The sequence below is a fragment of the Typopeltis vanoorti genome, chromosome 19, assembly GCF_054136105.1.
Source record: "Typopeltis vanoorti isolate ZY-2024b chromosome 19, IOZ_Tvanoo_1.0, whole genome shotgun sequence".
NCBI classification, from domain to species: domain Eukaryota; kingdom Metazoa; phylum Arthropoda; class Arachnida; order Uropygi; family Thelyphonidae; genus Typopeltis; species Typopeltis vanoorti.
The window spans coordinates 99,851,534-100,392,500 of NC_143567.1; the positions used below are offsets into that span (position 1 = coordinate 99,851,534).

At 36.1% G+C, this 540,967-nt stretch overlaps 3 protein-coding genes and 1 pseudogene across 3 annotated transcripts; 2 read left to right on the forward strand and 2 right to left on the reverse strand.

Annotated features, from left to right (window-relative positions):
- The first annotated feature begins 2,616 nt into the window (after positions 1-2,616).
- Positions 2,617-94,026, forward strand: LOC150096390 (uncharacterized). The gene is made up of 6 exons (XM_090409390.1): positions 2,617-2,723; positions 23,664-23,789; positions 35,962-36,056; positions 53,712-53,895; positions 86,696-86,915; positions 93,525-94,026. The coding sequence occupies exons 1-6, from the start codon at positions 2,721-2,723 to the stop codon at positions 93,911-93,913; spliced, it is 1,017 nt and encodes a 338-aa protein (XP_090265516.1). The 5' UTR covers positions 2,617-2,720; the 3' UTR covers positions 93,914-94,026.
- A 20,508-nt stretch (positions 94,027-114,534) lies between these two features.
- park (E3 ubiquitin-protein ligase parkin) lies at positions 114,535-251,599 on the reverse strand. Its single transcript, XM_090409081.1, has 10 exons — positions 251,095-251,599; positions 232,952-233,096; positions 215,958-216,073; positions 206,078-206,277; positions 187,421-187,557; positions 174,069-174,130; positions 155,624-155,773; positions 141,145-141,225; positions 121,191-121,311; positions 114,535-114,952 (listed from the first exon to the last, which is right to left on the reverse strand). The coding sequence occupies exons 1-10, from the start codon at positions 251,383-251,385 to the stop codon at positions 114,843-114,845; spliced, it is 1,413 nt and encodes a 470-aa protein (XP_090265207.1). The 5' UTR covers positions 251,386-251,599; the 3' UTR covers positions 114,535-114,842.
- Positions 251,600-268,944: 17,345 nt separating this feature from the next.
- LOC150096392 (DNA sliding clamp PCNA pseudogene) lies at positions 268,945-278,723 on the forward strand (annotated as a pseudogene).
- A 124,963-nt stretch (positions 278,724-403,686) lies between these two features.
- LOC150096393 (uncharacterized) lies at positions 403,687-431,378 on the reverse strand. The gene is made up of 3 exons (XM_090408767.1): positions 431,128-431,378; positions 407,342-407,503; positions 403,687-403,860 (listed from the first exon to the last, which is right to left on the reverse strand). Exons 1-3 carry the CDS (start codon positions 431,209-431,211, stop codon positions 403,705-403,707), a joined length of 402 nt encoding a protein of 133 aa, XP_090264893.1. The 5' UTR covers positions 431,212-431,378; the 3' UTR covers positions 403,687-403,704.
- Positions 431,379-540,967: the final 109,589 nt, after the last annotated feature.

The window sequence follows — 540,967 nt, forward strand, 5'->3', positions numbered from 1 at the left end:
TTTTAAGTAAAGAAATTTTTAATAAAGAAACTCAACATGAAGCACAAACATTATATGCTAAAATAAACGACTACAAATTTATTTGCTCTCTTATAACTTGGCATGATGAAAAATGGAACATCCCCATTGATGTAAAATAAACACAAGTAAAATGCTTCAAGACAAAAATATGAACATTACACTTGTTTTACAATCTATTGAAAACTTAAAAATATTCTTACAAGAGTATCGATCAGATACAAATTTTAAAGAAGTTCTAAAAACGGCAAAAGAACTGAGTGAAATGATGGATGGAGAACAAGAATTTAAAACTGGTACGGAATTCGATGACAAAAGAAGATACGACAATTTGACTACGAGCATCATGACGAAACGCCACAATCGCCAGAAGATAAATTTAGAGTGAATGTGTTTTATACACTTCTAGACGTTGCAATGTGTTCGTTAATAGAACATTATGAACAACTAAAAACATATTATAATAATTTCAATTTCTTGTATAGATTACTACAAATTAATAACGAAGATTTACGAAATAATTGTGACGATTTAGAGATTCTCTTGAAGGACGGCGACAATAAAGATGTAAATGCAATAGAACTATATGACGAGTTATGTGCTTTCTGGGATATTTTTCGGAAGGTTAATTTAAATATTCAAAACCCTTTCGATATTCTTAATTTCATTGTGTCCAATAATTTATCTTTCCCTAACTTTTCAATTGCTTTAAGAATACTATTAACCTTAGTGTAGCGAGCGGTGAACGTTCGTTTTCCAAGTTGAACTTGATTAAAACCTACTTAAGAACAAGTATGTCACAAAAAGGGCTTGCTAGTCTGACGTTAATAGCTATTGAAAACGATATATGTGCGGAATTAGACGTTAAGACCATTATTTCTAATTTTGTGAATATGAAATCAAAAACCCTAAAATTTTATTTTAAAAAATTTCAAGTATATTTATGTAATTTAATTTATTTTCTGTCATTCTGTAAAGATGTTATTTTTTGAATACTTATATTAAATGTTCTAATTATTTCTGAATTCTTTTCTTATTTTCTCATCTATCTTGAGTTTCTTTTATTTTCCTAAAAGATAGTTCCACTTATAAAAATTATTAAAAAATTTTTACAAGTTACTAAGAATTTTCTAAACTTTAGTTCAAATAAATTTGAACTTTAATTAAAATTCATTTTAATTTTGTTAGCGATTCGGATCGGTGAGAAGGCTATAATCCCTGTATCATTATATTCAACGATTAAAGTGAAGTGGTTTTGTCAAAATTTGCTTTAACTTTTAAGAATTTTATGAATATTCGGGTTTTTAACGAATATCCTGCCAAATCAACACCCCCGGTTCGTTACATTTAGCGAACCAACGTGTGACTATTCTGTCCAAATTTATTTAAGAAATTTCAAATAATTTAAATTTTTATTATCGTAAAAGAACCACACATGCCCGGATAGCTACAGGGGCGCTTAGATAGAAATTGCATGCGGACGCCAAAGACCCTAGCACCGGTTCTGGATATTCCCTCCTTTTTTGTTATTCATCTTCAAATGTCTATATATATATTATACCATACTGTAACAATGCTTACGTATTGATAATAATAATAATAATAATAATAATAATAATAGTAATAATAATAATAATAATAATAATAATAATAATAATAATATTCTGGATATAATTCCATTAAACGATTAAAGAGACAGAGAATTTTCACCCATCTCTCTCTCTCTCTCTCTCTCTCTCCCAAAAAAGAAACAGAAGGATTTATTCTAGCAGCTCAAGAACACGCATTACAAACTAATGCAATGAAAGCAAAAATTTTGAACATCAAGCAAATGCAGATTATGCGATCAGAAAGTTGAGACTGTAGAACATCTAATCAGTGCCTGCAGCAAGGTATCGCAAACTGCTATAAATACCGCCATGATCAAGTGGCTAAAATAATTCATTGGCATGTATGCAAAAAATATGGCATTCCTATATTTGATAATTGGTGGCAGCATAAAATAGAGACAGAATTGGAAAGCGAAACAACAAAAATTCTCTGGCACTTTTGAATACAAACTAATCAATGGAACACAATAGACCTGACATCACAATTATCGAACATCGACAGGTTCGGATTATCGATATCGCAGTACACAGTGATAACAACATTAACAACAAAAAACTGGAAAAATGATTAAATATCGAGATCTGGTAATCGAAGTTGGCAGGCTTTGGCTTAAACACACTAAAGTTATCCCAATAGTTATCGGTGCACTTGGTGCAATTTCAAAGAAGCTATCCAACTATTTACAGCAATCAAACATCAACTAAGTGACCCCATATAACCTACAAAAAAAATAGCATTACTTGGAACAGTCCCTATTTTACGACGCTACCTGACAGACTATTCTTATATCTTCGATAGAATCTGAATTGTTCTGTATCACCAGTCAAATTGTTGTTTAAATCTTGTTTTGACTGTGTATCAATTATATGAATAAATAATAATAATAATAATAATTTGAAAAATATCTCTCAACATTAGGATTGTTTTCTAATTTATTATTTTTATTGAAGGATAGTGACGTGATTTAATCATATACACAGTGGCGCTACTGTTTGTGTTGTATTTCTTGGGTCGGGTCTGCTGTTTTGTGGTGTCATTCGTTTTATTCGTAATGTTACTAGCTTGAATATGTTTATTGTCATCTTTTGAAAATGGTATGAATTAATTGCATTTTTAAACAAAGTATTGAAACAATCCAGACATGTCTGCGATTTCACAAATTTTACTTCTTTCATGGTAACATTGACATATTCAATAATTTCATAAGCCAATTTGTGAAGGTTATAAAAACTGGAATATTATTATTTGGGATTATAGAAATACAATTTTATTAATACAGACCAGTATTTTACAATAAACATTTATTAAAACCTACCAGTTTGCTGGCGAAACTGGTAGGTTTTAATAAATGTTTATTGTAAAATACTGGTCTGTATTAATAAAATTGTATTTCTATTATAAAAACGACCAAAAATGTATACTTTATTTGGGATTATGTTAATTCTTAAGATAATTTTAAAACGGTCACTGTGTAATTGGAATTCCCATCATATTTTTCGGTGTTGATGCTTCTCGTCTCTTAAATACAATATGCACCTTCCTCTTCCCCCTTTTTTTTAAAAAAATAGTTATGTGTATTAAGAAAATTGATACCGCAGTGAGTTGCCGGACTCCATATAATGATACTACTAGTATGCATACCCCTTCCAAACATTGCTTCGTATCCTTTCACTCCTCCTACCATTACATTTTAAATGAGTGGATAATTTTCTTTTGCAGGAATTCATCAAATTCTTATCAATGTAGATATGTGGGAATTAGCAGGAGGACTAATTTTGGGGCCTTCTCTGACTCTTCCAATCCCTGTGCATGTACTTATAGATATTTATGTGCTATTATGGCTTCATTTAAATGTTTGTATTTCAATCTAAACTAAAATAAAACTTATCAAACTTAAAAATACTTCATTTTACTCGTCATCTGTCAATGAGTTTGAGGAGAGGTATGATCAATATAATTTGGGGTCTCCTACAATGAGTCTTCTGACTTCATGCATATGCCTGTATAATAATAATAGAGTTATGCATGTTAAATACTGAAAGAAATCATTGTTACTCTCTGACAGTTTATTTATCACATGTACAGTTTGCAAATTGAATATTTTGAAAGGATAGATAGATCTTCATTATATTTGTGATTTGTTAATAGTTTGACTATGTTTTCTCAAGGAAAAAGTGGATCAGAACTCATTATATTCAGCTGTTTGAGGATTATTATTCTCTGATGTACACCAGTTTCCAAAAAAATTATTACATGAGACCTGCAAGGACTCATCTTTGGAGTGCACCTTACTCAACCTACCATTTCGACTACTTGGTCCTCCAACTACACATAATGGCACAATCCACCTTTTAAATTGTATGAGTTGTCTGGTCATTTGCCTGCAGATAGGTAAATGGTAGATTGTCTATTTTTATTTATATATTTTTATAGTCTCATATAGCAGTAAAGCACAAACAATGGGTTATTTAAAATGTTGAGAGTTATGTGATGTTATGCATCGAACCACACAAATGAATAAGAGGAAACGTATCAGTTTGGTTAAAAAAAAAAATGTTAATGATGGGTGATTAGAATAAGACTCGCATATCTCCTCAATCTTATTTTGAATACTTCTGGCATTGGTATACATAAACTGCAATACCCCTTTCATCCCACAGCCTCCCTTATACCTTGTATTACTTAGCAAACTAAAATTAACTGGGGGTGATACATTTTGCATCATGTGATTACTCTCCCACTTACTAATTTCTATGTTGCCAGGACCCATGCTCCCCTACATCTCTTAAACATTCTGTAAGGCCACAACATCTTCTCTACACATCATGGTTCATCCCAACTTTGCATCATCTGCAAACAATGAATATCTCCATCCAAATCTTCACCAATATCATTATTATACAAGTTAAACAGCAATGGCCTTAAAACAGATCCCTGAGGCACACCACTAGTAACTTTCCTTTTCCTGGATATCACTCCCCCATACACAACTTGTTGATACTTATCAGATAGCCAGTCTCCAATCCAATCCAATGCACCATTCTAATATCCAACTCCATCCCCTCCAGTTTGATTATTATGCGGTAATCTATCAAAAGCCTTTGCAAAATCTAAGTATATTACTATCCATGGAAGCAGTCACCTTATTGTAATAAGAGTAGATTACTAAAACATGACCTCCCTTTAGGAAATCCATGCTGTCCGTGAAAGATAATACCATTGTTGTCAACCCAAATCTGAATCCTAGTTCTCAAAAGCTTCTCTAACAACTTAGCTACAGCACTTGACACACAGATATGCCTATAGTTTGATGCTTGAGTTTGATCACATCCTTTATGAAGTGGCACAATCTTGCCCTCCTTCCACTCCTTAGGAACTTGACCCAGTGCAAGGCTTGTATTATATTAAAAAAATGTGTCAAGGCCGGCATCAACTCCCTGGCATATTCCTTCAGAATACATGGTGATATATTATAAAGTCCCACAGCCTTATTTACACCTAGTTTGCTCAACTCCCCATACACCTTTTGCTCACTTACAGTCAATCTCTCCTCCCTATAAAATTTGGAAAACAAAGATGGGATGCAGAAATTATGCTTGTTGAGAATATATTGTTGGAGGTAGAGGAAATAAGAGATCTGGGGATGATGGTGGATAAGGATCTAAAGTTTAGGGTTAGGGGACACATCGCTAAAATTGTGAAGACAACACAAAGGCTTCTGGGAATGATGTAGAGGACACTGACGTGTAGAAGTAGGGAGATTCTTTTTCTGTTGTATAAAGCTTTGATTAGGTCACACATGGACTATTGTGCCCAGATTTGGTCATCGGGTTTTTGGAAGGATGAAGAGATGTTGGAAAGGGTCCAAAGGTGACTGACTAAGGTAGTTTCTGACCTCTGGAATGTCAAGTATGAGAAAGCTTTGAGAAGATGTAATTTGCAGCATCTGGTGGACAGGAAGAAGAGGGGAGATATGATAGAGACCTACAAGTTGGTTAGGGTGGTGTTATAGGATCAATAGTGGAGAAGTTCTACAGAGAGTAGTGGGAGATCATGGGAGAACTTGAGGTCATCCCTGGAAACTGTATAAAGAGGGTGTTAGTAGGGGAGTGAGAGGCAAGTTTTCTTCGTGCAGAGTTGTGAATGCCTTGCCTGGAAGTGTGGTGTTTGCAAGGAGTTTGAGTGTGTTTAACACACGGTATGATGAGATGTGTATGTGATAAAAAGACCTCCCAGATGAGTCTTTGACTCCTTGAGGTCTTGGGGTAATAATAATAATAACATTGCTGGTTTAACTAGTGATATGCAGTTGTTTGCTGATGATGAAAAATTGGGGGAGAACAATTCAGAGTTAAGCAGATATTATTGCCTTACAGGAGGACTTGCATAGATTGCATGAATGGGCAGGTAAGTGGAACCATCAGTTTGATGTTGCAAAGTGTAAGGTTTTGAAATTTGGTAAGCAACTGTGGGATGCAAAGTATACACTTGATGGGGAAACTTTAAAAGAGGTAGAGGAGATGAGAGATATGGGAGTGGTGGTGGACAAGAAGCCACAGCTGGAAGCTCTATAAGGAGAGAGTGAGCAGAGGAGTGAGGAGTAGGTTCTTTGCATGGAGTGGTTGGTGAGTGGAATGCATTGTAGTGCATTGTGAATGTGAACACAGTGATTCAGTTTAAGGCACAGTTGGATGAGCATTCTGTGAAATAGTGTGTACCTCCCACGATGAATTTCTGACTCCATAATAATAATAAAAAATTATAATAATAACCATAATAATAAAATAATATACTGTTGAGCAAGCCAGTCAAATAAGTTTTACTGGGAATGGATGTGCAGCTAGTAGCATGGATGGGCAGTGGGGAGTGGCTGACTGACAGACAGACACACCAGAGAGTAGTATATGGTGGAGTGAAATCTAGGAGAATGAGGTTGACTTATGGAATATCTTAGGGTTCTGTACTAGGGTCACTACTTTTTAATTTTATATCAATGATATACAAATAGGGAGGGCATTAGTTGATAAAGATGATGTAGATATCCTGCAGGGCGATTTAAATAAACTGGCATTGTGGACGAAGGATAACAATTGTCAATTTAATGTTGCAGAATATGAAATTATTCACTTTGAGATGAAAAGGTTACATACTATGTATCACATTGATAGTACTGGATTGAAGATTTGATGAGTGTTGGGACTTTCTTATAATGGTGGACAGAGAGTTGAAGTTCAGAGGGCATATTGCAAAAGTTGGTAAAATAGCTCAAAGGATTACTTGGATGTTGAAAAACAGGCTAAGAAGTAAAGAAAGAAATTTATTATCCCTCTTTATAAGGCTATGATTCAGCCACATTTTGACTACTTTGCATAGATTTGGTCACTGGCTTTTTATTCAACTGGCTCACCTGGGCATCTTGGATATCAGGAGGTGGTAGAGAGGATTCAGAGATGAGTGACCAAACTGGTGACAGTTGTGCAGAATGTTTCCTATGAGGATGGATTGAAGGTGTTGGGTTACGAAGTTTAGTTTGATAGGCAGAAAAGGGAACAGGACAGAAACTTATAGTAAAGGGTTTTTTATAAAATTGATGCAAAGGAAATTTTTCAACACATTGACAAATAGTTAAAGAACTAGGGATCATCCATGGAAGTTGTGTAAGAGTGTGGCTTGCAGACAAGAATTTTTGTATGGAGAGTGGTGAATGAGTGGAATGGATTGCCAGAATTAGTTGTGAGTTCTCTGACTGTGAATGAGTTTATGGAGAGGTATGATAGGTTTTATTATTATTATTTGACACCTCCAGGGAGTCCAAGGACTCATCGAGGGAGGGCACCTGCTCTCCAACTCCGTCTCCGCGATTCAATCACTAACTGACCACAACTACACCCATGCCATCTACTGCTGACCACCACCACTAGTATTTCCACAGACAATAATCACAAACATCCATGCCCATGGCGAGATTCGAACCCGCAACCTTTTGGCTAGAGAGTGAATACGCTATCCACTTGGCCAACCAGGCCGGCAATTTTGTGTGTATAAAAGTGAGTGTGGGGTCTCCATCGATGAATCTCCATATTCCATGAAGATACTGTATAATAATAATAAAATCTTGAATCACATTAGGAAGAGAATATACAAAGCAGTTCAAACCAATTTGAACTGATGTATCCGAGAGCTGGGTTAGAAATAAAATAGTTGATCAGACTAGACACTACAAAATTTTTGTGAAAAATTAGGAAATTAAACATACAAACTTATTGTTTTAATACTGACCATATTGTAATGCGTACAAACATCTTACATTCTTTGCCTACCAGTTTCACTAGCAAACTGTCTAGCTTTTTAAAGGCATTGATGGAAAAGCATAACAATACTAGTAAATGCAAATTGAAAGGAACATAAAAACGTTGTAAACAATCTAGTACCTAAGGTTACACGTTCGCGTGACAGAGAGGACTTATTGTTCTTATTCATTATCACGCATGCGTGTTTGTTGTAAACGCATAATGTGATTACTGGTTAGCTGTAGTTCAGATGGATTTAGAGAGAGGATCAGGTTTTTCCACGAACCATTCAGAATGGTGCCCTGATTTCTGTTGAGGTTTCTGCCAGTTATTAACACTATTGTGGCTTCCTTGAATAAATGATGTCTGTAGTCGTCATCCAAATATGACATGGAGCTGTTTTGCCACTCTATCGTGTGGTTAGACATACAGAAATGATGTGCTAAGCCGGAATAAATACTTCTGTTGTGGTTTACATCACCAGCATGTTCTTTTTGTCTGATCTCCAAACTCCGTGAAGTTTGTCCGATGTAGGCAAGACCACAGGAGCAAGGAATGTAATATACTCCTCGATATACTGCTAGTGAAACTGGTAGGTAGGCAAAGAATGTAAGATGTTTGTATTACAAACATCTTACATTCTTTGCCTACCAGTACGTATTACAATATGGTCAGTATTAAAACAATAAGTTTGTATGTTTAATTTTCAAACGACCAAATATGTTTAACTTTAACAAAAATTAGGGAAGTCAAGAGATGACATCAGTGTCAGAATCACAGAAAAAAAATGAAATTACTAGGGAGAACTGCTATGGACATGTGTAGGAGAGCTAATCTAAGTTGGTATGGTCACTTAAACAGAATGGGAAAAGAAAGGTTAGTAAAACAGGTGTTTGTTGCCAAGATAATAGGAAAAATGATCCAGATGAGAATTAAGATCTAGGTAGATTAATGCGTTTTGAATTGTTCTGAAAGATAAAAGTATATAACAAGTGACAGACTAATTTGGAGAAAAAAAATTGTTCATAAGAGATTAGTAATAATATCAACTTAATCATGTTGTATTCTATTCTGTACACTCCTTGATGATGGCAAATTACATATGGAAATAGTTAACAGAATAAACGAAGCTAGTATGGTGGTTTTGTCAGCTGAATAAATTTATATAGAATAAAAGAGAAATTAGTTAAAACACTAGTTGTAAAAGACTAGCTATATTAAAACAGTGTTCAAACTAGTGTTTTATTTTGAGTATGAGAGCTGGTTTAGATTGATCCAACTGAAAACCATAAATATGACAGTTCTGAGAAGAGTTTGGAAAGTCAGCAGATGGCAAAATTAAATTAGAAAGAAGATATAGCTAACACTTTGGTGTCTATGAGCAGAGATAATCTAAGGTATGGTCACTTAAACAAAAAAGGAGAGGATAAATTAACAATTCAGTTAATTTATTGAAAAGACCCAGAAGAAGAAGACTGGATGGAAGACGATATCTGGATGGATTAACCAGAATTGACGCAGTATGGATTAAATAGTCCACGCGGTTAGCCTAGTGGCTTTGCGCTTAGCAACCATATGACTGTGGAAGGAGTGTCCTAGGTTCGATTTCCGTCGACGACGTGAGGAGCTGAAGGATCTTCCTCAGCCATAGCCAAGTTAGCTGGTCTTGGGCGTGGACAGCAGGGTCCCCCCCCCCCCAGTTTATCTGGCATTTTTCATCCTGCAAGCAGGCAAACCGGCCCCGGATGGGGCCGGTTTGCCTGCTTGCAGGATGAAATAAATAAAACACAGGGATACAGACAGAAATACTTCGAGGTATAGGGGTGACCATTCTATCCTCATATTCGGTTACGAAATCCAAGCATGTTTCGACGGTTATGGGCCTTAAAGGCTTGTTAAAGCCATTGAGATAGATAGATGGATTAAATACCGGCCTGGTTGTCCGATCGGTTAGTATATCCGCTCTCCAGCCAAAAAGGCTGTGAGTTCGAATCCCGCCATGGGCATGGATGTTTTTGATTGTCTGTGAAAATACTAGTGGTGGTTGTTGTTGGTAAATGGTGTTGGTGTAGTTGTTGGCAGATTGAATGGCGGTGACAGAGAGTTGAGTAGGTGCCCTCCCTAGATGAGTCTGGGGCTCCCTGGAGGTGTCACATAATAATAATAATAATAATAAAACATATCACATATCATACACTTTGTATCCATCATATATTTCAATGTAATATCACTTCACATCCATGATAACCTTGACGTGTATATACATCATGACTGATTGGGTGGTTAAAGCAGTCAGCAGTGCCTAAGATAGTGGTAATGTAAACTTTTCATGTTGTTGTCTTAATAACCTGTACACCACTTGAGAGAACATATCAGGAATTAGATGGAATTACAGGATTTATCATAATCATATTTTCAAAGGAGTAGGCAGATCTTTTTAGCACTCAGGTGATAAGTAATAAGTGGAAAGTAATAAGTAATAAATAGGAAATAAGTGGGTAGATGGCCTTTAGCCATCACGGAAAGTTAAGCTTGTAGCTGTCAGTAATTTTGAAATCATCAAGGTGAGAGTATGGCAGTCAACTATCCTCCTGCGATGAGTCTTCGAACTCCTTGGAGGCGTCACGAATAATAATAATAATAATATTACATCTTGTGATTTTAAACCCAAAATCATATTGTCTGAAATAGTGCCAATTGCATGTTTTAAGTTGTAAAACTTAAAACATATAACTGGCATTATTTCTAGGCCTAGAAAAAAATTATTTAGTTGGTGTATAGAATTGAACTTTTCTGGCAGTCTAGCATTTTGGAACAAAATGTTGCCACGAGTCAATAGTTCTTTTTCCTGAAGAACTGAGTGTTGGTACAAAAGTAAGGGATAATGTGAATTGAGATTTTCTTATGGAAAATAAAACAGGACTGTGTTTTGAACATTGCATAAGAAAATGAGGAGATCATTGTTTAAAGTACTGGTTATGGAAAATCCCAAATGTATTTGCATAGTATATAACATTTCATGGTAGATATTAATTTACTACCTTTTCATCATGTGAAACTGAGTGAAAAACAAGTTTGCGAATTCAATTTTCACTGTTTCTTTCTTTCTTATTTTTTTGTTTGAGTTATCAGTGTAATTTTGATATGAGAATAGCAGTTATGAAAACAGAATATAAATGATAAGACAGGATTGGACAGCATGCTTACAACAAAAATGTCGGCAACTCTGTATATTCTGGAAGTGATGTTTTATGTGTTATAAAGAGTCGTCAAATCTTCCTCTAATTTGGTGAGAGTAACCTGAAGTGACCACTTGGGTGGTAGCCAGCCATATGAGGACTCATGAGAAGGGAGTGTGTGTAGAATTATAAGGTTGATGGTTATTGAAAAGTTTAGGAGATAGCTATCATAGAATGAGAAATTGGATGGAAAGGAGATTATTGTCACTTGGAACCTAACAAGAACTACCTATCTGGCAGAGGTAATAGCTGAGTGCATTCCAAGGGTCAGAAGGTTAAATAAGTTAAGTGTGAAGTGAATGAATGAAGAGGTTGGGCATGCATTCTGGAATAAGAAGACATTATGGAGGCAGCACAAGATGATTGGTAAGAATCAATTGCATGAGTGTACAAAGATGACTTCTTTGATAAGGGTAGCAGAAATGTAGCATGAGCATCATTTAGCTAATAAACACAACAAAAAAAAATTCTCGTGAGGTCTTTTGATACATAGCAAAATTTAAGAAAGGTCATTAGAAGGAAGATATTGGTTGGTGAAAATTAGCATGATAATCACAGCAAAGGAGATGGTTAAGATATTAAATGAGAAATTCATAAAGGCATTTCATCCTCGAATGTGATGCAGGTATCAGATATCATGAGTGCAGTGAGAGAGGTGGAGAGAATAATGGTGATTGAGGAGGAGATATATGGGAAATTAAGTAAACTTGATGGTAATATAGCTATAGGACTGGCTTCATGATATATCACTTTATGCTTTGAGGGAATGTTCCATGGAGTTAACAATAGCTTTCATGTACTTGTTTAACATGAGTATTACATTAGACCAAGTTTTCTAAAGGAATGGAAAGAGGACAGGATTGTACTGCTTCATAATGGAGGTGATAAGACTAAGGCTCTGAATATTATGAGGGTGGTTGGAAAAGTTCTCAGCCTAACAATGAAAAAACAAATAATTTCAAAATTATTTTTATTTTTCAGCATAATCTCCCTTAAGACTAATACATTTATTCCAGTGCCATTATCCTGTCCCTGTAGTGGTTCTCAATAAGATCTGCAAAATACCCCTCTACAGCTGCAATCACCTCTTGAGTCGAAGAAAAACACTGACCAGCGAGGAAGAGTTCTAGTTTTGGGAAGAAGTAGATGTCAGAGGGAGCCAAATCTGGGGAATAGGGTGGATGTTCCAACAATTCATAGTTCATAACCTGATGAAAGATGATTTTTTTCTTCTGCAAACCAGGTGTTTTCTCATGAATTTTTTCATCTAGTCTGGTTAAAAGATAAGAATAATATTCCCCAGTTATTGTTTTATTCTTTTTAAGATAATTAATAAACAAAACACCTTTAGTATCCCAAAACACCAATGCCACGAACCTTTCCTGCTGATGGAACCGACTTTGTCTTTGGCACTGAACAACCGGCTTCTATCCATTGTTTTGGCTGTTGTTTGGATTTTGGTGTGTAATAGTGAATCAAAGTGTCATCCATAGTATAAATCAACATCAGTTTTATTCTTGTTAAAATGCTCCAAGCACTGTTTATAGAGATTTTCACGTGAGTGTATTTTTGGTCTGCTGTGAGCAAGCCAGCACCCATCTTGCACAAAGCTTTTTCATTTGCAATTCTTCTTGCAAAATATGCCTATAGTCCCAGCAATTTCATGCACTTTGACTTGTCGGTAATCCAATACCATATACACTCGATCAAATTTCTGGTGTTGTTACACTTTTTGGACGTCCTTCACATGCATCATCTTCAAAGCTGGTATGGCCACGTTTAAACTAGGCAGCCCACTTCTTAATTGTCAAAACTTAAGGAGTAGAGTGCCCATAAACGTTTATGAACTTTGATGAATTTCTTTTGGTTAAACCTTCTTTTACAAAGAATTTTATAACTGCACGATACTCAATTTTATCCATTTCAAGGGATACAGACAACACTCTTGCTTCAGACAGCTGTATAAAATAAACTACTTGATAGAATGACTTGCAATTTCACATGAATGCTTATGACAGATGTACTAACTTAGAAAAAAAAAATCTTGCTGATGGTGTTGCTATCTAGGGTTGAGGCCGAGAACTTTTCAGACCACCCTCGTGGGGCAATTTGTATATTTGGGAGTTGTATTTAAAGAAATGGAGAGGTTAGTGAGATCCAACGTTCTGAACTGATTTGACAACTGCACATTCACTTTGTACAGCATGGTTTTACTGAAGGAGAATCATGTTTCATGACAAAGTGACAAATGCATTCAGTAAGGGATATCCATGTGCAGTAGTATGTTTAGATTTTGCAAAGGCTTTTGATAGACTGCCATATGACAAGCTATTAATTAAATTGGAACAGATTGGATTGATAGTACATTAGTGCACTGGATTGGAAATTATCTGTCTGCTAGGTATCAGGAAATTGTGTGTAGGGGAGCAATATTCCAGAATAGGAAAGTCACTAATGGTATGCCCCAGGATGTCTTTTGGAATTGTTGCTGTTTAACTTGCATGTTAATGATATTAGAAAGATTTGAATGGTGATATGCAGTTGTCTGTTGATTATACAAAATTGTGGAGCAGATGAGTGTTTACAAGAGGACTGGTATGGTCTAGATGAATCAGCAGGTAAATAGTTTGCCATTTGACTGTTGCCAAGTGTAAGGTTTAAAAATTTGGGGAACAAAAATGGGATGCTATATATATATATACAATTGGTGGGGATATTGTATGGAAGGTGGAGGAGATAAGGACCTAAATCAGAGGACAGCATAACAGATTATTGCAGTGATACAGAGGATACTGTTTGTGTAGAAGTGAGGAGATTATGGTTCCAATGTATAAGGCCTTGTTCAGGCTACGCAGATTTGGTCACCTGGTTTTTCGAAAGGATGAAGAGATACTGGAAAGAGTTCAGGGACAATTGATTAAAGTGGTTTCTGGTGTCTGGAATATTGAGCATGAAAGATCAAAGAAAGGCAATTTGTAGAGTCTAGTGGATAGGAGAAGGGAAGAATATGATTGAGACATATAAGGGGTTATTCTCAGATTTATGTGGATGAGATTTTTAATGGGATGGGAGGAACCAGAGGCCATGCCTAAAAGCTTCATGTATGAGCAGGGGAATGAGGAGTAGGTTTTTTGCATGGAGAGTAGTTGGTGGAATTCATTGCATGAGAGTGTACAGAGATGGAGAATACATTTAAGGCATGGTATGATGAGCTATGACAGTGAGACCTACCACTATGAGTTATTTTGACTCTATGGAGGTTACAATTATTATCCTTTCCTTTATAATTACACAGTGGTCAGAATACATTATGCAAATTATGGAAACAACTACCATGTTGGAGTAAAACTTTAGTTTAATATAAACCAAAACAAGCACTCACCGTTTCGACTTTCACATTAAGGTCATCATCCAGAGCATACACACACATATACAAAGAAACAAGCTGCATTACAATATACATAGCATGCTAAAGTTGCTGACATGCCATTACAACTATTGGCCTGACCTCTGGTGAAAAAAAAAAACCTTACTACATCAAAGCTAGAGTCCTATTATTATTATTATCCATTAGGTCAGGGCTGTCCAACCTTAGGTAATCCGAGGGCCTCATTAAAAAAAAAAAAAAAAGATTTATCCGTGGGCCACATCCAATAATTTTGTGAGCAGCAGTGACACAACCTCGATATCTGAACAAAATGTGAGCGCACTAATAGCGTGCTCACATTCCCCTTGAGCACCCGGAGCATGCGCATTCGAACAAAACAGTGTAAGAACACTTCTTTGATACATGTAATATTTGAAAAGCACATGGGTATGTAGGGACGTAAAAACACCAAATAAAATAACCAACATTGAGATTATCGATTAGTGATAGAATTAAAATATCTAATATGCACTCGGTTCAAATTATTTTATTTTTTTGCTAGTGAAAATCAAAACCCACGGGCAGGCCGCACGAAATCACACTGCGGGCCATGTTTTGGACAGACTTGCATTAGGTTACAAAATTAAATTAAATTAAATTAATTGGTGATTTTGAGAGAAAGTTTGCCAATATAAGGAATGGAGACCAAGGCTTCTATTAATAATAAATAAAAAAATATTACTTATATAAATTACAGCCAACTGGTATAGATAGTGGCCAATCAAAGTTGAAAAATTGCTTATAGTCCTAAAGTCAGAGTATGCTGGAAATTATGGCCTTGCTTACTAAGTGGACTGAATGTGTGCCATCCAAAATCTTGGGATTTTTATGCCAACATTATTGTTAAGATTGGGGTGGTTAATCAAAATTTCACAGGCTTCTTTAAATTTTTGTTCATACCAGTTATTTGTATGATGTAATGAGCAAGTACTTTTCCAATCAATTTGGTTAGGAGCATGATCTGAGAGGCCTTCTTCACCAAAATCGTTAAATTTAATGTGTCGTTTGTGCTCTTTTTTATGAATAGGGATTGTACGTCCAGTTTCTCCAATATAAGGTAAGTTACAGGTGCAATAGATGCAATTAACTCCAGGATGAGCCAATGGGGGGAAAGGATCCTTAGAGGAGTTGAATATGTTTTTTAATTTTAAAGGTGGTTTAAAATTGGCATTAAGATTGTAATGCTGTAGGATTCTATTAATTTTCTCTGATAACCCTTTAATGTATGGGATAGCAATAGTTTTACTATAATCAATATTTTTTGATGAAGTTTTATGAAGAATTTTATTAATAGTATTTTTGCTATAGCCATTATTTATAAATGTATTGCTAATCATTCTTAATTCTTGTTTAACAGCTTCTTCTTCATATCACCACCCTTCACAAAAATTTGGAGTCATTAACACCCTCAAAAACAAAGCTATAACAATTTGATCTGAAAGTTGCACCGAAGTTGTCTTTTATGTAAAGCTCTTTGTCCTATTCAGTATTGTGGCGAGTGTGGGAGAAGTGGAAAACAATGTCTGAGCTGTCTTCTCTATTATTAACATCTCCAATGTGCTCTTTTTTGTCTAATTTCAAAACTTTTAGATGTTTGCCCTATGTAAGCAAGGCCATAAGAACATGGAATATTGTAAACTCCAAGATGTTTGTTGAAAGGATTGTGGTCCTTAGGTGGATGTAACAATGAGCTTGAAAGCCACTCCTACGTATGTCATGAGATTTAAGGAGATTGGTGATTTTGAGAGAAAGTTTGCTAATATAAGGAATGGAGACCAAGGCTGTGTAGTAAATGTCAGGGATCTGTTGTGGAGCAGAAGTTTTTACAAACCTGTTGCTCTTCTTTTTTTTTTTTTGCTTCTTCCAACAACTCTCTGACATTCTCAACCATACAATATTTCTCACCTCTCTGATCATTGGTTCCAGCCAAAACGATTCTTTCACTTTCCTTTTCTGCATTCTGACAGCATTTTTATCTGATAGTAATTTTTGCACCAGGAAAACAAGATTGTGTAGTGCTTTCTTGAAGAACTCCCCTTATCATATGTCACCACAAATAATTATTTGCTTATTCTCATTCTCTTGATTATTCTTACAATTTTCTTTTAGTCTTCAGACCTCTTTTTTTTTTTTTTTTTCTGTTTTCAGTTCTGCTGATATCTTGTCGTTTTTCAACTTTCAATCTTGCACTTTGTCCTGTGAAGGACTCAATGCAAGTGTTCAATTTCTTTATTCAGGTCTTCTAATTCTCCTGACCCCCCCTCCAGTATCAATGACCTCCACTCTACTATCACATAATTTGTTCTCTGCATATTCACTTTCAAACCATTTATTATACAGTTGCTAGTTTTTCTATTCTTCCACAAATCTTACAATTTTTGTGACAAGTACATCTCACAAATTTTACACTGCATGAAATCATGCAAATTTAGCAAACCCAACAAAGACATCGGGGTGCTTAAGGGTCAAAGCTGTATAACTGAGAGGAGACCTCCACATAGCCTTTAAAGGAATGCAGAGAACCAACCAGGGCTTCTGACCTAATGTCCAATCCTCACCTTCTCGTGGTGCACCCTGTTCGGTATCTACTTTGATACTGAACGAACGAGGATGGGCTGGCAATTTGGGATTTAGCTGACCAAATTGTATTCTTATTGGTTAAACCAAAATAAAAAATGATGGTACAACATGACAAAATTTCATGCCAGCTGGGGCGTCGCCCGGTTAAACAAGGCCCCCGTTGTTTTCGCCAGGTAACCAGGGCGAACAGCGAAAAGTCAGCTACTGGAACAAATCTGAAAACAAACCCCAACTCAACGTCACCAGAGTTAAAGATCGGTACTATCAACGTAAGAAGCCTGAATGGCAAAGAAATGGAGCTAGCTGAGGAATTAGATAAGTACCAGATCGACATAATAGGGGTGACTGAAACAAAAAAGACCAAAACTGGTGAGATCTTTCTGAGCAATTAATACAAAATGTTATATTCAGGCAATGACAATCAAGGAAAAGGAGTAGCAGTAGTATTCAACACAAAATACGAGGTTAATCTTCTTGAATGGCAGTCAGTCTCAAGTAGAGTAATGTGGGCAAATATGAGAATGGGGAACTGGACAATGAGACTTATTTGTGCCTATGGTCCCACAGAAGGTTCTACTAAGGTAGAAGTGGAGGAATTTTTTGAGGCTTTAGAAAAAGCAACTGACACATTGAAAAAGGAAAACTTGGTCCTTGTTGGGGATCTAAATAGCAGAGTAGGAAATGATTGTGAGACATACAAAAATATTTTGGGAAAATTTGGAGAAAAGAGCAAAGCTAATAATAATGGCAAATATCTGTTGGATTTCTGCTCAGGACAGGGACTGGTTATTACTAACACCATGTTCCAACATAAAAATGTGCACTAATTCACATGGAGAGAAGAGGCACGGAATAAGAAAAGTCTCATTGACTATGTTATTGTTGATAGTGATGTTTTCTCCCTGGTGCAGGACACCAGAGTGTACAGAGGATTTGAAATTGGAAGTGATCACTATTTAGTCTTGAGCAGGATAAAATTGAATTTCATATTGAAAAGAATAACATGTAAGAAAGTTTTAAAGCGAATAAAAGTTGAGCAGCTCTCAGATGTGAACTGTAGACTAAAATACACAAAGATTATTGAAAAGAAAATGAAAGAGTTTTAGAACAGGAATCAAACCTTGGAGATTCAGTGGCAAACTCTGAAGAAAACATTGATTGATTCTGCGGGAGAAGCATGTGGTGAGGTTGTGTGCAAGGATAAAAAAATCAGAACTCCCTGGTGGACACAGGAAGTTAAAGAGGCAGTGAAGGAAAAGAACAAAGCATATCAAAAGTTCCTGGCAAATAAGTCAGCTTTTACTCTTACAGAATACAGAGACAAATGTAAGAAAGCTAAACAGTGTGTAAAACTAGCTAAACAAAAGTCATGGGAGGACTTTGGCAAGAATATAGAAAATAAATATCAAGAAGGTGGCAAAATATTCTGGAGGTTGTTGAAGAAGCTTAGGAATGGAGGAAAGAGTGCTGTAAAAGGAGTTAGAGATGATAAAGGTGACATGAAAACGGAGAAAAAGATATCCTTGAAGTATGGAGTAATTACTTTGAAAAACTGCTAAATGAAACAAGCAGTGATGACAGCACAGTGATAAAAAAACACTGACCAGGCATGCAGTCAGGAATACATATCCATACTTGAAGTAGAAAAAGCCATCAAAGGCTTGAAATGTGGAAAGACAGCAGGAGTAGATGATATTCGACCAGAAATGCTGAAGTATGGTGGTATAAAAGTCTTACAGTGGCTGCACTGCATAGTTCAGAAAGCCTGGACAGAGGGACGAATTCCCGATGATTGGAGTAGAGCTCTCATAGTACGCATATATAAAAAGGGAAATAAAACTGAATGTGAGAATTACAGAGGTATTTCCCTACTGACTGTTCCTGGCAAGATCTATGCAAGTATACTTGAGAAACGGTTGAGAACAATTGTGGAAGAAAAGCTTGGTGAAGAAAACAAGCTGGATTCAGGCCAAATAGAGGCTGTCAGGATCAGATCTTCACTTTACGACAAATAGTCGAGAAAGCATGGGAATATAACAAAGAACTGTATTTAAGTTTTGTCGATTTGGAAAAGGCATATGACAAGGTGCCAAGAGAGAAGCTATTCAATACGCTGCAGTTATATGGTGTCAATGGGGCATTATATCAAGCAATACTTAGTCTTTATTTGAGTTGTAAGTCAGCAGTTAGAATTGAAGGAAGTACAGAAGTATGGCTTAATGTTAAATCTAGTGTGAGACAAGGATGTACATTATCCCCTCTGTTATTCATTATCTATATGGATCACATTATGAAGGAATGTGGTATTAAACCTGATATCAAAATTGGAGAAGTTAATGTCAGCTCTTTGCTTTATGCGGATGATGTTATACTTCTAAATAAATCTGCTACAAGTCTGCAAGATTCTCTGACTAAATTGAATTGCTGTTGTAATAGATATGGTATGAAGGTCAGCAATAAATAGACAAAGACAATGAAAATAGGCAGAATCATTGAAAATGTACTGTGTTGTGAATGGAGAACCTGTGGAACAAGTAAAACATTTCAGCTACTTAGGCACGATTTTTACTGAAGATGGTAAATTAAATATGGAAATAGACAACAGAATCGGCAAAGCTGGTATGGTGGGAAGTCAATTGAATAAATTCATATGGAATAAGAGAGAAATTAGTCGGAACACTAAATTAGCTGTATACAAGAAAGTGTTCAAACCAGTTTTAACTTATGGATCTGAGAGCTGGGTCAGAAGTAAAACACTTGACCAAAGACTAGAGACCGCAGATATGAGAGTCCTGAGAAAGATTAGAGGTGTGAACAGATGGCATCAATATCAATATCATATGAAAAATGAGGATATTGGGAAAGAACTTGACATTGTCAGCATCCAGGAATGCGTTAGCAGAGCTAATCTCAGGTGGTATGGTCACTTAAATAGAATGGGAGAGGAAAGATTAGCAAAACAAGTGTTCTCTGCCAGGTTGGCTGGAAAACGACCCAGAGGAAGACCAAGATATAGGTGGATTGATACGGTACAAAATGCCTTAGACGATAGAAATATAAGATCTGATAATGTTGGAGTCTTGACAAGTAACAGACTGATTTGGAGGAAAATTGTAGATAGGAAGTTAGTAATGATGTAATTTTTTCATGTAGTACTGTCATATCCTGTACACCCCTTGAGGGTACATGGCAGGAATTTGATGATGATGATGACAAAGACATCTTGGCTGCAATTATCTTTATCTAATTTATTATTATTAAGGGAGGCCACCAGGGAGTCAGGAACTCATCAAGGAAGACCATACTATTCGCACCAGGTGTCTTGCCTGTTCTTGAATTCATTCAGGTTACTTGCATAAACATCAAACAGCAATCCATTCCACTCATGTATTACTCTATAAGAGGAAAAATCTAGCTTTTGCTCCCCCTTCCTATTCATTCTCAACTTCCAAGGATACTCTTACATCCTTTCCCCATCTTTCATAAAATTAAAAAATTCCATCTTCTAAAATTTTGTATAACCCTTTCAGAAATTTTTAAGTCTCATTCATGTCATTCCTTTTTCTCTTGTTTGCTAGTGTCTGCAGCCTACTAATTCTCGATCTGTCTTCATAATCAGTATTCCACAACCCTGATATCATTTTTGGCACTCTCCTTTACACACACACACACACACACTCTTCACTGCATCAGAATCACCATGGAAACCAGGAGACCAAAACTGTATGCATTAATCCTAGTGAGGTCTTATCAAGTCCATGTAAAGAGGTAAAATGACTTATCTTTACATGTTAAGGTTCATTTCAGCATTGCAATTATTCTCTGAATTGTATTTACAATCTTTGCTATATGACCCTTGAACTTCAGCTTCCTGTCTACTAGAACCCCAAGATCCATAGCCTGATTAGTTTCTTCTAGTATAATCCCACCAATAATAATACGGCATTGAATATCTAATCACATCAGATTGAGGACTTCACATTTACTACATTGAACTGACATCCATTTTCCCATGACCACAGTTCTAGCCTATTCAAATCATTCTGCAAGCACTATATATCAGCAGAACTCATGATTACCTTAAGTGTCTTTGCATCATCAGCAAATAACGGTATGTCACATGTTAAATCCTTCCCAATATCATTAATGTACAGACTGCATAACTTTTTGATATCTGTCAGTGAGCCATCCTCTTATCCATGCCAATAGTTTATAATCCAATCTCATATTCTCCAATTTATTCAACAGTCTTCCATGCTGTATTCTGTCAAAAGCCTTAGCAAAATCCAAAAGTATCATGGTGTATCCATTCCCCTCGTCTAACTCAGTTGTAACATTATTATTAAATGTGGCAAGTTGCTAAAACATGACTTTCCCTTTGTCAACCCATGCTATTCATTGCAATGTAGAGATTCTCTGTCAACCCATTTCTGAATGTGAGCCCTAACCAGCTTTTCCAAAATCTTCACCACCACTCCTGAGACTCAGTTTATATGGCCTGTCCAAGAAATAGCCAGCTCAGCTGAACAGTCTTAGCATCTGTTCTGTCTCATCAGTTCCTATTGTAGAAATCTTATTCAGTTTGTGCAACAGCTCTAGTACTTCCTCCTGATGCACGTTTCCTCGTACAGTGAAGTGGTAGTGTTGAGTTCACTGTTGCATATACTAGGTTGATAGCTTTTAGCAAAATGGCTATTCATTAGTTGAACAATCTCTTTTGCATCAGTCACCTGCATGCCATCTGCATTCAGTAGAGTTATTCTTTCAAATTCATTCTTTCTTTTACTTTTCAGCATAATGATAGAATTCATTTGGGTTGTCTTTAACTTGCAGAGCCAGTTTCTTTTCATACTCAGACTTAGCTTTCTGGAAAAATTTAAGAAAATATAATGTTTTTCTTACATCTAAATAACTCAGTCTATCTTGCACATGCATAAAACAATAAATTCCCTCAGTATTGTTAACAAAAATTTGAAAAAATTGCTCATCTTTCCAGTGTTATGAATCAACTACGTTCACCAAATATTCTTGAACCTGATATTTTATGCTTGGATAAAATATAGATGAAAACAAACATATAGTTTATTAGGTCAACAGTTTAAACAAGAAAAGACAATTTAAAAATAGCTCCTTGATTTAAAATGGAGTTAATTTTTTGGGGGTGGAACCATCTGGCACCAAAATTAAATAAGAAAAGGTTAACTTTAAAAAAAAAGAAAAGATTAGCTCTAGATTTCCTAAAAAGGACTTGAGGAACAGTACCTTCACAAAATTATAGAAAATCATAAGCAAGGAAGAAGAAAATAGCTTTTGATTTCATTTTATATTAAAAAATTTTTTTTTTGTTTTCTCCATCCGCAAATGTTTGAGAATCAGTTGTACATTAGTACCATTATTTTAAACAACCAATCAAATAATTATTGCAGAGCTGAGGGGAGAACATATGCACAAAGCTGAAGTTATGAAAGTTGCTTGAAGATGTAGTGAACAAGTAAAAGAGGAAGTTTTTTTTTTTTTGTGGAGATCGGCAAATGAATTACGATGCACTGACTTATAATCACCTCTTGCAAATGATCTATCTACTATTACTGAAATAAGAGCCAACAGACTTCACTTCTGCAATGTAAAATGATTCAAAATTAAGTGGATATTGAATACCACATTATTTCTTAGCCGAATAAGAAACTCAAAGATAGGAAATCTAATCTAAGAGTTTCATGCCGAATATAGAAAACTGTAAAGTTCGGCGAGTCCAAGCGTATGCCAACACCTGGTAGTACAATGCTAGGGCAACTTGTAGTAAAGGTAGAGCAAGCTCCAATCACTGTCCTTAGTATTTACCCATAATGTAAAACAACAGCTTCTAGGAGATGTATTACTGTTCTACATTATGAGAGAAGGTCACTACCCAGACTGGTTTCGACCTTTTTTGAGGTCTCATCAGTGAGTAGGTAGACCTAGATGCAGTATTAAGGTCTCAATAGTCAGAGCTTATTTCTTTACTGTACGAGTTGCCAAAAGGTGCACAAATACAATTACTGAAATAAGAGCCAACAGGCTTCACTTTGGCGACATAAAATTATTTAAAATTAAGTGGATATTGAATACCACATTGTTTCTTAGCCTGAATAGGAAACTCAAAGATAGGAAATCTAATCGAAGAGTTGGCTTATGCTTGGACTTTCCAAACTTTATAGTTTTCTATATTCGGCATGAAACTCTTAGATTAGATTTCCTATCTTTGAGTTTCTTATTCGGCTAAGAAATAATGTGATATTCAATATCCACTTAATTTTAAATAATCCACCTACATTGCATTTGGATGCCAAGATGTTTCAGGTCACTGAAGTATTCTCAGCATTTGTTCCTTGTAATAAGTCATGTTATTGTGATGCCTAGAAAATTAGACCAAATGTGTCATTCTTTGACATGTATCATCTGTATTTCAATATTTATTTCTATGATGTTTATTATTATTATTTATTATTTTACAATTAGGAGAGTGATGATGCTTTGTTTGTTGAAAGCCAAAGAGATGAAACATCATTGTTTGAGGGAAGGCGAAGAAAGCAAAAAAATAAGCTGTTACTACATTTTCGGCCATCATATTGGACACTCAGGCAAGTTGCACATTGTTTTGTATAGTCTTTATTGCAATCCCAATTTTGAAAGTTATCCAAAATTTATAATACATACCCAGAACCCTCTCCTCATAAACCAGATCAAAAATGACCAAGCATGGTCTTTTTTGATCCGTTCAGTAAGCAGGGTTGTAAAGTGTGAGACTGTGAAACTTCATATTTTTTATTTATCTTTTTTTAACACGTTCATTGCCAAGCTGAAAATTGGAATTTCGTGTGGTGGCCAAATTTTTTTTATTTTTTTATTTAGTTTTTATTGTGCTCAAAATAAGTTCATCATCATCAAATTCCTGCCATGTACCCTCAAGGGGTGTACAGGATATGACAGTACTACATGAAAAAATTACATCATTACTAACTTCCTATCTACAATTTTCCTCCAAATCAGTCTGTTACTTGTCAAGACTCCAACATTATCAGATCTTATATTTCTATCGTCTAAGGCACTTTGTACCGTATCAATCCACCTATATCTTGGTCTTCCTCTGGGTCATTTTCCTGCCAACCTGGCAGAGAACACTTGTTTTGCTAATCTTTCCTCTCCCATTCTATTTAAGTGACCATACCACCTGAGATTAGCTCTGCTAACGCATTCCTGGATGCTGACAATGTCAAGTTCTTTCCCAATATCCTCATTTTTCATATGATATTGCCATTGATGCCATCTGTTCACGCCTCTAATCTTTCTCAGGACTCTCATATCTGCGGTCTCTAGTCTTTGGTCAAGTGTTTTACTTCTGACCCAGCTCTCAGATCCATAAGTTAAAACTGGTTTGAACACTGTCTTGTATACAGCTAATTTAGTGTTCCGACTAATTTCTCTCTTATTCCATATGAATTTATTCAATTGACTTCCCACCATACCAGCTTTGCTGATTCTGTTGTCTATTTCCATATTTAATTTACCATCTTTAGTAAAAATTGTGCCTAAGTAGCTGAAATGTTTTACTTGTTCCATAGGTTCTCCATTCACAACACAGTTGACATTTTCAATGATTCTGCCTATTTTCATTGTCTTTGTCTTTTTATTGCTGACCTTCATACCATATCTATTACAACAGCTATTCAATTTAGTCAGAGAATCTTGCAGACTTGTAGCGGATTTATTTAGAAGTATAACATCATCCGCATAAAGCAAAGAGCTGACATTAACATCTCCAATTTTGATATCAGGTTTAATACCACTTTCCTTCATAATGTGATCCATATAGATAATGAATAACAGAGGGGATAATGTACATTCTTGTCTCACACCAGATTTAACATGAAACCATCTTCCTGTACTTCCTTCATTTCTAACTGCTGACTTACAACTCAAATAAAGACTAAGTATTGCTTGATATAATGCCCCATTGACACCATATAACTGCAGCATATTGAATAGCTTCTCTCTTGGCACCTTGTCATATGCCTTTTCCAAATCGACAAAACTTGAATACAGTTCTTTGTTATATTCCCATGCTTTCTCGACTATTTGTTGTAAAGTGAAGATCTGATCCTGACAGTTTCTATTTGGCCTGAATCCAGCTTGTTCTTCCCCAAGCTTTTCTTCCACAATTGTTCTCAACCGTTTCTCAAGTATACTTGAATAGATCTTGCCAGGAACACTCAGTAGGGAAATACCTCTGTAATTCTCACATTCGGTTTTATTTCTCTTTTTATATATGGGTACTATGAGAGCTCTACTTCAATCATCGGGAATTCGTCCCTCTGTCCAGGCTTTCTGAACTATGCAGTGCAGCCACTGTAAGTCTTTTATACCACCATACTTCAGCATTTCTGGTCGAATATCATCTACTCCTGCTGCCTTTCCACATTTCAAGCCGTTGATGGCTTTTTCTACTTCAAGTATGGATATGTATTCCTGACTGCATGCCTGGTCATTGTTTTTTATCACTGTGCTGTCATCACTGCTTGTTTCATTTAGCAGTTTTTCAAAGTAATTACTCCATACTTCAAGGATATCTTTTTCTCCTGTTTTCATGTCACCTTTATCATCTCTAACTCCTTTTACAGCACTCTTTCCTCCATTCCTAAGCTTCTTCAACAACCTCCAGAATATTTTGCCACCTTCTTGATATTTATTTTCTATATTCTTGCCAAAGTCCTCCCATGACTTTTGTTTAGCTAGTTTTACACACTGTTTAGCTTTCTTACATTTGTCTCTGTATTCTGTAAGAGTAAAAGCTGACTTATTTGCCAGGAACTTTTGATATGATTTCTTCTTTTCCTTCACTGCCTCTTTAACTTCCTGTGTCCACCAGGGAGTTCTGATTTTTCTATCCTTGCAGACAACCTCACCACATGCCTCTCTGGCTGAATCAATCAGTGTTTTCTTGAAGGCTTGCCACTGAATCTCCAAGGTTTGGTTCCTGTTCTCAAACTCTTTCATTTTTTCTTCAATAATCTTTGTGTATTTTAGTCTACAGTTTACATCTGAGAGCTGCTCAACTTTTATTCGCTTTAAAACTTTCTTACATGTTATTCTTTTCAATATGAAATTCAATTTTATCCTGCTCAGGACTAAATAGTGATCACTTCCAATTTCAAATCCTCTGTACACTCTGGTGTCCTGCACCAGGGAGAAAACATCACTATCAACAATAACATAGTCAATGAGACTTTTCTTATTCCGTGCCTCTTCTCTCCATGTGAATTTATGCACATTTTTATGTTGGAACATGGTGTTAGTAATAACCAGTCCATGTCCTGAGCAGAAATCCAACAGATATTTGCCATTATTATTAGCTTTGCTCTTTTCTCCAAATTTTCCCAAAATATTTTTGTATGTCTCAAAATCATTTCCTACTCTGCTATTTAGATCCCCAACAAGGACCAACTTTTCCTTTTTCATTGTGTCAGTTGCTTTTTCTAGAGCGTCGAAAAATTCCTCCACTTCTGCCTTAGTAGAACATTCTGTGGGACCATAAGCACAAATCAGTCTCATTGTCCAGTTCCCCATTCTCATATTTGCCCACATTACTCTACCAGAGACTGACTGCCATTCAAGAAGATTAGCCTCATATTTTGTGTTGAATTCTATGGCTACTCCTTCTTTTCCTTGATTGTCATTGCCTGAATATAACATTTTGTATTTATTGCTCAGAAAGATCTCACCAGTTTTGGTCTTTTTTGTTTCAGTCACCCCTATTATGTTGATCTGGTACTTATCTAATTCCTCAGCTAGCTCCATTTCTTTGCCATTCAGGCTTCTTACATTGATAGTACCGATCTTTAACTCTGTTGATGTTGAGTTGGGGTTTGTTTTCAGATTTGTTCCAGTAGCTGACTTTTCGCTGTTCGCCCTGGTTCCCTGGCGAAAACAACGGGGGCCTTGTTTAACCGGGCGACGCCCCAGCCGGCATGAAATTTTGTCATGTTGTACCATCATTTTTTATTTTGGTTTAACCAATAAGAATACAATTTGGTCGGCTAAATCCCAAATTGCCAGCCCATCCTCGTTCGTTCAGTATCAAAGTAGATACCCAACAGGGTGCACCACGAGAAGGTGAGGATTGGACATTAGGTCAGAAGCCCTGGTCGGTTCTCCGCATTCCTTTAAAGGCTATGTGGAGGTCTCCTCTCAGTTATACAGCTTTGAACCTTAAGCACCCCTCAAAATAAGTTAAATATATTATTTATATGCTTTTATTATTATGTACATAGGATTTATGTACTCTAAATATCTATTACGCGATATCGCGTGATATGTAATTCGGTCAAATAAGTTATATATTTTACAAATAAAAACATTTAAATATAATAATTATAACTTTAATTATCAGTCTTTTATAATCACATAGAATTTTCAAAAATAACGTACAATTAGAAAAAAATAATTATCAAAAATCAACATTTATAGGGAACTTACTTAAAAAAAAAAAAAAAAAAACAATACTCAAAATAAATAAAAACCAAACTTCAAGCACGCTAAATCAATGAATAACTAAATAAAATCGTCGCGTCGTTGCCTTCTCCGAACGCCCACTGTGCACACTGGCTAACATAAACAGTAGACAATGGCTGACGGCCATCCCCACTCCATGAAAGTCGATCCCTTCCCTAGTGGCCAATATAAATATTACGCACCATTTCGCTGTGGCCACTACACTATTCCGCTTAGAAACTTGATAGTGACGTCCACACGATAATGCGTGATTGTCCGAACGATGAGAACTCGCATCACGCGATATCGCGTGATCGCCAATGAACGTTTTGGCAAGAGAAATGTCCTCACAAAACTCTGTATGAATCAAATGCATAGAAAACTAGAAGACTGTAATTTGTGCAATATAAGGAAAAATAGGTCCATTCTTAAACGCTGAACTTTGATAGCTCTTATTATATATATAAAAAAAAAACACTTTTAGAATATTTGGTTTTTTTGCCACTGTAAATTAGTTCCACTTTTATTGGTAATATGGTGAGCACAATCACGTTTGCAATCATATTTTTTCTAGTCCAGGCCTGTTGAAACAGTTTTGGATGTCCCTTTTTGATTTATTGAATGCATTATAGCTATATTGATTGTTTTCATTAAAATCATTCATTAATGAAGTGTGGCTTCATTTATGAGGAAATAGAAGTTGCATAAGGAAAGTGGTGAACATGAAGGGTATTATGTAGTTTTTAATCGGCCCACTTTTCCATTCTTTTTTGTTTCCTGCTAGCAGTGGTTAAATTCACCTGGGCTCTCCGGGGCAGGCCCCAGCAAAACAGACAGCAATGGCAAGTTATTAAGACCTGCATATGATTCGTGTGGTATTAACAAAAGGTCACGCAACTGAAAGATAAAAGCATAGCAGACAATTGAGTTGAAATGCTAGCTCTCTTCAACAGAATTCCACATGTGAAACTGCCATAACAACATTCACTATATATATATATATATATATATTTCTTAGTTTTAACACGTTTACGAATTTTAACACGTTTGGTTGAATTTTATTGCTGTTATGCAGCAGGCAAACAGCACACATCTAATTAATAACATAGTTTTTAGTTAGATACTGTGTTTGCCAGTGCATCGTATGGTTTTGCTTGAGTCTATACAGCATAGTTTCTATATGATGCCACATGTGATTCAATTAGTGTTGTTTTTATTCCAGTTGTCTCTAATTGCATTATTTGTTGAGAAATATATTACACAGACTGCTCATACCTTATTCAGTGGCATAATAAAAATACTTGTTTTTCTTGTCTCTGCAATATAGTGGCTATTGGGAGGGTGTGTTGTTTACCGCTGCAAGCGAGTTACTTTCGCCCCAATGTAACTTAATGTTTAAGCTTTTTTTCATGTGCGAGAAATGCAAAACTTTTTAATTTCTTTTTTCAAAAAGTAAAATCAGGGGTGTGAGTTATATGCGAGGGAGAGTTATATTCGAGTAAGTATGGTATTTCAACTATGGATAAGTAAGGTATCTTCTTTAAATGGAAAAATAGCATGGACTACAGTGATAATGCAAAACGAGTTTGTAATGACAGTTTGTGTGTAGTTTCTGAAGAGAAAAAGGTCTAACGAATCCACAGAAATACAGAATTCCTATCAGTTGCAATGCGATAATATTAATACGCTGAACGAAAGGAAAGATTTTCTGGCTTGCTGGACACTCGACCAGTGGATTGCATTCAAAGGTAAATACAATTGGTTATTTTGTAGGAACATTTTCTGTTTTGTGACTTTTCTTCCTTAATTGTAATTATGCCTACATTATTGTTATTATTCAACAGTTATTTACAGTTTTGAATGTGTATACAAAGTCATTATCAGCAGTCGCCTGATTATGAACGCATGATGAAAGGCACAGGGAGGTTTGGAGCTTCCCCTGATAGCTTTCAAAGGTAAATACAATTGGTTATAGGGGCCCCGGAACTTATTTGTTTAGAATTTATCCACTGCCTGCTAGGGTTAAGGACTTTCATTATGAGATGTTTGCAGTGTGACACTTTTAAAAATCTTCGAGGAGCACTGGCTGACTACACTGTAACTACCTCTTTATTAGAGTAAAATTTTCTCCTAAGTATCATAAGCATTGTCAATACTGGATCACAGACCAGCAATTAACAACTTTTGACTGATCCATTTGAAAAATACAAAGTTCTTTGTTAGCCAGTTGCAATCAAAATTACCAAGTTTTATATATTATTATTATTCATTACTTCCATGGAGTCACAAGACTCATATTGGGAGGCCCAACCTAGAAAACACAATCTTTATTATTATTATTACGTGACATCTCATTGAGGGAGGGCACCTACTCTACAACTCTTTGTCTCCATCACTCAATCCACCAACTACAACGAACCACAACTATCATCATCATCTACACTGCCATCTACCGTCCACTACCACCCCCATTAGTATTTTCATAGATGATCGCAAACATCCATGCCCAAGGCAGGATTTGAATCACAGCCTTTTGGCTGGAGAGCAGATATGCTAACCACTCGTCCAACCAGGTCTTTCATATCACTCCTTGGACACATTGACCATTCATGCTCTCACCACTATCAGGCAGTGCTTTCCACAATTTAACCACCCTTCATGCAAAGAAGTCACTCCTTACCCTCTTGCTCACAACTTCCTTTTGCAACTTTGATGGAATGGTCCCCTTGCCCTTGATCTTTTCCCATGTTCCACCAAACAAAAGAACGCCAGTGTTAACCCTGTAACTGCCTCTTTATTAGTGTAAAATTTTCTCCTAAGTATCATAGGTATCATCAGTACTGGATCACAGAACAGCAATTAAACAATAACAGACAATTCTAAAAAGTTCCACCTGAATAACTAAATTGAGGTCAATAATTTCCTAACTTATTAAAAAAATTATATAACAATACAAATAAACAAAATAAAATTAGGAAAGATTTGCAGGTTTAAAAACTACTATCTCCCACAAAGGCAATACACATAGACTACATAGACTATTGTATCTGTTTAAGTTTGGACAGTGAAATTCCTTATGAAGAAACCATGTTTCTTTATAAAGGCATTCTGTGAGGAACCAACTTTTATGATGGACTCTTGTTTTGTTCCAATAAACTCCATGTTTAGTGTCAATAGCATGCTTTGCCAGTTCAGGCTCGTGGTATTTAATACAAGACTTATGTTCTTTTAGTTGAATAAAAGCAGATCTTCCAGTTTGTCCAAAATAAGATAACCCACAAGAACAAGGAATCTGGTTGATGCCTGGATAACTGAGAGGCAGAAACTTGTCCTTTTCTGATGGAGTGAAAGGCAACAAAAATATTCAGTGGTTTTAAAACTTTCAGTAGTGTTCAGTAATACTGTGCACATAAGGGATAGGAGTGAGAGTTATTTCTTCTGTACTGGAAGAGGTGTAGAGATACCACAAATGTTAAAAGCTTTTTTGATGTAAGAATCCTTAAAACCATTAGATAAAAAGGTGGAATTAATATGGAATTAATTAAGAAAGAATGAATTCGAAAGAATAACTACTGAATGCAGATAGTATGCAGGTGAGATTGTTCAACTAATGAGTAGCCATTTTGCTAAAAGCTTGGTGTATGCTATGCTATCAGCTTGGTATATGCAACACTGAACTCACTGCTACCTCTTCATTGTATGTAAAAACTCATGTGAGGAGGAAGTACTAGAGCTGTTGCACAAACTGAATAAGAATTCTATGATAGAAACTGATAGGATATCATCATGGATGCTAAAAGACTGTTCAGCTGAACTGGCTATTCCTTTGACCAGGATATATAATTTGAGTCTGAGAACAGGAAAGATTCCATAGGAATGGAAAGAACATATAGTAATTCCATTACACATCAGTGGTGCAAAGACCGATGTATCCAACTTTCAATCATTCAGTATCTCAGGAGTGATGGTGAAAATTTCGGAAAAATTGGTTAAGGTTCCCATTTAGAAATGAGTTGACAGAGAATCTCTACTTTTCAATGAACAGCATGTTCATTGAAAAGGGAAGATCATGTTTTAGCAACTTGATAACATTATAATAATGTTACCACTGAGTTAGACAAGGGGAATGGATGCACCATGATACTGTTGGATTTTGCTAAGACTTTTGACAAAATACGGCATGGACAAGTGTCGCATAAATTGGAGCATATGAAAACAGATTATAAACTATTGGCATGGATAAGAGGATGGCTGACTGATTAATATCAAAAAGTTGTATATTGAGGGTGTGAATCTGCAAAATTCAAGGTAACCAGTGATGTGCTTCGAGATTCAGTCTTTGGTCTATTGTTATTCAATCTGTCTATCTAATTGTCAGTCTAATGACAGTGAAAAGGATTTGACATATGACATACTGCTATTTGCTGATGATGATGCAATGGTAGATAGGGTAATCAGGAGTGTTGCTGATATGCAGTACTTGCATAATGATTTGAATAGGCTAGAATTGTGGTCATGGGAAAATGAATGTCAATTCAGTGTCAGTAAATGTGAAGTCATGCAATTTGATGTGATTGGATATTCAATGTCATATTATATATGTGGGATTATGCTAGAAGAAACTGATCAAGCTATGGATCTTGGAGTTTTATTAGACAGGAAGTTGAAGTTCGAAGGCTATATAGCAAAGATCACAAATACAACTCAGAAAATAATTCTTCTTATTCTTCTTCCTTTTCCCCTCTTTTTCCTTGCGGTGTCGACGGTTTTCTATTCATTTAACCTCAGCCGTACACAAAGTGGTTAGTCCTATGCCTCCTGGTGTTTCCTATGTCTGTAGAGGCATTGAGTTCTCAAGACCGGTTTGCCTGCTTGCAGAATGAAAACCCCAGATAAACTGGGGAGAAAAACCCTGCAGTCCATGCCCAAGACCAGCTAACTTGGCTATGTCTGAGAAAGATCCTAAGCTCCTCATGTCAGCAACAGGAATTGAACCCAGGACACTCCTTTCTCATGCATATGGTTGCGAAGTGCATAGCCACTCAGCTAACCACGCAGACCCTCAGAAGATAATTATAGTGCTGAAACAAACCTTTACATGCAAAGATAAAGAAGTAATTTTGTTTCTTTACAAGGCCTAGATAGGACTTCACTTGGACTATTGTGTGCAAATCTGGTCTTGTAGTTTTCATGGTGATTCTGATACATTGCAGAGTGTGCAAAGGAGTGTGTCAGAAATGATATTAGGGATGTGGAATACTGATTATGAAGAAAGACAGATTGAGAATTTGTATGCTGCAGACACTAGCAAACATGAGAAAGAAAGGTGATATGATTGAGACTTACAAACTTCTGAAGAGGCTATACAGAATTTCAGTAACTGGAAGTTTTCATTTTATAGAGGATGGAGAAAGGATGTGAAGGCATCCTTGGAAGTTGAAAATGAGTGCCATCAAGAAGGGGGTTATGGCTAGATTTTTCTCGCAAAGAATTGTGCATGATTGGAATGGATTGCCATTGGATGTTATGTGAGCAAGTAGCATGAATGAATTCATGAAGAACTGGTATGACTGCTGGTGTAAATAGTATGGCCTCTCTTGATGAGTTACTGGTCTCTCTTAATAATAATAATAATAATTAAGTGGTATCTTATGATAAATAGTACATGAGCAATTTGCTGATATTGCTCATTTACATGTGTATAGCCCAGCTCAGAAGGTCTCTGACCTTCTGAGCTGGGCTATAAATAAATCATTTGATCAAAGACTGGAGACTACAAATGTGAGAGTTCTGAGAAAACTTAGAGCAGTGAAAAGTTGAGAACAGTGGCAGATTCATATTAGAAATGAAAGTTTAGGAAAGAACAATGCATTGTTAGCATTCTGAGATTGTGCAACCAGAGATGATTTGAAGTAGAATGGTCACTAAACAGAATGGGAGAAGAAGAAAGATTAGCAAAACAGGTTTTTGATGGTGGATGCAGGCAAAAAGACCAAACAGCTTGGTGGATCGATGCAGTTAGAAGTGCATGCGTTAGAATACTGAAATATAAGGTCTGACAGTACTTTCGTGCTGACAGATAAAGAATAATATCTCCAAAAATTGTCAACCTGAAGTCAATACTAATGTAAAATTTTCATGTAGTACTGGCATAGTATTCGGTACTCTCCTTGAGGATACATATCAAGAATTTGATGATGAATTTAAGTTTTTATTAGATGTTAAAATAATATACAGATAATATTCCAGAAAAATTAGTTTAAAAAACAGGAATTAAACCTTGCACTCAGTTTCAAACTCTGAAAACTGATTTATTCAGCTACAGACATGTTAGAAGTTATTTAGAAGAATACAAAAATCCAGACTTAATGATGGACTTCAGAAAATTTTCCTAGAAATGCCAAAAGTAAGTTGAAAGTTCTTAGTAAGTTGGCCTGTGCCAGAGAATCCAGAGGAACTTAGAAACTAAGTGTGAAAGTAGCAAAATAAAAGTCGCAATCAGATTTTTGTTTGGCCACAGTAAGAATATAGATGATGATAAATATCATAAATGTGCCAGTATGTTCTGAGGGTTATTGAAGAGGCTTAGAAAAATATCCAGAGTAATTATCCTGAAAGATTGATAAATTAAACTGTGATAGAACAGTAGTAGAAAATGTTCAAGTGGAATGCAATCAGGAGTACATATCATTACTTGAGATAGTAAATGCCATTTAGAAGCTGAAACGTGGAACTGTTTGCAAATGATGCAAAATTGGGGAGAACAGAGTCAAAGCAGATGTTATTGCCTTACAGGAGGACTTGAATAGATTGTATGAATGGGAAAGTAAGTGGAACTGTCAATTCAGTATTGTAAAGTGTAATGTTTTGAAAGTATACACTTGTGTGGAAACTTTGAAGGAGATGAGAATTCTCAGAGTGGTGGCAGATAAAGACCCATAATTTAGGGGCCACATTGTAGCGAAATTGACACATGGGATAATGGCAATGATTCGGATGACTTTGACATGCAGAAATGAAGAGGTTATGATTGCATTGTATAAGGTGGAGAAATGATTAGGCATCATATAGATTATTGTGCACAGGTTTGGTTACCTTGTTTTCATGGCAATGAAATGAAAATTAACAAAGGTGTTAACTGGTATTTGAAATGTGGAGTATTGAAGACAGATTGAAAGAATATAATGTTCAAAGTCTCATGAATAGGAGGAAGAGTGGAGATATGATTGAGACATATAAGTTGGTCAGGGGTTGTTACCAGATTAACAATGAAGAAATTTTTCATAGAATGGGAGGAAGGGGCCATCTCTGAAAACTGTATAAGGAGGATGTGAGCAAAGGAGTGAAGAATAGGTGTTCTTTAATGAAGGTTTATTTTCTTGATCATGAGAATTAATAATAATATTTTTGGTTTACAGATCAAGTGTTGATCAATTTTATTAACTTAACCAACTAGTTTCGCCACACTTTAACTGTTGGCGTCTTCAGGGCACTTACTTATAGGCTGAAACAATTTCACAATTTAGTTATTCCTGTCAGTTTTATAGTTACACATAATTGTGAGATTGTTTCAGCCTATATGTAAGTGCCCTGAAGATGCCAACAGTTAAAGTGTGGCGAAACTAGTTAAGTTAATAAAATTGATCAACACTTGATCTGTAAACCAAAAATATTATTATTAATAAGTGTAAATAAGTGTTCTTTGTATGGAGAGTGGTTGCTAAGTGGAATGCAGACTCATTGAATTAGTTTAGGGTATGGTTGGATGAGCTTTGTGTGTAATAGTATGTTACCTCCCATGATGAGTTTCTTCTGATGACTCTGTGGAGTCAAATGTTGATAATAACAACACATGACTAAATGAACATAGAAAATATGTTATCTACACTACAGCTGTTCTGGGATGACAGATTGCCAGAGTAGTAAAAATCTTTAGTAGTAAAATGTAGTAGTAAAAATCTGCTAAACTATTTCTGGCTGCTAGAGCTCTATAACAATCCCAGAATCTAAAATCTGGGAGGAAGACTATCATCTTGAGATCCTCATTTGAATTCATATTGCCACCCATGATCAGCTTAAGTCTCCCAGTGGAATGCTAATAACAATAATGATAAAAATGCTTATTACTTATTATTACTAAGAGTAACTCAGCTTATCTTAATATTGTTTTCAAATCATACATCTCAATATCGGCAGTCATAATTTCATATAATAATAATTTACATAATTTTCAATATTTGTTTTCAATATATATTTGGCTTTCAGAGAGAAGAAAGCTTTGCTTCAAGGCCTGAAGAAATATGGGTTTGGTGATCATGAAAGTATAGCAAAAGAAATTGAAACTAGAAATGCCAATGAAGTGTGGTATGTAATTATTTTGTTAATTTTATGTATAATAATAATAAGTGAACTGTTATTCTTTTGATTAGAAGCTAAATTGTCTTTTGCAGTCTCATAGGAATCCCTCCCTGTCCAAAAAAAAAAAAAAAAAAAACCTGTGAAATATAAATGCCTTTTCTTTGGCTTTCTATTATTATTATTATCATCATCATCAACACCTGACCTCTATGGAGTCAGAGACTTATCGTGGGAGGTACTCACTATTGCATACAATGCTCATCCAACCGCATCTTAAACTGATTCAATGTGTCCACATCCACAACACGCTCAGGCAATGCATTCCACTCACCAACCACCTTCCATGCAAAGAACCTGCTTCTCACTCCTTTGCTTACACCCTCCTTATACAGTTTCCAGCAATGGTCTCTTGTTCTACTCCCCTCTCCCATTCTATGAAAAATTTCTTCCATGTCTACTTGATAACAACCCCTGACCAGTTTATATGCCTCAATCATATCCCCCCCCCCTTTTCCTCCTATTCACGAGGCTCTGCAACTTACATTCTCTCAATCTGTTCTCGTGCTCCACATTCCAAAGACTTTTGGAATGTGGAGCACGACTACCTTTGTGAATCTTCTCTGTACCCTTTTCAACATATCCTCGTCACCATGAAAACTCAGTGACCAAATCTGTGCACAATAATCCATATGAGGGCTGATCAAGGCCTTATACAATGGAATCATAACTTCTCTATTTCTGCATGTCAGGGTTCTCCACATCATTGCCATTATTCGATGTGATGTCTTCACAACTTGTGCAATGTGGCCTCTGAATTTCACGTCCTTGTCCACCATCACTCCTAGATCTCTCATCTCCCCTATTTCTATTAACACGTTCGCTGCCAACTACAAGTATACTCGTAGTTGGTATATGAGCCTCACAAGCCAGATACGAATATACTTGTATGATGCTTACTGCCGGCAATGAGATTACCCGTACTGACCTTGAAAAAGTGAAAATGCTTGGCTTGTGTAGCTAGCAGCAAAAGTGTGTATACTCGTAGATGGTATATAAGCCACACAAGCCAACTACGAATATAGTCATATGTCGATTACCACTGGCAACGAGATTACCCGTACTGACCTTGAAGAAGTGAAATTGCTTGGCATATGGGAACAAACTATGCCCGAGTAGTGTGGCAGCGAACGTGTTAAAGTTTCCCCGCCAAATGTATACTTTGCATTCCATCGTTGCTTACCAAATCTCAAAACCTTACACTTGTCACTATTGAACTGATAGTTCCACTTACCTGCCCATTCATGCAATCTGTTCAAGTCCTGTTGTAAGGCATTAACATCAGCCTGACTGTGCATTGCCATCTGCAAACAGCTGGATATCACTAGGTAAACCTAACCCACCCAATATATTATTAACATACAAATTGAACAACAATGGCCCCAAAATTGATCCCTGTGGCACACCACTGGTAACCTTTCTCTTTTGAAATACTGCACCCTTGTGGCTCTCTCTTTGGCTTTCTGTTGTCCTGACCGCATGTTTCTTTCTTTGGATACACTAATCTGGTTCAAGTTGATGTTCTATTTCATTCCAGAGGTATTTTGTTGGTTTCTGTTAGGGATTATATAGGCCAGTTGTGCTTTTCTACATTTTCCTCAAACTATTTTGTAGTAGCCTGTAGTCTGAGATGCTAAATAGTGCTGTGAAAGAAATGTGACTTTTGTAAAGCCCCACAATATGTTGCATATGTCACCATTCATCCTCCCAGGCATTAAAGTCCATGTGTTAAGGCTTAAGTGTTGGATAATTAATTATTTATCAAAATGTGGATGAAAGATTGAGTCTTTTGTCCACTTGTTTCAAGAGCAAGTCAGTGTTCCACATATTTCTCAAGCATCCACCACAGTAGCCCATCTGGTCAGAAAAGGGTGTAGCACAATTTGTCCCTCATGGACTTTACACTACAGATCAGTTACAGCCCTCACATCAGTGCAGCCTGTGTTGATTGCTATGGTTTATGTTCAGTATAAATAGCAAATATTTTATTATCATTGATTCTAACAGGCCCTATGCATATAACTATGCTTTCTATGAAATGTGCATGTGTTCTCCTGGCCTGACTGTGGGATTCAAAACTTAGGTTTATGTGAGAAAAACCTTTGCCCCTTTGTATGAGACCAGCTAACTCACCTTCAGTTAAAAAGCCCTGAATAAGGTTCTTCACGTCCTGGAGAAGAATTAAATCCAGATCTTTCCAACTGAATAGTATTCTTGAGGGGTGCTTAAGGGTCGAAGCTGTATAACTCAGAGGAGACCTCCACATAGCCTTTAAAGGAATGCGGAGAACCGACCAGGGCTTCTGACCTAATGTCCAATCCTCACCTTCTTGTGGTGCACCCTGTTGGGTATCTACTTGGATATTGAACGAACGAGGATGGGCTGGCAATTTGGGATTTAGCCGACCAAATTGTATTCTTATTGGTTAAACCAAAATAAAAAAAATGATGGTATAACATGACAAAATTTCATGCCGGCTGGGGCGTTGCCCGGTTAAACAAGGCCCCCGTTGTTTTCGCCAGGGAACCAGGGCGAACAGCGAAAAGTCAGCTACTGGAACAAATCTGAAAACAAACCCCAACTCAACATCACCAGAGATAAAGATCGGTACTATCAACGTAAGAAGCCTGAATGGCAAAGAAATGGAGCTAGCTGAGGAATTAGATAAGTACCAGATCGACATAATAGGGGTAACTGAAACAAAAAAGACCAAAACTGGTGAGATCTTTCTGAGCAATAAATACAAAATGTTATATTCAGGCAATGACAATCAAGGAAAAGAAGGAGTAGCCATAGTATTCAACACAAAGTACGAGACTAATCTTCTTGAATGGCAGTCAGTCTCAAGTAGAGTACTGTGGGCAAATATGAGAATGGGGAACTGGACAATGAGACTTATTTGTGCCTATGGTCCCACAGAAGGTTCTACTAAGGTAGAAGTGGAGGAATTTTTTGATGCGTTAGAAAAAGCAACTGACACAATGAAAAAGGAAAAGTTGGTCCTTGTTGGGGATCTAAATAGCAGAGTAGGAAATGATTGTGAGACATACAAAAATATTTTGGGAAAATTTGGAGAAAAGAGCAAAGCTAATAATAATGGCAAATATCTGTTGGATTTCTGCTCAGGGCATGGACTGGTTATTACTAACACCATGTTCCAACATAAAAATGTGCACAAATTCACATGGAGAGAAGAGGCTAGGAATAAGAAAAGTCTCATTGACTATGTTATTGTTGATAGTGATGTTTTCTCCCTGGTGCAGGACACCAGAGTGTACAGAGGATTTGAAATTGGAAGTGATCACTATTTAGTCTTGAGCAGGATAAAATTGAATTTCATATTGAAAAGAATAACATGTAAGAAAGTTTTAAAGCGAATAAAAGTTGAGCAGCTCTCAGATGTGAACTGTAGACTAAAATACACAAAGATTATTGAAGAAAAAATGAAAGAGTTTGAGAACAGGAACCAAACCTTGGAGATTCAGTGGCAAGCCTTCAAGAAAACACTGATTGATTCAGCCAGAGAGGCATGTGGTGAGATTGTCTGCAAGGATAGAAAAATCAGAACTCCCTGGTGGACACAGGAAGTTAAAGAGGCAGTGAAGGAAAAGAAGAAAGCATATCAAAAATTCCTCTCAAATAAGTCAGCTTGTGCTCTTAGAGAATATAGAGACAAATGCAAGAATGCTAAACACTGTGTAAAACTAGCTAAACAAAAGTCATGGGAGGACTTTGGCAAGAATATAGAAAATAAATATCAAGAAGGTGGCAAAATATTCTGGAGGTTGTTGAAGAAGCTTAGGAATGGAGGAAAGAGTGCTGTAAAAGGAGTTAGAGATGATACAGGTGACATGAAAACTGGAATAAAAGATATCCTTGAAGTATGGAGTTCTTACTTTGAAAAACTGCTAAATGAAACAAGCAGTGATGATAGCACAGTGGTAAAAAACACTGACCAGGCATGCAGTCAGGAATACATATCCATACTTGAAGTAGAAAAAGCCATCAAAGGCTTGAAATGTGGAAAGGCAGCTGGAGTAGATGATATTCGACCAGAAATGCTGAAGTATGGTAGTATAAGAGTCTTACAGTTCAGAAAGCCTGGACAGAGGGACAAATTCCCGATGATTGGAGTAGAGCTCTCATAGTACCCATATATAAAAAGGGAAATAAAACTGAATGTGAGAATTACAGAGGTATTTCCCTACTGAGTGTTCCTGGCAAAATCTATGCAAGTATACTTGAGAAACGGTTGAGAAGAATTGTGGAAAAAAGCTTGGTGAAGAACAAGCCGGATTTAGGCCAAACAGAGGCTGTCAGGATCAGATCTTCACTTTACGACAAATAGTCGAGAAAGCATGGGAATATAACAAAGATCTGTATTTAAGTTTTGTCGATTTGGAAAAGGCATATGATAAGGTGCCAAGAGAGAAGCTATTCAATATGCTGCAGTTATATGGTGTCAATGGGGCATTATATCAAGCAATACTTAGTCTTTATTTGAGTTGTAAGTCAGCAGTTAGAATTGAAGGAAGTACAGGAAGATGGTTTAATGTTAAATCTGGTGTGAGACAATGATGTACATTATCCCCTCTGTTATTCATTATCTATATGGATCACATTATGAAGGAATGTGGTATTAAACCTGATATCAAAATTGGAGATGTTAATGTCAGCTCTTTGCTTTATGCGGATGATGTTATACTTCTAAATAAATCCGCTACAAGTCTGCAAGATTCTCTGACTAAATTGAATTGCTGTTGTAATAGATATGGTATGAAGGTCAGCAATAAAAAAACAAAGACAATGAAAATAGGCAGAATCATTGAAAATGTCAACTGTGTTGTGAATGTAGAACCTGTGGAACAAGTAAAACATTTCAGCTACTTAGGCACGATTTTTACTGAAGATGGTAAATTAAATATGGAAATAGACAACAGAATCGGCAAAGCTGGTATGGTGGGAAGTCAATTGAATAAATTCATATGGAATAAGAGAGAAATTAGTCGGAACACTAAATTAGCTGTATACAAGAAAGTGTTCAAACCAGTTTTAACTTATGGATCTGAGAGCTGGATCAGAAGTAAAACACTTGACCAAAGACTAGAGACCGCAGATATGAGAGTCCTGAGAAAGATTAGAGGCGTGAACAGATGGCATCAATGGCAATATCATATTAAAAATGAGGATATTAGGAAAGACCTTGACATTGTCAGCATCCAGGAATGCTTTAGCAGAGCTAATCTCAGGTGGTATGGTCATTTAAACAGAATGGGTGAGGAAAGATTAGCAAAACAAGTGTTCTCTGCCAGGTTTGCAGGAAAACGACCCAGAGGAAGACCAAGATATAGGTGGATTGATATGGTACAAAGTGCCTTAGACGATAGAAATATAAGATCTGATAATGTTGGAGTCTTGACAAGTAACAGACTGATTTGGAGGAAAATTGTAGATAGGAAGTTAGTAATGATATAATTTTTTCATGTAGTACTATCATATCCTGTACACCCCTTGTGGGTACATGGCAGGAATTTAATGATGATGATAGTATTCTTGAAATTGACCACTGCATGGTTTTACAATATTTGAAGAACCTTGCATTAGTCAGTTCCAAACTTTAAGACTACAATCAATGTCTTAAATTATGATGTTTATATCATTCTCCAGTGTGGCATGGACAACCTTCTTTGGTCACATTAGATGCTGTATGATCACTTCTGTACTTCATAGTTTTGGGAGTGAAGTTTTTGCTTGAAGAAGATCTAATTGGATTGCAACTCTTTTCACACAGAATTAGTAAGACAATTACAAACACCCATGCCCAGTGGTGGGATTGGAACCTGCAGCTTACTGGTTGGAGAACAGATTCATTACCACCTGCCTAGCCAACCAAGCCATCAAGGACAGCATAAGCAACTTTATGTTGTCAAAAGACATTACTGTCTGCTCTGTCACAAAAAGATCTCACTTCACCTTTGTTTACATATAATGATAATACCTAGATCCTCAAAACAGATTAGATTTCTTTTCTTCAGCTTTGCACCTCTTCATCCAAAAAAAAAAAATTTATTTTTTTCTGCTTTAGATGTCATTCTCACTTGTACATGTACCAAAGCTTTCCAAAATTAGTACTGTTTGCACATTTGTGATGATTATTACCTTCAGATTAGCCATCAAGTCAAAGACTCATTGTGAGAGGTTTCTGTCACATAAACAGTGCAACATAACATGCCTTAAATACATTCACATTCTCTGCAGTCATTACACTCTTAGGCAATGCATACCAATAATTTACCACTCTCCATGCATAAAACCTGCTTCTCACTTTTTTGCTCACACCTCTTTTCATACAGCTGCCAGAGATAGTCTCTTGTTTTTACTTATCTCTCACCATTCTGTGAAAAACCTCTTCAACATTAATCTATAAAAAACCCTTATCAACTTATATGTCTTTATCACATCCCCTCCTCCTCTTATCCACTAGACTCTGTGAATTGCATTTTCTCAACCTTTCTTTGCACTCAACATTTCAGAGATCAGAAACCACCTTTGTGGGCCTATCTGTGGACCCTGTCCAATATCTATTTGTTTTGAAAACTAGGCGACAAAAACCATGTACAGTAATTCATGTGGTCTAATCAAGTCCATATACAGAAACCAAAATCTTCCTACTTCAGTAAGTTGGTGTCCTCCACATCATTTCCAGAATTCTTTGTGCTGTTCTTACAATATTAGCAGTGTCCTCTAAATTTTAGGTCCCTATCTACCATCACCTCAATATCTCTTATTTTCTCCACTTCCTCCAGTATATCTGTACCAATTGTATACTCTGCATCCTGTCAGTTTTCTTACAATTTGTAACATTGAACTTGCCCAATTCCCATGTCTATTCAAGTACTCTTGTAAAGCCACAACATCTGCTCTACTCTTTATACCTCTTTGAAAGTTCACATCATCTGTAAACAACCGAATATCTCCATTCAAACTTTTCCCAATATTATTAACATATAAGTTAAATATCAGTGGTACTAAAACAGATCTTCAAGGCATACCACTCATGACCTTCCTCTTCTGGGATATTGCTTTCCCATACCTATCAGACAGCCAATCTAGCACACTAATCTGATATCCAGTCCCATTAGTTCCAATTTAATGATCAATTTATCTTGAGGGAGTCTGTCAGAAGTCTCTGCAAAATCTAAGCTATGCATCTTCCTTGTCCACTGCACCTTATTGTAATAAGTAGGGGTTTCAGGTTCATGGCTATTTGGTGAATGTCATCAGTTCACAGTGTTGTGAAAAATAAGTTTTTTCAAATTGTTGGTAATAATACTGAGTTAAATTATGGTATTTAGTTGTTTTATAAGTATGCAAAATAGACTGGGTTATATATTATTCTATTATTATTATACTTAACACTTCCAGGGAATCCAAAGAGTCATCGAGGGAGGGCACGTACTCTACATCTAACTTTCTCTCTCCACAAACTGCAACTACCTTCATCAGCTACACTAACGCCATCTACCGCAAACCACCACCACTAATATTTTCAGAGACAATCATAAAACATCCTTATTGTTCCTCTGTTCGTGTCTTATCAAGGCTCGTCAATCTCCTGGAGTACAGTTCCACCAATGTGGTATACTGCTGCTAATCTTTTCACCCCAAAATGCATATCCTTACATTTTGCTACATTAAATTGACATTCATTCTCCTTAGCCCAGTCCTCCAATCTATCCAAATCTTGATTACTGTGCCCAGATCTGGGTGCCAGGGTTTCTTCTTGGTGCAGAGGAGGTGGAGAGGATCCAGAGGCGAGTGACCAAAATGATAGCAGGCCTATGGAATAAACCTTATGAGAACAGGTTGAACATTTGTGGGTTGCAGAAATTGGTTGATAGGCGGAAAAGGGGTGATATGATTGAGACATTCAAATTACTGAAAGGTTTCTATAATATTAATTCAGAGGATATTTTTTAGAACAGAACTGGTGGGAGGACTAGGGGCCATCCATGGAAACTGGGCAATAGTGTGGCTAGCAAGGGTGTTAGCTTTGGTTTTTTACTTGGAGAGTGGTGAATGAGTGGAATAAGCTGCCAGAGTCTGTTATGGGTGCCATGACTGGGAATGAGGACAAAGCAAAGTATGATAGAGTGTTGATGTTGAATAGTTGTTCTTGACATGATGTTTAGGGCCTCCCTCGATGAGTCTAAGGACTCCTTGGAGTTTCCAGTAATAATAAGACATGCACTACCTTGGTCCCTGGAAATTTACATTATAGGATATCATAGGCAACTTGTGAAGTCAGCTTGCCTTAATAACATAAAACTCACTTGTGATGTGAAAAATATTGTTGGCTTGCTCTTAAATATCATACAGATAAAATATGTATGATAGCAGCATTTCCTGTTAATAATATGCAGTAATAAGGCATTAAACTCACTGTAATGTAGTAGGCCCTGATGCTTTTCAACATTTAAATTCAAAATTTATTCATTAATGTAAAATAGAATACTAAAAAAAAAAAAAAATTAGATAAGTGAGGTACATTATTATATATAAATAGTAAAAATATCATTTGTTTGTTTTTGTCCTTTGAAAGCGTATTTTTTAAATTCTTTTTATTGACATATTCCAATAGTTCTACCATATTTACAATAGTAATAATAATCTGCAGTAATTATTGCTCACAAACTATCAAGTGTCTTCAGCTTTTGTAACTATAATTTTAGGATAAGTTGGTTGGTCTTACATCTGAATATGTGTGCTTTTGTGTAAATTGCATGTATTCATTCTCCTGGCTAGTTTTGCCTGGTTGTGTGATGAAAAATTTGATATTCAAAATGGGGTGGGGATATTAACTGCCATCTCTGTCTGTGACCGGCTAACTCACCTTTAGTTGAAAATTCATGATAAAGAGTTTTTGCCTAGATAGGATTCAAACCTAATTCTTTCCAAGAACTTTGTTGAAACCTACTGAACTCTGGAGTCACTACTGTGATATAGGTTTTGTGATTTGAAAATGTGATTGCTTTTATGTGATATAAATAATTATTTCCTGAGTTAAAGTAGTTTACAAAATATAGAAATTTGATATCTTAAATGGCACATGGGGTGCTTAAGAGTCAAAGCTATATAACTGAGAAGAGACCTCCACATAGCCTTAAAAGGAATGCGGGAAAGCGACCAGGGCTTCTGATCTACTGTCCAATCCTCACCTTCTCATGGTGCACCCTGTTAGGTATCTACCTGAATACTGAATGGACAAGGATGGGCTGGCAATTTGGGATTTAGCCAACCAAATTGTATTCTTATTGGATAAAACCAAAATTTCAAATGATGGTGTTACACCTGATATCTTGAGAATATTATTCTCAGTTATCATGGTGTAACATGAAAAATAAATAACATAAATTAAAACCCCTGCATAAAAGTATGAATTAATTAAAGAAAAATTCTTGCATCCAGTATAAAATGAATAAAATGTAAGATTTTTTGTTTAGTTAAAATAGCAAAAGAAAAGAATGTATTAACATGTATTATGACTAAACAAGGAATTTGTATTAAATAAGTAGCTAACTAAGAATTAATGTTGTAATGCGATTAAGAATGAAAGAGTTAAGTACATAAGTAGAAAAGAATGAGTCATGAAACACGCTATGTGAGAGGCCACAGATTAAGCTTTAAGTAGAATTCTGAGAAAAGGTTTGAAAGGGGGTTAAGATAGAGGCTAACAAGAAAAATAACAGAATATCGTTTAGGGCCTATACCCGGATAGAAACTTCATTAAGAGTTGCCGATCAAAATGACGTATGGTGGCCAAATGCTACCCAATTGGCAGAGAGACGGAAAACTAGTAGGAGGTGGGAAAAAGAAGTAAGAAAGGGCGCCGTTAGGGTAGCAGCTATAAAAGGGTTGGTAACCCCCCCGGGGGGGGGGGGGGACTTGGCTTTTGATTTTTTTTTGAGGAGTAGGCTCTCTTGGGCTTTAGTTTGGTTTTCGAGTGGACCTCACGGTGTTCATGAGTGGAGAGATATGGCTTATATCCTCATGCCACAACAAGGAATCGAAGGTGAGCGGGAAGGCTATTCCCGTATTCCTATGTAGGAAGCGAAATATAACAAAGAATCGTAGGAAGCTGTGAAATTATCGATGTACTCGTTACGGATAGTACAGCCGGCAGCGCAGATGTTCATACAGCCCTGAATTGCAAAGAAGTTATGCAAGCAAGTCCGTTCAGTTGAAGGTAAAGGCCCGTAAGTGAAGCTAAAGAAAGGTATTGTGAACTTTGTCTTATGTTAACTAAAAGTTGTGATAAGTACCATTGTCATAATACGGAACTGTTAAAGTGATTAGGGAGAAATTATAATAGGACTTTGGAATCTGATAGAGGGTGTTAAAAGTAAACTAGCTAGTGTTGATAATTTGTGAATATTTAATCGACTAAGAATCTTGAGTGCCTACTACTTTGTAAAAGGAAAGTTAATGACATAGTTGTGTGTTAATGAAGTAAATGGTTTGCTAATATTGAATTAGATTAGTGTGAATTGAGTAATCAAGTAGCCTGAGGAATTTGAATGCCTAATGTGATGTGTAGAGAATTGGAATTGTCATAAGTATGTGCTAGAATAGCTAATGTCTTTGTTAGTATACTTGAAGTTGAATAACCTAATAATGTGTGGTGATCTAATTATTCCATGTTAAGTGAATTCATGTTTTGTATGAAATTTTGTGGCGGCATGATCGTAGTAACTCTTGTCGAATCATAGCCCAACTACTTGTATTAAGCTAATTTTAGTGTGTAAGTAATTTAGTTGAGTGTTTCGATATGTAATATGTTTAGAGAGATAATAAACCTTTGTTTAATGATGAAGAAAGTTGTCTGATATTGCTATATCCAATGCACCACTTAGAAATATTCGAGCCTAACCAAGCGGGGAATTAATGTTAAGAACGGGAAGCTTAAGGAATTAATGTTGAGTAACAAGAGATAGTGTCATGACTGCAATAGTTACACTTTCAGATATTTGAGTTCCTTTTCTCTGTTTACGTATAAATTATATTAAACTAAATATCCCAAAGGGCGCAGTTAAAATACAAATACTAGGGATACTACGGGGAACAATAGCTCAGATATAAACTTTGGTGATGTTTTGAGGGTAGTAGTTAAAAGAATATAGACGAAGGCAGTTTGTAAGATAAACAAAATCGTAAGATAGGGACATAACAATGGTACAACATGACAGAATTTAATTCCGGCTGGGACGTCGCCCGGATAAACAAGGCCCCCATTGTTTTTGCAGGGAACCAGGGCAAACAGCGAAAAGCAGCTACTGGAAAAACCCTAAAACTTACCCTAACTCAACATCACCCGAATTCAAGATCAGTACTATCAACATAAGAAGCCTGAATGGCAAAGAAATGGAGCTAGCTGAGGAATTGGATAAATACTAGATCGACATAATAGGGATGACTGAAACAAAAAAGACAAAAACTGGTGAGATCTTTCTGAGCAATAAATACAAAAGTTTATTCAGACAATGACAATCAAGGAAAAGAAGGAGTAACCATAGTATTCAACACTAAATACGAGGCTAATCTTCTTGAATGGCAGGCAGTCTCAATTAGAGTGATATGGGCAAATATGAGAATGGGGAAATGGACAATGAGACTTATTTGTGCCTATGGTCCAACAGAAGGTTCTATTAAGGTACAAGTGGAGGAATTATTAGAGAGTTTAGTGAAAGCAACTGACACAATGAAAAAGGAAAATTTGGTTCTTGTTGGGGATCTAAATAGCAGAATAGGAAATGATTGTCAGACATACAAAAATGTATTGGAAATATTTGGAGAAAAGAGCAAAGCTAATAAGAATAGCTAATACCTGTTGGATTTCTGCTGGACATGGACTGGTTGTTACTAACACCATGTTCCAAGATAAAAATGTGCACAAATTCACATGGAGGGAAGAGGCAAGGAATAAGAAAAGTCTCATTGACTATGTTATTGTTGATAAGTGATGTTTTCTCACTGGTGCAGGACACCAGAGTGTACAGAGGATTTGAAATTGGATATGATCACCATTTAGTCTTGAGCAGGATAAAATTGAATTTCATGTTGAAAAGAAGAACATGTAAGAAAGTTTTAAAGAGAATAAAAGTTGAGCAGCTCTCAGATGTGCACTGTAGACTAAAATACACAGATATTATTCAAGAAAAAATGAAAGTGTTTAAGAGCAGGAACCAAACCTTGAATATTAGTGGCAACTAATCTCCACTGAAGAAAACACTGATTGATTCAGCCAGAGAGGCATGTGGTAGGGTTTTGTTCAAGGATAGAAAAATCAGAACTCCGTGGTGGACTCAGGAAGTTAAAGAGGCAGTGAAGGGAAAAGAAGAATCATACCAAACATTCCTGGTAAATAAGTCAGCTTGTGCTCTTAGAGAATACAGAGACGAATGTAAGAAAGCCAAACATTGTGTAAAACTAGCTAAACAAAAGTCATGGGAGGACTTTGGCAAGAACATAGAAAAGAAATATCAACAAGGTGGCAAGATATTCTGGAGGTTGTTGAAGAAGCTCAGAAATGGAGGAACAAGGGCTGTAAAAGGAATTAGAGATGATAAAGGTGACATGAAAACAGTAGAAAAAGATATTTTCGAAATCTGGAGTAATTACTTTGAAAAACTGCTAAATGAAACAAGTAGTGATGATAGCACAGTGGTAAAAAACACTGACCAGGCATTCAATCAGGAATACATATCCATACTTGAAGTAGGAAAAGCCATCAAAAGCCTGAAATGTGGAAAGGCAGCAGGAGTAGATAATTTCGACCAGAAATGCTCAAGTATGGAGGTATGAAAGTCATTCAGTGGCTACACTGCATAGTTCAGAAGGCCTGGACAGAGGGACGAATTTCAGAGGATTGGTATAGAGCTCTCATAGTACCCATATATCAAAAGGGAAACAAAAGTGAATGTGAGAATTACAGAGGCAATTCATTGCTGAGTGTTCCTGGTAAGATATATACAAGTATACTTGAGAAACAGTTGAGAAATGGAAGAGAAGCTTGGTGAAGAACAAGCTGGATTCAGGCCAAATAGAGGCTATCAGGATCAGATTTTCACTTTATGACAGATAGTTGAGAAATCATGGGAATATAACAAAGATCTGTATATAAGTTTTGTAGATCTGGAAAAGGCATGTGACCAGATGCCAAGAGAGAAGCTATTCAATATGCTACAGTTATATGGTGTTAATGGGGCATTATATCAAGCAATACTTAGTCTTTATTTGAGTTGTAAGTCAGCAGTTAGAATTGAAGGAAGTACAGGAAGATGGTTTAATGTTAAATCTGGTGTGAGACAAGGATGTACATTATCCCCTCTGTTATTCATTATTTATATGGATAACATTATGAAAGAAAGTGATATTAAACCTGATATCAAAATTGGAGGTGTCAATCTCAGCTCTTGGCTTTATGCATATGATGTTATACTTCTAAATAAATCTGCTACAAGTCTGCAAGATTCCCTGACTAAATTGAATAACTGTTGTAATAGATACGGTATGAAAGTCAGTATTAAAAAGACAAAGAAAATTAAAATAGGTAGAAACATTGAAAATGTCAACTGCATTATAAACAGAGAACCTGTGGAACAAGTAAAACATGTCAGCTACTTAGGCACGATTTTTAGTGAAGATGGTAAATTAAATATGGAAATAGACAACAGAATCAACAGAGCTGGTATGGTGGGAAGTCAACTGAATAAATTTATATGGAATAAGAGAAAAATTAGCCAAAATACTAAATTAATTGTATACAAGACAGTGTTTAAACCAATTTTAACTTATGGATATGAGAGCTGGGTTAGAAGTAAAACACTTGACCAAAGACTAGAGACCTCCAGATATGAGAGTCCTGAGAAAGATTAAGGGCATGAACAGATGGCATCAATGGCAATATCATATTAAAAACGAGGATATTAGGAAAGAACTTGATATTGTCAGCATCCAGGAATGCAATAGGAGAGCTAATCTCAGGTGGTATGGTCACTTAAGCAGAATGGGAGTGGAAAGATTAGCAAAACAAGTGTTCTCTGCCATGTTGGCAGTCAAAAGACTCAGAGGAAGACCACGATAGAGGTGGATTGATACAGTAAAAAGTGTATTAGAAGACAGAAATATAAGACCTGATAATATTGGAGTCTTGACATATAATAGACTGATTTAGAGGAAAATTGTAGATAGGAAGTTAGTAATGATGTAAATTTTTCTTGTAGTGCTCCAATATATTTCTTGAAACGTTATGTGGACCTTGTCAGGGAGACATACAGTTAACTACATTCATAAGATGAATCACAATAACGGGTCATAATTCATGCACATGTTAGCTCGTGTGCATTAAGTATATGATATTACACTATTAGAGTTCAAAGAAACAATTGTGAAAAGTTGTGTATATTAAAAAAATACAAAAATAAATTATGAACAGTTAATAGTGATCACTTTCCAAAACTTGGATATTGGCGTGCATTCAAAAATCATCCAAATTGTTCAAGCTTGAACTGATCAGGCTGTATCCAGATATCCAAATTTTGAGAAGTGATCACTATTAACTGTTTATAATTTTTTATCTGTGCAACTTTTTACAGTTACTCGTTTGAACTCTAATAGTGTTTTATCAGGTAACTGTGACCGAGACATGGCTAATGGGCATGAATTATGACTCGTTATGATTCATCTTTTGAATATAGTTGATGGTCTGTCTCCCTAAAAAATAAAGATTTATTGTTACATAGACCATATATTTACAACGTACTTAAGCTCTTACAAATTGCCTACCGGTTTCGCTAGTAACTGACCAGCTTTCTCAAGGCTTGCATAGTACAAAAAAGAGGTAAATGCAAAAAAGGTTTCAAAATACAAAGAACCGTTAGTACCTGTTAGGTAGCTAGGGTGACACGTTCGCGTGACATAACTACTCAGCATCATGAACACGCGTTACATGCAAACGCGTAATATGATTATTTGCGTACTGTAGCTCTGTTGAACTGAGGGAGTTAATTAGATTTTTCCAGGTATCGTTCAGAATGGCCGTTTGATTTCTGTTTAGGTTCTTAGTACAACTGCCGCTTCTTTAAATACTCGATGCCTGTAATTCTCGTCTATGTAGGGCATGGAGCTGTTATTCCAGTCTATAGTGTGGTTCGAAGTTGAAAAGTGATGTGCCAATCCTGAGGTGATCGTTCTGTTGTGATTAACATCGCCTATATGTTCTTTCTGTCTTATTTCCAGGCTTCTCGAAGTCTGCCCGATGTAGGAAAGACCACACGTGCATGGAATATTATACACACCTGGATATTTATAAAATGGCACACTGTCTTTAGGGGATCTTAGGACCTGTCTTATGCTATTTGTTGGTTTAAATACAACCCCGATGTTATGTGTCTTTAACAATTTTGCCATTTTTGTTGAAGTTGAACCTATAAAGGGGATGACTGCTGTTGAGATATGCTGGGCGACTGTTCTTTCTTGTTGGTTATCTTTGTATAGAAATTTGTTGATGATGTGTCTAGGATAACCATTTTGTGATAGAGTTGTAGCTATTTGAGACAGTTCTGTTTGAACTTCTTCCTCGTCAGAGATAAATTTTCTAGCTCGATTTCTTAGCATGTGGATGATGCTGTGTTTCTGTGACCTATGATGGTTAGAAGAGTAATGTAGATATCTTCCAGTGTCCGTTGGTTTTTTGTAAATTGACAGTTTGATGCTGTTTCCTTGTCTTTTTACTAGTAAGTCCAAGAAGTGTAGCTGTTCGTTATTTTCTACTTCTAGAGTAAATTTTATTTTATTGTGGAGTGCATTGATTCTGTTAACAAACAGATGTAGGCTTTCTAAGTTGTCTTTCCATATGATGAAGATGTCATCCACATATCTCCACCATATAGGAGGTTTAGGAGTAATGTAATGTTGGTGAATATTTCATCTTCAAATTTCTCCATGAAAAGGTCTGCACATGGTGGCAACAGAGGGCTGCCCATGGCTAGGCCTTCTAATTGTTTGTATATCTTGTTGTTAACTTTGAAAAAATGTGCAGACCTTTTCATGGAGAAATTTGAAAATGAAATATTCACCAGCATTACTCCTAAACCTCCTATATGGTGGCGATATGTGGATGACATCTTCATCATATGGAAAGACAACTTAGAAAGCCTACATCTGTTTGTTAACAGAATCAATGCACTCCACAATAAAATAAAATTTACTCTAGAAGTAGAAAATAACGAACAGCTACACTTCTTGGACTTACTAGTAAAAAGACAAGGAAACAGCATCAAACTGTCAATTTACAAAATCCAACGGACACTGGAAGATATCTACATTACTCTTCTAACCATCATAGGTCACAGAAACACAGCATCATCCACATGCTAAGAAATCGAGCTAGAAAATTTATCTCTGACGAGGAAGAAGTTCAAACAGAACTGTCTCAAATAGCTACAACTCTATCACAAAATGGTTATCCTAGACACATCATCAACAAATTTCTATACAAAGATAACCAACAAGAAAGAACAGTCGCCCAGCATATCTCAACAGCAGTCATCCCCTTTATAGGTTCAACTTCAACAGAAATTGCAAGATTGTTAAAGACACATAACATCAGGGTTGTATTTTAACCAACAAATAGCATAAGACAGGTCCTAAGATCCCCTAAAGACAGTGTGCCATTTTATAAGTATCCAGGTGTGTATAATATTCCATGCACGTGCGGTCTTTCCTACATCGGATAGACTTCGAGAAGCCTGGAAATAAGACAGAAAGAACATATAGGCGATGTTAATCACAACAGAACGATCACCTCAGGATTGGCACATCACTTTTCAACTTCGAACAACACTATAGACTGGAATAACAGCTCCATGCCCTACGTAGACGAGGATTACAGGCATCGAGTATTTAAAGAAGCGGCAGTTGTACTACGTACGATAAGTAACCTAAACAGAAATCAAGGGGCCATTCTGAACGATACCTGGAAAAATCTAATTAACTCCCTCAGTTCAACAGAGCTACAGTGCGCAAATAATCATATTACGCGTTTGCATGTAACGCGTGTTCATGATGCTGAGTAGTTATGTCACGCGAACGTGTCACCCTAGCTACCTAACAGGTACTAACGGTTCTTTGTATTTTGAAACTTTTTTTGCATTTACCTCTTTTTTGTACTATGCAAGCCTTGAGAAAGCTGGTCAGTTACTAGCGAAACCGGTAGGCAATTTGTAAGAGCTTAAGTACGTTGTAAATATATGGTCTATGTAACAATAAATCTTTATTTTGTAATACTTTATGACCAAAACATGTACAATTTAAATGGTCTGTCTCTCCCTGATGAAATCCATGTAATGTTGGATGAAATATATTGGAGTTTTTAAATAAAATTCTATATAATTTTTTATTACATGTGTAAGCTGTAAAGTTACTTTATAATATAGAAATTTGATTAATAAGTATCTGTGAATTCTAGTACTTGTTATCATATTTTAATATATATATATATATATCTATATATATCTTTTCTGATTAAAATGTGTATGATTTCAGCCAGTATATTAAAAATAGAAAACACAAGGTACAAAGATATCTTAAGCATGGCAGAATTGAAACAGAAGAATTCACTGCTTTCAGACACCTACAGAATGCTCCTATAGAACTATGGTTTCAACAGCTAATGTATGTAATGCATCACACTGCAAAGAATAGAGATCAGTCTTATGTTTTCAGTCAGGTAAGATGTTTATAGTTTGATTAAAAAAATACCTATAATGTTATGCTTAGAATAATTCTTTAACTGAATACTATTTTGCACTGGTGAAAACCATACAATGAGATAGGCTTCCAGAATTATTTGTATTATTCATAAACCTCTTGTGGAGTTAGTAGACTTACTGTGTTAGGTATTTCTCATTTAGTGAACATCTGTCACGTATTGTGCCATAAACTCATTAATCACATATTAGTCACATATTGTGCTGTAAAATTATGGAGACTACAACTGTGTTAGGAATAATTACTTTAATTTCCCAACATTTAGACCATCATCTGGAGTATGCATATATATATATATATATATATACACACACACACACACACACATATACACAGGGTTTCAGAGTTTTTAAAGAATTCATCCCATCTCACTGAAATTAGCTATCTATTTCAGTGAGATGGGATGAATTCTTTAAAAACTAATTTTTGTCATGTTTAATATGTGTTATAATTATTAATTGACTTAAGGAATTCACAACGTACAATAGAATATAAATTAAATTAAACTTTAATATATATTTCCAATATTTCGGCAACGTCACGTTGCCATTTTCAAGGAACTTACAATAAAGACACGTGCATGCAGGCACTACATACAGTAAATGAGGACGAAGCAGGAAGCTATCATTTTCCTAAAAGTCCTGGTGGTGACCCCTAGCGGGCTATGTAGGTTTTCTTGGCCTGAAAATATCTTCAGGATTGAGGCAAGGTGGCACATCTGCTGGCAACACGTAGCAAAGGTGGACCATGCTTTCATCACTGTCTTAGTGTATCTCCCATAATGCAAAGCACATCTCCTTGCGGACATGTATAATGCTATGCATTAAGGGAAGGGCCACTACCAAGACTGGTTTTGACTTTTATTGAGGTCACGTCAGTGGGAGGCAGACCCAGAAGTGGTAATACTAAGACAAAAGCAATGGAGAGGTCATATTTACTTATACGAGTTCCTTGAAAATGGCAATGTCACGTTGCCATGTTCAAGGAACTTACAATAAAGACACGTGCATGCAGGCACTACATACAGTAAATGAGGATAAAGCAGGAAGCTATTGTTTCTCCTAAAATTCCTGGTGGTGACCCCTAGCGGGCTTTTTAGGTTTTCTTGGCTGTTGGGCTGAAGATCTCATGATGTGTGTCTCCCAAATTTGGGGCAGTCTCATGCAACCAAATTTGTTGAAGTTTGGCATGTTTCTTAGGCTGAGGCTGATTCCATGAAAAGTCTTTCAAACTTGATCGAAGTTTATTTTGCATTTGGTGAGAATATAATAAATTTAGTTTAATCCTTTATCCAAATGTAGGCAAACAAAGTTTGTGCCTGAAAATATCTTCAGGACTGAGGCAAGGTGGTACATCTGTTGGCAACTCGTAGCAAAGGTGGACCAAGCTTTCATCACTTCTTGTCTTAGTATCTCCCATAATGCAAAGCACATCTCCTTGCGGACATGTATAATGCTATGCATTAAGGGAAGGGCCACTACCCAGACCGGTTTCAACCTTTATTGAGGTCACATCAGTGGGAGGCAGACCCAGAAGTGGTGATATTAAGGCAGAAGCAATGGTAGGGTCTGGATAATGGCCCTTCCCTTAATGCATAGCATTATGCATGTCCGCATGGAGATGTGCTTTGCATTATGGGAGTGATGAAAGCTTGGTCCACCTTTGCTACAAGTTGCCAACAGATGTGTACCACCTTGCCTCAGTCTTGAAGATATTTTCAGGCGCAAACTTTGTTTGCCTACACTTGGATAAGGGATTAAACTAAATTTATTATATCCTAACCAAGTGCAAACTAAACTTCCAACATCTTTCTCTAAATCCAGAGTAATTTAATAATAAGGTGGTACACCCTTTTGCAACTCGTATAGGTAAATATGAACTCTCCATTACTTTTGCCTTAGTATCACCACTTTTGGGTCTGCCTCCCACTGACGTGACCTCAATAAAGGTCGGAACTGGTCTGGGTAGTGGCCCTTCCCTTAATGCATAGCATTATACATGTCCGCAAGGAGATGTGCTTTGCATTATGGGAGATACACTAAAACAGTGATGAAAACATGGTCCATCTTTGCTATGTGTTGCCAGCAGATGTACCACCTTGCCTCAGTCCTGAAGATATTTTCAGGAGCTTCTGAAACATTTCAAGGTAGATGGTACCTGTTAGATGCTTCCCGAAAGAAGAATGGGCCATAAATTTAGGATTTAGTCATTCCAAGCTACACATTAAATTTTGAATAGTCAGTTTGCTATTCTATGACTTCAGATGGTTTTTCAATAGATGAGATATGGCAATTGTCAATTAACTTTACCACGCGTGTGGAAAGTCACCTCATCACTGAATAAGATGTTATCCAATAAACCTCTGTTTTTGATCTGATCCACAAATTCTGCACAACTTGCTGCTCGATTTGGATCATCCTCTTCATTTAGGGCATGTAGTGCCTGAATGTGATAAGCCTTTTTCATCAGTGTCGAACTCAAGATTCATGCTGTCCTTGAGCATCCTCTTCCCATGTACCTTATCATGTACAGATACATTTCTTGTAAATTTGTTCACAAGTTCACGAATAATTTTGTCTGTAGGACTGGTTCTGTGAGTTTTCCTTTTAAATCTTTCTCTGAAATTTTCCTTTTAAATCTTTCTCTTTCTCTTTAAATCTTTTTTGGAATTGTCAGTTAATGTTTAATTTTTGTGCCTAATTGTACTGAAGATGCCTGTGACACACAGGTGAAAATTATACTATTAAATAATATTTCTACGTGAGTTTTTCCGTTATTTATTATGTATAGTTATGTCTACTCACGGTTTACCTCTTTTAAAACTTATCTTTCTCTGATTTCATTACATCGCACTCCTTTGATATACAACAAAAATGCGTTCTTGTGTATTCATTATTAGAGTAAGGGTCTGAAAGGAGATGAAAATAACATTATGAAATAATTTAGAAAGTTTTACATTTATAACACATTTAATGTGATAAACATCAATAAATGAGTTTTTACAAAAATTGTCCCATTTCACTGAAATAGATAGCTAATTCTGGGATTGTCTTTGTAACCCTGTACAAAGACAATAATACATTTCAAACAGTTCTAAAGCAACAATGATTTGGTCAACTGTTATTCTATTGGCTTGACCTCTAGTGAAAAAAAAAAAAAAAAAAAATTCAAAGTTACATTCTTTATAACATCATCAGAGAACAAATTCATGTAGATAGTTTCAATACAGCAAAAGTGGTGGCCAAATCCATAATTTAACAAGAGTGTTGTTATATTAGATTTAAGATCCTAGATTACTTACAATCCTAATTATAATTAATTCTTGGACAAAAGGTTAAGTGAGTAGAACATGTGCCATCCATATTCTAGGGATTTTTAGACCATCGTTATTGTTAAGGGGTGGTTGATAACAATCTCGCAGGCCTCCTTAAATTTACGTTCATAGCACGTTTTGGTGAGATGTAAACAATAGGTGCCTTTCCAGTCAGTTCTATTTAGAGTATTCAGGACATGATCAGAAAGGCCAGATTTACCATAGTTATTAAATTTATTCAGCTGTTTATGTTCCTTTTTTTTTTTTTCACTAGAGGTCAGTAGAATAACGGTTGATCAAATCATGGTCACTTTGGCATACTTTTGAAATGTAATACAGCTTGTCTTTGTGTATATATGTGTGTGTGTTCCAGATGATAACCTTATTATGAAGGTCGGAATGTTGGGAAATTAAAGTAATTATTCCTAACATGTTTGTAGTCTCCATAATTTTTTTCTTGTTCTCTTGTTCTTCTCTGTCCTTTGACTCTAATCCCTTATATATCATCATCATCAAATTCCTGCCATGTACCCTCAAGGGGTGTACAGGATATGATAGTACTACATGAAAAATTTACATCATTACTAATTTCCTATCTACGATTTTCCTCCAAATCAGTCTGTTACTTGTCAGGACTCCAACATTATCAGATCTCATATTTCTTCCAAGGCACTTTGTACCGTATCAATCCACCTATATCTTGGTCTTCCTCTGGGTTGTTTTCCTGCCAACCTGGCAGAGAACACTTGTTTTACCAATCTTTCCTGGGTTAGTCCCGAGCGGGTGGAAAGAGGGGAAAATAGTTCCACTGCATAAAGGTGGTTCCAAGACTGCTGTTGTAAATTACCGACCGATTAGCATATCAGGAATCATTGTAAAGGTCTTAGAGAAAATAGTCAAAAGGAAAATACAAGATTGGATTGAAGAAAATGGGATACTGTATCTGGGACAGCATGGTTTTGTGAAGGGTAGGTCATGCCTCAGTAACTTGCTCACGTATTATAACACAGTGACGGCTGAACTGGATAAGGGTAATGGGTTTACGGTGATTCTACTGGACCTTGCCAAGGCCTTTGACAGGATTCCACATGGAATTCTAATCAGTAAATTGCAGCATATGGGAATGGACATAGGGTTGGTGAGATGGATAGGAGGGTGGTTGACGGAGAGATATCAGAGAGTGGTTTACTCGGGAGTAGAGTCCACAAGACGGCCTGTGACTAGTGGTGTGCCACAGGGATCTGTTCTTGGGCCAATGCTGTTTAATTTGTTCATAAATGATATAGGAAATGATCTGAGAGGAACAGTTCATTTGTTTGTGGATGATGCGAAGTTGGGTAGGGCAATAGTGAATGCAGATGACGTCAAAATTTTGCAGGATGATTTGGATAGATTGGAGGTCTGGGCTAAGGAGAATGGATGTCAGTTTAATGTGGCAAAATGTAAGGTTATGCATTTTGGGGTGAAAAGATTGGAGGCAGTTTACTGCATTGGTGGAACCCTGCTCCAGGAAATTGATGAGGCACGAGATTTGGGAGTGTTGGTGGATAGGGAATTGAAATTTAGGGGACACATTGCAAAAGTGACCAAAACAGCTCATCAAATCACTTGGTTGCTGAAGAATACGTTGACAAGCAGAGACAAGCAGGTTATTGTTCCTCTCTATCGAGCCTTGATAAGACCCCATCTGGACTACTGTGCTCAGATTTGGTCACCTAGGTTTCTTCTTGATGGGGAGGATGTGGAGAGGATCCAGAGGCGAGTGACCAAGATGATAGCAGGTCTGTGGAATGAACCGTATGAGAACAGGTTGAGGATTTGTGGGTTGCAAAAATTGGTGGATAGGCGGAGGAGGGGAGATATGATTGAGACATTCAAATTACTGAAGGGTTTCTATAAAATTAATTCAGAAGATATTTTTGAGAACGGGGCTGGTTGTGGGAGGACTAGGGGACATCCATGGAAACTGGGCAAAAGTGTGGTTAGTAAAGGTGTTAGAGCTGGGTTCTTTACTTTTAGAGTAGTGAATGAGTGGAATGCGCTCCCTGAGTCTGTAGTGGATGCTGTGACAGTGAATGAGTTTAAGGCGAGGTATGATAGATACTGTATGAATGTCAGATAGTTGTGATGAATATGATTTGGGGCCTCCCTCGATGAGTCTAATGACTCCCTGGAGTTGCCCGTAATAATAGTAATAGTAATAATAGTAATTTCCTCGCCCATTCTATTTAAGTGACCATACCACCTGATAGCTCTGCTAATGCATTCCTGGATGCTGACAATGTCAAGTTCTTTCCTAATATCCTTGGTTTTTAATATAATATTGCCATTGATCCCATTTGTTTATGCCCCTAATCTTTCTCAGGACTCTCATATCTGCAGTCTCTAGTCTTTGGTCAAGTGTTTTACTTCTAATCCAGCTCTCAGATCCATAAGTTAAAACTGGTTTGAACACTGTCTTGTATAAAAGACAGTCCCTTATATATTAATTGTAAAATTCTGACTGTAAACATATTTATCCTATCATCTCTTCTCTTTCTTTCTGTGAAGATCTGTAATATATATTCCCTCAACCTCTCTTCATATAACATTCTAGAATTCTATTATTGCCATTGTTACTCATTACTTGATCCTCTTCAGGTTTTCTAAGCAGCATGGTAGTCTATGAGATGAATATTAGTCTAATGTGATTAAAGTCTTGCTCATTTGAACTTCTTGGAATCACCTTAACATCAAGCCTCTGTTTGTGTCCTCAGTTTCCTCATTGCATCCTCAGCTTCTAAATAAACTAGGATTTCTCTTTTGCTCAAGTGGCTTGAAAAAATTTAATACAATTTTTTCAAGCCATTTCAAGTTTCCAATAAGTATAATAATGGTATTGAATAATGCTCTCACATTTGGAGTGAGGTCCCTAAGAGCTCCTTCAAAATCCTTGATTTAATACATAGAATGGCAGTTAGGTTGATTATAACCCATCTCATACCAACTCACTCCTCCCACTTTCACATAGGCATTTGGTTTCTGCAGTTTGTGTATTCTATAAATAATTCCATGGCAAAGGCTTATTTGAATTAGTATCAATAATTCCCCCACTCAGTACTAAGTCTGTTGGAACATACGCCATCCAACATCCCTTCACAATACACCTTGAAACCCACAGAACAAGTTTCTTTTCCTCCTTCCTTCATCCTTGCTATTGCTGTATTGTAGAACAGCCATCCCCTTATGTATTTCCCAAGGAATACAATATACAAACTTTTAAATCAAATATAAAGGTTTTTCCTTTCCTAACCCACTATCTATATAGTACTAACGTACTATAGGTAGATTAACCAACCTCTTGTGTATATAAAAAAAAAAAGTGTCATCTGCCTGTTAGAACACACTTCCACCAAGATTACATAGCATTAAACTTGCTCACACTGAAGGGCTTACCTTGCACTTAGGATCATTAAAATAGTTACTCCACTTATCTGACAAAGCTGCCAGCTTTGTCAGATAAGTGGAGTAACTATATCATCATCATCATCATCAAATTCCTGCCATGTACCCTCAAGGGGTGTACAGGATATGACAGTACTACATGAAAAAATTACATCATTACTAACTTCCTATCTACAATTTTCCTCCAAATTAGTCTGTTACTTGTCAAGACTCCAACATTATCAGATCTTATATTTCTGTCGTCTAAGGCACTTTGTACCGTATCAATCCACATATATCTTGGTCTTCCTCTGGGTCGTTTTCCTGCCAACCTGGCAGAGAACACTTGTTTTGCTAATCTTTCCTCTCCCATTCTATTTAAGTGACCATACCACCTGAGATTAGCTCTGCTAATGCATTCCTGGATGCTGACAATGTCAAGTTCTTTCCTAATATCCTCATTTTTAATATGATATTGCCATTGATGCCATCTGTTCACGCCTCTAATCTTTCTCAGGACTCTCATATCTGCAGTCTCTAGTCTTTGGTCAAGTGTTTTACTTCTGACCCAGCTCTCAGATTCATAAGTTAAAATTGGTTTGAACACAGTCTTGTATACAGCTAATTTAGTGTTCCGACTAATTTCTTTCTTATTCCATATGAATTTATTCAATTGACTTCCCACGATACCAGCTTTGCTGATTCTGTTGTCTATTTCTATATTTAGTTTACCATCTTCAGTAAAAATTGTGCCTAAGTAGCTGAAATGTTTTACTTGTTCCACAGGTTCTCCATTCACAACACAGTTGACATTTTCAATGATTCTGCCTATTTTCATTGTCTTTGTCTTTTTATTGCTGACCTTCATACCATATCTATTACAACAGCTATTCAATTTAGTCAGAGAATCTTGCAGACTTGTAGCGGATTTATTTAGAAGTATAACATCATCCGCATAAAGCAAAGAGCTGACATTAACATCTCCAATTTTGATATCAGGTTTAATACCACATTCCTTCATAATGTGATCCATATAGATAATGAATAACAGAGGGGATAATGTACATCCTTGTCTCACACCAGATTTAACATTAAACCATCTTCCTGTACTTCGTTCAATTCTAACTGCTGACTTACAACTCAAATAAAGACTGAGTATTACTTCTATAATGCCCCATTGACACCATATAACTGCAGTGTATTGAATAGCTTCTCTCTTAGCACCTTGTCATATGCCTTTTCCAAATCGACAAAACTTAAATACAGATCTTTGTTATATTCCCATGCTTTCTCGGCTATTTGTCGTAAAGTGAAGATCTGATCCTGACAGCCTCTATTTGGCCTGAATCCAGCTTGTTCTTCACCAAGCTTTTCTTCCACAATTCTTCTCAACCGTTTCTCAAGTATACTTGCATAGATCTTGCCAGGAACACTCAGTAATGAAATACCTCTGTAATTCTCACATTCAGTTTTATTTCCCTTTTTATATATGGGTACTATGAGAGCTCTACTCCAATCATCGGGAATTCATCCCTCTGTCCAGGCTTTCTGAACTATGCAGTGCAGCCACTGTAAGACGTTTTATACCACCATACTTCAGCATTTCTGGTCGAATATCATCTACTCCTGCTGCCTTTCCACATTTCAAGCCTTTGATGGCTTTTTCTATTTCAAGTATGGATATGTATTCCTGACTGCATGCCTGGTCAGTGTTTTTTATCACTGTGCTGTCATCACTGCTTGTTTCATTTAGCAGTTTTTCAAAGTAATTACTCCATACTTCAAGGATATCTTTTTCTCCTGTTTTCATGTCACCTTTATCATCTCTAACTCCTTTTACAGCACTCTTTCCTCCATTCCTAAGCTTCTTCAACAACCTCCAGAATATTTTGCCACCTTCTTGATATTTATTTTCTATATTCTTGCCGAAGTCCTCCCATGACTTCTGTTTAGCTAGTTTTACACACTGTTTAGCTTTCTTACATTTGTCTCTGTATTCTGTAAGAGTAAAAGCTAACTTATTTGCCAGGAACTTTTGATATGCTTTCTTCTTTTCCTTCACTGCCTCTTTAACTTCCTGTGTCCACCAGGGAGTTCTGATTTTTTTTATCCTTGCACACAACCTCACCACATGCCTCTCTGGCAGAATCAATCAATGTTTTCTTTAGAGTTTGCCACTGAATCTCCAAGGTTTGATTCCTGTTCTCAAACTCTTTCATTTTCTTTTCAATAATCTTTGTGTATTTTAGTCTACAGTTCACATCTGAGAGCTGCTCAACTATTATTCGCTTTAAAACTTTCTTACATGTTATTCTTTTCAATATGAAATTCAATTTTATCCTGCTCAAGACTAAATAGTGATCACTTCTAATTTCAAATCCTCTGTACACTCTGGTGTCTTGCACCAGGGAGAAAACATCACTATCGACAATGACATAGTCAATGAGACTTTTCTTATTCCGTGCCTCTTCTCTCCATGTGAATTTGTGCACATTTTTATGTTGGAACATGGTGTTAGTAATAACCAGTCCATGTCCTGAGCAGAAATCTAACAGATATTTGCCATTATTATTATTAGCTTTGCTCTTTTCTCCAAATTTTCCCAAAATATTTTTGTATGTCTCACAATCATTTCCTACTCTGCTATTTAGATCCCCAACAAGGACCAACTTTTCCTTTTTCATTGTGTCAGTTGCTTTTTCTAAAGCGTCAAAAAATTCCTCCACTTCTACCTTAGTAGAACCTTCTGTGGACCATAGGCATAAATAAGTCTCATTGTCCAGTTCCCCATTCTCATATTTGCCCACATTACTCTACTTGAGACTGACTGCCATTCAAGAAGATTAGCCTCGTATTTTGTGTTGAATACTATGGCTACTCCTTCTTTTCCTTGATTGTCATTGCCTGAATATAACATTTTGTATTTATTACTTTTACTTGTTCATTGTGTCAGTTGCTTTCTCTAAACTCTGTAATAATTCCTCCACTTGTACCTTAATAGAACCTTCTTTTGGACCATAGGCACAAATAAGTCTAATCGTCCGGTTCCCCATTCTCATATTTGCCCATATCACTCTACTTGAGACTGCCTGCCATTCAAGAAGATTAGCCTCGTATTTAGTGTTGAATACTATGGCTACTCCTTCTTTTCCTTGATTGTCATTGTCTGAATAACCTTTTGTATTTATTGCTCAGAAAGATCTCACCATTTTTTTTTTTTGTTTGTTTCAGTCACCCCTATTATGTCGATCTGGTACTTATCTAATTCCTCAGCTAGCTCCATTTCTTTGCCATTCAGGCTACTTACGTTGATAGTACCGATCTTTAACTCTGGTGATGTTGAGTTGGGATTTGTTTTGAGATTTGTTCCAGTAACTGACTTTTCGCTGTTCACCCTGGTTCCCTGGCGAAAACAACAGGGGCCTTGTTTAACCGGGCGATGCCCCAGCCGGCATGAAATTTTGTCATGTTGTACCATCATTTTTTATTTTGGTTTAACCAATAAGAATACAATTTGGTCGGCTAAATCTCAAATTGCCAGCCCATCCTCGTTCGTTCAGTATCCAGGCAGATACCCAATAGGGTGCACCACGAGAAGGTGAGGATTGGACATCAGGTCAGAAGCCCTGGTCGCTTCCCTGCATTCCTTTAAAGGCTATGTGGAGGCTTCCTCTCAGTTATACAGCTTTGACCCTTAAGCACCCCGAGTAACTATATTGAAATATTTAAAGCTTCCTGAAGGGGCTCAAAATCACCTTATTTATGACTCTCCAACTTTGTAGCATCAGTAAATCACATGAAATATCATAAACAAATAGGTTGAACAGTAATGATCCAAGAACAGAACCCATAATTTTCTGGGAACATTTCTCTCTCATATACAACTTATCTGAAAACCAGTGTCCTATCCATTTCATTAATCTATCATTCATTACATCTTCCTCAACTTATATACTTCATGTAGCAGTCTGTTACATGTTGTAAATGTAACAGACTGTTGTAAATGTATGGCACTTTAGTACCAAGAATGGAGTAAGAATTCATCATCATAATCAAATTCCTGACATGTACCTTCAAGGGGTGTATAGGATATGATAGTACCACATGAAAAATTTACATCATTACTAACTTCCTATCTGCAATTTTCCTCCAAATTAGTCTGTTACTTGTCAAGACTCCAACATTATCAGATCTTATATTTCTATCGTCTAAGGCACTTTGTACCATATCAATCCACCTATATCTTGGTCTTCCTGTGGGTCGTTTTCGTGCCAACCTGGCAGAGAACACTTGTTTTGCTACTAATCTTTCTACTCCCATTCCACTTAAGTGACCATACCACCTGAGATTAGCTCTGTTAATGCATTCCTGGATGCTGACAATATCAAGTTCTTTCCTAATATCCTCATTTTTAATATGATATTGCCAATGATGCCATCTTTCATGCCCCTAATCTTTCTCAGCGTGCTCATATCTGCAGGCTCTAGTCTTTGGTCAAGTGTTTTGCTTCTGACCCAGCTCTCAGATCCATAAGTTGAAATTGGTTTGAACACTGTCTTGTATACAGCTAATTTAGTGTTTTGGCTAATTTCTCTCTTATTCCATATAAATTTATTCAGTTGACTTTCTAACATTACAGCTTTATTGATTCTGTTGTCTATTTCATATTTAATTTACCATCTTCAGTAAAAATCGTGCCTGAGTAGCTGAAATGTTTTACTTGTTCTATAGGTCTCCTTTCGCAATGCACTTGATATTTTCACTGTTTCTGCCTATTTTCATTGTCTTTGTCTTTTTAATGCTGACCTTCATAACATATCTATTACAATAGTTATTCAGTTTAGATTTTATCTTGCAGACTTGTGATGTTGTTGTTTATAGTATTTTGCCTTATGGCTGTCTGGCTATATACTCAGCTATATATATGCAACCATCTGTGGAAATGATCATGAGCAAGGTGGTTTCCCGTTGCATTCCTTGCTGTACTATATCCTATGACTGTAGCCTGTGTGTTCATGGACCGGTTTGCTGCTTACAAGATGAAAAACCCCAGATAAACTGATGGAAAAAACCCTGCTGTCTCCACGGGCAAAACTGGCTAACTTGGCAGTGGCTGAGTAAAATCCTTAAGCTCCTCACGTCATCGATGGGAATCGAACCTAGGACACTCCTTCCCCAGACGTATGGTTGCGAAGTGCAAAGCCACTAGGCTAACCACATGGACAAATGCTAATTTAGAATAGCAAATCCAGCTGCAGACTTGTAGCGGATTTATTTAGAAGTATAACATCATCTGCATAAAGCAAAGAGCTGAGATTAACATCTCCAATTTTGATATCAGGTTTAATACCCAGAGAAACAGATTGTATGATCTTTTGCAGAATACGAGCAAGTAGGCACATGGAAAACAAGGGAGAGGTCTTTATTGTCAAGCATATGCTCAATGATATGGTCTCGTCCATCTGTGTTGGCACTGTCCCCTCAAAGTGTTGAGTCCATTAAAGTCACCTATAAGAAGTATAGAAGGATCAAGCAGTATAAAATTATCAAGGTCAATTTCATTTTAATCAGAACCTGGTGGTAAATAAATGGAACATATTGTAAGAAAAAATCCATAGCCAGGTTAACGTTGCTGTTTCTAGAGTAGTATTTAGATGGTAGTTTATTGACCACTAGGACAGTGACTTCACCATGAGCAGAACCATCTCCAGTTCTGCCCTTATGAACAACAATGATATTCCATAAGATTCTCACTTCATTTTAAATATATTTCCTGCAGACAGAAACAGAATGTCTTGTGTTTTTGCAGCAGAATCTTGTAATATTTTCTTCTTGTTTTTGTCTTTACACACACATCCAATTTTTTAGAGATTGAGGACTTATCTTTCTCGGTTTTTTGTGTTGAGTCTATACACAAGAGATTGAATAATTGACCTATAGTGTGTTATTTTTTTTTTATCATAAAATATTATTACCGGAATCACTTACATTTAATTTAAATGTCTTTATTTATTTAAAATAAAGAGCCAATAGGCTTCATTTCGGCGATGTAAACACTATTTAAATTAAGGGGATATTAAATCCCATATTGTTTTAAAGCCGAATAAGCAACTCAAAGATCGGAATCAAAGAGTTTCATGCCGAATATAGTAACTATAAAAGTATCGGCGACTACTAACGAGTTGCCCTAGTTTGTACTACCTACTTGAACTATGTGCTTTAGCTTACGCTAGTAGTCGCCGATACTTTTATAGTTACTATATTCGACATAAAACTCTTTGATTCCGATCTTTTAGTTTCTTATTCGGCTTTAAAACAATGTGGGATTTAATATCCCCTTAATTTAATAAGTGTCTTTATTTATAAAATTTTCAGCAAAGTTTCTCAGCCAAATTCAATATAATTATAGGAAAACACAAAAAAGAGAACAACAATTCAATTGAAAGAGCATGATATTATGTCCATTATTGACTGCAGGAGAATAGCTCCATTTGCATTAATAGATATCTAAAATAAATTACAATAAAATTACAATCTTAAAGCACATTAGTACCGTATATGGATAGTGGGTTGGGACAATAGAAATGTGTTTGCTTGATTTAAAAGCCTGTATATTATACTCCTTGGGAAACACACAAGGGGGAAAACTGTTCCACAATATAGCAGTAGCAGTGATGAAGGAACAGGAAAAGAAACTTGTTCTGTGGATTTTGAGTTGTACTGTGAAAATCCTAGTTTTTATGGAAATTGAGGAGGTGGTGGTTGTGATTTGTTAATGCCAGGAGATTTGATGTAGTGATTCCAAGAAGAGAAATCTCACCTTATCATAGAAATTTGAGTGGTGTCAAAGATAATATTGGAAGATAATAGTCCTTTTTTTTGTGGGAAATAAGGCAGAACTAGGTTTTGCTAGTATTGATCGTAAGGGTCTTGCAAGTTTCCGATGCAGTGCTTGCATACTGGTCTCCATGGTGGTTACTAGTGACATCACTTTATTTCTGCACTAATTTAACTTGTTTGTAGTCAATGTCCCAACTGTTGTTGTCTCCATTTTGGCACTTTTCTTCAAGTTTTTTTCCGAAAGTGGCATCCTTGTTCTGATGCCTTTTTTCATCATCAGAACATGATGAAAAAGGCATCATCATAACTGAGTGAATGTTAGGTCAGGTCAAGCACGTATATGTGATCGAGAACAGGTGCCTTTGAACTTGTTAATAGGCACCTGTCCTCATTTAGAAGTGCTTGTCAGTATATTGCGGGTCACTTTCATGAGGTGTGAAAAGTTCTTTCTGCTCTTTTTTTTTTTTTTTTAGCCCGAAACAATGGCACTTGATGATAATATTTCTGGGATCAAATTTGCATTCTCCTGCTAACTTACTGTCATCTTTTAGCGATTTGCCTGTTTCCTTTGGAAAGTTCAGAATGATAGCATTGAATTCCTTATTTTTGGCCCTGGTTGAATCATGTACTGTTGACACAATTATGTCATGGAGTTCATTGGCTTTGTCAGGGGAGGGTACACTTGCATTGCAGCACTGATTGTCGCATAGTTCAATCTTGGATTCCAGTATTCAGATTTTGGAGGAGAAAGTTTCATCCATAATGTTAATGCATTGTTGGAGGTTTTTTTCCCAAGTTCAGAAGCTACTTTATGAGGAGAGGTGCAGTGAACAAAAGAAAGGCTAGTTGAGGTCAGTGAGTAATTTGTGTGCCAATTCCTCTGTTTTTGCATATGAAGCATGCAGTCAGTGGCAATAGAAATCATTCATTAGACCTTTTTTTTCTTGTAAGTAATATCAATTTTGTAACTGCAGCACTCTTTATTATCATTAGGTTTGTCAGTGATTGACAGTGTTGAACTACTGAGACCTAAGGAGCTGCCTTGTTGCCATCATCTTTGTTCGCATGGTAGGCATAATGAGCGCTTGCAAGTGGCTAATATTTACTTGAATAAATAACTGACGAAGCACTCTAAGTACTTACAGGTTGTGTTGAAGTAATCAGCTCCTCAGTACTTGCTGTTGTGATTTCCATTTATTTGAAATCAACACTTGGCTTATATAGGTTTATATTTATCAGTTGATTTTGGAATGTATGGATGGTTAGTGCCCATCTCTTCTAGTTGTTCAATATATCATATGATGTATCAGAAGCATTTGTTGAGTTTAACTCATTTTGGTGGATGCAGAAGTATCTATTTTGCCTTTGGCAGTATCTGGTGATTTATCTTTCAGTGATATCCCTATTATAATTTTCTTGAAAAGTGGATTATCTACTGGGATCATTTTTGGAGTTGTTTCAGGAATCAAACTGTAATAGGTCATGCAACTGATGTGCTCCACATAGAAGCACTCATGAACATAAAGTTCAAGTATGTTGAAATTTTCAGATGGTGGAATAGACATGTGTTTGAGATGCTTTTGATATGTTTTTTTAATTGCTAAATTCTCTGCTTAAGCGGATTTAATGATAGGTGTGTTGATGGTGGCTAACTTCCAAGGGTCTGGTCATATCCAAATTTCATAGACTTAAAGATCGACAATATTCAGAAAGCCAATGGACAAATTTGAATTTCTCCATAATGAATGGAAACAGCCAGCAGTAACAACCAACTAGAAGGAAGTGATAGCAGGAGCCACCAACTGCCTTCAGTGAACAATCATGTGATCAACCTATCTAACCACGTCCTGAACAATGATGAACTCTCGCTACTCAACAAAGGCTTAAATTTACTGAGGCACCCAGGTCGATTAACAAACTAGATTTCATATACCATATTGAAAGAAACTTAAGATTTCTCCCAACCACCATAGCTGATAAAATACGTTTGGAAACCTCAAACATTTTAAATTTAAATAATAAGAAAACAATAACTAGCAACCTAACCAAATGTGAAATTGCTAAAATCAAATCTGGATAAAGGCAGTGCCACAGTTATTTTAAACCAAACAACATATTTGGAAAACATGATCAATTAATCTCAGACCACGGCACGTATCAACTTGTTAACTATTACCCAACCAACTGGATAAAAAAGAAAGAGGAAAAGTTACTTAAATCAGTCACTTCTTGGACCAAAGATACAGTTAAAGAGTACTTCCACACTATGCTTGTTCCTTGAGAATTTACACTTTACCAAAGATTCACAAAAACAGAATGTACCGCTCCGGCCGATAGTTGAAGGTATACTTAGTCCCAATTATCATGTAGCCAAGACACTAGTGTCAACACTCAAGAAGTTTGTAGGTCATTCCCCCCCCCCCCCCATATTAAAAACACAACACTTTGTAAACAAAATCAAAGACATCATACTGGAAAAAAGTGATTTATTGGTTAGTTTTGACATTTCTGCCCTCTTCACAAATATCCCAATCAATGACACAATTCTTCTGTTACAGAACAAATTCCCTCCCAATATCACAGCGCTCTTTGCACATGTACTACATTCTGGGTATTTTGTGTGGCAAAACACTTTATATCTACAAAAAGAAGGCACAACCATAGGCTCACTATTACCCCCCCCCCCCCAATTGCTTTATATGGAAGCTTTTGAGCAACATGCTCTAGATTCCTCTCCTTTTAAACCCAAAGGTCTGGCTTAGATATGTTGATGATCTTTATGCTATCTGGTCCCATGGCCGCATGACATTAGACACCTTCCTCAGCCACCTAAACAAACAATACAAATGCATAGAGTTCACAATTGAGATTGAAAGGCAGAACACACTTCCCTCACTGTTTAGTATGTGTAAACTTCACAGAAGTTTACACATACTGGCCAATATATACACACAAACTCTTACCACCACCGAACACAAAAACTAGGTGTCATTAACATACTAAAAAACAGGGCTTTGAAGATTTGCTTGATTTAACAAGCACTTAAAGATGAATTAAAAGTTATCAGCAGTACCTTCCTAAAAAACTGGCTACAGCCAAAATTCTTCAGAAGACCTCATCTCAAAACAAAAATAAATTAGACTACAATAAAACTTAAACCATTTCATACATGAATATCAGAGAAAATGAACAGAATTTTACAGAAGTGCAACCTTAAAGCCACCATTAAATCTCTGCAAAATTAAAGAACTTACTCAACTTATGCAAGGATCCACTTCCTCCTCTGGCCCACCCTGAGTATACCATATTCATTGCACTTGTAATTTGTCCTATATATATATGGGAACCAGGATGCACAGTTCCTGTCCAAAAAAAGGAATGTAAACAGAACATTAAATTTAATAACTATGATAAAGCTGGCTTTTCTGATTCTTCCCTGAGTACCCAACATAGAATTGACTAGAAAGGCACCTGTTGTTCACATCACACCAGAACATAAATTTAAAGTGTGAAATTCTTATAAACCACCCTAATCTTAACAATAATGATTGTCTAAAAATCCCAAGAATATGGAATGCACATATTCTACTTACATAACCTTTCTGCCTAAGAGTCAATTATAAATAGGACTATAAGTGATCCATGATCTTCACTCTAATGTAACAACACTCATGTTAAATTAGGACATCACTTTTCTGTAATAAAACTATCAATATGAAATTGTTCTCTGATGTTGTCATAAATAGAATATAACTTTGATGTAGTTATTTATTTATTTATTTATTGTTATTAGTTATTTTTTATTTTATTTTTATGAAGATCAAAATGTTAGAAATAATTATTTTAATTTCTCAACACTGTTGTAGACTCCATACTTTGTCTGGAGTCTACAACTCCAGAAATGAATGCTGATCACCATGTAACTCTAAAGGAAAGGATTCTTACACATTATTGCCTGAATATATTTCTTATTTAGCAGAATGTTACCTGTCTTACTAACAACAGTTGTGTCCTTGTGGTACTTCTCTAGTTTTACTATCAGTTCAATTTCCTTTGCATTGTACTCCTTGTGTTGATGGTGCCTATCTTTGATTCTTCTGATCTTGGTTCAAGGAGCTGACTTTTTATTGTTTGTTCTGGTTATTTAATGAAAACCACAGGGGACCTTCTTTAACTAGATGATGCTTCAGCTGTATAAAATTTTATTGTGCTGTACAGTCATGCTTGTTTCTAGTTTGTCATTACTGAATACAATTTGATCACCTGTCTCAAATTGCCAGACTATCCTTGTTTGTTTAGTATCCATTGAATACCTACTAATGAGTCATACCACGTGTAGGTTGAGGATTGGACACTAGTCAGATGCCCCAGTCAGTTATCTACATTCCTTAAAGACTATGTGAATTCCTCCTCTGTTATCTGGCTTTGACTCTTAAGTGACCTCCCAAAGAAAGAATATACATAGTTCTAAAAAAAGCATGCCAGTGCAGTAAAAAATAAAAAATAAAAAATAAATTATTCCTATGCCACGAGTGGCTTAAGGCTCCAGCTGCTCGCTCTGCCTGTGCTGCAGCTTGCAACAGCTGTAAAAGAATGATCTATAATCCAAATCAGAGTTTGAAATTGTCAAATGCTTCAAACTCGCCTTCCTTCTAAATGGCAGTCTAGCCATCTTTCCCCTTTCCAAAGCCATTGGACATACCTTTTGTACCTTGTTTCCACCAATCTCACATCAGAGTACTATAGTCACCTCACCTAAAGTCACTTCACCTTACTGATGGTATACTCTGGGGTATACCATCAGTGTTCAGGTTACTAAGGATTCTTTGAATTTCTTTCTAGCAGAAGACTGAGGGTGCTACAGAGTGAGCAATTATTGTTAGAGTGGGGAAACTTTGCCCAGACCATCAATGCAGAAAGAAATTCAAAGAATCCCTAGTAACCTGAACACCGATGGTATATCCCAGGGGCCTGCTTAGTGGTATCCCACTGAGTTTAAAAACTTACCTTGTGTCCCAGAACTAAAAACTATCCTCTGTTGCCTCTTAAATCTACCCTACAGCATGGAAAAAAGCTCCACATTCTACTCATCCAAAAAGAAATGTGATTAAAGTCAGTCAACAAACTACCTTCCAGTTGCTCTTACTTCTGTTCTCTATCGCTCTCTAAAACTATGAAGAAGGTCATGAACAGCCAACTCCTGTACCACTTGGAGATGTGCCAACTAATCAGTGCTCAGCAATATGGATTCCACCGCTCCTGATCCGCAGCTGATCTAGCTTTCACCATCCACCTCTGGACTGAAGCTATTGAAAAATTTGGAGAAACTGATATACTCACTCAACATTTCAGGTTGAGTGACTATGTCAGATAATGATAATATTGGGCTCTTGAACTGACCTGTACCTCCAGCTTTCTGGCATAAACACATTTCAGACATATCTTCTGCAGCTACCAAACAGCTGTAGTTTTCTGCACAAGATGCTACCTCACACCTTTACAGCTGCTAAATATGTAAAAATCCCAAATCTGTGACACATAATCATCAAATTCCTGAATGTACCCTCAAGGGATGTACAGGATATGGTAGTACTACATGAAAAATTTACATCATTACTAACTTCTTATCTACAATTTTCCTCCAAATCAGTCTGTTACTTGTCAAGACCCCAATATTATCATTATCAGATCTTATATTTCTATCGTCTAAGGCACATTGTACCGTATCAATCCACCTATATCTTGGTCTTCCTCTGGGTCGTTTTCATGCCAATCTGGCAGAGAACACTTGGTTTGCTAATCTTTCCTTGCCCATTCTGTTTAAGTGACCATACCACCTGAGATTAGCTCTGCTAATGCATTCCTGGATGTTGACAATGTCATGTTCTTTCCTAATATCCTCGTTTTTAATATGATATTGCCATTGATGCCATCTATTCATGCCTCTAATCTTTCTCAGGACTCTCATATCTGCGGTCTCTAGTGTTTGGTCAAGTGTTTTACTTCTAACCCAGCTCTCAGATAAATAAGTTAAAACTAGTTTGAACACTGTCTTGTATGCAGCTAATTTAGTGTTCTGACTAATTTCTCTCTTATTCCATATGAATTTATTCAATTGACTTCCTACCATACCAGCTTTGTTGATTTTGTTGTCTATTTCCATATTTAATTTACTATCTTCAGTAAAAATCGTGCCTAAGTAGCTGAAATGTTTTACTTGTTCCACAGGTTCCCCGTTCACAACACAATTGACATTTTCAACAATTCTACCTATTTTCATTGTCTTTGGCTTTTTAATGCTGACTTTCATACCATATCTATTACAACAGTTTTTCAATTTAGTCAGGGACTCTTGCAGACTTGTAGCGGATTTATTTATAAGTATAACATCATCCGCATAAAGCAAAGAGCATACATAAACATCTCCAATTCGGATATCATGTTTAATACCACTTTCCTTCATAATGTGATCAGTATAGATAATGAATAACAGAGGAGATAATGTACATCCTTGTCTCACACCAGATTTAACATTAAACCATCTTCCTGTACATCCTTCAATTCTAACTGCTGACTTACAACTCAAATAAAGACTATGTATTGCTTGATATAATACCCCATTGACACTGTATAACTGTAGTGTTTTGAATATCTTCTCTACTGGCACCTTGTCATATGCCTTTTCAAGATCGACAAAACTGAAATACAGATCTAAGTGAAGATCTGATCCTGACAGCCTCTATTTGGCCTGAATCCCAGCTTGTTCTTCACCAAGCTTTTCTTCCACAATTCTTCTCAACCGTTTCTCAAGTATGCTTGCATAGATCTTGCCAGGAACACTCAGTAGGGAAATACCTCTTATTTCTCACATTCAGTTTTATTTCCCTTTTTATATATGGTACTATGAGAGCATTGCTGCAATCATCCGGAAATCGTTCCTCTATCCAGGCTTTCTAAACTATGCAGTGCAGCTACTGTAAGACTTTTATACCTCTATACTCAATCATTTCTTGTCGAATATAATCACTCCTGCTGCTTTACCACATTTCAGGCTTTTTCTATTTAAAGTATGGATATTGTTCCTGACTGCATGCATGTTGAGTATTTTTATCACTATACTGTCATCAATGCTTGTTTCACTTAGCAATTTTTCTAAGTAATTACGGCATACTTCAAGGATATCCATTTCTCCCATTTTCATGTCACCTTTGTCATTCCTAATTCCTTTTACAGCACACTTTCCACCATTTCTGAACTTTTTCAACAACCTCTACAATATCTTGCCACCTTCTTGATATAAATTTTCTATGTTCTTATCAAAGTCTTCCCATGACTTTTGTTTAGCTAGTTTTACATAGTGTTTAGCTTACTTACATTGGTCTCTGTGTTCTCTAAGAGCACAAGCTGACTTACTTGCCAGGAACTTTTGATATGCTTTCTTCTTTTCCTTCACTGCCTCTTTAACTTCCTGTGTCCACCATGGAGTTCTGATTTTTCTATCTTTACAACCTCACCACATCCTCTCTGGCTGAATCAATCAGGGTTTTCTTCTGGCTTGCCACTGAATCTCCAAGGTTTGGTTCCTGTTCTCAAACTCTTTCATTTTTCTTCAATAATCTTTGTGTATTTTAGTCTACAGTTCACATCTGAGAGCTGCTCAACTTTTCTTCGCTTTAAAACTTCCTTACATGTTATTCTTTTCGATACGAAATTCAATTTTATCCTGCTCAAGACTAAATAGTGATCACTTCCAATTTCAAATCCTCTGTACACTCTGGTGTCCTGCACCATGGAGAAAACATCAGCATTAACAATAACATAGTCAATGAGACTTCTCTCCATGTGAATTTGTGCACATTTTTATGTTGGAACAATGTGTTAGTAATAACCAGTCCATGTCCTGAGCAGAAATGCAACAGGTATTTGCCATTGTTTAGCTAGTTTTACACACTGTTTAGCTTTCTTACATTTGTCTCTGTATTCTGTAAGAGTAAAAGCTAACTTATTTGCCAGGAACTTTTGATATGCTTTCTTCTTTTCCTTCACTGCCTCTTTAACTTCCTGTGTCCACCAGGGAGTTCTGATTTTTTTTATCCTTGCACACAACCTCACCACATGCCTCTCTGGCAGAATCAATCAATGTTTTCTTTAGAGTTTGCCACTGAATCTCCAAGGTTTGATTCCTGTTCTCAAACTCTTTCATTTTCTTTTCAATAATCTTTGTGTATTTTAGTCTACAGTTCACATCTGAGAGCTGCTCAACTATTATTCGCTTTAAAACTTTCTTACATGTTATTCTTTTCGATACGAAATTCAATTTTATCCTGCTCAAGACTAAATAGTGATCACTTCCAATTTCAAATCCTCTGTACACTCTGGTGTCCTGCACCATGGAGAAAACATCAGCATTAACAATAACATAGTCAATGAGACTTCTCTCCATGTGAATTTGTGCACATTTTTATGTTGGAACAATGTGTTAGTAATAACCAGTCCATGTCCTGAGCAGAAATGCAACAGGTATTTGCCATTGTTTAGCTAGTTTTACACACTGTTTAGCTTTCTTACATTTGTCTCTGTATTCTGTAAGAGTAAAAGCTAACTTATTTGCCAGGAACTTTTGATATGCTTTCTTCTTTTCCTTCACTGCCTCTTTAACTTCCTGTGTCCACCAGGGAGTTCTGATTTTTTTTATCCTTGCACACAACCTCACCACATGCCTCTCTGGCAGAATCAATCAATGTTTTCTTTAGAGTTTGCCACTGAATCTCCAAGGTTTGATTCCTGTTCTCAAACTCTTTCATTTTCTTTTCAATAATCTTTGTGTATTTTAGTCTACAGTTCACATCTGAGAGCTGCTCAACTATTATTCGCTTTAAAACTTTCTTACATGTTATTCTTTTCAATATGAAATTCAATTTTATCCTGCTCAAGACTAAATAGTGATCACTTCTAATTTCAAATCCTCTGTACACTCTGGTGTCTTGCACCAGGGAGAAAACATCACTATCGACAATGACATAGTCAATGAGACTTTTCTTATTCCGTGCCTCTTCTCTCCATGTGAATTTGTGCACATTTTTATGTTGGAACATGGTGTTAGTAATAACCAGTCCATGTCCTGAGCAGAAATCCAACAGATATTTGCCATTATTATTATTAGCTTTGCTCTTTTCTCCAAATTTTCCCAAAATATTTTTGTATATCTGACAGTCATTTCCTACTCTGCTATTTAGATCCCCAACAAGGACCAACTTTTCCTTTTTCATTGTGTCCATTGCTTTTTCTAAAGCATCAAAAAATTCCTCCACTTCTACCTTAGTAGAACCTTTTGTGTTACCATAGTCATAAATAAGTCTCATTGTCCAATTCCCAGTTCTGGTATTTGCCCACATCACTCTACTTGAAACTGCCTGCCATTCAAGAAGATTAGCCTCGTATTTTGTGTTGAATACTATGGCTACTCCTTCTTTTCCTTGATTGTCATTTCCTGAATATAACATATTGTATTTATTGTTCAGAAAGATCTCACCAGTTTTTGTCTTTTTTGTTTCAGTCACCCCTATTATGTTGATCTGGTACTTATCTAATTCCTCAGCTAGCTCCATTTCTTTGCCATTCTGTTTCTTATGTTGATAGTACCGATCTTGAACTCTGGTGATGTTGAGTTGGGTTGTGCTTTCAGATTTGTTCGAGTAGCTGACTTTTCGCTGTTTGCCCTGGTTCCCTGGCGAAAACAGCAGGGGCCTTGTTTAACTGGATGACACCCCAGCTGGCATGAAATTTTGTCATGTTGTACCATCATTTTCTATATTGGTTTAAGCCAATAAGAATACAGTTTGGTTGGCTAAATTCCAAATTGCCAGCCCAGCCTCGTTTGTTCAGTATCCAGGCAGGTACCCAACAGGGTGCACCACGAGAAGGTGAGGATTGGACATTAGGTCAGAAGCCCTGGTCGGTTCTCTGCATTCCTTTAAAGGCTATGCGGAGGTCTCCTCTCAGTTATACAGCTTTGACCCTTAAGCATCCCTTGGAACCTAAAGAAGTCAGATAAGAAAAGGATAGTTGCTTTTGAGATTTGGTGTTACAGAAGGCTGTTGAGGATATCATATACTGAAAGGCATACAACGATTGAGTGTTAGAAAAGATTATTAAAACATTACGACTCTTTAAGGATATTGACAGAAGAAAGTTAAAATATTTTGGACACGTTGAAAGGATCGAAGGAGGACTTCTTAGAACAGTAATAGAAGGCAGAGTTCCTGGAAAAAGCGCAAGGGTTAGACCGTCAGTGAGTTGGATGGATGGTATGTGTGCGGAGTGACTGATCTTCAGAGTTGAAGTCTCCTTCTCTTCTAGTTTCTGCATCGATGACCTGGGCAAAGAGTTTCTCCCACTCTAACAAGAATTGCTTTCTCTCTGTCACCCACAGTCTTCTGCCAGAAAGAAATTCAAAGAATCCTTAGTAATTCCCATGGGCCTACTTGGTGGTATCCCACTAAGTTTAAAAACTTGTGTCTTGATCTTCAGAGAGTTGAAGCCTCAAGAAAAGCATACAATAGGCCCACATGGTGAGGCCTGGTATTGCACATCACTGAGCATCAGAGTGACCATACAGCGTATGTGGATGCCCAGTGAATGGATGATCATAGCAGTGTTCTGCTGAATTGGCCACTTTTATCCTGTGCTTTTCTCCAAAATTATAAGAACAAAAGTTGCTGCTAACCAACACCCTTATACAGTCTTGCCTGTAACTTTCTGAATCAACTTTTTTGCTCTTTCATTTCAGCTACTTTTGTTCTTTGAAACCCCACTCTGCTTTCCCCAAAGTATACCTTCAGTTGTTGAAAAAAATGTAAAGATTCCTTTGTTCAGCATGCACATAGTTCTGATATGTTATAGGTCTTGTGACCATTCGTGTATGGTTTAGATAAAAAATAATAATAACAATAATACAAATTACACTTTTAAACTTCCCATATAACTTCAAACTTTCCAATTACAAAATTGTCTTTAACAATAATAATGAACTATGAAACCTTGTAAAACATAAAACTACAGTAATACCATCTGATATTACTATGTCATAATGTTGTCCACAAATTCAGCCCTTAACCTACTGCAATACCAGCTACATCAGATGCACTATCTGTTCATTAAAATCATGCCTTATTGATCATTACTGTGATTGCAGCATTCTCTATACCTGACAAACCACAAAGAAAAAACACACAGCAACATCAACAAAAATCTCACCACTGAAATATCACTACGTGCTACAGTCAAAACATATTCCTTATATTAAAAATTGACTCATTGATTTTCAAGAAAATGAATGCAAATTACATTGCTCAGTCTTAATTATAAGAACTGACCAATATGCTTTAAGCATGCACAGACCCAAAATGATCTTGCCTATATAATATTAATTATTATCATAATCCCAAGACTCAGAATCATACGTACAGCTCATCATACTGATCTTAAATGCAATCAAATTCTCTGCAGGCAACACACTCTCAGGCAATGCATTCCATTCACAACTTTCCATGCAAAAAACCTGCTGCTTGCTACCTCCTTATACAGTTTCGATCTTTCTTCCACCGTTTTATGAAAAACCTCTTCAATGTTAATCCTCTTCCTTCTATCAACCAGACTCTGCACATTGCATATTCTCAACCTTTTTTTTCATACTCAACATTCCGGAGACCAGATACTACCTAAGTCAGTCTCTCCTGAATCCTTTCCAATATTTCTTCATCCTTTTGGAAAAAAAAAAAAGCAGGTGATGAAATCTGTGCACAGTAGTCCATAGTGACCTAATCACAGCTTTATACAATGGAACCAGAATCTTCTTGCTTCAGAGTCCTTGTCCAAATTCATTGTTTTGCCCTCATAATTTTGGTAATATGTCCTCTAAATTTTAGATCCTTATCTACTATCACTCCAAGTGGTGTGAATAAGAAGGGAAGAAACGGAGTTGGAATTGTCATTGATAAGGAGCTGAAGGGTGGAGTCTGCGAGATGTGCCGGAAGAATGATTGGATTATGAGCGTTGAGCTTGAGATGGGAGGAAGTGTGGCTACGCCCCACAAGTAGGTTGTGATGAGGAGGAGAAAGAGACATTCTGGAGAGAACTTGACCAAGTAGTAATGGGAATCCCTGATGGTGAGAGAGTGATCTTCGGAGCAGATCTGAATGGGCATGTAGGAAGGCGATGAAGCGGTGAAGAAAGGGTACATGGAGGTTGGAGTAGTGGTGAAAGAAATGAAGAAGGTAAAAGAATCATAGAATATGCTGTGGCCTTCGATCTGGCGGTTCAAGAAGAGAGAGTTGGGCATCTGCTAACCTATAAGAGCGGAGTTAGGAGTCAGATTGACTATATTATGTGCCATAGGAAACATCTGAAGGAGGTGAAAAACTGTAAAGTGATTAATGGAGAAAGTGTAGCGGCACAGCACGGGTTGATTGTGGTAGACTGTGATATAAAAGGGGGAAAGAAGAATAGACGGAAGTGGTGGATACAGAGGAGAATAAAGTGGTGGAAATTGGAAGAGGAAGGCCCAAGGAATAAGTTTAAAGAAAAGGTATTGAAAGAAATGAAGTTACCAGAGGATGTGGAAGAATGGTGGGACGTTAATAGTCGGAATATTAGAAAAATTGGAGAAGAGGTGCTTGGTATAACATCAGGAAAGGGACCACCTGAGGTTAAGGGGGCATGGTGGTGGAATGAGGAGGTGCAGTTGGAGATCAAGGAAAAGAAAGAGGCAAAGAAAAAATGGGACATGACTGGAACTAGAGCCGACAAGGAGGCGTATAGATTACCGAAGAAAAATGCAAAGAGAGCTGTGGCAAGGGCAAAAGCGAGGGCAGTTGATGAGGTTTATGAAGAACTGGAGAGAAACGGTGGTGAAGCGCAGATGTTGAGAATAACGAAAGCCAGAGATAAGGCCTCGAAAGACATAACATCAGTCAAGCAGATAAAGGATGCCTCAGGAGTAGTATTACAAGAGGAGGACAAAATCAGAGGAAGATGGACAGAATATTTCCGTAAACTACTAAATGAGGAGAATCCGAGAGAGAGGTATGAGGATGGAGAGGCAAATGAGAGACCGGTGCAAGACATAAGTAGAGAGGAAGTGGATTGGGTACTGAGAAAAATGAAGAATGGAAAGGCTGGGGGCGAAAACAGAGAAATGTATTGGGGGAGAGAGGCATGAAAATTAACCGGGAGAAGACTGAATATATGTCAACTGGGAGTGACGAGGATATGATCATACGACTTCATGGTGAAAGGCTAATTTCAGGGAAGAAATTCAAGTACCTTGGGTCGGTCGTCGAGAGGAATGGTGACCTGGATGAGGAAATACAGCACCGAATAACATGCGGCTGGATGAACTGGAGGAAGATGAGCAGGGTCCTGTGCGACAAGAGAGTGAGTTGTAAGAGGAAAGGAAAGCTGTATAAGATGGTGGTGAGGCCCGTGATGCCTCATGGCGCGGAGACGTGGCCTATAACAAAGGCAAGGAGAGGAAGATGGAGGTAGCAGAGATTCGGATGTTGAGATGGATGAGTGGTGTGACAAAGAAGGACAGGATAAGGAATGACTACATCAGAGGCGGGGTTAAGGTTGGACCAATTGGCAAGAAGATACAAGAAAGTAGGCTGAGGTGGTTCGGACATGTAGAGAGGAAGGGTGAGGAGTATGCTGGTAAACGAGTGGAGTATATGGAGTTGGAAGGAAGGAGGAAAAGAGGCAGGCCCAAGCTCAGGTGGAGGGATAAGGTGACAGAAGATCTTAGGGAGAAAGGGTGGAGTCCGAAGGACACCCTGGACCGGAGAACTTGGAAGAGGAAGGTTAAAGATCGGTGCGCCGACCCTGTTTAACATGGGATAAGGCATAGTGAAAGATCTACTATCACTCCAAGATCTCTTATTTCCTCCACCTCCAGCAATATATCTATCATCAAGAGAAAATTCTAAATCCCATCTTTGTTTTCCAAATTTTAAAACCTTACATTTTGCAATATTGAACTGTTGTCCTCAATCATGTGCCCATTTATTCAGTCTATTCAAGTTTTCTTGTAAGACCACAACATCTGCTCTACTCCTCATAGTTCTTCCCAATTTTGCATCATCTGCAAACAACTGAATATCTCCATTCAGAGATGACCCTATATAATTAAAATACAGGTTAAACAGCAATGGCCTTAAAACAGACCCCCCCCCTAAGGTGCACCACTAGTGACTTTCCTCTTCCAGGATATTGCTTCCCCATACACAACTTGCTGATACCTATCAGATAGCCAATTTCCAATCCAGTGCACTAGTCTAATATCCAACCCCATCCACTCTAGTTTGACTATCAACTTATCATGTGGTAATCTATCAAAAGCCTTTACAAAATCTAAGTATATCACTATGTATGTATCTATCTTCCTCATCCAATGCAGCTGTACCTTATTGTAATAATTAATTAGATTACTAAAACGTGACTTCCCTTTAGCAAGCACTGCTACTGTTTTTTCCCTTGCATCTCTACCTTGTAGTGACATAATTCTTTTTTCAATCATCAGTAGCACTCCATCTCCCTTTTTATCCTTTCTATCTTCATGAAAAACATCATATCCTTCCATCTCGATTCCTGTCAGATGTCATCCTCATCTAACCATGTCTGTTATTCCAACAGAAAGAGTGAAGGACTTTCAATATCTTGGATTGCACATTTGGGTGAACAAACTCAATCAATGCAACCATTTAATTTCCTTTGTTTCTGATATTTCCAGCATTTACATACAAACATAACAGCTCATTTCTGATAGATACCACTTATTAGATGTGACGTCTCCATAAATTCCTTGAGCCATTTCTTTTTCTTACAAAATTTTTTTTTTATATTCCCATCCCAGAACTTTTAATTCAAATCCAACTGTTCTCCCAAATATCTCACCATAACACTCAACTACAAATTAGACAATATCATCATATATTAAATAAGTAAATTTTATATCTTTTTTGTAGCCTCATGCCAATCTCAAAACTTGTTTTCAGCCTTTACTCTTCATAAAGTCCTGGTGAGATGGTTCAGTTCTAGACTGGCATAATTCAGTCTAGAACTGAAACATAATTCAGTCTAGAAGTTGACTTTCTGAATTATGGCTGTTAACCATTGTTAAATGTTTAACCTCCAATTGTACCATTTCAGTTGTATATGACAATTTTTTTTTTTTTTGTTGTTTATTTAAAAAAAAAAACAGGTACATAAAATTATCATTTTTGTTTATTTATTTTGTGTACCATTAATTCTGAAGGAACTACAGTTGACTTTTACTATAGTAAACATCATTATAACAAACTACTGAGAATGCCTGATCCATGTCCCATAGACTCAATGCTGTGTTAAAGGAAATTTACTATAACAAATTACTCATTGTAACCAACTATTCATATGATCCCCAGGAGTTAACTTTAGTGAGAGTCAATTCTTCTTGTGCAAAAAAAAATTGTCAGTTATATTTTGCTATCTTTTGTTAATTATGACAATAAACCTAGTTCATCATCATAGTTTATTCATAATATGATACAATGTAAAAAAGGGAAAAGAGATTTACATTAAAAATTATAAAGATTGCAAATTATGGTCTTCCAAGTCTCTCTATCTTTTGTTGTGTGAAACCTTTATACACCATTATCTCAGATGATGTAAGTCTTATGTTGAACAAAACTTGTTGGGTTTTTTAATTGTTTATTTTTAATAAATTCTTTATATTAATATGTGGTCTCAATACTAAAATACAGAACTGCTTAACCACAGAAACCTACATCTAACTGGTAGATGTCAGATGGAATTTTACAATTCAGCCTATTTCACAGGTGCATTCACAGATGCATTGCCAAAATTGTTTGCATGGTCTTCCTCTATGGCAGATGTAATCTTCTGGTTTGTACAGGATGAGGGATTCCAAAAAGAGTGAGACTTCAGGATGTCTGAGTTGCTGTCCAAGCCATCTGAGTTGTAGTTTTTTGACTATACTGACAAGAGGTTCTTGCTTAGCCAGATTTAGCACAGTAGAGTTAGTGACAGTCCATCCAAAATTATCCAAGGATCAATCTGAGACATGTAGTTCCAAAGGAGTTAATTGGATCTGTAATTTTTTTGGGTGCTTATTGTCCATTTGAGAATCATACAAGAAGATGAACATACTGGTTGCATGGTATAGTCTTAATTTTGTCTTTAATGATGATTTCTAAATGGGATGGAGTTTGTTATGAAAGACTAGAGCCAACTGTTTATGTTTCTAATATCATTTTCTGTATTGCTGATGTACGATCCAAGATATTGAAAGTCCTTTAGTCTTTCTAAGGATTTATTGTTGATGTGAAGTATAAGGTTTTCAGAACCTATTGAGAATACTTTGGACTTTTGGATGTTGATCTGCAGCCTCTAGTAGACCGAGATATTTTTGTGTATTTGTTAGTTCTGTATCAATAAGTACAACATAGTCAGCAAAGCTAAGATCAGTTATTTTCATAGTGTGGGTGGATGTTCTAATGTTAAAACCAAGATCTTCTGTTTTGATGGTCCGGAAGATGTAGTCCAAACATACCAAGAACGAATAAGGTGCTATTACATCACCTTGCAGGACTCCAGTTATCACCGGAAAGGATTCAGATATTTCTATTTTAAAGATTACTGTGGTATTGTCATCTTTATAAGGTGCTGAGATTGTGTATGATTATGTATGATTTTTGAGTGTAGACTATAGAAGCTGACTATTTTAAACATTGCTCTCTATTAATGGAGTCAAAGACTTTTTTTTTTTTTTTAAAGTCTATAACCGTTAAAATGAGTGTTAAGTTTTTACCACATGAACTTTCTATGATTCTTCTGATGCAATGTATCTTTTCTATTGTACATCGTTTTTTTTTTTAGAAATCCAGCTAGGTTTTTTCTTAAAAGTGGTGTTAAGTATGGTTCTATTCTATTGAGTATCATCTTATTGTAGATTTTAACTGTGGTTGATAGCAGAGTAATACCTCTGTAGTGATCCATTCTATTAAGACTGCCCTGTTTGGGTATAGGGACAATAAGGCCTTGTTTCCATTGTTGAGGTATTATTCCTTGATTCGATATGGCAAGGAGATTGGAATATGTGTTATACCCAGCATTTTTGAAAGCTTCTGCTCTGATTCCACCAATCCTTGGGAATTTTCCTGCTTTTGTTTGGTCTGTTGCTATTTTTAGTTCCTTTTCAGTGAAGTCTTCACAATTTATTGATAATTAAACCTAGTTACTAAAACACATAAACACATGCACATGCTTTTAAACCAGCTTTGTAAATGAAATAGTCCTAACAAAAATTAAGTAACTCATTTCTTAAATGCATTTAGTAAATTCATGTTGAAAAAAATAGAAAAAAAAATCTTCAGAAATTAAATATGTTTCATGTGTGCATTCTAACAAACTGCTGATTGATGTTGGCATCAAAACTTTCTTCCCATAAACTTAATTGCTGCTTAGATCTTATGAAGAGTATGTGTTTGTAATATTTATTTTGAAATGTTGCAGTGTAACATCTTTGTATGCATGTATTTCGTATACAGTGAGGTGATGCTAATATTCCCTTGAGTAATACTTGAACACCCTTAAGAAATGTTTTTCCTTCAGATATCATAGATCTCCTTTCCTTTGCCATCATTTCTGGCTATTTTTCTTGGAAGAACAAAATTTACAAACAGAAAGGGGGAACTGCTGTGAGTCCCCTCCCTCTAACCTCCACTTGCCAATTTTTACATGGAATATTTTGAAAAATGATCCTCTGTCATCTCAGTAGTGTACATCCAAGAATCCACTTTACAATAGAAAAGGAAATTAATAATAGTTTACCCTTCCTTAGACACCGTAGTGACATGCCTTCCAAATGGTAACCTCTCCTTTACTGTATAGAGAAAACCCACTTACACAGGTAGACACATTCACAAACTTTATCATCCCCTCTCAACAATATGGCATCATTCAAACTCTACCTAATAGAACCTACAATGTGTTCCAATGGAACCGCTCCTTCAATTGAATTCAACCAAATACGCAACACCTTCCTATTCAATGGCTACAGTGTTTACAGAATTACAAAAAATAATCAAATCCCCTCCCCAATCCTCAGCCATCCCTTCAGGAGGATTTCAGAAATGCCATTGCCATCTCATATGTCCAGGGTACATCAGAAAAAATAGTGAAGTCTTAAAAAAAGTACAATCTACCTCAGCTCCCTCCTCGCACAATGCCTGGAGTATATAAAGTATGATATTCCTGCAAATTGGCATACTTCGGACAGACAGGTAGCCACTATCCATTTAGATGAAACACAACTTACATCTGCAATTGTGACTATGGTCGATCTGATCTTGTAGACCATGTATTAGATACCACTCATAGGATCTTCTGAGTGAAGATAAACCATGATACTCCATTGCAGTAAATTTAATAAAGACTGTTTTTGGAATCTGCAGTGACACTCAGAAATCAACAAAATTTAAACAAATATGGATGCAAAAAACTTCTCAAAATTTGGGAAACATTAATTGTCAAGGTCCAATTTATATCATAGGCCTCCTACATACACCATAGAGGACACGCAACATAGAAACGACTTTAGAATCATAGCCATATGTTTCAGTGAGTATTGTGTTGCCTTTTTTTGTGTGTGTGTGTGTTACAAGTGTTAGCTGTACTCCCTGAAGATGAAGATGTTTCAGTAACTAAGAAAAAATATTGAGTACATTAAAAATAGTTTTAATCCTTTTTTTTCTTTTCTTAGTGCTGTCAATACTCCATTAAACCTCCAACATGATGTCTTCCCAGCACTTAAGCCTTAACACATAGAAACCATATTTTCTATTCAGGCCTCATTGCAAACACCATTCTAAGCATATTCACTATCACAAAACTTCTGCTGTAATAACGTTTTAAGACCTAAAGAATATATTATTATCTTTAGGGTCTTTCAGTTAACTATAGGGAGATTTGATTTGCTCATAGTGAAAATTTGTGAATTTTAGAAACTTGCACATCTTATTAGAATCTTCGTTTCAAAGCACAGAAAAATTAACCATTCCTAGACAATTAGAAGTAATTTTTGATATTAAAAACAGTCAGATTTCTAATAATATCAAACTCTTTCAGATATTCAAATCAATCTCTAAGAGTGGCACACTTTCAACACCAGAGACAACTGAAGAACCCAATTTTGCTTCTATAAACAACTTCTTTAAGGAAATACTTATGGGAAATATACCTCCTGATTTGAGTCCAGTAGACAGTTTGATAGTTTTACAGCTTTTACAAAATTTACAAAGTGTAATGAAAAATATCAATATGAACAAGGAGGAGGAATTTCTTAAGGGTAAGTTAAATTTAATTGAACTATATATAAGTATTTTGCAGATTGTTTTGAAAAGTCGGTTACTTATGTAGTATGTGAATATAATTAGAATCAAATCACACAGCTCTGCAATTTTTTTTCCCGTATTCCAAGTACTAATTATTATAATAAAATAAATGCTGAACTTTTTTTTTTTTTGCCTTTGCTAAGTGAATATTGTTGCCTTAAAAGCATAGCTTCCCTAACTGCAAAATGCCAGCTAGATCCCTAGATATTTGTTGTTTCTAAAAAGTTTGGTATTCATTTTCATTTTAAGCATTATTTCTTTATAAATCCCATATCCACCCAATCTTGAAGTATTGCTCTCACATCTGGAGTACTCCCTCAGAATGCTGGTTGTATCCAGGAGAGAGAGCTATTCACTTAATAGATGATGATCCTTCTCTCAATGACTCCCTCCAGTTGCATTCCCTTAGAAGTTTTGTGTCTGCATTGCATCTTTTCTATTTACAAGCATGGGCAACTTCTGGTCAGCATTCATGTACTTTTCAGCTCTAAACTCAGCAAGTCATTTTCTCCTTCATTTCATATAGTTCTGTTCTTTGGAACAGTCTTCTAATTAACGTTTACCTCCATACATACAACCTCTTTCATCTCTTCAAGAAACACATTAACAGATTTTTTTCTTCTCTCTAATCACTTGATTCCACACTGCACTGTCATGTTATAGGTCTTGAGACCTCTTGTGTGTAGAATTGATATGATAAAAAAATAATAATAATACCAGTTGTAAGATATACACAACTTAAAGAGAAATATTCTATATACTGTCAATTCTCCTGTAGTAAAGGCTACAGTGTTTTTTTATTGTTAATCATTTCATTATAGCAGTATGTGCTATAAGCCATTGTGTATTATCTATCATACAAGTATTAAACTAAATTAAAGCAATGGGATATAAATTTAAAATATTTTATAGCCTTTAACTAATTTATATTTTTAAACATGCAGTCCATTTTCAGTAGTAACATGAAAGTTTTTTCTTATAAAGTCTGTAACTGGCAGAACTCAAATTAGTATTGTTTCTTAAGGTTAGAAAGCTTTGTTTTTAAATCTTTTGTATATCTAACTTGGCAGCACATCTTTGCTTTCATTCAACATAACATAAAAATCAGTTTCTGTTTACATGATCTGAGAAATAATGTACAGGAATATTTTAGTCCTGTCATGAGCCCTCATCTTTCAGCATGTACTGTAGACTTGTGATCTTTAACACATTCGCTGCCAACTACGAGTATACTCATAGTTGGTATATGAGCCTCACAAGCCAACTACGAATATACTCATATGTCAATTACTGCCGGCAACGAGATTACTCATACTGACTTTGAAGATGTGAAATTGCTTGGCATGCGGTAACAAACTATGCCCGAGCATGGCAGCGAACGTGAAAACCTCACATAGCCTATTATTGGTGACACACCATTCTTTTATTTTATTTTATTTTTTTTGTGTGCTAAATACCATATATTGAGAAATTTAGATTATTATTTTTTGGAAGTTAACAAGTTAATTATTGAAACATCAAATTCCTGATATGTACCCTCATGGTACATATCAGGGTACATTACAGGATATTATGACAGTACTGCATGAAATGTTTAAATCATTACCAACTTCCTGTAGACAATTTTCCTCCAAATTAATCTGTTATCTGTCAAGACTAATTTAGTCAGATTATATATCTGTCTTCTAAGGTACATCTTACTGCAATGTATCAATCCACATAGACTTTGGTCTTCCTCTGAATGTTTTTCCTGCCATTCTGGCAAAATGCACAGGTTTTGCTGACCTTTCCTCTCCCATTCTGTTTAAGTGACCACACCTGAGATTAGCTCTATTAATACATTCCTGAATGCTAACAACATCAAGTTCTTTCCTAATATCCTCATTTTTAATATGATGTTGCCTTTGATGCAATCTGTTCACTCCACTAATTTTTATCAGAGATCTCTGGCTGGTTTTCATTCTTTGATGAAGTGTTTTATTTCTAACCTAGTTTTCACATCTATAAGTTAAAAATGGTTTTTACACTGTCTTGTATACAACTAGTTTAGTGTTTGACTGCTGCTTTTTTTCTCTCCCTCTCTCTTATTCCATATAAACTTATTCGTTTCACTCTCTACCATACCAGGTTTACTAATTCTATTTGTCTATTTTAAAATTTAATTTCCTATCTTCATTAAAATTTGTGCCACAAAGAGTCAAATTATTTTACTTGTCTTGCCAATTCCTCATTCAGGCAAATGATGGTTTCATACCATTTGCATAAAATAAAGAGCAGCATTGGATATCTCTAATTCGGATATCAAGTTTAATGCCACTTTCCTTCATAATAATCTGATCTATGTAGATGACGAATAACAGTAGAGATAACGTGAACCCTTGTCTTCTCACACTTGGTTTTACAGCTTTCTATACTTCCTTCAATTCTGAATGCTGACTTACAACTTAAATATAGACTATGTTATTACTCGATAAAATTGTAGCGTTTTGAACAGCTTTTCTTTTAGGTCTAGTCAGATGTCTTTCTAGATCTACAAACTCAAATACAGATTCTTGTTATATTTCCATGATTTCTCAACTATGTCATATCATATTTGATGTTCAAAGTTACATAGATCTGAAAACAAACCCCAACTCAACATCACCAGAGTTAAAGATCGGTACTATCAACGTAAGAAGCCTGAATGGCAAAGAAATGGAGCTAGCTGAGGAATTAGATAAGTACCAGATCGACATAATAGGGGTGACTGAAACAAAAAAGACCAAAACTGGTGAGATCTTTCTGAGCAATAAATACAAAATGTTATATTCAGGCAATAACAATCAAGGAAAAGAAGGAGTAGCCATAGTATTCAACACAAAATACGAGACTAATCTTCTTGAATGGCAGTCAGTCTCAAGTAGAGTAATGTGGGCAAATATGAGAATGGGGAACTGGACAATGAGACTTATTTGTGCCTATGGTCCCACAGAAGGTTCTACTAAGGTAGAAGTGGAGGAATTTTTTGAGGCTTTAGAAAAAGCAACTGACACAATGAAAAAGGAAAAGTTGGTCCTTGTTGGGGATCTAAATAGTAGAGTAGGAAATGATTGTGAGACATACAAAAATATTTTGGGAAAATTTGGAGAAAAGAGCAAAGCTAATAATAATGGCAAATATCTGTTGGATTTCTGCTCAGGACATGGACTGGTTATTACTAACACCATGTTCCAACATAAAAATGTGCACAAATTCACATGGAGAAAAGAGGCTAGGAATAAGAAAAGTCTCATTGACTATGTTATTGTTGATAGTGATGTTTTCTCCCTGGTGCAGGACACCAGAGTGTACAGAGGATTTGAAATTGGAAGTGATCACTATTTAGTCTTGAGCAGGATAAAATTGAATTTCATATTGAAAAGAATAACATGTAAGAAAGTTTTAAAGCGAATAAAAGTTGAGCAGCTCTCAGATGTGAACTGTAGACTAAAATACAGAAATATTATTGAAAAGAAAATGAAAGAATTTGAGAACAGGAATCAAACCTTGGAGATTCAGTGGCAAACTCTGAAGGAAACATTGATTGATTCTGCCAGAGAGGCATGTGGTGAGGTTGTGTGCAAAGATAAAAAAATCAGAACTCCCTGGTGGACACAGGAAGTTAAAGAAGCAGTGAAGGAAAAGAAGAAAGCATATCAAAAGTTCCTGGCAAATAAGTCTGCTTTTACTCTTACAGAATACAGAGACAAATGTAAGAAAGCTAAACAGTGTGTAAAACTAGCTAAACAAAAGTCATGGGAGGACTTTGGCAAGAATATAGAAAATAAATATCAAGAAGGTGGCAAAATATTCTGGAGGTTGTTGAAGAAGCTTAGGAATGGAGGAAAGAGTGCTGTAAAAGGAATTAGAGATGATAAAGGTGAAATGAAAACAGGAGAAAAGGATATCCTTGAAGTATGGAGTAATTACTTTGAAAAACTGCTAAATGAAACAAGCAGTGATGACAGTACAGTGATAAAAAACACTGACCAGGCATGCAGTCAGGAATACATATCCATACTTGAAGTAGAAAAAGCCATCAAAGGCTTGAAATGTGGAAAGGCAGCAGGAGTAGATGATATTCGACCAGAAATGCTGAAGTATGGTGGTATAAGAGTCTTACAGTGGCTGCACTGCATAGTTCAGAAAGCCTGGACAGAGGGATGAATTAATGATGATTGGAGTAGAGCTCTCATAGTACCCATATATAAAAAGGGAAATAAAACTGAATGTGAGAATTACAGAGGTATTTCCCTACTGAGTGTTCCTGGCACGATCTATGCAAGTATACTTGAGAAACGGTTGAGAAGAATTGTGGAAGAAAAGCTTGGTGAAGAACAAGCTGGATTCAGGCCAAATAGAGGCTGTCAGGATCAGATCTTCACTTTACGACAAATAGTCGAGAAAGCATGGGAATATAACAAAGATCTGTATTTAAGTTTTGTCGATTTGGAAAAGGCATATGACAAGGTGCCAAGAGAGAAGCTATTCAATACGCTGCAGTTATATGGTGTCAATGGGGCATTATATCAAGCAATACTTAGTCTTTATTTGAGTTGTGAGTCAGCAGTTAGAATTGAAGGAAGTACAGGAAGATGGTTTAATGTTAAATCTGGTGTGAGACAAGGATGTACATTATCCCCTCTGTTATTCATTATCTATATGGATCACATTATGAAGGAATGTGGTATTAAACCTGATATCAAAATTGGAGATGTTAATGTCAGCTCTTTGCTTTATGCGGATGATGTTATACTTCTAAATAAATCCGCTACAAGTCTGCAAGATTCTCTGACTAAATTGAATAGCTGTTGTAATAGATATGGTATGAAGGTCAGCAATAAAAAGACAAAGACAATGAAAATAGGCAGAATCATTGAAAATGTCAACTGTGTTGTGAATGGAGAACCTGTGGAACAAGTAAAACATTTCAGCTACTTAGGCACAATTTTTACTGAAGATGGTAAACTAAATATAGAAATAGACAACAGAATCAGCAAAGCTGGTATCGTGGGAAGTCAATTGAATAAATTCATATGGAATAAGAAAGAAATTAGTCGGAACACTAAATTAGCTGTATACAAGACTGTGTTCAAACCAATTTTAACTTATGAATCTGAGAGCTGGGTCAGAAGTAAAACACTTGACCAAAGACTAGAGACTGCAGATATGAGAGTCCTGAGAAAGATTAGAGGCGTGAACAGATGGCATCAATGGCAATATCATATTAAAAATGAGGATATTAGGAAAGAACTTGACATTGTCAGCATCCAGGAATGCGTTAGCAGAGCTAATCTCAGATGGTATGGTCACTTAAATAGAATGGGAGAGGAAAGATTAGCAAAACAAGTGTTCTCTGCCAGGCTGGCAGGAAAACGACCCAGAGGAAGACCAAGATATAGGTGGATTGATACGGTACAAAGTGCCTTAGACGATAGAAATATAAGATCTGATAATGTTGGAGTCTTGACAAGTAACAGACTGATTTGGAGGAAAATTGTAGATAGGAAGTTAGTAATGATGTAATTTTTTCATGTAGTACTGTCATATCCTGTACATCCCTTGAGGGTACATGGCAGGAATTTGATGATGATGATGATGAGTTACATAGATGCGATTATTAAAAATCTGGAGCTATGTATGCCTTAATCTTGGTGAATCTGATTCTTTCTCATCTTTTCATGAGTTAATATTAAATTCTACTCGCAGATGTGTTGTAAAATATGAATCAAAATCTAAAAAGCATGCAGAATAGTCTTCATAAATACTTCTCTGAGCCAGACAGCAGTGGATAAGAAATCCTTCCATTATCAGTGCGAAATAATCTGTCATGCTCAGAGTAAGAAAAGCTCTTTGGACTGGCTTCAAATGGATTCCTGAAACTGCAATTTGAACAGGCTGCATTAACATCATTCTGAATATCAATCCATATCACACAAAACATTATGTACCCTCTGCTTTTCTTAATCTTGTATATGTGCAAGTTTGGATTCTTTACACTTGTTAATAAAAGTTTTTATAAACATAAAAGCAAAACCCATTATTGATGTAAAATCCCATCTTCGTATTGAACGTGCAAATATCAAACCTGGTATCTCTATCCTAGTCTGGTCACAAATAGTTCTATTCCTCACATTATTAATTTCTTTTATTTTCAAATTAATTTATTTTACTATGTTAACCTCATTAGTTTTCCTATAGGCCTGATTTTCCCACTGTGTACCTAATAGGGACATACATACTGTCTATGTCCATATGGATGATTGTAGCTAAGCTATTGAGGTCATGTCTCAAAAGTACATGAATACTATGACTTTGGGAAACTCTGCTATAGGGCATTTAGGATTTCACACAAAACTGCAATCTTTACTCACCCAGTGAATCAGTTTTGGAATAGTTATAATTATTTGTGGCCTTGCATATTGTTACAAATTGTTTGTAACATTACAATTACGTTATGTCTATCAACATGATGTATATGCAATAATAAAATATTTGAAAAATTATTTTATTAATATTTGACTAGTGATTTTTTTTTATTTCAGGGTTTTGTGCAAATCGTGATCCTATGATTTGGTTTTCAAAAAGTAAATTTTTGAGTAAATTTAATACATGCAGAGGACAAATGAACAAGCAGAAGAATGCAGTTTCAAATGGAAATGAAAGGATGAACACAAATGAAGAAGAAACTATTTCAAATGAAGAAAATACTAATGATTCTTCAACTACCTGTAAGGATGATCAAAATGCAAATTCGGGTAGTTCAATGGTAGATAGTTACCTTCAGTATGATCCTAATGAAATAACTGTTGAAGAAGCTGAACTTTATTATGATTTCAGATTACTAATAGGGACTTTAAATCCACTTCGTATACCAGTTTCCTTACTGAATGAAGAAAATGAAAAACTGGGAGAATTCTTCGAAAATCTGTAAAAGTCGCACTGAAATTTCCTTTCTTTATGATGAATCTTATTGCATGTTTCTTATAGTTACCATATGTTGTGTAATCTAACTTCATATAAACTATTAAAGTTAATTAAAAATTAGTTGTAAAAAGTGTATTCTTGTGGAAAAAGTGCTATATCAGTTGGGGGGGGGGGGGGGGATTCACAGAAACAAACAGAAGTTGCTTTTGTGGAATTATAAAATATTAATGTGAAAAAAGAAAAAAAACATTAATAATTCAAATTATTTATTATACAAGTATACAATGTAAGACAAACAGATAATATAAAACTAATTTCATCTTTCTGAAATGAGGAAATTATCTTCTTATAGTGCTGCTTTTTTTTTCATTACAATACCTGATGAAATAACAGAACAGATCAGGTTCACATAATTAGAACATCTTTTCAGTAAAGTTGAAATTAGAATTAAACTATCAATGGGTAAAGAATAATTTATGAAATGCATGAATATCATTATCATATACCTCAAAGGGAACTATGATAGCCTAACACAAGGATTCATTATTAACTTTTATTAGCAGATTTTGTTTTTTCAAATTACTCTATTGCTACTTAAGTCCAGTAAAGTCGCCTCTTTCATTTTTTAATCTTCTAATAGGTACACTAATTCCTCTTCATCAAGGTCTTCTCACTACCATTTTTACATCAAATACCCATCTTTTATCTCCCATTCTGTTTGTATGTGATTTTACCTTAATACTGATATTAGAAAGAAACCGGATTATCTAGATTTTCAATGTGATTTTGATAGTGAATTCATCTGTCCACTCATGTAATTTTCTAAGAACTCTTATCTGTGGTTTCTAACTGATGAATAATTGCAGGCGTAGACTTCTGTGGCTATTTGTTTCAAAAGATATATTTTGGTGATTAAAGAAGCTGCTAATATGCTAAAAAACCCAACCCAATGCAATAAAAATCAAGGTTTAATTCTCCATCAAGTGTGGTCAGCTCCAATAAAAAATCTACCTCAATCTGAGCTCGGACTGTATGCACGAGAACAAGAACACGTGGCATCGTCCAGTGTTGTTCAACGTCAATAACGTTATATATCTGCATTCTGTTATTTGAGTTTTATGAATAGCCAGACGGTTATGATTTGTATTTATTAATTCTCTTGTTTAAACTTTAAGTTATACTATTTACCCCCTGAAGATGTAAATCCTACGATTTACGAAACTTGTTGGGAACTTATATTTCAGTGTTTTATATAACTGAATAAAAAAAAAAATGTGGTGTAATCACCGAAATATATCTTTTGATGAATAATTTTTTGTGTGTGCTATCAATATATCCTGCTGGTTTTGCTGATTTTTCTCCATTTGATTTATTATTATTATTTTTTTGTTTTGTTTTTGGGTCATTTCAATCTTGAATCAAAATCACTAACAAAAGGCAAATATACAGAACTCTTGAATAGGCTCAATTCCTTTATTTTAAGTAGTCTAATAACTAAATTTTCTACTTATGTCAAATCTGTTCTTCCTGAAATAAACTATTTAGAAGATAAATATTTTAAGAAGGAAAAAAATGAAATATATTTTCTTGAAATTGACTTAAAGTCAAAAGTTATTATAACTCATATAAAGCATCCTATTGAGTTATTTCAATTTTTTAATCCTCATCAGTTTCCTGATATACACCTTCAAAGGGTGTATAAGATAATATAATAAAACTGCACGATTAGGTTTTCATTATTACTTTCCTGTAAACAATTTTCCTCCAAATTAGTCTATTGCTTGTCAGCAGTTAAATAGTGTCGGATCTTATACTTCCATCTTCTAAGGCATTTTGCACTGGATGTTGTTCACATCGAATACCTGTTTTGTTAACCTTCCTTCTTCCATTCTGTTTAAGTGATCAATACCACCTGAGATTAAATCTGCTCACACATTCTTAAATTCTAACATTGTCAAGTTCCTTCTAATATCTTCATTTTTAATATGATTCTGCCATTGATGTTATCTGTTTACTCTCCTAATTTTTTTTAGAACTCTCTCAGTATTCTGTAGTCTTTGATCAAATGATTTATTTCTAACCCAATATTTGGTTTGAACAGTGTTTTGGCTAGGTTTTCTCTTATTCCATATAAATTTCTTCAGCTGGCTTCCAACTATATTAGTGTCTGGTTTGTTCTCTTCTCCATTCCCATATTTAATTTGTCATCTTCATGATGTCAAAAGACTCATCATGGGAGAACTACACTAAACATTATTCGCATAATATCTTATCATACCGCCTTGAACTCATTCATTGTTGGGCACTCAGAACTATCTCTGGCATTCCGTCCCGCTCAATCACCTTCAAACAAAAAACTATTCTTTAGATCCTTACTAACCACACTCTTACACAGCTTCTAAGGGTGCTCCTCTTGCTGCTCATCATGTATTGAAAATTTTCTTTTGTGCAAATCTTATAGAATCCTCTCAGTAACTTATAAGTTTGTCATTATTCTTTTCTTCCACCTGTCAGCTAAACTCTGCAGTTCACACACCTTTAATCTCTCCTCTCAGAGAGCATTTCATGAGTCCCCAAAAGTGACTCTTTGCACGGTAGTCAAGATGCGGCTGAATCATAGCCTTATAACTTCCCTATCTTTTACTTGTTAGTGTGTTCTTCAACATTCTAATAATCCCTTGATCATCCTGCAGGATATCTACAGGGTGTTCGGGATAAATTTGACATATTTATAATTAATTATATTTTTCCGTAAGTTACATGTATTAACACACACTTCTCTTCATTTAAAAGTTTGGACCCTTCTTCATTCATATACAAGATGTCAGAAAGGATGGATAGCTGGAACCCACCTGAATCATGGAAGAGAATAACTTGTATCATGATGATTCGTGCCCGCCATCAAAATAAGGATATTACGACTGCTGCCCAATGCTCCCTGAATACAGTAAAAACAATCAGGCATGAACTAGAGACTTGCAATGGTGACTACGAGGATGTAGCAAGAAGAAAGATCCCTAGCAGACGATCTGATTGCGTTCGTACAGCAGAATTCCTCGCAAATCTGCAGGAACAGGTGTTGAAGAACCCTGGCATTGGAATTCGGGCTTTGTTCGTGGAGTTGCTAACTGTAGTCAAGCCCTGGATAACAAGGGTAGCCAATGGTAGGCCGTATGTATGGCAGCAGGATTCGGCCCCTTGCCACACCTCTGGGAAAAGTCAAAAATGTTTGTCTGAAAATTTCTACTACTTCACCAGTCCAAATGTTTGGCCTCCAAACTCCCCAGACCTTAACCCCATGGATTATTTTGTATGGGGCGCAGTTGAAAAAGACACCAATCGCACTTCCAGTAATACAAAAGCCCAGTTAATGGATAAAATTAAAACAGTTTTTGCGGCCCTTCCCAGGGAGACTGTAGCATCAGCTTGTTCGAGGTTCCGAAGCAGAATTGAAGCTGTGATCGATGCTAATGGTGGTTATTTTGAGTAAATCTTGTTGATAGTATTGTAATTAACTCTGCCTGTAATGTTTTTTTGTCAATTCATTAAATTTAATAGATACAAAGAAGATTTTCTTTTTCCTTACGAAACTGTCAAATTTATCCCGAACACCCTGTATATCACCTTTATCAGCAAATAACTGAATATTTCTCCCCCATTCTGCATATCAATAATATACAAATTAATGAGTATTGGCCCCCATTACAGAGCCCTGAGGCACTCTACTAATCACCCTCATTTGCCATAATTCCACTCTGCCATATACTACAGTGTCAGTGAACCACCTCCCTCCCATCCATGCTACTAGCTTTGTATCCATTCCCATTTGCTTCACTTAGGTAGCAGCTTTCCATGTGATGTTCTGTCATATTGTCCAGCAGTATCATAGTCTAACCATATCCTTTATCCAATTCTGCTGACACTATTATAAAATGTGAAATACTAAATTACTATTAATAAAAACCTACCTTTTACAAAGCCATGCTGACGACTGTAGAGTATCATATTCCTCTCCACCCATTACTGAATTTTGCTTTTAACCAACTTCGAACTCACACCCGAAATACTATGGTCTGTAATTTGCTACTACTGTCTTAGAGCCAATTTAATGTAATGAAACTATCTTACACTCTTTCCACTCCTTTTTACTACATAGCAAAAAAATTTATTTACTTTTCCCTCCATTGCTAATTTTCTCTTATCTAATTTAGCCTTCCATTGATAATGCAGGGGATGCTTAAGGGTCAAAGCTGTATAACTGAGAGGAGACCTCACCATAATCTTTAAAGGAATGCGGAGAACTGACCAGGGCTTCTGACCTAATGTCCAATCCTCGCCTTCTCATGGTGCACCCTATAGGGTATCTACCTGGATACTGAACAAACGAGGATAGGCTGACAATTTGGGATTTAGCCAACCAAATTGTATTCTTATTGGCTTAAACCAAAATATAGAATGATGGTGCAACATGACAGAATTTCATGCTGGCTGGGGCATAGTCTGTTTAAACAAGAGCCCCCCCCCCCCTTGTTTTTGCCAGGGAACCAGGGCAAACAGCAAAATGTCAGCTAATGGAACAATTCCTAAAACGCACCCCAACTCAACATCACCAGAGTTCAAGATCGGTACTATCAACATGAGAAGCCTGAATGGCAAAGAAATGGAGCTAGCTGAGGAATTGGATAAGTACCAGATCGACATAATAGAGGTGACTGTAACAAAAAATGCAAAAATGGGTGAGATCTTTCTGAGCAATAAATAGTAAATGTTATATTCAGGAAATGATAGTGAAGGAAAAGAAGGAGTAGCCATAGTAATTGACACTAAATACGAGACTAATCTTCTTGAATGGTAGTCAGTCTCAAGTAGAGTGATGTGGGCAAATATGAGAATGGGGAACTGGACAATGAGACTTATTTGTGCCTATGGTCCCACAGAAGGTTTTAATAAGGTAGAAGTGGAAGAAAATTTTTTTGTCTTTAGAGAAAGCAATGGACACAATGAAAAAGGAAAAGTTGATCCTTGTTGGGAACTAAATAGCAGAGTAGGAAATGATTGTCAGACATACAAAAATATTTTGTATGTCTGACAAAATATTTTTGTATTTTGGGAAAATTTGGAGAAAAGAGCAAAGCTAATAATAATGGTAAATACCTGTTGGATTTCTGGTCAGGACTTGGACTGGTTATTATTAATACCATGTTCCAACAAAAAAATGTGCACAAATTCACATGGAGAGAAGATGCAAGGAATAAGAAAAGTCTCATTGACTATGCTGTTGTTGATAATGATGTTTTCCCACTGGTGAAGGACACCAGAGTGTACAGATGATTTGAAATTGGATGTGATCACTATTTAGTCTTGAGCAGGATAAAATTGAATTTCATATTGAAAAGAATGACACGTAAGAAAGTTTTAAAGCGAATAATAGTTGAGCAGCTCTCAGATGTGAACTGTAGACTAAAATACACAAACATCATTCAAGAAAAAATGAAAGAGTTTGAGAACAGGAACCAAACCTTGAAGATTCAGTGGCAACCCCTGAAGAAACTGATTGATTCATCCAGAGAGAGATGTGGTGAGGTTGTTTGTAAGGATAGAAAAATCAGAACTCCATGGTGGACACAGGAAGTTAAAGAGGTAGTGAAGGAAAAGAAGAAAGCATATCAAAAGCTCCTGGCAAGTAAGTCAGCTTGTGCTCTTAGAGAATACAGAGACAAATGTAAGTAAGCTAAACACTATGTAAAACTAGCTAAACAAAAGTCATGGGAAGACTTTGATAAGAACATAGAAAATTTATATCAAGAAGCTGGCAAGATATTGTAGAGGTTGTTGAAAAAGTTCAGAAATGGTGGAAAGTGTGCTGTAAAAGGAATTAGGAATGATGAAGGTGACATGAAAATGGGAGAAATGAATATCCTTGAAGTATGCCGTAATTACTTAGAAAATTTGCTAAGTTAAACAAGCAGTGATGACAGCACAGTGATAAAAAAATACTCAACATGCATGCATGCATGCAGTCAGAAATGCATATCCATACTTGAAGTAGAAAAAGGCATGAAATGTGGAAAGGCAGCAGGAGTAGATGATATTCGACCAGAAATGATTGAGTATGGAGGTATAAAAGTCTTACAGTGGCTGCACTGCATAGTTTAGAAAGCCTGGACAGAGGAACGATTTCCGGATGATTGCAGCAAAGCTCTCATAGTACCATATAATAAAAGGGAAATAAAACTGAATGTGAGAATTACAAGGGTATTTCTCTACTGAGTGTTCCTGGTATGATCTATGCAAGTATACTTGAGAAACGGTTGAGAAGGATTGTGGCAGAGAAGCTTGGTGAAGAACAAGCTGGATTCAGGCCAAATAGAGGCTCTCTGTCAGGATCAGATTTTCGCTTTATGACAAATAGTTGAGAATATAACAAAGATCTGTATTTAATTTTTGTAGATCTGGAAAAGGCATGTGACAAGGTGCCAAGAGAGAAGCTATTCAGTATGCTACAGTTATATGGTGTCAATGGGGCATTATATCAAGCAATACTGAGTCTTTATTTGAGCTGTCTCTGAATTTTTTTTTAGTGAAGACGGTAAATTAAATATGGAAATAGATAACAGAATCAAGAAAGCTGGTATGGTAGGAAGTCAAGTGAATAAATTTATATTGAAGAAGAAGAGAGAAATTAGTCAAAAGACTAAATTAGCTGTATACAATATAGTGTTCAAACCTATTTTAACTAATAGAGCTGGGTCAGAACTAAAACACTTGAGCAAAGACTAGAGACAACATAAATAAGTCAGCAGTTAGAAATGAAGTACAGGAAGATGGTTTAACATTAAATCTGTTGTCAGACAAGGATGTACATTGTCTCCTCTCTTATTCATTATCTATATGGATCACATTATGAAGGAAATTGGTATTAAACCAGATATCAAAATTGGAGATTTTAATCTCAGCTTTTTGCTTTATGTAGATGGTGTTATACTTCTAAATAAATCCACTACAAGTCTGCAAGATTCCCTGACTAAATTGAATAACTGTTGTAATAGATATGGTATGAAGGTCAGCATTAAAAAGACAAAGACAATGAAAATAGGTAGAATCGTTGAAGATGTCAACTGTGTTGTGAATGGAGAACCTATAGAACAAGTAAAACTTTCAGCTACTTAGGCACAATTTTTAGTGAAGATGGTAAATTAAATATGGAAATAGATGAGAGAATGAACAAAGCTCGTATGGTAGGAAGTCAAGTGAATAAATTTATATTGAAGAAGAAGAGAGAAATTAGTCAAAACACTAAATTAGCTGTATACAATACAGTATTCAAACCTATTTTAACTAATAGAGCTGAGTCAGAAGTAAAACACTTGATCAAAGACTAGAGACAGCAGATATAAGAGTCCTGAGAAAGATTAGGGGCAGGAACAGATGGCATCAATGCCAACATCATATTAAAAACAAGGATATTAGGAAAGAACTTGACATTGTCAGCACCCAGAAATGCGTTAGCAGAGCTAATCTCAGATGGTATGGTCACGTAAGCAGAATGGGAGAGGAAAGATTAGCAAAACAAGTGTTCTCTGCCTAGTTGGCAGGATAAAGACCCAGAGGAAGACCAAGATATAGGTGGACTGATACAGTAAAAAGTGCCTTAGAAGACAGAAATATAAGATCTGATAATGTTGGAATCTTGACAGGTAACAGACTGATTTGTAGAAAAATTTTAGATAGGAAGTTAGTAATGATGTAAACTTTTTCCTGTTGTACTATCATATCCTGTACACCCCTTGAGGGTATATGTTAGGAATTTGATGATGATTGAGAATGCAGTTGAAGTTTTCCATGTTCTTGCTATTTTCATAGTTTGGGGGACTTTTAATTGCTGATTTTCATGCTAAATTTATTACAGCTGTTATTCCGTTTAGTTAAACAATATTTGAGACTTCTACTGGATTTGTTTAGGAGTACATATACTTAAAGCACAAAGTTAAGTCTTATATCCCTAACTCTGACATCAGGTTTAATGTCACTATTTTTCATAATGTGATTCATACAGATGATGAATAAGAGTGGAGATAGTGTACTGTATGTTTGTCTCATATCTAATTTGACATCAAACCATCTTCCTGTACTTCCTTCACTTGCAACTCAAGCACTGACTATGTATTTTTGATATAATGTTCCATTTATACCACATAACTGTAATTCTGGACTAATTTTCTCTTGACTACTTATCGAATGCTTTTACCATATCTACAAATATGGTATATTTAAAAATTCCTCAAAAAGAACAAATCCACAAACCAGACTATATATGCTAAAGACTATATTTTTACCCTACATCAAAGGAACAGATAAACTGGGCTCCATCCTGAAATAACACAGAATCAGAACAGTATCTAAATAAAGTAATTATATGTCTATGACAAATCAAGGATCTCCTGAACCCTCTCTCCTTCCATCACCCCCTGCCAGTGTGGAACCAAATATTTCACACAGATAGGAAGAACTACTTTGGTCAGGAAAAAAGAACACGAAAAAATACATCTGGAACAGAGATTCAAAATGCTGCCCCCCCCACACACACAGCACGCCTTAGAGAAAGAACACTTCATAAGATGGAAGAAAGCCAGGCTACATCACAAATCTGCTTTAAATCAGAGAGAGACTGTTCCTGGAAGCAACAGAAGTTCTACAAACCCAGTTAACTGTAATAGAACACATGGTATGATTTTACATAGCTTTTGGCCCACTGCCTTATCCATCCACCAGCATTAACAATAGGAATAACCATGCATGTGACTGTCCTTAGGTCATTTTGATTTATGTCTTCAACAAGCGTCTAGTTCAATTTAGCTTAAATTACTTATTTACTAGCTAAAATTTAGGACAGATTGAGAGAATGTAAGTTGCAAAGCCTCATGAATAGGAAGAAGAGAATGGGGGATATCATTGAGACATATAAGATAGTCAGGGGTTGTTATCAGCTTGACATAGCAGAGATTTTTCATAGAATGGGAGAGGGGGGGGGGGAATAGAACAAGAGGCCATTGCTGGAAACTATAAGGAGAGTGAGAGCAGAGGAGTGGGTTCTTTGGAGAGTGGTTAGCAAGTGGAATGCATTGCCTGAGTGTGTTGTGAATGTAGACACATTGAATCAGTTTAAGGCATGGTTGGATGAGCATTGTGTGCAATAGTGTGTACCTCCCATGATGAGTCTTGGACTCCATGGAGGTCGGATGTTAATAGTAATAAATACACCCTTTAATTTTATCTCAAATATCCAAATATTGAAGTGAATGTTTGCATAAGGAAAAACTGAGAAACGTTGCTACATAACCACTGAAGTATGTGTGTCCCACCATCAAAAAGTTAACCTTATGATACTTGCAGTCCGTATTAACTAAATTTAAAGATTTTGTTTCGAATCTGCCAGATCTAGAGTTGTTAAAAATTTACAAGGGATGAAGACGTCGACTTTTTCACTTTTTTAAGCATATTTTACACAATTGAGACTTATATGATCTGCTTTGATCTCCCAAAGATTTAGGTCTGAGAAACCTACAGGACACATAGCTATGTCAAACTTTCCTACATTTAAAGGCTTTAATTCCATCTATATGCTATGCTTTTTGTGTGTTTAATATGCTACCTTTTCCCCCTTTTCACATTAACTGTAATTCAAGTTTTAAAAGTGACTTCAAAATTTCGTGTCATGTTCTCTTGTTTAACTCAAATTTTAATTCCACCAATTGAATATTGAATTTTGGTATTTGAGAGTCGTCATTAGAAGTAGCATAGAAGTTTTTTTTTTTTTTGCATGGCATGGAAGTTTGATTCATCAAAAGATTTAACAGATTTAGGCAAGTTTCAATGCATATTCTGAATCAGTCATCATTAATCCTTATGAGCATTCTCAAAAGCTATTTCAATATCTATAATTCCTTGTTTATAAAACAAACCTTTTTAATTCAGATTTCAACCCATTTCTAAATTGAGGAAAATAATTCTTACAAAATTTCACAGTGCTTTTTTCATCAATTCTTTTTTCACAAAGATGTTTTATTAACGCTTATATTTCGCTGATTTTCAAATCGGCATCATCAGATATTGACATATTTCACAGATATTGACATATTTGTTAAGGTTGGGAGATTTCTTCCAACCTTAACAAATATGGTTGCACTAATTTGCCAAAATTTTTTGAGACGGTTATCCCAAGAAAAACTCCTGTATAGCTGTTTTTTTTTCGTTAGAGGATGCCAAAAATAGGACTTTAGATCTTTTGTCTTTTGCAATTATATTGTTTCACTCACTCGCTGTTGCGTGTACAAGTGTGTTGTGCTCTGATGATGCTGAGTTGAAAATCAGCGAAATATAAGCGTTAATAAAACATCTTTGTGAAAAAAGTGTGTGATGTTGTTAATACCGGGAAAAATAAGTCATGAATAACCATCAACACCTAAGCTTATCTGTTAGACTTTTTTCATCAAGTTTATAAACGTATAACAGCTTAGTTAACTGATAAAATTGGGAAGCAAATTATTTTGGCTTTCTTTCTTAGTCACATGGTGATCAGCATTCATTTTTAAAACTTATGGAAACAACTACACTACTGTGTTATTGTAAAACTTTAATCATCTGATGTTTCGACCTACTTACCAAGGTTACCATCTGGAGTATACACATATACAAAGAAACAAGTTTTGTAGATTGTTTTTGATTGCTTCAAATATCACTTGGTCATCTGCAAAGAGTGTGAATAAATTTACATGGAATAAAAGAGAAATTAGGGAAAACATTAAACTAGCTGTATACAGTTCGATCTACTGTGGCACTCTGGAGTGTCTTGGTTAGATTTCGTGCTCTAATTTTACTATAAAGTGAATTACCCAATTTTACATCCCATAGATCAGTGCAGCAGTAGATGTAAAGGAACTGAAGATATGTAAGTATGGTGAACTTTCCAACCAAAAAGATTTTTTTCTGCTTTAAGCAAGTGCCCGTGCACTACACATTGATAGGCCTGCAGAGCATGAAACAAAGATGATGGCAACAGAGTGGTATAAATCTCACTAACTCTGACAAACCAGCTGGATATTATGGACAAAATAAAATAAGAGCCTTCAGTGCAATTTTAGCTGCCAGTCTATGCGCACTAAGTGTGCAAAGATCGATGAATCGGCAGCAAAACTCCTGATCAACCTCAGCCAGCCATTGTCTCCTGTCCTTCCCTTCTTGTGAAACAGTTTTTAAAACTCAGAAAGTGCATGGACAGCCTAGAACAGCAGCTTATTATGCTTAATAATACTCGCATAAATTTGACATACTAGAAAAAAACTAAAAGAGATTCATAGTGACTCGTCATTAACTTGTCCATTGCCAAAAATGCCAGTGAACTTAAGTCTTGTTGCCATGTCAGTCTAAGATACTATAGAGGCAGAAAAAGAAAAATACAATGCCACTGTAGTGAACTTTCATTTCTAAACAGACATGATGCGAAATAACATCTGCAAGCTCGCCGAACATTGCAAATCTGACCGTGGGAAAATCGTTATGTTCCACTGCTTCAGGCCCACAAAGTTATGGAAGAAATCTCTAACACCTAGTCTAAGTGACTTGCAATATGCCGGTGATCAGATCAGCATTCGTAACTGCCTTGAACAACATGTCAGAAGGCGCCATCATCATATCACGTAGGTCAGGCCAGGCTTGACCTACGTGCAGCAGGAACAAAATAGAAAATTACGGAAACAACTGGAAGAAAAGAGATAATGGAGGCAACACATGGACAATTAACTATTAAAAAGGAGAAGTACTGCAAAAATGCAGTCATACTACTAGCCAGCTCGGAAACTCAAATTCTATCACTGTATAGGGAATGTGTGTGACTGATGCGGTCAAAAAGCAAACCTTGCAGAGTCTTCCTAATACACTACACAATATACATGATTGCCATTAAAACCTCAAAGATGTCCATTTCTTTCTCTAGTCTACAAAAGTCGACCTGCTTTTCCTGAGAAACCTAAATTTCTGTCATGTTGTTAGTGCTATTATACTGCTGAAATTTCAGAGAATTTACATTCTGGACAATTTGCCAGAATAGCGTATATGATCTCCAACAATAGGCTGTGGATTTAAATCTCACTTTGTGCATTTAACCTGTTAACATACCAATTAAAAATCAGAAAGCGGTCGTTTTCTGCCAATTTTTTGGGCGAGGGTGATTTGTGCAAACGCAAACGAAATAGCCAATACACGCCGTTGGCAACTTTTCTCGGCTGAAAGGAAATAGGCACAAGATTGTTTAGCATCTATATTCGGTTGTATTTATATGTGAAACCAAAATTCAAAATCAATTTTAGTGCAAACAAAAGACGTTTCACAGACGTCTTTGTATGTTAAGGAGTTAAGTCTCACTTTTGACTTCCATGAGTATCAGGTAAAATTAGGGGATCAAAAATATAATTTCACGTCTCCTTTCTGTGGCATATATGCTTTTTTATTTATTTTTATAAAACATATGCATACTTTTTTCCCACCCTATCAACAAAAAACGTAGTACCATCAAGAACTAGCTAATCTACCTGTTTTGTGTCTACTGGTAGTTTTACAGATGCGATGATTTATGCGTGTCAAGTCACTCTTATGTATTGCCATGTTCTATTAGGGTGGTCTGAAAAGTTCTCGGCCTCGACCATAGATGACAACACTATCGGCAGGATTTTTTTTCTAAGTTGGTACATTTGTCATAAGCTTCCATGTAAAATTGCGAGTCATTCTATCAAGTAGTTTGTTTTAGATAGCTGTCTGAAGCAGCTGTATAATCATAACCGCACGATACTCAATAAAATTGAGTATCGTGCGGTTATAAAATTCTTTGTAAAAGAAAGTTTAACGGCAAAAGAAATTCATTCGAAATTCATAAAAGTTTATGGGTACTTTTCTCTTTTGTTTTCGACAATTAAGAAATGGGCTGCCGAGTTTAAACGTGGCCATATCAACCTTGAAGATGATTCACGTGAAGGACGTCCAAAAAGTGTAACAACACCAGAAATCATTGATGAAGTGCACGATATGGTATTAGATGACCAGCTAGTCAAAGTGCGTAAAATTGCTGAGACTATAGGCATTTCAAAAGAACGTGCAGGATATATTTTGCATGAAGAATTGCATAAAAAACTTTGCACAAGATGGGTGCGCAGTTGCTCATAGCAGATCAAAAATGCACTCGCATGAAAATCTCTGAAGAGTGCTAGGAGCGTTCTAACAAGAATAAAACTGATTTTGTACATCGATTTATTACTATGGATGAGACTTGGATTCACCATTACTCACCAAAGTCAAAACAGTGGACAGAAGCTGGTTGTTCAACGCCAAAGAAGACAAAGGCGGTTCCATCAACAGGAAAGGTCATGGCATCAGTGTTTTGGGATGCTAACAGCATTTTGTTTATTAATTATCTTGAAAAGTGCAAAAACAATAACCGGGGAATATTATTCCGATCTTTAAACCAGTGGCGTATTTAGGTACAGGGCCTAGAGCGGCAAATTTTGAGGGATGGCGGAAATTTCCAAGCTCTCATTTTTTAATTATAACATGTTCCTTATATGCTGCATCCACTCACAAGTAGAGAAATATTTTTATTTTCCTCATTGTAAGTTTAGTCTGCAAGCATATTGGCATGTAATCAGATTCTACATAACTATACAGACAGAGACACGTGCACGGAAAGTTACCGTATTTTTATCTGTAACTTGACGCAAAGGCAATAGGGATTAGTCAATTTGATCCCTTTCTTGCTGAGCACATTGCCAAAAGCAGGGGAAAAAAAAGGAAAATGTTTCGTTTCCTATCTTTCCTTTGCCACGCATGAGGAATTTATTAAAATAACGGACGAGAAAGCAATCAGATTTATTGTGGAGGAACTTAAATTAGCTAAGCACTATTTCATAAGTGTTGACTCAACACTAGACTTGTCTCATGTTGATCAGCTGTCCTTCGTTGTACGATATGTGAAAGAACGTGGAATTCCTGTGGAGCGCTTCTTGCGTTTCATTCCTAACGTAAGTCACAAATCTGACGAGTTACAAGAGACGGCTTTGACTTCACTAAACGAGCTTGGAATTGATGTATCAAATTGCAGAGGGGAGGCATATAATTGTATGTCAAGTACACAGGACTGCAAGCAAGAATTCTTGAAATAAATCTAGCGGCAGAATTCACACCATGTTCTGGACATTCTCTGTCTCTAATTAGTATTTGCGCTGCCGAATCCTCTCGGGACTCTTCCGCAATTTTTGATGTCCTTCATAAACTGTATGTATTTTTCACATCTTCAGCACATCGGTGGAGTGTTCCAAGAAAGCACTGGAAACTTCTGCAAAAGTAATCAAACGTCCTTTGCCTACTCGTTGGTCAGCTTGTGACCATGCCTGTCGGAGGCTTCGTGAGGGATTGACGGAAATAATTTCCACTTTGTCCGAAATTGAAATGACACCAACCAGAAGAAAGTTACGCGATGTGAAGCAAGTGGGATTCTATGGCAACTTCAGTCACTGGAGGTTGGGATCATGACCTGCCTATAGGCAGGTCATGAGGGGCGGCACTTTCTGCGGGCCTAGGGGAGGGAAATACCTAAATACGCAACTGGACTAGACGAAAAAATTCGTGAGAAAAGACCCGGTTTGCAAAAGAAAAAAATCATCTTTCATCATGACAATGCACCTGCCCACAAAAGTGTTTTGGCAATGGAAAAATTAAGGGATCTGCAATATGAATTGTTGGAACTCCCCCCCCCCCTCTCATATTCCCCAGATTTGGCTCTCTTCCCAGAACTAAAAAACAAATTCTTCCTCGCTGGTCAACGTTTTTGTTCTTCGAATATCAAGAGGTGATTGCAGCTGTAGAGGGATGTTATTATTATTATTATTATTCCTGATACCTCCAAGGAGTCCAAAGACGGGAGGATACCTACAACAGTCTCAACCACTACATGTTTTGCAGATCTTACTGAGAACCACTACATGGACGGGATAATGGCGCCGGAGCATCGCTGGAATAAATGTATTAGTCTTAAGTGAGATTATGTTGAAAAATAAAAATAATTTTGAAATTATAAATTATTTTTTTCATGGCTGGCCGACCTAGCAATTCTGCTAGAATGTATGAGGGTGGTCTTTTCAGACAACCCTCATACCAAAAAGGTAGTATATTGTACCTTTTTTTTTTGTCATTATTTAAAAAATATTTTGTGCATAATTTTTGTTATAATTTATTCTAATTCAATAGTTTTATAAATCACTGCAAATTGTTTCGCTGTACACTGCTTTAATAATACATACAGTTGATAAAACTTTCTTTTAAAAATTAGGGGTTCATACTTATTTCTAGCATAGGGACACAAAATGTAAATCCAGCACTATCTTCACAAACTTCATTTTGTATGGAACAAATGGATCCATTTGTTCCCTTGTCCCAATTCAGCATTTGTTCCTTCACTTTAATAAAGGCACAAATGGCTGAATTTTTCAGAGAACATGTGCACATGCAGAAAATAACTATATTCAAAATTCTGTTAAATCAGTCGAGCGATACATTAGTGATTTCAGTTATGGCAATATTGAATGGAATGAAGAGATAGCATTATGTAATAGGCAGAATGAATTTTTCTTAAGGAACAACACTCTTAGGAAATATGTAATGGAGGGAACACTATATCAGATTATATCATCTGAGTATGTGATTGTCAATGAAGTGTCTAATCTTCCCCCAGTTGGTGAGAGTGACCATGATGTGACACCTAGGTTGTAGCCAATCATATGAGAATTTCTATAAAGAAGAGATATGCAGAACTACAAGGCTGATGATCATGAAAAGCTTATGGAAGATATCAAAGCTTAGTGAAAAGAACTTGCATACCTTCACTATACAAATGCCATAAAGGTGTAATTATATTTTAGTTAAGATAAAAAGCCAAATGGCTAGTTTTCTGGCACCGTAATAGAGAAAATAAGGGGATAAACATCCTTTGTTGTTTTCCAGGTCTACCTACTCACTGATGAGACCTCAAAAAAGGTTGAAACCGGTCTGGGTAGTGACCTCTCCTCATAATGTAATGACAGTATTACATCTCCTAGGAGCTGTGTTTTACATTATGAGAAAATATCAATAGTGAGGGAGCTTGCTCCACCTTTACTTCAAATTGCCTTCGCCGATAGTTTTTCGGCATGAAACTTATAGATCGTAGTTATCGATCTTTAGTTTCGCTTACTGGCTATAAAACAACAAAGGATGTTTATCCCCTTATTTTCTATATTAAGGTGCCAGAAAACTAGCCATTTGGCTTTTTATCTTAACTATCTATTTACTACTTTAGTTCTTGCTGGATCTTGTCCTTTAAAGGCCATAGTTTTTTTTTTTTTTTTTGTTGATATTATCATACCATAATCTTTGGCTATCTCATTTAGATCTAAAATAGCTTTCTGTAAGTTATCTTCAAAATTTGTAATTATTATTTGGTCATCAGCAAAAAGGAGAGTGTTTAAGTTTACTGTAGAAGAAAGTTTAATACCTTGATGTAAATTTTTATTCCATTTTATTATTATTTCATTTAAGTAGGTATTAAAAAGAGTTGCTGAGAGGGGACATCCCTGTCAGACCCCTTGGTTTATCTCTCTCGTATATGATAGTTCGTGATTTAATCTTATTTGTCATCATCATTAAATTCCTGCCATGTACCCTCAAGGGGTATACAGGATATGATAGTACTACATGAAAAATTTACATCATTATTAATTTCCTATCTACAATTTTCCTCCAAATCAGTCTGTTACTTGTCAAGACTCCAACATTATCAGATCTTATATTTCTATCGTCTAAGGCACTTTGTACAGAACATTAAAGAACATCAATATAATATTGATGTTCTTTAATTCTTTTTTCCACAGAACGGCCAGTTTGTCAAAATAAGAAACATCACATTCACAAGGAATTTTGTAAACGCCAGCCAAAGACAGAGATGACAGTTTATCTTTTATAGAAGGCAATAAGGAAGAAATTTTGTTGATAGGAATATAAGTGGGAATCAATTGGTACTTTTTTAAAATTCTACCTATAGGTTTCTGAGATTCCTGGAATGTAGGGGATTGGAACTCTGTGAACTGTTGAAGAAACTTTAGGTATTGGAACATAATCCAATCCAACAGATAATTGGAAGATTCAATTATCTGTTGGATTTGATTAGGGTGGTAATTATTAGATACCATTAACTTTTTAATGATGGAAAGTTCTTATTTATAAGATTTCTGGAGAAGAGCAAACTTTATGTGCCCTATTAATTAGAGATTTAAGAATGCCAAAGTTTTAAATTTCGGTCTCCCGAAAATCCATAAAGAAGGCTATCCAGTATGACCAATCGCGAATTGCATTGATTCTCCTACTTACCGAATTGCAAAAGTCTTGTCTCGTTCTTTAAGTGCTCTCACTGGACATTCAAGATCCTACATAAAAAATTCAACAGATTTCCTGGAAAAAATCAAGGATTTAAAAATCAGAGTCTGAGTTATTAGTCAGTTTTGACATTGTATCTCTGTTTACCGATATCCCATTAGCCGACACAGTCAATTTATTATATGAAGATTACCCTCCAGATATCGCAAAAATTTTCGAATTTGTTATTCATTCAGGTTATTTTAGTTGGAAAAACAAGTTCTACAAACAAGTTGAAAGTACTGCCATGGGTAGTCCTTTGGCTAACTATTTTTTGAAACAATTCGAAGAGACTATGTTTTCATCCATTCACCCTCAACCATCTCTTTGGTATCGTTATGTCGATGTTGTTTTTGTCATTTGGTCACATACTGAAGATGAGCTTTCCACCTTTCTACAACAGATAAATAGCCTTCATCCTCGTATCAAATTCACCATGGAAAAGGAAAATTCTGGTACTTTATTATTTTTGGACATCCTACTTACTCAAACTTCTTCTGGTACCTTAACTACAAGCATCTTTCGAAAGCCCACATTTACTGGCAGATACATTTATAAAAAGTCTGCTCACCATACATTTCAAAAATTTGGCATTCTTAAATCTCTAATTAATAGGTCACATAAAGTTTGCTCTTCTCCAGAAATCTTACAAGAACTTTCCATCATTAAATAGTTAATGGTATCTAATAATTACCACCCTAATCAAATCCAACAGATAATTGAATCTTATGTTCCAATACCTAAGGTTTCTTCAACAGTTCGCAGAGTTCCAATCCCTTACATTCCAGGAATCTCAGAACCTATAGGTAGAATTTTAAAAAAGTACCAATTGATTCCCACTTATATTCCTATCAACAAAATTTCTTCCTTATTGCCTTCTACAAAAGATAAACTGTCATCTCTGTCTTTGGCTGGCGTTTACAAAATTCCTTGTGAATGTGATGTTTCTTATTTTGACAAACTGGCCGTTCTGTGGAAAAAAGAATTAAAGAACATCAATATTATTGATTACAGCAAACCTCAGAAGTCTGGTCTAGCACAACACAGTATTACCACTACCCATAATATCCAGTGGGATAAAGCTATTCTACTTCATAGATGCAGGTTCAAATATGAACGCCTCTTTAAAGAAGGTTGTGAAGCTTTTTTACACCGACCGAATTTAAATCAAAATGATTGCCTCTCTCTCTCTCTCTCTCTCTCGAAGATCTGGGAGACTTTTATTTTTTGTAATCATTAAAATATCTTAAATATTAATTATTTATTAATTTCTTTCATTTCCTAGCTCGCGACAACATTGTATTTTAATAGGTGATCCACCGAATATTCGTTACTTGTATTCTATTCCTATCTGTTTGTAACACTGAAGATGTACTATCATTTTTAGTACGAAATACCTACCTTATTTATTAATTAACATTATTACTGTGGACTTACGTGTTGTTTTTAATAATTATACTATGCCACAGGTCCCTCTAAAAATAAGTTCTGAACCTAGCTTATCTTCTCCAGGTGATTTTCCATTTCTTGTTTCTTTCAGGCTGATTTCTAATTCTTCTTTAGTTATTTCATTTTCATTAATTGTTTGCCAGTTGTCTTTTTTAAAATATTTGTCTATTTACAATTCTGTGTAGTAATTTAGAAATTCTTCTAATTTCAATTCGGTGTTTAATTTTATGTTTTCTTTGGTATCTGCCTTTAAGTGTTTCAAAATCTTATATACATTGGGTCTTATTTTATATAAATCGTGTTCTAAATTAGAAACAAATTTGTTCCATGATTCTCTATGTCTTTTTCTGACTTCTCTTTTAGCTATGGCTCTTATTCTTTTATATTCTATTTCATCTTCTAATCTTTTATTGCTTAACCATTTGTGACAGGCTTCTTTTTTCTTTTTGATTATTTCTTTGCTTGTATCATCCCAGATCTTGTTTTTTCCTTTTATTGAATTTTTTGATCTTTCCTAAGCTTTCATTTGCTGCTGCATTTAGTATCATTTTTATATTAAGCCATTCTATTTCTATGTCTTCATTTTGTTTTATTTTATCTAGATATTTGTTAATTCTTTGTTCATTTAGCCATTATACATTTTTTGTCATTCAATAGTCTAGGTTCATAAACAAATGTTTCAATTTTTTCTTTCTGTTCTTGTTACTTGTAGCCATTTAGGTAGTAATCTTAATTTTATTTTAACAAGGAAGTGGTCACTGCTTATTTCATATCCTCTGTGAACTCTAACATCTAGTGAAAATTTTGATGTCTTTTCATTTAATATAAAATAATCTAATATTGATTTCCATCCTCTTGCTGCCCAAGTATATTTATGTGTCTTTATGTTTATAGAAGGAATTCATTGTTTTTAGGTTATTATAAACTACAAAGTCAATCAATTTTTTACCATTCCTGTTTAGAGTATGTTCCCCATGTATTCCTATATTATTATTAATTTTTGTGTTTCCAATTCTTGCATTTAAGTTTCCTGCTAAAATTACGTAATCATTTTTATTTATTTTATTATATATGTTTTGTAGCTGATTATAAAAATCAATATTATCCTGTTCTCTTCCTTCTTCTGGGGCATATAAACCAATTATTGTTAAATAGCCTCTATCTATTTTTATTCTAGCTTCTATTATTCTTTCATTCCATAATTTATAATGTTTTAACTGTTTTGAAAGGGAGTAATGAATCCAAATCATGACTCCTGCTTGTGCTCTTTGGTCTCTGTCGACTTCACTGTATATCACATTAAAATTTTTGGTTCTCATAGTTTCTTTTAATTTCTTTTTTGTTTCAGTGATTAATGAAACAAAGAAAATGCAAATAGTTCATATCTGATTAATGCAGAATTTATTTTAATTCTATATTAATTAAAATTATATTTTAGTTATATATAACTTGAAAGTAAAAAAAATACTACATAGCTTTGGTTTTTCTGGAAAGCATATGTAATTTGTTATGTGTTTGCCAGATATGCACACTGGAAAGAGATGACTCATCCCAATTGCAAGTACACAACAATGCAAATTATCGAGGATCTGGCATGAACATGTTAACTGGATTTAATTCTTCACAGTTGGCAGTCTATGTCCTGTTCATTTGATGTCAATTCTTAGTTTCAATATACAAAATGAAACATCAACTCTTCCTAAATATTTTATTTTCTATCAAAAATAAATACAGATACTACATTTCAATAACAGCAATTTTGTGTAAATTTTTTTCGTGGCTGTTCGTTTCTAAAAACTGCTTAGGAAATTAATGCTTTAATAATTTAAGTGAATAACAGCACATATATATACATAATAATCATTACCAGATATAATATCCAGTAGCATTTTGTTTGTTATTCTCGGCCTATGGTTGTGTAAAAATTACTATAATGAACAAAATCATCATTTTACTTATGGCTCTTCTATTTTTGATATTAACAACCCTTAAATAAATCAGCCAAACCAATGAATACTCATACATTCTCTGCTCCATTCTGTTTGGCAAACCCAACACCAGTGGAAACCACACTGTGAACGTGAACATATCATATGCATACATCCTCCTAAATATGGGGAGATAAAAAAAAACAAAACATAATAATATATACTGTGTTGCTAATCATTTATAAAATAAAAGTAAAAACTGGTCTAAGTAAGCTATTGCATTATAAATTGCAGTGGAGGATATCATCTCATTAACAATGCTGATATTTTGTGAATAAACCAATTTATGAATGATTTGTGGCTGCCTGACAACATCACCAATTTTATGTAGTTCTGATAACACCAACAACAAGGCTATTTTTTTTCAGAATACTATGCTAGAACATAAGGTTTTGTTTGAATGATGAATATTCACCTATGGCTGTTTTTCTAGCACTGAAGGAAAAGGTTAAGAGGGGGCTCTTAGTAGACTCAGTCTAAAGACTGAGAAGCAAGAAAGAAAAGGAAACACTGTGAACATCCATCTATGCTATAAGACCTTACCAAGAATCTTAAAAAAAAGTATTCCATTAAGACTTGTAAATGGTTTAAAAAAAAAAAAAATATATATATATATATATAAAGGAAAGTCTTATAATTGCAAGGAGCTCTACAAGCTCCTGGAAGTTATAAGCAGTGGTAATTATAAGAAAGCTGAAACAGACACATTGAAAAAATGGAAGGAAGACTTCCATAAACAGCAATAAGTGGTAAATTTCCTGGAAAAGAGAGAAATGGTAGATTCTTAGTGAGATAGATGATTTCCTAGAGTGACTGGTCTTCAGAGAGTTGAAACCTCCAGAAAAGTATAAAACAGGACCACCTGATATGGACTAGTGTGGCATATCACAAATGAGCATAGTGACAATATGGCATCTGATGATGTCCAAAGCTCCTTCAGAGAAGACATCTATGTCTTATGCAAGATTTGAACCTGAGCCTGTTGCAGAAGCAATAGCTTTTATCAGGTGAAGCACTGAGCAGACTTCTTAATTCTGTAAAAACATGTTCTCTAGTCAACATACATCCACAGAGAGAGTTCAACTTCAAACTTAGTAAACCAACTTCTCATCTTCTGTTTCATCTTTTTCTATTTTTTGGAACAGTTTTCCTCACAATTTTGCTCAAGAACTACAACTTTCAGCTTTTCAAGAAACCCACCAACAGGTTTATTCTTCTGCCTTAGCATCTCTCTCCTATTATACTCAAACATTGTGCTCCAGAGCTAACACCTGTCTTCTAATGTCTTTTCAATCTTCTATACTCAGATGACACCTATCCCAATAGATGGAAGAAAGCATATATCCAACCCATTCCAAAAAAAAAAGGGAGATAAAAGCCTTTCATCCAAATGACAACCAATTGATATCACTTCAATTTTCTCCAAAATAATGGAGAAAGTTACCCACAGTCAACTTCTTTGCTATCTAGAAGCTCACCAGTTAATCAGCAACTACTAGTATCGATTTTGCAAATCTAGATGTATGGCTGATCTCTCAGCCTACATCACTCATCACCAGACATGTGCTACAGAAAAGTACAGAGAAATGTGCACTGTCATCCTTGATATTTCCAGGGCTTTCGATTATGTTTGGCATCGAGGCCTGCTTTGCAAATTGCCTTCCCCTTGAGTTTACCTGCCACATTCTGTAACTGGATAGCTAGCTTTCTTTCTGGTCACTCATTGCATATCTGGAGGATGGCACCCTCTCTTCGAGCTTTGCCACCAATGCAGGAGTACCTCAGGGCTCTGTTCGATCATCTACCCTCCTTCTCTTACACACTGGATCAATTGATAGTGATGAAGAAATTGCATTAACAAATAAAGATGATAGGTGCAAAATGAGTAATTATAATGGCAGACTTTAATTATCTGAAAACTGATTTGGTAGCAGTGAAATCTCATGAGAAGTACAAAACTGAATTTATTGAGCTGTTGCGAGGCAACTTCCTCAAGCATCATGTGACAGAAGAAAGTCGAGGTCAAAGAGTTAGATCTGATTATAGTGTCAGAGGAGATGGTTTCAGTTAAATGTGTAATTATTCTGATCTGATTGGCAACAGTTATCATGCAGAAATAATTCTGGGAGAGAAAACGTTTATGAATGTTTCATTCAGAAAAGGTTACATGTTGAACCACAAAGCAGAAAATTATGACAAACTGAAGAGTATGCTGGTTTCTGCACCCTAATAACAGTTTTTGGATGGGAAGGATATCAATAGTGTATGGGAAGCATTTCAAAAATATTTAAATGATGCACTATCAGGATGTGTCCCTAGGGTTCAAAGAATAAGGGTAAGAGTGAAATGGATGTGCAATCTTATTAAGCAAGAAATTCATCAGAAAAAAATTTTATGGACGAAATACTGCATGAATAAGGATAATGTTAGTCATGAAAATTATAAGGTGTAGGCCAGAAGAGTTACAACTATTGTGTGGAAGGCTGAGTGTGAGAAGAAACTGACTCTACAAGCAAAGACAACCAAAATGAGTTCTATCATTATGTTGTAAGTAAAAGAAAGAACAAATATGAAAGAATAACTCTACTTATTGCAGATGGTGTGCGAGTGACATATGCAGCATTGAGGTCACCACTGCTACCACTTCACTAGAAGTACTAGAGCTGTTGCACAAATTGAATAAGAATTCTGCAATAGGGAATGATGGGATATCAGTACATATGCTAAAAGAGGGATTAGATGAACTAGCTATTCCTTTCACCAAGGCTAATATAATATGAGTGTCATAACAGGGAAGATTCCACAGGAGTGGTAAAAACGTATGGTAATTCTATTGCACAAGAGTAGTGCAAACAATGATGTACCGAACTATCAACCTATCAGTATCTCTGGAGTGGTAGTGAAGATTTTGGAAAAGTTGGTTAGGGTTTGTATACCAAAATGGAGTGAAAGAGAATCTATACTTTGCAACAAACAGCATGAGTTTACTAAGGGGGGGGTCATGTTTGAACAACTTGCTCACATTCTATAATAATTTTACCACCGAGCTAGACAAGGAGAATGGATATACCATGATACTTTTAGATTCTGCTAAGGCTTTTGAGAGAATACAGCGTGGAAGACTGTTGCATAAATTGGAGAATACATAATTGGATTACAAAATATTAGCATACATAAGAGAATGGATTACTGATATATATCAAAAACTGGTATATAGGGTATGTGAAACCGCAAGATTTAAAGGTAACTAGTGATGTACCATAAAGATCAGTCCTTGGTTCACTGATGATGCAAAGATAGGCAGGATAATAAGCAATGTGGCTGATATGCAGTATTTGCAGAATGATTTGAACAGGCTAGAATTATGCACATGTGAATATGGCTATCAATTCATAAATGTAGTCATGCACTTTGGTGTAATGAGATATACAATGTCTCATTGTATATCTCATTACACCAAACATCTGTTACATAAGAACACATTCCAAAATGTGTCGAACATCCTCTGTGCATAACTCAACCCATGTCCACTGTGGCAACTCCGTTAGTTCACGCTCATTCTGTGCAGGAGGATCAGTAGTTCTCACACCCTGTTCTAGCATATCTCACACATGTTCAATTTAGTTACAGTCAGGGGAGTTTGGGGGTGAAGGCAATGTGGCGAATTTGTTGTTGTCTTCTTCTAACCACTCTGTAGTTGTCTGAGCTCGATGACGATGCATTGTCCTGTTGAGAGATGGTCAGCTAATAGGTTCCTATAGCATTCACCATTCAGTGTTTGTGAGATGATAACCAATGGAGCTAGGGTATGCCAGGAAAAAGCTCCCTAGACCATAACACCACCTCCATCAGCCTATTGAACCCCCAACTGTACAACCAGGGGGAATAGGGCTTCATGCTATTTACACCAAATGCGAACCCAGTCATCAGCCTGGCGCAGCAGGAAACGGAACTCATCACTCCAGATAACCTTCTTCTATCTGTCGAGGGTCCATTGCTGACATTCTTTGAAACATGTGTCATTGTTTATGATGCTGGCTGTCATAATGGATACCATAGTTGTTCCTGGCCATTTCCACATTCACCATTTGCATACCTTGCTTTGTCTGGGGAGCTGTGTGACTGTTGCATGCCGTTGCTGAGATGCCAGTCATGATAACCAATACTCACTTCGAGGATCAACCACGCATGGCTAACCAATGTGAGTCCTTCTGCTGGATGTCTGTTCATGGTTAATCCAGTCCTGGTACACACCCTTGATATAGTAGTATGGGAGCAACTAATAAGTGCAGTTGTTTTTAAAAATACCAGCACTTGCCTCCAGGTCCCAATTATCTACCTGCAGTCAAATTGGCTTTATTGGCAGATGTCTGCCAGTAATGGCAGACATTTAATGATTACACAAAGAGGATAGTTTGGCCCATTTATAGTAGCTACACGTGATATAGTAGCTACACTTGATATCATGTAGTACTTTGTTATTGTGCCGAATATGTAAATCGAGGGAGGGTGTTCCTAATGCAAAGCTAACTCATTGTATATTGGTGGGATTATGCTAGAAGAAACTGATCATGCTAGGCATCTTGGAGTTTTAGCAGATAGGAAGTTAAAGTTTGAGGGCTACATAGCAAAGATGGCAAATACAACTCAGAGAATAATTGCAATGCTGAAATGAACCTTGCTATGTAAAGATAAGGAAGTCATTTTGCCTCTTTACAAGGCCTAGATAAGCTCTTACTTGGACTAACTACTGCACACAGGTGTGGTCTCCTGCTTTCAATGGTGATTCAGATACACTAGAGGGAGTGCAAAGAAGAGTGTTATAAATGTTATTGGGATTGTGGAATAGAAAGTATGAAGAGACTGAGAATTTGTGGACTGCAGACACTAGCAAAGAGGAGAAACAGAGAGGTAATATGATTGAGACCTAAAACTTCTGAAATGGTCATCAGTAGATAGAATTTTTCATTTTGTGGTGGGTGAAGAAAAGATAAGAGGACATCCTTGGAAGTTGAAAGAATGTTGTCGGGGGGGGGGGATAGCTAGATATTCCCCTCATAGAGTGGTGCATGACTGGAATGGACTGCAGCTGGTTGTGGTGAGTACTAGTAGTGTGAATGAATTCAAGAACAGGCATGATTAAAGATGCCCAGAAATGATATTCTTAGTTTAATTCTTTATTCAAGTGTAAGCAAACAGTTTGTGTATGAAGTATCTTCATAACTGGGCTATTTGTATATAGAAGCTAATTACTTCACTTCAAATTGCCTTAGTAGAACACTCCATTCATCTTATTCTGTTGACAAACCACATAGTTCTCAGACTTCCCAGGCATCAAAACCATAGAAGCTAATGACTTCACATCAATTGCCTTAGTAGCATACTCCATTCATCCTAATTGTTGACAAACCACATAGTTCTCAGACTTTCCAGGCATCAAGAACAACTGCAACCAGTGCCTTAAACACTAATCTCCATACCATACTTCAGTAGGGTTAAGGATAACCTGCTCACCTTCAATGCCACCAAAACAAGTCCTGCCTTTTCTCTTGCAAAAGGGATCTTAGCTCACCCTCCCTTATCCTCAGTAATACACACATCCCCAGACAGGATGAGATCTCTCTCTTTAGACTGACATTTGCTCCAGCCTCTCTTGACATAAACATATGACATCAATAGCTTCCTTAGCCTCTAAAAATATACGAATTTTTTCCATTCAAGAAACTATTTTACACTAACCTAGCTACTGACCCTATATAAATCCCAAATTCAATGATCCTAGAATACTGTTCACACGTTTGGGGATAGTGCCCCTAAATGCTGTCCAGAGGAGAGCAATTCAGCTAACAGATGACCCTTCCATCACAGGTTTACTTCAACCCCTGCATCTCACAGACACAATGTTTCAGCTCTGTCTCTTCTCCAGGTACTTCCATGAACATTGTTCTAGTGACGCTTGTCTTTTTACCTACTTCTCCTCTTCATTTATTTCATCCATGTCTGTCCACTAGAACAGCGTTACTCATAATGTGTTCCACCACAGAACTGATGTGCTATAGGTTCTTGTATCTCTTGTGTGGAAAAAACTTTCCTATACACAGAACTGATTGTTATAGGTTTCAAAATTTCTCATTTGTGGATTGATATTACATATGCACACAAGGGTAGATATAGATCTATAAATAGTACAAAATTTTCCTGAAAAAAAACTTTAATTTAATAAGCTCTCCTATTTCACACAAAAATGAACATATTTATTACCTTAATAAAAAAAAAATATTACCTTAATATTTTTTTATTTAAAAAATATTTTTTAAGATAAACAGTGTAGGTAAATTATATCTCTTAAAAAATTACCATCTCTTTCTGTGGGAGTCCTACATTTGGGACAAGGTTTAGTTGTGCCTTGAATAGTTTTTTTGCTGTCTTCATCCCATCTTGAGTGTTCTGCCCGAGCATCATCAGTAATGTTACAAACCTATGGAATTCCATTTTAATAAATTAGTGAAAAATATATTAAATGTATAGGTACAAATCATATGTCATACGTGTATGTCATTCTTCCTCTCTCTCTTCATAACTTCCTTGGAGTGTGAGAGAGGGGATACTTTTGTGCAATTTGAAAATAAAAGAGGTCATTCAATTACAACAAATAGACATATACAATAACTACATTGCATAGACATATATTGATGTTTGTTGGAATATTCAATATATACAAGGGGATAACTTCCTTGGAATGTGAGAGAGGGGATACTTTTGTGCAATTTGAAAATAAAAGAGGTCATTCAATTACAACAAATAGACATATACAATAACTACATTGCATAGACATATATTGATGTTTGTTGGAATATTCAATATATACAAGGGGATAACTGCCTTGGAATGTGAGAGAGGGGATACTTTTGTGCAATTTAAAAATAAAAGAGGTCATTCAAACTATTACAACAAATAGACATATATTGATGTTTGTTGGAATATTCAATATATACAAGGGGGAGGAAAGTGTTGGAGAGTTCTGATAAACACCTAGAACAAAAATGATATTTAAGCAATTGATATAACCATAAGAAAGAACATAAGTTACCTTCATAACTCTGTTACTAGTATGTTTTTTCTTGTGGTTATATCAGTTGCTTTAATATCATTTTTGTTCTAGGTGTTTATCAGAACTTTCCAGACATCCTCATACAAGACTCTCTCACTCTCTCATTCATGACACTGGAGAGTGGGAAAGCAGAGTTTTTTTTAAAGTTTTTTATGATTTGAAAAGAAAATAGGTCATTCAAACTACTTTGACAAACACACATCTGTGCAGTAATTGCACTGCACAGACTTATTTATGCTCTGAATAATGTTCAATTTACATGATATATATATATTGTTCTGTATAAAGTTTACAGTTTGTTTACAGTTTACAGTTTGTGCAATATAGAGTAATGAGATTATGTACAACAAAATACAGGAATTCCAGACAATGCATTTTAGGTGCCTGCTTGCTTCCTTCAACAATGTAGAAATCACTCGACAGGATCAAAACTGCTCAAACTAAGTTGTCATCGATCACATCCAATTTCAAATCCTCTGTAGTGAGAAAAACCAGTGAGAAAACATCGCTGTCAACAATAACAAAGTCAATGAGACTTTTATTATTTTTTCACTCTCCATATGAATTTGTGCACATTTATATGTTTGAACATGGTGTTAGTAATAACTGATCTCTTAATAATACTAATCCAGATCAGAACAGCAGTCACTTATAATAATTATTATCATTGCATTTTGTTCAAATTTTCCCAAAACATTTCTATGACTGGCAATCATTTTCTACTCTGCTGTATAGATCTCCAACAAGAACAAACTCCCCCCCCCCTTTTTTTTTTTTTTTTTTTTTTTGTTGTTGTGTAAGCTGCCTCTGCTATTGCCTTGGAAAATTTCTCTTTCTTCCTTAGTATTGAACCTTTTTGTGGGACCACAGGCACAAATAAGTCTCATTGTCCAGTTTCCCATTCTGATATCTGCTTACATCACTCCACTTGATATTGCCTGTAAGTACCTTTATTCTATTTTTCACAATTTCCTTCATTTTATTTCCCATGATTTTCCTTTGTTCTCAATGTACGATTTCCTGTAATTTCTTTGTCTACTGATTGTAACATCATTTGCCAGGAAATTCAGTTTGCTATCATGAAGGTATTGAGCTTTTATTGTTTGTAATAATGAGCTTAAAATAGCATTGGTTCTATGGACTTATGTCAGGACTTTTGAAGTGCATTATATCAGATAATTTCACATATCAGATATATATATATATATATCATAGAACTTGCCTCACTACCCTACCAAAACTTTGTTCTTTCCTGAGTCAACCCAGGTCAAAACATCACCAACTTCAGTTCCCAGGAGTATATAAAATCATCTGTAGTTGCGGGAAGCCATACTATGGGCAAACTGATATCTGTCTCACTACGACTCGAAGAGCATCAATGTGATATCTCTTACAACAGAACCCATTCAAGCACCCTCTCCAGTCATGTCCTTTTCTCTGCCAACTCTAATTTAGAAGAGCATCAACACCAGATAGACTACAAATCTTACTACAAATATCCATAAATGCCCTAATGAACTAGAAAGATGCATTTTAGAATTGAAAGAAATAGTTCTGGACCCCTCACACATGAACAGTAATTTAAGTTGTAGCTTACCTGATTCACACAGTGCAGTAATTCAATTCTGGCATTCTTGAGATAGTTCCCACTCACTAACGCCTCACACTAGGCCTGTCATACGGACACCAATTCACACTTGACTGTTGTTGTTTCTAACTTGTTTATGTGATAAGTTCACTTTTTTTATCTTGCTAATTTTCAGTTTTTTGTGATAGTATGTACACCTGAAGAAGTCGGCATTTCGATGAAACTAGTTGTGTTGTAATTAGAGTTTTTGTGTTATCTCGGTGTTTCTAGTCAGTAAAATTCTAATATAAAAATGTCTACAATCTGAGTAAATACCCTTAATAATAATATATATATATATATATATTGTTCTATATAAAATTTACACAATATAACTAATGTTTTGAACAGTTTTTCACCTGTTCATGACAATTACTATTTTGCATGAATCTAGCTATTTTTCTCCAGATTTCTCATCCACAGTTTCTTATCAAGTATATGTGCATAAATCTTACTTGAACACTCAATAGAGTCATGTTATTTTATTTACCTTTTTTTACAGATGGATACTGTAAAGCTATGCTCCAATCAGAGACTCATTGTGGGAGATCCATTATTCACACACTAGACATTATTTACACAATACCTATCATACCTCTCCTTAAACTCATTCACTGATGAAGCACTCACAGCCACCTCTGGCAATCCATTCCACCCATTTATTACCTTCCAAGCAAAAAATCTAGTCCTAACACCCTTGACTAACTACACTCTTACCCAACTTCTACTGATGACCCCTTGTTCTTTCCCTTCTTGCTACTGAAAAAAAGTATCCAGTGCCAATCCTATAAAACTCCTTTAATAACTTAAATGCTTCTATCATGTCTCCTCTGTTTCGCTTATCAGCAATCATCACTCTATTCTCATAGGGAGCATTCCATTGACATGCCACAATCTTTGTCACTTACTCTGCATCCTCTCTACCACTTCTTCATCCTCACAGAATCTGAGAGTCCAAATGTTACCTTAAAGTCTTATATAGTGGAAAAACAACTTATCAATCCCTACTTGTTAGTGTGTTCTTCAACAACCACATAATCTGATGTGCTGTTTTGGTTACCTTTGCAATATGCCTCTAAACTTCAACACCCTGTCCACAATCACCCCCATGTGATTGTGGACATATTTCCTGTCAGATCATTTCCTATATCACTGATATGCAAATTAACCAACAAAGGACAAAGTACTGAATGCTGTGGTACATCAATGATCCCTTGCCTTCTGCTGGACCACTCAACTCCTCCATAAACTACTGTTTGATATCTGTCCATCAAAAATCCTGTTGATTTGTAGTCTTCTGAATCCAAATCACTAGACTCGTATCCATCCCCATTTGCTCCAATTTATGCAACATAGTTCTATGTAGAATGTAAAATGCTTTTGACATCTAGCAATATTACTGAGTAGCTATTTCCCTTATCCAACTCCTTTATGCATGGTATATTATATTCCTGTTGACCAAGTCCTGAATTCTGTCTTTCATCTAATTTCTCCAATACCAGCACTCATGAGATGCTGATTGTCATATAATTTGCTACTTCTGTCTTGGAGTCTTCTTCATGCAATGGGACTATTTTGCCCTCTTTCTACTATATTGGCACCTCTCAGTACGTAGGCTTAAATTAAACAGCATGGTCAGAGGAGAGGATAATTCCCTTGCACAAACAGAAGAAAGCAAATTATGCATAGTAAATATTTATACCTACTTTCATATCTGAACATTTCTGATCAAATACGAGGGTGGTCTGAAAAGTTCTCGGCCTCGACCATAGATGGCAACACTATCTCTCTCTCCATGTTCACTGGGCATCTACAGATGCTGTATGGTCACTCCGATGCTCAATGATGTTCCACACCAGGCCTCGCCATGTAGTCCTGTTGTTTGCTTTTCTGGCAGCCTCAACTCTCTGAAGATCAGTCACTCCACACACGCCATCCATCCATCTCATTGATGGTCTACCCCTGCCTCTTTTTCCAGGAACTTTACCTTCTATTACTGTTCTGATAAGTCCTCCTTCCATCCTTTCTAAGTGTCCAAAATATTTTAACTTTCTTCTGTCAATATCCTTAAGGAGCCTTAAAGTTCTACTAATCTTTTCTAACACCCATTCATTTGTATGCCTTTCAGTATATGATATCCACAACAGCCTTCTGTAACACCATATCTCAAAAGCAGATATCCGTTTCTTATCTGATTTCTTTAGGTTCCAAGTCTCGCATCCATAAGTCGCTGTTGGAAAAACAACTGCATCTAAAATCCTCAACTTTGTTCCCATGGAGATAGATCCATCCTTTCAGATTTTAGACAGGTCTCTGACTGTTGTTTTAGCCATTCCTAACCTTTTTCTGACATCTTCTGAACAACAATTCTTCACATTAATAATGGATCCCAGGTACTCAAACTTGCTGACTTCCTCAATTCTTTCTCCATTAAGATACACTTGTTTCTCAAGAGCTTCTCTGTTTGTTTTTCCTTTGAGAACCATGATCTTTGTCTTGCTAGAATTGAGTTGAAGTCCTCTGTTATTACTGATCTTGTTAACTTTGTCAAGAATTAGTCCTAGTTCTTTCATGTCATTACAAAGGAGTACTGTATCATCAGTGTACCTCAGATTACTGATCAATCTACCTCCTATCGTAATTCCTGTCCTGAGCTCATCCAATGCTTCCTGCATGATGTCCTCTGCATATATACTAAACAAGTGAGGAGAAAGTAAACATCCTTGTCTAACTCCTTTTCCAACTTGAAGCCAGTCAGTCAATCCAACACCTGTTCTTACTGTGGCTACTTGCTCCTTATACAAGTTGGCTATCAACCTGATAGTGTTGAGGAAAACCCATTCTTTTCATTACTTCCCACAGTTTCACATGCTCAACACAGTCAAAAGCTTTAGAGTAGTTTAAGAAACACATTACCAGAGGGAGTCTGAATTCTTTATATTTTTCTATGATCTGTCTAAGGCAAAGGATCTGATCTCTGGTGCCCCTACCTTTCCTAAAACCTGCTTGTTCCTTGGGCATCTCTGCCTCAACCCTATTTAGCATGATCTTTAATAAAATTTTGCTTGCATGAGGTATCAAACTAATAGTTCTATAATTCTTGCATGCCTTCTTATCACCTTTCTTGTGTAGTGGTATGAAAACTGACTTCTTCCAGTCTCTAGACCATGATCCTGTCTCCCATATCCTTGTAATCAATCTATGAAACACTCTTAACCCTCCATCCCCTGTAGGCCACAGGGGATGGAGGGTTAAGAGTGTTTAAAAATCTTGCTGATAACACTATCAGCAAGATTTTTTTTTTTCTAAGTTGGTACATCTGTCTTAAGCATCCGTGTGAAATTGCAAATCATTCTATCAAGTAGTTTGTTTTATACAGCTGTTCTGAAGCAAAAGTGTTGTCTGTATCCCTTGAAATGGATAAAATTGAGTATCGTGTTGTCATAAAATTCTTTGTAAAAGAAGAACACCAAAAAAAAAATGCATTTGAAGTTCATAAAAGTTTATGGGCACTCTTCTCCTTAGTTTTTGACAATTAAAAAATGGGCTGCTGAGTTTAAACATGGCCGTACCAACCTTGAAGATGATCCACATGAAGGATGTCCGAGGAATATTATTCCGATCTCTTAACAAAACTAGACGAAAAAATTCATGATAAAAGACCCAGTTTGCAGAATAAAAAATCATCTTTCATCAAGTAATGCATCTGCCCACAAAAGTGTTTTCGCATAGTAAATTTAGTTTAATCCTTTATCCAAGTGTAAGCAAATAAAGTTTGCATCTGAAGTATCTGCAGGACTGAGGCAACTCGTGGTAAAGGTGGACCAAGCTCTCATCACTCCTTGTTTTAGTATCTCCCATAATGCAAAGCACATCTCCTTGTGAACATGTATAATGATGCATTAAGGGAAGGGCCACTACCCAGACCGGTTTCGACCTTTATCTGAAGTGCCTCAGTCCTGAAGATACTTCAGGTGCAAACTTTGTTTGCTTACACTTGGATAAAGGATTAAACTAAATTTATTATAGTCTAACCAAATGGAAAAAACTTCCAAAAAAAAAAAGTGTTTTGGCAATGGGAAAATTAAGGGATCTGTACTATGAATTGTTGGAACGTCTGCCCTATTCCCCAGATGTGGCTCCTTCTGACTTCTATCTCTTCCCAAAACTAAAACTCTTCCTCGCTGGTCAGCGTTTTTCTATGAATCAAGAGATGATTGCAGCTGTAGAGGGGTATCTTACTAAGAACCACTACAGGGTCGGGATAATGGTGCTGGAGCATCGCATCGCTGGAATAAATATATTAGTCTTAAAGGAAGATTATATTGAGAAATAAAAATAAGTTAGAAATTATAAATTCGTTTTTTCATCGTTAGGCCAAGAACTTTTCAGACCACCCTCGTATTATTTACCATTTTATTATTTAACAGCTATCTTTTGACATTCAGATTTCTGATGATTTTTTCTATCTCTAGTATTGATTGTGAATCTCTTGAATATTTTCTGTCACTGTTCTGTAGCCATATATTACAATTTTTCAGAGTCATTATTCCAGACATCTAAAATGTCCTCGAGTCTTTTTTTTTTATTTTGATTTATTTATATAGAAATAGTAAACGGCTCTGGGAGACATCTGGTGATTGGGCCAGCAACCCGTCACTGGACGTAACAATATTACTCGAGAAACCAAGACAAACACGAATGGGATGGAAAGATTGGATATCAATCAGAAATGGAAAAGAAAACGATACGGAATAATAAAACTAGCCACATGGAATGTAAGAGCGATTAATGGAAAAGAGGAAGAACTTATACAAGAAAATAGCCAAAAGAAACATTAAAATATGCAGCATAACAGAAACAAAAAAAAAAAAAGGAATGGAACAATGAACATACAAGACTATATATTTATATACAGTGGAGTAAAAAAACAAAATAGAGCTGAAGCCAGAGTAGGAATAGTAATACATAAAGAGTTAAATGAAAATATAGAAGAATATAAATATATAAACGAAAGAATATTAACAGTTAGAGTAAAAACAGGAAGAGGTAAAATAAATATAATCACAGTATATGCCCCAGAAGAAGGAAGAAAAGAAAAAAACAGAAGCTTTTTATGAGGACTTACAATAAATAATACAAGAAATAAAACCAAATGAAAAATTAATTATAATGGGAGACTTAAATGCAAGAATAGGAAATATACCAATAAATGGAATCATGCAAAGATTAATGAAGAAACAATAAACAATAATGGAGAAACATTGATACTATTCTGTGCAAATAATAAGTTAAAAATAATGAATATGTTTCATCAGCATAAAAAACAGTAAAATAACTTTTGGAAACACAAGAGCACAGGAATGAATAATAGATTATATTATATGTAACAAAGTAATACACCCATCAGAAATAGAAGATGTGAGAGTGTTAGCATCAGCAGAAATTGGAAGTGATCATAATCTGTTAATATGCAAACTAAGACTTGACAAGAAATGGGTGAAAATAAAATCTAAAGAAAACCTACACAATGCCGAAATAAAATTTACAGTGGAATTATTAAAAGAAGAAAGTATAAAAACATTATACTACAATAGATTAAAACAAAAGTTTCAAGATAACCCATTAAGCAGCAAACAACATGTAGAAGATAACTGGAAGATTTTTAAAACAAATTTAACTGAAATAGCAACAGTAGTATTAGGGGTAAAAAAAAAGAATAACAAAATCAAGAAGATGGACTCCATGGTTTAATGAAAAAATAAAAATATTAACAAAAGAAAAGAAAGAAAAATATCTACAAATGAAAACAACAGATAACTGGAACGAATATAAAGAAATATAGTTAATCAAAAGAAAATAGAAAGCAAAAATCAATTTTGGGAATCATATACAAAAGAACTTGAACATGATTTCTATGATATACAGAAACAAATGTGGAGATTTATTAATACACAAAAGAAGGAAGAAGCAGAATATATCCCAATATTAAAAGTAGAAATAGAGGAATTAGAAAATTATTTTAAAAACCTTTATAACCAAACAGTTGAAACAAAAGTAGAACTAGGTAAAAAAATAAATCAAGAAGAAATAAATACAACAGAAACGAAAATTGAAATAACAGAAATTGAAAATCACTAGGTCTAGATAATATCAAGAATGAATTATTAAAAAATGGTAAAGAAATTATAATTCAGGGTTTAAATATATTATACAACCAAATAATAAATAAATAAAAAAGATACCGGTAGAATGGAAGAAAAGTATAACAACACAAATATTTAAAAAAGGAGATTAAAAAAAACCCCAGAAAATTATAGAGGGATAAATTTGTATAAAAACCTCATTAAAAGTACTAACAAGAATCCTAAATAATAAAATAACAAAGGAAATTAATCTATTAGATGAATAACAGAGTTTCAAAGAAGATAGATCACGTACAGATGCAATATTCGTAATCAGACAATTGAAGTCATATGTCATAGAAGTCCACGAAATAGAAGTCATTTCCATAGTTTTCGTGGTGAAAATAATTTTAATATGAATAGAATCCATGGGGAAACCAAACAAAAGGTATGCCATTTTGAACTCCTAAAATGCAAAAAGGCCAGACTATTAAATCATCTTACTTTTTTGAAAAAATGTCGGGACAACAACATCATTCCCAAGTTTCTATACTTAAAAGAACAATTCCATTTCAGACAAGCTAAACATATGTATTTTAAAACATCATTGGCACTTTTACGTGAACGGACACAACAACAGACACACTAGATTTCTATTAAGCAAAATAGATTTACAATGTTATCAGTTTTTTGAAGATATCTCTAGAACTTTAGACCAAGATATATGGTCACTTCTAGACAGAATGATCAATACTAGCTATGAGAAAGCCTTTATAACAAGCAAACGGAACCAAATCAAAAAATTCAACGATCTTTATGCAAAATGTTTTAAATCTAAACCTTCTCTGCCAGACAACAAAGTTATTTTTAATCTATCAGATCACGTATCAACAAAACCAGAGATCTCTATACTCAAGAAAGGTTTTAACTTTGCGATAACACCTGATCATATTCCTAAAGTCAATATCATTTGCAATACAGAAAAGGCAGTCTCGTTGTTACCGAAACCCACAGCTAATGATCTTAATCTAAGATCATTATCCACAGCTAATGATCTTAGATTAAAAAGTAGTATTATCCTCTGATCTTCAAGAACTCCTAACACGAACATCACCCCTCTGGAAAAAAGAACAATGTATAGTTTAAAGAAAAAGAAAAATATTATTATATTAAAAGCAGATAAGGGCAAATGCACAGTGATTTGCATTTTGTGGTGGCGCTATTGTCCATGATTGAGTGGCGCTAGTGTCCTTGGTAAATGTGGCGGTCGAGTTAAGCTAGTCTAGAAAACGTGTTTTTAAAGTTAAATATAGTGTGGCTTTTTGTCACAAATTGTGCTAAAATTGTGCATCGGTTAGAAACAAGTGTCCTTCAGTGGTATTATTGTTTAGAACTGTGTTGTATATATTGTGTTTTCACTGCCGTTTGTTTCACTATATCAACGTGTAAAGATGGCGTCCAACAAGAAACGTACGTCAGCGGCGCGCAGGACTTCTACTATTACACGAAAGGCTGGCTCAGCGTTAGATTTTTCGCAATGGATGCGTTGCGGAAACTGCTACGTGTATGCACCGAAAAATGTGAAGGATCTGTGGTCGGTCTGGCAAAATGAAAAGAAAGAAAATGTCGACGTATGTGAGAAGTGTCGGGATAGGCTGGAGCGTTTAGGAATGGAAGCTGACATCGGGACCGTAGCGGAAGAACTTCGGCGGGAGTTTATGAAAATGAAAAATGACCTTCATCTTCTTCATGAGGAAGTGGAAGTGATCGGTAAGGAGATACTGGAAGTTAAAGCTGAGTTTAATGTGTTAAACAGAGAAATTAGGACTATAGAGATTACTTTAGCTGAAGTAACTAGAACAGGATTACATATGGGTGAGTCTTTGGTGAATGATTCAGTAATAAATAGTATGGGAGTGATTGGAAGTCAACATAATAAAACCACAAGTGGCCAAGAATAAATGAGATGTAGTGAGAGTGGGGGGGTAAGTAATAGAGAGTTGAGTAATGAAGCTGGGAGAGTCATGCTGAATAGTGTAGAGAATGAGTCCATGAGTGTGAACTTGAATGAAGTTAATAGTGGTAAAATATATGGTGATTCTATGATTAAGGGTATGGAGAGTGGTATGCATGAGGAGTGCTTGGCTGATGGTACAATAGAAAGAGTGGCTTTAGCAATAAAGAGAGGGCATGAAACAGACAAGATGATAGTTATGGTGGGTACGAATGACCTGAGAGGTAGTATAAATCAGGTAGGAAAAGATTTAAGAACATTATTAGATATTGTGAAGAGGAAAAGTGTCAATGGGAGAATAGTGTGTGTGCTGCCTCGTTTTGACAATTACGAGTTAAGTAGACGAGCAATGATAATGAATGATATGATTGCAAGAATGTGCAGAAAAAGAGGTCTGGAGTTTGTTGATGTTTGGAGTGTGTTTGAAGGAAAAAGGCAGTTGTATGCTAGAGATGGACTGCATCTTAACATGGAAGGACATAAGAGATTGAAGAAGTTATTGTTTTCTGAACAGGTTGAAGTTATTGGGCAGGGAAACTAATATTGAAAAGGTTGAGTGTAAGAGAGAGAAACTTTAGCACTGATTGTGTATTTATTGATCCTTATAGGCAGAATAAATTGCAGAAGAGAGGGGGAAAAAATCGGCATAGGACTACGGTAGTTAGTGACTTATATATCAGTTCTAAAGCCGGTACAAGATCTAGAGGGAATCTGCAATTTTTGTATACCAATGCTAGAAGCATTCGAAATAAGAGAGAAGAATTTTTGGCATTAGTCAGTGAAATCTCACCAAAAGTTGTAGGCATTAGTGAAACTTGGCTGTCAGCAGAAGATGTGGTCACTGGAATTGAATGTGATGGGTACAGTATTTTCAGGGAGGATAGAGAAGATAGAACAGGAGGAGGAGTACTGTTGATGATAGCTGATGTGTTGCAGCCAAAGAAAGTAGTATATCATGATGATAGACATGTGAATGAGAGTTCATTTGAGGCAGTCTGGTGCGAAATAGTGACCAACGCAACCAAATATACAGTTGGATGCTGCTATAGGCCAGGGAGTACAGGGGGAGATATTGAATTCATGCATCAGCAACTTAGTGCAATGAGTGAAGGCTTAGTGATTATTATGGGGGATTTTAATTATGGTGATATCAATTGGAAGGAGGAAATATCACGTAGCAAAAAGGAAATGGAGTTCATACATCTGCTACGAGATAATTACTTGAAACAGCACGTAACTGAAGGGACACGTGGTGTGAGAGTGTTGGACCTGGTTATTGGTTCAGAGGTTATGTGCATAAGTAAGGTGACCTCGTTACCTCCAGTTGGTGAAAGCGATCATGTGGTATTGACTTGGGAGGTTGCAAAATCTGTGGATTTTTCTATTAAGAAGGGGTATGTACGAAACTACAGGTTAGGCAATTATAACAAGCTTCGGAGTGAGCTTGCAGCCATCCCATGGCAGAACATATTGCAAGGGAAAGATGTTAGCAGTGCTTGGGATAAAATCAGTGGGTATCTGAGGAAAGCAATATCACATTGTGTCCCCATGGTCAGGAGGTCAAACAAGGCAGGCATTAGATGGATGAGCAGTAGTATCAAGCTTGAACTACAAAAAAAGAAAATGTTATGGAGAATTTACAAGGAGAAGGGCGATCAGGACACCCATGAGCAGTACAAGGCTCAAGCTAGGAAGGTTACCAGCATAGTAAGAAAAGCTAAATCAGATTATGAGAAGACCTTAGCCAAAGAGATCAAGGGTAATCCCAAAGAGTTCTTCCGCTATGTGGCAAGTAAGAGGAAGAACGACTTCGGAAGGATAACCTTAGTGGGTGCTGATGGTATTGAGGTGACAAAATCAGATGTAATAGTCGAGTTACTGAGTGATCACTTCTCAAAAGTCTATCACCCAAGTGAGGATATCTCTATACCTATAGCAATACCTAATGTGAGAATTGAAGCTAAAGAATCAGAGGTATTAAATATATTGCGAAACTTAAATGCAAACACTGCGGTAGGCTTAGATGGAATATCAGCTCGGGTGTTGCGTGAATGTGCAAATGAATTGTCAACCCCTCTTACCTGGATATTTAATTTAAGTTTGAACTCTGGTATGGTCCCTAGGGAGTGGAAGTTAGGTAAAGTGGTACCTTTGCATAAGGGTGGCTCTAAAACTGCAGTATTGAATTACAGACCAATCACCATCTCAGGAGTGGTGGTAAAAGTATTGGAAAAGTTGGTTAAAGACAAAATTCAAGAATGGGTGGATCAGGATATGATACTCTATAGAGGCCAACATGGTTTTGTTAAAGGTAGATCCTGCCTTAGCAATCTATTAACTATCCATAATAGAATAACATCAGAGTTGGACAAAGGAACTGGCTACACAGTGGTACTTCTGGATTTTGCTAAGGCTTTTGACAGGATACCCCATAGAACACTGTTACGCAAATTGGAGCAGATGGGAATGGATATTAAATTGGTGATATGGATAGGAGAATGGCTCAGGGAGAGATACCATAAGGTGGTGTATGGAGGAGCCGAGTCCAGAATGAGGCAGGTGACCAGTGGTGTGCCTCAGGGCTCTGTGCTTGGGCCAATGTTGTTTAATTTGTATATAAATGATATAGGAAACGGCTTAAACGGAGATATTCAGTTGTTTGCTGATGATGCAAAGTTGTGTAGTGCAATAAAAAATCAAGCTGATGTTGAAAGTTTGCAGGAGGATTTAAATAAGCTGGTAAAATGGGCAAAAGAAAATGGATGTCAGTTCAATGTGGAAAAGTGTAAAGTCTTGCATTTTGGGATTAAAAGATTACCAGCTGTGTACTACATAGATGGAAAGGTACTCCAAGAGATTGATGAGGCTAGGGACTTAGGGGTATTGGTAGATAAGGAGATGAAGTTCAGAGGACACATTGCTAAGGTGTCCAAGATTGCACATAGGATTACTTGGTTGTTGAGGAACACACTGACATCCAGAGATAAAGAGGTTATTATTCCCCTTTATAAAGCATTGATACTTCCACATTTGGATTACTGTGCTCAGGTCTGGTCACCTGGATTCCTTGGAGATGAGGAGGCTGTGGAGAGGGTTCAGAGAAGAGTGACCAAGTTGGTGAGTGATATAAAAAATGCTCCCTACATTGATAGATTGAGAGCTTGTGGATTGCAGAGATTGGCTGATAGGCGAAGAAGAGGGGATATGATAGAAACATTCAAATTACTAAAAGGTTTTTATAGGATTGATGCAGGGGAAATGTTTCAGCTGTGTGATAGTGATGGAAGAACAAGAGGTCATCTCTGGAAATTAAAGAAGAGTGTGGTTAACAAAGGTGTCAGAACAAGGTTTTTTGCCTGGAGGGTGGTGAATGAGTGGAATTCATTGCCTGACTTTGTTGTGAGCTCTTCATCTGTAAATGAATTCAAGAAGAGATATGACAGATATTGTTTTGCTAGTTTGGGTCTCCCGCGATGAGTCTACTGACTCCATGGAGATACCCGTAATAATAATAATAATTTTAAACACCAGGGATTACGAAAATAAAATTAGCAACTTATTATCAGATCTAACTTTTTCTTATGGAATAAAACCATATATCAGCAATTGACTGGCCTTGCAATGGGTAGCCCTCTCTCACCATCTTGTGCTGATCTTTTTATGGAAGATCTTGAAAGTAAAATTTTATCTCAAGTAGACCCTAAACCCACAGTATGGTGGAGATACATAGATGATATTTTCATTGTCTGGAACCACACAAAAAAGGACCTGTTTGATATTCTAAACAAGATCAACTCTTTACACCATACAATCAAATTCACTCTAGATCTTGAAACAGATAAAAATTATCATTTCTGGACACTCTAATCAAGAAGCAAACAAATGGTCATCTCAGCCTCTTAGTTTACCAAAAACCCACAAACACAGGACGTTATTTAGCTCCTGTATTGCACTTTAGCTCCTCCCACCACATTTCTCAGAAACTTAGCATTGTACACATGCTAAAAAAGCAAGCTTTCCGTATTACAACAGATCAACAAGATCTCCAAGATGAATTATAACTGATATCTAACAACCTCACCATGAATGGCTACCCTCTACAATTGTCATTCCATATGTGGGGAATAAGGTTGCAAGACTCTATTTCTACAATTGTCATTCCATATGTGGGGAATAAGGTTGCAAGACTCCTCAAATCCCATAGAATAAGAGCGACTTTTAAACCTACAGAAACGATTAGGCAACTCTTAAGATCTCCAAAAGATAACCATCCTTCCTTCACATATTCTGGAGTTTACAACATACCCTGCTCGTACGGTTTTAATTACATCAGCCAAACCTCAAGAAGTCTTGAGATTAGACAAAGGGAGCACATTGGAGACAATAATAACAATAGAGAAGAAAAATCGGGTTTATCCTTTCATTTCTCAAGAACTAACCATATCATAGAGTGGGATAAAAGCTCCATTCCTTACATGGAAGAGGATTTCTGCTCCCAAATTACTAAAGCCGCCGCAACAGTTGCCTGTTCTGTACAAAATCTTAACAGGAACCAAGGATTTATCTTGCCTGAGATCTGGAAGACCCTCATGAGATCTCTAAACATACAAGAAATGAATTAGTGCCAACTATAGAACGTTCCTAAATATAACGTAAAACATAACGCATACAACACTGTACGCGTTATGTTTTCTCAAATATAACTGGAATCGGTTGATTTATAGTCTGTAACAGTTTTTAACTTTAAGTGCCTTATATCAGTTATGTACCCTGAAGATGCCAACAGCCTCAGTTGGTGAAACTAGTTGGTATAACATAGTTATTCTAAAAAATACTTGATCAATAAATCCAAATAGAAGTCATTTCCACAATAAGGAATTATTTATATGCTTTATAGACCTGGAAAAAGCATTTGACAGAATATTAATTTAAGATGTAATAGAAATATTGCAGAGAAGAAAAGTAGCAGAAAACATAATACAAATAATTAAAGAAATATATGATAATAATAGCTGTATAATAAAAACACAAGGAAAAATAAGTAAAGAGATACAAATTAGTAATGGCATTAGATAAGGAGACTCTTTAAATCCAAAACAATATTCAATATAATAATGGATGAAATAATACAAAAAATTAAAAAATATAAAATACAGGAGTGAAAATAAACAATAGAATAATAAAAATTATATGTTATGCAAATAGTGTAATATTAATTGCAGAAAATGAAACTAAGCTACAAATATTACTACATACATTTAATAAAGCAGCAAAATTGTATAATATGAAGATATCAAAAACTAAAACAAAATGTATGACAATATCACAAGAACCATAAAGATGCAAATTAGAATTGGAAGGTACTATTATTGAACAAATAACGAATTACAACCATTTAGGTATACAACTGAACTGGGAAGGAAGGCCACATTTAGAAGTCAGAGAACAAGTTGCAAAAGCTGCAAGAATATCGAGATGCTTGAACGAAACAATATGGAAAAATAAACATCTTAGAGTAGAGACAAAAACCAGAATTTATAAAGCAGTAATCAGGCCTATTATGACATATAATGCAGAAACAAGACCAGATACTAGGAAAACAAGAAAAATATTAAACATGGGTGAAATATAAGAAAACATTATAAAATAAACAATTGGGTAGCAACCTGAAGAATAAAATGGATTGAACACGTGGAAAGAAGAAGTGAAGATAGAATAATAAAACAAGTCTATAGTTGGAAACCAAAGAATAAGATAACAGGAAGACCTAGAAAAAGATTAAAAGATACTATTAAAGAAGATGAAGTCTTGGTCGGAACAGTACTACATGTAATGCGTGAAGTAGAAGACTTGGAAAGCAACATCAGCCGGTTGCGGCTTTTGCTAAGTTCGGTTGTTGATTTCTGGGACATTATTCTGTCTATCTGGTCTAGAATACATCAAGATACCGAAGGTATCCTGATGTATTCGGTATCCTTTGCTAAAATGAGACAAGCGCTCATTTTAGCAAAGGAGGTCAAGCACCCTGTTAGTAGATGATAAAGTCATGTCAAAGGAATGTATCCCATGTCATATGTAGCTTTGAGTTAAGATTGAATTCCCTAATTTGTGGAGATCAAACAGCGCTTAATGATTCCACTGTTTTTAGTGTTGGTCAAATATTTTTTTACTTAACTGTAAAATGTATTGAGTAATATTAAAGTATTTTTCCCCTTTTACGTATAATGTTGCTTAGACTACTAAATATACAAAATTCGTAAAAATGTTATACAATCATAACTTTTTTATGAAATTGGCGTTTTCCATGATAACATAAAATTGAAAAGAAACAAACAGTTTTATAAACAGCCAGTCTATTCATATAACAACACGAAAACAGCTTATTTAGCCATACGTACTATTTTCCTAATATTTTGCTCATGACTGCGACAATATGGTTTGTTTTGTGGTCCAATAAACTGCATCATTCTGTACTTACCTGATGTTTCTGCAGACAGACATGCAGATTGAGCCTTTTCCACCGCTGAGTTTGTCCAAATTCTTCATCAGATCATTATAATATTCAGCTGGTAAGAAATTCTTTACGAGGAAACCACTTGGAATTGGAAAAAGTATCTTATCCAACAGATGTTTCTGCTCTCTTGTAAGCACATTTTGGGCACAAAAGGCTACTTCCGTAGATCTAGGGAAGGAACTAATAAAGTCCACTTTGTAAGGGATCTGCAGCTGTCTTGCGGTCTACCATGCTAACAGGTACAGTGCATTAAACCTGTTAGTCATAAGTTGAATGGCTGTTAACATTTTCGCTCTCGGTCGCCAGGAACACACTAGGAGATTTTTAGTAACTTGTAATTTCTTTTATCCTCCACGTGATTATAAAATGACGTCTGACAGCAAAAAAGGAAGACTTTCCTAAACATATTATTATTCTGGGATTATTTTACAGCAGTTTTCTGTATCCCCCCCGCCCCCACAGACACACACAAAATATTTTTAATCTTACTTTATGTCAGTACCTGGATTGGCCGAGGAAACTTTTTATCAGTGATTTATTATTTTAATTATTTTTTTTTGTATTTCTTATTTATTTTTTAACAATATCTAGAAGCTCTTAGAAGTCAAACATGAAACTTTTGCGAGCTACTTCAGACCTCGAAGAAGCGAAACGGTGGTGTCGCGCCGAAAGGTGAAAATCATTATTCTCTCTGAAAATATAAACGAAAATCCTAGCCCGTAAAGGGATTCGAAACGGATTTGATAGAATATATGCTACTCTTTCTGCCAACTGGAATGAAATGGTTGTTGATATCAGAGATATATACAAATATATTTGCTTAACACCACATAAATTAGTAACGGTAAGTAATTTGCAAGATAATTTTCTCATTTATGTGGTGTTAAAACAGATGAATTATTTTTTGTCTTGATATGCAGTCAAAGATAATTTTTGGCTAAACATGTTATCATTTTAATGACCATCTTTTGCTTCAATTATGCAATTTTCAGTCCAACTCTTTAGAGTCAAGTTAACCCCCTGGAAGATTTTAATATTATGAGACAATTGGCATTCTTCCTTTAATTGCATTGATCAACGAAGTACAATGCTGAGATATTTTCTATCATACAAATAGTTCATATGCCTACCAGAATACCAAATAACTCCAACTTGGTCGCAACAGATACTACATCTAATATGTGAAGAAGAAGAAATAGTAGATATTAAAGATATCTACTATTTAAGATATTAAAGGTCCAGCATTATTTCAAAGTTGAATGTATGTAGAAATTATGAAAGGCTCGTAATTTGGACCAGAGAGCTTATGACAGTGTCCATACATTCGCCTTTTAGTGATTGCATAAAGGTTTCGACAACTGTTTAACTGGTTGGTTCTCTTCAGAGACTAGGCAGAAACCTTAAGTGTGCAAAAACTCTCATGTCACCTTTATGATTTCTGATCCCTTTTACAGTACTCTTTCCTCCTTTCTTTGTAAGCTTTTTAACAGCCTCTAGATTTCGCCATCTTCATGAGAGAGCTTTCCTATATTTTCATTTAGTCTACTTTTTATGCATCTTAGCTTCTTACATTTTTTCAGTGAATTCTATCTCTGACTTATGTAATACTTACTTACTTTCATTACATGCTTCTCTGGTTGAGTCCATCTTTTTTTTCAGAGTGCACCCCACTCTGAAAGATGGTCTCATTACTGATACCATCTTTCAACAATATAATAATTACATATTGTTTTGTAAATAACTGTCATTATAAGGTATTAAATGCAAATTCCAAAGTTCAGAATAAAAGTGTATAGTGATGATGATTTGTTTTAAATAAGTTACCCATTGAAAAGTTAGAGCCTCTGCACAATCAGCACTATTTTAAATCAAAGGCTGGGTAAGAAATCAAGTACAGTTACAACTTCCAAATGTGTACCCAAAATGACAGTTATATATTAGGATTTTATGGCAATAACTTATTAAGGAAGTTTAAACATGCCTTTCAGTAAAGATCTTACTATAGAAAGATTATATTTAATTGCTGCTAAGAAGGGAGGAGAGGATGGAAAAGAAAGAAAGAAAGAATTATATTCTGCTTCAACTTCAATCATACACTGCCATGAATGTAATTTCATCTACCAACTTCTGTTTGCATATAGTTTAGTGATATGAATGAAAACACATTTCTTTATTGTTTATATTAGTTATATTATTATTATTGCATAACACTTCCAAGAACTCATCATGGGAGGGGACTCCCCTCTGCCATGCATATCTCTCTGTCTCCCCTTCTCCACTTAATTATCTACCTATATACAATGACAGTACTACCATCAATGCTATCTACTGCCAATAATTACCATCAACAACAACAGTATTTTTTGTCCATAAATTGTGTGTGTTCTCATGGTCAATTTGACTGTATGCAAGATAAAAAATCAGTTTTTGTGAGAAAAAAGCCAGCTACTTCTGTATGAGATTGGCTAACTCCCCTTCAAGTGAAAAAGTCCATATAGAAATTCCTCTCGTCACGAGAATTGAAGCCAGGTCTTTTCAAATCGAAAGGCACAATGTTTCGTTGTTCTTCCAACTGCACTATGGAGGCACTTATATAAAAAGTTACATTAATTCTTCCAACCAAACCAACTAATTTTGGTTTGGTTGGAAGACAACTAAAGCCAGTATATTACGTCTGCTGCTTATTTTAATGTTTTTTATGACTGGTTTGTCTCTTTAGAAGAGGCAAAAATCCAAGCATCTGGTAGGTTAAAAAAAAGTCTTCACAAGAGACCACTGATAACATAAAGTCCTTATAAATTCCTATATTACAAAGAGGAACACTTCTAATATTATGACATAAAATAATCTATAGTATTATAATAATCAAGTTTAGCATATAGTAATACATCATATAAAGCAATAAAATTCGATCACTTACATTTTCAAGCTGATTACTTAGATCAAACTGTTCACATGGACCAATATGATATCCCTGCAGACAAGATCGACAAAAAACAAACTAGAAAATAAAATATTCTTTGTGTGAATATGAAATTTCTCTGAAAAGAAGGGGGGGGGGGGGAGAATGGAGAAAGAAACAAAGAATTATATTCTGCTTCATCTAAATTTAAGCAATAAAAACAGTTTTTTAAAATCATTAGTAATTAGTGCATTCTTTGTTTCCTACTGTTCATTATAAAGTTTAGCATATAGTACACTGCTCAAAACAATTAGGGGATATTTTAGTTTCCGCCGGATAATTATAAATTTCTGCAAATAATTAAAACTATTGGGTACTTTATACATGAATAAATATTTTTCTTACTTATGGACAGGGTGTAATTGATGAGATATCTTTTAAAAAAAAATCGATATTTATTTCAAATTTAACAAATTATACATTTTAGAGTGAAATAATATTAACAAGAATAATAATAAGAAGATCCACCAATTGTTTCGAGCAGTATAGAACAACATATAAATAGCATTGAAAAGTGATCCAAAGATATAAAGTCATTTCTAGTTTTTAAAATTGTGCTGCTGGAGTAAGCCATGGTACACAGTTTTTTTGTTTGTTTTTAACATGACATGATTTATCAAAAGACAGATGGATATGTCTTTTGAGATATATGCAAAGTTATCCAGTGTAAGCATTGAACAAAACTTTTGCTTGCCTTAAGCACTTAAACTCTCATAGTGCTCATATACAAAAAAAAAAAGGGAAATAAAACAGAATGTGAGAATTACAAATGTATTTCCCTAATGGGTGTTCCTGGTAAGATTTATGCAAGTATACTTGAGAAACGATTGAGAAGGATTGTGGAAGGGAAGATTGGTGAAGAACAAGCTGGGAATAGTTGAGAAATCATGAGAATATAACAAAGATCGGTATTTAAGTTTTGTGGATCTGGAAAAGGCATATGACAAGGTGCCAAGAGGAAAGCTATTCAAAACATTATAGTTGTATAATGTCAATGGGACATTATATCAAGCAATACTCAGTCTTTATTTGAGTTGCAAGTCAGCAGTTAGAATTGAAGGAAGTACAGGAAGATGGCTTAATGTTAAATCTAGTGTGAGACAAGGATGTACATTATCCCCTCTGTTATTCATTATCTATATGGATCACATTATGAAGGAAAGTGGTATTAAACCTGATATCAAAATTGGAAATGTCAATCTTAGCTCTTTACTTTATGCAGATGATGTTATGTTTCTAAATAAATCCAGTACAAGTCTGCAAGATTCCTTAACTAAACTGAATAACTGTTGTAATAGATATGGTATCAGCAATAACAAGCCAAAGACAATGAAAAGAAGTAGAAGCATTGAAAATATCAACTGCATTATGAATGGAGAAGCTACAGAACAAGTAAAGCATTTCAGCTACTTAGGCAAGATTATTAGTGAAGATGGCAAAATAAATATGGAAATAGACAACAGAATCAACAAAGCTGATATGGTAGGAAGTCAACTGAATAAATATATATAGAATAAGAGAGAAATTAGTCAAAACACTAAATTAGTTGTATGCAAGACAGTGTTCAAACCAATTTTAACTTATGGATCTGAGAGCTGGGTTAGAAATAAAAAAACACTTCAAAGACTAGAGACCACAGATATGATCCTGAGAAAACTTTGGAGCATGAACAGATGGCATCAATGGCAATACCATATTAAAAATGAGAATATTAGGAAAGAACTTGACATTATTAGCATTCAGGAATGTGTTAGCAGAGCTAATCTCAGGTGATATGGTCACTTAAACAGAATTGGAGAGGAAAGATTAGCAAAACTAGTGTTCTCTGTCAAGTTGGCAGGAAAAAGAGAAAAACCAAGATAGGTGGATTGATACAGTAAAAAGTGCCTTAGAAGACAGAAATATAAGATCTAATAATGTTCAAGTCTTGACAGGTAACAGATTAATTTGGAGGAAAATTGTAGATAGGAAGTTAGTGGTGATGTGATGTAAGTTTTTCATGTAATACTATCATATCCTGTACAACTCTTGAGGGTACATGCCAGGAATTTGATGATGATACTTAGAAGATATACGAAAGCCAATCTATATCAACTAAAAGAACAGATACTAAATGCATGCAGAATTCTTAGCATTCTTAAGCTTTCCAAGCAGTTCAGACATGATTTGGGTATTCATAGTGTTTCTGAGCTAGAAATAAACAGAAAATAGTTAGTCTCAATAAAACTAGTGAACGTGGCGGTCGTGTTGAGTTATTCTAGAAAACATGTTTTTAAATTAAAGTATAGTGTGGCTTTTTGTCTCAAATTATGCAGCAGTTGTGCTTCGGTTGGATACAAGTGTCCTTCAGTGGTGTTATTGTTTGTAACTCTGTTGTATATATATATATTGTGTTTTCGCTGCTGTTTCACCACTTCAGCGTCTAAAGATGGTGTCCAACAAGAGACGTACGGAGGATTCTATATGAAAGTCTGGCTCTGTATTGGATTTTTTCACAATGAATGTGTTGCGGAAACTTCTACATGTATGCGCCAAAGAATCTGTGGACTGTTTGGCTAAATGAGAAGAATGAAAACTTCGACGTATGTGAGAAGTGTCGGGATAGGCTGGAGCGATTAGGAATGGAAGTAGACGTCAGGACCTTAGTGGAAGAACTTCAGCAGGAGTTCATGAAAATGAAAAGTGATCATCTTCTGCAAGAGGAATTGGAAGTGCTCAGTAAGGAGGTTCTGTAAATTAAAACTGAGTTAAATGTGTTGAATAGAGAAATTAGGACTATAGATTTTACTCTAGCTGAAGTAAGTAGAAAAGGATTAAATATAGGAGAGTCTTTGATGATTGACCAAGTAATAAATAGTATGGAAGTAACTGGGAGTCAACAGAATCAAAGCACAAGAGGTCTAGAAGAAACAAGATGCTGTAGAGTGAGGGAGTAAATAAAAGAGTGTTGAGTAATGAAACTGGGAGAGTCATGCTGAATAGCGTAGAAAATGAGGTCGTGAGTGATACTTGTTTGGACTTGAATGAAGTTATGAGTGGTAAAATATATGGTGATTCTATGATTACTAAGGATATGGAGAGCGGTATGCTTGAGGAGTGCTTGGCTGGTGGAACAATAGAGAGAGAGTGGCTTTAGCAATAAAGAGAGGGCATGATGCAGAAAAGATGATAGTTATGGTGGGTACAAATGACCTGAGTGGTAGTAGAAATCTGGTAGCAAAAGATTTAAGAACATTAGATATCGTGAAGAAGAAAAGTGTTAATGGGAGGATAGTGTGCATGCTGCCTTGTTTTGACAATTATGAGTTAGTAGACGAACGATGATAATGAATGATATGATTGCAAGAATCTGCAAAAAAAAGGTCTGGAATTTGTTGATGTCTGGAGTGTGTTTGAAGGAAAAAGACAGCTGTATGCAAGAGATGCGTTGCATCTGAACATGGAAGGTCATAAGCAATTGAAGAAGTTACTGTTTTCTGAACAAGTTGAAGTAATTGAGTGTAAGAGGGAGAATCTTAAGCAGTGATTGTATTTTGTTGATCCTTATTTGCGGAATAAATTGCAGAAGAGAGTGGATAAAAATCGGCATGGGACCACTGAAATTAGTGACATTTATATCGGTTCTAAAGCTGGTACAAGAACTAAAGGGAATCTGCAATTTCTGTATACCAATGCAAGAAGCATTCGAAATAAGAGGGAAGAATTTTTGGCATTAGTCAGTGCAATCTCACCAAAAGTTGTAGGCATTAGTGAAACTTGGCTGTCAGCAGAAGATGTGGTCACTGAATTTAATGTGATGAGTACAGGGAGGATAGAGAAGATGGAACAGGGGGAGGAGTACTGTTGATGATAGCTGATAAGTTGCAGCCAAAGAAAGTAGTATATCAAGATGATAGACATGTGAATGATAGTTCATTTGAAGTGGTCTGGTATGAAATAGTGACCAACGCAACCAAATATACAGTTGGTTGCTGCTATAGGCCGGGGGGGGGGGGGGTACAGGGAGTGATATTGAATTTATGCATCAGCAAATTAATGTATGGTAAAGAGTGTATGGTTAGTGATTATTATGGGGGATTTTAATTATGGTGATAGTGTTCTATCCAGAGTGATGCCCAGATATTTAGGGAATCTGTTGTAGTGTAGTAGCAGTTTGTTTTTGAAGTAGACATGAGTTCTTTGTTAGCCTGGTTATTGTTCAATTGGAAGGAGAAATATCACGTGGCAAAAAGGAAATGGAATTCATACATCTTCTATGAAATAATTACTTGAAACAGCACATAACTGAAGGGACACCTGGTGTGAGAGTGTTGGACCTGGTCATTGGTTCAGAGGATATATGCTTAAGTAAGGTGTCCTCGTTACCTCCAATTGGTGAGAGTGATCATGTGGTATTGACTTGGGAGATTGCAAAATTTGTGGATTTCTCTCTTAAGAAGGGGTACATACAGAACTACAGGTTAGGCAATTTTAACAAACTTCAGAGTGAGCTTGCAGTTTGCAGTGTATGGGATAAAATCAAGCAGGTATCTGAGGAAGGCAATATTAGATTGTGTCCCCATGGTCAGGAAGACAAACCAGGTAGGCGTTTAGATGGATGAGTAGTAGTATCAAGCTTGATCTGCAAAAAAAAGAAATGTTATGGAGAATTTAAAAGGATAAAGGTGATCAGTACACCCATGAGCAGTATAAGGCTCAAGCTAGGAAGGTTACCAGAATAGTAAGAAAAGCTAAATCAGATTATGAGATGACCTTAGCCAAGGAGATCAAGGGTAATCCCAAACAGTTCTTCTGCTATGTGGCAAGTAAAAGGAAGAATGACTTTGGAGGATAACTTTAGTGGGTGCTGATGATATTGAGGTGACAAATTCAGATGTAATAGTAGAGTTACTGAGTGATAACTTTTCAAAAGTCTATCATCCAAGTGAGGATATTTCTGTACCTGTAGGAATAACCAATCTGAGAATTGAAGTTAAGAAATCAGAGGTACTTAGTATATTGCAAAATTTAAATGCAAACACTGCTGTACGTTTAGATGTAATATCAGCTCGGGTGTTGTGTGAATGTGCAAAGGAATTGTCAATGCCTCTTACTTGGTTATTTAACTTAAGTTTGAACTCTGCTATGGTCCCTAGGGAGTGGAAGGATGGAAAAGTAGTTTCTTTACATAGAGGTGGCTCTAAAACTGCGGTAGTTAATTACAGGCCAATCACCATCTCGGGAGTGGTGGTAAAAGTATTGGAAAAGTTGGTTAAAGACAAAATTCAAGAATGGGTGGATCAGGATATGATACTCTATAGGGGCCAACATCCAACATGGTTTTGTTAAAGATCGATCCTGCCTTAGCAAATTTATTAACTTTTTATAATAGAATGACATCTGAGTTGGACAAAGGAAATGGCTACACAGTGGTATTTCTGGATTTTGCTAAGGCTTTTGATGGAATACTGTTGTGCAAATTGGAGCAGATGGGGATGGATACTAAACTGGTGATATGGATAGTAGAATGGCTCAGGGAGAGATACCAGAAGGTGATGTATGGAGGAGCAGAGTCCAAGACGAGGCAGGTGATCAGTGGTGTGCCTCAGGGCTCTGTGCTTGGGCCATTGTTGTTTAATTTGTACATAAATGATATAGGAAATGGCTTAAAGGGAGATATTCAGTTGTTTGCTGATGATGCAAAGTTGGGTAGCGCAATAAAAAAATCAAGCTGATGTTGAGAGTTTGCAGGATGATTTAAATAAGCTGGCAAAATGGGTAAAAGGTAATGGATGTCAGTTCAATGTGGAAAAGTGTAAAGTTATGCATTTTGGGATTAAAAGATTACCAGCTGTGTACTACATTGATTGATCAATACTCCAAGAGATTCCTCGTCAATCTTCTAAGAGATTCCTCATCTCTAGGGACTTAGGGGTGTTTGGTGGATAGGGAGATGAAGTTCAGGGGACACATTGCTAAGGTGTCTAAGATTGCACATAGGATTACTTGGCTATTGAGGAATACACTAACATCCAGAGATAAAGAGGTTATTATTCCCCTTTATAAAGCGTTGATACTTCCACATTTGGATTACTGCTCGGGGTCTGGTCACCTGGATTCCTTGGAGACGAGGAGGGTGTGGAGAGGGTTCAGAGGAGAGTGACTAAGTTGGTGAGTGATGTAAAAAATGCTCCCTACATTGATAGATTGAGAGCTTGTGGATTGCAGAGGTTGGTTGATAGGCGGAGAAGAGGGGGATATAATAGAAGCATTTAAATTACTAAAAGTTTTTATAAGATTGATGCAGGGGAAATGTTACAGCTGTGTGATAGTGATGGAAGAACAAAAGGTCATCCCTGGAAATTAAGGAAAACTGTGGTAAACAACGGTGTGAGAACGAGGTTTTTCACCTGGAGGGTGGTGAATGAGCAGAATGCATTGCCTTACTCAGCTGTGAGTTCATCTGTAAATGAATTCAAGAAGAGACATGATAGATATTGTTTTGATAGTTTGGGTCTCCCACGATGTCTACTGACTCCATGAGATACCTGTAATAATAATAATAAAAAAAAAAAACAGTTTAATCAGGAAGTTTGACAACTTTGTAACAAAGAAAAATCTCAAGCAACTTCTGACAAACAAAGTAATCCACAATGTTTCAGATCATACACTTTTGGCTCATGAAACCAAATTTTAAACACAGACTTCAGTTTCATTATTGGTTCCAGAAAGAAATCATTGAGCTCAGATCATGACAAACATCAAATTTGCCTTCAAAAGATTACTGCAAAATGAAGCATATATCATTAGGCTAAAAGCTTGCTACCTTGTTTAGTTTAAAAAAAAATGCATGCCCTCCTAAAATTTAAGATCACTAAGGAAGAAAAGGCAGCCTTGAGGAAAATTAAATAAAAACAGTTATAATGAAAGCAGACAAAGGAAATGTCACAATGACCCTTAATAAAGAAGACTACAATAATAAAATGAAAGAATTATTATCAGATACATTGCAGCATATGGGAATGGACATAGGGTTGGTGAGATGGATAGGAGGGTGGTTGACGGAGAGATATCAGAGAGTGGTTTACTCGGGAGTAGAGTCCACAAGACGGCCTGTGACTAGTGGTGTGCCACAAGGATCTGTTCTTGGACCACTGCTGTTTAATTTGTTCATAAATGATACAGGAAATGATCTGAGAGGAACAGTTCATTTGTTTGCGGATGATGCGAAGTTGGGTAGGGCAATAGTGAATGCAGATGACGTCAAAATTTTGCAGGATGATTTGGATAGATTGGAGGTCTGGGCTAAGGAGAATGGATGTCAGTTTAATGTGGCAAAATGTAAGGTTATGCATTTTGGGGTGAAAAGATTGGAGGCAGTTTACTGCATTGGTGGAACCGTGCTCCAGGAAATTGATGAGGCACGAGATTTAGGAGTGTTGGTGGATAAGGAATTGAAATTTAGGGGACACATTGCAAAAGTGACCAAAACAGCTCATCAAATCACTTGGTTGCTGAAGAATACGTTGACAAGCAGAGACAAGCAGGTTATTGTTCCTCTCTATCGAGCCTTGATAAGACCCATCTAGACTACTGTGCTCAGATTTGGTCACCTAGGTTTCTTCTTGATGGGGAGGAGGTGGAGAGGATCCAGAGGCGAGTGACCAAGATGATAGCAGGTCTGTGGAATGAACCGTATGAGAACAGGTTGAGGATTTGTGGGTTGCAAAAATTGGTTGATAGGCGGAGGAGGGGAGATATGATTGAGACATTCAAATTACTGAAAGGTTTCTATAAAATTAATTCAGAAGATATTTTTGAGAACAGGGCTGGTTGTGGGAGGACTAGGGGACATCCATGGAAACTGGGCAAAAGTGTGGTTAGTAAAGGTGTTAGAGCTGGGTTCTTTACTTTTAGAGTAGTGAATGAGTGGAATGCGCTCCCTGAGTCTGTAGTGGATGCTGTGACAGTGAATGAGTTTAAGGCGAGGTATGATAGATACTGTATGAATGTCAGATAGTTGTGATGAATATGATTTGGGGCCTCCCCCGATGAGTCTAATGACTCCCTGGAGTTGCCCGTAATAATAGTAATAGTAATAATAGTAATACATCAGCTTATATTCCAGTAGCGAAGGGCCCCCACCACATCTATAAAAAAAATTAATAAATAAAACAATAAGCCTATTAGATAATATTAAACTGGCCAATGGAAACTTTATCCAAATTAAAAATGTTTTACTTGCATGCATGCATGCACGTGCACGCACGCACGCACACACACACACACACACACACCAAGGCAATCTTTTTAATAGTTTGTATAACATATCATATTTGGTTGTCTTTACATTCCTAAAGAAGGAAATATTCTTTCAGTATACAGGAGTGGAGCTGGGACTGGTGCAATGAATGACAAAACAATCAATATATATCTATATATTTATATGTTATATATATAATATACATTGAAACATATTTCAATATAAATATGTTGAAACTGGCAAATAAGTGCCATGCACGATCCTTACAGAACGCAGTATGATTATCTTAAATTTAAGCCTTGCTTTAGCAATGCTTGTATTCTATAACAGTGAAGCAAACTGGATAAGGAGAATGGACTATACCACACTGAATTTTGTCAAGGAATTTGGTAGAATTCGACATGCAAGGTTGCTGTACTGACTCAAAGAGATGAAAATGCAAAACAAGCTTCTGATGGATAGGGGAGTGGCTTATCGATAGATATCAGAAAGTGATGTACGAAGATTTTGAGTAACAGAGAAGAAACCAGTAGTATACCACAGAGTTCTGTACTCAAGCCATTGTTGTTTATATTAAGGAGACTGGGGATAGTCTAGACCAGTGGTTCTTAACCGGTGTTCCCCGGAACACTTGTGTTCCGCGAACTGGTTACAAGTGTTCTGCCGGTAAAAGATGTCACCTGACACAGTTCTGAGTGTAATTGGCTATTCTGATCCTAACAAGTGAAGCCTGCTATGCGAGTCGACTTCTAAACCAATAGAATATTGTTTATAGGTTATGTGTTTGCAGGATATATTATATCTACGCACTGTTTTTTGCACAGAGAATCCCTAGTTTCAAAAACATTACCCGCAATATTAAAACCAGTACTAGACAAAGTTGCAAATATGGTAATTTATATCAAGTCAAGACCTTTAAAAGCACTTTTTAAAAAAGTCTGAACATCTATGGAAGCCAAGTACGAATCTTTGCTTTTGCACACTGAAATAAGATGGTTATCCAGGGGTAAAGTGCTATTCAGAATTTTAGAACTTAAGAATGAATTATTGGGATTTATTCAAAATGAAGGTATGGATGCTTTTGTAAAATGTCTTCATAATGATATTTGGTGTACTAAAATGGTATATTTAGCCGATATTTTTAATTACTTAAATAGCATTAATCCAAGTATCCAAGGGAAAAATGAAAATATTTTGACATCCACTGACAAACTGTCAGCTTTTTAGAAAAAAAGTTAAGATTCTTGGGCGGTTTTCTTTGGAAAAACTGCACATCAGAAAAAAATACAGTAGATATGTTTCCTTCACTCCATAATAAAGATGTCGAGGGAATTATTTCCATTATAACAGAAGATTTAACAATATTGGAATAAAAGATTTCAAGTTACTTTCCTTCCTTAAATACACACAATTATGACTGGATACGAAATCCATTTGGCACAGTTAATACATCGAGTTGTGAATTTTCATTACAAGAAGAAGAAAAATTAGTTACCTTGTCAACAGACTGTACTCTAAAAATGAAATTCTCTGAAATAACTCTTGAAGAATTTTGGATTTTTGTCCAAACCGAATACTTAGCTCTCTCCACAAGGGCACTGAAAATTTTATTAGTTTTCAGCATCATATTAGTGTGAGCTCGATTTCTCAATACTAACTAATATAAAAACTAAAAAGTGTGAAAGACTTACTAATATAGACAAAGAGATGAGGGCACCTATATCACATATTAGACTTGATATTAATGAAATCTGGAAAAACCGAGAAGCTCAAGTATCGAATTAAAATCAGTTCCATTTTTATAAAAGGCAAGTCCATGAATATGTCGATTGTTAATTTTATGACCCTAATACTTTTGGAGTTCCCCAGATTTTTCTCATAACCAAAAGTGTTCTGTGACTTTGAAAAAGTTAAGAACCACTGGTCTAGAGGGTAATATCAAGTTATTTTCTGATGATGCTAATTTGGGTCAAGTTTTAATCGTGATATCTGATAAAGAATCCCTACAGATTGACTTGGTTAGACTGATTGTATGGCAAATATCAATGAGCATCAGCTTAATATTGCTAAGTACAAGGTTATGCATTTTGTACTGAGGACACTGAATGCAAAACAGTTGGTCAAAGACAAGAGATCTGAGAAAAATTAAGGAGTGAACAGATGGAAGAATCAATAATAGAATCATATTAAAAATTAAGATATTAGGAAGAAACATGACATTGTTAGCATTCAGGAATGTGTGAGCAGATTTAATCTCAGTGATATAGTCACTTAAACAGAATGGGAGAAGAAGGGTTAGCAAAACAGGTGCTTAATTTCCTGCTAGGTGGAACGAATCATTCCACTTAGCAGGAAAATGACCCAAAGGAGGACTAAGATCTAGGTGGAATGATTCAGTTAAGTGCCTTAGAAGACTGAAATATATCTGACAGATAAATCAGATTAATTTGGAAAAAAAAAAGTCAACAGGTAGTTAGTAATAATAAACTGTTCAATGCACACGCTGACCGCTTTATTAGAAAGTTTTATTTAATGCTATGTTGGATTTCCTTTCGATTCCCTGTGCATAGTTTGGTGAGACATGGGTGGGAAACAGCCTTCATTAAATGCTCAAATTCAGTCAAATGCTGCACACAAGAAGTTCTGTTTGTCCATACAAGTTTTCTCAAATGATAGCAATTTCATTTTTGACAGACTGTCTTTGAACCACAGTTACGCTACTTAGACAATCAAGATGGGTTACTTTGCCACTGATTAAATATCCGGGATATCTCACCTTTTGAGAAAGCAGTCAACTTTGCAGTTTTCAAAATTGTGGTTCCCGCCCACAATAAGCCTTTATCAAACTCTAAAAGATCTTTTGCTTTTTCCATTGTGGTCAACACCATTGACAATTGTTGACCAGCATCCCAACTACCACAGCAGATAAAATATGTTTAGAAACTGCTAACATTTTAAATGTAAATTATTAGAAAACAATAACGAGCAACTTAACGAAAGAAACACGAATTAACAGTGGTGAAATCACTAAAACCAAATCCGAACATCTTAATTACTAGAGCTCATAGAGGCAGTACCACAGTTATTCTAAATCGAACCACATATTTAGAAAAAATGAATCTGAGTCTCGGACAACAGTATCTATGAACTTGTTAACTACGACCTCAACCAATAGAATAAAAAAGAAAACAGAAAAGCTGCTTAAATCAGTCACTACAAGGCCCAAAGATACAGTCAAAAAATTACTTCCACACTATGCTCGTTCTACGAGAATATACAATCTACCAAAGATTGACAAACAAAATACACTACTCTGGCTGACAGTCGAAGGTATAGACAGCCCTAATTATCATCTAGCCAAGAAATTAGCGTCAACACTCAAGGAGTTGGTAGGTCATTTCCCCCTCCTATATTAAAAATACACAACACTTTACAAACATAATCAAAGACATCACACTAGAAAAAGATGATTTATTAGTCAGTTTTGATGTCTCTGCCCTCTTCACGAATATCCCAATCAATGACACAATTCTTCTTTTACAGGACAAATTCCCTCCCGATATCACAGTGCTCTTTGCGCATGTATTACGTTCTGGTTATTTTGTGTGGCAAAAAGTTTTCTACCTACAAAAAGAAGGCACAACCATGGGCTCACCATTATCCTCCCCTATTGCTAACTTTTATATGGAATATTTTGAGCAACATGCTCTAGATTCCTCTTCTTTAAAACCCAAGTCTGGCTTAGATACGTTGCCGATGTTTTCGCCATCTAGCCCAATGGCTGCCAGACATTAGACACTTTCTTCAGCCACCTAAACAAACGATACAAACAGTTCACAATTGAGATTGAAAAGCGGAACACACTTTCATTTCTAGATACACGTGTCACATGTCTTCCTTCTGGCAGTCTTTCCTTCATTGTTTACCGGAAACAGATACATACTGGCCAATATATACACATAAACTCCTACCACCATCCAACACAAAAACTAGGAGTCATTAATACTCTAAAAAAACAGGGCTTTAAAGATTTTTGTTCCAATGAAGAAATGCTTAAAGATGAATTTAAAGTTATCAGCAATACTTTCCTAAAAAATTGTTACAGCCAAAATACTTTAAATAAAATTCTCTACAAGACTTCGCTTAAAAACAAAGATAAACTAGACATTAAGGGACATCAGATAAAATAAACAGAATACTACAGAAATACAACCTTAAAGCCACCTTTAAACCTCCTACAAAATTAAAGATCTTACTCAAGTCATCCAAATACCTGATCCCTCTGCTGGCCCGCACTGGAGTATACCGTATTTATTGCACCTGTAATCTACCCAATATAGGGGAAACAGGATGCACAATTCCTCTCAGACAAAAGGAACATAAATGACACATTAAATATAATAACTATGGTGAAGCTGGCCTTTCTGATCATGCCCTGAACACTTTACATAGAATTGACTGGAAAAGCATCTGTTGTTAACACCACACCAAAACATGGTATGAACGTAAATTTAAAGAAGTCTGTGAGATTCTTATCAACCACCCTAATCTTAACAATAATGATAGTCTAAAAATTTCAAGAATATGGAAGGCACATATTCTACTCACTTAACCTTTCTCCCTAAGAGTTAACTATAAATAGGACCATAGGTAATTCAGAATCTTAAATCTAATATAACAATTATCATGTTAAATCAGGACATCATTGTTACTGTAAGAAACTATCTATATGAAAGAATGTTTCTCTGATGTTATCTTAAATAGAATATAGATTTGATGTAGTTTTTTTTAATTAATTAATTTTTTTATTCTGTTTTCACTAGAGGTCATGCCAGTAGAATAACCACTGATCAAATCATTGTCTCTTTAGCATACTGTGTGAAATGTAATTCAGCTTGTCTCTTGTCTCGGGAAATTAAAATAGTTATTTATAACACGGTTGTAAAGTCCATAATTTTTCTAAAATGAATGGTGAAGGCATAGGATGGGATAACTCCACTGTTGAAGAGAAATTTGTAAGAAAAAGGAAACAAGCCTTTAATAAGACCACATATAGGCTACTGTATGCAAATATGTTCACTTAGATTTGGATGAAATGGTGGAGGCATTTGAAAATTCAGGTAACCAAGATAATTTACCTATAGAATTGCACATATGAGTATAAATTGAGGAGAATGTTGTCTTCAAGATTTGAGGAATAGATGGGGAAGAAGAGCTATGGTAGAAACAAACAGTAAGGGGAGTTTATAGCATAGATACAAGCGAAATTATGCATTTGTCAGGTGTAGAAGAAATCATGACCATCCCTGGAATGATGTGAGCTCCAGATTCTTATGATGCAGTGATTATGTGGGATGAGTTACCATTATAAGTTGTGAGTGTATGAGTGACTACTAAAAGCAGTCCTTACCTTGTCCGTGGAAGAGCCATAATAACAGCAAAAATAACATTTCTTTCTTTAGTGAAGAATATAACATTGCTTTTACAGTGATGTCCAACATAGAGATACTACAGTTTTTATATTCTAGCATGGGCTTGGACTGTTTTGTGACACCCAAACCCATTGTTGGAATAAGGATTTTTTTTCTTTCATCATTAATTTTTATTTTTTGGTAATTTTTTTTTATTCATTTTTTACCTAGTCTGGGAAACTGCTCTAGAGACCAAACATGGAACTTCAAGCTATTTCAAGCCTCTTATAAGTGGGATAGTAGTCTCTTGGTGATAAAATTCATCTACCAAAAACAATAACATAAGAGTATAATCATGCCCATGATGCAATCTGAACTTGAAGCCTGTTGGTTGGAGGGCAAATACGTTAACCACTAGGCCAAATCAAGCTATTAGCAAGCAATCAAATTTGATAACTGCTGTTTCAGGTATGGAGCTGTATTACAAAGTATTACAAAATCACCAACTATTCAAGTGATGCATTTGTCATAAATCCTTTGTATTTATAACAGAATATGTTTCATAATTACAAATTTTATGCTAATATAGTTTTATGCAACATATTTTAGCCAAAATTCAAAGCCATAAGAAATGAAAACACATCTATTTCAGTCTTGCAAGATCTGCTAATTATATTAGGTGCATTTATATAATAAGAATTTGCATAGTCATATAGTAAGAATATATGAAAATAAGAGTTAATGAATATTTACAAGAGAAAGAAAAAAGACAATAAATACATACTCCACAACCTTCATCTCCTTGCTCAATACACACAATTCTTTGGCATTCAGGATCAGGAATTATGCCAGCTCCACAATTTGGACGTGGACACAAGACCCCTCCAGCATGAAGAAGACATTCTTCAGCACCAAATCTTTGGTATCTAGAGTACTAGAAGATCAGCATTCATTTTAACACAGTTATGAATTTAGGAAATACTGATACAGAATTTTATCTGAGTTTTAAGCACAGCATTAGAACATAGCAAAATAGCCCTGATATATTTTTTTTTTAAATACTGTATGGGATATTTGTACCATTTCATCCCCTGTCTATTCACAATCCTATTCTCCTCTCTTTAATCATCTTTTAATTCTTTAATTAAGGGGATAATAAATCCCTCATTAATTCTGCAACTGATTCCTTAAATCTTGAATCCACTAAGCCTCCACTGGCTCTCCATCTCTGAAATGCAGGTGATACTCTTCATTAGAATGCTAGCAGAGTAATCACCTAAGAAATTTGTATCTCATCCATTCAAAGGTATAGCAGTCAAGCAATTCCACAAGCCACAGCACATTAAACTATCAGGAGTCTTCCATATCAGCTACCAAATAATTTTACTGTCACTTACTTTGTCAGATCATGCCTGAAGACCCTCAGTGGATACTTGAAACATGGATAGTACCGAACCCTATATATACTATGTTTTTTCTATACATACATACCTACGATAAAATTTAATTTATAAATTAGGCACAGTAAGAGATTAACAACAATAACTAATAGTAAAATAGAACAATTATAACAATACACTGTAATAAAAGTTATGTGAATGGAATCATAGCAACTCAGCATACGATTAATTTTTTTTTCCTTATGAAGTCAAGAACTTTCACCTTTTCATTTAAAGGAAGCACTTTATGGATTCTCTTTGGCATATCCAAATTGCTAGCATCACTCCTTTTGCGCTCTGAGGTCATTATTAAGTAAAATAAGGGTTACTTAAGTCGACTGTTGTGATACTGCAACAGTCGATCTAATAACCAAGGCGGTTACTACAGGTAGCATATACAGTAGTGTGTATATGCTGGAAAAAGGGATGATTCACATCCCGGATGGGGCAGTGTGAGATTTCATCACTACTCAGAATGGCTTGCAATTTAAAACTTATGAATTGTTTATTTCTGGAATTTTTCCATTTAATATTTTCAGACCAAGGTTGACCACAGAAAGCAAACCCGCAGATGGGGGGGGGAGACGGTGTGTGTGTGTGTGTGTGTGTGTATATATATATATATATATAATGATATATATCATTTACATGTCTAAATGGGACATGTTATTTCTCACAGCACCATGCAGTCCCATAGCTATCCTCCAGCTCAACTATCCAGATATGCTTTATATGATTTCCTCCAATAAAATGGGTAGTACATGTATATTCATCACATCTGACATTCCATCTCAGAGACTACAAAACCAATATTCTCCTTTTTCATTTATTGCTTATCAGTTGCTAAATTCTGATAACCACTCTAACCTCAGTAATTATTTATCTCAGAAGGCTGATTTTCTGGAGTCCAATTACCCAAATGGTGATGTTATTTTCCTTGGGAGGAGGGGGTACATAAATGTTTACAACTCAAGCTGGCTTCCCTCCTCTCACTCCACCGATCAACCTGGAAGACATTCTGAACAGCTAGGAGAGATACACCTCAGAACACATCTCAGACATGGAAAGGGGAAAAAGCACAAATCAGAAATAGAGGAACATACCACAGAGAAAAAGTGCCAAGTACTATGGCAGCATGCAGAAATAGTCTACAGTGAATGATTACAATTTCTTGTCAAAGAATTCAAAGAATCATCAAAAATGTTTAAAAAAAAACTAATCAACATATCAAAAAACAAGATATTATTCTACACATCACATTGCTAGTCATCATAGTACAGTGGGAATTGCATGCATGTGCAACACTATTAATCTATTAAAATAATCTGTATTACTGATAAAATTAGCCTGCTTTTTGTAAAACCCAGGTCATGTAATATCAGTTTAGTTTTTTTTTAATTTCATCCTCCTGAAGGAGTGTACTATAATGCATATGAAGCAAGATGCTGAAGAATGTTTGCTGTCAATAATGACCTAACACAAACTGTGCATTTACCCATCAAAATACTTGATAATCTTCATCACCCATATCTTAACAAGCTCACCTCCTGGCATTCAGTTCTTAACCTTTCTCATGTTTCATTTTCTGCAGAACGTCTGTCAATCCAGACATTATTAATCTTCTCTACTTTAGAACTACGATGAGAAATGGGAGACCTATGATTTCTGTTGTTTTCCATTGTATGATTACATTTTTGCCTTTCAGTACTTTGACCAGAAGACTTGAATACAAATGAGGAAGTACTGAAATTGCACTCATCAGCCTCCTCAATGCACCAGAAAGCCCATGAGTGTAATTTATTATTATTATGGGCAACTCAAGGAGCATTTAGACTCACTGAGGGAGACCCTAAGCATCATGTCAAGAACTATCCAACATTTGCACAATATCTATCATACTTTGCTTTGAACTCATTCACAGTCATGACATACACAACAGATTCTGGCAACCTATTCCACTCATTCACTACTCTCCAAACAAAAAACCATTCTAACACCTTTGCTAACTACACTCTTACTCAGTTTCCATGGATGGCCTCAAGTTCTCTCACCAACACACCTATTCGGAAAAATGTCCTCTGAACTAATCTTGTAAAAACCTCTCAGTAATTTGTATGTCTCAATAATATTACCTTTTTCCACCTATCAATCAGTTTCTGTAACACAAATCTTCAACCTGTTCTTGTAAGGTTCATTCCTTATCATTTGTTCTTGTAAGGTTCAATTCTTGGTCATTTGTCTCTGGATCTTCTCTACCTCCTCCTCATCATCGAGAAACCCTAATGCCCAGATCTGCATACAGTAGTCAAGATGGAGTCTTATCAAGGCCTGATAAAGAGGAACAATAATCTGCTTGTCTCTGCTCAAAGTATTCTTTAGTAACCAAGTGATTTGATGACTGCTTTAGCCACTTTTGCAATGTGCCCCCTAAAATTTAACTCCCTATCCACTAACACTCCCAAATCTCTGGCTTCATCAATTTCCTGCAGTACAGTTCCACCAATATGGTATACAGCTGGTTATTTTTTGATCTCAAAATGCATAACCTTACACTTTGCCACACTAAACTGATATCCATTCTCCCTTGCCAGTCTGCTAATCTAACTAAATCATCCTGCAAAGTTTTAACATTAGTAATAACTATTGCTCTACCCAACTTTGCATCACTGGCAAATAACTGAATAGTTCCTCTCAAATCCTTTCCTATATCGTTAATGAACAAATTAAACAGTAGGGGTCCAAGAACAGAACCCTGTGGCACACCACCACTAGTCATAGGCCTTCTTTTGGACTCTGCTCCTGAATAAACTACTCAGATATCTTTCCAACACCCTCCTATCCATTTCACCTACATCCATCCCCATTTGCTGCAGTCAGTGCCGGATTTACCTATATGCTAAAAAAGCTACAGCTTAGGGCCTCGCAATCTGCCGGGGCCTCAAATAAAAAAACAAAAAGACCAGCTGATGTAATTTAAAACAGTAGGGGGGCCTCTTGGTTTTGTATAGCTTAGGGCCTCAGCAAATCTAAATCCAGCCCTGGCTGCAGTTTACTGATTAGAATTCCATGTGGTATCCTGTCAAGGGCCTTTGCAAAGTCCAGCAGTATCACTGTAAACCCATTACCTTTATCCAACTCAGCTGTCACTATATTATAAAACGTGAGCAAGTTACTGAGGCATGACACACACACAAAACCATGCCCACCCCCCATACACTATCCCATTTCCATATATCCATTCCTGTATTTTGTTCTTGACCAACTTCTCCAATACTGTGACAATAATTCCTGATATGCTGATCAGTCAGTAATTTGCTACATCAGTCTTGGAGCCTCCTTTATGCAATGGAACTATTTTCATCTCTTTCCACTTCCTTGGAACTAACCCAGAGCTGAGACTTAGATTAAACAATATGGTAAAGGGCACTAACATTTCCCTCACTGCTTCATGTAAAACTCGAGCCGGTATACCATCCAATCCCATAGCTATGTTCACATTAAGGTTCTGTAATATGCTATTCACCTCCATTTCATTCACCAAGCCTTTGGTTCTCTTCTGCAATATCACCACCTGGATGGTATACTACTCTTGCAAAGTGCTCGCTCAGTAATTCCACTATATCAACTGATTCAGTTACCTCCCTACCATCGGCATCCCTTAAAATCATTCTGCCATATACATTCTTTCTTTTACTTGCAGCATATTGAAAGAACTGTTTGGGATTCTCTTTAGCCTGCATTGCTAACTTCCTATCATAATCTGCTTCTCTCTGCCTTTTTTTAACAAGCTAGTTATCCTTCTAGCCTGTGCTTTGTACTGCTCATGTGCCTGCAGGTCACCTTTCTCCTTAAACTCCCTCCACTGTTTCTTTTTTTTTTGCAGCTCCAGTGCTTGATGATGATATTCATCCATTTAACTCCCAAATTTATTTCCTCTCCTGATTCTAGGTATGCAGTCTGCCATTATCTCCCTCAAACACTCCTTTACCACTTCCCAAGCACTATCAACATCCATCCCTTCCAGTTTTACAGGACATGGCACTGATCCAAGCATCTCCTAAGCTTGTCATACTTACCAGCCCTGTAATTCCACATATACCAATCTTAACTAAAACTTCCACATGTTTGGCCACCTCTCAGGTCAAGACCATATGATGACTCAAACCAATTGGTGGCAATGTGGTCATATTCTTTATAGACAAATTCACAGATGCAATTACTAGATCAAGCACTCTCTGGAATTTCTGTCCTTCTACATGCAGAATGCATGTAGAAGGACAGAAATATTATTATTATTATTATTATTCCTAACACCTCGAAGGAGTACGAAGACTCATCACGGGAGGACACCTACAACTGTCTCAACAACTACACCGAATCTACTATGAATCATCTCCATCAACGCCATCTACTGCCCACCTCCACCACAAATAAGGTCAAACAAAGATAAGGATGACACCCTGCCATCATTCCTCTTTATTTTTCAACTTCGTACAGATGATCAAGATACTAAATGCTTTCTCTAATCTTCTGCCAACAAGGACACGAGAAAAATCTTATAACAAGTCTCCTGGCCCAGATAGTACACCCTAAATTGTGCTCAACATTTGCAACCTGTAATCAACAGCTGGTTATTCTAGAGCGAATTTGTAGGCTTTGTCTATTGCAAAGGACATGATTTGTCCTGGTATACTCTAGTATGTATTTAATGTTGATATCATTGACAAAATAAGAATTATTGAGTCTTTAAGTCATGAGACAAGAAATTATATTTTTGTTTTAATTCTTTACCCAAGTGTAAGCAAACAATTTGTATGCAAAGTAATTTGCATACAAATACATCCCAACTTCACAGCAATAAATCAAGAGGCTTCCTGATCTAGTGAAAAATTCTGCTGCCACTTATTCTGCCAGATCATTCCTTGGAGAGAGGGCTAAGAAGGAAAAATATATGCAATTCTTTCATTTCATTCCTACAGTACGTTCCCAGCTCATTAAACAGGAACTGCATATGAAAAAGAGGCTATGGAAGAGATATAAGGAGAAGATGAAGAGCAGATGCATGAAGATGCATTTTGTTTAATTTGAGTCTCAGGTCTGCGTTAGTCCAGAGGGGGTGGAAAGAGAGGAAAATAGTTCCACTCATAAAGGAGGTTCCAAGACTGCTGTTACAAATTACCAACTGATCAGCATATCAGGAGTCATTGTCAAGGTTTTGGAGAACGTAGTCAAGAGAAAAATACAGGAATGGATAGATGAAAATGGGATAGTGTATGGGGGACAGCATGGTTTTGTGAAGGGTAGATCATGCCTCAGTAACTTGCTCACATTTTATAACACAGTGACGGCTGAACTGGATAAGGGTAATGGGTTTACAGTGATACTACTGGACCTTGTTTAGGCCTTTCACAGGATACCACATGGAATTCTAATCAGTAAACTGCAGCATATGGGGATGGATATAGGGTTGGTGAGATGGATAGGAGGGTGGTTGATGGAGAGATATCAGAGAGTAGTTTATTCATCAGTAGTCCAAAAGATGGCCTGTGACTAGTGGTGTGCTGCAGGGTTCTGTTCTTGGACCACTACTATTTAATTTGTTCATAACGATACGGGGAAAGGTGCCCAATGAATGAAAGGAAGGTAAGATAGTGCCATTGCATAAGGGTGGTAGCAGACTGGAAGTGTCTAATTATAGGCCAGTTTGTGTGTCATCAGTAGTTGTTAAGATCTTGGAGAAATTAGTGAGGGACCGTATACAGCATTGGGCAGATGAGGGTAACATTATTTGTGAGAGTCAACATGGATTTGTGAAGGGGTGCTCTTGTTTTAGTAATATGCTAGCCTTTTATAATAAAGTTACAAGAGCAGTAGATGAGGGAAAGGCATATACTGCAATTTTCTTGGATTTAGCAAAGGTATTTGACAGGGTGTCACATGATAAGCTGATATTTAAGTTGCAGCACATGGGTCTGGATGTCAGGTTGGTCAACTGGATTCAGGATTGGCTGTCCGATAGGTATCAGAGAGTTGTGTATAGTGGGTCAGTTTCAAGGAGGCAGAGGGTTACAAGTGGGGTCCCACAAGGCTCAGTACTGGGACCTATACTGTTTAACCTTTATAATCAATGACATTGTCAGTGGATTGCAAGGGGATAGTCAGTTGTTTGCAGATGATATGAAGCTGGTAAGGGTTATTAGTAATAGCGCAGATGTGGTAGCCTGCAAGAGGATTTGAATAAGCTAGACAAATGGGCTAATGAATGGGGATTATGGTTTGATGCAGCAAAATGTAAGGTCTTGAGGTTTGGGACACATCAATGGGACACCACATACTCTATTGGAGGAGCTATACTGGAGGAAGTAGGGGAGATAAGAGATCTAGGGTTGATGATTGAGATAGAAACCTGAATTTCAGGGGACATATTGCAAAGGTGGTGGATGTAACACAGAGGATTGCTCCAATAATGAGAAGGACACTGACCAGTAGAGATAAGAGTTATCAATCCGTTGTATAAGACTCTGATCAGACAACACATAGACTATTGTTCACAGATTTGGTCCCCAGGATTTGAAGGGGATAAATTAACTGTGGAAAGGATACAAAAGCAGATAACAAAGATGGTTTCAGGACTGTACAATGTTAGTTATGAGGATCGGCAGAGGGAATGTGGACTGCAGAGTTTGGTGGATAGAAGAAAGAGAGGTGATATGATTGAGACTTTTAAAGTGTTGAAAGGTGGTAACAGGGTTGACACTAGGGAGTTCTTTTGCTTGGTTGAACAGCGTGAAGAAGTGATGACAAGGGGCCATCCCTGGAAGTTACAAAAGGAAACTGTGAGCAAGAGGGTGAGGAGTGGTTTCTTTGCATGGAGGGTGGTTGAACCATGGAATGCATTGCCTGATAGTGTGGTGAGAGCAAGAATGGTCAATGAGTTTAAGGAGTGGTACGATAGACTTTGTGTTTCCTAGGAAGGGCCTCCCGCGATGAGTCTTTTGACTCCATGGAGGCCTGAATAATAATGATAATAACTCTTCATTCACAACAATGAAAGACAATATGACAAAATACAGTTATATTACAGACTGCAAAAATCTCCTGCAATAAACAATTGAAAAAAAATAATAAAATAAAAATCCTATTGAAAAATAAAAAAAAATGACAAAAAAATAATAAAAGTACATAAATATTAAAAATTATCACAAAAATTTCCATATATGCTTTATCAACATTCGTGACCATAAAACTAACATTAACAACATACACCCCACTTACAATCTTCTAAACCAGGTCTGATTTGATTATTCCAAAAGAAAACCTCACCTGGCAAATTCAACCACTATCACCCATTCCAACTGCCCAAACTCACCTTATAAAATTTCTTCTGCCACTAAGACAGTACATGTACATTCATCAAAAATGATTTTCTCTTAGAGAATGCAAACCCTTCAATTATCTATATCTGATGTACACTGGCTAAAAAAAAAAATCCTTACCCCAAGTTTGTTGCTTTCATTTGCAGTTTGATCTGCAACTATCACTTTCCAATCTCTGATACCTACATTCGTCATTTATTACCAATTATATATTTGGTTTAATCCTTTAACTAAGTGTAAGCAAACAAAGTTTGTGCCTGAAGTATTTTCAGGACTGGAGCTACTCGTGGCAAAGGTGTTATAACTTCTCATCATTTGCCTTAGTATCCCATAATTCAAAGCACATCTCTTTGCTGACATGTATAATGCTATGCATTAAGGGTCACTACCCAGATTGGTTTCGACCTTTATTGACGTCTCATCAGTGGGAGCTAGACCTAGAGGTGGTAAGATTAAGGTGGAAGTAATGGAGAAGTCATATTTCCATATACGAGTTGCCAAAAGGTGTCACACCTTATTATTAAAATTCTCTACATTCGTCTGTTTGATTATCTATCTCCAAACCTGGATTTTCTGCATTCGAAATACCAAATAGGGAGGACATTCCCTTGGGGACTTCAACATCCACAACTCAATTTGACTTCTCTTCTCTAATTTCAATAATCAAGTGGACAGGGATGGGAATATTTGCCATTAGCAACTACCTAACACAGAGGGTCCCAGCTTCTCCAGAACACTAGATAACCCTCACAATGACAATGATCTAGAACTCCAAGACTACAACCTTGTTCAAGCTTCCTTCATTATGCAACCTTCACCCAGCCATTCTCAATCTCATCTTCTGGCTTTACAATAGTACCAAATGGAATGACCTCTGAATTCTACTTCTTTCCATTGTCCAACTATTGTTTCTGTTCTCCATATCCAAACACCTGCTTAGAGAGAATACCAGAAATAAATCTTGCTGAATGAAAGTCTTCACTCTCCATCCCACTCAAAATTCCTGATAACAATTTAAGTGACAATTCATAAGAGTGTCCAAGAAAGTGAAATTAAAAAATTCAGCATATTGCAAATGGCTTAAGAACAAAACTTCAGTACTGCAGCCTATGCTTTGGCTTGCAGCATCTCCAAGAACACCATCAATAAATTCTGATATATCCAAATGCTAAAAATTTCCTACTGTCCAAATAGCAGTTGAGCCTTCTAGTGTCCTTGCCAAGACCAGTGGACCCAACTTCAATCCACCCGTTTCCGCTACTCTCATCCTGATAATATAACTGAAACATTTACTAAGTAATGTTTCAGTAACTAACTTACTTACTAGTATAATTCTTGTCCTTCAATACCTCTTGCACAGATAACCGAGGGAAAGTACCCCACTTTATCAAAAACATCTCACTCCTGTTTTACTGTCAGAAAAGAAGCAGGAGAATCCTTAATAACTTAGACACTATCATCATCAGATTGCAAGAGCAAAAGCCCACCATTGTGCTAAAAATTGCTGCTCCAGAACAAACACTATTAAAAAAAAATCATAAAACCAGCAAACAATCTACTTTCCAACTGTTTTTTTTATCTCAAATTATCCAATTAACTCAAAAAACCATGGAAAAGGTTATCAGCAACCAACTTCTTCACTACTTGCCTTTGGGCATGAACTACTGAAAGGTTTAGAGAAACACGTATTTATTCTTAACATTTCTGGTGCATTTTATTGGTTTTGACAGAAAAGCCGACTAGCAAATCGCCAGAGGATTTGTAGAAGGGTTGGGTGAAATTCTCCACATATATGGCTTAGTAAAACATTCATTACTATATATTCTATGCCACTCCCAATTTCAACTAAACTTTAAAACAACAACCATAAAAAAGTGAAGTAGAGAGAAAGTGTTAACTTCAATGACATTCATTTCCACTTTTAATCTTCAAAACCACATATACTTACAAATTTAACGAAACTCAAATTTAAGCTTCTTCGAGCAGTACTCATCTCAATTTTCCCAATTATACCCTGTGACTCTTTTCGTCTCAACAGAGGCATCTGTGCATTATGATATTTGATATTTTTTGGCTAAAACTCTCTCAGTTTCATTCTATCAGATTCATTTATTATTGCTATCTCTCCCCAATGCCAATTATTATTATCCTAAGATCCCATGGCGTCATAGACTCATCTGGGAGGTCCCTTCTGTCATACACACAGCTCACCATCTTCTGCAATTGGGCATGTTTTTCTTTTAGTAGCAAAAACTTTCCCTCCACTTTCTTCTGTTCTAAGCCTTCTCTTACAAGGTTGCGTATCTGTCTCCATTCAGCATGTCATCTAACATTGTTTTCCTCACCCTTCCCCTAGGTCTTTTTCCTTTGATGGTATCTCTGATTACTCAATTTCCTCTCAGGATATGTTCAATTCAATTTCCCTTTCTTCTTTTTATCCTTTTTAACAGATTCCTTTCTTCCTCTACTCTTTTTAAGACCTCTTCATTATTTATTTTATCTGTCCATTTTATTTTTTTTCATCCTTCTAACACATCTCAAAGCTTTCCAAAATTTTAATTTCTTCTTTCCTCGTCATACTGTACCTTACACACATTCAAACTCACTGTAGACGCTATGCTCTCAGGCAATGCATTCCAATAATTTACAATCTGCATGCAAAAAACCTGCTTCTCACTCCCTTGTCAACACCCTCCATTTTCCAAATTTTAAAACCTTAATTTTGCAACATTAAACTAACATATCCACTCCTGTGCCCATTCACTCAGTCTATTCATGCTTCCTTGTAAGGCTACAACATCTGGCTCCACTCCTCATAGTTCATTCTAACTTTGCATTATCTGCAAACAACTGTATAATGGGTCGGTAATTTACAACAGCAGTCTTGGAACCTCCTTTATGCAGTGGAACTATTTTCCCCTCTTTCCACCCACTTGGGACTAACTCAGACTTGAGACTCAAATTAAACAAAATGGTCAAGGGCACTGACAATTCTTTAGCAGCTTCACGTACGACACAAGCTGCTATACCATCCAATCCCACAGATGTATTGACATTGAGGTTTTGTAATAGACTACTCACCTCCACTTTATTCACCACAATTCCCGTATAATCTACTGGTTCATTCATTCCTGCAATGTCACCACCTGGATGATATAATCTTGCAAAGTGCTCACTCAGTAATTCAACTATATCAACTGATTCGGTTACCTCCCTACCATCGGCATTCTTTAAAATCATTCTGCCATATACATTTTTTCTTTTACATGCAACATATCGAAAAAACTGTTTGGGATTCTCTTTAGCCTGTATGGCTAATGTTCTTTCATAATCCGTTTTTGCTTTTCTTACCACACTCGTTACTCTTCTGGCCTGCACTTTATACCGTTCATGTGCCTGCCGGTCACCTTTCTCCTTAAATTCCCTCCATAGTTTTCTTTTTTTGCAGCTCAAGCTTAATGGTGTTATTCATCCATTTAACCCCTACTTGATTTATTATTCGGACTCTAGGTATACAGTCAGCCATTGCTTCATGCAAACACTTCCTAACCACCTCCCATGCACTATCAACATCTTGCCCTTGCAGTTTTACATGCCATGGCACTGAACCAATCAAACTCCTAAGCTTGTCATACTTACCAGCCCGATAATTCCACATGTACCCTGTCTTAATTGTAAATTCCACACCTTTAGCCACCTCCCAAGTCAAGACCCTATGATCACTCTCACCAATTAGTGGCAAAGTGGTCATATTCGTTACAGCCAAATTCTCAGATGCAATTACTAGGTCAAGCACTCTCTGACCCCAAGTATTTTCCATTACATGCTGCCGCAGATAGTTATTACTTAATAATCGCATGAAATCCAATTCCTTCTTCCCATGTGTCCTCTCCTCCTTTCAATCAATGTTACCATAGTTTAAATCATCCATAATAATTACTCTCCTTCCACTCATTTCTTCTATTTGTTTATGCATATTATCTCCACCATCTATTCCATCACCTGGTCTATAGCAGCACTCAACTGTATATTTTGTTCTGCTAGTTTGAATCTCACACCAAATAGCCTCAAATGTGCCCTTTTCTCTATCCTGCAGTTCCACTTCTATTCTCCTTGGCATCAGCTATCATCAATAACACTCCTCCCCCCCCATTTTATTCTCCTTGTCACTCCTGAACACACCATACCCCCCTCACATTCAATCCCACTAGCTATATCATCTTATGTCAGCCATGTTTCATTAATGCCAATAACTTGTGGCCTGGAAGTGCCAACCAAGGCCAAAAATTCTTTCCTCTTGTTCCTAATACTTCTGGCATTAGTATACATGAATTTCAGAAGCTTTTGAAATTCATGTATACTAATGCCAGATTTGTCCCCTCCCTATTTTGATGCCTTATACTAACTATCCCATTCTGATTCGTATTCTTTCATACTCGCTTGGGCATATTACACACATTCATGCACTCAACAGTCTCCCTAAAGTCTGCATATCTACTCCCCCCCCCCCTTAATAACTCTAGTTTCCCTGATTCTGCACACCCACTTCCACTACATTCGACAACACCTTTTCAAGTCTCTGTACACCAAATCCATTCAAATGTAAACCATCCATCTTATATAAATCCTTTCGCCCATCGAACTCACTCCACACCACTCGTCCTGCATAATTCATGCATAAAGTCATTTGCAATTATGGCCCTCCTTCTATACTCTTCACTGTCATACCGCGGCAACAGACTCACCATCCTCTCTCACTCTTCTCTTTTGCTACCTCAAGCAATTCCTTCACATCTTCACTCATAGCCATTTTGTCTCCTTTCAAATCATTTGTACCAGCTACCACTATCAATTCTTTCACCCGCTGCTTTTGCATTCTAATTGACTCGCTTACATCCTTAACATTTGCACCAGATTGGTACGATTTTGTTAAACTCTTAACTAATACACCTCTTACTAAGGAATCTCCATACAACACTTGCTCTTTCATTTTGTTTACACTCATTATCATACTCTTATTTTTTCTATCATACTTTTGCCGTTTATCAGTCGCTATGCTCGGTAAACATTTTTGCTAATGCTCCAGCTGCTGATTTGCCCTGTGTATCACTCCACGTAACCGATCTATCTCACTCATTGCATCAGTCATCATTTTTATTCTCCGATAATTCATTCATTCGTTCTGTATGTTACCTTCATTCTCATTTTCAACGCCACTCTCACACCTATCTGGTACTACCTCGCAAATATCACTATTTTCTCGATTCTCACTTTCGACAACGATATCACTCTCACGACTTGATACACATTCTTACCACACTCGTTACCCTGCTGTCCTGTGCTTTATACCGTTCATGTGCCTGCCGGTCACCTTTCTCCTTAAATTCCCTCCATAGTTGTTTCTTTTTTTGCAGCTCAAGCTTAATGGTGTTATTCGTTCATTTAACCCCTACTTGATACTGTGTGAATGTTGAATAGGTGTTCTTGACATGATGTTAAGGCCTCCCTTGATGAGTCTGTCGACTCCTTGGAGTTGCCTGAAATAATAATAATAATTAAGCAAATATGTCAAGGCAGATTCTTTCAAAATACATGGTAATATATAAACCCACAGCCTTATTAATATCAAGTTTGCTTATTTCCCCATATATCTCTTCCTCATTCACAGTCAGTCTCTTCTCCTTATCATCCACTGCTCTCAAACTCTCCATGATGTCACATTCACAAGGATTGAAAACCTTTATTGAACTGCTCATCAAATATCTCAACTATATATCAGCAGCTCTCCTTATACCATTTTCTCCAATCAATGCCATCCTATCATAATCTTTTTTTTTTTGCTGACTACATATCGAAAGAACTCCCTACTAGGATTATTTCTGGCTTCATTAGCTAACTGCTGCACATATTACACTTTTGCTATCATAACCAACCGAGTCACTCTCCTTGCCTGTTCTTTGTATTCCTCATGGAATTGATCATTATCACTCCTCTTATGTTGCCTCCATAATGCTTTTTTCTCTGTATTCCATGCTTTATCTCTTCATTCATCCATTTCACACCTACCTTATTTAATCTTCTGACCTTTGGAATACATTTAGACATTGCTTCTACTAGGTAGTTCTTGAATATCACCCAAGCAGCATTGATTTTCTTCTTCCCACCCAACTCCTCATTCCATGCTACAGTTGTCTCCTGAGCTTCTCATAATCATCAGCCTTGTAGTTCCACATATACCCTTTCTCACAGCAGTCCTCACGTGGTTGGCAACAATACAGGTAATCACTTCATGAAGTCACTCTCACCAACTAGAGGGAGATTTGACACCTCATTTATAATAACATCCTCTGATGAGATGATGAAATCCAAGACCTTCAAATCCTCATGTGCCCTCTATTACATACTGTCTGAGGTAGTTGTCCCTCAAAAACTCATTTTCTTTACTTCCAGTTGGTATCTTGTCATCTCAATCTATATTGTCATAATTAAAGTCACCCATAATGATCACCCTTGTCTCATTTTATTGGCTAATTTGCTAATACATTTCCTGGTCACTACTTTCCACATTACTTCCTAAGAGGGACCTTCCTCGATGAGTCTTGATAGACTTGTATTTCTTAGAAAGGACCTCCCAGGATGAGTCTTTTGACTCCATGGAGGCCTGAATAATAATAATTACCAGATCTATAGCAACATCCAACAAAGTATTCTATTCACCTTTATCTCACCATACTGCCTCAAAACCACTACCATTATTTCCAATCATTATCATCAATAGCACTCCATCCCCCTTTTTACCCTTTCAATCTTCACAAAATACATCATACCCTTCCATTTCTATTCCTGTTAGGATGTCATCCTCATCCAACCATGTCTCACTTATTCCAACAATTTTGGGGTGAACAAACTCAATCAATACATTAATCAATTCTAATACTTCTAGCATTCATATACAAACATAACAGTCTCATTCCTGGATCTATAACAAGTTTCACTGATACCACTTATTAGATGTGACTTCTCCATCCATACTTTCCTCAAGTCATTTCTTTTTCTCCTTTCTCATTCAAGAACCTTATTCAAATTCAACTGTTTTACCTACATCCCAATTTATCTCCTTCCCTTTTTGTCTACACATGCATTCACATAATCTTGAAGTATCAACCTTTCTCACGCTGTGTTTCCTTGTCCAACCTGAGTGTCCCCATTTCCCTGTTTGTCTTGCACACTTGTTCTCTCATGCTACCAACTTCTTCATTCATAAGAACCACTTCAATCTCTCCTTCCTTACTCTCCTGCTCTTTCACATAGCTTCTTACTTGCTCAGATTCCTTACTCTCCCTTCCAGCAGCAGTCTCTCCAAATGATTCACACGAAAACCATTCAAATGCAGTCCATCACTCTTATACAGTTCAATTCTCCCTTCAAACTCATTCCGCACATTAACACATTGCACTCCTTTCTCTTCACACATTTCTGATAACATTCATCATAATCAAATTCCTGATATGTATCCTCAATGGGGTGATAATACTACATGAAAAATTTACATCATTACTAACTTACTATCTACAATTTTCCTCAAAATCAATCTGTTACCTGTCAAGACTCCAACGTTAACAGATCTTATATTTCTATCTTTTAAGGCACTTTTTTTATATCAATCCACCTATATCTTGGTCTTCCTCTGGGTCTTTTTCCTGCCGATCTGGCAGAGAACACGTATTTTGCTAACATATCATTAATAATTCTTGCCTTCTGCCTCATCTCATCACTGTCAATACCCAGGCAACATGCTGACTACCTTTTCTATCACACTATTATCTTTTATCCTTCTCAACAACCTCCTGGTATCCAATTTTACATTCTCCTTGTAAATCATTTTTCCTAATATCATTATCAACTCCTTTGCATCATTCTGAACAGTTCAATTTTCTTCAGTTGACAAATATCGATTTTCTCCATTCCAACTTTCCTAATAGTGAGGTCATATTCCAGTTCAAGCAAGTAAAGATGCTGAGACATTTGTATCACTAATGATCTTACACCAATTGTTCACATGCCTACCAGATAACCCTAATGCCACTCTTCAAACACCCTGAATCTCTTCTTAACTAGTGATATTTCTGCATACACTGTGGATGTTGTTTGTCCTCTAGGCAATTCAGACCACAATTTATTGTTGATTTTTTCTTTCCCACAGGAACACTCATGGAATCACTCCCATCCTCATGCTGTCTGGCATTATAAGAAAGCTAAGTGGAATGATGACTTATGTCTCATTTCTTTGGCTGGATTATTGTTTTTCAAACTTCTGATCCAAACGTTTGTGAATGCACCAGTGAAGCAATTCTTATTGATTTTCACCAGTATGGAAATATTTTCCCATTACACTTTAAATTCTCTAAGCTTCAGTTCTCAAGGAAGTGTGCCAAGTCTCTACCTGTACAACAGTGTTTCCTAATGTGGGGCGTATGCCCCACAGGGGTACAATTTGAATATTTCTGGGGAAATTAGAAAATGACATTGCATTTGTCACCTCATCACTGATATACTCAAAAAACTCACCATTGTCGGTGATAAATCATCGATGTTGTAACCCTGACTGTCCGAGAAAAAAGCTGACATCACTAGTACAGCAGTCAACATAAATACAGTATCAAGAAGAACTCTCAAAAAAGCAAAATGAAGTCTATCATCATCATCAAATTCCTGATATATACCCTCAAGGGGTGTACAGGATATGATAGTACTACATGAAAAATTTACATCATTACTAAGACAATTTTCCTCCAAATCAGTTTGTTAAATGTCAAGACTCCAATATTATCAGGTCTTATATTTCTGTCTTCTATGGCACTTTTTACTTTATCAATCCACCTATATCTTGGTCTTCCTCTGGGTCTTTTTCCTGTCAACCTGACAGAGAACACTTGTTTTGCTAATCTTTCTTCTCCCATTCTGCTTAAGTGACCATACCATCTGAGATTAGCTCTGCTAATGCATTCCTGGATGCTGACAATATCAACTTCTTTCCTAATATCCTCATTTTTGATACGATATTGCCATCGATCCCATCTGTTTATGCCCCTAATCTTTCTCAGGATTCTCATATCTGCAGTCTCTAGTCTTTGGTCAAGTGTTTTACTTCTAACCCAGCTCTCAGATCCATAAGTTAAAATTGGTTTGAACACTGTCTTGTATACAGCTAATTTAGTAGTTTGACTAATTTCTCTTTTATTCCATATAAATTTATTCAGTTGACTTCCTACCATACCAGCTTTGTTGATTCTGTTGTCTATTTCCATATTTAACTTACCATCTTCACTATGATGAGTCTATTAGAAATTTATTTAACATAAAAGGAACAATGGCATGGCTTTCTGACGAGACAGAAACGAAATACCGAAATTCAAATAGTTTTGCAAAAAAAATATTGTTATCCTTCCTGTCGTCATATTTAGTTGAATTTGGCTTTAGTGCTGTAAATGACTTGCTACTGAAAAAAAGAAATCATCTGGATATCACAAACCATGGGGATTTGAGATTGAAAATGACTAAATTAGTACCTCAAATAAAAACTCTTTGCAGCAGACATCAAGCTCAAGGATCGCATTAACTTGGATTTTATTTTCCTGAGTTCAGTTCGATTTATGTTTTATAATATACAAAGTGTAATATAAAATTTATATTCATTGAAGAAAGTCAAATTAAAAACAGTTTTAGCTATGTTCCTTATTTATTTAAAGCACACATTTATATTTATATTATACTTTTTCAGAACTTTGCAGACTATTATGCTGGGGGAGGGGGCATCAAATTCTTTGAGATGTTGAGATTGGGCATGATCCAAAAAAAACATTGGGAAACACTGGTGTACAAGAAAAGATCCAGGTATGTCGCAGTGTGCTTTCAGTGAAACATACATGTTCTTTTTCTGTTTATACTAGAGTTTTAAATCACTTTTGGATGTGCTGATAGTTTGCTTGCAGTTATTTCATAGAGACTAAAAATAGGAAACTTGTTTTTTGATGAAATGGCAGTTTTTTAAAGCAATGCCACACATGGCTGTAGAACTATAACATCTGTAGAACCTAGTGTCTGCTAAATGCTAGCTTAAAAAAAAAAATTATTAACATGTAAGATCCTTATTTTATTTATTTCAGGTGAAATTATTACATCATCTTGAGTAACTGCTTTATATAAGCATTCCTCTTTATAATGTCCCTACACATCTGATTACAAAAATGGCTTAATGCTTAAACACAGCATTACCAGTATATTTTAAGAGTACGGATTTGGCAAACTTTATAAATTCGATTTTTAATAAAATGTGGTATTTCATTTTTCAAAAAAGAAATTCAGTGCATGGAGATATACAAATATTTATGCTACAAACAAAACTTTTTTTTACCTGTTCTTCTCCTAACAATCGAAAATGGTGAGTTTCTTTGATGAGAGATTCAGGACAACCCACTGAAATATTATATTAAATTTACCCATGGCCAGTAAACCAAAAGAGTACATCTTAAATTTACAAAATCATTTAATAAATGTGATCTACTTACATTCAGTTCAGAGTAAATACATAAGAAATGAAAAATTTTTTTAATAAAAGTTGTATTATTACAAATTTGGTTTTTTTATATATAGTACTTCTAAAACTAGATGGAACTTCCAGATTAAACTTGATTCAGAGTCCTGTAATATTTTCTTTTTGCAACATGAAAACAATTATTACTATCTGCTTTAAAGATATGATTACACTATACTGAAATTGCATATCTTCATCTTTGAAGGGCATTTGCTGGAAGAGTGAAGATTCAATGTCTTCAACTCGTAGCAACCTGCTAAATCACAGTAACAAGGAGCATAGAGGAGGAAAAAGAACACACTTTAATTATGCACCAATGCCATGGCAAAAGGCTTCAGTCCAAACTGAACATGCTAACAGACAAGGCATATGACACGCATCGACTTCTCGTTGTTTCACTAAAGCAGAGTTAGCGATATGTATACAAATTCGTCAGTAGTGAATCAAACTTAGTTCAGTAGGTTATACTTCTTTCTTGAGTATAATTATTATTATAATATATATTTATAACCCTACAATATGGATAAGAAAAGGTCATATTTACCTCAGACCTGAAGATATTTTCAGGTGCAAACTTTGTTTGCTTACACTTGGATAAAGGATTAAACTAAATTTATTATAGTTTAACCAAGTGCAAAATAAACTTCCAGCAAGGTAAGACCAATATTGAATCATTTTAATAATATTATGCACCAAAACTACGTACCAGATAAAAATATCTGTATCGACGAATCAATGATGTAGTGGCGTGGATGATTAAGTTTCCGTCATATATATACAAAATAAAAAACACAAATACAGAATCAAATTTTATGAACTGTGCGAGTCTGATGGTCTTGTTATGAAAATAAAAATTTACTCCAGTAAATCTGAAGAAACTGACCATAATTTGAGTCACACTACTAAAGTTGTTTTGCACTTACTGGAGGAATATCTCAATAAGGGGTACTTTCGTAAGAGTAACAGTATTATAAAAATTATCCATATTATATATGGATAATTTTTATAATACTGTTACTCTTACGAAATTGACTACATGAAAAACTTGTGTGTGGAAAACTATGTAATAACAGAAAGGGAAATCCCATAGAGGTGGTAAATCAAAAACTGAAAAAAAGGGGAGGCTTTTTGGCAGCAAAATGGTCCAGCTATAGTATGTAAATGGAAAAGACAAATGAGAATTCCTTTGCATTTCTAATATGCATGTTGTTGAAAAAGTTTTCATTGCGGTTGTGTTGTTTCAACATCATAACCGCAATGGAAACTTTTCGATGAAACTAAACATAATTCAAGATTATAATAAGGGAATGTCCGGCATTGACCGATCAGATCAAATGATGTTGTACTACTCAGCTCTAAGAAAGACCATTAGATGGCCGAAAAAAATTGCATTACATGTTATAGAAATATATTATCATTATTACGGGCTACTCCAGGGAGTCCTTAGACTCATCGAGGGAGGCCCTAAACATCATGTTCACACAACTGTTCAACATTCTCACAGTATCTATCATACTTGAACTCACTCACTGTCATAGCACCCACAACAGACTCCGGCAGCCCATTCCACTCATTCACCACTCTAAAAGTAAAGAACCCAGCTCTAACACCCCTGCTAACCACGCTCTTGCCCAGCTTCCATGGGTGTCCCCTAGTTCTCCCACCACCAGTCCTGATCTCAAAAATATCCTCTGAATTAATCCTATAGAATCCTTTTAGCAATTTGAATGTCTCAATCATATCTCCCCTTTTCTGCCTATCAACTAGTTTCTGCAACCCACAAATCTTCAACCTGTTCTCATATGGTTCATTCCATAGACCTGCTATCATCTTAGTCACTCGCCACTTGATCCTCTCCACCTCCTCCCCATCAAGAAGGAACCGAGGTGACCAAATCTGGGCACAGTAGTCGAGATGAGGTCTTATCAGGGCTCGGTACAGAGGTACAATAACTTGCTTGTCTCTGCTCGTCAAGGTATTTTTCAACAACCAAGTGAGTTGATGAGCTGATTTAGCTACTTTTGCAATGTGCCCCCTAAACTTCATCTCCCTATCCACCAACACTCCCAAGTCCCTGGCCTCATCAATCTCTTGGAGTACAGTTCCACCAATGTGGTATACTGCTGCTAATCTTTTCACTCCGAAATGCATAACCTTACATTTTGTCACATTAAATTGACATCCATTCTCCTTAGTCCAGAACTTCAATCTATCTAAGTCATCTTGCAAGACTTTGACATCTTCTGCATTCACTATCGCCCTACCCAACTTTGCATCATCAGCGAACAAATGAACTGTCCCACTTAGACCCTTCCCTATATCGTTAATGAACAGATTAAACAGCAGTGGTCCAAGAACAGAACCCTGTGGCACACCACTAGTCACAGGCCGTCTTTTGGACTCAACTCCTGAATAAACTACTCTTTGATATCTCTCCATCAACCACCCAGCTATCCATCTCACCAACCCTATATCCATTCCCATATGTTGTAGTTTACGGATTAGAATTCCATGTGGTATCCTGTCAAACGCCTTTGTCAGGTCCAGCAGTATCACTGTAAACCCATTTCCCTTATCCAGTTCAGCCGTCACCTTGTTATAAAACTTGAGCAAGTTACTGAGGCATGTAGAAAGTATTTTTAACTTGGGTATAGTTATGTTAAAGATACCAAGCAATTTTAAACCTGGTTTTACTCCATTTTTCCCAAGTAAGCAAACAGACAAAAATGTCAAGTTTGCGCCTGCAATTGATGCAAGACTAGCTGATCCCACAGGTAGTGCAAGACCAAGGCAACTCGTGGTAAAGGTGGAGCAAGCTCTGATCACTAATCTTAATATTTTCCCTTAATGCCAAAACACATCTCCAAGACGGGGATGTATGATGTTTTGTATTAAAGGCAAGGGGCCACTACCCAGACCGGTTTTGCATTTAATACAAAACATCATACATCCCCGTCTTGGAGATGTGTTTTGGCATTAAGGGTAAATATTAAGATTAGTGATCAGATCTTGCTCCACCTTTACCACGAGTTGCCTTGGTCTTGCACTACCTGTGGGATCAGCTAGTCTTGCATCAATTGCAGGCGCAAACGACATTTTTGTCTGTTTGCTTACTTGGGAAAAATGGAGTAAAACCAGGTTTAAAATTGCTTGGTATCTTTAACATTACTGAGGCATGATCTACCCTTCACAAAGCCATGCTGTCCTCTGTACAGTATCTCATTTTCATCAATCCATTCCTGTATTTTTCCCTTGACTACTTTCTCCAAGACCTTGACAACGACTCCCGATATGCTGATCGGTCTGTAATTTGCAACCATAGTCTTGGATCCTCCTTTATGCAGTGAAACTATTTTCCCCTCTTTCCACACCTTCGGGACCAAGCCAGACCCGAGACTCGGATTAAACAACATGGTCAAGGGCACTGATAATTCCTTAGCCGCTTCATGCAAGACCCGTGCTGGTATACCATCCAGTCCCACAGATGTATTCACATTAAGGTTCTGTAATAGACTATTCACCTCCACTTCATTCATCACAATTCCCATATAAACTAATGGTTCCTTCATTTTTTCAACGTCACCACCTGGATGATATACTTTTGCAAAGTGCGCGCTCAGTAACTCCACTATATCGACTGGTTCAGTGAACTCTTTACCATCGTCATTCCTTAAAATCATTTTGCCATGTACAGTTTTTTCCTTGCTTACAGCATATTGAAAGAACTGTTTGGATTCTCTTTTGCTTGCATAGCTAGTTTCCTTTCATAATCGGCTTTTGCTGTTTTTACCACACTCGTTACCCTTCTGGCCTGCACTTTATACCGTTCGTGTGCCTGCAGGTCACCCCTTTCTTTAAATTCCCTCCATAGTTGTTTCTTTTTTTGCAGCTCAAGCTTAATGGTGTTATTCATCCATTTAACCCCTACTTGTTTCACTATTCGGACCTTAGGTATACAATCAGCCATAACCTCCTGTAAATGCTCTTTGACAACTTCCCATGCTCTATCGACGTCCAGCCCTTGCAGTTGTACATGCCATGGCACTGATCCAAGCAATCTCCTAAGCTTGTCATACTTGCCAGCACGGTAATTCCACATATACCCTGTCTTAATCACAAATTGCACACCTTTAGCCACCTCCCAGGTCAAGACCTTATGATCACTCTCACTAATAGGTGGCAACATGGTCATATTCATTACTGTCAAATTTTGAGATGCAATTTCCAGGTCAAGCACTCTCACACCCCTAGTATTTTCAATTACATGCTGTTTCAGATAGTTATCCCTTAATAATTGAATAAAATCCATTTCCTTCCTCACATGTGTCCTCTCCTCCTTCCAATCAATGTTACCATAGTTGAAATCCCCCATAATAATTACCCTCCTTCCACTCATTTCATCAATTTGTTTATGCATACCATCTCCACCATCTATTCCATCACCTGGTCTATAGCAGCACCCAACTGTATATTTTATTCTGCCAGTATCAATCTCACACCAAATAGCTTCAAATGAGCTCCTTTCACTATCCTGCAATACTTCAATTCTCCTTGGCTGCAGTTCATCAGCTATCATCAATAACACTCCTCCCCCAATTTTATTCTCTCTGTCCCTCCTAAACATACTATAACCTACACATTCTATCCCACTAACTATATCATCTTCTGTCAGCCATGTTTCACTAATGCCAATAACCTGTGGCCAGGAAGAGCCAATCAAGGCCAAAAATTCTTCTTTCTTGTTCCTAATACTCCTGGCATTAGTATACATGAATTGCAGTGATCCCTTTGTCCCACCCCTATCTTGATGCGTTATTCTAAATGTCCCATTCCCATTTTTTGTCTTTAGTGCTGGCTCAGGTACATTATATACATTTTTACACTCAACTGTCTCACTGATGTCTGGATATCCACTTCCCCCCCTCCTTGGTAGTTCTAGTTTCCCTGGTTCTGCACATCCATTTTCACTTCATTCAGCAACACTTTTTCCAGTCTCCGCACACCAAGTCCATTCAAATGCAGGCCATCCATCTTGTATAAGTCCTTTCGCCCATCAAACTCATTCCACACGTCCACGAATTCCACACCATATCGTCCGCATAACCTGCGCATATTGTCATTTGCGATTATGGCCCTCCTTCTATCATACCGCGGTAACAGACTCACCATTCTAACTCTGTCACTCTTTTCTTTCGCTACCTTTAACAATACTTTCAAGTCCTCTCTCATAAAAAATTTATCACCTTTCAATTCATTCATACCTGCCACAATTATTAATTCTTTCACCCTCTGTTTTTGCACTCTAATACTTCACTTACATCCTTAAATTTCGCACCCGGTAAGTACGATTTAGTTACACTCCCATCTACTACTCCTCTTAATAACGAGTCACCATACAACACTCTTTCCTTCATTTCGGAAACTCTCCCATGCTGTTTATTTACGTTAGCCGACTCACTCTGGAAAGAGTTTTGTAGGTGCTCTAATTGCCGCTGCGCATTTTGTATCACTGAGCGCAACCTAGCGATCTCACTTCCTACAAATAATTCCGCAATTCCCTATCAAGCCATATATACACAATGTGTTCAAATTTTTTCATAAAGTAACTAATTCTAACATAAAACTTATAAAATTAAGAGAAGCATTCGTTGAAGCATTGATTGGAAAAGAGATTCTACCAGTTTCAAAGAAAGTTAGATTGGAAGAAGTTCATTATTTAGAGAGTATCCCACCTACTGAAAAATAACTGCGTTCGACAAAGCTAAGTCGAATTTGCACCCAAGCTAAAAAACGACGAGAAGCGCGTTATTATTGTCCAGCCTGCAAAGAGAAGCCAGCACTTTATGTGGAAGGTTGTTTTAAAAAATATCACAAAAAATAAAATTGTTCTATTACTTTGTATTTGATTTTCACTGTATGAATAAATTTTCTGTTCATGTACGTCAGCCTTGATTTTTTCTTCTCTTCCCAGAAGCCAACTATCCTTAGTTATGCTTATATACTACGAATATACTCGCAGCTGCACGAAAAAGCCAAGTCCAGCAACTACGAGATAACTCATAGTTGGCCTTCTCAGCCAGATCGCCTACTACGAATTATCTAGTAGTTGGCAGTCAATGTGTTAAAAGATGGAAGTAATAATTCATTCATACTAAAGCCAGATGTATCAGGAACAAGATGGAGTTCTAGCACTGATAAACTAGGCTAAAATTTATAAGCACTAGTGAGAGCTGGTTGGTGGAAAAGGAAGAAATACTGTATTCTGAGTGGATAGAAAGGCCAGAAAAGGGGTATGGGTGATAATAGAACTATAATCAACAAACACAGAAGTTTAACATGAAGGTAGGGGATCATGGGAAGTAGCACATCCTAGGCTACTTGATGTAAAACAAAAGCAAACAACACAAAATATACAGTTGTTGCTGATACCAAAAGAGCAAAGGGAATTGTATATGACACACATCAGCAAGTAAACCCAATGCATTTAGTGCAAGTATTATTTTATAGTGAGTGTGAGAATTACCAATCTTCCACTTTCATCCATTAACATCATTTTATGATAATCATTCTCCTTTCTGCATGCAAAAAAAAAATTCAGCAAATGCCTTTTTATTCCCTTATAGGGAATAGACAAGGCCATTTTAGCCCTATATAACTTTTGAAGATTAAGTGGACAGTTCAATCTCCATTGTAGCCAATCAGAGATAGCTGACCCAAGACTATCACTAATTATAAATGGCATCCAATGAAGAGACAACTGACATGTTGCCATCTCATGGATCCTAACATAATATGTTACAGTCTGTAATAATGTGGGGTTCTTTGGTCGATTTTCTTAAGTTTATGGGACAAAAAAACCATTTTCCCATGCCAGTGACTGAGTAACTTGGGAACCAGTTGGAGAAAGGCTTAGTTCCTCTAGTTGACAACTAGACTAGAACTTGAGTCTTTCTTCAGTGCAGAGGATGCAAAAGCCACTTCCACTGAACTCACTGAACTACACAGGTCTACTTGCCACATATCAAAAAGACTCCCAAGGATTTTCTTGGCTTGATTTACTAATTTCTGCTCGTACTGCATATTTGCTGTCCTTACCACTGAGTCACTCTCCTAAGCATGCTCTTTATCATCATTATTACCATTATTCATCTTGTGTTCCCCCCCCCCCCCCAAAAGTGCCTTCTTTTTCCAGATTTCATGCTTAATCCATTCATCCATCCATTTGACACCCACCTTAATCAGCCTTTTGACCTTCAGAACACGATCACACATTGATGCTATTAAGTATTTTATTTCTTTGCCAGTTACCAAGCTGCATTTATTTCCTTTCTGCTCAACTTCTCATTCCAGCTATAGTTCCAAGCTGTCTCCTAAACTTGTTATTAATCACAAGCCTTGTAATTCCACATATATCCTTTCCTCACAGAAGTCTTCATAGCTAACCACAACCCAGGTGTGATCACTATCACTAAGTGAAGGGGAAATGTGAAACCCCACTCACAATTACATTCTCTAATGAAATGATCAGATCTAAAACTTTCGATCCTTGCGTGCCCTCCTTTGCATACTGCTTAAGATAGCTGATTCTCAATAACTCACGAAATTCATTTTTCTTATTCCCAAATGCTATCTCTCCATTCCAATCTATAATGCCATGATTAAAATTACCCACAATAATCAGCCCTCCCTTTTTCCTGTCAACATACCGTTGTCACTATTCCCCTCTTGTCCTTTCTATCCTTTTGAAAAACACTGTACCTTTCCATTTCTATTCCCATCAGGATATTATTTTCATTCAATCATGTTTCATTAACGTCAACAATTTTTGGGTGAATGAACTCAGTCATTGAAACAATTTCATCTCCCTTATTTCTGATACTCCTGGTATTTGTAAATAAATAGAGCAGTTTACTTTTAGGTATATAACCAGCCCTACTCAAGCCACTTGTTGGTTGTGATTTCACCACCACACCTGCTCTAGTTCAATCACTTTTATCATTGCTTACTCTATATATCTCCTCAGTCTCAACTACCCTGCTTACATCCTGATCCATATAATTTCTATGCTGATCATCCCATACACATTCACTACTACTTCCAACATCCATTCTCTTTATGAGCTGTTTCCCTCCTGTTTACCTGGGCTCCCCCATTCCTTTTGCATTCCTGTTCTCTCTTTTCATCTCTCACACTACTGTTATTTCTATTGCCAAGCAATTCAGTTTCTTCCATTCTACTCTTCTTCCATCTAGCAATAGTTTCTCCAGTTCACTCATTCCAAAGCCATTCAAATTTAATCCATTACTTTGGTACAGTTCCATTCTTCGCTCAAACACGTCACACATCTACAACCTGCACTCCCTTCTCCTCACACAGCTCTGCCAGCATAGAATTCATGATTCTTGATCAGCTCAACTTATCATTGTCATATCTCAACAACACACTGACAATCTTTCCCCACTATACTGTTATCTTTCACTTTCCTCTCAATAACCTCCTAATATTCTTACATTCTCCTATCGTCTACTCTAACTATCTTTTCACACTTCTGATTTTTAATGACATTTTCTATCTGAAGTATCGACAGGTATTCCCGATTGCATTCCTGCTGAGTGTTTTCCACCATTATGGTGTCACTGATTGTTTTATTTAGCAAACTTTCAAAGTAATTACTTCATACATCTAAAATATCTTTATCTTCAGTTTCATGTCATCATCATAGAAGGAATGATCTCTGATTTCTTTTACAGTACTCTTGCCTCCATTTCGGGACAATTTCGTTAGTCACCAAAATATTTTGCCACCTTGCAGATATTTATTTTCCAAGTTCTTACCCAAGTTTTTCCATGATTTTTATTTATGAGGGTGGTGTCTGAAAAGTTATTATTATTATGGGCAACTCCAAGGAGTTAGACTCATGGAGGAGGTCCTCAACATCATGTCAAGAACACCTATTCAGCTTCCACACAGTATCTACCACATTTCGCATTGAACTCATTTACAGTCATGACACCCACAACAGACTGGCAACTAATTCCACTCATTCACCACTCTGCAAGTAAAAAACCTAGTTCTAACATCTTTTCTAACCACACTCTTGGCCAGTTTCCATGGATGGCCTCTAGTTCTCCCACCACCAAAGCTGTTCTGAAAAATATCCCTGAATTAATCTTATAGAAACCCTTCAGTAATTTGAATGTCTCAATCATATCACTCCCTTTTCGGCCTATCAACCAATTTCTGCAATCCACAAATCTTCAACCTGTTCTCATAAGGTTCATTCCATAGACCTGCTATCATCTTAGTCACTTGCCTCTTGATCCTCTCTACCACCTCCCCATCAAGAAGAAACCCTGGTGCCCAGATCTGGGCACAGTAGTCAAGATGGGATCTTATCAAGGCTTGATACAGAGGAACAATAACTTGCTTGTCTATGCTCGTCAAGGTATTCTTCAGTAATCAAGTGATTTGATGAGCTGATTTAGCCAATTGTGCAATGTGCCCCTTAAACTTCAACTCCCTATCCACCAACACTCCCAAATCCCTGGCCTCGTCAATCTCCTGGAGTACATTTCCACCAATGTGGTATACTGCTGCTAATCTTTTCACCCCAGAATGCATAACCTTACATTTTGCCACATTAAATTGACATCCATTCTTCTTAGCCCAGTCCTCCAATCTATCCAAATCATCCTGCAAAATTTTGACATCATGTGCATTCACTATTGCTCTACCTAACTTTGCATCATCAGCAAACAAATGAACAGTTCCTCTCAGATCCTTTCCTATATCGTTGATGAACAAATTAAATAGTAGTGGTCCAAGAACAGAACCCTGCGGCACACCACTAGTCACAGGCCGTCTTATGGACTCTACTACTGAATAAACTACTCTCGGATATCTCTCCATCAACCACTCTCCTATCCATCTCACCAACCCTATATCCATCCCCATGTGCTGCAGTTTACTGATTAGAATTCCATATGGTATCCTGTCAAAGGCCTTAGCAAGGTCCAGCAGTATCACTGTAAACCCATTACCCTTATCCAGTTCAGCCGTCACTATGTTATAAAATGTGAGCAAGTTACTGAGGTATGATCTACCCTTCACAAAACTATCCCCCATATAGTATCCTGTTATCATCTATCCATTCCTGCATTTTTCTCTTGACTACTTTCCCAAAAAACCTGATGACTCCTGAAATGCTGATCGGTCGGTAATTTGCAACAGCAGTCTTGGAACCTCTTTTATGCAGTGGTACTATTTTCCCCTCTTTCCACCCATCCCCTCGGGACTAACCCAGACCCATGACTCAAACAAAATGGTCAAGGGCACTGACAATTCTTTTGCCGTTTCACATAAGACCCGAGCTGGTATACCATCCAATCCCACAGATGTATTCTTATTATGGTTTTGTAATATACTATTCACCTCAATTCCCGTATAAGCTATTGGTTCCTTCATTCATGCAATATTACCACCTGGATGATATACTTTTGCAAGGTGCTCGCTGAATAATTCCACTATATCAATTAATTCAGTCATCTCCCTACCATTGGCATTCCTTAAAATCATTCTGCCATACGCATTTTGAAAAAACTGTTTGGGATTCTCTTTAGCTTGCATGGCTAATTTCACAATCTGCTGTTGCTTTTCTTACCACACTAATTACCCTTCTGCCCTGTGCTTTATACTGTTCATGTGCCTGCAGGTCACCTTTCTCCTTAATCAATCATTGGCCTAACAATGAAAAAACAAATTTATAATTTCAAAATTATTTATATTTTTTAACATAATCTCCCTTTTACATTTATTCCAGTGATGCTCCAGCACCATTATACTGTCGAGCACTAGATGAGTACCAGATGAGATGGCATGAGTACCAGACTCTATATCAGAACCTGACATAGAGTGTCTGGCACTCATGCCCAGATGCTGAATGATAAAACTGATTCAATAACATCAAAAAAGCAGATGGTGCCTTCGTGAGCTCCCCTGTTAAGCGTCGTCAGCAGTGGAAAGAATTATTCCAGCAGCTTTATAACCACAACCCACCCCAATGGCCACTACCTGAAACACCACCCACTGACCTACAGAGAATCCATTCTTCATCGGTGAACCAATGGTTGATGAAGTGAAGAGTGCAATAAGATCACTGAAGAATCGAAAGGTGCTAGAGTGGATCAAGTCATTGCCAAAGCAATGAAAGCAGAAGGAGATGTCCTGCTACAGTGGTTCCATGTCCTTCCGACACACATTTGGTGATTGGAATCACCCCAGCAATGTAAGAAAAAAAGCAATCACCATACTGATCCAGAAGAAAGGTGATAGCCAGGAATGCCAGAACTACTGCAGCATCATCCCTCTTTAAATCATTGGCAAGGTATTCAATGGAGGTCATACCTGTAAAAGTACTGTGAACAGATCAGCCATGAGGAACAAGGTTTCAGGTGACATCGAGCCTGCACTGATCAATTATTGATCATTTGCCAACTGATAGAGGAAAGAATCAAATGTGGGAAGCAAACTGTTTGTCTTTATCGACTTCAAGTCCACATTTGACTGTGTTCATTTGACCTTGTGGAAGACAACAGAAAATGAGCATATGCCACTGAAGATCATCCAATTCCTCAAACCATTGTATCAGCAGTATACGGTTTCAAAATGAGCTATCCAATGAGCTTTTCCTGTCTGGACTAGAGTCCGTCAGGGAGATGTCATTTCTCCCCTGCTTTTCAACATTGTGATTGATGCCATTATGAGAGAAGTTTCAAGGGCAGACGAGTTCAGTATGGTGCAAACAACTTCCTGACTGACTTGATGTTTGTGGATGACAGTGCTATATTTGCCGACACAAATGCAGAGGTTACAGACATCCATTACCACACTATCCTTATCGCCCAACCATATGGTCTGAGAATCAATGTGGACAAGACCAAAGTTGTGACCACAGATGGATCACAGGCTGATGCTCATCTTAATGGTTTCCAAATTGAGCAGTTCCATAAATTTAAATATCTGGGGTCACTTGTGCAGGAGAAGAAAGTGGCATCCACTACTGAAGTCCACAGGAGGATTGGTCTGGCAACAAAAGTTTTCGCCTCACTCAAATGATGCCTCCGGAAGAAAGCCAACATCTCCACCAAGACCAAAATCACCTCTTCTGGTCACTGATCAATGCCAATCCTCTGATTGGCATTGATCAATGCCAATCCAAATGCAATGCTTGCGACAGATCCTGGGCATCTTGCTTCTTGATCGCCACTGTAATGAGACTATTCTGGCAAAGTGTGACAACCAACCTGCTGTTGAAGAATAAATACAAAAACACAGACTGTGGTGGTTTGAACACCAATTGGCTGCCTAACAAGTTGCTCTGGCATGAATGACATGCCCACTGGAGAGTTTAGTGAGCAGCACTTAGGAAAATGTGGCTTAGACGGGTCAAGGATGACCAGTAGCTGACTACTGATCACCAAGAATGGAAGTGTGCTGCGAATGATATATGGAATCCAGCAGCACCTACAGCGTATCGGTTGAGAGGTCAACCTGCTTATCAATCACCAATTAAGGACTAAAGAAAGAATTAGAAGAAATTATTATTGTGACTAGAAGATAAAGAAGTTTTTATCCCTCTTTACACGGCTTTGATACAAGTCACATCAGGATTTCTGTGTACAGATTTAGCCCAGCTTGATTTCTTGATGATGAGAAAGTGGAGGAGAAGATCCAATCAAAGGTGAATAAGATGGTGAGTGGTTTGTTGAATAATCCCAATAAGGATAGACTGAATGTCTATTAAAAACTATAGCAGAAAAGAGAGGATATGATAGAAACACATATGCCATTAAAGAAGTTTAAAAGAATAAGATGCAGAGTAAATTTTTCGATATGTGAAAAGAGGGAAAGAACAAGGGATTATACATGGCAGTTGTGCATGCGTGCAGTTAGCAAGGGCATGAGAACTTGATTTTTTTTGTATGGAGAGTGGTAAATGAGTGGAATGGATTGCCAGAAGTGACTGAATACTCTGTCAATGAATGGGCTTGAGGGATAAGCATTCTGTGAATAATGGTTAATGTGGGATCCCTCACATGTCTTTAGAATCTGTGGAGATGTCTAGATAATATTGTATACAGAAAGTTAATAAGTTTTTAAATTACTAAAATTACCTGCACAGGGTAGAGTGTATCCATAGATATCATCATAAATAAATTGCCTTTCATTCAGACGAGCAATACAGTAATTTTGAAAGCAATCCAAACATATCACATGTTGATTTTCACATGAAAATACTAAAATCACTGGGCTAAAAGAAAAAAAAATAATAATAATAATAATCACTAAAAACAAATGTTGCTGAATTAGTTATTCATCATGATAACAATAAAAAAGGACAGGATTTATTTTTAGTTTGCACTGCCCAATAATTCAGAAGTAGTATACATTACTACACATTAAACATTTTTCAAATACTCTCCTCTTTAAGTAGAGTCACCATAACTCAGTAATAAGAATATTGTTTGGGTGGAAAGAAGTGGATTTGAACAGGTAAAAGTCAAGAAGAATCTTATTTGTAATGGTTTTCAATTAAGCTGAGATAGATTGTCTCATACAGAGATGGTAGTGATTTTTTTTGTTCAGAATTGAGGTTTGTTTATTCATGCAAAGAGGCAAAGCTTGAGAATACACACACAATTTACAGACAAAATATTCAATACACATAAAACTAGTACATTAATCTACTAAATTAAGGTTACAGAAACAAAGAATACTTGGCAAATTAAAATCCCTCCCCAGAAGGGAGAGGGGAGCACCTTCAAATAGTCAAGCTACTTTTAAGTTAATCTTGTAGGAGCAATGTTTGCTTTTAGTGAGAATTACTATTATCATTAATACATGTTATTAAAATTATTTTATAAAATAATCTTATTTTATTACAGTAAATTATCTCACGATTCATATTCTTAATACGATAATTCCCAGCATTTTTACAGGTATTTAAGAATTTAAAGTACACAAAGGAAGTCTATACATTTGAAGTACTACAGGACATTAGTACCATGGGTAGGCTGAGGGTTTTTTAATTTATTTTTATGATAAATTTTTATTATTTTTTTAACATAATTATGAAACCACTGCTCCAGGGATCAAATTTGAAACTTTTCAAGTCACTTTAGGCCTCCAATAAGCAAGGATGTGTTCTCACACTAGATGATGTAATTTATCTCCCACCTAGACATTCAGGAATATCCATGCCTATAGTGTGATTTTGCACTCACAGTCTGTGGAGAGTGAATACGCTAATAACTTGGCCAACCAGGAAAGGTGAATGCCAATTAGAAATATAATCTTATCAATCATGTTGGAGGCTTAATGGAGTAAAACAGCACTGGGAAAGGATTAAAACCAATATTTAATTTCAGTCACAGAGACATCTTCAGGGAGCACAATATAAAACTGTAACACACACACATTAAACTACATATATTCCTACCATACCTAATTGAATCACCTCATCAACATTATTTGTTCATTGGATTAGCCTCTCTCTATAATTTTTAACTGAACTATTAAATGTATATAGTAGCTGTTTATACTTTGCGAACAAACTCTTTCCCTCTCGTCGTAATTTATTTTTTATTTATTTATTTTTTTAAAATTATTATTATTATTCCTGACACCTCCAAGGAGTCCGAAGACTCATCGTGGGAGGACACCTACAACTGTCTCAACCACTACACCGAACCTCTACTACGAATCATCTCCATCAACCACCCACCTCCACCACTACCAGAACTAGTATTTTTTGTCTGTAAATTGCGTGTATTCTGAAGGGCCGATTTGTATGTGGGATGAAAAACCCGCGCTTCCTGGAGAAAAAACCCTGCTACCTCCGTATGAGATCGGCTAACTGACCTTCGATTGAAATCGTCAAGATAAAGATTCCTCCCGTCGCGACAAGAATCGAACTTAGGCCTATTCCAATCGAAGGGTTCAATGTACAGTCGTTCTTCCAATTGCACTACGGAGGCGCTTTTGAAATCATCAATACATTTATTCATGTCTAGACTTTATAGGATCACATGCTATTGGCTCTACCCAGAAACTTATAGGACACATATGTCATAAATGTTAATTATTAATAATACATTTGCCATTAACGAAAGTATTTCTACTCACACTTATTCTTTGCTTTACATTTCCCATTCTCACATGACTTATTAATGATGGTTCACATATTTACACCTTTGAGTAATTCAAATATACCATTCTCCTTCATTATTCTTTTCTAATATCTTAAACACATTATTCCCCCACTCTACACAGAACTGGTTACAATTAATTGATAAATTAAAGAATTCAGAGTTATCCTACAATTAATTGCATTGGACCAATTAAGATGAGCACTGATGTGCTATGTACTCTTAAAACTTTCATACATCAACAAAAATGCAGTCAAATTTATGTGAAGTTTGTAGCGTGGGATGCATAAGCCACACAACAACTGAAATGGGCATGCAACACCACTGATACACACACACACACACACGATCTCTACACTGCCTTCAAATCTCATTTGAAACTGGCTATCACTATCCATTCCACTAAAGACAATCTCGTTCCTCTCTCAATTCCTAGCATGTATAGAGTGCCGGGTTCCTGCAAGCTGACCCATGATGGACAGACTGGAAGATCAGCCACCATCTACATTTTCATATACCAGAACATAAAAAATACATCAGCAGTTATGACTATGGTCAGTTAGGTGTAGAAGACTATGATTCAGATACTGCACACAGAATCAAAAAACCTGCTCCATCACAGAAAATTTAAAAATAAAGAATTTTTTAATTATTTTCTTAGAATCCGTAAATGTCCTCAAAAACAAGCCTAATCTGAATAAATATAGATGCATTAAATTTCCCAAAATATGGGAAACATTAATTCTAAGAGATACCACATTACAGCTGAGACCTCCAGCTGGTGCCCATAGAGAGCACTCTACCTAGTTAGGATTCTAGTCTTTTGTCTACTAAGTTTCACTTAGTTTTGTGTGTATGTATGTGTGTGCATGATTACAATTGCACTCTCTGAAGATGTCACTGTAACAGATGAAATATTGGAAGAAATAAACATTGCTTTTAATCCTTTCCAAGTACTGTTCACTCCATTAAGTCTCCAACATGAGTTCCACCTAGCATTTAATCCTTAACATGTGAATCTTATCAAGTTTATATAGATAAACTTTAACCCTATATTTTCATTAATATACAATACTTTTTTTTTTTCAGTCACTTTGAATGCTGGAAAATTTTCAAATCATCCAGACAGACCGTGCTGTCCAGTTTGTGCACCCATGATTTATAACAGACACTTATATTTAATGATTTATATTTCAATATATATCATGCATATTATATATTCAATATTTCATAATGCACAGCACCCTTTCTTTCAGACATGCATTTTGCTGAAGTTATATGTTTTCCATATACAAGCAGTAAAATCATGTAACACCATATTATTAAAATACTCTGAACCAGAGAATGAACGACAGTATTGCACAGCTAGAATGGAGATTTAGCCAACTAAAGTATTTCATACTGCCATCATCATACTTTCAGGGATTTAGGTTGGCCTGTTCTAGCCTCATTCCATCTGTTCCTTGGCCATCCTTGACTTCTATGTCCTTCAGGTGAGTTCGAGCAAAGTATCTTTCTGGATAGTCTGGATTTCAAATTATCAATTTGAGACTATCCAGAATATTCAATTCATTTCTTTGTATATTTTATCTAATATTGGGTACTTTTAGTTCTTTATGTATCTGAGTGCTGCTTTGTTTTTGTCCTGGAGAAACATAGATTGCTGTCCTTTAGAAACTGGAGAAATGAAATTCCTATATTCTTTTTTCTTCTGCAGCTTTATGGTCCATATTTCACTTCTGTACATTAGAGAAGGTCTTGCAGAACTTTGAAGCAGTTAATCTGTTCTAAAATTTTATTTTCAATCATGATTTTACTTCTGATTGGAGACAGTCCTTTTTGTTAGCAACTGTGTTTGAGAAAATATTGAACTCTGGAGTTTATCTTAACATTGCCATGATTATTGGTCATCTCCAAACAGGTATTAGTTCCAAAATCTAGTTTAAATGTTAGTTTTATATTTTTTGTCCATTTCTTTATTATTTCATCTATATAGATATTCAATAAGAACACTGACAGCAATTACATCAGTCATACTTGACAGATGCCTCTCTTTACTGATTTCCATCTTTAATTTTGTCATTAAGTCTTACAGCTATTTGATTGCTTTGATATAAGTTAGGTACTGGTACAGCAGCTGATTTATGTTTAACTTCTTGAGTATGGTTCATAGTTTGTTTTTTAAGACTTTGTCAAAGTCTTTCTGGCAATCTACAGATAATGTGTGTTTTTATGTTAGATACACAATACTTTTTCATTATGGTTTTTAATCTAAATTATTTTGTGTGCTATTAGATCCAAAAGGAAATGGTGCATATTAAACAAGATTACTGCCGTTTTGGTCAGAGAATTAGGGTCAACAGGAAAGCTCAGCTATTAGAACAAACTCAAACTCAACATTAGCAGAATTCATGACAGGCACCATTTATATAAGAAGGACCAAAATGGAAAAGAAGTGGAACTGGCAGAAGAATTAGAGAAGTGCCACATCACCATAATTGGTTGATGTTGTTGTGTCCCCATTTTCTCTTTACACTGACATTTACATTTAGAACTCGGGAAAATTGTACAAAAGTCACGTGGTACCTCCAAGTATAAGGGTAGTCCCTGGATAGAAGTAACACTGCATGGAAACTTCTTTGGAATTACATCTCCTATAACTTCAGGAATATTTATTTTATACTGCACCACCTAAGGTAATTATATTAAGTTGGGACGTCTTAATCAGGAGATAACTCCAGAGATCTACAATAACGACTCTATGGACTGCAATTGTGGCCGTAGAGTCGTTCTAACCCTCTACGGCCATAATTAAAACCTTCTAACCCATTTGTTTCCCACTTAGGTTTGTATGCTAATCTTTTTGCAGGCAGTGCATCGGATTCTATCATGCAGAAAAAACAAATTCTCAAAATTTAACATGGATTTTAATTGACAAACAAATATAATTTACACCTCATATAAAATTCATACTAAGCACTAATCATTCATTATACAAGAACATCATTATTAGTTAAATCTTAGCACATAGGCCTACTCGTGTGGCAAGTTTCTACAGTCTGCACATAGACAAATTTTCCTTCTTTGAGAAACAATTACTCCCCAAATTCAATACTCACTTTCTTCCATTATTTCAGTGATACAATCATTCACTCAACATTAATAACACATCAAGATATATCAACTCACACTCTCTCTCTCTTACACCTTATGCAATGCCTTAGCCAGTTAATTAATTCATTTACTAAGTTCACCGTAGGACATACAAAGCATTCCTTTTCTTAGCGTGCTACTGTCCTAACATGAAACTTTCCCGTTATCAGAAACACATGTCCCCCAATGTCTCTGGACCCTTCCTATAACAAGTTAGAAACCCATACACATAAAAGAATAAAAAAATTGTAACGATACCGTTCACCAAGGCTTTCACACAGTATAGTTCGCCCACCGATCAGAGATCCTTCGACACTTCTGCGCATGTCAATAAAAGGAGAATCCATTCCGATAATAGGGTAATTAATCTGTATTGTGGGATGAGTTGTTTATTATTACAGGTTGGAAAATTAACTTCTCTTTTATGATTATTATAGTTAACTATGTTGCTTGTATAACAGTTGGAAAATTTTACCTATAAAGCACATGATTTTACGTATTGGAGACAATTTGTACATCCTTCATTTCTTTCTCCCCTTCAGCATGAATCGACTATTATTGGAAAAACGCCAAGCAGAGACCTACAAATGGTGGGCGAACTATATATTGTAGTTCCAGCTGAAACAAGTGTCCTACTGCTCAGGCTGGTCGGCCTGAGCAGTAGGACAGTATTCCTTCGATCCATGCGAACTGCTTGCACCACTCTGGTATGGCTGACCCCTTTCTACTGTATGCAGACCAGGCAGGAAGTTGACTCTTCCTTCATATAATCAGGAGAACGAATCTTTGTTTCAGTCTTTCATCCAACAATTGCCAGCCTTTGTCTGCTGGATATAGGCATACGCTCATCTCTGGTGATCCCTCTTAGGACTTTTGCCGGCCGAGGCTGCTGCTGCTTCTGCCCGGTGAAAGCAAGACCTCCTACCACCGCTCCACTAACTGCACGAACACTGATGAAAAAAATTCGAGAGAGCTTTGGGGGGGGTCACTAATCCTTTTATATCCATCCCCCTATCGGTAAATCACTGCTACCTCCGTAACTTGTTCAACGAATTAGAGTACATCACTCACGTGGCCCTCGCTCAATAGCGTATGCTAAATTTTCTTCACTGCTATCCCACGTGGCCTGTGCACGTGTCCGATTGGGGATTTGACCCCTCCTTCATTTGGCGTTTATGTGACCTTCAACCCTTTGTTTGCATTGAAAATTGCAAGTCATGGTGCTAACATGTAAATTTCAATACTGATCAAATTTCAATACTACATAATACATTTTATAGATTTTTTGTTTCCTTTTTTTTTTCTACCCTACTGGCTTTGCATAAGTTATTCTTTTATCACTTATACAAAATTTTTTTTTTATAAATAGACAAACTTTGAATTATTCTATATTACTGACCATTGCATAAATAACTTCCCTTTGCTTCCTTTATTTGTAAAGTAGAAGTACACACTCAGAAGCAAGCATTTTGCTAAGGAAATTTCCTCCCCATCTTTTTTCACCCCCCCCCCTTTTTTTTTCTTTCTTGTTAAACTGTGATACATTCAGAATTTTTAGGAATTCTGTTCAATCAAAATTTAACAATGTGGTACTTCTCTAATTACAAAATCAGAAGACAAAAATCATAAGATTATTCTAAATAACTATAAGTCGTTATATTCAAGCAATAACAAACAGGAAATGAAAGAAATAGTAATCCTTTCTTTCCTTAGTAATCAACACTAATCATTCACTATTGTCTTGCACATAAAGAGCTTTTAGCAGTTTTGGTATGTCTACCTCTTCAAATACAGAAGAAATAACTTGTATTCGTATTCCTTATGCACAAGGCATTAGTGAATGCACAGCAAGTTTTAATTGAACAAAAATATTTTTGTTGCCTTTCGCCCAATCAGAAAAATCTCCACCATTCTCACTTCTCCAAAGGACAAGCTTCCACATCTCAATCATCCAGGTGTCTACCAGATTCCTTGTTCTTGTGGGTTATCTTATTTTGGACAAACAGGAAGATCTGCTTTTATTCGGCTAGAAGAACATGTCTTATATTGAATATCTTGAACCTGAACAGTCTGGACTTGCAGAGCATGCCATCAACACTAGACTTAGAGTTAATTGGAACAAGACAAGAGTCCTTCACAAAAGTCAGTTCCTCATGGAACAGTTTCATAAAGAAACATGTGAAACTTTACTTCACTCTCCTAACTTAAACAGATCCGATGGTCTACGTCTATCCCTTTTGTGGTCCATGTTAGCTAATCTTTCCTAAACTTTTTATTTCTTTATTTTATTTTTAAACTTTTATTTATTTATTTTTAATTGTGTGTGTGTGTGTGTGTGTGTGTGTGTGTGTGTGTGTTTGAATTCGTTTATTCGGTGAAAATGATATGGAAATTAATAAGGTTTGAATGACTAAACACCGAGAATAATAAAGAATGGGATTTAATAGGAACACTACTAGTTTCATTGATAAACAACTTCTTCAGGTGTCTAACTACAAAGAATTATATACAGTACACAAAAATCTACAGAAACATTACATAATAACAACAACAGATCTAGTATAAAATGTGGTATAGTTTAAACTGGATTACGTGCTACAGTTCCAGCTGTATGTAACTGCATGCGAGAGATATCGCGAGAGTGCCAGTACTGAACAGTAGAAATGTGCGTATCAGATAAATTGTAGCTGAGGCTATTATTCAGGTGGGTTGAATCAAGTGAAATTTCTTTAGATTCAAGACTGCATCTCTCAAGTTCATTATAACACTCATGTATGTTTGAAGTTTGAGACCAGTCTATAAGATGTTGGTGGCCTTCGTCAGAGTTTATAGAGAATAGGATATGGCTGGAGAGAGTGCTAGCTCGGGTTCTGTTGTAGGAAATATCTCTTTGATGTTCCTCAACAAGGAAAAGGATAGATTTATCCATCTGACCGTAGTAAGGCTTTCCACAATTACAGATAATCTTGTAAACTCCTGGGTACGGAAGGAATATATATATATATATATATTTTTTTTTATGAAAAAAATTGAATGACTAGAACCGAGATTTAATTAAAAAGGTTTTAATATAAACACACTACTAGTTTCGGCCTGTAACAGCCTTCTTCAGGTGACATTATAAAAGAAAAAACACTAAACATTGAGGGTTAAAAGACTATGAACAACATAGACAGGCTTTATACATAATTAGCATTAAAACGTTGTAGTTGTATTTGAAGCTGTTCTTTCATTTGTTGCATTGTTGGGAGAGTGCGTGCTTGCTGCATCACGTGAACGCCAATACATGATTACAGCTGAATGACTATCTGGGAGGTTGTAGCTTAAGTTGTTATTTAGATGAACAGGATTGAAGATGATTTCTCTCGATTCCACAATTTTTCTCTCTATTTCGTCACTGCAACGGAAGATGTTTGTAGATTTTTCCCAGCAGACTTTGTGACTTTGGTTATTATCATTAGGATTAGCTGAGAAGAGGATATGACTTGATAATGCACTTGCTCGCTGTCTCTTGTAAGTAATGTCTCTCATGTGTTCTTCCATACGCATTTCGACAGATTTGTCTGTCTGCCCGAAATAAGGAATATCGCAGTCACATAATATTTTATATACGCCATGGTATTTGAGTTGATGATGACAAGGTTTTGGGTGGCTAATTAAGGAACGGATCTTTGGAAGTGGAGTGAACAAGGTTCTGATATTGTATTTTTTTAGAACTTTTGCTAATTTATGTGAAACAGTACTTATGTAAGGAATAGATATATTGCTTTTGAATCTATTTGTTTCTTCTGAGTGATGTCTGGGAGGATTAAGAAGGAATTTGTTAATGATTTTCTTGGAATATCCATTAACTTCGAAAGAAGTTTTCAGATGGTTTATTTCTGTAAGAATTTCATTTGGATCATCAAGAAGAGAACGGGCTCTATGTCCCAAGGTGGAAATTATTCCAAGCTTATGAGGAGAGGAATGATGGGATTGACTGTGCAGATATCTGTTGGTATGCGTGGGTTTTCTATATATCGATATTTTTAGTTTACCAGCAGAAGAGCGAGTCAGTTTGACATCAAGAAAAGGCAAGGAATTATCCGTTTCAAGCTCAGCAGTAAACTTAATACTTTGATGTCGGCTATTGAGATGTTCGAGGAAAACCATAAGGGATTCATGTCCATGGCTCCAAACAATGAAGACATCATCCACATAACGTTTCCAAACTTTAGGTGTTAAAATAAAGGAAGAGATAGCCTTGGTTTCAAAATCTTCTAAGTAAATATTTGCAAGAACAGGAGATAAAGGATTACCCATAGCCAATCCATGATTTTGTTTGTATATATTATCTTGAAATTTGAAGTAACCGGAGCTGATGCAATGTGTAAGCAAGGCTAACATTTTTTTGGATAACTTGTCCTTGAGTAATGTTAGGACTTCATCTGTTGGGACATTAGTGAACAAAGAAGTTATGTCCAAGCTAGCCATGATGTCATTTTCATCAACTGTAATATCCTTGATGTATGTAACAAATTCTGTAGTGTTCTTGATAAAGGAAGGTGATTTCCCTGAAAAACTTTTGAGGTATTTGGCAAGGTATTTTGAAAGATTGTATGTAGGAGAATCAATACCTTCTACAATTGGGCGTAATGGGGTGTTCTCTTTATGGATTTTAGGAACACCATATATGCGAGGAATTAACGGATGGAGAGAGCGTAGAGATAAACAGACGTTTCGGGATAATTCAGTTGTTGTTTTTAATAAGTTGTTTGTACGATTTTGAAGTTCACGAGTTGGATCTCTCTCAAGTATTGAGTAGGTATCATTATGTAGTAATTCGATCATTTTATTCTTGTAATCTTCGGAGTTCAGGATGACTGTTGCATTTCCTTTATCTGCAGGGAGGATGATTATATCTCTGTTGTTTTTTAAACTTTTAATAGCTTTGCGTTCAGTTGAAGTAATGTTGTCTGCAGGTGGTTTTGCGTTATTGATAATAAAGATTGATTCAATACGTAGAAGGTTTGCATCTTGTGGAGGGAGAGAAGAAGCAGCTTTTTCTATTTTTGTAAGTAGTGTCTCCTTTGGTATTAATTTTGGGGAAGGAATGAAGTTTAGACCTTTACTAAGGATGCTTTGTTCTACATCTGAAAGTATATAGGAGGATTTGTTGATAACGACTTTGTCAATATTGATGTGTGGTTTTGAGTTCCTATTATTTTGTAATCTCTTTAACGTTTCAAATTTTCTTATAAGATTTACTTTGTAATTATATTGTATTCTGGCTGCTTGAGATTCACAGTATTGTTATTATATTCACAATAATTTTAATTTAATTCACAATAAATTTAATTATCTTTTTTAGTTATCTTATATTAGCTACTTAGGTGACACATTTTGGAATTGTTAGTTATTGTTCTATCAGCTTTATACTGAAGGTACCTGTGACACTCAGGGCAAAAATTATAATAAAAAATAATATTTTATGAGAGTTAATTCCAGTATAATTATTTAAATATGCCTACTCACGGTACTTCCTTATTGAAACACGGTCATTACTAATACCATGTTCCAACACAAATCCCAGAATACATCCCCAACTCAACAGAGTTCAAAATTGTTACTATTACTGTAGTTCCACTTCTTTTCCATCATCAATGGGAAAGAAAAACGGAACTAGCAAAAGAACTGGATAAGTACCAGATCAATATAACAGGCATGACTGAAACAAAGAAGACAAACACAAGTGAGATCTTACTAAGCGGCAAATACAAAATGTTATATTCAGGCAAATAGCAGTCAGGGAAAACAGGGAGTAGCCATAGTATTCAACACTAAATATGAAGATAACCTTCTTGAATGGCAGGCAATATCAAGTAGAGTGATGTGGGCAAATATCAAAATGGGAACTGGACAATGAGACTTATTCATGCTTAGTTCCACAGAATTTTTACCAAGGAAGAAATGGAGGAATTTTTTTCCAAACAGCAGAGTAGGAAATGATTACCAGACATATAGAAATTCTTCTTCTTCTTCCTCTTGTGCCTTATTACATATATTTGAGGTGGGCCTTCTTACATGATGCAATACAACCTTACATGCATGATCGCAACCAACTTGTTGCAGAAACTGACGTTGGGGGGGAAATGTATTTTTGGTCGGTAGAAATGTGTGATCATGAAACTGGCTAACTTGCCTTAGTTGAAAGAGACCAGATAAAGGTTCCTCACATCATGGACGGGAATCGAACCTAGGTCTTTCCAACCAAAAGGCTTCATCTATACTGACTGAGCTACAGAGGCTCTACCATTATCACACACAGAAATGTTTGGGGAAAATTTGCAGAAAAGTGCAAAGCTAATAATAATGGTAAATACCTGTGGAATTTCTGTTCAGGATATGGATTAGTCATTACTAACACCATGTTTTAACATAAAAATGAGCACAAATTCAGATGGAGAAAAGATGCAAGAAATAAGAAAAGTTTCATTGACTATGTTATAGGTGATAGTGATGTTTTCCTGCTGGTTCAGAACACAAGAGTATACAGAGGATTTGAAACAGGAAGTGATCACTATTTAGGTTTGAGCAGGATAAAATTGAATTTCATATTGAAAAGAAGAGTGTGTAAGAAAGTTTTAATATAAATCAATGGTGATTACCTTTCAGAGGTGAACTGTAGAATGAAATACACAAACATCACTGAAGAAAACTGAAAGAGTTTGAAAACAAGAACTAAACCTTCGAGATTTAATGGCAATACTGAAGAAAACATTGACTGATTCAGCCAGAGGTGAGGTTATCTGTAAGGATAGAAAAATCAGAACTCCATAGTGGACTCAGGAAGTGAAAGAAAAGAAGCATATTGAAAGTCTCTGGCAAGTTAGTCAGCTTAGATAATACAGAGAAAAATGTAAAAAAAAAGAGTAGAAGGTGAGAGGGGAAGAACCAGAGATCATTCCTGAAAGTTATGTAAAAGTGGTGAAGAAGGGTGTGAGGAGTGGATTTCTTACATGGAAAATTGTCAATGAATGGAGAATTGCCACTGACAATTCTCCATGGAAAATACCAGAATTGAAAAAACATTGAAAATACCAGAATGTGTTGTTAATGCAAGGAGTGTTAAGAACTTTAAGATTCTATATGATAAATATGTTGTCAGCTGAATGAACCTCCCACAATGAGTCTGTCGACTCCATGCAGGGTGTAATAATAATAATTACTCTGAAAGATTGCTAAATGAAACAAGCAGTGTCGGCATGATGGTGGAAAACTCCCAACAGGAATGCAGTCAAGAATACATATCTATCATCAAGTAGGAAAAGTCATCAAAAATCTGAAATGTGGAAAAGCTGCTGGAGTAGATGATATTTGGCTAGAAATGCTCAAATATGGATATCCATATTTGAGTATTTGTAAAACTTTTATATATATAAAAGTTTTACAGTGTCTTTATTGCAAAATTCAGAAGGCCTGGTCAGAGGGGTAAATTCCAGATGATTGGACTAGAGCTCTTGTAGTACCCTTCCCTAAAAAGGGAAATAAAACTGAAAGTGAGAATTATAGAAATATTTCCCTACTGAGTGTTCCTGGTAAGATTTACGCAAGTATACTTGAGAAATGGCTGAGAAAACTTGTGGAACAGAAGCTTGGTGAAGAACAATCTGGATTCAGGCAAACAGAGGTTGTCCAGATCATATTTTCACTTTAAGACAAATAGTTGAGAAATCTTGGGAATATAACAAAGATCTGTATTTAAGTTTTGTTGAAAAGGCATACGACAAGGTGTCAAGAGAGAAGCTATTCAAAACACTACAGCTGTATGGTGTCGATGGGACATTATATCAAGCAATACTTAGTCTTTATATGAGTTGTAAGTCAGCAGTTAGCAGTGAAAGAAACACAGAAAGATGGTTTGAGGTAAAATCAGGTGTGCAACAAGGATGCACATTATCTCCACTGTTATTCATTATCTATATGGATCACATTATGAAGGAAAGTGGTATTAAATCTGATATTAAAATTGCTGATGTTAATCTTAGTTCTTTACTTTATGCAGATGATGTTATACTTCTTAATAAATCCAGTACAAGTCTGCAAGATTCCCTGAATAAATTGAATAACTGTTGTAATAGATATGGTATGAAAGTCAGCAATAACAAGTCAAAGACAATGAAAATATGCAGAAACATTGAAAATATCAACTGCATTGTGAATGGAACCTATAGAACAAGTAAAACATTTCAGCTACTTAGGCACGATTTTTAATGAAGATGGTGAATTAAATATGGAAATAGACAATGGAATCAATAAAGTCGGTATGGTAGGAAGTCAACTGAATAAAATTATATGGAATAAGAGAGAAATTAGTCAAAACACTAAATTAGCTGCATACAAGACAGTGTTCAAACCAATTTTAACTTATGGATCTGAGAACAGGGTTAGAAATAAAACACTTGATCAAAGACTGGAGACCTCTGATATAAGAGTTCTGAGAAAGATTAGTGGAGTGAACAGATGGCATCAATGGCAGTATCACATCAAAAATGAGGAAAGTTAGAGTGATGAGGAAAGAAATTAGAAAAGTGGTGCCATCGTTAGCATTCAGGAATGTATTAGTAGAGCTAATCTCAGGTATGGTCACTTAAACAGAATGGGAGAGGAAAGATTAGCAAAACAAGTGTTCTGTGCCAGGGAAAAAAATCAATCTTTGGCAGGGAAAAAAATCCAGAGGAAAACCAAGATGCAGATAGACTGATATAGTAAAAAAAAGTGCCTTAAAAGACAGAAATATAAGATGAGATAATAATGGAATCTTGACAGATAACAGTCATAATTCGTAATTATCCTATACATCCCTCTGAGGGTACATGTGAGGAATTTGATGATGATGATTATGAACATAAAGATGTACAGCACAAATTCATATGGAGAGAAGACACAAAAAATAACAAAATCTTCACTGATTATTACTGCTAATACTAATATTCTCAAATTAGTTCAGCATGTAATAGGATACAGTGGACATGAAACCAGAATAGATCACAATTTAGTTTTCAGTAAGAAAGTAAATTTCATACTGAAAAGAAAAATAGGTACAAATGTTATGAAAAGAATCTAAGTCAATAGCTTTTAGAGGTGAAATGTAAGTTCAAATATTGGTCAAGAAAATAATGAGTTTGAAAACAGAAATCAAATCAAACAACTTCACTGAATCAATCTTCAGCAAAGACTAATTCAATAAAGTTGCCCACAAGAATAGAAAAAATCAGAACTCCAGTAGATTTAGAAAGTTAGAGAGCGATGAAAGAAAGAAATAGAGGAACGAATATTGTCTAAAGAACTGGAGATGATAAAGGTGAAACAAAAACTGGAAGATAAAGATATACTAGAATAAATTTAGTTTAATCCTTTATCCAAGTGTGTGCAAACAAAGTTTGTGCCTGAAAGTATCTTCAGGACTGGGGTAAAGTGGTACAACACTGGGCGACTCCTTGCAAATGTGGAGCAAGCTACCAACACTCCTATCTCAGTATCTCCTATAATGCAAAACACATCTCCTTGCGGATATGTATAATGTTATGCATTAAGGGAAGGGCCACTACCCAGACTAGTTTTGACCTTTATTGAGGTCTCTTCAGTGGGAGCCGCACCCAAGTGGAGATACTAAGGCAGAAGCATTAGCAAGGTCATCTCCTCCTATAGGAGTTGCCAAATGGTGTGCCACCTTTTTATTAAATTACTCTGGATTTAGAGAAAGATGTTGAAAGTTTATTTTTCACTTGGTCAGAGACTATAATAAATTTAGTTTAATCCTTTATCCAAGTGTGTACAAACAAAGTTTGTGCCTGAAAGTATCTTCAGGACTGGGGTAAAGTGGTACAACACCGGCCGACTCCTTGCAAAGGTGGAGCAAGCTACCAACACTCCTATCTCAGTATCTCCTATAATGCAAAACACATATGGATATGTATAATGTAGGCTAGGAGTGTTGGTAGCTTGCTCCACCTTTGCAAGGAGTCGGCCGGTGTTGTACCACTTTACCCCAGTCCTGAAGATACTTTCAGGCGCAAACTTTGTTTGCACACACTTGGATAAAGGATTAAACTAAATTAATTATAGTCTCTGACCAAGCGAAAAATAAACTTTCAAAGATATTCTAGATGTCTAAAGTAATCACTTTGAAAGACTACTATATGAAAGAAGAAGTGACAGAAAGGTGCCAGGAAATATTTAAGAGAAATGAATGCAAATAGGTATACATATCAATCCTTGAGACAGGAAAAGTCATCAAAACCTTGAAATAGAATAAATACATCCAAGCTTTACAAACAGTTTTATTTTATAATGGTGGCTGCACTGCATAATTCAGAACGACCAGTTATAAGGATAAATTATGGATGACTAGAGTAGTACTCTCCTAGTAAAGATCTACAAAAAAGAAAATTCAAATTGAATGTGAGATTACACAGGAATTTTCCTACTTAAATGCTCCAGGTAAGATTTATGCAAGCATACCTGAGAAAAGGGGAAAAATTGTACAAGAGAATAAACAAGAAATTATTGGAATGTAATAAAAATCTGAATACAGTTTTGTAAATTTGAAAAGACATGACTAAGAGAAGCTTCAATGCACTATAATTATAAGCATAATGTAAAGGGTATTATATCCACAAAATATAGTTTATATTTAAATTTTAAGTAAGCAGTTAGAATTTAAGGAGGAACACGAAGATGTTTTAATGTAAAATCAATGTGAAAAATCATCATCTATATGGATCAAATTGTGAAGGAAAGTGGCATCAGGCCTGATATCAAAGTATGAAACTGTTGCAACATATCTTGATAAGAAAATCTGCAATAAAAATACAAATACAATAACTGATCAAAAGTATCCAGACACCTACTTGAAACTGTAATCAGACTTTCCCTGTGACACACTTTACAGTAGTGGACCCACTACTGTAAAGTGTGTCCAGTGGGTCCACTCTATGCTTCTATGACAGTCTCTAATGCTGTCAGGGAGACTTTCTACCAAGTGTCGGAACGTCTCTGGAGGAATGGCAGCCCATTCTTCCTGAAGAACTGTAGCCAGAGCAGTTCATGATGTGGGTCATTGGGGGCCTGGAGTGAAGCCGGCATTCTAATTCATCCTAAAAGTGTTCTATGGGATTCAGGTCAGGGCTCTGGGCCTGCTAGTCCATTTCTGGAACGTTATTGTCCACAAACCATTCCCTCACAGACCATGCTTTATGGCAGGTAGCATTGTCATGCTGATACAGACAATAGTCATCACCGAATTGATCTTCTACCATAGACAGTACACAATGGATCAAAATGTCCTTGTCCGCATTTAGATTTCTGTGTAGTGTTATGAGAGGACCAAGTCCATTTCATGAATAACACCCCCACAGTGTAACATCCTCCTCCAAATTTCGCTATTGGCACTACACACACTTGCAGGAATCATTCTCCAGGCATTCACCACACCCAGATCTTCTCATCAGACTGCCACATGGTAAAGCGTGATTCATCACCCCAAATTACGCGTTTCCAGTTGTTTACTGTTCCATGGAACCCCATTCCTCTTAACTCTCAACACACAGTCATGGTGCTGGCTGGACAGTTAGTAGCACTGCAGAACTCCTGGGTGATTGTTTCACTCGATGTCTAGCGATTTCCACGAACCACCTTCTTCAATACTCGAACAATCCCTGTCTGTCATTAAACATGGCCTACGTGACCATGGTTTTGTTGTGGTTGTACCTTCATGTTTCCACTTTCCCATGTCACCAACTGTTGACTTGGGCAACTTGAGGAGGGTTGAAATGTCTGACAGATTTCTTACTGATGTGGCAACCGATAATTAGTCCACGTTCAAAGTCACTGAGCTCCCTTGACCTACCATTCTGCTCGTACTTCTTATCACTGAACAACGCAAAGCTCTGTGCCTCTTTTTATACCAGTAAGTGAGGTTGTAATGACAACTAGATGTCAGTTTACAAATTACAGAGGGTATCCGGGTACTTTGATCAGACAGCGTACTATAAAAATAGGAAGGAAACACTAAACACATCAGTTGCATCTTGAATGAGTATTCTATATAAAAGTACAACATTTCAGCTATTTAGGCACAATCTTTAGTGAAAATGGCATATATGGAAACAGTTCACTGTGGTTCTGTGGTTCACACTCACTCTGTCCGAGGTCTAAAATCAGTAGATTTTTAATAAACCTGATTCAAAATCAAACCCTGATTTTTGTTGCATTGAAAATGTGACAACAAATAGCATTGCCTCCAGGTAACATGCATTAACAGTTGTATAGTTCTGTTATTTGTTTTTTAACAAACTGTTTAGATGTTCACAATACCAACAAATGAACTAATTTTCGTAATTTCTAGTAGTTGGTGCTTTAAACTTTGTTCGCTTTACCCTGAAGATGTTAGTCTGACGACTAATGAAACTTGTCGGGTGCTGTTTTTAGTACTTGTTTAGTTTTAAAAACAGTTTTCTTTAATAAACATGTGGTCACAAAACCGGAATAATCGAACTACTTAGCCATAGAAACCTCTGCAAGAAAACATTCATGTTTATACATGGATGGATGTAATTTCTCATTTTCCCATTGGATCCTGTGGTTGGTGTTTTCAATTGCATGTTGTGCTAGGCCAGATTTGTGAGGTCTGATGAGCTGGATGTGAAGTCATGATGTTCAGAGATACATTTATTGACAGATCTTCCCATTTGTACATAGTAAAACAAGTTGCCTAAACATGATACTTTGTGTATATCAATACTTGCACCATTGATGCTACTTGGCATAAACAAAGTACCATATTAGTATAACTTATCTTACTCTGAAGATTTGGTTTGAAATCCAGTGAAATATAATAAGCTAGTGAATAAACATTTTTTTATAATTTAGTGGGTTTTTTTGGTGCTGTAATACCATTAAAATAAGTTATGAATATTCATAATGTCAACTTTTCATGTAATACTATCATAGCATTCTGTACATCCCTTGAGACACATAACTGAATTTTATCATTACAATGATAACAAATTGAAAAGAAGTTTCTGAAGCACTCTGCATTTATTACTAATAAAAGTTTCTCTTTCTTTCTTTCCTTCCATGATTTATAAAGATAAAAAGGAGAGTTCTCCATGATGAAAATATACTTTACATACTTAAGTAAATAATGTACATTTTCATAATATGCACTAGTCTAAATTGATAGTATTATTTATTTTTTCTATGATAATGCTAATCATTAAAAGTTGGAAACTTATATTTCATTCCCATTTTTAAATTTTAATTGAATTTTGCTTTACTGTCTTCCATTACCAATAGCTGTTGTTACTGCTTTAATATACCCTTTTTACAATTCCGTGAATTTATAATTAGATTAAGATTAAAAGAAATATTAATTCCAAAATGATAAGCACACTATATAACTCATTATAACAAAAATCAGATACACACCTAATCTCTGTACAAGCTAAACATGGCACATCTTTGAAATTGTTTTTAATAAGATAAAGAACCACAGCAGAATCACCTTGAGAAGAAATGTGGGAAGCACATTTAAAGTAAAATTCTGCACTATTTCCATTACATCCATCTGACTGACATGTGCCTGAAATTCTACCAGGCACAAGGACATCATCCCATGAAGATGGGTCCTGAAAAACATAAATTAGTATTAAAAATTAAATAGTGAAGGGAACAAAGTTTCATTTTAACATGTAAATTATATATATTCTCGTTTTTTTATACAATAAAAAATATTAAAAAATACAGAAAGAATTATAATGCATAACATGAGCAGATATGTGAGATATGATTCCAAATAACATTCTGGAAGTGAACCTCAATTGATATATAAATGGAACCAGAAATGGTCACTTATGTTTTAATGTACAAATTTAAAACTTTTTGAATGCTCCTTAAAATTAAAAATACCCAACTAACTTAATAAAAGTAATTCATTGTAAGAATATTTTTCCCCTAGCAATTCAGCTGCTGTACCCAGTTGTTTTTTGATTATTAATCATAACTACAGTAAAGGGTCAGCTACTGGTTCGAAAGCTTTAACTCACCATCAGCAGAATTCAAGATAGGCACCATCAGTGTAAGAAGTATCAAAAAGAAAAAAAAAAAAAAAAAAGAAAGAAAAAAAAAAAGAGATAGAAAAATTGGCAGAAGAATTAGAGAATTGTGTCTTCCAAAAATCTTCCATTCTCTCCTATTTTTGCCTTTTCTATGCCACTGAGTTCCAGTAATCTCTTTAGTCTGCCTCCCAACATATTGTTCATCATCTTATAACTCCCTTTCCAGTCAGAGCAAAGGTTGGTCAATTGGTAGAGCCTCTGCAACTAATGGCTCATGCAAAAAGTTAAGCAAGTCTGAGCACAGTTTGTAGTTGAAAGGAGATCAATCGTTCGATGCTGTTGGCACACTCTCCCTTGAAGAGTCTTTGGACTCCCTGGAGGAGTCGCACAATAATAATCTCTGGGTACCATTCAGATATAATATCTGTCCATTTTTGAGTATTACTTCGTGCAACATGACCTACCCATTGCCACATGGATCTTTTAATGGCTGTCTCTCGCCCTGATCCAAGTTCTACCCCAAGTATTGCACTTTTTTTCTTGAATGATAATACCAAGCAGTGATTTTTCTATTTTTTTCTGAGTAGTCATCAACTTGCCAGTCAAATTTTTAGTCCAAGTCCATGTTTCACTTTAATATTTAACATACATTATATGGGAGACTTCAGCTATGAGGGGACAGAGACTGGAGAGAAGAAAGGGCATGACAAGATGGAAGTGGAATTTATACAGTTGCTAAGGGATAATTACCTGAAACAGCATGTTACAGAAGGGATCAGGGGTTTTGAGAGTGCTGGATCTGGTAACAGCATCAGAAGATATATCCATAACACTGAGTCCAAATGGGGAAAGTGACCATGCATTCTTGTTCTGAGAAGTTGCTAAACATGCAGAATTTTCTGTCAAGAAAAGATTTATGTTGAGCTATAAAACTGGTAATTATATCAAACTTAAAAGGCATCTTGAATGCCTCCTAAATCTGTCAGGAGGCTGTGCTTTTCTAAAAGTCTGTGCCTCTCCAGGAGGCACCCTCATTATATGGCTATGATTCGGTCACATCTTGACTACCATGCACAGATTTGGCCACCTGTTTCTTGGGGATCAGGAGGTGAAAGAGAGGATTCGGAGACGAGTGACTAAGCTGGTGATAGGTCTGTAGAATGTTCCCTATGAGGATAGGTTGAAGGTGTGTGGGTTACAAAGTTTAGTTGATAGGCAGAAAAGAGGGAACATGATAGAAACTTATAAGATATTAAAGAGCTTTTATAAAATTGATGCAAAGGATATTTTTCAATATATGACAAAGAGAGAACTAGGGTTCATCAGTGGAAGTTGTGTAAGAGTGTGGTTAGTAAGGGCGTGGGATTAATTTTGAATAAAGGGGTAGGAATTAGTTGTGGTGTTCCCTGACAGTAAAGTTTAAGGAGAGGTACGATAGGTTTTGTGTGTATAAACATTAGTGTGGGTGTCCCATGATGAGTTTCCAAACTCCATGGAGATACTGTATAATGATAATAATATGTCACGATCATGTTGACTGTGAAAAAAAGAAAAGTGGAAGAGGAGAAGCAGGTCCAGTGTGTTTGCAGTTGCAAAGTAAAGGGATGCTGGACAGCAGCTGCTCTTGTATTAACAGGTGCAACTGAAAGTGAAGGAATGATAGTTGCCAATTCATTGGAGTAGTGACTATGGATGTATCTGTAGAATAGATGCAGTGCTGAAACACTGCATCTGTGAGATGGAGAATGAAGTGAATCTGTAAAAGAGAGATCATCAACGAGCCTAATTGCTCGCCTCTGAACAGCATCAAGGATTGCACCACCCCAAAAATGTGAGCAGTATTCTATGCATGGAAAGATTTGGGATTTGTATATAGTTTGGAGTTGGTTGGGTGTAAAATAGCCTTTTGAACAAAACAGAATTCCTAGTTTCTTGGAAGCTGAGGGGACTATTCACGTGATGTGTTTATGCCAGGAGAGACTGGAGGTAAACAATAGTTCAAGCAGAGAGCAATATCTGATCTTGTTTGGTGATTGATTTGTGTGTTAGTAAGGGTAAGGATATATGAGCTGAGATCTCTTTTACAAGAGAAAAGGCAAGAGTGTTTTAATGGTCATTGAACATGACAAGGTTGTCCCTGCCCTACTGAAGGACAGTATGAAGGTCAATGTTTAAGGCACTGGTTGTAGATGATCTTGTGGCCTGGGATGTCAGAGTACTGCATGGTTTGCAAATGAGTAGAAGGAATGAAAGGTACTGTTGTCAGCAAAGCTGTGGATAGGTGATTGCAAGTAGGTCATTTATGAACAAGAGAAAGAGAATAGGTGATAGGACAGAGCTTTGAGGCACTCCAGTGTTGATGGTGAAGCTCGGAGAGAGAGGAAGTGTGTGTGGGGGGGAGATAGTGAGCCATCTACTGACTCTCAGAGAACTACCAGAGAAAGCTGGCTGCCCAGTTACAGAGGGTGGCAGGAAGACCAAAAAATGGCAATTTGCTAAGCAGGCCATGATGCCACACATGGTCGAAGGCCTTGGAAATGTCAAGGGCTACACAAGAGTCTCTGAACCTTTACATGGCACGTGTCCATTGGTGGGCGGTGTAAGCTATGAGGTCAGCTGTGGATTTTGAATGGTGGAATCCATACAGGTGGTCACTGATCTAAGTGGTGGAGGAGTTGGCTATTGATGACTTTCTTGATTATTTTGGAAAGGACTGAGGTGATGGCAATTGGTCAGTAGTTTGATGGTTATCCTCTATCACCCTTTTTAGGAATAGTTTGGATATGAGATTGCTTCCATGCATTGGGATAAGTACCAGATATGTATAATAGATTGTACAATGATGCAGGACAGATATTAATTTTGACGCATGAGAATAACTGGAGAGATGCCATCAGGACTAGAATTCTGACTTTTTAGTATCCAAGTTTTTAAGTAGTTTCCTGATTTCTTTTTGTCAGAAAACTAAAGGAGGCATAGAGTGCTTGGATTCTAGCATGATAGGAGGTGATTTCCCTTGGTCATCAATGAAGGAGTTTGAGGAAAAGTGATGCCAGGAGGTCAGATTTATCTTTAGTTGATGTTACAGTGGTGCAATCAAGAAAAGAGAGAGGTGGAAGTGCAGGAGAGCAGAAGTTGTGTCCAATGGCCTTAGTGAGGGACCAGAAGCCCTGTGCTTCTGGTCCATGTCTGATTTCATAAAAGCCAACATCAAAAACGTTTTTGCTGTTGGCCTTTATGAAATTAGATTTGGATCTGTTGATTACTGATTTGCATATGCTGTGTGCTTTGGTGTAGTCAGAGTATGCAGCTGGAGTTCTTGAAGTGAGCCACTTGCAGTAAGTTAATTTTTTTTTTTTATACTGCTTTGGTACACTTTCAGTTTGACCAGAGCTTGGAAAACAGATGAGAATTATGTCTTGAACTGGAATGAAGATTTTCATGCCAATGAGAATAATTTCTGTAACTTGTTCACAGCAGGTGTTATGGTCAGATGAGTGGAAACAATAGTCAAACTAAGGAAAGGAAGAGTAGAAATTGGTCATCCCAGTTGGCTCATTTGTAGTGTCAGATGATGTGAGGTTGGTAGTCTCTCATTTTATGAGAGAGGACACTTGTATGAGATTGTGGTGAGCAATAGTATATTATCCAGGTGGAGATATCGCAGCAACAAGAGAAGAAAGAGCTCATACAGAAAGATAGATTCATAAAGCTGTATTTACAACAGAACCTTGTAAATACAGCTATGGGATTATATGGTATGCTGCCAGCTCAAGGGAGACCAAAGAATGGCAATTTGTTAAGCAGGCCATGATTCCTTGACTTTGGAAATGTCAAGGGATAGAGCACAAGTTTCTCTGAACCTTTCCATGTGTCCAGTGATGGGTGGTGTAAGTTATGAAGTCAGCTGTGGATTTTATGAGAAGGTGAAAGAGAACTGACAATGCCTTTGACCACACTGTTTAATATGTCTCAGCTCTGGGTTGGTCCCAAGGGGATGGAAAGTGGTAGGTGGTGTAAGCTATGAGGTCAGCTGTGGATTTTGAATGGTGGAAACCATACGGGTGGTCACTGATTTTTCTTTCTTTCCATCCCCTTGGGATGGAAAGAGAGAAAAAAGTTTAACTGCATAAAAAAGGCTCCGAGACAGATATCAAATTACAGACTGATCAGTAAGTTGGGAGTCATGGTAATGGAGAAGTTGGTTAAAAGAAAAATACAAGAATGGGATACTACATGGGGGGACAACATGGTTTTGTGAGCCTTTTATAATACAGTGACAGCTGAGTTGGATAAAAGTAATGGGTTTAAAGTGATACTACTGGACTTTGCAAAAGCTTTTGACAGGATACCACATAGAATTCTAATTAATAAACTGCAGCACATGGGGATGGAGATAAAGTTAGTGAAGTAGATAAGAGGGTGGTTGATGGAGAGATACCAGACAGTAGTTTATTCAGGAGCAGAGCCCAGTAGAAAGCCTGTGACTATGGGTGTGCTGGAGGTCTCTGTTCATGGACCACTACTATTTAATTTGTACATTAATGATATAGGAAAGGATCTGAAAGGAACTATTCAGTTGTTTATTGATGATAAAAAATTGGGTAGAGCAAAAGCCAATAAAGATGTGAAAATTTTAAGGAATGATTTAAACAAATTGGCAAGAAAAACGGATATCAGTTTAGTGTGGCAAAGTGTAAGGTTATGCATTTTGAGGTGAAAACATTACCAGCTTCATATCATACTGATGAAACTGTACTCAAGGAAATTAATGAAGCCAGGGATTTGGTGGCTTCACCAAATCCCTGGCTTCATTAATTTTATACCTTTTTATCGAACCTTGGTAAGACCCATCGACTTCTGCACACAGATCTTGTCACCTGGGTTTCTTGGGAATGAGGAAGGGGAGAGGATTCAGAGGCAAGTGACTAAAATGGTGGCATATCTATGGAAAGCACGTCATGCGGATAAGTTAAAGATTTGTGGATTACAGAAACTGGTTGACAGACAAAAAAGGGGTGAAATGAGTGATATGACTGAGACATACAAATTACTGAAGGGTTTTTTTACAGGATTAATAAAGATGAAAATTTTCAGGTCTGGTGATGACTAGGACTATCCTTGGAAACTGAGCAAGAGTGTGGTTGGCAAAAGTGTTAGGAATAGATTTTTTGCTTGGAGAGTGGTGAATGAGTGGAATAAGTTGATAGTCTTTTATGGGTGCCATGACTGCGAATGAGTTCAAAGCAAAGTATGACAGATATTGTGCAAGAAAATAGTGATGGACAGTGCTTGGCAGAATGTTTAGGGTCTCTCTCAATGACTCTACAAACTCCATGTAGTTGCTCATATAATAATAGTAATTGTTCAACATATTTCTGGAACTTATTACTCTCACATGATGCTTGATGTCAGAAAATCTGAGTTCTTTAAAGGCATTATTGAGTTTTTGGGCCAAAAACAAGAGCCAAAATTTGCAAAGGCTAAGTCTTGTGGAAAACTAAGCTCCATTCTTCAGAGTGACATCTCATTATACCTAAAAAGGAAAGTAATTGACGAATGCTTATTATCAGTTATGGCTTATTTTAGTGAGACCTGGAAATTAACAAAAAGACTGCTCAAAGAAAATTTGAAAGAAACATCCTAGGGATCTCTTAAAAAGATAAAATAAGAAACCCTCGAATTAGAGAGCAAACCAAGATAAATGACATTCTAACTCAGATTAAGACCAAAAAATGGAAGTGGGCAGGTCATGTAATGAGAGGAGAGGATCGACACTGGACCAAGGAGTTTACAAACCGGATACCAACTGGAAGAAGAAACACAGAAAATCCAAGGACAAGATGGGATGATGACCTTAGAAACTTTGATAAGTGGAAGAAGAATGCCAAAGATAGAAAGAAGTGGTGAAAAAAAGGGGGAGGCCTTCGTCCAGCAGTAGACCGATCAAGGCTGAGAAAGAAGTTTTGTAAATACAGAAGATATCCAATTTTGTGATTGATTTTTTTTTAGCCAGAAATTTGTGGGCAGCTATTGCATCATGTGCAGGAGCACTGTTGTAATGGCTGATTCAAACTGTTCAGCCAAAGTTCAGATTTCTTCTTCTTCTTATTATTATTATTATTATTGTTCCGGGGAACTCCAAGGAGTCGACAGACTCATCGAGGGAAGCCCTAACATCATGTCTGGAACAACTATTCAACATTCTCACAGTATCTATCATATCTTGCCTTGAACTCATTCACGGTCGTAGCACCCACAACAGACTCTGGAAGCTTATTCCACTCATTCACCACTCTCCAAGTAAAAAACCTAGCTCTATCACCCTTGTCAACCACGCTCTTTCCCAGCTTCCATGCATGGCCCCTAGTCCTCCCACCACCAGTCATATTTTCAAAAATATCTTCTGGATCAATCTTATAAAAACCCTTCAGTAATTTGAATGTCTCAATCATATCACCCCTCCTTCGCCTATCGTCCAATTTCTGCAATTTCTTATGAGCACATAACCTTGCCAGGACTTCTAAATATGTAAAGTTCACTGTTTGTCCTTGTTTAATGAAGTCAAAGTGTACTATGCCCTTACAATTATAAAAGCAAACATGTATTGTCTTGATCCAAGATTTGACAGTCATGCATTTTTCGGTGTTGTCTTCCATTGCATGCTTTGACATTTTGTTTCAAGGTCATACTGATAGTATCAAGTTTCATCACCAATAATAACTAGCAAAATCATGAAAAGAGATCAGAAAAAACACCAAGCTGCCATTGCTTTAAACTCAAAATTCAGGTAACCATATTTACAGAAATTTTTCTCATTCACAAATCATCTGTCAAAATCTGTACCATTAATCACATGCTTCATCTGTCAGACAAACTAACTGGTGCACTCTTTTCATATTTTCACTTGTTCGAAGATTTGTGGTCACCCAATTCTTTTGTAGTCTCTCACGTCTTCCCACCCATCTCTGAGCCTCAATGTACTATTCAAATACACTTCAACTTTTGCATGACATCAACATCACCATAAACCTTTAACATGTCTGCAGTTTCACATGCTCTTTTGCCTAACCCTTCAGAAAACTTGGGTGCACATTAATGTACTGTTCTTACATTCCATTCACTAATTTTTCTACTGAAAGAAACAAACAACACACACACATAAACTCTACCACAGCTTGTCAACATACATGTATATCTATTTCATAATGGTGCTATGACTTGTTTCAATAGCACAGACATGTCCAAACATGCACAGCCTGAGACCATTGTGGGAATTTAATTGTCACACCTCATACATGTATATCTACCTCATCATCATTTGTTCACCGGACATCCACAGATGCTGTATGGTCACTCTGATGCTCGGTGATGTGCCATATCAATCCTCGCCCTGTGGTCCTATTGAATGCTTTTCTGGAGGCTTCAACTCTATGAAGATCGGTCACTCCACATGCACCATTCATCCATCTCACTGATGGTCTACTTTGTCCTCCTTTACCAGGAATTTTACCTTCTATTACTGTTCTGAGAAGTCCTCCTTCCATTCTTTCAATATGTCCAAAGTACTTTAATTTTCTTCTGTCAATATCCTTAAGGATAATTCACCCACTCATTTGTATGCCTTTCGGTATATGATATCCTCAACTGCCTTCTGTAACACCACATCTCAAAAGCAGCTATACTTTTCTTATCTGACTTCTTTAGGTTCCAAGTCTCACATCCATAAGTTGCTGTTGGAAGCACAAATGAATCCAAAATCCTCAACTTTGTTCCCATGGAGATAGATCCATCCTTCCAGATTTTAGACAAGTCTCTGAATGTTGTTTTAGCCATTCTTAATCTTCTTCTGATGTCTTCTGAACAGCAATTCTTCACATTAATAATGAATCCCAGGTACTCGAACTTGCTGACATCCTCAATTCTTTCTCCATTAAGGTACACTTGTTTCTCAGGAGCTTCCCTGTCTCTGTATTTCCTTTCAGAACCATAATCTTTGTCTTGTTAGGGATGAGCTGAAGTCCTTTGTTATTATTGATCTTGTTAACTTTGTCCAGAATTTGGCATAGTTCTTCCTTGTTATTACAGAGGAGTATGGTATCATCACCATACCTCAGATTACTGATCAATCTACCACCTATCCTAATTCCTGTCTTGAGTTCATCCAATGCTTCATGCATATGTCCTCAGCATAGATACTAAACAAGTGAGGAGAAAGTAAGCATCTTGCCTAACTTCCTTTCAAACATAAAGCGAATCAGTTCATTCAATACCTGTTCTTACTGTGGCTTCTTGCTTCCTGTACAAGTTAGCTATCAACCAGATAGTGAGTTGAGGAAAACCTATTCCTTTCATTATTTCCCATGGTTTCACATGCTGAACACGGTCAAAAGCTTTAGAGTAGTCTCTAAGAAACACATTACCATATGGAGTCTAAATTCTTTATACTTTTGTATGATCTGTCTAAGGCAAAGGATCTGATCTTTGGTACCCTTACCTTTCCTAAAACCTGCTTGTTCCTCAAGCATCTTTGCCTCAACTTTGGCCTCAGTCCTATTTAGAATTCATTTTAATCATTCTAATCCTTCCTATTTAGAATGATCTTCAATAAAATCTTTCTTGCATGAAATATTTTTAGGAAATGAACTGACTTCTTCCAGTCTCTATAATGAACTGACTGACTGAAATGAACTGACTTCTTCCAGTCTCTATAATGAACTGACTGACTGAAATGAACTGACTTCTTCCTGTCTACCATATCTTTGTAATCAATCTATGAAACACTCTTATCCCTCCATCCCCTGTGGTCTTAATTAACTCAGCTGGGATTCCATCTGTGCCTGGGGCCTTACTGCTGTTAAGCTGATTAACTGCTCTTTCAACTTCATGCCTAAGTAGAGGAGGTTCAATTCGAAATTTTTCTGGTGAGAAGGGACCTTCAAATTTTCTTTATCCACTCTATTGTACAGTTCCTCACAGTATTCTTTCCATCTGTTTCTGATTTCCAATTCTTCTGTTAGTAGTGCGCCATTCCTGTCTTCGATGACATTCAATTTGGGCTTAAACTTGTGCTTTAGGTCACAAACTAAATGAAACATCCTTTTATAACTGTGCCTCCTTATCTGGAACTCTATCGCTTCACACTTACATTAAGTCAGAGTTAATGGCTAGATGGCTTTATATCACAATTAGTAATCCTAATACTAAAGAATGTTAATCTTAAAAGGAAAATGTAACCAGGGTGCAAATACCTGTGAAACAGTCAAAGTTCCTTGTTTGCATTGTGCACATCGAACCCTCAACTTGCCTGGACATACTTTCTTGCATGGACCACTGCAGTACACAAAGAAATGAATTCTTCTTGCATCTAAAAAATATTATATTGTTCTAATAACCATGAAACTTTTAAGAATATAAACATATTCAATTTTATTTTAACAGTTCTATAGATAACACAAATGGCAAGAAAATATCAAAATTTTCACTGTCATATACAAAGATAATCAAAAAAAGCCTCAGACTCATTCACCATTCAGTACTCGCCACACTCTCACTCAATGCATTCCTCTGGCCACTCACATTCCATGCAAAGAGCCCGATCTCACTTCCTTATTTATACTTTCCTTATACAGCTTTTAGGAATAGCCTCTTGTTCTACCCATTGAGAGAGGACTTGAAAGTATTGTTAAAGGTAGCGAAAGAAAAGAGTGACAGAGTTAGAATGGTGAGTCTGTTACCGCGGTATGACAGAGAGGAGTTTAGAAGGAGGGCCATAATCGCAAATGATATTATGCGCAGGTTATGCGGACGGTGTGGTGTGGAATTTGTGGACGTGTGGAATGAGTTTGATGGGCGAAAGGACTTATACAAGATGGATGGCCTGCATTTGAATGGACTTGGTGTGCGGAGACTGGAAAAAGTGTTGCTGAATGAAGTGAAAATGGATGTGCAGAACCAGGGAAACTAGAACTACCAAGGAGGGGGGGAAGTGGATATCCAGACATCAGTGAGACAGTTGAGTGTAAAAATGTATATAATGTACCTGAGCCAGCAATAAGGACAAAAAATGGGAATGGGATATTTAGAATAACGCATCAAGATAGGGGTGGGACAAAGGGAACACTGCAATTCATGTATACTAATGCCAGGAGTATTAGGAACAAGAAGGAAGAATTTTTAGCCTTGATTGGCTCTTCCTGGCCACAGGTTGTTGGCATTAGTGAAACATGGCTGACAGAAGATGATATAGTTAGTGGGATAGAATGTGTGGGTTATAGTATGTTTAGGAGGGACAGAGAGAATAAAATTGGGGGAGGGGTGTTATTGATGATAGCTGATGAACTGCAGCCAAGGAGAATTGAAGTATTGCAGGATAGTGAAAGGAGCTCATTTGAGGCTATTTGGTGTGAGATTGATACTGGCAGAATAAAATATACAGTTGGGTGCTGCTATAGACCAGGTGATGGAATAGATGGTGGAGATGGTATGCATAAACAAATTGATGAAATAAGTGGAAGGAGGGTAATTATTATGGGGGATTTCAACTATGGTAACATTGATTGGAAGGAGGAGAGGACACATGTGAGGAAGGAAATGGATTTTATTCAATTATTAAGGGATAACTATCTGAAACAGCATGTAATTGAAAATACTAGGGGTGTAAGAGTGCTTGACCTGGTAATAGTATCTGAGAATTTGACTGTAATGAATATGACCATGTTGCCACCTATTGGTGAGAGTGATCATAAGGTCTTGACCTGGGAGGTGGCTATAGGTGTGAAATTTGTGATTAAGACAGGGTATATGTGGAATTACCGTGCTGGCAAGTATGACAAGCTTAGGAGATTGCTTGGATCAGTGCCATGGCATGTACAACTGCAAGGGCTGGATGTCGATAGAGCATGGGAAGTGATCAAAGAGCATTTACAGGAAGTTATGGCTGATTGTATACCTAAGGTCCGAAAAGTGAAACAAGGAGGGGTTAAATGGATGAATAACACCATTAAGCTTGAGCTGCAAAAAAAGAAACAACTATGGAGGGAATTTAAAGAAAGGGGTGACCTGCAGGCACACGAACGGTATAAAGTACAGGCCAGAAGGGTAACGAGTGTGGTAAAAACAGCAAAAGCCGATTATGAAAGGAAACTAGCTATGCAAGCAAAAGAGAATCCCAAACAGTTCTTTCAATATGCTGCAAGCAAGAAAAAAACTGTACATAGCAAAATGATTTTAAGGAATGCCGATGGTAAAGAGTTCACTGAACCAGTCGATATAGTGGAGTTACTGAGCGCGCACTTTGCAAAAGTATATCATCCAGGTGGTGACGTTGAAAAAATGAAGGAACCATTAGTTTATATGGGAATTGTGATGAATGAAGTGGAGGTGAATAGTCTATTACAGAACCTTAATGTGAATACATCTGTGGGATTGGATGGTATACCGGCACGGGTCTTGCATGAAGCGGCTAATGAATTATCAGTGCCCTTGACCATGTTGTTTAATCTGAGTCTCAGGTCTGGCAAAGTCCCGAAGGCATGGAAAGAGGGGAAAATAGTTTCACTGCATAAAGGAGGATCCAAGACTACGGTTGCAAATTACCGACCGATCAGCATATCAGGAGTCGTTGTCAAGGTCTTGGAGAAAGTAGTCAAGGGAAAAATACAGGAATGGATTGATGAAAATGAGATACTGTACAGAGGACAGCATGGCTTTGTGAAGGGTAGATCATGCCTCAGTAACTTGCTCAAGTTTTATAACAAGGTGACAGCTGAACTGGATAAGGGAAATGGGTTTACAGTCCAGCAGTATGGGTGGTTGATGGAGAGATATCAAAGAGTAGTTTATTCAGGAGTAGAGTCCAAAAAACGGCCTGTGACTAGTGGTGTGCCACAGGGTTCTGTTCTTGGACCACTGCTGTTTAATCTGTTCATTAACGATATAGGGAAGGGTCTAAGTGGGACAGTTCATTTGTTCACTGATGATGCAAAGTTGGGTAGGGCGATAGTGAATGCAGAAGATGTCAAAGTCTTGCAAGATGACTTAGATAGATTGGAGTTCTGGACTAAGGAGAATGGATGTCAATTTAATGTGACAAAATGTAAGGTTATGTATTTCGGAGTGAAAAGATTAGCAGCAGTATACCACATTGGTGGAACTGTACTCCAAGAGATTGATGAGGCCAGGGACTTGGGAGTGTTGGTGGATAGGGAGATGAAGTTTAGGGGGCACACTGCAAAAGTAGCTAAATCAGCTCATCAAGTCACTTGGTTGTTGAAAAATACCTTGACGAGCAGAGAAAAACAAGTTATTGTACCTCTGTACCGAGCCCTGATAAGACCTCATCTCGACTACTGTGCCCAGATTTGGTCACCTCGGTTCCTTCTTGATGGGGAGGAGGTTGAGAGGATCCAGAGGCGAGTGACTAAGATGATAGCAGGTCTATGGAATGAACCATATGAGAACAGGTTGAAGATTTGTGGGTTGCAGAAACTAGTTGATAGGCAGAAAAGGGGAGACATGATTGAGACATTCAAATTGCTAAAAGGATTCTATAGGATTAATTCAGATGATATTTTTGAGATCAGGACTGGTGGTGGGAGAACTAGGGGACACCCATGGAAGCTGGGCAAGAGCGTGGTTAGCAGGGGTGTTAGAGCTGGGTTCTTTACTTTTAGAGTGGTAAATGAGTGGAATAAGCTGCCAGAGTCTGTTGTGGGTGCTATGACAGTGAGCGAGTTCAAGGCAAGGTATGATAGATACTGTGAGAATGTTGAACAGCTGCGTGAACATGATGTTTAGGGCCTCCCTCGATGAGTGTAAGGACTCCTGGAGTAGCCCGTGGTAATAATAATAATAATAATAATAAAAAAATCTATGTTAATTCTGGTAACAATCCCTTCTTATATGTCAAACACATTCACCCCCACCCTCTTTATTCATAAGGCTTTGTACAAATGAAATTCTTAACTGTGTGCAGATCTGGTTGCCTGATCAAAACCAGTAAGCCGTATGTGGCCTGACTAAGGTCTTTTACAAGTTAACATCCTCCTTATCATTACAATAATCCATTGTGACATCCTCACACTTTAGTCCTGTGACCCCTAAAATTCAAGTCCCTGTGAACTATTACTCCCAGATCTCTTTTTTATTCACTTCAAATTTCCCTAATGACTGCATAGAATGCAGTGTATGCATTCTATCCTTTCCTACCAAGTTTTATCGCATTACAGGTATCCCTTGCTTAATGCAGGATTTGATTAATGCAGCAAAATTAATTGTGGCAATCCCTTGATATATGCGGCAAGAGTTTTGTTTAACGCGCCTTTAATCCTGCGGAGCTCGCAGCTGATCTGATAGATACATGCAAAATGTTTAATAAAAATATTCTTACACAATTCAGTGTATAGCTTGGAGATCATGAGTAGCTGTGCATTCATATGTTACGAGTGATACTCCGCACTGTTTTTTGCTATAAGTTTGGTTTAACACATATTATGTAAAGGTTCGTAATATTTGAAGTAAATTGTATCTGAGAGATACCGTAAGCTCTAATGTCAGTATAGTATGGCTTAGTTGTTGTTGTTTTTTAATTCTTTGTTCAATAATTTCTACATTGTAACTGAAAATAAATAAACCATCATGTATTACTGAAATAGAGAGCCAAAGGCTTATTTATCATACATATCCTCCAGGAGATGTGCTTTACATTATGGAAAATACTAAGGAAAGTGATCTGGAGCTTACTCCACCTTTACTACGAGTTGCCCATAAGGTTGCTTATGCTTGCATCCGCCAAAACTTTTAGTTTCGATATATTCGGCACGAAACACCTTATAGTTTCTATATTCAGCTACGAAATAATGTTGGATTCAATATCCACTTAATTTGTACCATCATGTATTATATTTGCATCGTAGAATTTATACTGATAAGAAAAAAACTAAAACTGTTCAAACGACTCTTGATAACTTCTTTTGATAAAAAAAATTGCAGTAAATAATGTAGGTACAAGTATTTATTAAACATTTAGTTTGCATTCATTTTTTATCATTCCTAAAACAGTACCATATAAAACGAGTTATTAATACAGTAATCGATCATGGATGAATTGTGATTTTTACAATTGATTATTAGATTTGATTAACGCGGCAACATCGAGAGATTAATTAACTGCGTTAATCGAGGGATACCTGTACTTTTTTTGTGACGGTGAACTGGAAGCTCCACTCCCTTGCCCAATAATACAGTCTATTCGGATCCTCCACCTGTAAGGCCCCAACATCTGCCTCTACTCTTCATAATTCTCCACAACTTTGAATCTAAAAACTGCATGATCTCCATGTAGGCCTGTTGCAATATCATCAATATAAGTTAAACAATAATGGTTCCAAAACAGACTCTTGAGACACACCACTAGTGATCTTCCCTTTCGTGATATCACTCCCCAATATACAACTTGTTCACACCTCTCTTACAGCCAATCACCTATCCAACTCCACGATCCATTATTTAACCCCATCTCTTCCAATTTAGTTACCCACTTGCCATGTGGAAATCCATCAAAAGACTTTGAAAAATCCAACTACATCACTGTGCTTGGATTTTTCACCTCCCTTGTCTACTGAATTTTCCACTTATGGTACAATAGTAGACAACTAAAACTAACAAGGCAATGCTGACCATCAGAGAATTCTGCTATTATCAACCCAATTCTGGATCCTATCCTCTCCAACACCTTAACCATAACTCCACACATAAACTGGGCTACAATTCACAGTCTCAACCTTATCACTTGTTTTGTGAAATGAAACAATTTTACCAGTGCAAGAAAGACAAGGGTCTTTCTTGGTACACTCATTTTAGAAAGGATAGACAGGATAAGAGAGGAGGGGGAGGAGCATGCTGCAAATGATATTGGATGACTTGAATCCAGTTAATATTACAACTATGATTGTAATACTAGTAACAATTTTTCATGTAGAAGTGAGTTTGAAGCCATCTGATGTGAGGTGGAACCTAACAAGATCAAATACATAGTGGGGTGCCATCACAGAGCTGGTGGATCAGTTGCAAGTGATGAAGAAATGCATCACAAAATAAAGACGTTGGGCACGAAAACAGTAATAATAAGGGTGGACTTAAATAATCCGAATATTGATTGGATAGGTATAAAATCTCGTGAGAAGAATGAAACTGAACTTATTGAGTTGCGAGACAACTTCCTTAAGCAGCATATGACAAAAGGAACTCAAGGTCAAAGAGTGTTAGATTTGATTATAGTGTCAGAGGGTGATTCAGTTAAGGACATAACTATTCTGTCTATAGTTGGTGACAGCAATCTATAAACCAGAATATCAGACAATCCTCATCATTCTACCAACGTTCTTGACCCTTATCTTAACCAATTCTCCCTCAAATATACTGTGTATGTCTGCTCTCCCCTTGGCTACTCTGACCACACTATTATTCAAGTCATTGTCTCCACAGTTCATACTCCTCACAGCCAATCTCATCCTTGTATCTATGGCACTGTAACTTTGCCAACTGGGATGATATCTGGAATTTTTATGCAAATTTTCCATGGTCAGATTACTGATTTTGCTCTCATGATCTAAACAACTGCACTGAACTAGTAACCAAAATAATCCTCACTAGAACGAGAGCCTTCATTCCCCACTCTCATGCAAGCTCCTGACTTGTATCCAAGTCCTAGTTCTCAACAAAATGTGCCTCTACAGTCCATGACAAAAATGCAGCTTATGTTCAGTGCTTAAATTAAAAACTCCAGTTTCTCATTCAGCTTACACAACAGCTAGAAGAATCTGTAAAAAGTAATCAACAATTCCAAAGCAGACTTCGTAAGAATGAAATGCAATAAATTTGCCTCCTGCCCAACTGGCAATTAAGCCTTCCGATCTCTTGCTGTTGGGCATAATTTCTGCCCTTCCATGCTGCCATCTCTCTTGCATCCTAATGCCACCATGATAAACTCACCCAAGGAAAATGCAGACCTCCTAGCATCAGTTTTTTTAATCAACCTTCTGTCTGGACAACTAAAGCAAATTAGTCTCCTGTACTACCACAAACTGTCCATTGCATGCCTCTATGAACTTTCACAAAAAGGCCAACAGGAAAGCCCTCATTAATCTTGTTACTAATAAGGCTCCTGGCTCAGATGGTATTCTTCCATGTTGTGCTCCAGAATTGACATCTATCCTGTATCACCAATATAAACAATCGGATTCTACTAGCATCTACCCTACAGCACGAAAGCAAGCCTATATTTTGCTTGTACCCAAAAAAGGGAGACAAAAGTCAGCTATCTAATTATTGACCTATTGCTTCCATCTCAGTACTTTCAAAAGTGATGGAGAAGGTTATCAACAACCAGATTCTTCATTAGCTGGTTAGTTAATCTCAACAGTTAATTAGCGATCACCAATATGGATTCCGCACCCACCTTTGGACACAGGCAATGAAAAGATTTGAAGAAACTCATGTGTTGCTCTTGATATTTCAAGGGCATCTGATCATGTCTGGCACTGAGGCCTCCTGAACAAGAAGCTGCCACTTATGGCCTCCCTCCTGCGCTCTGTGATTAGATTTCCAGCTTCCTCACTGGTCGTTTATTGTGTTTCCTGGCAGATGGCTTTTTGTCATCAGATTTCTCCATCAATACTTGAGTACCCCAGGGTTCTGTGCTCTCACTCACACTCTTCCTACTTTACATTAATGATTCCTTTTTCTGTGACTTCAAATCCTCTTCACAGCTTTGCTGATGACAGTACCTTCATTCCTCTTTCTCATTTGATAAACTATGTAGTGCTCTAATGTTAGGTGCCTCAAGATCTTCCATAACCAGTGACTTAAACAATGACCTCCTCAACATCCTCAAATGGAGTGAAGACAACTTAATAAATTTCAATGCCAAACAAACTCAAGCCTGCCTTATTACCTGCGAGAAAATCCTACCTCACCCCCCCTCTCACTTTTGATAATGTCCCAGTTTCCTTTCGAGATCAGCTTTCTCTTCTTGGGTTGACAGTCACATCCAGCTTATCCTGACATAAACATATTATTTACATAGCCTCTAAAAAGCTTGGTGTTCTTTTTCATTCTAAACATTACTTCTCTTCTTTTCAACTCCTACCACTTTATAAGTCTCAGATTCAACCGTCCTATGAGTACTGTTCCTACATTTACGGTGAAACAGCCAAGATCTCCCTGGGAATTCTTGATGATATTGAGAAGAAGGCAATTCACTTAATAGATGATTCTTCCCTCACTCCATTCAGTCACTTTATTATAGGTGCTCTGTTTCAGAGCTGTTCCTTTTCTATATGACTTTCATGAGCATTGCTCCTTTGAATTAGCTGATGATCTGATTTGATACCTCCACCTCCTTCTAACCACGTAAGAACTAGAACAGCCACTGGCCAACACCTTTAACCATCTTACCGGCTATTATGGATCAAATACACATCCTCATACGCTTCGTATCCATCATATATTTCAATGTAATATGAATGGCATTACAATTTTAATATGCACTTTGCATCCATAGTAACTTGGACGTATATATACGTCCTGGCCAGTAGCATGGTTAAGCTCTCAAGCTCCGAACACACCGAAATAACTTCTCATCAGCTTCCTTCATTCCATCCACCTGTAATTCTTTGGAACAGTCTCCTCCCATACTGGTTTTCTCACTCTTTAAGAAAGAAATCAACAGCCTATATTTTTTTCTCTTTAGTCACTTGCCCTCACATGGCACTGTAGTGTTATAGGTCTGTTGACCTTTCATGTGTAGGTTCATCATAATATATATATAACATATTTCATATATATGTTAATATATATATAGTATATTTCTCTGTACTAAATTTGGTTTAAATATATCATTATTAACAGAAAGTGTTTTCATCTGGTTATGAATTAAACTTGCCAAGAAATTGTACTCTTGTTTAATCCTTTACATCAATGTGAAGTCATGGTTGGCTTTCACAACTTCCTTACCAATTTGATGTCACAATCATTTCACTCCTATCAAGGCTCTGCAAATGGCCTTTCCTCAATCTGTTCATACTCAACATTCTACAGACTTGACATCATCTTAGTTGCTTTCCTCTCAACCCCTTCTAATATATCTACATCCCTTGAAAACCAAAAGACAATCCGCATACAGTAACACACATGCAAGCCATATCCTCTTCTACATACCAAACTAAAATCAACACATAATTGTATTGAAATTGTGGAGGACTATATTTACCTTAGTCAACTAGTTAATTTTAAGGAAAAACAAGATAAAGAAATAAGTAGAAGACAAGGAAACAGAGCATTTTGGTTACATAAAGATTACTTGTTAGGAGATTTATTATTATTATCTGAAACCTCCAGGGAATCAAGGACACATTGAGGGAGGCTGTAAATTACCCAACCCAGCTATCATACCTTCCCTTAATTCATTTACACTAGATGCACTCACTACCCCTAAGAAAACTAATCCACTCACTCACTGCTCTCTTTGGGAGAAAAACTTAGCTCTACTCCTTTCTTGACTGAGAACAACCTCAACTTCCATGGATGTCCCAGTGTTCTCTTCCCACCTTCCATATAACGAAAAATTTCATTATTTGAAATGCGATAACACCCATTCAAAAGTTTATAGACCTTTATGATATCATCCCTGTTTCTGCTATTAACCAGAGTCTGCAATCCACATACTTGCAATCTGTCCTCCTAATCTAAATCCCATAATCCAGATATAATCTTTGTAACTCTTCTTTGCACCCTTTCCACAGTTTTTTTTATCCCCTTCAAACTCGAGAGACCAAATCTGCACACAGTAATCCAGGTGTGGTCTTATCAAAGCCTTATAAAGAGGCAAAATTACTTCCTTTTTCTTGCATGTCAAGGTTCGCTTCAACATAGCAATTATCCTCTGAGTTGTAATTTGCAACTTTTGCTATGTGACCTTTGAACTTTAAATTCTTATCCACCAATACATCAAGATCCCTTGCCTCTTCAGTTTCTTGTAGCATAACCCTGCTAATATAATATACCACTGGAACTCTAATCAATCACGCCAAAGTGCATAACTTTACACTTACTAACATTAAACTGACAGCCATTTTCGTTTACCCAGATTTCCAATCTATTCAAATCATTTTGTAATAGCTGAATATCAGTAGCATCCCTGATTGCCCTGCCTATCTTCACGCCATCAGAAAACAATTACAAATCTGATGATAGACCCTGCTTGATGTCATTAATGTATAGATTGAACCAAGTGGCCCAAGGACTGAATCCTGAGGTACACCACTGGTTATTTTTTTTATATTTTTATTAATCCTTGTACTGGTTATGGGCAGTACTACCCTTACATCATGTCCAGACATCTCGTCCAGACTTGATATATAGGCCTAAGCCTTTACAAGTGTTTTACCCTATGCCTATTCTAGTTATCACTGTAGCCATTCGCTGGTGGCAACGCCATGCCACCAGTGTGCCCTGTAGGGCCCTCAAGGAAAGAACTTTTATAGCCTTCTGTGTAAGTCCATATAACTATCTGCATTCCATACGCCATGTAAAGATATGGTGGCGCTGGTAAACCTCAGGTTTGCCCCATCAAATTAAATATTAATATCATTAAATCTGGCAGATTCACACCCACTGTACACCACTTTTTGATATGTCTGTCAGTCATTCCCTGATCCAAGTCGACAGATTATATTCCAATCCCATATTCTTCAGTTTACGCAACAGCTTATCGTGTGGTATCCTATCAAATGCGTTGAAAAATCCAACATTATCATAGTGTATCCATTCCCTTTATCCAACTCTGCCATAACATTGTTATAAAAAATGAGCAAATTGCTAAAACACGAACTTCGTTTAGTAAACCCATGCTGTTCCCTGCAGAGTATAGAATGCTGTCTACCCATTTCTGTAGGCGAGTTCTCACCAACTTCTCTAAAATCTTCACTACCACACCAGAAATACTAATAGGTCGGTAGTTAGACACATCAGTTTTTGCACCACCCTTGTGCAATGGAACTATCATACATTCCTGTGGTGTCATTCTTGAGCTGAGACTCAAGTTATACAAATGTGTGAAAGGCTTAGCCAATTCAGCTGAACATTCCTTTAGCAAATGGGCTGATATTCCATCTGTCCCTATTAACAAATTCTTATCCAGGTTCTTATGCAAGAGCTCTTCAACCTCATATTCATGAACCTCTAACTCTTCATCCAACATAGCAGTAGCACTGTGCACCATGCTACATACACCTGGTTGATATATCTTAGCAAAGTGAGCATTCATTAACTGAACATAATGTTGGAGGTTTAATGGATTTTTTACAACACTCAGAAAGGATTAAAAAGAATTTAATACTTCCTATATTTCGTCCTAGTCACTAGGACATCTACGGGGATTACAAAAATAACTAATGTAACATAACACAAATATCATACAATACTAAGCCCAACCACGTGGGTGACACTAAAGTCCTATCTAGGTGGAGCGCCCTCTAAGGGCAATTGTAAGTGGCCTGGAATATAAAGTAGGATCTCTGGTGATGAGTGTTTCCCAAATTTTCGGAAGCTTAATGCAACCGTATTTATTAAGATTTGGTTGATTTCTAAGAGCTGCTGCTGCTTCTAAGAATAGTCTCTCTTTCTTGAATTTGCTGTGATGGAGCATGGTGGTTTTCTTCCATGATACTCTGTGGGTGGTGTCCAAGACATGGTCAGCCAAGCCTGAATGACCATAGTTGTGTTTACAGATGTAAGACTTGTGTTCCTCTAAGTGGATGGATGCTGATCTGCCTGTCTGTCCGAAGTACTCCAGCTTACAGGAACAGGGCACTTTGTAAACTCCAGGCACAGAGAGAGGAGGGAGCTGATCTTTTGTAGAACGGATAAGGGTAGCAAGTTTGCGGTGGAGTTTATATGCTGTGTGTAGGTTGTACTTTTTTAGAATCTTGGCTATTTTTTCGAATGTGCCACGGATGTAGGGTATGGTGATGGCATTTTTAAATTCTTGTTGACGAGAAGGACCGGGAATGGGAGAGGAACTAATTATTTTTTTGATACTGTGATCGCTGTAGCCATTGGAGAGGAAAGTGTTGTGTATGTAGTTAAGCTCAGTAGTGAGGGCGGTTCCACTGGAACAAAGATTGTGGGCTCTCTTGGTAAGAGTTTTAATAATGCCATATTGTTGAGAGAGGTGGTGGTGTGAGAGTTTGTGAATGTATCTGCATGTGTGTGTGTGTGGGTTTTCTGTATACAGTGAAGACAAGTGTATCATTAGGCAGGCGTGTGACTAAGGTGTCTAGGAAGGGTAAACAATTGTTCTTTTCCTTTTCCATAGTAAACTGGATTCTTGGATGTAGGCTATTGAGATGACTGAGGAAGGAGTCTAATGTGTCTGGGCCATGAGGCCAAATAGAGAACACATCATCTACATATCTTAGCCAGATAGAAGGTTTGAGTGGGGCTGAGTCTATGGCTTGTTTTTCAAAATCTTCCATATAGAAATTGGCAAGGGGGGGGGAGGGGGGAACCCATGGCAGTTCCCTCTATCTGCTTGTAGATTTTGTTCTTCCAAGAAAAATACCCAGAGTTAATGGCAAAGGAAAAGAGATCTAAGATGTCAGAAGGGAAAACTTTTTGTGAGATAAGGTGTCAGTTAAGGGAATATTAGTAAACAAAGAGGAGATATCAAAGCTTACCATATGTCTGCTTTATTCAAGGTTAAATTTTCTATGAAGGCTTTAAAGTGGGTCGAGTTTTTTTATATAGGAAGTGGACCTTCCAGTGAGGGGGGTCAGAGAGTTGGCCAGCTGTTTAGACAGTCTGTAGCAAGGTGCATTGGTGGCATCTACTATAGGTCTGAGTGGGGAATTGGGTTTGTGGATTTTTGGTAAGCCGTAAATTCGGGGGGGGACAGGAGCGGAAAGGTTTAAGTTTTTTCGTGATGTCGGGGGGCCAGGAAGATACTTTTTTAAGTAAGATTTTTAATTTTTTAACTTGTGTTTTTGTGGGGTCATGTTCTAGTGGGATGTAGGTAGCGCGATCGCGGAGAATAATATTCATTTTGTGATTGTATTCACTGGTATTAAGAACGACTGCGGCATTACCCTTATCCGCTCTGGTGATGACGATACTTTTTTCTTTCCGTAATTTCAGGAGAGCTGTGCGTTGGGCATACGATAAATTACTTTTTTTGGAGGTGAAGAATGAGCAAGGATGTTGGCTATGTCAAGTCTGATTTTGTTGGCTATCTCCGACGGTAAGCGACCGATCCCAAGTTCGTTGTTAACCATTACATCAAGCACTGGCACTTCCTTCGGAGCCACAGCAAAATTACGGCCAAGGCTAAGTGCGCTGATGGCATCGTCATTGAGCCTTTTGGAAGAGAGGTTTACTACTGTCTGGAGCGGTTGAATTTGTGGTTGTGGTTTGTTTTTAATCAGGTTGTTATATTTCTTGACGTGTTTATTTTTTATTTTTTGAAATTCTTTTTGTGCGGAGGTTTCCGAAATGCCGGAGAGAATCGACCAAAGTTCAGGATTAAGAATGTTGGAGAGCTCTGAATGTAAGGAGCCAATGGCGGCGTTCATCACTGAGAGGGTGGTATGAGTAGAAGCGATTTGCTCGCGTAGTAATGCCAGGCTGGCATGGTTATATATCCGGAGTGCTTTTTTGGAATGGAAATTGGTCTTTAGTTTAACGAAGTTCGGTATCACTCTTGTATCCCGACATCTTTTTAAAAAGGCCAGCCTATTTAGTTGCCTAGATAGTCGTAGTTTTGACTTACCGTATTGCTTGGATTTGCGTGCTAAATCTTCTCCATGAATGATTAGAATTCGTGTATTCGTGTAAGATTTTGAAAAACGAGCCATAGACTCAGCCCCACTCAAACCTTCTATCTGGCTAAGATATGTAGATGATGTGTTCTCTATTTGGCCTCATGGCCCAGACACATTAGACTCCTTCCTCAGTCATCTCAATAGCCTACATCCAAGAATCCAGTTTACTATGGAAAAGGAAAAGAACAATTGTTTACCCTTCCTAGACACCTTAGTCACACGCCTGCCTAATGATACACTTGTCTTCACTGTATACAGAAAACCTACACACATGCAGATACATTCACAAACTCTCACACCACCATCCCTCTCAACAATATGGCATTATTAAAACTCTTACCAAGAGAGCCCACAATCTTTGTTCCAGTGGAACCGCCCTCACTACTGAGCTTAACTACATACACAACACTTTCCTCTCCAATGGCTACAGCGATCACAGTATCAAAAAAATAATTAGTTCCTCTCCCATTCCTGGTCCTTCTCGTCAACAAGAATTTAAAAATGCCATCACCATACCCTACATCCGTGGCACATCCGAAAAAATAGCCAAGATTCTAAAAAAGTACAACCTACACACAGCATATAAACTCCACCGCAAACTTGCTACCCTTATCCGTTCTACAAAAGATCAGCTCCCTCCTCTCTCTCTGCCTGGAGTTTACAAAGTGCCCTGTTCCTGTAAGCTGGCGTACTTCGGACAGACAGGCAGATCAGCATCCATCCACTTAGAGGAACACAAGTCTTACATCTGTAAACACAACTATGGTCATTCAGGCTTGGCTGACCATGTCTTGGACACCACCCACAGAGTATCATGGAAGAAAACCACCATGCTCCATCACAGCAAATTCAAGAAAGAGAGACTATTCTTAGAAGCAGTAGCAGCTCTTAGAAATCAACCAAATCTTAATAAATGCGGTTGCATTAAGCTTCCGAAAATTTGGGAAACACTCATCACCAGAGATCTTACTTTATATTCCAGGCCACTTACAATTGCCCTTAGAGGGCGCTCCACCTAGATAGGACTTTAGTGTCACCCACGTGGTTGGGCTTAGTATTGTATGATATTTGTGTTATGTTACATTAGTTATTTTTGTAATCCCCGTAGATGTCCTAGTGACTAGGACGAAATATAGGAAGTATTAAATTCTTTTTAATCCTTTCTGAGTGTTGTAAAAAATCTGTTAAACCTCCAACATTATGTCTTCACAGCACTTAAGCCTCTATACACAAACATTAACTGAACAATCTCCTTAGCTTCTGACTCATGTACCAATCTGCATTGAATAAAGTTATTCTTCCACATTCATTCTTTCTTTTCCTTGCGGCATAATGATAAAATTCTTTTCAACTGCTTTTATCTTGCATGGCCAATTTCTTTTCACACTCCATTTCAGCTTTTCTCACAATACTCATTACTTTTCTGGCTTGACCTTTATATATTTCATAACTGCTCTCACTCTTATTCTCACGATATTCTTTCCACATTATCTTCTTCTTGTGGATCTCTTGCTTAATAAGGCTGCACATCCATTTCACTCCTAACCTATTTAATCTTCAAACACTAGGGATACATTAAGATACCGCTTCATTTAAGCACTTTTTCAAAGATTCCCATGCATTGCTGACATTTTTTCTATTCAGTAACTGATACCATGGGACCAAAGATGGTATTCTTCTAAGTCGATCATAATTTCCAGCTTTGTAGTTCAGCATATAGCCTGTTTTAATTGAAGCTCCAATACAAGTAGATACTTCCCAAGAAAGAATAGCATGATCACTGTCATCAGTTGGTGGTAAAATAGCTATATTTTTGACAAAGATCTCTTTTGATGCTATGAGCAAATCCAACACTCTTTGACCTCGAGTTCCTTCTTTCACATGCTGCTTGAGAAAGTTGTCTCGCAACAATTCAATAAATGCCTCTGCTTTCTTATCATGAGATTTCTCTTCTACCCAGTCAATGTTTGTAAAATTGAAGTCACCCATAATGATCATTCGTTTGGTATCCATAAAGTTAAATTGGGGATGCATTTTTTGTTCCCCTGCAACTGAGCCAGGTCTGTAACAAGACCCACTATATATTTCATTCTGTTAACCTCCACTTCACACCAGATAGACTCAAACTCATGGCTACATGGGACCTTGTTACCATCATTGTTTTCTTGTATTTCTACCCTAACTGGACTTAAGTCATCTGATATTATTAGTAGCACTTCTCTCCTATCTCTTCTGTCATTCCTCAAAATAGCATATCTGTTATACTCGATCCCACTTACCATATCTGATTCTGATAGCCAAGTTTCACTAATGCCAACAATCTTAGGCCACATCATATTCAATAAAGCAACAAACTCAACCCCTATGTTTCTAATTTAGTTATATGCTTAAAAATAAAGCTCTTTAATATATGCATTATTATATATATGCATCATATATATATGTGCACAATTCTAATTGGCTCCCTTTTTCGAATTTCACTAACCAAGCTGGAAGAGAGCAGAGATTATTGTCACCCATGTCTCACTACCTATGGAAGTGAGACATGGGTGACAACTAAAATACAGGAAAACAGGTTGCATTTGGCTGAAAGAGACTTGGAGAAAAGAATGCTTCAAATAACAAAAAGGGATAGAATAAGAAATACTAGAATCAGGGAGGTGACTGGAGTAGATGATATTGTGAAGTGTTGTAAGGCATGTAATTTGAGATGAAATTAAGCACTGAGCTGATACCAAGAGAAGGAAAGTTTGTGAAAGATTTGACTTGAAATTGTGGACAATGGCTAAAAAAAAAACAGAACTAGAGTTAAGGGGTTCACCTATATCCAGAGGTGGATGGAAAGAAGCTAAAGAAGGAGTTCAGGCCTCAGACCCTTATTTCCTCCACCAAGTTCGTGAAAGATTTGACATGAAATTGTGGACAATGGCTAAAAAAAACCAGAACTAGAGTTAAGGGGTTTGCCTATATCCAGAGGTGGATGGAAAGAAGCTAAAGAAGGAGTTCAGGCCTCAGACCCTTATTTCCTCCACCTTACCTTTCCATAATGTGGCCATCAATTGTATATGCTGTCCCATTCTTATCTTCAAATTTCAAAACCCACACACTTCAATAATTTGGCAAAATTTGAACTACAAATGTTAATTTTAAAAAATTACATGATTTAGTTATAATTAGTAACAAGCTGAAATAATTTTAGAAAATGGCATCCCTTAAAAATTTTGACCATTTCCTCTCCTTAACACATTTACTGAAACTGGGATGTAAAAGGTTCGATAAAATAAAAATTTCTATCTTTTAATTAAAAAAATAAAGCAAGTACCTGCTCATTAAATAAACATGGCAAACATTTAGACAACAGTTCTCACCTTTAGGCAAAGATTTTTCTCCATCTGTTAGTTGTAACACTAATAAGGACAAATTGAGTGGACATTTTGTTTGAGCTAAAGTTGTGACTGATGATCTTTTACATTGCACGGCATGTATAATACTATGTTGACCAACATCACAATCCTGTAAAGCATATCAAACGAATGCACTTAAATTTTCTGAATACTGTAATATATATTAACATTCAACAGAAAAGCTTCCATTAACAATACATTTTAATATAGCCTGCACAATCATGATATCATCACCAAGGCATAAGCTACAGAACTGTTTTAAAAAAGAGAAAGATACGATATTTTTACTAAATCTCTACACCAAATTTCAGAAAATCAACCACAGCTCATGTTAACTGTCCATATTATTATTATTATCCCTACCATCCTGATAATACAAATATTGATACAGACATCATTGAAAAGCTAAGCGAATCTCCAACTGATGCAACCATTATACTTGGTGACCTAAATGCAAAATGCCCAACGTGGGACTTTCCCAATTTAGACCATAAAGGTCAACAATTGGAAGACCTCTTGACAGATTTGGAACTCACAACAATTAACAATGGACAGAACACCTATCTCTCTAAAACTATGGGAACTGAATCTGCTATTGACATCACAGCTATTAATTATGGCATTGCATCAAGTGCACAATGGAAAATTTTGGGAAATGTCATCAGTGACTACAGACCCATAATAACAACACTAAACTTCAAGATTGATCAAGAACAGCAAATCGAAAGGACATGGAACTTCAGAAAAGCCGACTGGACAAGGTTTACTCAAATCTTGGAGAGCCTCTGTCAAGATGAATCTGTCTCTGGAAACCTCGACAAAAAATTACAAATCATCACTTCACACATCAGTAAAGCTGCCAAAGCAACAATACCAAGAGGCAAGCGGAAAAATACCTGGATACCATACTGGAAAGATCACAATATTGATTCAATGATTACAGAAAGAGACAATATCAACAAACAATTAAGAATTAACAAAACTGATGAATACAGAAAGAAATTAATGGACATGACACACAAAATAGAGCAGGAAATTTGGAAGTGCAAACAAGAGAAATGGGCAGAACTTTGCAGTAACCTGGATCCAAGAAAAGACAGCCAACACTGGAACATTATTAGAATCCTAGACAACAATATAAAAAAAGAGAACCAACAGAAAACAAACTTCATCATAAATGCTGGGAAACAAGCTATTACAGATCAAGAAATTGCAAACACACTGGCAAAAACCTATTCAAACAACTCCAAACTTCAGTATAACAGAGAGGACAAGACCCTCGATAAACTCACAAGTGAAATACTAAAACAAGCAAGAACATACCAAACTAATGACATCTTCTCCAAAGAATTTACACTAAGTGAACCAAATTCATCAATCGAGAAAACTGCACCTAATAAATCTCCTGGTAATGATCTTATCTTTGGTCATATGGTCAAATGCTTTGCCAAAAATGCTAAAGAACAACTTCTGGACATTCTCAATACCTCTTGGCGAACAGGCAAACTTCTAAAAGAATGGAAAAATCAGTTATTGTACCCATCCTGAAACCTGACAGAAATGCTGCAGAATGTCAAAGTTATAGACCTATCGCATTAACTAGCATACTTTGTAAAATTACTGAAAGAATCATACACTCCAGGCTTATGCACTAGCTGACAAAAAATAAGAAAATCAACTACTACCAAACTGCCTATAGAACCTGTCATACGACAACAGATCAATTATTCCACTTCTGCCAAACAATAATAGACTCATTTCAGGAAAAACCAACAAAAAAGACAGCTGTCATATTCTTGATATGACTGCTGCTTTCGATCGTGTTTGGATCAAAAAATTAATACAAACAGTACATGATATTGGAACTAGAGGAAACGCTTTAATCTGGATTGCTGATTTCATTAGAGGAAGAAAGATCCAAGTCAGAATCAATGCAGCAATATCAAAAGAGCGGAGAACCTGGGCTGGTGTTCCCCCAGGGCTCAGTATTCAGTCCCTTACTATTCCTTCTATATGTCAATAACATTCATCCCTACCTTACAGAAGACACAAAAGTAACTTGCTATGTAAATAATATAGCCATTTGGCACACGTGCTAAAATCAAAGAATCAGAGGAGATTCTAAACACATCCATGAGAGGATTAGAAAAATGGTCAGATGAACTTAAACTCAAAATCAACCCAGACAAAACAAAAAGCACCTTTAGTACAGACAGGAAAAATAGACATTCCTACAATCCCAAAGTCATGATCAACAACAAGCTAATTGAAAAAATCACAAATCCAAAATACCTTGGTATTATGCTTGGATCAGGAATTATGTTTTGCACAACACATCTCTAACACTTCCAACAGAACTCTAAAAAAATTAAATATACTGAAAAGGCTTTGTGGAACAAATTGGGGTGCAAAGCCAAAAATCCTCAAAACTACTTACACTACACTAATAAAGCCAATAATGGAATATGCAGCACCTATCTGGTCACCTTCGGCCTCATCGGTAAAGAAAAAATTATACAAAATACAAGCAAAAGCATCCAAGATTATCATTGGTGCAGTCTCGTCCGCTAACAACATCAGAGCCCAACAGGAATGTGGGCTTGACCTGCTGGAGGACAGATGAAAATTTGCCACTATAAAATTCATAAATAATATCAGAAGCTATCAAAGCGATCATATCTCTCTAAAAACTTATGAACATTGGAACCAAAAATGCAGACTTCACAGATCATCAACTTTATAATATGATGACACTATCAGGAAAGAAATAGGTCTTGATCAGCTAAATGCCTACATAAACAAAGAACCTCTATTTTCCAGTCCTTTACCTTCAAATACCTCCATAAATCTAAACCTTACCAAACTCTGTACAAAAAAAAGAACCAAAAGAAATGCTCAAAGAAAAAGGCCTAAATACTATCAACCTCCAAACAGGTTATCTGTTATACCGATTGATCGTCAGACACCAATATGATTAATGGAGGTGCTGGTGTTCTCCTTCTACTCCTGAAAGGTGAAAAACTTTCAATAAAAGTTGGATCTGGGAGAATCGCTTCCAATTTTACCAGCGAACTCTACACAATAAATAAAGCACTAGAAGCCTACTTAAAACTATCATCATCTCAACAATCTGAAGGAATTATAATTTACAGTGACTCAAGATCAGCTATGGAGGCAATCAAAAATGGCAATACCAAGCTCACACAAGACATCCATAAACTCTTAAATCAACTAAAGTGTTTAGGAAAAAGTTGCATTTTACAATGGATTCCTGCTCATGTAGGCATTGATTACAATGAAGCAGCTGATAAATTAGCAAAAGAGGTCAGAGAACTCAACCAAGAAACTCGCATGATAACTCTTGCTGATGCCAATGCACTAGCAAAAGCTAAACTAATTCCACCGAAATCAGTGATACAACATCAAATTCCCAAAATCAGTGCTGACAAAAAGACCTCCACCGCAATAGCAAGACTACAAACAGGACATTATAGAGGAATGAAGATCAATACAGATGATACGATAACATATAGAAACTGCAACAACTGCCCCGATACTGAACTGACACCCACTCACATCTTTACCTGCCCAGCAATTACAGCAGCCTTGCAAGAAATAGATCCTAATCCTGAACAACAGCTCTATACAAACAAAATCATCGACATAGCCAAAGCAGTACAAGGAGCACACGGAAACATCTAAGACTCTTCGAAGGACAAGACAACAACAACATTATTACCCCAAAACCTCATGGAGTCAAAGACTCATCTGGGAGGTCTTTTTATCACACACACACAGCTCATCACATCGTATCTTGAACACGCACTCAAACTCCTTGCAGACACCACACTCTCAGGCAAGGCATTCCAATTATTTACAACTCTGCACGAAAAAAACCTGCCTCCACTCCCCTACTCACACCCTCTTTATAGTTTCCAGGGATGACCTCTGGTTCTCCCCCAATCTCCCACTATTTTCTGTAGAACTTCTCCAGCATTGATCTCATAACAACCCCTTACCAATTTTTAGGTCTCTATCATCTCTCCCATCTTCCTCCTGTCCATCAGACTCTGCAAATTACATCTTGTCAATCTTTCCGCATACTCGACATTCCTGAAGTCAAAAGCTACCTAAGTCAGTCGCCTTTGGACCCTTTCCAACATCTCTTCATCCTTCTGAAAACCAGGTGACCAAATCTGGACAGAATAGTCCATGTGTGGCTTAATCAAAGCCTTATACAATGGAACAAAAATCTCCTTATTTCTAAACATCAGTGTCCTCCGCATCATTCCCAGAAGTCTTTGTGTTGTCTTCACAATTTTGGCTATGTGTCCCCTAAATTTCAGATCCTTATCCACTATCACTCCTAGATCTCTTATTTCCTCCACCTCCAACAATATATTCTCAATAAGCATAAATTCTGCATCCCATCTTTGTTTTCCAATTTTAAAACAGACCCCTGAGGCACTCCACTAGTGACTTTCCTTTTCCTGGATATTGCACCCCCATACACAACTTGTTGATACCTATCAGATAGCCAGTCTCTAATCCAATGCACTAATCTAATATCCAACCCCATCTGCTCTAGTTTGACTGTCAACTTATCATGAGGTACTCTATCAAAAGCTTTTGCGAAATCCAAGTATATTACTGTGTATCCTTCTCCTCTGTCCAAGGAAGCAGTCACTTTATTGTAATAAGTAAGCAGATTACTAAAACATGACCTCCCTTTAGCAAATCCATGCTGTCCATCAAAGATTATACCATTGTTGTCAACCCAACTCTGGATCCTAGTTCTCACAAGCTTCTCCAACAACTTAACCACAACACCTGACACAGAGATAGGCCTATAGGCCTGATGCTTGAGTTCGATCACCTCCTTTATGAAGTGGCACAATCTTGCCCTCCTTCCACTCTTTAGGGACTTGACCAAGTGCAAGACTCGTATTAAAAAAATATGTCAAAGCAGGTGTCAACTCTCTGGCACATTCCTTCAGAATACGCGGTGATATATTATCAAGTCCCACAGCCTTATTTACATCTAGTTTACTCAACTCCCCAAACACCTCTTGCTCACTTACAGTCAGTCTCTCCTCCCATCATCAACTGCCCTTAATCTCTCCATGAAGTCACATTCACAACATTGAAAGATCTTTATGAACTGCTCATTAAGTATCTCCACCACACATTCTGCAACAGCTGTCTTTATACCATTTCCTCCAATCAATGTCATCCTTCCATAATCATTCTTTCTTTTGCTGGCTACATATCGAAAGAACTCCCTAGGATTCTTTTTGGCTTCATTGGCTAACTGCTGTTCATACCTCTCTTTAGCTACTCTCACCAACCAAGTCACCCTGCTTGCCTGGTCTTTGTAGACCTCATGAAATTGGTTACTTCCACTTCTTTTATGCTGCCTCCACAATGCCCTTTTTCTCTGTATTGCATGCTTAATCTCTTTATTCATCCATCTCACACCTACCTTATTTAACCTTCTCACCCATGGTATACATTTAGACATTGCTTCTACTAAGTAGTTTTTGAAAATCTCCCAAGCTGCATTGATCTCTTTTCCTGCTAACTCCTCATTCCATGCTACACCTGCAAGCTGTCTCCTGAGCTCTTCATAATCACCCCCCCCCCTTGTAGTTCCACATATACCCTTTTTTCACAGGGGTCCTTGCACTGCTGGCAACCACCCAGGTAATCACCTCATGGTCACTTTCACCAACTGGTGGATGATTTGACACCTCATTGATAATTACATCCTCCGATGAGATGACCAAATCCAAGACCCTTAATCCTTGTGTGCCCTCTGTTACATACTGTCTGAGGTAGTTATCCCTCAAAAACTCAAGAAACTCATTTTCTTTACTTCCAGTTGCTATCTCTTCATTCCAGTCTATATTGCCATAATTTAAATCACCCATAATGATCACCCTTTTCTTATTTGCTTGGCTTATTTGACTATACATTTCACTATCACCACTATCCACATTACCAGGTCTATAACAACATCCCACCAAGTATTTGATTCTATTCACCTCTATCTCACGCCATACTGCCTCAAAACCACTGGCCCTATTTCCCTCTTGCATCTCTACCTTGTATGGACATAACTCTTTCTCTATCAACAGCACTCCCCCTCCCTTTTTACCCCTTCTATCCTCCCGAAACACATCATACCTTTCCATCTCTATTCCTGTCAGGATGTCGTCCTTATCTAACCATGTCTCACTTATTCCGACAATCTCTGGGTGCATAGACGCAATTAGTGCAACCATTTCATCCGCCTTGTTTCTTATACTTCTAGCATTGGTATACAAACACAACAACTCATTTCTGGATCTACAGCTAGTTCCACTGATACCACACACTCGATGTGATCTCTCCATGCTGGACTGGGGCCGTTTCCCTTTCTGCTTCTTCATTTTGGAACCCTTTGCAATTCCATCTGTTTCCTCTTGATCCCTGATCATCCCATTACTTTCCTGCCTACACATGCTCTCACCTCCTCTTGGAGCATCCACCTTTCTCACGCTGTGTACCCCAATTAATTTGGAATTAATATTGGAATTAACTCTATCTCTTCTCTCAATTCTAAGTTGTACATTTGAAAACAATATGAAACTCCAATTCAATCTCCCAGCACAATTATATGATTAGGATATATTCTTCTACTTTACTCAGAAACTATAACGCTCTTTTGGCATTAAGTAAGAAACCTTATAAGACAAAACTTATTATATACACTACATACTTCACATATCTATTGTTCAATTTTAAACTCAGCACGCTAATTCGAGCATCTATACTCTGTATTACAAAAACTCTTAAGAGCACTAAGTATTTCTCAGGATATTCACATGCATAAACTTCTTAATATAAAACATTTACTTCAGAACTAATATCCCACTTTCATAACATGTTCACAAGGAACAATCCCTTCTTAATTATCATTTTAAAACGAAATTTCCAGGAACATATTATATCTCAAGATCAGACACGACTTTCCTCATGGAATACATAATCTCTCATTTCCACAAGATAATTAATCTTACATCCATTGTCCTCTGGTTCTACACACGTTCTTTAGGAACAAATTGATGCCTCGACTTCCTTTCATAATAGAGACTATATAATAATCACTATTCATTCCCACAGTTAATACAGTCACAAAATGGAATCAAAATTCTCTTACCGCATTCAGACGACTTACGGAACATCTCAGTTGTGGATTACTTCAATCTTCTAGGGTAATTCCTCAGAAGAAAAACGAGTGTCCCTCATCAGTCTCTTTAGTTCTGGAATATATAGCAATTTCGGTTTACGTAGCATGAGTGCTTCCTCGGCATCAGTATGGCCTGTTATCACTTCAGACTTTTGGCTTATTAAGCTGCATGTCCTTGGATCTCTAGGAACACTTCTTGGGCATCACTTACTCGAACTTAGTTTTCGGTCAAATACCATTTCGGAAGTATCAACCTTAAGTCTTAGAGTACGGTGACTCAAGCCTAGGACTCCAAGCTACGAACATCAGCGATTGATCTCAGACGACGGTCAGGAACAAGAAAGCCTTACCAGGTCAGGTAATAATCTTTTATATCTCCTGCCATTCTCATTCAATGGATATGCTCATATCAAATCAGCTATCGTACTGTCACTCACAAGTGCCAAATAGTACTCTGGTGGCCAAGATCTTAATTTTTCGTGAAGTGCAGCGCTGTCAATACCTCTGGCAGACAATCTACACACCACGAACATGGCTTGCAATATTCGATACACGTGTATTGCTGTAGGCAGCTTTACTGTTAATAGGATAAGTTCCAAACAAAGTATCTAGATCCATTGACATTTGATTAAATTACAAAATTTGTCAAATAATACACATTCTTAACTTTCAAGATGTAAATGAAATCTATTGATTTAGAGCATAGGTTCCCAAAGTGTGCAGTACCGCCCCCCCCCCCAGTGGGCGCTGAAGCCTTCTGGGGGGGGGGGTATAGTGGGTTCAGAAGCATTTGGGGGCGTTCAGGCAGTCTAGGGGTCGGTGGCTCTTTATAGAAGAAATTAATAATATATATTTAAAAATTAATTATTTTCGTGATTTTGTGATTAGATAATCATTTAAAATTTAAATATTGCATTTTAATTCATCTTACACGATCAATTTTTTTTATCGATTTTCTATTTCAATTATTTAATCATTTGAAAATTTACCATGCCAGATAGAAATAGATGTCAATTGTCTATGTCAATGAGAAAATAGAGCATGTATATATGTGTGTATAATAGGTTATGTTTACAGTAGCAAATATATTCGTTATATTTCATTTCAAAATATATATAAAATATATAAAACCACTTTTCTAATTGATTTGTACAAAAATAAATCCAATTTTTTATAATTTATATAATGGGGCGTTACAAAATTTGTCTTGCAAAGTGGACAGTGGCCCATAAAAGTTTGTGAACCTATGATTTAGAGTATAATACATTATTTAATATAACAGTATCTTTCCTGATTAACACTTTATCTAAGGGGAATGGTGAACTTGTTAAATCGAGAATGATAAGCAATTAATTCATGAATTCGTTCATTTATGATTTAACACCTATCAATGCCAGTGTCTCTCAGGGTTCTGTCATTTCCCTCACTCTCTTCCTGATTTATATAAATGACCTGGTCTCATTGGCTGCAAACCATATTCATAGGTTTGCTTATGATAGCACACTCTACACATCCTACTCATCACGTCTCAGGCTTCAAGATCATCTAAATGCCCTGAACACTGATCTCCACAGTATCCTTGATTGGGGTGAAAGCAACCTAGTCAACTTCAATGCTCCCAAAAGAATTTTGCTTGTTTTCTCATGAAAAAAAGACCTCGGATCGACTCCACTTACTTTTGATAGTGCTGAGCTCAACAGTCAAGACCAAGTCTTCTTGGACTGACTCTTACTCCAAACCCTTTTCTGGCATAATTATATCACTTCTATAGTGTCATCAGCTTCCAATTGCCACACTTTTTTACTTGTGATGGTACTTCTCTGATGAACAGTTATGTACTCTGTATAAATCCCAAATTCGACTAACATTGAAATACTGTTCTTATGTTTGGGGTACTGCACCTAAGACCTCCCTACAAATTCTTGATGCTGTTCAGAAAAGGAAAGGACAGTCCATTTGATTAATGATGCTTCTCTTAAAGACTTTCTGCAACTTTCCCATAGAAGTTCAATTTCTGCATTGTCTCTTCTACAGATTCAGCAGAACTTGTATTCATTATGCTTCCCATTTCTGCCAGATGTAACTTGAGCAACGGCTGCTCAACATCCCTATACAGTCAAACTGCAAATTGACTAAATCTGCTATCTCCAGTCATTTTTCATTCCTTCTGCCACAATTCTGTGTAACAGCCTCCCTTTTTAAGCATTTCAACAATCCCCAACAGTTCAAGAATATCAACAGATCATTCTACCTGACTTACTCACACATGGCATTTGTTTGCTATAGGCTCTTCTGCCTTTTGTATATAGGGGGAGGAAATATATCTACCCTATATATATATATATATATATATAATAAGCCTTTTTATGTCATGTTTGTATGTCACATTTTTTGAAACGTTTTGAAACTGAGGGGGGGTACCCTGAGTGTCGAGTCTTCAAAATTCGAGTCATCGAAATTCAAGGAGAACTGGCCTACCAATCCGGAACTTGGGGGTTAGGCACCATAGGCACAGGGGGGGGGGCAGAAACCTCCCTTTCAAGTCTTCAAAATTCGAGTCATCAGAATTCAAGGAGAACTGGCCTACCGGTCTGGTTGGCTGCCATAGGCACCAGGGGGCGTAGCCCCCCTAGTATATATATATATATATATAAATGCAATGGAGACTAAATTCAAATAACACAATTCATAGGTTAGACAAGCGATGTACGTGTGCGGATGACATTTGATGAAGTTAAGAGGGAAAAAAAAAACAATTGGTAATCAAGAATGTAGTGAAGATTCTTTTCTTGGAGAGTGAAAGATAGTTAAAAGGTAGTGATATAATGATATAAATGAATTTAGATAATATGCTATATGATATGTAGGCAGGGCTCCAGAAATCCACTCACCACAAGCAAGTTATCGGTGTAAGCAGCAGGTGAAGTTTAAGCCTTGTTCTAAATGCATTCAAAATATATTATTTTTTCGCATAAGTTACACTTTTTTTTTTCTTTTAAAACATCTCATTCAATATCAATTTATTTGTTCTTCCAATGAATGCAATAACAAAGCTTTATTTTCGACGAGGAGATGGAGTATTTTATATAATTAATTTAATAAGTTAATTAATTCATAGACTGTTTGTCCCTCCCAAAACTTAGCTTGCATAAAGGTACACTCAAAGATATGCCTTTCTGCTGTTCCAAAATATGAAGTAATTCAAATCTATGACAATCAATTTATCTCTCATTATCTGTTATAAACTTAGGGCTACCATGTGTCTGCAGATTAATTTCAAAATAAATAGACAAGTATTCTCTACATTTTATTTTACATAACTTGCAAGTCATTGCCATTCTTATAAAAACATCAAAAAAAAATTAATATTAAAATAATCTTATTTTCTACTTCAAGAAAATAATCTTATTTTCTTGAAGTAGAAAAAGCCATCAAAGGCTTGAAATGTGGAAAGGCAGCAGGAGTAGATGATATTCGACCAGAAATGCTGAAGTATGGTGGTATAAGAGTCTTACAGTGGCTGCACTGCATAGTTCAGAAAGCCTGGACAGAGGGACGAATTCCCGATGATTGGAGTAGAGCTCTCATAGTACCCATATATAAAAAGGGAAATAAAACTGAATGTGAGAATTACAGAGGTATTTCCCTACTGAGTGTTCCTGGCAAGATCTATGGAAGTATACTTGAGAAACGGTTGAGAAGAATTGTGGAAGAAAAGCCTGGTGAAGAACAAGCTGGATTCAGGCCAAATAGAGGCTGTCAGGATCAGATCTTCACTTTACGACAAATAGTCGAGAAAGCATGGGAATATAACAAAGATCTGTATTTAAGTTTTGTCGATTTGGAAAAGGCATATGACAAGGTGCCAAGAGAGAAGCTATTCAATACGCTGCAGTTATATGGTGTCAATGGGGCATTATATCAAGCAATACTTAGTCTTTATTTGAGTTGTGAGTCAGCAGTTAGAATTGAAGGAAGTACAGGGAGATGGTTTAATGTTAAATCTGGTGTGAGACAAGGATGTACATTATCCCCTCTGTTATTCATTATCTATATGGATCACATTATGAAGGAATGTGGTATTAAACCTGATATCAAAATTGGAGATGTTAATGTCAGCTCTTTGCTTTATGCGGATGATGTTATACTTCTAAATAAATCCGCTACAAGTCTGCAAGATTCTCTGACTAAATTGAATAACTGTTGTAATAGATATGGTATGAAGGTCAGCAATAAAAAGACAAAGACAATGAAAATAGGCAGAATCATTGAAAATGTCAACTGTGTTGTGAATGGAGAACCTGTGGAACAAGTAAAACATTTCAGCTACTTAGGCACAATTTTTACTGAAGATGGTAAACTAAATATAGAAATAGACAACAGAATCAGCAAAGCTGGTATCGTGGGAAGTCAATTGAATAAATTCATATGGAATAAGAAAGAAATTAGTCGGAACACTAAATTAGCTGTATACAAGACTGTGTTCAAACCAATTTTAACTTATGGATCTGAGAGCTGGGTCAGAAGTAAAACACTTGACCAAAGACTAGAGACCGCAGATATGAGAGTCCTGAGAAAGATTAGAGGCGTGAACAGATGGCATCAATGGCAATATCATATTAAAAATGAGGATATTAGGAAAGAACTTGACATTGTCAGCATCCAGGAATGCGTTAGCAGAGCTAATCTCAGATGGTATGGTCACTTAAATAGAATGGGAGAGGAAAGATTAGCAAAACAAGTGTTCTCTGCCAGGTTGGCAGGAAAACGACCCAGAGGAAGACCAAGATATAGGTGGATTGATACGGTACAAAGTGCCTCAGACGATAGAAATATAAGATCTGATAATGTTGGAGTCTTGACAAGTAACAGACTGATTTGGAAGAAAATTGTAGATAGGATGTTAGTAATGATGTAATTTTTTCATGTAGTACTGTCATATCCTGTACACCCCTTGAGGGTACATGGCAGAAATTTGATGATGATGATGATCTTATTTTCACAATTCACAACATAAATTAACTTAGTGGAATTATATACTTCCCTGCCAGCCTGGTTGGCCAAGTGGTTAGCGTATCAGCTCTCAAGCCAAAATGCTAAGGGTTCAAATCTTGCGTGGGCATGGATGTTTGTGATTGTCTGTGAAAATACTAGTGGTGGTGGTGGTGGGCAGTAGATGACATTGGTGTAGATAATGTGGTTCGCTGTAGTTGGTGGACTGAGTGTTGAGATGGAGAGCAGGTGCCCTCCCCTCGATGAGTCTTTGGACTCCTTGGAGGTCTCACATAATAATAATAATACTCGAACATTTTACCTAATGAAAATGATTTTCAATACTGTTATTTAAAACAGACTTTCTTAAAGTGTAGTCCGAGATCCACTTGTTGGCTGCCTAGTTATACAAGTGGGCCGCAGCAAGAAAGATTTGAGAAATGGTGATTTATAAAAATACAATTATCTTTCAAAGACTAGTCATAGGCCAAATCACATTACTGACATGACATCATGAAAAGGTAGTCTGACTCCATTGCCAGTGTTGAACATTTTCTGTGGTTTTTGTAAACTTTATTCTAGTTCCATAATTTCACTCTTCATTATGGAAAAAAAAATGAAAGAAAATGCAAACTGAACTTTCTAGTTCTGTGAGACGGTGCAAAAAAAGAATGTGAAGGTAAGGGACCAGAAAGTATTAAAAACACTGGAGACAACAGTCCTGTTGTATTATCAACTAAAAACAATTAAGACCTGCTTTCCAAGACAAATAGCTCAAGGAATTGAAGTGGAGATATGCTACAAGAGGAAGTTGCATTTGATAATATATAAGAAATACCCAGGCAGAAAATCTAGATTACTACAAGGCTTTTGAGACCATTATAAAGCGGAGACATTTAAGTTTCATGAGACATTCAATTTTCACAAAAAATTCTGTGTCACAGACTTTGCCAGAAATCACCTGGGTAACATAACATGTCTCTAGCTGCTTTCCAAAGAAAGGTTGATTCTAAAATGTTTAAACACTGTAAGTGTCTTTTAATATAATCTGTTATAAAGCTCAATTCAATAAACAATTTACTGTATTCAAAAACTTATTATGAGGCCAGTAGCAGAGCAGTAACAAAATGGGTGTTTGGGGAGTTCAGTAAACTAGATGTAAATAAGGCTGTGGGACTTGATAATATATCACCGCGTATTCTGAAGGAATGTGCCAGAGAGTTGACACCTGCTTTGACATATTTTTTTAATATGAGTCTTGCACTTGGTCAAGTCCCTAAAGAGTGGAAGGAGGGCAAGATTGTGCCACTTCATAAAGGAGGTGATCGAACGCAAGCATCAAACTATAGGCCTATTTTTGTGTCGGGTGTTGTGGTTAAGTTGTTGGAGAAGCTTGTGAGAACTAGAATCCAGAGCTGGGTTGACAACAGTGGTATAATCTTTGATGGACAGCATGGATTTGCTAAAGGGAGGTCATGTTTTAGTAATCTACTTACTTATTACAATAAAGTGATTGCTTCCTTGGAGAGAGGAGAAGGATACACAGTAATATACTTGGATTTCGCAAAGGCTTTTGATAGAGTACCTCATGATAAGTTGACAGTCAAACTAGAGCAGATGGGGTTGGATATTAGATTAGTGCATTGGATTGGGGACTAGCTATCTGATAGGTATCAACAAGTTGTGTATGGGGGTGCGATATCCAGGAAAAGGAAAGTCACTAGTGGAGTGCCTCTGGGGTCTGTTTTAGGGCCATTACTGTTTAACTTGTATATTAATGATATTGGCAAAGATTTGGATGAAGATATTCAGTTGTTTGCAAATGATGCAAAGTTGGGACAAACCATAAAGAGTAGTGAAGATGTTGTGGCCTTGCAAGAAGACTTGAATAAATTGAGTGATTGGGCAAGCAAATGGGGATGTGAATTCAATGTTGCAAAATGTAAGGTTTTAAAATTTGGAAAACAAAGATGGGATGCAGAATTTATGCTTATTGAGAAGATATTGTTGGAGGTGGAGGAAATAAGAGATCTGGGAGTGATAGTGGATAATGATCTGAAATTTAGGGGACACATAGCCAAAATTGTGAAGACAACACAAAGACTTCTGGGAATAATGCAGAGGACACTGATGTTTAGAAATAAGGAGATTTTTGTTCCATTGTATAAGGCTTTTATTAAGCCACACATGGACTATTCTGTCCAGATTTGGTCACCTGGTTTTCAGAAGGATGAAGAGATGTTGGAAAGGGTCCAAAGGCGACTGACTGAGGTAGCTTTTGACTTCAGGAATGTCGAGTATGCGGAAAGATTGACAAGATGTAATTTGCAGAGTCTGATGGACAGGAGGAAGATGGGAGAGATGATAGAGACCTAAAAATTGGTAAGGGGTTGTTATGAGATCAATGCTGGAGAAGTTCTACAGAGAATAGTTGGAGATCAGGGGAGGTCATCCCTGGAAACTGTATAAAGAGGGTGTGAGTAGGGGAGTGAGAGGCAGGTTTTTTTCGTGCAGAGTTGTGAATGATTGGAATGCCTTGCCTGAGAGTGTGGTGTCTGCAAGGCATTCCAATCAACCTGGCTAAATGATTTCTAGCCAGGCTAGAAATACCAAGATTTAGTAATACAGAGCTTATAAGTATTTTACCAGATCAAGTTACCATAAGGTGTTTTAACCTTATTAAATAAAAATCTCTGGAGGAGATATAAATGTAGAAAGTACTGGTAAAATACTTATAAGCTCTGTATTACTAAATCTTGGTATTTCTAGCCTGGCTCCCACTGATGAGACCTCAATAAAGGTCGAAACCGGTCTGGGTAGTGGCCGCTTGCCTTTAATACAAAACATCATACATCCCCTCCTTGGAGATGTGTTTTTGGCATTAAGGGTAAATATTAAGATTAGTGATCGGAGCTTATGTCACCTTTACCACGAGTTGCCTTGGTCTTGCACTACCTGTAGGATCAGCTAGGCTTGCATCACTTGCAGGTGCAAACTTGACTTGTTTGTCTGTTTGCTTACTTGGGAAATGGAGTAAAACCAGGTTTAAAATTGCTTGGTATTTTTAACATTTATTATACCCAAGGTAAAATACTTTCTACATTTATATCTCCTCCAGAGATTTTTATTTAATAAGGTTAAAACACCTCATGGTAACTTGATCTGGTAAAATACTTATAAGCTCTGTATTACTAAATGTTGGTATTTCTAGCATGACTCCCATTGATGAGACCTCAATAAAGGTCGAAACTGGTCTGGGTAGTGGCCCCTTGCCTTTAACATGTTCATTGCCAATCGCACAATGCGAGTTCTCACCAAACGGCCGATCACGCATTATCGCGTGGACATCGTTAACTAAATAAAAAAAATAAAAAAAAGTTGGCCACCACACGAAATTCCAATTTTCAGCTTGGCAATGAACGATATCGCGCGATCACGCGATGCGAGTTCATACCAAACGGCCGATCACGCGTTATCGCATAGACGTCGCTAACTAAATAAAAAAAGAAAAAAAATTTGGCCACCACACAAAATTCCAATTTTCAGCTTGTCAATGAAAGTGTTAATACAAAACATCATACATCCCCTCCTTGGAGATGTGTTTTTGGCATTAAGGGTAAATATTAAGATTAGTGATCGGAGCTTATGCCACCTTTACCATGAGTTGTCTTGGTCTTGTACTACCTGTAGGATCAGCTAGACTTGCATCACTTGCAGGCGCAAACTTGACTTGTTTGTCTGTTTGCTTACTTGGGAAATGGAGTAAAACCAGGTTTAAAATTGCTTGGTATTTTTAACATTTAATTGGTAGCAGGGATTAGAGCAGAAGTAATATGTAACATGTGGAGAAAAAAAACAATGGACTAGTGGCAAAATTAATGAGAGGCACGTCAGATCTTATAAATTATTGCACATACTTTGAATTTGGCTGCTTTAAATTATATTAAAGATGTTCCCCTCCTCTTTTTTTTTTTTTTTTTTTTTATTACTGACATTGAAACAGTGATGTGTGTGGGTACACATCTTTTACCAAAATTCATATTATGGGCAAGTAAAAATTTTTTTTGTGACTAGTAGATTTAAGTGGTATATCTGGAGCCCCATACATAGGACTGATTGGCTGAGTAGTGATTATAGCTGTTCTCTTACCAACAGGCTGCATGTTCACTGCAGGAATGGATGCTTGAGGTCATCGGGCAGAAGATAAATTTCGTTACCCAGTGCAAATCCAATGCCCTGTTTATTAAAGTTCTCAAATGACTTGAAAATTTCAATGTTTGTACGATTTTTTGACTATGCAAAATGAAAATCATGGATTTCAAGTACTGCGTAACTCAGGTGTTATGTGTACTACTGTGATACCCTGTATATCCTTCCTTGAGCATGCATGCATACATACATATCATGAATTGATGATGATAGTTACTGTCATGAACATTTCATAAATCTAAATTATAATGCTAAGGAATATTATTAGCCAACAGTAATCAGTACTGTTTATTGGATTTTAATTTACTAAATTGAATAAACATTAACAATTTGACAACTAGGTATATATAATATATATCAAGCCAAACATTATAAAAGAATAAAATAGCATATTACAACAAGTTCTTTTGGAAGGATACTAAAAATTATACAATAAATTATATCCTTATTTTTACTCTTAGTTTTCAAAAGTGCAAACAAAGAAAAGTTTACATATGAAATACCTTCATGACAAGGCTACTTGCATATGGTGAGCAGCTGACTTCACATGAAGCTGCAATAGTAGCCATAATGGGAATGCTGGCTATGGAAGAGGTTGAAGGGATGTGGATTGCAGAGCTTGGTGGATAGGAGGAAGAGGGAGGGGGGGGGGGGTGATATGACAGAGATGTTTAAGTTAGTCAGAGGATTTTATCAGATTAATCCAGAGGGGATTATAAAATGAGTAGAAGGTGAGAGGGAAAGAAGAGGTCCTTCCTGGAAGTTATGTAAAAGTGTGGTGAAGAAGGATGTGAGTAGATTTTTTACATGGAGAATTGTCAGTGAATGGAATGCATATCAGAATGTGTTGTTAATGCAATGAGTGTTAATGACTTTAAGATTCTATATGATAAATATGCTGTCGGTTGAATGAACCTCCCATGATGAGTCTGTTGACTCCATGGGGAGTGTAATAATAATAATGTATTTCCTCTTTGGGCATGTATAATATACACCATGCAAAGAGACACTAACCAATTTCCAAATCTATCAAGTATTCAGTAGACTATTAGTGTGCAAACGAATGATCTAAAAAGATCATTCACTCACTTTTCTACATGTATTGCTCCTGGATACTGCACCACTAGACAGCATTAAGTCAAAAATCCCAGAAAACTTTTCTCCTCCCTGGAAAAGCTGGGGATGCTTATTCAGAAGGAGAACAGTTAAGTATAATTCACTTTTCTCCAGCTAGGAAAAGTGAATTATACCTGATAAGAAATTATATTCTTGTTTTCATTCATATTTTCTCAAGTATCACAAACAAAAGTTGGCAAGAATTATTTTCCTGTTCCACAATGTACAACATATTCCCCTTCACAGACTGTATAACACCAAAGCATCATTATTTTTTCTTACTTTCAAACTCTCATCACAAGAGGATACTCCATCTCACCGTGTACACTACATTATGAAATGCATTATGCGAAAGGGCTTCATTGTTTAGATACTTCACATGCAAACTTTTGTTTGTTCACGTCTGGGTTAAATGCGCATAAAACAAGAAATGTTTCTTTTTTTAGGTATAATTTAAAATGGCATAGGGATGTGCTTGAAAATAGCTATGGCCGTGATACATCCAAGTAATAATCTTATTTAAAAAATATTATACATTAAGCATTTTCTAAATTGGTACCTGTATGCCGATACTATCATGCAGCTCTTTGCCAGAGAAAATTATTCTTAAATCGGATGCTGATATTTTTATCTTGTTGCTGAGAATATTTTTCACATGACCAACAGTGGATTCTGGGCTTACATCAATAGGTATAGAAGTATTGCTGTTAAATTTTACATATATCCTGTATGCATTCATCTCATCATTTTCTATTTTAGCTTTTTTGAACGTCAATAACCGAATAAGTTTACTAATAAATGTCAGGAATACCCTAATAATTCTGCATAGTATATCAAATAAAAGTACCATCACCGGTATTACATTTGATAGAAAGCAATACCACAGCGTAGTTCTTTACGCTGATCACGTGCAAACAGAAAGATGACACAGTTTAATACTGAAAATGTTATGCTATACGTTACTGGGTAATTTCGTTCATAACTGTAACGCTTCTATGGAAATCATTAAAACGTACTCCAACACACTTCTAACATGCGCATAATACAAATAACGTAAACACTACACATATGATCAACTTCCGTCACGTTTATTACTATAATATTTGTCGGTTGCGCAAGTGCTCTCGAAACTTCTTTTTAATCAACATTTAGCACTCAAGTTATTATTATTATTATTATTATTATTATTATTATTATTATTATTATTATTATCATTAACCTGCTATCTCCATGGAGTTCAAGACTTAACACACCAACTATTATTCACAATATAGAGTATCTTTCATATCTTCATGGCTAGATTTATGCATAAGTTAGACAAGTTACAATTTAAAGCCTCCGGCATTACAAAAGCCTCTGAAAAGATATTAGACCTAAAATTTACTTAGTAGGAGAGCTTTTAAAAGTTACAGCTTTGGGATCACAGCAACTTTAAATCCGATCTTGCCTCTCAATTCCCTCCCATCCCCACAGTGCGTCAACGAACTCACTGTGAGAGTTTCAAACTATCATTTTTCACACAATACCTGTTATACTTCTCTTTAAACTGATTTACTGATAAAGCAAATTGCAAATGTTAGTCAAGGAACAGTCTCTAAGTTATGTTAGCATGGCAGTCGACAGGACAAATATTATCAGCGAAATGCAATAGTGGAAGAAAACGCTTACTGCAAGAGATAGACATTCGAGAATTACTGCTTTGTACCACGAAAAACAAGCGGGCTACTGATGAGCGATTGTGTAAAAACTTCAAACGCCAGTCATGAGAAACCCATTTCAACAAAAACTCTGCGCCGGGAACTACACGGAATTGGATATCACGGTCGGGGTGCCTTACACAAACCTTTGATCACTCCCGTCAACGCACGTTGTCGCGTCCAGTGGTGCAAAGATCACAGGCAGTGGACTACACAGCAGTGGAGAAATGTCATACGGTCCAATGAATCCGCGTTCACACTATTTGCTGCGAACGGACGAATGCTAACGTAGCGTCAGCTGAAGGAAGCTTATCAGACGGAGTGCTTATTTTAAACCGAGAAAGGTTTGTTGAACTGGAATGAAAAGTAGATGCTGCACATTTTATTTCAGTCATAAGTGATAATCTTCATCCATGTTGATACAAGTTTCTCCTACATACAGTAGTTAGCAGGGCCGACTCTAGAATTTTTGGTGCCCCGTGCAATCCATTACTTGCCGCTCCAGCACCAACTCAAATTAACTTCTGGAATTTTGAAAACCATTATGTTCAACATTAGTTTCATGACCATTAATTTTAAATATAGTATCATTAATAATAATGCACTGATAAAGTAATTAAAATACTGCATATTCATAAAATAAACCATCGACTTCATCAATTGACAATTAAATGAAATGTTGTTATAATTTATTACTTACATATATGGAATGATCTTCACTTGTACAACGGGGAAATGTTGAATTACACTTAACTATAGAATCAGAAATTAGGTCTGCATAGTCTAATTTCTGACCGATTTCATGTTCAATTGAAATTATGGCAAGTCCTTCCAATCTAGTTTCGGCATTGTTGAGCGTAAGTAAGTTTTAATAAAATTCAGTTTTGAGAAACTACGCTCACCACTTTCAACCGTCACAGGCAATATCAGTAATATTCAGTAATATTAGGCCGACAGAGACATTCGGAGCAAAGTTATTTTCAACAATAAAACGAAGAACTTCAATTGGCGGCGTATTTTCTGGAACTAATTTGGACACTACTTTCAGTTCATGAAAAAGATGGCGGCTCGCATTGTAGTCTCGCATGATGGTTGTTGTTGCAAAGAATGTTTTTTTATTTCAGTGGTGATTAGTGAGTTTTAGATATTGTGAATCTGCTTTGTTTGCTGGATACAAGGTTAGACTTTGACTTTTGATACAATTTTCTGTCCCTAGCCTGTTCTCTTCGCCATTGTAAATATTTTATACCTATTCAAGAATGGAGAATGTAAACGATATCAAAGACGCCATTCAACAGTTAAACAAAGATATGTCACTTGACATTCTCAAATCCCTCCTAAAGAAATTTGAAACAGATTATCCTGGTTGCTTGAATCTCTTCACTCAAGTAAATGACACTGAAGATGATGATTTGGACATTGAAGAGGACATTACACCTGTTCCACCTTCAAAGACTCCCCGACAGTTCGATTGTTCTCATGAAGAACATTCTAATAAAAGACGCAGAACATCGGAAGGTGGATTGGAAGTTGATGTAACAACTCAACAAAATCCGATCACCGAAGATAGAAAAGAAAAGGTCCCTCCAGTCATCCTTCGAGATAAAGACAAATGGACCTCAGTCTCAAGATCCCTAGGAGAACAAAATATCAATTTTTCCTGGGCAAGAAATACTGAAGAGTGTGTAAAGATTCAGCCTACCACTGTCACTGATTATCGCTTGATGACGAAAATGCTTGACAACTCTAAATTGCCCTTCCACACATTTGCGCTAGCAAGCTAGAAGAACTTAAAAGTAGTTCTAAGAGGAATGGTTGAGGACATTACAACTGATGAGATCACAGCTGACCTCATCAATCAAGGATTAACTCCAACCAAAATCAGTAGAATGTTGAGGTCAGATAAAACACCAATGCCACTGGTGTTGGTCGAAATCTCCAACACACAAAAAAGCATCTATGAAGTTATGGACATTTGTAAGCTTAAAATTACAACCGAACCTCTAAGGAAGAAGGCATTGGCAGGGTAGTGCCACAGATGCCAGAGGTTCGGGCATGCCCAAAAACTGTGCAGAGCTGCATATAGATGCCTAAAATTTGGTGAGGGTCACCAAACTAACACCTGCACCAAGCCAAGATCCACACCTGCCTGCTGTGCCAATTGTAGAGAACCACATCCCTCTAATTACAAGGGTTGCCTTTTCCATCCAAAAAACCCTAGATCAACAAGATCTAACCACGCTCCTACAAGCAATGACACAACACACAACCAAGTAGTTCGCCCTCCAGATCATAATACCTCACATTCGACAACACAGGAAGGCACTCGACCCTCATCCATGTCCAAATCATATGCGGAAGCGGTAAGAACCCAGACTTTTTCATCGCAAGAGCGAACAAGCTCTAATCTCACATCAGCATTAACCTCGTCACTTGCAACAATGCTGCATGAATTCAGCAAAGAAAGCACCTCACCATCTTCCAGAAAAAGATTCTACCTAGAAACCCAATCCATATTAACAGCTCTCTATAATGTTTAAAAAATTTAAACCAAATTCTCTCATGATAACAGCATGGAATGCCAATGGCTTAACAAATAAAAGTCTCAAGCTGCCAGAATTTGCAAATAGATACAATCCAGACATAATCTTGATCAGTGAATCCCACCTCAGACCATCAAACAATCCAAAACTAAGAGGCTATATTTTATACAGGACAGATAGACTTAACTCTAGTGGAGGAGGCACAGCTATTTTTATCAAAAATTATTTAAGCTACAACGCACTGACCAACCCCCAAACTCTAAACCTTGAGGTGACGGGTATCGAGGTACACACTAATAACGCAGGCAAACTCAAAATCTATGCAGCGTACAACCCTCCCAGTATTCCCCTATTGACAGCAGACTTAGACTCCATCCTTGGCCCCACGGATTCCATGATTATAGCAGGAGACCTAAACTTGAAACACACGGCCTGGTTCAGTTCGTCAATCAACTCCAAAGGCCGTACCTTATTCAACTATACGTTACTCAACTCATCAATAGTAGCTGGACCCACTGAGCCCACACACTACAGCCCATCAGGAAGTTCTGATGTATTAGACATAGTTGTCCTCAGAAACATCAAATATCAATACCAGCTGGAGACAGTAGAAGAGATTAACTCAGATCATAATCCCATCCTACTCAGGTTAGGACTTCAAGATCAGCTCTCTCCCCATCATTCTTTCATACCATGGGACAAGCTCTCTAAGGTTCTCCAAGTCCACATCTGTCCGTCCCCTGTCATTCGTAATAAAGAAGAAATAGATCAAGCTGTAAACAATTTAACTAGGCAAATCAACACAGCAATAGCATCAGTCACTCAAACCACTGTCTTCCACGCTCCTAACTGGATCCCAAAAGAGATAATGGACCTGATCAGGGCCAAAAATAAGCCCAGAAAGCGATATCACAATACTAGAGCCCCGCAGGACAAAGCAACCTTTAACACTTTGAACAGACAGGTTCGAGAAGTCCTCCAGATCCACAGGAACTCCAAATGGGAAAACAAACTCAAAGAAATCAACCCAGAAGATAACTCCATATGGAAGTTTGTAAAATCTCTTCGTACCAAAAGACAACCACTTCCCCCTTTAAAGACCAATCTTGGAATTGCACACACAGATGAAGAAAACATAGAAGCCCTAATTGACAATCTGGAAAATCAATGCAGCCCATCTTATGCAAATTTAAATGTCAATCTTATTTTCAAAGTTCATCGTAAAGTTAGAAATGCACTAAGTCAGCCTAAGGATGATTCAGAAACCATCACCCCCACATCGCCAACAGAAATAATAAATATCATTTCCCATCTGAAGAATAAAAATTCCCCCGGCCCTGACGGCATTACCAATAGAATAATAAAGCTACTCCCACGGAAAGCCATAATTCATCTAGTTCATATTACCAATTCCAATTTAAGATTCCAGTACTTTCCCACAGATTGGAAAATCGCGGACATTATACCTCTGAAAAAGCCTGGTAATAACCCAAAACTTACCCAAAGCTACAGGCCCATCAGTCTTCTTTCCTGTCTTGGCAAAGTAATAGAAAAGGTCATCCTATCAAGACTACAATCAGCAGTGGACCAACAGAAAATAATCCCAAATGAGCAATTTGGGTATCGCAAAGCTCACAACACGGTGCAACAAATTCACCGACTAACAGTACATATCACTCATGGTTTTAACTGGCACCTTCACATTGCTGCTGTGTTTTTGGATGTTGCCAAGGCCTTTGATAAGGTCTGGCATCAAGGCCTTATCTTCAAACTAATTGAAAACAATATCCCAATTAAACTAGTGAAACTCATATATTCATATATCAATGAAAGATATATGCAAGTAAAACTCAACGGAATTGTTTCTTCAAGGTGCAAAATTCTGGCGGGAGTACCTCAAGGTTCTCTTCTGGCCCCAATACTTTTCAAATTTACATGGCAGATATTCCTCTCAATCCAAGAACAACTACTACGGCTCTTTATGCCGACGACACCGCTATTCTAGCTAGATCGCTCAGGCCTCGCCTAGCAATCACTAGACTCCAAGGAAGTATCATTGAGCTAGCAAACTGGTTCACCAACTGGAGGATTCAAGTGAATCCCCTCAAAAGCTCAGCCATAATGCTTTCAAGAAGAAATATCTGCAATAAAGAAGACATCCTGCTCTCTGGTCAAAAGATCCCATGGCAATCAGAGACCAAATATCTTGGAGTATTAATGGATAAGAAACGCCTTTTCAACAAACACGTCAATCTCATTTGCTCCAAATCTTCCAAAGTCATAGCTCAGCTCTACCCATTGATCAACCGTAAGAGCAAATTCAACCTACATAATAAATTGCTTCTTTACCGGATGGTAATACGTCCAGTCATTACCTACGCCTCACCAGCATGGAGTCACACTTCAAGATCAAACATTTCAAAATTACAGAGAATCCAAAACAAATGCCTTGGGATGATTCTGGATGCACCGTGGTTCTTCAGAAATTCACAGATTCACCGAGAAACCGGCACTCTATACATCTCCTCCCTTCTTCATGATCTCGCAGAAAAAAAATTCTTTGTGAAGTCAAGTTCACATTCAAACCCACTAATAGTACAAGCTGTCAATTACAATGAGACTGATTACTACAAACACAAAAGACCGAAGGCTATTCTTCTCTCAACCGATCATAGCTAACACAATTGCCCTCAGAGGGCGAGCTTAATTGCTCACAAATCTCCCACTCCAAAACAACTCTGATTACAGATAAAGAGGAATATGAAAAGCACTAGTGCTTCACTCATCCTGTCAGTAATGTTAATGGTAATGGTAGTTCATCACGTAGCTCAATTGCATCGATGTCTCTATTTTCTTCATGTGTTAAAACGGCTTCTAGGTTTTTACAATTGTCTAAGAGCTAATTTGTCGTCTCAGATTTTAATTTAGAGATGTTATATAAAAATGAAAAACGGAAACTGTGATGTTCAATTGTTCGAACCTTTCTTCAATAGAATTAGTTGCAACATCAATAATAAAAAAGAAAAACTCAACTTTGAATTTTGTTTTGGGATCTAAAATGGGTTCATCTCTTGCTTCATAATCATGTTGCTTTTTCTGCTGATGCAATCTGGTACTTTCGAATGTTGGTTTCAAATCAGCATCGGCTTCGACTTTCTCAGCTAATGTTGTAGCATCGACAAGAAAATTTTGAAATGATTTATCATTTCTGAGATTCTTAAGACTTTTGAGAACATTACTCAATGTTGTCATGGCACTAGACAATTCCATCTTTATGCTTTGCAACAGTTTACTTGCAACATTAATTTAATTTAAAACATAGTACCATATAACTAGACAACATAAAAATTTAAAGTCTCTAAGTTTTAGAGCAAGGGTTTCAGCTTCGTGTCTCGCCATTTTGTCTACTGACTCATCATCAGCAATTTCTATCAGTGCATAATAAAGCTCCTCAATATAGTATCTTAAAGGACGAATAGCGTCGATTCTAGATTCCCAGCGAGTTGTACTTAATGGCTTGGCCGTTAGGGTTGTAACATGTGTCTTAAGGATTCCAAAAAACGCAGCGTTGACGCTGAGATAAACTCATACAATTTCTGAACCGTTTCAAAAAATGAAATCCCTTCTCTAGATGACATTGCGGCATCATTGACCACCAAGTTGAGAGAATGAGAACAGCAATGGATATAAAAAGCTCTTTGATTCAAGTCCCTAATGCGTTGTTGAACTCCTGAATGCTTTCCTTTCATGTTCGATCCATTGTCATAACCCCGGCCACGCATGTTTGCGATTGGAATATTCATGTCTGATAATTTTCTTACGATACATTCGGTTAACGCTGAGCCTGTAGTGGCTTCTACAGGAATGAAACCAAGAAAATGCTCATGAATGTTGATATCAGTTGGATCCGTATTAACAAATCTTACAATTAGTATTAATTGTTCAATGTGGCTTACATCGGGAGTACAGTCTGTAACTATGCTGTAATATTTAGTTTTCTCAACCATAGAAATTATTTGTTTTTTTTTATGGTTTCAGAGAGGAGAGCAATCAATTCAATTTGAATATTTTTCCCAAGATAATGTTGGGCCGAACCACAAGCTACTCTCATTAAAATGCCCAGACATAGCACTGTCAAATTTGGCACTCAGTTCAAAAAGTTGTAAAAATTTTCCACTGTTAGCGTCATATAAATTATCAGATCTTCCATGAAATGGTAAGCATTGTTGGCCCAAAAACTGGACAACAGCAATTAGGCGTTTTATTATGCTCCTCCAGTGCCGAATTTCTGAATTTCATAACTTTTGTTGCATTAAATCAATTGTCTTCTAATTTAAACCTGGACGATAATTCAATCCACTTTTTATGGGACTCCGAATGGTTTTTAGATTTCTCGTGTTCAATAAGATACACATACAAATGATTCCAATCATTACACCCATCAGTAGTGAATGACATTATATTACAGGAAAGCAACTTACAGCAGATACAAAATATAGAATCTTTTTCTTTTGAATACACTAACCATGATCGATTAATATGTTCTCCATTGCTTAGTTCTCAGGTGTAAAAATTGAATGAAAATTTCCTACCATTAGAGCTGCGCGGAAAATGAAATCAGTTTGGTTTCTCTGGCGGGCCCTTTTTTACGATTTCCAGTCTTTTGGCATCGCTTAAAGAAGGATTCCATCTAGCAGGATCAGCGTACCTATCAAGCTCATCGCTTAAATTTCTAGATTCGGAAATTATCATATCAGTCTCATTTTCGAGATTCCTTGCAATGCCTATGTTACTGGGATCCGAGTTAGAAGTACTTGCCATGAACTCAGCATCATTGGTTTCGGAACATTTCCTGCTGCCCTACATCAGCTGATTCAGTTTTTAGATATTTAAGTAAAGCCCCGCTATGTTTTTGAATATCACGTTCTTTTTCCAGTTTCCGTTTGCGATATTCTGCACCTGATAATTTTTTTCTGTTATCGGACATTGTAATCTATTTGAATATTAAAATTGTTTTAAACCCTACAATAAAATATTATTATTAGTGTGGTATTATTTAGTAATTAATGGAGGTTGAAACACTGTACTAACTACTAATTTACATAAAACTCTATAAAAAACTTATCACTTTAACAGTCACTAACACTGAGCAAAATCAACGTTCCTTAATGCACGCTCAAAAACAACTGAAACGTTCTGTAGATTACAGTCATCTAGTACTTTCGTACTAGATCTAGTACGATTTATAAATGTTCAGTGTTCTAGTACGTTCGCCAACAAATCTAGTACCTTTTCCCTTCCGAATAATAATAATAATACCGTAATAATAACAACAACAACATGAGAGTTAGACATATGAATTGAAAATTTTTCTCTTCTCCCACCTCTCTATATGTCACATTCAGTGATAAAAGAATATGCATTCTCATTTTTTCCTATCCCTCTCACTGTTCGCTAGTCTTCTCTTTCCCCCCACGATCCCGTACTTAGGCAATCTGCCTGGTATTAGCCAATGAAAATATATTCTTCGCTGTTCAAACAATTCCCGCGCGTTATAAGAAGTCCAGTGTTTTTATTAATTTTATTAACAAAAATTTGTTTAATTCTTCATCGAAAATATTATTATTTAGATTTTATTTTTAAACATGGACAAGTGACAAGAAAAACGTTCTAAATTTAAATTTGATTCTAAATCTCAGGAGAAAATGTGTAGTGCATGAGTCAGTAAAGACCATAAAAGAGCTATTGAAAGTGAAGATATCAATGCCAGCTCTTCCCATTCACAAGAAACCACTTCTCACACAGGTAACTCAGATAAAAGAGAATGTGACGCTAGTTATGATTCAAATTTAGATTTGAAAGGTTCTTCTAAAAAAGACGAAAAAGTTATATAAGCAAAAATTCAAAGAAGAATGGTTGGAGGATCCCTTTCTTAAATCCTGGATTTATTCAGGTAAAAGTAAAGGACACGCTGCTTATTGTAAATTTTGTGATATAAGCATTAATGGTAGCAAATGTCTATTGATTCGTTATGCAAACACTCCAAAACACTAGCAGAATGTAGAATCTAAAAGAAGCACACTAGGTATGATGTCGTTGTTTAAATCCAATTCCAAATACTAGTCAGAAAAATAAGTTAAAGAGGCAGAATTAAGATTATGTGCACATGATGCACACAGGTCCCTTCCATACAGGGGTGAAAATGGTGCAATGAACCCGGGCGGCACAATTTAGAGGCGATATAATCGAACATTCATACAAAATACGGAATAAATAATACACTGAACTGTTTGTGCATGTTTGTCACCTTCCAATATGAGAGATTTCAATGAGGAGCTGAATCGCTGGGTAGTTAAATAAATGGTACGAGCTTCAACACAACTTACTTTAATCACTGCTCTCAGCACACTGAACAAACATTCTCGGAATTTCTTGAGTTTTCTTCTTTATGGACCTGTGTTTCAATTAGGATTTCTCCATGAGTGCAGGTCACAAAGATGCCTCCGACGATCTCGATCTTTAGCCTCTCTTTTCCATGTTATACCCATAGATTTCACTGGTGGATCTTCTCATCTTGTAGATGGTCTTCCTGGTTTTCTCTTTTTTCTTGTTGCCAGTTGAATATTCTATATGTGCATCTGTTTTTCCTAGGTCGGGCTATGTGACCTGCCCATCTCATCCTGCTTTCATATACTGCAGTTACCATATCTTTTATACCTGATCTCTTTCTTAGTTCCGTGATTCTAACATGTTCCATTTTGTTGATGTTACAAATACTACGTTCCATTGCACGTTGAGTTATTCTGAGAGTCTCTTCTTTTCTTGTCGTGTTCCATGTTACATAACAGTAATATGTTTGCTTATTACATAAAAATAATTTTTTTTTTACTATTTGTGTTTTTTCTTTATTTTAATAGACATTCCTCTTAATGTGCAGTATAATAAAATGATTCGTAACGTGTTATTGTACTTCCGGATCCTTTAATTTTTAATGGAAAGGGGGCACAAAAATTTTGCGCTCAGGAGTCGCAAACCCTGGATACCGAACACAATCTGCTTTTGTGGCTTATGGGTACTCTTCCAACTCTATTGAAAACAATTGCTCCTGATAGTGAAATTGCTAAGAAAATACAGTGTGGACGCTCTAAATGTAACTATCTTATAAAAAATGAATATTTTATATGATATTTTATAAGATATATGGCTGTAGATTCACGCAATGAAATCTCAAAAAAAAAAAAAAACTCCTTTGGTGAATGGGCTCCTGTTGACAAAAGAAAAATTGAAACATTCATCAGCTACAGATTTTACTGTTTCTGAAGAGTTAATTAATTTAGCAAAATCTGATAAAAATAAAGAATAAATACTTCCAGTAGTTTTCTTGTGGGTGGGAACCCCTGTATTTATGTAAATAGCATAATAAATAACTGAATATTTAATGTTACACTGTTTTAAACACTGAAATGAGACTAAAAATTATATAGTAAATTAATACACATGTGAAGTGCTAGAGTTACAATTGGAACTTCTGTTATGATGATTGACAACTGCAGCTCTTGGACTCATAGATGACTACAGTGAGGTGAGTTTTGACTTTTTTTCTTTTCAAATTTGTTGTACATGTGTTAATTTAGCTGTTTTACATTGAGTTCATCTATGATAATAAGGTAGTAATATCGTAAAATGTCTTAAATAGAGTGAAACGAAAGCAAATGAAAATTTAGTACTTTTTTTTTTCAGATCTAGTACCTTTTTCCTGCATAAGTTAGTGCGAAATATTTTTGCTGGGTGGTCACCCTAATTACAGTATCGACCGCCGTTACTCAAAGAGAAGTACTTTAGTGGAAATTTCAATTACTTCGTATATGACTCATTTTATAATATACGTGTCTTGCTTTAGGCAGCAAGTTCCCGTGTTTAGTTCACATGGTATGCATACACAATACTAAGAATTAGCATGATTAATACAACTAACAACTACAAGTTTTACAAATATATTACAATATATTATACAAAATAGTGTCACACAACGGTAGGTAATATTTTAACATTTATTCTGATGAACAAAATTGGCCTTGGGAATGGCAGATTATGTTAAAACTCTGAATGAGATATTATTATATTATAATTCTTCTCATTCAGAATTTAACACCAGCTAACAGTGGGAAATTCAATAATAGAAAGGGGTATGATAAATCCCTTTATGTTTTAATAGCCGGGTAAGAAACTCGGATCGAAATCCATAGGGTTTCATGCCGAAAAAACTATCGGCGAGCCCAAGTGTAAATGATCACTTGGGTAGTACAACACCAGGGCAACTCCATGCAAAGGTGGAGCAAGCTCCGTCACTAACTTTAATATTTTCTCATAATGTAAAACCCAGCTCTTAAGAGATGTGTATATATATATATATATATATATATATATATATATATATATATATATATATATATATATAAAATCAGCTAACGCCTTTTTATTCCCATATACGGGAGTAGGCGAGGCCATTTAGCCCTATCTAACTTATTGGAGACTGAGTGGGCATTTCAATCTCCACTGGTACCAATCAGAGATAGATGGCCCAAGGCTATCACTAATTAAGCGGTACACAGTGAAGAGAGTCTGCTCAAATGTGCCGCCATCTCGTGGTTCTTAACCCTAACACAATATATTTAATGTCTGAAATAATGTGGGTTCTACGGTCGATTTTCTTGAGTTTACGGTACGAAAAACCCGAGTTACCGGGAGGAAAAACCCTATTTCTCGTGCCAGAGATCGACTAACTCGGGAACCGGTCGAAAAAAGGCTTAGAAAAATTTCCTCTAGTCGCCGACTAGACTCGAAACCAAGTCTTCGTTCACTAACCAAGTGAGTAGGTAGACCTGGAATATCAAGGTTTTATGTGAACACGAACTTACATACCTCTACTATCGAATTGCCGAAGTGTTGTACTCCTATATTTATTGTTAATTACTAATTTAATAAGCCGAAAGGCTATTTTACCGGCGAAAATGTCAATAGAAAGGGGGAAGATAAATCCCTTTATGTTTTTATAGCCGGGTACGAAACTCGGATCGAAATCTATAGAGTTTCATGCCGAAAAAACTATCGCCGAGCCCAAGTATAAATGATCACTTGGGTAGTACAACACCAGGACCTGTTTAACATATACAGCAAATACATTTTAAAAATGGCAGGGCTGGAAGAGTCTTCAGTTGGAATTAAAATTGGTGGAAAAAATATTAATAATTTGATGTATGCAGATGATACCACCTTGCTAGAAGAATGCAACGAGATTTGGATGAACTTATTACGAAAGTTAAAGAAGAAAGTGCTAAGTACAGTCTTACACTTAACCTCAAAAAGACAAAAGTTATGGCAACATGTGAACTTAATGATTTTGAAGTGGATGGGGAGAAAATGGAAGCAGTTAGCATCTCCTAGGATCCCGAATTGATAGATAGTTATTATACTGAAGAAGTTAGAAGAAGATTATTACTCGGAAAGAAAGCAATGATAAATTTAAGCAAGATCTTTAAAGATAAAGATTAGCCCTGCAACAAAAATCAGAATCGTGAAAGCAATGGTATTCCCTGTGATGCTGTATGGATGTTAAAGTTGGACCCTGAGAAAGAGTGAAAGAAGGAAGATAGATGCATTTAAATTATGGGTTTGGAGACGCTTACTAAGAATACCATGGACTGCAAAACAAACCGTTAAATCAGTGATAGACAGAATAAAGCCAGATTGCTCCCTTGAAGCCATGATCATCATGCAAAATTTATCATACTTCGGACATATTATGCGAGCAAATGACAGTCTGGAGAAGATGATGATGCTTGCTAAAGTTGATAGAAGCAGGAGAAGAGGAAGACCCAGAATTAGATTGGTGGATGGAGTTAAAGAAGCAACTGGAGTGCTCTTGGAGGATCTGAAAGACACGGTCAGGGACAGATGGGAATGGAGAGTGCATGTTCGTGGAGTCGCCAAAAGTCGGAAATGACTCGATGGATCGTAACACGCACACAATTAGAGTAATAATAAGTACATTATTATTATTATTATTATTATTATTATTATTATGTGTCATCTTCAGGCGGTCCAAAGACTCATCGAGGGAGAGTGTACCAAAAGCATCGAACGATTGAACCCCTTTCAACTACTAACCGCGTTCAAACTTACTTAACTTTTTGCAATCCATTAGTAGCAGAGGCTCTACCAATCAACCAACCTTTGCTGGCATACTAGCAATATATTTGTTATTTTTTTTTCACATCTTTCGCAGGTGATGTCTATCTTATGCTAACATGAAAAAGTATAGATTACTATTTTTGTTATGTATTATTATTCATTAAGGCTGTGTAGCTCAGTGGAAGTGGCACTTGCTTGCTCTGCCCTAGGCCGCCAGAAAATAGACTTATAGTTCAAGTGTAGTCATCGACTGGGGGAAATTTTTCTAAGCCTTTCTTCGACCGGATCCTGAGTTAATTAGGTTTTTTCTTCTGTAAACTCAAGAAAATTGACCGTAGAACTCACATTATTTCATACAGTAACACATCGTGTTAGGGTTAGGTACCAAGAGATGGCAGCACTTATTTGCCGGTCTCTTCCTCGGTGGCCACCTATAATTAGTGATAGTCATGGGCCAGTTGTCTCTGATTGGCTACAGGTGGAGATTGAACTGCCCACTCAGTCTCGAATAGCTAGATAGGGTAAAACGCCTCGCCTACTCCCTACAAGGGAATAAAAGGCAGTAGCTTATTATTATTTTTATTATTTTCTTTGACCGGTTCTCAAGCTAGTCAATCACTGACGTGGACAAGTGGATCTTTTTGCCCACTCACTCTCCCAAAAGTTAGATAGGGTTAAAAGGCCTCCTCATCTTTACTTTTCTTTTCTTTTTATTTTTTATGTTAGTCCCATATATGAGAGGTTGGCTGGTCAACCTATATTACTTTACTACAGTATATGGGTAGTGGGATAGAAAGGAGAAACTTGTTGGCATTCGATTTAAAAGCCTGTATATTGTATTCCTTTGGAAATACACCAGGGGAGTACATCTACTCCATATAAGGGAATAAAAGGCATTAGCTTATTTATTTTATTATTATTAAATTTATATACAGTATATATATTTTAATATTTTTTAATATATTATTTTAACATAATTAAATTAAATTAATATTATTTTAATAAATCGACCGTAGAACCCACATTATTTCAGACATTAAATATATTGTGTTAGGGTTAGGGACCACGAGATGGCGGCACATTTGAGCCGTCTCTCTTCACTGTGTACCGCTTAATTAGTGATAGCCTGAGGCCATCTATCTCTGATTGGTACCAGTGGAGATTGAACTGCTCACTCAGTCTCCAAAAGTTAGAGAGGGCTAAATGGCCTCGCCTACTCCCCGCATACGGGAATATAAAGGCGTTAGCTGATTTTTTTTTATTATTTTTTAAATATATAATTATATATTTTTATAAATTTATATATATTATATAATTTTATTTATTTATTTATTATTATTTTTAGCTTATAGCTACTTTAATATTAGGCATTATTATTGACACATGTTGACGAAAAGGCACATATGATGGGTCTTTGTATAAGGCTTGATCAGGCCTCTTATGGATTGTTTTGTACAGCTTTGGTCCCCTTGTTTTACATGGTTGTGATATATTGGAAAAGGTCCAGGGTAAAGTGCCTAAGGTCATAACTGGTCTTTGGGATGTGGAATATAAGGACAGATTTAGGGAATGAAGTTTGCAAAGCCTTGTGGATAGTAGAAAGAGAGGGGATATGATTCAGATATTGAAGTTAGTAAAGAGTTGTTACCAAATTAATGTGGAAGACGTTTTTCATAGAATGGGAGTAGGGCTAGAATGCGGGGACATGCTTGGAAGCTGTAAGGAGGACGTGAGCAGGGACATAATTAGAAGGCCAGGTTCTTTGAAGGGAGAGTGGTTGGTCAGTGGAATACATTGCCTAACATTGTGACGAATGCAGAGTACACGGGCTGATGTTCTACTGCTGTGTTCAAATTCATATTTTATATGCTGAACACCTATTCATCTACCTCAGTGTTGATATGCCTCATTGCAATATTAGTAACTGTAAAATCACCACCTGGATGATATACCTTGGCAAAATGATCACTCAACAACTCTACTATTTCTTTTGGTTCAGTCACCTTCTTACCATGAGCATTGTTTAGTTACCCTACCACAGTCATTTGCACAATGGTAGTCACCCTTCTTGCTTGAACTTTCTACTGCTCATGAGTATGCTGATCACTTTTTCCTTTATATTTCCTCCACAATGTTTTTTTTTTGCAGCTCTCGCTTTATATCCCTATTCATCCACTTAATCCCAAAAAATTCCCCAGTCAGGAGGATAAATGTGGTTTATCCTCCTGCCCTTGGGTATGCAGTCTGATACTGCAACTCTCAAGCAATCTCTGATCACTCGCTATTCACTACTGGCATTCTTTCCTTGAAGCTTCTCGAGCCATAGCACTATTTCAATATGGCTTCTGAGTTCCTCAATCACCCTGTAGTTGAACATAAACCCCTTCTTGACAGAGAACTCTATGCGTTTGACAACTTCCCAGAACAAGATTACATGGTCACTCTCCCCAATTGGAGGCAGTGTGTCCACCTTGGTTACTGATATTGATATTATCAGATTCAACGCCTTCAAACCCCTTGTTCCCTCTATAACATGCTGTTTCATGTAATTATCCCTTAGCAATAAATCCCACTTGCATCTTGCCAAGCCCATTTCCTCCCTCCAATCGATGTGTCCATAGTTAAAATCTCCCATTATAATTGTTTGTCCTATACTCATTGTGCTATTTGCCAATACCTAGCATTTACATCTTCCTGTGGATCCTCTGGTATATAACCCCACCCAAGTATGCATTTTGTCCTCTTTGTCTCTATCTCACACTAGAGAGCCTCTATTGAACCATCTCCCTCAGATCTAATATCTTTCTCAAATTTTAATTTTGTTGGTTGCACTTCTGCAGCTATCATCAGCAATATCCCACCTCCTGTTCTGTTCTTTCTATCCTCCCTGAAAATACAATACCCTTTGCATTTTTTATCCCTGTAACTATATCATTTTTAAACAACCAGGTCTCACTGCTGCATATAATTTTTGGCCAAGTCGAGCGGAGCAATGCCAAAAACTCCTCACTCTTATTCCTGATTCTTCTTGAATTCATGTATATGCATTTCAACATCCCTTTGTACATGTATAATTTCATTATCAACCCATTTAAAATGGAGACCGATGAAATTCCATTCAGCATTGCATAATCATTATTGTACCCATGCTCGTTTATCACGGGGTTGACCAGACACATGTTTGATTTCATCCTCCCTAATATCTCTAGTTTTGCTGGTATTGTACTACCACTGTCACTAAACAACACTTTCTCCAAAGATCTCGCTCCAAAATCATTTAAATGTATTCTGTCAGGCATACATAAGTCCTTTTGTCCATCAATTTCACTCCACACATCAATAAACTGCACACCATTCCTCCTGAATACTCTTCTCATTGACTCATTGGTACACTTGTATTATTTTAATAAAAGTTTTTCTTTCTTTCTTTTGCTTGTAGTCTAATGACTGTGATTCTGGATGAGATGGGTTTAACTCCTACAAATCTGTGGGAAAGTGGTTTATGGAAAATGACAGCTACTCTTTCTCTGTGTGCACCAAACCATTCCTACCTGAGTAATATAACATTGAATGTTTCAGATTTTTATGTTATTGGCCAGTCCAACCTGTTTTCGAAAGCCCCACAACACTCCATTTTAATCTCTTCGGCTTTCTCCATCAATTACATCTTTCCAGGTTTCTACAATGTCAGAAAGTTTACAGTAAATGGATTTCCCTGACTACATAACGAATTTCTCAAAGATTCGGCGCTTCGGCTTCCCCGTACTCCGTAACATTATCGACTTTTCTTTTAGCAATATACCTAATTCATATAGGTTTGATGTGGTTATTTGATTGCTAATATATCACGATAATTACTAATAATACTTGTTCTCTACTAGAATAAGTAATATAGGAGGCGTGCTCAGCGTCATATCGTGCTGGAACGTGTTTATTAATATAGATAGTAAACAGGTTATTTAAGATAATTATGATATTTTTCTTGCAGTTTATACTGTAGTTGTGTTTAAAAGCACATTCACATTGGTAAAATTTTACATTAGTAATTTAATAACGCAGTTTACAGTGGGTTTTAGTCATGTTGGAAGCACGGCTTCCTAAGGCTTTGCTTTTTAAAAGGGTGTTGGAAGCTGTTAAAGACTTAATTAGCGATGCTGATTTGGACTGCACACGTACAGGCCTTGTGATGCAAGCCATGGATAATTCACATGTAAGTCTTGTATCTCTTCTTCTGAGAAGTGATGGGTTTGAAAAGTATCGTTGTGATAGTAATATCACGTTAGGATTGAATTTAAATAGCATGTTCAAGGTTTTGAAATGTGCATCAAACGATGACCGATTGATCATTAAAGCAGAAAACACAGCAGATACTATTTCATTAATATTCGAAAGCCCAAATGAAGATAGATTCGCGGAGTTTTCAATGAGATTAATGAACCTGCAGACAGAACACTTAGCCATTCCTGAAACAGAACACAGTGTTGTTGCTAGTATGCCTTCGGTAGAATTTCAGCGAATATGTCGTGAATTGAGCAATATTGGAGATTCAGTTACAGTGTCCTGTAGCAAGCAGGGCATTAAATTTTCAACCGAAGGTGATCTTGGTACCGGTGGCATTCGACTGTTACAGACCGCCACTGCAGATGATCCAGGTAATACTGTTACAATTGAAATGCAAGAACCAGTTTCTCTAACATTTGCTTTACGTTATTTGAATTTTTTCACAAAAGCAACATCACTTTCCCCACGAGTAAAATTATCAATGTCCTCTGATAGTCCATTGGTATTGCAATACGCTATTGAAAACTTGGGATACTTGCGTTATTATCTTGCACCGAAGATTGAAGATGCAGAAGATAACTGAGGTCCTTGAAGAATTTTTATATCTGCGCAGTAATAATTGTATATTTAAAATGTGACTGATTGTCATTATTTTGAGCCAGCAGATATTTATCTAATGAATAATGATTTAGAATACTGGTACAAAGATATTATTTTAGTAATGCATTTGTTGATTTTTGTTACAGCTCTTACTCGTGTTAAGTTTCATGGCATAATCAGTATTTAAATGCAGTGTATTTAAATACTGATACAATATTTAAATGTGTTGATTCTTATTAATTTTTACAAATTTTATGTGACCCTCAAGATATAATGTTTATAGTTTTCTTTTATTAGAGTTTTAATTCTAATATTAATATGTGCACTCAAATTAGCAACCAGTGCAATTACTTTATTTTTGCTTTTTTTTTTATTTTCTGTTAATCCCAACCATAAGTTGTAAACCCATCATACATTTTAATACCATGTGGGTGGGTTTAAATATATAAGGATATTTATGTGTAAGTATACTAAAAAAGAGATATGTAAGCCAATGCACTGTAGCTATGAATGCAATGGATGAGTGTGCAATAATGTGCAGATGGCATTGGTGTAGGTGACGATGGGTATGGCTGTTCACTCTAGTGGGTGGTGGAGATGGGGAGTTTGCAGAGTAGGTGCCCACCCTCAATGAGTTTTTGGACTCCTTGGAGGTGCCACATAATAATAACAGATGGTACAGGTATACAAAAGGTGTTTTCCTCTAGCAACAAATAAATCAAAACCATGTACCTTCATAATATTCATGAGACTTGGGGCATCCAGTGAATTAATTGCATGACACTGCACTATACTTAGAAGAATACTTGCCAATATGTGATCGATTACTTTGACAGTTGAATGTTGTATCGACAACATTCAACTATTATTACAAATTAAATTCAGTTACAATAATTTTCAATACAAATATATATAAAAAATATTATCAATAAAATAGGAAGTTACTTATTACTATTACATAATTTTTATTTCTGTTTCCAAGTAAAAATATCACTTGCAATTCTCCCACATCACCTTTTTATATCGTCATGTGATGAATATATAATATACCTTCATATAAATAAACTATCAGATTCCTCACTGTATACATAAATTTCTTTATCATGATTTATATATACACTTATCAGTTCAACTCCCATGACTTGGTACACTTAAATATCCTAGAATTCAAAAGACAAATATATTAATTATTTCAGTGTTCCTTTTCCTTCTTTGAACTACAGCCTGTTATGTACTAAGTTATGATACACAATTTTCATCAGTTTTTATTACAGCAAATAAATGTTACATTACCTTACTTTATTATAAACCGCCCTTAGTCTTTAGCATTAAAAAACAACAATGAAAAACTTTATTATTATATCAGATATAACTAAAATTTGTCTCACCGTGTTCAATAAATTCTTCTGTTAAATTTTTCTTGTAACATTTAATGCCTTCATTGATAAAAATACAGTTAGTATAATTTCTTTGCTACCCAGGAAGCTTTACTTGATTACCATCTTCTGTTAATTTCTAAGTATTAGTTGATCTCATACAGAAGTAGCAGGGTTTTTTCTCCTGGAAACTGAGGGTTTTTCATCCTTCATGCAGACAAATCAGCCATGAGAACACACACAATTTACAGACACAAAATACTGTTGTTGTTGGTGGTGGTGATAGTAGTAGTGTTATCATACATGTGTAGATGGAGAACTAAGCAGTAGGGGAGATGGAGAGATGTGTATAGTAGAGTAGAATGAAGTGCCCTCCAGCAGTGAGTCTTTTGACTCCATGGAGGTGCAATAATAATAATCAGTAGGCATAACTCTTGATATTGAAAACTGTATTTCCTAACTACAAAGTATACCCCCCCCCCACTTCCAGCATCTCTAACCTACTGCCCTCAGGGGCTAACCTGACTTTTTAAAGTCAGTGAAACCAACATATTGCCTCTACCAAGTAGATACAGCCACACCAATAGGAAAAAGCTATATAAAAGCAGATACCATAATCCAAACATCACTGGCCTTCTGTCCTCGAGAGCTAACCTGACGCAAGTGATATCAGCATACCCACACTAATACAAAAAAGCCAGAAATGTGGATATCAAGAACCAGATACTTCCATCTCTGGCAGTGCAAGCTCCTCATATTAAAACAGAAAAAAAAAAAACAATGATAACACCCACTTCACAAACAAAACCATCCACAAAAGTAGTACACACACTGCTAGGAAAAAAATGAGTAAAACGATGACATCCATGCTAACTACTATAGTCTGACCACAGTATAGAGAGCTGTAGCTGGCAAGCTGCCAAGAAGTCCATTCATGTTGAAGGGGAGAAAGAAATAAGGCGATGTACGAATTGGTCACCAACACACGAATTTACGTGCTTTATACGTAAAATTTTCCAACTGTTATACAAGTAGAATAGTTATCACTTTAAAAACTACAATGACCATAAAAGAGAAGTTAATTTTCCGACGTATAGTAATAAACAACCCATCCCACAATACGGATTGATTACCCTATAATCGGAATGGATTCTCCTTCTTTTCACATGTGCAGAAGTGTCGAAGGGTCTCGAATCTGTGGGCATATTATAACAGTCACATCAGGAAACAGAAGTAATTCTTTCAAGGTTAAACAGTGGTCAGCATTCACTGTGTAGAATTCATAGAGACAAAAAACGTGTTAGAGCAATTACTTTACTTACACATAAGAAAATAACACTTCTTGTTTCTACCTCTATGTCAAGGTCATCATCCGGCAAATGTGTATATGAACAAGACATAAGCAACATACTACATATAAGTACACTGAAATATAATTGCTTTGTTAGCTGTTTACACTAACCTACCTCATATATATATTTTCCTGATGCTGACTTTGATATAGAAGTCAAAATTTCAAGTGTTATTTTCTTAATTATAAGTGAAGTAATTGCTCTCACATCTGTTTTTTTTTTTTTTTTTTTTTTTTTTTTTTTATATATATATATGTTTCCATAAATTATATGACAAGAATGATGGATTAGTAATTTGAACAGTCTGGAAGACCCATGTGGAATATATAATATCCAAAAGAACAGGATGGCAGAACCCTAACACAAAAAAAAACAGGAGACAGAAGATAACAGGAGTATTGAGTATTTCATGGAGTTGCAGTGTAATTTTTTGTTTTATACTCTGCATTTTATTATATATATATATATATATACATACATACATACATGCATGGATGATCTGAAGCTGTATGCAAAATCAAAGAATGGACTTGAATCATTGCTTAATACTGTGCACATATTCAGTCAAGATATATCAATGGATTTTGGATTAGACAAATGTTCAATTGTTGGAATAACAAGAGGAGGGTTTGAAGACCTGAATAAAATTGAGCTGCTCAATGGCAAAAAAATTAAGGCAATAAAATTCAAAGATAGCTACAAGTATTTGGGAATTTTAGCAGCATCAGAAATTCTGCACAATAAGATAAAAGAAAAAACTAGAGCAGAATATATAAGGCTGCTAAGAAATCTCCTTAAGTCAGTGCTTTATTCTAGAAGTTTGATAAAAGCAATTAACACCTGGGCCATACCTGTTCTGAGATATTCAGCAGGCATTGTTGAATGGATCCAGCTAGAGTTGGAGAATTTAGACCAAAAAAAATTGGAAATTAATGACAATGCACCATGCCCTCAATCCTGGCAGTGACATCGATAGTGTTATCATGCAAAAAAGGAGGCAGAGAATTACTACAAGTAAAGCAAAGCGTTGAAGAAGAAAATCAAAATCTGAATGATTATCTGCAGAAACAACGGAGAAATTTCAAATTGAGGTAAGGAAAGAGGGTTTATTTAAACCCATGGAGACAAAATTGGAGAACAAGATCACCCAAGTAAAAGTGAGAACTGAAAGATGGAAAAATAAGACCTTCACAGCATGGAGAAAAGTGCTGACAGCAACTTGACCTGGCAACAGTTGAGAAATGGAGCACTAAAGAAAGAAACAGAGTTGGTAATTTTTGTAGCACAAGAACAGGCCATTAAAACCAATGTTATGAACGCAAAAATACAAAAAATTCAAGAAGACACGGTAGACCACATAAGTGGGTGTAGCAAAATCGCAGAAACTGAGTACAGTAAAAAGCATGATAATGTGGCTAAGATAATTCACTGGCATTTATGTAAAAAGTACATGTTTAAAGTATCTAAAGTTGGAAGCATAAAGTTGACCAAAAGGTGATTGAGAATGAGAAAGCTAAATTACTCTGGGATTTCAAAATCCAAACTGACAAAAGCTTGGAATGTAATACACCTGATATAACAGTGGTTGAAAAAGGTGAAAATAAGAGTGTTCAGTTTATCGAAATATCAGTATCAGGAGATAGCTGAATTGACGAAAAAGAAACTAAAAAAATTACAAAGTATTGCAAATTGAAGTTGAATGAATTTGGCAAAAGAAAACAAAAGTTGTTTCTATAATAATAGATGCTTTAGGTGCCATCCCCAAAACACTGAAAAAAACCTCAAGTTAGATGGATTAAAAACCAGGCAGTTGCAAAAGGTCACTTTGTTCAGCATCATTCATATTCAGAAGGTATTTCCACAATTCATAGGCCCTTGGATAGGCCTCGAATTAGTGGAATATAACTAGCCTTTTACTTAAGGCTGAGGAAGCAAATCAAGCTTGGATGAATATTATATATAATAACAATAATTTTATAATTGCCGGCCTGGTTGGCCGAGTGGTTAGCGTATCCGCTCTCCAGCCAAAAGGCTGCGGGTTCGAATCCCACCATGGGCATGGATGTTAGTGATTGTCTGTGCAAATGCTAGTGGTGGGCAGTAGATGGCATTGGTGTGGTTGCGATTAGTTGTAGTTAGTGGATGGAGTGGTGGAGACAGATTTGTAGAGTAGGTGGACTCCCTGGAGGTGTTACGTAATAATAATTTTATTTTATTATTTATTTCATTTGATTTAAAGTTTTCCCCACCAGAGGCCAGGCTAGTGTAAATGGTTAACAAGGCATTTATTATTATTACTATTACTATTATTATGGGCAACTCCAGGGAGTCATTGGACTCATCGAGGGAGGCCCCAAATCATATTCATCACAACTATTTGACATTCATACAGTATCTATCATACCTCGCCTTAAACTCATTCACTGTTACAGCATCCACCACAGACTCAGGGAGCGCATTCCACTCATTCACTACTCTAAAAGTAAAGAACCCAGCTCTAACACCTTTACTAACCACTCTTTTGCCCAGTTTCCATGGATGTCCCCTAGTCCTCCCACAACCAGCCCTGTTCTCAAAAATATCTTCTGAATTAATTTTATAGAAACCCTTCAGTAATTTGAATGTCTCAATCATATCTCCCCTCCTCCGCCTATCAACCAATTTTTGCAACCCACAAATCCTCAACCTGTTCTCATACGGTTCATTCCACAGACCTGCTATCATCTTGGTCACTCGCCTCTGGATCCTCTCCACCTCCTCCCCATCAAGAAGAAACCTAGGTGACCAAATCTGAGCACAGTAGTCTAGATGGGGTCTTATCAAGGCTCGATACAGAGGAACAATAACCTGCTTGTCTCTGCTTGTCATCGTATTCTTCAGCAACCAAGTGATTTGATGAGCTGTTTTGGTCACTTTTGCAATGTGTCCCCTAAATTTCAATTCCTTATCTACCAACACTCCTAAATCTCGTGCCTCATCAATTTCCTGGAGCACGGTTCCACCAATGCAGTAAACTGCCGCCAATCTTTTCACCCCAAAATGCATAACCTTACATTTTGCCACATTAAACTGACATCCATTCTCCTTAGCCCAGACCTCCAATCTATCCAAATCATCCTGCAAAATTTTGACGTCATCTACATTCACTATTGCCCTACCCAACTTCGCAAATTACAAAAAATTACAAAGTATTGCAAATTTATACTTCAGTGTACTTATGTGTAGTGTCCTGTAGCTTGTATCTTGTTCATGTACATGCTTTCCTGGTGATGATCTTAATATAGAGGTTGAAACATCGAGCATTTTCTTAATTGTAAGTAATTGTGTTGACGTGTTTTTGTCTATAAATTGTGTACAATGAAGAAACAACAGAAAAACCTTAAAACTTACAAACTATAAACAAAGATAAAAATGAATTATTAACATAACCATTGCACAAAGAAAAATGAAAAACAAAACCCAGCAACAACATATTCATCTTAAAAATTAACATCCTCCAGTAAAAAAAAATAAAAAATAAAAAATCTCGAAAAGCAAAATCATTGATGGAAAATACATGAAAACCAAACATGCTGACATAACAAATACTCAAGCGCACACAATCCTTTGAAATAATTTACACTTTTGATAAACTGAAATTTTTGCTAAAAAAAATTAATGCATAAAACTTTTTTATATTTTTATACAAAAGATATAAAGTATATTGTTTTTTCTTATTATATTAAAATCCTTAGAATGCATATGTAAGTAGTTGAAAATTAATCTGTTTTGAACTACCTGAACTTAATAGGTAGTTGCATCCGAAACAGATGGTGGTCAAGCACACTCTGTGCCCACAGTTTATTGTCCATTGAATGAATAGATTCAGCCAATTTGTCTATGCAGGAAAAACAGTTATTATTATTATTGGAAGTGGAGAAGAAAGTTTCTGTTTCTAACAAAAAAAAAGCAAGAAGCTTAATAAGGTTTCTATTGCAAGTGGCATTTAAATTGTCTCCCTCAGATAAGAGCAATACATGATAAAAACCATTCAAAAAGTAAACTTTCTTTGGAGGTGCAGTGGTGACAATAATTAGCTTATAGAATTTTTTAGAGGTCTAGTATAGTATTGTTTACTGCCAACCAGGCTGGCAGTAAATAATTTACGTGCCACCTCCAGGGAGTTCAACCACTCATTGAGGGAGGGCACCTACTCTACAACTGTCTCCTCCACTCAATCCACCAACTACACCAATGCCATCTACCACCCACCACCACTAGTATTTTCACAGATCACAAACATCCATGCCCATGGCAGGATTCAAACCTGCAGCCTTTTGGCTGGAGAGTGGATATGCTAACCACTCGCCCAACAATATGTTTTTCACATTTAGGATAATTATACTTGACAGGAAATTATATTCTTTATTTTCATTCTTTATTTTTGCTCAACCATAGGTATACAAAAGTTGATGCTTGCTTGCTTATAGAGGCAGTTGGTGTCAAACCATCATCTTGGGATACTAGGACAACTCTGCTGTTAAGATACAAAAAAAAATAAAAATATAAGTTCTTGTTAAGTGTAATTTACTTTTTCCTAGCAACAAAAATAAAATAAGTGGCACTTGTTATTTTATAAGTATAAAGTGTTATAATTTTATTTATTTAGATAATTTAAAAATGAACATATTTAGTCGTAATAAATAATTTATTAAAATGAATGTATTTGCTATCCCAGTGATATAATATGGTCATTATTTTCTTTGTACCTTCACCAGCAGAAATAAGCAAAATATTTATGCCAATGTCCTCCAGTAATGCTACAGTTTGTTATGCATACATTCAATATTTTAGAAACAAAAAAAAATCTGTATTGTTCATGAACACATAATGAAAAAATTTATTGTAATATAGAAATGAAGGAAGGAAACATAGTCATTATATAAATTTTTCTGAAGTATTCTTTGATGCATTTAAAAATACTTCCCCCCTCATGGGGTATACATATTTCACTTTGACAAATCCAAATATCAACTAAATAATAGTTTACTCAATATTATTTAAGTAAATTTTAATATTTGGAATAACATTTTAATATATGATTATGTGGTATTTCTAATATCACCATTTTTTGTTTAATTTAATATCTTGTTTTGTATTTCTTTTATTACAAATAAATTTCCTGATTTGTATATTTATGAATTTCTAAAGTTTTGTAATCATAATTATATGTATAGACATTATTAAATATTTTAATAAAATATGTTAAACTACAATTTAATTATATACAGATGTATTCAGGGGTAAATAAATATATATATTGTATATACGTCATTAAATATTTTAATAAAATATGTTAAAAATGGGGATAAATTAACTGTGGAAAGGGTACAAAGGCAGATCTTTGTTATCAGGACTGTAATGATAGTTACGAGGATTGGCTGAGGGAATGTGGACTGCTGAGTTTGGTGGATAGAAGAAGGAGAAGTGATATGATTGAGGCTTTTAAACTGTTGAGAGGTGGTTACAGGGTTGACACTGGGGAGTTCTTTCGCTTGGTTGAACAGCAGGAAGGAGTAATGACAAGAGGCCATCCCTGGAAGTTACGAAAGGAAACTGTCAGCAAGAGGGTGAGGAGTGGTTTCTTTGCATGGAGGGTGGTTGATTGCCTGATGGAGTGGTGAGAGCAAGAGCGGTCAATGAGTTCAAGTAGTGGTATGATAGACTTTGTGTTTCTTGGGGGGGGGGGACCTCCCCTCGATGAGTCGTGATAGACTTTGTGTTTCTTAGGAAGGACCTCCCACGATGAGTCTTTTGACTCCATGGAGGCCTGAATAATAATAATAAATCAAGGTTGGTCGATTGGTAGAGCTTCTGCTACTTAAGCAAGTTTGAGCGCGGTTAGTAGTTGGATGGAGATCAATTGTTCGATGCTGTTGGCACACTCTCCCCCCGATGAGTCTTTGGACTCCCTGGAGGTGTACATAATAATAATAAATACACTATAATATAAATACAGAGATAAATGCAGATTAATATTATTTATAACATTAGAACAATTATAATTTGGTTTAGTGTAATAGCAATGATGAATTTCTATGTTATGATTACCATTTTATGTAGAACTAAAGGCTTGCAGAAATAAAATCATATTTTAGAATAACCATAAGCTGTGTGTTCATTAAGTTAATTTTAAAATTTTATATTTGTAAAAATATCTGGGTATCAAAGTATAAGCATGTAACTGTTCTAGTAACAATAATACATAATGTTGACTAGAGTTTGGTAGATTAACCACATTGATGTCAATATGGATGAAATACATCACTCTTTATACACTTCGTACCCATCATATATTTCAATGTAATATCAATGGCATTACGGTTTTAATAGACACTTCACATACATGGCAATTTTGATGTGTATACATGTCATGGCCAGTTGGGTGGTTAAAGCCTGCAAATACACCAACGACAATTGGTGTATTTGCAGGCTGAGAGATATTCAAACTGTATAAGACTTCTTTTAAAAATTAGGCAGTGACCATAAAATTGTTTTCAGAGGCAGCAAATTAAGGGGTATACTTGTTCTATTCAAATTGTTAATTTGAGTACTCAGTCTTGATTTTTGTAATTAAATTACTTTTTGATTTTGTTTTTCTGTATTTTTTATTGTGCCAAATGCTTTTACAACTAAAATTACTATTATGATTATTTTGTATGTACTGATTTATAAATTGAGGAACATATACTGAAGTTTTTTAAAAGTTTGTGGCACCAAAATCAATACATTGAATAATTTAGTTGTATTATTATATTGGCATCTCCATGGAGAGCATTTGCAAGCACTCCAGCAACTCATTCCAGTAATTCACCATTCTCCAAGCCAAAAAGTATATTCCTCACATCCTTACTAATTACAACCACACTCTTATATTGCTTCCAGGGGTTGATTCCTTTGGTCCTTCTTACTCATCGTGTATTGAAAAATTTCTTTTGTATCTGTCTTGTAAAACCCCCTTTGGTAACTTAAGTTCTATCTTTTCCACTTGTTTGCAACTTGCACACTTTCAGTCTATCCTCATAAAGAGCTTTCCATGACATGAACACACCATTTTGATCACCTCTCTCTGGATCTTCAACCTCGAGAAACCCAGGCAACCAAATCTGTGCACAGTAGCCAAGATGTAGTATCAACTTTATAAACAAGGAAAAATAATCTCCTCCCTGTCTCTAATTGTCAATTTCTTATACATCCAGGTAACCTCTTTGAGCTATTTTGACAACTTTTGCAGTATGCCCCCTGAACTATAACTCTCCCTTCACTATCATTCCCAAATAAGATCTGGTTCACAGACAATTAGGCAACAGGTCATCTACTGACCTGCCTGCCTTTAAAGATTGACAACCAACAAATTGAACTATCTATCTATCTATCCCAATGTCTCTAACAGGCCTTTAAGGCCCACAACCTTCCAAGCATGCTTGAATTTCATAACCGAAATACGAGGATAGAATAGTCACTCCTGTGCCTCAAGGTATTCTTGGCTGTATCCCTGTGTGTGTTCACAGGGCTGGTTTGCCTGCTTGCAGGATGAAAAACACCAGATAAACTGGCAGAAAAAAACCCTACTGCCCGTGCCCAAGACCGGCTAACTTGGCTATGGCTGAGGAAGATCCTTCAGCTCCTCACGTCTCTGACCGGAATCGAACCTAGGACACTCCTTCCCCAGTCATATGGTTGCGAAGCGCAAAGCCACTAGGCTAACTGCATGGACAACAAATTGAACTACTGGATCAAAAACAAAGGAACACTTGCTTTCTATCCAAACAGCTGGTCCTCACCCATCCCTCATAGGCTCATCATTACCCACAAGGCCTCACTGCACTCCCAAGAATCCCACCCTTAAAGGAAAATAGCATTCTAAAATAACCCATAATACCTCACTCAAACCATTGACTCACCTTTGGAGGGTCGCTACCAGCTGATTTCTTTTATATCAGATGCCCTGGATAATAGTTATATTTTATTTTATGTGTATGAAGGTCTTTTTAAACCTGGACCTAACCAATTTATTTCCCAATAAACCTGTCACCCATCTGTCCTGTTGCCCAGTTATCCCAGTTATCTAAACTCCATAATCTTATAAATTTCTTGCACTCCAGTACCATCAATGTAATACACAGTATGTAATCTTTTCAGCCGATAATGGTATACCTTGCTCACATTAAGCTGAACCATTAACCTTTGCCTGCATTGCCAATTTATTTAAATCATTCTGTGGGATCTTCTCATCCCTGTTATTCACTATTGCTCTCCCCAGTTTGGCATCATCAGAAAACAACTTGAAGTTGTATTGTTATGTACTATCTAGTCATTTCCAACTTTTGTTAATCTTGTAAACATAGGTTCTCCATCTTGCACAATCTCTTGTCTCTTCTATCAATAGTTGTAATTTCATATTAATAAGTATCTTGTCCATCCAGTTCTTTCTCTGACACCCTTTCCTTCTTGTTCTGGATCCCAATAGCTTTCAACCACCTCTGTTTTTTTTCCACCCATCATAAATTCATCCGAATTGCCACAAGCTATTACTTTTGTTTTACTGATATTTAAATTATCCCTGTCCTTTTTGTTTATTCTCTTAACTAACAGAATCAAGTGTTCCAGATCTTCTGTAGTTTCTGCCATGAGAGTTCCATCATCTGCATATCCTAAATTATTTATATTTCTGTCATCAATCTTAATTCCTGTTATGTCATTATCTAAGTCTTTCTTATCTTTCTTATGGCATATTTGCTATAAACATAAAAAGACAGAACACCATTATGCACATATGCATTGAAAAATGCTTGAATTTTTCAATGCATATTTTTGATTTGAACATTGTCCATTTTCTCAAAGACTTTTACTGAAGCTTCTTGGTCATGTAGGTTGTTATATAGTCCTCTGATTAAGTGAAATAAATTCTAATTACTCTCATCACATCCACAGTCTATTATGATCAGCACAGTCAAATGTTATCATATCATCAATAAAACTAATAAATACTTCCTTTTGAAATTCTCTATATGGTTATTAGTTTCTCCACCTCTCCTGAAAGCTGCTTGTACAGCATCATTTCTCTATTCACATATAGTTACAGCCTTTTTTCTTTTTTTGTTGGATTAATCTCAACATACTTTACTTGCATGTGAAATTAAAGTAACTGTTCTGTAATTCACCTCTGTTGCACAATTGGAAGAACAACAGAACACTGCACTCATCGATTGGAAAAGACTTGAGTTCTTTAAATAAATTCAATATATGTTGGAAAAATATGATTTCAACCACCACTATTTGACATGAACCCAGTTGTTTTTTCTCTGTTTCCATTCCATATTTTTCTTTGCTTTATCTCAAGTATACTGATATAAATCTTACCAGGAACTACTTAAGGAAATTCTTTTCTAATTAAAACAATCAGTTTTATTTCTCTTTTTACAGATGGGTGCTATAAAAGCAATACTCCAATCATGTGGTATTAGACTGTCTCACCAGCCTTTTTGAATTACATAATAGTGCAGTCAATGTTAAGACGTATACTTTCATTGACAATTCTACATTTGAAAGTGGCCTTTGCATCCATTCATAGTGCTTAGTCTCCCGAAGAAAGCCATTTTGAGTTCGAATCTAATTACCAAATAAAGGAAGGTTTTTTTTAAATATAGTAATATACTTTTTAGACCGCGAGATAGCAGTACTTGTCTGCCTTTCTTTACCGGATGACGTTTATAATTATTGAGTCTTGGACCAACTCACTAATTGCCTAATGCCTATAGGGAATAAAGGACGTTAACAAATTTATTGATTTATTTAGTTGAGCATTTCAGGTCGAATTTTATCTATTCCAGCTGGTGTTCTGCATTTCAGCTTTTTTCACGTGTTTTTCTACATCAAGTATCAATATATTCAAGGGTGCATTCCTTTTGCATGTTTTCTACCATGTTGCTGTCACTGCTTGTTTATTTAGCAGCTTTTCAAAGTAATTGTTCCAGACCTCTAGAATATAATCATTTTTCTTGTAATCATTATCATTGTTATATTGTGTTTTTCTTATATCTAACTATATAAATCCTATCAACTGTGCCATTTGTTATAACTTCTTTTTTATTTTATCTTTAATTCTTATTTAATTTAATCTTTCATTCTCGTATATCTTTCCCTTTTAAACTTTATTCTATACTTATTTCGTTTCTTTTACTTAAATCTCTCCCCTTTTAAAACAAGCAGTTCTTTGGTTACTTAATGTTTAGGGCTTTGTCCTTGTATGGGACGTGACCATTAACACATCTTCTGAGACAGTCCACCCGATAAGCATTGACAAATTTATATTTTAACTGCGCCAGCCAATACCGAGGATAGATGAGACTCTTATCCAGGATGGCTCACTCAGAATGATACACAATAATTAAACTATAATAAAATCTAATCTCTGTTCACTAAATTCTTACATGCAGTCGTGGTCCACTTTGTTTAATCATACACATGGGTTCTTCCTGCTAAGTTCGATAGTAATTTTATGAGTGGCTGTTTGAATTCATATACTAAATCAGATCAGGCAGGTATTAAGAAACATATTTATTAATAAAAGAAATTATACAAGTAAGCATTACTACTAAGTAATCTGAATCATTCTCAAGTAATATCTTTGGTTCAATACTACTAAACAAAATATATGAACAAACTTGCTTGGACCACCTCTATATGCAACTTAACATTATCTCATTAACACTTATCACACTTTCTACACTCACGTGGTCATTAGTTATATTATCTAACACATTACTACTAATTCATACAGAATAAACATGGCCTTTCTAGGCAGACAGTTCTCAAGCAAAATGGGCCTATGCCAAGTTGTAGACAGTATCTTAAAGTTCCATGAAATAAGTCCACTACACAAAATTGTTCTCTAGGAAGCATACAATTCCTCAACTGAAAAATATATCACAAGAGCCTACATTACCATCCCTGGAATGACATTCGATGCTTTCTTCTGCCTTGTCTAGAACATCAAGGCTTCTCAGTCTGCTATCCGTCTGGTCACGTACTACAAACTGTACGGCCGGATTCTCCGTGGGAAGCATGATATGGCTCAGGAGCTTAGCCAGAACGGATGGCATCTACTTGGTTCTTCCGTTGCACGACATAACACAGCTATCCTAGTCCAAGGAAATAGCTAGCCCTACTTGGTACGCTACGACAGATGCCTCATACCTCCCACGACCACCTGGAACTTCTCCGTAGGTGCGGACTGGACCAACATCCGAGCGATCAGGAAACCGGAACCAAAAAGCCTCGAGTGGGGGTTGCTTGATCCTTTTGTTTTCTTTCTCTTCTTGGCGTTTCTCTGCCATAGCGATGCCTGCCAACGCGGTCACATGGGTTTACGTCATGGCATCCAGCTCCCTCTATTACATCGCATGTGCGCTTGTGTTTTTCTTGGAAAGTGCTCTGGTTTCTCTTTCTCTTAACTCCTCCCCCAAGTATACGTAACACTGGACAGTCAAAAGGTGACCCTTGGACTCTGGCTTACAGGTTTTGCTACCTTATAACACATGAAACGGGGTTCTTAAATAAATTTAACACTTTAATTAATTTCTTTATCTGACCCTTAAGCACAACAGGTTAGGTCTTACAATTTTTTTTCATTTTTTCATTTTTACAATTTCTTGCTCCTAATTTAGTGTTATATACAAAAAATTACCTTTCCAGTATATAGCCAACACACCATATTCTCTGCCTATATTTAAATAAAGTTGTTCGTGAATAATTCATGTTAAATCTTCTTTCTTAGTTTATTCAGGACACAACATCATCTTAATCCTTATCACCTACTCTTTATTTTATATCTAAGCTTCTTAAATAACATCCAGAATATTTTGCTACCTTCCTGATATTTGTTTCTAGGTTCTTATCAAAGTTTTCCATTGACTTTTGTTTAGCTAGTTTTACATATTGCATTGTTTTCTTGCTTTTTTCTCTGTATTCTTATGGAATACAAGCAGACTTACCTGTCAGGAACTTAACATCCTGTCTCCACTATGATAATTTTTAGTGAAAGTGTATAATTCGTCTGACTTTGGTACATTTACTTGTATATGTGTGTCAATGAAAACCAAATGGGTATAATTGTAAGTGCATTATATATTAATTCTTTATAATGAATTTTTCAAATAAAGCCGATTTATCAACATACATATAAACAAGGTTTGTGCTTTCCCAAATCTGGAATTCTTATTCTTCGTTCAAAGCATGGTGCATTAATGCATGGTGGTAACAGATTATCCAAACAAATTGGGACAGTAGCGAGTATCCATGCCATGATCACTAAAAAGTACTTAATCCTGTTAGCATTCCAGTACTGGAGGATCCTGCACAAGAAATTGCTTTCTCTCACTGACCTGAAACTCAATCCTTAGTATTCAGGGCTGACTGGAGATTTTGCAGGGCCTCCAAAAAAAGTTATTAGTGGGATCCCAAATATTTGCAAAAAAAATTTTTTTAATCGAAAAATCATAATTTTATTAAACATAATTTACAAACATTAAATACATATAGTTATACACTAAAGTATTTCCCATATCAATGCATCTCTGAAACAAAAAATTCTATTATCAAATTTTCTTAGAAATTTGAAAGTGTGAGGCCTCGGTCTGAGACTTGAAAAACCTACATCTGAGCTGGCCCTGCTCGTATTGCTTATGACATTGTACTATACTATTATTTATTTCCCACATCTTGTAATGCACAATCATTCTAAGCTTCAAAAAATGTGTGCCTTAAATCCTGACTTACTCGCCACCAGTGGCGCCTGTACATAAGCACTGCGACACTGCAGCGCCCCCAAGGAAAAAATGAAAAATTAATTTTTTTTGTGTTTATAAATAATAACAATACTTACAACATTATATAAATGCAATACATGTTAAAGGTTAGAGCTTTTGTTTTGACATTGACAGAATGGTTAATAATTGGAATTGCTCGATTAATGCTTTAGATTACGAAACAGATGCATTGATCTAACGCCGATATTCGTTTGCGCTTGTCATTGCACATTACGTTATTCCCACACTGCCCAAACAGCAGTGTATTTTTAGTATCCATACGCACGTTATTTCTGTGAGATATGAAATGTTTGGAATGACTTTTAATGGGATTATATTGATCAAGTGCATATAATAACTATGTTATACCAACTAGTTTCACCAACTAAGGCTGTTGGCATCTTCAGGGTACATAAGGCACTAAAAAGTAAAAGGCTGTTACAAACTATAATCAACCGATTCCAAATATATATTTGGAATCGGTTGATTATAGTTTGTAACCGATTTTAGAATCAACCGATTCCAAACATATATTTGGAATCGGTTGATTATAGGTTCTTATAGTTGATAGTTTCTTGTAGTTTGATTATAGTTGATTATCGGTTGATTCCAAATTCAGTTACAAACTATAATCAACCGATTCCAAACATATATTTGGAATCGGTTGATTATAGTTTCTTGTAGTTTGATTATCGGTTGTTTCCAAATTCGGTTACAAAGTATAATCAACCGATTCGAAATATATATTTGGAATCGGTTGATTATAGTTTGTAACAGTTTTTACTTTTTAGTGCCTTATGTACCCTGAAGATGCCAACAGCCTTAGTTGGTGAAACTAGTTGGTATAACATAGTTGTTTATTATATGCACTTGATCAATATAATCCCATTAAAAGTCATTCCAGAGCTTTTTGGTCAAGAAAATTAAACGTTTTTCAATACAAAACATTTATTATTGGTGCTTGTGTGTGGTGAACTATTTTTTGTTAATCTTATTTTATTTTGTTAAAATAACATATAATTATTTATTTATTATAGATACAAGGCTGAATTATGATGAGTGTCACTGTTGAAAATATGAAAACAATTATATTTTTTCTATCATTGTTACACAGAACAAATGTACTGCAATCTAACGCCGATATTCGTTGGCGCTTGTCATTGCACGTTACGTAATTCTGACACTACCAAAACAGCAGTGTAATTTTAGTATCCATTCGCAGTTTATTTCTGTGAGGTATGAAACGTTTATTATTGGTGCATGTGCGTGAACTATTTTTTGCCAATCTTATTTTATTTTGTTAAAATAAGATATAATTATTTATTTATTATAGATACAATGCTGAATTATGACGAGTGTCACTGTATGAAAAAAAAAAATTTTCAATTATCATTACACGAAACAAATGCACTGTGATCTAATGCAGATATTCGTTTGTTCTTGTCATTGCTATTGATACGAAACTTTTATTATTGGTGTTTGTTCGTGGTAAGGATGAAATATTTTTAATAAAGTAATTTTTAATATGTAAATTTATTTATTAATAAATTCGTTACTGATTAGGAAAAAAGATTTTTTTTTTTTTTTGTATATGCAGCACCTCCACTTAAAATTTTCACGGGCCACCACTGCTCGCCAGTCTTCAACAAAGCAAAAATAATATTAGAAAGTTAAAACACAATATTGTGTTTTTTCTGGAAGTATAATTTAACTTCTTCCCTGTGGTTTGAAAATATCCTTTTTTTTTTGCTGCCATACACCTGGTGTTCAATGGCACAAATATCCCATACCCTCCTGAAACTCCAGTGAAAATGCAAACAGAAAAACGTGATTATCGTGTTCAGATTTTATCCATAGCTTTACTTGTGATTATCATTGTTTTCTGTATATTTATTTTTATTCCAACTCGCTGTTAGTTTATTAACTATATTTTGCATATCTTCATTCTCAGTGAAGTCTCAATTCTTAGTCGATCTCTGGCACGGGCAAGCAGGTTTTTCCTCCCGGAAACTCGGGTTTTTCGTCTTGTAAACTCAAGAAAATCGACCGTAGAACCCACATTATTTCAGACATTAAATATATTGTGTTAGGGTTAGAGACCACGAGATGGCGGCACATTTGAGCCGTCTCTCTTCACTGCGTACCGCTTAATTAGTGATAGCCTTGGGCCATCTGTCTCTGATTGGGTACCAGTGGAGATTGAACTGCCCACTCAGTCTCCAAAAAAAAAGTTAGATAGGGCTAAATGGCCTCACCTACTCCCGTATATACGGGAATAAAAAGGCGTTAGCTGATTTTTTTTTTTTTTTTCATTCTCAGTGATTAGTACTGTATCGTCTGCGTATTCCATCGATTGTTTCGTCCACCAATCGAACGGCCTCCATTTATTTCGAAAACGATACAGGCATTAAAATATCAAATTCTGTAAACATAAATGGAATAAAAAAAAAAAAATCAGCTAACGCCTTTTTATTCCCGTATACGGGGAGTAGGCGAAGCCATTTAGCCCTATCTAACTTTTGGAGACTGAGTGGGCAGTTCAATCTCCACTGGTACCAATCAGAGATAGATGGCCCAAGGCTATCACTAATTAAGCGGTACTCAGTGAAGAGAGACGACTCAAATGTGCCGCCATCTCGTGGTCCCTAACCCTAACACAATATATTTAATGTCTGAAATAATGTGGCTTCTACGGTCGATTTTCTTGAGTTTACAGGACGAAAAACCCGAGTTTCCGGAGGAAAAACCTGCTTGCCCGTGCCAGAGATTGACTAACTCGGGAACCGGTCGAAAAAAGGCTTAGAAAAATTTCCTCTAGTCGCCGACTAGACTCGAAACCAAGTCTTCCTTCGTGCGGCCAAGCGCCGTGGTTGGCAAACGCCACATCCACTGAGCTACACAGGCTTTTACATTTCGAGAAGTTTGGAACTTAATTTTATAATTGTGTTGAACAACGTGTTCTCGTATTTGTTCATGATTTGAAGAAAGTGGATGAATGGTAGTGACTGGGTGACAGGGCTGCGCCCATGGAAATACTCACAAAAGAGACATAATTTAACGACAATTGGTCTATGGGATACGATTGGAGAAGTGAATGAGAGAGAGAGACAGAGAGAGAGAGAGAGGGTTCATTTTGAATTTCATCACGCAGTTTGAGAGACGACCTAGGTGCACCATCCTAAATATGAGAATAATATCTGTGATCGGGCGGTGTAAGCTTTGTAAATTGTCAGGAGTTGAGCAAAAACAGAAAATTTCTTTATGACGCTAATGAATATCAAGCTATTTGAAGGATTAGAAATGGGTATGGCCCTAATGCCCTGGTGACAAGACTAGTTACAAATGAACGTCAATCTAAGGAGAGAAATGTGACCCAAGTTGGTACATAGAATATTTATTATTTTTTTATTGATATCTCAAATATTTACATATATACAATTATCATCTTGAGTAACATTCAGTATATTATTTTACAAGGTTCAGTACTGAGCGCTACATATAATGAAATTTCAATAATAATGATGACAACATAGTTTTTTTTTTTTTTTTGCTATCTTTTAAAATAACAACCACAGTAATAATTTACAATTATATAGTTCAGAGTTACACACGCTATAAAATATTACATGTAGTTTACTATGTTTATTTTTCACCCCCCCCCCCCCCCACCCCCCCCCCCCCCCACCCCCCCCCCCCCCCACCCCCCCCCCCCCCCACCCCCCCCCCCCCCCACCCCCCCCCCCCCCCACCCCCCCCCCCCCCCACCCCCCCCCCCCCCCACCCCCCCCCCCCCCCACCCCCCCCCCCCCCCACCCCCCCCCCCCCCCACCCCCCCCCCCCCCCACCCCCCCCCCCCCCCACCCCCCCCCCCCCCCACCCCCCCCCCCCCCCACCCCCCCCCCCCCCCACCCCCCCCCCCCCCCACCCCCCCCCCCCCCCACCCCCCCCCCCCCCCACCCCCCCCCCCCCCCACCCCCCCCCCCCCCCACCCCCCCCCCCCCCCACCCCCCCCCCCCCCCACCCCCCCCCCCCCCCACCCCCCCCCCCCCCCACCCCCCCCCCCCCCCACCCCCCCCCCCCCCCACCCCCCCCCCCCCCCACCCCCCCCCCCCCCCACCCCCCCCCCCCCCCACCCCCCCCCCCCCCCACATGTATAAGTTGAACAGGATAGGTGATAATATGACACCTTGTCGGTGTTTCCGTGTTTCATTTGTGTACTCCAGCTGTAATGTGTGCCTATTTTTGTCAGTTGTGTTCTGTTTGAGAGATGGTTCCTGAACCAGGTATGCAGTCTTCCTCTTCTTCCAAATAAGTATAGTTTGGTCAGTAGTGTGTCATGTTCATGTATCAAAAGCTTTAGTTAAGTTAATACGGATAAGCACAGCGTACTTGTTTTTATCGAGGGCTTCGTTTATGACGTCGGCGATGTCTTCTAATAAGGTGATGGTGCTTTTTGTTTTCTGAAAGCCGTATTAGTTTTGGGATATAATATACTTCTGTAAATAGTTCTGTATTCTGGCGTGTGTTATTTTTTCTAGAATTTTTGAAATGACAGGTAGGTCAGTTATTTGTCTGTAGTTCGGTGCATCATTTCTCTTGCCATTGGCGTAATTATCGCAGTTTTACTTGCTGTGGAATAAGGCCAGTGTCGAATATTATGTTCACGAGTCTCAGATGCATTGGTGTTATATGTTAAAAGTATGTTAAAATGTCTGTGAATCTTATTTTGTCTATTCTTGAAGTGGTCTTTGGCTTTAGCGGTAGAGTGCTTCAGGAACTGAAGAAAGCGTTCAAAGCGCATCCTTCAGTTCCTCTTTCGTTACGGTAGTAAATACTCGTAAACGGTATTCTATTTACTTTGTGCTGGTAATGTTTTGTTAATCGTTAGTAGATTTTTTTTTTGAGTTGTGTGATAGTGTTTGTGAAGCTGCAGGTGAATGAGTTTACTGTTCCTCTTGGTTCATACTACTAAACAAAATACGTGAATAAACTTGCCTGGACCACCTCTATATGCAACTTAACATTATCTCATTAATACTTATCACACTTTCTACACTCACGTGGTCACTAGTTATATTATCTAACACATTACTACTAATTCATACAGAATAAACATGGCCTTTCTAGGCAGACAGTTCTCAAACAAAACGGGCCTATGCCAAGTTGTAGACAGTATCTTAAAGTTCCATGAAATAAGTCTGCTACACAAAATTGTTCTCTAGAAAGCACACAATTCCTCAACTGAAAAATATATCACAAGTCTACGTTACAGTCCCTGGAATGACACTCGATGCTTTCTTCTGCCTTGTCTAGAACATCAAGGCTTCTCAGTCTGCTATCCATCTTGTCACCTACTACAAACTGTACAGCTGGATTCTCCGTGGGAAGGACGATATGGCTCAGGAGCTTAGCCAGAACGGATGGCTCTACTTGTTTCTTCCATCGCACGAAATAACACAGCTATCCTAGTCCAAGGAAATAGCTAGCCCTACTTGATACGCTACGACAGATGCCTCATACCTCCTATGACCACCTCGAACTTCTCCGTAGGTGCGGACTGGACCAACGCCCGAGCGATCAGGAAACCGGAACCAAAAAGCCTCGAGTGGGGGTTGCTTGACCCTTTTGTTTTCTTTCTCTTCTCGGTGTTTCTCGGCTATAGCGATGCCTGCCAACGCGGTCATGTGGGTTTACGTAACGGCGTCCAGCTCCCTCTATTAGATCGCACATGCGCTTGTTGTGTTTTTCTTGGAAAGTGCTCTGGTTTCTCTTTCTCATAACTTCTCCCCCCCGGTATACGTAACACTGTACAGTCAAAAGGTGACCCTTGGACTCTGGCTTACAGGTTTTGCTACCTTATAACACATGAAACGGGGTTCTTAAATAAATTTAACACTTTAATTAATTTCTTTATCTGACCCTTAAGCACAACAGGTTAGGTCTTACAATTTTTTTTCATTTTTTCATTTTTACAATTTCTTGCTCCTAATTTAGTGTTATATACAAAAAATTACCTTTCCAGTATATAGCCAACACACCATATTCTCTGCCTATATTTAAATAAAGTTGTTCGTGAATAATTCATGTTAAATCTTCTTTCTTAGTTTATTCAGGACACAACATCATCTTAATCCTTATCACCTACTCTTTATTTTATATCTAAGCTTCTTAAATAACATCCAGAATATTTTGCTACCTTCCTGATATTTGTTTCTAGGTTCTTATCAAAGTTTTCCATTGACTTTTGTTTAGCTAGTTTTACATATTGCATTGTTTTCTTGCTTTTTTCTCTGTATTCTTATGGAATACAAGCAGACTTACCTGTCAGGAACTTAACATCCTGTCTCCACTATGATAATTTTTAGTGAAAGTGTATAATTCGTCTGACTTTGGTACATTTACTTGTATATGTGTGTCAATGAAAACCAAATGGGTATAATTGTAAGTGCATTATATATTAATTCTTTATAATGAATTTTTCAAATAAAGCCGATTTATCAACATACATATAAACAAGGTTTGTGCTTTCCCAAATCTGGAATTCTTATTCTTCGTTCAAAGCATGGTGCATTAATGCATGGTGGTAACAGATTATCCAAACAAATTGGGACAGTAGCGAGTATCCATGCCATGATCACTAAAAAGTACTTAATCCTGTTAGCATTCCAGTACTGGAGGATCCTGCACAAGAAATTGCTTTCTCTCACTGACCTGAAACTCAATCCTTAGTATTCAGGGCTGACTGGAGATTTTGCAGGGCCTCCAAAAAAAGTTATTAGTGGGATCCCAAATATTTGCAAAAAAAATTTTTTTAATCGAAAAATCATAATTTTATTAAACATAATTTACAAACATTAAATACATATAGTTATACACTAAAGTATTTCCCATATCAATGCATCTCTGAAACAAAAAATTCTATTATCAAATTTTCTTAGAAATTTGAAAGTGTGAGGCCTCGGTCTGAGACTTGAAAAACCTACATCTGAGCTGGCCCTGCTCGTATTGCTTATGACATTGTACTATACTATTATTTATTTCCCACATCTTGTAATGCACAATCATTCTAAGCTTCAAAAAATGTGTGCCTTAAATCCTGACTTACTCGCCACCAGTGGCGCCTGTACATAAGCACTGCGACACTGCAGCGCCCCCAAGGAAAAAATGAAAAATTAATTTTTTTTGTGTTTATAAATAATAACAATACTTACAACATTATATAAATGCAATACATGTTAAAGGTTAGAGCTTTTGTTTTGACATTGACAGAATGGTTAATAATTGGAATTGCTCGATTAATGCTTTAGATTACGAAACAGATGCATTGATCTAACGCCGATATTCGTTTGCGCTTGTCATTGCACATTACGTTATTCCCACACTGCCCAAACAGCAGTGTATTTTTAGTATCCATACGCACGTTATTTCTGTGAGATATGAAATGTTTGGAATGACTTTTAATGGGATTATATTGATCAAGTGCATATAATAACTATGTTATACCAACTAGTTTCACCAACTAAGGCTGTTGGCATCTTCAGGGTACATAAGGCACTAAAAAGTAAAAGGCTGTTACAAACTATAATCAACCGATTCCAAATATATATTTGGAATCGGTTGATTATAGTTTGTAACCGATTTTAGAATCAACCGATTCCAAACATATATTTGGAATCGGTTGATTATAGGTTCTTATAGTTGATAGTTTCTTGTAGTTTGATTATAGTTGATTATCGGTTGATTCCAAATTCAGTTACAAACTATAATCAACCGATTCCAAACATATATTTGGAATCGGTTGATTATAGTTTCTTGTAGTTTGATTATCGGTTGTTTCCAAATTCGGTTACAAAGTATAATCAACCGATTCGAAATATATATTTGGAATCGGTTGATTATAGTTTGTAACAGTTTTTACTTTTTAGTGCCTTATGTACCCTGAAGATGCCAACAGCCTTAGTTGGTGAAACTAGTTGGTATAACATAGTTGTTTATTATATGCACTTGATCAATATAATCCCATTAAAAGTCATTCCAGAGCTTTTTGGTCAAGAAAATTAAACGTTTTTCAATACAAAACATTTATTATTGGTGCTTGTGTGTGGTGAACTATTTTTTGTTAATCTTATTTTATTTTGTTAAAATAACATATAATTATTTATTTATTATAGATACAAGGCTGAATTATGATGAGTGTCACTGTTGAAAATATGAAAACAATTATATTTTTTCTATCATTGTTACACAGAACAAATGTACTGCAATCTAACGCCGATATTCGTTGGCGCTTGTCATTGCACGTTACGTAATTCTGACACTACCAAAACAGCAGTGTAATTTTAGTATCCATTCGCAGTTTATTTCTGTGAGGCATGAAACGTTTATTATTGGTGCATGTGCATGTGAACTATTTTTTGTCAATCTTATTTTATTTTGTTAAAATAAGATATAATTATTTATTATAGATACAAGGCTGAATTATGAAGATTGTCACTGTATGAAAAAAAATATTTTTTCAATTATCGTTACACACGAAACAAATGCACTGTGATTTAATGCAGATATTTGTTTGTTCTTGTCATTGCTATTGATACTAAATTTTTATTATTGGTGTTTGTTCGTGGTGAGGATGAAATATTTTTAATATGTAAATTTATTTATTAATAAATTCGTTACTGATTACGATTTTTTTTTGTATATGCAGCACAAGGGACCTCTAGGGCTTACTTTAGTGAGTACGGGCATGGCAAACCTCAGGTACCAGATGCTGGACCATGCCTTACTTCATGTAATATATATATTATATTATTCTGTAGACTGGTCCCTCCTCTTCTTTCTCCTCTCCTTTCTCCTTCCCCCTGATGCTATTAGAGTATTCGAGGGCTAGGGGTGAGCCTTTCCTATCTTGCTAAGTCATTTCGCCTTATGGAGCCACCAAAGGAGGCAAGCTAGCCTCAATGGCTGGTCCCAAGCTCAGATAAATGCGAGGGTTGGTGTCAGAAGAGCATCCGGTGGGAAAAATTCAATGCCAGCTCAAACTATGATATGAGTCAAAGAGAAAATGATATAAGGGCTAGGGCGTACCCCTTAAGTGACGCACAGCCACATCACCCTGCAGCTGCGAGAAGTGGACGAGGGCTCCACATCAAGGGCGGATGTGGTTAAGAAGCGAGCCCAGCAGGTGGAGAGGATGTTGCGAGTGGGAACACTGAATGTTGGAAGCATGACTGGAAGGGGAAGAGAGGTGGCAGACATGATGAGGAAGTTGGACATTTTGTGTGCAGGAGACAAGGTGGAAGGGGGGAAAGGCAAAGGAACTGGGAGATGGATATAAATTGTTCTACTCTGGAGCAAATAATGAGGGAAGAAATGGTGTAGGAATTGTGGTGTGTGACAGAATGAAGGGTGAAGTACTGGAAGTGGGTAGAAGGAACAACAGGCTCATGCGAATGAAATTGGGTCTTGGAGAAGAGCGGGTGGTCATATTATGTGTATATGCCCCGCAAGTTGTTTGTTTTATGCAGAGGAGAGAGATGAGTTCTGGAACATGTTAGATGAAGAAATGAGGGAATTGGAAGAAAATGAGATGGTGATTGTTGGAGGAGACTTGAACGGACACATAGGAAGACAGAATAGAGACTGTGAATATGAATCCTGGTTCATCATTCCCACTTCCAACAGGAGTGGGAATGATGAAACAGGAAGGAGAGACGGTTGTGGATTTTGCAGTAGCATTTGATCTGGCAATTATGAACTCGCATTTCTACAAGAGGGAAGAACATTTGATAACATTTAGAAGTGGTAACAACAGTTCACAAATTGACTACATTTGGCTAGAAGAAAAAATCTTAAGGTTGTGACAAATTGTAAAGCAATTCCAACAGATCAAGTAACACAGTAACACCGACTGCTGTGTGCATGCTTTAAAATAAGATCGAAGATAAGAACCTCTGGATGCCATGGGATGAAGACAATTAAGTGGGTTCGCTTAAAAGAGGAGAGTGTGAGGAATCCTTTTAGGGAGAGAGTGTTAGAGACGATTTCAGATGGACTGCAATGTGTACAAGATTGGTGGAAACATAATTCAAAAGTAATCCTGAGCTGTGCAATCGAGGTGCTTGGTGAGAAATCTGGAAAGATTAGAGAGCAGAATGAGGGTTGGTAGTCGAATAATAATGTACAAGTGGCAGTGACAGCTAAGAGGAAGGCAAAGCAGAAGTGGGATAGTCGAGTGGAAGAGGACAGAGAGGTGTACAGAGAGAGAAAGCAAGAAGCCAAGAGAGTTGTGGCACAGGCGAAGCCCATGGCATATCAAGATCTGTATGATCAATTAGAAACAAAGGAACGACAGAGACAATTTTACCAACTAGCAGAATGTAGAAATAAAGCAGCAAAGGACATCTTACATGTGAGGCAGATCAAAGACACTGAAGGAAGAGTATTATGGAGAGATGTGGGCATAAGAAAGAGATCGAAAATATACTTTGAGGGACTTTTGAACCAGGAAAATGTAAGGACTCACAGAGGAGATGGGCAGCCTTCTGAGGTGATGGTGCAGAACATCAGCAGAGTAGAAGTGACGGAGACCATGAAGAGGATGAGGAATGGAAAATCGGTGGGTCAAAACAGAATTCCAGTGGAGGCATGGATGGCACTTGGGGAAGAGGGAATTGACCTGCTGTGGGACCTATTCATGAAAGTTTGCCAACAGGAAAATATACCCAAGGAATGGAGGGAGAGTACTCTTGTCCCCATCTACAAGGGTAAAGGGGATGCACAAGACTATAAAATTACAGAGGAATAAAGTTGATGTCCCACATAATGAAAATCCTAGAAAGGGTTCTTGATGGTAGATTGAGGAAGGAGGTGGAGATTGCAAAGGAACAATTTGGCTTCATGCCTGGTAGATCAACAACAGATGCTATCTTTGGGTTATGGCAGATGATGGAAAAGTATTGAGAGAAACAAAGGGAGCTACATCTGGCATTTATTGATCTGGAGAATGCATACGATAGAGTGGCAAGGCAAGAAGTCTGGAGGTGTCTCAGGGAGAAGGTGCCAGAGAAATATGCCAGGTTGTTGCGGGGATGTACAGAAATGTGAAGACAAGTGTTCGGACCTGTCTGGGACAGACAGACAGAAAGTTTCCAAGTAACAGTTGGCTTGCATCATGGGTCAGCATTAAGTCCGTTTCTGTTTAATATTGTGATGGAGGTGGTAACAGAGGAGGTGAGAGGAGATGCGCCTTGGACAATGTTGTATGCAGATGACATCTTGCTGTGTGCAGATTCAAGAGAAGAAGCAGGAACTAAACTGGAAAGATGGAGAAAAGTACTGGAAGAAAGAGGTTTGAGACTGAGCAGAAGTAAGACAGAGCATATGTGTTGCAGAGTGGGCGGCAACCAGGAGACAGATCTGGAGCTGGAAGGAAATGTCATCAGGAAGGTGAGAGACTTTAGATACTTAGGTTCAACACTGGAAGAAGATGAAGGAGCTGAGAAGGAAGTGGGATGCAGGATACAAGCAGGTTGGAGGAACTGGAGTGAGATGGCTGGAGTGTTATGTGATAAGAGGGTGCCAATCAATCCGAAAGGCAAAATCTATAGGACAGTAGTGAGGCCAGTTGTAACATATAACATATGCTATAGAAACTGTGGCCCTGAGGAAAAATAACATCAGCAGGATGGAAGTAGCAGAGATGAGAATGCTTAGGTGGATGTACGGTGTGACCAGAAAGGATCGCCTGAGAAATGACTATGTCAGGGGAACAGTTAAAGTTACGAACTTAGGAGCGAAAATACAGGAGGCAAGGTTGAGTTGATTTGGTCATGTGATGAGGAGGGAGGACGAATATATGGGAAGAAGGGTCATGCAGATAGATGTGCAAGGAAGGCAGAAGCATGGGTGGCCAAAGAAGAGATGGAAAGAGCTGGTAGAAGAGGACTTGAGGATGAAGAACTTGGATGTGGTGAAAGCCCAAGACAGGAAGGTGTGGAGGAGACTCATTATAAACAGTGACCCCACTTAAGTGGGAGAAACTGCAGAAGAAGAAGTATATGTAGCACCCCCACTTAAAATTTTCGCAGGCCGCCACTGCTCGCCAGTCTTCAACAGAGCAGAAATAATATTAGAAGGTTAAAACACAGTATTGTGTTTTTTCTGGATGTATAATTTCACTTCTTCCCTGTGGTTTGAAAATATTCTTTTTTTTGCTGCCATACACCTGGCGTTCAATGGCACAAATATCCCATACCCTCCTGAAACTCCAGTGAAAATGCAAACAGAAAAACGTGATTATCGTGTTCAGATTTTATCCATAGCTTTACTTGTGATTATCATTGTTTTTGTTTTCTGTATATTTATTTTTATTCCAAATTTATCACAACTCGCTGTTAGTTTATTAACTATATTTTGCATATCTTCCTTCTCAGTGATTAATACTGTATCGTCTGTGTATTCGTCGATTGTTTCGTCCACCAGTCGAACGGCCTCCATTTATTTCGAAAACGATACAGGCATTAAAATATCAGATTCTGTAAAAGTAAATGAAATAATAAATTATATATTCAGGCCATTCCTACTAGAAAAATATACTAGAATCAGATTATATAAAATTCAACCTTAACCAAACTTTATCACATGAAAACGAAAAGTAGACCATTGAAAAGTAACAAGAAAAAGGAAGAAATAAAGATTAAAAAAAACTGATTAAAAGTAGGATTAGATGACCAAGAGAGGGATAGCATGATATCGGAACAAGCAAGCAACGCGGCTCAAAATCCATGACAGAGAGATGGAGGATTAGAGATAACTTTCCTTGTGTATATAACAATTCAACATTTAAGATGAGTGTTAAGGACAAAGAGACATACTATGGACTTGGGCCTGCTGATAATGTGTGAGAGCAATCAATAGTCATCCTCTAGCTGGAGAAAAACTTGCAGGAACAGCAAGCTGAGTTGATATTCTCTGGAAATATAGCGAAAAATGATGTACTTTATGTGCAATTTAACTCACTATGCAAACGAAAAATCAATCTTTAAGCTACTGTAATTAGCATCTGAAAAGAAAGAAAAAAAATGAAAAGGAATGAGGGAAAAAAATATGACTGGAGGAAGTAACGTGAATTCAGTTACAAAGTTCAATAACAAAGATTGTTAAAAGTCATGTTGCAACCTTTGTTACTTGAAAAACTTCTTTTTTTGTCTTGATAATGTCTATCACTTCCAGCCGTGTGTTATGTGGTCCTGTTTCAAGTATAATGTTGACCGTCAGAGTTGAGAGTGTGTGTGTGTGTGTGTGTGTGTGTGTGTGTGTGTGTGTGTGTGTGTGTGTGTGTGTGTGTGTGTGTGTGTGTGTGTGTGTGTGTGTGTGTGTGTGTGTGTGTGTGTGTGTGTGTGCTGCAAAGTTAAATTAATTCCATATATGGTATAACAGATAATCTTGTAGTCCCTACAGTAGAAATACTACAAAGAATTCACTTAATCCAAGCAGAAATCAGGCGCGTTTTACAAAATATGACTGATTAAACATACACTGATGAGCTAGACGTATTCTTCAACCTTAGTAGTAGACCAGTCACTTCTGACAAGATAAGATAAGGAATCGTGATGTGATTGGTTGTTTATATGATGACGTCATTGTGGGCGTGACGTCATGAGATTGGAATATTTGGAATTTCCCTGGGGACATATGTGTCGTTTAATTAAACACACATATTTAATATATATTTAATTAAAATATATATTAAACTTTTTAATATATAAAGTTATAAGGTGGTATTGCAATGGAAATTAAAAAATGTTCATGAAAATATTTCAAACTGTTTTTGTGTTAAGTAAAAACCGTATTAGTCATTATATATTTATTTTTATTTTATTTTATTTTTTGCTTGTTAGTGATGGGGGAAAGATATTGAGGGCTAATGTTTAGTAAAATAGTATGAGTAAAAACATCATGATGTGGTGTCGAAATTGCAAAATCAGCTTATGATGATTATGATTTTTTATTTCTAAATGATATTTCTGAAATCTAGAGTGTAATTTTTTTATAGCGATCATCCCTTATTCGTTTTGTTGATGGCGATGGGAATATTTTTAATCATCACCCCATTTTTGTAGAGGCAGATTTGACAGAGAAAATGAACAAAGCACAGGGCGTGGTGTTAATCCTCATGTAACAATCGCTGGTGTGGCTGGAGCAAGTCGCAACCCCCCAAAAATTTATGTAATTTACATTCGGTTTCTGGATGTGAAACTAAAGTCTCTACTTCTACTATTGAACCCTCACTCTACAGGGATTTTTATACTGTTTCAGTGGCCCGATCACGTAATTCTATCAAGTATCAAACTCGTTAATTGGAATATCAAATCCGATTTCGTGATCTTGAACTCTTTTCACCAGAGTGTTTTTTTGAAATGTTTTGAGATATGCTTAATGAGATCATTCAGCATTTATCGAGTTCAGGAACTTTTTCTCACGTTCGGTTGGGCGTTAGTGCATTCAGTTTAGAAAGCAATATTAACTTACCCTTCATGTTACTTTCTGAACTAACTAAGAAGAAAAATAGTTGATGCATTTCATGCTGTCACCAAATCGAAATGCGAGTTTCTTTTGGCAAATGATCAAACTATTGATATTGTACTTATTATCATCAGTAACAATGGTGGAGGCAGATCCAATGTAAAACGAAGAACACTGCTTAGCCTGGATGACTTTGTAAAAATAAAAAAAGCTATTGTGGAAATTACCAATGAAGACAATCTTTGCATGGCCTGAGCACCTGTTCTGGGTGTTTCTGCACATACTGATGATGCCTAAACATACAGACAAGTGCAGTTAGATCATAAAGAGTTACAATCAAAGAGGGCTTTAACTCCACAAAATTGCAAGGGTTCTGCTCATTTCTTGTGGTATTCCAGAAGCAGATCTCTTTCAAAAGCATTTGACTCTGGCATACTAAATCATAATTTTTTTGGCAAATGCTAATTTTTCTGTGGCGTTTCATGTTTTAAATGCAAGTGAACAGATCTGTCTTTTATTTCGCGAATCTCATTATGATTTTGTGCATAGTGTGCCAGCTTTATTTGGGGGTGTCTATTATTGCCCCAATTGCTTAAAAACATAGAAAAACGCAATCGAATTACAAATGCATAGATGATAAATGTATGCATCCGCTGTCGCACAAACGTCATTCATAGTGTCCAGAACCTTCTTTTGTGTGAGTCATGCAATAGATTTTTCTATGGCAACGAATGTCTGAATTTGCACAAACAAAATAATATATTTTCAAAATTCCATCGTTGCAGACAGTGTTTGACTATTTTCCCTACAGATAAAAGCCATGTCTGTCCACCTGAAAACTACTGCCGCCACTGCAAATTAGAACACTCAAAGCAGATATGTTTTGTGCAAAAATTGGAGGTCTGAAATAAGCATATTTCTATGATTTTTTTGACACAGAAACTATTGCTAAAAATCATTGTCATGTTCCTATTTTATGTATAGCTGATTTCGGTAGTCATGAATGCGAGTGCTGGAGTGAAAACTGTGTCAGTCAGTTCCTTGACGAGTTGTTTTCTGTCAAGAATATCATGAAAAGGGATTGAGATGGTAAGATCATTCGGACTGTCAAACCAAAATACGAAAATATTCGTGTGATTGCACATAATTTTCGTTTGTTTTGACGGATATTTTATTTTGGAATATCTTTTTTCAAAAAATTTCCAACCCCATGTAGTGTTTGATGGATTGAAGATACTTGCTATCTATTATGACCCTTTAAACATCATATTTCTTGACAGTTTTTCCTACATTAGTGTCACTCTTAGGAAACTTCCAGCTATGTTTGATCTCCCAGAATTTCGTAAGGGTTTCTTTCCTCATAAGTTTTACACATCCGATTCTCTGGATTATTGTGGAGTCATCCCCGAAAAATCTTATTTCCAACCAGAATTTATGAACAAAGAAACTCCTACCGAGTTCGAGACTTGGTAGGAAAATTGGCTAGACACTGAACACTGTCTGAAAGTAGAACTTTCAGCTTATACCAAAGATGATGTGCATGTTTTGCATGACAGTTGCAATACTTTTTGCACTCTCTTCATAGAGCTCACACAAATTGATCCCTTTCTCCATGACATTACAACTGTAGGAGTAGGTTTGAGAGTATTTCTCCAAAACGTTTTGAAACCTAACACTATGGCCATAATTCCTGCTTGGGGATACATAGGGGAAAACGTGCAACGTAAAGGCTTTGGCTTGGCTGAAATGGCAAGAACAACAGAACCATACAACATGCACGTTCTGTGGGGGCGGAAGTCTGCATCAGACCTTATTTTGTCAAAGGGAAATGTGGAAGCTTATTAAATGAATATTATGGTTGCTACTACCATGGGTGTCAAAAATGCTACAGACCAAGTACATTCCAACCATACAGAAATACACACATGCTTTACCTTTTTGAGCAAACGAAGGATCGCAATAACTATTTTCGTAGCAAAGGATTCAACGTAATCTCAATTTGGGAATGCCAATTTAATACAGAAATTTCTGAAAACACAGCCTTGAAAAACTTTATTGCTGCTCTTAATATATGCTTGTGTAGCTCAGTGGATGAGGTGTTTGCACACCACCGTTCTTGGCCGCACGATGGAAGGCTTGGTTTCTAGTCTAGTCGGCGACTAGAGGAAATTTTTCTAAGCCTTTTTTCAACCGGTTCCCGAGTTAGCGGATCTCTGGCATGGGCAAGCAGGTTTTTCCTCCCGGGAACTCGGGTTTTTCGTCCTGTAAACTCAAGAAAATCGACTGTAGAACCCACATTATTTCAGACATTAAATATATTGTGTTAGGGTTAGGGACCACGAGATGGCGGCACATTTGAGCCGTCTCTCTTCATTGCGTACCGCTTAATTAGTGATAGCCTTGGGCCATCTGTCTCTGATTGGGTACCAGTGGAGATTGAACTGCCCACTCAGTCTCCAAAAGTTAGATAGGGCTAAATGGCCTCGCCTACTCTCGTATACGGGAATAAAAAGGCGTTAGCTGATTTTGATTCTTAATATTCCATACCCCATTTTACCTCATAGTGCTCTGCATGGTGACAGAACTGACTGCTACAAAATATTTCACAAAATTCAGTCAGAAGGGGAAGTTATTTGCTATTTGGTGTTCAATAGCCTTTATCCATGGGTAATGAAATACTAGGTATTTCCTATGGGGCATCCCAAAGTTATTCTCGATAATTTCGACTATTCTCCTGGGGTATACTTTGGTATTTGCCTTGCAAAAGTGGAAGCCCCTACCAATCTCTTTTTACCAGTTTTGCCCACCGCAGTTAATGGAAAATTAATCTTCCCCTGTGTGGAAAATATTCTTCCGAAATTGCTCCATTATACATATCATATGGGCCGATATTTTACAGGTTATTGGTGCACTGTAGAATTAGATTTAGAACATGCACGCAGTTATAAAGTTATAGAATTTTACGAGGTGTTGCATTTTTCTCAAAAATTGAAGGCGAAGAAACGACTTTGCTCACTACATTGATACCTTTCTGAAGCTGAAACAAGAAGCATTTGGATGGCTTGAAGGTCAAAACCAACAGTCTTCTCTGGACGAGTTTTTGATAAGGGAAGGTGTTATGTTAAATAATGAACACATTAGTAAAAATACTGATAAACGTTCACTTGCTAATATTTGTTTGAAATCCCTATGGGTAAGGCTTTTTATGAGAATGTTTAGAACTCAGACCCAGGTGGTTTCCTCTTATGAAGCCATAGGAGAACTTTTTTTAGATAACAGTAAAGTTATCCAAGATGCCAGGTTAGTTTCAGAAGAGCAGATGATGGTTGCCTACTCTCCTATTGAAGGCACTGAGCCTGAACATAGGAAAGGGAATGCTGTCATCTCCTCATTTGTAGCTGCCTACAAATATGGCTTTTATACACAGATACTAATTGTGTCATTTTCAGTGAAAAACCGGGCAATTACTCACCATCCACCTTGGGGAACTAAGTGACGAACTTGACGGTGACTTTATAGTCGAGTTTGTTACCACAGGCCCCAAATCTCATTCCTGCAGAACGTGGGGGAGGGGGGGAGGTAAGATTGTGACCAAATGCAAAGGCATTACTTTAAATTCTTACGCCGCCACTGATATTAATCTGGAATCTCTGATAGCAGCAGTAAGGGGTGAGCCACAAAACATCCAAATTCCTGTACAATTTTCTGTCCATAGAGACAAATGGAGCTGTCAACTCAAAACGACCTCTATCAAAAAGATTTGGATACACTTTTGCGAAGCGCATAGTGTCAACAGACACATACATACACGTTTCCGTATGGGTATTTTAAAGGATAATTCCTTACACTCACATACCCCATAAGCAAAAGATGCCATCTATGGGACAGAAAACTAAAAAACACTCTACCTGATAGGTAATAATCCATGATTGTTTCCATCATGATAATTTGCAGTGTCGCCCTTCTCTTTTACAGTTTTCATATCACTGTTATTGTTACTATTATTCCAGAATGGCTTTTTTTTCTTTCTTAGAATTTAAAAAAAAAATCCTCTCGGCATGATTACATGGTGACTGTAATAAAAAAAAATCTTGATGGGGAGATTTTTTGATATTAAAAACAAGTATCTATTTGTTTTACATGATCTCTGATTATATAAAAATAATCACAGTCTAATTACGTTATCATTTTCGATATGTTCATACATCTATTTACATGCATTATTTCGGGAGCTACTTAGGAAAAACAACATTCGTGTTGTCTCTCATAGAACATTGTAATCAACTAATCAAACCACCACCGGAGCGAATCGTTTACTGTTTACTGAAAAGCAGGATAAATTTAAAAAATTTACCAACGTAGAATTCGTGAATGGTTTGAAGTTACCTGAATTTGATTCTAATGTGAAAAATTTACTCATAATCGATGATTTGGTTCATCAGGTTAAGGACAGCACAGAAATAGCTGATGTTTTCATAAAAGGTTCACATCACCGTAACCTCAGTGTCATTCTACTGACACAATATTTATTCTGTAAAGGTACACATTTTTGTACAATTTCTCTCAATAGCCATTAGGTTATTACTTTTAAAAATCCCCCAGACTCTTTACAGTTTTCTCATTTAGCTTCAGAAGTATTTCCAGGTCAAGCGAACGTATTAGTTCAGATTTATAAAGATGCAACACGGGAAACCCACTCATATTTAGTTTTAGACTTTAGACAGGAAACACCTGATATTTTACGCTTAAGGTCACGGATTTTTCCAGGAGAAGAACCCAATACAGTGTTTATCCCTGAATGGCTGATAGACTCAAAAGCTATGAATATCTCATCAAGTACTTATCTCATTCCTCTCCCAAACAAGCAAATGATGCTTTAAAACACTGCACTTCCTGCCAAACCACCACACTCTGTGAAATCTGAAAAAAATATTTTATCTGGAAATATTCCACTAAAACATAACCAGAAATCACGCCTACGAAGGGGAAAAAAATTATAAGAGCACTAAGTAACAAATCGCTTCCCTTCATTACCAGAAGAAAAACTGGTTTTACAGCACTGGGGAGCACTGTTCCCAATATTAGGCAGTATCATTGTCCCTTTTTCGAGTTCACTTATTAGTAAATGAATATGTTTAAAAAATTTATGCTACTGAAATCACCAGAGGAACGTGAATTATACACACTTGATGATGAAATGAGTGCCATTTTAAAAGTAAGAAATAAACATGCAGATGAATAAGTAAAAGCATATTTAAATGTTCTGCAAAAGTATTTAGGTTTGAAAAACCAATTGGCTCACACAGGAGAGCAACAGGAACATAGACTGCCACATCCAGAACCTACACTGAACACACTGAATACACAGAACTATTCCCATCAACCATCAACGTCAGCCAGTCTCAGTGAGGAAAATGCTTCCACTCCACTCCCTGCCCGCAAGAGAGCTCAAAGAAGGAGTGCCAAATTCATCTTTTTATCTCTCCGAAAGCTGCGTGAGAATAAGAAACTGGTGTGGAAAAAATGGTAAGAGAAAAAAACATTTTTTTAAAATTTTTTTTTACTTTCAGTAAATGATCTGTAACAGCATAAGTTACTACAATATCATTTAACCACAAATCCTTAAAATAACATTTGCTAATAATATTTTGCATAGAAAGACCACAACATCTCAATATTAAAAAATATACACAGTGCAAACCACACGTGACGGATTCCTAAGCTTGTACAGCTACAGAATTATAATGCCATTTATTAATGTTGATATTCAGAAAGTTAACAATATCGTTTTCAGGTGGACGACCGAAGCTATAGAAAAAATCGCCGTGTTTATCTTTAATATAGATAGCTCGCCAATGTTGTCCTGGCAACCAGGTCGGATCTGTGTTCACAACGAACATCGACTGTTGTTTTCTGATCGGATGTTGTGTCAATTCATCACGAGCACAAATTCCTAAACCCACTTTTTTGTGGTGGGTTCTGACTCTATTATTCTTACCAATTGTTCAGTGTTCATAGTCCAGTAACATAGAACGATCCTTACGGATAACGTACACTCAAATTCTGCATAAAGAACCACTGTGATGTTTTCAGGAAGAGGTTGAGCAAATTTGACTTCGCGTCGAACACTTGCTCTTCTTAACAGACTGACATGGGGGGGGCAACAGTATTTTGATCTGGCGATAAGTCAAATCCATACAGAACGTTTCCCTTTACGTATTTCTCATAAGAAATGTCATTACCACAGTCTCTGTTCCATTTGCCTAGCGATGTGAACAGTGATATGTAACATCTACTGTAATGTCTTCCTTTGAAATTCGGAGTCAAAGGTAGTGAGGGATATTGAATATCATCAGCTGTCGCCACAAGAAAATTCAGATTGAAATGATGAAGATTGAATGGATTTCTGTTGAAAGTGCCATTAAATCCATCACTAGCGAGCAGTCCAATAATTAATCTAGATGGTATATCACCTAGATACAGATTGTCTCGTGTGGGATCTGACATACCCTTGGGAATCGAAAAATAAGACACTTGCACACAATTGATGGGATATACCATGTTTGACTTGTCTAACACAAACAGGTGAGCCAGTTGAATCTTTGGATTTATTTTTACTTTGCAGACAAAACGTGTAGCCTCTTCAATTTGCACTTTAGCCTTAGAATCAGCATTTGCAGTCAGTAAACAAAATTCCAGAGAACTGCGAACCATGCGAACACGAACAGTAACGTTGTTGATCAAGTACCGGTATTGATGCATGTCAGCGTGTATTCGCCCAAGCATCTCGACACGTTTCGATTGGTTAATTCGAGCTTGTCGTCTACGCATCCCACATTCACTTTTGGTAAACATATCACTAACATTAGCCACATCATCTTTAACAAATAGTTCATTTGTCAGTTGACTGTTTTTAGCATCTCTGTCATAATTTAGTATGTTTTTAATATAAGCCCTATAAGGATACATGTGTGATGCCACATTCACTAGTTTATCTTGGAGCAAAAAGCCAATTTGACTGAACAGGGAATGGAAAAAATTATTCACAACACCAACTGAAGAATCTTCGATAGGTTTACCATCATTGTCAGTGATGCGCACACGAACACGTAAGTATGATTTTCCCAAATCCAAGTATTCTTCAGATGTACCTGGTATGCAAAATTCCACAGGACCTCCACTGTCAGTACTGGATATTGGTTGGTAGGTGACATAAGAACTCCTTACCACACACATGTTGACACGAGGGTGGGAAAAAAGATCTAACTCTGACATCATATCCTCAGCAGAAGATGTCATCTCGCTTGCGCTTTTTAGTATTCGTTTTCTTCTCCTTGCTTCCTTGACCTCTCTGAAGTAATCGGCTCTGAGCCTTTTCAGCAATGGTTTCCCCAGCTTCTGATGCTCTGTTTATAAAGGCTCGACATACAGGTACCCCTTACCATACATCTCCTATCATATGCTGACCTGCTTTTAAGGCTTGACGAGCGAAAAATTGAGCTGCAGGTTATAAACCTGGACTTAGAAAGGAGAAGACACTTCTGAAAATGCTACCTAATACGTACCCACGCTGCATTGGGGCCCCATAAACATTTGAGCCTCACATGCTGCACTGTGTAATATTTGAGATAATCAGTCATCCTTCACTTGTCAAAACTGTAATTTGATTATTGTCTTGACGCCACGAAAGTGGAACAACTCCCCGCTGTCAGAACGAATTTCAATGCTAATTGACTTAAATGTTTGTTTTCGAAACGGATAATAATCAGGGTGAGCAAAAAGGAAGGAACACTTGGTGCTGCACAGAACAACTCGTAACAATGTTGCACATGTATCACGAACTATCTGTTCTTGGATTAAATCAGAATAAACAAAATATGCGACTACTCCCCTCTTTATATCAACTGGATATTTCCCTGTGATTATACCTTTCAGTTTAACACCAATCTGATTAAAACCCAGTAGAAGACCCAAACCCGAGGCCTCCTTGGGAAACAAAAGGTTGTAATTTTTTGGGACTGTCAGAGAAATAGTGTTGTTTGGGTTCTTTTTTCCAGTAATGACAATTGATCTTGATCTGGTCAGTAGTGCACCACCAATCAGAACAGGGATCCTTATCTCTATCATCACCCATAATTCCATACGCGAAACAAAACACAAGAATTGACATCACTGACACATGTGCCCCCAGGGAAATTCCAAACATTCCAATCTCATGACATCACGCCCACAATGACATCCTCAAATAAACAACCAATCACGTCACGATTCTTTATCTTATCTTGATCTTGATCTGGTCAGATGTGACCGGTCTGCTACTAACCTTTTCAATAAGTTCGCAGTGCGCATGTTAAAAAATTCGTCAACATTTAAAATGTTAACCATATGGGGTATATACATACATCGCAGTGAGGATAGCGCTCAGTCCTTATAATTGAACTAATAAACTACCTTTCTGCATGTCTTGATTTCAACTGATGACATGCTATTTACCATTCTCCAAAAGAGCATTTATATATAATAAGCAATTCTTTAGTTTTGTTATCATCTGCGAAAGATTTTATAAAATCGATGAACATCTATAAAAAATAAAATAAAAATTAATAAATGCTTCTTTATCACGATATGGTTTCTCTGCTATTTCCGACCATTCATATTGTTCTTGATAATGTTACTTTTAATGTTTTATTAATCTTTTCTTAAGGTCAATTTGCAAAAACTAAGTACTGTACTCATTAAGTATTGCTACCCTTCTTTATTTTAGAACTTTGCTTTCTTTTAAGTTTTTTTATGCCTGGGTAGCTCTGTGAAAATGAGTTCCTGAGTCACTCAACTTCTGATTTTGCTCTCTGAAACACTAGGTTTTAATCCTTTAACACAAGAAATTCGTGGTAGGAATCATACTATTTCAGACAACAATACATGTTGTTAGGATAAGGAGGACCTCGAGATAGCGGCAGTGGTCCTTTTTTCCTCCATCTCACGCAACAATGTTCCACAACGATGGCACCAACTTTGCCCGGCATGGTTTGCTCGTGAAGCTGTACCACCTAAACAATTGCAATTCTATTGCTACAGTCCGCGAATTTCTTCTCTTATGCAAATGTCCACGAAGTCCACTATCTCCATGTTCTCTGCGATGAATGATTAGTCGCTTCGAAGAAACATGATCGTTGGGAGTTAGACCTGGCAGAGGTCGCAAACCAATCAGTTCATAACAAGTGAATGAAATTGCTGCTGCTGTTGTGGAGCACGCTATGAATATTAGTGTTGGTTCCTGTAGTGCATGTGCTTTTTCAAGACACATCCATATGCTTTACACAAGTCTAGAAAATTCTGTTTAAGATTCTGCATTTCTCACCATTCAAGTAACCTAGACACAGGAGTTGCACCCTGCAGAACTTTGAAAGTCGGTCCCACATTCACTTTAACATCCTTGCCCGAGCGAGGTTGGATGCATTGTGGCTGTAGATGATTTTGTGGGGAGATGAGGCTTACTTTCATCTGGACGGAGCTGTGAATACTCACAATGGCTGGGTATGGGCTACCCAAAACCCGCAGGAAATCCAACAAATTCCTTTGCATTCACCAAAAGTTACTGTCTGGTGCGCGTTTATAGCTTCGTTTATCATTGGACCATTCTTGTTTGAGGACATTTGCAAGTCGTGGTCCTGTGACATGCTCAGTTACTGTTGATATATAACGCGATATGATAAACATTTTGTTATGCCACAGTTACAGCAGCGCCTGTGCATGGATTCAGTCATTTTCATGCACGATGGGGGGGGGGTGTCTGTCCACACATCGGTCGATCTGTACAGGAGATTCTTCGAAAACATTTCACGGAAGCCACACAGAGCAGCCTTACGTTTTCCATGGCATGGTCGCCTCATTCACCTGATCTGACCCTTTCTGACTATAAGGATTTCTCATAGCCAGAAAGACAGCATAAGATATCATATGCATGACATCACTACCGACCAGCGACGTTCTATCGTTGAATACACGGTGCAGTGGATACAGTTTGTGGCATATGTGAATATTGAACAGTACAGCCCGTGTATGCATAATGACAGTGAATAAAAATGTGTTATTTGTGTTTGTGTCGCATTTGTACTTCTCACACACACACACACACACACACACACACACACACACACACACACACACACACACACACACACACACACACACACATATATATATATATGTGTGTGTGTGTGTGTGTGTGTGTGTATGTATGTAATAAATGTTTAACTTGGGGATATTGTATATTAGGATAACCAAGTTATTTTATAAACTTGGTTATTTTAACTCCTAATCCCAAGTATGCAAACAATTAAGTTTTCACCTGAAACAAAGTTCAAGTTCAAGTCTAAAGATGATACAACACCAGGGCAACTCACTGTAAAGGTGAGTAAAGCTCTGATCACTATTCTTAGTATTTTCCCATAATGTAAAGCACATCTCACTAGAAGATGTATACTGCAATGCATTATGGGTGGGGTCACTACCCAGACCGGTTTCAACCTTTTTTGAGGTCTGGGTAGTGTAGTGACCCTACCCATAATGCATTGCAGTATACACCTTCTAGTGAGATGTGCTTTACATTATGGGAAAATACTAAGAATAGTGATCAGATCTTTACCCACCTTTACAATGAGTTGCCCTGGTGTTGTATCATCTTTAGAATTGAACTTTGTTTCAGGCGCAAACTTAATTGTTTGCATACTTGGGATTAGGAGTTAAAATAACCAAGTTTATAAAATAACTTGGTTATCCTAATATACAATATCCCCAAGTTAAAAATTTATTACAACTATATCTCCTCCAGAGATTTTTATTAAAAATCTCTGGAGGAGATATAGTTGTAATAGTTCGTGGGTCTAGCTACTCACTGATGAGACCTCAAAAAAGGTTGAAACCGGTCTGGGTAGTGTCCCCACCCATAATGCATTGCAGTATACATCTTCTAGTGTGCTGTCCTTTACATTATGGGAAAATACTAAGAACAGTGATCAGAGATTTATCCACCTTTACAATGACTTGCTCTGGTGTTGTATATATATATATATATATATATATATATATATATATATATATATATATATATATATATATATATATATATATATATATATATATATATATATATATATATAGAGAGAGAGAGAGAGAGAGAGAGAGAGAGAGAGAGAGAGAGAGAGAGAAATGGATATAATTTCATTACTTAGCAAACATAAACAGAAACATCTTCCTACTCAGTTTCCAGGAGTGTACAAGATTTTGTGTGATTGTGGAAAGCCATGCTATGGGCAGACTGCTAAATCCAACCTTCTACGTTTGGATGAACACCGTAGAGATATCTCCTATAACAGTACTAGAGCTAGCGCTCTCTCTAGCCACGTTCTCTTTTCAGCTAACTCAGACGAAGGCCGCCAACACATTGCAAACTGGAGTCAAACTTCTAACATCCATGTGTGCTACGATGAACTCGAAAGAAATATTGTCGAATCCAGGGAAATTCTCTGGATTCCTCTCATATCAACAACAGCTTGAGTTACAATGTCTCTGATGCACACGTTGCTTCTGTTCAGTACTGGCGCACTCGCGATAGCGCGTAGTATACGTTTGTTTGGAACTCATACTCGCATTTGCTTTTCAAACACGCTGCTGTCTTTTTATACTTGTTCTGTTATTACAATTTTAAGTCTCTGCAATTTTTTATATACTTCTTTGATTGTGATACCTGAGGATGTTGAGCTATTCAACGAAACTAGGAAACTATTAGTATCTTTTTAAATATATTTGTCATCGTTTTATCTCTCGGTAACAGTCATTAAAACTTTTTCATATATATATATATATATATATATATATACTGCTGTTCACTTCCATATATAACCAATTAGGAGACTTTCTTTTAATTGATGCGTCAAATATGGTAATGTGCTACAATGTAATTGAAGCTAAAATGAAATAAGAACTTCAGCATTCTCCTGTTATTTTAAATCTTACAATAAAACATTTCTATGCCTGTGTAAGCAACTACATACTAGTACAAGTTGTTCTTAATGGAATACACTTAAAAGCGGTTTAAACAAAAGTTTCCTAAATTATATTCTTCAAGTAAGACATTTTTTAATACGTTATTCATGGATTATAATGTAACTTAGCAGAATGAATGCAGCAGAACGGAAGAAGTAAACAGCAATTTAATTAATCTATTATGTGTGGAATTTTCAATTAAGACAGGGTACATGTGGAATTACCGGGCTGGTAATTATGACAAGCTTAGGAGATTGCATGGTTCAATGCCAGGGCATGCAAAATTGCAAGGGCTAGCAACATCCAGCCTGGGAAGTGTTTAAGGGGCATTTGCAGGAGGTATGGCTGACTGCATACCTAGAGTCCGGATAGCAAACCAAGTGGGGGTAAATGGATGAATAACACCATTAAGCGTGAGCTGCAAAGAAATAAACAACTGTGGAGGGAATTTAAGGAGAATGGTGACCTGCAGGCACAAGAAGAGTAGAAAGCTCAGGCCAGAAGGGTAATTATGCTGCAAGTAAAAGAAAAATGTATATGGTAGAATGATTTTAAGCAATACCGATGGTAGGGAGGTAACTGAATCAGTTGAAATAGTAGAATTACTGACCGAGCAATGAGTATATCAGAGTATATCATCCATGTGGTGATATTGAATGAATGAAGGAACCAATAACTTATACGGGAATTGTGGTAAATGAAGTGGAGGTGAATAGTCTCTTACAAAACCTCAATGTCAATACATCTGTGGGATTGGATGGTATACCACCTCGTGTCGTACGTGAAGTGGCAAAAGAATTGTCAATGCCCTTGACCATTTTGTTTAATTTGAGTCTCGGTCTGGGTTAGTCCCGAGGGGGTGGAACAGGGGGAAATAGTTCCATTTCATAAAGAAGGCTCCAAGACTGCTGCTGAAAATTACGAACCGATCAGGAGTCGTCGTGTGGTTTTGGAGAAAGTAGTCAAGAGGAAAATACAGGAATGGATAGATGATAATGTGACACTGTATTGGGGACAGCATGGTTTTGTAAAGGGTAGATTATGCCTCAGTAACTTTCTGACGTTTTATAACACAGTGACGGCTGAACTGGATAAGGGTAATGGGTTTACAGTGATTCTACTGAACCTTGCTAAGGCCTTTGACAGGATACCACATGGAACCCTAATCAGTAAACTGGAGCAGTTGAGGATGGATATAGGGTTGGTGAGATGGATAGGAGAGTGGTTGATGGAGAGATATCCGAGAGTAGTTTATTCAGTAGTAGAGTCCATAAGACGGCCTGTGAGTAGTGGTGTGCTGCAGGGTTCTGTTCTTGGACCACTAATTTTCAATTTGTTCATTAACGATATAGGAAAAGGATCTGAGAGGAAGTTTCACTTGTTTGCGGATAATACAAAGTTGGGTAGAGTAATAGTGAATCCGCGTGATGTCAAAATTTTGCAGGGTGATTTGGATAGATTGCAAGACTGGGCTAAGGAGAATGAATGCCAGTTTAATGTGGCAAAGTGTAACGTCATGCATTTTGGGGTGAAAAGAATAGCAGCAGTATACCACATTGGTGCAACTGTACTCCAGGAGATTGACGAGGCCAGGGATTTGGGAGTGTTGGTGGAGAGGGAATTGACGTTTAGGGGGAACATTGCAAAAGTGGCTAAATCAGCTCATCAGATCACTTGGTTACTGAAGAATACTTTGACGAGCAAAGAGAAGCAAGTAATTGTTCCTTTTTATCGAGCCTTGATAAGACCCCATCTTAACTACTGTTTCCAGATCTGGGCGCCAGAGATTCTTCTTGATGGGGAGGAGGTAGATAGGATCCAGAGGCGAGTGACCAAGATTATAGCTGGTCTATGGAAGGAACCTTATGAGAACAGTTTGAAGATTTGTGGGTTGCAGGATTTTATTAATTTCAGAATTAATGAAAAATTAATTATGAAATTAATTTTTCAGAACAAGTCTGTTTGTGGGAGAACTAGTGGCCATCCATGGAAGCTGGACAAGACTCTGGTTAACAAGGGTGTTAGAACTTGGTTTTTCTGCTTGGAGAGTGGCGAATGAGTGGAATAAGCTGCCAATGTCTGTTGTAGGTGCCATGACTGTGAATGAGTTCACGGCAAAGTATGATAGATACTGGTGGATGCTGAATAGTTGTTCTGGACATGATGTTTATGGCCTCCCTCGATGAGTCTAAGGACTCCTTGGAGTTGCCTCCGTAATAATAATAATAATAATAATATGCATCATCAGTGTGACACACGCGTTACTTAAGTACACGTGAACGTAGACAACACAGAAGGTTCTAGGAAAATTCAGTGTAGACATTTTCGCCATAAACATTTACACCGTAACACATTTTGCATTACTTTTTGTAAATAATCAATGGAAAATAAAGGGTATTATAAAATCATTAAAAAGGCAAATCTTTATAAAGGTGAATGTCAGTTATACATAACATAATAAAATCAGTTAAAAATTGTGCAAATTAAAAGAGATGCTGCATGGATAATTAACTTCATGCTGCGGATCGTCAATTCAACAAATCCATCAGTAACATCGCTCATTAGAAGAAATGCTGATGCTGTGAAGCATTTAATTTTCATGTTGAACTCAGCATCTGTTTGATAGCGTAACTTCAAACCAATGGCAACAATATTGCGATAAAGATTTTGTGCCATATGAAATAAACAACCTGCTGTAGTTGTTGATGTAAATATGATAGAAAAAGCGTTGATAATTGCTTTCTCGAAGTCAACCATTCATGTTTTGGGATCTAATGATGAACGTAAGTCCTTTAAACAAAACCCTTATGGCTTACGTAAGTCGCTAATATTCTTTTACCTATCTGAATGTGTTCAAGAAATATTTTGATCAAAATACCATCTATTATTAAACGGAACACTGTATTTCGTATTCTGAAATCTTTCTCTCTTCGTTCCTTTCTCCCACTGTTTTCTTTCAATGTGCATTTCGTATTTCCACATTTGTTGATAATCAGAACGTTCCTCCAACCTCAACACGGAGAATTCCAACAATTTAATTTTAAACACCTGCGTGGTCAACTTTGTGAACTATCACTACCATTCCGTCAGCCATGGAAACGATTATTGTGATATAATTCACTGCATAGGAAAAAAATGAATTTACGTTGTGTTGGCAATATATATAATTCAAGATAATCTTCGAAAGATAAAGGACTAATTAATGACCATAGCTGATACGCACCTCATAATGATACCTAAGGAGCGTCAAAAAATGCTTTTTACAGTGGCAATGTAAAATTCGCGCATGAACGCAAATTTCTGTTCCGAGAACTAGACAATCCAGCATACCATATTCGCTTAGCATGTAAATTGTTTTCCCACGTAGTTCAAATAACAGAGCAAGATAGGATGTGCATTGGGTGAATTGCGTAATTCAAGAAAAAAGTTTTCTTTGTATAACGAGCTATATTATCTCATTGGTTGGAACAACAAAAGACATGAATTTGTTACTTTGAAAAGATCAGCAATCACTATGGTTTGCATTTCTTCAGCTGTGTCCTTATAGAATATTAGTACTGAATCATCTGCAAAAGTATTTATTTTCCTGTTCAGTTTGAGAATGCAGACGTCAATGATATAAATATTAAATAAAATTTGTCCTAGGACAGATCCTTATGGCACACCACAATCTGGAGTTTTGGAGCTGCTATAGCTGTCATATATTTTTACAATTTGTGATCTGGTATTTAAGTAATTTTTGAACCAGTTTAGCGCAATACTTCGTATTCCTATGACTTTTAATTTTTTTATTAAAATTTCATGTGATTAATTTTCGAAAGCTTTGTGTGTATCTAAAAATACTGCTAATGTTAGTTGATGTTCACCTAGGGAGGTATATATACAGTGTTTGTGAGTTCAGTAAAGCAAGTTCTGTGCTAAATCCAAATAGATTCTTTGAAAAGAAGTTGTTTTTGTCCAAAAATTTCATGAGACTAATTTTTACCAATTTGTCCAATATTTTGGAATAGACCTGTGGAAAGGGGGGGGGGTATCGTTCTGTAATTTTTCGAGTTATTTTTGTTTCCCTTTTTGTAAATATGTACAACTACGGCCTTCTTAAAATCTGATTGAAAAGTACCTGATGGAAAACATCTGATAGGAAAAGTAATCAGTGATAAGTTAAAAATGTACATCAGGGATTCCATAATGTAAATTTGGTATTCTTTCATAATGTTAATGTTAATACAATCGCATCCTGAAGTTTTAGTTGTTCTTAGGCTCTCTATAACTCTTTTGATTTCGTCTTCACAAGCGGAGAAAAGATATCATCATCATTATTAGTGTTTGGTCTCTTGACACTTCCAACCCAGCAGACTCTCTTCCTCCAATTTCCTCTGTCTCTTGCTTCCTCCTTCATTTCCTGATATCCTCTTGTGACCATTATATAATCAAGCATCATTAGTCGTCTCCTTCCTCTTGTTAGTTTTCCTTCAATTTTCCCTTCTATCATTCTTTTCACTTCCAGTTATGCTTTCTTCTTCTTATGGTCTTTAGTAAATTCCTTTCTTCTTCAACTCTTTGTAATACTTCTTCATTGGTGATTTTTTCAGTCCACTTTATTTTCTCCATTCTTCTCCATAACCACATTTCAAATGCCTCCAACATTTTAGCTTCTTTCTTCCTAATTGTCCATGTTTCTGACCCATATAAGGTCATACTCCAAATATAACACTTAATAAGCCTTTGCTTTAGATTTTTACTAATTTTATTAATAAACAAATTTTTCTTGCTATAAAATGCATTTTCATTTGTTAATTCTTTCTTTTATTTCCATGTCACATTTTCCATTTTCTTGTATTATACTAACAAAATATTTGTATTGTCTCACTTGCTATACAATTTCTCCATTCATCATCACCTTGATACTTTCTGGTTTCCTTAAAAATGACTCTCGTCATTTTTTTTTTCTTTGTGTTAATTTTCATACCATATTTCTTGCATATACTTTTAAATTTTTGCATTAGGTGCAGTATTTCATCTTCAGTATTAGCAAATATTGCTTGATCATCTGCAAATCTAATATTTTATATTGTTCTTCCTCTAATAGTTATTCCTCTTTTCTCTTCATCAAATGTTTCTTTTATCATTTCTCTGCAAATATATTGAAGAGTGTCGGTGACAGGCAGCATCCCTGTCTTACATCTCTGCCAATCACACATTTTTTAGTTTTTTCCTACTTTTGCCTTTATTATAGCCGTTTGGTTCATATATATTTCAGCTATTAACCTTCGGTCCCTCCAATCTAAACCTATAAAACATTTCCATCAGATTTTCCCATTTTACAATCTCAAATGCTTTTTCAAGGTCGACGAAACATATATATTTATAAAAACATGAATATCTTCTAAACGTCCTTATTTACTTCTATATTCCTTTCGCGTATGGTCCTCATTACTGCAATTGCATCTCTAGTTCCTCTGTCTTTTCTAAATCCAAATTGATCATCCCCCAGAAAATACTCCACTCTATTATATAATCGTTGATTTGATATTCTTAGCAGTACTTTGGAGGCATGCGAGAGAATATGCTTATAGTTGAGTAGTCACGGCACTTAGCAGCATTGCTTTACAACTGGTATAAGAATACTCGCTGTGAAATCTTTAGGCCATACTCCTGTTTTGTAAATGAGGTTGCAGAGTTTCCATATTTCTGTTATACCTTTGTCCTCCAGTTGTTTTAGGATTTCACTAGGTATTCCATCCTCTTATTCCATCTTTCCACTTTTTAATTCCTTAATTGCTGTTTCCACTTCTCTCTTTAGTATTTCAGGACCTCTTTCTTCTGTTGAGATTTAATTTTGCTCTTCCAATTCAATTTTTGTAGGTTCTTTCATTTTTTGCATAAAGTTCTTCGATGTATTCCTTTTATCTTGTATTTCAATATCATAAATCAATTTTCTTTGCTTATCTTCTAAAGGCAGATTTCTTATGCTTTTTTTTAATATTTGTAATTACTTTTGCTTTTTCAAACATTTTATCATATCGATCCCTTTTATCCATTTCTTCAATTTATTTACATTCTGCTTTTAACCATTCCCCGCTTGCTTTATCAGTTTCTCTTCTCAGTTCGTTATTTAATACTTTGTATTTTCTTCTTCCCTTTTCAGTGTTTACATTTTTCCATCTTCTTATTTCCTCCATTTTTCTTATCATTTTATTTATAATCCATGGCTTCTTAATTATTTACCCTTCAACAAATCCTATCTCTTCAGCAGCTGTTTCATATATTAATTTTTTCAGTTGATTCCATTTTGCATTAACATCAATAGTTTCTTCAGATATATCTTCTTTGTTTCTTATTTTATTCTCCAGTTCTTTTCTGAATTTCTTACCTGCATCTCCTTCGAGTTTTTCTAGGTTCCACCTTTTCTTGCTTTTACCTTTGTTTATTTTCTTAAATCGTATTCTTAATTCCATAACAAGCAAATTATGGTCTGAGTGAATATCAGCTCCTGGATATGTTGATATCCTTTTAAATTGTTCCTATAACTGTTTTGTATTAACATATAATCAATCTGGTATTTTGTGATATCTCCTGGCATTTTCCATTTATATTTTCTTCTCTTTGAAAGTTTAAACCAAGTATTACCAATGATCAGTTTGTGTCTTTTATAAAACTTTATGTCTTTCACCTCTCTCATTCCTTTTTCCAAGACCATATGTTCCTTTTATTCCCTTCTCTACCTTTTCACCTACCACTGCATTCCAGGCTGCCATCAATTCTCCTGGAAATGCAGTTTTGAGGGGTAGTTTTAGCATTTTTTTAGAATGCTTTCGCCGACCGTGGTAAATTGATTACTGAGTTTTTCAGCTTATACTCTGTTGCCATTTTCTCTGTTCCTGTTGACAATCTATGGGGAGGCGTGTTTGTGTATATCTTTGCCGATAAATTTATTCACAAACTTCCATTTTTTTTCTAGGGTTTCCTTGGCATTTTTGGAATTCATTTCTGTAGTATTCGTTTTAACTTTCTTTTAATTTATGTTGCATTAGATTTCGATAGTACTTACAGCTGTGTTCATAGTATTTCATTGTGCGGGTATTTTTTAAACTTTTTATACACTTTAGTGTAATTTTTATGTAATGTCTGATTTCCTTTTGTAAGCGAGGGCTTTGGTTCGTTCATTTTGCTTATTATTTAAACTTTAATTGAGTCTTGTATTTTACTGTTTAATATCACAATAAATTTATGATACGAGGTATTAATATATGTTTCTGTTGTTATCTCTTTCCAAGAGACAGTGCTCAAGTTACGCTTCAATACTCTGGAGTCAATTCTTGTGTAGGGGATGTTTTCGATTTTATTATCTCTGTGCTGTACTTGCATATCCACTTTGATACCAGTTGGAAAGTGATCCACGAGAATTTGGCGCAGAACTGCTGCTTGGATTTTGTATCCGCTTAACGTTCTCCCGAATATATGATCTAAGAACGTTCTACCACCGTCGAATTCTCTCATGGGGACATTAATATGTAAATCTAGATAATCTTGAGAGGAGCCGCCATTCCTCAGCAATTCAATATTCATATCCCCAATTATGAGAATATTGTCACTTCTGATCTCATCTAGACTACACTCGAGTGGACTCTGTGTAGCAATGCGACATATATACAGCCATCATGTATATACAGTATATATATATATTATGATCTTCTAAACATAAATTGAAATTTTTCGCTGGGTTCTTTTTTATTTTGGTAATGTTATTAACTGATATGGAATTTCGAATAAAGATAATTGCACCTCCAGATTTGTTATAATTTCGACATTGATAATAATTTTTAAATCAGCTTAAATGGTACAAATCAACTTCTTCATCTTTAAGCCAGATTTCTGTTAATATCAGAATAACTAACACATAGTTTAAATGTCTAATTCAATTGTGTTCTAATTTATCTCGAAAACTTCTCATATTTAGATGCAAAATATTCAAAGTATTTACAGTCTCTGTGGATAAAATGTTTCTTAATTCTACTGAATCATGACAAATTACACATTTATGAAATGAGACATCACAGTCTTTATAAATAATTGTTGTTTATAGTTGTTATTCTCATTGCCATTGTTGTTCGTGATTCTGTTATTCTCATTGCCATTGTTGTTCGTGATTCAGTTATTACCCTTGCTCTTATTCTCGGAGTTCACACCACTCTTCTTCGCATCCGATATGCCATATTTTAGATGTATCATGTCTCCTCATAAAGAGTTTGCTCTATTTTACCCAGAGATATTTGTAGTGTACTTCTTTACGTTTCTTGTCAATAAACAGGAGATGTTTTACGTTTCCAGTAAAGTGCTCGTTTAAATATATTTTGCTCTTCTTAAAATTGTCACATATATCAGTTGGGCTTACTCTCTATTTGATACTTTTGTTTCCCTCCAGCGACTTGTTCCTGATCACTTTAGTTTTAAATTTTATAATGACAGGCACTGCTCTGTTTTTCTGTTCACTAGGAACACGATGCATAGCCTCAATATCATCTTCATGTATACCTGAATTAGCGATCGTTGTTAGATATGCGTTCAATCCACGACAAATTTATAATATTTAAACATTTTATTATCTGTGAAAAAAATTTGATGACTGTAGTATAGATTTTCGTACGTTTTACATGAAATATGATAATTAGGACAATATAATAGAAGTAATATTAAAAATTAATATCTCTCATCACAAGAACAATTTATAGTTACAGTTCTGCATATTTCTAAATTTACATTGAAATATCATTTTATAGTTTATTTTTATTCACAATTTACATTTAGTTTCTTTCTCTTTTTTTGTTTGCGGTAGGGGATTCTGAATGCATTCATTTCACTTTATCACAATGATCCGTGATGATGATGATGATGATAACAAAAAAAAAGTGTTCGTTTGGACATTTATTCAATTCACATATTGCACGTTTAATGCAGTTGAATGCAATTTTCAAAATATTCAGTATTATAACTCATTCACATTTATTTCAAAACTTCAAAAATGTTATATTTAATATAAGTATCACGAAACTCTTCACGAATGCCCAGAAAGAGGTGTTGTTTTATATTACATATTTTTGGAATACTTTGTGAAACTTGTACATGAAACTATGATAGATGTTACGAAACAGATAGCAAGGTAACGAATATCGAACTATTAGTTGCAGTTATTGTGACATAAAACTGAGCAACAGAATTCGTATGTTTTTAGAAAAAGTGATTTAAATAAGGTTACATTTAGGTTACGTGGTGCGGTGGTATTTTGAAGATATTATAAAAATGAATGAATATAAGATAAAGGGAAACAAACTATCATTTTTAGAGCAGGTGTAGCTCAGTAGAAGTGGCGTTCGCAATGTATGGCGCTTGGTCGCACGACGAAAGACTTGGGTTCGAATCTTGTCGCCGACGAGAGGAGAACATTTTTTTAAGCCTTTTCTCGACCGGTTCACGAGTTAGTCGATCTCACGGGAAAGCGGATTTTTTCTCCCGTAAACTTGGGTTTTTCGTCCCAGAAAGTCAATAAAATCTACCGCCCAACCACACTATTTTCAGACATTAAATATATTGTGTTAGGGTTAGGGACCACGGCACTTGTTGAGTCGCCTCTTCGCTGAGTGCCGTTTAATTAGTGATAGCCTTGGGCCAGCTATCTCTGATTGGCTATCAGTGGAGACTGAACTGCCTACTCAGTCTATAAAAGTTAGAGACTGAGTAACTTTCATCTGTGTGTAGAAAAATAAGCGTCCGGTATTTATTTATCTTCGATGCAACCGGAGAATTTGTATGGTCTGAATGAAAATTATCTTACTATGATCCCAGCAATACGAATCGACATAAGTAAATTTGCCCTTGGCCTCAACTCACTAAGTCTCTCTCTCTCTCTCTCTCTCTCTCTCTCTCTCTCTCGTTTTTCCTGCTAATTTGACCTTCTGATATCTCCAGAGAATAATCCTTTTAGTTGCTATACAACTCTTACGTAAACGACTTGGTGTATTATAGTGGATTTTTTACATCATTGCAATGAGTGGCAAATTTGTACACTATCTCCATAGACTTTAACACTCACTATCGCCACAGCAATCTGACGCAGTTGATGCACACAACAAAACAGAGGATTGTCTATCCTTCTGCTTACATAGAATGACGTGTATTTAAATTCGTGTAAGTACAAGTCATCCTTGTATATTCTTGTAAGTACAAGACAAGAACGAGAAAGACATTTTGATTATCTGTATTAGAACATTTTCGGTGTGCTTTTCAATAGAAAAACAGTATACGACTGGTATCCACAATGGTCAAAACACAAGATATAGGTGTGATTGTAAGTTAACACTTTCGTTGCGCAGAGAGAAACATACCCAAACAGACATTGGGGTTTCCAAAAAATGTACCACAATCAACAAACAGGGGTGGATTTCGAGATCTTCTCGACTTCGATCGTGGACGTCTTATCGGCGCAAGACAGAGGGGTCACTGTATCGCGCAAGCGGTAAGATCGTAGGCTTCTCGAGGGCAGCTGTATCAAAGATCTACCGCGAGTATACCATCAACAGACGTATCGGTCCCCAAAGACGAAGTGGTGGTAGACCACGCGCCATTAATGACCAGCCTCGACTTAATCATAGACTCGTAGAAACAAACGCTGGGCAAAGGAGGCACAAATCACATCCAGTTTCAATGTCGTAGGTCCAAGCAGCGTCAGTGAGCGAACGATACGGCATGTCATCCACACCATGGGGACACGGGGTTGACGCCCGAATCGTGTACCACTTTTGACAGATCGTCACTGGGCACTGCGTCTCGCTTGGTGATAGGACCATCAAAACCGGACCTCTGCATAGTTGACTAGAATCCCGCTATCTGTTGTACCAAGCTAACGGGATATTGTGGGTGTGGCGTGGACAGCATGAGGACATAGTCCCTTCGTGCCAGGTCGGATCTGTTCAAGGAGGTGGTGACTCTGTGATGATTTGGAGAGGGTTCTCTTATATCACATTAGGTCCCTTAGTTGTCTGGAGAGGTGCTTTAACACTTCGAGCCACCGGAATGTGCTATCCGATCAGCTAGACACTTTCATGGCCTTCGCGCATCCTGCAGTGGATGTCTATTTCAGCATTGCGCCACCCCACCTCACCGGGCAACAACCACCTAGGCATAGCTCGAGTAACACTCATCTAAGTTTTGGACCATCCAGTAGCCGATAGTTCCAGAACGTAGCGTTCTCCTAATTCATGTCGTAAAAAATTAAAGTTCATTGTAATTGTAGAATGGAAATTTGTGCAATAAGCAGTAGAAATAATTATTAGAACCGTTCTTTTAATTTTTCATTTTTAGAAACTAATAAATTGAAGCATATAATTATATCACCGCATAAGTCATCTTATTAATGTCATCTTAATAAAAAAATAATGTCATCTTAATAAAAAAGCATAAACAGATTAACGAACAATTTCTTTTAAAGATGCTAATGAGCCGTTTTTCTAGAAAACAAGGCTTTTTTCTATCTATAAAGAAGCACATTATAGCTTTATGATGGACAAAATAGCCTGTTCACTTAATTTACAATTGTTTACATAAATTTCTCTAGTTTAGATAATAGATTTCCCAGTATCAGTGGAAATATAAACTAGAAGCTAGAAGCTGTTTTTCTATTGTAATCTAGTTCATACTTCTGTAAAAACGCACAAAACATTAGCCTTATAATAAAAACCAATAAAAACATAAACACATACTGTTACACATACAGTATAATAAAAACGCATTGTTGGCTTAACAATGAATTACCAGTGTGTTACCTAACTCAAGCTAATTTATTACTTTACTTAACAACTTTTCTCAGTTTTAAAAGCAAAGGCAATATGCCTTTAAAATTGAAGAGAGGTTTGGCTGTTTCATGCAGCGCCATTTGGCTATTGTTTTCTCTATTTCGTGCAGTATCATTCATCATCTTCCGTCAGCACGTCATGTTTATTAGCTTTATGCAATCTTTAACAATTATAAATTACAGAAAATTCCAAATATTGTTAAATCGTCGCTACTTCTGTCTGGTGAAACAAGAAAAGTCTTCTGAAACTCTTGACTGCTGTTGACAGTAATAGTAAGGCACTGAGGTAAGGTTTTTCATTAGTTAGAAGTAGATAATTTGACAACAAAAGTCATAAAAAGTGCTAGTGTCATTGTAAATTACATAAAATAATTATTATTTACATACCATTAAATTATTTTCTTTTGTATTTTTATTTTCATTCCTGATTAAGGTTATTTATTAAAAACCCAAATAAAATTATCAAGTTTTGAACATATCAGATTAGTAAAATGATTTCCCGACTATCTTTGATGTTTAAAACCACACGGATTCTTTAAATAAACAATCCTTACATATTACTAAAGCTTTTGGTGTCGGAAAAGCATTGGCACATAGAATCTTGCATCATCTGTGTTTATGTATATATCGGTTGATATATGCATAAAAACAGTCACATTTATCTTCAATATCACCTTGTTGTGAATAGTTTTATTCTGTTCCGTACTTATTGGCCGATAGCTTTAAGCAACTCTACAAAAAAAGATTAGGTTTCAGCTGCGATATTTGAAATCACATATTATGTAACTCTTGAATATTTTCACTGCTGTTTAGATCCATATAGTACCCAATTAACAGCAGTGCAGTTCCCTTCTCTTTGTCTGTTCGGTACAACAAGAGCTACCGTTTCATGAAAAAATCTACTTCGAGACATGTAACACAGTTCGGTTGAAAACATATTATAACAGAATTTAAACTCTAGTGAAGGATTAATGAAGTCACCAAAGATGCTATCATACAGTATTTCTGAATTCAGTAGAAAAGTTCCAACAAAAACATAATCATGTATTTATATTATAATCAAAAAGAATACGTAATACTTATTTCGAAAATAATTGTATCAAGAAATATTCTATTTAACTGCATAGAAATTAAAAGGTAGTCTTGAATTTTAAAGTAAAAAATGCTTCTTTATGTATTTGTGCCAAATTCTATTGTGTTATATCTGTAGGAGAAAGACCAATATAGGCTCGATTCTTGTTGATACTATGCTCCTTATCAGGATAAATTGAAGATTTGTAGGTTTCAGAAATTGGCTCATAGATGAAAAAAAGGGAAGAGGATATCATCGAGACATATAACTTACTTAAAAGTTTTATGAGATTGATAAAGAGGACAATTTTCAGTATATGACGAGTGTAAGAAGAACAACATGTACTCCCTGGAATTCAGAAAGAATTTAATTACAAGGGTAATATAGTTTTTGAGTAGAATCCCAAAATCATTTGTGTGTTGTGTCGTTGAATGATTTCTAAGTGAAGTATGAAACGTATGAGAGGTACTATGAAAATGATGGATATTATCTGGTTTTCAGAATGTCACTGGATATCCTACGATTATTCGATGAACTCCCTGGAGGTTCCCGTAATTAATAAAAAACGGTGGTTCTCTAATAGTAATGAAGTTCTCGAAGCTATATGAGAAGGTTTTTCAGCGATGGAACTTTAGTATTCTTCGTATTGAAAAATATCGATGAATACTTTTTAAATAGAATCAGTTATTTTACATTTTGGATTCTTCATGTATATAGCAAAAATTGCTAAATTAAAAATAAATGATTGATTTTCTTCTTTAGTTAACAATCTGTGTTTGAGTTTCGGTAATTTTAATTGATTGTGATAACAGTAATTCCATTACTAAAATTTACATATTATTCTGATATTTTAATAATTACTTTTCTACCTTTATTATTTTAATAATATATTATTAGAAAATGTTACATTTTTTATTTATACGAAAAACCTTCATTATTATTTTTTTTGCAGAAATACTTCCATTCTTACCAAGATGGCCACGAATTATACTCTAGGAGTTGCTGACTATTCGGTGATTGCAGTTGCATTGATCATTCCTGCTGCTATTGGAATCTACGCTAGGATTTCTGCAGGAAAACAGGTGAAATCTGATGAGTTCTTATTAGAAGACAAGAAAGCAGGCATTCTTCCCCTTGCACTTTTTTACATGGCTACCACGGTGTCAAGCATCCAGACTGTAGGATTTCTATCAGAAATGTACAGATTTGGCATTGAGGTTGCTTTTCTGCTTATAGCTCACGTTATTGGACTGACTATAACGGCAGTGTTTCTCTTCCCAGTGTATTTTAAAATAGCAAAGTTCACCATCAATGAGGTAATGAAAGGTTATGTTACGTTCTAACAATATACAGTTTAGTTTACAATTTAATATACAGTTTACCCTATTGTGTTGTCATGTTTATATTTTTTTTAAATTACACTTTTCACTACTATTTGTGTAGGAGTGATCCCCTGTTATCTCCCAGTAAACGATCTTAGTTGAATACGCATTCTATTGGGAAATGTACAGTTTACTTATGAACTTCATGGATCAATGATACCTACTCACTTTTCAGATCCCTCGTGCAGATTAGCTATCCTAAGCATAAATTTAAGATGACGTAGTCAATCCTATGCCTAAACATATATTTGTTGCATGCAATTTGCATCCATAGTACGTATCTATAGATTCCGGTTGAAAACTGGACACTATAGTTTTTTATTGGGATGCCAGCTGAAACCCAGTGTTCAAGAGGAAAAACTATTGAAACCCCTTCCTTGAAAGTGTGGATAACTAACTTTCAACTGAAAAACCCCGATAATTGTTTTTCCTCATTCTATCCATATTCAGATATAGGTTTTTCAAAGCAATGAGCTAGTCAAAACCGACTGTAATACGAGGATCTTCCTTAAGAAGTTTTTTTTAACAAATATGTCATTGAATGTCATAAAGAAATTAAACTACTATGAGATTTTTAATGAAAACAAATCAGTAGCATAAAAATGTTTGTCATAAATGAAGTGACATGAGTTACAAAAAAATAAACTTAATGTGTATAATTCGACCAATTTTAATTTATTTTTTATAAATTTCTCTCATAGAAAGAGAGATTTTATTAATTGATTAGTTTTAAAGTTTTTCTAGCTGCTTTAAAATCACTTTCAATTCTTAACGATTCCTGCCAAACGAATCAGATTCATCATGAAGAGTATCGGAGAATTTTCACTATCACTGATGTTTATTAGGATATACAATACTTCTAAGAGATTTCATATATGCTTTACAATCAATTTGAAATTACTTAAATTGTGAAGACATGAAAAACCTAAAATCAGATTTTCGTGATATTTTGCAAATGTTGAGGAAACGATTGGTACCAGAGATGCTCATCATAAAGTTGAATTCTTCACATCAGTTTCAGTTAATCCATTTATAATTTAATCAGACTACTGAAAGTTTTGTTTGCCTTGGACTACTGAGATCACTTTCACTGCTTTTCTTCTAGCAGATATTTCTTCTAACAAGATAAACAAGATAAGAAGTAACAAATATTTCTTCTAACATATATTTCTTCGATCAGATCTTTCTTCTAACATATATTTCTTCTAGCAGATATTTTTCTAACATATATTTCTTCTAACTAGTAAAGAGAATAGTTTTTTTGCTTTAAAAAAAAAGATTGATGAAGAACTATGATAGTGGTGAAATAAACGGTTCCTGTCAGTGAGGGAAGTGTGAAATAACCCATGCAGAGATGCTTAAGAATGTACTCTTCCAATTTAGCCTTGTTAGCAATAAACTAAGAAAATGAATTTATGTTAGCGGATATTTTAAAAGTCCTTCACTTTCCTATTTCATGAGAAGATGGAAAGAATATCATTAATACTGTGATAACTATTCAGAAGACTTTATTTTATTTATCTTTAAAATCATATCTTTATTAAAAGAAATAGGCGGATTTAGGAGAATATGGCGAAACAAATTCTGGAAAGCTGGGTAAGATGGATAAATAAACAAGAAAAAGATAGATTTTAATATGATTTACAAACCTATGATTCATGGTAAACAAAAATATCTTTATATATTTTTATTTTATGTCTATGTAGTTACGTTTTGTTTTATTTTTCTTGTTAAAATTCCAGTTTTATGGAGATTCAAAAATTCAAATTATCGTTTTTATTTAGTATTTGCAGAAACGATTTGGGGAGTGTATTAAGGCGTGTTCCTCACTCGCGTTTATAAAAAAAATACCCGTTAATTTTAATATGCATTCAATTTTAATTTATTCTTTATTTACTTTCTTTACTTGGTTTGTTTGTTTTCGTCCTTTTTTTTTTTTTACAGATTCTCCTTTCTGCTGTGATTTTATACGCCACTGCAGTAAGCTTAAACTGTGTTACAGGAATGGCAGAGTGGGCGCTGATTTTTATAATTAGAACAATCTGCACTTTATATTCTACAATAGTAAGCACGACGTTATTATGTCTCCATTGAGATAACAATTTATGTTAAAATATGATTATTTTTGATATATCGTTTAGCATATGCACATGACATTAAATTAGTATTGTTTGCTTGCACAAGCATTATATTATACATAGTAATTTGAACATTTTAATTGAATTTCATTTGAAGCAGACACATTGAAAACAAGATATTCCAAAAGACTTGAAACATAGCAAATTATTTCGCTTAATTTGTAGTCTTAATTATTAAGACTACAAATATTTGATTCGTCCAAATATGTAGTTATTTGTTTATCAACCAATCAAGCTGAACTCGAAAAGGAAAGCTAATAACACATCATCTGACCAACACGATATTACTTTATTAGTTTATAGAAATAATAATTAGTGTTCGGGAATCAAACATTAATATTTATATAGAGAACAAATAGCTTCGATATTTCATATTTCATTTTATATGTTTTTACACAGAGATATTTTCATGCCTAATTTTCATTTTTAATTGTTTATAGATATTAACAGTTATTTTTCGTTTGTCAGTAAACAAAATTGCAGCGAGAAAGGATTGTATGTTGTAGGAATAAATAGTAATCATTAAGCTGATACTAACTGCTGATTTATCAGAGAGATATAACAAGATTTTCTTCTCGAAATAATGAAAGTATAGTTTTACAGTCGCATGGATGCACAACTCAGCACGTTCAGGGAATGAATATAATGCTACACTTATTAGGTAGAAACTTATTGAAACAGATTTAAGTGAATCGTGGTATAGTGAGATGTTCGTGCTAATTTAACCCTGCTTAATTCTTCACCCGTACACTCAAGATATTCTAGAAACAAGCAATACTATACTACTACTACTACTACTACTCTCTCTCTCTCTCTCTCTCTCTCTCTCTCTCTCTCTCTCTCTCTCTCTCTCTCTCAGTGTATGTGCACGCGTGCAGTTTTAGATGACACAGTTTTCTCTAATAAAACATTTGACAAAGAGTTAAATTTACACAGAGATATTTGTCATATATTTACAGATTTGAATTTGATATGACTAAACGATATAACTTTTGGAATGTGCTTATCTGCAATACGCTGTGGTCACTTTCAGCAATAGGAATGAACCAGTTATTTGTTCAACGATTGCTTGCTGCAAAGTCATACTCCGATGCTAAGTGGTAAGTAAACTTAATATCAATTTGTTAAGTTCTTATTCCTTAATTCATTAGACGCATCGTATTCATTCTTTTTATAAGATGCTCCTTGAAGGGATCGGGTTCAGCATTCAGGTATCCAGATCCTGATATTTTCCCCTGGCATAAAGAACATATGGGATTTCCAGAAGAAAACCAAGCTTTTTGAAAATAAAATTTTTTTAGAACGCCTTATTTTTTTAAAAAATGGATACGAAATATCTCACGTCATTCAGAACATTTTCTCTTCTTCTAGCTCATAACGAATCATCTCAATATGTACAGTAGAGGTAATGCTACTGAAGGTTCATATGTATTAGAGTGGTGACTTGACTTGCAAATTTTCCGAGTTTATGTAACCGAACTCATGGTGAACAATTACTTTGTGATTCTCACACCTTATGTGCAATTGCTAAACATTAACAAGCGGCTAGAATAAATATTAATCGTATTCCTCAAAAATGTTCTGTACGATTTTTAACAAACACTGACTCTGTATTGGAAAAGCCACTTAACAGCTTTTTTCCCTATCAATTCATCTTAGACTGATGTACAATAATAAGTTGCTATCTTTTTGGTTTCAAAATTCAGTTGAGTGCTAAGATTGGATGAATGCAACATATTTTAAAACACAAGCGCTTAAATCTGATTATACGTAAACGTTTTTTCGATATAAATTCAGAAAAGAGTTTGGGTTGTGGTGAGGTGCTATGAACAAATTTACATGCTACATGTTAATTATGTTTCCCCCTTACTTTATAAAGAACTGAAATGAATGAAATTATACGTTAACATGATGATAAAGATTTAACCCTTATGTTAGGGATGAGTTAAAATCGTCAAATTTGTTAGTTGCGACTGGTAACACAGCTGGTATCTGTGAGTATCAAAAAGGGATATTGAACAAATGTTAGCTGTGGAGCTAACCTTTGTTCAATATCCCTTTTTGATATCCCTTCATTTGTTCAATATCCCTTTTATTCTGATCAATTTTCACAAGAATTTAAGAAATACTAGGAGGAGGACACCGTTTTGATATCACCCTTAGGCAGGAGTTTTCTAATTTACTAAACGAAAAAAAAAGTAACGGTCAAGACTGCGTGTTTGAAGTGGTACAAAGGTTTTTACAGAGGCAATCCTGACAAGAATTTGAAGACAAAATGTGAGACGATTGAGTTTTTCCATGGATAACGATACAAGAGAACTATCAGAAAGCAAAAAACTGTGTAAGCAGAGTTGAAAAATAGTTTAGGTCAATGAATGTTTCTACGTGGGAGAAGAAATCAAGATTATATTGTAGTGGAAGCCTTAAAGGATATTCATTACACACTTCATATATGAGTGGAAAAGAAAATATTAAGAGTACTCAACATATGATAGGTATGTAAACAAATTTGTGAGATGACAGTAACAGTGTCATGTTTTGACATCTACCCGTTGGGTTAGTGAATTAAAAAGGAATGCCAACTGCAGTTGCGAATTATTAAATCTCTATGGTAGCTGATCTTACATTGTGACAAGCGTTAAATATCGGATTCTCCGCTTCGAATTTGTCAGTTGAGTGTATTCGTACTTGAATATGACTTATGACAACTTAACTAAAAAAACGGCAGTCAGCTACAGCAATCTCATTTCGTTTTAATGCTCTTAACTGGCCTTATTGTATACTGCACACTAGATTCCTGGTTATAAGGTGAAATAAAACACGAATTTTTAATCCTGCTAGACATTTATGTATAAATCCTATCTTGATGTATTTTTAAATATGAAAATGATATTTAAAAGAATAAAAACTCGCTGACGGTTACTTTTAGGATTCTGCCAATTGGAGGGCTTTTGTTCCTTGCGTTTCTTACATGTTTATCTATTATGGGGCTTGTGATGTACGCTAATTTTTATACCTGCGATCCACTGCAGGATCCTCAAGCTGCTTTGACCTCACCAGATCAAGTAAGCCTTTCTTTAAAATAATAAAAATAAGAAATTTAGAAATTATCAGAACACTTTGTGAATTAGTGTAACTAAATGATCTGGACAACTTAAATAAGAATGTACTTTAAGAAGTAATTTTAACAGTTACTAATCAAACTTAGAAATTTAGCCAATTCTGCATAAAAATACCATACGAAAACTATATTTAATGACAGCTATTTTTCAGTATCCTAAAATCTAGTTTCTTGCGATCCTTAAATTACTTTCATCGTTTTATATAAAGAACCATTTATAGTTTAATTTATTAAATTCCTGACATATTCATATGCTTTGTGTTTACAAGTTCATTACAGTGCTCCATTTGAACTGGTTAATTGAGAAAAAATGAAACTAAAATCAGAAAATCTTATTCTATATTTTACTTATATACTGTATATATATATTAATTGCATATACGAGAATTTGGAATAACAGTCTTCTAAATTTATTTAGCTGACTTACTGTGTATTGTTGTTGTTCGATGAAAATAATAATCCACCCACTGGTTCTTTTTTTTTGCTATAGTAAACATACATTCGGAAGGTGTTTGTATAGCAGAGTGGAAGATTCTCGTTTGTTAAAGAAATCTGTGTTAATATTACTGTACAGTGTCGATGCAAGACATATTTTAAATATGATACGCATGCCTATCAAATGTAGGTGCTACATGATAAAGTGTTTCTTTACTCTTACTTTTTTCTCTAATAAAGAGCGTAACTGCATTGAATTAGAATTTATTTACTGTGCATTTTCATCATCACCATCATCATCCTTTCAGGGATTTAGGCTCAGTGAATTGTTCCGTTCTCTTCCCACTTTTCCACGCTCCTCCCTGACTTCTATATCCTCCACCCAGTTGGAGGATACAGAAGTCAGGCACGAAGGTATCAAAATGTTGTGTTTTTTTTTGGGGGGGGGGAGGAACAATCTTGAACTGTCCATTCTTCCGATATGTTCAATCAACGTCTTTCAGTATTCATATACTTTGTCCAATACTGAGTCTATATTTAGTTCTTTACGTATTTCTGTGCATTTTCTTTTGTCCCAGAGAGTATAACTTGGTGTGTTTCTCAGGAATTTCATTTCTCTAGTTTCCATTCTTTTTTCTCTGCAGTTTTTATGGTCCATAATTCACTTCTGTAGAGTGGAGAAGGTATTACCAAAACTTTATGAACTCCTATTCTTGTATGCTTTTGAACTTACTGAGGTTTGAAATATTATTGATCATTCCTGTTATCTTTAGAAAATTTGAAAGTTGTATGTCAATGTCAGCTTCTTTTGTATATGATATAGCATATCTCAGGTATTGAAAGAAGTTAATTTTCTTAAGATTTTATTTTCAATCATGACTTTACTTCTGACTGGAAATGGTACTTTAGAAGCCATGATTATTGTTTCGTTGTTGATATTTGCATTCCAATTTTTTTTGCACTTATGGTTAAGGCGTATATTGATTTTTGGAGTTCATCTTCACGTCTTGGTATTATTATTATTTGATTATCTGCAAACAAAAGGATATTAAGTGTAGTTCTACGATCCAGTTTAATTGATGGTTTTATATTTTCCTTCCATTTCTTTACTAATTCATCTATATTGATATTAATAACAGTGGCAATATTGAGCATTCTTGACGGACTCTTCTATTTGTTGATTGCCATTTTGTAAGTGTTTTTCATTGATTCTTACATCTATTTGTTTGTTCTGATACATTTTAGTTATTGCAGAGAGCAGCTGATTTGAAATGTTTAGATTCTTGAATATGGTCAACATTTTGTTCCTAAAGACTCTCAAAGGCTTTCTGCTAGTCCACAAATGCTATGTGCGTTTTTATATTGTATTCGTAATGTTATTCCATTGAGTTTTAATATAATACCTGGGTCAATGCACGATCATCCTTTTTGAAAGCCATTTTGTACTTCGCAAAGTTTACCTTCTACATATGATTTAAATTTTGAAGTTAATACTCGGTATTTAGAAGACGTGTTCCTCTGTACTTTTCATAGTTGTACAGTACTTATCGCTATTTTTATATATTGTGATGATAATTGCCTTATTGCAACTATCTGGGATTTTTCCTTGCTGCCAGATATGGTTAAATAATTTTAAAAGTCGTTTGATGAATAGGATGCCGGCATATTTTATTAAATCCATATTTATTTCATCTTTTCCAGGTGATTTTCCTGATCTGCTTTAATGTATCCATTGTTGCATTTCTTCTAATGCTATTTTTTCCACTGTATAGTTAGTATAGTTTGCGAATAACAGTAACTGATACTTTTATTATCCAAGAGGTGAACGCTAAAAGATTCCCGTAGATTTCTCTTATCACTCAACTGGTTAATTTGAAACCATCTTGATGTATTCTTAATTTTCGTTGTAAAAGATCATATTCTATTTTTATATTCTAAATACCCAGAAATTTAGTATCATATTAACTGTTTTCCTATTTGCTATTATGTAGTCGATTATACGTTTTAGGTTTAGTGCTTCCCAAGTGAATTTATGGCAATCTTTATGATATAAAAAGTGTTAGAAATTTTAAGTTATTATCCACGGAAAAATTCCCAAGTCTGAGTCCATTTTTATTTCATGTTGTTTCACCATTTGTTCCTATATTTGTATCTAGTGGAATATTTCCTACTCTGATATAAAAATCTTCCATTATTAATATATAATCATTTGTGTTAATTTAACTTTATTATTTTGTAAATCTCAATAAGAGGTATTGCATACTTCCTCTCTTCCTTATTGTTGGTATCTATGCCCAGAGTAAGGAAGAGAGGAAGTATGCAATACCTCTTATTGAGATTTACAAAATAATAAAGTTAAATTAACACAAATGATTATATATTAATAATGGAAGATTTTTATATCAGAGTAGGAAATATTCCACTAGATACAAATATAGGAACAAATGGTGAAACAACATGAAATAAAAATGGACTCAGACTTGGGAATTTTTCCGTGGATAATAACTTAAAATTTCTAACACTTTTTATATCATAAAGATTGCCATAAATTCACTTGGGAAGCACTAAACCTAAAGGAAGCCACTGCTTATTTTTAATCTTAATTCTAGAATTCTTTCACTCCAATATTTGTAATATGTGCTTTTTTTTAATTGATCAGTGAATAAAAATCATTACTGCTGCTTTGCTGTTTCTTCCTTTTTGACTAGTTGTAGATGTAATTATCTATTTCATCTGAACCTTTCTGTTATTATTGCTAATATCATATTTTCTATCTTTTAGGGTTTTATCTAGATCTTGAAATTTGTGATGATACTCCTGACATTCCAAATAGCAACATTCAAGATATTCTTGTTCATTTTCATTTTTTCGTTTTCCTTATCCTGTTCATATCCTTTATCTTGTCCGAATCATCTTCCAGAGTGAGAGTCCAGTTACTTTTTTCTTGATTCTTGAGATATTGGAGTGAGAAAAGATTCATCTAGTCTGGTTACAGGCCATCCGCAGCTTAGTTTAGTGGTGGCGCTGCAGCCGTAGGGTATCCAAACTTGCCCCCAAGTCGTTCTCTCGTTTCTACTTGACCAAGCTTCTGACTGGGGGTTAGTACCCAGTCAGAAGCTTGGTTGATCAGGTTCCAGGTTTCACCACCTGGATGTGAGAGTTGAATTGCAGACGAGAGACTAGGTGATACTACTTGAAAGGATGATAAATTCCCTTTGAACCCCCCACTGTGTATTCTCCAGATTTAATACCTGATAATGTCGATTAGATTTCCTCTGGTAAACCTTATTCCCAAACAGCGAGTATATATTTTTGCAATATACATGAATTGCTATGGTTAGAATAAATGATGTTTAATCATCTATCTCATAATATTTGCAAATTTATTGCAGCTGCATGCATATTTTGCTGTAGTGCTGTTCTACGCTCACTCTGGATTATCAGGATTATTTGTCTGTGGCAATGTATGCGCCGCATTAAGCACCCTTTCTTCTGCAATCAACTCGTTGACCACCGTTCTAATGAAAGACATCATAAAATCATACACTTGCTTCCAATGGCTTAGCAAGTATAATTCCTTCTTGGTAAGGCTCTCAGGTAAATATTTTCGGAATAATTTATTAACATTCTTACCTTAATGGGAAAATAAATTGTTCTGTGATACATATATAACTTTTATATGAGAAATAATTCCTTTTTGAACATCTTTATTTTTCAAGTAAGAATCTAAAAATATTGCATTTCACCCCACAGTATCAGTGATTCAATGGTGGTACAGGATGGGAAACACATATTAATTATTTAGATCTTGAGAGTGAATATATATATATATATATATATATATATATATATATATATATATATATATATATATATATATATATATATATATATATAAATGCTGCATTATATTTCTTATATTTCAGTATACATATTGTATAGGAGATGTCTTCTCATCTCAGTTGGTTTCGAGGAAGCCTTTGTCTGAAAAGACATGGGTTCAAATTCCGTCTACGAACAAAGAACATTCATCAGAGCTTTTCAAGAAAAGTTAGGTAGCCGGTCTCACATGGAGGCAGGGTGTTTTTTTATCCTTCTTAATACAGGCAAACCGTACCATTGAAATCGCATATCCACAGACATAATTACTTCCGAGTAAGGAAGGCAATTAGAATAATAATAATAATAATAATAATAATATAATAATAATAATAATAATAATAATAATAATAATTTAGATGCGAATTAGATAAGTAAACACGAAAGAATAATTGAGCAATAAAAAACCTGTTCCATGATATCATCGACATTTAATAGAGACTGTAACCGATTTGACAGGTGATTTTCATGACAATAGGTGTTAATTAGCTTTCAGTTCAACTCATGTTTGGATTTTTTTTTTTTTTTTGCGCTTAATTAATTAAGCAGATAATTGCAGAAGGTTCGAAGACGTCATAAAAATATGGTAGATTGTTTGCTAAAAATGAAATGTTCATGAATATCATGCAAATTTCCATTTTCTCGGTGTGGTCGCCAGGGCCGAGCTGTGCGGTTGTGCAGATTGTGGACCGCAAAAGGGCGCTTGAAGATAGGGGCGCCATATCACCCCGGGAAATAATTAAAAAAATTATATAAATTTTCTTATTCTTGAATTATATCGTACTATATAAATATCACAATTACAAATTATAGTTAATGCAATAAAAATGAAATTTTAAATCAGCCAAATTATTATGAATTTTTAGTAATCTAACAACATTTTTAACTTAATACATCACCAGTTTTTTATAATTTGTTTGAAGTGAAACGCTATCAATGAGTAAGCAACGACTCAGCGAAAATTGTATAAATATTCTCGATTGTTTATTATATTTTTAGTGGAAATTGTTAGTTTAAGACAGACCGTGAATTCATTCTTACGCTGTGCTTTGCCCAGTACTCTCGACAGGGTGTAGCATAGATGCAGCCTGCCTCATGGGCGCTTCTTAAAAAGGGCGCTCGTTCAGCCGTATTACGGCAACATGATATTTTCCAAAAATAACACGTTTAGTTTAGCAAATAAAAAAGGCGCCAGTTCCCATTGACAGTTAAATATGTGCTTATTATATTTTATTAATAAAAAAGTACAGTCATACATACTAAAACTAAACATAACCCACTTATTAGATATTTAAGGAAACAACCCATAAAGTATCATACGATATGAATTTCATAAACTTTTATAGTCTATATATAAACTTATATATATTAAATGATATTATGCATGAATTCTCCTACTCAAATTGTGAATCACTATCATCCCTGACTTTCACATTGGAGGGATAACACTCGCTTCTTGCAGTAAACAATACGCCCTCCACAGCAGCAGCAACACGAAAACCAATTAGTTTTATCATGCCGCTGAATAAGGTTCACAGACATTTGGAGACTGCTGCGTAATATATTTCCAACAAATAGTGCAATTAGAGACAACTGGGAATATAAACACTAACTAATGAATCACATCTCCCCAACAACAGAAACTGCTGTATAGACTGGATCAAACCACATGTTGCAGGTGCAACATATGGTTTTGCTTGACACTACCCCCCCCGTCATGAACGTGTTAAAACTAAGAAATATACAGTGAATGCAATTCAGATATTATGGAAATCGATTTAAGAGAATTAGCGTTTCAATTCAATTGTCAGCTTGTTTTGTTTGGGTCGCTCGAACTTTTGTTAATACCGCACCAATCCTACGCTCTTCTTAATAGTTGCTTTTTCTCTACTGGCCTAAATCGCGCACATCTTTCACTTCTCATTAGTATTTTGTCAAGGAGTGTTCATTACGTATCTCCAGTCTCAAATTACTGATAATTTTTGCTTGATATAATTGGAAAGAAGAAGACTCTATTTGGGTAGATAACTTCGATTGCACACAAGGAAACCGCTCTCGAGGACAGAAGAAGTGACGGAGAATAGAAGCTTCTTGATAAGTCAAACCCATTTTCAGTTTTTTTTTCCTGAAAACTTTAGTTTCCCAAAATCCCCGCATATATCTCGCACCGCGATTTTTAGTTTTAATTTTGGGAAAAAAATTGCGAGTTATAGTCAAGTAAATACGGTAATTTTTTTAGCTTTCAAATTCTTTATGGATTATTGATTAAAGACTTGATTTATAAAACGCACAAAAGAGAGCAATATAGCAGATATAGAAATAGGCAATTTCACTTGTCTCAATTATCTATATTAAGTAAAAATGTATAGTATCTTTATAAATTTTGTTCTATTAAAAATAAATCTTTTTTGTTTAAATGTACATCTAAATTCAAATAAAACAGACATTTACAATGAAATATATTTTTATTTACTTTTATTATTATTATTTTGATAAGGATATTTTGAAAAGATACTTCGTAATAATGAAAATTAAAGAAGGGGTACATGGATATCTGAAGTTTCAGAAACACTGATCTATCCAAATATTTAGTCTGAAACATAAGTGTATATTACGATGTTCGTTTTCTTAAATTCCGCTTCGAATTTGGATAGACGAAATAGCGTCTATCCAAATATGCACTTACATTTTTTTCAGCGACATTTCAATTTTGTGTTTTAATTTTAAACGATAATAGTTTATAAATTATAAACATATTAATCAGCTGTGGGACCATAGGAAAAATCCCGTACATATGGGGGTAGATAATCGGCGCGTCAGGAGCTGACGCGGATCGAATTAAATTAATAAAGATAGGTTATTTATGAACGATAAAACTCTTTAGATGATCTAAGTTTGTTTACACATGCTGCAATTGGCCCTTTCTTGATACGTTTTAGTGTATTTTTGCATCATTTCATTTTGTGCGTTACAGTGTTACTGTGCGGTTGCCTTTTGTTTCATAAAATATATTTATTGTTGTTTAGTAAATGTTTTTTATTTGCTCTGTTCATGTTTGGTACGAAATCTTAAGTCTCGTAAATGTTGCAAGCAAAATAATGCAGAATCAGACATGAAAAAAGAAAAATTACAGAAAATCTTGATTATGTTATACAAGAATTAAATACTCGCCGAACAGACGAATATTTTGAAAATATTATTAGAACTGCAAAAGAAGTAGCAAACGATCTTAATATTGATCCTATTTTTCCAGACGTTCCCAAAAGAACAAAAACAAAAATGTTTGGTTACGAAGCATCAGATGAGACAACGCATGATCCTAAACAAAATATTTCAAAATAAATTTTTTCTTCGAGATTTTAGACACGACAATAACTTCAGTCACGGAAAGATTCATACTCTTAAAACAACATAGCGAAGACTTTAAAGTTATAAGCGACATTAGCAAGTTAAAAGATTGGAGCGATGAAGGTTTAATGAGACATTGTAAAGATTTGCACTTAAAACTGAGCGACAATCAAGATCCCGACAATTGCGATATTGATAGTATGACTTTATTTGAGGAATTAAAAACTTTGCAATGTTTTATTAAAAAAGAGTCGGCTCCTCAGAGTGTTTTAAATTATATATACGAAAATAAATTAACCAACACGTTTCCGAATATTTCGATTGTGATGGTATTTGATGATATTTATTTAACATTAATATTATCCTTACCAATAGACATTAAAGATATTATTAAACATTTTGTGGCGGCTAAAGCAAGACGTATAAATATGTAAAATAAATCTACATTTATCCTAATTGTTAAATAGTTAAAAGCATATCTCCAAATTACCTTTGTTATGTAATATTTCTTTTTATATTAAAATAAAAGTAATATATATATATATATATATATATATATATTCTGTTGTATTTATATATTAACGAATAAACATTTTTGAAAATTTTTATTTTTAAAAATTCCTTATTAATGAATTTCAGTGATTACAATGTTCTACTACTGTTAAATAAAATTTATTTTTATGTATGCGTTTAAACTGTTTTGTACTTTTAACAAAAGTCAAATTTTTCGCAAAAAGTTTTCACAGAAATTTATTTTATGGGGTCGCTGAAAAAAATTTTGCACAAGGGCGCCTCCTACCCACTGCGCGGCACTGGTGGTCGCATTCTAATCCCTTGAAAGAATTTGTCCTAGAAAGGGTCATCCGTGTTGGAGAAATTAGACGAATCGTCTTCAAGAATATTTTCAGTTGGAAACAAAATTTTATCATTATTATTATTTTATTTTTTTTCATTATTTTAATTAATTACTTAATTGTTTTGAAGAAATGTATTAGGTTGTTCATTTTTGTCCAAACGTATGCTAAGAAGACATGCAAAGTCCGTAATTCTCTATAAGTTGTTTTACAAAAATTTCAGCTTATTTCCTCTAATTATGCAGTAGTCTGTGTAAACATTCTTCATCAGGAATACCTTACTCTCCCGTAACCATCACGGATTCTTCAGAGGAGTCAAAAGTGGAGGATATGTAAAACATTTCAAAATTTTACAAACTTATTTTCATCGAATGGATTAAGTTAAAACAGATTTCTCTAACTGTCATTCAGTGGAGAAGGCAAAGTGTTTTATAATATCAGCGACTCGCGAAAATGATTCTTATAAGATATATTTAGAAATGTCAGTACCAATAGTTTTATATATATATATATATATATATTTGTTTCTGGATGATTTATACACTAATATTTCATTTGCAAATGATATTTCTAATTTGAAGCGTTTATCATGAACAAAACATTAAGCAAATTCCAGACGTTGTCAAAGAAGCGAAATAGTTCAATGTGTGATTGCTTTCTAAGGATCTCAGGTGGTACGCAAATAATTCACAAGCATCCATTCCACAATGCGATGAAAATCTATTTTTTTGAATGAATAGATGAATGCTTCTCCAATGAGAGCAACCAATAATCTCAAATGGTTGCCCCACTTATTAACTAAGTTGTGGTTGTAACTGTGGTTGTTGTTTAACAACCACAGTTTGTTAAGTACACTTGCACACTTATTTAATACTTATTTAAGTAGACAAGGATGATGCATTTAACCAATAAGGTTCAAAATTGTCCACAAGGTTCTTCTATCGAACTCTTGAAAAATATATCTTTGCATAATTTCTTTGTAAAGTTTGTTTTTAATCTATATTTAAACTATGCTTTTAATCATGATAAAATGCTTTTGTGCAACATATTTACCCAAAACTTCATTAGAAACTATTCCGAAGGTCGTTTGGCATTAAATTATACAACAAAGTTAATTTTCATATTTTTCAGCTGCCTTCTTCGGATTTTTGTTTATCGCTTTATCATTTTCTGTTGGATCCTTTGATGGTGTCATTCAAGCAACTGTAATTGTCATTGGAATAACAAGTGGGCCAATTAAAGGAGTGTTCCTTCTAGGGATGTTCACTATAAGAGCAAACCAAAGGGTGATTATATTCTTATATTCTTTTGAAAGAAATTTTCGTGCCACATAATATGATTATATCAGATGATATTATTATAACATGAACTACTATATTTGTAAAAGGATTCGATTCCACGTGAAATATCATAGGATGGAGACATTATGACACATGGTACCGAAATCTCCCAAATGCATTTAATTCTTAATTGGTTAAAATTATATTTAAAATAAATATTTAAATAATAAATATTATTTATAAATATAATCCAGCAATTCTGTTGAACAAACGGCGTGTTGTCGTTTATACTATCCAAAGTCCGAAGAATTCTATTCGCTAACTAGAGGAACGCTTTCTTTTAATGGTTCCCGAGTTACTCGCAGTTGATCTCTTCTACTTCCATGAGTAGAGGCATATAACCCCAGGTTACCTGTCAGCTTGTTCACGATCTTGTTCCTGGCAGATATCTTTAACTTAGGTTTTTCCAAAAATTTTCAGTAGGTTAGACAACGGTCAAATGTGACTCTAACAAGGGTTACTTTCATTGATTATAGTCCAATTGCATAAGTTAATTTTTAGTTTTCTATGAGCCTCATGGTTCGAAAGGAGAAACAATAGTTTTGCTGGGATTAGGAGACACAAAACAGAACAAGAATCGAGGAATTGCTACCCAAGCTCTGCCTGTCATCTGTGTGGAATTTCACAATCACACTTTTGCGAGTGTGTGGGCTGTGCAGACTATATATCATATTACACCATATTCCTTTCCCTGAGGCCCCATAAATTTGCATTTCTGTATATAATTTTCGTCAATAATTTCTTGTTGACAGAAAAAAACTGGTTTTACAGCACGTGGGGAGCACTGTTCCCATTATTAGGCAGTATCATTGTTCCTTTATTGAGTTCACTTATTAGAAAATGAATATGCTTAAAAAATTTACGCTTCTCCAATCACCAGAGGAGCGTGAATTGTACACACTCGATGACGAAATGAGTGCCATTTTAAAAATAAGAAATAAACATGCAGATGAAAAAGTAAAAGCATATTTAAATGTTCTGCAAAAGTATTTAGGGTTGAAAAACCAATTGGCTCACACAGAAGGAGAGCAACAGGAACACAGAATACCACGTCCAGAACCTTTACTGAACAAATCGAATACCCAGAAATATTCCCATCAACCATCAACGCCAGCCAGTCCCATTGAAGAAAATGCTTCCACTCCAATCCCTCCCCGCAAGAGAGCTCAAGGAAGGAGTACCAAATTCATCTCTATATCTCCCCGAAAGCTGCGTGGGAATGTGAAACTGGTGTGGAAAAAATGGTAAGTGAAAAAAAAAATTTTGTTTAAATTTTTTTATTTTTATTTTCAGTAAAAGATCTGTAACAGCATTAGTTACTACAATATCATTTAACCACAAATCCTTAGAATAACATTTGCTAATAATATTTTGCATAGCAAGACCACGACATCTCAATATTAAAAATACACACAATGCAAACCACAAGCGACAGATTCCTTAGCTTGTACAATTACAGAATTATAATACCATTTGTTAGTATTAATATTCAGAAAGTTAACAATATCGTTTTCGGGTGGACGACCGAAGCTATCGAAAAAATCACCGTGTTTGTCTTTAATATAGATAGCTTGCCAATGTTGTCCTAGCAACCAGGTCGGATCTGTGTTCACGACGAACATCGACTGTTGTTTTCTGATTGGATGTTGTGGCAATTCATCACGAGCACAAACTCCTAAACCCACTTTTCTTGTGGTGGGTTCTAACTCTAGTATTCTTACTAATTGTTCAGTGTTCATAGTCCAGTAACACAGAACGATCCTTTGTTACGGATAACGTACACTCAAATTCTGCATAAAGAACCACTGTGATGTTTTCAGGAAGACGTTGAGCAAATTTAACTTCGAGTCGCACACTTCCTCTTCTTAACAGGCTGACATGGGGGGGGGGGGGCAACGGCATTTTGATCTGGCGATAAGCCAAATCTATAGAGAACGTTTCGCTTTACGTATTCTTCATAAGAAATGTCATTACCACAGTCTCTGTTCCATTTACCTAGTGATGTGAACAGTGACATGTAACATCTGCTGTAATGCCTTTGAAGTTCGGAGTCAAAGGTTGTGAGGGATACTGGATACCGTCAGCTGTCACCGCAAGAAAATTCAGATTGAAATGATGAAAATTAACTGGATTTCTGTTGAAAGTGCCATTAAATCCATCACTAGTGACCAGGCCAATAATTAATCTAGATGGTATTTCACCTAGATACAGATTGTCACGTGTGGCATCTGACATAACCTTGGGAATCGAAAAATAAGACATTTGCACACGATTGATGGGATATACCGTGTTTGACTTGTCTAACACAGACAGGTGAGCCAGTTGAATCTTTGGATTTATTTTGAATTTGCGGACGAAAAGTGTAGCCTCTTCAATTTACACTTTAGCCTTAGAATCAGCTTTTGCAGTCAGTAAACAAAATTTGTGAGAACTGCTAACCATACGAACACGAACAGTAACGTTATTGATCAAGTACCGGTTTTGATGCATGATCTCAGCGTGTATTCGCCCAAGCATCTCGACACTTTTCGATTGGTTAATTCGAGCTTGTCGTCTACATATCCCACATTCACTTTTGGTAAACATATCACTAATATTAGCCACATCATCCTTAACAAATAGTTCATTTGTCAGCTGACTGTTTTTAACATCTCTGTCATAATTTAGTAGGTTTTCAATATAAGTCCTATAAGGATACGTGTCTAACGCCACATTCACTAGTTTATCTTGGAGAAAAAAGTCAATTTGACTGAACAGGGAATGGAAAAAATTATTCACAACACCAACAGAAGAATCTTCGATAGGTTTATTATCATTGTCAGTGATGCGCACACGAACGCGTAGGTATGATTTTTCCCAAATCCAAGTATTCTCAGATGTACCTGGTATGGAAAATTCCATAGGACCTCCACTGTCAGTACTGGATATTAGTTGGTAGGTGACATAAGAACTTTCCACACATGTTGACACGAGGGTGTGAAAAAAGATCTAACTCTGACATCATATCCTCAGCAAAAGATGTCATCTCGCTTGCGCTTTTTAGTATTCGTTTTTTTCTTCTTGCTTCCTTGACCTCTCTGAAGTAATCGACTCTGAGCCTTTTCAGCAATGGTTTTCCCAGCTTCTGATGCTCTGTTTATAAAGGCTCGACGTGCAGGTACCCCTCCCCTTCCAATACATCTTCTAACATACGCTGACCGGATTTTTAAGGCTTGACGATCGACAAATTGAGCTGCAGGTTTTAAAAATGGACTTAGAAAGGAGAAGGCACTTCGGAAAATACTACCTAATCCGTACCCACGCTGTATTGGGGGCCCCGTAAACATTTGAACCCCACCTGCCTGCAATGTGGAATATCTGAGATAATCAGTCATCCTTCACTTGTCGGAACTGTAATTTGACTATTGTCTTGCCGCCACGAAAGTGGAACAACTCGCCCTGTTAGAACGAATTTCAATGCTAATTGACTGAAATGTTTGTTTTCGTAACGGATAATAATCAGGTTGAGCAAAAACGAAGGAACACTTGGTGCTGCACTGAACAACTCGTAAAAATGGTGCACATGTATCACCAACTATCTGTTCTTGAATTAAATCAGAATAAACAAAATATGCGGCTACACACCTCTTTATATCCAGTTACCCTAATACCCTTTTCTAAATTTGTGGGTACCATCACTTAAAACCACACTATCACCTACTTGAAATTTTGGTTTTGTAGTCTCTTCTTGGGTTCCGTACAAATATTTCCAACACGATCCTCATTGTGAAGTTTAACTTGCGAAGGAGCCATACCGATAGTGCGGTGTGGTGTGGTGTGAGGTTATAAGTATGTACAAGGGTCGGCAATACATTCGTATAACTGTTACTTTTAGTATACATCATCCACTTGTAGATCTTTGTTTTCAACGTTCTGATAAATCTTTCTGCAATGGGTGCTTTCATTTCGCTCCTGGTAGTGTAGAAATGAATATTATGGTTCTTAAACAATGCACAAACTTTCTTGTTGCAAAACTCTTTTCCTTGACCAGTGTTTATGTAACATGGCACTTCCTCTTTAAAAATAGACTCGAATGCATTAACAACATCGTCTGCTGATTTCCTCTTCAGTGTTCGAACCCACGCAAATCGGGAAAAACAATCAGTGCATACAAGAAGGAAACACACACCCCCATTCTCTTTTGCATGGGATGATATATCTGCCAAATCACATTGAAAAGTGTGTAAAAGTGTCGGGACTTTGATTTGATTGCGTTTAAACTTTCTTCTAATGGGTTTGTGTCTCACATAAGTAGCTTATGTTGCTAACCTACTTTTCACGGTTTCATGTGGCAAATTTGTATGTTTCTGTAAAGCTTTGATACTTCCAAAACTAACTACTGTATTAGGATTATAGTAATCTGCTAACTTTTCCATGACTATCAATGATTTTTTTTTCTTTGCAGGTGAAAATCAAGAACCATCGCAAAAGTGGCAGATACTTGCTTTTATAGCAGTATTGCTAATATTAGTGACCGCAGAAATTGCCATAATCATTTGGGAAGTACTGTCAAAATCAGGCAATCAAATATGCCTCATCAAAGAAATTTTACGCCAAGAAAAACATCATTTGCATCGGTGATATCTGTAAATTCCTATTTCTGCATATTGCATTGTAAATAATATCTGTGAAATAAATATGTAAACTTAAAAGAACAAACAATGTCTTTGATGTGTTTATGTATGTTTAAGTAAGATCACTTTTGAAATCACCGTGAATTCACACACGAATTGTTTATTTATTTATTTATTGAACTTTAAGATCTTAATTTTAGACAAATCAAAATATTCGGATGTATTATGAATAAAATATGAACTTGAATTAGAATATGAATATAGAAGAAAATACGGTTGAGCTATGGAAAAAAAAAGCGTGTGTTTAAGGGACACCAGTATATAATTAAATTATTCAGAAAAACCTGATCATACCCGCCATCAACTTTCTCTAAGAATTCCCACCTTTAGCAGGAAAGAAATACTCCATAATGTATTGGAAATTAGTACACCCATCTATAGACAACCAAACAAAACATGACGACAATGACGGATGTGTGTCACCCTGGGAAATTCCAAGATGTCTTATCTCAAAAACATCGCCCACAATTCCATAGCCAAACGAAAACACCATGTGATATCACAGAGAGACATATGTTCCCCATAAATTTCCAAACACATAACGTCAAATCACGACACGATTCCTTATACACTAATATATCTCCCTTTCCATTCAAAACAACAACGTCACTTATTTACAACTAACAAATGACGTCACTTATCTTCATCTGATAACAACAAATATTCACGTAACGATTCCTTATCTTATCTTGATCTTGATCTTGTCACTAGTGTCCCACCAATCACGAAACGATTCCTTATACACTAATATATCTCCATATATCTAATATATGGAGATATATTAGATATTCAAGTGGTGCGACCATATACCTAATATATCTGGTCGCACTTGAATGGACCCTTCACCGATTGATGTTAGCATGCCATGGTCATCAGCTAGGAAGTAGTAAATTCTGATTTCGATCCAATTCTCCATCTTGGATCCAAATACCAATACTGCTTTCTTGGATACTCCCATACACCAGGGGCGAATGCTGGTCTTGAAATTCAGGCTTGCTCTTGTTATCTTTCAGGGAGTGAGAGGTGTCATTGAAGTCTGATTAGCAGAATAATGAATTACTGACCATTTAAAACTATATATTTAGAAATGTATGTACATTTAATCATACAAATACAACATTTATTTTACAAACGATATTCTGTCTTTTTCAATTTAGCCTTGAATACAAATTCTACCCTACGGTTCTTCTTCATGAACTGGTCAATAACATTATCATAAAAAGTCGTTTGTAACTTAATTTTCCCAAGCAACACGTACACTTTTAAAGGCTGGCTGAAGCCCACTGGCTAGAGCTACGTTGACTGCGTATGGCCTGTGTTTAAGATGACGTGGAGGGAGCGGAAATAGCTATGCGCGAGCATGAAATCACAGTGCTGCTGCTGCTGCGAGGACCTGGAAGCGCCTACAACCGAGCAAGGTAGTAGGAGCTTGCTTTGACTAGAAGAGCAAGCATCGGCCTTTGATACACAACGCAAAGCTCAATTATTGTCGCGCAAGCTTAAGACGTCTTCTGTCTACAAAAATAAATGCCTAAATGGAATGCTTATAAATGCGTGCATTTATTAACAAATAAATATTACAACTGTTACTTCTTTCTCAAGTAATGAGATTGCGCAATAAGCATAGCAAGCATGGAGAATTCGCCCCTGCGTACGTACACTCACAATAACAACAATAACAGCACATCTTTTTGAAGACGGCATTGTTGTACGCCACAATAGTATTTCTCAAGGTTTTTCAGGACATAAATATCCTGAAAACCTTGAGAAGTACTATTGCGGTTATATATGCAGATGATAACGAAGAATAGGACGTCAGTATTCAGTGGGAACCTCGTTCCCATCTTGGGGTATTAAAAGATTAACTATTGTGTAATATTTAGCTGCACTGTTGATAAAGATACCTTCAGAAAATTTCTAATCAGTCTGCAGAATTATGTAAAGAGTTACAAAAATTTTTCATCTTTTAATTATTCGACAATATAAATTCATTAAGTTTGATGTCTGAAATGTTTGGAAATGTTACAGTTTGGTACTGGAATGGAAGGGTCTCGGAATTATTTTATCGGAGTCACTCTCTCTCTCTCTCTCTTTGTGTGTGTGTGTGTGTGTGTGTGTGTGTGTGTGTGTGTGTGTGTGTGTGTGTGTGTGTGTGTGTGTGTGTGTGTGTGTGTGTGTGTGTGTGTGTGTGTGTGTGTGTGTGTGTGTGTGTGTGTGTGTGTTGTGAAAAGGCAGTTCGGAAAGGCCATCTGATGCTGATAATATTCAGTCATCTTCATGCTGTCACGTAAATATAAATACAAAAGGAGCAATACTGTATAAATCCTACTTGTATATCCAGCAATATTGAAATTTCTTACATTTCCAAAAGAGTTCCGCCATTAGTCCTAAAACTTATTGTTTCCATCATTGACTTCGACACAGACAGACTCGGTTAATGTGATAGTTGACCAAGAAAACAACAATGTTTTCTCTAATATTTTCTTCGCAATGGAACCTATTAAGATAACGGGTGGGGGCTAAACTTTCTGAAAAACACCTGAAACAAAAATTATATTAAAGCAACTGATATCACCACAAGAACGCAGATATCTTAAAAGTGTTTAAACCTTTCTTTTCATCAAATTGTAATCCTTTGTTCGTTTTCTTTTAGGATATATAAGAAGACATGTCAGAGTCTTTAGCATAATGTGGACAACACTGATTTTAAGCCTGAATTGGAATCTATTAGAAAGCAGGATCAGTATTCGTGTGAGTCATTATGATTGCGGATAACAAACCGACATGCGCCTACATGTCGGTTGTCGTCAAACTTCATTTGACGACAACCGACATGTAGGCGCACTTTTGTAGTCGCGTTCCATGGTCCGTCTTTTAATATAATTCAATAACATCAACTATTATTTTCATCGGATATATATTTGTTAAAAATAATTTCAAAAATGGGTTGAAGAAAACGTAAAATTGCAGACGAGGAAGAAGGTTTAATGATGAATGGAACAGCAAGTACTTCTTTATTGAAAATGGGGGTAAGCCCCTTTGTCTTATTCTTCATAAAACTGTTGCTGTTATGAAATAATATAATATCAGACTTCATTACGAGAATGAACATGAAAGCCAATAGAAGAATTTGAACTGTGAACTTAGAGACAATCAAATGAACAAATTAGAAGCTTCTTTGACTGCTCAGCAAAACATATTTAGCAAGCAAAGTATTCATAATGAATCGGTTGTTCGTGCTAGTTGTTTTAGAGGAACTGGTTGAGAAAGAAGGAAGGGCTTATACAAATTCAGAATTTATTAAGCGATGTTGATTAGCTGTAATCGAACAAACATGCCCAGAAAAGAAGACGTTATTTCAAGATATTAGTTTATCTGCCAGGACGTGTACAATTCGAGTAAAAAAAAATCGGAACCAATTTATTTGAGCAGCTTAAATTTAAAGCAAAATCATTTTGATTGTTACGCTCTGACAATGAATGAAAGTACTGACGTAACAGACACTGCGCAGTTAATGATATTTTTATTCGGAGCATCGATAGTGACTTTAATGTTCATGAAGAATTGGACAGTTTGTGTAGTTTAAAAGATACTACAAACGGCAATAATTTGTTCATAAAAGTAAAAGAAACTATTGATTCTTTAGAATTGGGCTGGAAAAAATTAAAAAGTGTGACAAACGATGATGGAAGAAATGTGTGTCTAACACCGGTGTAGTAAGTCGAATCGGAATTTTTTTTTTACAAAAGTGCATTCAAAATGTCCAGTCTCATAACAAAGAAATAAAATATTTAAATGTGGCTATTCAACACCATTAATATTAATAATTCCTACGTTCTTCTTTAAATACATTAAGAGATGAATAGCTAGCTATCAAGGGTATAAGCGGTTCTATTCAACAGTTCTGTTATGTTCTGTCTCAAGTAATAACTTTCTCTTTGCTTCTTGACTAATTCAGAATTGCAGCGATGTTCAGGTATACTCAACTTACAGCTTAGGTAATCTGTCTATGTATATACCATTTTAAATATTATCTAGTCAAATTTTATTGTGCAAATCGATTACGCATTGGGCACTTCTTTTAATTAGTAAAACAGCTTTAACGGAGTGGTTTTCAACTGAGTTCAATATAATTATTATTAGAGAACCACGTGTCATGAAGCGAGGATAAATGTTATTATTTACCTATGTTTCTGACCTCACCTTAGGAAAAATACCGAAGTTGTAGTCAGAAGAAAACTCTGAACATCAATTGAGATCTGTTTCTCAGTTCAGTTGTATAGCGCTTAGAAAATGAATAATATTTTAAATAATTATTTTAATCGTCTTTAAGTATCCTTGAGTTCTAGATTTTATTCAAAGCAGCTTTTCCTATATAGAGAGATCTACATATGCATTTATTGGTAACTACTTATACACCAGTCATTAAGTGATGGAGGATAATATACACATGAAAAATTCTAAGAAATAAACTAAAATAAGAAGGCATGACTAAGCGTTTATTGACTGTTACGTGCCTCAGTGGATGGATTCACTGTTTAGTTACTGTTCGTGGCTTCTATTAAGGGGACTGCTTTATACTTAAGGCATAAAGTGTAAAGAAAACATAGTGCTTTTCAGTTATTCATAAACGTATTTTAGAGGCTGAGGAAACAAAGGTATGGTACAGGAATTTTTACAAGGATCATTTTTGATTGTTAATTATGCGCATGCAGTTTTACGTATTACTTCAAATGTTCTGTTGCCAAGTAATCTGCAGGACCATTTTCAACAGTTTGTGTAATGATAAAGAGGTTAACCTTTATCCCAATATTTGATAACACATATTGCCTGAATTAAATTTTTCTCTTGCAATAGAGAGGCATTATTTTTAATTATTACCAATTCTTATTAAGTAAATAAATTTTAATAAGAGAGGAAGCTAACGAAAAAAAAATATAGAAATCTGATCAGATGGTACTTGGCTAGCAAGAGTTTATTTTTACAAAAAGCTATCATTATTCTCAAATTTCGAAATTAATTAATCAGAATACGGCGATAAGCTAGATCGTTATGTAAATATATATTTATTTCGTGATTTTTAAATGTTGGTTTGTCAAACACTGCTTTATGTACTGTCTTAACGTGCCCGAATCAGTTTAAGCTATTAAGATATATGTATATTTTGAATTCTGAAAATTTTTTCTGAATTTTCTATATTCGGAAAATATAAATTAATTTAAATAAAATACTAAAAAGGACTTTTACAATAGAGGAAATGAATAGCATGGGAAATTACAACTTGAGAATTGTCTCAGAACATAAATTCAATTCAGTCGTAATGGTTAGTTAGAATATTACGTTGATAAACTTCCAACAGGTGACATGACGTCATTTATGGTGACGGAGTGATTTCGTGAATCCGACAAATTATCAAAAATTCATATTTGCATCCTAATATATATGTAAACATAGTGCTTTTCAAAATGAATAAACCACGCAGAAATGTAACTTGTTCAGTTTTCGATCAAGCAGGATATAATTTATTATGGTGGTGTACAGTACAGCGAAATGAAAGAAGAGGAGAGGGAAAAACGACGACACATAAAAAGGATACAATGTTCGCACTTATTGAAGGACCTGTTTTCAATCAGATCATGGGCGTTGGTTTCTAGGTTAGATGCGTTTATAATGATTCGACAGGTTGTTCTAAATTCTTCTGTATATACGAACAATTTTCCTTTTTCGATTCCAGTACTAATTAAGGCATACCAAAGACCACAGCATCATCTTTCATCCAGAATAATCCAAAAGTAACAATTATCTTCATCATCATCAATAGTACTTACAGGCATTCACTGGCCATAACCAACTAGTATCTTTTGTTCGTAAACTTCAGTTTATTCACATGAGATGGTTAGTCATATTCACATTTAATAGATTTTGTATGTAAAGGCTTTAGTGATAAATAATATAAATTTCTGGTAAAAAAAAAAACAACCCGACATCTCCCATGTAGACCGATAAATTCATCGACAGTTAAATATTTCTAATAAAGACAGCATCCAAGACGGATTCGAATTCAAGTCTTCCCAAACAAAGAAAGTTTGTGTGATGGGCTTTTTTTAGTAATGGGCGTCTTCATAGCTGACCGATAACTTCGTTATCGGTCAGCTATGAAGACGCTTTCTCAATATTATTAACCATTGATTTAGATAATAGATTTCATAATGATTCAAAGATATTCTATGGTTCCATTATGAATCTGTGTTCTCACTCTCTCTGCCTACAGGCCTCAAAGATGGCAACTTTCTATTTTCCGAGCCAATCTCCTTCCATTTCCCTTCTATGCGCTTGAATATAGGACCTACCATCTCCTAATTTGTTTACGTTTTCTTTTTTACGGATATGATATTTTTTTCGTTATTTCAATCTATCTCATATGGACCTTCTTCTTGTATTGGAATATTCGATAAATTCGAATGTTTTTACTGATATTTCAGCTTTGGCAGAAAACTTTTCCTTGATTATGACAACATATGATCGCACCAAGACATGTTATTTGAAAGTTGAGATTACTAAGCATATTTAGAATAACTTATGTTACGCTTGAGGTGATGCTGAAAGCTGAACAAAAAGGAATGAGAAGGTACTGATATGTGCAATTTTTCAACACTGCTGCACAAGTGGACGATGGTTGCGATGGAATAGCAGCCCCATTGCATTTGAGTATTCCTTTCATTGAGTTAAATTGCAAGTTAATTTTTAATTGAGTCGGCTTTTTTTTTTTTTTCACATGGGTGAAAATATGGAGTTTTTTTTTGTGTTTTCTGCTATTTCCTATCCCGTTATTTATAGTGGATGTTTTAATTTCATTCTTCGTTAATGGTGGTCTTGATGAGCGTAAAAGGGTGAGTTTGAAAGTCACTAAACGACCATTAAGCAGTGCCGTAACGACGGCGTGACAAAAGAGGCGCCCGCCACCGGCGTAACTAGGTTTGAGGCGCAAAACGTAAAAAATAAAAATAAATAAATAGATATAAAAGTCCGCTATTTTATATTGTATTTTTAAATTTCGGCAATATGCCACTTTAGACACAGAAATTCTGCAACACACTACAACTCATTTTGATGGGTTTAATAGTAAGTATTTAACATATTGCATTTATTAAATTTTAACTTGTTACATTTAAATTTTCCAAATTTTTTTCATTTTTAGGTTAAGGGGCGCAAATTAGACACTTGCCACAGGCGCTTCATAGCATCGTTACTGCACTGCCATTAAGTACATTATTTGCTTTATAGGATCGCCGTCTATCATGTGGTTATCGTAATCATCATGTTTTTTTACACACTCAGACCTCTCGACTGTTGGACGTAATAATTCAGCTACACTATTCCCATGACTTGTAAACCTGAGTTCTGTTTTCACTTTACCAAATACAGTTCCTAAAACTTAAAACTGTTTCCGATACCAAGAATTTATTCTTGATTTTTTTCATAAATTTTAAACAATAATTATTTCGTGAAATACTGGGAAGCGTAGATTACTTGACAATATGATAATAAGTGAAAACTTTAATAAGTGTATCTCAATACAGAAAATAGTAATATTTCCTAATCATTAAGGCAGGGATTTATCTTTTGAAATGAAACAGGTACGAAAATTCTGAATAAGTGAAAACATATTCCAGTATGTTTCCAGTTCCAGTATCCTCATTGAATTAAGTTTATTTCCTTTCAACTAGCAGCGTTATCCTCAAAAAATACTTATTATTAATGCAGAATGTATTTATAAAAATGCTGTGTATTTACTGAAAGGGAATATATGATTCAAATGGAGAGTTTGTTACATTCACCATACTAATTCAAAAATGAGTCATGTTAACCAAACCAGCTGTTAGCCAAATTTGTAAAATTCGAATAATAATAATAATTTTCTTGTCGTTCGGATGGTGACTATGTAGCCCTACACAAATCGCAGTTGTTTCCGTTGCGCAGGGTCAATTCATGTTTGACATGGACAAATATTTCTTCCAAAAACTAGAGTGGTTTAATCCAGAAACTCAAGAAAATGGCGTAGAACTCACACTATATCAGAGAATAATATACAGTTCAAGTGTTACGGACCAAAGTGGCAGATGTCTGCAGTGTTATACTTTCCGGATGGCTTTGGATCAATTGTCATTCGTGGGCAAATCATCACTGACAGCTATGGTAGAAATCAACAGGTTAATTATCGTGAACAGATAACAGGTGCTAGAAATGGATTCGCTATTCCCTGTTGGGAATAAAAGTCCTTAGTGAATGTATTCATACAAATTCGATTATCATCTCATGAAATACATTTAAACAATTCCAAACCATAGTAACAAGTGCGAAGAGTATCAGGGTATATATATATAATATATATATATATATATATATCAGCCACAAAAAACGATAGTTCTCAAAACCTTTTACACTAGTGTGGTGTGAACAATGTTTAAAAATAGAAAGAAAATTTTCTATGTCCTTCGTTTAATGTAGTTATTACTGTTCAGGAAATAAGGGAAAAGAATTAAAAATCATTTCGATAAGTCAATCACTCAATCAGCTAACGCCTTTTTATTCCCGTATACAGGGAGTAGGCGAGGCCATTTAGCCCTATCTAACTTTTGGAGACTGAGTGGGCAGTTCAATCTCCACTGGTACCAATCAGAGATAGATGGCCCAAGGCTATCACTAATTAAGCAGTACTCAGTGAAGAGAGACGGCTCAAATGTGCCGCCATCTCGTGGTCCCTAACCCTAATACAATATATTTAATGTCTGAAATAATGTGGGTTCTACGGTCGATTTTCTTGAGTTTACAGGACGAAAAACCTGCTTGCCCGTGCCAGAGATCGACTAACTCGGGAACCGGTCGAAAAAAGGCTTAGAAAAATTTCCTCTAGTCGCCGACTCGACTCGAAACCAAGTCTTCCTTCGTGCGGCCAAGCGCCGTGTTTGGCAAACGCCACATCCACTGAGCTACACAGGCTCTTACATTTCGATAAGTTTGGAACTTAATTTTATAATTGTGTTGAACAACGTGTTCTCGTATTTGTTCATGATTTGAGGAAAGTGGATGAATGGTAGTGACTGGGTGACAGGGCTGCGCCCATGGAAATACTCACAAAAGAGACATAATTTAACGACAATTGGTCTATGGGATACGATTGGAGAAGTGAATGAGAAAGAGAGACAGAGAGAGAGAGAGAGAGAGAGAGAGAGAGAGAAGGATCATCAATTCAGCTAAGTGCATTCTTTTGAATTTCATCACGCAGTTTGAGAGACGACCTAGGTGCACCATCCTAAATATGAGAATAATATATGTGATCGGGCGGTGTAAGCTTTGTAAATTGTCAGGAGTTGAGCAAAAACAGAAAATTTCTTTATGACGCTAATGAATATCAAGCTATTTGAAGGATTAGAAATGGGTATGGCCCTGATGCCCTGGTGACAAGACTAGTTAAAAATGAACGTCAATCTAAGGAGAGAAATGTGACCCAAGTTGGTACATAGAATATTTATTATTTTTTTATTGATATCTCAAATATTTACATATATACAATTATCATCTTGAGTAACATTCAGTATATTATTTTACAAGGTTCAGTACTGAGCGCTACATATAATGAAATTTCAATAATAATGATGACAACATAGTTTTTTTTTTTTTGCTATCTTTTAAAATAACAACCACAGTAATAATTTACAATTATATAGTTCAGAGTTACACACGCTATAAAATATTACATGTAGTTTACTATGTTTATTTTTCAAAGTTTGAGAAAGAGTGATTATACAACAGTATATACACATGTGCAATTAAAATATTATATTTCCTATTTCTCATAAACATACAATGTAAACTCATTCCTTACATATTTTTTAATAAAAAGAATAGTTTATTACATGAGTTTTTTATGTTACATTGTAATATTATATGAATGGTATTATAACATAATAATCAGTATCTTCAGTATCTTCTTTATTGTTATATACTTTACTGACTGTTTTGTTCCATTTCTGCATTTGATTGTAAGGATTACGTGTAGATGGGTGAGACAAGTTAAGGCACTGAATAATCTGCTGTAAGTTCATTCTGATTTGCCAGGAATCAAAGCAAAAAGCCTCCATGGAATCCTTAAGGGGTTTCATGCCAGTCCCACCCCTGGACAAAGGAGGAAGGTCGGTCAGATGAGTGTCGATGCTCTGACCGTAAAGAAAAAACACGATTGTTATCTGATGCCTATATGATCAACGCTACAACATGCTGACTCGGACGTCGCCCGGATCAACAAGGTTCGCGGTACCAATCGAGCGATCAGGGTTGGATCGAAAAGTGGGATACCGAAAGAAAACTGAGAGTAACAGAACTATTATCAGTTGGAACATGGAATGTACGGACACTTTGGAGTCAGTAAAACTAGATTTACTTCGCGAGCAAATGAAGAGATATTGGTGTGATATACTAGGACTTGCGGAGATGCGATGGATATCATCTGGAGAGATAAATTGATGTGAAGTCATATGGTGAGAGCATAACACCAAGCACGAAGAAGAAGTTGGATTCCTTCTTAAGAAAAGAGCTAGAGAGGATATATGCACCCACATCTGACAGCATTTTGACTTATTTTACAAAGATCTGACAGAGACAATAGAAACAATATCAAAGCAAGATGTACTAATTATTGAAGGGGATTGGAATGCCAAAGTCGGAATATATAATGATGGTTGGGAAAGAGTCATGGGAAAATATGGTTTGGGAGAAAGAAATGAACGAGGTGAAAAAATGATAGAATTTGCTGTGGACCACGATATGATGATCTGTAACACAAGATTCCAGCAAAAGGAGTGTAGAAAATGGACGTGGTGATCAAATGACGGGAAAAGCCGAGAATATGATCGATATGATTACGATTTAAAGATGATGGATAACATCAGCAGTGTATCTTTTCAAGGAGCGGATATAGACTCAGATCATAGTTTAGTGATTGCAAACATCAAGTTGAAATTAAAAGAAAATATAAACCCTATCATCAAAAACGAAGAGATACAGCAAGAATAAGTGAAGCAGAAAAAGGAAGAAGGTACAGAACAGTGTTAGAGGAAAACTTAAAAGTGTGGACAAAGAAAAAAATTCGAATCTAAGAGTGAAGGAGTAATGAAAGCGATAGAAGATGCAGTTGAAGAAACAGTACCAGAAGAAGAGAAGATCGAGAAGAAATGGATTAGAAATAGACAAGAAATACTGAAGTTAGCACAGAAGAAAAGAATGTTGAAGATAAGAAGAGATATCAGAACATATTGAGGAGCAATATAGAAGAAAATGTAATGAGTTGAAAAAAACAGTCAGAATGGATAAAATGAAATTGTTAAGAAGCCCATTGCAATAATATAGAACAGTGCTATGGAGAGCATAAAACTAGGGAGGTGTACAAAATTATTAGAACCATAGAAGGTGGCAAGCAAAACAGACCACAGTTAAAGATGAAAAAGGCAAAGTATTAAAGAATAAAGATAAAATTGCACCGCGATGGACAAGATACTGTAATGAGTTATATGAACAAAAACTAGATTTAGACAGCGTTGGGAAACTGACTGAAGAATTGAAGCAGATATCACCACTAGGTAATGAGTATGATAGGGACATTTTAAGAGGAGAGGTAGAAAAAGCAATTGGACGGCTAAAACACAACAAGAATCCTGGTAACGATAACATCACTGGAGAAATGATTAAATATGATGGCGAAAGTATGGCTACAGAAATGCACGAAGTATGTAATATGTATGGAAAGAAGGTAAAATGCCAGAAAAGTAGGTGAAATCGATATTAGTGACATTTCCTTTCTTGTACATATCATACAAGAAAGGAAATAGTTAGAATTTAAAAATTATAGAACAACTGCTTTGACAAGTCATCATCATCATCATCATCATCATCAGCTTGGTAAAGTGATGATGATGATATTGACAGAAAGATTGAGAACATAATTGGAAGCATACTTTGCAGACGAGCAAGCAGGAAAGATTGAACTACAATTCAATAGATTTTGATAATGCGGTTAATAGCAAAGAAAGCTAGGAAAAAAAACAAAAACATATACTTGTTTTGTTGATTTTCAGAAAACATTTGACAGTATCGACCAAAAAGTGATATTAGCAGTGCTAGAATCCTATTGAATTGATAGAAAACTAATAGATATATTAAAAGATGTTTATCAGAATGCAGTTGCAGCAGTTAGAATAGGTGATGGTTTGGGGAAATCGTTTAGAACAAGCAGAAGCACTAGATAAGGGGGAACCTAATATCACCAAACATTTTCATCGCACATTGAGAAAGAGCAATGGATAAAATGAAGGAAGATGCAAAAGGAATATCAGTGCGTGGGATGAGAATTAACGATCTGGGATTTGCGGAAGGCATTGTTATTATAGAAGAAGACGAAACAGAACTACAAACAACACTGAAACTGTTAAATGAAGAAGGGAAGAGATTTGGACTTGTTATGAACTCGGAAAAAACAAAGACAATGGTATTTTGGTGAGAAGAACATGAAACAAAAGATACAAGCGGTATGGAATTGATATAAAAATGTATAGAACAATTCGCATATTTGGGAAGTAAAATGACGTATGATTTGGACTGTACAACAGGAATAAAGATCAGAATTGCAAAGGGAAGAACAAATCTGAAGGCAATGGATAACATCTGGAAAAGTAAAACGATCAACCTGCAAACAAAACTAAACTAAGAGTACTGGAAACATGCATCTTCAGCGGTGTACTGTATGGATCCGAAACGTGGGTAATAAATAAGGAATCAAGAAAAAGAATTTTGGCATTTGAAAGAACTTGTTACAGGAAGATTCTAAGAAAAGGATGGGTACAAAAAGTCACAAATGAAGAGCTCTATCGGAAGATACAATCAAAGGAGAATCTAATGCAGAAGATGTGTCCAAATAATTGCAGCTTTTGCTGCAATTATTTGGACACATCTGTAGAATGAGTGAGGACCGGAAGATAAAGACATTCATGTTTGATATTATGGATGGTGTAAACAGAAGAGGTAGTCCATAAAAAATGAATACCACATAAAGGGCTGGTGTGGAATGGGCGTACAGAAACTGCGACACTGTGCACTGGACAAAGAAAGGCTGAAGAAGATGGTGAAGGAGGCATTGGACACCAACGGGCAGTGAGCCCATGGTTCGTGATGATGATAATGAAAGCAAAAAGAAGTGGAATGCAAATACTTCCTATTACTATATGTAGCCTGAATAACTGATAATATTTGGACTGTATTTAAAAGTACCGTCGCATATCCGATCCTTATTATTTTCATTGTCATCTAATCCAGCTTGTGTACCAAACACTAAAATTCTCTCTTCATCATCTAGAAATTTATACTAATCTGGAATTATATATCCACTTCCTTCATTTGAGATGGGGGTGCTCGGCCCTTTCTTTTGCCTCCATCTAACATTACTACATAAGGTCACCAGATTGTTAGTTTAAATTTTTACGGCGAAAATGTTTACGGCGAATTTTCCGGCCACGAAACAAATTATATAAATACTAATCACTGATGATGATGATGATGATGAAAAATAATAAAACAAATAGCGAAAACAGCCTTTTGTAACTTGAAACAAAAAGTTACCAACAGAAAAGTCAATATAGATATAAGATAATACGACTATTTACTTGATATGCATATTATTCACCTCAGAAACATAGTCGGTGGGAAAAGAAATGGGAAAAAATGGCTCTAGAGGTGTGTTTACTAAGAAAAAACGATGCTGATCAGCTAGATAGAAAAGGTTGCAAAGAATTAAGTACTTGAAACAGCAAACCAAAAAAATAACATTATTGAATGAGATTAGGAAGAGGGAAAATGAAATTCTTAGGACGGGTGCTTAAAAGAACTGATCAATACTAGAAGAGCAGAACTTAAAAAAACTGGCCAATATAATCATCCCAGAAAAGCCACAATGAAGAAGAGGCCGAACAAGACACTATTATATGAAGGACATTCAACACTGGACAGGAAAAAGTAACATGCAGCTCTTACAAGATAGGAATAAGTGGAGGGTCATGGTGGCCAACTTGAACTTCGTAGAAGGCATTAAATGAATGAATGAAAATATATTTTCCACGGAAGAACAGATCCGAGGTATCTAAAAGTATTTACTTGTTCAAATATTTTGTTATCTCTCACGATTTTGTTTTTGTTTTTTCTTTGGATTCAGCAGGTCTTGAGGCAACCATGCATAGCACGTTCATGTTATACTTTTCTGAGACTGCATTTGATAATGCTACTGATGTTCGTAAATCACTTGATGTGCAGTTAATACACTGATTGTTTTCCAAAAGCTAAGGACGAACTATATTTTTACCATTATATCAGGGTTTTTTCTCCCGGAAACTCCGGTTTTTCATCTCGCATACAGACAAATCAGCCGTTCAGAACACACGCAATTTACAGTCAAAAAATACTAGCTGTGGTGGTCGTGGTAATGGGCAGTAGATGGCCCTGATGTAGATGATTAGATGAGGTTTGGTGTAGAGGTGGACATGGAGAGTTGTACAATACGTGTCCTCCCGCGATGAGTCTTCTGGCTCCTTGGAGGTATCACGAAAATAATAATAAGAAGAAGAAGAAGAAGAATATGCATATATATAGGAATCTGTGTCGCTCAGCGGAAGTGGAATTTGTCACGTTCCTCACGGCATGGATGGATTCCCATCCATGATGTGAGGAACCTGTATTTGATCTCTTTTGACGAAAGGTGAGTTAGCCGGTCTCATACGGTGGTAGGGGTTTATTTTCAACTGGAAACTCGGGTTTTTCGTCCCTCAGAACAGGCAAAGCGGCCCGTGAACACACGCATCTACGGAACATAGGACACACCTGGAGTCATAGGGCAAACCACCTTATCCTCGGGCCAGGTACGGTTTGGAAGGGCTAAAGACAGCTCCGTAAACAGGACACTAGGCCTAATACGTAAAAGGAAGGAGAAGAAGAAGACTATCGCTGTGATGGCCCATCGTGCTAAATTATCGGTGAAGACAGTTCCCATTATCCCCTTCTTGTGGAATAAAAAGATGTTAGAGGATTTATTCTACAGTATATTTATTCATTACGTTTTTATTGGCAATAGATTTGAAATGATAATAGTGATTAGTTACTTTGAGGGAAAGGAATAATTGTGTCTGTTTATTGACAAAATTAAGAAAAAGAAAATTGCCTGTATTGCCAATATACCACTCTTAAGTTGGAGACTACTTAATGAAAACTGTTTATTTCTAGAAAATCAACCGTAGTATCCACATTATTTCAGACAGTAATATATCTTGTTAGGGTTAGGTACCAAGAGATGGCAGAACTTGTTTGCAGGCCTCTTCATCGGTGGCTGCTATAATTAGTGACAGACATGGGCAAGCTAGCTCTGATTGGCTACCGGTAGAGATTGAACTGTCCATTCAGTCTCCAAAAGCTAGATACGGTATAAAGGCCTCGCCTACTGCCTATAAGGGAATAAAAGCCGTTAGCTGATTTATTATTATTTATTGTTTTTTATAAGTGGAGTTTTTTTTTTTTTTTTTACTGGCTTCGCGAAATGTCGTTGACGATGATTATGATAACTCCCAGCAATTCAAATCCAAGAGCCAAAATGTTTCTATGGTTTTCAATTGCTGTGATAATGAATGATAAGCCAGCATAAAAACTAGCTCACAAGATCCAACAAATATGGAGAGTAGTGATTACACGCAATCTTAAATTACATGAGTTTTGCAAAACAAACGTTGTGAGGTGCTGCTGGAAACAAAGAAGAGAATAATGGGCAACTGACCATATGAAAATCTCTCATGAGAAAAAATGAACTGCAGTATTTTTCTCTCACACTGTTCTCTATCCCCTTTTATTCATATTCTTATTTCCCTTAAATATAATTACTAGTCACGTACAGTTAGGTGTTTCAAAATATCCCCAAGGGAATCCTTGACACAAATGTTTCATTGGTTCTTGAAACATTTTAATTTTTTGTAAGATTTATCAAGTTTGTAATCTTTGACGTCGTTTTTCCGTTAGACTCAATGGCCTTTCACTGCCAAGTAACTTGGCTTCTTAGAAACCTGATACTGTTTATCATAAATATTAATAAAGACGTCAACATCAAAAGCTCATCTTAGACAAACAAATGTCCGAATGTTTTCCATTTAAATCATCTGAAAAGTCTGACGGGCTGTATAGTCACTATGGCTGGCTTCATATCACAGGAGGTTAAAAAAAAATAAAAAAAATAAAAAACATGAATAGTGCTCCTTTATTTTCAACAATTTAAGGGAAAATACGACATTCTTCATCACATAAGTGTCTCTGCAGATGAGACAGGGAAATGATAAAAAAAGGTGCATTTTGTATACTGTCACATTATTACACCAGTTAAAAACTCAAGGTTTCGGGTTTCTAGTCCTACATGCTAATCCATTTTGTTTTTTTTTAATTTTTACAGAAATGATAAGACTGGAATCGAAACTGGGGCACTGTAATAAATGTTACTAAGATCTTAATATTGAATTTCAGTAAAATCTATTCAGATCAGAGAAACAACAACATACGGAATAAACCAGTCTTTTTGGTGGTACACATTTTGCCAATTTTACTCAAGCAGTTCGAAATTACTGATATAATAATGCAGGATATCACTATAGAAGTATGGGGGGCAACATGATTTTGTGAAGGATAGATCATGCCTCAGTAACTTGCTCACGTTTTATAACACAGTGACGGCTGAACTGGATAAGGGTAATGGGTTTACAGTGATTCCACTGGACCTTGCCAAGGCCATTAACAGGATACCACATGGAACCCTAATCAGTAAACTGGAGCAGATGGGGATGGATATATAGGGTTGGTGAGATGGATAGGAGGGTGGTTGATGGAAAGATACGAGAGTGTCGTTTATTCAGGAGTGGGGTCTAAAAGACGGCTTGTGACTAGTGGTGTGCCGCAGGGTTCTGTTCATGGACGATACTTTTCAATTTGTTCATTAACGATATAGGAAAGGATCTGAGAGGAAGTGTTCACTTGTTTGCTGATGATGCAAAGTTGGGTAGCGCAATTGTGAGTGCACAGGATGTCAAATTTTTGCAGGATGATTTGCATAGTTTGGAGGACTGGGTTAGGGAAAATGGACATTAATTTAATGTGGCAAAGTGTAAGGTTATACATTTTGGAGTGAAAAGATTAGCAACAGTATATCACATTGGTGGAACCATAATCCAGGAAATTGATGGGGCTAGGGATTTGATAGTGTCGGTGGATAGGGAGTTGAAGTTTAGGGGGCACATTGCAAAAGTGGCTAAATCAGCTCATCAAATCACTTGGTTGCTGAAAAATACTTTAACAAGCAGATACAAAAAGTTATTGTTTCTCTGTATCGAGCCTTGATAAGACCCCATCTAGACTACTGTGCCCAGATATGGGCACCAGGGTTTCTTCTTGATAGGCAGAAGGTGCAGAGGATCCACAGACGAGTGACCAAAATGATAGCATGTCTATGGAATGAACTTTATGAGAACAGGTTGAAGATTTGTGGGTTGCAGAAATTGGTTGATAGTCAGAAAAGGGGTGATTGAATTACTGAAAGAGTTTCTATAAGAATAATCCAGAAGATATTTTTGAGATTAGGACTGGTGGTGGGAGGACTAGGGACCATACATGGAAGCTGGGCAAGAATGTGGTTAGCAAGGGTGTTAGAGCTAGGTTTTGTACTTGGAGAGTGGTGAATGAGTGGAATAAGCTGCCAGAGTCTGTTGTGGATGCTATGACCGTGAATGAGTTCAAGGCGAGGTATGATAGATACTGTGTGAATGTTGAATAGTTGTTCTTGACATGATGTTAGGGTCTCCTTCAATGAGTCTGTTGACTTCTTGGAGTTGCCCAAAATAATAATAATAATAATAATAATAATAATAATAATAATAATAATAATAATAATAATAATTTAGTCTTCTTTTGATGCAAGTTTACTGAAAGTTATTCTATAATTAGTATCATAGCTTGACTCAGGTTAGGTAATCTGTGTCCTCTGCTTTAGAGACCAACATTAAATTTTCTGGGAGGGAGGGAAGGGATTCAAAAATTTTCATTTGAACGCCATACATTGAACGCCAATAAACAAGACATTTACATCAAAATAATATATGATTAAAATTTTATTCTGATAAAAAATTGGCTCTTTTTCATATCATACAAATTAACAATTCTTTGTGATTTTTTAATAACTTCAGGCTAAGCTCCTGACAATTTTGTGATATGAAATTAACAATAACAACTCCCCCAACTCAAGTCAACAGCTCTACATCTCATATCGTTGAATTATAAGGGCTATTTTTGAATGGTTAAAGGAGAAAAATATTAAACATAAGGTTTGTTAAATGTTACACACAAATCCTTTCTGTGATTTTTTGTTATTTCATCCGATAAACTCAAGAAAGTCAACCATAAAAACCATATTATTTCAGGCAATAACATATCTTGTTAGGGTTAGGGAACATGAGATGTCAGCACTTGTTTGCTGTCTCTTCACTGGATGCCTCTTAAAATTCGTGATGATCTTTGACCAGATATCTCTGATTGTCTACTGGTGCAAAAAATAAACAGGGATAAAACGGTATCACTTACTCACCTATAAGGGAATAATAGGCATCGGCTGATTTTTTTTTGTTATTGTTGCTGAAAGTAGTTTTCCTAGCTTCGGGTAATCACGCGGATTCCCCCCCCCCTTCCCTGCTGTTAATAACTGAAAGAATTATTGACACTCATAAGACATTAAGATCTCCTCTAACATATTTCTGGATTCACTTTTTGGCAAACCTTCCAACCTTTGAAGACATTCCTGCTGAAATTTTCGTAAGTAAATTGAGGACTGGAAAATTGCCTCACTGTTAAGTGTCTCTTCATGGACCTGTAAGAAAATTTTAAAAAATATTATTTTGTTATGTTTATATCTGTGACAATGCATAAAAAAAGATTAAACATATTATTGTTCCATCAAAGTCATAAATATTATGGAAAAGCGAAGTTTATCACCATTCTGTGGTTATTGTCTGCCAATAATAAGACACTGTGAATCCAAAATAAAAAGGTCAGCCTTTTAAGTGAAAAACGTATTTTTATTACTTTTCTACATTTCAAATCGCATTACATCCCTTTTAAGAAATATGCACAAAAACTGGAAGATATTAACTAAATCATCATATCAGCAGAGGAACCAATGCAAAACCACTTACAAATTAAAATTGAAACCGACACGAGACCAACAGTTTTCAGAATTTTTTAAAAGTTATCACATTCTTACACATTATTGTGTGAAATGCAGATCATGTTGAGAGAGTGCGATTCGCTTTCCATTTACTTGAAATACAACCAAAGAGATGGCTATATGTTATTAAGAATGGTCGGATCATTCTGATTAAGTGTTCTGTTGTGTCTTCTAACCTATATTGCTTCCTTGAAAACACTGTCCTGAATTCCAGAGGACACCACGGCCACACTCATCTATTTCATGTGCCTGAAGACACTCAAAATTCATTGTATGTTCATTCCCCATCGCCAAAAGATGCCCTTATCAGCATACTGTTTAGCAAAAATGGGAAATGCGGCATTGACAGGTTCACTTGGTTATAAAAGTTTGTATTGAAATCTATAGATTTGAATGACATCAAATATTATAATTCTATCATAAAATAGTTTAGATGTTGGAAATCTTCATGGATATCTCTCCTTTAAAAGATTTTGTATTTTATTCTGGAGAGATAGATTTGGATACAAATGCCGATGATATTTTGATAATGCAGAGCATTCTAAAGAAACGTTTCTGGACTTTGCATACTTCATGAACACTATTCATCCTGCCATGAATATGAAAGAACATGTCCTTTCTTGGAAAACCTCATTCGAAAGATCGGTGACAAACACTTGATATTCTCAGGTTTTTGCTAAGCAACGAATACATACAGATAGTTAAATATGCCAAGTCAAACCACCTGATGCGAAAGTGGGGTGTAGTCAATGATTTGGCTGCATTAGAACAAGAACCTCTAGTAGAGAGTATAGAGAGGGGGGAGAGAGAGAGAGAAGCGTACTTGAGAAACGAATACAACCATTAATGGAAAAAAATAGTGCACTGTCTTCTATTACCCATCTCAATATCGTGGATTAAGGTTGTAAGCAGAATTGAAGAAGGACAGTATTAGGGTAGCCACTAATGACCAGATCAAGATCACGATAAGATAAGGAATTGTGACGTGATTGGTTGTTCATTTGATGACGTCACTGTGTGTGTGACGTTATGAGTTTGTAATGTTTGGAATTTCCCTGGGGGTAGATGTGTCAGTGACGTCGGTTCTTGTGTTTTGGTATGCGTATGGAATTATGGGTGACGGTACAGATAATGATTCGTGATGTGATTGGTGGGGCTCTAGTGACCAAATCAAGATCAAGATAAGATAAGGAATCGTGTCGTGTGTGTGTGTTTTTATCAGATGTAGATAAGTGACGTCATTTGTTACTTGTAAATAAGCGACGTTATTGTTTTGAATGGAAAAGGGAGATATATTAGGGCATGGGGAATCGTGTCGAGAATGGTGGGGCACTAGTGACAGATCAAGATCAAGATGAGATAAGGAATCGTGATGTGAATGTTTGTTGTTATCAGATGAAGATAAGTGACGTCATTTGTTAGTTGTAAATAAGTGACATTATTGTTTTGAATGAAGAGGAAGATATATTAGTGGATAAGGAATCGAGTCGTGAACTAAATAGGGGTAGGGTGAAAGGGAAAGTGAGGTCAGTGTCCTGGATGTGTGTTCTTATGAGTTGTAGATAAGTAAATCGTTGGCGTATGGCATTATGGGTGATGGATAGTGATAAGATAAATTTTGGAATGTTTGGAAATTCGCTTGTCTCCCCCTTCTGTCAGGGACATCACATGGTTTATTGGGTTCGCATAATGTATTGTGGGTGATATTTAGAGATAAGAATAAATAAACAATTATTTTTTCTTATTTCAAATGAAAATTAGCTCAGGAATAAAGAAAAAAGGGAGAAAAAAATGTTTACCCTCAAATAAATATTTATGATCAGAGCATACAAGAAATTCATCAGCTTTTTCAAAGTTTTGAAATTCATGCAAATATTATTTTCATCATTTAAATGAAGAACTGGTCTGATTATTCAGTTCGTTAATGTGTATTTTTTTTTATTTTCTCTTCCAATGATGAGCATTATTTGATATATGCATGTTGATTCATTTGATTTTATCTGCACACTATGATACCTTTTTTCTACAACTATCTCTTTAAGAGTTTTAGTAACATGTTGGTTTCAAATATAAGGGCTCTATAAAATAACTAAATTTTAACAGTATTGTGACTTTTCAGGTAAAATCTTCTCCACTAAATATTTGCTATTAATTTAATACCCGATTATTCCTTTGCTTCAAAGAGTAGACAGTTTCATGAAATATTTGAGGTTTTGCATGTACAAATAAGACTTTTAATTCACCGAGTCCAAAAAAGTCTCAAGTTAGTTTGTGGCATGAAATTTCACAAGGAAAAAAATTTTATGGTCTTACTTAAATTTGTATAACACATTAACGACACCCAATTTGTTCATTTAAATTTGCACATTTTATTTGAATGAAATATTATTTACAAATTGTATTTACTGAATCTAACATACAGATAATAAATAAATTGACAAATACAATATATTTTTTGTTCCTTAATCTTCTTATTGCTAAATTTGTACTGTTGTTCAAAGGTTCTTCTCATGCTTGTGGAATTGCTGTCATGTGGTTTTTGACAATGTGACTCTCATCTGAAAGTTAATTTTCATTTGGTGATCGTAGGGAATTTATTACTGTAGTAAAATTAAGGGTTGCATATTTATTTTTTTGAAACCAATACATATTCTTCTGAACATTATTAAAAGCACAGAATCTTTCGTTATGTTTCGAAAAGCATTTAAAAGTACATGTTATGTTTTCACGTTTTGGGCATCCAATCTCATTTAAATCAAGAACAGGCCTCTCTATTAACTTCGTTAATGTTTCTGATTTTTCTCTTCCTTTGACAAGTAATATTTGATATTTGAATGTTGATTCTATCATCCAATTTCTTAGTTTGTCCAGAGAGAGTGAACCAATTTCCCACTTCAGCTGATGGTCATATTTTATTAACTAAGAATTTTGTTTTTCAACTCTTTTCTTTCCAACTACAAGGTGATTTTGTCAATGCATATCTTAAAATAATTCCATCAGAAAAACAAATTTCTTCAGGAAATACATTTGAAGTCTTATTCAAAAGAAATTGACAATCAATTATCCCAATGATAACTGAAAATTCGTATTTTTCACCCACTGTCGATTTTTCATAAAGTTTTCCTTCATTCTTCTTCTTCTTCTTAGATTACTTCATATGGCACCACAAATATATAGTTATTTATGATTATTATTATTGTTTCACTGATTATTAGCTCTGATCTTATATTTTATGTTAACTTTCTGTTACAAAATTCTAAAGAATTAGAACTTTTCACAAAGAAACTTTCAAAGAATTTTGTGGCTCAACCATTATTTTTACATTACCAAACACAAAACAGCAGCTGCAGTGGATGAACGATTACCTTAAGTCCAAAATCACTTGACTGTATGATATTTTCTTATAGTACTGTTTACACTTACTATATGCCCTACACTGACTGTTCCTTCAAAAATGAACCTTTTGTGCGGATGACTCAACGACATGTTTTCGCATGCTGTTGGATATATGTTGGTGTGCTTTTATCTTAGTTTATGTGGGGGTAGGTAAAATTTGTATTTGTGTTATTTGGAGAGTACAAACATATTTTCTATACCAAACTTTAAGAGTTTAAGTCAAGTTTTTGAATTAATTATCTTCTCTTTCTGTAAAACAACCAAATTCTAACAGTTCGGATTTTCGATTATGTGAACGAATTGTTTTCAGATAACTCAAACAATGTCAATAGGTAGCATTAGACAATTTCTAAAATAATCAATTACACGGATATCAGTTTTCAACACGTTTTTCCCCCATTCCTGGCATTAATTTCACAGTAGTGATTTTTTTACAATAATTATAAAAAATTCACTGTGGGAAAGCACAACAACGAAAGCACACATCTTTGTTAATTTAAGTTTACAAATGCACATTTTATTTACTTAAATACTATTTACAAGTATATTCACTGAGAAAAAATCGAAAATGTAATTACTTAAAAATATTTCACAATATTTAGTTTATACTCTTAACATTTTCCAAAGAGTTCATTGAATAATATTTTTGTTACTCACTGTTTCTTGGTTACATTACATCAAAATAAGTTGGTCACGCAAAAGAGTTTAAATCAGATATGATGGTAAGAACACTTTCATACATTTGATATTGTGTCAGTGGCAAAATGAAACCATTCAACCCTAAACATTCTGTGTATTCTTTTAGATGCATATATCAAATAATGCTCGTCATTGGAAGAGAAAATAAAAAAAAATTAAAACATTAACGAACTTAATTGCCAGTCCTGTTCTTCATTTAATTGATGAAAACAATATTTGTATGAATTTCAAAACTTTGAAAAAGCTGATGAATTTCTTGTTTGCTCTGATCATAAATATTTATTTGAAGGTAAACATTTTTTTTCTCTCTTTTTTTCTTTGTTTCTGAGCTAATTTTCATTTGAAATAAGAATAAATAATTGTTTATTCATATCGAAAAGAATATCTAATATATTAATTGTGTTAATATATATATATCCCTACTGTGAAATAAATGTTGGGCTGAGAGGGCAACAGTAAATCTGGACTAATGGAAATGAGTTTTACATAATTGAACTATGTAAAAACAAATGTTCAACTTGTTTTAAAATATCACATGGAGAAAAATCACTTGAATTATACGTAAGCATCAGTGGGAAATCATGCACTATGAACATCAGAGCAAATGTGAAATCAGAAGAATAAGAAGTAAGAAAAACTGTCTTTTTCACTTTTTTTAATTTCTGTATCTTAGATTCAGTAAATACAATTTGTTAATAATATTACAGTCAAATAAACGGTAACATAGAAATTAACAAAGTATATATATTACAGAGCTAATATTCGTTTGAAATAAATTCCAGTTTCTTAGCTACATAAAATGTAAAGAAACAAACAAGCCATCTACTTGAAAACAATAAGCGTATAAAATCCTTAATCAGGAATGAATAATTTTAGGATGTGTCATAAAAATTTTACACTAGAAAAACAGTCGTACTTCCCCGAACTGATAATACTGCATGCAACATCTAAGGGAGAATATGAGTCATGAAAAAGGTGACATTTGGATTGTCGTGTGGGAAGTAGTATCAAACCCTCATATCAGACCAGGAGACTTCCAATCCCCCAGTCTGAAAAGTTCACAAGTAGACACAAAAATTACCGTTCGCTGGCAGATGTATTAGTCAGCAAAAGACAGTTTGAGGTTACACTCACTACTTTGGGAATAAAAACATAGCATGACCCAATGTGAAGGAATTAACAGTGTACGAAACAGACAGAAAATCTAAGGAACAAAAGTCAAATAGCTTTTCAGGTTATTACAGAAATTTCGTTCTTTCAAGATTGTGTTTTTGTGTGTGTGTGTTCTGCTGTAAATAAAAATTGAACTAGTTTGGAATATCTATATGCATTAAGAAGAGTCATTCTGTAAAGACTGTAAGTAATTTTGAATTATGATAGAATTTCTAGACTACATACAAAAAATTATTGTAAGCCTTTAAATCTCGATTAATTTTAATTTGCTTTTTTAAATACCATTTGGTTTTTCTCTTCATGGTAAACTAAAAAAAACACCATACCCAAACATTTTTAAACAAGATAATGTAAATTCGAAAAATAGGTTGTCATATGCCAATAACCTTTTAGTGATGTCACATCCAACTGATAGTGATAACTTCGGAACAAAAAAAAAGTGTGTGTTTGAGTGAGATCAGCATATAATTAAATTATTCAGAAAGGCTCGAAACACTGCCGCCACTAGACTCTAATCTACTGTAAGAATTACCACCCTTTAACAGGAAAGAAATACACCGAAATGTATTGGAAAATTAGTACACCCATCTATAGACAACCAAAGACGAAACATGATGACAATGAAGGATGTGGGTCACCCTGGGATAATTCCAAGTTATCTTATCTCAAAAACATCGCCCACAATTCCATAGGCAAACTAAAACACCATGTGATATCACAGAGAGACATATGTTACCCAGAAATTTCCAAAAACATAACGTCACGATTCTTATCTCTAAATATCACGCACAATACATTATGCGAACCTAATAAACCACGTGATGTCCCTGACAGAAGGGGGGCTCCAGCGAAAAATTCCGAACATTCCAAAATTTATCTTATCACTATCCATCACCCATAATGCCATACGCAAACGATTTACTCATCTACAACTCATAACAACACACACCCAGAACACTGACCTCACTTTCCCTTTCACCCTACCCCTATTTGGTTCATAGTGTCCCACTAATCACGACACGATTCCTTATCCACTAATATATCTTCCTTTCCATTCAAAACAATAATGTCACTTATTTACAACTAACAAATGACGTCACTTATCTTCATCAGATAACAACAAACATTCACATCACGATTCCTTATCTCATCTTGATCTTGATCTGTCACTAGTGCCCCACCAATCTCGACACGATTCCCCATGCCCTAATATATTTCCCTTTTCCATTCAAAACAATAACGTCGCTTATTTACAAGTAACAAATGACGTCACTTATCTACATCTGATAACAACACACACACAACACGACGATTCCTTATCTTACCTTGATCTTGATGTGGTCACTAGAGCCCCACCAATCACAACACGAATCCTTATCTCTACCATCACCCATAATTCCATACGCATACCAAAACACAAGAACTGACGTCAATGACACATATGCCCCCAGATAAATTCCAAATATTACAAATACATGACGTCACACACATAATGACGTCATCAAATGAACAACCAATCACGTAACGTTTCTTATCTTATCTTGATCTTGATCTGGTCACTAGTGGCTACCCTACTACTGAGCACATTGCTTAATCCGTATGACTACTTCACATTCCTTGGCATTTAAAATCCATAATTTATTTTGATTCGATTTGATTATATATATATATATATATATATATATATATATATATATACAGTGGTGAGGTATAAGGGGCTCGTGCGAGCCTGTTCTTCTTGTTTACTTTTTTATTTTTTCAAAAAAAAATTTTTTTTGAAACATATTAAGTGACAAACTCATACGGTAATCTAACAAACATTAGCCTATTCGGCAGTGTAGAGATTATTCGGAATTATTTTTCAAACTCCTCTGTAACGAATGCACTCAAGTTTGAAAATAAAATAAGCGCTGCGCTATCTTTACCCTTCTGCCTTCTAGTAGCCAATCATATGGAAACCAGTAGCCAATCAAATGTTTTATAAAAGGTTATATATATATATATATATATATATATATATATATATATATATATATATATATATATATATATATATATATATATATATATGTGTGTGTGTGTGTGTGTGTGTGTGTGTGTGTGTTAAAGATGCCAAGCTATTTAAACCTGGTTTTACTCCATTTCCCAAGTGATCAAACAGACAAATAAGTCAAGTTTGTGCATGCACGTAGTACACGTCTAGGTGACCCGCAAAGGTTTAAAATAATTTGTCATCTTTAACATATATTATACCCAAGGTAAAAAACTTTCTACATCTATCTCTCATCCTGAGATTTTTATTTAATAAGGTCAAGCACCTTTTGGTAACTTGTTTTGGTCCACCCCCCCCCCCCCCCACCCCCCCCCCCCCCCACCCCCCCCCCCCCCCACCCCCCCCCCCCCCCACCCCCCCCCCCCCCCACCCCCCCCCCCCCCCACCCCCCCCCCCCCCCACCCCCCCCCCCCCCCACCCCCCCCCCCCCCCACCCCCCCCCCCCCCCACCCCCCCCCCCCCCCACCCCCCCCCCCCCCCACCCCCCCCCCCCCCCACCCCCCCCCCCCCCCACCCCCCCCCCCCCCCACCCCCCCCCCCCCCCACCCCCCCCCCCCCCCACCCCCCCCCCCCCCCACCCCCCCCCCCCCCCACCCCCCCCCCCCCCCACCCCCCCCCCCCCCCACCCCCCCCCCCCCCCACCCCCCCCCCCCCCCACCCCCCCCCCCCCCCACCCCCCCCCCCCCCCACCCCCCCCCCCCCCCACCCCCCCCCCCCCCCACCCCCCCCCCCCCCCACCCCCCCCCCCCCCCACCCCCCCCCCCCCCCACCCCCCCCCCCCCCCACATGAGTTGAAATGTTAATTCTCTTCAACTGAATTTCATAACATCTGAAACTGTCATAACAACATTCACTATATATTTCTTAGTTTTAACACATTCAGGACAAATGTTATTTATCGTTCCGACAGAACTTCTTATTACTGATTGGCTCAACGTACACAAAGTTTCAACCAAAGGTTGAAACTTTGTGTACGTTGTGTGAGTTGAGCCTGCGGGTCATGTAATTGAAAAATTGGATAATAGGTTTCAGTTAGATAGATATTCCTGAGCAACGTATGGTTTTGCTTGAGTCTATACAGAATAGGTTTTGTGAGAGGGGACAAGAGAGTTACTACTAATGATATCAAATGACTTAAGTCCAGTTAGGGAACAAACTTAACAAAACAATGATGGTAACAATATCCAATGTAGCCGTAAGTTTGAGGATATCTGGTGTGAATTGGAGGCTAACATAATGAAATATATGTTGCTGTGTTGCTACAAACCAGGCGGCTCAGATACAGGCGACGTAGAAATGCATCACCATTTTAGCCTTATGGGTACTAAACGAGTGATAATTATGGGTGACTTTAATTTTCCGAACATTGATTGGGTAAATGACAATTTCATGATACGAAAGAAGAGGAATTTATTGAATTGTTGTAAGACAACTTTTGCAAGTAGCATGCGAAAGAAGGAACTCGAGGTGAAAGAGTGTTGCATATTCTCATAGAGTCAGGATTCTCTGTTAAGAATATGGCTATTTTACTACCACTTGGCGACAGTGATCATGCTGTGCTTTCTTGGGAAGTATTTAATTGTATTGATGCTCCGATAAAGATGGGAATTATGATTCACTTAGAATAATACTATTTTTGGTCCCATGGTATCAGTTACTGAATGGGAAAAATGTCAGCAATGCATGGGATTCTTGGAAAAAGTGCTTGAATGAGGCAGTATCTCAATGTATCTCTAGTGTCCAAAGAATAAATAGGTTGGGAGTGAAATGGACATGCAACCTTATTAAGCAAGAGCTCCACAAGAAGATGATGATGGAAAGAACATCGTGAGCAGAACAGTGAGAGGGGTTATGAAATATATAAAGCTCAGGCTGAAAAGTAACGAGTATTGTGTGAAAAGCTAAATTGGAGTATGAAAAGAAATTGGCCATGCAAGTTAAAGGCAATCCAAAAGAATTTTATGGTTATGCCTCAAGCAAAAGAAAGAATGATGTGAACGAATAACTTGATTGAATGCAGATGGTACTCGAGTGTCGAAAGTTAATAAGATTGTTCAATTAATGAGTGCTCACTTTGCTAAGATATGACCAAGTCTATATAGCGTGTTGCACGCTACTACTACATTGTATGAAGAGTTAGAGGTGAAGGAAAATGAGGTTGAAGGTCGCATAACCTGGATAAAATTTTGACTCTAGGGACAGATGGAATATCAGCACGTTTACTAAAAGAATGTTCAGTTGAATTGGCTAGGCCTTTCAGAGATATTTCTACTCGAGTCTCAACTCAGGTATCTACCACAGGAATGGAAAAATGTATAATAGTTCCATTGTACAAGGGTGTGTAAAAACTGATGTGTGTGACAACCGACCTATCAGTATCTCTGGTGTAAGAGTGAAGATTTTAGAGAAGTTGGTAAGACTTCGGTTACAGCAATGGGTAGATAAACATGCTATACTCTGCAAGGAACAGCACTGGTTTACTAAAGGAAGGTCACGTTTTAAAAATTTGCTCATATTTTATAAAAGATGTTACAGCTCAGTTGTATAAAGGAAATGGATACATTATGAGAGTGTGAAATTTTTCTAAGGCACTTGATAGGATCCCATACGAAAGGCTGTTGCATAAACTGGATAATATTGGACTGGAATATAAATTCTTGACTTGGATCAGGGGATGGTTGACAGACAGATATCAAAAAGTGGTATATACTGGGTGTGAATCTGCTGGATTTAAAGTGACCAGTGGTGTACCTCAGGGTTCAGTTCTTGGGCCATTATTGTTCAATCTATACATTACTGACATCAGGAAGGGTCTAACATCTGATGTGCAATTGTTTTCCGATGATGAGAAGATAGGCAGGGCAATCAGGGATGCTACTGATAGTCAGAAATTACAAAATGATTTGAATAGACTGGAAATCTGGGCAAACGACAATGGCTATCAGTTTAATGTTAGTAAGTGTAAAGTTATGCACTTTGGCGTGATTAGAGTTTCAGCAGCATAGTATATTAGCGGGGTGGGTTATACTACAAGAAACTGAGCAGGAAAGGGATCTGCGTCTATTGGTGGATAGGAATTTGAAGTTCAAAGGTCACATAGCAAACTTTGCAAATACAACTTAGAGGATAATTACAATGTTGAAGGGAACTTTGACTGTAAGAATAAGGGAGTGATTTTTCCTCTTTATAAGACTTTGATAAGACTGCATCTGGACTATCGTGTGCAGATTTGTTCTCTCAGGTTCAAAGGGAATAAATATGCAGTGGAAAGAGTGCCAAGAAGACTGACAAAAATTATATCCGGATAATGGGATTTAGGGTTATGAGGACAGATTGTATGTGGATTACAGACTATGGTTAACGGGAGAAAGAGGGGTGATATGAAAGAGGTCTATAAATTTTTGAATGAGTGTTATAGGATATCAATTGAAGAAATGTTTTGTTATACGGGGAATTCCCAGCATTTAAAATTGTTCGCAGTCAAGAAAGAGGTAAGCGCTAGGTTTCTCTCTCAAAGAGCAGTGAGTGAGTGGATTAGTTTGCCTTTAGAGGTAGTGAGGCATCTAGTGTGAATGAATTTAAGGGAAGGTATGACAGCTGGTTTGGGGGATTTATAGCCTACTTCGATGAGTCGTTGATTCCCTGGATATCTCAGATAATAATAATAACTTGAAATACATGTAGTCCTATTAATATATTTTATTTTTAAACTCTACGGATTACCAGATCATTCAAAATGTTTGCGTTGCTTCTGGACCAGAATGTCCTGAAAACCCAAATCTCTAAACAAAATTTCTGATTCACATTCTTCTTACGTATTTTTTAATTTCGAGGAAATGAATGATCTCAAATTACAAACAAATCACTTGAAATATAGTCAATGACTTTCCATTGAACTGTTAGACCATAGCATGATCTAACAGTTCTGGTTGACTACCGCATTCCATAATATGAGATAGGACTTCATAATCCTTCTCCTCCATCAATGAAACTGGCAATGACAAAAGTTGAAGCTGTTACCCAGCGGAAGGATCGAATTTCGACACACTCTGGAGATCTTGGTGAGCCTGAAAGCAGAAAACACAGCCTTTGTTACTTTTATTTTGCTGACATGCAAAAACATTATGGCGTTCTGTTTTTTCGCGCCAATTCCGTAACACAACATGGAGGACATCTCCGCTTATTAATTTGTGTTAATTATTCATATCACTATTGGTCGCCTGTATGCAAATCTTGAATATGTTATTCCGTTATTCTTATAACTAGATCAGGAAAGAAACTGTGGTTACAATAAATAAATAAATAAATAAAAATTAAATAAATCATTGCCAGCCACTGCAGACAATGGAACGCTGCCAATCTATTCGTCACAACTCAATACAATCGCAAAGCAATAAAAAAGTGAATAAACAAGAAAGGGAAATTCCAAGCTGAAATTACGTTTCGAAAAATAAAATAAGAAAATAAACACCCTTTTCAATCAATGCTGACAATTTTCAAAACGTAAATCAAGGAAAACGTGACAAGGAAAAGATTAAGAACATTCTTCTAAAATGATATCTTGAAACAAAACTGGTTACGATTTATTAACGAATTAAAAGAAAGAATTATTGCGGCAGCGTAAGAGATCACTTGCCATTTCATTTTAAAGAAATTCAGCATCGGTTTTATCGAACATCGATAAAAAATCTCCAGAAGCTGTTAAGCGCATTTGTTTCTGGAAATTCCACACTTAATGGAGAGCGTTGAAGAACAATTAACCCAATACGAGCATAAGGAAATAATATTATAGAAATAACGATAACAAATGCATATGAGGATATGTCGAGCAAATTGAATTCTTTAATGCTATTAAATTTGAAGTTATAATCTTTCCCACCTGTCATTTAAATATGAGATTAAACAAGACTGTCAACAAAGGCGATTAAAGTTCTTTTTGGTACTTTAAAACGATATTTAAAGGTAACAAAATTTTATTAGCTCATTAGGAATAAACTTTCTTCTCACTTGTAGCAAGTAGGAGACTCGTTTTCCAAATTCTTTTCCCTTCTGCAACATCTTCCAACTATGTCCTGAGAGAGCCATTGATAAGAAAGTACCAGGCTGGCTTCCCAGGAGGGAGTTGGTTCTTTCTTTCCACTGGCTCAGCTCTGGAACAGCAGTAGTGTTGAAGGATCCGTCCTCGTTTGATTCCCAAGAAACTTCATACTTGCAGAAATCTGCAGTAATTTCACTCTACAATTTCACAGCCTGCGAACAAAAAAAAAAGAAGATATTATTCGGCAATGTGATATTATTATTATTATTCGCGACACCTCCAAGGAGTCTGAAGACTCATCGCGGTAGGACACCTACCGCGATGAGTCTTCAGACGGAGTACAACTCTCCTTCTCCACTGCTACACCGGACCTCTACTACAGAGCTTCCCAAACTGTGTGTCGCGACACGTTAGTGTGTCGGCTGCAGTGTGAAGGTGTGTCGCGCAAACATAAAGCGTTAAACAGAATAATCGCTGAAAATTTCCACAGCGGAATCCATTTCTCAAAGTACCGGTACGACTTTTAGTTAGCGCCGTCAAAATTATATATACAAACTATCTTTTAATTATTCTTAACCTTTAAGAATATTTCATATCAATATATTTCGATAAATAATGGAGAATAAATGCAGCAGAATTCATTCCTGTGGTTTTATCACGTAGTAGTCGCTAGGTTCTTATTATCGTTCGACCAATAAAAATAAAGCGCACCACTTATTCATACAAATGTTATTATTGATGTTTAGTCTAACTGCAATGTGAATAAACGAAGAGCTGGTGCTTGTACAATATTTTATGTTTAGTTACTGTTAAAGCTGTACAAAAAATTCGCACAGTTTTATTTATCGAATTGGTGTTGAATTACCCGTAAAATGGATAAGTTTCTAATTAATAAAAGAAAAGCTGACGTTCGTGATGAACAAAATGTATCGACTATAGAGGAAACTACTCAAGAATCAACTGTTGAACGGTCTGCATTAATACGGACCACGTGACCCATGAGAGGCATATCAGACTGAATTACTGTGCCGCGAAATTATGTTTGTCTAAAAAGTGTGTCACCAACATGAGAAGTTTGGAAAGCACTGCTCTACTACCAATAACCTACATCGACGCCATCTACTGCCCACAACCACCACCACCGCAGCTAGTATTTTTTGTCTGTAAATTGCGTGTGTTCTGAAGGGCCGATTTATCTGTATGCGGGATGAAAAACCCAATTTTCCGGGAAGAAAAAACTCTGCTATCCTCTGTATGAGATCGGCTAACTCACCTTCGACTGAAAACATCCATATTATTATTATTATTTGACAGCTCCAGGGAGTCCATAGACTCATCGAGGGAGGGCACCCGTTCCACAGCTCTGTCTCCACCAACTCAATCCACCAACTGACCGCAACTACACCAACGCCATCTACCATCGACCACCATCACCACCGCTGGTATTTCCACAATCACAAACATCCATGCCCACGGCGGCATTAGGACCCACAGCGTTTTGGCTGGAGAACGGATACGCTAACCACTCGGCCAGCCAGGCTGACGATATAAAGATTCCTCCGGTCATGACGAGAATCGAACTTAGGCCTTTTCTAATCGAAGTGCGCAACGTATCATCGTTCTTCCAATTGCGCTAGGGAGGCTCTTATTGGAACAGATGAATCACCTATTCAGACACAAATTATATCCAATTCATTCCTTTCCCATATTTATCCAAATAGTTTAATAGCTATTGTAATGAAAACATGATATAATGTGTCTCTTTGGAGTTCTGACAGGAGTAAATAAGTCTGCGAGACCAGGTATTATGTTTAATAATGATTCATGTATTCGACTAGATGGTGTGCTGGTTTTGTTGGTAAATAGAGTCGAGTTTGCGGGAGGGGAAATCGTGTTATCGCCATATGAAACGACGGAGATAGAGAGATGGAGAGGGAGCACTAGAGCGAGAGAGAGAGAGAGAGAGAGAGAGAGAGAGAGAGAGAGAGAGAGAGAGAGAGAGTGAAATTAAAGTTCTAAATAATAGAAAAAGAAATTATCGAAACAAAAAAAGAGAAAAGACGAAGTGACGGGAAAAAAAAAGAAAAAAGGGAGAGAATGCAACGAAAAAACTAAGAAGGGGAAAAAATAAAAGAGAAAGTATTAATGGAAGTAGAAATGAGAGAAAATACATTTAGAATGAAAGAAAGAATGAAGATCAAAAGAAATAAAAAGATAAAAACACTAAAAGACAAATTAATTAAACATAAAAAAGAAAAAGGGAAAAAAAGAGAAAAGGTGAATCAACGAAGAATGAAAATGGAAGAATATAAAAAAGGAAAAAAGATAAAAAGTGGAGAGAGAAAGAAGAAATCTAAAAAATGAATTTAAAAAAGAGAAATAACAAGTAAACAGATCGAAATAAAAATGTACAAACGTGGAAAGATAGAGCGAATCAAGCAGGAAAGGTTGAACAATAAAAGAAATAAAGAAAGATAGAGCAGTCAAACAAAGAAAAACAAAGAGAAACACATAAATGAGAGAGAAGAAGCAGAAGAAATAGAGCGAAGAAATGCAAGAGATATGAAATGAAAAGTGAAGATCGATGGGGGAATAATACGAATTTTTATTTCCATTTGTCAATCGGAAGATTGACAAATGGAAACTGAATGTAAAAAAGAGCAGAGAAAAAAGTAGTGAAAGTGGAAGATGGAAATTGCTAAAGAAATAATGAACGAATAATGTATCAGTGAGATATCTTGTTACAGCTAATGAATTCTGTAAGAGTATAAAAAAGGTTTACTGGGATCAGTGAAGAGTAATTGACCGCGCGGTTAGCCTAGTGGCTTTGCGCTTCGCAACTATATGCCTAGGGAAGGAGTGTCCCAGTTCGATTCCCGTTGTAGACGTGAAGAATTTGAGGATCTTCCTCAGGCATAGCCAAGTTAGCCGGTCTTGGGCGCGGTCAGTAGGGTTTTTTCCGCCAGTTTATCTGCCCCGTGAACATACGCCTCTACAGTCAGAAATATATCCCCACCCCAGCGGCAGACCAGGGGACGGGTCGGTTGGGAGTAGTACTAACAAGAAGTCGCATCTAAAGTAACACGCGGACCCTGCATGGGAAGCGGGAATAACGCGTAGAAGAAGAAGTGAAGAGTAATTGACATCGCTGCCTATTTCGAATACTTATTGCGCAATCTCAATGGCAAATCCTATTTACAAGAATACTGCACAAGAAATCGCCTCCTAAAACCAAACACTTATTCAGTTTGCTCATCTGATAAGCTTCTTCATTAGCCCGTTCATATCGAAAGGCTGCACAAGGCGATGGTACGCTTCCCCAGCTTTATAGAGCACCACATTTTCCGCCAACTGCTTGTTCTTCTAGTTACACTCTTCTCGTAGAAACTGTCGGAACCTTGTCTTGTGGGAAGATATTCCAACTGCATCCACATAAAGATACACCAAAAATGCGGTCATTCTGTTGCGGTAGTATTCGTCCTCTAACATGCTCCTGTTATGGAAGTTTGAACATCATCAGAACACATTCGTTTGCCAATATTGCATATGCGCTATCTGAAGAATTGCTTATGAGAATAATTTCGCATTGTAAGGCCAATATTAATTAATATTAGCCAATCATTTGGTACGGAATATTAGCATTTTAATTTGGAGAATGATACTATTCGAATCACACCAGTTAACTCCTCAAGATTTAATGATTTAATGATAAATTGAACTGAAACTTATTTCAGATTCGGGTAGATGGAAATGCAAATCGGAAATTTAGGCTTTGGATTCCTTTCAATGTTTGCACAACTTCATTGTACCTTTCTGTATGCAAGAAACCTTTCAACAACAAACCATTTGAGGTTTTGGCGAGGCTCTTTTGGATTAGCTGTTTCTGCTTACAAAGAAGAACATCATTCACACAGAAAACTCTCTCTGTTGGTAAATGTGTGGATACCCTTCATTTCTTTACTATTATCTCGTATGATCCTTTTTCCCTCATTGCTAGTGAAGGTTTGCTTATGACCTCATCGCTAGTGAAGGTTTGCTTATGACCTCATTGCTAAATAAAGTTATAAGCAAATCTTCTATCGTATTTGGGATTGTATCGTATGTTATGATAAAATCCCAGTTGTACGCTCCAAGAAAGACATTCTAATAAAAGAAAGGATTCTGGCTCTTACCATGACTTCCATCATTTTGCTATGTAATTAAGATGTGATATTTCATTTTCCTTCTCTGAATAAAAATGAGGAAAATATTGGCGTCATCTCGGACGCAGAAAGCTGAAATCAAATTTCAAAATGTAATCCTTGCATATTACGACCGACAGTGCCTGTTCTCTAAGCAGGAAGTCATGTGTGCTGATTAAAAACGTTGCGTAGTACAGTACCCGGATCATTTATTATTTTATAGCAAAAACATTTTGACTAAATGTTTCTTTAATCATAGTCAGATGTTCCTCATATATAATTATATGCCAAAGATTGTTAGTCAGATGACAATTTGATGAATATTTAATAAAGTACTAATTCTTATCCGCAAATTTATCTTGTGTTTAAATTGTTGTATTTATGTTATTTTCCGAACATTTGGATTCCGTAGTTTGTAGATATCATTTATACCTTTCATGATATTTCAAAATTAAGGATTTTGAATTCTTTCCCATTTTTTTAAATTCGATGGTAGTCGACTAGAATTCCAATCTAGCAGCAGTTTCTTAAAGAAATAGTTTTTTTTATAAAACAACAACTTCTTTATAAAAAAAATAAAAGAAAAGAAAAAGAAAAGGAAAGAAAAAAAAGAAAAAAGTTTGTGAAATAATAAAAGGAAAGAGTGGCTAGAATAACAACGGTTATTTATAAATTGCGTCTGTGCTGATTGAAAACATTGTGTTGTCTGATGATTATTAAATATTCTGCCGACAATACATTTTGTGCCACGCTTAAAGCGGTAACTAATTTGTTTGTATAACAGCTGGAAAAAAATACGTAGAGTATTAATAAAATTAAAAAAGGTATAAAATTAAAAAAAATTGTAATGAAATTTCTTTTTAAGAAAGTTTTGTATAAAATAATAATTATATAGAAAAAAATAATTTTTTTCAAATGAACTATATATTCTAAACTTACAGTTGAGAGAACTAAGACACTTAATGTCCTAAAGCGATTAGTTATTTATGACTTGTTGTGACTCTTTAACAAAACCATGCATAAAATTGAAGGAAAAAAAAAAACATTATCAAATCCTTTTAATCTTCATAGTCATCTGAATCGGTGTCCGAATCACCATCACTTTCACTTACATTATTCGCATAATTCTTGGATAATCCCGTCTCTGTCCCAATACATATTTTCGAATGAGGTGACATGAAAGCAATTTTCCCCCAATTTTGAAGTGTAATACTTTTATTCGCCTCTTCTGAAATCTTAAAAAGTTTCGACGTATCAATATCTCCAATTACGTTAAGATGACGAATGAAATTTTTCACTTCTGGCCAAACCTACTCAATAGCATTAATATCACAATCATATGGTGGTAGCTTCAAAGCTAGGAATCCATGCTGTTTGAGCATCGTGTCGAATTTAAATGGTTTAGTTGTGGGCGAGTTTATTTTCACCAAGTTAAGCAATTCAATTTTTCGCATATCTGGGGAATGAGAAATGTTATTTGCAGAGAGCCAATCCATAAGAACGTGCTTCTTATTAGACCAATTTGAAACTTTGTTTAATTAAAGAGTGTTATGGAGCATTGTTAATTATAAGAACAGCATTATTAGGAAGGATTTGGATCACTTTTTCTTCTGTCCATTTTTCGAATTGATTTGCCCAAGGTAATCTCCAATAGTTGAATTGGATTTGTAAAGTAAATTTGATTTCGATTAAAAACCCATTTCTCTACCCGCACACAAAATTATTATGCGCCACGAGGCATTTCCTGTTTGTAACACTCCGCATTCCTCTTTAGATTGTCAACAATAATTTCATAAGTTAAGTTATTATCAATCCAAGTTCATCTAGATACACAATCGGTCTTTTTTCCTCCCTGAAACGTCGTATTTCTCTCAAACACTGCGTTCCAGATAAAAACTATGTTACTTCGCTGCATGATAAGCTTCCTTTTATTCTGTGACTTTTTGAAACAAAATCCGATTTCATGAAGTATTTTCCTTAACATTTTTCTTTTCCAATGAATTTTGTTTTGTTTCAGTTTGGCACTTTCTTCTCGACTACGTAAAATTCGTGAATAGTTCTTCTTATAACATCTACCCCAAATCATTCAAAGCTACGTTTCTGATGGTATTCTTTCTATGGCGCCTTTAAGGAGATTTAAATTTTGGCTTTCCTTCACCTTTTCAATCCCTACGAATTCTTTTAAATAGTCGACTCCGATACGAAAATTTCACTTGCACGTTTTGTGACATGAGAAATTGGTTTCTAAATTCTTTTTCGCAGAATATCAGCACATTATGCAATATTCTTTTGCAAGAGCTAGTGAAACGTTTAATACCAGAACGTGTTGACTGTACTGGATCCATCATACAAATTAATAATGAAAAACTTAATGCAAAAATGTGACAATAAAATCAAGCTACTACAGCAACAGATTAGAAAGCACGTGATTGTGCGTTTTGGTGACCAATTTGTACATTCTTTATTTCTTTCTCCCTTTCAGCATGAATTGACTATTCTTGGTAATCTACCAGCCCCGGTTCTACGAACTGTGGGCGTACATATATAATTACATACAAAAAATTGTAACTCACACAAGACTACAAAAAAAAGTAATTCTAAAGTGCGAATTCACGTCATGTTCGAAGCCTTACTTTGTTTTGAAAACACAATCAACATATTCGGATTCCTGAAGATTTTATTTATAATTTCTAATCTTAAAAAAAAAACAACGGATTAGAAATTAGAAATAAAATTCTTATCTGTAAGAAATAAATAAAATTATTATTTATAAAACCGTTATCTACAATAACAGTTTGATATCGTCAATATTCAAATAAAACGCAGGCGATTTTAACCCGCTTCATTTTTTTTTGTTTTATCTTATGCAAATTGCATTCAATTCATACAACAATACATTTATAGAGAGGGCAGGATAGAACTGGAGAGCGTGATTATCATAAGTGTTTCGTGATGGAATGCCACAAGTCTAAAGAGAGTAACAAAAATGAACTTAATGATAAATGAAATAATTTTAACAAGAATAATAATAAGAATAGCCAAAAACGCTTTTGTAATTTTTTAATAGGGCGTGTGGTCTCTATTAACAACCAAAACAAAGTTCATCTTGATTGCATGGACTGGATAAGATGATCAATCGTTTCTTGTGGGATATTTCCCCACTCTTCTGTGAGAGGAATGTCGAGCTCTTGAAGCAATCGTGGTGGCACCAGTCGGCGGAAACGCGCCTACCTAAAGCATCCCAGGCATGTTCGATTGGATTACAATCCGGTGAACAGACAGATCAGTCTATTCGTTCAATACCTTCTTCCTCGAATCACTCTTGTACCAAATTTGAACAGGGTAAGCGAGCATTATCATCCATAAAAATGAATTCTTGGCCAATTGCAGCAGCATATGGAAGAACTATAGGTTCCAAAATCTCATCGCGATATCTTTGGGCTGTTAAGAAATCGCTTCTGATAAAATACAGATCAGTATGGCCACTTATACTTATTCCATACCATACCATCAAACTCACACCTTGATGTTGGGGTCTTTCACGAACATGATTATTTCTTGTTCCACTTTCGCCCATAACAAGTACGTCGGTTATCTGGTCGCAGACTGAACCTGGACTCGTCACTTAAAAGTACAAGAGTCCAAACCTCATTTGACAAAGGCAGTATTCCTGTTCCCAAATTCTTCGGGCTCTTTTGTGATTTGCAGTAAGTGGAATGCAAACCATTGGTCTTCGAGCATATACACCTATGGCATGAAGACGATTTCATACTGTCTGTGTCGATACCAGCCTCCCTATTGCTGCGGCAAGTTCGCTTTGAAGTTGTGTTGCGTTATGTGTTCGATTTCTTCTGCCAAGTAACGACAAATACTGATCGTCTCTTGGAGTTGTTGAAGTTGGGCGACCTCGTCCTTGTCTTCGCAAACATTTCTCGTCTCCAGAAAGCGATTCCAAAGTCGCGAAATTACGCTTTGAGATACACGACACGCTTGAGCGACAACTTGCTGCGTTTGTCCAGCTTCTAATCGACCAATTGCTTTTTGTATTGATGGCTCTTTATAGAAACCATAAATTCCGGGATATCATGTTGTTCTGCCATTTTTAGTAAAATAATGGGTGGTAGGTGAACACAAGTTTACATTTGAAGTGAAAAGTATGCACTGTGGAAGTGGGCTTTTATACCCCTCACATGCTAATACGGCTAAGACAAGTTTTGACAAGTCTAACATCATGATTTCGTACGCAGTTGCGTGTTCTACACTGTTGTATTTTAAGAATATTTTAAAATAAATGTGTTGCATTTGTAAATTATTTTTATTACTTTATAATTTACAAGAAAACCAAAATATCCCCTAATCGTTTCGAGCAGTGTATGCTGATAGATTGGGAGACAAATGGTCAATGTGAGAGAAGGAAATGGAATTTATACACAGCTACGGACGGATAATTACCTGACTCACCATATTAGACAGCATTCGAGAGGTTCGTGACTGTTGGCAGTGATCATTGAATCAGAGAATTTAGCAATAAGAATTTCGAGAAGAAAAGTGGTTAGTGGTGTTTCTAGAAAGCAGTATAAGAAAGTCTACCCAGAGTGAAAAAATATAAGCAGGTAAGAGTTAAATGAATGAGTAGCATCACTGAGTATTTGATGCAGACAAAGAAAAAGTTGTAGAGGAAGTAATTAAAAAGAAAGTGATTAGCATATCCATGCCGAGCACAGGCAAGAAGGGTGAATTGTTTGGTAAGGAAGGCCAAACATGATTATGAGAGAAATCTATTTAATGAGACCGATCGAAATCCTCAAGAGTCCTTTCACTTTATAACAACTTAAACATAATAAATATGGAAGAATGATTTTAAAAGTACTGATGGTGGGGAGGTAACAGGACTAAACAAATTGTTGAATTACTAAATCAGATTTGGTAGGTACAGAATACACTCCAGGTGGCGACGATGCAATGCCAGTTGTGATACTGATTGCGATAGGAATAGGGATTGAAGAAACGGAGGGCGTTAAAATACTGAAGAACCTCAATACGAAAACAGACACAAAATTAAATGGCATAGCGACCCATTTATTTGATAGGAAATTATCAGGCCCTCTGACCAAGTTGTTTATTTTTAGCCTCAATACTGGGATTGTTCCAATAGAATAAAGAAGAGACATGACTAGTTACTGCATAAGAAAAGATTCAAAAGAGAATTCACAAACTCTAGTCCAATCACCATCTAAGCAGGATTGATAAGGAATTGGAGATATTGGTAAAAGACACAATTCAGGATTCGGTGGGGAGGAATATCATACTCTGTAAGGGACAACATGGTTTTGTTAAGGGTAGGTTTTATCCCAGAAATGTGCTTGCTGTTTTATAATAAAGTGAAAATGGAGTTGTATAAGAGAAAAGGATTCTCTGTAATGTGTTGTGTTTACATTTTGAGATACTTGAAAGGATTCCACACAGAACTATCTTGCATATGTTACAGTAAATGGTGACGGATGTAATTCTGGTGACTCGGAGTAGTGGGTGGCAGATGGACAGATATCGAAGAGCTCTTTATGACATGACAGAATGCTTCCAGAAGAAGACTGTTGACGAGTGGTGTACAACAGAACTAATTACAGGGTGTTCGGGATAAATTTGACAGTTTCGTAAGCAAAAAGAAAATCTTCTTTGTATCTATTAAATTTAATGAATTGACAAAAAAACATTACAGGCAGAGTTAATTACAATACTATCAACAAGATTTACTCAAAATAACCACCATTAGCATCGATCACAGCTTCAATTCTGCTTCGGAACCTCGAACAAGCTGATGCTACAGTCTCCCTGGGAAGGGCCGCAAAAACTGTTTTAATTTTATCCATTAACTGGGCTTTTGTATTACTGGAAGTGCGATTGGTGTCTTTTTCAACTGCGCCCCATACAAAATAATCCATGGGGTTAAGGTCTGGGGAGTTTGGAGGCCAAACATTTGGACTGGTGAAGTCGTAGAAATTTTCAGACAACCATTTTTGACTTTTCCCAGAGGTGTGGCAAGGGGCCGAATCCTGCTGCCATACATACGGCCTACCATTGGCTACCCTTGTTATCCAGGGCTTGACTACAGTTAGCAACTCCACGAACAAAGCCCGAATTCCAATGCCAGGGTTCTTCAATACCTGTTCCTGCAGATTTGCGAGGAATTCTGCTGTACGAACGCAATCAGATCGTCTGCTAGGGATCTTTCTTCTTGCTACATCCTCGTAGTCACCATTGCAAGTCTCTAGTTCATGCCTGATTGTTTTTACTGTATTCAGGGAGCATTGGGCAGCAGTCGTAATATCCTTATTTTGATGGCGGGCACGAATCATCATGATACAAGTTATTCTCTTCCATGATTCAGGTGGGTTCCAGCTATCCATCCTTTCTGACATCTTGTATATGAATGAAGAAGGGTCCAAACTTTTAAATGAAGAGAAGTGTGTGTTAATACATGTAACTTACGGAAAAATATAATTAATTATAAATATGTCAAATTAACCCGAACACCCTGTACATCAATGAGAAAGGAGATGATTTGTTGCGAAATATTCAGTTGTTTACTGATGATGAAACACTGAGAAGAGAGATAGTAAATGCGGTTAATGCAGGGATCATGCAGAAACACTTAAGTAGATTAGAAGTATACGGCTTGAAAATAAGTTAACCGGCATCCCATGAGTAACGTGCCCGTGCAATGTTAGGAGTCTCGTGTTTGTAGCCGGTATAAATTGTAAGAATATGATGTTGCAAGGACAGTGTCCTATGTCCGAGTGTAATTGCTGCACAAAGGAGTTGAGAGTTTGAAAGAGGATAGGATGCCATGTTGTGGGCCTATCTGTTTGGCAAACTGTCCATCCTAGGTGAACAGTTAGTGATATCATACTGAGATGGAAACGGAGGAAGTGAAGGACAAATGCTACCCGCAGTGGACGACTCACCACACTCACCAAAGGTAACCCTAGAGTGCTACGAAGGAGAATATGTAAAATCCGTCATTCGTCGCCCGACATGTTGAATGCGAAGTTCCAATCATCGATTGAAACATGAACCTGCACAGAATCAAACTCAAAAACATAGGCTTCCTATGATAGGACCGCAAACTGCAAGTCCCAATTTCCAAAACCAACATATAGCTGTCGCCTTCAGTGGTGCAAAGAGCGTTTACACAGTGACATGGAAGACTGAAAACTGTGTTATTGAGCAACGAATAATGCTACTCCATACACTGAGCAGATGGATGAGTGAGGGTTGGCGGGTGCCCAATGAATACGTCTTACGAGAGCGCTTAACCCCAAATATGAAATTCAGAGATGGCGGTGTGATTGTTTGGTCCCGTTTGGCCTCGGATGTCTGTTTGTGGTGACACGAACATCGAACTCCGAGGGGTATTTGAATATTCTGCAAAATGCAAAGCTTCCTGCTTTGTGGAGTTTCTACGCTGATACTAAAACTGCGCAGTTTGTGTACAATTCCAATTGATGAAATACTCTACTCTTGTGGAAAGTATGCTCGGTATGATTTTCTGCTACTATCGCAGCTGAAGGAGGTCCTACATCTTATTAAAGTGGTCGCCGTAGCTGTTTGTTCCTCACTTAATGGTATTCGTTGACTTCTTTCCAAGCAGCCTGTGAAGAAAGGTAAGCGCTTCCATTTTATTATGGCAAGTGTAAGGTGATGAACTTTGGGAAGAAGCGATCACAGGCGTGAGCTATATTGTTGAAACTGAATTTCAGGAATCTAATGAGGCCAGGGACCTCTGGTAATTATGGACAGTGAGTTCACGTTTAGTGGACATATTGCTCAGGTAGCCAAAACAGCACACCACACACACATCACATTATGTGGTTGTTGGCACTCCACCCCCCCCCCCCCCCACCCCCCCCCCCCCCCACCCCCCCCCCCCCCCACCCCCCCCCCCCCCCACCCCCCCCCCCCCCCACCCCCCCCCCCCCCCACCCCCCCCCCCCCCCACCCCCCCCCCCCCCCACCCCCCCCCCCCCCCACCCCCCCCCCCCCCCACCCCCCCCCCCCCCCACCCCCCCCCCCCCCCACCCCCCCCCCCCCCCACCCCCCCCCCCCCCCACCCCCCCCCCCCCCCACCCCCCCCCCCCCCCACCCCCCCCCCCCCCCACCCCCCCCCCCCCCCACCCCCCCCCCCCCCCACCCCCCCCCCCCCCCACCCCCCCCCCCCCCCACCCCCCCCCCCCCCCACCCCCCCCCCCCCCCACCCCCCCCCCCCCCCACCCCCCCCCCCCCCCACCCCCCCCCCCCCCCACCCCCCCCCCCCCCCACCCCCCCCCCCCCCCACCCCCCCCCCCCCCCACCCCCCCCCCCCCCCACCCCCCCCCCCCCCCAAAAATGGGTTGAGTTGGCGAACTTATGGCAAGTCCAAGAATTTGGCTGGTACGTCGACAATTTACGGGTGATATCCTTTTATACGCTTATAAATTATTCAACTTTTTTTTTAATTGTTACAATACGTACAAGTTAAATTTTGTTTTACATGAGAGAGCAGCTATGAAGACGTGCATATGATTAGTGCAGTATTAACAAAAGATCGTGCGAACTAAAGACAAAGGCAACCGACAATTGTTGAGTTGAAATGCTAATTCTCTTCAACTGAATTTCATTAACATTTGAAATTGTCATAACAACATTCACTATATATTTCTTAGTTTTAACACATTCAGGACAGATGTTATTTATCGTTCCGACAGAACTTCTTATTACTGATGGGCTCAACTCACACAAAGTTTCAACCTTTGGTTGAAACTTTGTGTGAGTTGAGCCTGCCGGTCATGTAATTGAAAAATTGGATAATAGTATTTAGTTATGTAGATATTCCTGAGCAACATATGATTTTGCTTGAGTCTATACAGCATAGTTTTTGTGAGAGGGGACAAGAGAGTTACTACTAATGATATCAAATGACTTAAGTCCAGTTAGGGAACAAACTTAACAAAACAATGATGGTAACAATATCCAATGTAGCCGTAAGTTTGAGGTTATTTGGTGTGAATTGGAGGCTAACATAATGAAATATATGTTGCTGTGCTGCTACAGACCAAGCGGCTCAGATACAGGCGACGTAGAAATGCATCACCATTTTAGCGTTATGGGTACTGAAAGAGTGATAATTATGGGTGACTTTAATTTTCCAAACATTGATTGGGTAAATGACAATTTCATGATACGAAAGAAGAGGAATTTATTGAATTGTTGCAAGAAAACTTTTGCAAGTAGCATGCGAAAGAGGGAACTCGAGGTGAAAGAGTGTTGCATATTCTCATAGAGTCAGGATTCTCTGTTAAGAATATGGCTATTTTACTACCAGTTGGCGACAGTGATCATGCTGTGCTTTCTTGGGAAGTATTTAATTGTATTGATGCTCCGATAAAGATGGAAATTATGATTGACTTAGAATAATACTATTTTTGGTCCCATGGTATCAGTTACTGAATGGTAAAAATGTCAGCAATGCATGGGATTCTTGGAAAAAGTGCTTGAATGAGGCAGTATCTCAATGTATCTCTAGTGTCCAAAGAATAAATAGGTTGGGAGTGAAATGGACATGCAACCTTATTAAGCACGAGCTCCACAAGAAGATGATGATGGAAAGAGCATCGTGAGCAGAACAGAGAGAGGGGTTATGAAATATATAAAGCTCAGGCTGAAAAGTAACGAGTATTGTGTGTAAAGCTAAATTGGAGTATGAAAAGAAATTGGCCATGCAAGTTAAAGACAATCCAAAAGAATTTTATCATTATGCCTCAAGCAAAAGAAAGAATGATGTGAAAGAATAACTTGATTGAATGCAGATGGTACTCGAGTGTCGAAAATTAATGAGATTGTTCAATTGATGAGTGCTCACTTTGCTAAGATATGCCAGGTGTATATAGCGTGTTGCACGCTACTACTACATTGGATGAAGAGTTAGAGGTGAAGGAAAATGAGGTTGAAGGTCGCATAACCTGGATAAAATTTTCACTATAGGGACAGATGGAATATCAGCACGTTTACTAAAAGAATGTTCAGCTGAATTGGCTAGGCCTTTCAGATATTTCTACTCGAGTCTCAATTCAGGTATCTACCACAGGAATGGAAAAATGTATAATAGTTCCATTGTACAAGGGTGTGTAAAAACTGATGTGTGTGACAACCGACTTATCAGTATCTCTGGTGTAAGAGTGAAGATTTTAGAGAAGTTGGTAAGACCTCGCTTACAGCAATGGGTAGATAAACATGCTATACTCTGCAAGGAACAGCATTGGTTTACTAAAGGAAGGTCACGTTTTAAAAATTTGCTCATATTTTATAAAAGATGTTACAGCTCAGTTGTATAAAGGAAATGGATACATTATGAGAGTGTGAAATTTTTCTAAGGCACTTGATAGGATCCCATACGAAAGGCTGTTGCATAAACTGGATAATATCGGACTGGAATATAAATTCTTGACTTGGATCAGGGGATGGTTGACAGACAGATCAAAAAGTGGTATACAGTGGGTGTGAATCTGCTGAATTTAATGTGACCAGTGGTGTACCTCAGGGTTCAGTTCTTGGGCCATTATTGTTCAATCTATACATTACTGACATCAGGAAGGGTCTAACATCTGATGTGCAATTGTTTTCCGATGATGCGAAGATAGGCAGGGCAATCAGGGATGCTACTGATAATCAGAAATTACAAAATGATTTGAATAGACTGGAAATCTAGGAAAACGACAATGGCTGTCAGTTTAATGTTAGTAAGTGTAAAGTTATGCACTTTGGCGTGATTAGAGTTTCAGCAGCATAGTATATTAGCGGGGTTATACTACAAGAAACTGAGGGATCTGCGTCTATTGGTGGATAGAAATTTAAAGTTCAAAGGTCACATAGCAAACTTTGCAAATACAACTTAGAGGATAATTACAATGTTGAAGGGAACTTTGACATGTAAGAATAAGGGAGTGATTTTTCCTCTTTATAAGACTTTGATAAGACTGCATCTAGACTATCGTGAGCAGATTTGTTCTTCCAGGTTCAAAGGGAATAAATATGCAGTGGAAAGAGTGCCAAGAAGACTTACAAAAATTATATCCGGATAATAGGATTTAGGTTATGAGGACAGATTGTATGTGGATTACAGACTCTGGTCAACGGAAGAAAGAGGGGGTGATATGAAAGAGGTCTATAAACTTTTGAATGGGTGTTATAGGATATCAACTGAAGAAATGTTTTGTTACACGGGGCATTCCCGGAATTTAAAATTGGTCACAGTCAAGAAAGAGGTAAGCGCTAGGTTTCTCTCTCAAAGAGCAGTGAGCGAGTGGATTAGTTTGCCTTTAGAGGTAGTGAGGCATCTAGTGTGAATGAATTTAAGGGAAAGTATGACAGCTGGTTTGGGTGATTTATAGCCTACTTCGATGAGTCGTTGATTCCTTGAATATTTCAGATAATAATAATAACTTGAAATACATGTAGTCCTATTAATATATTTTATTTTTAAACTCTACGGATTACCAGATCATTCAAAATGTTTGCGTTGCTTCTGGACCAGAATGTTCTGAAAACCCAAATCTCTAAACAAAATTTCTGATTCACATTCTTCTTACGTTTTTTTTAATTTCGAGGAAGTGAATGATCTCAAATTACAAACAAATCACTTGAAATATAGTCCAATGAACTGTTAGACCATAGCATGATCTAACAGTTCTGGTTGACTACCGCATTCCATAATATGAGATAGGACTTCATAATCCTTCTCCTCCATCAATGAAACTGGCAATGACAAAAGTTGAAGCTGTTACCCAGCGGAAGGATCGAATTTCCACACAGTCTGGAGATCTTGGTGAGCCTGAAAGCAGAAACACAGCCTTTGTTACTTTTATTTTTCTGACATGCAAAAACATCATGGCGTTCTGTTTTTCGCGCAAATTCAGTAACACAACATGGAGGACATCTCCGCTTACTAATTTGTGTTAATTATTCATTTCACTTTTGATCTCCTGTATGCAAATCTTGAATATGTTATTCCTTTAATCGATTCTTAGAACTAGATCAGGAAAGAAACTGTGGTTACAAAATATAAATAAATAAATAAAAATTAAATAAATCATTGCCAGCCACTGCAGACAATGGAACGCTGCCAATCTATTCGTCACAACTCAATACAATCGCAAAGCAATAAAAAAGTGAATAAACAAGAAAGGGAAATTCCAAGCTGGAATTACGTTTCGAAAAATAAGATAAGAAAATTTTCAAAACTTAAATCAAGTAAAACGTGACAAGGAAAAGATTAAGAACATTCTTCTAAAATGATATCTTGAAACAAAACTGGTTACGATTTATTAACGAATTAAAAGAAAGAATTATTGCGGCAACGTAAGAGATCACTTGCCATTTCATTTTAAAGTAAATCAGCATCGGTTTTATCGAACATCGATAAAAAATTTCCAGAAGCTGTTAAGCGCATTTGTTTCTGGAAATTCCACAGTCAATGGTGTGCGTTGAAGAACAATTAACCCAATACGAGCGTAAGGAAATAATTTTATAGAAATAACGATAACAAATGCACATGAGGATATGTCGAGCAAATGGAATTCTTTAATACTATTAAATTTGAAGTTATAATCTTTGCCACCTGTCATTTAAATATGAGATTAAACAAGACTGTCAACAAATGCGATTAAAGTTCTTTTTGGTACTTTAGAACGATATTTAAAAGTAACAAAATTTTATTAGCTCATAATAAGGATAAACTTTCTTCTCACCTGTAACAAGTAGGCGACTTGTTTTCCAAATTCTTTTCCCTTCTGCAACATCTCCCAGTTATGTCCTGAGAGAGCCAATCCCATTGATATGAAGTTACCAAGCTGGCTTCCCAGCAGGGAGTTGGTTCTTTCTTTCCACTGGCTCAGCTCTGGGACAGCAATAGTGTTGAAAGATCCATCCTCGTTTGATTCCCAAGAAACTTCGTACTTGCAGAAGTCTGCAGTAATTTCACTCTACAATTTCACAGCCTGCGAACAAAAAAAAAAAAAGAAGAAGATATTATTCGGCAATGTGATATTATTATTATTATTCGTGACACCTCCAAGGAGTCTGAAGACTCATCGCGGTAGGACTCCTACCGCGATGAGTCTTCAGACGGAGTACAAGAAATGTGCTTGCTGTTTTATAATAGTGAAAATGGAGTTGTATAAGAGAAAAGGATTCTCTGTAATGTGTTGTGTTTACATTTTGAGATACTTGAAAGGATTCCACACAGAACTGTCTTGCATATGTTACAGTAAATGGTGACGGATGTAATTCTGGTGACTTGGAGTAGTGGGTGGCAGATGGACAGATATCGAAGAGCTCTTTATGACAGAATGCTTCCAGAAGAAGACTGTTGACGAGTGGTGTACAACAGAACTAATTACATCAATGAGAAAGGAGATGATTTGTTGCTAAATATTCAGTTGTTTACTGATGATGAAACACTGAGTAGAGAGATAGTAAATGCGGTTAATGCAGAGATCATGCAGAAACACTTAAGTAGATTAGAAGTATACTGCTTGAAAATAAGTTAACCGGCATCCCATGAATAAGGTGCCCGTGCAATGTTAGGAGTCTCGTGTTTGTAGCCGGTATAAATTGTAAGAATATGATGTTGCAAGGACAGTGTCCTATGTCCGAGTGTAATTGCTGCACAAAGGAGTTGAGAGTTTGAAAGAGGATAGGATGCCATGTTGTGGGCCTATCTGTTCGGCAAACTGTCCATCCTAGGTGAACAGTTAGTGATATCATACTGAGATGGAAACGGAGGAAGTGAAGGACAAATGCTACCCGCAGTGGACGACTCACCACACTCACCAAAGGTAACCCTAGAGTGCTACGAAGGAGAATATGTAAAATCCGTCATTCGTCGCCCGACATGTTGAATGCGAAGTTCCAATCATCGATTGAAACATGAACCTGCACAGAATCAAACTCAAAAACATAGGCTTCCTATGATAGGACCGCAAACTGCAAGTCCCAATTTCCAAAACCAACATATAGCTGTCGCCTTCAGTGGTGCAAAGAGCGTTTACACAGTGACATGGAAGACTGAAAACTGTGTTATTGAGCAACGAATAATGCTACTCCATACACTGAGCAGATGGATGAGTGAGGGTTGGCGGGTGCCCAATGACTACGTCTTACGAGAGCGCTTAACCCCAAATATGAAATTCAGAGATGGCGGTGTGATTGTTTGGTCCCGTTTGGCCTCGGATGTCTGTTTGTGGTGACACGAACATCGAACTCCGAGGGGTATTTGAATATTCTGCAAAATGCAAAGCTTCCTGCTTTGTGGAGTTTCTACGCTGATACTAAAACTGCGCAGTTTGTGTACAATTCCAATTGATGAAATACTCTACTCTTGTGGAAAGTATGCTCGGTATGATTTTCTGCTACTATCGCAGCTGAAGGAGGTCCTACATCTTATTAAAGTGGTCGCCGTAGCTGTTTGTTCCTCACTTAATGGTATTCGTTGACTTCTTTCCAAGCAGCCTGTGAAGAAAGGTAAGCGCTTCCATTTTATTATGGCAAGTGTAAGGTGATGAACTTTGGGAAGAAGCGATCACAGGCGTGAGCTATATTGATGAAACTGAATTTCAGGAATCTAATGAGGCCAGGGACCTCTGGTAATTATGGACAGTGAGTTCACGTTTAGTGGACATATTGCTCAGGTAGCCAAAACAGCACACCACACACACATCACATTATGTGGTTGTTGGCACTCGGATTACCTCGGAATAGAAGTATTCGAGTTGATCCTGAGTCTAGTGGCAAAGATTTCATCAGTCGATGAATGTTCCCTATGACAACATGCTGATGATTTATGGACTTCAAAAACTAGGTGATTTGCGAAAAAGAGGAGACATGGTAGAAGCATTTGAGTTATTAAAAGGGGTTTATAGGATTGACACTCAAGACCTTTTTTAACTACGTGGCATGAAGGAAGAGAATTCTTTTACATTCAGATACACACACGCTAACACAATCAGAAAATTGTGTTAGTGTGTGTGTGTATACTAGGGTGTTATTACTAGATTTTCGGCTTGGAGGATGGTGAATGGGTTGACAGACGTGATTGTGAATGCTTCATCAGTGATTGAGTTTAAGCAACGTATGACAGGCATTGCGTATATCAGAACCCTCCTACCATGAGTCATCGTCTTCCATGAGTCCATACAGACAAGAGAAGTAGGTAAAACGTATAACACATTCGCTGTGTGTGGAATGTTTCTAAGAATTAAACATTTATATAAACATTTAACTACAACATATGTAAATGAACATTGACGGAGTTTTAAAGAGGTATTGTGTTAGGATGCCATGTTGCAGGCCTATTGGTTCGGCAAACTGCTGACATATTGGGCCATCCCAGCTCGCCATTCAGTGATACCATACTGTGAGGGAAACACCTTGAGCCGACTGCAAGTGCTGACTGAAGTGGACGACCCACCATACAAAAAACAACAACAACATACAAGAAACATTTAATTACATTTAGCTACAACATCTGTAGCTAAAACCAATAAACGTAATCAGACCAAACTTTAAATTGAGACTTTTGAAGGCATGGGGAAATGATTTCCGCCAAAAAAAAAAAAAAAGATTTAGTACCAAAAATCGCCGATAGGGTGATTTTCGACGCTGGCGGAGCTGAAAGTAGTCAAATAATTGCAGTAAATACAGGTAAAAAGGATTATGCAAATCAAATTTTGCTGTGCGTACGCGACAGCAGTGCCGCCAATTCCACTTAAAAAGGGATTGGGAACGTTCAGGATGTTATTCAAGTGACTATCAGGTTATCAGTCAGTTCTTTCCGACGCCATCGCTGCCTCGATCCCCGGACATCACTCGATATGATTTTGGCTGCGGAAGTATTTGAAATCCGTTGTGTATGTTGGTGGCGTTCCCAACTTGCATATCTTGAAAGAAAACATAAACTTCTTACGCTCAGCTGTAGAGCATGTCGCACACCGGATGCAATTTGTTGTACACAAGAAAGGTCAACACATTGAAAATCGTGTATGTGGTCCAGGGGACCCTGATTCTGATGAATAAAACATTATTTCCTATGAGTTCAATCACTACATTTATTTCTATGTCTCTCGCAAGTTGTTGTTTTAGTTTATTATTATTCTTATTATCATTGTAACGTGGCACATATCCAGCTGGAATGAGTGACGCGGCTGTCGCTTACACCGTCGAAATGTTATTATTTCATTTTATCTGCCTTTGATGTAATTATCCGCTTGTTTTCGGCTCCGCAAGCGCCAAATTTTTCCCCTTTCGGGGACTTTTGGTACTAAACTTTTTTTTTTTCACTGAAATAATCTCCCCGTGCCTTCAAAAGTCTCAATATAAAATTTGATCCCAATTCCGTTTATTGGTTTTAGCTGCAGATGCCTCCAAAGAGGGAAAGTTATTTTATGGCCACCTTGTACAAACACTACTTTCCAAGATTCTCGCAAATTGTTTATTCCCATACATTCGGTTGAAAAGTTTTGGTAAACTGCAGAGTTTGAAATGACGCCAGGAAGCAAATTATTTGAGGTTCACAGAAGCATGAACTTCGTTGCATCAACTAATAATTAGTCGGGAGATAATTGTCCAATTACCTGTTCATTTAGTAAGGTTCATACCACGAGACCACATAGGGTATTACACGTCTCATTGCGTTCTCCATGCACCGAGCACATCGACACTCGCTTATCCTGTCAAAATTACGTGAATCTTGATTCCTCTTCTCAATCTGAACTTCCAGCTAAGTGGTCGCGATGTGGGCTGCGATTGCGTTAGTCGACAATTGATATCCAGGCAGAATATTAGATTTTAATTTCAAAATAAGATTCTCTTCGATATTCCCTTTGAAAATCTACGATTTTAGGTTGTTTTAAACAAATTGAAATCTCTCGCAAGGTCATTCATCTACGGTCGTAGTAACGCTTTTTCGTTGGGGTTACAAAGGCTGAGGAGGACACCTGTAGAATGATATTGTACCAAGTGTCAAATTTTCACATTGTAAACGAAGCTTGGATACCAATTTACGAAGGAAGGCCCTAAAAGCTCTCTAAATGGGGTGATCGTATCAATTCGGATCCAGTTTACAAGAACGAGATGTGAGTTGCCGCTAGAAAGTTATCATCATCATCAACGGTTTATTTCTTAGAGTTTGCTGAACTGGAAATGGATTATCATAAAATATTCAATAGTCTAATTGCTGTTAACAATTTATCATATTGCATACATTAGTTGAGAAACGCATTTCGGTATTGAAAATGATGTACAGGTCTCTTTGATTTCTGGATGGTTTCCCTGCTTTGGGGTTAATATTATACTTCCTTCTCTGTGTGATAGCTATACAGGGTGTTCAGGATAAATTTGACAGTTTCGTAAGGAAAAAGAAAATCTTCTTTGTATCTATTAAATTTAATGAATTGACAAAAAAACATTACAGGCAGAGTTAATTACAATACTATCAACAAGATTTACTCAAAATAACCACCATTAGCATCGATCACAGCTTCAATTCTGCTTCGGAACCTCGAACAAGCTGATGCTACAGTCTCCCTGGGAAGGGCCGCAAAAACTGTTTTAATTTTATCCATTAACTGGGCTTTTGTATTACTGGAAGTGCGATTGGTGTCTTTTTCAACTGCGCCCCATACAAAATAATCCATGGGGTTAAGGTCTGGGGAGTTTGGAGGCCAAACATTTGGACTGGTGAAGTCGTAGAAATTTTCAGACAACCATTTTTGACTTTTCCCAGAGGTGTGGCAAGGGGCCGAATCCTGCTGCCATACATACGGCCTACCATTGGCTACCCTTGTTATCCAGGGCTTGACTACAGTTAGCAACTCCACGAACAAAGCCCGAATTCCAATGCCAGGGTTCTTCAACACCTGTTCCTGCAGATTTGCGAGGAATTCTGCTGTACGAACGCAATCAGATCGTCTGCTAGGGATCTTTCTTCTTGCTACATCCTCGTAGTCACCATTGCAAGTCTCTAGTTCATGCCTGATTGTTTTTACTGTATTCAGGGAGCATTGGGCAGCAGTCGTAATATCCTTATTTTGATGGCGGGCACGAATCATCATGATACAAGTTATTCTCTTCCATGATTCAGGTGGGTTCCAGCTATCCATCCTTTCTGACATCTTGTATGTGAATGAAGAAGGGTCCAAACTTTTAAATGAAGAGAAGTGTGTGTTAATACATGTAACTTACGGAAAAATATAATTAATTATAAATATGTCAAATTTATCCCGAACACCCTGTATGTACACTTTCTTTTCTTTTCTTGTATACCCTTTTTTAATAGTCGAGCACATTCATATATGTTTTCTATTTGTAATGTAGCTTTTTAAGACAAAGAGAAGATAAGTATTATCATTATTATTTCAAAGCCTTGTTATTATACAAGAAAAATTCTGATTCCGAATGTTTGATTATAAATTTTTGTTACACAAAAAATAAAAATTTATTTAATTTCTTATAAAACTGCATGTTTTTCTGTTTTATCTCAATCATCATAAAATTTTATATCCTCTTCATTTCTTTGCATGTTCATCATTATTACTTGGATAGGTCAATGAACACCATATTGTGAGGAACAAACAGCCCCTTGCGCCCACCTTAATATGATGTAGAATTTCCTTTCGCTGCGATGGCTGCACCAATCCTATGGAGCTTAATTTCCATAAGCGTCCCATAGGGATCAATAGCGAATTTGGACCATTCTTTCTGTAGGGATATAATCAAGTCTTGGACTGTTGTAGGACAGACGTCCCTTGACTACATCTGACTCTTCAGTTCATCCGGCAGATGTTCAGTAATGTTAAGATCATGGGCTCTGTGGAGGTCAGTTAACAGTAATGAAGTTCATGTCCAAAAACCACGCAATTACAGCAGCAACCTTACGACACGGTGCACTGTCTTACTGAAAGAGACAATAGTCAGTTCCTTACAACTGCCACAAAATTGAAAGCATTACATTGTCCAGAATGTTCAGATACGTCTCAGCATTCAATATTGGTGATACCACAAAGAGAGGGTAGAGGCCAAACCAGGAAAAACAGGACCATACCATCACACCGCCATTTCCGAATTTCATACTTGTGGTTACGCACTCTATTAGCGTTCACCGGACATCTGCCACACTCAAACCTGCGTAGCAACCTACGATCACGTTCTGTGAGTATGGTGGGTCATCCACTGCAGTCGGCTCACGGAGTTTCCCCTCTCAGTATGGTATCACTAAATGGCGACCTGGGATGGCCCAATATGCCAACAGTTTGCCGAACCAATTGGCCTGCAACATGGCATCCTGACACAAAACCTCTTTACAACTCAATCAATTTCCTTATCGGAACGATTTCACGCGCACTCAGTTGAGCTGACTTGGAAGTATCATATTCCTCTAACTCATACCGCCTACAATCATGGGACTCCTTACATGGCACAGTGCTCCTTGCCTATGGGGTGTTCGTTGACCTCTTTTCAATCAGTTTACTTTCGAAAAGTTCATATTCGCACTACATTTCCTGGATTACTTAAACCAACACTACCGAGAGCAAATAAATGGAACTTTTATTTTCTATTCGCCAGACTTGAACTTGTCCCTTTTTTCTATTTCGAGATTTTCATTTTCGGTGACTACCACCGATCAAAGATAAGCGAAGGTTCTATTTATTCATTTCCTGATGTCCCTCTAAAACAAACATTCGAGTCAAAGCGAAGTAAGGGTTCCAGTCAGAAGAGCGGTGGTCTCACGCTGTAATTAATCTCCCACCTGGGATTCGAACCCGCAGTTTATTGGGTAGAGAGTGGGGAAGTGTTCACTCGGTCTAATAACCCAGGCAGATTTTCTAGGATGTATTTCCCCACCACATTCTCTTCTTTCAGTCGCAACCAAAAAATTACAAAGTGTGAAATCCAACCAGCAAGTTATAAGCAATTGCGTCAAGGTGAAGCAATTGCTTATAAGCAATTGCTTCACCTTGACGATTTTAATCATAATTATTCATCTGAATTTTTTTTTCCTAAAAGAAATGTTTTTTCAAATCGTTCTTCTAGAGGAAAAAAATGCTGTGGCTGGCTGTTGTGTGGATAACATTTCAGTTTGAGCCCTGGGGATTCTTACTAGATGCCCTGCAATAATACAGATGGTGGAAGGCTTTAATTAAACTTCTAAACATTACGAAACAATAGCTCTTCACATTTACTGTATGCCCTATCTTCTTGCAAGATAATTTAAATGATAAACTAGTGTCATTGGAATTGAAGCTAATGGGGGGAACCAAATCCAGTCGAAATACAAAGTGCAGTATTTATAAACACTATACAGAGATAATAATATTCTTTGAGAAGTAGGAGGTATTCCCCACAGTGCAGATGGAATAATTAGAAACCAACTATACACTGGGATTATGAATTATATAAATGCAGTAGTGTTTTTTATTCAGATTTCTCACTGAAGTTATTATTATGTATCATATAAAGAAGACGGTGTAGCTGTTATCGGATAATTAAGAGATTCAACGTATGACTTCCGAATTTGTCTAAATCTGCAATAGAGAGAAATAATCTCATTTACTGTTGCGATACTCTTTAAACTCTGAAACCATTAAACACTTTCAAAGAAAGTGCCAAGAAAATGAGTACAAACACTCATTTTCAGTTGAGAAGACCTGATAAAAGGTCTTTGCATCCTAGACGAGAATAGAACACTGGTCTCTGCATCCGAATGCCATCGTCTATACTAATGATTGAGCTACAGAGGATGCTACAAAGCTGTAATTGGAATGCAGTTCAGGATTAACCAACTTTCAGCGAGTTTTTACTTTAGTTACCTCACCAATCTTTGTGATTCTGTGATCAGGGCATCCCACAAAGACCAGGATTCACGGCAGCAAATGACAGAAGAGTGTTTCGAAAGGAAACCAAAGAGATAGTCCTGCGTCCTACAAAATTCCTGTACAAGGATCTCTGTTCTCTCTGTGCGGAAAAATGAACCTGTGTTCTTCGCTATAATGAAGTAAGATATCGCGAATCGGATCTGCTATGGCAAGTTCGTATGCTTCTATAGCATACGAACTAATGCATAGTTCGTATGCTATGGCATACGAACCAGACCTATGGCAATAGGTCTGGTTCGTATAGAACCAGACCATCAATAGGTTAATATTATAGTGTGCTAAGCTATCGTTGCCTTGTTTTGAGAAAAAGGGAGTTGTCAACTCCGTGGGAGGACGAGATCAACATGTCGAACTTCTTTCCTGCAAAAACTCATTATTATTTTAATGGAGGAAGGGATCAACGTGTTTGTGGTGCCTCCCTTAACATTCGGTGGAAGAGCTATTCTGGAGAAAAGGTACTGAAACTCAGCTCGTGTGCTAGAAAAAACTTTTTATTTGTTAGGACCATGTTAATTTCTAAGCTTGTGAAAAACAATAGCAGAGATTTGGGTCTAACTTTCAATTCCTATTTCAGTAACACCATATTCCCACAGTTCTGGATGTCCCATTACTTTCCTGGAATGCAGAAAACCTGTGACAGCCAAAGACAAACAAGAACGTGTTGAATTGTTCTGATATTGTCTTTTGTTGTTGTTTTCTTAATTTTTATTTTTTTAAATTGTGTACCCAACATAATGTATCCCGTTTAAAAGAACTCTCCTTTAATCAACGAATGTATTTATTGTTCTTCAAAAGTCGCTACAATGTCATGAAGAAGATCTTTGGATTGGCATGCCTGAAGATCTTCAGTTAGATCAAGTCCTTCGTTTCGAAATCTTCTTAAGTGGGCAGCAGACTCTTGGAGTGCTCCACTGACAATTGCTTGTTGATGCACCTGCAAGGAATTAAAATTAATGAGTCGTTTTATGAAATACGTATCAACGTACATATTATTATCAAAATCGAAATATTCTTTGTAATTCAGTTTAAAAATAACTGAAATGACTTCTTTGGAGATGGCAGCTTACTATTCAGTTAGACTCTGACTTCAACATGGGGCGTACGCCCCCACAGGGGGTAATTTAAATATTGGGGGATTAAAATTGATGTTACATTACTCACCTCATCACCGATATAGTCAAAAAATCACTATTGTCGGCGATAAATTATCGATATTGCAACTCTGACTTTCCGAGAAAAAAAGCTAGCAACACTAGATAACTAATGCAGCGGATCAACTGCACAAAATAGCCTGTGACATATTTAAAAGAAACTAAGTTTCCATCTTGGATATCTCGGCCAATACTAATGGACTTAACTGTTCTGGCCATGCGGTATCAAGATGAATTCTCAAAAATGCAAAATGATGATTCTATTAGAACTTTATTCAACATAAAAGGAATAATAGCATGGCTTTGTGATGAGACAGAAACGAAATAACGAAATTCAACTAGGTTTTCAATAAAATTACTGTTGCACTTCCCGTCGTCATATTTAGTTGAATGTGACTTATAGTGCTGTAAATGACTTGTTACGGAAAAAAATAAATCGCCTAGATATCACAAACTATGGGGATTTGAGAATGCAATTGAATAAATTGCTCATATAAAAACTCTTTCCAGCAGACATGAAGCTCAAGGATCATATTAACTTGCATTTTATTTTACCGAGTTGAGTTCAATTTATTTTTTATAATATACAAAGTGTAGCATGAAATTTATATTCATTTATATTCTTGTTCCTTTTTTATTTGAAGTACCTATTGTTGGATTCTGAATGAAGAGAAATTAAAATTATTAATACTCCCTTCAGAATCCCACATAATCCACCATGGCAAAGGCTACAATTGTAAATATTATTTAATGTAAATCTCTTGTTATAAACTATTTATTCATATAATTACCTTTGAGTTTTTTTATTTAATTAATTAATCTAAGATATATATTAATAATGGATAGGACTCTGTATAACAATAACGTTCAGATTATTCACTGAGATTATTAATAGTAGAAGAATTTGTATTCATCATATTTAATTATATATTATTTGAATTGAAAAATATCCTTTTATTTTATTTCTGTATGTGAAGGTATAATGTTATGTAATACTTATGCTTATGTACTGCTCTAATTGTTGTCATGGAGATGGAGTTAAAAATAGAAGGCGCGAGCGTGTGGCGCGTGAGTTATGGAATTGATATGAGCTAGATGGTGAGAACAGGTTTTGGCGGGAAAACGGAGTGAAAAGATATAAACAGGAAGCGAGAGTAAACAGGAGAGTGAAGAGGCAGTGGGTCAGCAGTTGGTCGGCAGAGTTAGCACTAGAACTAGGGAATGAGTACAATTGGAGCACTCAAGACCGTAATGGCACTGAGAACAGTACAATAGAGGTGAGGAAATAATTTATTGGCAGCACGGAGTTAAATAAGAGGCTGTAGTACAAAGAATTAAGTGCTGTGATCAGATTACGAAGGATCGAAATGTAAATTGACAACTCAGAATATTGATATGGAATCCTGAATTTAATGTTGTATTCCAGATCTTTCAAGGAAGATAAATGAAAGCTGATTCCATTGTAAAGTAGTATATGAGGAATAAGTGAATTTTCTAGTGCTAATGTGTCTGCATATGTGCTGAAATTAAAGATTAAGTTAATTTAAAGAAGATTACTTTTGAAATGTGTAGCTCCAGTGTGTTAATTATCCATAGTTTTGTGTATACCTCAGTGAATAATATGTGCAAAGATATATTCCGGTAAGAACAGTAGTAGTTTATAGCATTTTAGAGTGACGTTATAAGAGCTATCTCTTTCTGTTAAATCCTAATATTAACTGTGGGTTTTTGCTGAGGTTAGCTGAAGCTAGAAGATTAATAGTCTTCCCCCCTTAAGATAATAGCTATCTCTAGACTGAACTATGTGATTTCTAACCAAGGGATAGATAAAGAATACAATTGTTAAAATATTTGCTGTGAATTTCAGTGGTGATGATTTTTGGAACTATTTGTGTCTATTTGAGAGAAATTAGATTTTGAAGCTCAGTGTTTAATACCAAAAGTTAAGTGAATGTTATGTGTAGTTGAACTGAGTTAATTTTGCATTATCTTGTATCCAAAGTATGCTTATGTATATATTATATAACCGTGCATTAAATGTTTTGCTTTATTGATTTCAATTTGTTGTTAGCCTGATTCTTTTCCACTGCACTGTTCATAAAATTATCGGACCTAGCGGGAACCTAAATTATTAAATGTAAAATTCGGCCTATATGCAAACATTAGACTGCTAAAGTTAATTAATATTTGAGTGCACTATTTTGGATAGATCAATCTGAATATAGGGTGGCGCAGTAGAATAGAAATTTCCCTATATTCGGATTAGTAATCAACATACAATTAATTAACTTTAATAAGAACAACTTTGAAACAAGATGGCGGATCAAAAGACAGGAAAGGCGATCCAACACTATTTATATTATACTTTGTCAGAACTTGGTTAACTATTATGCTAGAGGTGTCATCAAAATCTTTCAGGCGTTGAGGTGGGGCATGATCCAAAAAAGGTTGGGAACTTGTGAGTTAGAGCAACATTAGCTTCGCTGCCCGTAGCCTACTGGCATTCGGAAATTGAGCTTTCTTAAGATGTTTATCATTAAGAAAAAGTTTAAGAAAAAAATTTTGCCATAGATTTCTTTCTCACTTACAGAAATGGTTTATGATTCAAAGAAGTTAATCGAACTGATTTTTATTACATCAGTTCAGTAAATGTATTTAGGAAGAGAAAGCGCTGATGAATATCTGAGATCAACCCTCTCTAATTATATGGCAGTGGAGATCATAACTCTCTTATAAATTTCTTGCTAAACTCCTTGAAACATGTAATCACCGCTGATATCAGATTTTAATTCAATGAAATATCGTCCAGAACTGCAAATTCATATACATTGACTGAAGATATTTTCTGGAAGAATGCGTCTCATCTTCTCTAACTTAAAGTCATTAATTTCAATGCTAAGCATTCTCAAAGCATTAAATGCATCAATTCTTCCTGAAATGCTTTATTCTAACTTCGACCTATTATACTTAGTTTTATCACTTCGGATATGTGCCTTGTTACGGGACCAGAATACCCGGTCAATCCAGATCTCAATACAAGTTTCTGATTCATGTTTTCCTCTCATTATGGGTGGTTAGGGGAAGTAGCAGTTTCTTAAACAATATTATGCAAATAAAATTATAGAACAGAAAACGTAATTACAGTATAATTACCCAAACTAACTATTTCATACCTTCCTCACATGTTTCTGAGAGTACATACTTTGATGTCGGTCCTATACAAAGGTACTCAGAATATTCTTTAAAGGGAAAGGATGTACTTACTACAAAGTGGTCCAGTAGGTCTGGTTGATTACTGCACGCCATAATATGAGAGAGGACCTGATGATTCTTGTCCACCATCAACGAAACTGGCAACGTCAAAAGCTGAAGCTGGCACCCAGTGGAAGGATCGAATTTCGACACACTCTGGATATCTTGGTGAGCCTGAAAGCAAATAAGACAGTCTTTTTTATTTCATTTATTTTGCAATATTTTGTTGAAGATATGATGCGTATGAAAAGCATATTTTCTGCATTCCCCTTCTTTCCGCAGCACAGCATCGAGGATAATTCGAAGTTTTCATTTCTAATTCTAACTTTAGTTATTTGAAAAGACCTAGGTTCGAATCCCGTATAAAATGCGATGAACCTTTATGTCAGGAGAATTTGACAGTTTACATGTTTTTTGTACAGCACAAAGATTCAGTACAAAATGCAGAGTACTTAATTCTTTGTAAAAATAATTATACATTTCTTTTAAACAAACTAAACATTTATCCATCGTATTTACATATGGATTAGCACGGATGTGCATGGAATTCACCGTACAATGCAGTAATAAAACACACAGTTCTTTGTTTTTCTTCTTTTTTTTAATAATAATAGTTTATTATCTCTCAAATAATTACATGAATATACTAAAATTTAGGCAATAATGCAACTTTTTCTTGCAAAATAGTTCATCAAAAATTATAATTACTCGTAATATCTTTATCATTTGTAGAATTTCTCATTGACACATGAGTAAAAAGCGTGTATTATTACCATTAATAATAATCATAGTAATACTTTACACTTAATAACTCACAAGTTAAACAATATTACTTATGTTGCGGTTTACATAATAATATTTTTTTAAATTTAGATATGTAAATTAAGTATATAATTTTAAATATAAATATATAACTGAAGTATTACTATCACATTTTCTGTTTTCTACTAGTATTCATTACAGAATGTTAAGTAAATAATGTTAGATAAATACTACTACTGGGATATAACTCAACTGCACCCTCGAAGCTTTGTAATTAGCTTCGAGGGTGTAGTTGTTTGGTTGCTGTGTTGGAAGTAGGCAGATGTTTAGGAGGTCAAATGAATGATCTGTAGGTCTGATCAAAGTGAAATTGCCGATATATCCTGTGTTATTGAATCTGTCTTGATGGTTCACATTCTTTTTTATTGTGGGCTTCTTTTTGAACTATTTAGGAGGCTTTTTTTTCACAGTGGCAGCCTTTCTATGTCTTCTGTGCTTTTAATTTGTATTGGCTTTGAAGTTTGTGACTTCCTTATGAATATCTTGGCATCTCTGGTCCACAAAAATTGGTAATTTTTGTCCATTTTTGCTTTTCTTGCTTGGTACAACAGATTCTGGTTGAATGGTGTTAAATATTCGGATAGGAAGATTGGTGTATTGTCTTGCTATGCGTTCAAGTCCTTGGCAACTGGTTTTTTCTGCCTGCTGGCTTTTATGAGATTGTCTCTTGTGGACTTGCTCTTAAGAGGAATTATGACTGGTGCAGGTCGTGGCAAGCCTTGGTTTTTGCTCTTCCTAGGAATTCGATTTAAGGTCAGAATGTAGTTAAGCTGTAGGGGGATATCAATTACATGGCCTAATTTTAAAACCACGACACTGAGGTTTTCTGTAGGTGCAGTTTCAGGAAGACCATTTATGACAAGTTCTTTATGTTGTTGCTGATTTAAACGTTCGTATTGTAGTTTTGGAGAATGAAGTTCTTGACGGAGTTCGGATGTCTCTTTCATCAAATTGTGTTGGCTGTCATTTAGTGCGTTAATGCTCATTTTAATGTCTTTTACCGTTTGCAACACTTCTATAACTGCTAAATTATTATGTTTTACCAAATTTTCATATTCGCTAGAATTTTTTGTTATTTGTTCGTTCTGTTTATTAAAGAGTTCTTGCACAAGGTCTACTAAGCTGGTTTTTATGGTATATCTAGACCGTTTCCTATTAGTATATTTAAAGAGTTGAAATTATAGGACTCACCTGCATTTTTTTGTCTGTTGTTCGTCATATGATTTTGCCTCAGGTAGAATCGGCTGCGTCGTAGGTGGCTGCTTTAGGTGCTTCTTTGTTCTTCCTACAGAGTACGCATTTCCGTTCCTTGCGTGTTACATCGGATTTATATTTATGTTGCCCGGTTGTTTCTGAAAAGCCAGCACATTTTAAGTGTAGAATCCTACTGAATTTCGTACAAGTTATATTATTTCCGTTGGACGATAAATCCTCCAGGCATTTCATACACTTCATGACTCACCTTTCTTTCCTTAGGCAGTATGGCGTGATTATAAAGATGGCGACGTCCTTTGTTCTTCGCTCGATGTTGACCACGGTCCTCTCTGTTCCCTTTTCAACACTTCAAAATTTGGTTTCTTCCTAGCCGATCTCGTTGAATTTTATATCACTGTCTTCCAAGTAACCTTATAAGTAAGGTTACTTGGAAGCACTTTCAACTTAAAACAGGAGTTGGAACCACTTTAAAACTATAAAAAAACTGGAGCAGCGATATCACCGTGCTCCCGTTCGTATGCCTACACAGCGCCCTCTTCAATAATAATAATAATAATATAAAAAAAATCAGCTAACGCCTTTTTATTCCCGTATATGGGAGTAGACGAGGCCATTTAGCCCTATCTAACTTTTGGAAACTGAGTGGGCAGTTCAATCTCAACTGGTACCAATCAGAGATAGATGGCCCAAGGCTATCACTATTTAAGTGGTACACAGTGAAGAGAGACGGCTCAAATGTGCCGCCATCTCGTGGTCCCTAACACAATATATTTAATGTCTGAAATAATGTGGGTTCTACGGTCGATTTTCTTGAGTTTACGGGACGAAAAACCCGAGTTTCCTGGAGGAAAAACCCGCTTGTCCGTGAGAGAGATCGATTAACTCGGAAACCGGTCGAAAAAAGGCTTAGAAAAATTTCCTCTAGTCGCCGACTAGACTCGAAACCAAGTCCTCCTTCGTGCGGCCAAGCGCCGTGGTGTGCAAACGCCACATCCACTGAGTTTATTTGTATCAACAACAGCAGCTGTGTACATTTAAAAATAAAAATATATATACAGCTATTTACAATTTGTACATAGGCTGCTAATTCTATTAGGCATTTTCATTTACTCGTTACAATATACTTATGACACCTGTTTTACAATCACTGTTTAAATAAGATACAACATGTCACATGCTCAATTTCCATTTTCCTTATTGTCCTATTGAATTGTTTGAGCTGCTATTTTTGTTGGTATATGTTACATAGTGATTTCAGTCTATTTATAAGTTCCATTATCAGATCAGTCTATTCTCGTTTATATATATATATATACATATATATATATATATATATATATATATATATATTTATATATATATACATACATATATATGTTAGCATTGACATTTTCCATATGTACAATTCGTTTTACATATATCATCATTTTATACCTTTTGGATGATTATTTTATTAACTTAATTTAAATGCACATCTTATTCTTAAAATACATACATTGCTTATGTTTTTATTTACATTTATATATGCACATATTTTGGTAGTATCTCTATATCTCATGCAGATTTTATTTTTTTGTAGGCACTCTTATTTTTATAAAAATGAATTCCATCTTGCTTTAACATTATATTGTTTGCTTAACTTAAGAGGTAAATCTGTAATTTCTTATATACAAAGTTTTCTGAATTGCAGAATTAGTTACAGGTCTATAAATGGATAATGTATAATATATCCTATTAACATTTTGGGTTATTATCATGTTATGAACTTATGTTATCTGCATTTCTTACAACTGACATTTCTACCGTCCTTGTGTCTGTATATACAAGAACATATACATATTTGTGGTAATATATCTTAATCTACATATTTATTACTAGAATAGTATTGACTTATCTTAAGGAGTAATTTGCTATTTACATTTACATTTTTTCCCTTACACAATTGGATATACTTATATATAACATTCTTATCCCTTATATATGGCATACCTCTATATTATTATTAATATTTTTATTATTTTTTAAACTTTTATTTATTTATTTATTTTAATTATATATATATATATATTTTTTTTAATTTATTTATTTTTATTTTATTTTTTATTAGATTTGATATCTTGTTGTCATTATTCCTCTAATTGTGGCGAATGGGCCTACGTTAACAGCACCTTTGTCTGGGATTATGCTTTTTGTTCAGATAGTGGGTTATCATTATTGTTTACCACTAACTACGGGGGTTCCATTATCGGTATAAGTTTTATTTTTCCTTCTTCTTCTTCTCCTTCTTCAATTAGGCCGTTTCTTCCATTGCTGTGTTGTTATGCTTTTGGTTTGTGTAGTGTTTATGATAATTTCCTTTAAATAATTGTTAATTTTTGCTAGTATGTCTGGTCTGGTGTCTCTTCCGTGTATTTTGTCACATCTGTGGGACCATATTGCATACATTGTTATTATTGTGATTATTATTTCTGTTTTTTTTATATCTGGAAGTGAGCTTATAAACCTATGCGGCAAACACTTTTGTAAGAATGTTGCCGCATAGGCATGATAGGTTTTTGTGTGTGCTCTGACTGCTGTTATTGCCCTGCCGATGAGAGTTTTCAGATGGATGTTTAGCAATGCTAAACCTCCAGCTTCAACTTCATGGAAGAGTGTTGATCTGCGCATGGGTTCATACTGAGAGCCCCAGATGTATGTAGCGCAGAGCCTGTGTATTTTTTCGGCCCACCTTCCGTGACGGGGTGTTGTGTATCTTGTACCAGGCGAGATGTTAGGTAGATGTTGCAAACCCGGGCCCTTCCTCTGACGGACAGCTGTCTAGGGCGCATTGCATTAATTTTCTTCTTTATGCCGACATGGAGTTCTTTCCACTGCTCTACGTGTGATTCTGAGCTTCCGATGTTGATGCCCAGAACCGGTATGTAATTATTCACATGTATTCCTGAAGGAATCCTTGGTTGGTTTTCTCACTTTCCAATTATTTTGCAGTGGGATTTTGCCAGATTCACATTCAGTGCCGAGGCTTTGCTGAAGTCTTTTATTATTTTGAGTGTTGTGTCCAAGGATTTTTGTGTTCCTAGTGTTAAAGTGACGTCATCAGCATATGCCAAAATTTTGGCGTCACTTTCTCCGTGTATACGTGTTCCTTTGATATTGTTGTTTGTGTTAATGGCTATAATGAGTGGTTCTAGGGCTAGAACAAATAGAGCCATGGATAGTGGGTCTCCTTGCCGAAAATAACATTTTATTGGGAAAGAGGCTGAGAGATTTTTATTAATGATCAGCCTACTTTCCGCGTTTCTGTACAAAAGCTTAATCGTTTCTTTCCAGTTTATTCCAACTCCTATTCGGTCTAGTGTTTCAAACAGGTATTGTTGGCTAACTGTGTCAAATGCCTTTTGAATATCTAGCCTCATTATAATACATGGATTTTCTGTGAGGCTGTAATAATCGCAAATGCATTGGAGGTGAATTATTGTGTCAAGAATATTTCTTCCTTTCACTGCACATGACTGTGCCGGTGAGATACGTTTATGGAGGTGCTTTTGTATTCTGTTTGTAAGTATTTTAGACATTATTTTGTAATCAGTATTCAGTAGGGTTATGCCTCTCGAGTTTTTTGTCTTGTGACTTCTGTTGATCCCCAACCTTTGGTAGTAGTACAATGTGTCCTGTGTTGAATTTTGCTGGCGTTGTCTGTGTTGTAATCATCGTGTTGATCATTTTGATAAAAATATGTTCAAATTTTGGGAAGTATTCTTTATAGAATTCGCCTGTTAGTCCGTCTTCACCTGGTGATTTGTTATCGGGAGCTGTTTCACTATAAGACGGCATTCTGCTAAGGTGATTGGTGCGTCGATCTCCTCAGCCTCCTGCTGGGTGATTTTGGGGAGGAGTGAAAGGAATCTTTCTCTTTCTTCCTGACTGCTGGGTTTTTCTTGAAATAGTGAAGAAAAGTATTTTTGAACACCACGAATTATTTCGGAGTCTTTGTTTAGAGTTTGGCCTTCGTATGTTATGGTTTTTATTCTCTGTTTTGCGTTCCGTTGTTTCTCAAACAGCCATGCTGTCGAGGTCTTCCCTTCATCATTTTCAATTATTTGGAGACCAGCACGTAGCCACGCCCCTTCTATTTCCTGAAACTGTTTCGCTGTGATGCGGTTTTTAATTTCTTCTATTTCTGTTCTGATGTTTTCATTATTTCTATCATGGTGGTGATACAATTTTGATAATTTCTTCGTGTCCGCATTCTGTTTGTTCCTTTGTTGCTGCTTTTTTATTCTACTAATTTTGATTGCTGTTTGTTTTGTCATGTGTTTAAATTTCTCCCAGGCTGTTACAGCATTTTCTATGGATTCTATTTCCTCAACTATTTTCTCTATGTTATTGTTGAATTCATCTTCATCTTTAAGGTGTTTATTAAATTTCCACAGGGAGAAATTTCTGTTTGTAAACTTATAGTTATCAGCTGTTTCTGTTTGTTGATATTGTAGTTCAGCCATCACCATATGGTGATCGCTGAACATGACAGGTGTGTGTTGTACAGTTTTGACCTTTATATTTCTGAATGTTTGGATGTATATGCGGTCTATTCTAGAGGCGTTTCCGGGTGCAAAATATGTGAATTCCTTCTTTTGGGGTTGCAAGATTCTGAAGGCATCTGATAGGCCACAGTGGGTGAAAACTCTTGTAAAATTTTTCTGCGGAAGTAAGTTTGGGTGTTCTTGATCCTTTTGTGGTTGTTCTATAAAGTTCATATCGCCTGCTATTATTGGGTTATTTTTTGTTGAATATAGTGTCGCACTTCCTCCCAGAAGGTGGTCTTATGATTATGTGTGGCTGGTCCATATATGTTAATTACGTTGTGTATTTTTTTTTTGCCAAAGGAGCTCGACCTCCAGAACTCTATGCCTGATTACGACATTATGGGATAATATTTGGAGGTTACCCGAATTTTTATTAGTGTAGTAACTCCACCTATTCCATTGGTCTGAGCCTCTTCGGCAACGATATGGTACATTGTTTGTAGCTTGTATTTGAAGCTGTTTGATGGGTTAGTGTTGTTGTGTAGTCTAGTGTCTTGTATCATAAGTATATCGGGTCTGTGTGGAAATATTAAATTAACTGTTAGTTGAATCGATGTTTTATTATTTAGCTCATTTACATTTAGTGTAATGATTTTTAGATTGTGAGTCATATTTAGAAAGTTGAAAGTTTTCTAGAGCCTTTTCTTTCCGGACTCTTAGTTAATTTTTTTTTTCTTTGGGCTTTGACTTCCGACTTTTGGTGATGTTAGGCGTAAACTTCATTTTTGCTCTCTTTACTGGGGTCTGTTTAGTATTCCATTCTGATTTCTCTACTTCAGTGCTTCCCAAACTTCTGGATGTCAGGGCACCCTTTGCAAAAATTAAAGTATTTCACGGCCCCCCTCGAAAAAAATCGTAATAGAGAGATATATTATTATAATATTTATTGTATTTATATTCAATACAAAACATACACAGCGAATATTGCAAAAATAAAATGCATATATTACATTTTTTGCCTCTTACCATTTGGTTCTGAAGACGATGCAGGCTGTTCTGGTAAAATATGAAATACTGTCTTTTTTCTTTTGAGTCTGTTTCTGCTTCTTCTGATTGTTTGCAGGATTTTTTTAAATTTTTTATCAGCCACTTATCCATCTCAGGGTTAAATTTTTTAACGTAGAATAGATCAATTAATATTACCACTTACCGATACTTGCACACCACAGACTGATAATATGAAATTAGTGAATATTACCTGAATAAGGGAATCCCTGGACCAGGAACATTTTTCTCTTTTGTGACTTTTCTCCCTTTACGGTAATTAAGCCTAATGCGAAACAGACAGCAAAGACAGGTTATTAAAACGTGCATATGATTGGTGCGGTCTTAACAAAAGACCGTGCAACCCGAAAGATAAAAGCATAGCTGACAATTGAGTTGAAATGCTAACTCTCTTCAACCGAATTCCATATGTAAAACTGCCATAACATTCATTATATATATATATATATATATATATATATATATTACTTACTTAGTTTTAACACTTTTACGAATTTTAACAGGTTCGGTTAAATTTTATTGCTGCCTTGGGAAATCGAACTCACACACATCTAATTAATAACAATAGTCAATACTTTTTAGTTAGATACTGTGTTTGCCCATGCAACATATGGTTCTGTTTCAGTCTATACAGCATAGTTTCTGTATGAGGGGACATGTGATTCATTAATTAGTGTGTTTTTATCCCAGTTGTCTCTAATTGCAAGAGAAATATATTACACAGACTCCTCATACCTTATTCACTGGCATAATAAAAGTACTTGTCTTTATTGCCTCTGCAATATAGTGGCTGTTAGGGAGGGCATGTTGTTTACCACTGCAAGCGAGTTACTATCTCCCCAAATGAACTTGTTTAAGCTTTTTTTCATGTGTGAAGTGTATGCGAAACTTTGATTGGTAACAGAAAACTAGCTCGGATGACAGTGATAATATAAAACGAGTTTTGATATGTATATAAAGTCAATATCAACAGTCCCTGATTACGAACGCGTGATGAAAGGGACAGGAAGATTTGGAGCTTCCCTTGAGAGCATTCGAAGTAAATACAATTAACCACTGCTTTGAAATGGAACATATGAATAAGGAATATTTACTAATATTCATTAAGCGCCAAAATACGCAGGAAGCAAAGTTTGTGAACCAACACAAATGAATTTTTCCATTAAAATATAAAAAAATAACAAAAAAGAAATAATAAAAGTTAAATACGTTTCTTTTAAAATAAAAAAAATCTACTTAGTCTTAAAACATTTCAAATTTGTTTTCATTGTTTCACGGCCCCCCTCAACAAAACCTACAGCCCCCAAGGGGGACGCGGGCCACAGTTTGGGAAGCGCTGCTCTACTTCGTTTTCTACATCCGTTTTACTTTTTTCTGTAATTTGTGTTACCGAGATGGTTTGAATTATTTCAATGTTTGGAAATTCTTCATCTTCAACCAGGCAATTATTATTTAATTCTTCATTTGTGTTATTCGAAGTGATTTTTTTTCTCTATAGTTTCAGGTTTTGTTACTTTTTCTGAATCTGAAACTGACCTTTGGCTGTTAGTCTCCTCGCCCGTGCGGATAATCCCTTCCTTTGCCTTTAGCGGAGAGTTATTTTCATTACATTCCTCTTGCCCGTAGGTGTTAATCCCTGGGGGTGTGTGCTCTCATTAACCCGATTGTCTGCCTCATATTCAATAGTTGAAGTTATTTCCTGGAAGTCTTCTGCTTTTTCAAGCTCATCGCATATGTTCGGTTGACTACCTGAAGGGTGCGCGGCCAACATGGAGGCATAAGTCTGCCCTGGACATTGTTTAATATCGTGTCCGATCCTCTTGCATCGCTCACATTTCGATGCTGTGCATTCTCTTCTTAGGTGATCTACCTGTCTGCATCTGAAGCACACAGGAGGTCTTCCTGGAATGATCACTAAGCTTGGCATTTTAGAAACTTTTATAATGTGCGGGATATTTTCTAGTCTGGCATCGTCATTCGATGTAATGGTCAATCTTTTTTTTTTTGTTAGATAATACATGCGCCCATTCTTTATCTTTTATATTGGATACATTTTCAATACATTCTATTTTACGAAATGATTCAAAGTGCATGCCAACTAATCTATTAGATATTTGGGGGGGGGGCAACCAATGAATTAAAATATTAATTTCCTAGATCTCACAATGGGGATAATTTCACATGTATGGTTATTAACATTAAGTGATTTTAATTTAGCAAAATTTTCTTTCATGGAAACATGTTTAAATGAAATTATGAAAATATAACTGAACTTTAAGGAGCCAAGGTGCCATACATCGGAACCTCTTACCTTGCCTTTCAAACTTTCGATGATATCCAGTTCTGTATATGGGGCGCCAGAAGGATCACACTTTAGGATGCAGGCCTTGCTCCAATCTAGTTCATCTGGGAGATTCAACGATGAGAGAACATCTGAATTGAAATCCTTCATTGTACTGGCAGCAGGTGACTGAGAGACGGTCGCTGATGCCTGTTCCATTGTGTTATGTAGACTTGTTACTGTAGAGACTGGGGATGTATCCTTCAGAGGTCCAGTAGTCTTGGTACTTGAAGAGGTATTGCCAGATAAAACATTTCCTTCTGGTAGTTGAAAGTTAGTAAGTAGCCTTAATAGGTGAGCTTGTAATATCAATTGATGATTTTTCCGCGATCGACGACATGCTGTATGGTAGTGTCGTGACGACTTTTTTCTGTCGTGTTCTAATTACCATCTAGTCCAAGTCACTTTTATAATTAAAATAACTAACTACGAAGTGATCACCGATCCAAAAGTAGGGAAATTTATATTTATACTGCGCCACCCTATTCTTAGATTAGTCTATATAAATAGTAGGATCAATTCTAAATTAAGTTAGCAGTCATCTCATTAGGCCGAATCATCTATCATCATTTTTACTTGGGGTTCCCGCAAGATTCGAATGTTTATGAACGGTGCAATAATAAGGAATTCAGGCAAACACAATATTTAGATCAACAAAATAAAACATTTAATATATGATATGGTTAACAAATACAAGAACTCTATTTTAAAATGGAACTATACAATTAACTTAATATATCTTCTTAAGTCATTCATGCCAAATCTATGTTCTATATTCCATATACAATTCACAGTCTCAAAAACACAAATCTTCTTATCTCAAGTTAATATAACAACTTCACAATTAATCAGTCTTCACAAATCTATTAGCTCAATGTTTATATTCACAGCAGGCAATAAACTACGTAAGCAATATTCCATGCAAATATATTCCGGTCCTTGAGCATCGGAGATATATTACAGTTAATGCTAGAATAGACAAACTTATACAACTACTCTTACCAGACAAATTCTTCAACACATCAAATTATTGAGAAAGCACTTATGAATTATCTTAATTAACGTTAGCGGAATACACATAACAAATATTCTCCATAGTTTAAACTGTATTACTGTAAGTCGCACTTCACTATTCGAAACAACAGTAATTAGGTACTGATATCTTTTCTTGTTCACTTTTCTCCAAGTAATCAATATAACCTTTTCCTAGGGCAACATAGAATTTAATCGTAATCCAGATTAACTAGAACTAATCAGAATTTTCGCATTGACTGTCCAGTTTCCTTTCATCTGATTACGGTATCAACCTTTCTTCATAACAACAGCAGATTTCGCTTATAACATTAAACTTTATGTTTCACTACTTATAGGTTCACTTCCGAACACTATACTCATAAATTTCTGCCCTGAGGATTATATAATCTTGGTTCCGCAAAACTTTCTCCTCACTCTTAATAATTCTTCTCTATATCCCCCTTATCTATGACCTTCACTCCCCTCTCTATATCTCCCTATCTGACCTTCACTCCCACCTTACGTTCGAACGCCACGTTCTTCTCCACTCGTGGTTGTTTACGCGTGCGTCTCCATGACAATAGACTAAACGTAAACATTTCGCTAATGTAATGTATGGTCTATTACTACTACTACATGAGTGATTACATAACATTAAATATTTCTCAAATAAGAACAACAGAATATTTAAGCTACTTCTTCAACTTATTGATTACGTATACAGTTAAATATAAAATAACACTTTACGATACATCATATATATTTGGTTACACAAAATTCTATACATTTTATTATTCTATAAATTAATAATAGGTCAGGTTTTGAATAAATATTTAATTAGTAATTCTCAATTAAGGAATAATAATTAATTTTACATAAGCCATGATTAATATTTAATAAGCAATGTTAAATGTGAATGAAAAATAATAAATTACATAACATAGCTTCATTCACAATTTAACAGTAGCAGACGGTACGTTGAGGGCACGCCATCCACTGAGCTACACAGGCTCCCATAATAATAATAATAGAATGATTTTATATTAACATACATAATGTTTCAATTTTTGTCTTTTGTGTTTTTCTTTCCGTAATTTTTTATAGATTCTGTATTTAATACAGATATTTTACTTCTCTACAGAAATTCAGTATAGAAGTTACTGAGTACATTCTTTTTGATATAGCCTTAAGTTCTGCCCATGCTTCCACGAAGCTTCTGCAGAGCTTATCTGAGGAAGATAATAGATGGCGGGGGGATTCGTGGTTCTGTTTTAGTTTCGACGCGAGCCAGGTGTAGATTTAACAGTTTATATATATGTGCTTGGAAACGAATATATGAAGACACACACACGATTATATATATATATATATATATATATATATATATATTCGTGTCTTGTGTGTGTGTGTGTGTGTGTGTGTATATATATATATATATATATATATATATATATAGATAGATATGCTTTTTTCCGGATAACGTGTAGAGGCGAGTAAACGCGCCGATGGGCTACCACTGCATTAGCACGCTTCAACTTTTTTGAAAGGGGAAGTTGGATTTGGATATTTGGATATTACAAGGACATCGTATCGATGTCCTTGTAATGGTGTTTAAAAGGGAATTCGTGATGATTGTGTGTGTGTGGGGGGGAGAAACAGGAATTTCTCTAATTTTCTTTCTCGCTATAATGTTTATATAGCGCCTGTTTCAGCTCTCTGTATGTCCCTAGGTTTCTGTCGTCGAACGACAGTTTGTTTATCATGTCAGGTACGTAGAAGTTTCGGGTGGCTTTTCCGTAGTGATTACTTATACGTAATGTAATTTGTTGACTGTGGTTTTGTCATCTGATATGTTGTTCTGGTTACTATGTAGATCGGACTCAAGTAATATTTTAACCTGACTGTTTAGTGGCATAAGTGTTTCATCATTAATATTTTGTTCTGTCCTTGCTAGCCGTATAATTGTGGACTGTTCTCTCTGTGCCTCAGAATTTCAGTTTTAACATTTTATTTTGCAACAATTACAATCTGTCAGGTTTGTAGTCTGCACAGAATGTTTACGAGGTAATTGCGTATCTTAAAATATTTTCACATAATGCTTTATAGATTAGGATTTTTTTTTGTATGTGGAGGGGTGTCTTTTAATCGATATAGTTTGCTTGATATTATCCTGAGTTTCTTGTGTAGATAATTTGTATGGCTCTTCCAACTTTGATCAGCATCGAAGTGAACTCCGAGATAACGTGTTTTCACCTTTGTAATGGTTGTGGATTTAGAATCAGCGCTTTCTATGCAGGAGGATGATGTCGGACAGTGAGACATATAGTTTCTATGGGTAGTGTCTGGGGATTTTTGAATATCATTAGCTTTGCTTTCTGGTTTTATATATATGCCGTTTCAGCAAGCCAGTTTGTGATCAGATGGATATCGTGTGGTATATTTGAGTAAGCTCTATTTACGTGGTCTTCATATTGGAAGGTTTTACTTTTTAGGAAGGAAAATGGCTTATGTCGTGTGTGTATATGTTAAAAGAATGGGTAATAGGACAGCTTCTTGCGATACTCCACAGGTTACGGTTACCTCTTTGCTGTGCGCTGATCCTATACGTGTGGCGTGCTTTCTGTTTTCCACGTATGCTTTGAACCACTGGAGTAGACGACTCCGATTGCATGTGTTAGTTTGTTCAACAAGGTTTTGTGTGTAAGTGTGCCAAATGCTTTTCTTAATTCAATAAAAACAACTAACACTATTCGGTTTTTATCTAATGCAGCGTTTATTAAGTCTGTGAAATCTTCCAGTAGTGTTGCTGTTCCTTTATTTTTTTTTTGAAAACTATATTGTGTTTTTGGGATGATTCGGAAATTTTCTGTGTCCGGAGAGTTTGCGATACACAATGAGCTCCGTGATTTGGTTGATTACAGACAATTTGGGGTTTGAGACTGTAATTATTTGTAATGTTTCTTTTTTCATGTTAATGCAGTCTTTAGTGTTTCGAGTATGTGCTCCGTTTAGTTGATTTTATTTAACGGTTTTAGTAAAACAGGATATAGGATAGTCGAGTGTCTTTGGAGGTCTTTAGTCTGATTCGTTGTATTCCTGGCCCTTTGTTGGGGTTAATTTGTTGAATTGCAAGTGACAGTTCTTTTATTACTGTGGGGATTAACTTGGTTGATCGCGGTCCTAGTGGAGAACATTTCTTTGTGTGAGGAGAGAATGTTCTCTGTCGTTTTTGGACAAAGTTTGCAAAGTGCTGATTAAAGTTGTTTGCCAACTATTTGAGGGATTTGGGCTCTCAAGCAAAGTTATGTTTTATTGTTTCTAAGGCAGTGGTTCTGTGTGTATTTCCAGCATTTCATTGATCAGGTGCCAAGTTTCCTTTATGTCGTGCTGAACTGTCGTTAATTTGTTTCTATAATAGTTTCTTCTTGCCGTTCTAATCTGTGTTGTTAAAAGATTCCGTTTTCTTTTGTATTCAGTTTGTAAAGCGATATTGTTAGGTAGCCTCTTACGTTGTTTCCATAGGGCATCTTCTCTTTGTATGTCTATTAATATGGTGTGTGTTATCATGGATTTCCCTCTTATTTGTGAATGATAATCAGAAAGTTAATTTACATATATAATTGATAGCTACATAAGTAAATTAATAATATACGTTGCAGTTCACATTTTTTTCTTCAAAATTTGAGAAAGTATGATTATGCACTATATTTATAGATACAATTAAAATATCATATTTCCTACTATTTCGTACAATCATGCAGCGGAAAGTAATAAATTCATTATTTACAAACATTTATTATTATTATTGTTTTATTACTTTCTATTTTCATATATTACATTATGCAAAGTAATATTTATATATTATATAATAAGATTATTACACTATATATAGTAATATTAATATTTTACATAATAATATTATTACATTACATTTAGTATATTATTTCTGGGACTCCCATGTTACATTACATTTAGTAATTTTAATCTCATCTCATCTTCCTTTTCCCTCTTTTACCTTGCGGTGTCGAGGGTTTATTGATCATCGGATCTCAAACCGTTCACAGGATAAGGTGGTCAGCCCTATGCCCCGGTGACTGTGTGCGCAGTTCAATCTCCACTGGTCCAATCAGAGATAGCTGGGATGGCTCTACAAGTGCCGCCATCTCTTGATCCCTTACCCAATATATTTAATGACTGAAATAATGTGGGTTCTACGATCGATTTTCTTGAGTTGTTCCCGGGAGAAAAAAACCAGCTTGCCCGAGTCAGAGATCGACTAACTCGGGAACCGGTCAAAAAAAGGCTTAGAAAAATTTCCTCTAGTCGACGACTAGATTCGAAAGCAAGTGTTCCTTCGTGCGGTCAAGCGCTGTGGTATGCAAACGCCACATCCACAGAGCTACACAAGCTCCCATGTAATTTTAATATTAGTATTAATTGAATTATATTTTATTCTATTAATATTTCGTTTTTTTATTTCATTTAAAATGAGGTTTATAAAAGACTAAGAACATTATTTGAGTAATTAAGTATGTCTGAGTATGCGTGTGTCTTACATTAAAGTAAAGGAATAGAAATGATATATTAATGAATGAGTTTCCTCCACTTTGCTCCAATAATATTCATACGTTAGATTGCGTGCATAATAGGGTAATGTAGTTTATGAAACGGAAATGATATATTTATGAAAATAAGTTCGATGCTCATATTTGTAGTAAATGGATAATGAGTGATGAGGCAGATTTATCTACTGACTTCGAAGCTTGGGTTAGTTTTTCTGAAGCCAGTGGGATTAATGATTAACTGAATTCTTTTTTCTTTTTTGCTTAGCGTTTGTTACTGTGGTTAATGCGTTTTATGTGAAATGTATGGTAACTGTTGCAGTTCTAAGGTTGCTGATACAATTTATACAAACTTCTATAACGCCTGGTTGTGAGGAGGGTTGTGTTTGTTCCAGTTAGGCGGTACATTTCTCTGTTATTGCGGTATGCGTTGTTCAAATAGTGTCTTTGTAACAGCACGTAGTGTCTTAGATTCTTTATACTCAGGATTCTGTGTTTCGCCATTAGGCGTTCGGTTATTTCCTGGTGTGTATTGGATCTCCAATGCACCGTTGAAACGATTCTTCGGTGAAGTTTTTCTAAATTTGATAAGTGAGTGTGTGCGTAGACAGTTATACCGTACCTTAGTATTGTTTCACAAATCCCATGATATGAGTTGTTTTTTTTTACTTTGGTTGACACCATATCTTTTTTTTCGAAGAGATTTGCAGCAGTAGTACGTTGTTTGCTATGAAGGTATTCTGTGTTTAGTCTATTTAAGTTTGTTCTTAATGTATAACCGTGGTATTTAGCGTGTGTTTCGGGTATGATTTCGGAACATTGGCAGCTTCCATGGTTAATGCAATGCTATGTGCGACTTTATATTGTTGGAGGTTCAGGGTGCATAATTTTAGGGTTCTTTATGATTAGTATTTGCGTTTTGGTGTTGTTTACTATAACTGAATTATGATAGAAACAGTCAATTATTTTGTTTAGGTCATGTACTGCGTTGGAGAGTGCAGTGGTTATGCCTGTGTGGACTGTTGGTAGTGCTGTGTCGTCTGCGTATTGATATATATTTGACTTTGTAAGGCCAAGGGTTGAATGTCATTTATTTATATGTTGGTCAGTGTTGGCGATAATATTGCTCCTTGAGGGACTCCATGTTGTATTTGTTTTCTCCGGATGTGCCTATTTTTGTTACTTACGTTTTGTCTGTGAGTTAATTCCGACTGAGTGTAATTGGATAGCAGTATTTCATGGACAAATATATCAGAAACTTTGGAAAGATCAAGAAATATGAGGATAGCAAATTTATTTTTATCAAGAACACTTTAATTAGTTCGTTTGTGATGTCCTCTAATAACATGGTTGTACTCTTCGTTTTCTGGAAACCGTACTGCTTTTGTGAGATGGTGATATATTTCTGTAAGTAGTCTTGTATTCTCTTCTGTATTACTTTATCAAGAAGTTTAGAGATGACAGGCAAGTTAGCTATTGGTCTGCAGTTGTGAATGTCGTTTCCTTTCCATGTTTGTAGATAGATGTTGTAACTAGAGATGTTTTCAGTTGTTTGGGAACAGCTCCAGTGTCGAATATCGTCTTCACAAATTTCAGAAATACAGGAGTTAGTTGTTCAAAATCTGTTACGAGGTCTGTGAGTCTGATTTCGTCAATTCCTGGACTCATATTTTGCTTTAATTGTGGGAGAGCATCTTTCAGTTCTAATTTGGATACAGGAGGAAATACACTATTTGCTGTTCAAGTTGGGTTAACAGCTTTGGATTGGACCTAATGGGAAAAGTATCTTTTTGAGTTGTATGATGTTGTTAATGAAGGCGCCTGACCGACATTTTCGTGATAGAATCTTATGAGGAGGTTTTTCCTTTTTTGGGGTGGGGGTTAATAGTTCATTAAGTGTAGACCATGTTTCTTTCATATCGGCAATGCATTCCCCGAATAGTGTCTTTTTTGCGCTCCCTACTAATTCTATTGTATGGAAGGACAAGATCCAGGCATAACTAAAATAGTAATAGACAACGAGATTTTAGAACAGATGAATTCATTTAGCTACCTAGGATGTGTGATTATATATGAAAATAAAAAAGATATAAACCTAAAAATTGCGAAATATTTGAAAATATCATGTGAAATTAACTCTATATTTAAACCCAACCTACTTCAAAAACAAACCAGACTAAAAGTATACATTACGTTAGCCCTACCAATCCTATTGTACGGAAGTGAAATCTGGAAAATAAAACAAAACAACAACAACAAAAAAAAAAGATTAAAAACAGCGGAAATCAAGTTTGTGAGAAAAACTGCAAAGTATACCCTATTCGTACAATTTGTGCAATGTTTGTAAGTGAAAGTCATTGGGTGACTCTTTTACTCTCTTCCATAGAATGTATTTTATTGCTATGCTGTTAAGGGTGTCCTCATTAATCCATGGATTATTTAATGCGATGTCTCTTGTTACTTCATTGTTTTGTTGCTTTACTGTATATTTCTGTAAACAGAAATTTGAAGTCATATAAAGTTATTGGATCATTTATAGCAAGTAGTTCGTTCCAGTTTGTCTTTTATAAGGTTGTCATCGATGCTTTTTAGTATGATAGTAGCGAGCTGTTTATCTAGTGTTAAACAGGTTTGAAATGTGTTATATGTTGATAATGTAATGGTGGTCTTGTGGAATGACGTTGCGATGAAGTAGTGGTCAACTAAGTTTGGAAAAATGACGTTGAGATAAGATAGGGGTCAACTAATAATTATAACAATAATAATAATAATAATAGCAGATGCCTGTGGAGTCCAGTGGAAATGGGGATTGTGTTTGCAGCGTCCCATAGTCCATTCTAAGTTCGATTTCAGTTGTCCAGTATAATGACTTTTTCTAGTCATTTTTGCATCCAGATCCTAAGTTAGTCGATCCTTCACCCAGACAGGCCGAGGTTCTTCTCCAGCCAATTCTGTTTTTTTATTCCAGCAACCGCTCAAGAAAATCTACAATTACAACTAGCATGTTTCAGTCAGTACTATATAACAATATGGTTGTGAACGTCAATATTGTGGAAGTTGTCAACCAACTCGTTTGTTCCTCAGATTCTTATGAAAATAACCGATAGCATTGGGCCAGTCATCTGTTGTAATCTGTGTTGTTAGATTATTTCTTTTCCTTTTGTATTCACTTTGTAATACTATATTCTTAGGATACCTCTTAACTTCTTTCAGTAGTACATCTTTTTTCTATATCAAGTAATGTTTTTGTCATCTATAGATTCTCTCTGTTTCGAGAGCGTATTTTTATTTTTTTCTCCATCGCGTTATAAATGATATTAAATGTAAGTTTAAGGTTTGTATATGCAGCATAAGCAGAGTCTCAAGATGTGGTCTGCATCCGGTCTGATTTTCCATTTTTGTCATTTACTACAGTTTCGATTATTATGCTATTGTGTTGTTTTGTAGTTTCAGCGAATTTTCAGTCTTATAGTTCAGGATGTAGCTGTAGTGCAGCGATATACCGTTATGGTCTGGTAGTTTGTACCTTATTACGGCTGCTGTATAACTGTTTGGAAGAGCCCGTATATTTATTTGGTCGATACAGGATGAGGCGATTATGTTTTTGACTATCTCTTCTCTTGTATACGACTATGTAGATGAGTTAATTTATATGCTGATAGGAGGTCTAGGTATTGTGCAGTTTTATTATTTATTTTCATAATGTTTATATTTATGACACCTATTATTATCAGGTATTCTGAGGCGCCTTCCTGCATGGTGGAAGACCCTATCTGTTTACTTCGTCAAGAAATATTTTGTTGTTCCAATTGGGTGATCTGTACATAGTGGTTAATATCAAGAAGTTGTCTTGTTTGATATTCTGTACTTCGACGCATATTTATACGTGTATTCTAATTGATACTTTATTTCTGTTACATCTAATTTTTGCTTACTAAATATTATTACTCCACTCCTTCGTTTATTGTATCTCCATGTTTATTTTGTTCAAAGTTTGGCATTTGGTAACTGGTTGCATCTTCTTTTTTGACGATATTTCTGTAAATAGTAAAATATTTATGCTGTCTATATCTTCCTTCAGATAAGCTGGCAGGATCACTCAATATTTATGAATGCTCCTGATGTCGATGTAGAGAAAGGACAGTACATTTCTTTGGCCAGTCTATTCTAGTTTCCATTCAGGTATCAACTTTAGAATGTGTAAGCTGTCATATTTTGGGGTGATTATATCTGCTTGGTGTCCTGAGTTCCTGTGAGTTGGTTTGTTGTTCCCTTCTTTAACACGTGCATTGTCAATCACGCGATATCGCGCGATGCGAGTTCTCACCAATCGGCCGGTCACGCGTTATCGCGTGAACGTCGCTAACTTAATAAAGAAACTTAGAAAAATTTGCCCACCACACGAAATTCCAATTTTCAGCTTGGCAATGAAAGTGTTAAGACTCGTTCCTTTTAATGTGGCAGCCTGTTCGGATTTTCAAAGGATTTTATTTGGATTAGCTTTGCATCTTACATCTTGTTAAGGATTATTTTGCTGTGCTTTGCCCATATAAACTGGTAGAAGATTTCTGTGTTTTACTTACCTTGTAGGGTAGAATAGTTTCTGAAGATGTGTTAAATACTCTGACAGGTAGGTTAGAGTATGGTATTGAGCTCTATTGAGATGCTTGGCTATGTTTTATTTATTTATTTATCTTGCTGGCTTTCTTGTGGTTATCTTTTCTCGGGCTGTTTTTCAGTCGTACTACGATGTGGGTAGGGGGTTCTGGCAAACGTTCTCATTTCCTTTTTTGAGTTAATCGATGAACTGACTAGCCATCTTTTGGTTCAGTCGGAGAGCAAAATGTCTGGATTAATTGAATTACCATTTCTCTTAAATGTTCAATCGATGCAGTTTCTGAAAAACCCCGTCTAGGAGAACATCACTTTTATGCTGTTATTTTAGGTTTGTAATGTTGTTTTAGAGAATTTAGTTCTTGGCGTAGTTCCGTTGTCTCTTTAATTAAGTTATGCTCTCTTTCCGTTAGCAATTTTACGCCGCTTTTAATTTCTCTAACTGCCAGCATTACTTCTTCTACAGAATTGCTATTAAATTTGATGAACTCTCATATTGCTTAATTTTTTCGTACTTAATGCGGTATATTTGTCTAGTAGTTCTCGACTAAATATGATGAAGCAGTCATTTAAGTTCTACAGTCTATTTTCAAGTAACAGATTCAAAGTGGGCTAACCTAAGATTCGGTTATTATAGTCCTTGTTCTTTATGTCCTCTGCTGTAAGTTGCTGCGTTGGTAGTTGGTCGTCTGCTGTTGTTTTCTGCATCGGCTGTTTTCTCCTTGCTGTTGAAGATGACATCACATTATGATCACTTCTATACATCACACTTTGCATTCGATTTTCGCTGTCATGTAGTCTCGAATAATCCTGAACAGAGAAAGTCCATATTTCTCTGGTAGTTACTGTGTTATTTTCTTTCCCTCGTAATTCTTCGTGACATTTATAGCACTTCCCTTCTTTCTGCATTTGGCGATCCTGGCATTGCTATGATGGCGACTTCTTTTGTTCTCCTGTCGCAAGGTTGGCCACCATTTCCTTCATGCTCTGAAAACTTATAACTTACATACTACTTGCCAGATATTAACAACTTTTACATCAATACTTTCCGCCTGATCATCGGAATTCATTGATACACTTTGAATATTAACCCACACACACAAAAAAAAAAAACTTTAGAACTTTAAAAATGGGATCGTTGAAATAGCGTCCTTGGTACTATGTGCTATAGTTCGCCCACCACTTCTAGGTCCCTTCTTGGCTTTGTGCCAAGAATAGTCGATTCATGCTGAAGGGGAGAAAGAAATGAAGGATGTACGAATTGGTCGCCAACACGAAATCACGTGCTTTCTTGTCTGTCGCTGTACTAGTACTAGCTTGATTTTTGTTGTTCTCTTTTTGCATTATTTTTTTATTATTAATTTGTATGATGGATCCAGTACAGTCAACAAGTTCTATTGTTACACGTTTCAGTAGCTCTTGCAAAAGAATATTGAATAATGTGCTGACATTCTGCGAAAAAGAATCGTCAGAAGGCCGTCTTCTTGTTCCCCTTTCTCAAGTCATAAAACGTGCAAGTGCAATTGCGGGCGTATCGGGGTCGACTGTTAAAAGAATTCGTAGGGAATCAAAAGGTGAAGGTAAGGCAAAATTTAAATCTCCTAAAAAAAATAAAAATAAAAAAGCGCCAGAGTAAAACCATCGAAACCGTAGCTTTGAATGATTTTGATGTAGACGTTATAAGAAGAGCTATTCACGAATTTTACGTATTCGAGAAAAGAGTGCCAACTGTTCCGAAATTGATTCCTGTGCTTAAAGAAAAAATTAATTTTCCTTGGAAAAGAGAAACTTTAAGGAAAATACTTCATGAAATCGGATTTTGTTTTAAAAAGTCCCATGAAAAGGAAACTTATCATGGAGCGAAGTGACATTGTTTTATGTAGAACGCAGTATTTGCACGTATTAACACTCTACGTACATTTTTCCAACTGTTATACAAGCAAAATAGTTACACTTTAAAAACAACAATGTTCGTAAAAGAAAAGCTAAATTTTCCGACCTGTAATAATAAACAAACTCAGTTTGTTTATTATTACTTCCCAGAAGACAGACTGATTACCCTATTATCGGAATGGATTCTCCTTTTTCTGACATGCGCAGTAGTTTCGAGGGACCTCAAATCGGTGGGCGAACTATACCACCACCACCACAACAACAATAATAATGATAATGATTATTATTAGAGTTATTTTCCTATCCACTGAGCATGACCTTCTCGTGGTGAGGGTTCTACGTACGTTCTTTTTTTTTTCTCAGTACAGTTTTCCATGGCGTTAAAATTGAAGAGCTGCAAAGAAAGATTGTCACCCCTGAATTCCAGGAAGAACAGGAATGAGAGAAAGACAACAGTACAAAGCGAAGACTGACAGATAAAATCAATTAAATGCTAGACAACTCGAACTAAGCAGCATAGTCATAAGTGAAATACAGTGTATGTGAAATAAGTGAAATAGCGTCCTTGGTACTATGTGCTACCACCACCACAACAAAACAATAATAATAATGATAATGATTATTATTAGAGTTATTTTCCTATCCACTGAGCATGACCTTCTCGTGGTGAGGGTTCTACGTACGTTCTTTTTTTTTCTCAGTACAGTTTTCCATGGCGTTAAAATTGAAGAGCTGCAAAGAAAGATTGTCGCCCCTGAATTCCAGGAAGAACAGGAATGACAGAAAGACAACAGAACAAAGCGAAGACTGACAGATAAAATCAATTAAATGCTAGACAACTCGAACTAAGCAGTATAGTCATAAGTGAAATACAGTGTATGAAAAAGCAGACAGGAACATCAGCTGGGGAGTAGAAAATAAATAAAATTCCAGAAACAAATTCACTGATGTGTATCACTATAGCTGGTCGTAAATCAGTAAGAAAATATGAATACACGCAGTTAACTCGGTAGCGCAATAAAAAAAAAATGATTAAACGAGAAATACGAATTCCCAGCGGAAAATGCGTTTAAACGAGGAAAAATTTAACGAGGAAAAGATGAAAATCACCATTTTTTTATTGTTACTTAAGAACAAAGCTCCTAAGTTCACTTCAAGAAGAATTAAAACAAAGAGTTATTGCGACTGCAAACGCAAAACTGGTTGCTACTTCATCTCAAAGTTGAGCAGCAACAATTTTATTAAACATTGATAGAACATCTGGAGAAATAATGGATGACCGATTTTTGTGACTTATGAGGTTTGCATACAAATATCGACTAAAGCAGGCTCAAAATATCTGAAAATAGTTGTAAAGTTAAAGATACCTGCTTGTTCATTAATGCCAGCAATAATGTACAAGCAGGGATCACATAGGTAGGGATCAGATAGACGGCAGGAATGAAGCTATACGACAAACGGGGTAACAATACCATGAAAATATCATCTCGACTCCAAAATGAGGCAGAACTATTGGAGATTATTTTCTTCATTTTTTGTGTGTTTTTTGTTCTCTGACAAATATCCTTGTTAACTAAATGTATATCTAATAATGGTTGTACTTCATATCAAGAACAACTGAATATCTTTGTTGTTACTGACTTTCGAGTTCAAATGATTATATAGATCTCTCATTTTATGCTTTGAAAACGATATTTAAAGGAGTAAAAAGTTTATTAGCTCATTATGAATAAATTTCCTGCTCACCTGTAGCAAGTAGGCGACTTGTAGTCCAAATTCTTTCCCCTTGTGCAACATCTCCCGGTTATGTCCAGAGAGAGCCAATCCCATCGATAGGAAGTTACCAATCTGGCTTCCCAGGTGGCAGTTGGTTCTTTCTTTCCACTGACTCAGCCCTGGGACAGCAGTACTGTTGAGGGATTGTTCATTGTTTGATTCCCAAGAAACTTCGTTTTTGCAGTTGGTTTCAATCAGTTCACTGATCAGATTCAGAGCCTGTAAAAAAAAACAAGATCTATCTCAGCTTGCATGCGATTGCTGGAACATCTGCAAACGCTGATTCTTTCAGTTTATTCTATTTATACATTTATTCAAACATTTCAATAACTTTCCGAAATTATACAGTTATGTGTAATTTTATTGATAACTTGGTACAGTACAGCAATTTGGAGTTAAGATTGAAGCAACTGCAGCTGCGAGACAGTATATATAATTGTGAGTTTTCTTCTGGACAGACAGAGAGAGAGAGAGAGAGATGGAATTGAGTGAATCTATGAGTTGGCAGTGTGGTTTCTGTTCTTTAAAGAGAATTTGGACCTCTGTACGCACAACTATGGGGAAAATATATTAATTTAGGGCCCGTGAGCGATGTATCTGGGTGGTCTGAAATGTTCTGGGCCTTGACCATAGATGGCAACACTATCGGCAAGATTTTGTTTCTAAGTTGGTACCTCTGTTATAAGCATCCATGTGAAATTGCAAGTCATTCTATCAAGTAATTTGTTTTATACAGCTGTTCTAAAGCAAAAGTGTTGTCTATATCTTATTTAAAGACGTTTTGTTTATTAATTATCTAGAAAAGAGTAAAACAATAACCGGGAAATATTATTCTGATCTTTTAACCAGACCAGACGAAAAAATTTGTGAGAAAAGACCCTGTTTGCAGAAGGAAAAAAAAAAATCATCTTTCATCAGTATACCATTCCCTAGATTGGGCTCCCTCTGACTTCTGTCTCTTCCCAAAACTAAAACTCTTCTCGCTGGTCAGCGTTTTTCTTTGAATCAAGAGGTGATTGCAGCTGTAGAGGGGTATTTTGCAGATCTTACTGACAACCACTGCAGGGATGCCATAAAGTCGCTGGAGCATCGCCGGAATAAATGTATTAGTCTAAAGGGAGATTATGCTGAAAAATAAAAATAATTTTAAAATTATAAATTCCTTTTTTCATTGTTAGGCCGAGAACTTTTCCGACCACCCAAGTATGTTATAAAATGAAGATACACGAAAAAAGTAAAGGAAGTTCCTTCAAATTGAATGATAATATCAAAATAAAAATGAAAAGAAATGAAAAGAGAAAATAAAAAAGAGAGAAAGAGAGAGGGTGAAAGAACGAAGAAATAAAGAAAGGCAGCAAACGAAACCAAAGTGAAAGGATGCAGAAAGGAAGGTACGTTTAAAAATAAAAGAAACAATGAGGGACAAGAGAATTAAAAAGAAAAAAGAAACAATATAAAATGTTAAGCAATAGAAAACTTCTAAACAAAAAGGAAGGAAATAAAAATGCGGAGGAAGAGAAAAGGCCAATGAACAAAGAACGAAAAGGAAATAATGTAAACGAAATGACGAAAACACAAAAAAATTGAAAAATCAAGAACTATGAAAATGAGTGGAAAAGTAAACGAGAAATGACAACCGAAAGAATGAAACGAAAATGCAAAAACAACGAAAGGAAAAGCTAATCAAAAAAGACAGAACAAAAGGAAGAGAAAGATATAAGGCGCACAAGAAGAAGAAGAAATGCAGCGGTAAAATTTGTCGAAAACCGTTCCTCGAAAGATAGCATACCGAATGGCAAATCACCGAACGACAGTTCATCGAAATGGAAATTCGAATAAACACTTCATCGAATAACAATTTAAGGAATGGCAATTCGTTGAAAAAGTAATTTATCGAATAAACAATTTGTGAAACGACAGTTCTTCGCAAAACAATTCGTCTCAAATGCAATCGGTAATTTTTCTATGAATTATGAAAGAATTCATTGAAAGATGGGTTTTCTTGAAAACTATTGTTTTAAAGTGTTTGGTAAGAATACTTAACGTCATCCGAGATGTAGACAACATATGTTAGGCGATCGCTGAGAATTTATAATTATTTTGTTGTTTTTATACAACATTTTTTATTCTTTAAGCGCACCTACTACTTCACTGTGTAGACAGTGATTTATCTCTAGATAAAAATGTTCCTTCTATCTAATTTTTTTAATACCTAACATCTTGGATGACGTTAGGTATTCTTACCAGACACTATAAAACAATAGTTTTCAAGGAAACTCATCTTTCGATGAATTCTTTCATAATTAAATCTCAGTATTTTAACACACATCTTACCTATAAAATTTCATCAAGCTTCATCGGAATTATTAATATCATTTAGAAACTGCTTTTACGAAACTTTTCTAATAAAAGTGATCCTGTTGGATCTAACACTGAACCACACAGACGTTTTGTGCGTTTTATAAATTCCGACGTTTGTGCCTATTCTGCTAAGTCAGAGAGTTATTACAGTAGGAAATGCCGACATATTGTCCCTTTGTAGGTCCGAATATAATTAAACTGAAAATTGGAACGGTTCGACAAATTTTTATAAAATTTTCATGTACCAAATCGAAGGTTCGAAAAAGATTCAAATACCAAATTCATCCCATGTGTGTGTGTGTGTGTGTGTGTGTGTGTGTGCGCGCGCGCGCGCATTCGTCACATACTAATACTACTGTTACTACTAATAATAATGGATTCAGTGCTCTTCACTGAAGGTGAGTGTTATCCGGTCCAATATGGCGAAATTTTGATTTCGGGAAACTCGGGCGTTTCATCCAATAAATCGGTCCCCATCAACAGACATAAAACATTTTCGGATATTTTATTATTCTGTAATTATTTCCCAGTAAAATAGCATTGTTATCCCAGCAACCATTCGGTTGGGAATAAAGGAGGAATAAAGTGGGAGTAGCAATAATTATTATACGTAATAGGTGTGTTTAATTAGAAACGTAAGGATTCCGTGCGACGAAGCATCCATGATGATATACGGGTGCCAGTGAACGAACCATCAGGAATGATTATTATTAATGTATTACACTGCAATTTGTAGAATGCTGATGTGAATGATAGAAAAGATAAAATTGACAAACATACCCTGATGATAATTGTCGTGTATTTCGTCAAACACGATGTTTATCAATGAATTTTCTCTTCGTACGATTCCCCATCGTTGCGTTTTGATGAAGATGATTTTATTTGTTCTACTATTTGATTGCCGTATTTTATTTCATCTTTCATTTCAGTAATGGAGAAAAATGAAGGACCGCTGCGTAGAATAATGGGAAATCTTAAAACAGTAAAAATTCTATTAACATGAAATTAAGTTCATTATTACTTCAGTGTTAATAAAGCAATTGCATTTGAATATCAGATGAAGTGAGTGGGCAGAGTGGGACGCTTTTTAATAAATTTTTTTTTATTGAAATACCATAGAAAATATCAGTGTGGATCGCACAGATTTCTAGTTTTAAGACACTTAGATTTGAAAATGTGTAAAAAATCAAATAATATTATCAGACATAAAAGGACGTCACATCCCTCGCATTAAATAAAAATTTCCTAAGTTCTGTTTGTGTATTTTTTTTATTTTGAGTTTATTTTAAAATGCTGTATTTATATTTCAATAAAATCATATTTGATATTTTGTTACGTTTTTTTATCCATGAACACAAGGGGGGATAAAGCTAAGAATAATGATGAGTTGTGAATACGGGAGTATTTCTGGAGATGAGGAAGCGATTGATGCAGTTTGTTTTTTTTAAAAAAAGGTTAAAATGTTCTCTAGGAAAATAATAAAATAAGAATAATGAGTAAAGAAATGGAAAAACTTCGGTTTTTGAATTATGTTCATCATATTCTGATGAGCCGCGTTTGGAAGATCATTCTAACTTCTGAAGGCTGCCAATGGTCGGCGGACCATAGGTAGGAAAATGCTGCGCTAAACGAAAATGGGATTGGGCTCAGTTGTCTTGAGTTGTAAGTTCTTCTATTCGCTTTGCTTTTTATTGGCAAGAAAAACCCAAGTTTCAGGGAAAAACAGGCTAACTCAGCATTGAGTGAAAAGCCCTGAGAAAAGCTCTTGGCGGCCTAGATAAAAATAGAATGCTGAAGTTCTTTTGAGCTGTTTCTTCGAATGAGGGGTAGAATTTCTCAGTTTCTACAATCTTATAGAAAGCAGGTGTAGAATTGAGGAGCATTTTTATTCGCGTATATCATTCGAGCAGAAGTTCGTAGTTTCCACGCATCTTTCCTTACGTAAATATCTACACTGTTAATATGCTTCGATCAGATTGACTTCTTTAGTTTCTTATAACTTCCTTGTCAGCAATAACATGTAGATTGAAAATTTTGTTAATTTTCCTCCTCGCCCAACGTTTGATAGATCGTATGGATTCATTCAAGTGTCAACTTTCCAGAATCATTTCGACTGCGCGGAAAAAATGGTACTTCTGTTTTTCCTAGTGTGATTGCTGTGAATGACTGGCGTGGTTCTCCGCAATAATCGAGTACATCCAGCGAATGATTTTAAGGTACGCTGCTCAAAAACAGCGAACATTAAAATCAGGAAATTTTGACGTGTCATTTTTTTCATCAGTTGTGATATACAAAGAGATTATACAAGATACTTAAGATACTTGGTTACTGGCGCTCTTAGCAAATTTGTAGCTACGCGATTTCTTTACTGTGAGAATTTTCATAAAATATCATGTCAGTGGCGCCCTTCTGACACCTGCACAGCCATAGCATTTCCTTCCTCTGCATATTGGTAATATCTCTTAGCCTTGATGGAAAAATGTTTCTATTATAATAGTCGAAGTATCGCATGATATCACGTGTGATACAACACACGTTAGCGACAGAAGTCAGTAAAATTTGTTTGCTAAGAAACTTTTGGTTGCAGTTAATTGACTGAACAGGTATGCACGTGCACTGTATACTAACACTTCGTTTGTAAAAAAAAAAATCCGCGAAGAATTAGCATGGTGAATACCTTGAAGAGAAAGAAATATGCAGTTTGAAGGACGTTTGGTTTGCCGATTTGGAGTGGGATACTGCTTTTATAAAACTAGAATGCTGAAAAAAAATAGTTGTTTAGACATTCGGGAGGGAGAGAAAAGAGAGAGAGAGAGAGAGAGAGAAACTGCAACTGAACTAACAGCAAGAAAAAAGGAAATAAAAAATGTCACAATTTTTTTTTTTGAAACAGTAGAAAAGAAATTATAGTTTCTTTCTTTCTTTCTTTGATGAAGAATAGAAGCTACAATTCTTCATCTGACTGAAAAGAAGTGAATTATAATCCGTAATTCCTCGAAGAATTCCTTCAAGTTATTATTATTATTAGCATCATCATCATTATCACGGCAACTAGTTTTACGACGCTTCGCTTTTGAGCATCCTTAGGACGATCCGCTTATACGACTCTTTTCACTTATGACCATTGTCCATTTACACGAAACTGCATTCGCCCATACGTCGGTTTTAGCAACAAGATGTTCGTGAATCAAGCAGTGCGCAGTTTTCATGACTGTTTGTTTGCAATGATGTTCCTTCCTGGCCACATATCTGGAGTTTGGTGTTTCGTTGTGAATTGTAAACTACTTATAACTATTATTATTATTATTATTATTTGTTGTTGTTGTTGTTGTTAATAATGGCAGATAAAATTCAAAGTAAAGGCACTATTTGCCCTTTAGTGAAAAAGAAGACGACGCGAAAACCTGTTGCATTACATATTAAGATTAAAATGATTAAATTTAGTAAGGGTAGGACACCGTACACCGGGATAGGACAGAGGCTAAACTTATTTCGCACTACTGATGTTACATTTGTTAAAAACAAAGATAAAGTACTTAGTCAAGTGGAAAGTGCTACACTAGTTAATACTGCAGTTATCCGTAAACGTTAGTTAGCTGAAGGGCTCATTTAGTGAGTACGGGCATGGCAAACCCAAGGAACCTGATGTGGGACCATGCCTTTCGTCATGTAATATACATCTGTTATATTATATGTAGACTGGTCCCTCTCCTTTTTTCTTTCCTTCTTTCTTTTCTTCTTGCTCCTTCGCCCCAATGCTATTAGAGTATTCGAGGGCTAGGGGTGAAACTTTCCTATTTTGCTATTTCATCTTATGTGGAAAGGACCTCTGCAACCTTACCACTTTCTTCTTGGAGTGACTTCACTCCAAAATGCTAATATGATTGTGCCTTATAACTAGGCTGACCATACGTACCGTTTTGCACGGGACAGTACCGGTTTTTTTTTTCATTATTTTCCAGCCGTCCCGTCGTTTTAATGAAAATGTCAATTTTGTCACGTTTTTAATAAAAACTATAAATATACTTTAATATTGGTCGATCATAAATTATTATTCGTAACCTATAATCGTACATCAATATCATGGATACCAGTAATTGGTATAACCATGGAGTCGCATTGTTCGATACTAAATATCGATATCTGCAGTGATTTATTCAGAGAAAATAAAAAATACATGTTGGCAACGCTTGCTCGTCTCAGACGCGGCGTCTGTTCTGCTGTAGCGTCAGTTTTTGTTTTGCTTGTATGCTAACCGGTGGCTTTGTCATTCAATGCCGGTGGTTTAAATTTTTTAAAGCTTTAAGAGACCTTGCAATGTCAAAGAGGCAAAACTGCAGTTTTAATGACGAATCTCCAGAAAGAATTCAAATTTATTAAACTGGACAAGCTGTGTAGTGACGGAACAAATGTGGTATGCCATAATCGTAATATCCATTTTTCCGTTGATCATGGAGGCAGAGGCGACATCAACCAATATCTATAGCCAGCAACATAAGGATGCTGAAAAGACTTTGGCTTTTAAAAACATCAGCTCGTTTATGGTGAGACGTGATGGTGATAGCGAAAGTGATAAAAATGCAGCAAGTGAAGTTCTTCTTGCTTATCATACTGTGGGTCACGGCCCAAAGTTTTCGCGCAAATGACAGCCCCCCCCCCCCCCCCACCCCCCCCCCCCCCCACCCCCCCCCCCCCCCACCCCCCCCCCCCCCCACCCCCCCCCCCCCCCACCCCCCCCCCCCCCCACCCCCCCCCCCCCCCACCCCCCCCCCCCCCCACCCCCCCCCCCCCCCACCCCCCCCCCCCCCCACCCCCCCCCCCCCCCACCCCCCCCCCCCCCCACCCCCCCCCCCCCCCACCCCCCCCCCCCCCCACCCCCCCCCCCCCCCACCCCCCCCCCCCCCCACCCCCCCCCCCCCCCACCCCCCCCCCCCCCCACCCCCCCCCCCCCCCACCCCCCCCCCCCCCCACCCCCCCCCCCCCCCACCCCCCCCCCCCCCCACCCCCCCCCCCCCCCACCCCCCCCCCCCCCCACCCCCCCCCCCCCCCACCCCCCCCCCCCCCCACCCCCCCCCCCCCCCACCCCCCCCCCCCCCCACCCCCCCCCCCCCCCACCCCCCCCCCCCCCCACCCCCCCCCCCCCCCACCCAGATCAATAAGAATTTTGCACCATTCTTCCTGTAGACATGTAATGAGGTTCTGCACTTTCGTGGGGTGGACGTCCTTTAATATCACCCTTCGCTGTATTTTATCCGACCTATATTCAGCATGTTTGGGATAAGGTAAGAGCTTCGAGGACAGAGAAGTGTGTTGACATCCATGTACACAAAAAAGGCAGTCATAGCTTCAACCTTATGTAAAAAGTGCATTATCTCGCTGAAAAAGAGAATGCTCTCTTCTGTAGAAACTCTAGAACGCAGTATGCATTGTATTATGTAGAATGTTCAGATACCAATCGAATTTCAATGTTCGTGGCGCAACAAACAGACATCCGAAGCCAAACGGAATCATACCATCAAACTGCCACCTCCGTATTTCATAGTCCGGATTAAGCACTCTTGTAAGACACGATCATTGGGCATCCACCATACACTCATTCATCCATCTGTTCGGTATAGGATGTGACGTGATTCATCTCTCAATAACAAAGTTTTTCAATCTTCCACGTCTCACTGTACATGCTTTTTGCATTGCAGAAGGTTACAGCTGCATATTGGAACTAGTAATCGGGCTTGCATATTTCAGTACCGCCATTGTAATCATATGTTTTGGTGTTTGTTTCTGTGCTGATTCGTGTTTCAGTCGATGCTTGTAACTTCGCATTGAACATGTCGGGCGATGAATGACAGTTTTTACATTCTCTCCTTCGTAGCACCCTATGGTTGCCTTCGGTAAGTGCGGTGGGTAGTCCACTGCGGTAGCACTTGTAATTGTCTCCCTGTGCCTCTATATCAGTACGGGGTCACTGATTTCTCACATAAGATTGCCCAATTTGCAGAACTGATAGGAATACAACAGGATATCCTCGCACAACCCACCCAACATTGTCTCAGCCTTTTCGCAAGCAGTTCACTACGACATAATTGGCTCGGTCTTTCGAACATCTCATATTCATCCAATTTTTACCGACTACAAAAACATGACTCGTAACATGGCATGTGCTCTTGCCCATTGGGTGTGTCCATTGACTTTTTTTTTTATCAATTTTAATTTTAAGCAGTGCACCTTCCAATCTACCTAAGCCTTTCTTCATGATCTCTGCATTAGTCGCATTTGTTGTCTCTCTTAACAATTTTTTTCACCAGTAAACAAATGAATATTTTCCAACAAATAATTTCCTTTGTGATTGATATTATAAGCCCTTGTAGTATAACATTGGTCAACAGACTTCTTCTGAAAGCATTCTTCCATAAATGCCCTTTCATATCTGTCCATCAGCCACCCTGTAGTCCGTCACCAGTTTATATCCGTCGCCATTTGCCGTATTTTCGGGGGTCCCTGTAATCTCTAGAGAGCGCGTCTTTTGGATGGCGGTTAGAGGAACCCACAGATATAGTGTTGTGTTCCGAATATATTGAATAAGAACTCTTGTACCATCAGGGCCGTAAGGGGCAATCATCTTGATTGTAAGGGAAGTGGCACTCCCGTGGTCTCCTAGCTGGATATATCATCTTCGTCTTCTACTTTCAGAAGATCAACGCCTTTAATCTTTCCTATAAGGGCTTATCAGCAAACCCTTCTTATTCGATGACACGTATGCTATGAGAGTACTCGAGGACTATGTGGTCTTTCCATTTCTGGCCTACATTTATGTCCTTCTATAATCTGCTCTTTCCCATTCAGTATATCCAGCAGCGTACTCAGGATTTAATCTTGAGGGAGGGGAAACCGAGTTAAGTAGACGATTTGAGAATACACACACACACTTCGCATGGCATACAAAGTATGACTGAGCCTCTGCAATGATTGCTAATTCATAAGTAGTATAGAAATAGAAGACACGCAAAACATAAATAAAAAAAATGAATTTTATTTAAGAAGAGATTTTTGGAAAATTTTCTAGTGTTTTTTCTATTTTTCTTTGTGAGCCACTGAATATATCCTATTCCTCCCATTGGTTTAAATTTATAAGAAGGCTAGTTCAGAAGCGTGAAGGTAGCAGACTTACCACTCGACTGTCGATCACCATGCTAGTCACATATTAATGTGACTAGCCTGGCGATGAATTATTGTTCATGGAGAACATTAATTCATTAATGTTCTCTATGAACATTAATGAATTAATTTTCTGCATAAAACATTAATGAATTAATGTTCGTGAAGAACATTAATTCAGGTGAACATTAAAACAAGCAGGTGTTATGATTTGGATTCATAATTCCCTTTACGGAGATCATACTCTAAACAGGAATGGTAAACAATTGATCGACTTTGCAGTTTATTTTCTTTCTATAAATATAAAGACATACATAAATATACTTGGGCGGCAAGAGGATGGAAATCAATACTAAATTACTTTATTTTAAATTAAAAGACATCAAAATTCTCCTCTTCAGATGTTCACAGAGTTCAAGAAGATATGAAATAAGTAGTGACCAGTTCCTCGTTAAAATAAAATTAATATTACTACCTAAATGGCAACAAATACCAAAGAAAGAAAGAAAATTTGAAACATTTGTTTATAAAACTAGATTTATTAAGTGACACATATAATCCAGATAATATAATAAAAACATACTATAATACGATAATATATTATAATAATATACATAATAATAATACTATAATATTAATATAATAATAACAGTAAAATAATATACACTGGCTATATGAACAAAGAATTAACCAATATTTAGATATAATAAAACGAAATGAAGAAATAGAAATAGAATGGCTTAATATAAAAACGATATTACATACAGCAGTAAACGATAGCTTAAGAAAAACCAAAAAAGTCAATAAAAGGAAAAAACTGAAGATATGGGATGATACAATCAAAGAAATAATCAAAATGAAAAACGAAGCCTACGATAAATGGTTAAGCAGTAAAAGATTAGAAGATGAAATAGAATATAAAATAATAAGAGCTATAGCTAAAAGAGAAGTCAGAAACAGAGATAGAGAATCATGGAACAAACTTGTTTCTAATTTAGAATATGGTTTATATAAAATAAGACACAATGTACATGACGTTTTGAAACATTTAAGTACAGGTACTAAAGAAAACGTAAAATTAAACACCGATTCGAAATTAGAAGAATTTCTAAATTTCTATACTGAATTTATTGGGAAGATAAATATTTTAAAAAAGATAACTGGCATATATTTAATGAAAATGAAAAGGAAATAACGAAAGAAGAATTGGAAATCAGCCAGAAAGAAACAAGAAATGGAAAATCATCTGGAAAAGAAACGTTTTTCAGAATGAATTGTATAAATATGAAGTAATAAGGTTTAAAGAAAGACTCCTGTTATTTTTATATAAAACCTATTCAAAAAATAAACCACCAATAGAAAGCAATTCTTTTGCAATTATTTTGAAAAATAATTGCAAAAAAGCAATTATTTTTCCTTTTCATAATCATCATGCGTATCAAGTATTTAGGCCTAGAGTGGCCTGTTCCCGTCTTAGAAGTCATCCTTGAATCTTTTAAGAGGACGTCTTGGTTTCTTTCTCCTTAGGAGAAAGTCAGCCGTAAAATTTTTAATGCTTGTTTTGGTAATCTTTCTGTTTTCATTCTTTGAACGTGTTCCATCCATTTAAGTTTATAATTTTTACCTTTTCCTATTACTGATTCCAGGTTTAATTCTTTTATAATTTCTTCATTTCTTTTGTGATTAAATAGAGTATATTTTGCAGTTTTTCTCATAAACTTAATTTCAGATGTTAGTAATCTTTGTTTGTCTTTTTGTTTTATTTTCCAGATTCCACTTCCACACATTAGGACTGTTAGGGTAAAAAGGTAGTAGAATAGTAAAAAATAGGTAGTAGAAATTATTCTAAAAATCATAGAGGTATAAGATAAGTATTCTAAATTCCTTGTTACAAAACACGTGCAGAATTTTAAATAACAAACTAATAAAATATTCTGAAAACTTTATGTTAAAAGTACAGAATAGATTTAGAAAAGGACGATCATGTATAGACCGAGCCTTTTGCCTAAAATTAATAATAGAGAAGATGAGAATACAATTTACAAACATATATAATATTTATTGACTTTGAAAAAGAATTTGTCAAAGTTAAAAGAAGCATTTTATTTAACATATTAAAAGAAATATAAATACCAAATAATATTGTAAAAGCTATCACAAGTATATATGAAAGTAAGCAAATACAAAAAGATAAAATTATGAGCTATCATATTCGAGAGATAAACTAAAGATTCTACAGGGATTTCCTCTTACACGCTTTTTAATATTAAACTAAATAAATTAATTATAAAATGGAATAAAAATTTCCATCAGGGTATTAAACTTTCTCATACTATTAACTTAAACTCTCGTTTTTCATGATGATGATCAAATAATAATTACAAATTCTGAAGATATCTTACAGAAAGATATTTTGATATTTAAATGAGATACCAAAGAATATGTAATGAAAATAGTAACAGAAAAATAAAAAAATAATGGCCTTTGAAGGACAAGTTCCAGTAAGAACTAAAATAGTAATAGATAACAAGATCTTAGAACAGGTGAATTCATTTAACTAACTAGGATGTATGATAACATATGAAAATGAAAAAGATATAAACATAAAAAATGTCAAATATTTAAAAAAATAACAGGTGTAATTAACTGTATATTTAAACCAAACCTAGTTCATAAACAAACCAGACTAAAAGTATACAATACATTAGCCCTACCAGTTCTATTGCATGGAAGTGAAATCTGGACAGTAAAACAAAACGACAAACAAAGATTAACAACACTAGAAATGAAGTTTATAAGAAAAACTGCAAAGTATACTCTATTCGATCACAAAACAGACGAAGAAATTATGAAAGAATTAAACCAGGAATAAGTAATAAAAAATGAAGAAATATAAACATAAATGGATAGAACACGTTGAAAGAATGAAAACAGAAAGATAATCAAAAGAAACCTTTATTACAAACCATTAGGAAAAAGAAATCCAAGACTTACTCTAAAGAAATTCAACGATGATTTCTGAGGCTGAATCAGGCCAGTATATGACTAAAGTATTTGTTCTTATATTTGCTCTAATACAGGCAACAGAGTTCTGGTTGTAATCCTCTCAATTACATCCAAATCTAAACACATTACTGAGTAGTCTTTTCCCTTATGATTATTCCTCTCCCCCGACTGTTAAATTATGTCTTTTACTGATATCTCCAATACCTTATCAACCATCCTTAGATGCTGATTGGCCTAGATTTTGTTACTTCTGTCGTGGAACCTTATTTTTGCACTGACTAGCCATATCACGTTTTTTTTTTTTTTTGTTTTTTTTTTGCACTCTATTGGCACAATCCGATATTGAGGATAAAAATAAACACCTTGGTCAGGCGACCTGATAATTTCCTAATACATGGGCCGAAATGACATTTTATCGCATGGCTATATTCGCATTGAGGTACTTCAGTATTTTAATCCCCTCCGTTTCTTCAATCTCTATTCCTATCTCAGTCAGTATTACAACTGGCATTGATCGTCGCCACCTAGTTTTCATCCTGCCCTTACGAAATGCTGACTTAATAATTCAACTATTTCTTTGATTCTGTTACCTCTTCAACATGAATACTTTAAAAAATCATACTGCCATAGTCATTCCTCATTTAATTTTGTCATATATTGAAAGAACACTTGAGCATTTCTTTCGATATCATTAAATAGCTTTCCCTCATAATCAACTCTGGCCTTCTTTACCAAACAAATAAGCCTTCTTGCCGGTGCTGAATACAGCTCATAGTATGCTGATCACTTTTTTAAATTATTCCCTCTACAACGTTTTCTTTGTCTGCATCTCCTACGTAAAGATGCTGTTCATTCATTAAACTCCTACTTGATTAATCTTTATTACGCCAGGTAGACATTATTATACTGCTTTCTAGAAATACCACTGACCACTTTTCCCTTCAAATTCTTAATTTTGCTGATGCGGTGATCAAAACCAGAACTGAAGAACCTTGTGAACCCTTTCTATTATGTTGCCCAAGGCAATTGTTCATTAGTGGCTGAATAAATGCCGTTTCCTTTTCTCATTGTGACAAATCTTCTCCCAATCTATATCACCATAGTTGAAATCGCCTATAATATTTACTCAACCTGTATTCATAGTGCTAATTTGCCAATGCTTGTTTTCTACATTCTCCCTTCTACCTATTGAAGTGTAGCAACAACCAGTTACATATTTCACCTGCAACCTCCCTTAATCATTCTTGTTTAGCTGGCTTTGCAACGTCCTGTCTCACAGAACAACACTCTCGTATAACTCGTATTTCCAAATCCATGCAAGCTCATGCAAACTTATATCAATCCTCATTTCCATCAAACTTAATTCCACACCCACAAACTTACTCACGACATAAGGAAACTCCACACCATTCCTCGTGAACAATCCGTGTACTGAAGCAATCCACTACTTTTTGCTTTCTTTCACTCATAATGCTTTGAACACCAACCTCGTCAATCATATTATCGTGCATTTCTTGTTTCAACTGACCTGCGTCTTTCTTGTTATTCTTTTTAGACATGTGATATTCCATCACGAAACACTTATGACAGTCACGGTCTCCAGTTCGATCATCCGGACACAAATGTATCGATTCATGAAGTGAATACATTTCATATACGAAACAGAGAGCGAACAAAATGAAGCCTATTAAAACTGTCCGCCATTGATTTTCACATAGATAATATATGAGGGTCATTTATTGTAGATAAGAGTTTTGCATATAATAATTCTATTTGTTTAGTTCTTATATATAAGAATTTTATTTGCAATTTCTACTCCGTTGATTTTTTAAGATTAGAAATTATAAAGAAAACTTATATTTACTACTTAACAAAATTTACCAAAGACTATGAGAATAGATCTTTTGGCTTTTGAATTGCCTTATATTGGACTATTTAAAAGATTAAGGAACTCTTCATCAACATTAGTGCACTAACTGACAGACAACACAATTTGATGAAAGAGTCATCCGAACTCTGCCAAGAACTCGATTCCCTAAAACTACAATACGAACTTCTAAATCAACAACAAAATAAAGAAGATCTTTTCATAAACCGTCTTCCTGAAACTGCACCTCAGGAAACCTCACAGACGTAGTTTTAAAATTAGGCCATGCAATGGACATGCCCCTACAGGTTAACGATATTTAGACCGTAAATCGGATACCCAGGAAGAGCAAAAAACAAGGCTTGCCACGACCTGCACCATTCATAGTTCGTCTTCCAAGCAGGTCCACCAGAGACAATCTCATAAAAGCAACCAGAAAGAAAAAAACAATTGCTAATCAATTGAAAGCATTGCAAGATAATACACCAATCTTCCTATCCAAATATTTAACACCATTGAACCAGAATCTGTTGTACCAAGCAAGAAAAGAAATAGAAAAAAAAAATTAACAATATTTGTGGATTTCATTCATTTGATCTCTCAAACATCAGCCTACTTCTAAAACATAGCAGTCAAATCAATAAAAATATCTAACCGGTGTCATCCTCAGATAAGCTTATTAAAAAGCTTCGAGGATGCAAGCTGAGACATTACATCTCAACCGATATCAACAAAAACAAAATAAATTATTTATTACATTGAAGTGCTGTAGTTACAGTGCTAAAATATATTAAAAGCAAAAATTGTAAAATATAAGATATTGTTATACTATAAATGCTGTTAAAAATATAATATTTTTCAATTGCAAACTATAAATTACCATCTGTAGTGACTATTATTAACACATTATACAAAAAAAGGAAACATTGTATGAAATTAAATTCATTGTTAAAAAAACAAAAAAACAAAACTAGAAAAACATGTTTTGTAAATGCATAATATGCAATCATTATTTTAATAATAAAAATCATTGAATTAAAAAAAATTAATGCTATTATTATTTTTATTTTATTTTTTTAAATATTATGTACTTGCAAGTATGTGATATATATATATATACAGGGTGTTCGGGATAAATTTGACATATTTATAATTAATTATATTTTTCCGTAAGTTACATGTATTAACACATACTTCTCTTCATTTAAAAGTTTGGACCCTTCTTCATTCATATACAAGATGTCAGAAAGGATGGATAGCTGGAACCCACCTGAATCATGGAAGAGAATAACTTGTATCATGATGATTCGTGCCCGCCATCAAAATAAGGATATTACGACTGCTGCCCAATGCTCCCTGAATACAGTAAAAACAATCAGGCATGAACTAGAGACTTGCAATGGTGACTACGAGGATGTAGCAAGAAGAAAGATCCCTTTCTTCTTGCTACAGAGTTGCTAACTGTAGTTGCTAACTGTAGTCAAGCCCTGGATAACAAGGGTAGCCAATGGTAGGCCGTATGTATGGCAGCAGGATTCGACCCCTTGCCACACCTCTGGGAAAAGTCAAAAATGGTTGTCTGAAAATTTCTACGACTTCACCAGTCCAAATGTTTGGCCTCCAAACTCCCCAGACCTTAACCCCATGGATTATTTTGTATGGGGCGCAGTTGAAAAAGACACCAATCGCACTTCCAGTAATACAAAAGCCCAGTTAATGGATAAAATTAAAACAGTTTTTGCGGCCCTTCCCAGGGAGACTGTAGCATCAGCTTGTTCGAGGTTCCGAAGCAGAATTGAAGCTGTGATCGATGCTAATGGTGGTTATTTTGAGTAAATCTTGTTGATAGTATTGTAATTAACTCTGCCTGTAATGTTTTTTTGTCAATTCATTAAATTTAATAGATACAAAGAAGATTTTCTTTTTCCTTACGAAACTGTCAAATTTATCCCGAACACCCTGTATATATATATATATATATATATATATATATATATATATTATTGTTACTATTATTATTATTATTATTGTACCATGATAAACATAGATGAGCTAATACTCACCGAAGTTGCAATAAACGACACAGAAATTTACGCATACGACATAAATAATTATCATACATAATCTACATAAGTTGTAGACCAAACAAAAGAGGAGGTGGCATTGTGGCATTTATCAAGAGAAAAATACAATGTGACAGAAAACCAAACTCACTTCGGACATGCGGAAACACTAATTCCGGCAATCAAAAATAGCCACAATAGTATCAAATACACAATAAACACAAAATACAGACCCCCAGATAATAATCCACTCAGTTTTTTCACGAGTTACAAACATGGTTAAGCGGCATCGAACCGCATACAACACACAGGCTCATCTTAATAGGACACATCAACATAAATACACTTGACCAGGCTTATTCAACCACTAACACATATCTTGATATACTAAGCCAGTACAACATAAACCCTACCATTAAGTCCCGATTAAGAGAACAAATACTCAATAACTCACTAACACAATCATGCATTGATCATATCAACATACGGGCTCCCATATATACATATACATCATCAGTAATTAACGTCAAAATTGCCGATCACTATTATGTCTCAACGTCGTTTTATTACGTTTCCTACCCCCTTCTCACGACCACAAAAGTCGTCAAAACTCGATCATACTAAAGAGCATTGTCGATAACCAAGTAAAAAATACAGACTGGAATTCCCTACTTAAAATAAACGATCCTGTAACATTATAAGAGAATTTTCAACTAAAGTACACAGAAATATAAAAAAGAGTAACAAAACCTACACAAAAGAGGCGACAAACAGACGACAATCCAGCGATAAATGACGACATATTAAATACTATTACTGTAAAAGAAAATCTATGGAAAAAAACTTAAAAAGTCACCCAGTAACACACATTTACAAACCTCATACAAAAACACAAGAAATAAACTAACAACAAAAATTCGTAGGGCAAAAAGACGCTACTACTTCCAAAAATTCATGGAATATAATGACAACATTAAGCAAACATGGGCTACACTCAAAGAATTCTTAATTCGAAAAAAGAAAACTACAGCACAAGATTTTATTGCAAAAAGCTTCGCTCGGAAGGACACCATCCAAGAGGAACTAGCAGACTCATTCAACCATGCTTTCACAATCAACATCGCACAACTCAAAAAAGACAAACTACCAACGATCAACAAAAAACCATCGACACAAAGTCCACAACAAACAATGTATTTTCCACACATAACAAAACAGGAACTGAAAGAAGCAATCCTACAACCAAAGAGCACTCCAGGAATAGACAAAATAAGACTCGCAGACCATATAACACACTTTGAACAAATAAATCCAATAATTGTGAAACTCGAGAACACATATTTGACACAGGCATTATTCCACAACAACTAAAAACTGAAGTAATTACGCCAATATACAATCACGGCAAAAGAAACGATACTCAGAATTACAGACCAATAGCTACACTACCAGTCATCTCAAAAATTCTCGAAAAAATAACACAGACCAGACTACAAGACTATTTACAGAAGTACAATATCATCTCACAAAACCAATACGGCTTTCAGGAAACAAAAAGCACCATTACTTTATTAGAAGACATCGCCGACACAATAAACAAAGCTCTCGACAAAAACAAGTATGCCGTCCTTATACTGCTGGACCTAACCAAAGCATTTGACACATTTGAACATGACACTACTCACCAAACTATACTCAATAGGTTTAAGAGGAACACTGCATACATGGTTCAAGAACTCCCTCTCAAACAGAACACAAGTAACAAAAATAGGTACATGTCACAGTCGGAGTATACAAATAAAATATGGTGTACCTCAAGGTGCCATATTATCACTCACTGTATGCAACATATACATTAACGATGTTCATAACATATCCATAAGAAGTCAAATATTTCAATTCGCAAATGACACTACACTAATAGCAATCCACGCAGACATTAACATAGCTCTCTGCAAAGCACAACAAAACCTAAACGAAATCACAACATACTTCCACCAAAACGCAGTTCTAATCAACGTCACCAAAACACAGATATTGATAATACACAACCCAAGAATCATACACCCGCTTCAATATCGATACATTGTCACACATACCGCTGCATTAACAACAAAAATACCTGGCAATATTCCGAAATCACACTTGTAATACACGCAAAATACCACGGTCTCTATATAGATTCCCACCTTAAATGGATAAAACATATAGAATGCCTACACACCAAACTCCGGATCATCGCAGCAAAACTCTTCCAAGTTAAATACATTATTCCACCCAACATAAAAAAACTCCTATATCACGATATCTGCGGATCCCTACTCAGATACGGAATAACAGTCTATGCAAATGTTTGATAACAGCCACCTAACAAAATTAGAAACACTACACAGGAAAATCGTGTCAACAGTGATCTGGATAGCTTACACGCAACAACCAATATCCGACAAGTACATGACGATATACAGTATTCTGAGCATTAAAAACCTGAAACACTACATGACATTAACAAGGAATTAGTTCAACATCACCTATCGAAACAACAGAGACACATCGTATAACACGACCTACAACAACTCTCTACATTCCCACGCCCTTCAACAACTCATACGGTTCTTTTGTAAGATCACATTAGATACCCACGCAATTCAACAACCTACCAAGAAAGTTAAAACACGTAGATAACTACAGAACATTAAGAAACGAACTCTGGAAAATATACCAACAAAGTTAATAAACCAAAGTTAAGCTTCGAAGTAGGTGGAATTATCTTGCCTCACTCATTTTCAAGCAAATCCTTATAAGCAAATGCAGAAATTTGTTTGTATAATCACTCTTTCTCAAACTTAAAAAATAAATAAATAAAATGAAAATAAAATAAAAAATAAAAAATTATACAAAAAATTCTGTACAATCTTCATTGTTAATATTAGAAGAACATGTGTTGTAAATACATAATATAAAGGCAAAAAGTATTATTAAAAAAATTTTAACTTAAATTAAATGTAAGAATTGCAGCATTTAGTGCTGAACTCCCTAAAATTATAAGGTGCAATGATGTTTATTATACGTATAAATATTTTTGCAATCAATAAATATGTTAGTAATTTTTAGCAATTATAATAATAATAATAATAATTATTATTATTATTATTATTATTTATTACGTTGTAGTCCTGTAGTTACAGTGCTAAAATATATTAAAAGCAAAAATGGCAAAATATGAGATATTGTTATACTATAAATACTGCTAAAAATATAATCTTGTTCAATTGCAAACTATAAATTACCATCTGTAGTGACTATTATTAACATATTAATATTAACACAAAAAGTGTTATAAACACATTATTAACACAAAAAAAGATGTTATAATCAAAAAATTATATAAACAAAAAAATTATTATACAAAAAATTCTGAATAATCTTCATTTTTAACATTAGAAGAACATGTGTTGTAAATACATAATATAGAGGCAAAAAATACTATTAAAAATTTTAGTTGAAATCGAATGTAGAAAATGCAGCAATTAGTGCTGAATTCTGTAAAATTATAAGGTGCAATGTCACTCAAGATGTCTATTGTATGTGTAAATATTTTAGCAATTAATAAATTGCTATTACTATTAAAAATATTATTATTATTATTATTATTATTATTATAACAAAACAAACATTCGTTTTCTACAATAATACACACAAAAAGAATGTGCTTTGCCACCCAACTCACTAACAGCAATAATCTGACACGTAAACGGAAGTAGCGATATAATTTGCCTCAATAAGATTGCCCAGCGACATTTATTTCGCTTTTTTGCACTTTCTCTTACTTGTATCAAATCCATATTCTATTAAATGCATTCACGTATTCAGGTTCTACAGCTAAGGACACACTCTAACGACTGGGATGCAATAAAAAGAATCCTCATTTCTTTTGCTTAATATGAAGCTGGTAAAATTCTTAATTTCTGTGGTCGTCGACTGAGAAAATATAATTCGTATTTCCTTTTTTGTTCGTGCAAATCAAACTTTGTATTCCATAGGCCCTTTTATATACAGTAGAAATGAGATATCCGCTTGTCTGGACACCACTGGATACAAGTCGAGTCTCCAACCAAGACGGCTGTGGGTTTGAATCGTACAATACAAATTAATACAACGCTGTAATTTGCACTTTCGTCAGAACTGAAGACAATTGGAGATAACTGTTTCACTTCTTCCAAATTCTCGAAATTATGTGCTAATTATCATGATTAACCTGCGCATTGATTATACTTACTGCTCTATTATACAAGCTTAACATTCATAGAATTTTTCTATAAATTTTATGCTTCCCATTGTAATATCACCTCGATTGCATTGGTGACATGTGCATTGGAAATTATTGCACGGAGTTTAACATGTTTTTGGTACTGTAATTGCTTCTTTCTTACGCTGTTGTTAACATATTTCTTCATTTTTCTTGCCTTTTCTTTAAGAGTATTTTTTCTTGAAATTTATAACACTTGCTACATTTCTGTGAGGCGAATTTCCTTTATTTTCATCAAATACAGGAAATACTATTTTTTCAAATACTCTTCATTCAGTTCACATATTTTCATTCTATGATAAAATCTTTTTCATTCTTCTAAAATTTTTCCTAATATTAATTTACTTTACTTGAGATATACTTTACGAAGACAAAAAAATTAGAAAAAAAAAAGACCCGTGTATTATGGAAAGTAAAGACTTGAACATATATGCTGCCATCTATCATTAAAAATCATAAACTTCTTCGAATACTTAGTTTCTGAAGTATTCTGGAAATTACTCAAGTGGTCTCATTCTATCTGGAATAAAATAGTAAATAAAAATTAAAGCTAAAATAAAAATATAATGAAATTTTATGATAAATTTAAACATTGGAAATAAAATAAAATTGTGAAATACAACAAAAATTATAAATAAAATAGCTAAAATTGAAAAATTATGAGATAAAATAACAAATAAGAAATAAATAAAATTTGAAAAAAAAAAGAAAGAATTAAAAATTATGGATAAATAATTGAAATTTGTAAATAAATTGAAAACGAAACAAAATAATACAAAATTTTGCAAAATAAGAAAAATATTTGAGAAATTCGTGAAAAAAAATTTAGCTATTTCTCAACCAGTTGTGTATTTTTATATAAAAAGTTATATTTAGATAATTAGTCACGTTTCGTAATTTTCCTCTCTCTGCAATATAATACAGAGACTCATTTCTCCATCCTCAAAGCCACTTGGATTTCTTACGAAACAGTTAAGTCCTTTAAATGTTATATCCGCTCCAAATAGTTGTTTGAATCATTGTGATGCACCGCATTATAACACGTGAATACTTTAAAGATAGGAATAGAATGTCAGGAGCTTTGATTATATTTTTAACTTCACATTTGTAACCATTCAATAAGCAATGATCGAAGAAATGATGTGTTACTTTCTTTCTTATATAATGTACCAAAACTTAATAATAATCAAGTTTTGGTACAAAACTTAATTGGAATCACAAATTTGTACGATGAAAGAATAATCTAAAATTGAAATTATGAAATCATGAAATAATAAATGAATGAAGTAGTAATGATCGTTACTTATTATACAAATCCAGTACTTTTGTGCTTTCAACTGTTGGCGAATGCGAACACTGAAAAACGAGACGCACGCAGAAAACTCTTCTCACTTCAATTCCAAGCGAAGACTAAAGAAACTTTTTCTTAAGCCTTTCTTCGTCTTCCACCGGTACCTCATATTAGTTCATCTCAGCACAGCCAAAAGGCTTTTTTATTAGGAAACTTGGGATACTCGTACCTTAAACGCAAGAAAATCGATCCGAATCTGCACTATTTCAGACAAATAATTTAATGTGTTAGGGTTAGGGGACCACGAAATGGCAGCGCCTGTCCTTCTCTCTTGAACAAATATATATATATACACACATACATACATACATACATTATGAACACTGATGCTGAGGCTGAAATTCGAAACAGCAGCTCTTGGACTGCAGAGCCAATAAGGTGTGCTGGCCCGGGTTAGAATATTCACTCTCCAACAAAAAGGGTTGTAGCAAATGCTCCTCCTGTCCAGCACACCCCTTTACAACATGACGCATCAGTGGACAGAGAGAAGAGAATGGAAATGGACTGGTCGTAAGCAAATGGTTAGCTTTTAGAGTTGTAGCACATCAGTATTTATTAACAGGAGGAAGCTTTATCAAGAAATTTTATTAAAATACGCCTAAACTTAAGAAAATCTTTCTTGCATTAAGGAAGTACGCAATGAGTTTCTCTAATTCCTGTTGTTGTTGTTTAAGTGCTGTCGACTCATGTCCATAAAGAGATGAACTCATGATGTCCACTTATCTCACTTCCTAAAAAGAGATTCATTCTTTCCTTCTTCACACACCCCATTTCTGGAATTGCATTCGTGCTAGGGGAGGGGGAATATTTGCTGTCTGCTACCCAAAGAGATTTCACTTTTGTGATTGTATTCCAAAAGTTCAGAAAGAGGATTTTTTTGAGGATTTTTCTATCTTTGCAAACAAAGGAAAGCGGAACGACTTATTCCCACATTTTTCTCATAAAATTTAAATAGGATGTTTAAATTTCTTATTCCAAATACGAGACAACACAAGAAATTACCAGGTTAAAGGAAACTACAGTTTGACAAAAAGAAACTATCGTCCGAGTATTAAAATGAACAAAATAAATAGATTATCTTTCCTAATGTACAAAACGCTCAATAAATCGAATTAACTTACGTTGACATTCCACAGACAGCATGCAGGACTCAGCAACAAGTTGTACAACAGATCTCCAGTTAAAACCAACATCTTGTCAATTTTTCAACTCTACAAGATCCTCTTTTGGACCAATCGCATCAAAAGATTGAACAGATCAATGGAAGTTTCCTTGATTTCTACGCATTACCACACTCTTTTCGGTTGTCTGCCAGAAATCTTCAGAGACATTTGTTCTAGTAACGCAGTTCCACCGCACTGATACAAAGAGACATGAAGCACCACTGCTAATCATCTGTTGTTGTGCAACACATCTAACACCTGTCATAAAGAAATTAGGATAACTGGAAAACTTATTTTCTTTAATTATTTTAGAAACGTTCTTCCATCGCATGCTAGATTGCGTCTGCAATCCGTCTTTTCTAAAGCACTGATAATTCTTAGACATTATTATGAGCAACAAGAATCCCTGGAAAGCGATTACACAAAACAAGTGATAAATGCAATGCTTTTTCTCTGGCGGTACGCAGCACCGGCACCTTTTTTCTTAAGATTTTGAAAACTTGCGATTTATTGACAGCAAAATGTATTATAAATATTCCGATAGATGGTACTGTGTTCACGAATTTAATTTTCAATTTTGAAGTTGGTGCCCTGCTTTCCTGTTTCATTGGTTGGTACGCAACCGGAAACAGGAAGTTGTGTTCTCCTCCGATTGCTTTCAACATCAGCTTATCAGTTCTATATTCACTCTGCAAAAGGCAGGTGTTGTACATTGTACATTGGCATAAGATACTTTATGCCAATGATTAAAAATAAAAGAAGTCTGAAGGAGCAGAAATCGTTGAATCTACTTGTGATCTTGTAAAACAGAAAACTAGCACTGAAAATATACTTGGTGAAGAGGATCACGAAACCAAGACCTAAGATCAAAAGGAAGCGGATTCTGATAATGATTGGCCCGAATGTTAGACACTTCTGCGTGAATATCCTCCAGAAAATAAAGTCCTCGACGTACTACTTCCTCTAAAGCACATTTTGGGCACAATTGCAATATCTTCCAGTGAATTTGAAAGGAATTTCTCTCAGATGAACCTTATAGTAACTTCATCTAGGTCATCTCTGCTTGTACGGACAACTTCTGCACTGATGTTCTTCAGGATAGTAGGACCTCCTCTCACTCAGTTCAATCCTAATCCTAGCATATATGAGGACTCATGGCTGCTTCGAGATCGTCATTCTACAGTTGATACCAAAAGCAAGAAGCGATCTAGGGACGACGATGGTATATCGGAGGATATGCTAATGGTGTGAAAGTTGCTGTAATAACATCTTCATGGTGAGTACGCACCTTTTTTTTCAGGAAAAATCACTGATACATGGGACATATTGCCAGAAATTTCCAGTTTTGTTGGAAAACAGAGTAAGTTTGCTATCTTTCATTTTTATAGCTATTTGTGAATATATACATCGCACTTAGTTTCTGGCTTTGTTGAAAACGCTGCTTATAATTTTCCTTTGGGATTGTATTCCTCATTGTCTGCTGTGATATGGATTCCTGGAGTTCCTAAAATATCCGTCTTACAACACGAAATTTCGCTTTATAGAACAAATGCAAGTCATAGACACTCAGTTCTGGAAGTAAGAAGACATTCTGCATTAATAAACTACCGAATTACTGTTCTTGAGTTTCGTTTGATATGCTTCAATCTAATTTCCTTCTTAATTATTCGCATGTCACGTCATTTTGACAGCATATGGTCATTCGAGTACCTCAGTGGGTTATTGGAGTGAAGTCTTCTGCTAGACGATGGTGGGATTGCAGATGCCCTTTCCGCACAGAGTTAGGAAAATCACAAATATCCATGCCGGGATTCCAACCCGCAGCCTCTTGGGGGAGAGCTCTTTTTTATTTGGTCAGAAATTGTATTCATGGAGTGTACATAACCTGGACAGAGAACTGCAAGTTACCAAGTATGTCACAGTCTGCTATAATTATATATTTTATTACTTGAATTACTTGTTCCAGTCGATTATGCTACGTCGACAAAAGTATTTAAACACCTTACGTGCAATGCAAATTTCGGATCTTACCGCATGCAAATATTCAAGGACTATCTCAGTACATCATGTAATAAAAAGTGGGATTTGCTGCATGTTTTGCTCTGTACTCGATATCGAGATACGACATTCAGCTGAAATGAGAGATTTCAAATGTGGGATGGTAGTTGGATGTCATATCAGTGGTCTTTCTGTCTGTGACATTGCTACCCGTCTCAGTATACGGAAATGCACAGTGACTTATGTTGTCGCAGATGGAGAGTTGATGGTGCCACCACATCAGAAAAACGCCTGGAATACTAGCGACATCTACTGACCGAGATCGACGAGCTCTGTCTGGAAATGTTGGAGCATCCCATAAGTCATCAGCGGTGGACCTCGTAATCAACCTAGAAAAGGCTGCAGGGACATCTGCCAGCACAAGAACGCTACGGATAGAGATGCATGACTTAGGTTACCAAGGTAGAACTGCTGCGAAGAAGCCACACATCACACCACCCCACCACCAGTCCAAACAACGTTTGGACTGGTGGTGGAGTGATGTGGGGTGCAATCTTTGCACACCATTCCTTCAGCGTAAATAATTGGAAAAAGGCCACCAAAAGTAAGTGTCCAAATACTTTTGTCAACATAGTGTATAACCAACAATCATGGTAACCAAATTAATCTTAACGTTTTTGATGAAACCAAGAAGCAATAATGTTCCTAATTATAGATCAGACTGAGATATAGCAAGAAAGATTACTAATTGCCGAGGGAAGATTTCCTTGCTCTTTACATGTACGGTTTATTACTACCTCAGAACACATGATTCCTGTCGCAATTCACATAGGAGTTACCCTACCCTACCCAGGAGGAAATATGTGATTTTCTTCGGAATAATTCCCTATAAATGCCAAGTAAGGCGGTAAACCAGGGTTAGATAACAGAGAACCATTTTTTATAAACTAAACATGGACCGTCTTTTTTCGTACCACTTTTGTTCAGGTTACATTGACCTGATGTGAGGTATTATGTGTGATACCTTCGCTTCCTGGTGGCAGTCTCCAACCGGCAATGAATTTCATGTGATGCCAAACGACATTCCAGACATCCATCGCCGAATTGTAATTTAATCACGACCTACTGGTTGGAAAGCGGCCGCACAACAAATGCCATCGATTTAATAGTAATTCTGATCATGTGGTCTTTAACTAAAAATAAAATATAATTAATCAAAATTTAAAATAAGCACTAATATTCATGGAAGCCAGCTGTGATCTTGCCGTCAGAAACTGTCTGTAAATTCATCTGTGCTCTGTGAATCGTAAATTCGCATCTTTCTAATCTGTACCAATTCTTCCTCGAAGACAACCCTATGATTGCTTCGTAGGAAATTGATTTATAGTATCGTAGAGCGAGAACGAAGCGAAACTGATTTAATAATTTTTGCTGCACAAAAAAAAAAAAAAAAAGTCGTCAAAACTAACAGAGAGGTGATGCTTGAAGATGGTGGCAGTGGTGTAGCTAGAGCTTTTGTCGCCCAGGGTGATCCCTGAGTTTGCAGCCTTCTCAATACACATCAAAAATACAAAAAGTCACAACGACGTATTGGAATTAAATTAAAACATAATGTTTATTTCTTAAGTAAACATTTAATTCGAACATTCTAAAATGCTATTTTTCTTGCTTTTCTGTTATCAAAATCGTCGATGACATTGGCGAAGTCTATTTCACAGTAATGTAGGTAATTTTTAATCAGTTTTATTTAGAAAAACTACTCTCACAACTAGCAGCACTTACAGCAATTGTGAGGAAAATTCTCAGTAGTATTACAATATTTGGAACTGAGTTCTCGAGGCTGTATTTTAGAATTAACTGAAAAAATTCAAAAAAGTTCAAAGTACTACCCGGGACGGACGGCCCCCTTCACCTCCCTCTAGCTACGCCTCTCGATGGTAGCAATATATAAAAAAAATACACTCGAAAAGTAATCTTGTGATTAAACAGAATTTTTGTTTGAAATCTACGCAATTTAGCCAGTGTGCGGGCTAAATTGAGTGAATTAAAAAATAATTTAAAATCAAGTATGCTTCAAGATTAATTAAATAAATCTGGTAATTTATCTTAATTATATTAATTATGCCGCTTGTCGGTATGCATCTTGGAGTATGTAGACGGTGAAGACTGAACTGGAAATTTAATAGTGCCTTCGAAATTCGCACACATCTGCAATAGTCAGAGGAGATTATTTTCTAAAAATTGGATTATCTTCTATATATCGAAGGGCATGATGATATTAGCAGAGCTATTGAAATGTAAACTGAGGCTACAGATTAAAGTGACCCAATGCCAAACTCCTTCTGGTTATCCAGAATAACTGAAATATCCACAGTTTGCATGCATATGAAACAAGAATAGAAACATTAAAATTATGACAAATAATGCTATATGTGAACTGAAGATGCTAAGAAAATAATCAGTGAAATGGAAATATTTATTAACAAATTCAGTTACAATTACGAATTACTCAAAAATAAATAAATAAATTACAATAAAATGGATAAAAATGACAACAACAACAAAAACAAAATCTTTAACCCACGCAAGGTACAAATGTATCATAGGTTTTAATAACCTTTCTTGGGAGGGAACCCCACAAAACTAAATCAATTTAATGAATGGATATCAAAGATATAAGACAAAAGGGTGATGCAAATCGATAGCTGGATTCCAAACGAATAGTCAAATTACAAGAAATTGGAAACCAAATATAAAAGAGCAATTAGCAGCGAGGATAAAAAGCGATATCACAGATTATTTATATTGAAGTTTAGCAAAAGAAAAATCTTAATCTTAAAGTGAGAAGAAGAAGAGAAAACAGTAGGATAGAAGTATCTGATTTCGAAATATTCTAATGTGAGAAAATTACACAATTTTGGAATATTTTGGGAATTAATACTCAACGAGAGTGAGATTACCAATTGCTGTCTAACGTAATCAGGAAATAAAAACGCCAACTTTTCATGGAATTTCTCCACGTTTTCTGTTCGGTTTTATTCTTTCTGGCACACTCATCGCCCGTGCAGAGATTCGAAACTAGATCCGAAGGAGTAGAGTGCATATTTGTGTAATCTCCTGTCTGTAAATTATCTGTTCTTCTGGCAGGTTTATGTTTTTGGTGGGATAAAAAATAGCTATCTCAAAAATTCCGGATTTTTGAGATAGCTAAATAGATAGATGGAGATAGAGTGGGAGAGAGAAAACGCAACGTTTATAATCAGACTGGCTTTCTCACCTTCAGCAAGCCGGATGAATGTTCTTTGCGTCTTAGAAGGCATTCTGTTAAACCAAAACTGGATGATTATTGAAATCAACTCAGCTATAAAGTCTCTCTCTCTCTCTCTCTCTCTCTCTGAGTGGATTTAAGAAAAGACATTAGGATCTAGAAAATAAGAATGATGAGAAATACTAATTGGTGAAAAACGTCGAATGTCATGTGTTCTTCTAGTAATTCGTGACGAAGAAAAGGAAGTGGTTTAATATCTGATATCCTCCCCATTCTGGACAATTTTTAAATAATTAAAAGGCAATTTTATTATTTACCTTTTTCCCCTCCAAGGAATAGAGAATTTTGTCCTTGGAGATTTCCAGAAAGTGATTTCGTTATATCATCAGTATCTTAGCACAGGTCAAATTACAAGAACACGGAAATACCTTGAGGAATGCGAATCAGCTGTGGTCATAAGGAGTATATGTCGGCATTGCACTTGGTAAGAAACTAGGGTACCGCTAGGCAAAACAGACACAACAGCTGGAGAACAACTGAAGATAGAGCATTGTAATCCAGCTGTCTAAGCTGGATTACAATGTGACGGCGACGAAACCGTCTGTCTTTTTAAATACACTTTTGATGAACTGTAACAAAATTATGATTGGCAGCCCAAAAGAGAACAACAGCCTACAGAAATGTTTACATGTTTCTATTATTATTATTATTATTATTATTATTATTATTATTATTATTATTATTATTATTATTATTATTATATAGAGGAATTATATATTATATTTATTATTATTATAGAGAGGGCACTTTAGCAGCAAGCGGTTGCTTGTACGCTATTTCGATGCTTCCATATTTTAAGTTGCAAAGTAGATTTTTTCGTGTGAATTAAACTTTAAAGAATATCAGTGAATTCCGTTCTTCAAGACGAGCATATCGATGTAAAAAACTGTAAGTATCTGTTAAGTAATAAGTATATTATAAGTATTCAAACTTCGAAGTATACGTTTGTCAACTACGCGAGAAGGGAACAAAGGAAGACGCCATGTTAGGAATTTATTAGCAAGATCGTCAAACAAGAAATATGAAGTGCTTCAAATGCCATGAAGACTTAACGGGGGAAGAAACCACGTAACATGTAGGAACTGCCAGAGAAACATACATTTTCTATGATTGGGATTGTTGGAGGCCACTTGGCAGCGAAAATCACCAAGAATCGTAAAGAGTGGAAGTGACCGCATTGCATGGCAACAAAGGAATGTCGCCTTCGACCACAGGCGGAAACCAGCTAATGCAGAAAACAACCCCAGGCAGTAAACAACTATCAACAACAGAGGGAATTAAAAACAAATAAAACAACAACGGAAACATAGGTGAGCCGATTTTAAATGCATTACTTGAAAATAGATTACAAAACCTAAAAGAGAGTTTAATCAACTTGGTTGGAGAACTATTTCAAAACATACCTTACAGATTACCGAAAAATGCAACTAATATGGGAATTTATTAAATTTATTAATAACTCAATAGAAGATGTATTACAGACAGTTAGAGGAATTAAAAACTGCGTTAAAGAGCTAACGGAAAGACAGCATAATCTAATAAAAGAGACAACGGAACTACGACAAGAACTAAACTCTTTAAAGCAACAGTACGAACTCTTCAACAAACAGCAGTATAAAAATTATCTAATCATAGATTGTCTGCCAGAAATTGCAACGGAACATCTAAGAGACATCGTAATACAACTAAGCCAAAAAATTGTTGCTCCTGTTGAATCAAAAGATATCCAGTCGTTACATCGGTTACCACAAGAAAAAAAAAAAAAAAGAAAAGAGAAAATATGTCCCGTCCTTCTCACGTCGTAGTGCGACTCACCAACAGCCCAACAAACTACACTTATAAAAGCTAGCAGGATTAAAAAACCAATAGTCATGGATCTGAAAGGAGACCACGACAATACCCCAAAATACTTGTCAGAATACTTAAAGCAATATTAACAGAAACTATTCTTCCAAGCAAGGAAAGTAAAAACAGAAGGTAATTATCAGTTTATATGGATAAGAGACAGAAAACTATTCCTTAGAAAGACACAAGACGTAAAACCAATCGAAATAAATTCCGTATAAGACCTCAACAGACTGCCACATTGAAAGGAATATGGACAACTCGTAAAGAAGGAATAGCACAGCAACATGAATGTAGATCATCAAGCAGACGTAATCACCCCAGAACGTGATAATTGCCACATTCTGAAATCAATTCCAGAACGGAAACAAGTGACAATCCCCCCCTCCCAAAAAAAATGACTATCTATTCTCCACATGAACATCAGCAGCATTCAAAAATACTGGCTGACTCTTCAAGCTTATCTGAAGAAAGATATAGAAGACATAGATATTTTAGTACTGACTGAAGTATCTACGACAAACGAAGAGGCATCCTCCTACCAAATGCCACACTTCCAACAACACAAACACTGCAGACAAACAAAACGAGGCGATGGTATAATAATATTCACCAAACATAAACTAGAAGTAACAGAAATAAATTATAAATTAGAATACGCAGAAAACATAGGCATCGAAATTAAAAACATCAAACAAGAAAACTTGATATTAAACGCAATATACAGACTACCGAAATTAAACACCACAAAATTCCTAGAATAACTAATCAGATGGCTTTCAGCCACGGAAGTAGGTGCCTCAGAATACTTGACAATAATAGAAGACATGAACATAAACATTAGGAACATAAATAACAACACAGAACAATACCTAGACCTCTTATCGGCATATAACATACCCCATCTCTTCTCGTGTATACGATAGTCGGAAATACATCCAACCTTATGAAGCGAGAGTTAAGCAAGAAGGCAAAGCTGGCTGTCTTCAATACAGTCTATGTCCCAATACTCATCTATGGTCATGAGAGTTCGGTAATGACCGAAAGAATGCGGACAAAAATCCAAGCGGCTGAAATGAGATTCCTTGGAGGGGTTGCGGAGCTTACAAGCTTCGAAAGAGTTGGAAGCTCTGCAATTCGGGAAACCCTCAATACTCAACCGTGGCTTCTCCGTGAGATACAGTTACGTTGGTATGAGCACCTGGTCAGATTGCCACAAGACAGGATCCTCCAGCAGGCCCTCCTTGCTAAGCCAGTGGGTCGGAGGCAGCGTGGAAGGTCAAGAACTCGCTGGATAGATTATATCCAAAACCTTAGGTGGACAAGTTTGGGAGTCCCACCAGAACACTTGAGCTTGGTGGCGGAGGATCATGACCATTGGAAGTTCCTCTTGCAGCTGTTTTCCTCACAAACCAATCAGGAAAAGCAATAAATGCTCTATTATTATTATTATTAATACATTATACAGGAGAAAAAAAGAAAAGAAAGAAAAGAATCTGTACAAATTTCATTATTACAAAAAAAAAAAAAACAGAATTAAACCTCTTGTAATTATGTTATCTTATGTGTTGTAAATATGTAATCACAATATGTAATCCTAATTTTAATAATAAAAAAGATGCATTTTTTAAAAGAAAAATATGTAATCAAGTATGTATCATGTGCAATCAAATGTAAGTAACGTATGATGTAATAATAATTATAATTATAATAATAATATAAAATATTTATACAATTACAAAAAAATATTATTATTATAAATGGCCAGCCACAGTTGTATTTAGTTTATAAGTACTCATCCGGTTCAATTAAAAAAAAAATATATATATATATATATTTATTGCTGTTCATAAGAAATTAAGAGGTCACGGAGAAGCTCTTTGGATGGGCACGTCTCAAGGTCATCGACTAGGTCAAGTCCTTCCTGTTGAAATCTTCTGAAGTGAAGACTAGACTCCTCAAGTGCCCCACAGCCAAATGTTTGGTGATGCACCTGTAGAGAATTAAAAAATGAACTGAATTCTTTTATGAAACACATATCGAAGCACATGATATAAAAACCCATACATGGTTGTAATTCCGGAAGTGTAATTTCAATTCCCTTTCCTCTACTGCAGGACAGCTACTTAAATCGCTTCAGTTTCAAAGCCAAGTAGCCTCATAACTTTAAATCCATATAGTGCTACGAAAATATTTTATTTTAAATTCCACAAATTATACTAGATCACTCAGAATGATTACCTTGTTTCTGCACCAGATTGACCTGAAAACCAAAATCTCTAAACAAAATTTCTGATTCACATTCTTCTGTCTTATTTCTAAGTTCGGGGAAGTGAATGATCTCAAATTACAACTTATTCACTCAAAATATATCCAATGTCTTTTCCATATACTTTGTGCAAAATATTATTAAAGGTTAAGAGTATATACATACCATAACATAATCTAAAAGTTCTGGTTGGCTACCGCATTCTTTAATATGAGAGAGGACCTCATAATCCTTCTCCACCATCAATGAAACTGGCAATGACAAAAGTTGAAGCTGGTGCCCGGTGGAAGGATAGAATTTCGAAACACTCTGGATATCTTGGTGAGCCTGAAAGCAGATAAGACCGCCTTTGTTACTTGGATTATTTTGCTGACAATGTGATACCTAAAATCATAATGGTTCTCTGTTTTTGCGCGCTAATTCCATAACACAGGATAGAGGACATCTGCGCTTATTTGTGGTAATTAATGGTATCGCTTTCGGTCTCCTGTATGCATATCTTGAATATGTTATTCCTTTAATCGATTCTTAGAACTAGACCTGTCAAAGGAGTGCGGCTAAAATATTAAAAAAGAGGAACAGCAACTGCAACTATGGAACAATACAAATCTGTATCTCACTACTCAATACAAAAAGATGATTTAATCCAGCAAAGAAATGAAAAAAAAAAAAATCAGATAAGAGAATTCGTATCGTAATTCGCCTTTCGTTTTGATTAACAGAAATAAACTAAACGATCTTGAAAACCAATGGTAATAATTTAAACAATAGAAAACAAGGAAAACGTGACAAGAAAAAGATCAAGGATATCCTTTGAAACTGGTAACTTGAAACAAAACCGGTTACGAAGTATGAGAAAATACAAAGATAGGATTATTGTGACCTCAAAAGCTATAATTTGTTATTTCATTTTAAAGTAAATCAGTTTTATGGAACATCGATAAAAAAAAACCCAGAAGTTGCTGAGTTCATTTGTGTTTCTTGAGGTCAAACACTTTGGGACACGGTTGAAGATCGATTAACCCATTATGAGCATAATGAAATAATTTTGTAGAAATAATAATAAGAGGAGTACATGGAGAATATGAGGAGCAAATGGAATTCTTTAATGGTATTAATTTTGAAGTTCAAATCACTGTCACCTCCCATTTAGATATGGATTTAAACAAGTCTATCAACTACTGCAATTAAAGTTATTTTCGGTACTTTAAAACGATATTTTAAGGTAACAAAATTTTTATTAGCTCATTATGAATAAACGTTTTACTCACCTGTAGCAAGTAGGCGACTTGTGTTCCAAATTTTTTTCCCTTCTGCAACATCTCCCAGTTATGTCCCGAGAGAGACAATCCCATTGATATGAAGTTACCAAGCTGGCTTCCCAGGAGGGAGTTGGTTCTTTCTTTCTGGCTCAGCCCTGGGACAGCAGTAGTGTTGAGGGATCCATCCTCGTTTGATTCCCAAGAAACTTCATACTTGCAGAAATCTGCAGTAATTTCACTCAACAATTTTACAGCCTGCGAACAAAGAAAAACAAAGGAGATTACTCTGCAGTTCTCGTATTGTAACAGATGAATCCTCTGTTCACATACTAATTACATTTTTGTCCATTCCCATAATTATTCAAATGCAGTCATCCCTCAACTTAGTCGGGGTTCGTTCCTTCAGGCAGGATCGCACGTAAGTCGATACATTAAATTAACAGAGATATAGGGGTTAGGGACTTAACAGTAATAAGTATACTGTCATTTTAATTTTTAAACCTTATTATAAAACTGTATTGTGTGTTACTGCTACCTGAAAACAGGAGAATATTCACCCAAATCTTCCTCCACAATCACATCTTCATTATCATCCCTATGTGAAGGACCAGGTTGCAGCTACTCTGGTGTAGCCTTTTTTTAAATGAAAATGTTGAATGTGCTTTGCCAATTCATCTTCTTCTTTTCATCAGAAATTTGTTTATAGCAAGCAAACGCATCATGTACTTTTGTTTCTACTAATAAGTAGCGTTCAACATTGGGATCCCATGTTTTCGGCCATTTTGAGAGCATCGCTAACGGCAGAGAAAATTTCTGCCATACCCTGCACTGTAAATTGTTTAACTACCTCTTCTTGATTCTCTTTTTCCTCTTACTTTTCTTACTCTTACTCTTTATTGGATCTGGTTCTTTCTCTTCTGCAATACGTTGTTCTTACAGTTCGACCAATTCTCCGTTGGTCTGCACTTTCTATGAGTTGAACTATGTCGTCTTCATTCATTTCAAGATTCAGATTTTTTGCTACGTCCACTATTTCTTCACTCAATTTATGAAGGTCTTCATTTTTTTTCCCCAAAAATTCTAAACTAGTTCGCAAAGCTTTCTAATGTCTTTTTCCGTATGCCACTCATACATTGAGATCATTTCGCCCCAAACTACTACAGCAATATTTTTAATAGCATGATAAATATTAAATGCTTTCCACAATTGCATGAATGTCTTTCATTAGCAGAACTGGCTTATGAAAAAGTTCTCCAAATATAATAAACCTTAAATACTACTATAAACTCCTGCTCCATCGGTTGGATCAGTGAAATAGTGTTTGGAGGGAGAAATATGATCTTGCTCTTGGGGTGAAGATCACAAATGTAAGGCGAATGATCTTTAGAATTATATAGAATTAATAATATTTTAAATTCTACATTTTCTTTCGCACAATAGCTTTCCATTTCACTCGCATATCAGTTGATTAAGGCATCCGCAAACAAATTTTCATCATCCACCACTCTTTATATCTCTGCTAGTGAACTGGAAGAGTATGATTATTAAAGTTTTTGAAGGCTCGTCGATTCTAACTGTGTAATATCACGAATGGTTTCAGTTTATATCCAACCACATTACCCCCTAACATAATCGTAATACCGTCTTTAAGAGCTTTCAAACCATGCATAGGTTTTAACTTTTTGTGGATGAATTGCCCGCTTGGGCATTTTTTTCCGAAAAAAGTTGGTTTCATTGATATTAAATATTTGCTGTGCAAATAATTTTCCTCTGTAATAATTTTATCCAATTTCTCAACCAACTCCCTGACAGCCTACTCATCGGAACTTGCAGATTCATCATTTATTAATTTCACATTATGCAGAGCAAAACGCTGCTTGAATCTCATGAACCTACCGGAAGAGCGTTGAATTCGTAGTCGCAGTCGGCTCCTGTTTCCTCCTTCAACATATTGAAGAGACTTAGTGCCTTACGGTTATGGTCATAGTGCTAAGAGGTATGCGCTTGTGGTTCAGGTCCTCTATGCATGATGGAAGTAGCTTTCCCAGTCACTGATAGGATCTTGTCGTTGCTTCGTCACTATCGTTGAACTTGCGACTTCGTGTGAAGATCAATTGTTCGCCTGTTTTTCTGTGATTCTTCACTTGTTTTCTTAATTTAGCGTGTAGGGCCATGTTGCACATAATATAGCGAAATATTTAATGATAAATATACAACTAACATATTTTCCAACACAAATCAACCGACGAAGTGTTGAAGTGCCGACTGCCGAAGGAGGTCGCCGCTGAATGGGCTGTTGCCACTTCACTGATTCATTGTTACTAAATAAAAACCTTTTTACTTTACGCTCGCTTGGGTCTTATTCAAAAGTATAATCGAAAATGAAAATTTTATTTATTCCATTATGGGATCACGGACGTATCTTCGAAAGGACGTAACTCGAATGGACGTAAGTCGAAGGATGACTGTATTTTAATAGCGATTGTAGTGAACGCACTGTATTATCTGACTCATTAGATTCTGATAAGAGTAAATAAGTCTGCAGGACAAGGAATTATCTCTGATAAAAATGCATCTGTTCGTCTAGAGGATTTGGTGATTTTGTGGGTTAACAGGTTCGATTTTGCGGGAGGGAAAACCCTATTATCGCCATATCAGATGAAGCAGATAGAGAGATAGTATTGAGATAGAGAAGGAGCACTACATAGAGAGAACTGCATAACCTTCGAGGAGCATTCTTCATTGTCGAAATTCACTTCATTTAATAGGAAAACAAATTAGCAAAACATAAATAGAGAAAAGAATAAACACGACAAACTAGACGAAGTACACGAAGTGATTCCGTAAATAAACGAAAAAAAAACAAAAGAGAAGTATTACTGGAAGAAGAAATGAGAGAAATGCATTTAAAATGAAAGAAAGAATGAAGAGCAAAATAAATAAAAATATGAAAATACTGAAACACAAAAGAATTAAACAGAAAAAAAGAAAAATGAAAAAGAAAAAATTCGAATCAAAGAAGAATGAAAGTGGAAGAGCATAAAAAAGGATAAAAGATACAAAATGGAGAAATTAAGAAACGTAAAAAATGATTTAAAAGAAAAATGGAAATAACCAGTTATAAGCATGAAAGAAAAATGTAGAAAAGTGAAAAGAAAGAGCGAATTAAGGACAAAAGGTAGAACAATAAAAGAAATGAAACAAGACAGAACAGTGAAAGAAAGGAAAACGAAGAGCAACACAAAAATGGGAAGAGAAAAAGAAGAAGAAATGCAAGAGATGTGAAATGAAAAGGAAAGAACGATGGAGGAAAATAAGAAAGAAAAGAAAAAGTAAAAAGAGGATTAACAAATGTAAACCGAATCTAAAAGAGAGCAGAGAAAAATGCCGTTAAATTGAAAGATGGAAATCGTTAAAGAAAGAATGAACGATGAATATATAAGTGACATATATTGTTAGAGATAATAAAATCTGCACGATTATATTGGGATTAGTGAAGAGTAATTGGTTACTGACATTAAAGCCTATTGCAAAGACTTACTGTGCAATCTTTCCAGGCGTTAATCCTATTTAGCAGAATGCTGTACAAGAAATCGCCTCCTAAAACCAGAAGCTTATTCAGTTTGCTCATTTCAGAAGCTTCTTCATTAACTCGGCTCATATCGAAAGGCTGCATAAGGCGATGGAACGTTTCCCCAGCTTTATAGAGCACCACATTCTCCGCCAGTTGCTTGTTCTTCTCATTACACTCTTCTCATAAAAACTGTCTGAACATTTTCTTGTGGGAGGATATTCCAACTGCATTCACAGAAATATACACCAACAGTGCGACCATTCTGTTGCGGTAGTATTCGTCCTCTAAGATGCTTCTGTTAAAGAAGTTTCAATATAATCAAAACACATTCGTTTGCGATTCTTGCATACGCGCTATTTGAAGCATTGTTTGTGAGAGTAATTTCACATTGTAAGGCAAATATTAATTAATATAAGCAAATAATTTGGCATGAAATATTAGCGTGTGAATTCAGAAAATCACACTATTCAAGTTTACTTCAATAAAATCATTAAGACTAAATTATTTATTGATAAACTGAAACTTACTTGAGTTTAGTGGAGATGGATTTGCAAATCGGATATTTTAGGCTTTGGATTCCTTCCAGTGTTTTGACTATTTGATTGTCCATTTCTGTATGCAAGAAATCTTTCAACAGCAAACCATGTGAGAGTGTGGCAAGGATCTTCTGGATCAGCTCTTTCTGCTTACCAGTTAGAGCATCTTCCAAACAAAAAACTCCGTTTGTTGGTAAGGAAGAACTACTGCTGCTTCGTTTCTTTAGTATTATCTCGTATGATACTTTTCCGATCATCGCAGGTGAAGATTTGCCTCCCATTATACGATACAATTCTAGTTGTGCGCTCGACAAAAGACATTCTTAGAAAAGAAAGCATTCTAGTTCTTACCATTACTTCCATTGCATTGCTATGTAATTAAGGAACTACAATCGAAAATTTGCTGAGGATTTGTGAAATGAAGACCGGATTTATATATTAGGTAAGAGCTCTATTCACTGTTGGATTGGTCTGTCGACGTGGAGAATAAAACTGGAATACAAGATGAGATATCTAATTTTCCTTCTTTGAATAAAATTGAGGTTAAATAAGGCATCGCATATTCTTGCACGCGGAAGAATGAAATCAAAATTGTTAATGCAAACCTTACATAGTAGGAGCGAGAATTCTGAAGGAAAACTTGGTCAATAGATTTTTTGACCAAGTTTTCCTTTAGTTGTAGTCAAATGTTCCTCATATATAATTATATGTCAAAGACTGTTCCGCAGGTGACAACTTGATGAATATTTCGCAAACCACTAATTCTTATCTGCAAATTTATGTCATGTTTAAATTGTTATATTTGCGTTATTTTCCGAACATTTTGATACTGTAATTTCTGGATATCATTTATAGCTATCGTGATATTCCAAAATTAAGGACTTTTAATTTCTTCCCCAATTTTCTAAAAATTTAACCTTCTGGTAATCGACGAGAATTCTAGTTTAACAGCAGTTTCCTTAAAGAACCAGTTGTTGATATGTTAAACTTTTTAAAAATGTAATCGTTAATTATTCACGGAAAGTGTGATTAAAAGAAAGAAAAGGGTGCTGTGCTGATTGAAAACATTGCGTAGCCCTGAGTTATTAATTATTCTTTTGACAAAGCATTTTAAATCACGTGATGCCTTCCTCATTGGGAAATGTACCTCACATATTATTATACATAAAAGATTGTAACTCACATACGATTACAAGAAACAAGTAATTCTAAAGGGTGAATTGAAGCCTTAATTTGCCTTGAAAACATACCCAATATTACTTGGATTCCTGGAGAGTGGTTGGGTCTTTTATGTTGTCCAAAATATACAAAAGATAAGGAAAAACTCCATTGCAAAAAGTTCAGATTCTCATCATTTCTTTGGTAAATTTTGATTGAAGGTAAATTTAAGTTTAATTTATAATTTATAATCCTACAAACAACACTACGGTATAGAAATTAAAAGAAAACCTGATATGTAAGAATTAACTAATGAAATTATCTGCAAAATTCTTTATCTACACTAATACTTGCATTATTCTATGTGGAAATAAAAAACGATGGATTGAGTCAGTACGCAGATTTTGCATGAAGAATAGTGTGGAATTTGTGGATGTACAAGAGTACGTTTGATGAAAAAGGAGGATTGTTGTAAGGTGGCATGCGTTTGATGGATTTGGAGTCAGGAGTTTTCAGAAAGTGTTGATCATTGAAAATTAGCAACTACAGAGTCAGGAAAACGAGAATGATTAAGGGAGGTTACCGGTGAAATATATAATTGGTTGTTGCTTTAATGGCGAATATAGATGACAAGCATTGGCAAATTAGCACGATGAATGCTGAGTTGAGTAAATATTATCGTTGATTTCAACTATGGTACGTAGATTAGGAGACGAATGGTCACAATGAGAGAAGGAAATGGAACTTATACAGCTACTATGGGATAATTACCTGAGGTAACGTAGAAGAAAGGTTATAAGAACTTCGTGAGTGCTGACTTTGTTCGTGGCATAAGAAAACGTTACAATAAGAATTTGGAGAGGAGAAGTGGTTAGTTGTGTTTCTAGAAAGCAGTATAAGAAGGTCTGCCCAGCATCACAAAGATTAGTCAGGTAGGAATTAAATAAATGAAGAGCATCATTAAGTAGGAGATTCGGACAAAGTTTAGATGGAATAATAAAAAGAAAATGATCGGGATATGTATGAGCTTAACTCTGCAGACAAGAATAGTGACCTGTTCGATAAGGAAGACCAAAGTTGATTATGAAGTATAGCTTATTAATGAGCCCGAAAGAAAACCTCAAGCGTTTTTTCAATACATGACAAAGTAAAAGGAGAAATGACTACGGAAGTATGATTTTTAAAAGTACTGATGATGGAGAAGTAACAGAATCAAACAAATAGTTGAATTACTAACTCAGCATTTTGTAGGGACAGCATGCAATCTAGGTGGCGACGACGCAATGTCAGTATGATCCAGAGTGAAAGAAGAATAGAAATTTAAGAAAGGAAGGGACTTAAAATTCTGACGAACCTCAATGCGAACACAGCCATGGAATTAAACGGCATAGCGGCCCATTCATGTGATAGGAAATTATAAGGTCCCCTGACCACATTGTTTATTTTTAGACTCACTACTGGCAGTACAATAATAATTCTCGAACAATCCGCATCTCAGGAGTAGTTATAAAGTACTGGAAAAATTGGTAAAAGAGAGAACTCAGCCCTCGATGGAGAGAACTGTGATACTCTAAAAGCGATAATATGGTTTTGTCAAGGGTAGATTTTGACCACTTAATGTGCTTATGTTTTTATAATAAAGTGAAAATTGAGTTTGTTAAGGCAAATGGCTAATCAGTAATGTGTTTAGATTTTGAGGTATTTGAGAGGGTTCGACACAGAACTCTCTCTCTCTTGCATATATTAGACAAAATACCTGCGGTTGTAAATCTAGTGATTTAGATTACAGAGTGGCTGATGGACAGATATGGAAGAGTAATTTATGGAAGAATGTATCAAGAGCAATGCAAGGGATCAGTTGTGTACTACAAGGGTAATCCCATCATTGACAAAGGAAATGATTTGTTGGGAAATATTCAGTTGCTTTCGGATGATTAAAAAACTGGGAAGAGAGGTATTAAATATGATGAATGCAGAGATCATGAAGAAAGATTTAAGTAGATTACAAGTACACTGCTTGAAAATAAGTCAAAGGATATCCCCATGAGCAAGGTGCACATGCCTTGTTAGGAGTCTCGTGTGTGTAGCCCGTATACATTGGAATAATATGGTGTTGCAAAGACAGTGTCCAATGTTTGAGAGTTTAAGAGAGGCATTCAGATTGAATGCCATGTTGTAGGCCTGTCTGTTCGAGAAACTGTCCATCCTAGGTCAGTGGACGAAACACCACACTCATCGAACCTAACCCCAGGGTGATACGAAGGAGAATATGTAAAAACTGTCATTCGTCGCCAGTAGTATACTAGACAAAATGAACAAGATGAAGATCAAGATCAGATAAGATAAGGAATCGTGACGTTCTTGGGTGATAAGATCATTGACGTTATTGTGTGTGATGCTGTGATGTCATGAGATTCGAATGATTGGAATTTTTCTGGGGAAAATATGTGTCATCAGGTGGTGTTTTTTTGTTCGCGTATGGAATTATGAGTGATATTAGAGATAAGAATTCGTGTCGTGATTAGTGGGACAGTATGAACCAAATAGGGGTAAGGTGAATGGGGAAACGACATCAATGTCATGGATGTGTGTGTTCTTATCAAATATAGATAAGTGAATTAATATATTGGTTGTAAATAAGTGACGTTATTGATTTGATTGGGAAAGGAAGTTATAGTAGTGGATACGGATTCGTTCCGTAGTTGGTGAGACAGTTTAAACCAAATAGGGTTAGGGTGATTGCGGGAAGCGACATCAGTGTCATGGATGTGTGTTGTTATCAGATGTAGATAAGTGAATTCTTTGCATATGGCATTGAGGGTGATGGTTTGATTTGCCTCACATCGTACATGTGACGCTGATCAAAGACGCTGAAGGAAGAATATTACGGAGGGATGTGGACAAAAGAAACAGATGCAGAATATACTTTGAGGGACTTTTGAATGTGGAAAATGCGAGGACTCACAGAGAAGATGGGCAGCCTTCTGAGGGGATGGTGCAGAACACAGTAGAATGAAAGTGACAGAGGACATGAAGAGGATCAAGAATGGAAAATCTCCCAGAGCCTTCCATACCTCCAGTGGAGGTATGGAAGGCTCTGGGAGAAGAGAGAATTGACTTTCTCTGGGACCTGTTCATGAAAGTTTGCCAACAGGAAAATATACCCGAGGAATGGAGGAAAAGTACACTTCCCTCCATCTACAAGGGTAAAGGGGATGCAGAAGACTGTAAGAATTACAGAGGAATAAAGTTGATGTCCCACACAATGAAAATCCTAGAAAGGGTTCTTGATGGATGACTTATCCAGGAAGTGCAGATTGCAAAGGAGCAATTTGGCTTCATGCCTGAACGATCGGCCGCAGATGCTATATTTGGGGTACAACAGATGGAAAGGTTTCGAGATAAGCAACGGGAGCTACGTCTAATATTTATATTGATGTGGAGAAAGCGTATGATAGAATGCCAAGGCAAGAAGTCTGGAGGTGCCTGAGGGAGAGATGGTACAGAGGAAATATGTCAGGTTGGTGCAGGAGATGTACAGAAATGTGAAGACAAGTGTTTCAACCTGCCAGGGAGTGAACGTTTCCCAGTGACAGTAGGTTTGCATCAAGGGTTAAGTCCATTCCTGTTTAATATTCTGATGGAGGTCGTGACGGAGGAAGTGAGAGAAGATGCGCCTTGGACTATGTTTTATGCAGATGATATCGTGCTTTGTGCAGAATCAAGAGAAGAAGTGACAGCCAAACTGGAAAGATATAGGAACGTACTGGAAAAGAGAGGTATGAGATTGAGCAGAAGTAAAACAGTGTATATGTGTTGCAAAGTGGATGGCAGCCAGGAGACAGATCTGACGCTGGAGGGAAATGTCATCAGGAAGGTCAGTAACTTTGGATACTTAGGTTCAACAATGAAAGAGGATGGTGAGGCTGAGAAGGAAGTGGGATGCAGGATACAAGCAGGATATAGGAACTGTAGTGCTATGTGATAAGAGGGTGCCGATCAATCAAAAGGGAAAAATCTACAGGACAGTAGTGAGACCAGCTATGACATATGCTTTGGAAACTGTGGCCCTGAGTAAAAATATCATCAGCAGGATGGAGGTAGCCGAAATGAGAATGTTTAAGTGGATGTGCAGTGTGACCTGAAAGAATCGTCTGAGAAATGATTATATAAGGGGAACGGTGAGTGTTTCGAACTTAGGAGCAAAGATACAGGAGGCAAGGTTGAGATGATTTGTTCATGTGATGAGGAGGGAGGAAGAGTATGTGGGAAGAAAGGTCATGCAGACAGATATGCAGGGGAGGAGGAAGCGCGGGAGACCAAAGACGAGATGGAGGGCGATGGTGAAGGAGGACTTGAGGATGAATGAAGAACTTGGATGTGGCTACAGTCCAAGTCAGGAGGTTGTGGAAGAGACTCACCACAAACAGCGACCCAACTTAAGTGGGAAAGGCTACAGAAGAAGATAAAGTTGGAATTTCGCTGGGTACCCCCATCTGTCAGTGATATCCTGTTGTGTGTTTGATTCGCGTAAAGCATTGAGGGTATTAGTTAGAGATAAAATAGAGTATTCAATCTAGGAATTTCCCAGGGTGACACACATCACTCATTGACATCATGTTGTGTTTTTAGTTGTCTATAGTTGGCAGTATGAATTTTCCAATATAGGCATGGCTTATTTCATTTCTGTTATTGAGTATTGGCATTTTAGTTTAGACTGAAGAGATAGTAGCAGAATTCACCTTTTCTGAATAATTAATTATAGGCTATCATTGCTGTCCCCCACACACACGCACACTACACACTCACACACACACAGATTTTCTTGTCAACTAATGAGTATGGGAATTCTTAGTTTAGAGGCAAGAGATGGCTGCAGCATTCAGACATTATCTGAATAATTAATTATAGACTATCATTGCTGTCCCCTCAAACAGACATTTTTTTTTCTCATATACATAACTCATCCGAATATTTTGATTAGTCTAAAATTTAAGATCTTAAAGTACATTACTTTTTCTAATTAATGTTATCTTTATTACAAAACTTTTTGGCTATTGGAAGTTTTAGTGTAGAGTCAGGAGATGATGTCAGCCTTTAGAGATAAAAAAAGAGTTCTGTTTTGAATGAAAAACCAAATGGAATTTAAAACAAATAAATAAATGAACGGAGATTTTAATGGATTACAAGAACTGTGGTCTGTAGTCTAGAAAAATTCTAATGATAATTTAGATATCCTACATTCTCTCAAGAATGGCTTTTCTGAATGCCAATAGATATTCCAAAATAGTTGAATTATAACCTTATATCCACAGCACAACACACACAAAACACAAGGATTGAAAGAAACGAAATGTATGGAAATAACCTGAAAATCTAGTTCACTTTGTTGCATTAGATTTTCTGTCCATTTCGTACTCTTCATTAATGTAATTCGCACTGGGGGTCATGCTATGTTTTTCCCACGGTTTCTGTAAAAAGTGACATCATATAGTTGAATTGGAAACACAATTTTGTCGTGCCTACGTGTGACATCCTGCATTTCGGTTTGGAATTCTTTGTTAGCAATTTATTATTAGAAAATTCTTTTGCCACCACAAATAAATAGCTATTTTTTATTTAAGTTAAGGGATATTACATCCCATATTGTTTCAAAGCCGAATAAGAAACTCAAAGAGTTTCATGCCGAATATAGAAACTATATAAAGTGCGGCGAGTCCAGGCGTAAGCAAATACCTGGATAGTGCAACACATAACCCATTTGGTAGTGCAACAATGAGGCAACTCATAGCAAGGTTGGAGCAAGCTCCGATCACTGTTATTGGTATTTACTCATAATGTGAAACCCAGCTCCTAGGAGCTGTATTACTGTTCTACACATTATGAGAGAAGGTCACTACCAGACCAGTTTTGAACAGGTCAATTCGTTTAAATACCAAGGATGTAACTGATCACATATGAAATTGAAAAAGATATAAACCTAAAAATCGCAAAATATTTAAAAATAACAGTTGTAATTAATTCTATATCTATATTCTATTTTTCTATAATTCTATATTTCTACCTTTTCACTTATCGAACTTCATTTTCATTTTATTATAAAAAGTAAGCAAGTTTCTAGGACAAAACCAACCCATAACAAACCCACGTTGTCCCTTAACAAATAAAAAATAGCTATTTATTTGTAGTGGCAAAAGAATTTTCTAATAGAGAAATCTAATAATATCCTACGAGAGTAGGATATTCCTCTCCACCGACTGGGAATTATGTCCTTTACTAATATCTCCAATGCCTTATCAATCATCCTTAGATGCTGATTGGACTACATTTTGTTACTTCTGTCATGGACCTTGTTTTTGCACTGACTAGCCATATCACGTTTTTTTTTTTTTGCACTCTATTGGCACAATCCGATATTGAGGATAAAAATAAACAGCTTGGTCAGGCGACGTGATAATTTCCTAATACGTGGACCGAAATGACATTTTATCGCATGGCTATATTCGCATTGAGGTACTTCAGTATTTTAATCCCCTCCGTTTCTTCAATCTCTATTCCTAACTCAGTCAGTATTACAACTGGCATTGATCGTCGCCACCTAGTTTTCATCCTGCCCTTACGAGATGCTGACTTAATAATTCAACTATTTCTTTGATTCTGTTACCTCCCCACCATCAATACTTTTAAAAAGCATACTTCCATAGTCATTCCTCTTTTAACTTTGTCATATATTGAAAGAATACTTGAGCATTTCTTTCGATATCATTAAATAGCTTTCCCTCATAATCAACTCTGGCCTTCTTTACCAAACAAATAAGCCTTCTTACCGGTGCTGAATACAGCTCATAGTATGCTGATCACTTTTTTAAATTATTCCCTCTACAACGTTTTCTTTGTCTGCATCTCCTACGTAAAGATGCTGTTCATTCATTAACTCCTACCTGATTAATCTTTATTACGCCAGGTAGACATTATTATACTGCTTTCTAGAAATACCACTGACCACTTTTCCCTTCAAATTCTTAATTTCGCTGATGCGGTGATCAAACCCAGCACTGAAGAACCTCGTGAACCCTTTCTATTATGTTGCCCCAGGCAATTGTTCATTAGTGGCTGAATAAATGCCGTTTCCTTTTCTCATTGTGACAATTCTTCTCCCAATCTATGTCACCATAGTTGAAATCGCCTATAATATTTACTCAACCTGTATTCATCGTGCTAATTTGCCAATGTTTGTTATCTACATTCTCTCTTCTACCTATTGAAGTGTAGCAACAACCAATTACATATTTCACCTGCTACCTCCCTTAATCATTCTTCTTTAGCTGGCTTTGCAACGTCCTAAGTCTCACAGAACAACACTCTCGTATAACTCGTATTTCCAAATCCATTCAAGCTCATGCAATCTTATATCAATCCTCCCTTCCATCAAACGTAATTCCACGCCCACAAACGTACTTACGACATAAGGAAACTCCACACCATTCCTGGTGAACAATCCTTGTACTGTCGCAATCCACTACTTTTTGCTTACTTTCACTCATAATGCTTTGAACATCAACCTCGTCAATCATATTATCGTGCATTTCTTGTTTCAACTGACCTGAGTCATTCTTGTTATTCTCTTTAGACTTGTGATATTCCATCACGAAACACTTATGACAGTCACGGTCTCCAGTTCGATCACCCGCACACAAATGTATCGATTCATGAAGTGAATACATTTCATATACGAAACAGCGAGCGAACAAAATGAAGCCTGTTAAAACTGTTCGCCATTGATTTTCACATAGATAATACATGAGGGTAATTTATTGTAGATAAGAGTATCGCAGATAATAATTCGTTTAGTTCTTACATATAAGAATTCTACTCCGTTAATTTTTTAATATTAAAGATTATAATTAAAAAACTTATGTTTACCACTTAACAAAATTTACAAAAGACGTCATGAGAATAGATCTTTTGTCTTTTGAATTGCCTTATGTGGGACTACTTAAAAGAATAAGGAACTCTTCAGGAATCCGAATATTTTTTGCTGTCTTTTCAAAACAAAGTCAGGCTTCAAACACGACGAAAATTCGCACTGTAGAATTAGTGCTTTTTGTACTCTTATGTGAGCTACAATTTTTTAATATATAATTATATATTACATACTTCATATATATAATTATAGATGAAGTATGTTTCGCTATGACGAAGGCATCACGTGCCAGAAAATGTATTCTCTAAAGTATATTTCATAATCCTGAGACTACGCAATCAGCACAGACGCAATTTATAATTAACGAATAGTATTTTGTAACCATCGAAGGTTACAAAATCCAACAATTGGTATTTTAAGGAAACTGCTGTTAAATTGTAATACTAGTCAATTGCCAGAAGATTAAATTTTATAAAATAGGCACGGAATTAAAAATCCTTCATTTTTCGACTACCGCGATGGGTATAAACGATAACCAGAAATTACAGAATCAAAATATTCGGAAAATATCATACTAACAACGATTTAAACAGGAGGATAAGAATTTGTACATTTGCGAGATATCACCAAAAAGTTTACTAATACTTAAGTTATTACTCCCCTTAGTACCCCTAATATTTGTATTTATACTGCGCCTTTTGGGATATTTAGTTTAAGATATTATATACAAAAACAAAGAGAAAGAACTCAAATATGTCTGAAAGTGTAACTATGTTGCAGTCGTGACACTTTATCTCGTTTCTTAACACATTAATTTCCTGCGTGATTAGGTTCGTATTTTTCAAGTAGTGCATTGGACAGCAATTTCAGACAACTGTTTTATCATTGGACAAAGGTTTATTAAATTCTATAACATGGTACAATTCAATTTCTGTGATTACTCAATTTAGTGCTAAACTAAATACTTACAAACTAACATTAGCTTATTACAATTAATTAGGCTATGATCTTATAATGAGTATTACGATCATGCCGTCATAACAATTCAACATAAGTTCACTTGACATGGACAAATAAGATTAACTCACACTATTTAACTATTCAAACTAAAGTAGATTAACCAAACCATTTACTGCACTAACACATAACTAGTATTACGATCATGCCGCCATACACATTCAACATGTAAATTCATTTGACATGGACAAATAAGATTAATTCACACTATTTAACTATTCAAACTTAAGTAGATTAACTAAACCTTCTTCTGCACTTACACACAACTATAACATTTTAACTTTATTATACATAACCATAGACATGCAAAATTCTCAGGACACTTAATCATTCACATAACATTAACACTAGCCAGCTTACTTTTAATATATTCTGTCAGACACTAAAGTCCTAGTATAAATTTTCCTTGGTCACTTCAACAGTTCCGTATTAGAATAATGATACTTATCACAGACAAATTTTAGTTAATATTGGATATATTTTACAGTACCTTTCTTTCCTGGGATTTTCATATGGACCTTTTCCTTCTTCTTCGGTGAGGTTATATCTTGATATAACCTCACCGATAATCTGCTTCTCCTATGTTCTTTTTGGAATTGAACTAGGCTTATGCTGGCTTAATTTTTTGTAACTCCGGACAACTTTGAATCATCTGTATCGGCTGTGCAACTCGCGACGTGGACATCTATTTCTCTTTACAGCTCTCCGTTTTTCGTAGTTGTCACTGAAGTTGGAACACAAACAATATGCTTTCTTTTCCTCGACTTTATGGCATTCTTCGCTTCTCACATAGGAAATACGGAACCGAAATTCCGCTCACTTTTGTTTCCGTGTTGTGACGTCGAAGATATAACTCCAATCTCGCCACTCAGGAAAACCCCATGAAATCCGTACGAAAGAGCTCTCGAAGGACTCCCTTGGAACAGAATCAAAACCAAAACCAAAAAAGCCCAGTTGGGGGGGGGTTTCCAACCCTTTTATACCTGCTCTCCTAATGGCACTTTTTTTAACTTCTTTTCTCCGTCCCCTACTTGTTTTTACTTCACCGACCAATTAGGGTGGCGTTTTTCTACCAAACGTCCTTTGATCGGCGAGTCCATACTGATGTCTCAATCCGGGAATCGGCCCTGAGCGATAGTCTGTTGCTTTCCTTTGCTAGCCTCTAATTTAATCCCCTCTCCAAACGTTTTCTATGAACTTACTTAATAACTTAATCTCTAGCCTCTCACATACCATCTCTTGTGACTAATCCTTTTCTGTCTTATTTATTTAACTTTTCTCATTTAAATCATATCACAATATTAATATATTCTTTCTTTTGTTAGTTAGTTTTACAAAAACCTTTATTTTTTTATATATTTTATTGGATGCAAGAATCTTTCTTTTTCTTTTAATTAATTCATCTATTATCTTTTATGCAGGGTTTTTAATTTATTTTATTTATTCTTCATGTTACACCATGATACCTGAGAATTCTATATTCTCAAGATATCAGGTATAACACCGGTCTACATTTCACAAATTCTCAGCTCATTTTCTATTGTGGTACCATAATTACATAGCAATGCGATGGAAGTCATGGTAACAGTTAGAATCCTTTCTTTCATTAGAATTTCTTTCTTCGAGCACACGACTGGGATTGTATCGTATCATACGAAGGGAATCTTCATCAGCAACCACGATAAAAGAATCATACGAGATAATAGTAAAGAAATGAATGAGATCCGCAAATATTTACCAGCACAGGGAGTTATCTGTGTGGAAGACGTGCTCACATGTAAGCAGAAACAACGGATCGAGAAGAGCTTCACCACAATCTCAAATGGTTTATTGTTGAAAGATTTCTTGTATACAGTAAGGTACAATCAAGTTGTGCAAGCATTGAAAGGAACCCAAAGGCTAAACTATCCGATTTGAAAATCCATCTCCACGAAACTCAAGTAAGTTTCAGTTCAAATGGTTGCTTAATAATTAAATATTGATGAGTTAACTCATACGGTTTGAATAGATTTGTTCTCTGAATTAAAATGCCAATTTTTCCACATGAATGATTTGCTGGTATTAACTAATATTTACCTCTAAATATGAAGTTATTCTCATAAACATTGCTTCAAATAACGTGTATGTAATAATCTCAAACGAATGTGTTTTGATGATGTCCAATCTTCCTAACAGGAGCATGTTAGACGACGAATACCACAGCTACAGATTGGTCGCATTGTTGGTGTATCTTTATGTGGATGCAGTTGGAATATCCTCCCACAAGAAGGTCGGACAGTTTTTAGGAGATTGTAACGAGAAGCACAAGCAGCTGGCAGAGAATGTGGTGCTCTTAAAAACGTGGGAAGAATTCCTTCGACTTTTGCAGCCTTTCGATAGGAACCGAACTAATGAAGAAGCTTCTGAGATGAGCAAAATGAATAAGTTTTTGGTTTTAGGAGGCGATTTCTTGCGCAGCATTCTGCTAAATAGGATTTTCATTTGGAAAGATTGCACAGAAAGTGTTTGCATTAGCCAGTGATGTTAGAAACCAATCACTCTTCGCTAATCCCAGTAAACTTATGTATGTATTATTCGTTCATTCTTTCTTTAATAGTTCACTCTTCAAGTTTCATTTCATTTGTTTCTGTTCTATTTTACCTTCCGTTCCTATTTGTGAATCCTGTTTTTACTTTTTCTCTTTCGTTCTTATTTTCCCCATCGATCTTCACTTTTCATTTCATCTCTTTTGCATTTCGTCGCTGTTATTCTTCTTCTCTCCCCAATTTTGTGTTTTCTCTTCGTCTTTCTTTCTTTGACTGTTCTATCTTTCCTTACTTTTTATTACTCTACCTTTCGTTCTTGACTCTTGCTATTTACCTTTTTCTTTCTCATTCATTTTTTACAGAAAAACGGAAATGACAAGTGAACATAATGAAATAAAAATGTCAAAACGAATTTATTTCATTAACTTTTTACCTTTTTTCTTTTTCTATATTCTTGCATTTTCATTCTTCTTTGATTTGCCTTTTTAGTTTTTTCCTTTTCTGTTTTCCTGTTTATTTCTTTCTTCCTTCAGCTTTTATTTTCTTGTTTCTTTTGCTCTTCGTTCTTTCTTTCTTTCTTTCATTTTAAAATATATTTTCTTTCACTTATACTTCCAGTAATACTTTATATACTTCCAGTAATACTCTATTGTTTTCACCTTTTTTTTTAGTTTTTCCGTTACATCCCCTCTTTCTTTTTATTTTTCCGTCACTTTTCATCTTTCCTTCTTTTCTTCTTCTTGTTTCGAAAATTTATTTTTCTATTATCTGGAAGTGAATTTCAACAATAAACAATACTCTTTCAAGGCTACGCAATTCTCTCTGTTCACTGCTACGTCTCTGTATCCATACTGTATCCTTCCTCTCATATGGCTATGTCATAGTGCATCCTTCTGGAAACTCGAGCCTCTTAACACAGGAAACCAACAAATTTTCTAGACGTAGATATGAACTGATTTCAAACATAATGCATGGACTTACAGACTTATTTTCTTCGAAATAGCTATTAATATCTACTAAAATGTTTGAATAAAAATGTGAACGGAAATAAAATCGATATAATTTGTGTATGAATAGAGGATTCGTCTGTTCCATATCTTATTCATATCTTATTCATTTTTTTGGTGTCGCAGGCTCTGAAACTGGTCAGTGAAATTATTGAAGACAACTGCAAGTACAAAGTTTCGTGGGAATCAAAGGAGAATGGATCTTTCAACACTACTGCTATCCCAGGGCTGAGCCAGTGGAAAGAAAGAGCCAACTCCCTTCTGAGAAGTCAGATTAGTAACTTCATATACATGGGATTGGCTCTCTCCGGACATAACTGGGAGATATTGCAGAAGGGAAAAGAATTTGGAAAACAAGTCGCCTACTTGCTTCAGGTGAGCAGAAAGTTTATTCATAATAAGCTAATAAACTTTTCACTTCCTTTAAATATCCTTTTCAAAGTATTAAATGACTTTAATCGTAGTTGTTGACAGCGTTGTTTAATCTCATATGAAAATGAAAGGAGCAGTCATTTTAACTTCAAAATTAACAGCAGTAAAGAATTCCATTTGCTCATCTTCTCAAGGTACATCTCATATTATTATGTCCACAAAATTATCTCATTTCTATGTAATAGCGAGTTGATTGTTCTTCAACCATATCCAAAAGTATTGAATCTCCAGAAACAAAAATATGCTCAACAATTTCTGGTGATTTTTCTTATATTGATAGTATATAAATAAATCTGATGATGATTTATTTTGAAATAAAATAGAAAATTATCTGTTTTACTTCCGCAATAATTCTTTCTTTTATTCTCTGATACTTCGTAACTAGTTTTATTCCAAGATGTCATTTTAGAAGTATGTTCTTAATGTTTTCGATGGCACGTTTCTCTTTGTTTAAATTGCTACCATTGGTTCAAATGAGTGTTTGATTTTATTTCTTAACGTAATTTCCGCTAATAATTCCCCTTTCTGGTTTATTCATCTTTTTCATTGCTTTTGGGGAATAAATAATATTTTTGTATTAAGTTCTTTAAGTTGAGAGGTATCCATTGTTTGCAGTCACTGGCCCTTTTTTTTTTTTTTTTTTGTAATCGCAGTTCTTCAACAGGTCTAGATCTGAGCATCATTTAAAGGAATAACATATTTAATGACTTAAATACATGATGCAGAAAGTGATATGATTAATTACTACTAATTAATTACCAAAAATTGTTCTTCATATTCTAGATGTATACACCTCATATTAAGCGGAGATGTCCTCCATGAGGTGATACGGAATTCACTTCTTCTTTCAACCCTTTTTATAGCCACTTCTTGCTATAGGTGTCTCCTAATTCCGCCCATCTGTTTCTATCCTGGGCTTGTTGGTGCTAAAGAATTCTAATTGTTTTTCGTACGTCATCTGACCATCTTCTTTTAGATCTTCCAGCAGAAATTTCACCTTCATATGGCCGCCACTCCTGTCCATGGACACTTTTGTCCATGTATTGTCCTTGAGACTTATGAAATGTCCCTCCCATTTCAATTTCTTTCGAAGTATCGTTTCTCCAATATCTAAACATTTTGTTTTAACTATTATTTCTTAATTTTTGATTTTACCTCTGAGTCTCATGTTTAGCAGACATGCTTCCATTCTCCTGTTTGTTTATATGTTGTCTATTATATCCTTTCTGATTGGACAGACTTCTGCTCCGTATGTCATGACATGCATACACATTGGTTAAACAGTCTTGCTCTGTTCTCATGTTTTATTTTGCTGTTGAAATATCTCTTTAAATTTCGTAAAGCTGCTTATCCTATCCTGTTTTTCTTTTCACTTCTTCCATGACTCCTTGTTTCGTCAATGTTAATAATTTTCCTAAGTGTGCACATATCAAATTTTTTATTGCTTACTTAACGTTGTGTCTTTCATCGTATCCATTTCGGTTTATTTTAGTTTTCTCAAAATTAATGTCTAATCCAATTTCCAGTAATATATTTGTTAGATCTTCTCTCATTTCTTTAAATGTTTCACATTTAAAGAAATGAGAGAAGATCTAACAACTATATTACATCTAACAACTATATTACCTCTTTACATCGCCTTCATAGTTTTAAAAGAGTTTTGGATTGTATGAACTCATCATCAGCAAATCTTAGTTTGTTTAATTTAATTCCATTAATATTGAATCATCCCTTTACTGGACCGTTCTAAATTGCTCATCATACGTTCCACTGTTAATGCGAAGAATTAGGGAGAAATGGTGTCTTCTTGTCTTATTCCTTGATTTGTATGAAATTTTTCGCTTATTTCATTAAGAATGATAATTGGCTGTAGAATTTCTATAAATATATTCTTTTATGTTAATAAATTCTTTTCCAGTGCCATAACCATTAGGGGCCTTCTATCATTGACAATGATGAGTTTATGCAATCCAAAACGTTTTTAAAACTATGAAGGCGGTGTAAAGAGGAAGCCTGTGTATTCATTGCATTGTACTGACGTTATTTCTGCAACCAGCTTGTTCAGAAGGTTGTATTGAATCAAGTCTTGTTTCTAATCTACTGGTTATAATTCTAGTGAAATACTTATAAATGTCCGATAATAAAGTAAAAGGTCTGTAGCTTTCTAGTTTTAATTTACTTCCTTTTTTATGCAGTAATATAATGTTTACATTATTCCATATTTGGAGTGTTTCTCTTTTTTTGATGCATCTTTGAAGAGGATTTTCAATTCTTGTTTAAGAATATCCCCACCTTCTTTAACCATCTCTATTATTATACCATCCTCCCCAGTAGTTCTATTGTTTTAATGCTTTTTGTTTCAAATAATTACTGATGGAGGTATATAAGATTTTCTTACGTAATCGATTTTTTCTGTTGATTCTGAAATTTTCTTTCGACCTTCACGTTTATACAGATTCATGGAGAAATTTTTTGCTTGTTCTATGATTTCTTGTTTGATATATATATTTTTTCCATTTTGATCTTCAAGAGTATAATATTCTTTCTTCCAAATCAAAGAATATTTCTTAGAATTCAGAGGTTTCCATTTTCATCAATGATTTTTGGGTTCATATCTTTGTGATAATGCTTTTGATTAACAAACATTATATGATAATATTAACATTGTATGGGAGTTAGCCACTAGAGGGCTACATGGTGGTTAGTGTCTGCCGATAGCTCATGAAGAGATAAGTGTAATTTTGAGTAATAATTGGTGAATTTGTATAGTATCTACATAGTTTTGTTTACTTTTCGTATTTTAGCGTGTCTGGGTGATTTTTGTGTGTTTTCTGAGTATTTTAAATAGTAAAGTGATAGATACGATTATCTCTGCACATGGTCTCCATTAAAAGAAATACAAAGATAGCATCCAGGTCGCCAGCTTTGTCTAAAAATTTTAATTTAAAGGATTTGATTCAGTGTACCGTTTGCGAAATGTATGCATTGAGGAGAGCGGGTGGAGTCTGGTTAAACAACGATAGTGGAGTGAATGTGTGCAGAAAGTGTAAAGAATGTGAGGATTTAAAGTGTGTTTCAGATCGTGTGAGTGATATAGTTGTTGAAAGTGAGAATATAAATAACAGTAATATCTGCTACTACCTATTCATAACAGTAATATGAATAAATCGGCAGCTGAAGCGTTGGCAAAAATGTTTACCAAGCAATGTTTACCAACTAATAAACGGCAAACGTATGATATTGAGTGTAAACAAAATAAAAGAGCGAGTGTTGTATGGAGATTTCTTAGTAAGAGGTGTGTTAGTTGAGAGGTTAACAAAATCGTACCAATCTGGTGCGAACGTTAAGGATGTAAGCGAGTCAATTAGAATGCAAAAGCAGCAGGTGAAAGAATTGATAGAGGTAGCAAGTACAAATGATTTGAAAGGAGACAAAATGGCTATGAGTGAGGATGTGAAGGAATTGCTTTAGGTAGCAAAAGAGAAGAGTGAGAGAGTTAGCATGGTGAGTCTAGGACCGCAGTATGACAGTTAAGAGTATAGAAGGAGGGCCATAATTGCAAATGGCTTTATGCGTGGATTATGCTGGACGAGTGGTGTGGAATTTGTGGATGGGTGAGTGAGTTCGATGGGCGAAAGGATTTATATAAGGTGGATGGTTTACATTTGAATGGATTTTGTGTACAGAGACTTGAAAAGATGTTGTCGAATGTAGTGGAAGTGAATGTGCAGAATCAGGAAAACTAGAGTTATTGAGCGAGAGGGAAAGTAGATATGCAGAATTTAGGGAAACAGTTGAGTGTATGAATGTGTGTAATATGCCCAAGCGAGTTGGAGTTTAGGATGAATACTCCTTTGGTGAATCAGAAAAAAAAGTGGCAAAATCAGCTCATCAAATCACTTGGTTGCTGAAAATTACTTTAACAAGCAGAGTCAAACAAGTTATTTTTTCCTCTGTATCGAGCCTTGATAAGACCCCACTAAACTACTGTGCCCAGATATGGACGCCAGGGTTTCACCTTGAAGGGGAAGAGGTGGAGAGGATCCAGAGACGAGTGACCAAGATGATAGCAGTTCTATGGAATGAACCTTATGAGAACAGGTTGAAGATTTGTGGGTCGCAAAAATTGGTTGATAGGCAGAAAAGAGGTGATATGATTGGGACATTCAAATTACTGATGGGTTTCTATAAGATTAATCCAGAAGATATTTTTGAGAATAGAACTGGTTGTGTGAAGATTAGGGGCCATACATGGAAACTGGGCAAGAATGTGGTTAGCAGTGGTGATAGAGCTAGGTTTTTTACTTGGAGAGTGGGAAATGAGTGGAATAAGCTGCCAGAGTCTGTTGTGGATGCTATGACTGTGAATGAGTTTAAGGCGAGGTATGATAGATACTGTGTGAATGTCGAATAGTTGTTCTTGACATGATGTTAGGGCCTTCGTCGATGAGTCTGTCAACACCTTGGAATTTCCCGAAATAATAATAATAATAATAATATTATTATTATTATTTTTTGATATTTATCTTTATTGCCTTATTTATTGCTGTTATTTCAAGAGTTCCACTTTTCCCTTCTACAATTAATTGTTTTCTCTTTTCACTAAGGTTTGTTGTTTTTTTCTGATAATTTCTTGGCCCAGCTCTTTTGTTTCCTTTTAAATTTTGTGGGATTCAATAAGAATGTTTCTTATTTTTTCATCTTCCTGGTCAATGCCTATTGCTGTGTTTGATATAATTTGCATATTATCTTTTTCTTTTCCACTGATACCTTGAAGATATCCCTGTCTGTATGAGGTGTTTCAGCTTTTGAAGTATTTTCCCTTTTTTTCCGCTACAACTTTCTCATCTTTCACCGGTATTTCTATTTTCCCCAATGACCATTCTGTGAGCAGATGTGATGCCAAAATGGTTTAAATCACTAACATCCATGAGAATATGAATGGTTGAAGACAGTATGAAGTCTATTTCATATTTTGTTGTCCCATTCGGGCTCACCCAATTCCATCTTCTGTCGGGTCTCTTCTTGAAGAAGGTATTCATAGCTTTCAAGTTAGTCAGTTGCAAGAAATTGATCAGCATATCTCTCCTTTCATTCCGAAAGCCAGGTCCCTATATCTCTACACATGTTTCGTTATCATCCCTCTTAATTCCCAATTCTGAATTGAAAGATCCCATGGCTATTGTATATTGAAAATTATCCTCATCTATTACTATTTTGGGTTACAGAATTACTGCGTAAAAAAAAGAACACCATAATGTTTTTGCTTATCACATTGTCAGTAAAATAATCCAAATAACAAAGCCGGTCTTATTTCCTTTCAGGCTCACCAAGATATCCAGAGTGTGTCGAAATTCAATCCTTCCACTGGGCACCACCTTCAGCTATTGTCATTGCCAGTTTCGTTCATGGTGGAGAAGGAACATGAAGTCCTCTCTCATAATATGGAATTCAGAAATCAACCAGAACTGTTAAATCACGCTATGGTATGTATATACTCTTAATCTTTAAGAATATTCTTAACAAATTATATCGAAAAGACATTGGATATATTTCGAGTGATTTGGTGGTAATTTGAAATCATTCACTTCTCCGAAATCAAAAATATGCAGTAAATTTTGTTTAGAGATTTGAGTTTTCAGGATATTCTGGTCCAGAAGCAAGGCAACATTCTGAGTGATCTTGATCATCTGGAATTTAAAATAAAGTATTTTCGTAGGATTACGCGCATTCGAAATTATGCAGCTATTTAGCCTTGAAACTGAAGAGACTTAAGTTAGCCGTCTGCGGTAGAGGAAAGGGAAACTAAATTACACATGTGGAATTAGAACCATGTATGTTTTTTTTATAATATGTGCTTCGATACGTGTTTTAAAAGAATTCAGTTCTTTCTTTTAATTCATTACAGGTGCATCACCAAACAGTTGCCGGTGGGGCACTGGAGGACTCCTCTGGCCACTAAGTGATCATGGACGTCTCCATGACCACTTAGTGTCTTATGAACAGCAATAAATATTTCTTTTGATTGAAATAGATGAGGATTTATAAACTAAACACACTGTGGACAGCTACACAATTTGTTTATTTGTTTTATTTTTATCTTTCTATCGATATCAAAAATATTTACATATATACAAAAATCGCCTTGATTATAGTAACTAAATACTGCAGATTATAGTTTATTTCCGCATTAGATTTATATATAAAACTTTTTTTAAAAAAATAAAAATCAATACTTTTATTAAAATTATGATTATGTGTTATGTGTTGACAACACATTGTTCTGAGTTTTTAAACAATAAACTAAAATAAAAAAAAATAAAAATTTGAACATTAATTTTTTTTTTCGTATAATGTAGTAGTACTAGTTCCTGCAGTTGGTAATTTATAGTTGCAGTTGAATAAAATTCCATTTTTACAGTATTTATGCTACAACAATGAATTATATACATTTACAATTTTGCTTTAATGCATTTAATTGCTGTAACTACAGCAATTAAATGTAATAATTTTTTTCTCTGTGTTGATTTCGCATGAAATATAATGTCTTAGTTTGCATCCTCAAAGCCTTTTATTAAGCTTATCTTAGGATGACAGCGGTTAGTTATTGTTTATTGGTTGGATTGCTGTATTCTACAGATTATAGTTTATTTTCCACATTAGATTTATATAAACAAATTTAAAAAAAGAAAAAATATTCAATAATTTTAAATGAAAATTATGATTATATATCACAAATTGTCCACGCGGTTAGCCTACTGGCTTTGCGCTTCACAACCACATGACTGGGGAAGGAGTGTCCCAGGTTCGATTCCGTCAAAGACGTGAGGAATTTGAGGATCTTCCTCAGCCATAGCCAATTTAACCAGTCTTGAGCGCGGGCAGTAGGGTTTTCCACCAGTTTATCTGGCATTTTTCATCCCGCAAGCAGGCACACTGTCCCCCGTGAACATACGCTACTACAGCCAAAATATATTCCCCCAGCGGCAGGCTAGGCGACAGGTCGGTTGGGAGTGGTACCAACAAGAAGTTACATCTAAGGAACACGTGGACTCTGCATAGGAAGCGGGAATAATACATAGTGAAAGAAGAAGAAGATCATATATTATGAATTGACAACACATATCGTTTTGGTATTTTAAACGATAAAATATGTAATGTCTCAAAAATATGTAATATCTCTGTTTGCGCCCTCAAAGCTTTTTACTAAGCTTATCTGAGGATGACACTGGTTAAGTATTTTTATTGATTAGATTTCTGTGTTGGAAGTAAGCTGATGCTTGATACGTCTGATTTCCACTACACTCATAGGTAATAAATTCTTTCAAATGCACACTCAGGAACGCTCTCAGGGACTCACTCACCCATGCACGATAATTTGAAACATGACGCGTCACTGAACTGGAAAGCCTGAACTAATTTATTGCATTTCATTAAGTTTCTATGGTGAGTAATTCTTGTTCATTGAATGTCCTAAACGCTCTCTTCAGGCTATTATAGTTTATAAGGTTCCTGTATTCGAAAGGTAGTTTATTTAACATGTCTGGGATGTAGGTGCTTCTGGTGGTCTTTCCTTATTGATTATTATATTTATATGGTATATAATTATGATATAATTAATTGTCTGTTATACGGCATGTATTTCTGGCAGTCCTGAACTGAACTGAACTGGAAAGCCTGAACTAAGTGTTTTCATGCGTCTTTTAACCTGTATTCTTTGTCATTTATTGTTCGGAGTTTGTTTCGAAGGTGGTTTAGGTGGCTATTCCAATTCACATCTGTGTCAAAGTAAATTCCATGATATCGTATTGTTTCAAACTGAGTGATAGTAGTGTTTTTACTGTTCTGTGTGGTTTTTATGTTGGAAAATGGATGTTGGATAGTTATATAGATATCATCAACTGTTTGAGTCAGTGAATTTCTGAACATCATTAATTTTGTGTTACTGAGATTAAGTGTATGGAGATTTTGGTGAGCCAGTCAATGAGCAGATTTATGGGATGCTGCATATTTGTTTGGGCTATGCTTCCATTATTATGGACGGAGTTTCTAACTGTATAGTTTGCGTATATAAGTTCTTTCCTTCGAAAGGTAGCTGGTTAATATCATGCATATAAATGACCAGATGAGTGTGATATGTTTTCTGTTTTGAAGGTAGTTTCTACATCACGTGTGCAGAGACCCAACCATTCCAACATGTCTTAGCTTTCTTAATAGCGTTTGATTTGTGAGCATGTCAAAAGCTTTAGTTAATTAGATAAAGACTACCATTACAATTTTCTTTGCATCTAAGGCGGTATTAATATTAATTACTTCCGTTAAAGTCTTCCAACTGAGAAGTTGTTCCCTTATTTTTCTGAAAACCATATTGTGTTCTGAAGATAATATGAAAGGTCTCTGTATGTGTTGCGAGTTTCCTTAGCACGATCCACTCCATAATTTTTGGTTGTGTTGCTATAGGTCTGTAATTTTTGATTAAATTTTTTTATTATTTGTATATGGGTGTGATTATGACAGTCTTTAACATATTTGGCTTTTGTCTGGTTTTAAATATTTTATTTATTAATTTTAGCAGGTAGCGCCTGGGCTAATTACGTGTTGCTTGATATCCTTAGGTCTTATACCATTAACTCCTTGGCTTTTGTTTGGTTTGATTTGATGTATTACAGAGAGATAGACGATATCTACCTATCAATCTGTATATTATATACCAAAGCGGAATAGTCAGGGTGTGCTGTTTGCGGTGCTCATCCACCAAATAGCAATAACACCGATGTTATATTTTTGTATTTATTCCAGTTAAAGACTGCCCTAATTGTTTACACACTTCGCGTAATTACTAAAAGTAATCACATTACAGAAATCCCTCGATTAATGCGCCCCGATTAGTGCGTTTTCGATATCCAAATTCGATTAGTGTGCCTATATACATCTTAAAAATAAATAATACGGATTTTAAAAATTTTTCTATTTATACATTTTTATGGCTAACTATTTAAAAATTACTCACCAGAATGAAATAATTTAGTTACCGATTTATAACATTTTACAAAGTTATTAACTACTTCCATGTACACTATGTATACTATGTTCCAAATTTTTACCGCCAAAATTTGTCGTCTGCTATAGTACGCCCACAGATTCAACACCCTTCGACACTTCTCCGCAAAAAAGGACAATCCATTCCGATAATAGGGTAATCAATCCTTCTTCTGGGATGAGTTGTTTATTATTACAAGTCGGAAAATTAACTTCTCTTTTATGAACATTGAAGTTTTTAAAGTGGTAACAATTTAGCTTGTATAACAGTTGCGAAATTTTATCAATAAAGCACGTGATTTCGCGTGTTGGCGACCAATTCGTACGTCCTTCATTTCTTTCTCCCCTTCAATGATAACGTCTAAGAATTAATTAAATATCGTTCTAAAGAATTGAATGATTCCTACCTGCTAAATTTAGATGGAGAAGATCCCGAAGAATATAAAGAAAATTTAACCACTGATAGTCCGCCAAAAGAGATTTCACAGAAACAATTTGAATATATTTTTCGTACAATCGAAGTTTTTAAGCAGCAATGCTAGAGACTGACCCTGATGAAGAGAGAAGCAGTAAAATTTGCAGAAGAGCAGAAGAGGCAATAGGGCCATACCGTCGGTTGTATAAAAAAAAAAGAAACAAAATGCCCGCCAAACTACGTCAGCTCAATTCTTTGTTAACAAGTAGAATAATAAAATTTATATTCTGAATATGTTTTATTGTCTTTGAGCTTCATGGTTTTCCTTTAACCAGGCCCTGAGACATACTTAATTATTTTATTAAAAAAAAATTAAGGGTTAGAAAAGAAATTTGAGGAACGAATTATACGTTTTCCCTTAAGCTATTATATACGATTAGTGCGTTTTCGATTAATCCGCCTGTTTTAAAGAACTCATTAGGCGCACTAATCGAGGGATTGCTGTATACTAATGCTTTATGAAGAGGACACTTTTAGAAGTGTAAACATTGCATCGCATTCGGAATAATAGCCCGGATGTGCTCTCAGAATCCATTCACCTTTGAGCATCCACAGGCTGTGACTGGTTATTGTGTCATCCAAACCAATTCAACGTTGTCGTTTGCCATGAGTTGCTGTTTTTGTTTTCTCAGCTGCATCTGTTTTGCGTGTGTGAACTGAGTGGCAAGTTTTTATATCTAATTGTGTGACAAGTTTTTAATATATAACTTTCGATAATTTATAACTTTTGTAGCCTATATTTACAATTTGAAACAGTATTGTAGTCGAAGGAGTTAAGCCTCGTCCCCCTCTTCTAAATTTTACACCTTTAAGTAATTCAAATATACCAACCAAATATAGCATCCCCCTTCATTATTGTTGTCTAATATACAGCATCTTAAAATAAACACATTGCCACCCACTTTGCTTTGGTTAAAATTAATTGATAAATTAAAATCTTCAAAGTTCTCCTGCAATTAATTGGATTGGACGAATTAAGATGAGCACTGATGCCCTATGCAGTCTTAGAACTTTCATTCCTCGATAAAAATTGAATAATACGGTCAAGCTGACATGAAATTTGTAGTGAGAGTTATAAAATACAGGAATCCCTTGATTAACGCGATTAATTAATCCGTCGATGTTACTGCATATATGAAACTCGCGTAAATCAAATGTAATTATCAATGACAAAAATTACAATTTGTAATTTTTGCCATTGATTATTACATTTGATTTTGCCACTGTATTAATGAATAGTTTTATATTGTACTCTTTTAGGAAAGTTAAAAAAATGAATGCAAAGTAAATGTTTAATAAATGCTTGTACCTACGTTAGTTACTGCCATTTTTTATCAAAAAAGTTATTAAGGGTCGTTTGAACAGTTTTAGCTTTTTCTTATCAGCATAAATTCTATGATAACAAGCAAAATGACTCTCTAGACCCCTCTGCAAAAACAAGCATTCTTCGATTAACATCTGGATCCATTACTTGCTGCTTATGCGATTGTAAACTGCGAAATATTCCATCCAGTTCTTTGATTATTATCTCCTTAGGAACCTCATCTTCACATTCCATTTGTTCTTTATCTTCATATGCGCATTGTTGTTCAATTTTAAGAAGAACTGAAATCTTTTTGAATTTGAATGCAATAATTCTCTAACATCTTCTGCATCAACACCATCAAAACCAAAGTCTTCACCAATTGCAACGATTATTTCTTCAAACCACGTTGTTCACAGGATTTTGAAAACCACCAAAGTCATTAGTGCATTCTGGCAAAAGGTTTTTCCGAACAGCTCTCATGCAGCTAGAAGAATTTGCTCCCACGAGTATGAATGTTTTCAATAGCGTGTTTAATTTTAATTTTTTCCCAACTTCTTAGAGCGTAATCGCATTTTCTCCCGTTGTTGTTGTTTCTACTGCCTTTGAGAATGTCTTTTTAAGAAAATAGGCTTTGAAACTTACAATGCCGCCCATGTAAGTTTGTAGTTGTAGTAATCATGTCGTATTTCGTAAAAAAAAAAAAAAAATAAAACTTTCACATTCTCACACAGATCATTAAGACAATTTGGATGAAATTATTTTTTGAATGAAAAAATTTACGAATAACGTAATTTGTAAATACACCAGAACAATTGGCGCTTGTAATACACCCACTCTTAATGCTTAATGGGAGAAATGACGACGTCATGCTCACGGCTTTTTTTCTCTCGGCCAGGAAACATTCCTCGAGACTTGCATGGTTTTGTGTGGTAAATTTAAAGTAGCGTTAATTAAAACTCTTGCCGCGTATATAAAGGGACTGTCGCAATTAATTTCCTGCATTAATCAAATCCCGAGTTAAGCAAAACAAAGTTAAGCAAGTGATACCTGTATATCCAGTAGAAGTGGCGTTTGCAATCTACAGCGCTTGACCGCACGAAGGAAGACTTGGTCGCTCAAATCTAATCGCCGACTAGAGGAATTTTTCTAAACCTTTTTTCGACCTGTTCCCGAGTTAGTCGATCTCTGGCACGGGCTAGCGAGTTTTTCGTCTCGTAACTCAAAACAATCGCCAATCGAATTCACACTATGAAAAAGATGTGAAAAATATTGTGTTAGGATTAGGGACCATAAGGTGGAGCCAATTGCTAGCTGACGTCTTCACTGCGTACCGATTAATTAGTGATAGCCTTAGGTCATTTGATTGCTGCCAGTGGAGACTGAGCTGCACACTCAGTCTCCAAAAGTTAGATAGGGCTCAAACGGCCTCGCCTATTTCCTAAACGAAAACAAAAAGGCGTTAGCTGATTTTTATATATATATATATATATATATATATATATATATATATATCTACTGCAACTCATTTCAAGCCATCCGATAAATGTATTTTCATTTTTTTTTTCCCCAGACCATTTTCCACAGTGTTGAACTCTGAATGGCCCTGTATCATAGTATCAGCAAAGCATTCAGAGTTCAACAAGCATAACACAGCAAACTAAATATTTAAAAGAAGAAAATACTTGCATTTCGTTAAAACCACAATTAGAGTGTATTAAATATGCAAAATTATATAAAGTAATGAAATATAACACTAAGAATGTATCAGATTATAAAATGGTAAAGAAGTATAACCGTGTAGTAATGTAATGTTATTCAAATTTTATTTAAGTGAATTGAAGATCAGAATTTTGTATTATACCATTCAGCTATGGTTAACCAGAATATTCCACTGCACAAATTGTAAGAGTGGGTCGAAAGGTTGATACGTGCTGGCGTAAGCGCCCGAGGCTGCGTAATACAAGGAAATAGATGTGCGTAATAGCAGTTCCGTGAATCCTATCACAGGAAAAATGCTGACATCATCAGAGATCGAGAATAGCATAGCGCCGCACAGGAATTTCACGAGAAAATAGAGGGCGCCATGTAAGAAAAAATATAAGTGATTAATGAGGGGAGACGGAAGGCTTTTTTCCCCCGGGATTCGTGTCGTGAGGGGGTCCGAATGAGGTAGTGGTTGGTAGTTCGTGCAGCAGGCGAGGATGATTGGCAGCGGGAAATTTGAATCAGCCAGTCCATGAAGCTACGGGCAGAGTTCCAGTGCGACGCAGCTAACGCTTTCATTGCAACCGGTGCTATGTCGTGGATGTTCTCTTAAAATTCTCAGATGATGAAGGTAGCCATAGAGCGGATAGAGAATAGCCCACATTGCAGGAATCTGACGCTGCACTTGATGCAGGAAAGGAATCATACCTCGGGAACTACTAAAGCAGTACTAACCCGCAGACCCATTCCATGACAGTGAAGTAATATAAACTTTGTTACTATAAACATTTTGGAGCTTATTGGTACGAAGAACTTTGGATACGAGAAGTGCATAATATCAGGACAATTGTAACCTGCGAATTCTTTAAGTGACCAATACTGTAGGCTATAGCCAAACGTCCAGATTACTTAAATGGTTTTGAATAGCATTGTAAAGAGAGAAACCACGAACCATATATTGAGGTTAATTTAACTTGGTGTCCTCAAGATTATAAAGGGTGATTTCAGAGGAATGAATTGTATTAATGAAGTCTGTCTTTAGCACTTTGCCAGATATTAACTTCAGCCTGCATCAGGCTGTGCTTGTGTGAATTGAGTTTCCTATCTTAACCTTATGTATGGTGTTAACCTTAGTAAGAGTGATTTTATATAATTGTGTATTGCACTTAACGTTGTGAATAAACGTGTGTTGTTTACCTGAAACTGAGTTTTGCCTGACTAAGAGCGTCAACCCACCACTCTAAAATTTATGAACCTGTCGCTGGAGGGTAAAGTTTAGTGGAGGGATTTGGCCACGACTGTCTGAAAGAGTAAGGGAATAAATATATTGGATTATTGGAAATGTCTCTCTGAATAGTGTATTAAATCATTATAGGGCATAGACTGGCGTAGTCAATAAAAAAATATAAATTCGTTTATTTCTAAAAAAGGAGATATGACCAAAAATCCAGACTAATACGTAGAGAAGTTGCATAGTGTATTTGATACTCAAAGTATTATGGTGATTTGCATAAATAAAATGACACAACAACGGTATATTTTCTTGTAGGAAATAAACCATGTCACGCACATCTGACTTTGAATCCTTATGATGGCAACGCAGTTTTCCCTGAAATGTAGCAAAAAAACAAGTAATGTAGCAGTCCAACGTTTATTATTATTATTATTATTATTAGACAAAGAGCGCTGTTTAGGCAAACGGTTGCATGCACGCCGTTATCGCTGCTCCCGTTTTTATAGGATTAAAGTGGTTTTAACTCATATTTTTAATTTGTGAGTGCTGCTATTTAATTCTAATAGTTATGCTGAAGACATGGACGTTTAAGTCATCAAATCGGCTAAATAATATCCAAATTTTAAAAGTCCAAAGGTCACAGAGACAGCGAAGGTCAAGCACAATAAGCTGTAACAAGTGCAGTGAGCCATTAAGTGACGAAGGGCCGAATTGCTCTGGATGCGGTCGAAGACCACACTACCTACTCTGAGATCTCAGAAAGCACGTGGAAAGCAAAAGGAACTGCGAAATGGACCGAATGGCGCTGTCTACAATGCCGTGAGAAAATGAAGAACAAAGAACACACACCAAGCAAGCAAAAGCATCGATGAACATCAAAGTAAGCTCTTCCTGATCCTAAAATTACAGATAACTTTGATTCAGTCAAACTCAAAACATTTGAGGAGTATGAACGTTACGTACAGTTCAATAACATGACCCTTTGAAGAAATGTTAGGAACTGTGTGAGACATAGAGACGAAATTAACTGTGACGACAGACACACAAGAAAACCTTAAGCACGAAAATGAAGAATTACGGAAAGAGGTAAACACCCTGAAATGCGAAATCGAACACAAACTACAAAAAGAACTAAAAAAGTACTTTAAATACAGGGAATACCAAAAGACAAGACAAAAGACTTAAGTAACATAGTGCAACTGATCAGCACCAAAATTGGCATTCCACTAATAATCACAGACATCGCCTCTATTAACTGAGGCCCACAAAAAAACAAAGAGACCACCAATCATCGCTCGTTTTATCAGCAGAAGTTCCGAGAGACCGGATTCTTGTACCAAGCAAGAAAACAAGGCTGCCAACATCGATCCCAACTGATAAGAAACTTCCAACATCAATCTATATATCTGAACACTGTACTCCATACTTTAAAAATCTTTTATACCAAGCAAGGAAAACTAAAACAGTGAAAAACTACAAGTTCCTGTGGCCTAATGATTCACAGATATTCATGAGACAGAATGAAAACACTCGTGTTTATATAATTGCAAGAGAATCCGACCTACACCGGCCATTATAAAACATCAACTCTCCACTTTCTTAATAACAAGATTAAAAATCACCTTAAAACTATATAATGGGGATCTCAAATCTATGAGAACATATCCATTCAGACCACATAAACTTCAAGGTCTTTGACACGTTGAAGAAATGGACAGATAACATTTCGACTAATACTGACTTCACTATCATACACAAACATAAGAAGTATAAAGAAACATTGGCTTACATTGATAACCGTGCCCAACTACACCTTCACAAACATAGATGTGCTAATGCTGACCGAAATTGCAATAAACGACACAGAAATTTACGCATACAACATTAATAATTACGAAAGCTATAACTTGTGTACACCAAACGAAAGAAGGGTGGCATCGTGCCATTTATCAAAGAAAAAATACAGTGTGACTGAAAAACAGACTATTTCAAACATGCGGAAACACTAATTTTTCAAATCATAAATAGCGACAAGCATATCATCAAATACACAATAAACACAATATACAGAACCCCTGATAATACTCTTCTCAGCTTTCTGCATGAATTAGAATCATGGCTAAGCGGCATTGAACCCCTTACAACACATAGGCTCATCCTAATAGGACACATTAACAAAAATACTGTTGACCACGCCTCTTCAACCACTAACACATACCTTGATATACTAAGTCAGTATAACATAAATTCTACCATAAACTCCCCGACGAGAGACGAAACACTCAATAACTCACTAACAAAATCATGCATTGATCATATCAACATACGGGCTCCCATCCATACAAACACATCATCAGTAATTAACGTCAAAATTGCAGATCACTATTTTGTCTCAACTACGTTTAATTTCGTTAACCTCCTTCCACTATTACAGAAGTCGAGAAAACTCGATCATATTAAAGAGCATTGTCGACAACTGTAAAAAATGCAGATTTGAATTGCCTACTTAAAATAAATGATCCTCTAACTTTATATGAGAACTTCCCAATAAAGTTCAGCGAAATATACAAAAAAGCAACAAAGCCTACACAAATGAGGTGACAAACAGACAACAATCCATGGATAAATGGCGACATACTAAATACTATTACTGTGAACGAAAATCTATGGAAAAGACTAAAAAAGTCACCTAGTAACACTCAAGTACAAATATTATATAAAAAGACAATAAATCAACTAGCAATAAAAATTCGGAGGGCGAAAAGACACTACTACTTCCAAACATTTACAGAATATAATATGAAGCAGACATTGGCTATACTTAAAAAACTGCTGACTCGAAAAAAGAAAACTTCATCACAATATTTTATTGTAAAAATCTTCGGTCAGGATATAAACCAAGAGGAACTAGGAGACTCATTCAACCACGCAATCACAAACAATATCACACAACTGAAAAAAGAAAATCTCAAAAAAAGAAAAACATGGTCGCAAAATGAAGAATTGTGGAAAGAGATAAACCCACTAAAATGCCAAATCGAACACAATACAAAAAGAACGAAAAATAGAACTTCGAATAGAGACAATACCAAAAGAAAAGACAGAAAAGAAACGAAATCTACCAACGATAAACAAAAAATTACCAACACAATGTGAACAACAAACTTTGTATTTTCCAGTTGTAACAAAACAGGAACTGAAGGTAGCACTATTACAACTAAAACCAAAGACGACTCCAGGAATAGACAAAATAAGATTCATTGACCTTTTAACACACGTTCTAACCCAAATCCAATACTTTTGAGACTCGTGAACATACTATTCGACACTGGTATTATTCCACAGCAACTAAAATTGCGATAATTCTGATAGCTGATTTATTTGGAGACCTTATACACAGCAGCCAATATCCGAACCGCTTATGGCGATACAAAAAACCCTGAGCATTAAAAATATGAAACACTGCATAATGGTACTAAGAAATTAATTCAAAATTGGCTATCGTAACAACAGAGGCACATGTCACATAACACGACCCGCAACAACTCTTTACATTCCTAGACCCTTCAGTAGCTCATATAGTTATTTTGTGAGATCGCATCTGATACCCACGCTACTCAACAACCTACCAAGAAATTTAAAACATGTAGATAACTACAGAAATTTGAAACACATAGATAACTACAGAACATTAAAACACGAACTCTGGAAACTATACCGACACAAGTAATATAGCATTAACACTTACGTACACATGAGAAATCACCAGCATCCAACGCCTACATTCCATCCATAAACAGTACCAAACTCCATAAATAGTGAAGGCCAATCCTACGCTCTTCATGAAAGCTAACCTAGCTTCGAAGTAGCGGGGATTAGTCCGCCTCATTCAACTAAATCTCATAATCATAGGCTTCAAATTATTGTAATGCATATGTCAGTACCATGTATAATGATAAACACTAGCTGTTGACATCCTTAAGAATAAAATTAGAACTCATTTAAAAACTATATAATGCAGATCGCAAACACAGGCGAACATATCCAGTCAGACAACATAAACTTCAAGGTCTTTGAAGAAATAGTCAGGCAACATTTCTACCAATACCAACTTCACTATCATACACACAAACATAAGTATAAAAAAAACACTGGCTTACACTGATAACACAGCTCAATTATACCGTGATAAACACAGATGCGCTAATACTGACCGAAGTTGCAATAAACGACACACAAATTTATGCATACAACATAAATAATTATCAAACCTACAACTTATGTAGATCAAAAACAAAATAGGTGGCATTTATCAAAGAAAAATACAATGTGAGAAAAACAAACTCGCTTTGAACATGCGGAAACACTAATTTTGGAAATTACAAATAACCACAATAGTATCAAATACACAATATACAGATCCCCAGAAAATAATCCACTCAGTTTTCTTCACGAGTTATAAACATGGCTAAGCTGCATCGAACCCCCGTAGAACACATAGGCTCATCCTAATAGGAGACATTAACATAAATACGCTTGACCACGCTTCTTCAACCACTAACACATATCTTGATATACTAAGTTAGTACAACATAAACCCTACCATTAACTCTCCAACAACAGAAGAAATACTCAATAGCTCACTAACACAATCATGCATTGATCATATCGACATACCGGCTCCCATCGATACATACACGTCATCAGTAATTAACGTCAAAATTGCCGATCACTACTTTGTCTCAACTTCGTGTTATTACTTTTCCTACCCCCACCCCTCCCACGACCATAAAAGTCGACAAACCTCGATCATACTAAAGAGCATTGTCGATAACCAAGTAAAAAATACAGATTGGAATTCCTTACTTAAAATAAATGATCCTCTAACATTTTACGAGAATTTTCAACTAAGGTTCATAGAAATATACAAAAAAGCAACAACCCATACACAAACTAGGCTACAAACAGACAACAATTCATGGATAAATGACGACATACTAAATACTATTACTGTAAAAGAAAATCTATGGAAAAACCTTAAAAAGTCACCAAGTAAACCACATTTACAAACCTTACACCAAAAAAAAAAAAAAACAAGAAATCACCTAACAACAAAAATTTGTAGGCCAAAAAGACGCTACTACTTTCAAAAATTCATGGAATATAACGACAGCATTAAGCAAACATAGGCTTCAGTCAACGAATTCGTAACTTGAAAAAAGAAAACTTCAGAACAAGATTTAATTGGAAAAAGCTTCGGTCAGGACACAATCCAAGAGGAACTAGCAGACTCATTCAACCATGCTTTCACAAACAACATCACACAATCAACAAAACACTACCGACACAAAGTCAACAACAAACGATGTAATTTCCACCTAACACAACAGGAACTTCAAGAAGCAATCTTACAACTAAAACCAAAGACCACTCCAGGAATAGACAAAATAAGACTCACAAACCTTAACATATTTTGAACAAATATATAAAATAATTGTGGAACTCGTGAACATAATATTCGGCACTAGCGTTATTCCACTTTATCTAAAAACTGCAGTAATTACGCCAATATACAAACACGGCAAAAGAAACGATACTCAGTACTACAGATCAATAGCTACACTACCAGTCATCTCAAAAATTCTAGAAAAAATAACACACACCAGACTACAGAACTATTTACAGAAGTACAACATCATCTCACAAAACCAATACGGCTTTCAGAAAACAAAAAGCACCATTACTTTATTAGAAGACATCGCCGAAAGAATAAACAAAGCTCTCGACAAAAACAAGTACGCCGTCCTTATACTGCTGGACCTAACTAAAGCATTTGACACACTTGAACATAACATACTACTCACCAAACTATACTCAATAGGTATAAGAGGAACACTGCATACATGGTTCAAGAACTACCTCTCAAACAGAACACAAGTAACAAAAATAGGTACATGTCACAGTCGGAGTATACAAATAAAACACGGTGTACCTCAAGGTGCCATATCATCACCCACTCTATTCAACATATACATTAACGATGTTCATAACATATCCATAAGAAGTCAAATATTTCAATACGCAGATGACACTGCACTACTAGCAATCCACACAGACATTAACACAGCTCTCTGCAAAGCACAACAAGATCTAAACGAAATCACAACATACTTCCACCAAAACGCAATTCTAATCAACGACACCAAAACCCAGATGTTGATAATACACAACCCAAGAATCATACGTCCCGCATCACTATCGATACATTGTCACACATACCGCTGCTTTAACAAAAATACCTGCCAATGTTCCGAAATCAAACCTGTAACACACGCAAAATACCTCGGTCTCTATATAAATTCCCACCTTAAATGTACAAAACTTATAGAATACCTACACACCAAACTCCGGATCATCGCAGCAAAACTTTTCCAAGTTAAAGACATTATTCCACCCAACATAAATAAACTCCTATATCACGGTAACTGCGGATCCCTACTCAGATACGGAATAACAGTCTATGCAAATGTTTGATAACAGCCACCTAACAAAATTAGAAACACTACACAGGAAAATCGTGTCAACAGTGATCTGATCTGGACACCTTACACGCAACAACCAATATCCGACAAGCACATGGCGATACACAGAATACTGAGCATTAAAAACCTGAAACACTACATAACATTAACAAGGAATTACTACAACATCACCTATCGAAACAACAGAGACACATATCTTATAACACGACCTACAACAACTCTCTACATCCTTACACCCTTCAACTACTTATACGGTTCTTTTGTGAGATCACATCAGATACCCACGCAACTCAACAACCTACCAAGAAAGTTAAAACACGTAGATAACTACAGAACATTAAAAAACGAACTCTGGAAAATATACCAACAAAGTTAAAAAACCAAAGTTAAGCTTCGACTTAGGTGGGATTATCTTGCCTCACTCGTCTACAAGTAATCCTTATAAGCAAATGTAGAAATTTGTTTGTATAATCACTCTTTCTCAAACATAAAAATAAATAAATAAAAAAAATAAAAAATAAATAAAAAATTATGCAAAAAATTCTGTATAATCTTCATTGTTAATATTAGAAGATCATGTGTTGTAAATACATAATATAGAGGGAAAAAATGCTATTAAACTTTTTAGTTGAAATCGAATGTAGAAAATGCAGCATTTAGTGCTGAACTCTGTAAAATTATAAGTTGCAATGTCACACAAGATGTCTGTTGTATGTGTAAATATTTTAGCAATCAATAAATTGCTATTACTATTAAACAATATTATTATTATTAAAAATATACTATTATTATTATTATTATTATAACAAAACAAACATTCGTTTTCTACAATAATATGCACAAAAAGAATGTCCATTGCCACTCAACTCACTAACAGCAATAATCTGAGACGTAGACGGAAGTGGCGATATAATTTGCATCAATAAGATTGCCCAGCGACATTTATCGTAAGAACATTAAACATCAATCCTGTTAAGAATCCAAGAGGTTTTTTTTTCGCTTTCTTGCTCTTTCTCTTACTTCTATGAATATTCTAAATATCAATATCAATATTCAAATCCATATTCTATTAAATGCATTTATGTATTCAGGTTCTACCGCTAAGGACACACTGTCTAACGACTGGGATGCAATAAAAAGAATCCTCAATTCTTTTGCTTAATATGAAGCGGGTAAAATTCTTAATTTCAATGGTCGTCGACTGAGAAAATATAATTCGTATTTCCTTTTTTGTTCGTGCAAATCAAACTTTGTATTCCATAAGCCCTTTTATATACAGTAGAAATGAGATATCCGCTTGTCTGGCTGCACCGTTGGATACAAGTCGAGTCTCCAACCAAGACGGCTGTGGGTTTGAATCGTACAATACAAATTAATACAACGCTGTAATTTGCACTTTCGTCAGAACTGAAGACAATTGGAGATACTTATTGTTTCACTTCTTCCAAATTCTCGAAATTATGTGCTAATTATCATGATTGACCTGCGCATTGATTATACTTACTGCTCTATTATACAAGATTAACATTCATAGAATTTTTTCTATAAATTTTATGCTTCCCATTGTAATATCACCTCGATTGCATTGGTGACATGTACACTGGAAATTATTGCACGAAGTCTAACATGTTTTTCGTACTATAATTGCTTCTTTCTTACGCTGTTGTTAAAATATTTCTTCATTTTTCTTGCCTTTTCTTTAAGAGTATTTTTTCTTGAAATTTATAACACTTCCTACATTTCTGTAAAGCGAATTTCTGTATTTTCATCAAATACAGGAAATACTCTTTTTTCAAATACCCTTCATTCAGTCCACATATTTTCATTCTATGATAAAATCTTTTTCATTTTTCTAAAATTTTTCCTAATATTAAATTTACTTTACTTGAGATATACTTTACGAAGACAAAAAATAATAATCATAATAATAATAAAAGACCCGTGTATTATGGAAAGTAAAGACTTGAACATATATGCTGCCATCTATCATTAAAATTCTTAAACTTCTTCGAATACTTAGTTTCTGAAGTATTCTGGAAATTACTTAAGTGGTCTCATTCTATCTGGAATAAAATAGTAAATAAAAATTAAAGCTAAAATAAAAATATAATGAAATTTTGTAATAAATTTAAACATCGGAAATAAAATAAAATTGTGAAATACAATAAAAATTAAAAATAAAATAGCTAAAATTGAAAAATTACGAGATAAAAAAACAAATAAGAAATAAATAAAATTAAAAAAAAATAACATAATTAAAATTCATGGATAAATAAATGAAATTTGTAAAAAAATTGAAAACGAAACAAAATAATACAAAATTTCGCAAAATAAGAAAAATATTTGAGAAATTCGTGAAAAAAAAATTAGCGAATTTCTCAACCAGTTGTGTATTTTTATATAAAAAGTTATATTTAGATATTTAGTCACATTTACTAATTTTCCTCTCTTCGCAATATAATACAGAGACTCATTTCTCCATCCTCAAAACCACTTGGATTTGTTACGAAATAGTTAAGTCCTTTAAATGTTATATCCGCTCCAAATAGTTGTTTGAATCATTGTGATGCACCGCATTATAACACGTGAATACTTTAAAGATAGGAACAGAATGTCAGGAGCTTTGATTATATTTTTAACTTCACATTTGTAACCATTCAAAAAGCAATGATCGAAGAAATGATGTGTTACTTTCTTTCTTATATAACGTACCAAAACGTAATTGGAATCACAAATTTGTGCGATGAAAGAAAAATCTAAAATTCAAATTATGAAATTATGAAATAATAAATGAATGAAGTACTAATGATCGTTACTTATTATGCAAATCCATTACATTTTGTGCTTTCAACTGTTTGCGAATGCGAAAGCTGAAAACAGGTATTACGAAGCCTATCAAACCCTGTGGAAGTGGCTTAATTTAATGTGTTAATGTGTTAGGGTTAGGGGACCACGAAATGGCAGAGCCTGTCTTTCTCTCTTCAACAAATATATATATATACACATTATGAACATTGATGCTGAGGATGAAATTCGAAACTGCAGCTCTTTGACTGGAGAGCCAATAAGGTGACCTGGCTGGCCGAGTGGTTAGAATATTCACTCTCCAGCAAAAGGGTTGTGGGTTCCAATCCCACGTTGGGCATTAATTTTTGTGATGTCCGTCACTTGTAAATACAAACAAGTAGTGCAATATCTCAAGGTTAACTGGTACACCATGGGAATGGAAAATTCGTTGCTCAATACTGACTTCTATTAGTGCAGAGATCAGCATTAGCTCAAACTCATATACTTATGTAAACGAACGCACATACATTAGCTGAGACCAATTTTCGGAATTTTCCACTCATAAATTCTTTCATTTGTTTCTGCATGAGGTAGTACCCAAAAGTTCGGGGAATTTGACCACAAAAATTACCTACCTAAATCATACTTTCCACATTGTTTTACGAAATAAATTCATTGGGAATGTGTACGTAGCATTCCCAGCGGTTTTGTTTTTCCATGATTCCATAAATACCTCGAAGTCAGAAAGCTTGGCTGTGTTCAGCGCATCCAACGTTTCTTCGTGGATCTTCGTAATTGTGTTACCACGACCTTTCAGCTGGGAATTTACTCTTTCGGAAGAGGAAATAATTCAGGTAGGCGAAGTCAGCCGAATAGGAAGGATAGGAATGACTGTTGTGTTTATGGAAGCCAGAAATTCGGATGAGTCACCGTGCTACAAAACCGTAGTTGTTCTTTCACTTGTCTGGATGTTTACGTCAAATGTTTTCAAATTCTCACAATAAAACCTGTGATTGATGGCTTCACCGGAGGGAAAAATTCTTTGTGGACAATGCAAAAATCTGCATTGGTTTCACATTCACATTGCTCCTAACGTGACGCGCTTGTTTTTCGGAACTATTGCATTTGGAACTTCTACTACGACGTCTGCTGCTTAGTCACAGCTGCTGCCCCAGTACTTTTTTTTAGTAGAAGCAAAATTTGATGCAGATTCTTTCTTCTAAAAATCCGTCATTTCAGTTGGAGAAAAAAATCGCCGAGCCACTAAAACACCGCGTTACATAAAAGCACGTAACTCAAGAACGCAGCCTCTGAGATTGTCTGTGTTGGCATACCGATTCACAAAGGGTATTGTTCGTCTCTTAGACCGGCGGAAGGCCGTACTACAGCCGTTTCATGTGCTATTCAAATTCTCCGAACGTTTGGGTTTAAATAAAATGTTTAAATTTCTTAATGCAAATACGAGACAAGACAAGAAATTACCGGGTTAACGGAAACTACAGTTTGACAAAAAGAAAGTATCGTCCGAGTATTAAAATGAACAAGTGAAATAAATTATTTAAGCTCTCTCCTAATGTACAAACGCTCAATAAATCGAATTAACTTATGTTGACATTCCAGAGACAGCATGCAGGACTCAGCAACAAGTTGTGCAACAGATCTCCAGTTAAAACCAACATCTTGTTCATTTGTTTCAACTCTACAAGATCCTCTTTTGGAGCAATCGCATCAAAAGATTGAACAGATAGATGGAAGTTTCCTTCATTTCTACGCATTACCACACTCTTTTCGGTTGTCTGCCACAAATCTTCAGAGACATTTGTTCTAGTAACGCAGTTCCACCGCTCTGATGCAAAGAGACATGAAGCACCACTGCTAATCATCTGTTGTTGTGCAACACATCTAACACCTGTCATGAAGAAATTAGGATAACTGGAAAACTTATTTTCTTTAATTATTTTAGAAATGTTCTTCCATCGCATGCTATATTGCGTCTGCAATCCGTCTTTTCTAAAGCACTGATAATTCTTGAACATCATTACGAGCAACAAGAATCCCTTGAAAGCGAATACATAAACCAAATGATAAATGCAATGTTTTTCTCTGGCGGCACGCAATGGTACGCAGCACAGGCACCTTTTTTCTTAAGATTTTGAAAATTTGCGATTTATTGACAGCAAAATGTATTATAAATATTCGGGTAGATGGTACTGTGTTCACGAATTTAATTTTCAATTTTGAAGTTGGTGCCCTGCTTTCCTGTTTCATTGGTTGGTACGCAACCGGAAACAGGAAGTAGTGTTCTCTTCCGATTGCTTTCAACATCAGCTTATCAGTTCTATATTCACTCTGCAACAGGCAGGTGTTCACGTGAGTTTTGAATTAATCTAAGTTAAATCAGTGCAATCATTGTTCAAAATGAGTACAATAAGTACATTGGCATAAGTCACTTTATGCCAATGAGTAAAGAAAGAAGGCTGAAGGAGCAGAAATTGTTGAATCTACTTGTGAGCCTGTAAAACAGAAAACTAACACCGAAAATACACTTGGTGAAGAGGTTCACGAAATCAAGACCGAAGATCCACGTGCTCAAAAGCAAGCATATTCTGATAATGATTGGCCCTTTTGTTGGACCCTTTTGCGTGAATATCCTAAAGAAAATAAAGTCCCCGACGTACTACTTCCTCTAAAGCACACTTTGGGCACAATTGTAAAACTTCCAGTGAATTTGAAAGGGACTTCTCTCAGATGAACCTTATAGTAACTTCATCTAGGTCATCTCTGCTTGTACGGACAACTTCTGCACTGATATTCTTCGGGATAGTAGGACCTCCTGTCAATCATTTCAATCCTAGCAAATATGTGGACTCATGGCTGCTTCGTGATCGTCATTCTGCAGTTGATACCAAAAGCAAGAAGCAATCTAGGGACGACGATGGTATATCGGAGGATATGCTAATAGTGTGAAAGTTGCTTTAATAACATCTTCATGGTGAGTACGCACCTCTTTTTCCAGAAAAAAAGCATTGATACATGGGACATATTGCCAGAAATTTCCAGTTTTGTTGGAAAACAGAGTAAGTTTGCTATCTTTCATTTTCATAGCTATTTGTGAATATATACATCGCACTTAATTTCTGGCTTTGTTGAAAACGCTGCTTGTAATTTTCCTTTGGGATTGTATTCCTCATTGTCTGCTGTGATAGGGATTCCTGGAGTTCCTAAAATATCCGTCCTACAAAATGAAATTTCGCTTTGTAGGACGAAAGACTACTGTTCTTGAGTTTCATTTGATGTGCTTCAATCTAATTTCCTACTTAGTTATTCGCATGCGACGTCATTTTGACAGCATATGGTCATTCCAGTACCTCACTGGGTTTTGGGAGTGAAGTCTTCTGCTAGAACGTGGTGGGATCGCAGATACCCTTTCCGCACAGAGTTAGGAAAATCACAAATATCCATGGCGGGATTCCAACCTTCAGCCTCTTGGGAGAGAGAGCTATTTTTTATCTTGTCAGAACGAACGTGCAATGCAAATTTCGGATCTTACCACATGCAAATATTCAAGGACTATCTCAGTACGTCTTGTAATAAAAAGTTGGATTTGCTGCATGTTTTGCTCTGTACTCGATATCGAGATACGACATTCAGCTGAAATGAGAGATTTCAAATGTGGGATGGTAGTTGGATGTCATATCAGTGGTCTTTCTGTCCGTGACATTGCTACCCGTCTCAGTATACGGAAATGCACAGTGACTTATGTTGTCGCAGATGGAGAGTTGATGGTACCACCACATCAGAAAAACGCCTGGAATACTATCGACATCTACTGACCGAGATCGACGAGCTCTATCTCGGAATGTTGGAGCATCCCATAAGTCATCAGCGGTGGACCTCGCAATCAATCTAGAAAAGGCTGCAGGGACATCTGCCAGCACAAGAACTCTACGGATAGAGATGCATGACTTAGGTTACCAAGGTGGAACTGCTGCGAAGAAGCCACACATCACCCCGCCCCCACCACCAGTCCAAACAACGTTTGGACTGGTATCTTTGCACACCATTCCTTCACCGTAAATAATTGGAAAAAGGTCACCACAACTAAGTGACCAAATACTTTTGTCAACATAGTGTATAACCAACAATCATGGTAACCAAATTAATCTTAACGTTTCTGATGAAACCAAGGAGCAGTAATGTTCCTAATTATAGATTAGACTGAGATATAGCAAGAAAGATTACTAAATGCCGAGGGAAGATTTCCTTGCTCTTTACATGTATGGTTTATTACTACCTCAGAACACATGATTCCTGTCGGAATTCAAATAGGAGTTACCCTACCCAGGAGGAAATGTGTGATTTTCTTTGGAATAATCCCCTGTAAATCCCAAGTAAGCGGGTAAACCAGGGTTACATAACAGAGAACCATTTTTTATAAACCAAACATGGACCGTCTTTTTTCAAACCACTTATGTTCAGGAAACAATGAGCTGACATGAGGTATTATGTGTGATACCATCGCTTCCTGGTGGCAGTCTCCAACCGGCAATGAATTTAATGTGATGCCAAACGACATTCCAGACATCCATCGCCAGGCGGTAATTTAACCACGACCTACTGGTTGGAAAGCGGCCGCAAAAGAAATGCCATCGATTTAATAGTAATTTTGATCATGTGGCCTTTAACGAACAATAAAATATAATTAATCAGAAATTAAAAGAAGCACTAATATTCATGGAAGCCAGCTATGATCTTGCCGTCAGAAACAGTCTGTAAATCCATCTGTGCTCTGTGAATCGTAAAATCGCATCTTTCTAATCTGTACCAATTCTTCCTCGAAGACAACCCTATGATTGCTTCGTAGGAAATTGATTTACAGTATCGTAGAGGGAGAAAGAAGTGAAACTGATTTAATAATTTTTTGCTGCAAAAAAAAAGACGTCAAAACTAAGAGAGAGGTGATGCTTGAAGATGGTGACAGTGGTGTAGCTAGAGTTTTTGTCGCCCGGGACGATCCCTGAGTTTGCAGCCTTCTCAATACACATCAAAAATACTAAAAAAAAGTCACAACGACCTATTGGGAAATAAATTAAAACACTGTTTATTTTTGAAGTAAAACTTTAATTATAACATCCTGAAATGTTATTTTTATTGCTTTTCTGTTAGCAAAATCGTCGATGACATTGGCGAAGTCTATTTCATAGTAATGTAGGTAATTCTTAATCAATTTTATTTAGAAAAACTCCTCTCACAACTAGCAGCACTTACAGCAATTGTGAGGAAAATTCGCAGTAGTATTGCAATGTTTGGAACTGAGTTCTCGAGGCTGTATTTTAGAATTAACTGCAGAAATTTAAAAAGGTTCAAAACCAGAATTTCTGTTTGAAATCCACGCAATTTAGCCAATTTGCGGATTAAATTGAGTGAATTAAAAAATAATTAAAAGTCAAGTATGCTTCAAGATTAATTAAATAAATCTGTCGCTTGTCGGTATGCATCTTGAAGTATGCAGACGGTGAAGGCTGAACTGGAAATTTAATAGTGCCTTCGAAATTCCCACATATCTGCAATAGTCAGAGGAGATTATCTTCTAAAAATTGGATTATCTTCTAAATATTGAAGGCATTATGATATTAGCGGAGCTATTGAAATGTAAACTGAGGCTACAGTTTAAGTGGTCCAATGCCAAGCTCGCTCTTGTTATCCAGAATAACTGAAATATCCACAGTTTGCATGCATATGAAACAAGAATAGAAACATTAAAATTATGACAAATAATGCTATATGTGAACTGAACACGTCAAGAAAATAATCAGTAAAATAGTAATATTTAGTAAAAATTTCAGTTACAATTACGAATTACTCAAAAATAAATAAAAAAATTATAATATAATGGATAAAAATGACAACAACAACAACAAAAAAAAATCCTTAACCCACGCAAGGTACAAATGTATCATAGGTTTTAATAACCTTTCTTGGGAGGGAAACACACATAAACAAATCCATTTTAATGAATGGATATCAAAGATATAAGATCAAAGGGTGATGCAAATCGATAGCTGGATTCCAAACGAATAGTCAAATTACAAGAAATTGGAAACCAAATATAAAAGAGCAATTAGCAGCGAGGATAAAAAGCGATATCACAGATTATTTATATTGAAGTTTTGCAAAAGCAACAATCTTAATCTTAAATTGAGGAGAAGAAGAGAAAACAGTAGGATAGAAGTATTTGATTTCAAAATATTCTAATGTGAGAAATGTACAATTTTGGAAATACATCTTATGGGAATTATTACTCAACGAGAGTGTGATTACCAATTGCTGTCTAACATAATCAGGAAATAAAAAAGCCAGCTTTGGCATGGAATTTCTCCACGTTTTCTGTTCGGTTTTATTCTTTCTGGCACACTCATCTCCCGTGCAGAGATTCGAAAATAGATCCGAAGGAGTAGAGTGCATATTTGTGTAATCTCCTGTCTGTAAATTATCCGTTTTTCTGGCCGGTTTATGTTTTTGGTGGGAAAAAAATCGGATTTTTGAGATAGCTAAATAGATTGATGGAGATAGTGGGGGAGAGAGAAAACGCAACGTTTATAATCAGACTGGCTTTCTCACCTTTAGCAACAAAGCCGGATGAATGTTCTTTGCGACTTAGAAGGCATTCTGTTAAAGCAAAACTGGATGATTATTGAAATGAACTCAGCTATAAAGGCTTTCTCCCTCTCTCTCTCTCTCTCTCTCTCTCTCTCTCTCTCTCTCTCTCTCTCTCTCTCTCTCTCTCTCAGTGGATTTAAGAAAAGACAATAGGATCTAGAAATTACGAATGATGAGAAATATTAATTGAGGAAAAACGTCGAATATCATGCGTTCTTCTAGTAATTCGTGACGAAGAAAAGGAAGTGTTTTAATATCCGATATCCTCCCTATTATATTTATAGACAATTTTATGGACAATTTTCAAATAATTAAAAGGCAATTTTATTATTTATCTTTTCCTCCTCCAAGGAATAGAGAATTTTGTCCTTAGGAGATTTCCAAAAAGTGATTTCATTATATCATCAGTATCTTCGCACAGGTCAAATTACAAGAATACGGAAATACCTTGAGGAATGCGAATTAGCTGTCGTCATAAGGAGTATATGTCGGCATTGCACTTGGTAAGAAAGTAGGGCACCGCTAGGCAAAATAGCTGGAGAACAATTGAAGATAGAGCATTGTAATTCAGCTCTCTAAACTGGATTACAATGCTCAGTAAATGCACTGATTTACAATGATCAGTAAAGGTACTGAGATTTAGCTCAAGTCCTGCGATCATGGTTTTTTTTCTGTTTCGAGACCAAATCAATTTTCAGGCCTGTGAAAAGTAAACCCTGTTACGTGCATCTGGTTTTGAATCCTTGTGACGGTGACGAAACCTTCTGTCTTTTTAAATGCACTTTTGATGAACTGTAACAAAATTATGATTGGCAACCCAAAAGAAAACAACAGCCTACAGAAATGTTTAAATGTTTCTACTATTATTATTATTATTTATTATATTTATAGAGAGGAATTATATATTATATTTATTATTATTATAGAGAAGGCGCCTTAGCATCAAGTGGTCGCAAGCACGCTATTTCGATGCTGCCATATTTTTAGTTGCAAAGTAGATTTTTTCGTGTGAATTAAACTTTAAAGTATATCAGTGAATTCCGTTCTTCAAGACGAACATACTCATGTAAAAACTGTAAGTATCTGTTAAGTAATAAGTAAAATATAAGTATTCAAAGTTCGAAGTATACGTTGGTCAACTACGCGAGAAGAGAACAAAGGAAGTCGCCATATTAGAAATTACAGGAAGATCGTCAAACAAGAAATATGAAGTGCTACAAATGCCAAGAAGACTTAACGGGGGGAAAAACTACATAACATGTAGGAACTGCTAGAGAAACATATATTTTCTATGTTCGGAATTGTTCGAGGCCACTTGGCAGCGAAAATCAAACAAGAATCGTGACAAGCGGAAGTTACCCCATTTCATTGCAACAAAGGAATGTCGCCTTCGACCGCAGGCGGAAAACAACTAATGCAGAAAACAACCGCAGGCTGTAAAGAGCTACCAACAACAGAGGGAATTAAAAACAAAGAAAACAACAACGGAAACCCAGGTGAGCCAAATTTAAATGCATTACTTGAAAATAGATTGCAAAACCTAAAAGACTGTTTAATCGATTTTGTTGGAGAACTATTTCAAAAATATACCTTACAGATTACCGAAGTATTCAACCAATATGGGAATTTATTAAATTTAATCATAACTCGGTAGAAGATGTATTACAGACAGTTAGAGAAATTAAAAACTGCGTTAAAGAGCTAACGGAAAGACAGCATAATCTAATAAACGAGACAACGGAACTACGACAAGAACTAAACTCTTTAAAGCAACGGCAGTATAAAAATGGTCTAATCATAGATGGTCTCCCAGAAATTGCAACGGAACATCTAAGAGACATCGTAATACAACTAAACCAAAAAATTGCTGCTCCCGTTGAATCAAAAGATATCCAGTCATTACATCGGTTACCACAAAAAAAAAAAAAAAGAGAGAAAATATATCCCGTCCTTCTCATGTCGTAGTGCGACTCACCAACAGCCCAACAAAACTATATTTATAAAAGCTAGGAGGATTTAAAATAAAACCAATAGTCATGGATCTGAAAGGTGACCACGACAATACCCCATTATACTTGTCCGAAAACTTAACGCCTTATTATCAGAAAATATTCTACCAAACAAGGAAAGTAAAAACGTAGGCACGACAAAACTGTGTTTTCAATTCAACTATATGATGTCACTTTGGACAGAAGTAATGGGAAAAACATAGCATGACCGCCAGTGCGAATGACATTATGAAGACTATGAAATGGACAGAAAATCTAATAGAACAAAGTCAACTAGATTTTCAGGTTATTTACAGAAATTTTATTCTTGCAATCCTTGTGTTTGTGTGTGTTGTGCTGTGAAAATGTAGTTATAATTCAAATATTTTGGAATATTTATTGACAATCAGAAGAGCCATTCTTCAGAGAATGTAGGAAAATCTAAATTATCATTAGAATTTTTCTAGACTACATACAAAAGTTCTTGTAATCCATTAAAATCTCCGTTTATTTATTTATTTGTTTTAAATGCCTTTTGGTTTTTCATTCACAAAAGAACTCATTTTTTATCTCTAAAGGCTGACGTCATCTCCTGACTCTACACTAAAACTTCCAATAGCAAAAAAGTTTTGTAATAAAGATAACATTAATTAGAAAAAGTAATGAACTTTAAGATCTTAAATTTTAGACAAATCAAAATATTCGGATGAGTTATGTATATGAGAAAAAAAATTTGTGTTTGAGGGGACAGCAATGATAGCCTATAATTAATTATTCAGAAAATGTCTGAATGCTGCAGACATCTCTTGCCTCTAAACTAAGAATTCCCATACTCATCAATTGACAAGAAAATCTGTGTGGGGGGGGGAGGGGGAACCAATGATAGCCTATAATTAATTATTCAGAAAAGGTGAATGCAGCTGCTATCTCTTCACTCTAAACTGAAATGCCCATACTCAATAACAGGAATGAAATACCACAAACCTATATTGGAAAATTCATACTGCCAACTATAGACAACTGAAAACGCAACATGATGTCAATGACTGATGTGTGTCATCCTGGGAAATTCTTAGATTCAATACTCTATCTTATCTCTAACCATTACCCGCAATCCCATACGCATTCAAAAACACACTACATGTCACTGACCCATATGTTCCCCAGAAAAATTCCAAACTCATAACATCAGGATTCCTTATCTCTAACCATCACCCTCAATGCCATATGAAAATCAAACACACAACAGGATGTCACTGACAGATGGGAGTACCCAGGGAAATTCCAAACATTCCATTATCTTATCTCTAACCATCACGCTCAATCTTCTTCTTGTTCTGCAACCTTTCCCACTTAAGTAGAGTCGCTGTTTGTGGTGAGTCGCCTCCACAACTTCCTGTCTTGGGCTGTAGCCACATCCAAGTTCTTCATCCTCAAGTCCTCCTCCACCATCTCCCTCCATCTCTTCTTTGGTTGTCCAAGCTTCCTCTTCATCTGCACATCCATCTGCACGACCTTTTTCCCACATACTCTTCCTCCTTCCTCATCACATAACCAAACCATCTCAACCTTGCCTGCTGTATCTTTGCTCATAAGTACGTAACTTTCACCGTTCCCCTTACATAGTCATTTCTCAGATGATCCTTTCTGGTCACACCGCACATCCGCCTAACCATTCTCATCTTCGCTACCCCCATCCTGCTGATGTTATTTTTCCTCAGGGCCACAGTTTCCAAACCATACGTCAGATCTGGTCTCAGTGCTGTCCTGTAAATTTTGCCCTTTAGATTGATCGGTACCCTCTTATCACATAGCACTCCAGTTCCTCCATCCTTCTTGTATCCTGCATTCCAATTCCTTCTCATCCTCACCATCCTCATTCATTGTTGAACCTAAGTCTAAAGTCACTGACCTTCCTGAAGACATTTCCTTCCAGCTCCAGATCTGTCTTCTGGCTGCCATCCACTTTGCGACACATATATCTTACTTCTGCTCGATCTCATACCTCTCTCTTCCAGTACTTTCCTCCATCTTTCCAGTTTGACTGCCACTTCTTCTCTTGATTCTGCACACAGCAAGATGTCATCTGCATACAACATAGTCCAAGGCGCATCTTCTCTCACTTCCTCCGTCACCACCTCCATCACAATATTTACAGGAATGGACTTAATGCAGACCCTTCATGCAAGCCACCTGTCACTGGAAAGCTTTCATTCCCAGGAAGGTTCAAACACTTGTCTTCACATTTCTGTACACCCCCTGCACCAAACTGACATATTTCTTCGGTACCCTCTTCTTCCTCAGACACCTCCAGACGTCTTGCCTTGGCATTCTCTCATACACTTTCTCCAGATCAATAAATAATAGATGTAGCTCCCATTGCTTCTCTCGAAACTTTTCCATCATCTGTCGTACCACAAAGATAGCATCTGTGGCTGATCGACTAGGGATGAAGCCAAATTTTCCCTTTGCAATCTCCTTCCTCAGTCTTCCATCAAGAACCCTCTCTAGGATTTTCATTGTGTGGAAGGACATCAACTTTATTTCTCTGTAATTATTACAGTCTTGTGCATACTCTTTACCCTTGTAGATGGGGACAAGAGTACTTTTCCTCCATTCTTCGGGTATATTTTCCTGTTGGCAAACTTTCATAAACAGGTCTAACAGCAGGTTAATTCTCTCTTCTTCCACAGTCTTCCATACCGTCAGCGTCTTTGCTCAGCCTCACATGTACGATGTGAGCAAATGAAATCATCACCCTCAATGCCATATGCAAAGAATTCACTTAACTACATCTGATAACAACACACATCCATGACACTGATGTCGCTTCCCGCAATCACCCTACCCCTATTTGGTTTAAACTGTCCCACCAAGCACGGAACGAATCCATATCCACTACTATAATTTTCTTTTCCAATCAAATCAATAACGTCACTTATTTACAACTAACAAATTACTTCACTTATCTATATTTGATAAGAACACACATCCATGACATTGATGTCGTTTCCCCAATTCACCATATCCCTATTTGGTTCATAGTGTCCCTCCTCACGACACGAATCCTTATCTTTAATATCACCCACAATTCCTTACGCCAACAAAAACACACGATTTGACGTCAATGACACATATTTTCCACAGAAAAAGTACAAACATTCCAATCTCGTGACATCATACACATCATCACACAGAATAACGTCAATGATCTTATCACCCAAGACCGTCACGATTCGTTATCTTATATTGATCTTCATCTTGCTCATATTGTCTAGTATACTACTGGCGACGAATGACAGTTTTTACATATTCTCCTTCGTGTCATCCTGGGGTTACCTTCGGCGAGTGTGGTGATTCGTCCACTCACCTAGGATGGACAGTTTCTCGAAAAGACAGGCCTACACATGGCATTCTATCTGGATGCCTCTCTTAAACTCTCAATTCCCTTTTTGCATCCATTTCACTCGGACATTGGACACTGTCTTTGCAACATCATATTATCCCAATGTATACGGGGTACAAACACGAGACTCCTAACAGGGCATGTGCACCTTGCTCGTGGGGATATCCTTTGACTTATTTTCAAGCAGTGTACTTGTAATCTACTTAAATCGACCAAATCGTATCTACCCTTGACAAAACCATATTGTCTCGTTTAGAGTATCACAGTTCTCTCCATCGAGGGCAGAGTTCTCTTTTTTTTTTACCAATTTTTTCAGTATTTTATCAACTACTGCTGAGATGCGGATTGTTCGAGAATTATTATTGTACTGCCAGTAGTGAGTCTAAAAATAAACAGTGCGGTCAGAGGACCTGATAATTTCCTATCACATGAATGGGCCGCTATGCCGTTTAATTCCATGGCTGTGTCCGCATTGAGGTTCTTCAATATTTTTAGTCTCCCCCTCTTTCTTAAATTTCTATTCTTCTTTCACTCTTCATTATACTGACATTGCATCGTCGCCACCTAGATTGTATCCTGTCCCTACAAAATGCTGACTTAGTAATTCAACTATTTGTTTGGTTCTGTCACTTCTCCATCATCAGTACTTTTAAAAATCATGCTTCCGTAGTCATTTCTCCTTTTACTTTGTCATGTATTGAAAGAACACTTGAGGTTTTCTTTCGGGCTCATTAACAAACTATCCTTCATAATCAACTTTGGTCTTCGTTATCAAACAAGTCACTCTTCTTGTCTGCGGAGTTAAGCTCATGGATATCCCGATCACTTTCTTTTTTTTATTCCATGTAAACTTTGTCCGAATCTCCTACTTAATGATGCTCTTCATGTATTTAATTCCTACCTGACTGATCTTTCTGATGCTGGACAGAACTTCTTATACTGCTTTCTAGAAACACGACTAACCACTTCTCCTCTCCAAATTCTTATTGTCACGTTTTCTTATGCCATGAACAAAGTCAGCACTCACGAAGTTCTTGTAACCTTTCTACTACGTTACCTCAGGTAAGTATCCCTCAGTATCTGTATAAGTTCCATTTCCTTCTCTCACTGTAACCATTCGTCTCCTAATCTACGTGCCATAGTTGAAATCAACCATAATAAAACTTACTGAAACCTGCATTCATCGTGCTAATTTGCTAATGCTTGTCATCTATATTCTCCATTACAGCAACAACCAATTATATATTTCACCTGTAACCTCCCTTAATCATTCTCGTTTTCCTGACTCTGTAGTTGCTAATTTTCAATGATTAACACTTTCTTAAAACTCCTGACACCAAATCCATCAAACGCATGCCACCTTACAACAATCCTCCTTTTCATCAAACGTACTCTTGCACATCCACAAATTCCACACGATTTTCCATGCAAAATCTGCGTATTGACTCAATCCATCGTTTTTTATTTCCACATAGAATAATGCAAGTATTAGTGTAGATAAAGAATTTTAGAGATAATTTCATTAGTTAATTCTTACACATCAGGTTTTCTTTTAATTTCTATACCGTAGTATAGAAATTAAAAGTTTCTATACTACGGTTTGTTTTTAGGATTATAAATTATAATCCTAAAATGTTTTTGGATTATAAATTATAAATTAAACTTAAATTTACCTTCTATCAAAATTTACCAAAGATGATGAGAAGGTGAACTTTTTGCAATGGAGTTTTTCCTTATCTTTTGTATATTTTGCACAACATAAAAGACTCAGCCACTCTCCAGGAATCCAAGTAATATTGGGTGTGTTTTCAAGGCGAAGTAAGGCTTCAATTCACGCTATAGAATTAGTTGTTTCTTGTACTCGTATGTGAGTTACAATCTTTTATGTATAATAATATATGAGGTACATTTCTCTATGAGGAAGTCATCACGTGATTGAAAATGTCTTGTCAAAAGAATAATTAATTACTCAGGGCTATGCAATGTTTTAAATCAGCACAGTGATTTTCTAACCACCCTTTCCTTTCTTTTAATCACACTTTCCGTGAATAATTAACGATTACATTTTTAAAAAGTTTTAAATTTCAACAACTGGTTCTTTAAAGAAACTGCTGTTAAAGTGAAATTCTAGTCGATTACCAGAAGGTTAAATTTTTAGAAAATTGGGGAAGAAATTAAAAGTCCTTAATTTTGGAATATCGCGATAGGTATAAATGATATCCAGAAATTACAGTATCAAAATAACACAAATATAACCATTTAAACCTGAGATAAATTTGCAGATAAGAATTAGTGCTTTGCTAAACGTTCATCAAGTTGTCACATGCGGAACAGTCTTTGACATATGATTATATATATGAGGAACATTTGACTACAACTAAAGGAAAACTTGTTCAAAAAATCTGTTGTTAAACGAATGATGAATAATCATTCTTTTAACAGAATGTTAACAGAATACTAATCAGAATTTTCGCTCCTACTATGTAAGGTTTGCATTAACAATTTTGATTTCATTCTTCCGCGTGCCAGAATATGTGATGCCTTATTTATATTCAATTTTATTCAAGGAAGGAAAATTAGATATCTCAACTTGTATTCCAGTTTTATTCTCCACGTCGACAGACCAATCCAACAGTGAATAGAGCTCTTACCTATTATATAAATCCGGTCTTCATTTCACAAATCCTCAGCAAATTTTCGATTGTAGTTCCTTAATTACATAGCAATGCAATAGAAGTAATGGTAAGAACTAGAATGCTTTCTTTTCTTAGAATGTCTTTTGTCGAGCGCACAACTAGAATTGTATCGTATAATGGGAGGCAAATCTTCACCTGCGATGATCGGAAAAGTATCATACGAGGTAATACTAAAGAAACGAAGCAGAGCAATAGTTCCTTACCAACAAACGGAGTTTTTTGTTTGGAAGATACTCTCACTTGTAAGCAGAAAGAGCTGATCCAGAAGATCCTTGCCACACTCTCACATGGTTTACTGTTGAAAGATATCTTGCATACAGAAATGGACAATCAAATAGTCAAAACACTGGAAGGAATCCAAAGCCTAAAATATCCGATTTGCAAATCCATCTCCGCTAAACTCAAGTAAGTTTCGGTTTATCGATAAATAATTTAGTCTTAATGATTTTATTGAAGTGAACTTGAAGAGTGTGATTTTCTGAATTAACACGCTAATATTTCATGCCAAATTATTTGCTTATATTAATTAATATTTGCCTTACAATGTGAAATTACTCTCACAAACAATGCTTCAAATAGCGCGTATGCAAGAATCGCAAACGAATGTGTTTTGATTATATTGAAACTTCTTTAACAGGGGCATGTTAGAGGACGAATACTATCGCAACAGAATGGTCGCACTGTTGGTGTATATTTATGTGAATGCAGTTGGAATATCCTCCCACAAGAAAATGTTCAGACAGTTTTTAGGAGAAGTGTGGAATGAGAAGACCAAGCAACTGGCGGAGAATGTGGTGCTCTATAAAGCTGGGGAAACGTTCCATCGCCTTATGCAGCCTTCCGATATGAGCCGAGTTAATGAAGAAGCTTCTGAAATGAGCAAACTGAATAAGCTTCTGGTTTTAGGAGGCGATTTCTTGTACATCATTCTGTTCAATAGGATTGCCGCCTGGAAAGATTGCACAGTAAGTCTTTGCAATAGGCTTTAATGTCAGTAACCAATTACTCTTCACTAATCCCAATATAATCGTGCAGATTTTATTATCTCTAACAATATATGTCACTTATATATTCATCGTTCATTCTTTCTTTAACGATTTCTATCTTTCAATTTAACGGCATTTTTCTCTGCTCTCTTTTAGATTCTGTTTCCATTTGTTAATCCTCTTTTTACTTTTTCTTTTCTTTCTTATTTTCCTCCATCGTTCTTTACTTTTCATTTCACATCTCTTGCATTTCTTCTTCTTTTTCTCTTCCCATTTTTGTGCTGCTCTTCGTTTTCCTTTCTTTCACTGTTCTGTCTTGTTTCATTTCTTTTATTGTTCTACCTTTTGTCCTTAATTCGCTCTTTCTTTCCACTTTTCTACATTTTTCTTTCATGCTTATAACTGGTTATTTCCATTTTTCTTTTAAATCATTTTTTACGTTTCTTAATGTGTCCACTTTGTATCTTTTATCCTTTTTTATGCTCTTCCACTTTCATTCTTCTTTGATTCGAATTTTTTCATTTTCATTTTTCTTTTTTTCTCTTTAATTCTTTTGTGTTTCAGTATTTTCATATTTTTATTTATTTTGCTCTTCATTCTTTCTTTCATTTTAAATGCATTTCTCTCATTTCTTCTTCCAGTAATACTTTCTCTTTTTTTTTTTTGTTTGTTTATTTACGGAATCACTTCGTGTACTGTACTTCGTCTAGTTTGTCATGTTTGTTCTTTTCTCTATTTATGTTTTGCTAATTTGTTTTCCTATTAAATGAACATTTGGTGCAACAGCTTCATTCCTTGAAACAAGCCCTTTTTTAGACGTGGATTTCGCTCCGCCTGTGCTTATTCCAACGCAACTTTTCGAATCAAGCTTGTTTTGATGCATAAAGGTATTTATACTGTTGAATATTTCTTCTCCTGTTGTATGTTCTGGCAAGGGTTGGCAATATAAAAGGTCATCATGAATTTTTTGATTTTTTTCGTACCTAACGAACACTAGAAGATTTGCAAAATTTGTAATGTCGGTGGATTCCTCTACCTGCAACGCATAATAACGACTCTTATGTATATCGGATAACAATGTTTGTTTTATATTTTCAGCCATTTCAGTGATTCTTCGATGAACGGTACTATTTGAAAGGCAAATCCTATCAAAAGATCTTTTTGCATTATCTCCGATCATAATTTCCGCTATTAATTTTGGTGCAGGCTTGACGAAAGTTTCACCATTTGTTTCCGCTGCACAGCTTTTTGCTATTAATAGCGACACACGATATGAAGCTTCTAAAGCCTTCATGTTTTCACCTCCTGACACGATCGACATCACTTTTTGATATTCTTTTAAATTTTTTAGTTTATTTTGAAAAAATTCGACAGGTTTGTCCTTGCATTCATTATGTTTCGATTCAAAATGGCGATTTAAATTACATGGTTTCATGCTTTCATTTTTTAAAGTTTCACTGCAAATTACACATAATGGAATAGGTTGCTCTTCATTTCCCGTCCATGAAAATCCACATTTCAAGTAATTTATATCGTCCTTACGAAGTTTTCTCATTTTCTTCCTAGTTAGTTCTTTAGAGATGTCAGACGACACAAACTTATCAATTTCAATTGATCCAGATGCAATATCAACATTTTCTTGTTGCTGACAGCTACTTGTATCTACTATGTTCCTCTCTTTTGCGCATTTTAAAAATCCAGTCTTTAACCAGTCATCCATACTTAAGAATTTGAAAGCTAAAAAAAATTACCGTATTTAACGAACAGTCCTTCAACAAATGGCTAGTGAAAGCTAGTGAATGCAGAACTCGAAACAGACAGCAAGGGTAGGCCAGTAGAGATAAAGCAGCTATGAAGACGTTCATATGGTGCGGTATTAACAAAAGATCGCGCTACTAATTGACAAAGGCAGGCCGACAGTTCAGTTGAAATGCTAATTCTCTTCAACCGAATTCCTTATATAATATCTGAAACACATTCACTAAATATTTCTTAGTTTTAACACGTTCACTCAAACAAAACCATATGTTGCCGGTGCACCATATGGTTTTGATTGTCTACTATGCAGCATTTTATGTGGGAGGGGTCATGCGATTCATTAGTTAGTAGTGCCGTTTTTATCTCAGTTGTCTCTAATTGCACTGTTTGTTGAGAAACATAATACACAGCCTGCAGATGTCTCTGGACCTTATTCAGTGATACAATAGGAACGTTTTACGATCTCAAACTTAAATTTATTCCATGCATTAATGATGCATAGCCGAAAATTGTCACGAACCCCCTGAAGATCTTTCGCGGAATCCCGGAGGTCCGCGTACCACACTTTTTATCAGAAATAATTCCTTGTCCCGCAGACTTATTTACTCTTATCAGAATCCAATGAGTCAGATAATACAATGCGTTCACTAAAATAGCTATTAAAATAGAGTCATCCTTCGACTTATCCGTTCGAGTTACGTCCTTTCGAAGATACATCCGTGATCCCATAATGGAATAAATAAAATTTTCATTTTCGACAATACTTTCGAATAAGACCCATGCGAGCGTAAAGTAAAAAGGTTTTTATTTAGTAACAATGCATCAGTGAAGTGGCAACAGCCCATTCAGCGGCGAACTCCCTCGGCAGTCGGCACTTCAACACTTCGTCGGTTGATTTGTGTTGGAAAATATGTTAGTTGTATATTTATCATTAAATATTTCGCTATATTATGTGCAACATGGCCCCTACACGCTCAATTAAAAAACTAACTGAAGATTCACAGAAAAAGAGGCGAACAATTGATCTTGAAACGAAGTCGCAAGTTTAACGATAGTGACGAAGTAACGACAAGATCCTATCAGTGACTGGAAAAGCTACTTCCATCATGCATAGAGGACTTGAACCACAAGCACATACCTCTTAGCACTATGACCATAACCGTAAGGCACTAAGTCTCTTCAACATGTTGAAGGAGGAAACAGGACCCGACTACAACTACGAATTCAACGCTTCTTCCGGTTGTTTCATGAGATTCAAGCAGCGTTTTGCTCTGCATAATGTGAAAATAAATGATGAATCTGCAAGTTCCGATGAGAAGACTGCCAGGAAGTTGGTGGAGAAATTGGATAAAATTATTACAGAGGAAAATTATTTGCCACAGCAAATATTTAATATCAATGAGACCTCCTTGTTTCGTAAAAAAATGCCCGAGCGGACAATTCGTCCACAAAAAGTTAAAACCAATGCATGGTTCCAAAGCTCTTAAAGACCGTGTTACGTTTCTGTTAGGGGGTAATGTGGCTTGATATAAACTGAAACCATTCGTGATATTACACAGTGAGAATCCACGAGCCTTCAAAAACATTAGGAAGCATACTCTTCCAGTTCACTAGCGGAGTTATAAGGAGTAGTGGATGAATGAAAAATCGTTTGCGGATGCCTTAATCAACTGTTATGAGAGTGAAATAGAAGGCTATTGTGTGAAAGAAAATGTAGAATTTAAAATATTATTAATTCTATATAATTCTCCAGATCATCCGCCTTACATTGATGATCTTCACCCCAAGATCAAGATCATGTTTCTCTCTCTAAACACTATTTCACTGATTCAACCGATGGAGGAGGAGGTTCTAGTAGTATTTAAAGTTTATTATATTTGGAGAACTTTTTCATAAACCAGTTCTGCTAATGAAAGACCCTCATGCAGTTGTAGAGCGCATTTAATATTTATCATGCTATTAACAAAATTGCTCAAATTTGGGACAAAATGATCTCTCAATGTACGTGTGGCATATGGAAAAAGACATTAAAAAGGTTTGCGAAAACGAGTTTGGAAGTTTCGAAAAAAAAATGAAGACATTCATAAATTGAGTGAAGAAATAGTGGACCTATCAAAAAATCTGAATCTCGAAATGAATGAAGACGACATAGTTCAACTCATAGAAAGTGCAGACCAACGGAGAACTGGTCGAACTGTAGAAACAACTTATTGCAGAAGAGAAAGAACTGATCCAAGACAGAGTAAGAGTAAGAAAAGTAAGAGGAAAAAGAGAAACAAGAAGAGGTAGTTAAACAATGTACAGCGGAGGGTATTGCAGAAATTTTCTCTGTAGTTAGCGATGCTCTCAAAATGGCTGAAAACATGGGATCCCAATGTTGAACACTACTTATTAGTAGAAACAAAAGTACATGATGCGTTTGCTTGCTATAACCAAATTTCTGATGAATAGAAGAAGATGAATAGGCAAAGCACATTGGACATTTTCATAAAAAAAAAGAAAAAAGGTTACACCAGAAGAGCTGCAGCCTGGTCTTTCACATAGGGATGGTAATGAAGATGTGATTGTGGAGGAAGATTTGGATGATTATTCTCCTGTTTTCTAGTAGCAGTAACACACAATACAGTTTTATAATAAGGTTTAAAAATTAAAATGACAGTATACTTATTACTGTTAAGTCCCTAACCCCTATAACTCTGTTGATTTAATGTATCGACTTACATGCGAACCTGCTTGATCGAACGGAACCTCGACTAAGTTGAGGGATGACTGCGTTTCAATAATTATGGGAATGGACAAAAATGTAATTTGTGTGTGAACAGAGGATTCATCTGTTACAATACGAGAATTGCAGAGTAATCTCATTTTTTTTTCTTTGTTCGCAGGCTCTGAAACTGATGAGTGAAATTATTGCAGATTTCTGCATGTATGAAGTTTCTTGGGAATCAAACGAGGATGGATCCCTCAACACTACTGCTGTCCCAGGGCTGAGCCAGTGGAAAGAAAGAACCAACTCCCTCCTGGGAAGCCAGCTTGGTAACTTCATATCAATGGGATTGTACTCTAAGTACTCCTCTTATTATTATTTCTACAAAATTATTTCATTATGCTCATAATGGGTTAATCGATCTTCAATCGTATCCCAAAGTGTTGGACATCAAGAAACACAAATGAACTCAGCAACTTCTGGGGTTTTTTTTATCGATATTCCATAAAACTAATTTACTTTAAAATGAAATAACAAATGATGGCTTTTGAGGCCACAATAATCCTTTCTTTGAATTTTCTCATACTTCGTAACCGGTTTTGTTTCAAGTTACCAGTTTCAAAGGATATCCTTGATCTTTTTCTTGTCACGTTTTACTTGTTTTTCATTGTTTAAATTATTACCATTGGTTTTCAAGATTGTTTAGTTTATTTCTGTTAATCAAAACGAAAGGCGAATTGCGATGCGAATTCTCCTATCAGATTTATTCATTTTGTTTTCATTTCTTTACGTGGGTTAAATCATCTTTTTGTATTGAGTAGTGAGATACAGATTTGTATTGTTCCATAGTTGCAGTTGCTGTCCCTCTTTTTTAATATTTTAGCCGCACTCCTTTGACAGATCTAGTTCTAAGAATCGATTAAAGGAATAACATATTCAAGATGTGCATACAGGAGACCGAAAGTGATACCATTAATTACCACAAATAAGCGCAGATGTCCTCTATCCTGTGTTATGGAATTAGCGCGCAAAAAAAGAGCACCATTTTGATTTTACGTATCACATTGTCAGCAAAATAATCCAAGTAACAAAGGCAGTCTTATCTGCTTTCAGGCTCACCAAGATATCCAGAGTGTTTCGAAATTCGATCCTTCCACCGAGCACCAGCTTCAACTTTTGTCATTGCCAGTTTCCTTGATGGTGGAGAAGGATTATGAAGTCCTCTCTCATGTTAAAGAATGCGGTAGCCAACCAGAACTTTTAGATTATGTTATGGTATGTATATACTCTTATGCTTTAATAATATTTTGCACAAAGTATATGGAAAAGACATTGGATATATTTCGAGTGATTTGGTTGTAATTTGAGATCATTCACTTCCCGAACTTAGAAATAAGACAGAAGAATGTGAATCAGAAATTTTATTTAGAGGTTTTGGTTTTCAGGCCATTCTGGTGCAGAAACAAGGTAATCATTCTGAGTGATCTAGTATAATTTGTGGAATTTAAAATAAAATATTTTCATACGACTAGATGGATTTAAAGTTAAGAGGCTACTTGGCTTTGAAACTAAAGCGGTTTAAGTTAGCTGTCTGCAGTAGAATAAAGGGAACTGAAATCACACTTCCGGAATTACAACCATGTATGGGTTTTTATATTATGTGCTTCGATATGTGTTTTATAAAAGAATTCAGTTCATTTCTTTAATTCTTTACAGGTGCATCACCAAACATTTGGCAGCGGGGCACTTGAGGAGTCTACTCTCCACTTCAGAAGATTTCAACAGGAAGGACTTGACCTAGTCGATGACCTTGAGACCTGCCCATTCAAAGATCTTCTCTGTGATCTCTTAGTTTCTTATGAACAGCAATAAATATATATATATATATATTTTTTTTAATTGAACCGGATGAGTATATTTATAAACTAAATACACTGTAGCTGGCCATTTATAATAATAATAATAATAATAATAATAATTTTTTTTGTAATTGTATAAATATTTTATTTTATTATTATTATTATTATTATTACATCATACGTTACTTACATTTGATTACATATGATACATACTTGTTTACATATTTCTCTATAAAAAAACTGAAGCTTTTTTATTATTAAAATTATGATTACATATTGTGATTACATATTTTAAAAACGCATAAGATAACATAATTACAACAGGTTTAATTCTGTTTTTTTTTTTTGTAATAATGAAATTTGTACAGATTTTTTTCTTTCTTTTCTTTTCTTATTTTTTTTCCTGTATAATGTATTAATAATAATAATAATAATACAGCATTTATTAATTTAACAATGAGTTATATATATATATATTTTTAAAATTTTGATTTTTATAGTATAGTATATTTAAACTACAGCACTTAAATATGATATATTGATTTGGATTTTTTTCCCTTTCTTTTTAAATTAATCTTGGATGAGATGTAATTTCTCAGCTTTCATCTTCGGAACTTATTAGTTAAGCTTCGAAGAATTTATTGCCTTTCCTAATTGGGTTGTGGGGGACAGCAGCTGCAAGAGGAACTTTCAATGGTCATGATCCTCCGCCACCAAGCTCAAGTGTTCTGGTGGGACTCCCAAACGTGTCAACCTAAGGTTTTGTATATAATCTGTCAAGCGAGTCCTTGACCTTCCACACGACCTCCGACCCTCTGGCTTGGCAAGGAGAGCCTGCTGGAGGATCCTGTCTTGTGGCATTCTGACCAGGTGCCCATACAAACGTAACTGTGATCTCTCAACACGGAGAAGCGACGGTTGAGTATTGAGAGGTTCTCGAATTGCAGAGCTTCTAACTCTTTTGAAGCTTGTTAGCCCCGCAACCTCTCCAAATAACCTCATTTCTGCCGCTTGGATTCTTGTCGGCATTCTTTCAGTCATTACCCAACTCTCATTACCATAGGTGAGGATGTGGACATAGAGTGTATTGAAGACTTTTCCTTCTTGCTTAACTCTCGCTGCAATACTTCCGAACGGCCAAGATCCCGCAATATTGTGCTTGCTGAGCAATCCGAGTATCTAGCTCTGCGTCCCACTTTCCATCACTCGTGAATATGGACCCAAGGAATTTAAACTTTTCCACCTGCCTCTGCCTTCTCCACCATCCCAGTGCACTCACATGCAGAGTGCACTGGGATGGTTGTCTTGAGACCACAAATGTTTCAGTTTTGGCCACACTGATCTTCATTCCAGCTTCTGTACAAACAGCTACAAACCTATCCAGGGTCCGCTGGAGGTCATCTATGGAAGAGCTAAGCAGAACTAGGTCATCTGAAAAAAGCAGACGTCCAATGCTACATCTTCCAATTCTGACACACTCACTGCCTCGGCTGTGCCTATCAATCCAGTCCATAAATATTATGAGCAGGAGGGGTGGCAGAACACACCCTTGGCAGAGGCCAACGGACTCTGTGTAAAGTTCAGATATTGTGCTATTTACCCTGACAAAAAAACTCCGAGCATTCATACAGGGACTTGATGGTAGCTAATAGTTGGTCATCCACTCTATACTCCTGCACTACTTGCCAAAGGTTGTTCCGAGGAACCCGGTTATATCACTTCTCCAAGTCCACAAACATGTTTAGACATTCTTGGTATATTCCCAAGATTTCTCGAAGACTTGCCTTAAAGTGAAGATTTGGTCAGTTGTGCTTCTACCAGGATGAAAGAAACATTGTTCTTCCTGTAACTTTGACTCAACCATGCTCCTATACCTTCTTTCAAAGCACCTAGCATATACTTTCCCAGGCAGGCTGAGCAGAGAAATGTCACGATAGTTGCTGCAATGTCTCTAGTCTCCCTTCTTGAAGACTGGTATTATTATGCTTGTCTGCCATTAGTTTGCTGCTCGCCCAGATATAAAAGCAGCCTGACACACTCGAGTCATCCAAAAAACGCCGTCTCTATTTAAGGATTTTAGCATTTCGGGTCGAATTTCATCATTTCTAGCAGCCTTGCCCGATTTTAGCGATTTCATTGCCAAATGGACCGCTTCTGCTGTGAGACTAGTCATCTCTTCGATCTGCACCTCCTGGATGTCCACAATTGCTGGGTCATCTGGGTTAAGAAACTCTCAAAGTATTCCCTCCATCTGTGGAGGATATTCTTCTCGGTTGTTAAAAGTGCACCATTAGAGGCCTTAACTGCCCTTGCTGTGCACGATTTCCTCCCTCGATGGCGGCAGATAGTCTGCCAGAATACTTTATTTGCATTTGCATAGGATGAGCCTAGTCTTTCTACAAAGAATTCCCAAGCTTTCTGCCTCAGAGTTTTGTGTCTATGCGTTTCCGGGGGCTTACCTAAGCCATGTTAGATAGGCCTCGTTTTTGTCTGGACAGCGTTTTGGATCTCTTGGTTCCACCGTGGTGTCCTTTTCTCACTGCTTGTCGCCACGCCGAACCGCTTTCTGTCACAGCATGAGAGTGCAGAGGCAGTGACAGAAGATCTGAAATATCTTTATCATACGGCTACTTACATATAGACTATTCACATATTATATTTTTGGTTTAGTAAAGAAAGTTGTTTTATATTGTTTTTTTGTATTTTTAATAATAATAATAATTTTATTGATGTCTCAAATATATACATATATACAATTATCATCTTGAGTGACATTCAGTATATTATTTTACAAGGTTCAGCACTAAGCGCTATATATAATGAGATTTCAATAATAATTATTAAGGCATAGTTTTTTTGCTATTTTTTAAAATAACAATCACAGTAATAATTTACAATTATATAGTTCAGTTTCACAAGTTATATAATATCACATGTTGTAGTTTTAATATTTTTTTTTTCAAAGTTTGAAAAGGTGTGAGTATACAACAGTATTTACACATGTGCAATTAAAATATTATATTTCCTGTTTCTCACAAACATATAATATAACTCATTATTTACATAATTTTTTTAATAATAACAATAATTTATTACATTATTTTTTCATGTTACATAGTAATATTATATTAATGATATTATCACATAGTAATCAGTATCTTCAGTATCTTCTTTATTATTATACATTTTACGGACTGTTTTGTTACATAATCTGCATTCTTTGATTATAAGGATTACGTGTAGATGAGTGAGGCGTTTTTTTTAATCCCATCTACTTTGAAGCTTGGGTTAGCTTTTATAAAGAGAGTTGGATTTAGCCTTCAATATTTATTTTGTTGTTACTGTTTATGGATGGGATGTAGGCATTGGATGCTGGTGATTTGTGATGCGTATATTAGTGTTAATGGTATATTAACTACATTGGTATATTTTCCAGAGTTCGTGTTTTACTGTTCTGTAGTTATCAATGTGTGTTAAGTTTCTTGGAAGGTTGTTGAGTTACGTGGGTATCTGATGTGATCTTTTTTTTTTTTTATTTTAACAATGTTTAATTTTTTTTATTTATTTTTTTTAATAATATATTTTATTGATTGCTGAAATATTTATACATACAATAAACATCTTGTGTGACATTGCATCTTATAATTTTACAGAGTTCAGCACTAAGTGCTCCAATTCCTACATTGGATTTCAATTAAAACTTTTAATAATACTTTTTTGCCTTTATATTATGTATTTACAACATATGTTCTTCTAATATTAACATTGAAGATTATACAGAATTTTTTTTAGTAAGTTTTATTTAATTTTAATTTTTATTTATTTATTATTATTTTTTTTTTTTAAGTGTGAGAATGAATGATTATACATACAAATTTCTGCATTTGCTTATAAGGATTGCTTGTAGATGAGTAAGGCAAGTTAATCCCACCTACTTCGAAGCTTGGGTTAGCTTTTATGAAGAAAGTGGGATTTAGACTTCACTATTTGTGTTGTTGCTACTGTTTATGCATGGGATGTAGGCATTGGATGCTAATGGTTTGTGATGTGTATATTACTGTTAATGGTTTCTTAACTTTGTTAGTATATTTTCCAGAATTCGTTTTTTAATGTTCTGTAGTTATCTACGTGTTTTAACTTTCTTGGGAGGTTGTTGAGTTGGGTTGGTATCTGATGTGATCTCACAAATGAACCGTATGAGTTGTTGACCGGTATGGGGATGTAGAGAGTTGTTGTAGGACTTGTTATACGACATGTGTCTGTTGTTTCGATAGATGATGTTGAAGTAATTCCTTGTTAATGTCATGTAGTGTTTCAGGTTTTTAATGCTCAGAATTCTGTGTATCACCATGTGCTTGTGCGGATATTAGTTGATGCATGTGAGGTGCCCAGATCACTGTTGACACGATTTTCCTGTGTAGTGTTTCTAATTTTGTTAGGTGGCTGTTTGATGTATTTGCATAGACTGTTATTTCGTATCTGAGTAGGGATTCGCAGATATCGTGATATAGGAGTTTTTTTATGTTGGGTGGAATAATGTCTTTAACTTGGAAGAGTTTTGCTGCGATGATCCGGAGTTTGGTGTGTAGGTATTCTATATGTTTTGTCCATTTAGGGTGGGAATCTTTCGGAACATTGGCAGGTATTTTTGTTGTTAAAGCAGCGGTATGTGTGACAATGGATCGATGATGCGGGGCGTATGATTCTTGGGTTGTGTATTATCAACATCTGTGTTTTGGTGCCGTTGATTAGAATTCCGTTTTGGTGGAAGTATGTTGTGATTTCGTTTAGGTCTTGTTGCGCTTTGCAGAGAGCTGTGTTAATGTCTGTGTGGATTGCTAGTAGTGCAGTGTCATCTGCGTATTGAAATATTTGACTTCTTATGGATATGTTATGAACATCGTTAATGTATATGTTGAATAGAGTGGGTGATAATATGGCACTTTGAGGGACGCCGAGTTTTACTTGTATACTCCGACTGTGACATGTACCTATTTTTGTTACTTGTGTTCCGTTTGAGAGATAGTTCTTGAACCATGTATGCAGTCTTCCTCTTATACCTATTGAGTATAGTTTGCTGAGTAGTATGTCATGTTCAAGTGTATCAAATGCTTTGGTTAGATCTAGCAGTATAAGGTCGGGGTAATTGTTTTTGTCGGGAGCTTTGTTTATTGTGTCGGCGATGTCTTCTAATAAAGTAATGGTGCTTTTTGTTTTCTGAAAGCCGTATTGGTTTTGTGAGATGATGTTGTACTTCTGTAAATAGTTCTGTAGTCTGGTATGTGTTATTTTTTCTAGAATTTTGGGATGACTGATAGTGTAGCTATTGGTCTGTAGTTCTAAGTATCGTTTCTTTTGCCGTGTTTGTATATTGGCGTAATTACTGCAGTTTTTAGTTGTTGTGGAATAATGCCTGTGTCAAATATTATATTCACGAGTCTCAAAAGTATTGGATTTATTCGTTCAAAGTGTGTTATAAGGTCTGTGAGTCTTATTTTGTCTATTCCTGGAGTGGTCTTTGGTTTTAATTGTAGGATTGCTTCTTTCAGTTAATGTTTTGTTATGGGTGGAAAATACATCGTTTATTGTTGACTTTGTGTTGGTGGTTTTTTGTTGATCGTTGGTAGTTTGTCTTTTTTGAGTTGTGTGATGTTGTTTGTGAAAACATGGTTGAATGAGTTTGCTAGTTTCTCTTGGTTTGTGTCCTGACCGAAGCTATTTGCAATAAAATCTTGTGCTGAAGTTTTCGTTTTTCGGGATTCTAATTCGTTGAGTGTAGCCCATGTTTGCTTAATGTTGTCATTATATTCCATGAATTTTTGAAAGTAGTAGCGTCTTTTTGCCCTACGAATTTTTGTTGTTAGCTTATTTCTTGTGTTTTTGTATAAGGTTTGTAAATGTCTGTTACTGGGTGACTTTTTAAGTTTTTTCCATAGATTTTCTTTTTCAGTAATAGTATTACTGAAAAAGAAAATCTTGTTGTTGTTGCTTTTTTGTATATTTCTGTGAACGTTAGTTGAAAATTCTCGTATAATGCTACAGGATCATTTATTTTAAGTAGGGAATTCCTGTCTGCATTTTTTACTTGGTTATCGACAATGCTCTTTAGTATGACGGAGTGTTGTCGACTTTTGTGGTGGTGGGAGGGGGGGTAGTAAGTGTAATAAAACGAAGTTGAGACAAAGTAGTGATCGGCAATTTTGACGTTAATTACTGATGATGTATATGTATGGATGGGTGCCAGTATGTAGATATGATCAATGCATGATTGTGTTAGTGAGTGGTTGAGTATTTCTTCTCTTGTTGGGGAGTTAATGGTAGGGTTTATGTTGTACTGGCTTAGTATATCAAGATATGTGTTAGTGGTTGAAGAAGCGTGGTCAAGTGTATTTATGTTAATGTCTCCTATTAGGATGAGCCTGTGTGTTGTATGCGGTTCGATTCCGCTTAGCTATGTTTCTAACTCGTGAAGAAAACTGAGCGGATTATTATCTGGGGGTCTGTATGTTGTGTTTATTGTGTATTTGATACTATTGTGGCTATTTGTGAGTTCCAAAATTAATGTTTCCGCATGTTCGAAGTGAGTTTGTGTTTCTGTAACATTGTATTTTTCTCTGATAAATGCCACAATTCCACCTCCTCTTTTGTTAGGTCTGCATAAGTTGTAGGTTTGATAATTATTTATGTTGTATGCGTAAATTTCTGTGTCGTTTATTGCAACTTCGGTCAGTATTAGCGCATCTATGTTTATCATGATATAATTGAGCTGTGTAATCAATGTAAGCCAGTGTTTTTTTATACTGCTTATGTTTGTGTGTATGATTGTGAAGTTGGTGTTGGTGGAAATGTTCTCTGACCATTTCTTCAAAGAGTCAAAGACCTTGAAGTTTATGTTGTCTGACTGGATATGTTCGCCGATGTTTGAAATCTCCATTATATAGTTTTTAAATGAGTTCTAGTCTAATTCTTAAGGATGTAAAGAGTTAGTGTTTTATATTGGTAGGCTGTGTAAGTCGGATTCACTTGTAATTATGTATACTCGAGTGTTTTCATTCTTTCTCAAAAATATCTGGGAATTCTTTGTCCACAGGAACTTTTAGTTTTTTTCTGTTTTTGTCTTCCTTGCTTGGTACAGAAGATTTTTGAAGTATAGAGTCCAGTGTTCCGTTATATAGATTGGTATTGGGAGTTTCTTATCAGTTAGGATCGTTGTTGTTGGCCTTGTTTTCTTGCTTACTGTTTTACCAACAGATGTCTGTTGGTGAAACGAGAGTGGTCAGTGGCAGTCTCTCTTTATTTTTTTGTGGGCCTTGGTTGATATAGGTGATATCTGTGGTTGCGATTTGAATTCTAATTTTGCTGCCGATCAGTTTCATTATGTTGCGTAAGTCTTCTGTATTTTCTTTCGTTATTCCCTCAGTTTGAAGTTCTTTTTTTCTTTCTTTTTTTAGCTTGTGTTCCATTTGACACTTGAGTGTGTTTACTTCTTTCCGCAATTCTTGATTTTCGCGTTTCAGTGTTTCTTGCGTTTCTATCGCTACCGTTAATTTCGTCTTTATTTCTCGCACGGTTCCTAACATTTCTTCAGAGGTCTCGTTATTGAACTGTATGTAATGTTCATACTCCTCGAATTTTTTGTTAATTTGCTCCATGTGTGCATTTAATAAGTCTTTCACCATGAGTTTAAATGAATCAATAATAATAATAATAATAATAATTTTTTTCACGTTTAAACATTTTATTATGTCTCAGATAAATTACATACATAGATACAGAAATAATTATAATACATTACAATTGTGAATAACAGATACTTGCAAGTAAATACTATTTTAAAATAATAATAATACTTTTTTTTCTCGCTCTGTATAATGTATTATATTCTTTCTTTGGGAGGCTTTTCTAATTTCTTCCTCGAAGCTTAGCAGAGCTTATCTGAGGAAGATAATAGATGGCGGTGGTTTCATGGTTATATTTCTATACTGGTCGTCGCAAGCCAGGTGTTGATTTTACTGTTTGTTGGTACGTACTTGGAAGACTTCGACTGCTATTTCAGTTTAACTTCTTCTTTTTTTTATTTTTTATTTTTGCAAGTAGGGTTGGATTAGATTTGGTGTGTTTATTTCTTTGTGTTATTGTAGTGATGGTTTTTGAGAGGGGATTTGTCATAGGTTTTTTTGTGTGTGTGTGCGTGCGTGTGCGTTTGGGGTGGGGGTGGAGAGAGAAACAGGAATTGCTCTAATTTTCATTTTCGCTATAATATTTATATAGCACCTGTTTCAGCTTTCTGTATTTTTCTAGATTTCTGTCGTCGAAGGGCAATTTGTTTATTATGCCAGGTATGTAGAAGTTTCGGGTGACTTTGCCGTAGTGCTTGTGGTACTTATATGTTATGTAGTTTGTTGACTGTGGTCTTGTTACTTGATATGTTGTTCTGGTTACTCTATAGGTTGGGCTGTAGTAATGTTTTAACATGACTGTGTAGTGGCGTAAGTGTTTCACCTTAAATATTTTTTGTTTTGTCTGTGCATCCTGCATAAGAGTGGGTTGTTCCCAGAATATCAGTTTTACCATTTTATCTTCCAACCATTGTAACCTGTTAAGTCTGTAGTCTGCGCAGAATGCGTATGATGTGATTGCATATCTTAAAATGTTTTCACATAATTCTTTATGTGAAAACATTTTCACATAAAGCATTATGTGAGTTGGGGCAATGTCTTTTAATTTGTAGAGTTTGCTTGTTATTATCCTAATCTTGGTATGTAGGCAGTTTGTATGGCTATTCCAAATTTGAACAGCATCGAATTGAAGTCCGAGATAGCGTGTTGTTTTCACTTGTGTGATGGTTGTGGTTTTAGTTTCTGCGCTTTGTGTAGAATGAATGTCAGATAGTGAGATATTTAGTTTCTGTGGGCAGGGTTTGGGTTTTTTCGAATAACATTGGCTTTGTTTTTTCAGGGCTGATATATATGCTGTTTTCGGTTAACCAGTTAGTGATATGATTGATGTCATGTTGTATATTTGTGTAAGCGATATTTGCGTTGTTGTGAATGGATACTATGGCCATTTCGTCTGCGTACTGAAAGATTTTACTTTTTAGCGGGAGTTGGCTTATGTCGTGTGTGTATATGTTAAATAGAATATGAGATAGCACAGCTCCTTGCGGTGCTCCACAGGTTACATGCCGCAAGGAAGTGTCACGCGTACAGCAAAGATCGTAGACATGTGGTGTGCTTTCTGTTTTTCATGTATGCTTTAAACCACTGGAGTAGACGACCTCCAATTCCGATATGTGTTAGTTTAACAAGGTTTTATGTGTTAGTGTGTCAAATGCTTTTGTTAGGTCAATGAATACCACTAATGTTATTCTGTTTTTATCCAATGCAGCGTTTATTAGGTCTGTGAAATCTTCCAGGAGTGTTGCTGTTCCTTTATTTTTTTTAAAAGCCATATTGTGTTTTGGGTATGATTTGAAAAATTTCAAATCATACCCAAAACACAATATCGTATGTGGAGAGTTTATGATGGACGATGAGCTCTATGATTTGATTGATTACAGACAGCGTGGCGATGGGACTGTAATTACTTATAATATTTCTTTTTCCATGTTTGTGTATGGGTGTGATTAATGCATTCCTTAGTGTTTCAGGTATGTTTCCCGTTTCGAAGATTTTATTTGACAGTTATATAAATATAAAGCGTCGATAGGCTTCATTTCGGCGATGAAAACATTATTTAAATTAAACGGATAATAATTTGGTCTAGCTACTCACTGATGAGATCTCAATAAAGATCGAAACCGGTCTGGGTAGTGACTTCCCACCATAATGTATAACATCATACATCTCCTAGGAGATGGGCTTTACATTATGGTAAATACCAAGACTAGCGATTAGAACTTTCTCCAACTTTTCTACGAGTTGCCCTAGTTTGTACTACGTATTTGGACTACGTGCTTTGGCTTACGTTAGTATTCCCCGATACTTTTATAGTTACTATATTCGGCATGAAAATCTTTGATTCCGATCTTTGAGTTTCTTATTCGGTTTTGAACCAATGTCGGATTTATTATCCCCTTAATTTAAATAATTATTTAACAGTTTTTGTATAACTGGAAATACGTTGGTTGAGTATTTCTTGATGTCTTTTGGTCTGATTCCATCTATCCCCGGTCCTTTGTTAGGGTTAATTTGTTGAATTGCCAGTGATAGTTCTTCTTTTGTTACTGTGCAGAACCACATCGACTGGGTTGCTCGAAGCCCTAGTGGAGAATGTTCGTTTGTGTGAGGACAGGTTGTTTCTTGTAGTTTTTGGACAGAGATCGCGAACTGCTGATTAAAGTTGTTTGCCAACTGTTTGAGGGATTTGGGGTCGCAGGCAAAGCTGTGTTTTATTGTTTCTGAGGCAGTGGTTCTGTGTATATTGTCTAGCATTTCATTAATCAGATGCCAAGTTTCATTTATGTCATTCTGAGCTATTGTTAATTTGCTGCTGTAATAGTTTCTTTTTGCCGTTCTAATCTGTGTTGTTAGGAGATTCCGTTTTCTTTTGTATTCAGCTTGCAAAGCGATATTGTTCGACGACTTCTTAAGTTGTTTCCATAGGGCATCTTTTATTTGTATGTCTGTTAATATGTTGTCGGTTTTCTATGGATTTTGTTTCGCTTGGGGACGTATTTTTATTTTTATTAATGCTTTGTTATATATTTTGTTAAATGCAAGTTTAAGATTATTATATACAGCTTCAACAGAGTCTAAAGATGCAATCTACATCCAGTCTGTTTTTCTGATTTCATCGTTTACTATTGTTTCGTTTAGAATGCTATAATACTGTTTTGTAGTCACAGTGAGTTTTATGGGTTCTGGTTCAGTGTGTAACTGTAATGCTGTGAAATAATGGTCTGCCAGTTTGCATGTTATGACGGCTTCTGTGTGGCTGTTTGGAGGGGCCCTTATATTTATATGTTCAAGGCAGGATAAAGTTGTATTTCCGAGTATCTCTTCTCGTTTATGCGACTATATGGATAGGGTATATTATATTATATTATATGTTATGTTATATGCCGATAAGAGGTCTAGGTATTGTTCTGTGTTGTTATTTATGTTCCTAATATTTATATCCATGTCTCCTATTATTATCAAGTATTCTGAGGCGCCTTCTTCCGTTGCAGAAAGCCATCTGTTTAGTTCTTCTAGGAATTTTGTAGTGCTTAAGTTGGTGGTCTGTATATTGCGTTTAATATCAGGGAGTTTTCTTGTTTGATGTTTTTAATTTCGATGCATATGTTTCTGCGTATTCTAATTTACAATTTATTTCTGTTAATGTTTGGTAAATATTATTATACCACAGGCTCGTTTTGTTTGTCTGCAGTGTTTGTGTTGTTGGAAGTGTGGTATTTGGTAGGTGGATGCCTCTTCGTTTGTCGTGGATACTTCAGTCAGTACTAAAATTTCTATGTCGTTTATATCTTCCTTCCGATAAACTTGCAGGGTTAGCCAGTATTTTTGAATGCTTCTGATGTTGATGTGGAGAATAGTTAGTCCTTTTGTGGGGATTTTCACTTGTTTCCATTCTGGTATTGATTTCAGAATGTGGCAATTATCATGTTCCCGGGTGATTACGTCTGCTTGATGGTCTGCATTCATGTTGTTGTTGGTGTGCTGTTTCTTCTTTACGTGTTGTCCATATTCCTTTCAATGTAGCAGTCTGTTGAGATCTTCGACGAATTTAATTTCGATTGGTTTTGCGCCTTGTGTCTTTCTAAGGAATACTTTTCTGTCTCTTATCCATATAAACTGGTTATTTGTTTCTGTTTTTACTTTCCTTGCTTGGTAGAATAGTTTCTGTTAATATTGCATTAAGTATTCGGACAAGTATATTGTCCGAATACTTAACGCAATATTAACGCAAGTATATTGGGGTATTGTCGTGGTCTCCTTTCCGATCCATGACTATTGTTGTTTTAATCCTGGTAGCTTTTATAAGTGTAGTTTTGTTGGGCTGTTGTTGAGTCGCACTATGACGTGAGACGGACGGGATATATTTTCTCTTTTCTTTTTTTTTTTATGGTTACCGATGTGATGACTGGATATCTTTTCATTCAACGGGAGCAACAATTTTTTGGCTTAATTGTATTCCGATGTCTCTTAGATGTTCCGTTGCAATTTGACCATCTATGATTAGACCATTTTTATACTGCCGTTGCTTTAAAGAATTTAGTTCTTGTCGTAGTTCCTTTGTCTCTTTTATTAGATTGTGCTGTCTTTCCGTTAGCTCTTTAACGCAGTTTTTAATTTCTCTAACTGTCTCTAATACATCTTCTACCGAGTCATTATTAAATTTAATAAATTCCCATATTGGTTGAATACTTCGGTAATCTGTAAGGTATGTTTTTGAAATAGTTCAACAAAATCCATTAAACACTCTTTTAGGTTTTGTAATCTATTTTCAAGTAATGCATTTAAATTTGGCTCACCTGTGTTTCCGTTGTTGTTTTCTTTGTTTTTAATTCCC

What these genes read in the sequence shown, in the direction of transcription:
- LOC150096390 (XM_090409390.1), top strand. An exon ending in AGAAATGCCAATGAAGTGTG is followed by an intron (nt 36,057 to 53,711) that starts GTATGTAATTAT and finishes GTATGATTTCAG; the next exon opens with CCAGTATATTAAAAATAGAA. An exon ending in AGTCTTATGTTTTCAGTCAG is followed by an intron (nt 53,896 to 86,695) that starts GTAAGATGTTTA and finishes AAACTCTTTCAG; the next exon opens with ATATTCAAATCAATCTCTAA.
- park (XM_090409081.1), bottom strand. Translation starts at nt 251,385, where the DNA reads ATGGTACTTTTATTTGATATACTATGCAGAATTATTAGGGTATTCCTG. An exon ending in ATACACTCTACCCTGTGCAG is followed by an intron (nt 174,131 to 187,420) that starts GTAATTTTAGTA and finishes ATAATATTTCAG; the next exon opens with TGGGTTGTCCTGAATCTCTC. An exon ending in TAAGTAATCAGCTTGAAAAT is followed by an intron (nt 121,312 to 141,144) that starts GTAAGTGATCGA and finishes GGAATTCCATAG; the next exon opens with GTTTGTAACATTACTGATGA.
- LOC150096393 (XM_090408767.1), bottom strand. Translation starts at nt 431,211, where the DNA reads ATGGGATTGGCTCTCTCTGGACATAACCGGGAGATGTTGCACAAGGGG. An exon ending in AAGTCGCCTACTTGCTACAG is followed by an intron (nt 407,504 to 431,127) that starts GTGAGCAGGAAA and finishes ATTTGCTTTCAG; the next exon opens with GCTCACCAAGATATCCAGAG. An exon ending in ACCTACTGGACCACTTTGTA is followed by an intron (nt 403,861 to 407,341) that starts GTAAGTACATCC and finishes AATTCCTTGCAG; the next exon opens with GTGCATCAACAAGCAATTGT.